Source organism: Mauremys reevesii, linkage group 8 (assembly GCF_016161935.1).
Source record: "Mauremys reevesii isolate NIE-2019 linkage group 8, ASM1616193v1, whole genome shotgun sequence".
Lineage (NCBI taxonomy): Eukaryota > Metazoa > Chordata > Testudines > Geoemydidae > Mauremys > Mauremys reevesii.
This window is the reverse complement of record NC_052630.1, coordinates 10,212,294-10,770,739: the sequence shown is the minus strand read 5'-3', so window position 1 is coordinate 10,770,739 and position 558,446 is coordinate 10,212,294. Positions and strand designations below refer to the sequence as shown.

The window sequence follows — 558,446 nt, the reverse complement described above, 5'->3', positions numbered from 1 at the left end:
CCTCCCGGCTCTCGCAGGCGCTCGCGCAGCGCGCCTGCTCCGGTCCTCCTCCTCCGCGCACAGGCACGCGCGAGGGCAAGCCGGCGGCGCCTCCCCCGATGCCCCAGCCCCCAGGATGGCCGGGGGCGCCGGGGGGACCGGCGGGCGACTGGGGGCCCAGGGCGGCGCAGCGCTCCTACTTGGGGGTGCCCATCTGTATTCAAGGACAGCTCTTTGGCTTAACCGTAAGCATGCTAACCCCCATGAACTGCCATGAGATTTAAGCATGTGTCTAAGTGCTGTCCAGAATAGGGATGATTTCCTACGTCAGGACCATGGAAAATATGCAAAGTGTTGGAAATTATACAAAACAGCAAACATTTTTATATGAAATGATTCATACAGGGAAGGCAAACATGGTGGTTTTGCCCATTTGGATTTTGAAACGATGTCATAAAAATAGCAGCTTCAGAGACACTATTTCCTTCTAGAAAATTCTTTCCTTTAAGCCCAGTCTTCTGCAAATATATTTTATGTAAGGGGAAAAAACAACAACACTGTGCTTTATTCCGAGAAAAATTCTGCATGTAGTGGAAAATGTGTGCTCACTCAACAGCACAGAAACCTTGGAGCATTGTTTCACTAGTTTACAAAGAAAACTTGGAGTTGATTTGACCCATCTGCTCATATTTGGGTAGTCAGTCGAACAAAACCATGCATCAGACAAATGCAGACGTGCTAGTGACCTGTATGTGCATCTCTTTAAGGACTTTCACGGATACACTATGGAAGGGTGACACGTGAGGCCTTTTGATAGCCATAGACAAAGGTAGAAGTGAAGTCACTCATGTGCCATCACTAGGAAAAATTATATTCCATAGTTTAACTATATATGTATTTTTAATTGCTACAAATGACCTATATCAAACAATTACACCTGTTAGAGAAAAATTTAAGGGAGTAAGAAAAAGGTCAGAGTTAGTTATTGGAAAAGAGCAATGAGCGCCTCTTGTGCTGTTTAGCTGTAGTACAGGCAACGCCTTGGTATGTTTTAGTTCTTTTTTTAGTGACACAATGGAAAGGTTTGCAGAAAGTTATAAATTCCCAGGAAAAGGTACTTGAGCTGAAGTTTCTTTCAACTTGGGTCAAAGCTGTATTAATGTTGTAGAATTTCATATGAGCAAGTGTTTTGCAAAGACTCCGAGTTTTTTTTTTTACATAAGAACATAACAGCCATACTGGGTCAGACCAAAGGTCCATCTAGCCCAGTATCCTGTCTTCAGACAGTGGCCAATGCCAGATGCCCCAGAGGAAGTGAACAGAACAGGTCATCATCAAGTGATCCATCCCCTGTCACCCATTCCCAGCTTCTGGCAAACAGAGACTAGAGACACCATTCCTGCCCACCCTGGCTAATAGCCATTGATGGACCTATTCTCCATGAACTTATCTAGTTCTTTCTTGAACCCAAATTAGAAAGATAAAGATGTTATTTGTCAAAGGAAGAAGAAGGTATTAGACATTTAGAAAATCATGCAGCAAGGAGTAAAAGTAACTTTCTTGAGGGTCAGTCATGTCGTCCTGGAAAGAATGACAGGGGAGGGGGGGGAAAGGGGCATGGTTGTTGGTCCCCAGCTGCATTATCAGCCCCTGAGATCCATGAGCAGCTGGATGCATGTTGCAGCAGACTTCAGGCTTAAAGCCACCTTTTGTGACCCACTTTGTGGATGCTCTTTGTGCTCCCAGCAGCAGCCAAGAAGCAGGGCCATGGACTCTCAAACTTAGCTTGAGCTGGATGGGTGTTTTGTATCTGTACAACTTTGTCATGAGGCTGTATAAGAATGTTCCTGTTTGTATTCAGTCCCTGGTGGGGGGAATCAGTTGAGTTAGGGCAAGGAGGAAAAAAAAGAAATTGACCTGTAATAGGGCCAAATGATTTTTTTTTTTTAAACCAAGAGCTCATAGACTTTTTCTGGATGAATCCTGCCCAGTAAATGTACAGGCTGTAAGCCTGCTTTGCAACTGAGAACGAGAAAAGGGCCAGGATTTATTGCCTATCAGCCTTATTTAGGATATAAACTGGAGAGTGCTAAGAGAGAAACATTTCCAAACTCACCCCTCCAGTAAGGCAAATTAAGCGTTTGATCCTGCAAGCTTTACTCACATGAATAATTGCTACTCCCACTCTTTGTCCATTGACTCCAGTGGAAGTCATGGGGCTACTCAGAAGAGTGCCGGTTACTTATGGGCATATGAGTTGCAGGTTTGTGCCTTTATAGTGTTACTGATGATGAGAGAAAGCCAAATAAATAAATGGAAACTGTGCATTACTCATGCAGGGCAAAGGGCACCCGGCTGTTGGGCAACATTCACTAGTATTGATGCAAAAGTTTCTTTTGAAACCATCTGAAAAAACCCTCTGAGGAACAAGGAATATTAGCAGAAGGTGGTCAGGGTAAGACCAGCTGTTAGCATTTTAAGTGCAGGAAATCTAATCTGAGTTTCTTATAAACGAGCTAAGTGAGTGTGGCAGGAAACAGATGGGGGATGTGCCTGCATGGTTATTGGGGGTTGCTAGTTATTCACTCAGCAATTTCTTTTTCTACCACATGAAAACTGCAAATTAGGAACTTGTAAAACAGTTGTTTTAAACCTGAGTTTTTTCCAATTCAAAATTGATTGTGTGTTTCTTTTCTCTGTGCCCATTTCACCCTAGCTCCTTGGTTCTGTTTCGCTAAAGCATATGAGGCCGCAGGAAAATAACCTTTTCTGAATCAATAACCCTGAGCCAAGTTTTCATGATGATGTTTTTTGAATTGTGCTAGATAGTAGAACAGTAACATTGTGAGCTGGGCTTGCACCTAAAAATTGAGGACATACAAAGTTGCTGCACTGAGTGTGTCCGTCTGACTATAGAAGCCCATGTGAGTGGGTATATGGGGTTCTGTAGTCCCTTGGCGATGGTGGGATGACCTGGCGTTGTCTCTGAGTGATCCTTAGCATCATACTGGATTTTATTTATATTAGTGACTTTTAAAATTATTTTTGAGGTGTTTCTAATATTAGTAACACAATGGCCTGGATAGCCCACTTATTCGGGGAGGTGGGGGGGAACAGTAGGAGAGCATCAGTTGGGGAGGTTTCCCTGGCTGGCACACCACAACCCTAGCTGCTGCCCTTAGGAAGGGGTGTGGATTTCTGAGACAACACTGCCTCCTCCCTGCAGACCTCAGGGGCAGGAAGCAGAGCCTACCATACAGCCAGTCCCTGGGCAATCTAATGCCCACAGCTGGCCTGCAGGAGGCTGCCTTATTGGCTACCCAGCCCGATTGGTTGGATGAGTCAGCAGATAGGCTCTTAAGTCCAGAAGCAGCAGTCAGGGCCATCCCTAGGTGAGTGTGGGGCCTGGGACATAGGCGCCGAGTTTCTAATGTGCCCAGGGGTGCTCCCCCCAGCTCTGCCTAGGGCCTGCCCCCACTCCACCCCTTTCTCCAAGGCCTCACCCCCATCCTGCCTCTTCCCTGCCCAATTCTGCCCCCCTGAAGATCCACTCAATGAGTGCCCAGTCAGATCTCAGGTCTTCAGCTGTCACCTGTCTCTGGGTAGGGACCTTGACCCACTCTCCTCTGACCAGAGGTTTTTAAAGCTGCACAGCTCCCTGCCTTACAGTGTGATCTCCCCAACAAGCCAGTCTGCCTAACAGCCAGCACCAGCACTTTGCTTTCTCTCTGTAGGTTGTGAACAATGTGTTTCCAGTGGTCACACGTTACCCCACAGCTCTTTCTAAGCAAGCATGTTTATTCTGAAGGCAAAAGCATTACAGAGATCACATAAAAACAATAAACAGACTTAAACCCACATAACATACCAGGAGTCACCCATCAGTCTTATGGAGCCCTAGCAAGCCAAAGTCTTTCCAACACTTCCACCCTGAATGAAGCTCCCTTTTTGCTGCATCAGAAAGGCAGCTCCAAGTCATTTAAATCCAGCCTCTTTATATCAAAAGCCCTTTCTTTTTTTGTTGGTCTCTGGAAAACTGAGTTTGAACCAGTATTTGCAAGCCTCCCCATCTCTTTGGAGGGGTTTACAACCTAAGTGATTTACCTTAATCACCCCACAGACACTGTTTTTGGAAGAGCTGTGATAACCTTCGCTCCTCACGGTGCATACAACCCTGGCCCACAGTGATACATGCACTTAAGAAATATGGCCCCCAAAGATATGGCATGTGGTCACAATATTTGTCCCAGCTGTGTCAATGCCCAAGCTCACTGATAAACAGTTTTCATTCCATTAATATCCCAGACAGAACTTCACACAAGTGTTTCTATGAGGCTACACGAGTCCATTTTACAGCCTGAGGGTCAACTCCCTGTCAAAGGGTAGAATGCAGCAATGGGCAGTTAAAAATCAGACCGTCTGGGGGAAGCTAGCTGAGCAGCAAGTGTTTCCTCTCTACCTGACATTCTCATTCTTCAATCAGTCTCTTACTTAGTTGCTTAGTGTAAAAGGAGTAACCTCTGTCTCAGGTTAGCTGTATCTGAGGCAATAGCATAAACTGTATTATTTGATTGTTCCACAGCTCCTCTAGAGAAAGCATGTGCATCTGGTACTTTCATTCATTCGCTTCTCCCCGTCCCTCATTTATATGATAGTGCAGAGAGTCCTAAGGGCATCTGAGCACAACAGAAATGGTCTGAAGTAACTAGGATGAAATTCATTAAGGACAAATGCAAAGTACTCCACTTAGGAAGGAACAATCAGTTGCACACATACAAAATGGGAAATGACTGCCTAGGAAGGAGTACTGCGGAAAGGGATTTTGGGGTCATAGTGGACCACAAGCTAAATATGAGTCAACAGTGTAACGCTGTTGCAAAAGAAGCCAGTGTCATTCTGGGATGTATTAGCAGGAGTGTTGTAAGCAAAACACGAGAAGTAATTCTTCCGCTCTACTCCGGGCTGATTAGGCCTCAACTGGAGTATTATGTCCAGTTCTGGGCGCCACATTTCAGGAAAGATGTGAACAAATTGGAGAAAGTCCAGAGAAGAGCAACAAAAATGATTAAAGGTCTAGAGAACATGATTGATGAGGGAAGATAGAAAAAATTGGGTTTGTTTTGTCTGGAAAAGAGAAGACGAAGAGGGGACATAACAGTTTTCAAGTACATAAAAGGTTGTTACAAGGAGAAGGGAGAAAATTGTTCTTAACCTCTGAGGATAGGACAAGAAGCAATGGGCTTAAATTGCAGCAAGGGTGGTTTAGGTTGGACTGTCAGGGTGGTTAAGCACTGGAATAAATTGCCTAGGGAGGTTGCAGGAAGGGCATCCAGCACGTCCCTCAGCCTGCGCCAGGGCTGCCCAGGAATGGGAGGGGGGCAAGTGGGGCAATTTGCCCCAGGCCCCGCTGGGGCCCCCACGAGAATATAGTATTCTATAGTATTGCAACTTCTTATATGGAAGGGGCCCCCGAAATTGCTTTGTCCCGGCCCCCTGAATCCTCTGGGCAGCCCTGGCCTGCGCCACTTCCTGCAGCCCCCACTGGCCTGGAGCAGTGAAACGCAGCCAGTGGGAGCCGCAATCGGCTGAACCTGCGGACGCGGCAGGTAAACAAACCGGCCCGGCCCGCCAGGGGCTCTCTCTGAACAAGCAGTGGCCCTAGTTTGAGAACCACTGGTCTAGATAATACTTAGTCCTGCCTTGAGTGCAGGGGACTGGACTAGATGACCTTGGGAAGTCCCCCGTCCCTCCCCCGTCTTTTCTTTTCCGGACTAATATAGTTGTCAATAGGGGACCTCGGCCTTGAACAGTTTCAGATCTCGGCACTGAGCTGTGCATGGTTCTTCTACCCCCTGGATCGCGTGGCTGAGAGAGCCGATAATTGAGAGCAGGTAGTCCGCTCTCAGCAAGGAAACTGAGCAGCGCTAGGAGGCTCTGCAGGAACGGGCAAGGACCTGTGGCAGTGACTCCTTGCTGAGTGGGAGCCTGAGAAGGGCTGTGTGGAAGGAGCTGGATGCTAAGGACTGTAGGAAGTGACCCTTGTTAACAGTGTGGAAGGGCAGTCCGCTGCCCACAGTTCAGTCTGGGGCCTACAGTAGAGGGCTGTCTGTGATGCCATGTAGAGAGGTGCTGCAGGAACCCTGGACGCTGGGACTGTTGAGCACAGGGAAACACTGAAGGGTTGTTTTTGTTGGGGATCTTGCTTTGCCCTCAAGGGTTTTCTTTTTTGTCTTTTGGTTGGCGGCCAAATCACCAACAAACTCCAAACCCGCTGTCTAGCTAGTGGGGAAACTGAAGCATTAGGAGCATCCAAACACCAGATCAGGTAAGCTGCTGTCTCAGTAATGAATGAGGCTTAGTCTGAGCCCAAGCCTGCAGGCTAAGAAGTCCAGAGCTCCGACACTGACTTCCCAGGGTGCTTCGGGCAAAGCACTTAACCTCTGCGCCTCAGTTTCCATATTTGTCAAATGGGCATATCTGTCCCCACTTCCCAGGAGGGCTGATGAGGGTTTGTTAGCTATGGCCTGTAAAACACTTTGCAAATGGAAACTATTCTGCGTTTTTATTTGAAGTGATGATAGTAGCAGCGAGACGGCTGGCTGAAGGGCTGCAGAGATCTCTCTCTTTGCTGTCTCGACAGAAGCATCACGCGCATGGCTGTTGTTCCTGACAGACTCTTGTTCCTGCCCTGTAACTAATGTTCAATGACGGATGAGGCCGGGGCAAAAGGAAGAACTGAGCTTTTTTCTTTTAAAGAGAGAACAGAGCCCCCTCAGCTGTGTCCTGCTCCTCCCACCCGCTTTCTTGCATGTCTAGATGTGTGACTTGGAGGCCTGTACATAGAGGCCGACTTTACAGCAGGGAGAAGGGCCCATGAACATTCCCATACAGCTTCAACTGTGCCAGCCATCTGCAACAGGTGCAGTCAGCAGATCTGGAAGATGCGATGCACTGTGGACAGGGGCAAGGGGGCCATTGGGAGTGGAATGAATGAAGTACCCCAGGATCCAGCTCCTAAGGCACCCTTATACACCTTTACCACAAAGGGCATAGACTGAGAGCAGCCACTATCTCATCTTATAGTCTGTAATAGCAGGCGTGGAGGGGGGCTTCAGTTTCTTAGTGTTCCCCGTATAAATCCCAGTGACTCAGGCTTTCAGCAAGGAGAAGTGGATTTCACTCGCAGGGCCAGCACTATGCTAGGATTAAGGTTTGCTGTGCAGATTTGAGGACCGCTCTGCCACTGGATAAAAACTATAACTCTCCTATTGAATGAATGCTAGATTGTTTACACACCTGGGCTATAATGAGGGAGAAGGATACACAGGGGCACAGAGGATGCAGTGAACAAAGGGGAGGGAAAGGAGTGGCCAGCACTAAGAAGGAAACGTAGAGAACACAAGACATGTAAAGCACTGGAAGGCGGGTGGAATGACTAACACACAGAGGTAGGTGGTCCTTTCCATGCCTACCAAATGTTCTTCCACAACTACTGTTTCTGGATACTACACAAGAGCACTATAACTTTCCCGGTTCCAATTTGTCTCTTAAACCACTGTCTGTTAAAGCATATTTTCCAATGCCGTGCACTAAACTGAGCCCCTCTGTTCCCTTGAGCAATCCTTTCTCATGGGACTGCTCCACAAATAAGGATCACTCCTGGGAGTGAGGGTTTTCAGGCTCAAACCCATCCCCCTTTAATTTTTTGTTAAGTGCAACCAGATTTCCTTCAGAGAGTCTGTTGAAATATTTATAAATATCATCGTGAACAGCTGTTCATGCCAAACAGGAAATTTTAAAATGAGCAAACTTTTCTGTCTAAGTGGTGAATGTAAACTGTAGTATGGAATCAGTAAATAAAATTAGAAAGCGTTTCAGTTCAGATATTACATGTTACGCCGTTACACAGTCTGTAGCTTTTCTATATGAACAGCATGTCTGGACAGTGATAAGAAAAGGGCTCGTATTGTAAATGGGATGAATTCTGAATTTCGGAGGATTTGAGAGGTCAGTGGGCTGCTACATGCAGGGGTGGCTCCAGGCCCCAGCACGCCAAGCGCGTGCTTGGGGCGGCACGCCGCGGGGGGCGCTCTGCCGGTCGCCGGGTGGGCGGCAGGCGGCTCCGGTGGACCTCCCGCAGACATGCCTGCGGAGGGTCCGCTGGTCCCGTGGCTTCGGTGGAGCATCCACAGGCACGCCTGCGGGAGGTCCACCAGAGCTGCGGAACCAGCGGACCCTCCACAGGCACGTCTGTGGGAGGTCCACTGGAGCCGCGGGACCGGCGACCGGCAACCGGCAGAGCGCCCCCCGGCGTGCCGCCGTGTCTGGGGCAGCGAAATGCCTAGAGCCACCCCTGGCTACATGCAATGTGCAGTAGATTTTAAGTTAGGGCATGTTAGTGGAGAAGCACAGGGAAGCTTTCATTGCCAGTGATCATGCTGTACCAGTTCGGAGGATGGATGCATAGATTCTAAGCTGTGTGTCTCAGGAAGTCTGCACTTTGAACTGTTTGCTATTTTAAACAGGCAAAAAACAGAACGACATCCAGTGAAAACTACAGTGAAAACTGAAGGTCAAATTCAGCCTTTGTGCAAGCCGAGTGGAGCTGCATCCATTGCACTAGGAATGAATTTGCCCCAGCATGTCTGGAATTCCGTGCAACATTTTGCTAAAGGTTTTTTTCCTAGAATTCCTTGTTTCTGTTGAGACAGTATTCTTGGAGAAGAGGGTGACTGAAATATGACAGACATGTCAAAATTACATCCCAGCAGAGAAAAATACTGTTGTTTAATTTATTCCTAAACATATACTATAGGTTGCTACGTGTCTTAGACTGGGATTTTCAGAGGAGCCCATGGGAATTAGGCACCAAACTGTCACCTGACTAGGATTTGGGTAACTAAATCCCATAGGCGCTTTGAAAGAAATAAAATAAAAACCTTCTGTGGCCCAAGTTTGGGATTTTCAAATGGTTCTAGGAAGTTATATAACAGCTGGAAATACCCACTGCAAGTCTGATTTTGCTGTTTTGAGTATGTAATCAAGAACATCTTAAAGATGCAAGCGCATGAGAAAAAGGAGCTGAGGTAAACATTCAAAATCAAGTCTTAGTCCTGTATGAGGGAGCGAGTCTAGTAACAAGGCTCAGATAGGAGTTGAAAGACCTAATAGGACAACAGTTTGCTCTGTCTGAATAGTCTCTGTCCTGTGTAAATAGAGAGAAAGAACTGGTATCCCAGGATCAAGATCCAATTGATGACTCTTGCTATCATATTCTGTTTTTCCCCTTTTTCCCTGGTGTTGAGGGATCCTATGTCACAGATTATTTTAAATCCATACATACACAACTCAGGTTGCCACTCTATAACTCTTAGACAGTGGAAAAATATATTTAAGGCATCATTATGCTCTTGCGCCCCAGTGTAAATAAGGAGTGAGGCCCCATTCTAGAGTCTTTCCTCTGATTTCTGTGGAGTTCGCCCTGTGAGCAAGGGGAAGGCTCTGGCCATGCTCTGCTCAACCTTTTTTGTAGGGTTTTTTTGAGTTAATAACTCAATCCTAAAAGGCGAAATTGAGGTACAGCAAAACAGCTGGAAGAACCAGTGACTCACGAGGGGATTGTAACACTCTGCTAATTGCCAAATACAAGCTCACAGATGGCTTTGAGCGAGTGTTTATTCAATCTGCTCATCAACGTAACATGCAAGAGAGGAAGGAGCTACAGATCTGACTTAACCTAAGCTATAATGGGCATTTGTAATTTGTGGTAGAAGCAAAATGGAACGTTTGGAAACAGTTGGAGAAACTTAGCTGGCCAAAATACTGAGAACCAAATCCTCAGCTGTAGTCAAAGGCCTGACTGAACTCCAGATATATAATGTCTGCTGCTTCCCTCCATCCCCCTAGGCCAGTAACCCTGTCAAAGAAGGAAATTAGGTTGGTTTGGTATGATTTGTTCTTGATTAAACCCATGTTGGTGATTACATATCACCCTGTTATCCTTTAGGTCAGGGATGGCAACCTTTGGCACGCGGCCCCTCAGGGAAAGCCACCGGTGGGCCAGGACAATTTGTTTACCTGCAGCATCCGCAGGTTCGGCTAATTGCAGCTCCCACTGGCCGCAGTTTGCTGCTCCAGGCCAATGGAGGCTGCAGGAAGCGGCGGCCAGCACATCCCTTGGCCTGCGCTGCTTCCTGAAGCCCCCATTGGCCTGGAGCGGCGAACCACGGCCAGTGGGAGCTGTGATCAGCCGAACCTGCAGACGCTGCAGGTAAACAAACCGTCCCGGCCCACCAACGGCTTTCCCTGAGGGGCTGTGTGCCAGAGGTTGCTGATCCCTGCTTTAGGTGCTTACAAACGGTTAAAAGTTTGTTAAAATCTCTTTTTTCAAAGCTTGTTGTCCTTATTCTGCTGCTCACACTCCTGCTTTTCCTTAGAATCATGAAGTCATTCATTTTATGATCACTTTCACCCAAGTGTCTGTCTTTGAATGAGATAGTCATTAAGAGCTATCAACAAGTGAACAGGCTGTGCCCAAACAGAGCAATGGATTGGCTGAAGCCAGTGCGCTCGCTCTCTCTCTCTCTCTCTCATGGAAAGAATGGAAAATCGCCAGGAGGGGAAAAAAAAATACTGAGGTGATGTTTTTTTGTTTGTTTTTTTAAAGACAAACCCTACAATAGCTGAGCAGTTGGGGTGGGAATTGCAGAGGAACACAAAGGGGTATGTTTTTGGAGCAAGGAGGAGCCTTTTTGAATGCTTGACCAGCCAGGCGCTGAAGGACATGGACTCCAGGAATGACACCCAGAGAGCAAGACTCCATGTTCCAGAGGAGGCACCATGTTCAGGAGGGAAGTTGACAGAGGAAGGATCTTGGATTTCTTAGAAGACTTTGCCCAAAGCCCAAAGAATGCCCAAGAGTGGTGAGGAAACTGAGGCATGAAAAGGCGTACAGGTGCTTATCGCTTGGTCTAGATCTGTATAGCTCTTGTGCTGTTTAAAGTGTGATTGTTTTTAGAAATCTTCTTGCAAGTCTGTCTTTTTGCTTCAGTTAGCATGTGCCCCTCCCACTCCCCAAGGGAACACTACAAACCAGAGTCCCTACACACTGGGGATCTGGGAATAGATATGGTTAAGCTACGAGGGTGATTTGGGGTTAGTGGAGGGTCAGCACTGGTTCTGGGGGGCTCTGGCAGCTGGGCTGTGAGGTCCCACTTCCATTAAGGAATAATGGACAGAAAGTCTGTGCCTGGGAAGTGTGCCAGAGAGGCTGGAGCGCATTCACACCAAGGGAAGTTTAAAACGGTTCAGGACTGGGATACTAACCTAGCAGCCAGTGAGTATCCAGCAGGGGGAGCTTGACCAGGGCTGTGACAGGCCCAGTGTCTTGAAGTGCAGGGTGTTGTGTTTTGTTTTTTAAAGCCTATCACTAGGTTCTCCATAAGGCAGTCACATGTCATTGGACAGTCCAAAGGAACAGAATCCTGATCGGGAGCTCCTGGGCTAAATCAAAGTTGCGAACCTAATTAGCCTTATCCTAGCCATGTTGCAGGTGAAAGCTGTTGCGGCCAGTGAGAGCAATGTCCCTTGCAGGGTATTGTAAATGTGCCAGTTGATGGTCTCACAGCAAAAGGAGTGGGCTTCCAGCCCTGATCTTACAAAAGGGAGCTGCCCACCTGGAGTCCTGTTTATCTGTGGGTTTTAGGTGGAGCATCAATTTGTCATTCTGTCTCCTCCCCCTCCTCATCCCCTGTTTTCTGTGCTTTTATTTTTAAAAGGGGGGAAATAAATAAGCAACTTGTAATTTGATGGTAGTGGGGCACATACCTTCTCAAGATCACTCAAATAACAGGACTCTCCCCTTGTATGCACTGTCGTTTGTAGCCATGTTGATCCCAGGATATTAGAGAGACAAGGCAGGTGAGCTAATATCTTTTACTGGACCAACTTCGGTTGGTGAGAGGGACTAGCTTTCGAGCCACACTCTTTCCCTGTAACTTGCATATGCACATGAGCCAGTTCTGCTCTTCTATTACTGGAGTGTTATTTTTGGAGGTAGCATTGTAGTCAATGGGAGTTTTACTGCTGATGTCAGCAGAATTGACTCCTTGTGCTATTTTAACTGAGAGGCGAGTGGCTCATATATAAAGGTAAAAATGACTTAGCTGATGCTGTCAGCATCCAAATTTGTCTGTCCATTAAAGGAAGCTGCCTTTAAAAAAAAAAACCCGCAAATACTGCACACAAGCAATAACCAACGGTTCTATAAACATCTAACAGTTCTAGCCCTATGCAATCTGTAAATGCATGTCTAATGTAATGTAAATTTTAAAACCACCATGTAAGCGTAATTCCGTGAATGACTGTTTGGGCTAAAATGTGCTTCCTGTTATAACATGCATGTGGGATGCAAATTCTGCCAAGTTTTGATCACTTTTATCCCAATACATCTAAAGCTTATTGTTCTAGTTTACCATTTGTTTTTGTTTTTGTCTCCACTTCATCTTACAGCCTTCACGTAATGTTGTATTACGTTTTTATGAGTCCTCATAGGATATACACCACCACTGGCACACATTAATTATGTCTTTTCTTTGCAATAAACTCAATCCACATTGTTCTGTTCCTAACCATCTGTTGTTGGAGCCCAGGGCTTCACTATTCTATCAGTCCAGTACATCATCGCTGTAGAACTTCATGCCGTAAGTTGTGATTGCATCATTTAATTACACTAGAAAGCTGAACTGTTGTTACTTAAAAACAAGCCTGCATCTCTGCTATCGCAGGACAAATGTAATTAGAACAGCCTGCATAATGTTAAACCCAAGGGGCCTTTTTTTTGGCCTGAGCTGGTTTTGGTGAGCACTTTTATACAACTGTTTATCTGGACTAATCATAAAGGGTCTTTTCCATTGTCTTTGTATTAATCATTCCCAGCATGCTACATGGAAGCCAGGAGGGAATGTCAGAAGCAAACATGAGGTTTTGATAAGTTTAGGGGATACTTAGGTATCTTCCTCCTCCTTCTGTATACATGAAATATTAGGCAAAAAGAGGTAAAGAATGTTTAAATATAAAGTGTATTAAAAAAGGAAAATGATACATTGCACTGAAAACTAGGGCACCCAGCAGCTATGTAAAGAGTACATGTACCTTTTGTTAAAAATCCTGGAGGGGACCATTCTGCCTGCCCTAACGTCCTACAGTCCCAGCTCCCTTCCACTTTGTTAGTTTCTCTCCTGTTTGTGTAGCAGATGGATGCTGGAAAAAGTCCAAGCCACCTCTGACTTCTTGTGCTTTCCATTTTGACATCTCTTAACCACAGAGCCTTTCCTGTGGAGCAATCCTACAGTGGATGAACCCCAGTTATCCTAAGGTCTGTGGGATACCTGGAACTTTTGGGTAACTGGGGGAGTCAGGCCAGCAGGGTCCCCTGGCCACAGACGTCAAAGCCTGCTGGCGGCGTCTCAGATTATAGAGTCATCTGGCTTCCGCAGCAGAATTCCAGGGAAAGAATTAGAACTGAGATCCAGCACTGAAGCTGAGGCCCTTCTGAATCATGCCAAGTCTGCTATGCCAGTAATCAAAGCTTCACACACATGAAACCACCTTATAATGAAAATAGGCTCCCATCCCTAACTGTACTAGGGGCCTGGCCCTGTTTTGGATAAGAGTTTCATGTATGGTCAGTGAGGTTAGGTTAACTGAGATTGCCCTGTACCAACTTAATTAACTCTACAACTAACAAACTTTTCCTCTCCCTTTGATTAACTTCTCCATCCTCTTTCCTTCTCCTTTGTCCCTGGCTTTCTCTTTAGATCAGAGGTGGGCAAACTACGACCTGCGGGCCACATCCGGCCCACGGGACCATCCTGCCTGGGCCCTTGAGCTCTTGGCCCCTCCCCTGCCGTCCCCCTTCCCCTGCAGCCACGCCGCCGCGCGGGCAGCACTCTGGGTGGTGGGGTTGCATGCTTCTGCTGAGCAGAGCGACAGCGTGTCTAGTTCCAGCCAGGCGGCACAGCTGCCAGACATGCTGTTCTGAGCAGCATGGTAAGGGGGCTGAGGAGTTCTGGGGGGGGGCAGTCAGGGGACAGGGAGCGGTTTGATGGGGCAGAGGTTCTGGGGGGCGGTCAGGGGATGGGGAACATTGGGGGATTGGATGAGCATTGGAGTCTCGGGGTGGGGGGTAGATAGGGGTCAGGGGATGGGGATCGGGGGGGGGGGGTTGGATAGGCATGGGGTCCTGGGGGGCCTGTCAGGGAGTGGGGGTGTGGATAGGGGTTGGGGAAGTCGGGAGATTGAGAGCAGGGAGGCTGGATAGGAGTGGTGTCTCGGAGGGTGGTTGGGGGGGGTCCCGGGAGAGGGTGGTCAGGGGACAAGGAGCAGGGAGGGGGTTGGATGGGTCAGGGATTCTGGGGGGGGCAGTCAGGGGGCAGGAAGTGGGAAGGGTCAGATAGGAGGTGGAGGCCAGGCTGTTTGGGGAGGCACAGCCTTCCCTACCCGGCCCTCCATACAGTTTTGCAACCCTAATGTGGCCCTTGGGCCAAAAAGTTTGCCCACCTCTGCTTTAGATGATCTTGCTTCACTGGTTAATTCTATAATAACTATTATTAATGCCTTGAATTCTACTCCTTCACTTCGCTATGCCCTTCCCTTTCACAGCCTCTTTCTACTGCTTCATTGCCTACCTTTTTCCTTCCTTTTCCACCGGACACCATTAGATTTCCTACTTCTTCATTCCTTAAACATAAGAGAGGCCATACCGGGTCAGACCAAAGGTCCATCTAGCCCAGTATCCTCTCTACCAACAGTGGCCAGTGCCAGGTGCCCTAGAGGGAATGAACTTAACAGGCAATGATCAAGTGATCTCTCTCCTGCCATCCATCTCCACCCTCTGACAAACAGAGGCTAGGGACACCATTCCTTACCCATCCTGGCTAATAGCCATTTATGGACTTAACCACCATGAATTTATCCAGTTCTCTTTTAAACGCTGTTATAGTCCTAGCCTTCACAACCTCCTCAGGTAAGGAGTTCCACAAGTTGACTGTGCGCTGTGTGAAGAAGAACTTCCTTTTATTTGTTTTAAACCTGCTGCCTATTAATTTCATTTAGTGACCCCTAGTTCTTGTATTATGGGAATAAGTAAATAACTTTTCCTTATCCACTTTCTCCACATCACTCATGATTTTATATACCTCTATCATATCCCCCCTTAGTCTCCTCTTTTCCAAGCTGAAGAGTCCTAGCCTCTTTAATCTTTCCTTATATGGGACCCTCTCCAAGCCCCTAATCATTTTAGTTGCCCTTTTCTGAACCTTTTCTAGGGCCAGTATATCTTTTTTGAGATGAGGAGCCACATCTGTATGCAGTATTTGAGATGTGGGCATACCATCGATTTTATATAAGGGCATGTGCACCCATTGTCCTCTTACTTGTTTCTTGCTTTAGAACCAGAGTTTCCAATGTTTAAAACGTGATCTCTGTATGCACAACTTCTGCATGTGAAACACCTGAGTGTGCTGTTTTGGGGGACTGTCAGACTTGTGCACAAGATACAGAATTCACACATCTGTTTGAGCAAGTAGGTTTCACATATGGAGGCTGAGATTTTCAGAGGGGATTGGGCTCCCAATATCTGTTAAAATGAATGGGAATTGGGAAGCCAAATCACCTATGTAGTTTTGAAAAGCTCAGCCATAAATCCTGTTTTCACTGGAGGTGCAGGCAATAGCATTTAAGATTTGCAGAAGCAAAGCTGTCCATGTACAGAGGCTGAGGTAAGACTTTTTTTTTTTAATTTTGCTTCCATATGTCAAGTTTCAAGTAGCAATCTGGGGTTACATCCTTCTGTAGTCCAGTCTAAAATGGCATTTACTCTGGATGACCTTTGCCTATTAGCAAAACCACATTCCTTTCCAAATGCCAGTTTCCGCTAGCTAATACTCTTTCCTGGCCCTAGATATTCCTAGGTCCTTTTTAAGATTTAAGTGGCTTTCCCCTCCCCTTACACTAATGTCCTTGAACATCATCTTTATAATGGGCCTTTGACATGTTAATGGTTCCTTCCAGATAAATGTCTCCTGCTAATAGCAAGAAATTTTTTGGACAAAGGATATCCAGTCAAAATTATTTTGAGAAGAGATTGGGTATATTTTGGAATCGGACAGGCTCATAGATTTATCACACCACTATAGATCAGACATCCAGATACACAAGGTAAAATTAATATTGAACAGGACGGCCACTTTCCATGATAAAGGCATGTCATGCTTCTGGACAGCATGGGCAACTCGGATCTAGCTTTGACTGTAGTTTTCACCTTTGATATTGAAACTCAGACTTTTTTCTCTTCTAGCCCCTATTCCTTCCATAATCTTTCTGTCTGCTATTTCACTAGGGGGCCAAATACTTTCTTAAATTAACCTAGACAAAACAGACTTTCTTTATATTTTCCTCCTTGTCTCTCTCCCACCACATCTTTCTCTGGCTTCCTGCCTGTCAATATCAAAACAGATTCCTTTAAACTGATTCCTGTAACTTCTGCCTGAAATCTTTGGCCTTTCACTATATTTACTACCAGTGCATCTCATCTTGTCAGTTTCAACTTCTTAATATTTGCAGAATTCACCCTCCTTCTTTCTCTCCAATAAGGACCTTGTCATCTCCCATCTCTGGCTGTCTCCTGTCTGGACTTGTATAATTCTCCTGGCTATTCTCTTTGCTTCTTCTCTTAAATCATCCCAGCATGTTCAGAATAAGGATGGAGTACTTATTTATCAAACTGCTTGTCTCTGCAACGTGTTCCCTCCACCCCCACCCCACACACACTTCTTCATCAGCCTCACTGACTCCCAGGTGATGTTTGAATTGTTTAAGATCTTAGTTCTGTCCTCCACATCACTGATCTGATATGGTTTCCTATCACAAATGTTTTTATCTGTTTTCCTCTCATGCTCTCCATTCTTAAACTAGCGTTGCCTTTGGTATATTCCCATTCCCTGCTCTCTTTGTGTCTTTTCTACTCTTTTGCTCATCAATGGACCTGCGGTTTCTAAGTCACCTTCATGCAACTATCTTCCTTCAAATCTCTCCTAAAAACTCTTTAACAAATATTTTCTATCCATTTCTTATTTCTCATGAATCTCTCCCCTGTGCAAATCCAGTGCTGAGCACTCTTATGAGATGCTTGGTTTCCCCAGCCCCCTAAAACTCCCACTGGAGTCACAATCCCTGAATCTCTTACTTTATAGTGTCTCTTCTTACCTATTCCCTTTTTTTTCCTATTCCCCCCTCTTTTTTTTAAACAAAGAACTATTTATTGTAACACTTTTTAATTGTAAAAGCACCCTAATGAAAGGCATTCTTGTTAAATAAAACAGCAATAAAATAAGATTCTGCTATGTAAAGTTTCTTGTCCATTATTTCAAGCGAGCTCGTTCCACAACTGTTTTAAGAGGTTCAGACTGGATTCAGACAGTCTAGGGATTTCAGAAATCATTTCCTTGCATTTGCTGCCTTTCTAAGCTTCCAGTCTGTCTGTAGGTTTCTGCCCTGGGTTTTCCTTTGCGGCCTACTCTCATCTGCAGAGTTATTTAAATATGGCTACTATGCCTTACCCCATTTCCTCAATAAAGAATGTTTTGTATTAAGTAGAAAAAGTGCCTTGACCAAGCCCTATAGAACCAGAACTGATTTTCACCAGGCCTTGATCCAAGAGCTTTCAATCCCAAGCCACCCTGCCCTTCAGAGAGCTCTGGCTGTCATTTAAAATATTTTCACCTTACGTGAAGGAAGTAGCCAGACCAGCTCTTATGACCCGGCAAGTTTCTACAGGAGTCTTCTCAGATGCAACACGTACATGATGCGCCAGTGGCTGAAGGCTTGGTTTGCTTTACTATTAAAGGGACGTTAGGGTAGCTTGTGGACTGCTTCTCCTGACTCAGCCATGGTTTGTGTGGCTTTGGGCAAGTCCTTTAACTTCTCTGCACAATGGGGATCATTGTAGTCCTACACAATACTTGCCTCCTGGGGGTGTGTTTTGAGGATTAATTAGCTAATGTTTGTACATGTCTTTGAAGAAGTAATTATGCATGGCGCTGTACAGTAAGTGAGCCGGGCCAAATAAACTATTCCCTTTCCTCAAGCATCTATGACCTAAGGCTCTGAACCTGCAAAGTCTGCATTCTTGCTCTTCCCTATCCTCTCATGGGGACACCCAGGTCTGCTAGCCAGTACATAAGAGAGCTTGAAGCCATGACTCCACTTACTTTCTGTCTCCTTATCCTCTTTGGGATTCTACGTGCCCTGTGGGAATCAGCTTGGTAACATCCCTGTACTCCCCGTAAGGAACTCCTTACTCCTTCCCCTGACCACTGAGAGGCCCCATGAGGACTGGCCAGAATCTCACCTTAAGTGACTGAGAGCTCCATGTGTACGCAAGCTTGTGGGATTGGACCCTCTGAGCACAATACAGAAATCGGTCAAACCATGTTGTGTGGTCATTATCATTTCCTCCATCATACCTACAAACTACAGTAGAGTGCAGTGTTGGGGGGGGCAGGGGGAGGAATTCTTGCATTGCTTTTGCAATGTTTATAACTTTATTTTCCAGTTTAATTGGAGAAAAAAATCTAAAACTTTATTTTGAGACCAAAAGTGATTGTTGAATAATCAAGTCAGTAAAATCCCAACAGTTAAGGTCCTAAACTACAGATATTCCTTCCAGCTGATGAAGACCATGTACTTATATCTCTTGGTGGTAGTCAAAATGTTTACATTCTTCAGAGAACTAGATCAGGTCTTAAATCTACCTGTCTCTGTTTTTACCTGCATAACTTTCTGTTTTTGTTGCCTGCTGGGTCTCTCTTTAGGAACTGCAGTGGCCCCAGGAAGTAAAATGCTGTTCCGTCTTAGTACCATAGACTCAATTCCAGCTTCAGATGTGCTGCAAAGAATGTTAATACTGTATATAAGAAACATCCATGACTATGTGTGTATGCAGAGCCACATTAGTGTCTATTTCAACATTTCTAGAAATGTATGCCCTTGATTGTAAGGTTTGAATCGCATCTCATATATGCTACAGCATACGCATCTTTGAACTTGCAGTCTTCATGCTTGAAATTCCTCTTCCCTAGGGTCAGGATCTATGTCTTGGTTATGAACTTTTCTACAATGACTCCAAATAACCTTCTATCAGTTGTTAAACATCACTGTTAATATGCTTGTCCTTTACCATGTCATTAGTTTGATTTGTTTGTTTAATGCTGTCAGGAAGTAGTAGATATCCTGCTAACTAGCTGAAAAGTGGAAGAAAGTGGCCCTTCCCCCCCCCCCCCCCCGCATTGTCAACAAATCTAAAAAACTTTTTAATTTTATTTCCTCTAGGAGAAGCCAATTCCATAGCACTTCACAAACACCAGGGGACACACTGAGTTCTGGTATGAATGGCTGCAGCTCCACTGACTTCCATGGAGTTGTTCCTATTTACACCAAGGCTGACTTGGACCCCTGGAGATTACCCCTGAGGTGGGTCTCTCAGGTTGGCCTGTAGGTATGGCTGAGAAAATTGCTCCTGAGAAGTGTGTATTGGTAAAAATGAATGGGTGAATAAAAACTCACAGTTGTATTACACACTGCAGAGAACATGCAGTAATCAAGATTGGAATGATAATACTTAGTTTCACACATCTGGCCTGACTCTGTACAGTAATTGTAAAGGTGAGATAAATGATTTTTGCTAGGTCATTGCAAACTACAGTGTGTTCTGCTCTGACACAGAACCTGTCCCACACACACACACACGAGACTCAATAGACTCGCTAGAGTTGACAACATTGCAGATGCTGCGCAAAAGTGCTGGAGTACACCAGCAAATCTGGACCTCTGTCACTAAGGCTGCTTTTCTGTTGCTCGGGTCTTTAATAGCCGCTTCATCAGCACGACAGGCCTCCTTGCAGAACTGCTTTGCATAGTAAAGGCCTGCTTCTACTGAAACACGGGGAGGGTTTGGCATTGATTTCAGTCTGAATGAGACTGAAATCCTGGCCTATTTCTGCATGTTGGGCCTGATCCAAAGCTAACAGACGTCAGTGGAAAGATGCTCTTTGACTTAAGTGGACTTAGAGAGACTGGGTCTGGTTCAAACTTTCGGCAGTTTACTCCTATGCCTTGTTTTGTGGGATTGTAGCTTCTAAGTGCCTGGGAGACCAAGACACCCTCTCCCCAACCCTTTCTTTCCTAGTAACATGATTCCAGATTTTATAATGCGCTTGAATTGTCCAAATTCTTTCAGAACTTCTCTCTATGATGTGAAAAACACACTGACAGCAATGAAATCTGCTTAGTTTCTAGAGGAGTTATTACTTCAGCCGTGTGCCATAGTACATTCTGGCATGCTCTTGAGGTGAAGGTGTCTGGAGTTCGGTTTATAGAACAAAAATAACACTGACTGTAAGTGACTGATAAGAAAGGCTCTGCTTTCTTCAGATCCAAACAAATGGAAGGGAAAAAAATCCTCTTAAATGAAAGGAAATTTCCCTAGTCACCTAGAATCTATTTTATAGCATTATAAAACCACCTGTTTGATTAGAAAGAAGCAATAAGAAGAGAGGATTAAAATATAACTAAATCAGGTATTTTTAAAAAATCCACCCCTGTTGGCCAAGTAGATTATTTTTAGATAGAATGCTGCAGAAGTGTTTAGATTTTAATCTCTATTCCTACAAACTTCAGGGGCCAGAAATCTGCTTTCCCTCCCCCTGCTCCCTCCTTATATACCCTTATCAATAAACATTCCCTAGTGGGATTTTCAAAAGCACCTATCTGCAACTTTAGGCACCTAAATACCTTTACAAATCTGGTGCTCAGTTCTTATCAACTTCATAGAGTTGTGTTGATGGTTTCATGCTGGGCACCCTTCTGGGCTCTGAGCTTTCTGGGTGCTAAGCGTCTTCCAGAATTAGGCCCTGAAGTTCTGACCCAAAGCCTCCTGAAGACAATATGAGTCTGTTTGTTTCAGTGGGCTTTATCTCTGTTTAACACAATAGCGACCTGTTTCCCCCATTCCTGAATGTTCATTTTTCTTTCACACTTAATTTATCCTTGATTAAAACGCAACTCTCAGAGCAGTTTTTACAAATGCTGTGGTAAACACACCTCTTTCCAGCCGTAACAATCCAGCTTTAAAAGTTCATTGGTGAAGGTCTAAGGTTGCTATGGCAAGAGGAGGGGAGTTACCCTCTCAGTGATAAGACAAGTAGATAGCCAGTGAGGTCTCAGATGCCAGGACCTGAACTACCGAGAGTGAGGTTTACTTCTCAGGCCAGCCCTGTATGGGATAGAATGCAGGTTACTTAAGTTCTTTGGGTAACAGTTCCATCTCGGGAACCAGTTGGGGTCTTGAACCCCTTGAGCCAGTGTAAAAAGTCTGTGAGGAATGAAGTGCAGTGGTCTGGGCTAGTAGGGTGGACTGATCTTCAACCAGAGGGTAGTTTAGTTAACCACATATCTCCAGGTACCTCTGCCATCTATGTAGCCACCTCAGGCCATGAGGATCTCATGCCCTCAAGGAAACCTCCCAGAAAGCTGAGGAAGTCTGTGGGGGAAAACGTATTCCACAATCCAGGGATATCATTGGGAGCAGGCATCTCCTTACTGAGGGAGGCATGACCTTGTAGACACAGCTGCTGTGAAGGCTATTTCTGAGAGAAGATCTCTTCCTGGGACAGAGCCACATGGCTTTGGGTCCATTACTGGAAGCGAGGTCCTGAAAGGTGGCGGGGAGGAGAGTTCAAAATGTTGGCACCAAAGATCCTTTGCTCTTTAAAGGCACAAAGGAATTGTCCACGTCTAGGTAAATAACATGGCGTTATTCCCTAACGTACTGAAAAAATCAGCACAGGCTTTCAGCTTAGCAAGACTCCCTAAAAACAGGTACTCAGGAAAGATCTGAAAGAGTCTTGCTTCTAGCAGAACATCTCCATTTGTTTATATATAAAACCAGCTTAGTAAGGCACCAAGTGGTTGCTTGTGCCTAAGACCGCTCAGTACATTTATTTTAACTGGATGATTGTTGGCTTTGGAAATGTCTCCTTCCTCGCCCTAGTAATTACAGCTTTTTCTCTCACACACGTTTTGAATTGTATTATGTCTAGAGTCAGAAATAGGGGTGGTTTCCTGCTACTCAAAGTCCTTTCTTCTATATCATCTTGCTACTTTTCTTCTAGATGTCCATGTTTCTAGCAATCCCCTTTAAAATAAATAAATAAAATACCCATAAATGCTGTGTAGAACTACTCCATACTGTCCATGTCTGTAAAATCGCTCTCTCAAATATAGGAGATCATGTGACCAAATGAATAAGTGCCAGGACTGCACTTGAGAGACCTGGGCGGGCTGGCTTCCCAGCTTCGCCACTGTCGTGCTGGGTGACTTTGGGCAACTGGCTTTGCCTCTCTGCCTATGTTTCCCCATCTGTGAAATGGGGAATAACAATAAGTAGTAACTTCCTTTGTAAAGTACTTTGAGACCTATGGCTGCAAAGTACTATATGAGAGTCATTTGATAACGATGACTCTTATGTCCAATTCTGTCTAAGAAGATGTGGTAGATTAACATCATTGTGTGGTACATGCTGATTTTTGTTTTAATGGCAGCCACAGTGTTATTACTCTTAAAAGCATTTTTAATGTGCCATGAGTTCTGCATTCCCTTTCCCATCTTCTCTGTCCTCTTTGTCATATGTCGGACATAAATCTAGCCGTGAGTTAGGGTGACCAATGGACAGGTTGGAGCTGGAGCAGGAAAAAGCAGCAGATATTTGGCAGGAAGCATATCAACATTTCCCTTCAGAAACGATGGTTATGATCTTAAAAAGGTGACTGTTGTAGTAGGAAACACAGTGATGCACAAGCTTCTCCACTGCAGATCATGAAGCACAAGTGCCTCTCAAGGTCTTCAAACAGTAGCTGTCCTCTGCGGGGAATAGATTGATTTAGCCATAAGATCATAAGAATGAGACACTCTGAGTAAACATGAGAAGTCTTGAGTTTCTCAGATGAACTACAGTGCCGGTAACATGGACACACAAAGCAGCTGAGCAGAGCGGCATCCTGGATCACCAAACAGTTGAACAAGAAAAAGGCCACATGCTGTTCTTGCTTATGCTGCTCCAGTCCCATTGATGTCAATGAGAGTGGACCACTGTAATGACACACGCATACTGGTTATTTTGGGAATTAATTTGCTCACTGTGGAGGCCATTGCCTCTCCCCACGATGAACATGGGTACGTAACTGCTGTTCTGGCTAAAAGGTGTTGCATTGCGTGAATACATAGTGAGCATATACTAGTGAATATCAGACCTTTAAAGATGTAGCATACTTGGCCCTTATGGGTAATGTGATGGCAGATTATTTTCACAGGTATCTTTTAACTCATCTACTGACAGGGATTTAACAATGTGCCTATGCAAATTGGTATAATTTAGTCACTGCTTCCCGTACTGAATTCTATTCATTTCTGTACATTGCGGAGTCACTCCCCAAATGTTCAGATGACTTTGTTGTTGGAAGCAATATTATGCACATGAGTGAGGAAGAGAGAGATGCAGATCCAATTAACTTAAGCATGGTGGGCATGATTCCAGGTGCTTAGATACCATAGTGGTGAGGCCATAGAGAGGTGGAGTTCTTTACATAAACATCAATGGCAAGATAAAAGACTTGCAGGAAAGAAGAAATTAAACCTGGCTACATGTGGAAATGACTCAGGCAGAAATTACATTCATTCATCATCGTCTGGATAGTATAGCCTTGTCTTCCTTGAAGGCCTGATATACTTCTCACTGCAGTCAATGGAAAGAGGTTCACTGATTTCAGTGGGAATTGGGTTTGGCACTAAGGGAATAATATTTTTCACTTCTGTAATTTAGACTTCTATATATTCCTTTCATCCAAGGCCATTGAGCATTAATCAGTGATGGCTCATGGTGACACCATTGTGAGGAAGACAAATATTATTGTTTATATTATCTTTGTCCTTAATAAGGATTGATGATTCGTGAGAAAATACTAGTTGTGAGAAAATCATGTGTTTGGAAATGCGAATGGAGGGTTCTGAAGCAGATGTGAACAGCCTGCTGTGTCTAGGCCTCATTTCAATGTCCCATTGCTTAATAGCCAATTGACACAGCATCAGTGTGTTGCACTGCTATGTGAAAACTCTGGAGTCTGAGAGGAACCTGGAGACTTTAATCTGCCTGATCAGCAGTGAGGGGAAAGGGGTCAGGAAGAAAATAAGCAACAAGTGGCAGCTCAAGAAGGGAGAGGTCACAGAGGGACACATCTGACTTTGAGGGCTGTGAGGAAGTGGGGCAGGGGGGTCTCCTTTGCCAGAAAGTGGAAAAACGAAATAAACAGTTTAGCACCAGGGCTACCAATTAGTGGGGAGGCAGGCTGGCTTTGTCTCCCTTCCAGAAGAACAGTGGAGTGACTCCTTCCAGTTTTGTGCTGGGCTATGTACTCAACGCTGTATGAGCAATGACCATTCTGGAACCAGGATGAACTGAATTCAGGAAAATCTTTGGGGGTGCTCATTGTTTTTCAGATTGTGCAGTGCGGAGAGGAGAAGGTGGCCTGTTTATTCCAGAGCTAAAAGTAAGCTGATATGCGCCGGTATGGCATACCGAGGCGGATCGGCTTCCTCTGGCGGCAATTTAAAGGGTCTGGGGCTCCCAGCAGCGGCTGGAGACCCGAGCCCTTTAAACTGCCACCAGAGCCCTGCTGCTGGAGCCCTGGGGAAGTGGTGGTGGGGCTCAGACAGCGATTTAAAGGGCCTGGGGCTCGGCCGCCGCTACTGCCCCAGCCCTTAAAATAGCCACTGGAGCATCGCCACTGCTACCCCAGGGCTCCAGCAGTGGGGCTCCGGGGATGATTTAAAGGTCCTGGGGCTCCCACTGCCACTACCCTCTGGGGCCCTTTAAATCACCACCCGAGCCCCACTGCTGGAGCCCTGGGGTAGCAGCCACGGGGCTCTGGCAGTGATTTAAAGGGCCAGGGGCTCCAGGCTGCCACTACTGCAGTGGAGCCGTGGGCCCTTTAAAGCTCTGCCAGAGGCCTGGGCCCCCTCCGATGGTGATTTAAAGGGCCCGGGGGTTCCACTGCAGTAGTGGCAGCTGGAGCCCCAGGCCCTTGAAATCACCCCCAAGGCTCCCAGCCGCCTCTGCAACTGGTAGCTCCAGGGGTGATTGAAAGGGCCCGGGGCTCCCAGCTGCTGCTACCACAGCCCCAGCCCCGGGCTCTTTAAATCCTGATTTAAAGTGCCTGGGGATTTAGAGGCCACGCCTCTTCTGGTAGAGGCCACGCCTCTTCTGGTAGAGGCCACGCCTCTTCTGGTAGAGGCCACGCCTCTTCTAAGAACTCCGGAGTACCTGTAAATCCTTTAAGTTACTTTCACCCCTGGCTTATTCCCATAAATGACTCATGCTACTGATGTATTCCATTATTGAGTTATACGTGCCTGCCCACTTATAACTTGGAGACAGAATAAGTTTTTAGAACAAGAAGGAATATTAGGAACTGCACATGCAGCTGTCTGTAAACATGAACATATAAACAGTAAATGCAAGCACTGACTGCACACGGCCACAATGGCAAAGGGTAAGGCTCACTTCCAAGGTCAGCAGTTAAAGGAAATGATCATATCGCCAAAGGAAAACTCCCAGCATCAATATAAAAATTCATCTGCACATAATTTAGAACATTCATGATTCTTAACTCTGACATTATTTCCTGTTAAGGCAAAAGCTACTTGCTTTGTGCTTGGTCTGATTACACAAAGGTATTAATACCAGCCACAAAGCACATAGGATGGTTTTAATCTCTGGATTCTATGACACGATTACTGAGGACTGCCATCACAGCCAGTTAGAAAAAAAAATTGTATTGACTCACCTAAGGGGGTGACTCAGATTTTTGGATTTTAAATTGAATGTGAAGCACCCAGATGTCACAGCAATGGGCTCCATATGGTCACTGACTAAAATACCAGTGCTCCATGTTCAACCACAGGAGCACTTTACCAAATGTGGCAGAGCTCTGATCTTGCTCCTGTGGGTCCTGCGCTTCTAGGCGGTTTATGCTTAGCCTCAGTGGCTCACTGTGACCCTCCACGTAGCCCTTCTCTCTCTAGGGCCAGGGTCACAGTCTACTGAGCCCTTTTCATCATAGGCCTGCAAGGAGGTTGGTGAGAGAACTCCCACAGTCTCTGTTCAGCCTCCTGTCCTGACAAGAACCTGACTTCCCCTTCCAGGAGAACTTCCTGTAGTGGTGGGTTGGGGGGAACCCAGGCCCGCCCTCTACTCCGGGTTCCAGCCCAGGGACCCTAATGGTAGCAGTTGTTGGCAGCCAACCTTTCACTGCCAGAGTTGCTACATTTCCCTGGGCCACTTCCCCACAGCTCTCCTGCTTCTCCCCTCTTCACCCTTACCTTAGGGCTCCCTTACCGATGGCTTGAGTGTGTCTTCAGTAACCAGCCCTTCAGCCACACTTCCTCTCCCCTGGCTCCCCTGCCTGACTGGAGTGAGCCCTTTGTATAGTATCAGCAAGGCCTTAATTAGAGTCAGGTGGTCACATTAACTGAATGGCCTCACCTGACTCTTTACAGGTTAATTAGAGTCAGGTGTTATCATTAGCCTGGAGCAGCCCCTGCTCTGGTCAGTCAGGGAACAGAAAACTGTTAATCCAGTGGCCAGTATATCTGCCTTCTGCTATTCTGCTGTACCCAACTGGCCTGGGTCTATCACACAAACTAGTACATAGCATATTCAGGGCACAAAGCAAAGCCCATATCTCCGGGAAGGTGGCCCCCGAAATAATGGAGTAGGCGCCACAAGTAGCTGTCCTCTGGAAAATGAACAAGGGAAAGGTTGAGGAGTTTGGTCCTACTTTGAACAGCACTCACTGAGTCCTGTACAAGGGTGAACTTTGCCCCTATGCAAAAGGCCAGCATGTGGCCTATCCATTACTTCAGTCCCCCTTAAGCACTAGGTGGGACGTAGGTCTGGTGTTGGCCCTCTACAATGAGGTAGTCTTCACCCACAGTGCACAGAGCCAGACCCTGCAAAGTGCTGAGCACCCCACCGAAGTCAATGGGTGTTGAGGGCACTCAGCACTTTGCAGAATCAGACCCCTAGATATTCTAGTAATGGGTGCTTTGGAAAAACCGGTTAGACTGATAGTGGTGGAAATTAGGTCTTCATCGTACAAGGCTGCAGGCTCAACACAAACCTGTTTCAGCTACAGGTTTGGTTTGGTTTCCTGCTGCAGTTTGTCATTTGATGCCATTAGCAGACAGATGGGAAGGAATAATTTCCCCAAGCACAACAGTGTCACCTGATTAAAGATTTCTAAAGCTACCATTACGGATGTGTTGTTAATAGAAAGGGAACAGGTGCAGAAATGTACTGGATAATGAATAAAGCGTATGTGTGAGAGAGAGAGAGTGTGTGCAAAATAGTACAGCATATTGTCAGGGCTGTAGTCCTGAGGAGAATCAGAGTCCGAATTCCAGTGTTCGTGTCTTGTCGTGTTCACTTGTGTTCGTGGTGAGAACTCAGAATTGCAAAGTCAAGAGAAAATGAAAAGTCCTTTCTGAAATGGAGGCAGGGAACACCCGAAGTACGTCGAACCTCAAACCAAAGTTCACTTTGAGTCTCTGGCAAAGGTTCCAGTGTGTGGGGTAGAGTTTACAGAGCCAGTTCACCCATCTCGCGTTGTTTGGTGTTGTAACACAGTGCTGGCCCCGAGTGGTCTGGTGCTCCCCTCGCAGTGCAGCTCCAGCATCATGGGTATGTGCTCCATCATGGGCATGTGAAACTTACCTGCTTCAGGTACTCTGTGCAATGGAGATCTCACTTTGTTTCCTATAGAGCTGGCCGAAAAATGGGAGGAACTTTTCATTAAAAAGTGTCTTTTCTTTTTCCTGCCCCACCACCCTTGAATTTCTACATATTTTCAACCAGCTAATTATCTCCCTACAAAGCAAACTGTGCTTCAGGAAAGCTGTGAAAGAAGGCCAGAAAGGGTTGGGGAAGACCAACGCAGAAAGACAGCCTTCACAGAACAGGTAGTGGAATGGAAAGAATCCAAACAGAAGCGGAGGCGGAAAAGGAGGAGAAAGCACAGGAGAGAGTGATAATTTGGAGGCATTTGCAGTCGTGCTGTTCCGTTTCTTTCTCAATAGCTTCAATGGTCCTCTGCTTCTCACGTCATCAGCAGGATAGAAGAAGCAGCTGAGAAACCAATGGGGAGGAAAAATAAAACAAAGATATACAGGTGGAATTTTAACTCCTGATAACAACGTCGAGGGCAAATTCCAGCTCAGGTTTCTGCCGGTGCCACAACAAGCAATAAAATATCTGGTTCCAAACATCGGCAAAAGAACCCACAATATTTTGAAGTCCCCTAAAGCGATGGGACAAGGATCTCTGCAACGTGAAGAGATTTTTCTCACAATTACAAGACTGGCATTGCCGTAAAAATATCAGAAAGTACTCAAGAAATCAGTCCCGCTGTTGTCAACTCCGCCTCTAAGGGAAAAGTGCTTGCCTCTTGCTGGTTTTTTCCTCATCCTTTTTTATGGTTTATTCTTGTTGGTGACATAAACAAAGACCCCAAAAAAACTTGAAAACAAATCCTTAGGACTACACTGCCCCTTTAAGTAGTAATATTGTCAAACTACAAATCAGTATCAGACCTAGAATGCCATCTATTTTGTGCCAAATAAGCTGACTTTTAACCAAGCCAGTTATTCCCCAGTGGAAGAAATGCCTCAAGAAACACCAGAGAATGGGCTTCCTGGCATAAATTAAAAGTTACTAATGCTCTAAGGTTTTCCTATGTAACGCCCTTTGCAGACTGGAGTTGGCTCCCATGCTGCTCAGTGGAATCCAGAGATGGGCCATTAAATAAGTAGCGAGTCGTCTTTTGGGGTTAACGCTATGTTGCACCTCCTGAGAGAAATGGCTCAGGCAGCACAGCCAGGGGGTGGCTTTACACCATACTTGCACCCCCTGAATTCTGGGCGGTTACATTTGGGTTGTTTTGGCTCTTGTAAGACCACGTCTCCCCAGAGTGCTCTGCAGGTATATCTATATTGGTGTGTTAGACCAGCAACGCGCTCTTGGTGTGGACACAGCTTATGCTGTGCTTTTACTGGCATAGCTTATTTCATCACCCCCAAACAAACCAAGCTATGTTGGTAAAAGCACAGTTTTGCCAGTATAATTGCATCTACAGCTTCTGCCAGCACAGCTATGTCGAACAGGGTTCACACCCCTGCATACTCCTGGTGGCGCAGGTATGTTGGTCAGAAGTCTGTAGTGGAGACGCTGCCTAACTTAGAGCAGTCCTGGAGATGCTACAACATTTGATTATCTCTCTACACCTTACCTTACAAGGAGGGGCAGCCTGGAGTTCCACTCTGCTCTTGTGCCAGGGGAATTCTCCTCTGACCTACAGTAGAATATAGGGTCTGGAATGAGGGTACGACTAGGACCCATTTGTTAGCACCCACAAACAAACAATTCTGCACAGAAAAGTATGTATCCCCCAAGACAAAAATCTGAGGGAGAATATCAAATGGACAGAAAATACGGTATCACTTTTGTTTGAGATGAACCAAAGAAATGTTACAAAAGTTTGCAGTTAAAACATTGTTAGCACTGCCACCTGCAGGTGAAGTGAGTGTGAGAGAGAGATTGAATTTGATGTTACAAAGAGGAGACAATAACAAATACTTTCTGTTCTGCTGATCTCTATAAATACTATTTCTAGCTGAAATTCAGTCCACTTTTCAAATCATTCTTTATATTTGCCATTATGTAAGAGAGATTTTATTGTATTCTTATTGGTAAGGGGATTGTAAAGATGACTTGGCAGCAGTTCTCATTGTGGATTGGAGTTCAGATGCAGATTGAAGGTGATGCCTGGCCCTGAGAACCAATGCTGAAAGCTGAGGAGACATTTCAGCTTCAATTTTAGTGAGCTCCATCAAAAGACCCAGAATGAGAGAGTTAGAGTTGGAGTCTCAAAATCACAAGATCCCATGACTTTCGGGCCAGGAAATAAATCATTTATTGCTACCCTAATGATTGCAAAATACGGGCCTGAATCCAGCAGCGAGACTACTCAGGTGAGTAACCCTCAGAGGGGCTTCTGTGGGGATTGGGGGAGCGTGCTACAGAACAGCTCCTCCCTCCCATTCCCCGGCCTCGGTCTTCTAGCATTTGGTCCCCTCTGGCACGTGCTGGGGCAGGCCTCAGGCTGATCATCAAAGGGAGGAGGTTGGTTTTGAACATTTGCTGATTTGTACGCAGCCCTCTCTGTGGCCCTGATCCTGCAGGCCCTTCCATACGTGAATGGCCCTTGTTTCTGCCATCAGCCCATTGGAATTCAGGGGGTCTGCTGATCAGAGTGAGGGGTTGTGAGCCCTGTTGCGACAATTGGGCCTCTAACGTTTTGCCTGCTTGGGAATTAACCGTGAAAAGTAGGTCAAGTTATTTTTAATAAATAAATGTTATAAACAGGTACAAGAAAACCCAACAAAACAACTGAATTAGCCTGAACAAAAAGGCCTATTAATATAACTCAATGACTGCTAAAATCATGCTTGGAGAACAAGAAATGTTGTTAACATGAAAACCTTACTTAATACATTTCAAATGCTTTAATGGTTTCCCCTTCTTTCTTGTATCTTTACAAACCATTCTGAACTTTTATTAATGGTGTGTTTGCCCTGGTGCTCAGCAGGCAGAGGTCTCTATATACCCAACCCAGACCTTGTCCAACTCTGTTCAATGTTGGACAGGACAGTGACTGGGTTATGCTAACACCTTTTGACCCATTTATTTAATCTAAATGAATACAAGAGCCTGTCCGAGTTACTCAGTGAAATCCACTTAATCAACTTCCTGGAATGCCTCTGCCATCGAACTGGAATGAATGCCCGGCAAAGGCTGAGTGCGCTGCATTGCAGTAGCTCTAAAGAATGAGCGAATGGTGCGCCAGGCTGTGATGTGAGACATGATTAATGTTGTTTACAAGCCTTTTCAGAGTGGCTTGCAGGTGTGTGCTGGCACAAATTGCCCACCGGGCAATTCTCTATCCCCTTCCTACTGCTTCGCTGCTCTAGTTGTTCGAATGGTTTGTACAATTCTTATTTATACAGCAGCGCACGGGATAGAAATGTTTGTCTCCCTGCACGTACTCCACAAATCAGAATAACGACTCCCTTGGCAGGTTTCCTCTTCCGCCGGGGTCTGTGCCAGTTAAGATTCTATTAGACGTGTGACTAGGAAATTGCTCAGACCTAGATAACAAACTGCTGCGATAAAGCCCCCTCGCTCTGTACAGCCTAGTCCTGCTGCTGCAGGGCCTGCTGGTGGTCAGCCTTTGTACAGGCCAGCCCCAAGCTCATTCCTGAGCACACAGGGCTGCTGGCCCTGCACTAGCCAGCCCAAAGAGGTTGGAAGGGACATGGCCCCACCCAGTCCCCAGTGGCTGATGACACAGAGGAGCATGTGTTATTTCCCCTCAGAAGGGAGAGTAATGCATCTACCCCACCTAGCTCCCCTGGGAACTCCAAGGTGGGCCAGTGCCTTAAGGCACAAGGATTCAGTGACTTATCTCAGATAATGAACTGCAAGCAGCCCAACCAGAAAACAGGTGAAATTCATGGAGCAAGTGACTTGGTACCAGTTCTTTGCTCAGTTACAGTTTCCATCCCCCCCCAATACATTTAGCCACTTTGCAAGCAAGCAGTGACAACGCCTCAGTTGCACACGTGGTGTAAATTGGGAAGCTGGGATGAGCTGAGAGAGAAAGGTACGTCCCCAAACGTGTGCCTGTATTGAATGCATGCATGTCATAGCCGCCTGACTTTCCACAGCTCTAAACAAGAGGTCCATCTAGTGGTGAATCGTTTTAGAGCATTCATGTAATGGTAAACTTCATTGGATTCAGAGTGGTAGCCGTGTTAGTCTGTATCAGCAAAAACAACGAGGAGTCCCTGTGGCACCTTAGAGACTAACACATTTATTTGGGCATAAGCTTTCGTGGGTTAGAACCCACTTCATCTGATGCATGAAGTGAAAAATAGAGGAGCAGGTATTACATGAAAGGATGGGGGTTGCTTTACCAAGTGTTAAGTCAGTCTAACGATTTAAATCAATTAACAGCAGGATACCAAGGGAGGAAAAATAACTTTTGAAGTGGTAAGAGAGTGGCACATTACAGACAGTTGACAAGAAGGTGTGAGTAACAGTAGGGGGACATTAGTATTGGGGAAATTAAGTTTAGGTTTTGTAATGACCCAACCCACTCCCAGTCTTTATTCAGGCCTAATCTGATGGTATCTAGTTTGCAAATGAATTCCAGTTCTGCAGCTTCACGTTGGAGTCTGTTTTTGAAGTTTTTTTGTTAGTCTCTAAGGTGCCACAAGGACTTCTTGTGTTTTTTTTTTTCCATTGGCTTGCTATTCATTTGTATGCACCTCCTACCCTGCTATTCATTTGTATGCACCTCCCTCCCTATGGGCTCTGTGTTACAGGTTCTTTCTTCAAAGCATCCTCCAATACTGCCTACAAAACCCTGCTCCCAGGGATGGGAGAGTGGGAAAGGCTGGGCACACCAGTGCTTTATTTCTGCTACTGTTGCACAGTTGTTTCTCAGCTCTCTACCTCTGACCTACTGCTTTGGGAGACCATATTCTTGATGTTGGATGACCCTGTATTCCTTGGAGGTTTAAGTTCGTGGTTCACCCATTTCATGGAGCGTAAGCCTTTGGAAAGGAATTTGCAGAACAGGCAGTCCTTCGTAGTTAGCTCTATACTGCACTGCTACCACCACCAAACCCTGCCTTTCTAAGCATGACAACCTCTAGGCTTGGCAGTTCCTAGCCGCGACACCTCTGGGCATGCTGCATCCATCATGAATGTAAAAAAATTGCTTGAGCCCCGGCATCTCTTTCATTACAAACTGAGCACTGATGACAACAGTAAAGCCAAACATTAGGCAGCAGCCTTCACTTTATCACACAATTGCACACTGCATTTGCAAACACAATGGGAACCCAACAAAGAAGCTTTCAAAGAGGTAACCAAGCAGTTCTCCCTGATGGAGCCAGCGATCAGCGGAGAGATAAGAAAGCATGCAACCGAATACGGGCAGGGTTTTCAAAAGCAAACTGCACTGGACTGACTTGGCTCCCACTGAACCCCAGGGTAATACTCTCAATAAGGCAGATCCTCAGCTGGTATAAGTTGTCATGGCTCTGTTGACTGTGGAAGTGATGGCAATTTGCACCGGCAGAGGAATACTGCCCAGGGACTTCGAAAGGAGCAGAATTAGGCCACTACTGGAATGCTCCCACCCAATGTGTCTTTCAGTCCACTTGCTGAAAATATAACATGTAATGCCTGCTACAGGGGAAGGGACAAAACCAGCAGGGAAAGGTCATTTGCTTTCCTGCTTCTTAGAAGCAATTACAGACCCCAGGAAAAATAGGGCAAAAGAGTAATTTACAGTAATAGACGATGGTGACGTTTTCGTTACACTTCGTGCTGGGGAGAAAACCCATCTCTGCTTGTCTTAGAAACACAGCATCACACGAGCCCTGGACTGTCTTAACTTCACTGACTTTATTTATATTTTCCTGTGCTGTCCCCACCCTTGATTCAGTGGCTTGGCAGCACTGGCAAGGGAAGGCAGCCCTGGGCGTTTGGGTGGGAATACTCAAGGACAATGAAAACACAGGGGTATCCAAATGTTCGTAGGAGTCCAAGGTCAGCTATTGTTTCAAGTGTATATAAATAGCCACACGCTCGTAGTAAAGAAAATGAAGACTTACTTTTTAATTAGAGCTCCTTTTCCTTTTTAGGTCTGAGGTCAGGCGAGCGAATTAAACTGTAATATGGTACAAAAGTAGGAACGATACCAAAACCTTGGCTCCAGGCAAACCTGAATTTATCTATTTAACAAAAAAAAAAGTTCTGTACTTTGTGTCTTGTGCCCAATAGGCAGAACCCAAATTGCTAGACCTGACCTGAGAGATCTGTCAAATGTACAAAATGTAAACGTTGCATATCTTGAATGATCCATGTGCTTTTTTAAGCATACACATGAGATGGAGAATTATTCTCCAAAGTGTAACGACTTTGTAAATTCAGTTTTAAAAAATCCAGTGAGAGATCCAAGTAACTGAATTTAGAAGAGTTTCAAGGTACAGTAGAATCTCAGAGTTATGAACACCGCGGGAATGGAGGTTGTTCTGAACTCTGAAATGTTTGTAACTCTGAACAAAATGTTATGGTGGTTCTTTCAAAAGTTTACCACTGAATATTGACTTAATACAGCTTTGGAACTTTACTATGCAGAAGAAAAAAGCTGCTTTCCCTTTATTTTTTTAGTCGTTTATGTTTAACACAGCACTGTATTGTATTTGTGTTATATGTTTGTCTTTGCTGCTGCCTGATTATGTACTTCTGGTTCCAAATGAGGTGTGTGATTGACTGGTCAGTTTGTAACTCTCGTAACTCTGAGGCTCTGCCGTCTAATAATAGGTGGTGACTGTCTCAATGATGTATTCAAAATCGTAAAGGGCAGTCAACAGTGTATTCGTACCTTTTAGTTCGTTTTTTAAATGTTCCTGTTATGTCTGTTCCAAGACACCTGTAATGAGGGCTGGATGACTCAGGGGTTTAGTAATATAATATAGAGCTACTGCCTTCTAGGATACAAGTTGGAATCCAGCTCAGGTTGTTAATAATAACTGTTTTTGCTACTATCTGGTGGCTTTTTGGTGATGCCTTACTGCACGTGCATTACTGCAAATGACTTGTGGTTGCAACCCAGTTCCCGCTGACCAAACCACTACTTTCACTGGCTGGGTATCTTTCTTGACTGCCTAGGCCTAGATAGCATCAACCAGGGTTAATCCTTCGCTTCCTCGCCTTGTGAAACACTTCAGTAATAATCGCTCCTACCATTGCATACAGCAAGCTTACTATTGAGCCAGATGTGGTGGTGCAGGGCCATTACGCTCACACCTCTTTTATGAAGATAGACTGTGCCTGCCAGACACACAGCGAGGGCAGTTCCACTACCTACGCGAGGCCTCTTCTGCGGCAGCTGAGGAGAACTCCATGAAAGATTGTGAGGGGCTCACATACTGTAATAACGGGGACCAAATAAGTACCTAAGAGACTTCAAAGGGAACAGGATTTTGCCCATTTAAATTCACATGAGGCATCCACACATTAAGGCTACGGGCAGTATGGCCCACATCCTCAAAGATATTTAGATCCCTAAATACCTTTGGGGCTCTGGGCCCGGGTATTAATCGGTACCTATTTAGGTCAATTAAATAAATTGGGCACCTTGCATCAGCATTCATTTGGCTAAGAAAAAACATATTTCAGCAAAACTGCCTCCGAATGCTGTGTAAAACTAATATCCCAGCTGTAATGTTGTTATGCAAAGAGACTGCTCCTCACTAGCACATCTTCTCCAGTTCCTACATTCAGAACCTTTATCCACAACCAGGGCAAATTTTATTTCTTTCCTACGAAAATATTTGTTTCCAGTAATTGATTTGTGGAACCAGGTTTGCATCCTAATTTCTTTTTTGTTTTAATGAACTAGAAACCGAGCTGAATATTTAATTACCCTTGTCTATGTGAAATGATTGTGGGGACTGTTACATGCCATTTGATGACTACACTGCTGTGATCATGTGTTACAAAATATAACTGTGTGCATTTAGCTTTCAGACTTCAAATTACAGTGAAAATGCCTTAAAAACATGGATGGCATTCATTAGACCATTATCTGCCATTATATCTTCGGTGTACACTTTAGCTTAAGTCTTGCCTTTCACAATCCTATAAACTCAAAAGAGATATACTTACCGCACATCTTTCCTTTTTTAAGCTTCCCGACGAGATCGTTTCTGCACGAAATCAATGCCTGCCAGTGTGGCCTGTGAAATTTCCTGAGGAAGTAGTAAAAATGAGACAGATTTAGCAAGTAAGCGAAGTCCAACATTGTTTTCAGAGATGCCTGACATCAAAAGAAATGGAGGGTTGGGAAGTTCATGCAAATAGGCTTCTCCTCCTCTCTTCCCCCCCTCCCCCCTTTAGCAGATCTGGGCCCCAGCATCTCAACTCAGAGTCATTGGAGAGGCTCTGGCAGCACTGCTGTGCAGCAACCCACAAGGAGAACACCACAGGGTGGAGCCAGAAAGACCCCTGGGTGTCAAGTGCAAAGCTAGAGTCTCTCTCTTCTAACACTGACCAAGGAGTTCTGTTGGGGTAAAGGGACCAGTGCTATCCCCTAACGCCGCTCTACTTCTGTGTCACTGTAGCGCCTCTACTTTGAACCCCAGTTGGCCACCAGTCCTGCCTGGCCACCTGCTACATGGTCTGTGACGGAAGCCACTGGAGGCAGTGAATCCTGACCCTTGCTAGGTGACTGAGAGATCCTCCTGTAGCCTTCTGCCCATGCTGGGTGTGAGGCCAGGCAATAAAGCTCAGGTTCTTCCTGGCACGCCTGTGTGTTGCCCTTCTCCTCCCCTTCTGGGATGCATCTAGGACAGGCTCCCTGGAGGTTAGGGGTCTTAGTGTCTGCATGGAGATCCTGTCAGAGGACAGTACGTACTGGGATGATTTGCAGAACTCAGGGCTGCTGGGACTGCCCCACAGCAGCAGGGTGAGGGGTATTGTCTTTGGATGTGCCTCTCGATCCTGGGAAATGTGGGAGTGCTGCACCCGCCTCCTGTGGTTCCCAACGGGCTTCCCTTCCACACAGAGGGAGTCAGCTAGCTTCACTTGCTCCCCATTTGTGCCAGATTGAATTTTCAGGGAGAAAGATACCGCGGAGGCAGCACTCCTTCCCTTCCACCTGGTGAGAGAGTGTCTCATCCATGGAGGGCATGTTTGAGCCTAGGGAGCCAAATCCTGCAGTCCTGATTTAGACCAAGCTCCCATTAATATCAATGAGACTTGGCCATTTGCAATGTGTGCGATGCTACAGAGGCAGGAGTAGAAATAAGGGGCCGAATAGGTCACACTTCCTTTCCAGTTATACCAGCTAAGGATCTGTCTCCCCATCTTGTACTTGGAGTGTTAAACTGCTCCTTTCACTGTCCTTTCATTTCCACAGAAAAATGCTGTAAATGTTCATCTGAAACATTCCCTTTCATAACCCTCTTTTCAGTTTCCTACGTAGCTCTGCTACAGGAGGCCATGTTATGGACTAATCAGTTACTGAAAGTAGATTTTAACTGGATTCTGGCAACTCTATCATTTATGAATATTTACTGAAAATGCAGGACATAAATAAGCATCTATATTTAGGAAGTGGTGCATGAGAGGAAGTATTCTGTATTGAATGGGACATTTGAATTGCAGTGAAGTATGAAGCAATTGGAGAATAAACGTTGGCGTAAGGGGTGGAAAAGAATCAGAACACTGGAACTTACTGAGTGACAGCTACAGTGGAAAAGGCTGTTGTGTCTTTGCCTGCAGAAAACTCTAGGAGAAAAGAAAAGGTATTTTTCTCCTCAAACTGTTTCAATCCAGTTCTAGAAAGGAACAGGCTGACTGATTGCATGCAATCTTATGGTAGTCTCTTGTGCATTTCTCTTAACGCACATGCCAATTCCTCAGAATAATATACATTAAATAAGGTGCTTAAAAACTTGCATTTCATTGTCGTGAATTTCTGGGAGCTCAGTAATTCTGTTTTGGCAGATTAATTTGGCAGTGCCACATAATGATCTCTCGAGAGGATCATTAGAGACTATTCATTACCTTTTTTTACTTAAGAAGTAGAAGCCTAAAGAAAATAAAATGATTTCTCAGAATAAAAAAATTAAGATTTAATAAAAGCACTTTTATTAAATGGTGAGATGCCTGCTTCAGGAATAATCTGTGGGAATTTGTCAATTTCTCTCCCCGCACCACAATACAGTCTTTGCAAAGGCTCGATGAGTGACTGAGGCAAGGAATTTGGTATTTAATTGTCTCCTGCTTCCTCTGTTAATTAAACTATTCCCAGAAACTCCATTCTTCAAGGCTTTTTTTTTTAAATCCGTTGGAAGTAAGTTCATATTTTTTAAATTTGATTTTAATTTGCTTAACATTGAAAACTTAATGTCATGGGCCAAACCCTGCCCAGCTCACAAGGAGTGGCTCGTTGAAGTCATTGGCACTTTCAAAGGTGAGCTGGATTTGGGTCCTTATTTCTTGGCCTATGAGTTGTATACTATTTAACATACTACACTCTGGGGGGCGGGGGGAAGCAGCAGAGATGGGGCCCATACCAAAACCCAGATACAATTTTAAGCTTGTGACCTCAGACCCATCTCTGCAATAGAGAGGCTGATTTTCAACGAATTTTATTATGAGCTTTTCAAAACAATACTAAGCCAATCACTTGAGTGCTAGCCCACTGCCATTATAACCTAGCCTCCTGATATTTACAATACTATCAATTCTGCTGGGTAAATATCTCTTAATAAGAGATTTGTTAGCCAACCTCTTCCACTACTTACTGAATAACTCAACAGGCACTTTTGTTTCTAGCACTAGGGAATGCTTAGCGAGGGCCAGGTTTCGAATCACATCTTTGGCGAAGGTCCGCACACGGATGGCCCCACTTGAGTCAATGGGATTACATGTGTAAGTAACTTTGGAGAAAGGGCTCCATGATCTGGCCTGGAATGACTTGGAAGCTTTTTTAGTTGTGAAGTATTTACTGGTGGTAAAGGTCTCTTCTGGTTCATGAACTGCAGATACCTGTAGGTAGGTGAAGATGAAATAAGTACTGGCAAAGGCACTACAGAGAGAGAGAGAGAGAGAGAGAGAGTTGCAGGATGTGGGGGAAAGTGCAAGATAGTCATGGTTTGTTGCGTGTATGATAATTGGTTAATTTTTCTAATGGCTATGTAGCTATTTTTAAAAAGAGACCAATAGATCTGAGAGCAGAGTCTTCTCCAGAGAAATCATTCCAAACACACAGATTTGAAAATGGAAAAAATCTTTTGTTCAAAAGTGGCCGCCTTGCATCTCTACTAACCCTGCCGAGTTTGTGCCTGAGGCCAGGCTCTGTGTTTAATGTCTTCCCTGAGCGATGCTTTGTCACTGTGCTGGCACCATCTTGGTGAGGAGTAGAGTGGCTTTCTCTGTGCATGTTGAAGTAGTTCCACTTGGCTTAACAATTTGTTAAGAAAAAGTCATTTCCACTGCAAAGACCATAGCCCCATTTTTTTGTCATTTATGATCCAAATCAAGGGCGGTCCAAATGCAGGCCAGAAACCAAATGCAGCCCATTGAGGCTTGGTTGTGTCTGATCAGCTTCCCTGAGCTTTATTACAAGGGGGAGGTTACAGCAGACTACATGTCCCAGTATGCATTTGCCTCGCCTTGATCCAAGCAGGTTGCACCTCTGTGTAAAAATGTGTCAGTTGCAGTCTGCTCCTTTTCTGCATCTTACATGCAACCTTTGAACTCCTCACAAGCTACCAGTGCTACCTTTGGCTGGGCAGTTTCCACCCTTTAGCAATATTACCCTCGTTCGGTGGCCTTTCTTTTCTAATGGATGACTGTCCCTTAAGCACAGCTATTGTCACTTCTGCTTCATGATGGTAAGCTACAGACCTGACCCTGTTCAAACACTGGGGCTGTGCATAGAAGTAATTTGGACTACTGGCGCAATTTGCAACTAGAGTCCACCAGAGGGAGCAAGGCAAATGATTTATTACACCTGCGGTGCAATTGCTTACCTATGTGTAATCTACTGGTGTCTGGTGACGATGGAGCATGGAGGGTTCAAACAGTTTAATTTTCAGTGTGTTAAGGCATGATTTACAAACACCCTGGAATTGTGGGTCTGACATACCCTTAGAAGCACTACCTGGTGTCTTCTCTGCACAATTCGCCTGGGTGATTGACACCTGGGTGTGAGTGTCGCCACTAAAGCCCTATTCGCATTACTGTGTCCTCACTAGTTCTGCTCTTGGCTGTGCCCATCTTGGGGCATATCCCATGCTGCTTTGTGCTGAGACAGTCAATTGTGTCAATTATAGTAGAACTTGTCCCTTCTTCGGTGGGCGGAGAGTGGATTGTGGGAAAGGCATTGAAGGACTAGCTGCACTTGAGTGACAATTTTTTTTGTTTGTTTGTTGTCTCTGTCCCAATAGTAAAGTGGGTGGGTTCCAGCCCAAATTAAATCAGTGCCTGGCTTAAACCTGTGCACCCAAACCAACTATGCGAAATATATTGGTTGTAAGTCTGAGGAAGTGAAGGAAGCACTAACAATTAGTTTTTACACTGGGTCTCATGGACACCTTATGCATTGTGTGAGCCTCTCTAAGATTTCAAGGAATGAAGGCAACAATTGAGGCATATAGTCCTTGCTATGAATAATGGTGATTGTTAAGAACAGCATTATAGTATTTCCTCGTGTGTTTTCAGTAGACCGTGATCTTGAGAAAGATCCAAGTTTTGTAGCTGGCTTTTGCCTCTGTGAATAGTTGAATCAAAGCACCAGATCCAAGGTGAAGAGTGTGAACTTACTGATCCTGTTCTGAACTTTGCATCTTGAGCCCATCTCTCATTTATATTCACTTGTGTTGCCACAAATGAGCTTGAAATAAGGCTGGCTTGAGCTTTTCCCAGCTATGCCAAACACTACGATTTCCTGCATGTTAAACTTCTCTAGCATATTTATTCTTTTTGGGAGGATTTTTTTTCCCCCAGCCTTGGTCATGATGCAGCCTTGGTATTGTTTTAAAGGAATTGAAAGGCCATGTGTATTTGTCCTTTCTGTGGATCCTGTCATTTCTGTTAAGAACCACAGCCTGTTTGTTTTGATCATTTTTCCAGGTGTCTGGGGTCATCCTTGCTGCAAGCTGCGGAACACGTACAGTGCAGTAAAAAATTATTTTCCTGATTTTATAGGGAACATGTAGCCTATAACAGTGTTTCTAAATAATAACTTCCGGGAGGGGCAGGAAGTGTTTTAATAGACAAACTTCTAGCACAAATTAACAATTTGTAACACAACTTCATTATTATGGACGTGCATGAGCCTTCATCCTTCACCGTTAAAATCAATGGGACCTTTGCAATTGGTTTCAGATGGCATGGAACCAGGCCCTTGGTGGACAGTGGACTTCCAAAATATGTTGCAGTTAGAGGGGCAAATTCTTGCTCACCCTCCACATCCCACTGAAGTCATTGGGACTCCTGCGGTGGATCGGTGAGCAGGATTTGGTCCCTAACACTCTATTCACATTCCTGAAGATTCACCCTTGTGGGTAATAATTGTGCAGTAATGGTTGCAATCTCCCACTGGTTGCTCCTGAGTTTACTAGCTTTTTTCCTCTGGTGTGACTTCACCTCCCAATACATGCGAGGAACTAGTGAATGGCAAAGGAGCTCTATCTGACAGAGCTCACTGGGTCTTGATCAGGGCAGAACTGAGCCCCATAAAAATAGCTCCCCTTCTCCCTCATCTCACTTTCTCTGGTTAGATTCTGTGAGGATCTGAGTGGATATCTGTGAAACATTTTGGCTGGGATCCCAAAGAAATCATGACGGGTGTAGAATGGAAACATTCGTGTATTCCACAGAGGAACCAGGCTTCTGACCCAAGCACTCTGAACTTTGGAGAAGTTTGGATTCATTTATTATCTCAAACCGATCATAGTGCAGTGGTCTCTCAAACCCAGGCAGCAGTTATATACTCCTAACTTCACATGCTAAAGAATGTTTTAGAACTGTTGAAGACAGCCTGTGTGGATTTGATCTGTACTCAACTCTTGTGTGTCTTTAATACGTGTACGGCTTGCAAATAATTCATCAGCTCCAGTGCTGTTTTTTTTTCCTTCCTGATTTGTTACTGGCCATTACTTTCCACCCATTTCTGGCTCATAAATGTTAAGCACCACAGAAACAGTCACACGTGACAAAAACTTTATGGTTCAGCACTTTGGTGGGAAGACAGGAATGTTTGGTTTGCTTACACCGACGCTGTACCTCTCTTGAGGATACACAGGAAGAGGGCTATCTCTCTCCAGGGCTGTCAGTCTAGAACCTTTCATCAGCACTACGGTCACTGAAAATAATTGGTGGGATTTTTTTCACAAGCCCTCAGTATTGGCCTTATTCTGCTGCCATTGAAGTGAATGGTAAAATTCCCACTGAATTCGAAGGGAGCAGAGCTAAGCCAACATGGAGCGCGTACTGAAATCCCACTCCATAGCAGTAATAATTGAGAGAGTCAGGGCTGTCCCTAGCAGGGTGCGGGGCTTGGGACAAGCCATCCCTCACCGGCTTGAGGACTCTGGGCATGGGGCTGGCAGCCAGGAGCCCAGGGATGCTGCAGCACCCCCGGACCTCTAGTTCCTGCACCCACGTCTTCTGGGACTGACCGTGCCACTAGCCCACAGGGACCCCCAAAGCGCGGGGCCCAGAGTGGTCGCCCCAATTCGCCATACCTAAGGGACGGCTCTGGAGAGAGTCACTGGGTAACATTTTCAGTAGCATCTGGGCTGCTAAGTCTTACTTTGATTTAAGTCCCATTAAAAGTGCATGGGGCTTAGTAGCGAATGGCCCTGATTTGTAAAGGTATGTAGGCGTTGCTTTGCTCAGTGGCACAATGCCTAACTGCTTTAGGACTGAAAATCTCATTTTCAAAAGTGATTTAGGCACTTAATAGCCAAAATCTATTTGAGAGTCGATGAAATTTACTCTTAAGTTCCTAAACCCCTTTCGAAAATGATATATAGGCTCCTAAATCGGTTAGGCCTTGCAATGCTGAATGCAGCAATGCCTAAATACCATTAAAAATCTGAGTCTAGGCACCTATGTCACTTGAAAATGGGCTCCTGTCTCTCTCAGGCACTTTTTGAAAATTTTACCCTGTGTGTGTGTGTGTGTGTGTGTGTGTGTGTGTGTGTGTGTGTGTGTGTGTGTGTGTGTGTAAGTCAGATCTTTGGTTTTGCATTCCTTCATTCATTGACGTTTCTATGGACTCCTCTCCCAAGAATCTGCTTGGAGTTGCAGTGACTTTCCTTTGCTATACAAACTTTCAAAGATTTGGGTTTTTGGCGAGTGCCCCTCAGCACTGAGACCACATGTGACAGCTTAAGGAAAGAACTCCTGGTGACCATCTGTTTAGGATCAGATCTTTAGCTGGTGTCATTTGGCATAGCTCAATATTGTTGTGCCAAGTTACACCAGCTGAGGCTCTGTCCTTTAATTTGGAAAATGTATGAACTTTCCATCTGACTAATAGCATCTTCATCAGGGAGTTTCCTGAGGAAACTGCTTGTGGTGACTTCCTTTGAATGCTGAACAAAACATGTGGGGAGGGGATCCCGTGGCTTGGATTTTCAAAAGCACCTAAGGGAGCTGGGCCAAGATTTTTAGAGATATTTAGGCACTTGCAGATGCAGATAGGCACTTCTGAAAACCCCACTAGGCTCTTAAGTGCCTTTAAAATCTGGTCCTTGGAGCCAGCTCCCACTGACATTCAAACTCCCTTGGAGGCCTTAGAAAATCTACCCCAGTGTCTTCCATTAAAACACTCCAGCTGAGCACTCCTCAGTAAAGGTTTATGTCAGTGGAACTGGAAAGAATTTCAGGTATTGCTGAACAGACAACACTACAGTGTAGCCGCAGTTCTGACAACTCCCACCTTATACACTGCACGTGGCTATGGTTTAATACCAAGAATGGCATGTTAGTAACTCAAAGCACTAGCTTAGTCACCTCTATATTGTTCTCTCTTGAAGGGTAATCCAGCAAGATATCTTGAAGAATTTCACTAGATATGATGTTCTCCTCCAAACAAGGCACTGAAAGAGTAGCTAAAGCAACTGGGTATTCAATGCATACCTTAATTTAAGCATGTACTAAGCATCCTAGCATTGTTACCATGACAACTATCTCCATATTTCAAGAACAATCCCTTTAGCTATTAAACTATCAAGTATGTACTCATCATAAGAACATAAGAACGGCCTTACTGGGTCAGACCAAAGGTCCATCTAGCCCAGTATACTGTCTTCCAACAGTGGCCAATGCCAGGTGCCCCAGAGAGAATGAACAGAACAGGTAATCATCAAGTGATCCACCCCTGTCGCCCATTCCCAGCTTCTGGCAAACAGCCAGGCTAATAGCCATCTATCTAGTTCTTATCTAGTTCTTTTTTAAACCCTGTGATAGTCTTGGCCTTCACAACATCCTCTGGCAAGGAGTTCCACAGGTTGACTGTGCATTATGTGAAAAATACTTCCTTTTGTTTGTTTTAAACCTGATGCGTATTCATTTCATTTGGTGACCCCTAGTTCTTGTGTTATGAGAAGGAGTAAATAACACTTCCTTATTTACTTTCTCCACACCACTCATGATTTTATAGACCTCTATCATATTGTCTGTTTTCCAAGCTGAAAAGTCCAAGTCTTATTAATCTTTCCTCATATGGCAGCGATTCCATACCCCTAATCATTTTTGTTGTCCTTTTCTGAACCTTTTCCACGTCCAATATATCTTTTTTGAGATGGTGTGACCACATCTGCACACAGTATTCAATATGTGGACATACCATGGCTTTATATACAGGCAATATGATATTTTCTGTCTTATTATCTATCCCTTTCTTAATGATTCCCATCATTCTGTTTGCTTTTTTGACTGCCTCTGCACATTGAGTGGATGTTTTCAGAGAACTATCCACAATGACTCCAACATCTCTTCCTTGAGTGGTAACAGCTAATTTAGACCCCATCATTTTATATGTATAGTTGGGATAATGTTTTTCAATGTGCAGTACTTTGCATTTGTCAACATTTAATTTAATCTGTCATTTTGTTGCCCAGTCACTCAATTTTGTGAGATCCTTTTATAGCTCTTCACAGTCTGCTTAGGACTTAACTATCTTGAGTAGTTTTGTATCATCTGCAAATTTTGCCACCTCATTGTTTACCCCTTTTTCCAGATCATTTATGAATATGTTGAATAGGACTGGTCCCAGCAGAAGACCCCTGGGAGACACCACTATTTACCTCTCTCCATTCTGAAAACTGACCAGTTACCAATCCATGAGAGAACCTTCCCTCTTATCCCATGACAGCTTACTTTGCTTAAGAGCCTTTGATGAGGGACCTTGTCAAAGGCATTCTGAAAATCTAAGTACACCAGGGGTCCTCAAACTGCGGGTTGGGACCCCTCAGGGGGTCACAAGGTTATTACATGGGGGGTCATGAGCTGTCAGCCTCTACCCCAAACCCCACTTTGCCTCCAGCATTTATAATGGTGTTAAATATGTTTAAAAGGGTATTTAATTTATTGGGGGGGGGGGGGGGAAATGCACAGAGAGGCTTGCTGTATGAAAAGAATCACCAGTACAAAAGTTTAAGAACCACTGTAGTACACTATATCCACTGGATCCTCCTTGTCCACATACTTGTTGACCCCCTCAACGAATGCTAGTAGATTGGTGAGGCATGGTTTCCCTTTTCAAAAAACATGTTGACTCTTCCCCGACAAATTATGTTCACCTATTTGTCTGACAATTTTGTTAATTACTATAGTTTCAACCAGTTTGCCTGCTACTGATGTCAGGCTGACTGGCCTGTAACTGCCAGGATCACCTCTAGAGCCCTTTTTAAAAATTGGCGTCATATTAGCTATCCTCCAGTCATTTGATACAGAAGTTGATTTAATTGATAGGTTACAAACTACAGTTAGTCGTCCTGCAATTTCACATTTGACTTCCTTCAGAACTCTTGAGGGACTATCATCTCGTCCTGGTGACTTATTACTATTTAGTTTATCAATTTGTTCCAAAATGTCCTCTAATGACACCTCAATCTGGGACAGTTCCTCAGATTTATCATGTAAAAAGAATGGCTCAGGTTTGGGACTCTCCATCACATCCTCATTTAGTTTCTCCGCAATGGCCTTATCGTCCTTGAGTGCTCCTTTAGCATCTCGATCATCCAGTGGTCCCACTGGTTGTTCAGCAGGCTTTTTGCTTCTGATGTACATAACATTTTTTTTGCTATTACTTTTTAAGTCTTTGGCTACCTGTTCTTCACATTCTTTTTTGGCCTTCCTAATTATATTTTTACACTTCATTTGTCAGAGTTTCTCCTCCTTTCTATTTTCCTCACTAGGATTTAACTTTCACTTTTTAAAGGATGCTTTTTTGCCTCTCACTGCTTCTTTTACTTTGTTTAGCCACGGTGCCACTTTTTTGGTTCTCTTACGATGTTTTTTTTAATTTGGGGTATACATTTAAGTTGAGCCTTTATTATGGTGTCTTTAAAAAGTTTCCATGCAGCTTGCAGGGATTTTACTTTTGGCGATGTACCTTTTAATTTCTGTTTAGCTAACTTCCTCATTTTTGTGTAGTTCCCCTTTCTGAAATTAAATGCGACAGTGTTGGGCCGCTGTGGTGTTTTCCACACCACAGGGATATTAATTTTAATTATATTATGGTCACTATTACCAAGCAGTCCTCTTGGACCTGATCCTGTGCTCCATTTAGGACTAAATCAAGAATTGCCTCTCTTCTTGTGGGTTCCAGATCTAACTGCTCCAAGAAGCAGTTATTTAAGATGTCAAGAAACTTTATCTCTGCATCCCGTCCTGACGTGACATATGCCCAGTCAATATGGGGATAGTTGAAATCCCCCATTATTATTGAGATTTTTATTTTTATAGCCTCTCTAATTTCCCTGAGCATTTCATAGTCACTATCACCATCCAGGGTAGGTGGTTAGTAATAAATCCCTACTGCTATATTCCTATTACAGCATGGCATTACTATCCATAGAGATTCTATGCTTCATTTAAGATTTTTACTTCATTTGATTCTATGCTTTCTTTCACATATAGAGCCCCTCCCGCACCAGCATGACCTGTTCTGTCCTTCCGATATATTTTGTACCCTGGTATTACTGTATCCCACTGATTATCCTCATTCCACCAAGTTTCTGTGATGCCTATTATATCAATATCCTCATTTAATACGAGGCACTCTCGTTCACCCATCTTCTTATTTAGACTTCTACAATTTGTATATAAGCACTTTAAAAACTTGTCACTTTTTAGCTATCTGCCATTACACAATGTAATTGAATGAGACTCTTTTTCAGTTGACTGTTTCTCATCAGTTCCTACCTGTATTTTATCATCTTCCATCCTCTCCTTCTTACTAAGACATAGGGAATCTCCATTAATAGATCCTCCCCAAGGGATGTCTCTGTCTTAACCACGAACGTCTCCACACCTGTCTGCTTTCCTCCAGCCCTTAGTTTAAAAAACTGCTCTGCGACCTTTTTAATTTTAAGTGGTTTAGATGGAGCCCATCCTTCCTGTATAGGCTCCCCCTTTCCCAAAAGCTTTCCCAGTTCCTAATAAATCTACCCCCCTCCTCCCTACACCATCCATGCATTGAGACCCTGCCGTTCTGCCTGTCTAAATGGCCCTGCCCGTGGAACTTGAAGCATTTCAGAGAATGCTACCATGGAGGTCCTGGACTTAAATCTCTTACCTAGCAGCCTAAATTTAGCCTCCAGGACCTCTCACCTATCCTTCCCTATGTCATTGGTACCTACGTGTATCATAACAAAATAATTCATAATCCAATGGACCAATGTGAAGAATGTTTGAGAAAACAGTTAGCTAATGTTTGAATGTTGCTGAAATGTGGCATGAAAGAAAAAGCTACATGGGATCCTGCTCGATTTGATGGTATGATAAAACCAGGGGCAGCTCTATGTTTTTTGCCGCCCCAAGCATGGCAGGCAGGCAGCTTTCGGTGGCATGCCTGCAGGCAGTCCGCTGGTCATACGGATTCGGTGGCATACCTGCGGGAGGTCCACCGGTGCTGCGCCATCTGCATCCCCGCTGCTGAATTGCTGCCGAAGCCACGGGACCAGAGGACCACCCACAGGCGCGCCGCTGAAAGCCTCCTGCCTGCCACCCTCACAGCGACCAGTAGGCCGCCCCCCGCGGCTTGCCGCCCCAGGCATGCGCTTGCTGTGCCGGTGCCTGGAGCCACCCCTGGATAAAACCCATGTGTCTCCAACCGTCCTATCAATTGCTGAGAATTCAAAAGATACTCAGCCATTGGGATGGGTCTAGGGAAGTGTGGGATTTATTCCCCTGTAACCGGTACCACCTCCTCTAGCTTTCTGTATTGCAATGACCTTGGGCTAGGCAGCAAATGGCAAAACAACAATCCTATCACTATCACAGCAAGAAGAAGCAAAAGCACTGCCTGTGAATTTACATTTGCAAACTCCATTGGCAAACACAAATCGAGTTCACAAAGGCTTCATGCATTTAAATTCCAACACTTGCTTCCATGGCTGATAAGCAAAAACCTGCACGTGTACAGAGGTCAAGTCGAGGCCCCATTAGAAAAGTTACCCTTGTAATTTTTTCATGCTCCATGTGCCAAATAATGATCCACTTAAAATTTCAGGTTCCTCTGACCCACAACAATTACTATGAAACAAGGTGGTGGCAAAAACCACTGAGAACCCAGCATGTTGTGATGACTAAGAACTTAGGGCCAAATTCGCCACCACAGCAATGGGAAATCAGCCATAACACTGGCTTAACTAATACACTGGGGTTATGGCTGTTTTGCATTGCTAGAATAGAGCAAAGCAGGTAAAGCACACCAGTTAATCTGGCCTTTACTTTTTAAATATTTCAAAAGAATTAATCTGACATGATAGATTTTTGGAGATATTTCCTGATCATTTTATTTATAGTCTTAGACCAAACCTAAAATCCCCATAATTTTGCTTGTAAAAGTATGGACAAATTCCCCTCCGCCCCAATTAATAATAAAAACCAATGCAAAATACCCTCTCTCTGTATTTGTTTACTCGCTGGGAGTTTGATTATGTAAAGTTTGCCAATTCTGGGCTGTCACTGCTGCAGCCTCCTTGAAGAAAGATTTCATGCTGTCAGGCATGCTTCTGAGTCCACAAGAACCGTCAACCGTGCCTGCCACTGAGACAACATAACCATGAATCCAAGCTCCACCTCCCTCTGCAACCTCCTACTTTGGACTGCAATGAGGAATCTCATGAACAACCAGATGTCTGACCATTTCACCCTATTGACAACGCTAAGTGTTCTTTCCTGTAAAGCCCTGTTGTTTTTTGTTTCCAGTTTATCTGCTCCTGGTTATCATTTAGTAACTTTAAATGCCTTTCATACTCATCAGGGCAAATATGAATCTCACATGAATGAGATGTAACAACCGTGAAACATTTGCACGGTCGCATTATCGCATGTTATAGCTCTATGCACTAAAGGCAAACTGAATGCAAAATGTTATTTCCATTTCCATTAGGGGATAAAAATAACTGGATGTGATTGCAGATTACTGTTACAGGCAAGTACGTATTGAAAAGCCTCAAAGAGCATCCTGTTACAGTTAATGGGCCGCATTCATACCACTTCATGCTGTGATGCCATCATATCTCGCAAATTAAGCAGGATTGAGGCAGATCATTACCTGGAAAGACAATCTCAGAAAAAATGCACAGGTGTTGGTAATACTCTTTGCTCGGAATTGGTATTAAACCAGTACCCCAGTGAAGTGTTAGGGGACCAGTTAGTGTCTGTAAAATGCTGTGAGACCCTCAGGTAAAAAGAAGTATACAGTATTATATTATATTATAAATAAAACAGTGGAGTATAGCTTTGCTAACTCTACAGGATTGTCCTGGAGTCTCCAGGAATTAAAGATTAATCTTTAATTAAAGAAAATGTCATGTGATGAAACCTCGTGAAATTTGTCCAACCAAAATTGGTAACCCTAATGGAGGAGTGCATTTTTTAAGAGGCTGCTGTTTGGGAAAGTACATCCCATGGTTCTGAAGAAATTAAAAAATATAGCACTTGAATGAAGCGAGACCAGACAAAGACCCCAGATCTAAATGCCTCTGAACATTGACGAAGTTCAGATCCAGAATTTGTGACTCAGGCCTGCCATGATAAGTATGCATACAACTTTGGTGGCCTGCCTAAATTTGCTGAAAATCAGAGTACCAGTGTGTATTTTCCCACTTCAATAGCATTCTGCAGAAGTATATACTGAAACTCTCTGGCCATGTTTAATACCTTTAAAATGTTTGAATGTTACAGCTATTAAACAAGATTTCCTCCCTTCCTTTTGTTGAATTTAAAATGAAAGCTAGCTAGATTCTTTTTTTATGGTCTCTTAGACTCGGCTCATTTACTGCCAATGCCACAAATGATGTCATTTGTTTAGCGAGAGCCTGACTCTCAGAAATGCCAAATGTAATTAGAATCTTTATTTTCAATTGCCTGTCACAAACACTCATGGTGAGAAATGTTTTTTTTTTAATCTTTTGAACTTTTAGACTGCGGGGCCGAGCAAATTGGAGTTTTCCCTTAGAGGGACATTGTCAGCAGTTTCAACCTGCCCTGACAGAAATACTTCACACTTTATTAGTAATTGTTCTCTGGATTCTGAAAGTTTATAAACTCTGAGAAAGGAAAGTGGTGATATCATTAAACATAACTTCTCTGTTGGGTAAGAAAAAAAATAATCCCCTCAAACTGCAGAGGTTGAGCCAGATTCTTTAGCCTGCTCCAGAATGTTTATGCCACACTGGTGGAACAAAGAGGGTAGGTCAAATCCTGCCAACTGAGAATGCCTCCGCTGGTTTAGAGCCATCAGAGCTGGCTCCTATACTATCCATGACATTTAGGCTGTTTCTACGCTGGAGATGTAATTTCCAGCTCGCATAGACATACCCATGCTAGCTCTGATTAATCTAGTGCACTCAAAATAGCAGTGTAGCTGCAGCTTTGTGGGTGGTGGGATGGGCTAGCTTCCCATGTACAATCACATCTGAAACCCTAGGTATGTACTCAGCAGGGCTCGCCCTCCCGCTGTGACTACACTGCAACTTTTAGCATGATCAAACTGGGTGTGGCAACCATCTCATTTAAGCACTGGAATGGGTTACGTAGGGAGGTGGTGGAATCTCTTTCCTTAGAGGTTTTTAAGGTCAGGCTTGACAAAGCCCTGGCTGGGATGATTTAGTTGGGGACTGGTCCTGCTTTGAGCAGGGAGTTGGACTAGATGACCTCCTGAGGTCCCTTCCAACCCTGATATTCTATGATTCTATGATTTGCAGACACCCCTTCACCTCTCCTGCACTGGTTGATGCATCAAGTGAAAATTGGACACCACAGAAAATCTGGACCTCTGAACCCAGTGCTGAAATCCATACTCTAACAAAACTCCCATTCACAACAGTAGGAATCTTGTCAGACTGAGGACAAATTTGAGCACGTTGGGCCTCAGTTCAGAAAAGCATCCAAAATAGGTGGATGCTTATTTAAAATGTCTTGGTTCTATTTTGGCCCAGTTTCTGTAATTTGCATTCTCCAGTTCCTCTGCTGAATCCGTCTGGAGCCTCACTGCAGTCAGTCTGGCCAGGATGAAAATACTGTAGTGGTGGGCTGCCTCTTTAACGGCAGGGGGCCTTGGGGCCAGCCAGGCCTGTTCAATTATCAGATCCATCTGGGAAGAGGTCAGGTCATTCCTATAAAGGGCTGAGAGAAGTCAGCTGAAGAGGGGATCTGTGGCTGGCTCTTGCATGAGGGGAGGGAGGAGGTGCAAGGGGAAAGGCCTCTGGGTCACTGCAGCCTGCTTTGGTCAGGAGAATAGCATAGCTTTTGTTCAGGTGTCATCCTGGGGATTTTATGTTTGAAGAATAAAATCCTGCCCTGAAGGAGGGGCCTGAAATGAATTTGGGTGTGAGGTTAGTTCTGCCTGGGCTGGGAGAGACAGGCCAGCAGCCCTACTAATACCATGATAAGTACCTTTCTTAGGATATTTGTCTCATTCCAGTCAAAACCAGCTAGGACAAAGTTGCCCCATAGATAGCTCAGAAATAAGCAGTAGAACCTCCAGTGAAGCAATGGAAGTGGTGTGAGTAGTTAGATTTGGCTCAATGTTTCTTAAAACTTACCCAACATTTTCAGACATCATAAAAAAGGCTCCAATTTTATTCATGTTAATTTTTGTTCCTACTGAATATTGCCTATGCATAGGCCCAAGAAGATAAGTGTGGGGCCCTGGTAAACCATACTGGCCGGGGCCCCACCCCCTCCTATTTCACCTTATGTATGCAGATTTTAAAGATGTTTGGGGGGGCACCCTGAGCTTGGGGATGGGGGTACAGTTATCCCCCATTTTTCCCCATCTTCCCCACCCCTGCTTGTGCAGAAGCGAAAGTGAATGGAATACAGGTTGTTGCAGTGACTTGTTTAATGTTCTTACCTGCTATGGGTGACTCTTATCTGGACTGGCCAGGACTACTGAGGAGGTAGGATTAAGCCCATTAAGAGCTAAAGGACCATTAAAAAATCAGGCAGACTTTTGACACACAGAGATCATTTACTTTATGGACAAGAGTAGCAGCTGTAATAACAGTGACTAGCTGTGATGATTTTGCAAATGTGGTGTGACATGGTGGCAGGACAAAATATTGTGGGGTACAAAGTGCTGAACTCAAGAGATCAGGTTTATGGAAACCTCCTGACCTCTACATGAGTGTATTAAAAAAAATGTGAGCAAAACCAGATTTTTAAACTGAAACAAAAATCTTCTTCTATTGAGTCCCTTTAAAATACAATTTAGGAGGCCAAATGCTTTTTAATTCTAGCTGCTAATGCTGTAAAACAAAGAGGGCTGCTCCCTCTGCTTTCACCATCCTGTGTTTGACCCACTGAGGTGAGCATGTGAGCTTTGGTTCCTTTAGCAATAGCTACTTCAGGTACATTGAGGCCTGCTTTCCTAAGTCACCATGGCTACTGTCAGTAAATGGGGACACTACCTGGGAGAAGAACCCATTTGGAGGGAATCAGAGAATATGTCAGAAAGTAAGATGGTGCTTGAACAACGTGCTCTGAGTAATATCACTGCTAAGCCGGGATGAAAAAAGCCCTCTTATTTTTTTTTCATTATTATTATTATTATTTTATTTTTGCACATTCCCCAAATTAATGCTGAGCAAAACAGTGTTTGAAATGTTCTCTGTTTGGTTTTTTGCTCTGTCCTCTTCCTGCTTCATAGGATACCCTGACTGAAGAGAAGGGAGGGAGCCTGACTAAATCTGCCAGCACTGAGCTCTCTTGGCGTGACTGATTTTCTTGGACTGTTCCACAAAAGAAAAATCTCAACGCCTATAAGCCATGATTCAGGAAAGTACTTAAGCCGATGCCTAAAGGTAAATGTGGTCTAAGTGCTTTCTTGAATGGGAACGCTTACCTGAATTGGGGTCTTAGTCAGCAGGTGAAGACGTTTTGGGCCCAAGTTAGTAAGCTGTTGAAATGTCAGTCTTTCTCTTCATGGCTAGAGGAAAGGCAGTATTGCCCAATGGATAGGGCACTAGGCTGGGACTCAGCAGACTTGGGTTCTATTCCTAGCTCTGGAACTGGTCTACTGAGTGACCTAGGGAAAGATCACCTCTTTGTGTCTTTTCCCCAATCTGTAAAATGGAGATAATATTTGCTCCTTTGTAAAGCTCTTTGAGAGCTCTGGGTGAGAAGTGCTATCTAAAAGTTGAGTATGCTATGGCCACTACTAAAAATTGCCAAATGGGTCATTAAATACTTCATTTAAATCACTCCTTTAAGGATGGGAAAGTCATTGTCTAAAGAGACAATTTAGAATAATAAATTAGAACCATGCACTAAAATCAGAGAGAAAATATCTGAAATTCTGTAAATCCATTAAAATGCCTGAGGGAGAGGAAGCCAGAATGATTACAGAGGCTGATGAACTCATATGCCATAGAATATACGAAAAAATAAGTATGGAGAATGCAGTTAAATCTTGGGACCTGAGAATCCTGTGATCCCACAAATATAATAAAGAGCCTCTGATGACTTTAGAGAAGCACTCCTCTGATAGACTGGGTTTATTTTTGCTGAATAAATTGAATGCAGCATTTTCTATAACACATGGAGAAAGTAGCAATGAGATTGTTTCAATCCCTGGCCTAGTCACACCGTTAATAACTTTTGTCTTCACGGCTCACAGATACTGAACTGTAATACATTCGTATCAAACAGAAATAGACAGTTTTGCAACAAAATACTCCTAATGTTCCCAGTTATTGTGAGGTCTAGACACACCCAATGCCATTGCTTTCCTCTTTACAGCAGGAACTGCTTGATTTCAATGTACATTTCCTCTGCTTTTACCTGGCAAATAGAGGGAGGATTAGAAGCAAACACCTACATCATCTTTAATTCTGATCAGCTTCCTGCCCTCTTTCATGTAATCTAATCTGATGCAATTTGCTATTTAATATATGTTGGGTGGGAAATGTGGAATCTAAGATGGATTATTGCTGATGTTTTCATCTGCATGGAATCCTAAATTGAATCATTTTGTACATTTAAAAAGGTGGCTTTGGGTTTTTTTTTTATTCTTCAGCAAGGATTGCATCCACACTTCCAGCTCCTAGCTGTACATCTTTTTATTTGGGCAGAGTTCAGACTAATGCTCATAATTAGGGCCCTACCAAATTCACAGCCATGAAAACGCATCACAGACCGTGAAATCTGGTCTGTTGTGTGCTTTTAGTCTATACTATACCAGTTTCACAGGGGAGATCAGCATTTCTCTAATTGGGGGTTCTGACCCAAAAGGGAGTAGTGGGGGCTGTCACAAGATTATTTTAGGGGGGATTGTGGTATTGCCCCTCTTACTTTTGTGCTGCCTTCAGAGCTGGGTGGCTAGAGAGTGGCGGTGGCAGACTGAGGGCCCTGCTCTGCAGGCAGCAGCCCAGAAGTAAGAGTGACAATACCGTATCATGCCATCTTTCTGCACCGCTGCTGGCGGTAGCTCTTCCTTCAGAGCTGGGCTCCCAGCCAGCAGCCGCCGCTTTCCAGCTGCCCAGCTCTGAAGGCAGTGCTGCCGCCAGGAGCAGCGCAGAAGTAAGGGTAGCAGTACCGCAACCCCCACTACAAAAACCTTGCAACGCCCCACACCTCCTTTTTGGATCCGGACCCCTAGAGTTACAACACCGTGAAATGTCATATTTAAATGGTTGAAATCATGAAATTTACTATTTTAAAAATCTTATGACTGTGACATTGACCAAAATGGACCCTGAATTTGGTAGGGCCGTACTTGTAATCAATCTTACACTATTGGAGTACAGTTACATCGAGGCTAGGTCTGTGCCTACGAATAATTTTGAAATATGGCCTGCCTATGTCTTAGATCCAAAGCCTGTGTTCTTTCTTCATTCTGAAAGCCTCCTTAAACTGAGAGCTGACCCTTTAAGTTGTAAGTTATTGAAAGGAAAAGTGAGGTCTATAGAAAGCTTTTGGACACGTTTCCTGGGTAAAATTAACCTGCACAGGGAATGAGGGCACCTCCTTAATCCCTGGTGCAAGCTACCGGTACCAGATATAGCAGCAAGGAGAAGGGAGCAACCTTGGCAGGGTCACAGCGTCCGTCTCTTTCCCACCCCCCGGGTTTAGGCAGGAAGTGCCAGGGACTGGGTGGAGCTTTGACTCTGTTCCCTTACAGCACTCCAGCCACTGCTCTTTAGCTGGCAGGATGGGGCCATACAGTGTTCCAGTCATGGGCCCCCCCCAGCCCAGCGCAGGGGAAAACCAAGAGGAAGAGAGTGACTCAGGCTGCGTCACAATGTGATTTCCAGTCTGCTCCTGGGGCAGCATGTTGTTGTGTAAGAGGCCTCGCAGGGTTTGTGGCAAAGCCACAACATACACCTATGGTGGGAGGAACCTCAGCCCTTAGACTAGAAAGGAAAGGGGTCAGGATAACCCTGTTCTTTAGAGCAGAACTGAGGAATATTGGAGAAGAAATGTGGGGAAGCTACTCTAGCACTCATGACTTCTGTGGGCTTTGCTCTATGGATACAAAGAAGCCTTCAATCAGTGATGCAATCACATTAAAATGCTGAGGAGGAAGCCCCAGTGAAAAATGCATTAGTGCTAGAATTGCACTGAGGGCAACCCTGGGCTAGAAAAATGTTGTCCCCTCTTAGTCCCCCTCCGATGGTTGCACCTTTGATTTCAATCACTGATGCTGTCAAACCAGCACCACTCATCAAGAGTATATTATCTTTGCTTCTTAAAAGACAACTTAGGGGCAAACATATGTAAATGAATCCCTCTGACCGGCAACTTGGTACTGTTATTCAACTGACGGTGGTAATGAGACATATTGTACAGTAACCAAATGGGTGAACACACAATTTTATATTATCAAAACAATGGGTTTTGGCAGTGTGTGTGTGTGTGTGTGTTAAAAGCCAGACTTCTGACAACACAAATTGTCCAGAAAAGGAAAAACAATGTGCCTTTCGACACTGAGGTGCCCAGTGCTCCAGCCCTGAAATTCACAGCAGATATGATTTAACAGAGAGGTCAGCCACAGCTAGCATGGAATCCGATTGCTTAGTGTCAAGTAGAAATCAACATCCATGTGAAAACAATGGCAACTTCTTAAGATAAGGGCAGCTATGAGTTGAATGAAGGCAAATGCTGTTCTCTGTTTACATTTCCCATTTGAGTTGAGGCCATTATGTGTATAATGAGGCTGAAAAACCATGAATGTTAATCAGGTTTTGATAACTTAATATAGAGGTTTTTCCCTGCAATCATTCATGGCCATTTGCAGATAAAAACATTGTCCTTTTTTAATCAGTGTTGTACAATGAGAACAGTTTATTGTAGAATGTTAACAACTTCTAGTAAATAAAGATATGTAGAATGAAAAAGGAGCTATTCAAGCTGCATCACTCCTCTGACAAGCTATGAAGCTATTTCATCCTTGAGCACAAGAGCTAAAACATAATGGAATCCCTACTGTGTGTTTTCATGCCTGCCAGGACATAAAGAAGCATAACAAAATGTCCAGTGTGCCCCTAACTATTAACTTGGATGACTAAGGAGGCCAATAGAAAACAAAGGCACCATGGGAAATATTTGTGATGGGGGAGGGGGGAAAATGAAAAGGATAAGAGATGAAAAATTGAAGATTCTCCCGCAGACATGCCACTGCCAGTGAAATAACATTGTGCCCTTTGTAATGGAAGGCAATCTGGAAATAGCACATCAGCACAGACGAGTTTATTTGTCTCTGCTACACGAAAGAACTTAAAGGCAGGATTCACAAAGAGACTAATGATTTCTTGTCAGAGGAACAGATACAGTATTTTAAACAAATAACTGGTGAAACTACTTTGAGTCATGTTATTGGCCCTTTTGCGTGGAGGGGAAACGGGGGTTAATGTTGACTTGGAGCCAAATTCTGATCTTACATGCACAACTCCCTCTGAAATCAGTGCTGGCATCCACAGGCAGAATTTTACCCTACGTCAGCATGATCTTGCACAAAATCAGTGGGGTTAATGATACAGAGAGTGGCCATCTCCCTCCTGTGCATGGATAAGAATCCCAATGAAGTGTCTGCAGAGAGGGTTCTGTGGGATCAAGAGATGGGGACAGCATGCAGCAGAGAACTCAGGTAGTTCTCCACATCTCCATGCATCCTCCAGTCAAGATCTATGAGAAGGAATCCACACCCCACTTACATGAATGTGGAGGTTAACACTCCCTCGAGCTATTTTTTTTCAGGCTGTCCACAGATTCAGACAGATGAACATTGCATCATTTTACATTCTGTTCCCAAGAGGAAGGTTCTCTTTGCAATCATAAAGGCCAGAGACCCGAAATTATTTTTTAAACAAATACTTAGATTTTGGAGCACAACCAGGCAGCTTGCTGAGCCATGCTGAGCTGACTCAATTCGCCTCCCTGTATGATGATATGCTTCCACGAGGATACTGGTCGGAATAATAAAGTTCTACAGAGAGGTACCACGAGGATAAGATGTTCTATGACCAGCACCTTGGTAAGGAGACAGTTTTCAGAGGAAATATTCCTAGAGCCAGATTGTGTGGTTTTAAGACAGGGTCTGCATTGTGGGCAATGCAAAAGGGCTGTGCCACAGTGGGAGTCCCCGGAGGAATTAATGTTGATTCAGCTAGAACGCCTCACGGGCCTCACTTTTGGAAAGAATGCAACATGCTTTCCCAGCTGTTCTGGTTGAGCTCCACTTGTTGGCAGTGTGGGTGTGACCAGGAGCACCGCCAGCTTTTTTGCAGCCCTACGCGGCGGAAGGTCCCACCCCCGAAATGCCGCCCCCAACAGAGGCGACGGAAGGTCCCGCCCCTGAAATACCGATGACAACTGGGGTGGCCGAAGATCCGGCTGCTGTGGTCGCCACCCCCCAAATGTTAGCGCCCTAGGTGACCGCCTAATGGGTTGCGCCGGCCTTGGGTGTGGCTCAGTCCTCTCACCCCAATTCCTTGGTGGTAGTTAGTGATGCTAGCCTAGAACAATCCTTGCTCTCAGGGAGCATCAGAAGTGCATTGTCACTTGCCCCCATTTAGGGAAGCAAATGCCTCGTGGCCTCTTCCCCCGACTCCAATGCACTTGTGCACAGCCAGCTACATAGCAAGTTATTTAATAGTTTCAGTCTACCGCAAACAGAATAACTTTTCCAAGATAATCCCCTCCTTTCCTCTGGGATTAAGAATTCTACTGGGAAGGCTCAGGTGCCTGACCACACTGTGATCTGTCTTTTGAAAGAGATGCCCTGTGTCTCCAAACACTCTTGCTTCTCTAATGCAGGTGTTTATGTGGTGGCATTCTGCCATGATGGCACAGCAAAGTTCACTGTCCTGAAGCTTTCCTTTTGCTATAAAAGAACGCCCCAGACCCCAAACATTAGCACTCTAGCATTATGCAACATGGCATCAGACCAAATGGCAAGCATGTCATTAAAAAACACACGTGCCAAAGCCGTGTCTAGAAGTTGTTTGGAATACAGTGGGCTCCCTATAATCCACTCCACCACATCTGAACTCCACTCTATTCAGCATTTTAACGTACTTCTTCACTGCTAACTTATTCTGACCTTGTTAAGTGGACACAGATTTAGTACTGCAGTGTGCAAATGTTGTGCATTAAAATGTTGTATTAACATAAGGCTAAATCCTGCAGCCATTAATCAGCCCTTATTCAGGAAGAAGCCAAGAGGACCTTTGCCTACATAAAAATTGTATGACTTGGCCTATAATAGATAATCATCTCAATTACACCACATAACCCTATTGGACTCATTGAATTTTACGGACTCAAAATGGTTGCACAGGTATAAATTTATGATGGAATTGGGTGTCAATAGTCAACATATTTCTTTGGAGCAAATTTATCAATGGAATCAGCCATCATCCCTTATTGGCTTTTCAGCTCTGATCCGTGGGAGGAGGCAGAAGGCACTGCTGAGGCCCATGTTCATAGTGTAAATAATAAAAATAAAAACTAAGAAGTCTGAGTCTATAGCCACCCCCAACAAGAAACTAGCCCATTGCAGAAGTCCAAACGCTTCCTGTACTCAGAAGCTAGGATGGTACTTCTGGATTTGCAAAACAACAGAAAAACAACAACAGTTTTCAATGCCTAATGTGCACATGGGGCCTGACTTCCCTCTCACTTTATACCAGTGTAAATTAAGAATCATTCAGCTGGAGGCAATAGAAGGATACTGTTGCAAAACTGGTACAAGTGAAAGGTGAATCAGGCCCGTTATTTTCAAAGTACTAACCCTCATCTAAATGATCAGCATTCAGCTCCTGAGGGATTCAAGAAAAAACAAGACCACCTGTGTGCACAGCCCTGCATGTCAGAAACAGCAAAACTCAGGAAGTGCTAAAATCATTATAGTTTACAGTGATTCGGGATGTGAAGTTGGCATCTTTGGCTTAAACTCATGGATTTGAAATGCAATCTCATTCCAGGGTGTTTGACAATGACTTATCTATCCTGAATGTAGCCTTGCTTCAAACTACCTTTTGTTTCATAATACAGGGCCAAATAACGCAGTCCTTACTGAAAGCCCTATGCTCCCCTTGATACAAGGCACAGAGGAAACATGGGACGATATCTCTGCACGTGGCAGATTCAGAATGTGTGTGTTTGGGGGTGGAAGGGAGCAGTCACTCCACAGCATTACCTACCCTGTATGGGCCGAAGGAAGACTTTCTGCAGATCTTTGCATGATCATTTTCTTCAGGTAAGTGTCAAGCAGGTAGTGGGGATAGGACCAGGGAAAAGCCACCCTACTCAACATTTTTCGCTGTCTAATAAATGGTATTTCCAATAGATTTTTGAGGCGGCAGTGGCTAACGCCAGCATGAATATTTTGTGCTTATGAGGAAAATCTGAATGTTCTTTGCAAGCTCCTTATGTCTCTTAGGCTCTTGCTCTAATAATAATTTTTTTCTGTCTTTTAAAAAATAATTGTTAATGTTCATAAGATAATAGAAGCACATCACGCACGTTAAAGGCAGTTTTCACATTCAGTTTGTAGTAGTGTCAGTATAAATGAAAATAGTTGTGCAGAGGATGGGCATTCCATTTTGCAGAGGATTTCAAAAATTTTTCGTGTTCCAGTTTCATAAACTTTGAAATTTTCCAAAGGAAAATTTGAATTCCAATTTATTTATTTATTTGTTCAGAGTGATTAAAATCTTTCAGTATGGCATAACTGAAATATTCTCTTTTTGACTTTAAATAAACAATTGAAATAAGCTATTTCAACAGGAAAAATCAAAATGTTTTGTTCCAATAATGTCAAAAAGTCCATTTTTTAAAATTCGAAATGAAATTTTGGCAAAATTGACATGATTTTGCAAAATGTTTCAATTTCAACAGAACTGCATTTTCCAAGAGGAAAAACTTTGATGGAACAATTTTCTAACAGCTTTATAAAGGAATTTGTATTTGATGACTTCCAATGACTGTTTTAGCTCTGATCACCACATTGGTGAATCAATCTAAGCGTATTAATGGTTTTAAATGTATAATTTTTAATGGAAAAAATGGTTTGCAAGTCATTTATTTGAGTAACACAATCTTGCATACATTTTATAACAATGTTTAATTTCTTTCTTTCCTTTTTGTTTTGTTTGTTTTAATTAAAAACCTACGGATGACTGGAACTTGTGTTGGCTAGCCTTCAGACTTGATTCATTCATTCTTCTTGAGATAAACAACTGGTCTCACTAAATTACCTAATCCAACTGTATTTAGAAAAACAGATGCAACCAAACATTCCCAGACATCAGTGTTTTATGTCAGAATAGGGTGACCAGACAGCAAGTGTGAAAAATCAGGATGGGGGTAATAGAAGCCTATATAAGAAAAAGACCCCAAAATCGGGACTGTCCCTATAAAATCGGGACATCTGGCCACCCTATGTCAGAACGTGAAACACTTACAAATAATGATTTCACCCCTGGATGTAGAACCAATTCATTTGAGTTCACACATGACATGGGAATTCATAAAGACAGATTCTCAGCTGATGTAAATTGGTGTAACTCCATTGAAGTCAGTGGAGCCAATTTAAGCCAGCTGCAGCTCCGGCTCAGAGTCTCTTAACAACACAAGCTTTTGTCCATGTTTGAAGTAAAAGCAATTGAACATAAAAAGCCAGAACATGCTCTAGTTTAATTAAAAATGATGACCACTAAGACTAGTGTATAGAACTAGAGAAAAGATAGGGATACACACTCATTCATTCATTCACTGCTTATAAGACAGCCTCTCATTAATAGATAGTAACAGTGTGAAAGCATCAAGGAAATGCACAACACATTCTGTGGATGTGTGTTTTCCCTAAGGGACAGTATGATGATTCGGTTTATCATTTTCTTCAGAGAGGCAAAAACTTAATTCTTATTTGCTTGCTTGTCAGTTTGTTGGTCTTGAAAGTAAAAGACATTTTGCCAAAACAAGCTCATTGAGACAGATGCAATGCCACCAGCCTTAGGAGCCTGATACAGCAAAGTACTTAATGTCAATGGGACATGTACTTAAGCATGTACTTAAAGTAAAGCATGGACAGAAGCACTTTACTGAATAGAAATGAGATTTCTCACATCTAAGCACTTGCTTAAATATTTTGCTGAATTAGGGTTTCCAAACCTAACAGCTCTGAAAAGAAGACTATCCCACTAGTGAAAGTTGGGCTTTTCTAGTTAAATTTGTCTGACAAAGGGTGCAGGTCACTTACTTGTTTAAGTGGATATGTTGGAATAACAAAACCATTACTAATACTAAAGTCTGAGTGTGATGTGCTGTGCTTCAAGAAATACATCTGCAAGGCTTATTGCATTGCAATTGCTGCTAATTCCTTTTTTTCTTTAACAAAATGCAAGATCTTTAGATAATAGCTCTGAAAGCTGGAGGCACTCAACACCAGGCAGGTTAGGCACACGACAAAGTAGTGATAGCTTCTGTGATGAGAACCTAGATTTAAACCTCCAATGCATTTCACATTGAATAGATTATGAGATAACCTTCCTGTGGCTATAATATCCACACAGGATCTCCATGAGGGACTTAGAGGTAAACACCTTCATAGTCCCTGAGCCATCCAGTCCTCCATAGCCTGTAAATTCTGCTTTCTTAATGGACACTAAACCAGTGGAGGATTGATGTAGGAACAATCTGCTCCATCACTACTTCTCCCACAACATGTCTTTCACACAGGGGGAGTGCGGAGAATGAGAAGGGGACAGAGGCACAGGCCTGCCTACAACTCAGTTATTCCTAACAGGGAATTTCTCTATGCTGGGGATATTCTCTGCTCGGAATTTGTTGCCAGATTGCATTCCCTTTATACTACTTGAGTGTTGTAAAGGAGCCATAATGCACTGGACAACCTGGCCCCTTATTCTTACAAATAGTGGAACAAATTTAGGCCTGAGCTGCATATATGTACTGCAGAGGCCCCATACACCACAGAGCACAGGGGAGCACGGGGGGAGGATCTAATTCTTGCTCCCCACTGAAACAATGGAGATACTATCCTACAGCCCCACGTCATTGGAACCATGGAAAGGCATTCTGGGATGGGGCATAGAAGTCATCCGCACATTTTAACACACAACATGCACGCTGATGCAGCTTCATCTTCCTCCATCCTGTGCAAATGAATCCCCCTACTCCAGGATTAATCTGCATGAAGGATTGCGGGGAGGGGTTCAATTTAACACTGTTTTTGCAAGATTAATGTGTCCTGTTTACAGGAAGAGAGGGGTAAACTACTTGGTCTAGACCCAGATTTTGACCCAAATTGTTTAAATACCCAAAACTGTTTACATTGATGAATTTAAATAATCTGCGCTGTTTGCAGACAAGAATGTCTGATGAGTGACACCAGGTAGAAGTTGTCTTCAAATGCGTCTGCCTAATTAGTATTGTACAAACTAATATATATTATTAATTATAATTTTTGTCTCCTTTATTTACCAATAATCTTCAAAATATGGCAATCAGAGAGTACAGAATTGGAATAATAATACTACCTTTACTTGCATAGTAGATAGGTGACAATAGTATGTGGTTATGTTTGCTGCACCATATTATTAAACACTGAGGACCAAAATGTGCTGTTATGCTCATGCAACCCCCATTGACTTAAAGGCTTTGTGCAGGGTGATTGAATATAAATCTTAATATATATCTTGCATATCATATTGTGCCTGCTTATTAATGCACAATCAAACCTGGGCTGCAGAAAGGCAAGAAAGGATTGATTTTAAATTGTTTTATTGTGGCCTTTTCAGGAATATCACTTTGGGTTACCCAGGCTGTAATATCTAGTTCCTTCTACTGATTCTAGAAAAAGAAAAATGGCAGAGTTCATGATGTGACTGAAACACTTCAATGGAACTACATCTGCTTTATGCATATGTAAGCCACACACCTCCTGGGTGTGGTGCTCTGCCCCTTTAGTGGCACCGAGACCACTTAGAAAGAGAGTTAAATGAGTGTGCGCTACACCCTTAGCTGAGGGCCAGTTGGCTTTTAGCTCACACTGTAGAGCAGTGGTTCTCAAATATTAACAACCCTTGAACCTCTTGAATCTCCTCCTAAAAATGAATATTTCCAGGGATTTAAGTTTAAATCTCCTCAGTGTGAGGCTAACTTAGTATTGAATTACTGAGGCACCTTAACATTGACTACAATGTGATTCCGGCGCAAACACCTTTTCTTCTGCCACCAGGTCCATCCCTAGGGGGGTGCCTCATGAGGGATAAATTAGCCTGGACAGCGTGGCCTCTTGCTCACTCTGCCCCTCATGCCACCCAACTTCCCCTGTCTGCCAAGGACAGGGGTCCAAGCTGCCACCTGCGTGCCTGGGGTCCCAGCTGCCTCCCTGCTCGCAAGGAGGCTCAGGCTTCTGCCCCCACACTGGGGTCTGGGTTGCCGGCTCTGCACTCCGCGGGGCTTGTACTGCTGACCCCTGCTGACTGCTGGGGCTTGTGCTGCTAGCCCCAACCACCAGCCCCACAATCCCTGGGGCTTGGGCTGCCAGCCCCAACTGCCGCGGGCTCAGGCTGCCGGCCCCGCGCTGACCAGGGCTTGGCTGCTGCCTCTGCAACCGGGTCCCACCTGCTGCCTCCAATGCTCAAGGTCCTCTGGCCGCCATTAACATTGTGCCAACCCCAGTTCACAAACCCCAGTTTGGGAACCACTGCTGTAGAGGCTCATGTCCTAAGCTCCAGAGGTCCCTGGTTCAATCCCACCCGCCGACAATGGCGTTACACTTACATACAAGTGCATTGTTAGAGAAGCAGTGCAATCCAGTGGTTAGAGTGCAGAACTGGGAATATGAGACAAGATTATAGTTTCTACTGTCTCCAGCTCTGCCACAGACTTGCTGCATGACCCTTGGGCAGGTCACCTTTGCCATCTGTGTTTCATTTGCCCTATCTTTAAAATGCAGATAATAATACCTTTCTCGCCAGAGGAATGAATTAGTAAATGTTTGTCAAGGGGTTTAATATCCTTGGAGGAAAGATGTGCTGGAAGTGTCCATTTCAAAGCATACTGTTCTCCATTGTATAAAATGAAAATTGAAGGGCTGAAGGAAGAAAATCTAGTATGTTTAGCTGTATTAATATTATTTGCACAGAAACATTACACAATGTGACTGGTTTAACATAATGAAGATTAATTAAACTGAGGCGTCTCTTCAAACAACCTTTAATGTGCCACTGTTAGTAATAGTTTCTTAGTGTAGATTATAATAATTAATGAATATTTGTATAACAGTGTAAACTCATTATAGACTTGTGGAATCTCTCGCACCTGAAGCTCATTGTTCTTATCTGACAGTGAAAGCCCTGCTGGTGTAAACAAAAATCATTTCACATAATCCTGGCTCTGAACAGTCTTATCCCCGTTAATAGCTTTGGTTGTTTGTTATTTGTGTAATTTACAAGTTTACACCGATTTTGTAGCATAACAGAGATACTCTAGTTGCTGCACTAACAATTTAAACAACATGCAGTTAGAAACATACAAGATATTATATAATAAAATATAAATACAGTAAAATAGTAGCCAGTAAGGTCAGTCATAGCAGTCCTAATTACCCAGTGAGCATGGAGGACCAGTATGCGTGATAAGTGCTTAAGCACTAGACTGAAAAGAGCCTTATTGCAGTGTTTCTCAAACTGGGGTCGCCGCTTGTGTAGGGAAAGCCCCTGGCAGGCCGGGCTGGTTTGTTTACCTGCCCCATCTGCAGATCTGGCCAATCGCGGCTCCTACTGGCCGCGGTTCACCGCTCCAGGCCAATGGGAACTGCTGGAAGCGGCACGGGCCAAGGGACTTACTGGCCGCTGCTTCCAGCAGCTCCCATTAGCCTGCAGCGGCGAACCGCGGCCCGTGGGAGCCGCAATCGGCCGAACCTGCGGATGGGGCAGGTAAACAAACTGGCCCAGCCCGCCAGGGGCTTTCCCTACACAAGCGGCGACCCCAGTTTGAGAAACACTGCCTTATTATAATTGTTAAGGTCTTGTCCTCCATTCACTTAGTCCCGTGAATGATTTTACTTACCGGTGTAAGCGTTTGCAGCTGTACAAATTGGCCTGGGACCCTAGGTACGTACTTAGGTGGCTAGCCCCTGCTGAAGTCCATGCTGCCACACCATCACTGCTATTGGTACACTAGCTTGCTAGGTTAAAGCTAGTTCCAGCATTTCTACATGTGCTGCCATCACACATCTGACTGCAGTGCAGATATACCCAAAGCGTGAATATTGCTATATAAGTACACTGCACCTGGAAATCGCCACAGACTCTGTTGTAAGCAGGATAGGCAGCCATTTCGTGTTCAATACATTTCCCGAGAGAGAGCATATACTTTGCTCTCTCCTAGAGACTTACCTTTTGTTCTTTGTTCTGTTGTCCTTTTAATCTAAAATAAGGGTCGTTTAGCCCCAAAGTATCTATTTACAGGGAAACAGAAAACAAATAGTCAATACATTTGAGAATATCACCATCGGTTCACAGTTTGCAAACAGGAAAAAAAATGCACTGAACAAATCATTCATTGGGAAAAAAATCAATAATTTCTAGTAACAATATGCTTTAATCATTTTTATGTGGATTGTATGAAAGACGCCGAACAAAATATGGCTACCTTGTACTGGAATTAAGGATATTATTTCAAGATGGAAGAAGGAAACAAAAATAAAATTGAGGGATAACTTTTCCACAAAGTTTCTAGAGTGGGAATTTGAACTCTTTCTCTCTTACACATAAACACAGATCTCCCAGCTTAACTGCCTCTGCTCCTTTGCTGTGGAGTATGTGTTATCTGATACCTCAGTTCTCCCAGCAGGCAGGGGGATACTTTGCTTAGGGCTCCACCCCTAGCCTCTCTGTCGCCAGTATGAGAGAAGAGGACAGAGAAATAGAAATCACTTGGAAAGGAACTAGAGAGAAAAATATAAGTGCAGAGAAAATGGAACGGCAATAACATTTTCCAAGGTAAAACTGACTTTTGTTCATGTGGTTATTTTTTCTACAACAGTGCTTCTATCCCTTAATTTGTTAAACTCTGAACTGTATTTTGGAGAAAGGGGAAGGAGATCTTCTGACATGGCATAAGTTCCTAAAAGTTTGCAGATTTTACTGTTTAAACTGTGATTTGTACTCTTTTTAGGCACCTCAACAATGCAGCTGAGGTCTAAATATGTGCCTGTGAAAGTGGAATCCCAGAGATAGTATATGTTAGCAAGGTCATTGCTGTTAACTTCTAGGATTCCAGTTAAAGCATGAAGTGATAAAGATTTATTTAATAACAAAACTGTACTTGTGTAAAATTCCTGACATCCAGAGTGGGTTTGGAATAATGCAGAATCTAAATATAGAGACGCTGGAGTCTTGTGCTGAAGCATAGCTTTTGAAAACGGATACGAAAAGATTCTCGACTAAAAAAGATTTTGTTTTATCGGTTTTAGGAGTTCTATACCAGCCGGTTTAACAAATTGTATAATATTTTATTCTTCAACATCTTTTAGCCTAATCCAAACACACCATGCTGTATTTACTACAATGGGAAGCAATTAATGTAGAAAATATATTACATAATAACACATGCTTACAACAAATGAAGTAGTTTGTGTATTTTAAATATGATCTAAAAGTGCCTCAAGAACCCAAAATGTCATTCTGTAGACGATGTGTGCACTGTAATTAGGGTTGTGAACTATTCTGGTGACACAGCCTTCCATGCTAAGCATCTGAGCAAAAAAGTTTATGAACTTTTAACTTTCCCTCTGCAATGCCAAATGTAGAGGAGTTTAAACATTAGTACTTCCAAACAGAGAAATACTTTCACCTAATTTCTTGCAGCATTGTAAAAAGCATCTTAAATTTAAAAGCTGTTTTTCCCCATGTATCTCTTTTTTTAAATACTTGCGTAATAGAGCTGTTTCAAAAGGGGAGGGGCGGGGAGGGGGGGCGCCACAGGAGAAATGATGAGAAGACCAATTTTTGGCTACTTTCTATGAAAACTGGATTATTACCTTCACTGTTTTTCTTCACTTGTTTGTCAGGCAACATTTCATTTTCATCTCAGTAAATGTCCCACTTGTATTTTTTACTACATAAAAAGCTATTTTTGTTGCTGAAAATAGCTCCAGTGATAAAGAAAGCAAAATGAAAGTAATTTGTAAAATTTGCGCCTAAAAGTTGCAAAGGTTATGTTCCGTTTTTACTTTCACTATTACACAAAATTCGATACTAAAGGAAATAGCATTTGTTTTTTATTCTAAAAGTATTTGCTTATATTTGTGCAAAACAGAAAAGGCCAATAACATTTTTGCTCTTTTTCAGCAGTTTCATTTCCTGAGATAGACATTAGTGTACTTATATTTGCAGATTTTGATACTGGAGAGAAATTTATTAAAGCAAACCACAATCTTTGCTTAAGAGTTAGAAAAAAATACAGTTGTGTCACTTTTTGTGCAAAGATACGTTTAAACTCAAAGGGGCCTAATTCTTGATCCGTATCCTGGTTTGGCACCTGTGTAACTCTAGGGACATCAGAGGAGATACTCTACATTATTTAAATCAGGATGAGAGGAGACTTTTGGTTCCTGGGAATATTGACATCACTAATTGTACCACTGTCCTGATGAGTGGCATATCATAGTAATGGCACTGGAATATTTTGTCTTGCTGAATCATTTGGGTTGATAACTAAAAAGAATTGCGTATGCATGTTTATGGATGGAAGGTTGGTTTGGTCCTCTTTAGCACTGTTTATCTTTAACGTTACTCATTTGCTCGTAAGATAAAGATATAGATATATCCATGTGCTTTCTACTTGCTCTTGAGTGTTTAGTCATAAAAGCCCACCATAAAATGTAAGTAGTCTTGACAGTTACACTCCCTGAGAGCCAGAAGTATCTGTGTAATAAATGGATTGAGAGTTTAGCTGTAAGCATCATGTCTGCACATATGCACTGTGGGGTGCATTAACTTTATTGGAACAGATATGACAGACCACCATAAATACAGCTATAAAGTGTATATTTTTGTGGGAAATATTCCTTTGTTTTAAAGAATGAAATAAGTTGGTTTCACATATTAAAAAGAGGAAAACTTTTTGATCTTTGCCGCAGTGTAAATCTGCTCGGTTACATCCAAGCATCTCCAGAAGGGTGGCTGTAACCCTTGCAATGGGGTCCACTATTTAAGGCTCACAATAGTTTTCCCGTGGCTGTGGCTGGGCAGCCACAAGGACAACTTTCAGTGCATAGCTATTGTCAGACGTTAGCCTTAACTCCACAGCAGAAAGTGGAAAAGTGGACATCCAACTCAGCGTTTTGTCAACAGATTGCTGTAATTAGTATGATGCGGCACGTTAGACCTCCCCACCATCCCATATATGGAATGTGTCCCACCCAGATGTCAGACACTTTCAAAATTGAGCATGCTCAGGAGAGTATATTGACATTTGGGGGTGACAACCTTTCAGAAACTGACAACATCCCTGTAGCCAATAACCTTGGAAGTTATACACACTGGGTTCTGTGCCAGACACACAATGTACTACACATTTAGAGGAGCCATAAGGTATGCAAGTTGCTACTTTCACTGTGAGGCTGATAATGCGACATCCAGTGGCCAGTTGCTGACGTTGGTATATTAGTGAATTTGCACAAAGCACAAAAAACCACCAACACTTAGCAGGAGCACCATGTGAAGGTTGTTGTCTTGCTCCCGGTATGCAAGTGAGTAAATCTGTAGTGACTTAAAAATCTATCAGCAGAGCTTAAACCTTAAAGAAAGAAAGAAAAAAAAAGTGATAATGAGCTACCTGAATATAATAATAGGGTAGGAGTTTATAGTGATGTGAGATTAATTTCCCTTGTATATTACAGTTTTGTATAACTTCCGTTTCATGATCCAGCATTTCTGTTCTCAGTGCTTTAGAGCACAGGTTCACAACCTGGTGGACACAAACAGCTCCAGGTGCACTTGTAACCACCCTCCTGTTCCTGTATAGAAAGAACCGCTGATTTAGAGTTAATAAAAGTAAGAGTGCACGGTTCTCTCCATGAAAGTTAAAAGGAGTGTAAAATGAAGCATGATCCATGCAGTGAACAACATTGGATAGATATTCCAAGGAATCAAGCAATTTTAAATTCCTTTCTCTGGTATTTCCTCTATGAGAGTGTTTTATTTTGAGTTAAGTAAATGAGACATTTTGTCTGCGCTTCCAGGAAGTTTTTCTCCTCTTCAAGGACCACATCCAATTAACAGTGTTTTGCTCCAGCAAGATTCTTTCTTTAATGGCAGTTAGATCATGCTGTATTACAGAAACTTGAAACAGTATTCAAACAAAGGGTCTGCTTGTTGGTAGCTTCTTCTGTGACCTACTCTGTCCTTGGTCCTCTCCACATTTCACTTCCCATGGCTTTGATTAGTATTTTTATGCTTACAACTCCCAATCTACTGTTCTACCTCTATCTCTGTTCAATCTTGCACTTTCACCACCTTTCAGATGTATCAACATGGATAGCTCATCGACAGCTCATGCACTTCCTCTGTGTTCTTTTCAGTGCGGAGAAGACCATTGGTGCTCTACTGAGAATAGTCATATTAATCTTGCCATAATGTTCCCTGTTTATAACATCTTCATTAATATATCAGTGTTTGATCGCGTGCTTGGGCCAAGTCATTTTTCCAATCAATTAATAATAAAAAGTTTGTGGCTTTAACTTTATTCATAAATATAACATTAGCTTTCCCTCCACTGATCTGCAACCTCATTTTAATACCTAGCATCACACATCTGTAGCATCAGCACACAAGGACATCCTTTCCCTTACTGTTCAGTGAGCTGTGTCATTTGGCATTCAACATCAGATCATCAGCAGGGGGGCAATGATAGCACCAGTAATGTGGAAATGCTGTCTAGTAATGCAGGCAAAACTATTTCCTGGCTTTTTTTTTCTCCACGTGTGGATAGGTCACAGGGACATAACAGGACTTTTCATATTGCTCCAACTAACTTTAAAAGGAGTTTGTTATACTCTGTGATTCTGTTCCGCAAGAGCATCCACACTGACCATTCTAGAACTCAGGGGCCGTGTGCTTGATAAGATAATATCTCACAGTAGCCCCTAATTCACCACAGATCAGTGGTTAAATGTTTTACTCCATATTTTGAAAACACTTGTACGTGTGGGGGGAAAAGAAAGTCTAAGACATACTAAACCTCTGTATTTACTTTCTTGCTGGGAAGTAGCTACTCATCATGTATTTTGCTTGTTTTCATCAAGCAGTGAATCGTGGGGTTACCTGAAAAGATGAAATGGATAAAAAGAGGAACAGCAGCTCCCTCCCTACTCCTTAAGCTCTCCTCAAAAGTTGGTCCTATTCCTCTGCACAGATACCTAAAAAGTGACCGTTCCTCCTCCCCACCATAACATTTGTAGATATAAGTGATATGTTTGCCCTGCCCATCTTGGTATACTATTCCCCTCAGCCAAAACAGAGATGGATTGTTTCAAATTCCTCTCCCCTCCCTCTTTTTACGAAACCCCTCCCTCGCTCCTATTCCCCAAATAGGCAGCAGTGAGAGGGAGTATGCTTGTAGATTCATAGATTCCAGGGCCTGAAGGGGGCATTGGGATCATCTAGTCCAGTGGTTCTTAATCTGGGGTGCACGCACCCCCTGGGGGTGCGAGATGCCCTTTCTGGGGGTGTGAGACATGCCAGATTTTATTAGAAGGTAAATCATCGAAAACACAAATTAAGCACAGGCACGTAAGTACAACTACTTTGTTTCATCAAACCTATGTATTTATTAACATTATACATTTTTAATGATTACTGTAATATACAAACAAAAATATATCTAGGTTTAAGGAGTGCGAGAACCAGTTTTTTAGGTTTATGGGGTGCGAGAACATATTTTGATTTTTGATAAGGGGTGCGAGAACGTATTTTGAGAACCAAAGGGGTGCAGGCTGCAGTAAAGGTTAAGAACCACTGATCTACTCTGACCTCCTGTATAACACAGAGCAGAGAACTCTCCCAAAGTAATTCCTAGGGCAGATCTTTTAGAAAAACATCCAATCTTGATTTAAAAATTGTCAGTGGTGGAGAATCCACTATGACCCTTGGTAAATTGTTCCAATGGCTAATTACTCTCACTGTTAAAATGTATGGCTTATTTCCAGTCTGAATTTGTCTAGCTTCAACTTCCAGCCTTTGAGTCATATTATACCTTTCTTTGCTAGGTTTAAGGCCTATTATTCAATATTTGTTCCCGATGTAGATATTTGTAGACTGCAATTAAGTCACCCCTTAACTGTCTCTTTGTTAACAGATGATTGAGCTCCTTGAATCTGTCACTGTAAGGCATGTTTTCTATTCCTTGAGTCATTCTTGTGGCTCTTCTCTGAACCCTCTCCAATTTATCAGCATCCTCCTTAACCTGTGGGCAGCAGAACTGAACACAGTATTCCAACAGCAGTCGCACGAGTGCCAAATACAGAGGTAAAATAACCTCTCTACTTGAGAGTCCCATTTAGGCATCCCAGGATTGCATTTTGGTCACAGTGTCGCATTGGGAGCTCTTGTTCAGCTGATTATACACCTTGACCCCCAAATCTTTTTCAGAGTCACTGCTTCCCAGAATAGAGTCCCGCATCCTGTAAGCGGGGCCTACATTCTTTCCCCCCTGATGTATATATTTACACTTAGCCATATTAAAACCCATATTGCTTGCTTGAGGTCAATTTACCAAGAGATCGCTCTGAATCAATGAGCTGGCCTATTCATTATCTACCACTCCCCCAATTTTTGTGTCATCTGACAACTTTATCAGTGATGATTTGATGTTTTCTTTCAACTCATTGATAAAAATGTTAAGTAGCATAGGGCCAAGAACCAGTCCCTGTGGAAACACCTGTTTGATGATGATTCCCCATTTACAATTATATTTTAAATCCATTTAATGTGTGCCATGTTAATTTTATATTCTAGTTTTTTAATCAAAATGTTGTGTGGTACCTAGGCAAATGCCTTATAGAAGACTCAAGTATATTCCATCATCAGTATTACCTTTAGCAACCAAACTTGTAATCTCACCAAAAAAAAATATCAAGTTAGTTTGAAAGAGTCTATTTTCCATAAACCCATGTCAATTTGCATTAATTACATTACCCTCCTTTAATTCTTTATTAACAGAGTCCCAAAATAGATGCTCCATTGTCTTGCTGGTATTGATGTCAGGCTAACAGGCCTCTCCTTACCCAGGTCATCCCATTTACTCTTTTTTTAAAATTGGCACATTAGCTTCCTTCTAGTCTTCTGGACCTTCCCCAGTGCTCCAAGACTTGTTGAAAATCAACATTAATGGTCCAGCAAACTCCTCGGACAGCTCTTTAAAAACTCTTGGATGCAAGTTATCTGGGCCTGCTGATTTAAAAATATCTAACTTTAATAGCTTCTGTTTAACATCCTTCAGACCATACTACTGAAATGGAAAGAGTGTTTTCATCAGCATATGATGAAACTATATTTTCCCCCAAATACAGATCAGTAATATTTATTGAGCACATCTACCTTTTCTGCATTATTATTGATAATTCTACCACTTCCATCTAGTAATGGACCAATACCATTGTCAGAATTATTTTTGTTCCTAATATATTTTAAAAGCTCCTTCATATTGTCCTTAACTCTGCTGGTCATAGGGTTCTTCTTGTGCCCCTTAGCAATTTTCTACAATTCCTAACTTCTGATTTATATTCATTGCTATCAACTTCCTCTTTCTTCCATATGTTTATATATATAGTTGCTTTCACCTTCCCTCTAAACCAGGTCGCTTTTTTTTTATGGCCTTCTTTCTCAGTTGGCTGATTGCGGCTTTTGGGGCATCTAGTAAGGTGTTCTTAAATTATTCCCAATTATCATTCACATTTTTCTGATTAAATTCTTCCTCCCAGCTGATTTAGCTCATAATTGTTTTCAGCATTATGAAACTGGCTCTGTTAAAGTAACAGGTATATATATTATTGGTATGAACTTTATTCTGCTTGCACAGTATAAATGTGATCAAGTCATGATCGCTTGTACCTAAGGTTCTGTGATCAGTTCTTCTTTATCAGTTAGGCCAAGACCCCATCTTGTTCTCCCTGATGACTCAGAAACAGGTAATGCCATTTTTGATAGCATGCCACACCCTCTCCCCTTTTGTCCACTCGATCCATCCTAAATAGTATATAGCCATTGATTTTTACAATCCTATCATGTGTATCCTCCCACCAGATTTCAACTAAATTGAATTTATGCTCATAAATGAGATTCTAAGCTCCCCTATGCTATCCTATCCTCCCCACACCCTTCTGATTCTAAGATGAAGTGAGGAATACCCCATCCTGACCTTGCAAGAATCAACCTGTTATTTAACGTGGTTGTAAAATGGTTTAGAAGATGTGTAATGAAAACACGTTACCTATTTTTGAACTCCCCCTCTCCCCCTGCCATCACCAGTTTAAAAGTTCAGTGTAAACAATGCAGTCATTTTAGGAGTCACAGGAAGGCCAAGTTTTTATAATTCAGTAACCTTTTTGTAGACAGTTTCCTTGCAATTCAAACATCATATTTAGTTATCAAACTGCTAGTTTCCAACCAAACAAAAAGAAATGCAACGTTCATATTCAAAATACGAAGAGAAGATCAGAATAATATAATTTGAGACGTACATGTTGCTTCTAATAATTTGGGGCCTGATTTTATCATTGATTTCAATGGGCTTTGGATCAGGCCCTGTGGCATTGTATTAATAATAAATATTAATATTTTTTATTACTGTAGCACCTAGTAGCCCTAGTCATGGACCAGGACCCATTGTGCTAGGCGCTGTACAAACATAACAAAAAGACGGTCCCCGAGTTAGTCCCAGTGTGAAGGGGGCATAGACTGTATTATATGACTGACGGATGATTTTAAGAGACAGCTGTCACAGTAATCTGTCCTCTTTACTAAGACTGGAGGAATTTATTAGCAAATGGAGCTGAGATCATCAGAAAACATTTGCCTGAGTTTAGGAAGCAAGAACAAGCTTTTTATAATTGTGCATTTGCAATTGCCTCTGCATAATCTGGACTCTTAATTACCGATTAAATGTTCATATGGCTAGATGTTTAAGTAGTGATTTCCATGCAAATTACTACAATTGCATGCCTGCATTTCTAAAAGTCTGGGCCCGTAAGTATGAAAAATAATAGATCAACTTCTTTTTGGAATTCAAATGGTTTCTGTCAACAATACATTCAGGGTGACTTGAGCCCACTTGTTGCATGTTTTATATTAACCTAGTTATATTATTCATGATGGAAGTTCTGAGACATAGGCGGGAAGAAAACATATTAAGTACTGCACTACAGATCAGCCCATCTGATCTAAATTGATACATACTATGTCTGAGGTGGTCTACTATTTTTTGTGGCAGTGCTTTTGTTACGGCCTTAAGAATATACAAAACTTGAATTAATGTTTATAAAATGTCATTTCTATCTCCCTGTTGATTGGAAGGAGGTAGTCCAGGTTCCTATCATTTGGTCTTTGGACATTTTTCTCTTTGAATAATTCTTTGCCTCTTCTGCAAAACAAGGAGAGAAACTTTCCTCTCACCTGCTGGAATATATTCACCATTGGCTTTCTCCAAAATATTGAGGATACTCTTTACTTTGCCTTCAGAGATGCTATGTGGTTCAAGCACTGTGCCCAAGGCAACTTTCTCTGTAGGATTAAATTAAGAATTGCCTACTTCTTTATGTTTTGCCTCTGCCTCTCACTCCCCAACTTAGAGTGCTTTAACCTTCTCCATTAGTAACAGGACTCTGGCATTTTTGTACAATATACACATAGTAATTCTATTGTATCTTTCATCAGGCTGTATAAGACTGTGTTAAGTGACTCTCCAATACGAGTACATTTTGTTTCATGGAGACATGGCTGGCACATGAACAGCACCTAAAATGCCTGCTGCCTATTTGTTATTCGCGTTATTAATTAAGCTAAACAAAAGGGTTGGAAAAGGCCCAGCTTTTTTGTTGTTGTTGTTCCATTTTCAGAGGGGTTGGCCAAGCCAGAACAATTGTTATCCTAATGGCTACAAAGAAGGTGATGATGCAGCTCCATTCAAAGAGCTATTCTGCAAAAATAAGACATTTTATTTTTTTAATTCATACTTCTAGCAATGATAAAGTACCTCCATAGTAAGTATTTTGTATTTTATAGTTTAATTTCTGCAAAAATAAATATTAGCATATTATTTTTCCAGCTCTGTCATTGGTGCAGAGATGATGTATCAAAAGGTGGTTGATTAAATTCACTGGCTAAACTACCTCTAGCCTTTTTCTCCACACTTACTAAATTACAATAGAAACATATGCCTGGGGAATTACTTGAGTCCTCCGTGGGTGTGTCTAGACTGCATTTAAACACCCCTGGCTGGCCCACATCAGCTGACTTGCTCCTGTGGCTTGCGCTGCAGAGCTGTAAAATTGTGGTCTAGGGACTGTGCAAAGGGGGAGGGACCCAGAGCCTTAGCTCCAGACAGAGCCCAAACATTGACACTGCAGTTTTATAGCCCCGCAGGCTGAGCCACACAAGCCCAAGTCAGCTAACATGCGCTAGCTGTGGGTGTTTATTTGCAGTGTAGACATAGCCTGTGTCTGTCTAGTCACAACATGCTGGGGGACTGCTGAAGACTTCTGTTTACACTAGACATAATCCTGAGCCACAGAATTTGGATCTGGATCCAAATTTTTCCAAAGTTCAGGTGTTTGAATCTAAAGCATAAGTTTGGCACACTGCAGAGGCAGCAGAATGACATAAAATTTAGTTTGGTTGCGTTTTTGATTTAGTTCAATTTCTAATTTACTCAAATAAAATGTGTGGGTCTTTTTGGCTTACTGGTACATACTGTAATGCTCATATTTTCTGTCTCTCTAACTCTATTTTCTAATGAATATATAGTACTGTTCTATGAATGTCTACCTTCTTGTGTTTCCCTGCAATACTCTAGCAGCTATTGCGTTGCTATAGTTCTTCAAGAAAGGTGTCTGTCCACTTACATTTCAAGGAAATGATAAAAAGAAAAGTACAGGACACAATTTAATCTTATGGGACACCATCCCACAGTTGTTTTGTTTGTGGTACAATAATTACATAATGTATGATTCTTTATAGGATTATTGCTTGGCAACATCCTTTTTTTAAAATGCTACCAAACATTTCTTAGTAGCTCCTTATTAGATTACAGGTAGGGCATTCAGTAATTTAAGAGAAGTCCTTCATCCACCGCAGTTTTACAATACTGAGCTTGCCACCAAAAAAACACAACACAAACTCCTGAGCAAGCTGGGCAGGGAAGTTATGGTCAAGCCCTGCTGGCTACCCATTTGCACTGAGTAGTGTTTCATCCATGATGGGAGCCAGTGCAAACTCTCAGAACCAGGATTTTCCAAGCTCTTTGGGGTAAATATAGTCCCTGCTTTTGGGCTTGGAAGGGGAAAGCACCAAGCACGCTGTGGGCTCCACCAGAGTCACAGCCTGAGACTGGGTGTCTGAATAGGGGGGCAGTATGAAACACTGAGAGGCTGAGGTAGGAGAGTTTAAAATAGAGTAGGTAGAAAAGGTGTCTTCCCCCGACCCTGGCAAATAACTGAAATAGGTAATTTTATGGCCAAACTTCATTTTGGAAATACAACCACGATGCCTCCTGCAAGTTGTAGTTTGGTTGCTGCATGCCCCATGATCACACTACATCTCCCAGCATGTGCTATGGGCTCCCCTCTTGCTAAGTCACAGTGGTGCTTCATGGGAGTCCCTGGCCCCACGGGATGCATATTGTAGCCAAGCTGGGGAAAACATCCCATTGAGGAGGGAATGAGGCAGCTGAACAACATCACCCCTAGGGCACCAGTGCAGCATCTTGAAATTGAAATGTTCTGTTTTCATGCCCCCCCTCCCCTGTTTTGTCAAAAATCCAATTTTCTGTTGAAAAAAAGAAGTTTTGGTGGAAAATATCCACCCTGCCATAGTATAAAGACTTTTGCCCTTCCCCATCCCCCTTCAGCTCCCCGCTTGTCACCCTCCCTGCTCTCCGCAGTGACCCCAGCTCCTCTTCAACACTTCCCGCACCCCCACTTCCTCCCAACCTCCACCCTGACCCTAGCTCCTCTCCAACACTCCCTACATCCCCACCTCCTCCCACAGCCCCCCTCTGTCCCCCAACCTGCTCTCCACCCTGACCCTAGATCCTCTTCAACTCTCCCCCATCCCCACCTCCTTCCACAGCCTCCCTGCCCCCTAACCTCCCTGGTCTCCACCCTGAACCCAGCTCCTCTCCAACACTGCCCCATCCCCACCTCCTCCCACGTCCCCTGAACCCCCACCCTGACCCTAGCTCCTCCTACACTTCCCAGATCCCCACCTCCTCCCACAGCCCCCCAACCCCCACCCTGCTCTCCATTCTGGCCCTGGCTCCTCTCCAACACTCCCCATCCCCACCTCCTCCCACAGCTCCCCAACCCCCACCCTGACTCTAGATCCTCTTCAACTCTCCCCATCCCCAACTCCTCCCACAGCCCCCCCTTACCCCAACCTCCCTGCTCTCCACCCTGCCCCAGCTCCTCTCAAACACTGCCCCATCCCCACCTCCTCCCACAGCCGGCCTGTCCCCACCCTGCTCTCCACCCTGCCCCTAGCTCCTCTCTAACACTCCCCATCCCCCTTTGCCCTCCAACCCCACCCTGCTCCAGCTCCTCTCCAACACTACCCCCATCCCCACCTCCTCCCACGTCCCTGAACCCCACCCTGACCCTAGCTCCTCCTACACTTCCCAGATCCCCACCTCCTCCCACAGCCCCCAACCCCCACCCTGCTCTCCATTCTGGCCCTGGCTCCTCTCCAACACTCCCCCATCCCCATCTCCTCCCACAGCCCCCAACCCCCTCCCCACTCTCCACCCTGACCCAGCTCCTCTCCAACACTCCCCCATCCCCACCTCCTCCCACAGCCCCCTTGTCGCCCTCCCCACTCTCCACCCTCACTTCAAATCCCCACTTCCACCCCCCCGCCCCCACTCCCCGGTAGCGGGGATTGGCTCAGAGCCCTCCGTGCCCAGCCGGCGCCTGCGCAGTGCCGGAGGAATCTGTCTGCGCGCGCTCGCTCGCTCGCTCTCTCCTCCCTCGCCCCGGCCCAGGTTCACATCCGGGGCTCTGGGCCCGGCTCTGCCCGAGCGGAGGCGCCGTGTGTGTCCCGCCGTCCGGCGCGGTCTGACTAAAGTTCTGCCGAGAGCGAGGCTGGGACCCAGCGCGCAAGGGCCGGTCGCTGCGCGTCCGGTAAGTGGGAGCGGCGGCGGCGGCCTGTTCGCGGGGGCGGGATGTCCCCCGAGCCCGGGGCTTGTGCAGCGGGTCCCTGACCCCCCTGGGGGCTCTAGGGCCGGGCCCTGGAGAACGGGGTGCCCCCCCCCGGAGCGGGCTGGGCTGGGCTGGCGTGTCCCGCTGAGGGGAGAAGGGGAGCGAGGCGGGAGGTAGGTGGCTGGCTGGCGGCGGGGCGGGGTGAGCGCGCCTGGGCTCGGCCGGGGGTCGGTGGACCGGGGGCGGGGGGAGTTGTGGCCTCCTCGTGGAGAGTTTAAGTGAAAGTCCCGTTAGTCCTGTATATTGGGGTGACCAAGTAGCAAGTGTGAAACGTGGGGGTGGGGGGCGATACTTGGCACCTATATAGGAAAAAGCCTCAAATATTGGGGCTGGCCCTATACAACTGGGACATCTGGTCACCCCACCATAGATTTCCTCTAGCAGCCGGTGTAGAGAGGGAGTGTCCCTGCCCGGCAGGTTTGGCCAAGGCTTAGCAGTGACTGGGGAGCTGCAATGTGACTTCACACACCGGGAGGGCAGAAACAGAAGGGGATCCGAGACCAATAAGAAAGATGACACGTCTCAGAGGGGTAGCCGGGTTAGTCTGTATCCATAAAAACAACACGGAGTCTGGTGGCAATTTACAGACTAATTAATTTGGGCATAAGCTTTTGTGAGTTAAAAAACCCCACTTCTTCTGATGCATCTGAAGAAATGGGTGTTTTAGCCATGAAAGCTTATGTCCAAGAAAGATGACAGATACTTCCCTGTGAGGGGAGTGGAAAGAGTGGGACTGTTTAGTTTAGTGAGGAGGCTTCAGATAGGATATGAGAGGTGAGTAAAGTACTGATCAGTTGCGCCTGTTTATACTTTCTTGTAATACAAATATAAGGGGGCGGGACATTCAGTGAAATTGCAGATAAGCTCACATAATGCTGATCACTGGAAATAAGTTTTGTGTGTTCATATCTGTGGAACTCCTTGCCTCAGATTGTTAAAGGTTAGGATTTAACAGGATTTTAAAAAGATGAGGAACTAATAAGATGAGGAACAATCCTAGTTATGTTACCTACAATGTAAACAAGGCTGTAAACCCTCATGGTTTGTGGCATACATCAGCCACTGAATGGGACATTTGTGGACAGGTGGTTATTCCGTAATTGTAAGGATTCTGTAATTATTCACTATGGCAGCGGTTCTCAACCTGTGGTGTCCACGGACTATGTCTAAGGCAGTGGTCGTCCCCAAAATTTTCAGGGTTGTGTCCTCCCTTCTATTTGCAATCCCTCCCCCCAGGCTGGGAGCAGGACCACAGGTGGGGTGGGATGGGGGCATCAGGGCCGGTGCTACCATTAAGGCGAACTAGGCGATTTCCTAGGGCGCCAAGATTTGGGGGCACCAAAAAGCAGTGCCCCCATTTTTTTTTTCAGTGGTTCCTCCCTGAGCACGCGGTCGCTGCTCCACTTCTCCCGCCTCCCAGGCTTGCAGCGCCAGTCAGCTGTTTGGTGCTGCAAGGAGAATTAGAGTGGGGGCGGCGTGCTCAAGGAGGACGTGGAGCAGAGGTGAGCTGGGGTGGGGAGGCGCCGCACGGCTTGCCGGGCTGGGGGTGGGAGCTGCCGCGGGGTGCCTCAGGCGGGGGAACTGCACAGGGCTCCCCACCCAGCTCATCTGCTCCGCCTCCTCTCGAGCACGCTGCCCCGCTCTAATTCTCCGCCTCCCAGTCTTGTGGCACCAAACAGCTGTTTGGCACTGCAAGCCTGGGAGGGGAGGAGAATTAGAGCGGGGGCGGTGTGCTTGGAGAGGAGGCGGAGCAGAGGTGAGCTGGGGTGGGGAGGTGCTGCATGGCTCCCTGTGTGGAGCACCTCAGGCTTGGGGGGGAGCTGCCGCAGGGCTGCGGGGGGCGGGCGCAAGGTGGAAGTTTCGCCTAGGGCGCAAAACTTCCTTGCACCGGCCCTGGGGGGCATGGGCAAGGGTGCCGAGGCCAGGAGCGGAGCCCCGGTGGGGACACTCCCCCTCCTCTGGGGCTGGCCCAGGCCTCAGCCATGCTGCCCTGGCCTCATCCGCAGCCCTGTGAACATTCCTCCATGCCCCACAGTTTGGGGACCTCTGATCTAAAGGGTCCATGAAAGACTTAGATTGAAAACTCTTTGAACAGAATTCTACTATATATACAGACAATAGATTTCCAAAGGGGTCCACACCTTCAATGGAAAATTTTTAGGGGTCTGCAAATAAAAAAAAAGGTAGAGAACCACTGCGCTATAGGATTTCTTGGCCTGATACAGGGTATTCGATTATATCAGGGGTGGCCAACCTGTGGCTCCTGAGCCACATGCGGCTCTTCAAAGGTTAATATGCGGCTCCTTGTATAGGTGCTGACTCCGAGGATGGAGCTATAGATGCTGACTTTCAAATGTCCTGTGGGATGCTCACTGTTCAACCCCCTGCTCTGCCCCAGGTCCTGCCACCACTCCACCCCGTGCCCCAAAACACCTGCCCTTTCTCCCGAACCTGCCATGCCCTTGCTCCTTCCCCCTCCCCACCAGAGCCTTTTGCACACTGCAAAACAGCTGATTGTGGTGGGCAGGAGGCATGGGGAGGCGCTGACTGGCGGGGCTGCCAGTGGGTGGGAGGCACTGGAGGTTGAAGCGGGGAGCGGATGGGTGACTGCTGACCTATTACTGTGGCTCTTTGACAATGTTCATTGGTAAATTCTGGCTCCTTTTCAGGCTCAGGTTGGCCACCCCGGATTAGATGGACTGCTTCTCTGATCCATTAAGGCAATTTCTGTGTTTCCATGGCTTGTGGATCTGATTCGGGGGACATAATAGAGGAAGCACGGTCTTGTGGTTAAAACACAAGACTGGAAGTCAAGTGACCTGTGGGTTTTTTCCATTTCTGTGACTTCCTATGTGAACTTGGGCAAACTATTTAACCTCTTTATATTTGATTTTCCTCTTCTGTAAAGTGGGGGTAGTACCTCCATGCCTCCCAGAGACATAATTCACCAGTGTTTGTATAGTGCATTGTGGTTCTTTAATGGAAGGCTCTATGAAATTGTAAAGATTATACCTAATGAATAACTTGAAGATCAGATCCAATATAATGAGATATCCATGGATAACTTTCAAAGTTTGTATTATTGTGCTATATTTCCATGTTGTCTTGTTTATAGCTGCAATATTCAGTTGTAGATACCATGTCATGCTGCTTTCCTCTCACTGTAATAGAGCCACTTACTTTAAACCCCAAATATTCAGCTACTGTGGTGGCCTTTTAACCAGGGCTTTGGAGCGGAGCCTGGAGTGTGGAGCAGCTCTCGAGCAGTGGAGCTGCAGTTTTTTGCCTGGAGCTGGAGTGGAGCCAGAGCACAGCTCCAAAGCCCTGCTTTTATCACAAATAAATAAAAGTAATGAAAAAGTAAGGATTATTCAGTGCACACTTTTCCCAGCTGCAGTAATGCTTAGGAAGCCTGCTGTTCATGAGTACCATAACTTTGTCAGATTCTGAATCCTGTTTTTGGTTGTGTTCATCCTCATTCCCCCCCAAAGCCCCCATTTCCTCTATCTACATTTTGCTGCCATATTCTTCAAAAGCTGCAATATTTCTCACTAGTCAGCAAACAATGGTGATGCAAGGTAATGGAAAAGCTAGTAACTTCACTAAAGGAGTTTTAGTTAGTATAATTTTTGAAAACATTGGAACGTAGGTCTTAGATTAAAATAAACTTTATGTGGTTGAATCAAATGTGCTGCTTGATTTCATAAACTGATCCCCACAGGAAGATAGTAGTGGTTCCATGTTTACCTCACTTGAATCAAACTTTGCTGACTAAGCCTTGAAATTACTGTTAATCGCCTCAAGACATTTATTTTTCAAAAAACATCTGCCCAGTGGTTTACCTAACTTGGTGAAACCAGCATATTTTGCTGCCAGATATGGAGGATATATTATAGAGAGGTGAGGAAATTTTGAAAGAAAACTTTTTCAATGAAAGCAAAGGAGACACAAGACAGATAAATATGATTAAAAAATGAATGGGGGAAGGAGAAGGAAAGTATAAAAAGTTACTCTCTTCTCAGGGGAGTTTTAGAACTATGAGGAATGCAAAGGAGGGATGGGATATTGACATCTGTGGGACTTGGATTGAATTGTTTCTCTGATATTTTTAGTTACTGAAGTTAGTACATTTGAAGACTACACACTACAGCGTTGAATAGCTTCCTTGCCCTCCTGAATTTTAACCCATGGCTGAACTTGAAGGAGCTCAAGCCTACGGACCATATTTTTCTTTGTTTTCTTATTTTTGCTATGAAGTCAGACTTTAAATACTTGTTTTGATGACCTGCTTTATAATCTTCATATCTTAATGCCTAGTATTGTTCTCATCTCTCTCCATGCAGAATGCTAATAATGGTTTGTTAAATGCATGATATGCATTTCAAGGGTTGCTTGAACAGTCTTTACAGAGGTTTACGGTAAATCTTTAATATCAAGAAGCAGCTCTTTGTAACTGGTCCGTTTTTAGATTCTGCTGTTTAGGGAGGTGTTAAGTGAAAGTGCCTATCTGTTCTTTGCTTTTAAAATAGAGTTAAACCATTGCATGGAGACGTTCTTTGTGACAATTATATAGTGTTCTCCAAAGACCTTTACTCTTTTCTATTCTTGAAAGGTGGAGTGGGAGGAGCATGGGTGATCTGATATTTAAAATGCAAATAAATGAAAATCTCATCTAACAAATCAGTATAGCTGTTACAAGACTGTAAAAGACTTTAAAAACTGATTTTCTATTGTATATAAAATATTACATCAACAAACTGAAGCTCCTGCAGTAAGGGAACAAGCTCATGCAAATTAATGGTATTTATCCTTATGACATGGAATGTTTGTGCATTTCATGGCTCACATTGATAACTCATTTAAAATTACTTTCATATTTAATTTTAATATTTAATACATTATCTCTCACATCCTTGGCCTTGTAAATTCTTATGCTGTTCTCTGATGGAAACCTCTTCAGCAATGTTCCTGGATGCATGCAAAAGAGTTTGGCTGGCACTTCAACATGCTTCTCCAGTGCAGATTGGCAAGGTGTAGAGCAGTGTCTGCCAAGTCTGTATCCCTGCTGACCTACTACCAAGGTTGAGCCTGCCAATGACTGTCATCCTTGACATAGAGGATCTTTGTCAGACTAGTTGACACTGATCCACCAATTATGAGGTAGTGTCTCTGAATTCTGGGTCAGTGGATGTCACAAACTGACAAATCCAGAATATTTTGCCATTAACTCACAGTGCAAGGGTAAGAAGTACATTAGTGAATTACTATTGTCAGTCTTCCCTCTAAATTCTGGGGCTTTTGTAAGCTTGTCACAGCTTTAACATAGTGGTATCTTTTGTATATATTTCCTCTTTTTTAAAAGAAAAAAATTCATGGAAGCTTGTAAAATGTCTCCTTTCTGGTGAAACTAGGACTGTCTTTGTGTCCAATTCATTTTCTCATGGATAGTGTTTAGCATCTTGTACTGTATTTAGGCTCTTTCACGTGAACAGCTAAACTTTTGGAAGGGTTCATGCAGCTTCTTAAATGTCTTTTTATTTTAATGTGTTGTAGGGCTTTTGAAAAGTGCTGTCTTGATAGACCTGGAGAAAGAATGTCTTCCATTTTCCCACAGAACAGGTATAGTATGGGCTGCAGTTGTGTAAATTTTCACCATACTTTTTTGGAGAGAGTGCCTTTAGTGATGAGTGCATTTCATTTGAAATGACCATATAGTCCTTGGTATCTATCTGCTAAAACTGCCCACATAGGCATCACTTTGTGTCCTTGTTTTGGTAACTTCCTCATGTGAATAGTTGTTAATTGTGAGTTGTCTACTTATATAGGCATGTACCATAGTTTACCTAGTTAAAGTGTTAGACATGTATATCATATAAGAATATACTGATTAGAATGACAAATTTATATTCGTTGGTAAGCTTCATTTAAAAAAAATCTGTTTCAACTGATGTGGGACTATGGAAATAAAAAGAACAAGTATTAAATTGGAAAGCAGTATTTGAAGTACTTCATAGCTTCTGTTGTTAAATCATTCAGTTGTGGATATTAAAGCTTGGTGTTCTTTTTGTTAGCTTGATCTTAAAAAAACAAACAATTTTTCTATTTCTAATATCTATATTTTTACTAGAAAAATTTTTTCCTTTGGATGTCTGAACAGAAGCAAGTGACTTTAATGGTAATATGAAATCAATTGTCACCAAGGTTTATATGGAAATCCAATTGGCTGAAAGTTAAAACCATTTTTCTAAAAACTGCCCAACTTCCAATTTAGTAGTCTGTAAGTAGTTTATTTTTTAAATTTATAGGGTTGTATAGTGTTTGTGAAAAAAGCTGAATTCTTAGTTGTGAAGGGGAGAATTGATTTTTACAGAACAAGTATGGCACAAGCAGTGGCAATGCAGACTTCCTTTTAACCACCCCATGAAAGTTCATCATGCATTACTTGAAATGAAACTGGTTCAGCATGGGAAAGTAACTTGTTCTCAGGCCAGTTCGACACTACAGACCTACGGTATAACTACGTCGCTCAGGGGTGTGGATTTTTCACACCATGTAGGCAGCATTATGTTGAAGGGAGAGCTTTTCCTGTGATTAACTATGCTGATGGGAGAAACTCTCCCTTTGACATAGTAGCGTCTTCACAAAAGCACTACAGTGGCACAGCTGCAGCTCTGTATGTGCAGACAAACCTTCAATGACCATTCAAACCTTCATATATGAGGTAGAATTACATGGACAACTATACTACCGTAACCATCGCTTCCTAGAAACAAGCAAGGAATTATTTGTCCTTAGGAAAAGACTGTAATGAATCCTGTGACATCGGTGCATAGACAGGGGCTACAGTGTAAACTACCAGTGAATATGAAATGAGTTAGCTCACTAGGGACCCTTGTGAGTTGGCAAAGTGATGCCAGAAAATATAGCTGCACAGAGGGCAAACATCAACAGAAGGAAGGGACTCTAAACAAAATCAGGTGCAGTGGAAGAACAGGATAGTTGCCTCATAGTTTCAAAGATCTTGTTAATCAAATGATTTAGTTTCCATCATAGGAAGAGATGTTATAAAGGGTTCATGTGTTATAGATCAGTATATATGCAAATGTATGTATATAATTAATATAAAGAATAAATATGGGCCACAAGTGGTTGTGTTAATAAATTCGTGGAACCAATAAAGTTGTTGTGAACTGCAAATGGCTTCTATAGTACACACCTTGTAACAGACATGACTGTGGAGATTCTAACCAAACTTCCAGTTGTGTAGATAATTCTAGTGGGCAGCTTGTTTATATTATGTAACTGGGTCATTATAAGCCGCCACTTTACTGACAAATACATTCATTGTTTCAGTTTGGACATGGTGTTCAGGAATCCTTATGTTTCTGTCTCTTGCATTTTTAAAACTAGTAAGTAGACTAATTTATCAGGAAGAGGATAGTTCTTCTGCTCCTTCAGTGTAATCTATTATGCAACTCTTGTCCATTTCATTCTTTATCTAACAGTTCAGATGGAGAAATGGAGGGTTTATCTCATATCATTATATACAACCACGTGTCCTCTTTTGTTGATATGTTCTGGCATGATTCTTATTCAGGTCTTATTAATCCAGAAGCTTGGTTGCCATGATATTAGGCCAGCAGTGTTTGTAATGAAAGGTGTTGGTAAAAATTTTTCACATATAAGTAAGTGTGAGGGGAAGAGAAATGTGTAAAATCAGAGCTGTGAATTGTTTAATTTTGGTGACAGGGCAGTTGTTCAGCAACCAGTCTCAGTTGTTTCGTTCAATAGCTGAAAGACTTGCAAATAAAATATTTCCTTGACAAACGAAACTTAATCTGCCATTTCTACTGATAACCAGCTTTGTTTATATTCAGCTCGCCTGATATGGTACTAAGAAGGGGTTCAAACAATGGACTTGTTCACATAGATTGTTTCCTTCCATTTGCTGCAACTATTAGAACCCTAGATCTATAAATCAAGTCTGCCCCAAAGTCTAGTTTGGATATAGAGATTACTTTCTCTTGTGTTCAGTAACGAAGCACACACCATGCCACCTACCGAGTTACATTATGTTTTTATACCATAAATAAAGAGCCACGTGCATTACTTTGGCATATTAAAGTACTTTTGTATAGTTTAGGCTATCAAAATATTGTGCAAACAACCTGACATTCCAAATACTTAAATAGCTGAGTAGGTTAGATGTTTGTGAAATGTATTGTGGATTCTCTAGATTTCAAGGGATTTCATTTGATCTGTTAAAACCGTTCATGACTGCTTTTTTATTTTATTTGTGAAAAGGAAACTAGACACAATGAACACTCTTTGTTGTCTGAGATGAGCTCTTGGGTAACGTATGTATACCTTTCTAAAAAAGCACCTGAGCTTAAAGTTCATTTTTGAACAGATGATCCTCTTGCTGAGACAGAATGTTGTGCTGCAGTCACAACTAATTATAACTATGTCCTTGCTTAAAAGTATCAGGAATGCTGACTTCTGAACATGGATGTTCCATTGAAGTACTTCAACCAGCAAGTCACTGTGGTACCTCAGAACCTTTTTTATAAATGACTTTTGACCCCATATTATCTGCATAAAACACAGGTGAGGGATCTAAATGTAGGATATGTATGTAGCTTATAAATTTTAACCCCCTTTAAAGACTGCAGCTTTTAGGATAAAAACTTTTTTTTTTTTTTTTTTTTTAGACAATTAGCTTAAAAGATTTTTATGGCACTAATAAAGATCCAAAGAAATAATCAGGATTTTAATCTACCAATAAATACAACTTTTTTTTTGTATTAAAATAAGGCTTTAACCTTCATCAATATTGCTCTCTCTAAATGCCATCTCCCAAGGGCTTATAATGAAAGCAACATTCACAGTACCATTTAACCTGCTGGAAACGTTATTGATTTTACACTGCTCTTAAATGAAAAGTGGAAATGAATTTCTCTAAAAGATGACCAGGAAGTCTGATCATGTTGTCAGGTAGCCAAAATTGATTTATGGTATATGAAGTTGAGTGTTTTATGGTGTACAAATTATATAGTTCTGCTCAGTTAACAGAATCTTCTTAGTTTTAGTTTATCTAGTTGAAATTCTTAGATCCTCATCTTCTGTGAAGTTAAGAGGGCTCTTACAAGCCAATCTAGTACAATAACACCTATAAATTGACAATGGGTACTACTGTTTGTTTAAGACATTGTTTCAAGTACATGTATTGGGTAAAGTTAGGTGTACTTGAAATTTCTGTGTGTAAACGAGTCTTTATTCTGCACTTCACGAGCTGTTCATTGTTCCCTTCCATTTGAGAGAATAAGGGCATGTCTTCACTAGCAACGTTAACGTGGCTGTGTAGTCGCGGCACCAGCGCTGGGGCAAAACCCACCTCCACAAGGGGAATAGCTACCAGCTCTGGTGCACTGTCTACACTGGCACTTTACAGCACTGAAACTTGCAGTGCTCGGTGGGTGTTTTTTTCACACCCCTGAGCGTGAAAGTTGCAGCGCTGTAAGGTGCCACTGTAGACAAGCCCTTAATATAAGGACACTTGCCACTCAATATCTATGAGCCAAATAGTGAAAAAGGAACTTTCTCATTTTAAATCTTTCCCTTTAGATGGTGTATACATCCCAAAATGCTGCACAAAGCATGGACCAGTGTAACTCTCTTAATAGGCTCTTTTGGTGCATTCCAGTACTGAGAGATGGGAAAAGACAAGACCAGTTTGAAATGCTTTGAACACCACGGTCTCAAGCCTGGTCTACACTACGCGTTTAAACCGGTTTTAGGAGCGTAAAACCCACAACCACCAAACACACACACCTTTATATTTTTATATCGGTATAAGCTCTTTCTTTAAACCTTTTCTGTACTCCTCCCTAAGAGAGGAGTAGGGGCTCTATCTCTTTACATATATCGATTGGGGTTAGTGTGGTGCGATGATCGCGTATTGGCCTCGGCACGGCATCACCACACCACTGACCGCTCTGGTGGACATCAATCTGACGGATGCAGTGGCCAGGTAGACAGGAAAAAAAAGCCCGCGAACTTTATTTCCTTTTTGCCCAGCCCAGTTCTGAGATCGGGTGGTGGTGATGCAGTTAAAAAAAAAAAAAAAAAAAAAAAAAATCCCGATGTGGGTGGACGGGGATGTGGGGCTGTGAGGCTCTCATCTGTTCTATCAGCGCTCCGTTAGAGAAAATAGAAAAAAATTTTTTTCATATCTTTCAGACAGATGCCATAGCAGGGGACTCCATAGCAGTGACTCAGCTGCGTGAAAGCGTAGCCAAGCGTAGAAAATGGGACGCTCATGGACTGGAGGACAAGGACTCACAGTTCCTGCAGTCTCTGAAAAGCATTTGTGCATTGCTTGGCTGCTTCAATGGCTTCTCTCAAAAAAAAAGTGTGTCCAAAAAAGGTGGGCAGCGTGTGGGCACGGCACACCACACCCACCACACACCACCCCACAAAGAAGCCCCAAAACAAATCTCTTTACATGTCTTCCTATCTTTACTGAATGCTGCAGATGTGCAGCTGAACGCAGATGGTGGCACCTCCATGCTCCACCCCCCTGCCCCTGGCTGATGGGCCCCTGACTGTGGTATGTGTCTGGTACATCAGCTCGTTGGCAGCCAGTGCAAAGCAAGCCTATGGATGATGACCAGCATCTGTTGACCAGTATGATCAACATTAGGTGGTCCTTTTTTTCTGGTCGGTGGTGCAGTGGTGGTGGGTAACCATTGGTGGATAATAACAGGGGCGCTGCTCCACCAGCCCCCACTCCATCAAAGCCCCACCCTTCATGTGTAAGAAAAGATTCAAGTGCCTTCAAGCTCCTCTCCTCCTCTCTCCTCTACCCTCCTGTCTGGATACACACTGCAGCTGGATGTCCTCTTCCCTCATGGATCACTAACTCACACACAATCCTCATATCTGCCTTCTTTTCATATCTTACTACTTCATCATTTGACAATTCACTACAGGCCCGAAAGGGAAGGAAAGGAGGGGGAGAGGGGAAGGAAACAAAGGGGGTTGAATCAACAGGTGAGCAAAGCATGAGATGCAGCAGCTAATACCTGCAGCTGCTCTCTCTGTCTCTGAGATCTGACTGTCTCTCTCTCTGGTACTTCTGGGTTCTCACTTGCTCATATTTCTAGATTTAGATGAGGAATTTTTCTATTGACTCAGGAGAGGATTGACTCAGTCATTTTTCAGGACTTGTAGAGAGTTCAGCAGCAGCCAGTTGAGCACAGCAGGCCACAAGGCAAATGGAGCAGCAAAAGAAACTGTTGGACCAAATTATGGATTACCAGTGCATGGATTATGGCTGATATCTCATTGGATTGGTATGATGCTCTGCTGTGTAAGCATGCTGCTGCTGCTGCTCTGCTGTCATGTAATGCGCAAAAGCATGGCTGCTCGGCAGTGCTCACAAACAGCCTCTGTCAGCGGCATCTCACACACATGCAAAAGCCAAATCAGGGCATGCATTGCAATCCCCCAGCCAATGGCCAAAAAAATCTCTGCCAAAATGCTCCAGAGGAAGGAGTTTTGCAGAGGAAGGGCCAGAACCATTTCGACAATGATTTACCCCCTGGCAGCATTTGGAAATATGGAGGCTGCGGGAGGATCAGGAGGCGGCGGGGGGACGGGACGGGAGGGAAACTCAGGAGGGCTCTGACGCTCCGATAGTCGATGCTAGCAACGGCCGCGTGTCGCCACCTTAGTCGATTTAGCCACCGGACGTGGCTTTTTTTTGTGGGATTTTATTTCGATTTTATAATTTAGTTTTACCCTCAGACTCCAATATGAGTTTTGTTCCTCTTTGCATCATAACGTGCTATGCAAAGGGAGGAGATGATCTTTCCATTACTCCTATTCTCTTCAGCTGTTTTAAAATATTTAAAATAAAATGCTTTCCCAAATGATATCCTTCAACAATTCATAACAACATGGCCTTTGTAGACAAGTTCTTAGTATGTTATCGCTTGTAGTCTTTGCATTCTCCTGGAAAAGTGGGAATGGATATGGTCATTTTTCTCAAAGATGCACAAGAACCCCCAAAGCCTCAACCTTCTGTTGTTAGATCTCAGGAACACAGCACCTCTTAGTTTTGCAGTCTGATTATTGAGCGCTCAGAGCAGGAAAGCAGACGATATCTACCCCAACATTTTTTCCTAAAATCATGTGTATTGAAGACATAAATCTAACAAAATTCTGTTGACACTTGCTTCCTTCCAACTGATTCTCGCTTCCCTAAAACTGAGAATGCTAAAGCACTTCTAACAGGAAAGCAGCGTTGTTGGTGCTTAGGTTGGTTGTTATAAAGGACCTCTTTGCCTTTAATTACCTTTTTTTTCTAACTTTCATTATGGTTTTAAATGCCACTTGCTTACTGTATCTGTAGCAAATGTTTCACACGGAATACAAAATTGGTAAAATTTCAAATATATTTTGCATGTTATCATGGCACATACCAAATAAAATACTATTGATTGGTACATGTTCTGCACTTCTAGTGCATAAAACATGGGACAGCCATATCAGAACAGTTTAGAAGAAAACATCTAGAAATGTCCTAAAATCAGTTAAATGCTAAGGGATCTCTAGGGTATGCATTTGCAGTAATAATCCATTATAAGTGTTTCCCATGGCTGTGCTCTGCCACTTGGTAGTATTTGATGTGTTTGGGACAGAGAGATTGCTCTAATTTAAAATAATATAACTAGCAAAACTTATAATTTGTTTTTTCTCTCTCACAGGGCTACATTAAGCTTGTGAAAACATGTCAAAAATAGAACACGTGTTTGGGAATTCTTTTTGTTCCTTTCCCTGATATTCTATGTGGACATATATAGTGGTTTTGTCATTTATTTATTAGCAGTGGAGTGAGCAAGGGCTAAGATCTCAAAACTCCTGAAAGTTTATTTTGTGGGGTTTTGGTCTGGTTTTGCCACTGGGTTGCTTCTTAGCTTTGGGTAAAAATGAGCATGATTCTTATTTACCGTACGGAGTGAATTAATGTTTATAAGGAAGCTTGAATGTGGAGAGTATTAATAAGAGCTAGCAAATGAGTGGTACTCATACCTGGAAAGTAAATTACTTATGACTGAGCAGCTTTTACTTGTCTTTTACTACACGTGCATGCTTTTTAAGGTGATAAACTCAGTCTGTTCTTTTGGCTAAACTTTGTTCCTTTTCTGTGTTTCCTGTTGCTTGTAACGATGCACGTAGGTAAGAGGTTTTCTGTATGCATGATCGTTCAGGCAGAAAAGAAACTTCTCACTGAAATAACATGACAGACATTTGTCACATTTCTCTATTTTGCCTGGAAACTAATTATGAGTAATTGCTGTTTAAAAAATAGCACCTGTAATGTAAAGATGGTTATGGAGCACAGAATAAGTGCTTATCAATGCAATGTAACATCTGTCGTCTTTCTTTCTTTTTTCTTGTTAGTATGGTGTGTGTTTAGGAGCAAGTAAGAAGTATTTTCAATAGAGTTTCTACTGATGCTTTTCCCAGTTTTGAATTCCTTATTACTTAGGCACACCTTCCAGAGCTTTCATAGAAACGGTTGCTGGATTGAGAGGTAGGCTATCTAGGATAGTTTTTCTTCCTGCAGAAAGTCTGTCCAAAGTAGTGTTAACCTCTTTTATCTTTATCATGGCAAAGTGTGTGTTCCTTTATTTACAAGGCAAAAAAAAAAAAAAAGAGCTGAATGTGGATTGAGTATTGATGTTCTGGTTCCGAATTCCTTACACTTTTACCCTTGGCTGATATTCAGAATGGTTGCTTGATGTAGGCTTAAGTTAATGCTTTAGTTGCAATCATAAAGTGTAATAACCTGTGCCGTAAACTGGGACTTAAACAGTTTTTCTGGTGGGTAAATGTTAAGTATTAGGAAGGTACCCATTGTTATCTCTAGGTATTTTTAAAGCTGTCTGACAGCATGGGGTCTGAAGTTAAAAAAACACCACCAATTATTTTAGGTAATCTTATTTTACTTTTATGGGTTGTAAGAAAAGTAACTAAAGTTCTGATGATCAAAGACAGTGGTATGAGAATAGTGACATCTTGAAAGTGAATAATTTTATCTTGTTTAGTACTGAAATACTTAGATGGATTTTTTTTCTCTTGTATGCAGATTCAGTGTTCCAGAGTGTGTTAGATGTTCTCATTCACCAGAGTTTATCAAAAGCTGAGAGACAATATTGTTTGGCAGTCTCTGTAGCAAGAAAGGAAGCATCTTTTGTTATTGACATCCTTTCTCTTAGCTCCGCTCTTGCTTTTTGCCAGCTGCTCATTGTCTGTACTTGCTTGTGTAGTAATCACAAGGGATTTCATGAGCTCTTATCAGCTAGTTGCCACAGCACATCATTTCCTCATGTCATCTTTACTCCCTGTTTTTTTTTTTTTTTAAAACCAATCTGGTGGGCAGTGTGTGAACACTGTTTCTTTATGACATTGTGTACAGAACAGTACTGTTCAAATCAACTCCCTCAAACATTTTATGGTAAAGGTCTTATTTCTGGCACTTATTCTGCAGTCTCTTCACCTTTTTAGGAAGAACACGTATTGCAAAAGCTTGAAAATCCACTGCTTATAATCCCTATCCCAGCAGCCAGGAGACTGGGGGAAGTGGCCAAGCGTATCAGTGAGGTGGCCAAGGTGATTGACTGACTGTGTCTAAAATCTTTTTTTATTAGCTATCCTCAGTTATTCCCCCAATCTCATCATTATTAGCAGCTACAAAAAATGGAATACCCAAGTAGAGTCCAAGAACAGCACCCTGGTAGAAGCTTCAGCAAACCTTCTCGGCAGTTAAGGTGATGTCAGGATAGGGTTCTCCAGAGCAGTGGCTCTCATCCTTTCCAGATTACTGTACCCTTTTAAGGAGTCTGATTTGTCTTGCGTACCCCCAAGTTTCACCTCACTTAAAAACTACTTGCTTACAAAATCAGACATAAAAATGTCACAGCACAGTATTAGTGAAAAATTGTTTGTTCTCATTTGACCACATAATTATAAAATAAATCAGTTGGAACATAAGTATTCTACTTATATAGTATTCTACAGTATATAGAACAGTATAAACAAATCACTGTCTGTATAAAATTTTAGTTTGTACTGAGTTCGCTAGTCCTTTTTATGTAGCATGTTGTAAAACTAGGCAAATATCTAGATGTGTTGATGTACCCTCTGGAAAACCTGTGCATACCCCTGATTGAGAACCACTGCTCCAGAGTATTGCCCTTGGAACTTGCTGGTTACTCATATCCCTCAATTTGTCTGTATCCTACCTTTTGGTGAGTAGAATTAGTTTGTCTGTTTGTAGTCTAGTAAACTTTTTAGCTAATAAGGTTTGTACATGTTTTTTACCTACGCCATATCTACACTAAACTGCATACTGTATAAAGCTAACTTGGAAAGCTTTGCATTCAAGTCCCATTGAACCAATCAATGTCAGGAAATCCAAAGTTACGGGAGATGGAGAGGAGTACCTTGCATCTCATGAAAACCACCCTGGCCTCCCCCGATCTAGCACTGATAGTGTGAAAGGAGTCATACAAAATTGTTTTTCAGGTAGAAGAATGGTAGTTGTGATGTGGGACTTCAGTGGTTGTTTGTTTGTTTGTTTGTTTGTTTTTAAATTAGATCTAAAATCAAGGGTGGAAATATTAAATAGGAAGAGTGATTATCTGAATTGTATTCATCTCCGCCTTCCTCTTCCTTCCCACCAAAAGACCCAAAACAAAACATAGTGGCTAAATACTTGCTATTTTTTGTTTTTTCTTTTAAACAGGACTAAATTAGAAGAATCGTCCCTTTTGCTTTATAACTGACATCTATTCAATCAGGTGTTGTCTTCCAAGAAATAATACAGTTGGTCAGTTGCTTCTTGTAGACATTGACATTTATTTATAGAAAGGTTTTCTGAAGACTTGTGTCAAATGACGTCAATGGCCAGTTTGTTCTCTTTTACTAGCCCAGCTGTAAAGCGTTTATTGGGCTGGAAACAAGGAGATGAAGAAGAAAAATGGGCAGAAAAGGCAGTTGATGCTTTGGTAAAAAAGTTGAAAAAGAAAAAGGGTGCTATGGAAGAATTAGAAAAAGCCTTGAGCAGTCCTGGACAACCCAGCAAGTGTGTTACTATTCCTCGTTCTTTAGATGGGAGACTTCAAGTTTCTCACAGAAAAGGCCTGCCCCATGTTATATACTGTCGTGTCTGGCGTTGGCCTGATCTACAGAGTCATCATGAGTTGAAGCCATTGGATATTTGTGAATTTCCATTTGGATCTAAACAGAAGGAAGTTTGTATTAATCCATACCACTACAAAAGGGTGGAGAGCCCAGGTAAGTTTGAGTATCTCTGTCTATAAAACTGAACAAATTGCCCATAGACAGTGTTGCTTTGCCAATTAAATTGTATGGGGTAGGGGTGGGATGGGGTGGAATATAACATTCTGGTTAGAATAGATGCAGTTTTCCAGGTAAAAACCTCACAGTAAACTGTAGCTGTATAGCATATGATCTATGGAGGGGATTTCTAAATCCTAAGTTCCGATAGTTAATGACCAAATTGTCATTGACTTTGTCACCAGCATTCGGCTCTAAATACAAAAGTAGTCAACTGAAGACTTTGTATTCTTTGAGAAATTTAACTATAAACCTCAGAATTCTTATTAGTAGGTCAGGTTTATTTTAAATCACTGGGTGTTTTATCAGTCACAGTGGGCATGAGACAGGAAGAAGAGATGTGGAGAGACTGTGGTGCTCCCCAGTCAAGTTCTAGACAACTGGTGATTGGGGGAGGGCAGACTAGGAATGATAGATACAGCCATGTTCCTTGTACAATGTTCCCAAAGGTAAGCATGGTGATATGTAAAAGCATGTGTCCCTGGGAAACATTGGGGAAAGTAGAGTTGTAGTTAGGAATGGGAAAAGGCAATCTTGTAATTTCTGGGAGGTATGGTTAGCAGGGGTATCTGCTTTCCACTAGAGTGGGCATAAGAAGATTTAATGCAAGGTTAAAATGGAGAATTTGCACACATGAGTCAGGAAGTTGTAAGTTGCTGTTCCTACCTGCACCATTTCTGAGATAGTGTTGTGAGAAGGTGTATATTTGAAAGCGTCTGTACACAATCCAAAATAACATGTATCAGATGTGTGCTTAGATTGCTAATGCTGTTGTGGAAACATTGACTTTTGAATTTCTTTACATTAATACATTGAACTCTAAACTCAGGTATCTTTTTTGCACTTAATTGTATGTTAGGAGGACACTAATCCTTTAAAATCATTAGTACTTTCTACTTAGTATGCACACTCTGTACAAAAGGCTCACTAAACTGGTAACAAACGACTATTTTTCATGCTGTTAAGTATAAATTAAGTCTGGCAAGAAACAGAGCAGAAGTGTAAAATAATTTTACAAAGTATATATATATTTTTTAAATCCACAAATTTGTAAGAAGCACTTAAATATTGTAACCCCTTGTTCTTGCTTCTTAGCTGGTAATGGGAATTTTTGTGTGTGCGGTTAGTGAATAGTTAGTGCATTATTTTATGCTGTTTGTTCTAGCTATATTTTTAATAATTTTGTTTTATCTGATTTTTGTTTTGTTTTTTTTTAGTTCTACCTCCAGTGTTAGTGCCTAGACATAGTGAATTCAATCCACAGCACAGCCTTCTAGTTCAGTTCAGGAACTTAAGCCACAATGAACCGCACATGCCACAAAATGCTACATTTCCAGATTCTTTCCAGCAACCCAACAGCACTCCATTTTCCATTTCACCAAACAGCCCCTACCCACCTTCTCCAGTGAGCAGCACTTACCCGAGTTCCCCTGCCAGTTCTGGACCATCTAGTCCATTTCAGCTACCAGGTGAGAACAGTCTGTATGCGAACTCTGCTGAGAAATTAGAACAGGCTTGTATAGTAATACCAAAAGCTATTGCAATTCCATTTTGCCTCTCTGCTTGTTTCTGGTATCAGTTGATATTGTCTTATTGTCAACCAATTCTAGTACTATGTTAATCATTCATTACTACTTTTCCTTGGTCTTTGATATGGGTCTGAAAGAGCTCTTGTGAATTATTTGTTATGGTTTTTATTTTCCAAATAGCCACATGTCAGAGGGTAGGATATGGAAAAATGGGGATACTAAATGAATTCAGTGTTTTTAAATATGAGGTGCAAAGCAGAGAGGAAATATCTTAATATGTAACAGTCCTCTTTTAAAACAGAAGGAATTTGACATGAACAAATTCTGAGTTCACAGAGGGCATAGCTTATATTAAACATCCTCCAGTAGTACAGAATGGTAGTTTCTTATGAGACCTGAAATACTGCCGCAGTGAGTTGTGCTGAAGAGTATTGACTTGGGACTCTTAATAAATGCATGCATCTAAGCATGTGTATATACTCATCACTCTAATAACCAAGCACCTGACAATATTTAAGGATGGCCTAGCTGAGTGAGCAAAGCAGGGCCTTATGCTCCACTTGATCGCATCTGTCAGTCTTCATTTATAGTTTTAACTTGTGCATTTTTTTCCTTATTTGAAGCTGATACTCCACCTCCTGCATATATGCCCCCTGAAGATCAGATGGGGCAGGATAATTCACAGTCTATGGACACAAGCAACACTATGATTCCTCAAATTATGCCAAATATATCCAGCAGAGGTAAGAGAGTATGGTATATAAGTAATTTTTGGTTGGCTTATTTAATGCTGAGAGCCAGATTCAGTGGTGACTTAATTGGAGTAATTTATGTGCTGTTAAGTAGATATAACTTGCAAATGAAAACTGAAGAAGTCCAGGGTTGTACCAGGAGGAGCAGCCACCAGGAAGAGAATGCAAGATGAAACAACCTAGTTCATTTTTACACCATTTTGTTGGTTGACTTATTTTTAAACCAGTTAAGAAGAAAACAACAAAACCTTTTTGAATTGAGCTTCTTTTAATAACGAGGGGTCTGATTATTTTTTTTTTTTCAGAATTGTTCAGACCCTATCTTTTACCTTTGATTGCACATGGAGTTGTGCTTGCTCGGCATCCCTGAAGATCAGGCCTCAAAACGTCAATTATAAATAAGTTTATACAGAAAATCTTTCTGTTTGTTTTTGCAGCACTTATTGTATAATTTTCCCCTTTGTTTGCATGAGTCTCTTACATAAGCCTAAGCAAGAGGGAAAGGCACCAAAATAAGAAAATGATTGTAAAATAAAACTTTCAGAGTAACTCGGGGCAGGTGTAGTACCTGAAGGTGCTCTTACCTTTTTTTAAACTGACTAGGTTTCAACAAATTGGTAGTGGCCTTTTTAACCATATCATACTGCCTTTCAAGTCTGAGCATAAGATACAGATGTGAGATTGCAGGAGCAATTTTTTTACTGCTATGTGAAAAGAATTGTTAAATGCTTCTAAATTGAAATACAGATTGACCTATTTTAATTTCATTTTATTATAGATGTTCAACCTGTTGCTTATGAAGAGCCAAAGCACTGGTGTTCAATTGTGTACTATGAATTAAACAATCGCGTTGGAGAGGCTTTTCACGCATCTTCCACCAGTGTTTTAGTGGATGGATTTACAGATCCTTCTAACAATAAAAACAGGTTCTGCTTAGGTTTGCTGTCCAATGTTAATCGCAACTCAACTATTGAGAATACTAGGCGACATATTGGAAAAGGTAATTCATAAGTGTACTTTATGCTTCCTTTATGATTAATAGCAATGGGTTGACAAGCAAAGACTTCATTGAAAACAGGCATATTGTAATGTGCAAAAATTGAAATTATAGTGGTTGCAGTGGCACATAATAAGCCCGAAGAAAAGATTTATTTAAACAAACAAATTGTGATTTATGCATATTTGTATATATGTGATACACATTGAAGAATGCTGATCACAGAATCCATCCAACTAACCTAAATGATGTACAATATAAAAATCCCCTTCTTCTGGAGTAGATAGAAAACTGTTAGCAAACAAGCCTGCTGTGACTGTACTGTATTCAATGCCAGCACTTCAACACAGTTGTAGGTCTTGGGAGTATCTGTCAAGTTCCATATATACAACTACCATTTTAGATTTGTTCCTCAGAAAAAGTTCTTGCTGCTGCTTAATAATATTTCAGAGTTTTTTGTTCTCAGTTCACATGGGGTATTTGAGTGCTGTCTAGTATGTTTTAAATATTCTGCATAGTAAAGTAAAACTAAAATCATGCTAGAAGGATCTGTTTTGTCGGAGTGAATCCAAGATGGGTGAGGGATGGGGGTAGTCCTGGATTTGACAGGTCTTGCAGGATCTTGCAGCTTTCCCTTGGGTCTGCCGTACTTTTCAGCTGATAGCACTATTTGGACACACAATTTTCACACAGATGAAGCCTGCTCAATCTCTTAAAGTATTTGTGAATTTTTAAAAGGTCCCTTCATATGCCTTTCCTAATTCATGTCTTGAGAAGAGAACCCTTTTCTTACTGCCCTGCTTTATAAAGATCCCTTTAGTACTTAAAATTGTTTAGATTATTCTCAAAATTGCATTACCATTGGTCAAACTGAAACAGTTGAATAGTGCCTTAGAAAAGCCAAAGATTCTATAACAAGAAGTATAACCTTTTTCTTTTGGGCTACTTCTGATGTGGACTAATGGAACCATCAATAGATTAGAAATGGAGACAATATTACAGAGCTTTGCTAATGACTCTGTTACTCCTGAGGGCATTCTGTGCCAAAACATTTACAAGTTCTGCAAATGTTATTTGTCAAATAAATGTGGATGCTCCTGCAGGGCATTGGGGAGCACAGGCCACTGGATGCACAGAAGTGGGACTCTGAAGGTGGGGGTCTGACTGGGCGCAGAGTTCCCCCAGGAGTACTAGGTAGATAGGCTTGCATAGATTAAAATTTACAGTGAAAATCTTGTAATCTTAGTAATGGAATTTTAACTCTGGGATAAGTGTACAATCACTGTTCCTGGGGCTGTTGCATTTTCTAGGATGATTTCTGTTAACTTCACAAGGGAATACAGTTACATTGCCTACTTATGAAATGTACCCTGAATGTCTCTCCTTTCTTGCCCTCACTATAACAACACAGCCACCAAAAATGCCAGACTTCTCACATTTTTGTAAATGCACTGCACCTCAGCCATGGGTCACTTTTGAAATTTCAGAATTAAATAGCTTAAAAGTTATTTCTTCATCTTGAGTTTTATTTTCCCCAGGAGAAGCATTTCTGCCGCACCTCTGTTCTCCAACTCAACACAGCCTACCTCTCCAATTCAACTCCTCTGAGATCCCCAATCAATCCTGGGAAGGCCAACTGAGTAGTATGGCAGGAAAGAAGCAGAATAGAACAGAATTACATGGGAGAGAGGCCTGACCCCAAATCCACTGTGAGCCACTTGCAGTTGATCAGCTGACCAAGCAGTCTGCTTCCAAGTTCCTTTTCCCCAAACTTCATCCCACCCCAGACTCCAAGTGGACCTGATGAGTTCACCAATAGCTTTCAGTCTGAAAGATCGGTTCAGGTCTTCCTTTATTATATGCAGTGTTGTACCTGTGTCCGTCTCAGGATACTAAAGCAACAAGATGGGTGAGGTAATATCTTTTATTGGACCAACTTCTGTTGGTGAGAGCAACAAGCTTTTGTCCCAGTCATAGGGAAGAAAGGAAGGGGGAGAGGGAAATCAGCTGGGAGGTGGAGGGGGTTGTTAGAGGGTTATAGATTGTTGTAATAAGCCATAAATCCAGTCTCTCTTCAGTCAGTGATTTTTAGTGTCTAGCAAAGCTATTAATTTAAGCTCCCAGGTTCATCTTTTGAAAGTGTGCAGGTTTCCTTTGAGGATTAGGGCTGATAGGTCAGATGCAGAATGATTGCTTTGTGAAAAATATTCACCCACAGGAGCTATGGTGTTTCTTCTCTTTTATCATTTTCCTATGTGAGCTCATTCGAGAGTGTAGTGATTGTTTATCTGGTTTCACTCACACAGTTGCTATTGGGACATTTAGCACACTGAGGTACACCACATATTGTGATAGGTGTGTAGGACCCATGGATCTTGAAAGGTGTGTGGTGGTGGGGGGTTGTGGGGAATGCATCTGTTCTGGGAGAGTAGTGCTGCTTTGAGCTGGACACTAGGCATTCTGTCCTATAATTGATGAGAGAAGGCCATCTAGTGGCTGATATAAAATGAAGTAGTTTGAAATGAAAAAGTGTGTTAAACTGCTTATGTGCATATGACTTGAAAAATTGGGAAAATATCTTTTCAGGAAAGTTCTTCAAATGGAAGTCTGACTAAATTGTCTCAGAGCTCAAGGGAGTTTTTTTGTAGTAATATAGCTTGATTATAACTTGAAACAATTTTTAATCTGATTTTTCCTTTTGTTTTTAAGGAGTTCATCTCTACTATGTTGGTGGAGAAGTCTATGCTGAGTGCTTAAGTGACAGCAGCATATTTGTACAGAGCAGGAACTGCAACTACCATCATGGCTTTCACCCTACAACTGTGTGCAAGATTCCCAGTGGCTGCAGCCTTAAAATTTTTAACAATCAGGAGTTTGCTCAGCTTTTAGCTCAGTCTGTCAACCATGGATTTGAGGCCGTGTATGAGCTCACCAAAATGTGCACCATTCGAATGAGTTTTGTAAAGGTAAATAAATTCTTTATCTAAGCATTTAAATTTACTGTGGAATGAGAGGTTCAAGCAAAGTATTCAGATTGGCATTGATACTATACTGCAGAAAGTTATTTGCAATGTAACATTTTTACATTTTAATCTGATACCTTGTGTTGCAGTATCATTGCTGTTTTAGGTGTGATACTTGCCAGGTGAGTGTGTTGGCCATAGTAGTTTAGTAGGTCCCCTGTTCCATCTAGCCCAGTTAAATCGGGGGTCTCAAACTCATTTTACCTTAGGGCCAGTGCCAGCCCTCAAATCCTCCCAGAAGGCCAATCATGTCACTGAAAGAAAGAAAGAAAGAAAGAAAATGTTTATATTGTATTTTTTATTTCAAATTTCTTAGAAATAATAAAACTGTCATACAACTTTATACAATTCTTTGCCTGCCAGAGAGTTTTTAGTGTTTGCCAGACATCTGGCAATGCTTCAGTTCTGTAAGTTTGTTGATGTTTGGCCTCAGTGGCTGAGCAGTTGAAACCTTCAGGATTGCAGCAAGGTGTGCATCAGATAGCTGTGTTCAGTATTTTGACTTGTTTATACAAATTGTGGAAAAAAGTGACGCTGCCTCCATGGCTGACTCTCTGCCTGGCAACTAGTCATGGTATCTCTGGCCCTCTCCCCCAAGCCAATGGGAGCTGTGAGAGGGCGGCGCCTGCAGCAGACATTGCTGGCAGCGTGGTGGCATGCATCTCTCCTCCACAGGCCACAGTGGGGTTGTTCTCAGGCCGCAGATGGCCCACGGTATGGGACTTTGAGACCCCTGAGTTAAATGCTTCCGTTCTTAGATCCAAAGCATGCTATAACTCTTGTAAACTTCCATTTCTAAAGGAGACTTGTAGTGTGCACTCACACTTCAATTGAATGGTGGAGCAAGAATAAAGTGACCTGCTGGACCACTAACATGGCTGTGATCCATATGGTAAAACTGAACGAATAACATATATAACAATTTGACTCCTCCTTGTACCTTCCTCAATTCCTCTTCCCCAAAAAAGTTTTAGTTCTTACACAAATGAATGTCATCAATCTCTTGGGCCTTCAGTATACTTTTTTGTAGAATGAAGGGAGACTTATTTTTTACTTGTATGCAGCCAAATTGTATTCTCAATGTGCCTTTAAAAAAAAAAAATTCCACAATATCTGTAGTTTTCAAAACACCTGGTTTTCTATTAGTGAGTGGTCTGACTTTCTTTTACTGTAGTAAAAGAGATGAATTGTGCCACTGAGCTCTTCTGTATCTGGTCTTTGAAAGGATGCTCAATATTGGGTATACATTTTGTTTCAACCATGAATTTTGAACATTTGTATAGCCCCATAGTAGTGCATGGCTCATTACAGAAATAGAATAAGACACAGATGTGTTGGGTTATAGTTCTCAGTCTGCACAGTTAAAGAAAGGAAGGGCATGTAGAGATCACTAAGGCGATCAGTGGAGGAAGAATTTTTGAAAAGTGGGTTTTATAGGAGGGAGAGGGGGTGTGATGAGTAATTAATAAACACAGTTGACTTAACACGTTTGTAAAGTAATTTATTTTGTTAAAGTGCCATGGAGCAGTGATGCTGTTAGGTTTTATTGCTTGTGGAGGCCACTCTTCCAACCCGTCTGTGTAGTTCTTGCACAGTATCCTGTGGAGTGTTTCTGTACTCACCGAGAACTGACTTTTTTAAAATACACTTGGTGTTAATCATAGTAAAAAAGCATCCGTTTTTTGTTTTGTTTTTTTTCTGATACTCTGAAGTAAAAGGCATGGATCTAATTTACTCCTGGAATTCTTTTTTTTACAAAGAACTCTTCTGAGCCTCTAGAGTTAATTCATCAATTTTTAAGGCCAGAAGGGACCATTGATCACCTAGTCTGACCACCTGCGTTGCACAAGCCATAGGACTTCCCTGAATTAATACAAGCTTCAAGTCCAATAACTTGTGGAATTGCAGCCTCTATCACTTGGAATCCATCAATGATCTTACACAATGTTAGTGTTAGCACTTTTTCTGTTAGGTACTTGTTTTATGGTAATCCCTAGGGGCCCCAAATTAGATTGGAACCCTATCATGTTGTGTACTCTACAAACTCATACTGAGAGTGTCTTTTTCCCGAAGAGCTTAAACAAAGCAGACAGAAGTTAGGAGAAAGGAAGAATTATACCCACTTTATAAATGGAGAAATGAGACACAGGGATTAATCTTGGCCAAGGTTACACAAGAAGTCTGTATTAGAGACAGGGCCAGAATCCAGAGCTCCTGAATTGTAGTCCAGTGACAACCTCAACACCATCCTTCCTCTTTTTTTCCTTTTTCCTCTTCTTCCCCTTTAGATTACAATTGTTCTTGCATATTTGGGGCCTCTAATAGCTTTAAATGTCCTACAGCCTAACTTTGTATTTCCTGTTGCTAAAATTAGTTTGGATTAAGAGTATACACCCATAACGTCAAAGGTATAACATATGTTCATTTTATAGGGTTGGGGAGCGGAATATCACCGGCAAGATGTCACAAGCACCCCATGCTGGATAGAAATTCATCTTCATGGGCCCCTTCAGTGGCTGGATAAAGTACTTACACAAATGGGCTCACCACTGAATCCCATCTCTTCAGTTTCATAGTGCTGCGGTATTACCTTCAACTCTACTTTTAGTGAACTTATTTTAATTCTAGAGAAACTTCCAGTGTGGATACTGTGAGTTAGATGGAGAACAGACATGGTTTAACTTTTTACCCCCTTTGTGACCAATTCCATTACATATTGTTGATTTATTTTTACATTTCAGTTTGTTCTTGTGATACTAAAGTGACAATTGAGCCCTATTGGGAGAAGGTGGGGGGCGAAGTCTCTTGAAAAACTTGCAACACTTTTTCCCCCCTCTTCATATGAAACTTAAACAGGTATATGTCTAACTGGAACATATTTTTTTCACTGTCACATAGGGACAAGAATTTTGAAGACAAATTTTAGGAGTAAATACAGATCATAGATTTTTAGTGTTAATAAAACTGTACATTCTGTTTGCTGAACATGTGCGGCTCCAGATTACAATCAGTATTTTATGTGTAGCTGTGTAACATCTTATGGAAGACTTCTGTCATAAAAAAAAGTTTCTCAATTTGAACAATGTGATTTAAATGTACACACTTTTTTTTTTAAAGAGATTTTAACAGATATGGACGGTGTAAAGACATTTGCATTAACTTTTGGAAAGTGCAGTCACAAACCCATTATATACGTTGCAGAATATAAATTATTAGCCTTGTCCCATTCCAATTTTATAACATCGCTTTTAACAACCATTTTAAAGAGTAATTGATACAAGGTCAACTTTTCGCACTGCTGTGGACTAGCCAGTTCTTGTTTTGCCTTGATATATACACCCTTGCTGTTTTGGATGTAATTGCCAACACCTGGCTTTTTAGGTATCTTTTGTATTTTAGCATACACACCACTTTTTATAAATGGCAGTACTTGCATTGCAAAGGTGCTAAGTTCTCTAGCTGTCTGTTTTTTACCTATCCAGAATTGGCATGTTTTAGGCCTCTTAAACCACTTAGCAGTTGTTATGCAGTATTAGTGATACCCTATACTTCACTTCCAATACAGATTTGATTAATCTCTCTTTCTCTCCTACTGTTTGAAGACTGGCCTAGCAAATTGGTAATTGAGTGGAGAACCTTTTATTTCTAGATCAAATGCAGATGTGGTAGATAATTATCAAAAATCATTATTGTAAAGACTTGCGTCCTGTGTGAAATGGTGGTCTTCATCCTAATCCTGATGAATGAGTTTCTCCTCATATCGTCTAGGCCTGCAGTTGGCATTCTTAGCAGAGAAGCTAACAATTGAATGCAGATCGAGATTAAGTTGCCCTTTCTCCCACATAGGAAATCCTTCAGGGTCAAGGTTGATGCACACTGGTGTAAGGCTGTGAGACCTTGTACTGCAGCTGCCTGCTGTATTTGTTGTCGCTAGTTGGAGGACTTCAGTGCCCAGGCTGTCAATACAAACACTAAATAAAAAAAGGGGGAATCTATGGGTAATTCCTTTTCCTAAGAAAATGAGGGAAAGAAATGTATTGTGGAGAATACTAGGTGCAGTGAATTATGGCCTGACTCTTTTAATTCTAAAGTTTTTATGTGCAGAGTGCAAGGCCTGTTGTGTATAATACTATTCACCTTCCCCTTTTTCTATCGCAAACACATGTTATTTACTCACCCATATGAAATGTTTGGGAGGTAGGCTGAAAACTCTAAAACTTGTGTACTTATTAAAGGATGCTTTGTAGTTAGCTACTGCAGTCCCAGGGTTTTGATCACTTAAGTTCTTCTTGTGTCCTTTTATTGAATGACAAAGTTTGTGCTTAAATGTGGTAATCCCTGTATCACCGAGTACATAAGTAAATCATCTTTTTAAAGGAACAAAATTGTTTACATATCATGATAAATTCTGTTTCTTATGAAATGCCTTAAAGGAATAAAGCTAAACTGATCATGTTCACAGATCTATAATGCTGTCTTGTACAGGAATAAGTATTTGTACTTGATTTTAAACACTTTCTCCAGCATTTTAAAATAAAACATGTTCAGAAAAAAGGGGAGTAACATTACTTTGTCACTTATCTTCTGGACCACTATTTATTTATTCCTTTGAACTACAGGCAACAATGGTTTCATTGAAAGAGCTACAAATTCAGCTGTTGCCCACAAGATCAGGCCTTCCATTGTCAAAATGAACATTTTCCTACACCCATATATGAGTTCTCTTCATAAGTTTCTGAATCTTCATATATTTAACACTATGGTATCTTTCCTAGAATAATTTTTATGATTAATGGCATGACACATCAGGTTAAAAGAGTAAAATCTCAGTTTCAGGGCCTCTACTAAAATTAAAAGATTTCACTGCATCCATGCTTGACTTTTTTTTTTTTTTTTTTAATTGGCTTCATCTATGCTCATGTATATGCCTAGCTGAAGCTAAGTGAGTGATTCAGGAATGGGTGCATGGGTGTGCACGAACCAGAACTAGTGCTTAATATGGGCAGTCTGGCTACATGTGCATCAGTACTATAATCCTAGCAATACAGTAGAACCTCAAAGTTACGAAGTGACCGGTCAACCAGACACTTCATTTGGAACTGGAAGTACGCAGTCAGGCAGCAGCAGAGACGCACCAAAAAAAGCAAGTACAGTATAGTACATTGCATTAAACATTAATCATAGGTTCAACCTTTCTAGTCTGGCACCCTCGTGACCTGACTGGTGCCGAACCACGGGAAGTCAATGCAGAGTGCCAGCGGGTCTCCAGGGGTGCAGGAAGTAGGAGTGCAGGGGGTGCTAGAGCACCCCCAGGCTTTGTGCCCAGTGTGGCTCCCTGCATGGGGGCCCCGCTGCCACCCGGAGTCCTGGATGATGGCACCCCACCTGGGGGCTCCGATGCCAGCCTGGGGTCCCAGCCGTTGGCCCCAGGTCCTCCCACTCCCTCCTGGAGTTTGAATGCTGCAAATCAGCTGTTTGCTGCACTCCGGAAGCGCTGGGAGGGAGGAGTTGTTGGTAAGCATAGGGTTGCCAGCACACGAGGGTAGGGGGCCAGAGGGGGGTGCTTGGTGCCGGTGGATGCTCTGCACCCACCAATTTTTCCCCGTGTCTGGAGCACCCACAGAGTCGGCGCCTATGCCGGACCACGGATGTTGCTGGACCAGGATTAGAAAAGTTCAACCTGTACTTAAAAAAAGGGAAAGCAGCATTTTTCTTCATAGTAGAGTTTCAAACCTGGGTTAAGTCAGTGTTCAGCTGTAAACTTTTGAAAGAATAACCATAATGTTTTGTTCAGAGTTATGAACATTTCAGCGTTCGGAACAACCTCTGTTCCTGAGATGTTCATATCTTAGTGCCTTGCTCCTACATTTTCTTTCACAGAGGCAGGCTTGCTAAGTGCTGCGCTTGCAATTTTTAAGTGGTGCTTATCATAAATACTAGGACACTGCAAGAGCTTTCTAGTTTTGTGTGGTGCAGAGCCATGATATATTTAGTTCTGTTTAGTTTTATATGTGTCGGAGTATCACAGTTCACACATCTATGCAAGGATAGGCTGGCTGAGAACTGTTTGACACTAACTATGTTTAAATTCTATGACGGCAAAGATGGCGGCACTGATCACACTATACCTGTGAGTGCAGTTGCTGTTTGATTACATTGCTAACAGGTACAGAGAAACTGGATGGGTCAGGGTCTTGGAAATAGAAGATCAAACCTAGCCCTGCTCGGACTCAATGTTACCATTGCATGAAAGCTATTTTGCCCTATGTAAAATAAAGTAACACTTCAATCTTTGTTTGGTGGGCATGTTTCTATATCTCACTAGCCACCAGCAATTAATTGTGAGCCTTGTTGGTAATACCAGCACAGAGCCTAAAGATAGAACAGGTATATACTGAACTACTGTTTTGGCCAGCTCATCAAGTTGTCATGGCATCACAGAAGTGAAAGTTTGGATAGAGGACTTTAGCCTTACAAACTGTCAATCCAGAACTTTTCATGAGTATTAACTTCATTTAACTGTACCTGAAGGGGCAACATTGGGTTATGAGAGATCCTGTGGAACCAATATGTAACTTTTTGGTATGACTGAATGGATAAAAATGGCTGGTTAGTCAAAATAATTGAGCTGCTTACATGTTATGATTGGTATGGGATTTCTTAAAGGAAACCTTGGAATTCTTGATGTTTTGCCTGAAGCTATTGATTTTTTTCCCCACAGTATTACAATGTAAAAGTTGCACAGTATACCTGTCAGGCAAATACTCTTGTAGTCTAGGGGGGTTGAAAACCCATATAAAAATGTGTCAAGAAATTCCTAGCTTGAAATACTCTGAAAACTAATATTTTAGTTTCCCAAACAGTTGTTAGGTAGCAGTTTTCAATAAATAAAACCCATTTTAAAAATGTTTGCCTCAAAGAAAAGTTATTTTTTTTTTCTAGTCATGAAGTCTTTCCTTATGGAGGAAACCCATTTTGAATTCATATTGATAAAGCAAACCATTGTGTTACAATGTACTGCTGCCCATATTTGGCTAAACATGAAAAATCCCCTTTCAGAATGGCTCTTTCCTGTTTTGCTCTAAATATAATTCAGTGGATGCCTCCAGTACTTATAAATGTATGTCTATATAGGTATGTTTTTAAAAGTATAATTTGAATGTCCTACAAGGTATAATGACCCATAAACTCTTAATTATTCTTGTAATTGTCACTACTGGTGTGTTTAGTTATATAGGTATTGCGCCTTATTGAAGTGAGAATAGGGAATTTCATTCCAAAGGCAGTTTGCCTGGAACATTTGAGGCTATAATGTAAGGTTCTTTAAAAAAAAAAAAAAAAAAAAAAATAAGCTTAACGTATTTGAGAATTCTTTTGTCAGCTGCATTGTGAGGTAAGTTGATTAAAACATATTAAGGTAACATCACAATAACAATATTGGCTTATATGTACAATGTATTTTTATATCACTCAACATACATGGGTAACGGATACCAGCAATTTGACAGCAGTTTGCCGTATGTAAAATCTTAGCTGTAACACTTATTTAATAAGATTCGTCTGGCTAGTAATTTTTTGAACATACCCATGGCTAGCATAAGCGCCTTAAACAACCAAGCATCCTGCCTAAGCCTGTAGAACTCGAAACTAATGACTGACCGCTTCCTCATGCAAAGAAGAAAACTAAGAATATTCCTTTTGAAACTGTTTTCTTAAATGTTTCAGTAAAACTTAATGATCAGAGTAACTGCCTTCATTATGGTTTGACCTGTTTTAACAGACTTTTTTTAAAGGGGGAGAGAAGTTAACGTTCTTGTCCTAACTTCCATATTATCTTGGTAACTAGAGCAAAGAGTAATTAGAGTTTATGGTTTTAGGGTAACACTTGGAGTGGTGAGGGGAGGACAAGTTAAGGGAAAACTTGAAGCTTTTATAGAATATACACCAAATATACTTGAAACATAACCTTTTTTTGTGTTGTTAATTTGGTTGTAGAGGGGACAGCTGGACTATAAAGGCCCTGAATGCTTCCTGTGAGCAATATTCAACAAATGCAAAGGTGTGGGGGATGGTGGGATAACTTGAATAAAGTCAAAGAAACAAATTTTCAAAATGTTTGATTTTTTTTTTAAAGCCAGTTTATACTAGAACCAAACTTTACCTAGAAATAAATGCGAATACGGGGAAATTGAATCTAGAATATATCTGAAACGTGCGTCCTTCAGCACAGTGGTTTTCAACCTCTGGTCTGTGGACCCGTGGGGATCTACAGACGATGTCTAAGATTTCCAACAGGGTCTGTATCTCTATTTGAAATTTTTTAAGAGTCTGCAAATGAAAAAAGATTGAAAACCAGCGCTATAGCACAACATAGACTAATGAGTCTTTCATAGAGTAAAACCTGATTAGCATTTTCCTCTCTGAATTTATGCAGTTCCAATCATATTCAAGGATGCCCAATATTTTATAGGAAATAATAAACTGAGAACAGAGAAGATAATGTATAGAATTACATGCTATGCCAGTCCACATAAAAGCAACAGGAGGGACCAGTTCTTTAGTTAATACAAAGCTGAAACGGTGATGGCACTGCTTGACCTTGTGAATGCTTCCTGCTTAGGGACTTGCTATGGGCAGGTACCAACCTTCTGATAGTAATGCTGCCTATGATTTTCAAAGGCTTTCTCAGTCGAAAAAAAATTTATTGGAAAACAAATACAAAACCAAGTGGGTAGCTGTGAAAGTGTAAGCCCTGGTATAGAAAAAGGCTTGGGCATTTTTATGACCTTCCCACAGCTTTCAAACCTGATAATACAATAAAAAGACATTTGCTCCTGTTTCTCTCAGCTATCAGAAGTCAGTATCTGATGTTACTATATACAAAGCCAATAACAGTGCAGTTTTCTCTTCAGAAATTTTGGAGGCGTAGACCTGGTGGAGAATTTTTTAACCAAATATGTTTGTTTGGAAAATTGCAGTGTTTCCCGGGAACATACTGTTTTTCAACAAAACGTGTCTGGATGCTTTCTCGGGTGCAAGATACAATTTTAGTCAAAATGAACCCCCCCTCATCCCAGAAGCGCCAGTAGCCCAGTAATTAATGCACTCCCTTGGGATGTACCCTTCCCTGTCTCAACCTACGTCTCCCATGTCTGGTGAGTGCCCTAACTGCTGGGCTATTGGCTATTCCCATTTTTTGCAAAACTTTTTGGAACATCTTGGTTTTGCCCTGCTCTGGAATAAAAACAAAATGTTAAAAATTTTCACCAACCAGAATTCTTGTTTTCTAGCAAGCCCTACCGAGGAGGCTATTAAAAGGCAGTTTGAACAACGTCAGTTTGGGACAATGTACAGAAATATCAAACATCAGGGTTAAATTAAAAACAACTTTAAAAATATCCACCTGTAATAGTGTGGTCTTGCCATAGCTATAGCTGAGACTTGCTGTGACAGGATCCCTGCGGTGCAGCCTGGGATTGTGGGACCACAGTGCCCCATGAACTCTCTCCAGTCTGGGCTGTCTCACAATGCCTTGCTAGTGATCAGCAGGAAAACCCTCCCCGTGCTGTGATCACTCAGTGCACAACGGCATGGGGCGACCCCCATCTAGCTAAATTGCATGAATGCTCCCAGAGCCACTCATGAATCACACAGGGAAAAGCACCAGAGCCCAGTCCCTCTCCTCCCAGCACTGTACCCCAGGAATATAACATCCTGCACTGCTCAAGATGAGCACTGCAAATTTATGAATTGGTTCACCGCTTCGTCAATGGAAAGTGGACATACCCCAGCCTTTGCAAACCTGAGCAGATTTGCCACACACTTCAGGCAAACTCACTGGTAAAGATAAACAGTTAAGCAAATTTACTGATTACAAAAGAGAGATTTTAAATTATAGGCAAAAAGCCAGATTAGTTACCAAAAGAAAATATAAGCATGCAGTCTAACCTCTCAACCCTGTTAGACTGGGCAGTGTTCTTGTTGCTTGCAGTATGGGGGCAAGAGAAAAGGTCCAGCATGAGGCCTCTCTGTTCTGTTTTATACCTGCAGTCCCATATCCTTGGAAAATACAAGTCCAGGCATGTCTGGTGAGCATTGCTGAGTCCCCAGGCAAGTTGAGCAATTCCCCTGGTGTGGCCTCATGCAGGTGAGTTATTGAATTGTAGCTCCCTTGTTGGACGATGGCTGGTGATGTCTGTTCAGCAGCACCCACCCAGGTGTTGGTGACCTCTCTTGTGATTGTCTCTGTAAAGCTAGTATCTGGGCACCTCCCAAACCCACAGCATATTTTAATGAAAGCCATATAACACATTCTTATAATTTCATATGCATTGATACACATATTTAGGTAGAAGAGTGACTTTCAGCCGATCATAACCTTTCCCCTGATACCTTACAAGGCATGATGCTTTATATGCAATATCACAATTATATAAAAATGAGGAATATGGGGGTTACAGGATGCTCCCCTGAGAGCACTTGCTTTTGTCCCACTTCCTCCTAAAATCCTCAAAGGTCATTTCCAACTTCACATTTTGCATGTGTAGCTGGTGAGTAGATTTCTTTGCCCAAATGCTTGTCATTTGTGAGAGACAGGAGTTTGGGGTGAGAGAAGAAGCAGTTGCTGCTTCATGTTTTTCACTTTCTTCTAATAACGTCTTCTCACCTTCCCCTCTCACCTCCTTCCAAAAAATGTCCTAGAAAGTTCAAATAAAATTTAATTAGATCCTACTGCACAGAACCATTTCTGACCCAGGGGCAGTTAGTTTTTGCAAGTGAATAGCTAGCTTTCCAAAACAGCAATGTCAAAATGGCCTCTTGGGCTCTAGTGTACTTTAAAGGGTGTCAAACGAATGAAAATTTAAGCTTTCATTTAAAAATAAAATAAAGCCTCTAGCCCTCTTCCTGGTGGAGACAGCAGTCAGATTCGAAACCTTGCGAAGTAATTTGTTGGAAGTCTTTATTTTTAAAGGATCAGAACCCATTTCCTCCATGGTAGTTGCTTTCTTGAATGATAAGCCATCACCATAACTTCAGAACTTTGGGTTACTTTTAAACTTAACCCTAACTTTAAAGCTTCAGAGAGTCTAATATTAGTATTTGTAATAATTACCACCTCCTTGTAAGGCTTTTTACCCTTGATTGGCTATGTTTTTCTCGAATTGCAGCTGAATAAGCTTTTGTCTGGAAATTTAGTATTGCATTAACAGCTTTCTACAGCTGATATTACTCTCAGTTGAAAGGTATATATTAGAACAAAATGTAAAAGCTTTATTAGTCCTGTCTGTTTTTTCCTGTGAGGGAATTTAAAAGTATTATCACAATGGATACATTTCATGCCTGCTCATTAATAACTATCCAAACTAAACGTTGCTCAGGTAATAGTTTTACTCTGAAGACAGAGCTTTAAACAAAAATACTCCATGTTCTGGGTAAAGTGCCATAGTTCCTGCTCTCAGTCCTAATAGAGGATGACAGCCAAATTTCCAATTGGCATATAAAATAAAAACTGAGCACTTCTGAAACCAAGCTTTTAAATGTGTCTGAAGTCTTGCTTGTTTTGGCTAATCCCTGTAACTTCAGCTCTCACTTGTCAACTATATGAACACAGGATCTCTTGAAATTTAGCTAAAACTGTCACTTATGCCTGTAGCATTTCATATAGTACAGCTTACAATTTTCTATTTAGTATAAATATAAGTGACATTTAGAGGCTATTTTCTATAGCGATTTCTCTAGTTAACCCATTGCGTGAGATATTGAAACGAACACGTGCTCAATAGCATTTTCAAATTCAGAAGTGAAGGTAGAACTATCAGCCTTCGCTAAAAGGGGTTTAATTACTACAGATTTTTAAAAAGTAAAATCTATAGAATCGAAGCTTTTAGACTATTACTAGATAGTTATTTTTTGTTTGCATTGTTGAATATTCAAATTTCTTACTCGGCTTTGAAAATTTCCGCCACACTGTGCGTATTGTCAAGGAGCATAGCAGCTTCAAATACTAATAGAAAAGAACTTTGCAGAAAGTGAAACTAGTACAAAGCCGCCTGTTTCTCGAGTGCTGCATGCAATAGGACTACAGCCAGACATGAATCTCACCAATAGGAAGCTGTGAACACTCTGGGTACCAAAGTGGAAAAAGACTTGGCAATGAATTGAAAATAGGATTCTGTGTGTGTGAGAGAGAATGGGAGGACCCTTGAAAACATTTCTGTCTCTGACCCCTACCCGTCTGCAGTTCTCTAGATGTCACGTCTCCTATGTTCCCCTTGGGTTGACTGCGTTCTATGAGGCAGAAGCATTAGGAAGAACTGCCTGTCTGAATTTTCCCTTTTAACATGCTAAGGTAACCAGAGCTGAGCACTATGACATTTATAAAGGGGGTTCCCTGCTGTCAGTCCTATACCCATGCTCCTGTTTGCACCCTAAGGATCATGCCCTCTAAGTTTTCCCAGAGGTACCCAAGACCTCTGGACTACCCTGTCTCTAGAGCAGTGGTTCTCAAACTTTTGTACTGGTGACCCCTTTCACATAGCAAGCCTCTGAGTGTGACCCCCCCTTATAAATTAAAAACATATTTTATATATTTAACACCATTATAAATGCTGGAGGAAAAGCGGGGTTTGGAGTGGAGGCTGACAGCTCACGACCCCCCATGTAATAACCTCGTGACCCACAGAGGGGTCCCAACCCCCCGTTTCAGAACCCCTGCTCTAAAAACAGAAGAGAAGATTCACTCTGTTTTCTTCTCAAGGGGGCCTAAGGCTGCAGCTCCCTGTTCCCTGAGGCTTTGTCTTCACTCCTAAAAAGAGGGGGGGTTCATATTGTGGTGATGTGTTAGCCATCCTGATGTAAAAACCAGGAGCGGCGCCAGAGTTTCTGGCGCCCTAGGCAGAATTCGGGGGGCGGCATTTTGTGCGCTCCCCATGGGGGCACGCGGGAACTTCCGGTTCCACTCCCGTCGCGCCGCTGAAGAAGGACCCTCCACCGAAATGCCGCGAACGACAGCGGCAGTCATTGAGCTGCTCAATTGCCTGCCACTGTTTTCCACGGCACGTCGGCAGAAGGTCCTTCTTCGGCGGTGCAACAGGAGCGGAACCGGAAGCTCCCGTGCGCCCCGTGGGGAGCGCACAAAATGCGCCCTAGGCAACTGCCTACGGTAGCCTAATGGAAGCGCCGGCCCTGGTACAAACACAGCGAGGACGGGGCACGCTAGTTTTAATGCAAGGACAGCCCCAGCCACTCCTCCGATGCAAAGCATGTGTGTGCGCTGTACTGCCACAGCTGCTGCCTCTCTAGAACTGCAGTAGCTGTCCCAGCAACCACTGAAGCAACCTTTGCTTGTGCCTCCTGGCTTGTCCCTGCCAAACTTGCCTTTCTTGCAATGGTTTGTGCACTTGTTTAATTTTAAGCACGTGCGTAATCCTATTTAGTTCAAGTCGACTCACAGTTTGTCTTTGCAGGACTGGGGGCTTAGATGGCCTAAGCTGTCTCAGTGAGGCGGTGCCTGCCTGTCTTTGACAGGCCCGCTGCCTATCCCATTTTCACATGCCCATCCTTCAGTGCCAGCGCCAGATGCTGGCAGCGCTCAGAAAACTGTTAGAGACTCATATTAAAAGGGATCCTTGGCAGGTGTTCCTGCTTGAGCCCCAGGGAGCAATGTAGGTTGGTTTCTGCGCCCACACAGGTTTTTGAAAATTTAGCCCGTTAGAGAAAAAAAGTAGAAATAACCGATCAATACTGTAACACATTAAGACACTCCAGACACGTCTTACTGAGACATTAATCTGTTGCTTGGCTTTATGCCTTAAAGCATACCTGAGGCATGTCCTAGTAAAATATATCCTGCTTTCTCTTAATATTGTATTCAAAGATCCCCCTCACCTAGAGAAAACAATCTTAGAAAAGCTATTCAGTAGCTATACAGTTATTGCTTCTGCCCTTGAGTAATGGTACCATTCATATGTGGATCCATTCAGCAGGTTGCATCTGCATCAGTCAAGAATATTGAGTCAGTGCATTAATTTGGGCGTTTTAAAATTTGCTTTCACGAAGAAAGCACTTTGTGTAACAGAAATACTGATTTTTCCATTTAACTTGTCATCTTCAGTATCTCAGCCTATAAGATTTAGTATTCCATTGACAAAATATTTACAGAGCTTTATATTCATCAGGCAAAAGGTTTATGTAGAGCTAAATAATACATGCAGTCAATGAGTTTTGTCCAGAAAATGAATAAAATTAATTGCATACTTAAATCACTGAACGTCTCATTTACACAAGACTCTTCTGAGCTGAGGGACATGGTCACATTTTGCAAATTTGTATGAAAAAGCAGCTGCTGAGGATCTACAGGGTCAAGAAATGTGATCACTGATGAGTAAATACAGAACCTGACCCACTGGTTCTAATTTATTCTATCTTCTGCTAATATGTAGCTGAGGTCAGTCAGCTTGGCCCAGAAATCAGGTATTTTGTTTTTGTTCAAAAAGAAAAGCATGTTTTTAGTCATCAGCCCACACTCTGTGACGTTGTTTTAAGATTTTTAAAGGGAAACTGGAGACAATGTTAATCTTCTGATTTGGGATGCAAAGCAAGCTGTCTGCCGTTTTATTCTGCTAAAATGGATTCCTGAAAAAATCCCCAAGCAATGGAAATTCTAATCCATTTGGTGTATTTAAATCCTTGGTGTTACCATAATTCTAGATGAGTATTAGCAAATTAATGGATTTATTGTGTGGGTATCTTTCTGCAGTAGACAGGTAATAGTGGTTTTGAATGAGAACATTTACAATATAACATTTAACACAAAGCATGCCAACTATTTCATGGGTACAGATATGTGCTTAGCTATCATCTTGCTGGGTCGTTAACACATAGAGGAAATATACTTTTCTATTAATTCTACACTAGGAATCCCCACTCCGGTTGTTTCAGATTTTTAGCGGGAGAACAAAGCTTGAAGAGGAATGGATCACCAAGAAGAGTAGAGAGCGGGTGGCAAAAGACTTTTGAAATCTGTGATTTAATCCATCCCTGGCTTTGCTCTTGTGTCTCGAGGATCAGGTGAAGCCATAACTGAAGTGAAACTCATGGGGGTGTAAATCTCTACAATGCAAAACCACCAGAAAAGTTAACTGCAATCCCACGTGAATCAGCTTTTTATATAGCCTCACTACTGCCTCAGTCCCTTTTTTAGCCAAACCACAACTCTACTTTTCTGGTGGTGGGCTGTTTATCTTTTTCCCCCCCCCTCTGCCATCTAAGCCACTCAACCCAAGTGTGGATCTTTGGCACCCTTTGTGTTCTGTTAAGTCCCATATTGTTTACTATCTTCCGAGTCAGCCTCCCTGGTTCATAATCAGTTGCCAGCATTTACTGAAAGGAAAACGTTTCTGGCCTGATGCAAAGCCCAGTGGAAAGACTCCCACTGCTTTGAGTAGGCTTTGGATCAGATCTTCTCAGAGGCCATTTTTCTAGGAGGCCATATGTAGGGAGAGTTTTAAGTATCTGAGTACAAATGCCAAAAGACAGAGTGCAAATCTCAGTGCTTGTGCATTAAGTAAGTCGGTGGCTTGTACCAACGAAAAAGATCTGGCCCAAGTATTACCAACCAACACATAAAATTCCAAGAAATTATGTCGTTCAGCACTTGACTACTCGCCCCCTTTCCAGGCAGAGTGCACCCACTAGCCAAGTCTCGCGGAATAGACCATCCATTTGTGAAGTGTTCTACAGGGTCTCCGGTCTGAAAGTTGCTACACAGCTATTGAAGAACTATAGCAACACATGCACTCTCGCTGATGAAAAATACCACAGGAAACTGGTTAGCGCCGTCTGTCTAGCCTTGTATCCTGCCTCTGAATGGCCTGTATCGGACGGGTCAGGAGAAGGTGCAAGAAACTCTGCAGTAGGCAGCTATGGAATAGCCTGCTCCCAGGAACAGTGTCCTCCTAACACAAGCCAGTGAGAGGCTGCCTTATGCCCTGAAGCATAAGAGTGAAAGTCTAACCCTATTGACATGAATGGGAGTTTTTCCATTAACGACGATGGGACCAGGATTTTATCTTGAGGGTTTATATCCCTTGTAGAACCCTTGGATTTTAATTTTCTTTTTAGGGATTTAAAAAAAAAATCTTTACTGGATGTATCTCTGGATGTTTTTAGTCAGATCAATCTCCCGTCTTTTTTGAATCCCGGGACTGTAGCATCAACCTTACTTTTGCTTAATATTTTTATTATTTGTACTGTGGGAATGCCTAGGAACCCTGGTCATAGACCAAGACCCCATTGTTCTAGGTGCTGGTACAAACAGAACAAAAGAACGTTCACCCTCCCAAAGCACTTATGGTATTTTTATTTAAAGATATTTTAAAATGTAACTTTTTAAGAAAAAAGTGTACCAGGTTTATTTTCACCAGGTTATTTTTCCTATGCCTAGGTAGCCTGGCATACATTAAGAAAATATGAGTGTGTGGGGGGGGGGATTTTCTTTCCTTGTTTTTAAAAGCTGAATTTCGAATGTGAAAAGAACATGCTTTATTTCCAAGACTGAATTTTTACAGCCCATTGAAACTCATTTGCACAAATTATACACAATACTTTTTGTAAGATGCTCCATTTCCTCTTCTGCTAAGGAGCTGATTTAAAAAATGAAGCTACTAAATGATGAAAATAGCTTTACATTGTGTGTTGGGCACTGCTGAATCACCCGTTTGCAGGAAAACAGATCTGGAACTTCAATCCTGTGTGTATGTGTAGAAAATACTACAAAATGCCCAATTCTTGCATGCCATGTATTTCATACTTTCAAACAGAAACTTGCTTAAAAGCATCCATTAGTGTAGAATGCTTAAGAATGCCAGCTTCTTTTTACTTGATTGAAAATGGTGCTTATGAAGATGCAGTGAAAATAGTGAGAATCAAATAAAACACTTTGAATATATCACAAATTTCAGAGTTATGTGCCATAATCTTTTAGTTAGCTAGTTAATTCTCTGCTGAAGAATACACAGTCTTGGTGATGATGGTGAGGTAGGAACCCCGTTCTAATACATGTAAAATAATAAAGGTCAATTTACTGCAAAATGAAGGGAGAGATTCCTAGTGCGATGGAAAGGGGGACATGGTAAATTATCCTGTATCCAGAATTCTGCTGTGCAAAGCCCAGTCCTTGTGCAGTTTTTTATTAAATGTAACTATGTGCTGACAAATAAGACAGTACATTTGGCAGGTGTGGAGCTGCTCTGTAATAATATATGAACACTGTTGAGCTGGTTATTGGGAAGTTCACTGTATGAATATACTGGTTAATTTAATTAAGCAGGATGGAAGAAGATTAGTTCAAGATAGGCCACCCCTCTGCACACATTTGAGACTTGTTGCAGGACAATGGCAGAGCCAGAGGCCCTGAGAAGTCTTTTTGTAGGAAATATTTCAAAAATAAGTTTTCATTCCAATTCGGAACAAAAGCTAGAAAATTCAAAATTTCCTGTATCGAGGAAATTCTGAAAAATGTTGTTTTGGAAAAATCCAAACCTTTGTTTGATTTCTCTGAAACAAAATGGAGCATCTGGCTGCCCTGACTCCCAGAGACTCCTTGAGTTGCCCTGACACCCAGAAACTCACTGGGCTTCCCCTGATATGCTATGCCTCTGTAAGGTCCATAGCATAGACACAGTTGCACTCCCAAGGCTGTATCTTCACTAGGAAAAAGAGATGTTCTTAGCTTGGCTAATTAGCTCGATACAATCCTAGTGAAGGCAAGGCAGTTTGTAGTTTTCACAAGCCAGGGAAACCCCTAAGCTGCCCCATAGTCCTTATTGTGACCTGCTAACTCATGTGAAAACTACAAACTGCCTTGTCTTCACTAGGATATGATCTTGAGTTAGTTAACTCAAGTTAAGAACACACGTTTTCCCCCCTAGTGAAGACAAGGCTATTCCTGCGACGAGGTAGAGATTTGAAGGAATTTGGAAAAGAGGGGTGTATGATGTTTGGTTCTAGTCCTCCCAAATAATATTTAATTCAGAGCAACTGAGGGTTATTATAGTCATCCTGTATTGCTGTTCCCTCTGTGAAACTGCCTTCATGATATCTGGAGCAGCTACTATTTTGGGTATATTGAGAATGTGAAAAGTTTCTTACCTGGCAGGTCTTGATTTTAGGGTTTTTCCCTCTAACACTCATTGGCATCACTAATACTTAAATTGGAGTAGGCAGTTTTATTCTTTGTCATGCTTTCATTAAGGCTATTACTAGTGTGGCATGGAAAATGAATATCATACTCTCACTTTTCAGGAGTTAAGGAAAAGGAATGCTGACTCTTTAAAAAGTATGTATGTATCATTTTATGTCAACAGATATTTTGTCCTAAGGGGTTAAAAATAACTATTTTCCATTCACCTTTTGAAGGTGCAAGCCTCTTGTAAACAACACAGTTATTTTGGAGACTAAATTGAAATGCTCTATATAATCCAATCATTCGCATGAAATCTTTCTTCCTAAAGTCTCTCCAAACCCAAGACCTATTCTCAGGAAAACCATGAACCTCTCAAGAAAGCACTGGAGTGGGAAGATTAGTTGGATATAGCTTTGGAGTAGAGATTTTAAAGTTACTGCAAGGTAAAATGAAGCAGATATTATAGCCTCTAAAAGCCAAATAGAGGATTAAGTCTTGTGGCTTTTTTTTGGTAGATTTCAAATCTCCGGTGAACAGTTCATTGCTGCTCTAAAAATGATCTTATTATGAAGACAATGGGGAAAAACATCTCCTTAAGCTTCCAATAACAGATGCAGTCCCAACAAACACTAAGAGAAATGTAACCCTAGGAATGAACAGACCATATGTTCAGAGAATGTTTGCTAATGGTTGCTAACACCACTTCCTGTTCCCGCACCGAGAAACACAGATAGAGAAATTCCTGCTGTTGCAACGAAGATAGAAATGGAAAACGAACCAGTTGCAAGGAAAGGGTAAAGGTGATGATAACCTTCTCCCTAAGATGTTTTGTAGGGTGCACTCTGTGTGTGTACTTATGCATGTTAAACCAACTTCCCATAAGTTTCTTTGCCTAAACCTGCAGCTTGCAAATTACTTTGTAATGTGCAGTAATTCATTTCAGAAACGGGGAGGGGGGGAGAATGAAGCCCCCAGAGCATTCACAATCCAGTCAGGTCTCCCTTGCACCTTTTCAGACTGATTTATTTGGCGATGTTTCTAGGTTGAATGTGCTTCCAAATATCAAACCTTTAAAGCTATAGGTTTTCTAAAGGTTCATGAAAAAAAAGGCTTTCATCAAAACAGCACCTCCCCCCAACACTTCAATTGTGTTTAGATCAATTCACCCACTCCTATATAAATATTGAGTCCCACTGTACAATATGTCGCTGCAGGAAATCAGGGCTCTTCATCCTATTCAACCTCTCCAGCTGCTGCTATTCATTGAAACCTGCTTTTGTAAACATGGAAGCCCAGAAACAACTCCTAAGTGACATAATTCACAAGTGACTAAACTTGGCTATTTTCAATAGTCTCAGACTCTACATTATTTACAAAAGTCCCTTTTTCGTCAGGAAAATTAAACCGTGGAGAAGCCTATATCTCTATGGTTCCCATTTTGAAGTGGTGGTTGGGGACCTGGCATTTCCTTTCCTTAGAATACACTAAAAGATGAAATCCCAGAAGAAACGGTGCAATTACAAATTGCTGTGGTGCTGGAGGTTTAACATCCATTCCAAGTGTATGATCACACAACTCAGTTTAGCCCTTGGATTTATAGACACAGGCACCACATTTAACAGCCTTCTCGCATGTAACTGAAATACTGAGCTGTTGTCTTTTATCCCTAGCCTGCTGCCTGGCTACGTATTTTATTTTAATGACAGGTTTATGAGTCCTATGGAAGAATCTTTTCTTCCAGGTGTAAATCACAATGGCTCTTTCACACAATTATCCCATCATTAGGCAAATACTCTGCATATTTTCTTAAAAATAAATAAATAAGGGTGGGGGAGGGTGGTCTTTGAAGGTAAACACCAAACTGCTCCTAGGCTGGTTGCGAATTCAGCGTAATTAGAAGGGCAAATGGGTATTTATTTTAAATTCCTAACAGGTATAGGTGCCCATCCTGCGCTGTAGGCACAGATCCCATGAATCAAAATCATACACCAGTGCAAAAGAAGTGACTCCACATATGCTGACCTCAGCTCAGCCACTCCTCAACGGCTTTAGAAAAGAGAGAAGAAAAATGGGAATTGCTTAGAATGCTAACGACCTTGGGCTCTGATAGACAAAAGGCCTCCTGCAAAGATCATACTGGCGGCAGCTCTATCTTGACTATCCAGCCTGAGCACAGTCGCCGATCTGAGCTGTGTCACAGGGCAAGAGCCAGTTGGTCAGGTAAGGAGGTTCCAAGCTGTAGAGGTTAAAACCAACAGCTGGAAATTAACCCAGAAGCTTTTTGGAAGCAAGTGCAGAGATCAGGGAGTGCGGGTCCAATGTGCTGCCAATATGTAACTCCACTTAAAATGCAGACTGCAGCATTCTGCATTTCCAGTGGTCCCATTGTGTAGACCCCTCAAGAGCGCATGCCAGCAACCTAATCTTGCCATGACAAAGGCCAGGCTAATTGTAGCAAGAGTGGCATCAAAGGGAAAAGGTCACAGTCATCTTGCCGGGGCAAAGTAGGAATAATGGATCATGTCCCTAGCTTTATATTAAGAAGTACTCCAACCCTTTCCAGCACATAGGCTCTGAGTTGGCAGGGCATATTGGCATGTACTTAATTTAAGCACGAGTAGCTCTACTGGAGTTAATATTCACATACTTAAAGTTAAGCATCTGCTTAAGCGCCCTTCTGAATCAGGGCCCTATTCATTATTACAGAATTTGCGTCAGACTTCAGCTGGTTATTAAGTACAGAAAGTCATGTCCTTTTTACAGTAGTACACCGCTCTTTGATGCAAAGTATAATCTCCTTTGCAGAGAAGTTGAAATTGTGTTGCCACCATTCAGCAATTCGATAGGAGGCCATAGTACATACACAAATGCTATACATATGCTTTTTTTTAGTGAGGTAAGTGCGAAAAACTTGCACAAGGAATATTTACTAGCATGCTTAACAGGAGTCATGGGCTGACGTAAGAAAACTGAATTCATGGTCAAGAATGCTTCTAAATAATCCTTTGTTGTCCCCTCTCTGTGGCCTTGCTGTCAACATTTTGGGTTTAGTAAAAGAGACTATATCTGATCTCTCCCCCCTCTTTTGTTAAAATTGCATTAACACACCTGAGATGTGTTGCATCTTTGGGGGCTGGTAAGAAAAATTCAGACGTTCAGTAAACTATTGTTGCTACCAAGTGCCATTGTAAATATTATTTTAAGCGTGCCATATTCTTTTGATGACCCTCCTCTTGTCATTAACCCTTTAAAAATAGGATTCTGCTGTGGTTTTTCTTGTGTGATGGAATATTTTAATACAAATTAATTACAGTACAATGCAAAACACACTTTAAAAGGTCGTAATTGTTGTGCCAATGGAAATTCTTAGACCAAACTTGTTATTTGTGATCATTTAAAACACACTGTCATTGTTTAAAAGCCATTTATTGCCTAGTTTGATTACTTAATCTTCTAACTCTTACATTTAGATGTGTGGAGCTAAATACAGCTCCCATATAAACGCTGCATTTATACTCGAATGAGTCCTTGGAGTTACACCAGTGTTAAACTGGTTTATGTGAGATCAGAATTGCTCCTGGTGAAAAAAGTCAGACCTAGTTATATGGTAGTTTTGTTCTTCTCTCTAATAAAAGCATAAAGTGTTCACTACTATGAGAGCATAAAAGGAGAGTTGATTTGTCAATGGTAACATTTCTTGTAAGGTAAGAGAGCTTAAAAACAGGTTACACACACACACACACACACTTGTGTCTATGTCAGCTCACTGTGTGTGTGTATGTGATCTGTTTGTAAACTTTTTCCAGTTGGCTTTAAAAGAAGTTACATACACACAACATTCCCACTATGTTAATGAACTGAAACACAGGTACGTTTGCTCTTAGTGACACCAACTGAATCCCATTTGTTTCACTTGGATTGTGCCAGTGTCACTGAGAGTAGAATCTGGCCTTCTGTGTATGTGTCTATATACATACATCTGTATACCTACAGCCTCGACCTTGGTAAACCACTGGGTATGGGACATTCTTTGACTATTAAATAGAATGACAATGCATACCAGTCACTGTGCAGTTCTTCCTCTGCAAAACTGGGATTACAGAATAGAAGTATGCAGCTCTGTAGTAAATCACATTTTTGTACACGTAAAGAATCAAGTCAATTAGTAAGTTTAAACAGACATTTTCATGCAGCTCTTATAACAGCGCCTCATTGCTAATTAATTGCAATTTAAATTTGTCACCCTGAGTAAATGGCACCATCCTCCATCCATGCTTCTAATTTTTCCAGCAGTATGCCAAAAGCATGGGATGAAAATAATTGTGAGCATTAAAGAAACCATTCTTATAAAATTGTGATTCCTGCTTTTCAATTTGTTACTCATTTTTTTTGCACTGAAATGGGACTGATGTTATCCTCTCATAATTAGTTTCCATGCCACAGTGGCATTTTTCCACCCTAATGATCCTTTTGGGTTGCTACTTTTGTTAATGCAGCATTTGTTGTTGTTGTTGTTGTTGCTCAAGAAAGTTTTAACCAAGTTACCTCATTCTTAAGTGGTCCATTTGGCAGAACTGGGGCCTGAAAATCTGACCAAGATACACTAGAAGAGTGATACTCAGACTGTGGCTCACGAGCCACAAGTGGCTCTTTAAGGTGTCTCCTGCAGCTTTTAGCAACACATGATATTAAAACACTGTGATTGGAATTATTAACCAATCTAAGTTATTTACCAATCCGGATGTTTCACTATGTTATTAACCAATTAAGTTATGAACTTCCACTAAGTTAATAACTTATTTGCTGTGGGAATAATATATATAAAACTAAGTATTTCCCCTCCCATACCATTTAAATATGAATAGTACTATAGTAAATGAAACAATGAATTCCCACTACGGTGGAGCTTTTGGATAATGTTGATCACTAATTTGGCTCCTGAGCCACTGAGGTTGGAGTATCACTGCACTAGAACATCAAGAATGCTGGTTAACAGGATCACAGAAGAGATGCTAAATAAAACTAGAAGCATGTTTGGCTTACGGTCTTTACCAGAAATATCTTCCATTACGTTGCCACATGTTTCTAGAAACAATAAAGCAAAATCGGTCTGTAAAGTAAATTGATTTCCTCATTGTGGCCCTCAAGTAAATATATTAACATTTCTACATTTCATGCCATGATTTCCCAAATACAGGCTACAGTTCCACCAGATGTACAAATTAGAGATTATTGTCAAGGCAAATGCCATTGTACCTTGATTGAATGGGTCAGTGATGAAATTTGCATACATATAGAGTTAAACAGAGGTTTGTACTATCTGCAATGCATTTCCTTTGTATGTATCTCTGTACAGAAATTAAACATAATAATGCTTTATCTTTTTAATTCATAAAAGGACTTTTTATTTACATCTACTCTAATATACATTCAGCAATTTTTTTTCCCTGCATGGATTTTTTTTCTCTTAATGATGAGACTCCAAATATTATTTAAAAGGGGATTGGATCCACCTAACAGCGCAAGGAAATAACATTTTATTGCACAAGTTTTCTGGCTCATGCTACTGCTATATATCAAAGCAAAACAGTATTAAACAAGGCTTCCTCTTTCTGGCTTTAGACAGCTTGTGTCCTCCATGTACTCCTGGTTTCTCGGAGTGATCTGTCATAAGGTAGAGTAGCAAAAAAAGAATTTTTCAACTGACAGTTAATAAAGAGCACAATTATTATCACAGTCAAAAGCAGGAAGAAAAACAGAACAATGTAAGTCACCAGATCTGGCTTATTTATTTCCCCTTCTTTTAACACCCTGGCTGTTGACATATAAAACGCGGAGGAGCTTACTGGTCTCTGTGTGCTGTTCAGGTAGGGTGTGTTGGTCTGAATGATTAGGTGAGCTTCAGTGGCACTGGTTGAATTTAACAATTCACTATACATGTTCTTGCTTAAATTGTCTTCCCCTGTAGGTGTATCAGAACAGAGTAAAAGTGTCAGTCTTGGGTGTGGAAAAGGACCGTTCCCATTTGTAACGGGCTGAAATCCAGCCACATACTGTATAAACGTAAATGCAGCAATTCAGTTCACTTACATGGCTCAGTGAGTTTGCTTCCTTCAGTCTCCCTGGATCACATTTACATCATTAATCCTCAAATAGTAACCAGAAAAAAATGTGTATATATATATATATATATTTATATATATGCCTCTTGTTCGGGCACTTGCTCCCTCAGACAAAACCAGGGCTTATGCCAAATGGACCGGGTCTTCTGTGTGAACTGAACTGGTTATCTAGGATGAGTTGACAGGATCTCCTTAATTTTCCTGGGAGTGGAATGTGGCAGCCTCCCGTGCATAGGAAAAAAGACTCTCCTTTTTAACAAAACCCTGTACTGTAAGCCAAAGAGAGAAGAAGAAATGCTTTGTATAGCAGCACTTGCTTGTTTTGAAGGGAAGGCACAACAGATTTCCAGGTGATTATCTGAAGAGCGATGCACACAAATCCAGTGTTAAATAAGATCCACGTCCACCAAAAGAAGCAGCTTCCTCTTTGACATCTAGTTGAATTCTCAGTTGCAATTCCCTCCCTCAGGGGACTCCTCACCGCTGGAATGCTGGTTTTGTGTAGCATTAGTTGACTTTCTTGATCTGTTAACTGTGCACTGTGCAGCTAGCACTGAGAAGCTTTCGCTTTCTGGCTCAGCTTTTTCAGTTGCTTTCAAGAAAAAAAAAGCCTCCTTTGTTTAAAACAAAAATAAGTTCTTAGTTCTTTTGATGCCTCTTCCTCACCCCTGCTCCCGCTAAGCTGTTAGCTGGAACTGGGATCTGGGCATAAATATGTGAAACGTGACTTTTCCCTTTAAACAGACACTCCACCACAGCGTCACTTGCTACTATGTGAAGGGAAGAATTACACAGTGGTGCTGAATGCTTCTGGAGCCTGTGATATCTTGCAGTGACTTGATGCTAAAAGGGAAGAGATCTCATGATAGATCCTCATGAGTTTCAAGGCTCTGGGTGTAAAGCTAGAGATAAGGGTGGGGAACAAAGCAAACGTAAATTGCATCAGAGTCTCTCTCTCTCTCTCTCTTCCTTGGACTTTTGTTATTAAAATGGGTCTCTCTAGGGTAAATAAGAAAATGTCTCTTTTTTTTCTACATAGTCCCCAGCACCCTCTACAGCCTGACAATTAGCATGTTAATTCTTTTTCATCAAATTACTTATATACTGCCATTAGCTGCTGGCTGGCTGCCAGCTCCCCTTAGCAATCCCTCACTTCAATACATCAGATAAACATGGTTAATTCTGTATTGTAACCGGCAGAACTCAAAAATGGGAGGAGGGGCAACCCAGGGGGAAGAGGGAGCATTTGGTAGCTTGAGAGAAGAAACTATGAACCACTCTCTTCACCCTCAGGACAGGGATACAAGCAAACCTTAGAACAGCTTATGAAGATTATCACATCCCAATTCTGGATGGTTAAGCATTTGAATTACCATAATAAAATGATTCTGCCTTAAAAGAGAGGAAATGTAAAAGGAGGAATCTTATGTACAAAGATTTTTTTAAAAAAGTTTCTGTTCAGGACACGGGCGGCTCCAGGCCCCAGCATGCCAAGTGCATGCTTGGGGCGGCAAGCCGCGGGGGGGGGGGGGGGCGTTCTGCCGGCGCCGCGGGGGTGGCTTGCCTGCGGGAGGTCCGCTGGTCCCGCAGCTTCGGTGGACCTCCCGCAGGCACGACTGCCGGAGGTCCGCCGAAGCCGCGGGACCAGCGGACCTCCCGCAGGCAGGCGGCCGAACGCAGCCTGCCTGCCGTGCTTGGGGCGGCGAAATGCCTAGAGCTGCCCCTGGTTCAGGAAAAGGGAGTGGGTTAGGCCCTGATATTCATTGAGACACTTAAGCACATGCTGAACTTTAAGCACCTGGGTAAGCCCATCCACTTCAATGAGACCTCTTTTGTACTTAAAATTAGGCACATGCTTCAGACTTTTTGTACACATGCCCCTCACTCTGGCCCTGATACAGAGTCTGTCTCTTTTCAGTAAAGCACTTAAGTGTGTGCTTAACTTTCAGCCTGTGTTGAAGGCCCATTAACTTCCCTGGGACCAGCACTTCCACAGGAGGCCAGTGCTGCTTGACAGCGTATGGACATTAGTCTTTATCCATCCATTCAGGGATGAAGCGTTTCCTTTTCTACATTGCCTGTTTTCAAAAAGTGCTAAATTTCTTTCTCTCATGTGTTTGCTGCCTAGGATCCATAGACGGGTCATCCAGAGGGCCAGGACATGGGCTGAACACCCCTGGTTCTAGCACCTATGCTCTCCCAAGGAAACAGCGTTGTAGGGAAATGCATTTGCTGTCCCTGGTCAGCACTGTAGGAGTTGAACTGAACTCTGCCCCGCTGCCTCTCTCGCTTTAAAAAACAAAACAAAACAAAACAAAAAAGGAGCTGGAGAAATGGGCGCCGAATTAGACAAATGAAATGGAGAAAGTTTTAATGCTGCATACAGTTTGAAAAAGTATTACTTAGAAATAGGTCCTTTAAAAAATGGTACTGAGCCTGTAAAAAAACACCACAGCACAATGCACAAGTGTAAAAGTCATAACAGTGGGAAACAAAAGTAATGGATGCATTTTATTCCAGTTTAAAAATGTGTTTTCCTGGCTGTTTCGATGTGTTCTGCTTATTACTCAGAGGCATAAGATGGTGGTAGAGGACAGTGGGGCATTGCTGGGACTAGTCCAGCACTGCCGCAGCTGCTGTCTGTCTCTTGCATGCAGCATGCCACAGGGCAGCTCAACAGGTGCATTGTGGGACTGCACCAATTGCACTCCTGCCTCAGCAAGCTCAGGGCTTGCGCTCTACACTGTCCGGCGGACACAGTGCTGTGTGCTTAGCTGTGCTTGGCAAGCCAAAGCGGTGGTGTGAACCATTATAAGCACTTAGTGTGTGGGCCCAAAGGATGTCACAGCCATGCAAGGGGGTGGTTCATGTAAATAAGCTCTGTGTCCTGAGAATGGACCAGGGAGCTAACGTCTTCCGGACACTGCCTGCCAAAGAAAATGCCGCCCCCCCCCCCCAAATCCTAGTGCCCTAGGCGACCGCCTAGGTTGCCTAAATGGTTGCACCGGCCCTGGTGGACCCTAACACCATTGGTGGGTTGTCTTGTTATGCTCAGCCCTTTTCAGCTTTAAGAGCTTTACGAAGCTGGCAAAGCATTATTAGCCTCATTTTAATGGCTGGGGCCACAGGCACCGACTTCCCCTCTGCCCTGTGGGTGCTCGATTTCCCAGGTCTACACCACCTCCACCACCCTCCTTCCCCACCTCCCTCCCTGCCCCACCTCTTTACCGCCTCCTCCCCGGAGCGCGGCACATCCCCACTCCTCCCCCTCCCTCCTGGAAAGTCCTAAGCGCCACCAAATACCTGTTAGGTGGCGGGCGGGAAGCGCTGGGAGGGGGAGGAGTGGGGATGCTACACTCACGGGGGCAAGAGGAGGAGGCTAGGAAGGAGGGGGGAGCTTGGCTGCCGGTGGGTGCAGCGCACCTGCTAATTTTTCCCCATGGGTGCTGCAGCCCCACGAGGTTCAGCGCTAGGGTATGAACTGGCTCATATGCAAAGCAGTAAACCTCCACTCCACACTCTTGCATGAGCTACCCAGATCTTGGGTGCCAGCCTATTTCTTTTAGCTCCCTCAAGAACTCCACCATCCCATTACACTGCCTGCAGGCAGGCTTAGTCAGCAAATTACTACCCCTGAGCAAGGCAGCCTGTGAACTTGACTCAGGGATGTGGTGTCACCCCACACCCTACCCAACCTCCCTGCTCCCAGTCCCCTAACTGCCCCAATCCCTGCCCACCCCTCCACCCTCCAACAGGCCTCCCGGGACCCCACACCTATCCAACCCCCCTGTTCCCTGTCCCCTGACTGCCCCCCAGAACCTTCGCCCATCCAACCGCCCCCGCTCCCTGTCCCTTGACTTCCTGCTGGGACTCCCAACCCCTTATCCAACCCCCCGTCCCCAGCCCTGGCCTCAGAGCAGCATGTCTGGCTGCGGCGCTGCCTGGCAGGAGCACATAGCCCCATCACCCAGAGCACTGCTCCTCACTGAGGCAGCGCATGGCGGGGAGGGGACAGCAGGAGGGCCAGGGCCACTTTCCCAGCCTGAGCCAAGGGCTGGGCAGGATGTCCATGGGCCAGATGGGCCCGCAGGGCCATAGCAGGCTTCACACTCTCTGCTCTAAAATCACAGCATAGTCTGATTGCTGCTCCCTACGCCCACTGGTGAGCAAACACCTGCACAAGGAATGCCCCTGAAATCAGTGGGGCTACTCATGTGAGTAACTACTCACCAGCAGGAGTAAGGGGTTCAAAATCTGGCTCTAAGATACAATACGATCTGTCAGTGGCAGTCCTAGGAAGAGAACCTAAGTCTCCTGCCTTGTGGTCCAATGCCCCAGTATTAATCAAACACTGAAATGAATTATTCATCCTTTTTATAACGCAAAGCAGGGATCATACTATTTATTATGTGGGTGCCTCACCAACAGTCTCCTACTCACTTTACAGACTGACAAAGTAATAGTATTTGCTGTAACAATCACTCACCCACTACAAATAAACAGGCCATAATCTTGGTGGGTAATGGGTCATGTAGGGTACAGACCCTTTGTGAATGACTGGAGTCTTTCTCCAACTCTGCTCTGGTGAATGGCACGCGATCCAACCTTTGTGTACATATCAAGATAAATATCAGCTGAGTGAAATGAAGGAGGAAATAACACATTAGCTTTCTCAATAATATAACCATTTACAGTGTGTGTTCAATCCTTCTGCTTTTAAGAGTAAACTGCAATCCAGGGGAATTGTTTCTATTAGAGAGTAAAAATGTAACAAATCATAGGCTGTAACCTAGCACAACCTAAAAACTGCTATAATGACTCAAAATGTTATAAAGGAAAGAAAACAGAAAGGAAATAATGAGTCTATATTTTAAAAAAAGTCACTCTAAAGGAAAACACTTTTATTGGATGTCATAGAAGAATCATAGAATTATAGAAGTTTAGAGTTGGAAGAGACCTCAGGAGGTCATCTAGTCCAACCATCTACTCAAAGCAGGACCAACCCCCAACTAAATCATCCCAGCCAGGGCTTTGTCAAGATGGGCCCTAAAAACCTCTACAGATGGTGATTCCACTACCTCCCTAGGGAACCCATTCCAGTGCTTCACCACCCTCCTAGTGAAATAGTTTTTTCTAATCTCCAACCTAGACCTTCCCCACTGCAACTTGAGACTATTGCTCTTTGTTCTGTCATCTGCCACCACTGAGAACAGCCGAGCTTCATCCTCTTTGGAACCCCCATTCAGGTAGTTGAAGGCTGCTATCAAATCACCCCTCACTCTTCTCTTCTGCAGACTAAACAAGCCCAGTGCCCTCAGCGTTTCCTCATAAGTCATGTGCCCCAGCCCCATAATGTCTTTGAAATAAAAATTAATGTGCCTAAAATGAAGTCTCCAACCCAAGTTTTAGGCTCCTAATCAGGCCATTTGCCTAAATGTGATGCCTAAAAAATATGGGCCTAATAGCTTGTGTATAACATTTAGAACTCTGCTCCAATGTCAGTTTTTGCTGTGTGTATCTTCACAAAGGTATCTTGCAAGTTGCCATCAGAATTTGTGCATTGCATTATGGAGGAGATTTTTGCCAGTGCCATCAAGGTGAAATTCATCCCAACACAGTAGTCATTTGCTTTGCCAAATCTTCCCCTTTTCTCTTTCTCTGCACAGAGCCACCGATTCAGTGGGGTAATTCAATGTGTCTGGAAGGAGAGGCAAGAGAGACTATAAACTAATGCAAGAGCCCTGCATGTGCTGAAGACTATGGAGCATGGGGGTTCCTGGAGTGGCTCCTGAGGCCCACAATTATAGAGATCCTCTGGTTCTCCCCAATCCAAGCAAATGTGGGAGAGCAAAGAGCAAAGGAGAATAGTCAAGCCAATCAGTTGAGTAGTGGCTCCACTCCAGTTCTACTTGAGGAGAGGACATTCCCTTCCCTTATGCCCCAAATTACTCAGGTTGGTTGGCAGAGGCATGATTTGGCCCTGAGCAGGGGCTCCAGACTCTCATGTGGCACTGTGGTGAGTTTCACCCTCAGCAAGGAGAGGGGTTTTTTAAGGTGGAAATATGATCGCCTTTGTGAAAAAATAAGACAAACGTTCCCCTAGTTCTCCCAGTCAATGATCAATGATTATCCATAATATGACCAAAATTGGTGTTTCAACCTCAGTAATTCTGTGTGTGTGGGTTCCTCAAGGACAAGTTATTCCATAAATGCATTTTTTGAAGCATTTGGTGTTAGTTAAAGACAGGAGGTTTGGACTAGATGGGGCACTGGTCTACTCTGCTATGGGCAGTCTCCATGTCCTAATATTTAACCCTACGGTTTTATGAAATGGCTGCAATGTAATTTCCATAAAGAAAACAATGGAAGAGATGTTTCTCGAGACAATACCTAACTCTCAGATCACAATTCTTTGTGTGAGCATTATGGCACTGCCTTAGTTTTCCTTACCCTACTTTGCTAGCATTAGGAGTTGGGGATGATGAGAAGTATTGCTAGGGGAAACGTTGCAGATCAGCACAGGATTTTAATCTCAATAGTGCATGTCTTTCTTCTGTCATTTCTTCATTGTTTACACCCTCCTTTGTAGGCAAGATGCTCCACAGTTCTGAGCAATCCAAATGGACTGTCACTTATGAATTGAGATGGGTTCCATTCCTGCTGCAGATTTAAATGGTGACTTTGAACTCAAGTGTTCACATGAGTGAGCAGAGCAGAGCAGAAATCAGTAGGCATGATACAAGCATTTGATGTGCCAAATAAAAAATATCCCACTAGATAGATGGCTGAGATGGTTGAATGCTGCATTAAAAAAGCCTGCAAATCTTTGTTTGAATTTAGAAATGACCAGCCTCTGGCCATGCATATGTTCCCTTTGCATTTGTTTATTGTGAACATTTAAGTGAGCATGGATAAGTCACATGAATTCTCACAGAAAGTGCATTTTAAATCTGCACATGTGTGTGCAATGGTATATTTTGTATGGCATGGGACTCTGCTTGATTACCATAGCAGAGGTAAGCCCCTTATGGGAGTCCCGGTGCAGGGACAATTAAACAAACTGGACAGGATCTAATTCCTCTCTCCCAGGATGTACTCTGCTAACTATGAAGGTAAGGAAGGGGGCTCCTTAAATTTAAACCCTCCATTCAACCACTAAATCTTACAGGACTGTGTTTTTTCTATGGAGGATGCTCGTAGGCAAAGATTGTATAACCCAGAAAGGAAAAAGTGCCATCTTTTCTAAGATTTCCTAAGGTTCTACCTCCCTAGGAAAGAGATTCAAAGAAATAGGGGGCTTATTTGTGTCTTCCTCTTAATTATATAAATCGTGCTCATTTAATGAGGACACAGAAACAATACCATGTGACGTCTATGAACAAATTACAGCTAACCAATAAAGTTCAAATTTTCAGTATCCAATACTCCTAGTGAGCTGGTCCACTCACTCCGTCAAATAAAAATGACAAAAAAAATGCCCAATAAAGTGGAGGCACCCTGCTGGCAGACATTCTGAGAGCAGCACCCCAGAGCTTGGGACTGCAATGAGGTAATGCTCACCTGTCTCTGAACAGCGGGGAGGGGGAGATCAGGGGGGCGGGGGCAAAGCCAAGAGGGAAGAAAGGACGTGATAAAAGAGAGAAACTTTGCCATGCTCTTCCTCTCTCTTCCACCTACATCTACAGCCACCGCACCAAGCGACTGAAGCGCTGATCAAAGGGGAGAGCCTGGCTGAAGGGAAACCAGCCAGCCTGTGGTGAGAAGCATCTAAGTTTGTAAGGGCACTGAAAGTGTTAATATCAGCTTAGAATGCATTCTGCTTTTATTTCATTTGACCAAATCTGATTTGTTATGTTTTAACTTATAATCACTTAAAAATCTATCTTTGTAGTTAATAAATTTGTTTGTTTATTCTACCTAAAGCAGTGTGTTTGGTCTGAAGCCTGTCAGAGACTCCCCTTGGGATAACAAGCCTGGTATATATCAATTTCTTTGTTAAATTGATGAAATCATATAAGCTTGCAGCGTCCAGTGGGCATAACTGGACACTGCAAGACGGAGGTTCCTAGGGTTGTGTCTGGGACCGGAGATATTGGCTAGTGTCATTCGGTTGCACAATCCAAGGAGCCACTTACATACCAGAGGCTGTGCATGAACAGTCCAGGAGTGGGGGGGGGGGGTCTCACAGCAGAGCAGGGTAAGGCTGGCTCCCAGAGTCAAGGATTGGAGTAGGGTGACCAGATGTCCCGATTTTATAGGGACAGTCCCGATTTTTGGATCTTTTTCTTATATAGCCTCCTATTACCCCCCACCCCCTGTCCTGATTTTTCACACTTGCTGTCTGGTCACCCTAGATTGGGGTGACCTAGTAGATCACTGGTCCAGATAACACCAGAGGGGAACGTTACAATGTGCCAGGTCATCTTTGCAGTAGGAGCATTGACACAGATCAGCTTTACAGCAGCAACACTAAAGAGAAGTGTAAGACATCCCTTACTTGAGAAAGATTACAAAATACTGCATGTGCTTGGCAACTACTTTAAGGCATATTTTATCTATGACTGAAGAAAATGAAAAGAGCCATGAACATGCTATTCCTCTGCAGGCAAAGCAAGATACCGCCAGTTTAATTGTTTGTCTGCCACTTGCTAAGGATGAATTGTTTTATAATTTCTAATTTGTAATGCATAAGGGTTCAGCTTTAAAAAAAATTAAATGTCGGTACCTCTTCTTCCTGAAAGATCTTCCAAGTGAAGAAGATGGGCACCCCACGAAAAACAAAAAGAGCATCTCTGAGCCATTGACCAAGGCTTCTAATGGTCAAGTCTTATGGGTTGAACTCGCTAATGTTCCAGGGTTACTAAATGTTCCCAGCAACATAGACAAAGGGCTGGTCTACACTGAAAAATTACATCGGCATAGCTATGTCTCCCCGGGGTTTGAAAAATCCACACCCCCAAGAAATGTAGTTAAGCCGACATAACCTCCAGTGTAGACAGGGCAGGGTCGATGGAAGAATTCTTCCATCACACTAGCTGCCATCTCACGGGGAGTTGAATTAACTACAGTGACGGAGAACTGCTCCTGTCATGGTAATGTCTATAGTGAAGTGCTACAGAGGTGCCACTGTACCATTTTAAATGTCTTCCTCTCCAAAATCTCCCTCTTCTGGCTGCTGTGGGAGGGAGTTATAGAAACTTCTGTGCCTCCTTCCTGCAAGAGTCAGGGCAGGGGTGTTTCCCAGATGGAAGAAGCGGGAAAGCCCAACTGCCAGGCAGTGGTGAAAGATGAGACACCTGCCAGGAGAGCCTGACCACCAGATTAGGTTTGGGAGAAGGGAAACCTCCCTCCTCCCTCAGCCTCTAGAGTCCCAATGATAAAATGGCATCACCTCCTTCTAAGGCTGGACTCTTTACCCCTCTCCCTAACTTTGTGGCTCAATGACTTTGGCACACCACTACTCATCCACCAGGCCTGCAAAGTTATTGTTTGTGGTAACACCTACTGGTCTCAAATGAAATCAGGATCCCATTGTGCTAAGCACTGTAGGCATGAGCTCCTTGTGGAGGTTACAATCTAAATAGACAAGACAGACAGAGTGTGGGCATGACTTCTCCAAAGGCATGCATCTGTTCACTGGCAGGGCATAGATCTCCTGATGTCCATGCCAGAGCTCAGTCCATTAGACTCATTAACCTTTTGGTCAAAAAGAATAGGATGGATTCTCTTTGGATGTTTCCAATGTCAATTCTTATTTGGCTATTGTCTATATGTCTCTCGCTCTGTGCCCCATGCAGGGCTCTCATTCTGTGCCTGCTTGGAGAGAAAGAGTCTGGGAATAAAAGCAGGGACTCATGCATGGCATGGCTGGAGTGCAGCCACCAGGCCAGTGGCTGGAAATAAACCCAGGCATGGAGCCACAATGGGACGTAGATGTGCTCTGAGCACGTCTTCCAGATTGGTCCCCACAGGCAAATTTGGTGGAGGAACATCCAACGTCACCTGGTTTGGGCAACATGCTGGAGCTTAGGTGTGAGATATCCACCTGGCTGCCTAAAGTGAGGCAGAAACTTAGGTGCCTAGGGGATTTTTAAAGAGAAAATTCAGGTACGGAGGGATTTTGGCTTATAGGCTCAGGCGCTGACTTTTCTTTTTCCTGGTAGGTGCTACACCCCTGCTCCGTCCCCAAGGCTCTGCCCACACTCTGCCCCTTCCCCTGAGGCCCCACCCTTGCGCTGCCTCTTCCCACCCCCGAGACCTCCCTCGCCTGCCTCCAAGTGCCTCCCACCAGCCACCAAACAGCTAACCAGCGGCCACACCAAACAGCTGTAGCTGGTGGGTGCTGAGCACCCACTGTTTTTTTCCATGGGTGCTTGAGCCCCGGAGCACCCACGAAGTTGGTGCCTATGCCTACAGGTTTAGGTGGCAGCTATTTTAAGGATCTCAGTGACATCTACATTTTGGTCTAAGGTGACTAAAGTGCAGAGTTCGGTTCCTATGCCCGTTTGTGAATCTGAGCCCCCCCACTCCGTTCCAAACTGCAGGTCCAATGTCTGCCAGCGCTGGTGTTTCTAAACATAGCATGCATCTTGGTGACAGGATGATAAAACTCTTTACAAATATCGAGAAGGTGTATTCCACTTGAGCCATCCAGGATGCAAACTTGAAGACAGAGGTCACCATTTGAGGGCAAAATAACATAAACCTGGAGAGTTTAATCTCAGAGAAACAGAGTGGTGAAGCTTAATGCAATTTTCTCATGAGAAGGGGTGGCAATGCACAAGCTTTTAAAGTTCTGCTTTTCTGATGTCTCTGCTTCACACACATCAGTAATTGAGTATCACTATTCAGCTGGTTTAAAACATTTTACCAGGCATCCTCTTGAAAAGGCTGATTTTTAGATTGTGGATCAGCAGTTTTAGTGTTCACAATTTTGCAGAATGATGACATTCATTGGCCATCAGCTAGAAGAAGGAATTATAAAAATGCCCTCGGGAGCGTTGACATGAAACATATGCTAATTGACTGCACTGATAAAGAAGGAAAATCTATGAACATGTGAGACCGATTATATAAATAATCTAAAATTTTATTAATTTGTGAATGTCTGTGCTTTCCTGGAGTGAATTATTTTGGCTGCAATGTCATTGCCATCACTTGATCATGGAAATGAATTTCAAAAGGGCAGTGAATGATATTAGTTAGGATAACATCATTAGCCTGTTCACCTCTGTATTAGTGGTCTAAAATGAAAACTGTATGAAATATGAGGCCAGGAGGAATACACTACTTCAGCACTCAAAATCCCTTGAAATGTTTGCCACTAATGCCCCAGATTAGTAAAATTCCAGCTGAGATTTAACTTTAAGGAGAAAAGGCATAATAAATATACTGTAGGTTTTTTTCAGGGCTATGCAGAAAGTTACTGTTGCTCAGCAAAGTAATGTCTCTGAGAAACATTTTGCTATTTTTAGACAAATAATTTCCAGTTTTATAATAATAAGGTTTGAGTATATACTTCTGGGGAGTACAGTACTGTGCTTTATTAAAATTCATACTGCATAACATAAAACCCAGCACTATCTCTGACAACTGCCAGCCACAGGGCTATTAACTTTAAATGACTGAAATGTGACTATTGCTTAACCCATTGGTAAACTTTTAAGGAGATTGTGTAAAGTGGAAGATTGTCAAGATTATCAGATTAGGCTTCATAAAATGATTGAATAATTATGAATACTCATTAACTTTAAAGCATTATGTCAGCCATGAAACCTTTCAAATTGAATTTTTTACTAATTAGCAAGGGAATTTTGACAAATATTGTAGGATCTACCACATACAGTGTGTTGATTTTTTCCTTACTTTTCAGGGGGGTCACACACTTATAATAGAGAGAGGCTAGTTCTTTGAGTAGCATCCCTTGGGAGCTCCACTTCAGGCACCGATCCCCTATTCAGTACCACAAGCATTTAGATGTACAAAAGAACTCTTGAAAACAGATGAATTGGAGTCCTCGCTCCTCAAGCATCTCCGATCTCTGGACCACCATCCTCTGGTACTGCAGGACTCTTCACCGTTTTCTGTGGGTGCTCTTCCATTGGATGAGATGAAGGAGAATTCCAGTCAGTCTCCTCTATTTCTGTTCATGGTTCTCCAACATGTCCCTTCAGGAACCCATTCTCTGAGAGTCACAGGGAAGATCACGCTCGTTATCAAGGGAGGTGGAACCAAGCCTGCATGCTGACCTCCTCCTCTCAGTGTCCATACTGGAACCTCTGCGCTGCCTATCGACAACCATTTGCCAGACCACCAGTAGTGTCTTATAGGGAGGCCAGAGTTGTACAGTCCTCTTCTCCCCAACCAGCCCCACCACAGAAGGAGATGTTTGAGGAGCAGGACACTAGGGCAGATAAAGAGGCCACCCCTCAAATACCTATTTCACCCTCATCGCCAGATGAGGCAATAATGCCTTTGCCACTATCCATGGCCAATGAGTTTTGGCAATTTCAATATCTCCCAAAGAAGATAACTCTTCAAATTCTACTTCAAAAGGTCAATGATTCACAGCACAAACAGATTCATGGCTTTTTTTGAACATCTGCCACCGGGTCATAAGGAGTAATTCCAGGTCATCATCTCTGAGGGCCAGTTATTGACCAGAACTGCTCTTCTGGTATCCTTAGGTTCTGCAGACACTGCCGCCAGGTCTATCTCCACAGCAGTGGTTATGTGCAGGGCATCATGGCTCTAAGTCTCAGGGTTACTGAGCAAAGTACAAAACACTCTAGGGGGTCTCCCCTTCAACAGTCATAAGCTTTTCTTGGCGACCTCAGTTGAGTCCTCACACATGCTGAAGTTCTCTAGGACTACTTTACAATTCTTGGGCATATATACACCTATACATAAAAAAGGTTTAGTAGGTCACAGACTACGCAGAAATCATATCCTGCTCAGGTTGCCAGGCTTCATAGACCCTCTGAACCCTCCCCAGGGAAAGGCATAGATTTCAGAGAAAGAGGACTGCCTGCCTGCCCTCCACAACCACTCATTCATCTTCAAAGCAACAGTTTTGATGGGTTGGTTGAGGGGTTGAATCCTCCTGATTTCACAGTTGGCCCATTGGCACATGTTCCCCCTTTTGGGGACCAACTTTCCAACATGTGTGGAGGTAGCTCACTACAGACAAGTGGGTCATAGAGGAAATAACATTGGGCCCTACCATTCATTTTACATCACTCCCTCCCTCCCAGCCCCCTTCACTATCCCTCTGCAGGAACCCCTCTCAAAAGCTTTTATTGAGACAAGAAGTGAACTCTCTCCTTCAGTTAGGAGCTATAGAGATGGTCCCTTCTCCTCACAAGGGCAAGGGTTTTTACTCAGTGCTTTCTTATGCCAAAGAAGGATGGAGGGTGGAGATCTTAGATCCAAGCCTTCTATACAAGTTCGTAAAGTCTCAAAAGTTCAGGATAGTGAATCTGGCAGATATAATTTCTTCACTAGAGAAAGCAAATTGGTTTTCAGCCCTCATCCTACATGATGACTATTTTCATATAACAATACATTCATCGCACAGGAAATACCTACACTAGGCCACAGTCATTTCCAATACTGAGCACTTTGCTTCATCCTTTCCTTGGCCCAAGTGTATTCTCAAAGGTCCTGGCAATAGTGGCTGCTTACCTCTGCTGAGAAGCAACCCTAGTATTCCGGTATCTGCATGACTGGCTGGCTACTCAAGGGCTGTTCCTACAAAGTAGTGCTATCTTTCACCCATATGGCCCTTGCTTTGTTCCAGGAGTTGGTCTGCAACTGAATGTAAAAAAATCCATGCTAATCCCTGTGCAGATGATACAGTTTATAGGAGCGTATTTGGACTTATTGACAGCCAGAGCCTACCTTTCGTAACTTTGTCAGGCCTGGTAAGGACAATTCAAAGGAGCCCTCGGACCACAATGAGGAATTGCCTTCAGCTCCTGGGACACATGGCAGCTACACCTCAGCTGCTTCCAGGGTTCGCTCCAAATGACCTGGTCTCTAGTCAGAGACACCCTGGACAGACAGGTGATAGTTCCTCTACAAGCAAGGGACTCCCTCCCAGGCATTTCTTTCTACCACCCAGCTCCATCAGTGACTTTAACAACAGACACATCAATGTTGGGGTGGGGAGCCCATCTCAATGCCCTTACGAGTCAGGGCAGATGGACAACTCAGAAAACCAGTTTCCACATCAATCGATTGGAGCTCAGGGCTATCAGTCTCCATATCCTACCCCTCATTGGGGCAAATCAGTCAAGGTCATGGCGGACAGCGTATCCCGCATGTTCTATATCAACAAGCCAGGAGAAGCAAGATCACCCTCCCTATGCGCCGAAGCCATGAAACTGTGGATCCGCGGAACTGGTGTATAACTCACCAGATCTAAATCTCTGCAGTTTTCCTACCAGGTATTCAGTACACCACAGCCAATATCCTCAGCAGACACTTCTCAAAGGACTACAAATGGGAGCTAGATACCCAAGATACCTATTCCTAAGAGGGGGACTGCCAGAGGTGAATCTCTTCACCACCTCCAGAAACAGGAAGTGCTCTATTTTCTGGGACACTTTGGAAGAAGGGGCTTTTCTATGCGTTTCCCCCAGTACCACTGATACTGTGATGAACAAAATCAGACAGCTCAGGCCAAAATTATCCTTATGGTACTGACCTGACCAAGACAAACTTCCTTGCTTCACCTATGTGTCCAACCATCCTTCAAGCTCTGGATCTGAACTTGAGAGCTCACTCCCATCTCTAGGTATCATTTTGTTACTGTTGCTTTTAGCTTTAATCCTTGTATCGCCTTCATCCTCTTCCATCTCCAACCCCGATGCTCCTTCAAAGCAGTGCTATAGTTAATTCACAATACATATAGATCACACAATGAACACAGGAGCTGTCAGCCTGGACCAGACCAGAATCCATCTAATCCAGTGGCTAACACCAGATATTTCAGAGGAAGGTATAAAAATCCCTACAGTCAGCAGTTCTGGGCTAACCTGACCTTAAGGAAAGTTTCCTCCTAACCCCTAATAGCTAAAGGTTGTCTTTCGCCCTGAAGCATGATGGTTTAGGTCTCTTTCCACCGGCAGTATTATATAGTAAAGCATTCTATACATGGGTTAGCTAATGTGCTTTCATTTACCTTTGTGCTTTTTGGCTTGCTGTCCTTTTTAACAAGTATAATGCTAGATGCAGGATGCCTAATTTCCCTCAGCAGTTCTTGTTTTAAAATGCGTTGAGATCATGCACATAGTGGTATGAAGGCCTAACAATAACTGAAGGAGCTGAACATAAATGTAAAAGAAACGAGCCAAACCAAAGTCTCTTAGACCAGAATGGTGCGCTGACATTCATGGAAGAGCGGAAGGGGCTGAGTTAGCTAGCAATTCCATCAGCAGCTAATTGACTCAGAAGTAATTGACAATACTATTTGGGTGCTTGATAGGCGATTGTTGCAGTAATAAAGCAAGGGGAGCTGTGAGGGGAAGGCTATAAAAGGACGGTAGAGTAGTACAGGGGAATATTTGTACAGAAAAGATAGTTCCTCCGTGGTTTTAACAGGAAATATCTATGATGCATCTATGGTCCCCATTATGGTCTCACATTCTGTATAATGCTTTTTAAGCCTTACAACAGCCCTGTGAGAGAGGAACGCATTTTACAGCTGGCAAGTTGAGGCACAGCGACTCAGCGCCTCAAAAGCATTTCGATGCCGAACTCCCGTTGAAATCAACACACAAGTCAGCATTGCAGCACCTCAAGTCCCCTTTGTGAATCCCACGTTTTGGCAAGCAACCAGAACAGCTGAGTTGTCCACTATTTAGAGAGGACACTGGCCGTGCACATTAGCAACAGGCTTCCTGGCTGATCACAGCAGATATTAAAATAAGTAAGTTTTTTGCACTTAGGAACAACAGTATGCAAAGCAGATTAACAGTTCTGAACTGTCTCCTAAATAGTGAGTATTCAGACCAACTTTGCTGGAGCAATTCAGAACTACAGTGTCACTTGGGCTTTTAGGAGGAGTGAGGGGGGAAGCCACATTTGTGGTTCCTGACAGCTCAGCAAATTAAGTCCCCACAAAGTGTACAGGGTGATCATCTTGACAATCATGGTTTTAAAATTAAATAAAAAATTAAAAGAAAAAAATCTTTACTGTGTTTCGTAATGTGGCTTGGAAAGGAATTAAAGACAGAGGGTCATTTCCCACCTTTTAGAGTCCTTTGCATAACCAAGTCCCACATGTGAGGAGCTCATCTTGTGGGCAGCTCTCTCCAGGCACAGGTATGAGGATGATAATTAATTAGGTAATTGATGGCTGCCGAGTTAATTCCCTAACTTGTGCACTGACACCCACACAGAAATCTACATCTTCACCCACATATCAAACTATATTCTATCTCACTGACACCACTAAAGGCATGTAACACATACTGCAGTGCAAATCATGTTAAAGAAAATAAGGCCTTCTCTTCTTGTCACACTAGGGAAAAAAACCCAACTCTCTTAACCAGGGCTTGCCCTAGGGATGGGTGACAGGGGTAACCACCCAGGGTGCCGGGGTCAGGGAGTGCCAACAGTGCTTAATTTGTGCTGGGGTTTCTCAGGGCTGGTTTCCCTGGCACCTCCAGGCTTGGCAGTTCATAGCCCCAGCACCTCTGGGCTCTTGGCCAGCACCTGCTGGCCTCTGGCCACCCAGCTGTGAAGGCAGCACTGCCACCAACAGAAGTGCAGAAGTAAAGATGGCATAGTATGGTATTGCCACCATTACTTCTGCATGCTACTGCCTTCGGAGCTGGGTGCCTGGCCAGCAGCCACCGCTCTCCAGCTACCATGTCAAGGGGCAAGGAGTGAGGCTGTCTTGGGGGGTGAGGCTGTGGAAGGGAACGTGGAGGAGTCAGCAGTGTCTGGGGAGGTAGTGAGGGCCAGAGGTGATGGGGGTTTGGGGAGGCAGTGGGGGCCAAGGGCAATGGAGAGATAGGTGGGAAGGCAGCGGGGGCCAGGAGCACCAAAATACAAGTTTGCCCAGGGCGCCATTTTCCCTAGGGCCCTGCTCTTCACTATATAATCATTTGCTCCAAAGTACATTACTCTATCTGTCTTAATACTGTCACACGCCACTGCTTCAGTGATCTGCTTTTAATCTAGGCCTTTCGTGGTGAGATTTGAGACGGGCTCTCTTCTCATTTTTCAGGGCTTCTTTGAGCTGCAAGAAACAAGAGAAGCCCCTGGCATATTTGTTATCTAAATGTTGCAAAAAAAAACTTGTCCACAGGGTCACTTTTGAGCCACCACTCCATAGGTCATATTATTTATATAGATCTTTTTTTGAAGTACAATAGGAGATAAAAATGATAAAGAATGATGGTCAGCACTGCATGGGGCTCTCGGGAGAGCTTTGTTTTGGTTTATTTTTAACTGATCTGAACCTTTAATGTTTGCTCTTTGTGAGAGAGAAAATAATCTCTCATGTGAGTCTGAGGTAGACACCATATTAGACTTGGGGATCATGGTATGCTTTCTTGGGTAGCCAGGGACACTGTCACAAATAAAGTGCTTGCCTCTGCAAGATATTGTAATTTACCAAGTATCTCCCGAGTGAGCAAACTCTTGCGTCCAAGGAATAAAATCACAAAACAATAAACCCCTTCTACATCTAGTGCAATCACTCTCCTCACACGGGCCATTATAAAAACACCAGGTTGACCCAGGAATTATTCCCGCCTCATTTTACTTAAAAAATGGATTCCATTTCACTAAACAAAATGAATGCAAGTATCATCCAGAAGCTATGCATCTTCATAGTTTAATTTGACAATCTGCCTCTCCTGTGGAGCTCTGACCCATTTCTTTGTTTGCTCACAAATAATTCTGTCATTACCTTCCCCCAAACTCAGGACTGCTGGTGCCTGGAGAATTCTTCAGCTCCGAATTCCAAAGAGACGGGTCTGAATCTGAAAGGAACTATTTAGTATCAGTTTCCCTTGTGAGTAATTCTGTCAGACTCTGTATTAGACTGAAAACCGAGCCAGGGAAGAGAAATGTAGCAAAATAGGAATGACAAGAGACAATATTTCTTGTTTCTGACTCAGCTGAAGACTGGCGCACATAGAATTTGTACACATGACTCCTTTGCCTCATCTTCATTAATATGCCTCTCAAGAGTTAAAGATGATTATGGAGATGCAATCAGATACCCAATGACACATTCTCCATACCTCACTGTGGGTTTTGAGAGTCTTAAGCTATGCATCATGTGACGATGTGCCTGCCCCATGAGGCATTGCAAACCCTTCCCAAAGCACCCTGCAGGCAGTTGCACAGTGGGATAGCTACCACAATGCACTGCTCTCTTTGCCGTTGCAAGAGCTACTAATGTGGATGCGCTCCAGCATCACAAGGAGCACAGTCCGGACACGCAACAGCAGTTTAAATCCCGCGTTTTAATAAAAGTGGTATAACTTGTGGCGCAGAAACTTGCCAGTGTAGACATACCCTAGGTTTGTACCCATATAACTATCGGTTAAAAAAAAATTCACACCCTAACCAAAATAGTTATATTGATATAAGATCTGTGTGTAGAGCAGACCTGTGGTCTCCTGCTTCAGGGAACTTTATCGTATATGTAAACCAGCTGCAAAGCCTCTAATGCATAGAAAAGACATGGGAGAAGTGGTGGGGCCTGGATGTGATTATGGAAAATAGCCCTCTTTTCAAACTCTTGAGATGCTGATTGCTTGAGTGATTAGTTAGTTCACAATGAGTGACAAATCACTTTATGGTTAATTTACATTTTCTTTTTATGGTGGAAATTAGACACTGTGCCTTTAAAGTAGTTCCTTGTGATGTTTGCTTTCTGGCACTGAAAGTTCTAATATCTCAGTTCCCTCTTGCAACACAGGCAGCGTATGTAAGCAAATGTCACACACACACACACACGCACACACACACACTTTTCTCATCTTCAAAAGAAAATGAATGAGAGCCAACTTCCATCCCTAAGCATGGCTCCTAGTACTATGGGGGTGGATTCGGGGTCAGTTCAGTCTCCCTGTCTATTCCACCCTTGGCCTTTCTGCACAGAGCTCCAGTAGAGCCACCACTTGAGCTTGTGCATTTTCTACTGTAGACACTTGGACTCCAGGAATCTAGCTCCCACTATATAAGCTCACAGACAATCCTCAGAGGTAGTGATTTACAGGTCCACTGGCAGAGCCCTCTATTGGAGAACTTAGTCCTGACACTGTGCTCTCATCTCCAGTCATCAAAATACAGACCCCTTATGTATGTGGTCCAGTGTTTCTAAAGAACATTACTGGATGACTGCAAAGCAGCTTTTCTTTTCTGCCTGGGAATCTTGCTTCAAAACTGAAGTTTCTATTCTGATCCTAGATATTCTTCCATGCCGGAGACACAGTAGGAGGTAACACACACAACAGATCAGAGTTCATAATTGTACCTTAATTATTATTGCATCCAGGTTGGGTGGGCTGGGTCTTGATTTTGTGTAGATAAGCAGAGCATTAGAGATTAAACATCATACGGAATATACAGTACATGACACAGTTAGTAATGACTCTGTTTGTATTACATGAGACATAAAATTATGCTGTTCTACTAAAATATGTAAACAGTGTAAAATAAACTGTGATGGAAGGTGATTCTCTGTTGCCAGAAAACCCTTGTATTTTAAGATTTCCTGGATGTGCTTATAGTGCTGAACAGGAGCCAGAAAACCTGTTTGGGGAATTAAAGTTCTTCATATAAGAAGAACTATGCATAGGCTTGGAAGGATTCGATTTTTTATCAGTAAAGGTCATTAAACTTCAACTTTGCCATACACACCCAAACTGATGGAAAAAAATATTTCCATTGATAATAATCAAAATATACAGCTAGGCAAAATAAGAAAATGCTGCTTGAGAACGCACTGACGTTTGGTTTCAGAATGTTTACTTTGTATCTTTTGAATGTGATGTTGACAATTTGTGTTTTAACAGTTACAAAGTTGAACTTTTTGAATCTCAATATTTACTGTCATTGAAGACGTATCTGACCCTACCTATAATTCTCACAACTGTGAAAAAGTGTTAAAAATAAATATCGCTATCTGTCAAAATTATACACACTAAAAATCAAATTCTCCCACGCCAAGCTATACAGTGATTGAAGCGAGGCCAATGGAACAGTGAAGATCTTATAATATCAGAAGGAGTTATTTGGCAGAATAAAGGAAGTTTGTCATGGAAATATTGAAGCATTCTTAGCTAAGAGCAATATCCAAACAGGGGAAGTATGTGACCATATAGGGTGGGATTGTCTAAAGCACTCAGCATTGACCCAGCTCTGCTCCCTTTGAAGTTGAGGAAAGTTTTCCCATTAACTTTAACTGGCACAGAGTTAGGCCGATGCTTGAATGCTTGAAAGCCCACCAATACTGAACAGTACTGGATGTCATCATGTGTTAAGCAACCTACTTCCCTAGGTCTGAAGCCAATTGAGTTAAGTAGAGTCACGCCAGCTGGGGATCTGGCACATTACCATTACATACAAAGTATAGCGTCTAGTTCCCACTGGCTTTGCAAAATGGGTGCTTGCCTTTAGCTTACCTAGGGCCCATCCCAGCTCCTACTGACTTAAGTAGAAGTTGGTTCAGGCCACTAGCAGATTCAACTATGGAGGACAGATAGGCAAAAATGTTTAGCACCCAGAAGTCCCCATTGTGACAATTATGACCACATCCCTGAGCTCAGTTGCAATTGCTGAGCTCTCCTGAAAATCTGCTTCTCATTCCTCAGGACTGCCCTACAAATGCCAGTGCAAATCCTTGTCTTCAATGGGAGTTGTAGCACCCAGGAATATGGCTGAATTTGGCCCTAAGAGTTTTGATTAAAATTACTCACTTACAGTTGTTGTTCTTCCTTGGTATGAAAATGATGTAGTTGAACTAAATTTTTTTTGTTTGAACAACAGCATAGCCTTTAGAATGCCATCCACTACTGATTTAAAAGGCTACAAGCAATAATGAATTTACCACTTCCCTTAGTAAACATTTAATTACCTCACTGAAGTTGAGTCTTAAAAGCCACAAGAGGCTGTGACTTAAAAGTCACAAAACACCATGCTTAAGGTTGCATGTGCCCTTGTGCATATGTATTATAATAAAGACTTTCATTGCACATTCACATACTCTAAGATATGTATCTAAGGTGAGTGGAAAGATCACATGATATTATATTGTATTATTTGAAAATAACATGTGATCAGGTAATTAAAGAATGCACATGAAGAAGAGGGGTGAGTTAAGGTTGTGACATTTTGATTACTTAACAGTACAACCCAAATGTTCTATTTCATAGTATTTTGCAATGAAGCTTGTTTTGAATGAAGTGAAGCCACATTTTGCAATAATTTTCTAGCTTTCTTTGCTTGGCATATAATATCTTTTTTTGTTGTTGTTTTAAGCTTTGCCTTCTCCTTACCATAGTGCTTTGCTTGGGATTAGCAGAACTCAGTATTGCATACAGAAAGAAACTGCCTGTCCTGTATTTCTTTTAGCAATTAAATATCCTAATCCACTGCATTCAATTTGAATACGCTTTACTATCTGCAGTTGCCAATATCCTTCTGGAAAACTTTAGCAGACAGACTTTTTGAAAATAATAAGGTGATTCAGTGGCGAAAATCTGCTTCAAAATTTGGGGAGAAAAAGGTAACCCCCTTCCAAATGATTACCTGTCTGTGAGAAATGATAGGTTTTCCCCCTCCCATCTCTGAATATTGGCCCTGGGGGATCACTCAGCACTGCCATAATCCTGATCATAATGTGAATATTTTATTTCAAAAAAATCACTGCAAGTAAAATAAGCTCCTTGGCATTAGTGGGGGCCACAGCGTCTGCCATTATAGTAAAATGAAATCTCTTTAGGCCAGATGGTGAAGTTAAGCTCAGCCCTGAGCAAGGGGTGATGTGAAAGCTGCACCAACCCAGGAGCATCACCAGGAGACACTGTGAGTTAGAGATACCCCTCTGAGGCACAATTCTTCCCTTGCTTCGTTGCTCCTCAGGGGCTGCAATTTACCACTGGAATAAGCCAGCAGTAAATTACTACCTACCTTTCCTTCCACTAGCTCAGCTATTCTGACCAGTGAATGGGGTGTGGGAAGAGAGCACGGTCCCTTGGCAGCGTAGCTGAACTAGCATGGGGGTGTGTGTGAGTGTGCAGTAATTTAGTGCTGGTATAGGGCCATGCTCTGCCTAGTCCACACTAGGGTGACCAGATGTCTCAATTTTATAGGGACAGTCCCAATATTTGGGGCTTTTTCTTATATAGGCTCCTATTACCCCCCTGTCCGGATTTTTCACACTTGCTATATGGTCACCCTATTCCACACCCACTTGTTCGGGGGAGTAGCCTCCCTGAGGATATGTCTACACAGCCTTTTGGAGCTTTGAAGTTGTGGCTCAGGCTCTGAAGCCCAGGGAATGTGGAGCTGCAACTTCAAAATGCTGTTTCCACAACTGTTTTTAGAGCACAAGCATGAGCTCGGCTAAGTTCACTAACTTGAGTCTGTAGACCCAGGCTGGGAGGGTCACTCCAAAATGTTGCATGGACAGATCTTCTGTACCTGGATCCAAAATCTGGGTGGCTGGTCTGGGAAGCAGAAAGGGGCAAAAGGGGGAGCTTACTGGAGCCAGTCACTCTCTTGCGTGGGAATGTAGTCAAAATCACAATCTAACCCTACAATGGCTTTATAATTCGACCTCGCTTAGTCACTTTGGGTTGCTCCTTATTCTGGCATCAATGGGAGCACATAGAATAAAGTACAATTTAACACAGCAAGAGAGACACACCCTCAATTCCCAAACTGTAGTCCAAACATTTGTCCATCTCCTAAAATATTAATGTAATCTAACCCCAGAGAGAATGTACCATCTTCAAAAGTTGTGCTACCTTGGGTCCAGCTAAGAGTTTAAGAAATGAGAAATGCACATCTAACAATAGTTTAAATTAAATACCTCATGTGTCTCAAAATGCTGCAAATTCACACTTAGGATAAGCAATTTTCATTCTATTGAATTTTTTTGACGTTTGATTTTGTAAAGCATGTAATAGAAAACTGTGCCCATTTACTCATTTCAGAAGCCAGAAACTTCAAAAGTTAATGCAGAATTATTTTTAGTGTGTATTTGAGTTTATTCATGCTGAAAGGTAGTACTTATCTTTTGTAATTTTACAGCAGTGATTTGAATAAAAACATGAGTATAGTTCCACTTTAAATGCCATGTGACATGTGGGAGCAGGATTAAATCTATCCGAAGATGCCAAAATATGAGATTTTTTTCACAGATCCCCAGGGATCCAGATAATATTTCGGAGTGCTCATATTTGCGATGGGACCTATACATTTATATGTGTAAAAATGCTAGTATCCAGTCATCTCCCATATGCAGAGAGTATGTTATTCCAAATAGGCAAAAGTAACTTCTGATCCAACACTGAGTAGAACTTAAAAAAAATTAAAGAATAAATAGCTTATTGTGTTTTAAAAATGCCCCCTTTGGGTCCAAATGCCTCATTTGAAGTACCAGCATCAGCAATACAGAGGAGAGAACTAAGTTTTTAGGTAGAATTCTGCAGATCTCCAGTTAAATGTTTCACCTGGAGCTGAATGAATGATTTGCAGATATCTGATGAATTCAGCCTCTTTTTTTGTTCTCAGAACATCCAGGAGCAGATTGCAATTTTCTCAAATTATTTATAGCTGGTCAGTTAAGTTTCATTTTTTTATTATTAATATTTTTGTGTTCACCAATGAGAAGCACCCAAAATTACAGTTTGGTTTCTTCAGACACAATGGCATTGCTTAAGCACTCACAATAAGAGAATGGGCAGGCAGATGACCAGAATGAAATCATTTGAAAATGACAGCAAATGTGTGCAGAAAAATCTTTTGCAAAATTGCTCAGCTCCAATTTCAGCCCACAAGAATTTGCATCTAAATTTTGTACTTGGAGATAACCCAGTGTGCATCTGATGCTAGAAGGAGTTAGGCTATAAAAATAATGCTAAGTGACTCATGATGCTAATGAGGCTATGGTTATGCAACAGATAAAACCTGCAACTATTCTACCTTATTTTCTTTGTATGGTTTGCAAATTGTGTATTCTGCTATTCTAGACAATATGGGTTGCCCCAACCTATGGGCCTGTACTTGTATTGTTGTGCAAGGCTCTCTTATAAAGCAAAGAGTGTGAACTGAATTTTCAAAGTATCTTTCACAAAAAAGTGTCATTAATAGTTGTGCTCCATGATTCTTTTACAACAACATTTAAGGGGACATCATTCTACAATGTATTTCTTGTCCTAATTTATTTCCTTACTGAGAACATTTGGAAGGAGTTTTCCAGATATGTGAGTCCTAATGAACAAGCTTCTTTGCATTTATATGTTTACTTCACAATGAAATCTCTTAGCCTCCAAGCCAGACGTGACATTTTAAACTGTATGGCTGTTCTGGAGCTTTGGAGGGAAAGGCTTACAAGGGTAATTCATTGTGGCAGAACAAATTTAGAAAGGAACAGAAAAATGGGTGTTGAGAGGCCAGTGTTTACATATGACGCTTCCATTTCAGTAGTTTATAGAAATGTGAGATTTAAAAGACCTGTCTGTGTGACTGTGAAAAAGGTCTGCTTAGAATCTTGACCTAAAATCAGAGTGGGTTTGGATTTAGCAGATTTGCAAATGTTGACCTCGGTCCAAGAGTATTTGTGTCTTTGTGGTCTTGGACTGATGCTATTCATGGAGTTCTAGGACTGCCCAACTCCTCATCCTTCTACCTAAGACATCCTATCAGCTGGTTGCCCCAGGCCAGGGTACCTTACACCTTAGATAGCCTGTCTGTGCCTCTTTGGAGTCTTCACAGTACTTTAAACAGCTGCAACCTCAGGCCTTGTTGGGGCTGCCAGTTATGAACCACTGCAAACCTCGGCATCGAATGGTCTTTGGTGGTGTCAGAAAGCAGGAAGTAGAAGCTCATAAAGGCTTGAACATTGTTTCAGTGAGCTGGGGAGTATGTGTCTTCCCCTAATCCTTAGCTCGACAGGGAGATTTCAGTGATTAACCATTAATGGATTTAGTCCCAGAGATGTCATAAAACAGAGATTCTAGGCTGAGATGAATACAATAATTCATTAGAATAAAGCTTGGAAATATACATAGATGAAAAGCAAAGTGAAGATTATTTTTTCTCTCTTAATTAGAGGAGTTTTTCATGCATATGTCAATGGGAAGAAGCTCTAGGAAAGTTTAGATGTCGGTACCTTCAATGTTATCAAGTGAGAAGCAAGTCTTAGGGAAATTGTTTATTTAAACGAGGGAACCATTTTATGCATGCAGCTCTTAGAGACGTATATGGAAGTTGTGTATGACATATCTTCATTCCAGCTTTGGTATTCGCTTGTGTTTATGTACCTTAGTCAAAGCAGATTACTGTGTATTCATAAGGAGCTCTTTGTGTTGAAATTTCAGGTATGGTTTTGATATTGGAATCTTCTTGTCAAAGCCATTTCTGTATAAAGAAAAAGAAGCTTAAATGGCTATTGAAATGTAAAAACCCAAACCCTCCTTAGAACTTCTTATGATGATCAGGAATCCAAAAGCCCATTAAAAAAGTTATGTTATTTGAGACAGATTGAGAGTTTATCAGCCTTGAAGAAAGGATGGCCATTACTGCTCTCCTCAGGAGAAGCTCCAGAAAGGAATTGTGACAGTAAAGTAATTCAGTTAAACCGGTGCAGTAGGCTGTGTGGACACACTTTCTTCAGTTTAATTTAGGGCTAGTCTACAGAGGAAAAGGAGATCAATGCAGCTGTGTTGAATCAGAAATGTGAAAAAGCCATGCCCCTGAGCAACACAGCTAAGTCCCCATGTAGGCAGTGCTAGGTTGATGGAAGAACTCCTCTGTCAACCTAGCTACCACCTCTCGGGGAGGTGGATTTTTACCACTGCCTACTCTGCATCACTCACAGCAGCATGATGCAGATTCAACCTCATGGGTGGCCATGGAGTCAGTCACTTTGATTTGTTCACCCACCAAGAGTTTTGACTGATTAGCTGGGAGGAACTTGGCTAATCACCATTCAAATGCCAGCTCCAGGGGAGATATGCAGATAGAGCAATTAAGTCCTGCTAGTCTCAAAAGGAGTACATTAGGATATAGCAGAGAACATGGAATAGAGCAAAATCTGCGCTAAATACCATCTCTGGTCGGCAAACTCCTGCCTTAAATTGACCATATGAAAATGTGAGAATTTTCCAGTTTGGGTCTGTTGGACTTGTAGCTCATAACGAGCGAGTGTTGAGATAATGTGGAATTGGTCAGTGCTACACTTGGCTGATGCAGTGGCTCATGGTGTCAGTTGCCATCATGTCTTTTCTCAACCTATGTATTATATAATTTTAACATTACCTTTAATCATAGAATATCAGGGTTGGAAGGGACCTCAGGAGGTCACCTAGTCCAACCCCCTGCTCAAAGCAGCACCAATCCCCAGATAGATTTTTACCCCAGTTCCTTAAATGGCCCCCTCAAGGATTGAACTCACAACCCTGGGTTTAGCAGGCCAATACTCAAACCACTAGAGCTATCCCTCCCCGCTTTAATACAAATTTTAAATCTGTAAAAAATTAAAGGATGCCCATGTTTGCTATTCACTTTGTTGGTCGTGTAAGACTAGATCTTTTATTTTTACATTACATTGAACTTATTTGCTAGATAAAGTGCCTCCTGGTTCTGTTGTAAAACAGTCCGACACTTTAAACAAGTAAAGAAGCACTTAATATACTAATTAGAGGAACAGCTGTTTTCAAAATCCTGATGTTACCTTAGAAAAATTATTCCAAGCTATTGAAAATAGCTGCTCCTCTACTTAGTACACTGAGTGCTTATACTACTTTCTTGTGGAAAGTACAAAGTGTCAAACTTTTTCATTACAACACAAACAGGCCATTTCAACAAGAAAATAAGATATGATGTTTCAAGCGGTAATAAGTAGCAACTGCTCAACTTTAAAAATAAAATAGACTATTTTGATCATTATGTCATAATATGATGTCATGATCAGAGCAGCTCTAGGTATTTTGCCGCCCCAAGCACGGCAGGCAGGCTGCCTTCGGCGGCTTGCCTGCGGGAGGTTCCCGGTCCCGTGGATTTGGCGGCAGGCCTGCAGGAGGTCCGCCGAAGCCACAGGATCAGCAGACCCTCCGCAGGCACGCCGCTGAAGGCAATCTGCCTGCCACCCTCGCGGCGACTGGCAGAGCGCCCCCGCTGGCTTGCTGCCCCAGGCACGCGCTTGGTATGCTGGTGCCTGGAGCCGTCCCTGATCAGGATATGACATGACATGTCATATTATGCATTACAACTGCTGCTGCCATGAAATAATGTAAAAATAATTTTAAAATGGAATCAAATGTTGTTTTAAAATGAAATTTCAAAAGTTTCCCAAACAAAAGCTTTCTGAAACGAAAAAAATTTCAAAAACTTTTGTGGGAAACTGTCAAAAATCAATATGATGTTGCGAAAATATTTGGTTTAGTTTTAACAAAATTTTCCAAAGAAAAAGTGGACAAAACTTCTCCAACCAGCCCTACTTAAGACATGTTTCACCGGAGATCAATACAGAGCAAATAACTGTCTGCCCTGCCATTCCCCTCCCCTTGACTGATATTGTTAGAAAAAGCTCATCAACAGCCTCCTTTCCTGTCTTTGTCTCCTTGTCCTGTTTCATTTTCCCTTTCCCTCTTTCTTTCTTCTTTCCCTCCCAATTCTTAGATCTTTACCTCTCTGCCCACTGCAGTTTAAAAACATATCCTAGGGGAACATCAGCTCAGATGTTAGATGGGCTACAGTACTAACTGCAGGAGGGAAGTTCCAGGTGCTAGCTGGGGAGATCATGACAGCAAGTTATGACAAGCACCTGCTTGCAACTGCACCAGTGGGAGTCAAACCAAACAGCACTGTGGGATGTGGGTTTTGGATTCACCTTGCAAATACTTGGATTGTCAGCATTTTTCAGCTCTGGGCACATGCTAAACTTCTAGGTCTGCTCCTCATCTATCTCATCTGGCCAACTGTCCATCAGATCTATTCATCTGACCAGTGATATTTACAGATTACTAGTCAGCATGGTATCTAGGCTACATCATAGGGTTAGAAACTCAAAACAAGGCTTTGGGTGGGACTTTCCTGATGCATGGGCTTTGTGCATGAGGTTGAATCTCACCACTCACGTCTATTAGAGAAACATGTTAAGAGAAGTATCTTTCTGGATGACAGAATTAAAAAGCCTGTAATACATATTTGTTTTAATGTGTAAATGTAGGGCCAGATCCTGGGAACAGGTGAGCACCTGTATATTTGTGTTGCTCCCACCAGAGTCCAGCCCCTCTCTGGGTTTGTCACAGAGGTGATTTGTCTCTAGGGTTATTCCCAGAGGTGAAAGTAAGCCGCTAAGAGCCGGTGTGCTGTACCGGGATGGATCGGCTTCCCCTGGTGGCAATTAAAAGGGCCTGGGGCTCCCAGCAGCAGCTGGAGCTGCGGGCCCTTGAAATTTCTGCCAGAGCCCTGCTGCTGGAGCCCTGCGGAAGTGGCGGCAGGACTTGGGCAGCGATTTAAAGGGCCCAGGGCTCCAGCCGCAGCTACCGCTCCAGGCCCTTTAAATTGTCCCCAGAGCCCCGGGGAGGCGGCGGCGGGGCTGCAGTGGTGATTTAAAGGGTCCGGGGCTCCGGTAGCTGCTACCACCCTGGGCCCTTTAAATTATCCCCAGAGCCTGCCGGAGCCCTGGGGTAGTGGCAGCATGGCTCCGGCGGCGATTTAAAGGGCCTGGGCCTCGGCCATCGCTACCGCCTCAGGCCCTTTAACTTGCTGCTGGAGCCCCACTGCTGCTACCCCAGGGCTGCTGCTGCTACCCTGGGGCTCCGGCAGCGGGGCTTGAGTGGTGATTTAAAGCTGGTAAGTCCTTTAAGTTACTTTCACCCCTGGTTATTTCAGCTAGGCAACAGAGTCTAAATGCTCCTTTTATTTAGACAGTTAAATGGATGAAATTTACCCAACTGATTCCTTGTTTAGTTACTTTAAACCATTCCCCCTTCTCCCCCACTGGGGCCCAGCAGGAAGGTACAGGAATATTATCTCTGGGTCCTTCAGCCCTGCCTGTGTTGATTAAGTCTCTGTCACTTTTGTTCTCTACAAGAAAGAATTAAACAGTGGCTGCTGGCAATAACACTAGCTGGGTAAACTCTTATCTTTGTTGCTAATCTGTTCATGACACTAGTGCGTTATAAATTGAGTCTCTCTCTTTCCCTCCCTCCTCTTCCCTTTCCACCTCCTTTCTTCAAGGCTCTTGTCCTTAACCTGAGTCTTTAAACACATTTCTATCTTGTGAGCAGTTACATTTCCAGCAGGATGTATCAATTCTACATATTCTATAAATAGAAATCTTGTTAAAATGCTTAAAGCCTCCATTAACTGCTGCCATTTGTGTTGGTCCTTGTAGTAGAGTCGAAGAATCACTGGCATGGCGCCTCCTGCTGGTTATCTTGGGAATTAGCTCTTGTGCAGCCTGAAGCGCCCTCTGCTGGATGGTGTCTCACCTGCCTCAAGACCCTGTGTCCCTCCTGGACCCCAGTGCCCCTTTACCTCAGGGTTCTGCCCCAGCAGTACCCCCACACTCTGGGTCTCCCAACCCTTTACACCCACCTTGCCTCAGTGGCTACTGCCAGTTGTCATCTAGCCCCTTCTCTCTGGGGCAGACTGCAGTCCGTAATGGCCACTCATCATTGGCAAGGGGGTTGGACCAGCTGCCTCGGTCTATCCCCGGGCTGCCCCTTTGCAGCCCCAGTACCTCTTTAGGCCTTGCACAAGGCCTCAGCCTGGGGAGTTGCCAAACTGGAGCTCCTCTTGCCTTTCCCCAGCACTGCTCTGCTTCCGGTACCCTGAGCTCCCAGGCAGTAAGGCCCTTCTCTCTCCAAGGCTGAAGAGCTCCTGGCCCTGCAGCTCTTTTATAGGGCCCAGCCTGGCCCTGATTGGCTGCCTCCCGCAGGACCGCCCAGAGGATTCAGGGGGCTTGGGGCAAAGCGGGGGAGCTGCAGTGCTTGTACTCACCCGGCAGCAGTCCGGGTCTTCAGCAGCACTGAAGGGCCCCCCGCCACTGTAATGCTGCCGAAGACCCAGGCTGCTGGGCAGGGCTCGCGGGGCCCCTGCGGGGCCCAGGGCAAATTACCCCACTTGCCTCTCCCCCACTTCCCCCCAGGCAGCCCTGATCCAATACTACACAGAGTATAGCTGATAGAGCCCCATATATCTTGGTTCATTTCTGAAACAGTGCCCTGTCTGCTGGATTATACCCTTTCCTCTGGAAAATACACACCCTGCCCTCTGAACACCAATAATCTCTGGGAGTGAGTGGCACCATGACAGTCATGAGAGCAGAGATTTGCCGATATCCCATGCTGCACCACACCTAGTGGGTTGCAGTGTTGTTAATGCTGCTACTGCCGCTCTTTTCTTGAAGCTCTGGTGTTAGCTGCACAAGCAGATAGTAGTGATCAGTGGACACTGATCTCAGGCTACCCCTGGTGTCATTCCAAGGTCACCCATTGACTCTGATTGATGTTTACTCACAAGTTATGTTAAATGTCACATCAATTTAAATTTTAAGTTTTATGGGTGAGGTAAACATAGGAGTGCTGTTAACTTTCTATAGCACTTTATGCTCTAAAGGTTGGTGCCTAACTCCCTTAGTGGCTACTACTTCTTCACAGAGGCTTACATGCTTTGTTGGTTATGTTGACTGAACTGTAAAACCCAGCAGCCCTTTTTGGCCCCTACACCAGTCAGCTGACTCCTGGGACAAGGGACCCGGCTGGAACAGAGGTGCTGGAACAATTTTTATAGTGAGGTGCTAAGAGCGATTGAACCAAACTGGATAGGATTGAAAACACTTCAAGCCAGGGGGTGCACTTCAGCACCCATGGCCTGGAATGGTGGGGGTCTGGCTGGAGTCACGGGACAAAGAGATTTGGCTGGGGCAGCACATGACTACCATGATGGGGTCAGGGGCTTAGCTGAAGATCCTCACTGGGTGAGAAGATAGGAGCACAAAGGACTGGACAATAGAGTATACGATTCACATAAAGTAGAATAAAAAATAGAAAAAAAATAATACATTTATAGAAAGTGCAAATACATTTAAAATAGTAATAAATAAAATACAAAAATATTAACAGGCTTAAAAAGTAAAATAATAAAAACAAAAAAATTAAAGAAAAAATTGTAAAATACATAAAAACCATGAAAAGGGAAATAAAATAAAATGAAACTTAAAATATATATAAACAACAATAAAATAAAACAGGAAATACAAGTAAAATATATTAAAAAGGTAAAAAATATAAATATTAAGAAAACACACACACAAAATTAAAAAAAAATTAAAATTTTAAAACGTAGGGCGAGAGTCCATGCTCCTATATCCCAGGTGAGGAGCTTTGGGGTGTGACCCCACCTGCATTTCAAGTTCCCTAATAGAGGACACTGCTGCAGGGGGCAGGGAGGAGGGAGAGCTCGAGGGAGTATTTCGGGGTGCTGGACTCTTTCCTACTGGCTCTCACCCCCACCCTCTCCAAGGGCTGGCCTTTAACCCTTTCAGGGCCAGAGTGGGGTGACCGCCTCACTACAGTCCTCTATAGTCAAATCACTTAGACCTTGATCTTCAAAGATGTTCAGGCACCTGAGGATCTGGTCCTTAGTTAGCTGCATTAAGATGCCTGGTTTGCATCACCACACACCTGCATATTATAGGCCTGATTCCTATGCTCAGGTTACTCCATTTTTACGGGGGTGATTTCAAAGGTGTTACACCACCCCAAAGCTAGAGTAACCCATCAGTGGCTCAGGCCCAGGATGTTGCTGGTGTTTTACTCTTTTGTTTGGCTTCTCTTTCAATGTATTTCATGGAGACACAAGAGTTGTGTAACCTAAAGTAACTAAAATCTAAACTTCATAGAATAAAGCCCTTCCTGGAGCAGCAGCAGCAGCAGACCTATATGCACAATAGAAATACAGTGCTTCTCTCCGGCAGGCTCCCCTCCTCCCCTTGCTTCTTTGCTTCTGAGAATTTTACGTCTGCCAAGAGTGAGAGACGTTACAGCAGATACAGTAGCTTGTCTCTGGCTCAGCTATAAACATTGCGCTATAATAAAGCATATTTCTAGCCTCGGCTGACTCCTAACACAACATACTCATCTGAAATTGCTGGCAGCAGGTGTGCAGGGTCTCCCTGGGGACTGTAGAGCTGTATATAATCTTACGATGTCTCTGTAGGTAGAGAAATCCATAGACCCACCAAACTTGTGCATCCGCCATACAAATGACAAGTTCTGGGGGCAGAGTTGCTGGCCCATGGATTGAGTCTTTTTTTTTTTTCCTATTCCCTTTAAGCCTCCGGAGAAATGTAGTTAATTGTTGTAATTTGTTTGTGAAATTAACATACAGTGGCTGCGTAGATAGAAAAGGTCTTCAGCGGCTTATCCCATTATGACTTGTGGGAAAATAATTTCATTACTGGGAAACATTAATATACAAAGTGTTTTCTAATACTACCAGCTGGATTTGTGTTCCACACACCTTACAGTGCCAGTGGAGGGGCTGGATAATGGACTAGGCACAGCGGTTCTCAAACTGTGGGTTGGGTGGGATCCCAAAGTGGGTTGCAACCCCGTTTTAATGGGGTCTGGGGCTGGCGTTAGACTTGCTTGAGTCCAGGGCTGAAACCAAAGCCCGAGCCCCACTGCCTGGGGACAAAGCCCAAGGGATCCAGCCTGGGTGGTGGGGCTCAGGTTACAGGTGCCTGCACCTGGGGCTGAAGCCTTTGGGCTTCGGCTTTGGCCCCCCCACCCGGGGCAGAAAGGCTTGGCAGGCTCAGGCTTCAGTTTGGGGTCATGTAGTAATTTTTGTTATCAGAAGAGGGTCATGGTGCAATGAAGTTTGAGAACCCCTGCACTAGGGGTCCCAATGTTCCCCACACAGGCATACAGCTCCTGTTGTTGAATTTGGTCTCAGATATCTTCAAGGTAACGCCAGCTTTCCATACAGAAGCAAAGGAAGGACCCGGGCAACTATTATAAGATCACATGGTTAATCAATAGGGCAGGGTTACCTTTCCACTGCTTCTTACTTCACATAGGCAAGATAGCAGAAGGGAGCTCTTAGGAGGGATTTGAAGGAAGTAAGGATACTTCTTCATAAATAGTTTCCCCCCCCCCCATGTGGAACCTACATATCTTAAAAAGATTCCTTTAATTCATGTGTCTTTTGGTAAATTAAAGGTGAAAATGGAAATTACTGTTTCTTTTTTTATCTTTGCAGCTGGTATTTTATCCCTACAATCCATCAAAAGGTATTTTGCCAGCAACATTATTTAAACTGCAATAGGAGGCTAGTTACTCGTCTTGAAAATGCATAAGATAAACACATTTGGCATTTAATTTGTTGTGACCAACAGGAAAATAAATCACCGGGAAGTCAGTGTGAAGAAAATATTTAAGTAAGGTAGATATCTGAATCCCTTGTGTGTGGTCTCTCTTTCACCAGGACAATACATTTTGTATGCATGGTTTATTTTATATCAGGATAAGTAAAGTGTTTGGTTCATATTGTTTGTCATACTAACTTCACTTTAAAATGGGCTTTTGCTTGGGGAAGAATTTAAACGTAGCCGAAGATGAAGCATCTGTCTAGCAGCTACTAGGTCAATAAACATTATTAGATATATTTGTATTAAACAGATCCCAGCCAACCCCCCTTCACTTTCCCGAGGCAGTGGATTTTAGGCTCATTAATTATCTTCAGTAAAAACACACCAGGCTTAGTAGTGCATGAATAAATGACTGCTTTGTTCCAAAGCTAAGTTTACACCTAATTTATTAGAGCCACAAAGAAAACAAATGAGAAGGGAGAGCTGAGACAGCTGGAGTCCTGAGAACCTAATCAGCCCAAACAAGGGAGTGCCTGGAGTTATAGTAGTTCAAAAAGAAAGTAGAAGTAGGATTGAGCAGTAAGGAGGGGGTGTAAAGGCCCTGATCAAATGCCCATAGATGTTAATGGAAAGACTTCCTATTATTTCCAATGAGTGTTGGCTCTGGTCAATAGAATGGCTACTAATGGGTCCAAGGTATCTGATATACAAGCTATCTATTTATGCATGAAATGCAGGAGGGATATATATATATATATGCACACTGTGAAGGGGAAAGGGGAAAGACGCTGAACTGGGTCGATCAGAGCACTTACTCTGTAAGTGGAGACCCTGGATGGGAAGGATAAGAAACAAGGTTAAGGGTGTGGTAACAAACAAAGCAGGAAAGGTAATCTGTATGGAGCCTCTCACCCTAGACAACAGCAAATATTCCATCCTTGATGAATCAGAGGATGAGCCAACTGAGAAGAGGACAAACCATGCCAACCAGCTACTTAAAAGGAAGGACTACAAGGGAACCAAGGTATTGAAGAAGATACATGATTTTGACTAGTGACTTCAGGGGAGCATAGGTAGAGCATGTGATGAAACATCCCCAAGTTACCTCTGAGCCTGCTTAAGCCTGATGAGTCATCCCTTAGCCAGAGAACATGATGAGTCATCCAGAGGCAGTTACCTGCAGATATTATGATAGGCCTCATGCCATTCAAGCAGGGTTCCGCCCATCCACAGGTGAGGACCCACCCAGGTGATCCCAAGACAGGTATATAGGCTCACGTAAGGGAAGCAGACTCTTTAGTCTGCTCAGACTGTCAGAATCACCCATATACCTGTCTAGGGGATGAGTAATCAGATTTAGGCAGGCTCTGGCTCAGAGGTAACTCTGGGAGGACTCATCAGAGAGAGAAAACGCGCACTGGGATTTGAAGAGATTACTGGAGGGCGGAGTTAAACAGTTACAATAACACAATGTTACCAAGTCACTAATAGTTACCGTTTTAGAAATTTGTATTTATTCTTCGAAGTCTAATAAATAAAACATTGATTGAAATTCAATATAAAGGGGAATAAATGAGAGAAACCAGGTAGGTGTGAAAATGTTGTGGGTTTTTCTGTTATTTTTAATAGCATTATTAAAAATGCATCAAACAGCTTTCAAACTCTGAGACGGAGGCATGGCAAGGGAGGAAGGTTGATTTGTGGTTAAAGTCCTGGACTGGGGCTCAGGAGTTCATAATGGGGATAGTAATTTCTCTCATCCTTTGTCTGTCTTGTCTATTTAGACTGAAGTTTCTTCAGAGCAGGGACTCTCTCATGGTGTTTCTATACGCTGCCTGGCACAACATGGTCCCAGTCCCAACTGGGGTCTCTAGGTGCTATTGTAATGTAAATAATAAAGGAAATGGATAATAATAAAAATCCTAGACATTTTTTTATATAGGAATATTGTAATTTAATTTTTGTTACTTCTGGCAAAGCACCCAAAGGCCTGTAAGCTTGGGTACCTATACATTTGGGGGTGTATTTACAGGAGCATCGCTGGGATGAAACAGCTGGGGGGTGTATTAACAGAAGTGCCATATGTAAAACATGGCTGTGGTGAGGCCTCAGCTAGAGTACTGAGCAGGGCCGGCTCTAGCAATTTCGGCGCCCCAAGCACGGCAGCACGCCGCAGGGGGCGCTCTGCCGCTCGCCGGTCCCGCGGCTCCGGTGAACCTCCTGCAGGCGTCCCTGCGGAGGGTCCGCGGGTCCCGGGGCACGCCTGTGGGAGGTCCACCGGAGCCGCCTGCCGCCCTCCCGGCAACCGGCAGAGCGCTCCCCACGGCATGCCGCCCCAAGCACGTGCTTGGCGTGCTGGGGTTTGGAGCCGGCCCTGGTACTGAGTACAGTTTTGGGCATCACACTTTAAGAAAGATGTGAACAAATTGAAGAGAGTCCAGAGGAGAGTAACAAAAATGACAAAAGATTTAGCAAACCTGACCTCTGAGGAAAAGTTGAGAGAATTGTGAATGCTTAGTCTAGAGAACAGAAGGCTGACGAGGGACATGAGAACAATCTTCAAATAGGTAAAATATTGTTATAAAGAGGATGGTGATCAATTGTTCTCCATGTCCACTGAGAGTAGAACAAGAAGTAATTAGCTTGGTTTTGCAGCAAGGTCAGATATTAGGAAAAGCTTTCTATCCATAAGGATAGTTAAGCATGGAAACAGGTTACCTAGGGAGGTTGTAGAATCCCTGTCATTGGAGGTTTTGAATAACAGGTTATGCAAACACCTGTCAGGGATGGTCTAGAGATATTTAATCCTACCTCAGCGCAGGGGGGATGGACGAAATGACCTCTTAGGGTCCCTTTCAGCCCTACATTTTATGATTAAAATTGATTATTGCAGTTTCCAATTGAAATAATAATGCAAAAGCAGAGACTAGGCTGGGACTGAGCAGCTCCTGTTTGAGACAGAAGATGGAACAGATGCTAGAGATTTTGGTGAGAAGATCCGATTTGACTATTTTGAATTGTGAATGCTGTAATTTTGGGAGTGGTGGGTTGGTCCGACAAATGGGCAGATGGGATGAGAGGAAGATAATTAATAGAAATGTTAGCAAGCATCCTTGTAGTTACTCAGGGTATTTATTTTGAAATGTGAATTCTGAAAATGGAAATAGCGTGAGGTTGCACAGATGGGATGACGACTGCATGGGGATGGGTACTAAAGGCTAAGACAAAGGACAAGCTGAAAATATGTAGAAATGCAAATACTTAAATATGCAGTCTAGGTGGGATCAGGTAGTTGGGATGGGCATAAGTGTGTGCTGGCATTGCCTGGCTGATGCAGATGAGGTCACATGTGTGGTTTTGTAAATATTAAGAATGTCAGCTGTAGGCTTGGTAGGTGTTAACAAGAGATTAAAAGATTTGGCAGAGATTTGTGCTAGACTGAACGAGAATTTTTCAGTGGTGGAAACAAATAGTGGGTGTGGCAATTGAAGAGCAGACTACAAGGGCTGCTTGGAACATGTCTGTATTCAACGCAAAAGAGGATCAACCATAATTTCTCTGCCTCTTCCTACCAGATATTACCTGCTAGCAGCAACAATGGCTACAGACCTTTCAGTAGAGGCATGTTTTATGGCACGGCTCATTTGCACAGTGATGAACTCAGATGGTAGAGAAAAACATAAGACTGGAACACATGAAAGATGCCTATCATTAAGGAAGAGAGAAGAGCAGAAAGTTCCAAGAAATTCACACTCCTGTGCAGTCTAAACTACTTGGTAAGTACTGAAATACCAAGAGGTATCACAGAAAACCATAGGACAGATAAATAGATACCTTTCAGACATATGATGAAATCATGAAGATAAGGTCTACCCAGGGGTTCTCAAACTTCATTTCAACGCGACCCCCTTCTAACAAAAATAATTCTACATGACCCCAGGAGTGGGGACAGAAGCCTGAGCCTGCCCAAGCCCTGATGACATGGGCAGGAGGACCAAAGCCAAACCCAAAGGCGTCAACCCCAGGCAGGGGCCTGTAATCTGAGCCCCACCTCAGGTCTGAAGCCCTTGGGCTTTGGCCAAGGGTGGTGGGGCTCGGGCTTCAGCCCTGGGCCCCAGCAAGTCTAATGCCAGCCCCTGGTGACTCCATTAAAATGGGGTCACAACCCACTTTGGGGTCCCAACCCACAGTTTGAGACCCACTGAGTCTATGCTATAAAGAGTTTACAATATAAAGGCTAGTATGCAATCAAAAGTAGCATTAAATCACAGAACAAAAAGACCTTCCTTTCCCCAAAGAGATCACAATGGAAGGCAGGCAGGATTGGGCTGCCTGCATAACAGGATGTGGAGGAGTAAGGTAGGTGGGCAATATATTTGTCAGAGAGTTCATAGGTTTCTAATAACAAGGCAACTTACGTATAATAAAGATTAAAACCTCTCTTTTTATCAATCAAGTTGACCATCAGTTGAGTAGGTTACAAACAGCCCTGTAAAAAGTAGTAGGTTCAAGGGGGGGGGGGGACAAGTTCATGTTAATGGGTGGAGGGGTTACTTAATGAACTGTTGCAAGTGCTTTAATTTCCATATGAGTTTTGAGTTTCAGTAGATTCTAAATCTCAGCTCGAATTGCCATGCACTGCACGATTCGGTGGCTCCATATGACTTTCATTTGAAAGCAGGCAAAACTTGGAAGCTGCCTTTGCTTTGAATTTTTGGGTTCAATTCAGAACTTAAAACAAAATTCAGGAGGTGATAACTAAACCTGAAAAAAAAAAGATTCACATGGACTGCTCTGATCCAAAATAATCTGGTTTCTCAAAACTCTATGTCACAGGAACTGTGTAACAGAATGAGAGTCTGAAAATAAGGAGGAGGAGGCTAGAATGTAATAGAAGTCTGCAGGTGGGGATGAATTAATGATGAGACTGATCTACCTTTAATTTACCAGCAGGTGGCACTTTTGGATTCCTTTAAATAGTGAAACCTCTGGAAGGTCTACTACGTGATGCACACGTAGCAGGCTAAGTAGCCAGTGCTCTTGGTATTATATTTCAGCAAACAGAGAATGTGAAAGGAATGATCATCAATGGAGATGATAAACTGAATTTAAGATAAATAATGGACATCAGTTTCTTTGCCCTGGGTACCGGAAAGCTTGCAGACTTATTCTTGGTGTCAAAAGAAGATTGTTTGGCTCAGGTGGCATGAAGCATCAGCTGCTGGATGTTAATACTAATGCATTTAGTGTCAGGAAATCTAACTCCCATCTTCTTCCTGACATGAAGGAGCGATTACTGTCAGATACAGGATTCGTACTCACAGGAGTGTACAGTGTCAGCATAATGGACATTCATTCCAGGCCTCAGACAACATAAGCTATTCAAAAGGCTGCTGTCATTCTGAAAAGCACAGTGTTATAGTGAGACTTTACAAAACAAGGGCAGGGAAGTTTCCTCTATATCCTTCTGGTTGGGAGGGGAGAATGGATTTGCTCACTCTTTGGAAGAAGGAAAGGGTAAGCCCACCAAATCAGCGCTGTCTCTGCATTAGCTCCATGGCCACTGTAACATGGTCCATGATAACAGAACATTCCCAGTGGAAAAATGATAAGACTTCTTTACTTGTTACAGCCCCTGGCTGCCCAAAGGGTTCCTTTGTGTAGAGAGGGTGTGTGGGATGCTAGTGACTATCTTACGTCTCCAAATCAGTCTCTATAAGTGCAAATGGTGATCAACCTGCATGAAGCCTTCAGGGGAGTTGCTTTAGTAGAGATGAGGGAAGGTTATATTAGACCAGTGGTTTTCAACCTGGGGTCCACGGACTATGTCTAAGGGGTCCACAAAAGATTGTCATTACCACAGAACAGTGGTGGTTTTCAACCTGTGGTCCATGAATACCTATGGGGCCGCAGACAGTGTCTAAGATTTCCAAAGGGGTCTGGCACCTCCATTTGACATTTTTTAGGAGTCTGCAAATGAGAAAAGCTTGAAAACCACTGATCTAGTCAAAATCTGCAGCATGGGAAAACAATTGTTCTCTTCTCGTTCCTTCTTTCTGATGATATTCCACCCTTTCCCACTTTGCTTATTCCAGGCATTGGATGTGTGCCTATCTGAGCCAACCCTGAACACCCCATTTATGCCTGAATAGATCATTATCATCTCTTTACACTGTCCTGTGATCATCCTTGAAGATGAAAGCATTGGGCTCCTCTGTAGGGTACCAGTGCACTAAAGGCGTTCAATGAAAGTGTGGGCAGGGAAGTGCTTTACCAATGAGGACATTATTGTACCTCCAGCACTAAAACATATGATCACCATTCACGTAGAAAGGAAAGACTAGAGGTTACCAAGGACTGTGTCTAGTGTTAGATGTGACTGCTGGTCATGAAACACTTTCTCTTTTTATTCACTCCATATCTTCTGATGGCAATGGGAGGATCAGGGTTGGGTGGATACTCTAATATTTTAATGTGTTGAGTATTTCTCTTTTTTCCCCTCCGGTTTGTGAATTAGTCACAAAACAGGTTGAAGTTTCCTAGAATTTATTCATTCTTTGAATTTATTTGCAAATTTCTTATTTGCCAAGTGTCAATATTTTGAAATTATTCCCCCAAAATTCTTGGTCAGGTAGCCTGGTTGTGAGCAATTCTCTGTGGCTATTTCATCTTCATAATTCAACTGTTGAAGTCACTTGCCATGTTTCTAATCCCATTACTATCGAAATTAGGTTTCCCCAGTGCAAATAGTTGTGATTATGAATTTGAAATTTGCTTGCTGTAGGATTTTCAAAGGAGTTTAAGAGTTCAGCACTTGCTTTGAAAACTCAAGCCGTAAACTCTGCTTTTCGAGGAAACTTTTCATCTTTGCGAGAATATTTGTGCAAATCAAATGCAGGGAGGATGAGAAAACTGTCAATGCAGATTAATTTGTATATTTGTAGAAAGTGTCCACAGGGTCTGATCCAAGTCAACAGGATTCCTTCCATTGACTTCAGTGGGCATGAGTTCGGCCGGGCCAGATCAGATGAAAATACAATGCATAATTCAATCACAGGAAATCATACACACCCAAATTCCTTAACATAGTTTAAGTTAATTGGCTTTACTTGGATCATTTGAAGATGGGTCCCATATTACAGAGTTTTTGTTGTGTTCTTGTAAAGTCCTCGCTATCCTGAGCGCTTTCCTTCTTTGTCTTCATTAGATTTAACTTCAGAAGAGAAGTAGTTTTTCTTCCCTAGAAGGACAGATTAACCATTAGTTTGTTGAAAAATACCATCCACCAGGGGTAAGGCATTCCACTTAGATGGAATTTGACTTTGCTATGCCAATTATTAATGTATGAATTTCAAAATATGTTTTATGCTGATAAAGCTTCTTACAGCTTTTCCTCTAAAACTGTATGAAAGTGGTGCTGACATAAGTACTTTGGAATAAATAATGAGCAATAGTTTCTACTATAAATATATGCCAGTTCATTATTTTCTCTAAACTTTTAAAGTAGCTATGTTGATTAGTTATCTAGATGTAAGGAAAGTCACTTGGGATTGCCATGAAATCTGAATCTGCTTGAAAAACAATTTTCTATTTTAAATCTGGTCAAACTGGCAATTATTTTTCTAGCCTAGCTACCCCCCTTTCCCTCTTCATTGGTCTGTATTTTCACACTGTATTATCCCCCCATTTTGTATTTTGAAGTGAAATTCCTGCTTGTGAAAGGTGGCTGAATGACAGAGCTGGAATGTTTACTCTCAGGATAGGCCCAGCAGTCCTCTCTTACTAACCCTACTAGTGTGCTTCATTCCAGAAGGACAGCTTCCAAGGATGAAAAGCTACAAAATAAAGTTCATTCTTCCTATCCCTTCAACCACTGACATCTTCCAAGACTGCCAATAAATATGCCAGTTGTAGCTTTTGTGGCCTTTATGCTAGATCTGGAATGAGACCGCTGACTCATTTTGTGCAGGTCACTAGACAGCTGTTAGATGATGATGATGGAGATGTTTGGTCACTACTGATCTATGCTGGATGGTGTTTTTTCTTTATGTGATCAAGTGTTTGGTTGCTAGCATGGAGAACCTTTCCATCTCTCTCTTTTGAGTTGGGAATTACGTAGAAAAGGTCTAAGCAAGAAAACAAAAAGAGGCAAGTGTGGGTCAAGGAGAGTCAAACAGGCATCATTTAGATGAATTGTTATGATTAGAGGCCATGTCATCTTGCAGTTAGAGACTAGAATTGGGATTCAGGAGATCTGAGGGTGTGGTCAGGGCAGACCTGTGCCCTAGCTATTCCTCAGTTGCCCGGGTCCATGCAAATATGGAGAGATGGGCACAATATAGCCTCCAGGGCTGCCTCACCCAGAATTAGGGGCTGACCTGGCTCCTAGCAGGCCCAGGATTGGGTGGGGAGGGGCGAGATGCTCCATCCCCTTCAATTCTACAGCAGGCTCAGCTCCAGCACCAGCACCCATATCGCCCAGTCTTCCAGTGAACCTCATGTGGGTGGACCTCTGCACCTGTGCAAAGCTTCTTTGAGGTCAAGGGGGCTTCACATCATTGCAGGGGTCTGCTTGATCAATGCCAAAAAGCCCTCTTCACATGGAGCTCAGCTATTTCTGTGCCAGTATTCCCATGCCCTTCAGACCCAGCAGAATGCTCTTGCCGCCTCCATGGTCAATGCTGATAGGAGGTTGGGTGGGCCAGGGGAAATGTGCATTGCCCCCCCCCCCCACCTTTGTGCTCCACCTACCTCACTCAGAAAAAATAGCACAGCCCTAGGGTGTATTACCTTTTCCTCGTAGTTCACCTATCTCTAGGTGCTGCTACAACCAAAAGTCAGCTCCAGGTAGCATGACACTAGTGGAACTGTGTGCTGCCAGAGAGCAGAAGGGGTTCCCTATTTGGATCAGATCAGAGGCACAGATGCTCCAGTACCACAACAATGAACTTATAAAACCCTAGACAGACAGACAGACAGACAGACAGGGTCTCCTTTTGAAAGGCCCTAGCCTGCCCAGCATCTTCAGAGATCTGCCAGGTTTGGGGATAGGCCTCCCTCATTTCCACAGGAAGAGGGGCAAACCTCACTGCCCTCAGGGGACAACAGATGAGTATCTCTAGGAAAGCAGCTTCATGGAATTGCCTTGGAGATGATCTGCCTTTATATATATTTCGTGGGATACAAACTGAGGGATTTCCTCTCTATACCTTACCTGAATATTAATACATACATACTTGTTCAGTTATTGAACAGAACTAACCCCAGAAAAGACAGAACTTCCCATTTCTGACTCATTCAATTATTTCTCATTTTCTCAACTTGGGGCAGGAAGTTAAATTAACAATAGAGGTTGTAGCTGTCAGATACTGTGGTATGTGCAGTGCTGTGCCGTCTACTTCCCAGCACTAGCTGTCATTCGTGTTCTCTTTGTGCAGTAATGTGTGTGGCTTCATTACTATGCTGATGACCTTTACCAGGCAGATTGTCAGAAGCGATGGTTCCAACTTGAAGATGTCCAAGTCTAGAAATGTTACATAGAGCCGCAATGGGTTCCTGGGAGAAAGGCAGGCTTGAAAATGCATCCCTCAGAAATCTCTCTTCTTCTTCTGACCGCTTGGATCAAAGTGGATACAAATATTATTCTAAAGATTTTAAAAACTGGAAAGCTGTTTTTTATGCACAACTTTTAAGGCACTTATTGGCTATTACACCTGTTTAGGAAGCAGTTTTATTTATTTATTTGGCACGTGCAATCCGGTCAAGCCAAGTCACAGCATTCTCATCAACAATGTTCAAGGCACGAAGACCTCCAGGAAGTTGAGTCATTTTGCGTTCCTCAGCAATGTGTGTTATGGTTTGTGGCTTCCTACCTTGACATAGTGGATTAAACTGCCACTGAAATTCTGCAGCACAAATTCCATGTCTGATATGAAACCGGTTCAGAAGACTCCATTGCCTTCACAGTAAATCAAACCAGTGAGATTGGCTGTTAATGGAATTTGTTAAAAAAAAGATTTAAAAAGATTCATTTTAAACACAATTTGGCTCCTGATGGCAGCAAGTTAATCCTCAGTATAATATATTATTGTGACAAACCGTATATAATTTTACAATAATTCAACCACAGGCCCTGATATCCCTTCATATCTGTGTAACTGGGATGCATTTTCTGAACAGTCAACAAAGTAACATTTGATGTTGAGTGGTGATAGAAATTTGACATGATACCATGTCTCAGCTCTTAGGGATATGGCAAGCAGTCGAAGACTGATTGAAGTTTGGAATCCAGATCTTATCTTTTAGGCTTGGAAGAAATATTAATCCTGAATCCAAGACTTTCACTTATATACAGCATGCAAGAATATTAATGATCAGTGAGTTATACCTTTTGGGTATATATCATGACTAGTGTGGTCGGGGTAGTAAGTATGTCAGACCTGCTGACACAGAGCAGTGAACCACAAATGGGCCTCTGTATCATGGTTTCCTACAACAAAGATTGAGAAATGATTGAGAAAAGCAGAGTGGGAGTGTTGTGCATCCTTTCTGTACAAGTTTAAATGTTTGCACAAGAGGCAAGGCATTGGAGAATCAGACCCAGAGAACGGCACTGGAGTTATGCCAGACTCACCCTAAGGTCAGAGGAGAATCAGGCCTCCAGTGGTGAAGTATTTGTGTAGCCCCCTGCTATTCTAGATGCCTCAAAGAAGAGAAGAGAAGGACACTTTAAGGGACCTGAGTAGCCACAGGGGGCCAAGCCAAGAGCCTAATTGACGTGCCAGGACAACCAACAACTGGTCCCAGATAGCCTGCATATGTCTGGAACTGCTCACGCCTGTGTACTGAGCCCTGCAAGACACAGCATGAGGCTTGCTACAGTGATTCGCATTTCAGCAGCATGAGGAGATGCAGCCATCAATTGCTGTCTGAGGGAAGGAGAGCCGGGGCACCGAGACACCATTACGCTTACACTGCAGAGGACTAACTGCTGGCTGTACCTGAGAAGTTGCCCCTGCACTGGAAGCCAGGGCTTGCAAACGCTAGAAAGTCACTCTACCCAGAAGGCTGCTGCTTGCTCAGGGAGATATACCACAACTTTCCACCAAATGCCAACCCCACCGCCCAGTGAAGGCTTATTGGGAGACCCTGGGTCTCCTGTAGATCTGTGTATTCACTTTGTGGGCTGTTGACTATTTGAGGCAGAGAGTGTTTGATTATGGTTATGTGATGGGTTTGTTACTCATTTGTTACCCTCGATTCACCCTGCCTTCTCCCTTTCATCCCTGGTTCCTACCTTTACCCTTTCTTTTCATTTAACCTTCTTTTTCCTGGAATAAAGCATGAGTTTCTCCATTGGTTCTTTTTTTTAAATATAATATTAATGTCCTAGAGATCACGGGGGTTGGATGTTGGTGTATTCACTCAGCCATTAGGTAGAGGTACTGCACACTGACAATCCAGGTAGCTCCAGTAACCAGCACGCTAAGATCAGACACCTACCTTTAGCGTAAAGAGCACAAGAAATCTGGTCTTAAGGTGGCCCTACAAAGCCACTTAGGAGAGGGAGCAAGTGAACTCTACCACCCCAGGGGTGCTCTAGCAGGGGCTTACATTTAATTATTTTTCACAGGTGTCATTGCTGAGGCAGTGTGAGACTCTAGATAAATAGACTGGTCATCACTGTGGGCACAATCCACCTCCCTTTAAAGTAAATGTAAAGCAGTACTGACATTAACTTCAATGATGGATGGGTCAGGCTCTGAAGTATGACCAGATGGCTACATTCAAGTCTGAGAGGTAGGAATCTACCATTTTTATCAATCAGGAAACTGCTGCAAATATTGTAGTAAGTTTTCCTCTACTAGAAATTACCTTAGCAGCCCAGTAGTTTGGCTTAACAAATGCATTCATTTTTTTGAATGCTAATACAGATGAGACAGGTTTACAGAGCTAGAGGGATAATTTTTTAAGGTAAAGCACAGGAATTTAAATTTTGTGACTCTCATTATTGTCAAGTTAGAAACCCTGAAAATAATGTGTGGAAAAGAAACACAGACATAACCTTAACTACAGCTGTGCTGCCATAATTATGGCTCCTGCTATAATGTGCAGAGCTAAGTCTGTTTTGTGATTTTTTTCCTCTTCTTGGGTTAATGAAAGAATCCAACAGCCCCGTTGACTACGCAAATCAACAGTAAATTAAGTGCATCCTGTCAGCTGAAGGTAATTTTAATGGTAGGCCCGGGGTTTCTCACTAATTAAAAGAAACATTTATTACTTGCTTCTGGGATTCATTCCAAGAATGGAAAATACAGTTCCAAAAGGCTTTCAAAACAAATCGCTTTCCCCCATCTAGGGCTATACCTCAGACCAGCTGAAGATAGAGTGCATGAGGAGCGAGAGAGGTGGTGAGTGGGAGAAGGAATGGACTAGTAGGAAACATACCAAAGAAAGAATAAGCAACATCTCAAAGGAGAAGCAAGGGGGATTAGAAGCTATCACATTAAGCAAAATGTCAATTCACCTTCCCCACACACACCGCTTCTCAAGTACAGCCTCGTGTATTTTGGCTATAAATCCTCTTTCACCCAACCCATAGCTTGGGCTGGTTGCTTAATGTAATTTCTGTTCTGCAAACCACCCTGGGCCTCAATCCTACAATGTGTTCTCTGCAAGCCTGTATCCTCATAGGATTATTGCAGGCTCATGGCCTTAGGGTGAAACCTGGGTCACTGAAGTCAATGAGAGGTTTGCAAATGACTTCAACGGAGCAAGGATTTCACCTTTAGCACTGAATTGGTACAGAAGCATTTCTAGAAACCCTCATCTAGCTTTTTCTGTCTAACTGGTTTTCTCTGTCTCCCATTTTCAAGAAGGGCTCCAAAACTGGTGGAGCTCATCAGAAGTTTTTGAATTTTTGAAGGTTCAAACAACTGTGGGGGTTTTTTCCCCATGGAAATTTTTAAAAAAAAAAAGTTCGAAAAAAATGAGTTGTTTTGACTAGCTCTATTTGGCAGTCCTCATGTCTCTGTGGGACAGAGAGCCTTCTCCGGGGTCTGGTCCAGCACTGTGGAACACACTTCCCCAGGAACTAAGAACCATCACAAACCTCCCCACCTCCTGCTCCAGGTGCAAGGTTAGGTGCACTTCTGTGACCTGCCTCCTCTAACAAACATAGATCAACATGTAATTATATAGATATATACACAATTCAAAACCAAAAACACTCCACTGCACACACCTCTCCCCCGGGGGAGAGGACGAGAGAACACACACATGGCAGATGTAGTCATGTCACTTAGTGCACTGCTTGAAGGTGCTCGGATACTACGGCAATAAGAGTGGTAGGAGAACCTATACAGAATAGGCTGTGTGGTGAGACCTGAAAACACCTGTCTGTTGGGGGAAAATGGAGGCACTCCTTCTGTTTCCTTCTTGATTGGTGTTAACAGAAATGGTGGTGCTACGGTGCCACAGGAGCATTGGTAGCACAGCTGGGCAGAGGTGCTCCCATGCTACCACAGACAGCTCATTATTTCTTGTGGAGATAAGTGTGGCAGGAGTGTGTCTGTGGTAATGGGTCGGGGCTGAAATCAGGAAAAGACACCTTCCCCCCCACCAGCCTAAGGTGAAAATTGTGCATCTCGTGTGCACTATTTTGGTTGATCCCTTGACACGACCACAATAAACATGATTAATAGAAAATATTGATGAGCACTTGCTCACAGGAATAGCCCCTTTGACGCCAACCAACATGAGTAAGAAGTGGCACAATCCAACCCTAAATCTTCAACCTTAACCCACAGGGTTGTGCTTACAAATGCCTTGCCAGTTTCTGCAGCAAGAAAATTCTCCCCCATCCGGAACCAGGATTTTTAGGGCCACTGGACGTTGTGCCAGCACTTTTTAGGCAGTGGAAAGGGGTTGGAGCATGAATGAGGCTCTGATTCCAGGTTTCTGGTCTCTTTGGGCCAAAACCAACATCAGTGTAGAGAAAGAATTAAGCTGCTTTATACATGTGTGTGTTTCACTGCTTTCAGAATGGGCAAATAAGTGTCTTTATGTATCCTTTACTGTCTTATTTATTCAGCTTCTGCAACGAATGCCATTCTATAAAGGATTCTTGTGTTGGTATTGGGTGTTCTAGTCCCCTTCCTTTTATTTTTTTAATGGGGAGAGCAAGGACAAGGAGGCGGGTAGGGGATGTTTCATGTTGACAATGACTGCTCAGTGGTGAGTTTTTTTGCCTTGTTTTCACTTTGCCTGCTCCAGCCACTCACGATTGTAACTATTGTCAATAGTACCATTTTCCCTTTGCTGAAACATCTTCTTTGTCGCAATGTCATTCCATAGCCGGCCCTCTTCAAAAGAGTGATTCTGTCACCTGACAGGGATTCTGCCTCTTTTGTTCAGCCTCTTTGTTCTGCGTGGTACCTTGTCTGGTTTCCCATCACTCATAAGATCCAAGCCTGGGTTTTAAACCATATTAATCACTTTTAGTTCAGCTCACAGCAGAAAAACATGCCTCTTTTATGTTACCTCTCTAGATCGGGTTGATCTGTACATCGGCAATGGGAGTGGGGGAAATGAAGCTTAAGCAGCTCTTCCATCTATCTCTGTAGATGAGAAGAAACCGGTGGAGTCAGAGAGCCGCCCATGTAGAGATCAGTGGGGATTTTGCCAGTGACTTCAATGGGGGAAGGATCTGGCGCTTACACAAAAGAAGCTCTTATTTGGGGGTCAGGAAGGCTAATGCATTTAATTTGTTTTGGGGTATTTTAGATGGTTTCTATTAATGTTAGGATTTTTGTCATGGCCCTGCAATGCTCTCAGCAGCTGTTGGCTGGGGCATGGGAGCGACTGAGAGCAGGATGTGAACTTTGATTTCCTGTGAGACTTGGCTGCCTCTAAACTGCTGAGCTAACCCAAAGTAGGATATTCCAATTAATTAGGTTATGGCTGTATTGTGTCTTTGCATGAGTCACTGGGTGCAGATTTTGCTTTGCCTAGTTGAGTCAGTACAATGGGCAGCTGCTTCCTCCAGCAAGATTAGAGATGGGATGATTTGGGGTGGCTTTGGCCTTGGCAAACTCTCAGTGGCATGTCTTGCCTTTTGCAAATGGAAGGCATAATCTTTCCTGGATGTGGGATTTGGATTGGCTGGTACTAGATCTGCGGGATATTTTACACCTTCCTAAATTCGCCTGCTCATTTGCGAGTTTCTAACTAAAATAATTTTGTTCCTCTTGAAATTGTATTGGTCCTGCTTCTAGGCTTGCTGCCAGAGGAATGAAACAAATAAAATCCATGAAGACCCCAGCATGTAGAAACACACCACAGAGTGATCTAATCACTGCAAGTTTATCTGTTAAATTAATATTCAGGAGCCTCAAAAGGCCTGGAGCAAACTTTGGATGTCTGGCTGTCATGTAAACCTAACTAAATACTTTCCAGGCTCCACTGTTCCTGATCCACACATAATCCCACTCCCTCTATCAAGGTCCTCCTCAGGACAACATCCATTGCTTCCTAGCTGGCGCTTTGCTCTCGGTAGGGATGTGTGGTGGACTGATGTTCTCCTCACACCCTCAGCGTGATGGAGAGTAGCCTTGCTCTTTCTTCTGGCATGGTCAGCAGCTAACTATGCTTCACTAGCCTGGCTCTGGCCCTCCCTTTTCGTAAGCATGTTACACCTCAGGCCTGCCTTAGTAGCCAGGTTTCCCAGAGCTAAGAAAGAATCGGCATGATGAGAGGAATTGACTTTGTTTGACAATTCAGGGCTATTCTCCTTTGTTTCCTCTGTAACCCCTGGGATCCCTTATTGCAACACCATTTGCCTAACCAGAGAAGAACATGGATGCATAAGTTCCGCAAAAGAACGTTGTTTACATAGCTTTTTCACTGAACTTACATGATCTTAGGCAAGTGAAATAATGAAGCGTCTACAGCTACGAGGCTCAGTGTAGCTTATGTGAAATACATCTTTTAATAAGGCGATTCCTCTATCACTATTTCACTCCAGCGGGATTTCTAAAGGAGAACAGTAATGAGCCAATGGATTCACAAAGTCTTAGAGAAATATCAGAACAAACCCAGGACTTGCACATTGGTGGATACAGAGTTACCCTCATCTCAGGTATTTGTTTGACTGTGCTGTGCATTCTCTCTCCGCTTCCCTTCATTTGTTGTGAATACAGAGTACTCCAAATTCACTTTGAAACAATGCTAGACAATATCTATTGTTCAATGGGCCTGATCCTGAGAGACGTTAGCATCTTTCACGAGCTGCTGTGCTCCATCCGCTCCCATTACAAGATGCATTCAGCACTTTGCAGGATGGGGCCCCGGTGTTACCATGTTACCCAGGAAACTAGCATCTGCCATGGAAACTGAGCATCTGTTTCTATTAGTAACAGCAGCTTGCGACTATGTTTAAATGGGTGCGTGTGCTTCTTGGCTGGGGCAAATGAGGGGGAGGCAAGAACAATGCAAGGAGCTTTCCCTTACCCTTCCCACACAAGAGCTGGGACAATCTGTCCTGTAACATGCATATATCCGTTCTACCAATGATCATTATTGCTTTAAAAGCTCTTCCTATGCAATTAAAGATGGGCACATGTCATTTTGCTATTAGCCAGAACAGAATGATACCCAAGCATTATACCCCTGTAGCCTGAGAAAAGGCTCTTTTTGTAAGTGTGAATACCCAGAAGGTTTCTGTTGAGGTGCCAATGAAAGGCATGCACCATCAGATGGAGATGAAGCCGCAGCGGTAGGAGAAAACTCTTTTGGGGCAGTTCTCTTTAACAACAACAGGATGTCAATATGTTCCCAGCTGCTACATGGAGACAGAGACTATTTATATATTAATGAATAAGCAGCCCATAAGAAGCCGAGTTATATTCACTACCTTTTACAACCCAAAGAAATGGTCTTCCCGGATCTGTGCTTAAAGTCTGCAGGCAAACATTATGTGATTGATCCAAAACCTACTGAAGTCCACAGGAATTTTCCCACTGACTTCAGTGGGTTTTGATCAGGCCTCTGCTGCATAAACCTACCTGTACATCAGTGTTTGGCATGTATTCCTGGATATCAGCATTTTGAATGCTGTGCCACCAAAGCACAAAAAAAGCAAGATGGGGAGGAATGAAATACTCAAAAAGCAGCACAAAAACAGTGAATTGTGGATCTATGTTTGTTCTCCCCAGTCATTCCAGAGCAGCCAAGTCTCATCTGAGAAACTTGAAATTAATTTGAAGGCAGTTTTGAAAGTCTTTCCCTTCTTGACGTCATGGGGGATTTTTCTGTATGTTTCAATGAGACATTTACAATTTCCCTCATTGAAGTAAATACATAGGCCCCGAGAAGTGGTGTGTGAAATGAATGAGCTAATAAACATCAATGAATGAACTTTCTCAATGAAGCATGTTAATTAAAAAACATGAATATCATTCTGGGGGAAACAAACATATTTGCATATACAAGGATAAAATAACCCCCTGGGGAGTGTGTGTCATGGGGCCCACTCTCTGCTGATGCACAGAGTTGGAACAGCTCCCAGCTAAAGCTCAAATTGTAGCTGCTTATGCTTTTAGTTCTGGATGTCTCTGGTTCAATACCCAGTGTTTTGGCCAAGAGGCCAGCCATCACCTCAGCAGAAGAGTAGATGCATTTTAGTTCAAAGAAGGCAAGAGATAAGGATAACCTGAGGTTCACTTTAGGCCCAGAATCACCAAAGCAATTAAGCCCACGCTTAACTGTTTCGCTGAATCAAGGCCTGAGCCCTCAACTGTCAAGATCAACAACATGCAAGAAGTGGACTGTTCTTATTAGTTTTGCGTTATCCCAGCACAACATTTCTAATCAGTGGTAGTTATTTCAAACTAGGCTTGTTTTGTAGCTCACCCCACGTCAAGTCAGGCTTGAAGAAAATCAGTTCAGTAGATTTAAATTTGTGAATGTTCGTTGCTGTCAGTCCCACACAGTTTATACGTCAGGTGGTTTTGGACACTGTAAGCGTGCGGGACTCACTCCTGCGGCGCCTCCTGCTGGTCTCTCAGCGAACTAGCTCATCCAGCCTCCAGAGCGCCCTCTGTCAGCCAGTGTCCCGGTGCCGCTTGGCCCCCGTGTCCCTCCCAGGACCCCGGTGCCCCTTTAACTGGGTGCTGCCCCTGGCAGTACCCCCACAGTTCTGGGTCTCCCCTCCCAGGGGACCCCCCACCCACTATCCCACTTTGCCTCAGTCTTGGCTACTGCCCAGTCTCCATCTAGCCCCCGTTACTAGGGCAGACTGCAGTATAAGCCACTCATCACAGGGAAAGGGGTTTGGACCTGCTGCCCCTGGCTACCCAGGTGCTGCCCCTGAAACCCAGTACCTAATAGGCCTTACCAGGCCTGCAGCCTGAGGCTTTCCTATGGCGGAGCTCCTTGGCCTTTCCTCAGCCCAGCTCCACTCCACTCCACTCCACTCCAGATACCTGGTTAAGCTCCCTGCAGCCAGGCCCTTCTCTCTCTGAACACAGAGAGAGACTGTGGAGCTCCTGGCTCCCAGCCTTTTTATACAGGCCAGCTGTGGCCTGATTGGGGTGTGGCCCAGCTGCAGTCGCTTCCCCAATCAGCTCAGCTTTTAGAGCTGCAGTCCTCTCCAGGGCTGCTTTTACCACTGCAGTCCTCCCAGGCAGGAGCAGGGGACCACCCCACTACACACACATTTTAAGGATGCCTTGGTTATGGATTGCTGACATAAGACTCCCTCAAATGGAATACCTTTGGATAATGCACATTATAAGATTCACTCTGGTGAAGTCAGAGAAACTCGTAAACTCCTCAAGCTGACTAGCTCTGGATTGTTTTCCTTTGTTTTTAATTTCATTTGGCTTCTATAAAACTAGGGAAGTTAAATGCCAAAAGCTCTCCTAATGTAATGTTCAGGTTATAAGTTCAAGCACTCAAAAGTCAGGATGGTCCAGTAAGCATCCGTGCACAATATTAACTCAGCCATATTGCAGATATGAGCCGGGGGGGCCATAAATGATTGCATTTGAATGCCTCCATTCTTGGGTGCTCAACTGGAAACCTTAAAAGAGTTTGATTTTCAGAGTGTGGGTGCTCAGCACTTCCTGAAAAGCTGACTCCTTTAAGATGGCTTAGCCATACACAGATTGCGTGGAAGTGAGTTAACTACGGCGATCTGAGTAACATTCGTTATATTTTGAGAGATGAAAACTGATTACCACAGTATTCCTATCTTTGCAGATCTGGCTGAGGCTCTCAATGTTGCATAACAGGCAGCTCAGAGAGAAGCTACTGGTGCAGTCACTGAAGGATCAAGACATGCACAACTTCTTATTTTTAGAGGCCCCTAGTAAATAGATTTAAAAAAAATAGGCAATGCTGAAGGAACATCTTTTTCTCATGATTGTGATCTTGGATTCTTGCCTTGCTTTTTTCTGGTCAATACATCCAAAGTCAAAATCATTTCCCTCCCCTTCACTAGTGTTAAAATAATTTGTTAGTGCTGTCGAGTGGGCAATATTTATAAACAACTCCTGCAATGGGTGCCTTGCTAAATAAATCGTACACCAGATGGGAGCTAAGAAAAGCACATTTGTGTGCATTCTGCTCCAAAAGGTACATCACGAGCCATGCATAGCTAGCTATTCAGACAGCAGGTTTCAACAATGGAGGGCCTGACCCTGAAAAGTCCTCACATGATCAGGCCTGGAATATAGAGCCTGTTTGTAATGGCATAAGTGACTTTGGAAATTTAATTATGGAGGCAATTCTTGGAGATATAGAGTGGGATTGGCCACCAAGGTAACTGCATAGAGGGTTCTATCTTCTCATATGGAAGTGGCAGTCAGTCACATCTTTCACACTGATCTCTTTGGTTAGCACCTGTCCTAGGGGAAGTGGGTGGACACTGGGTGGACTTGGAGTAGGGATGGATGGGCCAAGGGTAGGACTGGGATGGATGCAGTGACCTGCCAGTGAGTCCCTAGAAATGATAATATAGCCTCAGTCTGCATAATCTTTTCAGCAGAGCATTGCCCCACCCCAACCACTACCGCTGGGATTCCAGGGACAGGCAGAGACCCTAATAGCACACCTCTGGTGGACCCATGGTGCTAGGAAACAGGGAATGAAGGGTGTGCCACTGAGCTTTGGGATGCAGCCTCTCTTCCAGAGGTCCTGGCAGCTTCCTATTGATTCCCTGGCATCCTCCAGGTTGGGGATGGACCTGCAGACTAGTCCCCCAGAAGGGAAAGAAGCATTGCAAACCTCACTCTTGTGGGAACTACATGAGGGGAATCTTCAACACAAGAGGTGGCACAGGACAATGCTCTCGTTAAGGAAGAGCCTGATTTTTGCCATGGCAAAAATGTTGTAAAGTTATGCTTAAAGTAAAGGCTTGGTGTCCTACCCTCATGCCACAACGTCCTTGTGCAATTCTCTTTTGAGAGCTCTACTAGAAAGATCACTGGAGTGGTCTCCCGGTGGCCTCTGCTTCAGTCTTCTGAAGATGCGTAGCCACAGCTTCTACACATGATCTCATTTGAGAATAGAGCCTTTTATCCGAAGAGGAAAGTGGCATATCGTACGGCGAACGCATCAACGGTGAAGAGAAACCCACCTGGGTGGGAAATGATCATTGATTGAGTAAGATAATTCCTGTTAATCCTAGATGAATCATTATGAATGCATTTATAACTGTTTGCCTAATTACAGGTACTTCTCAGATGGTTTCAGCAGAATGAAATGGAAGTAAAATAACCACTGAAGCTGCAAATGTAATGCAATGTATTATTACTGGTCTTCTTATATATTTGTATTAGGGTAGTGCCCTGAAGTCCCAGCTAGGAACAAGCATCCATTGTGCTAGGCACTGTGTAAACCCATAGTAAGAGTCAGTCTCTGCTCTGAAGAGCTTACAATTTAAACAGACAAGGTCGAAGAGAAAAGGCTAGCTCTTAGGAATGTTATGTAGCTGCAAGATTTGGATACAGTCTGAATGTGCGAGGTACAGACAGTGGGTGGAATTAATGAGGAGACTCAGGTTAAGAGCATGAGTGTTTGGGAGGGAAATGGTGTCATATGTTGAGGGGATAGGCATAGCCAGCAGGAAAGCACAGATGGATGGATAGTCTCTCTTTTTCAAACACACTATGGAGAGACTCTGAGCAAGACATTTTTATGAGGGCTTAGGACAGGGTTTCTCAAACAGGGGTCACCGCTTGTTCAGGGAAAGCCCCGGGCGGGCCGGGCTGGTGTGCTTACCTGCCCCTTCCGCAGGTCTGGCCGATCACGGCTCCCACTGGCCGCGGATCGCTGCTCCAGGCCAATGGGAGCTGCTGGAAGCGGTGCGGGCCGAGGATCCCCTGTTTGAGAAACTCTGGTTTAGGATTAACTGAAAAATCACAAGTCTGATCTTTAATGGGGACTGCTCAGAGGTGCAGGGGACTGCCCTAGAGGAGCCTTTGCAAGATGTGGGCCTTACTTTGCTTTTTTCCTAGAGATAAGCAAGGTGTACTGCCAAAGTGAAGTAGAGACAGCTGTTCTGGACTGCGGAGGGATGGGTACTCAGGGTGCTGCTGAGGAACTAAAACACACAGCAGAAATACCAGTGCACACTGAAGCAGCATGATCACATGTCCAGTGTACTGCAGGGGGAGCCTCTGTGGGTGTACTATCTGCAACTCAACTGGACCAGTGCATTAACTTCACCAAATGAGAAAATTCTGCAGATTAGCTGTACACAATTAATATTAGTACTAATATAGGGCATGGGGTTTCATTTCAAACGTTGGCGCTTGAGGGAATATAGTTGACAGGTTTCTATTTATGGAAAGACGGGGGGCTTCAGGGAGACTGACTGTGGCGAGTATTTGGCTTCTACAATTTCAGGTAGCTGCGGAGTCTGGATAGAGTCTGGGTTTTGACAATTGAAATTGGACTGTGACTAATTTTGAGCTGTAAGTATTTTGGAAGCTAATGTGACATTTTTGTGACAGATCTTTGTTTGACTGTCAATTTTTTTGGAAGTATATGCTAATTTTTTTAAATTGTTATTGCAGCCCCTTCAGGGTTTTTTAACGTGTTCTCAAATGGCACATGAGCTGGTGAGTTTTCTAAAAACTGTTATTTTAAAATTCCTGATTGAACAATTCCTGCAAATATATTTCCCCTGCTGATGGTGCATGAGTAATCTATTGTGAATATTCAGTATTTTAAAATTGAGCTTTATTGGTGTGTTTGGACTGGATACACAAGTCACAAAAAAGTTTCTGTTTCTTGACTGGATGAGCATAATTCTTAGATTCAGTGTTAAAAAATGCGGTGGTGCTCTATCAGAACTACAGATACTTCATCTGGATCTATTCACCCAGCGCAGCTGAAGGCAAGAAGGAAGAAGCCCTTTCTGATAGTCACCTAGCCATTTACACTTAAGAGTCCTACCTTTCCCCTATCTGAGGAAGAGCTCTGTGTCGATCAGAAGCTTGTCTCTCTCACCAACACAAGTTGGTGCAATAAAAGATATGGCCTCACCCATCTCGTCTCTCTAGTATGCTGACACCATTACAACAACACTTCCTAAGAAGCAATGTTAGAGTGAGTAGTTTTAATGGTTCTAGCCTGCTCTCCTTTGAACATGGAGCTTCACAGAGAGAAACAAATTGACGCCATGTCTGCACTTCAGTGGAGTTGCAGCTGTGCCACTGTAATGTCATAGTCTAGATGTTTCCTACGTCGGCTGAAGGGTTTTTCTGTCAATGTAGTTAATCCATCTCTGAGTGGTGGTAGCTAAATTGATGACAAAATTCTTTTGTTGACCCAGACACGTCTACACAGTGGGTTAGGTCCACATAACAGCAGCGAGGACATAATTTTCCACAGGCCCCAGCGACGTAGCTAGGTTGCTCTAATTTGTAAGCATACAGGCCTAAGAGTTCCACAGACATACAGGAGCATCTGGGCTGTCTAACAGAATGCAAATTTGTTCGGTTCTGTTCCTGTCACTTAAGAGTAAGACAGTCTAATTTAGCTTGTAGTGAAGTGTAAAATTACATGAGACTATCTATGCACGTAGCCTGCTGGTAGTTTTAAACAAAACCCTCTCTTCTCTCATGCTTCGTTCCAGCCGCTAAATAAAAATAACTTTCTTTTAAAAGAAGGTTGTTAGTTAAGCTCTCTGGTCACAGACTCCTGAAGGGAGGAAATCTGGGAACCTGAAACACACTCAGATTTGCGGCGTGATAGGTGGTTAGTACGCACATGAGGTAGCACTTCTAAAGCAGAGTAATTATTCTGGAATAACGTCACGTTGAATAGTGCAGAATAGTTATTCTGCTATAGATATGCCGGTCAGTTACCCTGTGTAGTCAAGTCCTTGTGAACAGGGCCGGCTCCAGAGCCCAGCGGGGCAAGCACCCGCCTGGGGCGGCCCTTTCCAGGGGGGGCGGCAGGCTGGGCCAGCAGACCTGCTGCAGTTATGCCTGTCCGACGGAGCCGGGGAGCGTGGAGACCCGCGACCATGACTGCATGACGACGGACTGATGATCTGATCCCGCTGCTCGGCTGCACTGCCGGCAGGCATGCCTGCGGCCAACCCGGCCCAGCGCGCCAAACCGCCCCCAGCCCGGCGAGCCCCAGCCGAGCCGCCGAGCAGCGCGAGACCGGCAGTCATGCCCGCGCGCTCGCGGCCCCGCGAGGCTCCCAGCTGCTCCCCCCCGGGCGCCCCATGCTTGTGAAATTCCACCCTGAAGCAGATAAAGGGAACAATACTAACACCTGAGGGGCCTGCACTCAGAGAAACCAGAAAGGGGGAAGAGGCATACCACAGCATTCAGGGTCTGAGTAAGAATGCTCGTGTTTATGAATTCATCATCCAGGAATAGTTTCAGAATGTTTTTGAGAACATTCTGACCACTTAACTTTTTCATTAGCTTATCCAAGAAAAATACACACAATCGGGAAAATATGCTAAACGTTTGAATGAATACTTGCATTATATTTTTGCAGTATTGCCCCAGCTCTAGTCACTAGCCACCTCATTTAGTTTTCTATATAAATTATATTAAATTGATAAAATTCAAACAGGCCTGTATATTAGTCGTCATTTCCTGCATAACAAGCTGAAATATGAGCTATTCTATCATACATATATATTTTTTATACAACATTACCAATAAATCATGCCCTTCTGACTTAAAGACAGATGCCAACACTGGCAGGTTACATGTGGCGCATATTTACAACATTTTAGATATGGTTTCACACAATTTCACATATACGGACCGACACAATTCCATGCAAAATGGGATGTGACAAAGGTAAAATTTCACACAGCTTAACTTTGTGTGTGTGTGTGTGTTTGTATGTACCCTATTTAATGTACATACATATACAAAAGAAAAAACTGAATTAATTGCTCTCTGGGGCTTACCTTAATTATTTATTTCAATTGTATTTTACACATATAGCAGGGTTTCTCAAACAGGAGTCGTGCCTTGTGTAGGGAAAGCCCCTGGCGGGCCGGGCCGGTGTGTTTACCTGCCTCGTCCGCAGGTCCAGCCGATCGTGGCTCCCATTGGCCACGGATTGCTGCTCCGGACCAATGGGAGTTGCTGGAAAGGGCGCCCGCCCACGCCACTTCCTGCAACTCCCATTGGCCCGGAGCAGCGATCCATGGCCAGTGGGAGCTGTGATCGGCCGGACCTGCAGACGGGGCAGGTAAACAAACTGGCCCGGCCCACCAGGGGCTTTCCCTACACAAGCGATGACCCCTGTTTGAGAAACCCTGATATACAGTGAATGAAAAAAATATTAAGTAATAATGATTTTCTAATTATCAGTCATTATTATCTTAAATCGAATAGTACTTTTTCTTGGTTTATACTGGGCAGAGCATTGCATTAGTTAAGAAACAGTTTAAATTGTGCATCAGAAATCCAGTGTTTAAACAGCTAACTCTTGGACAAATTATCTACTGAAAACAGATGTTTTGAATTATATACTAATATTTTCCATTATAACCCGGAGTGTTTCCTGTCCAGCCTTTAACTTAGATGGATTTTTTTTGTCCTAAACTATTTGGGATTTTCTTTTCCAATCCATATTCATTAGAAGTCTTTTTGAATTTGCATCTTTTTAATATAGTGTATGCCCATTCAGAAACCAAATAATAGGAACTGGAGCACAAGGAAAATTCCACAAGGAATCAGGGGGGAAAAAAGCAAAAAAAAAAAAAAAAAAGCTTTAAATCTCATGCTTCCAGGTAAACGAAAAATGATCTTGGAGAAGGCGGGTGGAGGAGATAGGATTCGACACACAAATTCTGCCCTCACTTTCCTGATCTAAATCCACTGAGGCCAATGGGATTACTCTGGTTATACACCAAATGGACTTGGCCACCGATCATTTTCAAAGGTTAATTCAAAACAAGAAAGGACTCTTACTCAGTAGTAGTTGAGGCCTGCACACTTGTATTCTCCTTTGTCTGCCTTACACCAGTGTCCATTCCTATAGGACTGGAATAGTGAGCAGGTTTATCCAAACCTTGATGTATCAAGACAGGTACAATCAGAAACAAACTCGACTCAATGAAACTACCCTTCAGCGTGCCCTCGCTCCTTTTTCATGATGATTTGGGAAGGCAGAAGCAAAGGGAGAGGAAAGACAGAAAGGTAGGAGATGAGAGGAGAGGCGGGAAATGGAGGCAGGAGGGAACGGGTGTTTTATAACTTCAACTTTAGAGAAATTCAACTAAATAAAAGTATCTTTAAAACTATGTCAATCTGACACAAGGCTCAAACTTCTCACTTCTCTATGGACCTGCGCAAAGTTGATTGAAGTCAATGGAAAAATTCCCACAGACTTCAACGGTCTTTGGATCAGGTCCTGTATGACATGTCAGTACACCATCTATGGGCCATATCTTTCCTAGAAGTCCCTTTTCCTTTAGCTGATGGGAAGGAAGAGTCCTTTAAAGGCTGCATGCAGGGATACAGTCATGGAAAATGCATGTATATGAACAGCTGAGAGCTAGCTTCAAGAGCCATTTTGTGCTTGCATACAGCACATCCTGTCCTCTGATATGGTGCTATATGCTCACACTGTAGTCACTACCTAAACATGTAGTGTACGTTTCCAGTTATAGTCAGGGATACTACAGCAACCACGTTACAACCCTTGGGGATTTATTTTCAGTTGGAGCAAGTCCAGTCTCCCCTTCTCTGGGAGTAACTTGAACTCAAATGTTTGTGTTCACAAAATGATTTGTGGGTGTAGACTGAGTAACTGCACTTTCTGACTGATGGTCTGCACCTGAAACCAAGTAGTTAGAGATGTAACCACTCTCGTTTGTGCCTGCAACTGAATTGCGGGGACAAATTTTGCAGGCATATATTGTGCCCACTAAAGTAAGGCCTCTCTTGAGGAAAAATTACTTCCATGTGTGTCTGAGGAACTGGGCTTCAAAAGTTCTTCTTACAGTATTTTTGGCTCATCCAGCTAAAATAAACCAACATATGTGATCCTGAAAGTTTATTAGGGCAAAGAAGGCAGCTCTATTGTTTTATATTTTATTCTTTTTTCCATCATTCATTACTATTGAAGAGTCCTGGCCCTTTAAATTTTCACCTGTCCTGCAGCAAGGGAGTGTCTCTTTTTATATGAATTCAGTCTTATCAGTGGAACTCTCGCTGCAGGACAGAAAATCTCTGGCAGCAGAGATGAAAGTCTAAGGATCCAGAACTACTCGTGTGTTGTATTTGGATGAGGAAAGTAGAGCTGATAAGACTGTCCTATTCAGAGGATGAATGAATCTTGTTAACCTGAATCTGTTATTTCCATCTCTCTCCACTGCTGTGTGTTGTAGTGATACCTGAATGTTAATTTTCTTACAGAGACAACTCTCCGAGGAGCTTTAAAAGTGAACCACATATCAACTCACTAAATGCCTCTGAAACTGCGTCTTTGAACTGTGCGTTGAAAGGGATAGAATAACGAGGGACAGTATAAGGAGGAAGAGAATCTTTGGATTTTGCAGGTAATATTTGCTTTCTCGGGTGGTCAAGTAACATTTATTCAGTGTCCAGTGAGCTGGAGGGCGAGGGAAAGCAGAAAGCTGATAGCATCTGTCTCAGTATTTTTTACCAGTTGTTTTAGAGAGTCGGGAAAATATTTAAAAGACCATAAAAGGAAAGTGAAGGGATGTGAATTCTGGAACAGTGGTGGCCTTATTAGGAGATAATAAAGTGAAGGAAGGTAAAAGACCTGTCCCTCATTTAAAATGAAAGGGCCAGACTGTCCCTCCCTATGGAAAAATCCACAGCCGTGGATGTGAAAAGGCATCTTGAAACCCCATGAAGTTTGAAGTTCTGCAGGGTAAACAGAGCACAACCATGTAGATTTCAGGATACCCATTGAAATGGCCCACAATGCTGCTCTGTATCCACCTTCCCCCCATGGCAAAATGGTTGTCCCAGGAGCCATGCTACCATTGTCTGAACACCTGCAACACTGGTGAGAACCAAGGCAGCTGGTTGAGAGTCATGAAGTGATAGATCCACTATTATAATGAGGATATCCTCTAAAGACCCTCACAATCATCTGACAGAGAAAGGCAGACCTTGCTTAATCTTTAAAAACTTTCTCAGTATATGTATAGACCTGGGGTGATCATGTGATGACATTTTAATTCATGGTGAGTGCAACCCCCCACCTTAACACTTCCCCATCTAGGTTGTTTATATGAACTAGAGCTGTGCATCTATACTAAAAAATGATTAGCAAGCAAACCCTTCCTGGAGTAGGTACCTGTGTCAGACTAGTGAATGAGAGAACACCACAGAGGACTACCTTTGACCCACTTTGGCTGTTCCCACTCCATGTACTGGATAATCACACATCTGCTTTGTGCTTCCAATTTCATAGTACTCACAGAAAGGGGACTCCTAGAAGATTTTGTCAAGACTGTGACATTGAACCTCCTAGAGCAGGGGTCGGCAACCTTTCAGAAGCAGTGTGCCGAGGCTTCATTTATTCACTCTAATTTAAAGGTTTCACGTGCCGGTAATACATTTTAATGCTTTTAGAAGGTCTCTTTCTATAATATATAACTAAACTATTGTATATAAAGTAAACAAGGTTTTTAAAATGTTTAAGAAGCTTCATTTAAAATTAAATTAAAATGCAGAGGCCCCTGGACCGGTGGCCAGGACCCGGGCAGTGTGAGTGCCACTGAAAATCAGCTCATGTGCTGCCTTCAGCATGCGTGCCATAGGTTACCTACCCCTGTCCCAGAGCTTACACATACAGTCAGAGACCTGTGTGTAAAGTTCAAAATGTATGGACGCAAAGAGTGTTCTTACATTGGCTTTTAACGAGAATGAGCCAGTCAGTGCTGCAAGTCAAGTCAGGGATACAAAGAGTGATAAAAGCTAACGTGTCTAAGTGACATTCATTTCCCTGGAGTGAAGGAAGCTGATGAGCCACGAGATAGCAGGACATATTTTCTAATGTCTTTTCTCCCCATTATTTATTTTTAGTTTTGCTAAGTCTGCCAGACAGAGCAAAGAAAGGAAACAGTCTGGAAAAGTCAATTTGTGCTTGGGAGAACTGTTTTTTTTAAAAATTGTACACTAACACCAGTTAGTACTCAGGAAATAGGAGGTAGTCCAACCGTGACTACACAGCGCTTTCTGCAGGGAAAACATTGCAGAATCTTATTCCGTACCGACAGAGACATAATTGCATTCACCCATGCTTTGGGGACACTGATGTCAGGGTTCTGAGCAAAAACCAGATCTGTTGGTGAACCTTTCCTAGCCAAATACTCCCATTGGCTCAACTGCTTTGCTTACCTGAACTAGCAGCTCCAAATATGTGAACCATCTAGGTATGCTCATTCAGTGTCGTATTCTTTGCTTGTATTCTTCTCATTTTAACGTTCTGACCATTGGAACAGATCTTCAATTGGTACAAATTGGCATAGCTCCATAGCCAACGGAGCTATCTCAGCTTACACCAGTGGAGAAACTGGCCTAATGTCCACATTCAGTATTTAAGTGGCATCTCTCAGCATTCTGCCACAGGCTGTCCCTGAGAAACAAGGCTGAGATGATGCTCAGAGGAAAGAGAAGGAGAAATCCTAAAAGAGGTTCGTGGACAGAGCTATTTTTATGGGTCCTACTGCTTCAGGCTCTGTGACATCAACCAGAGATCAGTGATAGGCATCATGATTCTAGGGTGTGGCTAGCAGTCAGAATGCCTTTTGTTTAATAACGTCTGATTACCCTGAACAGAGCGTATCCTTGAGCAAAGTGGTGCAAACGCAGAGGAAGAAAGAGGTTTTACAAATGGGCTCCCGGGTGTGCTGAAGAGTGTTCTGCACTACCGAAGCATGATGTCGAGACTGGAGAGTATTAGAGGAACAGGAGACTACGGAAGTTTACAGTGGAATAGCTTTAATTACAGTTGTCTTTCACTCCCCAGGACATTCAAAATAGCACCAGGAAAATGCAAAGACCAATAATACAATGGTAGAGAAGGCTTGGTATAAATGCCAAAGAAATGCATCTTACCCAGGTTTAAATAATGAAATGCAGGGAACATACTGAATGGCTTTACCAGGGGAATTGGAACAGATATACTAGGAGCAGGAGAAAGGGAGAGATGTCTGTGGAAAGAGCAGTGGAAGAGTGCTAGTTTGTTTTTTCAGGTTTGAAAGAGTAATGCCAACCATACAGGAGACGGTGACACCTAAAGAACATGAAGTGTTTTGGAGCCTTTAGGTGATCTCTTCATTTCTATAGCAGTTAATTGTTACTGATTATGCATCCTCTGTCATGTAGGCACTTGCTGAGGAGGGACCATTGTTTAATCAGTTGTGCTTAGAGGCACCCGGCACTCCTTCGCCATGTCTGGTGAATTCAGATGTTCTGCTATTGCATCATTAAAATCCCAAGGCTCTGGGTCTGGAGGAGTAACACCAGGTACTGGAACAGGAAAAAGCAAAGACCCAGAAATCTGGCTGCCATCCTAATTCAGAATCCCTTAGGGTTTAAAAGAAAGATGATTTTACTGAAGGGGGGGTTTAGTGTTATAGCACAGACCACTTTCCAGAACTCCCACAGAAAAGGGCCAACAATAATGTCACCAAAATAGACGCAAGAGGAAAGAAAAATAAATATCTAGGCAAGAACCTCAGCTGATTTGCTATGTCAATTTAAATCACCTGCAGATCTGTCCCCTAGATCATGCAGTAAACACTATAGCCACCAGAGAATGTGTCATGAGGCTTTCCCATAGATTTCTATTAAGATTTCCTGGTATTATAGAGGTCTGTCTTCCAAATAATAAATATGAATCTTCTTTGCAAACTGATGGTGGCAGCCCTTTTGATTTACTTCTGGTTCAGTGATATGTTAAATGACACAACGATTTATTAAAAAGCCAAACTGGAGAGAAATTGGTGCCTCTTGCTGACATCTATAATCTATCTTGGGTGAATATCTAAAGGATTCAGGAAGCCAAAGCAATTACTTTCCTTGCCATGTATTTTAATTATGTGCCTTTTGAAATATAGTAGATTATGGCCTTACTTATTTTTCCTCAGCTAGCTATTCCTCTACAGATTGCATACAACCCTATAACTTCCTGAGATGGCCAGGTTATAAAACACCTGCAAACTGTCATATATTCTGTGCTGGGAAATCTGACAATGTAAGAAGTTCCATCTGTGTCCAGACAATGATGGTTTTTGATAGCCTGTTAAAATGCCCTTCTCTTTCTACTCTGACAAATGTAGGGGAAATGAATGAAATCTGTATTTCTGCATGGGAATGCGAGGGCATTAGATGATTAATTGGTTTCAAGGGTGCTAAACAGCAGTCCTTTAGACGCGGCTTGAGTTGATTAATGGGTAGTTTGCAAGGGTGGAAATCGCTGCTATATTTTGCAGTGTTGTTCTATTATTAAACTATTGAAAGAGTATTGAGCCACAGACAGCTTTATATTAAACCACCAGTTCCTGTGTTTATCTGCACCGCCCGGGGAGAAGAACAGTGGCTGCCACTCTGAAACTCCAACTTCCAGGCAGGGAAGAGATAATGAACACTCGATCGAAGGACCTTTAGTTCTTCCCGTTGTGCAATAATTATAGACCGAAATGTTTTCTAAACAGGAAGGTTTGGCTCAGCCATTGAGAGGGAACAAACAACGTGGAGCCCTCACTCCACATGGCCAAAGCAGTACTGGGATGTCCAGACAGGTCCCTGGAGCCTTGCTCGGCTGGGGGATGGGAAGTCAGGAAGAGCTGGCCTCTCCAGCCCCTCAGAGCCCTGACTAGCTACAGAGCTGGCAGGAAATCGCACCCCTAACACCAGCTCTCCCCACATTGGACAACGGGGATGCCCGTTGAGAAGAGACTGCACAGAGTGCAGGAAAGGGCATGTGCTTCTGGAGCTGACAGATTGCAGCAGGAGCTGAGTCTGAGCCCAGAGCTGGCAGAGAGGCGTCAAAATAGAGGCAAGAGGAAAGAAAATAAATATCTAGGCAAGAACCTCAGCTGGAGGAAGCTCTGAGTACGGCTGAGACAACGATTATTCAACGGAAACACTCCCCAGCGTTGAAGAAATGAGCACCTAACGTTACTCTTGAGCAACGGTTCCTGGCCAGTGGGAACTATGACCAACTTATGTCTGTTGGAGGGAGGGCTACTGTGGGAACTTTTCAGGGTGGTGATGAGTGAAACATTGCAAGTCAAAAAAATAAAATGAGAGTGTGGGACTCCAAGAATTCCTCTCTCCCTACAGGACCCATCAAGAAGACACTAGGCTTCCAAATCACTTTGTAAAACAAATCCTCCAGATGTCCTGAAGTGAAGAGTGAGCCGCCATGCTGAATAATGCATATTTTGAACACATCATGTGTGTAATTTCGCTGTGTTAGTGAGTATAATTCAACACCCAGCCAAGTATAATACATAAACACTCAGAAGCAGGAGTATCAGACCCCATTAGCTCTGCTTTTTGCTCACACTTACAAGCAGCAACATGACAACTGGACAGCAGCGAGAACTATTCAATGACATCTACAGATGCACTTCACTCCTACAAAGCAGGTAGGATCAGAGGGGCAAGACTGATCCTACCTGTGCTGCTCAGACAGCTAGTAGCTTGGAAAGCAGAGCAAGGGAGATCAGTAAAGCAGTGGGGCCTTTTCACCCACCCACCACCCGCTAGCTGTCTTGTCTTTCCCACGTTTTTATAGGAACAGAAACACTAATGCAGAACAAATCCAGTTATTTTATGTGAACAAAAAAAACCCCTCGTTTTGCTGTTGGTTTTTTTTTTGTGAGGGGGTGGAGAGGAGAGGCAGGTTTTGTCACATTCGGCGAGAAGCAAGTTATCTGACATTAGTTTTGGTGGGCAAATATTAATTTTTTTTTCAGAAATGTCTGAAGTGTCCAGGACACAGTGCAAATCAGCTTTCCAGACTTTAGAGTGGTAGCCGTGTTAGTCTGTATCAGCAAAAAGAACGAGGAGTCCTTGTGGCACCATAGAGAGTCCTCGTTCTTTTTCCAGACTTTGTTCACCGTGAAAAACAAGGCTGTAGAAGATACAGCAACAAAGAGATAAAATACTATAAATATCATCTCACTGATGGGACCTCCTGTACACTCATAGGTTTGGATAGGTACGCTCCATCCCTCTCTGCCCAGACTAACAAGCCAGATTAGTACATCAGCTAATACTCCAGTTCTGGGCAAAAGGCTTGTTCAATAGCTTCTAAAGGGTAGCAGTGGGGTCTTGGCACCAGACCAGTACTTGAGACGACGGTTCTATTCCTGGCTCTGCCACTGGCTTGCTGGGTGACATTGTGCAAGACATGTCACTGTTGTGCCTCAAGTATCCCCATTTTACAGATGGGGATAATGATACTGACCTCCTTTGTAAAGCACTTTAAGAACTACTGATGACAAGCAGTGTCTAAGAGCCAGGCATTATTAATTATTATTATTATAATTAAGGGATGCCCCAAAAAGGATGGCTATGGCCTGTGCATACTGTAGGCGTGTACAGGTCAATAGTGTAAGGGGTTTGCTGTACCATCATCCCTCTCTGCTTCCTGTCGACAATCTTCAGGTCTGTACTGAAACGCTTTTGATTATAAACACATCCGCAGCCTGCTGAAAATCTCCATGCCCATGGGTATGTTGACAGGCTCAATGGATTTAGATCAAATACCTCTAGTATTGATTTGATGTGTTTCTTGCAGGTGTCTGCTTGGAAAGTTAAAATGGAAAAATGTTTGTCTATTGCACATATTTATTTTTCTTAGAGTTGCTGGGTGTCTGGTTTTCGACTAGAATGCCCGGTCAAAAAGGGATCCTGGCGGCTCCGGTCAGCACCGCTGACCAGGCCTTTAAAAGCGCGGTGCTGCAGGTCTAAGGCAAGCTAGTCCCTACCTGTCCTGGCATCACACTGCCCCTGTCCTGAGCACCAGCTCTGCACTCCCATTGGCCAGAAACCGTGGCCAGTGGGAGCTGGGGGGACAGTGCCTGTGGGCGAGAGCAGTGTGCCGAGCCTCCTGGCCCCCTGCCTAGGAGCCGGACCTGCTGCTGGCTGCTTCTGAGGAACAGCGCGGAGCCAGCACAGGTAGGGAGCCTGCCTTGGTCCCTCTGCGCCACTGACCGGGAGCTGCCCGAGGCAAGTCTGTGCCCCAACCCTGAGACTCCCCCAAACCAGAGCCCCCTCCTGCACCCCAAACCCCTCATCTTCAGCCCCATCCCAGAGCCTGCACCCCCAGCCCAGAGCCCGTACCCCCTCCCACACCTCAACCCCTGCCTCAACCAGGGGCTCTGTCCCACATTCAGAATCCCTCAGCCCCACCCCCTCAGCCTGGAGCCCCCTCCTCCCTAACCTCTCCTCCCTGTCCCCACTCCAGAGCCCACATCGCCACCCCCTCCCACACCCCAACTCCCTGCCCCAGCCCAGAGCCCCCTCCCAGACCCTTAACCCCTCATTTCTGGCCCCAGCCTGGAGCCTGCACTCCCAGTTAGAGCCCACACCCCAACCCCCTGCCCTAGCCGGGTGAAAGTGACTGAGTGTGGGGGAGAGTGAGCCACCAAGGGAGAGGGAATGTTGTGAGCGGGGGTGGGGCCTGGGGGAAGGGGTAGGGCGGGGGAGTCTCGGGAAGGGGCGGGGCTAGGGTGTTCAGTTTTGTGCGATTAGAAAGTTGGCAACCCCTGTTTTCAATGTATATAACCAGTAGATACCACAGCATGGAGTTAGCAAGGACACTTACTTTATTCTGAATACAATTCTTCATTGGCCATGACATCCACCCCTTTCCCCAGTAGAAAGAATTTCAGCATGCTTCATATATAGGAGGGCTACAGTGGCACATTGGTAGAATAAATGGAGCATCTTTTGCAAACTCCACAGCCGTGGCAGCATGAGAGGCAGGACAGGCTAGCTGCCCTGAGTACCTATGGTCTCGGATGGGTTCGTACGTGGGGCTGCTAGCTCATCCCCCTGCCTGCACTGCTGCGACTATGCTCTGTTTTTAGTGCACTAGCTGGATCATAGCAGTGGGAGTCACGCCCACTGCTACAAGTGAAGACACCCACAGAGAGGGATTAAATTCAGACCTTAAGCTGTCTCTAGGAAATATTTTTTACAGGACCAGGGTAGCATTTTTCAAGGGAATTGCTATAGTTTAATTGGTTAGGGTGGTTGACTTGAGGTCTAACAGTATAATTCCAAAAATTTTCCTTTTTTTCCCCAGCAAAAAGAAGATGCAGCCCCAGGCATGCTCCATTTATGTTACAGATGCCCTGATACAGCTGTTGCATGTGGAAAAGTTTCAGAGATTCGTTCAATTTTGAATCCGGGAAAGATAAAGACAACAGAATCTGTGGATCAGTCTTCAATCTTGCAAGGCTTAAAGCAAAAAGAAAAGTAACTGAGCTACTAATAAGAAAAGCACTCTTTGTGGATGATTGTGCCCCCCTAGCATACAGAGAGGGAGATCTCCAGTGCATTGTAGATCGCTTTGCTGAAGCATCAAAATTGTTTGGCCTCACAATCAACCCAGAGAAAACTGTGGTGTTGCGTCAATCATCTTCACTGCTCTGTCCCATATCCCATAGCACAGTGGTTCTCAAACTTGTGCCGCCACTTGTTCAGGGAAAGCCCCTGGCGGGCCAGGCCAGTTTGCTTACCTGCCATGTCCACAGGTTCAGCCGATCATGGCTCCCACTGGCCGCGGTTCACCACTCCAGGCCAATGGGGGCTGCGGGAAGTGGCGTGTGCCGAGGAACATGCTGGCCGCCCTTCCTTCTCAGTCATTAGGAAAGTTATGGAACAAAGTCTTAAAATCCCACAACATAACCCTCTCATCAAAAATAAAACTTTATCATGCTTTTGTGTTCACATCTCCTCTCTACAGCTGCGAGATCTGGACACCATACAAATGGCATACCAAACAGCTAGAGGCCTTCCATATGCGGTCACTGCGCACCACTATGGGGATCCGCTGGCAGGACAAAATTACCAACCTGGAGGTTCTCCAAAAGTCAAATGCCATAAGCATTGAGGCCATACTGATAAAAGCTCAACTATGCTGGGTTGGACACATCAATTTTCTATGGAGAACTGGCACAAGGACACCGGAATCAAGGCCACTCCAGAAAGCGCTACAAGGACAGCATCAAAACCAGCACACACTTTGGTACAATAAAACCGAACGATCTTGAGAAGGCTGCGTTAAATCGATCAGCATGACAACACACAACACTCAGAGCTTTCCAAGCCTTTCAAGAAGACAGAAATAATCGATTGTTAGCTGCAAGGGAAAAGCGTCACACTACTGCTATAGCTACCAAAACGCTCACCGATGACTTTGTCTACCCGATCTGCTCATGAGCATGCGCGTCACACTTTGGACTTCCGAGCCACTCCAGAATCCACAAAAAGAGAGACTGTGAAAATGTCATCGTTGAACTACACACACACACAATGTACCTTTGAGATTATTTGATCCACGTCTTGGCTTTACTCTTGTTCAAGAAACCACTGAACTATTCGTTAGGGGAAAATAATCTTTTACACTATGAAACGCTATTTAGAGTTGTGGGAAGTGGCCTGGCTTAGCTGTTTTGAGCACTCCACATTATTTAAACCTTTTATCCAGTTCTCAGACTGGCTCACTCATTACTGTCCAATTATCTCTATTATCGGGGCTATATACATCATTATTGAGGTTACTATTAGCTCTGCACAGAGAGATGCACTTGACTCTTCTTCCACTACCACATGTAACTTCTCTTAAATTACAGCTCACAGGATACACACAGGTGTACTCTGCCATACTGCTAGGATTTCTGACCCGCACCTCACACAAGACAAATAGGAGGAAGAAAGTTGTGTGTGTCTGGAAAGATTCCTGTTTCCAGCTCTGCAGACCACGTTCCAGCTTGCTTGACTGATGCACATTTGAGAGATTCTCTTCTATAAGGGCTAGAGGAGAGACTAGGAGAGACGGTTGGAAGGGAACCTAGCGTGCTGCTACAAAAGCTTTTGGAGCATCTTTTATGTGGGGAAAGGACTGTGTTGTACTAGTCTAATCCATGTAAAGTGCACCCAGGTATGGCAGAGATGGGCACCTCCTACATGCTTGTAACCGTACTATTAACATCTGGAGAGATCAAAAGAACCTGCTTTTTCTGGGAGGTACCAACGGCGTGATTCTGCTCTCCACTCCAAAGAAGTTATTCCCACTTTACCATGGTGTGAGAGGAGAGTCAAGCCCCAGGCATTTTGCTGATGAGTTCATGCAGCTGATTCTCCACTTTTGAACCTCATGTAGTGATTTACATTTGGAAAAGAGGGTCTAACGTCTAAAAATCCTCCCCTGGCCTGAGTGGCGAGTTCTGATTTGGTAGCATTCTGTGTATGTGAAAATGACAACACGAAGTGCAGGTCAGTGAAGGATCTGGCCAATGAGATTAAGGCCATCAGCTGAAAGAATGCCTGACATTAACAAACAAACAAATACCCTGCTAGAAATTGTACCAGAGGCAAATGAAACATAGAAAGAAACATCAGCTCCACTGCCAACAAAAAGATATTGCAATGTATCCTAATTGCTTGATGTCAGAATACAGTTTAAGGTATTTACTAAATATTGGTCAGATTCTTGCAGCTGCATGTCTACTTAAGGCACACTGAAGTGTTGCTACAATTAGCCAACAAAAAACCCCACCAGAGCTGAGCGTAGAAAGAAGAGTTTTGTTTCGGGCAGCTTTGGTTTACCATCGTTGGGATTAGCTGAGGTGCAGCTGCACCTCAGCTAGATTACTGATTCATGAGCACAACCTGCTGGTTCTGAGTGCAACAGAACAAAAACAAGTTTGTGCATGTGAACACGTATGATTTCTCCTCATTCCTATACTTCCCTTATTGACTTCTAGTCTCCCTTCTGTAACTATTAAATGTTACTTTAATAAACCATACAGGAACCCCAAAGCCACTGTATATTGCATACATCCACCTGAGCCCTACTTCATCAACTTCAGTATCTAGGGTGAAATTTTCAAAAGTGCCTAAGTGCTTTAAGATTATAAATCCCATTGAAAGTAAAGGGACCTGTGCTCCTGTGGCTAGGCATGTCTGAAAATCCTGCCCTTAAAACACTTACCTCGCTAAAATAAGAGAGTGCCCATTCCTCATGCTGGCTGCGCTTGACAATCTTGTGAAAACACACTTCTGTGAATGAACAGACCTACCAGTCACCCCCAAGATCATATCCAATAACACAAAAAACTAATCAATAGAACAAATGAATGGTCCTCCTTGCAAAATCCCTCCTAGAAACCTGCACCATCCCTCCTCAGCTCTGACAGAGCAAGGGGGAAAACGTGGGCCTTGCAGCTCACCCTGAAGATCAACAAACTAGGCTTCTACTGACTAAGAACAGAGGCAAGTTCCTACGGCTCAGGGCTTTTCCGGCCACCCCTCTCCCTTTCATACAATGGGGGACTCGTGTATTGTGGGATTAATGCAGGCGTTAGGTTAACCAATTCACTTTGATAGGCCACAAACACAACCCATCCTTGGGACACTTTCCTGTGGGGGCTAACACAGTTTCTAGGTGGGGGGTTTAGGAAATAGTTTCACCAAACCCCTGAGGCAAGGGTCTTACCAGGGCTAGGTTCCAGTCTAAGGGACCCTTTCTAAATTAAATAAAGCATATGGCTCAAGCCCCCACCCAACATTTTATTCTGTCCCCGTTTAAGGAACTTAAAATGTAACACAAACCCTGGTCACCTTCCCAGGTGTTTCTTCCTCACTCGGAGGCCGACAGGAGTCTTTGGGAATATGAGTCACAGCTACCTTTTCTTTGAGAAAACCCCATTAAGCACATATTTACCCAAAAATAGAAATGAACAAAACCCGAGCAGTGCCTGAGGGGGCTGACTGGCCCCACAGCCCCCATTATCAATTGCCCAGCTTATTGGGGGCACAGCATGTAATGACAAGACAAACCCCACCCACCTGAACTTCACTCCCAAATCCAAATTGGCTCAGTGGTGGTGGTGCTGGTTTTAGTTGCTGGCTCTCCTGCATGTGTAGGCTCCTACCCAATGATGCACAGACTGCCTGGTCCTGCTGCAGATTGCAACTAACTGACCTGGCTTTGCAAAGTCAGCTCCAACCACTTCAGCTACTGCCCCTGCTGCACTGCTACTGATGATGGGAGTTGTAGTTCACCTGCCTCTTCTCTGGGCTGGGTTCCCCAAGTCTACTACATTTCCCATGATGCACCAGGCCAGGGATCTCCATCATGCACCTTGGTAGCAGGGCAAGAGTAGAAACCATGTTGTGTCATGGGAGAGATGGGGGCCTAACCCACAGAGGAGAATAGGAGCATGAGGCAGCCAGACTAGAGCACCCATGAGGCAATGTGATGACATTTCCAAATCAAAATTTTTTATTTTCAGCCAAACATTTTTGTTTTTTGGCCAAAAGGTTTTGGTTCTTGGATGAAAATTTCAATTTTTGATTTTTCAACAAAAAGTTGATTTTTTCCAAACCTCCCTCCCTTCCTCCCCCCACACACTCCATTTTCTAACTAGACAGGCATGGAGGGACTCATTAAAGAGGGATTTTTTCAGTTAAAACCTCTAGTTTCCATAATACCTTCATAGATTTCAATTAAATCTTCATAATTAGCTTAACATACACTTAGGGGGTTTTGTTGTTGTTTTGTGTAAATCAGCTACTCTCATTAGATGGCTCACTCAAAATTAAGACCACTTAGTTGTTGCTGAAGTCTGTTTCTGTTGTGCCCCTCTCTCCTGCAGTGATTATTGCTCCAGATGAGGCATCTGCCATTCGATCACCATTGTCCTTTATCTGACATCAATAACACTATTTTCAGGACTCAAGTATTGCCACATGGTGAGCGTACCACCCACCGGCACATGCTGTGACCCCCCAGGAAGGAAATCGACACCCTCAGTCTCAATAATGTCATACCCATATCCATTCAGTATGCTTCATTTCTGATTGCTCTCGGAACCGTGACATGTGCCTGTGGCAACACTCAAGGATTAAAAATTAAAATGCCAAGTGAAAGTCACTAAAAAGTGAGCCCACTCAATGATCTGAAAAATGCAAATAGCTGAGATCCTCAGCTGAGTTGTCTGCTTCAGGAGCTTAGGGTGGCTTTATGCATAGTTTTTTGCAGTGTTCTCATTCTTTCTTGGCTGGCTTGAGATCTGATTGACAAAGTCAAGTGGTGACAAGGTGGGTGAGGGAATATCTTTTACTGGACCAACTTGTGTTGGTGAGAGAGATGAGCTTTCAATCCTCAGGACCCAAATAAGAGCTCTGTGTGGCTCGAAAGCTTGTCTCTCTCACCAACACAAGTTGGTCCAGTAAAAGATATTCCCTCACCCACCTTGTCTCGTTAATATCCTGGGACTGACATGGCTACAACTACACTTCACACAAAGTCAAATTGTGTCGCTTTTAAGGACACACATGAGTAGAATTTGTTTCGTTTTTCACTTTATGAAGGGACACAATCAACCTCCTCTCCCTGCCTGATCCCAGTCCTACGTTTGCAGCTCTGGCAACCTAAAAGTGAAACAGATCATAAAGAAAAGTGTAACTTCACTGGGCGTTAGCCTCCAAGTTGAGATAAGGGCAACTTAAAATTCTCTCCCCTTAAATAGCATCAGATGCTCTCAGTATCAGATGTACTGAAATGAGTTTCTTTACTGTGTGAGCTTTAATATTCTTCTACGTTGTAGTATTATTAATTCGTATAGTGGGAGCACGGAGGGAAGTCATGGATCAGGACCTCATTGGGTTAAGCACTATTCAGACACAGACCAACAAGTCATGCTCTGCCCCGAGGAGTTCACAGTCTCTTTATTTATCTACTTCACACTGTGATTACATATCTTACAGCTGATGGGGTTTTGTGGTTATGGAAGAAAACCAGCATTGTGACTCGCAGCCTGTGCGGCCAAGCTCCAGAGCGTTCGCTGCAGTTAGTATTCTAAGGTCACATGGCTAGCGCCTCCGCTGCAGCCAGAGAGCACTGGGGACCACTCAGCGAGGAGAATGCAAAGGTCCCTTTGGTCCATGTGCTCCTCCAGTCAATTCTGGGGCTACCCTGCCCTGATCAGGAACATTAATGCACTAGAGGCCCCTAAATGCACCACAATACAGAGATCCCTGGGGCTCTCCTGCTACGGGCCTGCACTGCACCATAGCCCCACCCCTCTTGGAGTGGCCATGGGTGTGGCAGCTCTCCCCTCCCAGAGTGGCCCCCTTCTTTTACTCAAACAGCAGCAGCAGTAAGGCCCCTCTCAACAGATGCAGACACTTCACCCCCAGGACTTACCCCAGCAGCCAGAGTACCTGCTTGGCTGGGTGAGCTGAGCCTGCTGCATTCTTCTTCTCTTGCCACATGCAGAGTCCTTTGCGGAGGGGGGTGTTGACAGGGCTTTTGTGTCAGGCTGTCTGCAAACTCAGGCAGCTATTACTGCATCAGTGACACATGGTTCACGTTTTCAAATATTTCTTCACTCATTTGAGGGCATTCTAAAATGAAAGCTGAGATTCTGATGTCATCAGGTGACCCCGGGAGCTGGATCTCTAGGCATCAGCAGATGGTACCTTTGCCCTAAGCTGGCACTGGTCAGGTCTACTCCCCAGCAGAGTGTGACAACACCCAGGGCACCGGAAAAGCCCAGTCATGCCTCCCCATGCAGCCAGCTGGTAGAGGGCTTGGCCTAGGAGCCCACAAACACAGGGGACATCTTCCAGGGGCTGAGTCTGCTGGTCCCTTTGTACCACTGCAGAAGTGCCAAGTAGCCAGAGTACAGCCCAGGTCAAGACAATAGACATTTAGGATGAAATCGACCCCCAGTGCCGACGGCTTCTTCAATGTCCCAGGCACCAGTTAAGCCCTTAAAGCCACAGAATTAATAATTAGAAAAAGACTAATTAGCTAAAGTATCAACTGACTTGTTATTTATTCATTATCAATTTGAAACCTCCCAGATCCTTCTTTATCCTACTGATGAAGTCTGCTCAAAGGCTCATGTAACTTTATTAAATACACTTAAGCACATACACTGTTGTTTGTTATTAAAGCAGTTGTAGCTCCACAGCCAATCTATTTATTTTATTCCCTCTGGGTATTATCCACCACCCCGACCCCTCGCCCACCTGCTTGGTTGGCTTTACTTTTTAATTAAAGTATACATAAGCTTTATCCCAGTGTCACTATGGGGACATCATTTTTTAAACTGTCAAAGAGATTTATGTATCTGTTCCTGACATGCAAATTGACTAATGCTTGTGGCCTCTGAAGATCTTCTAGTATCTATGCTGGACATATGGCCTGGATGTCACACCTCCAAAACGTGTGGATGACTTGTCGAAAGTGACCATGGATTGTCTTAGAGCTGTGGCATTGGATTGGGCTTCAAGAAATGTGGGTTCAATCCCAGTTTCCTCTGAGACTTTGGCCACGTCCCTGAATTACTCTGTGCCTGAGTTCCCCAGCTCTAAATTGGGGATAACAATACTTCCTTTCTCCCATCCTTTGTGTGTCTTTTCTAGGAAAATTCTAAGCTCTTTGGGGCAGGGACTATCTTATTATGCATATATCTAGCAGCTAGTACAATGGGGCCCTGATCTCAGTTTGGGCCCCTAGCTGCTAGGGTAATGCAAATAATGAGCACAGCTAGTTACACACTTGCATGTGGAGTCCAGTCATGAGCCGATGAGGTTTCCTGGTTTACTCGCAGCCGGGAACTCTGTAAAACCACATAAGGGACGGTATTATGCCATATCACCACAGTCACTGAGAACACCGAGAAGGTTCATTACATCGCATGATGCAGTGCAAGTGCTACAAAATGTGCTAGATTACAAGGTCAGGTGCTGCCTCTTCTATGACACTTATATTTAGGTATCACTCACTTAGCAGATATTCAGCTTTCCTAGGGGATTTTGTGTGTCTGTGTGTGTGTACATATACAATACATATAATAATACATACAGTGTATATCTACACATACACAAACACACACACCTGGAGAGGAGGAAGGGAGAGAAATTAATTTGAGTTTGACAGGAGACGGGTCTTTATGGCCATTTTGTCTTGTTGCGTTTATAGAGGATTGTGTTATTATTTGTCTGTTATATTACAGCAGCTCCTGGGGGCGTCAGTCAATTGTGCTAAGCCCCGTATAAATATATCGTACAGAGCCAGTCTCTGACCTACATCTAGGTTAATGACAAGATGTAATGACAGGTGGATGAAACTCCTAAATGGGCAGGAAGTGGGAGAGGTAACAATTCTAGGAGCATGGAGACCTGCACACAGCGGAGTTGCTGCCAGCACAGCTGTTACTGTGTTATAGCCAGAGCACTGGCAAAATGCTTTAATGACTATAACAAAATCACCAGCATGCATGAAAGACTGTAGAACCTTCAGTCTCCCTCTAAAAGACATGGGGACTTTATCCAGGGCAGATTTCCTGACCTTGGCTACCCCTTTGAGCCTTTTGTTCCCCAGCTACTGAGTATTCAGGGAGGTGATTCTGAGCCAAGCTGAGAAAAAGGGTGAAATGCCCAACAGCTTGTTAGTGCCATTGCGTTGTCTCCTATGCATAATTGCTTTCTAGAAAGGTAATTCAGAGTCTAATTGCATCTGACAGTTCAATGCCTCTCAAACCTGCACACCGTATTGATACAGCTCTTCATTGAATAAAGCTCAGTCTCCCAGTTCCTCTTCTTACTGAATAACATAAGTGAGCTAAAGCAAAGATTTCTGGTTCTGATCCTCTACCTCTATACATCTGCATAGCTCCTTTGACTCTCCCGGTGCTCTGTTGATTGCCTCTAGTTGAGAATCTCTAACCGATGTGGGCAGTATGAACTGTCCCTGTAAACTTGTCAGCAACTCTCCTGTAATTCACCAAATATCTATTGATTAGTATGAAATCCCATGAACACTGTGTGTCTCTCAGTCAATTCCTTAATAGACTGTCTTTCTGATTTCCTTTGTTCGGGCCCCAGGGCTGTCCATAATCTCTTACGTTTTTTAATTAAGCCAGTCTTCTTTGGCTCTCGGAAGATGCCTTTCTCCAGTAGATTATTTAAAATAAAGCCCGGCTCTGGTAATTTTGCATGAGGTTGTGCTGTAATCAGGGTGCAGCATTCTTCCAGGCACTCTCCCACGCTGCTGTTATTGCTCTGATATGCTGCTTTAGGTAGAATCACAGGCAAGGTTGCTCCTGTACCAAGTCCTAGGGCAAAATTCACCTCAAACTAAAGATATAACAGTAAAATATAAAGACCATATTTACCGTTCTCACTTTGGGGCCCGATCCTGTGCAACTGAAGCCAAAGCTCCCATTGACATCAATGGTACAGCATTGAGCCATTAGAGAGGCTCAGTTCATCCTTTAGCACCCCCTAGTGGCCTGTGCCTTTTTTAAATTTAGTCTCTTATTTAACTTGAAATGAACTTCACACAGGTGCTTTGTTTCAGATGGAACAGAGCACTGATGTTTGTTGCAACTTTCCTCATAAACTGCTCTCTCTTTTTTTTTTAAATTAGTCAATTAGTTTAAAGAATCAACGGGCCTTCTGATTGTGCCCCCTTTTTAAAGCTATTTTGTTCCTTGGCAAGCTATAAACACTGGCTAGTTCTGGTAAAAGTTTGCCAGTGGTTAACTGGGTCTTGAGCGATACTCTTTGCCTGTCTGGGTTTTTTTTCCTTCTTCCCAGCGACTAAATTGCAAGCATCAGAGAAACAAGCTGCCTATTCTTATCTTTCACTGTTGTTGTGTCTCTCCGCTCTGCCTCCCCCTCTCTCCCACCCTATCATGTGCATTTGTCTGAAAAGAGAAGCTTGATTGTTTGTTTGTTTTTAAATAGCTGTCACAATTGGGGGCTAGCTGCACCTCTACCTCCTTTCTGGTTGCTCTGAGTGCAGGCCTCTCAGTTCTTGGCTCTTTTGCCAGTACCTGTCTTGGGGTGAGTCTTGAGAACCTCCCACCCCCCATAGATGGATCCTGGTGACACTACACTCTGTGTACCTACTATGTATCATTCTGCGGGTCTGACAGGGGTTGGGGACCTGCTTTTCCTCCCTTCAGGAGCCTGTGTCCAGGAGAGCTGGGTGAATAATTAATGTTTTGGTTCACTGGCAAATTTTGAGAAATTGGGAACAAAAAGGTTTCATTTTTGGATCAAACTGAAAATGACACTTTTGGAAATGTTTTAGTGAGTCAAACAGGCTGAACAATTCTGGGACAAACTTAAATGTTTTGTTTCAGCCCAAAATATTTATAAAACTGCAGAAGCAGGCACCTCCATGATGACCTTTAACCTAGTGGTTAGTGCACTTCCTGGGACATGGCACGTCAATTCCCACCTCTGCCTGATGTGGAAAAGAGAGCTGAACTTGGGTCTGTCACATTGTGATGCTGTCCTAGCCACCAGGCTATGGGATATTTGGGGATGGGACATTCTCAATCTCTCCTTGTGAAGCTGTTCCATTGTTTGAGTTCATTGGTGTGCCAGAATTGGAATGCGGGGCTCCCTTCTCCCAGAGGAGCGAATGCTCCTATTACCCACTGGAGAATCAGTCTCACTAACTCTCAGGCCCAATGACTATCTATTGTCATTCCTAGTAGCCCTTCAGAGTCATTCATGATGACAACAGTGGAATACAGCTGAGGAAATCACAAGTTATTTGCAGACATCCCCCAAGCAGAAAGAAAAGCTAAAGTCATCACCTACTTTATCCTCTGAGAATCATTTTCTTAGTTCTGCTGCAAGAATAAGACAAACCTGGTTAAAAGCTATAAACAGGGCTAGTTCCGGTAAAAGCTTGCCAGGTCTCAGAGTGGCTAGCTGCGTCTTGAGTGACTGATTTTTTTCCAGCAACTAAATTGCAAGGTTAGATTTGTCTCAGTTGGCTAAGCCAGACCCTTATTAAATAGAAAACCAAAGGAAGAGAGAAAAGGGTGGGGGAAGAAGGCGAGCAAAGAAATGGAGCCACTGGACTAGAGAAATAGCAGGAATGTTAGAGTCACATCTCAGGACACAGACCTGGAGATGGTGATGTCATCTAGGTCCTTCTCTTGTGTTAGTCTGGTCAGAATTACAGAGACTTCAGCAAATGGTGAGACTCTGAATATCCAAGTGGTTCTCCTGTATAGATCCATTCCCTAGGGACCTTGTTCAGGGAGACATTCTCCACCCATATCAGTGATAGCTCTTCTAGTTCTGCTAAATCCCTGGTGATGGTGTCGAGGCCGGTGCTGGTGTCATCGAGCCATACTTCGCCCTGGCTCCAGAGCATGCGCTGCCACACCCACTCTCAGTCAAGAAGGTTTATTTCCTTGACCGAGGTTATGAAACAAACAGGAAACAGTCTTAACTCGGTCCTTGGCCCTCTGCTCCAGGCAGCTTCCTAGCCTCTGTCAGATCTGCTCCTTTCCTGGAGTGGCATCTGCAGAGCTGCTTCCCTGAGCCCCTGGCCCCTTGCTCCAGCAACCCATTACAGGAGCTAGCTCTGATCCAGTGTGGCTTCTCTTCCCCAGGGCTCAGCCTGTCTCAATCCTTCCTCCTCCAGCTGCCAATTAGCAGCCCTTTAAAGGCCCAGGTGTAGCCCAACCCTCTTTAATTAGCTGGATTGGATTCACTTGCTGTGGTCCAGGGACCCTGGGCTTAATCTATGACAAATGGTGATGCTGGCCAGTAAGGTTTTGACAAAGCACAGACAAAGTTTCACAAACATTTACATTGTTTCCCCCCTCTCACCATGTTTTTCAACCAACTCCACCTAAACCACAAGAAAGAGGATCAGTGTTTTTGGTAAAGAAGCACTGCCCAAAAGGGGTGGCGTTGCTGTCCATCACCAACTGATTGAGACAAATGTACAGTGATCCGTATACACACCCACTTCCATTCACCTTAATGTTTCAGTTTTCAGGCATTTGCCTCCTTTGCTATGTTTTTCAGCAAAACCATCTGTGACAACAAGTTTGGTTTTTGAATGAAAAGAACAGAAACTTGTTTTGATTCAATTCAAATCATATTTAAATGAAAAAAACATTTTTTTCTTCAGCTCAGTTGAAAGAGGATGTTTCAGTTTTGAATTGCTTCATTAAAAAAAATAAAAAGTTTCGGCAATACAGAAACATTTTATACAACTGATAAAAACCCCAACCACTAAACATTTTCATCAATTTAAAAAAAAAAAGCTCCATCCTGAGCCTTGGCTGACTTCTTCAGCTGCCTCTCAGCCAATAGTCTAATCAGGGGTTTTGAAAAACTTGTTACTTGGTTGTATCAACTGATGTCTCCCCCCATACATGTCCCCCCGGACATGCACCCGACAAAGTGGGTATTCACCCACGAAAGCTCATGCTCCAAAACGTCTGTTAGTCTATAAGGTGCCACAAGACTCTTTGCTGCTCCCCCCATACAAAATATCTCAAGCATGCAAGCTTAAAAATTGCATTCCATGAGCATTCATCTGCGTAGCTCTCAATCTCTTGATAAGTCATCGAGAGTGAACACAAAAGGGAAGCAATTACAACTAACTCAAATTTATTTTCAAATCTGGGTGAAGACTTGTGGATATTTTTCTTTTTACAGAACTTTCCTTACCCTTCTTTTATTCTCCTCCTGAAATCTACAGTAGTATTATGATCATTTGTGGGAAATTACTGCATGCAGAACAATAAGTTAACTACCTAGTTATGATAGACCTGCAGCGCTACATTTACATATTAGAAAAGCAGGTGGTAACTGAATGGAAATATGAAAGCCTCTGTGCAGAAGCTATTCATATTACAGCACTAATCGGCCTTGTCAGAATGTTCATTGACTGCAATTTTCATCTCTTAAAGCCTGATCCAAAGCCCACAGGAGTCAAATGAAACACTCCCATTATTGTCATTGGGTTTTGGATCAACCTATGCAGAATTAGAATTAGAATTTAGTGTCCCAAGGGCTGCAATTCCTTGGTGTAATTTCAGCTCTTGGATTTAGTGTGCAAGCTCTCGGTGGTGTTGCTGGCCTGTGATATACAAATCAGACTAGATGCTGTGGTGGTCTCTTCTGGCCTAAAATTCTATAACTATGACTCTAATTGCACAATTTTAGATGTAATATAGATGATAGAGTGGCAGTCGTCTTACTGTCTGAATGCAAATGAGCAGGCATGTGATTTTGCACCTGATTTCATGACAGCACCCCCTGCAATTCACAATTTTTGTCTGAAATGCACAGGGCAGTAACTGGAAGTGGTCCATGCAATATGACGGTATTATTTTGGAGTATCACAGATGACTATATTCCATCATTTCAAAGTCTTTTTGAAAACCCTTTTCCAGATAAACATGGTCTGGCTAAATCATTTCTCTTTTCAAAGGGAAAATCAAGCACTTCACATGAGCAATATTCATAGGTTTAGGCAGAGGAAGGTAGCTCAAAATAATCATGGGTATTTACACGTTAAAAGAAAAACTGTTATACAGTGCTATTATGTGTTGCCATCCTGGCGAACACCGCACGGTGAGAATTTGATCACAATATTGCATTGCAGCTGATTGTAAAGCAAAGGCATTTCCCCTCATTGTGAATAACAGCAGTGGAAAATGCTAATGTGTACTGGCACACTGTACCATGTCAGGTGACAGGTCACGTCCAAGGAAGATAGCATCAGTTGTCTTTTCAGCCAATTCTTCTCCAAACTTAGTCCAAATAATGTTACCCATTTTATTTCCAACTAGAAATTCAGTAGCACAAATAGACGTGACTGAAGTTATCTATGTTTTACTATCTCAGTAGGTGTTCACACATTCATGTACGAATCTCAACACAGTGATTTCAAACTACGTATCCCCCTTACAGAGTTATTCAGAGTGCAGACTATGAAGAGTTCCAGAAATTCTAGTTCTATAATTATACTATGATGCTTTTCAACTCTCCTCAGCAGTAGGCTGTTAGTGTATGTAACTTTGGTCCTGCTCACACATTGTCAAAAGCCATTGAAACGTCTGTGTGGGGGGTATTTAAAACATCAGACAAATATGTCACTCAAGGTACAACAAATATTGTGAGGTAATTTTATTCCCCCCCCTTCCCTCATTTTTAGGTAAAAATATTACAGTATACAAGATAATCTTATTAAAGGTAAAAATACATTATTTTTTTTCTCTAAACAGGTCTACCTACAGTACACTTTTTTCTTTTTTTTTTCTTTTTCTTTTTTTTTACAAATATAACTATTACTCTACTAGGCTATCTGTGTTCTCATCTGGCACTTAAGAACTGATCACAGGTCACCTTCTGATTCCGCTAATTTTTCTTAGCTGATATCTAAATGTAATGGTCATATTCTAGGTGCACCTTGTAAACAAACAGTACAGGTTAGTGTTTCCAAAGTAATAAGGTGTGCTTGGAGCAGCTTAAAACACCAAATAAACAAGCAGCTGAATTTTCAGCTGCATCATGCTCTGAACTTTTCCCTTGTAAGAGTACAACCAGAGGACTTTGTACCACTGCAGCCTGTAAATTGGTTTAATTTTTCAAACTTCTCCCTGTTTTTCTTTACCATGGCTGAGCAAATAACTCCTAGCAAATCCTTTTTTTGACTAATTCCCCTCTTTTGTTGACGGAATGTCCTCAGCAAGCTTGAGGTGGGTTTTTCCCCCCAAATGTATTCATAGTGTGAAACCATTCAGCAACATTCTTTGTGAATTTCACTGATGCTATGGCTTGCCATTTGACATTCAAAAGCTGAGCTGAGTTGCCTCATTGTGATTGGTCACAAGTGACATGGTATTGTTATTCTTCCTTGACTGAATGAGTTAACTCCTAAAATGATGTTTCTAGTTTAAATCCTCATAGGAAGGCAATTCACTATATTTTACTATGCGTTTTCACATTTGCTTTCCATTAACCTCAGTGCTATTCTAACTCAATTTCATGGGTGTCCATGGAAAGCAAGCACAAAAGGAGTGCACACCTCTAAGTAAAGGTGAATCTGTTTAAAAGTTTTAATGAATATTCGTGGAGTATTTTTTTTGCAGGGTTCACCCAGACCTAAGCCCTAGATGTAATGGGTCAGATCTCCAGTTGATATAAATCAGTTTGGCTCCATTGATGTCAATGGAACTATGCTGATTCAAGCCAGCTGAGGATTTGGCTGTTTGCCTTTTTTAAAAGGTGCTTTGGGTATCTAAGATAAGCATGATTATATTTTGGATATGGTGCATTTATTTCTGATGTCAATGGGCTTGTTTTATACTATGGCTGAGCAAATAACTCCTAGCAAATCCTTTTTTTGACTAATTCCCCTTTTTTGTTGACGGAATGTCCTCAGCCAGCTTGAGGTGGGTTTTCCCCCCCAAATGTATTCATAGTGTGAAACCATTCAGCAACATTCTTTGTGAATTTCACTGATGCTATGGCTTGCCATTTGACATTCAAAAGCTGAGCTGAGCCTTTGTATCATAAAGATATTAACTGATTGTTGACTTCACCCAAAAACATATTCTAATGCACAAGGCCCTTACCAATATTTGTTAGGTGGCAAAAGTTGAGGGCTCAGTACCCATCTCTTGCACTGTTTTTGCTCCCTTAAAATGCTGGTTGAAATATCAGATAATGTTTAAAAAACTAGTTCTCTTTCTCTTTGTTCGCCATCAAATGTCCTTATTTAAGTTCTTCCCAAACTTGTCACTCAGCTGCTGTATTAGTCTTGCTAACTCTCCAGTAGCTTCTGACTTTTCTTCTAGAAGCTCGTAGCGGAGACTGGAAATATCTTGCTTAATCTCTTTAAGTTCTCCTACGATGAAAAAAAAAAGTTCTTGTAAATGAGACTGAATTAAACAAGTCATCGACGTGTTTTAATTCTGGAGAATGAGTTCATTTGGGAATGCAAAGGATAGGCTTGGCACTAAATGCGTGGGAACCTCCATAGAGTAGCAGTTACACAAAATTCCCCCCACGGACTTAATGAAACGAACTCCATTAATACTGCTAACAGTAGTAATGTGTGGAGAGTTCTTGTTCTTTCCAAGCCCACTCCTCCACCACATACAGATTCCCAAGCTACACAGCGGCTTTTTAGGATTCAGAATAATGACACTTCAGAGATACCATTCCCTCACCAGCATTCCCTTTTCCATATATACTGAGTGGGGAACTACACGGATTCCATCCCTTCCAGCTGCAGATGGGATAGCTCAGGACAACGCTTTTAAAAGGGGCTAAGGCCCATATGAATGTACAGTGTAATGTGCCATTAAGAAGTATGGGTCTGTTGGAAAAAGGGTGGCCTTGGCTGCATGGCGCAATGGTGCTGTAGGTGCCCTAGGCAAATGAAAGATTTGTTTGTGATGTAAGGTATAGAAAGCTTAGCAGAGATATTGGGCGGGATTCTTTTCTCTGCTCTGACCCCCGTAGGCCATCACGATGATGCACGGGGCCTAGGAAAGCCTCTTAACCAATTGGGGGAGAATTTGTCTAGTGCAGGCACTGGGTAGGACAGTTGGAAGCTGCCTTACACAGGTCCCTTCACAAGCCCCAGTGTAGGGGTTAGCCAAGGGCTGAGAGGAAAGACAAGGTGGGTCCATACACCATGCCACTATGGTGATTTTGGACAACTCCAAGGGTAGGTCTGCTGTAACTTAGAGAAGCTCCCTAGACAACCTAAATTATAGTGGAGATCATTTCAGCCCACAGAAAGGGCCAAAATTGCAAGGCCATGAAGATGGTTTGAAGTAATCTATGCCCACCAGGCGTGCTGCCTCTCCAGAAGCTGTCCCACACAGTCTCACCCATCTGATTTATGATTTGACATATCAGTTTGAAACTGAATGGAGATGCCTGATTTCAGCTTTAGTGATTGTAACAGCATTAATTGTAAAAGCACTTGCCTTCATTGACTTCATCATTCTCTCGATCAACCTGAGCCTTCAGGACATATCGCTTAATAAGACGCTTCATTATTTTCTAAACAGTGAATAAAAATGGTTAAATGGTATGATATTGGTTGTCTTCCATTCTAGATTTATTATGAACAGTGTGAGCTACAGAGCGATGAAATCCTGGCTCCACTGAATCAATCAGAGTTTTCCTATTGACTTCAGTGGAGCCAGGATCTTACCTTTATATTTACGCACTTTGTGTTATAATAGTCGAACAACAAATATTTAAGACGCATCCCACAAGAAAGGCAGATAAAGGATAGCCCATAAATGCAAAGTAACTACAAATGGTTAAATATCAAACTAAAAAATGGGATCAAGCTTAGGTTTGGGGGATGTAGGTTGCTGTTTAAAGTATTCATAAGAAAAAATCTGGATGAAAAAATAAGTTGCTTATTAATGACACTATCAAATTCACTCATTACTTTGAACTAAGTGCCTGATCCCAAATTTACTGAAGTCAATGGAAAGACTCCCACTGACTCCTGTGGGTGTTGGATCAGGGGCTAGGAGAACTAGGAAACAGGGAACACAATGAAGGATAGAGAGAAGAGTCAGAATGGAAAAAAGGATTAAAATGATTAAGAATTACCTTAGAAAAATGGCACGTATTTAATATACACAGCAAAAAAGAATTCCATGTAGCTGTATGAACTGGAAGATTATTGGATAGAAAGAAGTACGGACACATATAGGAATGAGAGCAGACAACAAATCAGATATGAACTTGCAATGTGATGCTGTTGCAAAAGTGCTGAAGCTTTGTTTATACATAGAGGTATAAAAGAAGTCCTAAGGCAGTTTATGCTTTACACTAGGCTACAACTGGAGTCCTGTGGAATCTTCTTCAGTATGGGGGGGTGGGGGCGGGAGTTGATAGACTGGAGATCTGAAGATGGGCAGCAAACATGACAAAAGGAGTAAAGGGACTGACCTCCCAGGGTATGTCCACACTGCAACAAAAACCCCATGGCACCAAGTGTTAGAGTCCAGGTCAATTGACGTGGGCTTGCAGGGCTAAAAATTGCAGCGTAGTCATTCAGGGTTGGGCTGGAACTCAGGACATGAGACCCCACAAGAGGGGAGGGTCTCAGAGCTCAGGCTCCAGCCTAAGCCCAATTGCATACAGTGCAATTTTTAGCTCAGCAGCCCAAGCCAGTTTACTGGGCCAGCCATGGCCATGCCACAGGTCTTTTATTGCAGCGTTGATGGACCCCAGGGGACTACCTTTTAAGACTCCAAAGTTAGGCATCTAAATCTATGTTTAGACACCTAAATAGCTCATTTGGGTGCCCAGATGCATGATTAATCTACATTTGAGCGTGTAAAACAAATATGGAAGTGTATGCATTCTTGCTTGGGAGGAATTTCCTCATGCAAAGTGGATAGTGGAAGCTTATCAGGCCCCCTTGCAGGATTCCCCCTTCTGCTCCACCAGGAGGCTGATGTTCCCCAGCACAAGGCAGCATCCAAATGGCATGACTGAGCCCAAAATGTTTTGTTTCTTGGGGGGAATTTCAACCCAACGATCAATGCAGGTGGTGCTCAATCTGCAAGGAAGCTACTCCCTTTGGGATTTGGCTCTGATGATGATGTAACTCCAACCAGGATTTTTGGATCTTTTCCTGTCTAACTGAGGGATACTCTCCATCTGCCTTCAAGAAGAGCTGCACTGACATCCCTTTTTCGAGCATGCAGACACTAGAAAGGGAAAAGACCATCCGCGTCTACCTTCATCTTAAATGACCACAGTCCCTGCTCCTGGGAGTCGCTTCATTGATTCATCACAGGAGGCAATGACATCTCTTATTTACTGAGTTCACTTTGTTTGACCCTTAGATTTATAATCTTATAAACAGCCACACAGCTGAAAAGACTTTAAGGGGGGTTACTGTGCCTGGACAATGATGTTGACCATTAGTCACTGAGGAGCACAGCCTGACTTCAGTCACTGAGCTGGTCACCGGGCAGATGCACAGGGACCAGGGAAGAGGACTCTGGCACATCAGGATATAGTCCGCCTTCTGTTGCCCTTCTTCATAGGGACAAGAAATAAGAATCCAGACAATGGCAGATACCCTAGCCCAAGTATCCCTAACTCCCTTGGACTGTCCCATCCCCTCTTGCACCTGCCCTGCTGCCATGCAAGGAGCCTCTCCCAAGCTGAATTTTCTGTCTGCATCTTCTCAGCATGCATGCATACACAGCCCTCTCCTTTGGTGCAGTAGAACCACGCTCATTTGGGTGCTTGGGGAGCCTCTATACACTTAAAGGCAGGAACTAGACTTGCCTTCCGGATCTTGCTCCTGCTCCCACAGAAAATCTAGGATAGGGCTAAGAAAGCTCTCAGGGTCTTCTCTCTACTTACAATACTATGAATGACTGAGGCATGTTACCTGGCTTCTGTGTAATGGTGCGAATGGCTACTCCCATTGGGACTGAACGACATCATTTTGTGGAGCAGTTTTGTCATTTTTGAATAAAAAATGGTGGGGAACAACAGCAACTTAACATCTATCTACCTAAGGCACTCAAATGTCCCCCCCCCCACCACCATCTTAGTATCTGAGCACCTCACAATTTTTAAAATATGCTGATCCTCACATCATCCCTGACAGGCAGAGAAGTTCTATCATCCCCATTTTATGAATGGGTAACTGAGACAAAGGGAGTAAGCAATTTGCTTAACCTCACAGGAGTAGTCTGTAACAGAGCAGGGAACTTTACCCAAGTCTCCCAAGACCCTAGCTAGCGTGCTAATCACAGGAGCATCCTACCCATAAAACTTAGGTTCAGGCCCATCTGCCCACTGAACAAGAAGAAATCCTGTTGCTTTAAACGTCACTGGCAATCTCCCCAAAGGTTTTGAGGCACAAAACCCCCTAAACCAAACCAAAACCAAAACCATCCCACCCCTTCCTCCTGATCATTAAGTAACTGGACGTGAACTGTAGCAATATAAAGGCAGGTGAATGACAAAAAAGGATCCAGTTACTTGTATACGTGTTATCTAGTGATGGAATGTGGAATGTTTAGGACTGTGTCTTTCTATAGACGAGATCTCTCTCTAACCAGGTGGGTCAGTTAAGGGAATATATATGAGACACAGTGCACATACTGTATGCTGGAGATGGCCAAGGTAGTTCAATCCAGATGGAAGACGTGCTGCCACCTGAGAAAACATAAATTGAGGAACATTCTGGGGAAAGTGGGGAAATACTAGATCCCAATAGAAACAATTTTCAAAATAGGAGACAAAAATAGGGAACTTGCAGGAAAACAAGGAATCAACATATAACGAATGCCATTATCTTCTTGACATTTACCATCACAGAGTATTTACCTGGGCCAGCCACAGTATTTTCAGTACAGTCTATATTTACAATGAGTAGTACTCTAGATGCCATGTAGCTACAGGTGGCAAAGGTCAAGATCTTCATGGTGCCAACTATACCAGAGAATATACCGTTGTAAGGATACTGAACAGAAGTAATGCAAATGTGACAATTCTTTATCAAGAATCTGAGGGGTGGATATCACTTTGCAGCCTTTGGAGACATCCCTTGCAATATCTTCAGCAATGCTACCATGTATTTTTGCCCTAATATTGTATTGTGGCTTTGCATCTCTATTGCCATCTACTACCCCTTCTGGGTTCTTTGCTACTGTAAGTAAAATGGCTTCTCAACCACATAGTTACTGGTCAAGAAAGTCATCATAATTTTCAGCCCTCCAGACCTTGCTCACCCAAATAGTTTGATTGATTTCAATGGTGTAATACTCATCTAAGAAAGGGTTCCAGGAGCAGACCTTCATTCATAAGTTATTGCCTTCTAGGCAGAAATCAATCTTCTTTATGTATTTATTGGCCCTACCTTCAAATACTCTTTGTTCCTTCAGTTTTTCAAGTACCTTCTATAGACTTTATCTTGCTGGGGCAAAGGAGAGTGAAAAATGGTCTTGTGGTTAAGACACTGGAATGGGACTCAGGAGATCTGGGGTCAATTTCTGGCTCTGTCACAGAGGGCCATATTTTAAAAGGTTTTTAGGTGCCTAAAGAAGTAGCTAGATACCTAATGGGATGTTCAACTCCAGGGGAGTTAGGCACCTAGTTGCTTTTGAACATCATATTAGGCATCTATCTACATCTTTAGGCCCTGAATACCTTTAAAAGCTTTTGAAAATGTTACCCAATATCTAGTATTTACTACACATATTTATACCTTTTTATCCCACTAACCAATTCCTTTCCTTAACCCTGTTAACAATTTACAAATACTTGATGTGGGTAGATGTTAACCATGTACCTGCTTAGTTGGAGATTTTGCTACTACATACATAACCCACTATTTCCACATAAAATAGGTCTACCAGAAGCATAAATTCTCAGGACAGGAACTTGGTGAATAATTGATTTTTTGGTTTGGTGTCTAAACCGAAAAAATCTAAAAAAAGAAATAAAATTGTTGAGAGTCAATCCAAAATGACAATTTTTCAGTTTTCTCACCAAAACAAAAACTGACAAAGAAATTGTTTCAGGGTGAATAAAACATTTCATTTGACCCAAAAGGAAAGGTTTAGTTTCATTTCAAGTGGTTTTTAAAACCCCTTTTTTATTTTTTTGTGAAATCTAGGTAAATTTCAAAACTAATTGCAATTTTGAAATGAAAAGTCAATGTGTTTCATTTAATAAATGTCAAGTTGAAACATTTCAACTTTTCTGAAAGCTTTTTTCCAAATTTCTAGTGGCTATATTCACCCTAAATTCACTAACAGTTTTGGTCGACCCAAAACTGCATTTTTGGCAAATAAACAATTTGTAAAAAACATTTCACCCATTTCTACTCAGGACTTTACAACAATGGTAATTTCACAGTGTGGGAAGAGTAAGCTGTCATCACGGCTCTCATAATTAATTTTGTAACATATCACATTGCAGATCCAGCTAAACAGGACAAAATATTTCCAAAGAAAGCACATGAGGGAGTTAAAGTAAAGTCTAGAGAGACAACACTGTGTCATGACAAAATGAAACACTGTCAATGAGTCTAGGATGAAGGTCGGGTGAACTTTTCTTGTATTAAGTTCAATACCAGTGACTGGCAATTAATTACCATGACAATCACGTTAATGTCAAATGTATTTCTGTAGCTGCCATGCTGCCTTAAGCAACTGTGAAACTAAAAGGTTTGGGCTCAGTCCCATAAACCACTGTGTCCTTTGATTTGGCATAGTTCATTGCTTGACTCATCACAGGATCGAGAAGTTTACTGTATATTGACAAATCTGATCCTTGCAAATAAGCCTTGTTTGCTTACAGATCTTTTCCCTTGCTCTTGTTTTTTGACTGTCATTACCTGATATCTCGTGGGCTTGTTATAAGCGTTCTTCACAGTAAAATTTTCTGAATTTCGAGCGCTTGACTGAAAACGAACTTTCTGAAATTATAAAACATAATGAGACATTAAATCTGTAACAGCTTCTTTCCCCAAACAACCTCTCCGCCTCAGACTAAACTGACTTATGCAAACATTAGAAAATGTTGCATTCTGTGAGCAGGTTGGAGATCCTGCAGAAGAAAACCAGCACTTCCATTCCCCAATTAATAATATAATGTATATCTAGCTTGTTCATAGCACTTTTCATCAGAAGATCTCAAAGTGCTTCACAGAGGAGACAAGTAGGTCATCCCCATTTTACAGACAGGAAAACAGAGGGACCGAAAGGTGAAGTGACTTGCCCAAGGCTGTTCAGCAGCCTGGGGGAGAGACAGAAATTGAACGCAGGTCTCCTGATACCTAGTCCAGGGCTCTATCGTCTAGGCTATATTGCCTCTGCTAGTTTATAGGAGGGTGCAGAGGGAGACAACCCGCTCATTTCATTGCCAAAATGAATGGAAGAATTATTGGATGAGAAATTCAATCTCAGATTGTCTAAACAAAAGGTGTTTTAACTGTATCCCTCTCACACCACCTTGAGACAGGCCGGTGTTAAGAGGCGAGAGGCAGAGCTTTCTTAATCACTTCTAATTTTCTTGGTGATTGCGGCTGACTTTTGAAAATAGCTTTTTGAATAAAGAGAAGAGAAAATTCCTCGTCCGACTCAATGGATAGTATCAATTAACTCCAATCAGCCACAGGGACACATTGCAGATTACAATGGCAAGCTCTGCAAAGCCCTCCTCTGCATTCCTCTCCTACATTCTTCCATGCCCTGGTCTATACTAGGCTTGCTTCAGCTCTTCCTCTTATCTCCACTATGGCCCCTTTCTTGGCTGGGCTTTTCTCTGACCCATTGTCAGCCTCATCTTGGATAGCTCTTCCTGTTCTCCTCCTTTCTGCATATTCCTTTGATCTCAATCTTCGGCTCCTTCCCTCCCAGCTCATTTCTATGCTTCTTCCCTCTTATTTGCCTCTGCTATTTTGCCAACGCAATGAATTTCTCTGGTCCCATCAGGGCAGATTCACTGCCTCTCTTCTGCTCTATGGCTGTGCCCTACAGAGCCTCCCTTCTCCTCAGCTTATGTCCTGTGAATGGCAGAAGCAGCTGACAGTTTTCAGTTCACAGGGCCTAAAAATGTGCAGTGACACTGAGAGGAAAATTTAAAAGCATGCACTGAAGTATCTTAGAACATGCCCCCTGAATATTAACAAGCCCTCTGAAGCTCGTGGTGATGCTGCCTCAGAGCAACACTGCAGCCTCTGTCACGCGCAGCAACTGTAGCCAACGACAAAAATCCAACACGTTTTTTTTAGGTCTCGTTTCCCAAAGTTGTTTTTTGTTTTAAACCCAGCTTGAGCCGAGGAAGTTAAATGAGGGTCAGTGCAGTTTAAACGATGCCATCTCATTACATGTTTTCATTTTTGCTGAGTTTGATGGTCACGGCAAATCAGCTGCAGCTGAATCTTGGTTGAAATGCTTTAGGAGTTTTATTCAAAAACTCTGAACCAACAGAAGTGCTGCAAAGGAAGAGAATAGATTTGCCTGGGTTTTTTTTGGATTTTTTTAAAATCTGCTTGCTAAGAACAGTTTTGTCCCAGTGACATTTCTGCAAATAATATATTTCCACAGGATTAAGCTCTCCCCGATTACACTGACATTTCTTCAGGAGCAATTCAGCTTTTTAGGAACGTTTCTCTGTGTCTCATATTTTGTCATGCAGAAGCTCATTGGTACTAAGGGAGAACTAACTTGCCTCTCACAAATGTGCCCATTCCAAAGTCAGTGGAGTTGTGCTGTCTCAAAGCACACATCTCTTTCAAGAGAATGAACAGGTGGCGGATGAGGCAGGGCCTATCTATTACTGTGTATGATTGTCATTAGGCAGCTGAAAGTGGGGAGGTTGTTAACTGCAGCTTCAAGTTGCTGGGAAAAGTTAATATTCCCTGGTTGGGACCCTGCTTCCAATGATAAAATCAGATGTGATATTAAATGTTGATTTTTACATGACAATAAAGTGAATTTAGGCAATATATAAAGAACAGTTTCAAGAGGCAGCATGGTCCTGTGGCTAGGAACCTGGAGTAGGAGTCAGGAGACCTGCATTCTTCTGCCCCCAGTTCTGCCATTAGCCTGCTTTGTGACTTCCTAGGGGAAGTCACTTCATCCATTCCCCTTCCCTTTGATCATTGCCTGTTAGGTTCACTCCCTCTGGGGCACTTGGCATTGGCCACTGTCGGTAGACAGATACTGGGCTAGATGGACCTTTGGTCTGACCCGGTATGGCCGTTCTTATGTTCTTATGTTCAGTCTATTTAGACCATAAGTTCTTTGGGGTGGGACTGTCTTTCACTAGATGTCTACACAGTGTCTAACTCAAAGAGGCCACTGCCTTGGTTAGGGTCTCCAGTGCTACTGTAATACAAATAATAAATGAGTTAGAGTAATACTGTACACCAGGTAATACTGTAATACCAACAATGCTAAGCAGCTCTTCTTGCTCATCTGTGAACTAAGTAAAATTCCTTCCTTTGATGCCCACGAAGGACATGATGGTTTATTTACATTCAGGATGTTAAAAGAAAAGAAGCACATGACATACCCGTAGCTTGGAATTCAGCATACCCATCTCGAGATCATTTTCACAGTTTTTGGCCTTAGATTTGCAGAGTTTTATGAGGCACATTTTTATTCTCATTATGAGATAATAAAATGATTTAGGGCTTGGCACTAGATTAAAAGGAGCAGGCAGAGTCCTTCCTTCATCAAAGTATGATAACCAGAGCTTGGCACGAGCAAATTTCCACTCCACATCTGCATCCTCCTGCGGTGGGAAAGGGAAAAATGAATTGCAGAATTAGTGTTTTGAAAGGAATTGAGAAGTATTATTGCATTGGCGCTCAGACAGATGCACAAAGGTGACTTAGCTGGAAAGGGTATGAACCTTGTCACTGAAGGCCACTCAACAGGAGTGTTTCTGATACAAAAGTCTTGCAGATTTATAGCTCCCAAATCCATTTAACCTCTTTATATTGAAATCTGGGTATTTACTTGCATGTACCACTTTTTCCAACTGCTTTCAGTTGGCACACAGACAATATGCAAAACCATGTTCTGAACGTAGGACCGCCCTCTTTAATTACATATTTTTGGGGTGTACTACCTTGCATTTCAATGTGGGGAGTCAGGTGGGACAGGTAAGGACTGTAGTGGTAGGAAAAGGAGTCCAGCAAGCAGTGGCGATACAGAAAAAAAAAGTCCTGAGTCCAATTTCAGAGCTGAGTGAATGATGATGTCAAGAAGCTGCAAAATCTCCTCTGGGCTGCTGCTGAGCAACATACGTGGGAGAAGGCAGGTTAGGTCCAGTGCCCCAGGAAGATACCTGTTAGTGCAGTGGGGGAGGCTGGAAGGCACTGATATATCCTCTGTCTCTCCAGCTGTTGCTGTGAGGAAGGAGTAGCTGGGGTGGGGACATCAATAATCAGTCCTCTTCCAGCTCCTTTCAGAAGTTGGTGTTCCTCGTGTGGAGGAAGGAGACAGGTGAGTCCAGTAACCCAGACAGGCCTGTCCCTATCTGTCTGGTGGAGGCGCAGGAGGGATAAAGATTAAATAATGATCCTTTCCAACATGCTTCCTATGCTTTGTCTGCTAAGCCAGGTGCGGTTTCCAAACATCACGAGTTCCTAGACCTCTCTCGAGCAACCTTGCAGTGAGCAAGATTTAAACAGAGCAGCTGATCAGAAACCAGCAGAGAGAATGTCAGTCTTGCAGCCGGCTGAATGGAATGTCACATTCCTTCCAGCTTGGATAATGGACAAGTGACTAGAGGTGCCAATTAGGAATGGGACCACCTGTCCTTCCTTCTTTCTCCACCTGTCAAACATCCTGGGTTTGAACTTGAACTCCAGAGTTAATAAGTTCACACGCCCCCTAAGAAGGGACTGCAAAAAAACATAGGGAGAAAGAGAGAGAGAGAGAGAGAGAACAAAACCTCGTGGGGAAAAAAGCAGGTGAAGATCAGCGCGAAATGGGACTGTGATAGGGAGCACAGGTGACCAACAAAGTGCAACAGCTTTTAAAGGCCGTTACTTCTTCCCTCAATGGTATCATTGCCACACACGGACACAGGGACTAGGCCATGGGCAAGTTAGCGGTGGCTGCACCTCTTGGACCAGTTGCATCAGGTGGCTAGATTTGCTTTCGACCTCTAGCACCTCACTGTACTTGTGGTTCAAATGGCACCCCCAAATTCTGCAGCAAGTGACCTGAAAAGGACCTTGCCTTGGGCAAGCCCAGAGGGGCTGCTCTTTGCAGATTTTAAGAGTGGCTTTGACAAACGTGATGATATTGTAGTATAAAGGAGCCCAAATCAGGGCTGCCCAAGGGGGGGAGGGAAGGGTGGTTTTCTCCAGACCCCCCCAAATGATGGAGGGGCAGCTGGGGCAAATTTGAGTGAGTCGTGTAGCAACCTGTTGCACAGGGTGACAGCGCTACTCTGGTTTGACACCTGCCAGCCAGGCTATGTGGTAGGCTGAGACCCCGGAGGTAGGAGTGAGATCACGGATAATGCTTCCATCGGCACAGGCAGAGGAGGGACTGGAAGCAATCCCCTAGCTGCACACAGGGCAGAGTCACCCTATCCCTGCAGGGAGGGCAGGGACACTACAGGCAGAGAGAGTCTGAGATGTGAAATATCCCCAGTCCTTTTATTTGTTGCGCTGAACATGGCCCTGTTTCTTCAGACGGCAAAGAAATACATAGAAAAATGGTCTGATATAGGGGCCTCGCTGATAAATAGAGTTATCTAAGGATATATTTTCAATGCATAGCACGAGGAAGTGGGTATGTAATTTCCATTCAAAATAAACTGCGTGTCAAGTTAATCACAGCAATATTTAACTACTAGGTAACGGTTATCATCTGATTCACTAAAATATTCTGGACAGCAGCTTGAGCCACTTATCTCTTCTGGTAATTGAAAACTAGAAGAAAATACCAGCTGATTTCCTTGTTTGTCCTATTCGTATTCATCATCACTACATCTTGGCTCTCCGTCAGTCAGCACATGTCACAGAAGCAAGTTCACTTCTCAGTTAAGATGATTCACCATTATTAGATTGTCAAGGTGAGCCAAGACACCGAGAACATTTCTGAAGATAAATGTAAGGTCAGTGCAGTCTTCATTGATCCGAGTGGCATTTATGATTTTCCTCGGTACTTGTATGGTCTGACCCTTATTTCAAGATTGTTTACTGTGTGAAAAAAAGATGATCTGCAGCTGCTTTACAGCTGTTTTTATTGTGGTATATATAGAAGCCAGCGGCATCAATGAGAAAATAGGTTTGCCAGTAATCTGTACTCACATCTGTACTATGGTAAAATGTATAATGCAACTCGCTCATCGGGACACATCTCTGATGATGCCACTGTGTTTGGCAGCCTTTCAGAAATGGGCATATTACAAAATGGAGGCCTGGGGCTAAATTCTGCCCTCGCTTATGAAGATGCAACTTCACTGACTTAAATGAAGCAGTGCTCCCTTTGCCCCATTTAGCCCCTGCTCACTCCTGAGCGCATTCTGCGCCAGAAAAATTAAAATTCTGAGCACAATATTTTAAAATTCTGCAAATTTTATTTGTCAATAAATAAATGTGGCTCCAGCCTGGCAGTGGGGAGCACGGGCCACTGGCTGCATTGAGGTGGGAGATCACCCTGCAGCCCCCACCTCCCGCGGTATAGGGACTCGGCAGTGAGGCTAGGCCGGACCCTGACACAGTGCAAGGGCTGGGCCTGCCTCAGAAATGCCCCAGGGCCCTGTCCCACTGCTCCAGGTGCAGCTGGGGGTGGGCAGGCTCACCCCAACAGGATCGAAGTGTGAAGGGGCTTAGTGTGTAGGGATCCAGGTGTGGGGTGAGAGGTTTCTGTGTGGGGCAATCTGGGTGCAGGAGGCTCAGTGGGAGATCTGGATGCACAGAGGCTTGTTGGGGTGTTCTGGGTGAAGGGGCAATGGAACTATGCAGGGAATGCAGGTGAAGGTGGTTGCGGCTCAGTGTCTGGGGGGGGTCTGGGTGTGGGGGGCTCCATGTGGGTCCTAGTGCTGGGGGAGTGGGGCTTGATGGGGTGGGGGTCCAGGTGCAGCTGGTTGGGGATCAGTGGAGTGGGGGTCTGGGTGTGTGTGGGGGGGTAGGGCTTGTCAGGGTGAGGGTTCGATGGGCCTACTTAACAGGGGAGCCCCAGCTCCTGCCGAGGGGATGCTGCATGCTGGGCTCCTGCTTCCCCCCACGATTCCCCTATCCTCTTTTCTTCTCCATTCCCCTCCCGTCACGCCCACATTCCTCCCCTGCCCTATTCCACCCCTTCCTTCCTCACTGCCTCGTCCCCCCATCCCCTCACCCCCCTTCCCTCATTTCCCCCACCCCTCCTTACCCAGCCCCACCGCGGGCACTCACTGTTGCACAGAATAGAAAACAGGAAGGCTCCCAGCACACAGAAGGGGAGCACGACTGGCACTAGGACCCAAGAGGCAGCGTTCAGAGTCAGCGGACACAGCCTCCTTCAGCTGGGCAGCTCTGCGCTTGCAGAAATGATGGGGGCAGTGGCACATAACCTCGTGTGCCCCCCATGCCTCACCTCTGTTTGGAGGGGGGCAATTCCCTCCCCCACCATCAAAAAAACCAACTGTGCCCATGGTCATCCCCCACACAGGAAATCTGCGGGGGTGTTTTCTGTGGGTGCACAGTCTTGCAGAATCCCCCCAGGAGTATTGACTGGACTTGAACCTCATAAAACAAAACTTAAACCTAATCCCAATAGAACTAATTGGTTAAAATGTTTATACTTTTGTGTCTAGCTGAGAGATAAGGGGCTGATCAAGATGCTGGATTAGACATGAGAAGGCTGAGTGCCCCCACAGATTATGATTCTTAATCACTTTTTGATAACTATCCCATCTAGAGGGACTGTCCAGCAGCCAACAGGATAACAACTTCTTGTCCTCCACTGTCTCTCTTGCCAGTGATCTGTGAAGGACAAGGCTAAAAAGAGATTTTATTGTGGATTCAGGCAGGAACAGGTTAGGTGTCTGCTGGAAGACATAGTTCCCTGGACTATCACTTGTTCCAGGCATTCCACCAACTATATTGATATTATGGGACATCCTATCGCTGCAGCTGGGAATGAAGGTCCTCCTGAACAGCAAGGTAGGGCCTGAGGAGGTGTTGTGAGAAGCCCTGGTTATAGGTCAGACCTATGAGCTATCAAAGACATTTAACCAATATCTTAGGTATTTTGTGTCACAGGAACAAGGATAACTTCTGTCACAGGTAGAAGGGGTAGGCATTTGAGCTGAGAAAACTGGTTGACATTTGTACTAAGCTAAATGTGCAAATATGAAAAGTAGAACTGGCCAAATCCCACTTGTCAAATATGTTATTCGGCGAATGTTGCTGATAGTCGTTGAAGACTAGACAACACATCCCAGAAGAGGAGTCGAGCACTGCAAGGACCGCCCCTTAGGTTTACAGTTTTATTCAAGCTACCAGCCCCTTGTGCTCAGCTGCGCACAAGTAGATGGCACTGTTCATCCTGCTTCCTCACTGCCCGGTCAGATGTGCAGGGAGTGGCAGGAATGAATGGCCTATCCGAACAGGCATAGGGATGTGTAATCATTTCCTGCTGGTATAGACCAGCACCCCCTGCCCTAAGCAAGGGGGAAGCAGGGAGGGAATTGGTTCTCTGAATCACAGTGCCTCCTGGAGTGTCCCAGTTTAAACACCATCCCTTTTTCCGGGCAGTGCCTAAAGGTACAATCTAGCCCTGAATAATTTATCTTTGTGGCATTTGATGAGCTTTGTAGCCCATTAAGCATTATTTGATGGATAAATTATTGGATGAATATCTGCTATATTCCTTGCTATGGAGAACCCTGTTACCCATTAGAGAAATGAAAAGGAAGAATATTCTACATCATCCCTATGATAAAACAAGGGGGAAATATCTACCTCTGGTGCGCATTGCACCGACCAAATACAGTTTGACGATCTCAGAATTCTACAAGGCAGCACTGATATAATTTAAATTATTCCCATTTTACCAGCTATTACAAATACTGATTATGACTCTCCCGCACTATTTCCAATCATATTCTGAAATACTCCGTAAGTGGTACACTAAAACTAATTCTGGTGTTTGTACACAGAGAATGTTCAATGCCCATAAATTGGTACAGTCTTCCAGACCACCCACCAGTAACTATAGCTGAACTTTCATTATACTCGTATTCTCAGCCAAATGCAAAACTAATATGGCCTAGTAATTCCTAGCCTACAAACAGCTGCTCTCTTTCCCCCGGCTATATAAGTACTTATATTAACAACGCCATGCAAATGTTATATTCTAACAAAAAGCAAGCAAATGTAATGGCCATGTATGATTTCATTTCTTCCCTTTTTCAATACGGAGTCAACTAAAAAGTTACTCATGCTCCCTAATAAACACTCCCTTCTGAAAGAGCCCCTGCTTGAACCTTGCTTAGATGTAAAGTTATTCTTTTTAGCTAAACAGCTCTGTCCTAGGCATTGTATGCGTTGTTTGCCTTATCTACCTGAGCTTGTACTAGTAATGACTGTTCCCGACTCTATGGAACCTAATCTTCAAAAGTTGGGTGCAAAACTACACATGCTTAGTTTAGGGGTGTATAAACAGCTATGCATGCATGCAAACCGCATTTGCACCGACACGTGTGCACACAAACCAGGGCTTCTATGTGTGCATTGAGGTATTTGTGTGCCTAAACTGAATAAATGAAAACAGCGTGAACGCACTTTGGAAGATCCTTTCCATGAAATTAGCCTAGAGCGCTGACTTTGCGGTGCAGCACAGATAGCTTTACATGACGGGTTTTTGTTTTGTTTTCTTTATTCGATAGTAGCAACCTTAGAAATACTGATGCTGGAGAGCATGTCTTCCTGCAATTAAGAAGCTGTAAGATGGCACTGCAAAAATGGTGAGAAGAGTTTCCTCCAAGTAAAAGAGGAGGTTGAGGCCCGTTGAAAGTAAGTCTCATCTCAGAGGAAGAGAAACTAACTGAGAAGCTTGATCTTAAATGTTAAGGATCTCTTGGGAAATACGACTGTGCCTTCTGAATGCAGGGAAAGCTTCTTGGGTAGGCACTATGTAAGTGTTTGCTGACATTCGTCCTGATTGCAGCAGACATAAGGGTACATTTTCAGCTCTGGCCTTTTGCAGAGCTGGGTTCTGAGTTTAGATCAGAACAACTAATTAATACAAATCCAACGGCAGGAATTTGACATTGAAGAAACCGGGACAAGAAAGAGGTGAATCATCCCTGACAACAGCGTCCAATATTAATAACTTCCCCTGCTTTATTTATATTAGCAGAAAGTTTTTTCGCTGAAGTATTTAGCAAATCCAACCTGCTAATATGAACAATACAGGGCACAGTTCACTGAATCCTGGATATACATTTCTGCAACTATTCATTCAGATTCTCTAATGAGTCAGCCTCTGCTCTTCGTGGCCCTTTCGTGTTCGCTTCCTACAAACATTCTTGAAACAGAGTTTTACTTGCACAAATATTCATGGAGACTGAATTTCAAAGCTGCCATGCCTGAGTTTGAGGAATCCATTTAATCTAACCTATTTTTGTGAATCTAACCTAGATAGTGAATGCTCACAAAGAACTGTTCATGGGTTTGAAAAAAATCAAGAACTACTTTCATATAATGAATAAATCTAAGGAAATTGTGATCTGCTCAGAGATATTCTACAAACAAAGGAAGATAAATTTGTTGTCTAAATGATTCACTGTGAAATATTTGCTTAGGTGTAATTCTGGGATAGAGACTTTTCAGTCACCATAGAATTTTAAGATAAATGGCTTCTGTCACACTATGACATCTTATATAAGTACATCCTGTAATTTTCTTGTTTTTATAACATTTAACAGTAAATTAAAAGTATACATATATTCTGTAATGAAATTGTTTATCTTACCTCAATTTCCTGATAGGAGTTGTTGATCATGGCTATTAACATATTGAGCAGCACCACCACCATGGTAACATTATAAACTCCATAGAGTACATATCCAATATTCTCAATGAACTTATGATCATACTTCAGCACCACTGATATCACTTCAGACAAGCCAAATATTGACCAGAATAAGGTTTTAAAACTTTCTTCTACCCTAAAAACAAAACAAACAATTATTTCACACGATCATCTCCAGATTGGCAAGACGAGATGTTAATAATAAAAACGGCACTTGGCCAGAGTAAATATGATGTCTCTGTGCAATCAGTGCAGGCCATGATGAATCACCCTGTGGACTGCCAAGTCATATTTCCTGAACTGATAACAATATGTGACACCCCAAACAAATCATAAAACACCACCACCTCTGTATCTGCCCCATCTGCTTTTTCCCAACTTCATTAACTGTGAGCTAGATTGTAACTTGAACTCTGTACCCCTGGAGTAGGGTGACCAGATGTCTTGATTTTATAGGGACAGTCCTGATTTTGGGGTCTTTTTCTTATATAGGGCCCTATTCCCCCCACCACCCCCCTCTGTCCCGGTTTTTCACATTTGCTGTCTGGTCACCCTACCCTGGAGGGGTAGTAAGAGTCCCTACAAGGACTGACTGGAACTTCAGACCTAGCTGCCGGCCTAAGTAGGGATGCTCAACTCATCCATGTATGTCCTCGCTGAAGCAGGTGGGAAGGAAACGGTTAGGGAACAGGGAGTGGCTGGACCATGGCAGAGAATGGGCAGAGCCTTGGTTCCATCCCCCTACTGGCTGGACTTCTAGAGTTCAAAGAGAGAATCTGTTGGGAGGTATTGTGGGTGGAAGGGAATTTGGAGGCAAAGGGTCAAGAGAGTTTTTCCAGCCAGTGGTTTCCAGGGCGTGTTTGAAAGTGGAGGAGATGGAGCCAGAGGAAAGGGAAAGGTTAAAGAATACCTTTAGGAAGGAAGGGGAAGATCATGGAGAGGTGGGGTCAAGATGGTAGGTCAGGTGACTCAGCAGGGTGAAGCAGTAAAATATGGAAGGGAATATGAATGGCTCAAAGGGGAAAGGGGAGGACAGTGAGAGATCCTGGTACAGGAACCACACTTTGCCTTTGAAGAAATCTGCTCGGCTCTTTATTCAAAGGCAAAATGACCAGGACTGACCAGTACCCATCTGATAACAATTCAAACTATCCATTGACTTTCAGTGAATACACTCCTTTATAAAACATTATGGCCTTTACAATTGAGACTGACGAAATGTTTTATATTTCTACGGCAGCTTAACCCTGAGAAATCACTTTATAAAGCAGATTATAGACTCACACAAATCCCCCTCAGAAAATAATAAGCTTTTACATGACCTTCAGTGTCAATTACACCTGGCATAGCAGGAAAACGAATTAATTACTATCATTTAAAGTATAGCAAAGACCACTGGTCAGTTGCATTATGTACAGCTGCAACAACTAAGTATTATCGGTATCACAGCCCATTATACGATCTCCTTCCACTTGAGTACAGCAGTAGTGAATTTATTAACTTTACGGGTGATGTTCTTTGTGGGAATAACTCCACTGGCTTCAATGGTGCTGCACAAACAGAGGAGTTGGACTTATGAGTTTCAAAGAGATGTTACATGGGATTAGAACCTCAATAAGCACATGCCTTCCTATTCTTCTGCCAAAAATTCATGTTGCCTGTCAATATATTATCCACCCCTTTCATTTATACTAAATGAAACCTAGAAATTATCAGAGGTTTTCTCACTTCAGGCACATGTTGGACAGAGTTTATGATTTCTGAGTACAGTAGTTGGAACATCTTTCCAAGTTACCAAGCTATGGCACTTTTCCATATGACAGACATTTCCTCTTGTTTTAATACTCCTATTTTTGTTCTTTGCATTGATCTACCATGGTAACTGCCATCCATATGACAGAGTACTTAAATAATAGAATCCGGCCAATGCTTATTCCATTAAATATTGCACTTTCCAGTTAAATTGCATTTATAGAGCCTAATACTCTGGCTTAGAAGCCTGTCATCTGTCACTTATCCAACTAATAAAAGACTGTAACCACCAACTTTGATCCTTGCAGCAACCTGCAATTAAACTTCTTTTTTAATTTGGAAAGGTTCCACTTGTTTTCTACCCTGCAGGCAATTTTTAATACAATGTGTCAACTCTGCTCCTTTTCCACAACTTTAGCATTAACCTCTGTGCTGGAACATTGCCATGTTCTCTCCGAAAACTTAATTACTGGCTGTATGTGGATGTGGCAGTACAAAAGATTCATGAAGAATTCTAGCAAATTAGTTATAGAAACAGAGCGTTCCTTTCCTGAGATGGTGAAAGATTGACCTAACAACATTTGTGCATTTCCTAATTATCTTCCATAACCATCCGCAGCAAAACATCAATATCCAAGGTCTTGTCTCTGATGTGAGAAAACAATAAGCCTGGTGCATCCCAAATGTGGATCCACTGTTTCAGTGTGGAGATAGGCCTGAGTCCCTCAGACTGGATTTCAATCCAGATCCAACTTTCCCCTGTGTTCAGGAATGCTCAGATGCGGGCGGGGGTGGAAGTTTTCCCTGTTGTAGAGAAAGGAGCAGTGACATGCTGGAGAGGGATGTGAGAGGTTCCCAAGAGGTCCTTATTAATCCATCATTACATTTAAGAAAAGACTGCAATAACGCCTCTGTCTGTCATGTTCACTCCCTTCCAGGATGCTGCCTAATTGTATAGTTCCTCGGCCTCAGCATAGCATAAGTTGAATGTTATTTTTATCAGTGCCCGTAGTTAAAATATTGACAGCAAGTCACTGGAAAAGGGAAGTGGGGCCCCAGATTCTGAATATCACTGAAGTTCAGGTGTGTTTAGATCCAGGGTTTTGGTCCAGGTTTATGTTTTCATTTGTCATGGATTCTTTCATTCTTTCCTTCACGCTGTATGTTCTAAAGCCCTCTTGTTACGGGGCCTACATCTTGGGAGAGATTCAGGGCTGAAAGAAGCAGATCCAACATAGGGCAAATCATTAGTGCAGTTGATCCCCTTGGCTGAGCTAGTAATAACGGAGTGGAAGCTGGCGGATGGTGTATGTGTCTGTGTGTGTGCGCGCACGTGCGCAAGTATAGGTGGCACTAAACTTAAGAGAGTTCTTACAACCTCCTTCAAAGCAAAAGCACTGAGTGTGGCACAGCTCTGGAAACACCATTCCCGTCACACTGCACCAAGGCTCTCTGTGCTTCTGGGTTAATGTCTAGCTCACTTGTCATGATAAAAACATTTTCGAACTCATGAGTAATACTGACTGGAGTCATTCTATTTACAAAGCCTGGAAGAAGCACCCCTGACTTCTGTAACCTAGCGGCACAACTGTCCCCAAAGAGTACTAGGCTGCAAGAAACTGCTTAATGAAAATGAGAGTAATAAGGATCCAGTGGTTATGGTGCTAGCCTGACAATTGGGAGACTCTCGTTTATTTCTCTGCTCTGCCACAGACTTCTTGTGTGACCCTGGGAAATGCACTTGGGGGCAGATTTTCAAAAGGTATTTAGGTGCCTAAAGACTCAGATTGATGCCCACTGGGATTTTCAAAAGTGCCTAAGCAGTTGGGCTCCTAACTTCCACTGATTTTACTGTTTTAAATCCGAACCTATTGAAATCGATGGGAGTTAGAAGCCTAATCTGTTTAGCCACTTTTGAAAATCCCACTAGGTGTCTGCCTGCATCTTCAGGCACCTACACTTTGAAAATCTGGCCCTCGGTCATTTTGTGCCTCAGTTCCTCATCTATAAAATAGATGCTCCCCTACCTCACAGGATAAATACATGAGGAATCTGATGCACTCAGCTACTGTGATGTAGGTGCTTAAAATAAGATGGTATTTTAAAGTTTTAATTATACTGTAATTAAGAACCAACTCTGTTTTTTGTCTTTGATACATGGGTTGAAACACAAGTTCTTTCCTTTCAGTAGCTGAAAGTGTTAAAAGAAGCAACGGAGAGACTATTTAAAGAAGAGTTCTAATCAATATCTAAAGTAAAACATAATAATACTCTGACTTTCTATACTGCCTTTGATCAGTGCTCTGAACATGCTTCACTGACAGTAACTAACAAAGTCCAAGATCCCCACCCCTGTGAGGGAGAAGGTCTTTTGTCCTCCTTACAGATGGGCAAACCAAAGAACTGAAAAATCTAGTGATTTACTCAAATTTACATGGTGAGTCATGGCCTGAAGCAGAATCTGAAACCTAGAGAGAGCTGGTTTCCTGTCTTTTGCTGTAACGACGATACTTCACTATATTATTTCCCCTGTTTTAATGTGTTTCAATATATACTTCAATGCACAGGGGTTATTTTCCCCTCCGTGCACACATTATTCCCATGAAAGCTAACTGGAATTTTATGCTTTTGCATCAAGGAGAGACTAGAATCCATAGAATATGTGAGATTAGCTGCATGCTGACTTTGATTAAGCATTATTGTTCTTTCCATCAGAGGGGTTCCCCGCCAGACCATGATTTCATATAAATCTCTCTTGCAGTATTCCTCTCCTGGTTAAGAAAGCTCAAGGCATCCTTTCAGACTGAGCTCTTCTCCGTGAGTAGGAAGTGCTTAGCTCCTCCAACATGAAATACAGTCAATAGTCTATAAAATGTAGCATTTTAATGAAGGAAAATGAAAAGAAAAGTCTCCAAGTAATGATGAAATAATGAACTGAATGAATTGAATTTCTCTTTAGAAGGTGCAGGGAAGACAAAACCCTAGGCTTCAACCTGATTTGTGATGCAGAACGCAGTATGAATGCAATCAGTCCTGCTTCCATTTCAATTTTGTTTATATAGCATGATCTCAATTATGGACTGTTTCAACAACTGTGTTCTGTATACAACATAAAAAATGAACAGATAAACATAACTATGATCTGTAGAAACTGCAATGAAAAGTCTGAAAAGGGAAAAAATTAAGCGTTTAAAAATATATTTTGCAGTTATACAGTTAGCTAAACAGACTCTGTATTTAGCAGTCGAAAATTAAGCAGGAGTAGCATAGATTTTGTTCCTTCTGCAAAAGGAATATGCACATTTCAGAGACAATAGCACCCTTTGTATGCTACCTCTGATTCATAAACCACTGATGTATTCAGTGGTTTAGAGTGCACTGTACTTTAGAGTACAAGACCACAAAACTGAACATGTGATTTGAAAGGTGCAGTACCACACAAGGCAGCAAGTACTGAAGTCACTCTGGATATTCACTAACCACAATAATTAGTAGAGCTAAGCAAATAATTCATAGTCCTTTTTTTGACAAATTTAATTTCTTTTTGATGCTTACAAATTGCCCATGAGAAGCTTATAATTTTCTCAAGTGTGTGCATCATTCATTGAGTAATATCACTGAATAGTTCTTGATCTGTTAAGCAATTCATTGTGGATATCCAATATTCAGCCTATGTAGGGACCACAATCCAACTCCCATTGAATTACTATTACTATTATAGCAGTGCCTAGGAGCCATAGTCACGGACTAGGATCCCGTTGTGCTGGGCCCCATGCAAACAGAGAACAAAAAGACAGAGAAATAGGTTAGTTTTGATTTGAGCTGCAGACCATGTGGTTCTTTTTCTATTTCGTGACTGGGTGAACATATCCCTTAGAATCAGTTTCCAGTGCAGGCAATTGCATTTTCAAGTTCAAAATCTGCTTTCTGTAAATTTTCTATTATAGTCACTTAAAAGCCTCTATTTTCACAAACATTCCTACCAGTAAATGCATTTGAAGAAATATTTGCACAACAACCACACAAGGGTAATGAACACAGCAAAAGAAAAAACTTTTTTTTTTGTTTTTCCCGGGTGAATTTTCACAGAAGCTGTTTAAAGTAGTTGCCCAGCTGCAATAATTTGTTGCTCCTTTTCTTTATGAGTCAGTTAGTGCCATTTGTGAATACCCACCATATTCTGCAGCAGAACTCACTGACAGCTCAGTAAAATATTGAAGGAAAAGTCTACACGATACATAGTGGCCCATATGCTAACGTATTCTTGATATGTGTAAATTAACAACATATGTTTATGACTAAACACCATAAGATTTCCAGCTTTGTGAAAGTGTCTGAGAATGGTCTAAGATGAATGTTAATCCCTGAGCTGTACGGTATATGCATTATTTAAAAAAGACTGCACATCTCCCTTACTAATCACATATTTCACACTCCAGGGTATTAAAATAATCTGAAACAGCAATACGGAAGCCTGGAAATCTACTCTTACTAACTGAACAGCATTAGGAACAAAGTTGGAGGAATGTTCGCCAATGTGAATTTTCCTAACAGTGCTAACTGAAATTTGCTGAGCAAGATAACAGAATTCCTGACCCTGCAATCTGACCTGCTCAGGGGTACGTTTTAGCCTGGGCAGAGCACCAGGGGGATTCCATGGGGACAGTCTCTCTGAATGGATCAGGTTGTAGGATCCAGGCAGGGGTGAAAGTGAGCCGGTACGGGCCAGTACTCCGTACCGGTAAGAACTCGCACTGGCCCACACCCAGCCCACATTAAAGTGCTGTAATGTCCCTGCCCCTTTTGCCTCCCCAGGGCCGCCGACAAGGTGGAGGAAGGGGTAGCAACAAGGACGATCTTTTGCCGCGGCAGCGCTTTAAGGATTCTCAAAGAGCTGCTGTAGCAAAGGACCATCCTTCACTCCTCCTTCCCCCCCACCCCCATTGGCGACCCTGCTGGTAGGGTCCGTACTGGCAGAGCGGCCGTCAGGGGAGGCAAAAGGGGCAGGGACATTAAAGTGCTGCCGCGGCAGTGCTTTAAGGATGGTCCTTTGCTGTGGCAGCGCTTTAACATTGCTGCACCCCTGCCGCTGGGGTAGGGGGAAGGGCACAGCAACGTTAAAGCGCTGCTGCAGCAAAGGACCCTGCAGCTCTTTAACCCCTGCCCCTTCCCCACCCAGCCACCGACGGGCGGGGCGGGGAGCAGCTGCCCTGGGGCCAGCGATTTAAAAGGGCCCAGGGCTCCAGACCCTTTAAATCAATATGGGAGTCCCAGGCAGCGTGGGACAGGGCTGGCTGGCGGATGCTGAACCCCGACCCCACCCCTTCCGCCCGAGGCCCCGCCCCTTCTGGGGCCGGAGCCGCCCTGCCCGTACCGGTAAGTGTCCTCAGTTACTTTCACCCCTGGATCCAGGCCAAAAGTGCCAACGCACTTCTTCCAGTGGCATTGTCAGATGTTCAGACAGCACACACCTCTACTCTGCTGGTAATGAATCTGCTAGCCTAAATTAGTAACTTGGTATTTTTACACCCTAATTTGAGTTTTGACTTCTCTTCCAAATTCTTACAGAGCTTATTTGGGTTCTTCTGATAGGTGTTTACTAACAATACCAACTCGTTACCGGGCAGATAGATGAGTATTTGGAATCTCCAGAGGATCTAGACTTAAAGAAGAAAACCGTTTTATTTCCCCTTTGGGCAGGTATCTCCCAATCACCCACGCTCCCTTGTTACAACTTGATCCTGCAACCTTTACTACTGGAAGTAATTTTTACTCTAGGGAATAATCACCATTTCAATCAAGGCTTGTTCATCATTCAAGTGACAATACATGCTGCAAGGTTTATAATGAGAACCTCATGGTTAGTTAAGCTTGTCAGCAAATAGCAATGCTACACAATGATATTGCATCACTGATGGCCTAAAATTAATTAGCCAACTATTTTGGAAACATGCACCAATGGAGAACCATAACTGATGGTTGTTATTCCACCAGGCAGTCAGGGTAGATATTGACTCAGCCACTGATTAACTCTTGTATTTCAAGGGCATCGTCTTCTATTTGTATGATTAACATGTCTCCTCAGTTTTCTTTTACACACTCAGTTTTCTTTTACCTTGTTATTAGAAACAGAGAAATGTTTTTGCAGCCAGCCCTGGAAATCCCTTCATTAAAATGTATCCTGAGGCAACAGAAGAACCCTAGGAGGCATATTTTCTTTGATTAGAAAGTTTAAACTCTACTTTATAAAGCATATGTTATGCTACACAGTGCAGTAATACAGCTGGATCCTATATGTTGGAAAGAATCTGTAGTTCATACGAGACAGAAACTAAGTTGGGAAGGTCCTCACATTGGGGCTAACAGCGGCATCCCTCCATCCATTGCGTAATACAGTATATGAATAACACATCAAAATGCCAGGTCCTGTTTACTTTGACTTAGGTTAGTGCTTCAGTATCAACTTACTTAAACATTTACTCAACTAAATGTCACTGCAGGGGTTGTCTTAAAGTGGCATCATTAGGTTAGACCTACAAGGGGAGAACATTATATTGCATTCCTCCGACTCTCCTCTGTCTTGCATCACAGATGGGAGCACAAGCAGGGGTGGAATGGCCTCAGGACTTTTCTGAGGGAAGCAATGGGACAACTGTGATAAACTGCGTCTCCTCCTTGGGAGCCAATTTGGAACAGCTGCTGTATGAAGAGAGATTAATAAGACTGGGACTTTTCAGCTTGGAAAAGAGACGACAAAGGTGGGATATGATCAAGGTCTATACAATCATGACTGGGGTGGAGAAAGTAAATAAGGAAGTGTTATTTACTCCTTTTCATAACAAGAACTAGGGCCACCAAATGAAATTAATAGGCAGCAGGTTTAAAACAAACAAAAGGAAGTATTTTTTTCACACAATGACCTGTGGAACTCCTTGCCAGAGGATGTTGTGAAGGCCAAGACTATAATAGGGTTAAAAAAAGAATTAGATAAATTCATGGAGGATAGGTCCATTAGTGGCTATTAGCCAGGATGAGCAGGGATGATGTCCCTAGCCTCTGTTTGCCAGAATTGGGGAATAGGCAACAGGGATGGATCACTTGATGATTACCTGTTCTGTTCACTCCTTCTGGGGCACCTTGCATTGGCCACTGTCAGAAGACAGGATACTGGGCTACATGGACCTTTGGACTGACCCAGTATGGCCGTTCTTATGTATGTTCTTATGGATGAAATCCTGTCCCCGCTGAAGTCAATGGCAAAACACCTGCTTAAGTAAGCATTTCATCGCATGGCTTTGGGGGCCTGTCAGAGCAGACCTGGGGAATAACGTGGCCAACTCCGAGTGGAAGTGCACCTGGGAATTAACCCTAGTTGAAACGAACTCCCACTCTGTGCTTTCTGCCTCGAGGGTATATAGCTAGGGAAGCTAATAGCAGCACAACTCCTGAGGGATCCATGCTGATGATGTGAGTGCCCGGAGAGAGGTGTGGAGAGGCCACCTCTCCTTGCACCCCAGTATGTGTGGGGTTGGGCATGGACTTCTGTGTGGATCCGTAAGGTTTCTAGTTTGTACTTCCTACTGCCTCCAAGAGGCCCCAAACTCTACCACAGGGGCATTAGTTAGAAACTCAGTGAGTTCACTCCTATGGTGTTTTCCAAACACTGTTTCCCTTCCTGCTATTTTTGATGATGATGGGACTATGTATCCCACAGTTATTAGATTCTGGCATATAGGACTACTAATTGGTTACCACATATCTAGTCTCCAAAAGACAGGTGTGATATCAAACATCATAGCTTAGCCTGAATAAAGTCAGACATATTTTGAGGAACCACTTCTCACTTACAGTGCTATTATTCAGCCATTGCACATACTGTAGAGCCACTCAAGTACATTATTTGAGGAATGATTTGTTGCAACATTCAAGCAGCTGTAATACAGTATATATAGCAAACAATTACAAAATGCAGACAACCTCCAGCTTTTCAAGGTTGTTGATTTATTAGATGGGCACTAGAGGGAGATCACGAGCAACCTAGTCTGCATCTTTCCTTGTATCTTGCCCATATGCTAGCAGGATATTATGCATGTCTTCACGGTGTTCTCTATTGAGAAATGCACTTGATTTAGGGAATGTGGAACTCCCTGTCTTATATTCCCCCCGTTATTTATTTATTGCTTTTTTTGGAAATGCATCAATAGCACTTGTTAGACAGGTGGTTCTTTCCATACATGTTGCCTTGCATAGCAGCCACATGCGGGTGTGAAATTACAGATGCAAAACGTGTGCAATTTTACTGCTTCATCATTTTCCATACACTTTGGCAGAAATAGCTTTTGGATGATAATTAGGTGTTTAATCCCTTCGGTGCTGATCACAAACGCACCACGGCCTGCTGTATTGACTGCTCTTCTTAAAGGTAAAAATACAAAGGGATTTCTTTTTCACTGCTGTCAAGATAATGTTATGAAAATTTCCTCTGCTCTTTCCACTCACCTCGAAAAACCATGTTCCTGCTTGTGTTTTACCCTAGAAATAACAGATTCTGAGTTACTGGGTTTCCTTTTTTGCAGACTGCACGCTCTTTGAAAGAGACCTGGAATATGACATCAAAACTGGAGGCTGTACTACTGGTTATCCAGCCAAAGGCTGAACCTCCCCATTCAATTGAAGCAGTAGCCTAAGGTGCAGCACTCCCAGGCAAACAGTAACCGAGTCAAGAATGTCAGAAGTCTGCAATATATTCTGGGTCACCTCTGACCCAGGGAAATTTTAAAGCCTGCAAGCTCAGCAGTAACTGGCTTAGCAGAGACTGCTAGACTCAGTGGGACCCTACCATAAATATATGGTGAAGTTAAGGGGACTTGGAGAGCCAAAACAGGCCTTGTAGTGCACTGAGGGAGATAAAATGTAAAGGAAAAGCATCCTGGGGAAGAGGGGAGGAACTGAGTGACTGGGTGGGTCAGAGAGGATTGGATTTAGGGGGAAAGAAAAAAAGAGGGCTTGGATGGAGGGTCCTTTCTGCTTATTAAACATTACACAAGGTTTTAGGCAAGCACTTTTCATTGGCTCTAATGGATTCATGCAGTTAGAGCCCTCTTCACCACTTGGAATAATTAAACAATGCAGCAATATAGTGCAAACGACGTGTGTCGCAGAAGGCATGCAGGTTACATATGAGGCAGCCCAGTAAGGGATACTACTAGGTCTAGAAGTATAATCTATATAGCCTCCTGTTCCTAGGTACTCACGTTGTAAATGCTGGGTTATATTTTGCACCAAGGTAGTAAGAGTAAAGGTTGAACATTCCAATCATGAAGGCAACAAACACCATGATGAAGATGACCATGAATTTGAAGATATCTTTTACAGTCCTTCCCAAAGAGATCTGAAGAGGGCCAAAGCTTTCATTGGCTGGAAGAATGTAAGCAATGCGGGAGAAGCTGAGTACCACAGCTATTGCATATAGTCCTTCTGATATGATCTGAGGGTCTGAGGGAAGCCACTTGTTCCTGGCTGAAACAATACACAGATATAAGGTATTAGTAACAGAAAATGTTAGAAATATAAATATAAATGACCCATAAAATAGGGTCCTGGGTCTCAGTTCTGGCCAGGACTGGAAGGAAAAGTGTAAGAATCTACTAGTAATCTGCAGGTCTCACAGGGCTTTACCAAGATGGATAGGAATGATTAGCCACATTTTTCAGCTAGAGAAACCGAGGCACAGGAAGTTTGCTGTGATTTACCCAAGGCTCACAGAGAGTCAGGGGCAGAACTGGGAATTAGCACCCAGATTCCCTGACTCCCAATCCAATGCATCATCGTCTCCTGCTCCAACTGATGTCAGTGGGAGTTTTGTCATTGTGGATCAGAATCACACTGACGGGAAAATTTCCAGCTTTTAATTATTGAATTAACAGCACCATATAAATACACAAAATGTAACATAACCTTCAAGGACTAAACAGCTCATGGCAAAACCTGCCCTCATGAGATTAGACCAAAGAGGTTTGGATTTGTTCAGATAAAGCCAATCAAACGACCAAACCTTTTAATATATCTATATTGTGTCAACTTTTTTAATTAAAAAAATCTGACAAGCCATTTTTTTTAACAAGTTCCTTGCTGATACTATATGCATACAAATCAGTTGTCTAATCTACCTGTTTTTGAATATGAGTATTAAAGGGTTCTTTTGCATGAACTGAGACGCATAACTGAATACAAGGCGTTTGACCCAGAACTAAAACATGTGCTATATTTAAAGACACAGGAATAAAGCTGAGTATTATTTGCAGGAACCCAATTGAAATGAAAAGAAGCAGAGTATTCCCTTCAGCATATCTGGGGAAGTTTGGTTCTGAACGTAAAGCAGAAGGCTGGCTACACTTCCCTTTTAACGGCCTGTTTATATTTTATCAATATTAAGGGTGTGGGTGGGGGGGATGTTTTCAGATTAGTTTATAGTTTGTTCTATATCAGTTTACAACCAATTGTTACCTTATTAACCATTGTTCAGAAATAAAAATAACTAACTTTTAATACAAATATATTACTCTAGAACCAAGGCAAAATACTGGCCCCATTGAAGTCAATGGGAATTTTGGTCATTGATTTCAATGGGGCCAAGATTTCACCTGTAGTTTTTTAAAAGACATTGAAAGGAAAATATATATTATCTAATCACACTGCAGCAAACAGTTCTGATCTTGGAGAAAAAAACCCAATGAGCTTTATTTCTCTAGTGTTTACTTGAGATAATAGATATAGAAAATAATTTAACACCATTAGTTTCCACTGAAAAGCAGAAGCAAGTGGTTTTCTGAGGTTCTGTTCTTTTTCAAAGTTAGATAGTCATATAATTAACAACAACCAAGTAAGAAGCAAATCATCCGTTTGTTTATCCCTCCAGGCAAAAGAAATAAATGTACAAATTAGATTCCCCCCTCCCCCAAAATGTTCAGGTGATAATAGATAGTTCTGTATCAAACTCCTTAAGTAAGGCATATGACCTGAACACCTGAGGATCAAAACAGTAGCTGAACATAAAAAAGACGCACTTAAATTTAATTGTACATACATAATAATTGAATTGTTTATGCACAGGCTATTTCACTTCATTTTACAAGACTGCCTAATAAAAAATTGTAAGAAAAGCAACATATAGACATCACACTGCGATTTACCACGAAGCAACTAACACCCATTTTGCATGCAACCTCTATCATCAAACACAACAGCTCAATACATTCTGACTAATCACTTGATTCTTATAATTACTTTTAAAAATGTACAATAATTGTGTGTGTATTATAAAAATATAAGCCGTGAAAGTTTTTGTAATAACAAACACATTAAAATATAACTTCAGGTAATAACAAGCTTTTGATAATCACATATTATAATTTAAAATGTTGTGGTTTAAAGTTTTTGAAAAATGTATCTCATATTACGTGGTGAAAACTGAGAACACGTAGCCTGGAAAAATCACAGTTTTCTGTAAAGCTCTTCCTAAAAGCCCTGGGTAAATAATAATCTGGTGATGGATGAACTATATAGAAATCTCCCTGGTATGTATGTGAGTATATATAAAATATAAAAAGATCCTTCTTCAAGCACAGTGAGAAAATACATTTGGATTAAATATCAGCCAAAGGTTATTAACTGGAAAATTCCTCCCCCTCCCTGAGCCCTGACTTTTTTTCTATAGGTTCTTCCCAAGGGTAAAAATGACAAAAGTTTTGTAAACGAGAAAATGCTTCCACAAGATGGAGCTCCTCACCATATAACAAAAGACTTTTTTACAATATCCCAGCAGCAAACCAGAAAGAAGAAAAACAGAATGTAACAATTTCAGGCGTCATCAAATTTTGTCCGGTGATTGAGCGAGAAGCTTATCTCCAAATATTGTGTTTGAAAATGCAATTATTTGTAAATATTATGACTGTGCACACAGGGCTAGAACTTTTCGCTGTTGTAAATTAGCATTGCTCCACTGACTTCAATGGAGCAAGCTATTCTGATTGACACCAGCTTTTTCCATCAGTGATTTGGGTTATTTTTAGGCAGGTAATTCTAAATTTGGTAGGAATGTGGGGGCTTGACCCCATGCTGTGTATCCAACCCCTAACCTAAGGGCAAAGTTTTAATTCATTTTTCAAATCTTTGGAAGGACCATTTGAATCCTAGGAAATATTTTGTCAACCACATATTACAGCTGTTCCCATTCTCATTATTATTTAGAAAAAAGAAGACTCCAAGGTAAAGATTTTCCAAAGCACTAAAAGTGGTATCCTGACCCCATGAAATCAATGGTAAAATGTGCACTGACTTCCGTGGGGCTAGGATTTCACCCAAAGCACAATTTAGGTGGTCAACTCCTATTGAAAGTCAATAAGAGTTGGGCTACTAATTCCCCTTTGTGCCTTTGATGATTGCCCCTCAAATATTTAAAACCTATGTATGAGAAGTTAAAGAAAAATTTTATTTTTGCATGCATATTTCTATTACAGCTGGTCAAACACTGCTATGGATAATATTTGCTAAGGATTTAGCTCCTTTTCTGGGCAGCAAATCATTCGTAAGGTTTTATTGGATACAAGGCTGAGCAAAAATTGCTCCCATACTTGTTTTTGCTCTTCATATGTGCAGAAATGCAATGTTCAACTGAGGGGATCATAGGTTACCCTTCATATGCGATATGACAAGAGATTGTTTCTTAGATGTGGAAATATTGGCCTGTTCTCATAAATTGTCACTGAGGAATGAAAGCAAAGGAAACTCTTGCACACTATTTTGTTAATTTTATCCTCGTCTGAATGCACTTTCTTGGTTCCTCCTCTGCTCTTTTTTCTTGGGAGGGGAATATGTAACCTAAAGTCGTTAAATGGAGGCATGCAATATTACTAGTCTGATGTTCCATGCCTAATCACCCACTGATGGGAGTGATCTAAAATATATTAGCCTATCCAGAATAAGATCAAAGACATATGCAGGCATGGCAACAACAACTCAAAGTAAATGGGAAGCTTTTTTTCATACAAACTGTTACAAATAGGTGGTTCCTTTTTTTATACTAAAAGCCCAGTCCTTGCAGCTTTTTATATGTAGAATTTCCATGACTTCAATTGGAGTTCCACCTGCCAAATGATAAGACCATAAAGCTGCCAGCTCACACATTCGTTAGCACAGAGTGCTTCTTATATTCGAAAAATAGAGCAGATTCCTTTATATGTAATTTAAATTATATTTTATTCCCTTCTGGTTTCATGATTATTAGTTGCTCGGGGTTATTTTGTCAACATACGATACGATTGAGTCTGGTCTCAGCACACGTTCAGAGACTGAGAGGAGCTTAGATCTCTGTTCCTCTTTAGCTTATGTTAGCTGTTTACTGATCTGGCTGGAATGGATAGATCTGAGAAGAAGAATCAGCTTTAATTTGGAAAAACTTAATGAATGTAAAAAAAGAAGCAAGCTTCTAATTTTGCACTGCTACACACACTAGCCTGAAAGAACAGGAAGGATTAAATCCTCAAAATCATCTTACCATAAGTAAAGTAAGCAATCTCAGGGGGAAGGGTGACATTACTGAGGTCGTCATCCTGGACGTACTGGTCTACATAGTGTTGTGCTTCAGTTGCTTTGAGAAAAGCCATGAATCTTGCTGTGAATGATGCCACAAAGATAGATAGCATCCCAAAATCCAGCAGGTTCCAAAGATGCATGACATATTCGCGTGGACCCTCTTCCCAGATTTCTTTGCATTCTGACCATATCATACCTGAGGGAAAGACATATTTACATGGGATATTTAGACAATAAATCTACAAGGTGCATTCTTTACTGGCTTTAGAACAGTTGCAGTTGGAAATGGAATGAGCTCTTGGGCTAATAATTCCCCAACTCCCAAATGGAATGAATTTTCTCAGAGTAACCGGTTTAGAGCATATTTTCTTAAGCTTGTTCTTTAAAAAATGCCAACATTGAAGGAGGTACAGCCTGGTACCCAAAAGGCTTCCATGTCCATATAGGGTTGCATTGTCCAAAGTTCTCAGTACTGACCTAACGTGGCTCCTGTTGAAGGCAATGATAAAACACCCACTGATTTCAGTGGGAGCAGATTCAGGAGAGCACTGAGAACTTTAGAAAATCCCTCTCACTGTAGTCTAATGGAATTAAGTCTCATCCAACTGTTTGAGAAAAGTTCTGAATTCCCAGACCTGTCCCCATTCCTAAAATGAACACAAACCCAACCTTCTGGAAGTTTCCTTTGAATTTCCCTCCTGCCCCCCATCATCACACAAAAAGGGAGGGAAAACACATTGTTGTAGCTTTCTGCAAGTTCCCAGTTGGGAAGGGAAGCAGAATCTGTCATAATAATATGAGGAAAGTTAATTCTAGTGTGACCAGTAACAGTAAGTGCTAGATATCTCATGAGGAAGTCCATTCTCCATGAAACTTCTTGTTAAATTTTGAAGTTTAGATAAACTTCTACATGTTGGAATGCTCATCAATATTACATTTTGATCCATAACTCACAAGTCTTTGCTTTGATCTTCAGATGGAATTGGAGTAGTTTGATAACAAACTTAGTGTTATGTAGAACTTCTGAATTAGAGATGGGCCTGAGTTGTTCATTTCACCTTTTTTTTTTTTTTGAGGGGTTTGTGAGGAAGACATGGGTGGAGGGGAGGGAGTCAGCTCATTTTAGAAATTTATGGATTGCGATGCCAGAAGGGACCAATGTGATCATTTAGTAGTCTGACCTCCTGAATAACACTGGTCATAGAACTTCCCCAAAATAATTCCTAGAGCACATCTTTTAGAAGAGCATCTTGATTTAAAAAGCAGCAGTGATGGAGATTCCACCACAACCCTGGGTAAATTGTTCCAGTGGTTAATTATCCCCACTGTCAAAAATGTACACCTTATTTCCAGTCTGAATTTATCTAGCTGCAACTTCCAGCCATTGGATTGTGTTACACCTTTCACTACTAGACTGAAGAGTCCATTCATAAATATTTGTTCCCCATGTAGATATGTATAAACGAGTGGCTCATCACAGTAATCTGCTGGCGGGCCGCAAGACAGTTTGTTTACATTGACCATCCGCAGGCATGACCTCCCGCAGCTCCCAGTGGCCACGGTTCACCATTCCTGGGTTAGGGTTAGTCATGATCACTTGTAACTAAGCTACCATTAATTTTATAGTTTGGTGATCAGTTCATTTTTATCTGTTAGGACCAGGTCTAATAAAGAGTTTCCCCAACAGCCAACAGCACAATTCAGATCCTCTGACAACCCCATAACAAAATTCAGGCCTGGAGGGGCTCAGAATCCTGGGTCTTGGTTCTGGACCCTCTATTCAGATTATTTACAAAGTACATTTAACACACTAAGAAGAATTTTAATTTTTTTCCGAACCACTTCATATGATAGGTGGAAGTTCACCAGCAATGCAACCCAGCTAGTCATTACTCAGTTATAGTATCTCAGGTGCTTGGGGAAATTTAGAACTATACCAGGCTTCAGCCAAAGCTATCAGTCTTCCTCTTTCAGCCACCAGCTTCATTTTGATAAAACAAAAGACAGTAATTAGCATTGCTGTTATGAGTCAGACACAGCCAACGTACCCAAGAGTCTTCTGGCATGTGTCATTAGCAGACTGGTTACTCAGTGGTTGATGCTCTTTTTCTTTGATGGTTTTTCGTGTTACTTGTCAAATCCTTAGGGCCTTACGGAGATGCAGCTTGTCCTCTGTAGGGTTAATACCCATGCAGGGGGAAGGAAATATGTTGGATTCCCTCTGGAGGAGTTCCCCCCACATTCTTGTATCAGGGGACAGGCTTTGTTCCAGAAGAAAGAGGTGGCATGGCCCATAGACCATACAACTACCTGGAGATCTGTAGGGATCTCAAGATCTCAAGGATCCATGGTCAGGTGCAAGTTCCTCAGCATCGAGGCCCTGTGTCTGCAGTAGCTCTGGCCCCACTTGGTTCTGGCTCTGAGCTGAATTGCACTGTAAGGGACTCCCCTAGATTTGACCACTGCTGAGGAGGAGTTGCCAACTGTAATATAACTTCTGACTTTTAATAAAGTCTTGGAGAAACCTCTCCAGGCCGCAAGAGAGGACAATGTGTAGTCCTTTGGCCCACCCATTGCCTGCTCTCTCCCTCCCATGTTCAGACCCATGGAGTGCCCTTTGCAGAGACCGGGAAGATCCACATATGTAGGGAACCCTCCTCACATGGATTCAAAAGGCATGACCTAGCCTTTTCACTCAGGCAGATCTCCAGATGAAGTCAATGGAAGCTTGACTGAACAAAATCCAAGGTCCTGATTCTGCGGCCCTTACTTATGTGCAGTAGCAGTTAATAGCAAATAGTCTCATGGAAAGAATTGGGCTCTGAATAAGGTTCTCAGGATCTGACCCACAGTCAGGATGAAATATTAAAGAAATGCATTTATAGCTGAAAAAAATCCCAGTAATTGGTGAATACTAACCCGTAGGCTAGTCCATTTTGTGGATTTATATTTGTCCACTAAAACACTTCAGGAAATATTTATTTGCGGGTTATCTTTCCATGTAAATTGCTCCCAGTTTGAATATTAACTACCCCATCATAATTAGTTTCTAGTCTAGGTTAGTTAAATTATGATAAACCACAGGGATTTCGCAGTAGGAATACTTAATGAAGAAAGAAATGTGCAAAATTAAGTAGGATGAGTACAATTAGGGCTAGTCTACACTTACCTGCCGGGTCGATGCGGTGAGTTCGACTTCTCGGAGTTCAAACTATCACGTCTAATCTGGACGCGATAGTTCAAACTCCCCGTGCGCTCCGGTCGACTCCGGTACTCCACCACTGCAAACGGCGGTGGCAGAGTCGACCTTGGAGCCGCGGACTTCGATCCCGCGGCATCTGGACGGGTAAGTAGTTCGAACTAGGGTACTTCGAGTTCAGCTACGCTATTCACGTAGCTGAACTTGCGTACCCTAGTTCGATCCCCGCCCTTAGTGTAGATCTGCCCTTAGACTCATGACTAGATAAAGGTATCACATTATCGACCCATGTTTTACATCAACCATTGCTGGTTGAGGATCATTCTATATAACTACGTTACAGAAAGTCTATGCAAGAGAGCAGAAGAGCGTAATGATAAATTCAGACAGGTTCACCAAAACCTTTGCTTTAGATAAAAGCATTGTAGATTAATAAAAGCTGCTAGCAGATTCATGGCATGGAAAATGGCAGGATGCAATAAAAACAAGATGACCAAGATGAGAATGTGAAGGACTAGACCATTAGCGGCTCTCAGAAATTGATGGCATTTTCTTCCTTTTGTCATAATTGTGCTGGCTTTGGGGTTGTCTGAAGTGTGTGTAAGTGAAAGGCACAGGGAAAAATTCTGCCCCACGTTACACCCATGAAACCTCAATGAAACTAACGGAGTTGCATGTACAGAAAGGGCACAATCCTCCTCTCAGATAATCACAGTATAGTAACTCCTCACTTAAAGTCGTCCTGGTTAATGTTGTTTCATTGTTACGTTGCTGATCAATTGCCCATTTAAAGTTGTGCAATGCTCCGCTCTTACGTTGTTTGGCTGCCTGCTTTCTCCACAGCTGGCAGCTTCCCTATGCCCCCCCACACACAGTGCCTCCCGCCCGCTGGCAGACCCCACGGATCAGCACCTTCCTCTCCTCCTGCCACCTCCTGCCTGTGGTAATCAGCTGGCTTGCAGAGTTTAGGAGGCAGGAGGGAGTGGGGAGGAGCGAAAACTTGGCACACAGGCTCCCCCTCCCTCCCCTGCCTCCTGAACACCGCAAAACAGCTGATTGTCCCGGGCAAGAGGTGAGGGGGCCTCACTCCTCCCCCCTCTCTCCTGCCTCCTAAATGCCACAAGCCCGCTGATTGCCCTGGGCAGGAGGGAGGGGGAGGAGCGAGGATTCAGCATGCCTCCCCCTCCCTCCCCTGCCTCCTGCCCGCAGCAGTCAGCTGGCTTGCAGCATTCAGAAGGGAGGGGAGGGATGGGGGAGGAGCGAGGACGCAGCATGCGAAGTAAAGGGGGAGGTAGAGTGGGGGAGACTCGGGTCAAGGGTGGGAGCTTGGGGGAAAGGGTGGAGTGGATGGGCCGAGGGTTGAGCCCCCTGCCCCCGGCAAAGTCAGTGCCTGTGCTTGCAAGAACAGCAAGAGGAGCAGCCGGACAATCCATCCTCTTCCACTCTCTGACTCCACCACCTCAACCAAGCTTCATACTCAGCAGTGATGACTGTAGTATTAAATTGCTTCTTTAGAATTGTTTAAACTTATACCTGTATTAAATTGCTTATTTAAAATGGTTTAAAATGTATACATGCCTTTTGTCTGGGCAAAAAAAAAAATAATTCCCTGGAACCTAACCCCCCCATTTACATTAATTCTTATGGGGAAATTGGATTAGCTTAACATCGCTTCACTTAAAGTTGCATTTTTCAGGAACATAACTACAATGTTAAGTGAGGAGTTACTGTATTTCTCAGCTCTGGGAGTGTGTTTACTCTGCACGTCTGGAGCTCCCATTGATGTCAAAGGGAGATTTACACTGGTAGGACAAGCACAGCTGAAATGCACTGGGCAATGTAGGTGCCAAACACTATGATTCTAATCTAATAATGTTCTACACCCAGTTTGCACTGGGGCAAATGACTATACAAGTTGCAGGGCCATGGAGAATCAAGCTCTTTGTGTGTATTTGAGAGCAGAATTTTGCACAGATGAACCGCTAACCTGCCTAAAACACGATTCTCTCTCCCTCCTTTTAACTGGTCATGTTTAGACAGTAACTAGGGGATGGATCTATTGTAAATTATCACCCTCGCTGTGTATAGTCGGGAACATAAGGCAGAATTCTCATCTTTGTCCAACTCTAACCTGAATTTTACTATGGATTATTTTGCTCTCAACACATGTACACTTAAGTCAAAATCTTCTGTGGATTTTGTATCTCCAGCAAGATTTCTCTGCAGGCCATACAGTGTCCTGGCCACTGTGCAATAGTTAACAGTGTCATGTTGTCATGGGATAATGCCACTTTTAACACTTCTCATTATTTTACTGGATGGAAGCCAGATAACTCAACCAGCCAATTTTCCCAAAAAGAATTAAGGCCAAGGGACCAGGAACTAATTACCTGAAAATGACTGGCTGAAGTAGAAACAAGTTATGCGTCATCAGCATTCATCATCACTGTCATAGGATGAAGGAGGAAGGAAAAAAAAAAACAGAAACATGGAGGATATGAGTTAAAAGCAGAGTAGTGAGAAAGAGAATCATGCCTCTTACTTGTAGGGTGAACTTCATTCCTGGTGGCTACCTCCACAGCTCGCTATGGGTACAGTAACTGCGGAATGGGGACTCTGTAATGCCCTACATTTCCAGATGTGTGTATCTGGCACACAGGTGTTGGAGTTAATATACCTCAGCAGCCATATGCACTTGTCTCTCTTTTGGGAGGTGTTTCTGTGTATGCTTATGTGTGGGATCTTTATCCATAATAATTTCACATAAAGAGATAAGGCAGTTCACCAGCTCTCCAGGTACTCCATCCTTGAAGTACAGCTCTCATTACTCTCAGATTTCCATCTAACAGCCAGCTGGATGACTTATTTTCTGACTATAATTAAGTACCACAAGTACCGTAAGTACCACAAGTACCACAATGCTCACTCCCTCTCGATATGTGAAACCCTTGAAGATACTTTAGATCAAGTTAAAATAAGGCTGGCATTTAGAACAGCAATTTCTTCCAAGGACTTAAGAGTCAGTGATTGAGAAAGACAGATCACTAATGAAAACAGTGTTCACACCAAGGACGAAACTTTCTTTCTTGAGGCTTAAAAGCACAAATACTAGTGGAACTTTGCATGGAAGAGGCAAAAGTCTGATAAGTTATTTTTAACATGTATTGAGCTAGATTTTTATCTAGTGTAAATCTGTTTAGCTCCATTGATGAACTGATGCCGATTTACACCATCTGAGAATCTAGCTCACAGTTTTAATCAATTTAATAACGAAACCAGACCGCACTGGTAGGTAGCAGCATTTTGATGGGTAGTGAGCCAGAGACACTGGATACAACTAAAACAGTGGAAGCCATAGAAATATGTCCCTGTAACTGTATTTTGGTTAATATTATTATAAGAGCTAGTCAGAAAATGTTTTTCCCCCCAGGGAAAAACTTTTTAAAAAAAAGTCCAGTGGAAAATTTCAACTTCTTATTGAAAAAAGACCGCTTGAATATATTCCAGTTTTTGCCAGCCAATAAATAGAATATGTTCAGACCCCCCCAAAAAATAAATGAAAGCTTTCAGGAAACACTGAAAAACAATCAGTTGAAAACTGCTGAACATTGAAAAATTCTTATTTGTTTTGGCCTTGAAATTTCAGGATTTGAGCCTTTTGAAAAATGTCTAGGAAATCAAACACTCTGCAAACATTTTCATTTAGTTGAAAATCCAATTTTGTAGAAAGAAAAATTTTGAGAGAAAATGCACAACCAGCCCTAATTATACTGTGGTAGTCCCTCTTGAATGTAAGCTAATCACTTAAGAAAATGGCTGAGCTAGCTAAATAATTCCACCTCAGCATTTATAGAATCCAAGTTATCACCTGTGGTCATTTTAGATGCAAATATTGAGCTAACCGAAAACAAACAAGTTTTAAGGGTAGCTGCTGGAACTAGAATTTGTGGGCCTGAAGCAGTGTTAATGCATGTGAACTATTATTTTAACTTTTTAAGAAAAAATGACTCATTGCCATGAAAATGGACTGAGACAATGAGTTCAGTGCAACGTAGGAGAGAAATAAATATTTAGCATAACAAATTACATTAATAAAAGTTGTGTTAGCCTGACTGATCCCAAATCCACTGAAGACAAAACCTCCTGAGAGCTTTTCTATTTTCTTCAGTAGGCTTTGACTCAAGTCTGTGGTGAAATGTTGGGATTGCACCTTTCAGTGTAGTGAAATGTATTCCCTCACTCACCATGCTCTGCTTTGCTACATACTGTCACTATGTGGTAGGTCGCTTGTTGGAGCTATAGAGAGGAGCTGCTAGAAAAGATGGTCACCATCATAGGTTCTTTCCAATGTTTCCAAAAAACAAGCCCAACAACAAATGGGATATGTGAATATGAGTATGATAGATGGGTATGGAATGTTACAGAATCTAACGATATGGTTAAATGAAAAACCTGCCTGCTGTGACCAGAACCAGAGCAGTCAGAAAGTGCATGGTGCTAAAGGCAAGTAACCCAGTAAAGCTCTCTAACTGCCACCACCAGAAAACTCTTAATAACAATTAGAGTCCCACATCTGCTTCTGAACCCACCTAGTTTCCAACCAACTGCACTCTTTTAAGGACAATCACGTTGTGAGGTGCAGGATAAGGGTAATTTGGTTATAGCCTCTTGTTTTCACTGAAACAATGTGAATGGAATACGAGTGAAATGGTAGGTTCCCCATCCAGAGAATACAGCGCACGCTGGTGCTGGGATGTGGGGAGTTATTCTGAGAAAATAGAGATGTAATCAGAAAATCTCATTTTACCTCAGAAGTCTGTACAAAGAACCAGCTTTCCTTCTCCCAGAAAACAGAAATAATTTGCTTTCAGTTAATGTTTTCTTCTTCCTACTGCAAGAAGTCAGATACCTGCAACCTATAAAAAGAATGCCCTGGCCAGAAGCTAATAATCTCCTCCAAACTCTTTTAATATCGCTTTAAAAATAAATCAGTCATACATTATTCTGTCCAGTATACCAGCTATTCTTCTTCTCTATCCAATATCCTGTAGGTAATTCGGCTTACTGCAAAGCCAGAGAATAATAAATTTGTGACCAGGCCAGAAAGCCAAGAGATATAAGGGGCCTGATTCTGCTCTTACGCTGGTGTAATTCCAACCACAGGCATGGAACTAGGGAGCTATTTAGCCTTGATTCTTCTCTCACTTCAGACCAATATGTTGAGGAAAATAGTTACTGTGAAGTCAGAATCAATAAGGTAAGCCTATTGAGACTGGTGGTCCAGGGTAATGGGGCTTGCAAGTGGTAAGTAGGCAGTAAGCGAGTAGATCAATATCTTCTCCATTTGCAGGACTTCGAACACCACTGCGAACATATCTGAAACTCATCAGTAGTTTAATTTATGGCTCTATTCAAAGTCAGAGTTTCAGGCCAGAAGGGACTATCAGATCATTTAGTCCGACTGCCTGTGCATCACAGGCCACCAATACAGCTGAGCAGCTACACACTAAACCCAATATCCAAAATTAGACCAAAGTACTAGGATATGTCAACACTGCAATAAAACACTCGCGGCTGGCTTGCGTCAGCTGACTTGAGCACGTGGGGTTTGGGCTGTGGGGCTGTAAAATTGTACTGTAGATGTTCGGGCTTGGGCTGAAGCCTGCACTCTGGAACCCCATGAGTAGGGAGGTTCCCACAGGAGACCAGACCACAGGCAGAGAATAGGAGGGACCGAGGTGCACCAGTGCCTGAGGCCCCTGCAATGGCAGGGAATTGATAAGGTGAGATATACCCAGATAATCCCAACCAGTGACCTGCATCCAATGCTATAAAGGAAGACAACCCCTCCTTCCCCCCAGCAAAGCAGATCATTACCAATCTGGCCTGGGGAAAAATTCCTTCCCAACCCCACATATGGTGATCAGTTAGACCCTGAGCATTTTGAGGAAGAACCAGACAGCTAAGCACAGGGAACATTCAGTGTCACTTCAGAGCACTGGCTCATCCTGTCCAATGTCCCATCTTCAGCCCTGGCCACCTCTGATGCTTCCGAGGAAGGAGAAAAACAAAACAAAAACACTCCCCATGGACATTACGTGCTTAACTTAATGCTTGGCAATATTCATCCAAATGGATCTGCGTTGCTCTTTAATCATTTCAGATAGAACCTATTCCAGTTCTTCACTCATCATTTGTTTTTCTTTTAAACCATTTGATTGCCAGGCTCTCATTCATTTGCTACGTTGCCATTCCTCTCTTGAAAAAGTTGTGTGTAATTTTGCAGAATTTAAACTATAGTAAAGTTCTATAGAAATTACTCAACAAGTTTCTCTACTGTTTTTTAGAGAACAAGCATTTTCTATAAAAATTATCTTTTTCCCTATGGGTTGAAAGAGATGTCCCAATTAAACCAACAGAGCAGGCTTTGCCTGAGGCATTCAACATCATTAGAATAAAGAATGCATCTGCCAGATGTTGCTCAGTGCATTCAGCAGCTGTGACCAAGACAGAGCTGTCCCCTGACCCTATTGAAGTCAATGCTATTGTGCCACTGACTTCACTGGGATCCACATATAGTTTCTTTGGCAGATCACCACCGACAGTTCTTCAGTTATTTCCTATCATGATATCCTGGACTCCACTGGAGGATTAAAAGATGATACAATTTTTACTTACCTAAAACCCACTTCATGATTAGCAATTCTGTCCATGAGAACTGAGTAGTTTTTACTCTAAATATTTGTTTGGGATGATCCGTGATGGTCTCGTTGGGAAGATTTTTCACTCCTTCAAACCGGTCTGAGGCATTCACTACTAACAGTCCGAGGAAGATTGTAAAAGAAACTGCATGTGCCACAAACTTCATGAAAGGGCTTCGGAGGATCCGTCCCAGCTGAAAACGAAATGTGTACAAGACAAAGGTTTTATTATTAATTATTAATTATTATTATTATTTTCCTGGTCTAGTTCCCATGTTTTCGAGTGTTTTTCTCTATAACAGATGAGAGTATTTATTCTTTGGAAGTTTGCTGAAAACTCCAGGACTGAGCTACTCTTCATGTATTCAAGTCTATAGAAAGTTTGTTCTTTGCTGCTTCCAGATCATGTGCGGAGCATTATGAATTAGGCTAACTGTTCATTTAGGCTAACTATAGGTCTTACAATGTTTCATTTCTCTCTTACTACCCACAGATGTGTGCATGATATCTAAATTGTCCTGTTCACTCTAAGGCAGAAAGGAACAAGGATATATATTTTATATACGTCTGTGTGTATTTTTATATAGATATAGAGATATGAAAACACAGTGTATCAGACTAATCTGGACCTAATTCTCCTCTCCCTCACCACAGTCTAAACGGGTATAAATCAGGCCCTGTGCTAGTATAATAAATTTCTGTGCTAGCTGATTATCTAGTAGATTTCTCATTAACTTGTCTGACACAAAATTTTCTCTAAAAAGTTCTTTGATAAGGCTCTTAATATGCATCAGTATGCTAATTGTCTACTGTAATTATTACAGCAGTTACTGAGTTTCTCAATACACCACAATGACCTATTTTAATACAATAAATGCAGAAGTGATGTAAGCACTGATCTAAATCATGTTCTTTTCAGAGTAACTAAAATTTCTCTCATCCTTATTGAGAAACGCCATTGCCTAGTTGTCTAATTAGATAACCCTTATCTCTTTAAGAATTTCCCCTGAATATATTACCCCCGAAAGAATATGTCAGTGCTCGCCGGGTGATTATTTGCTCTTGGACCAATGCCCTCATGAAGAGACACCCATTCCACAAATGCTTTCTCCCTGTGTGTTGGAAATGAAGGATTATTTTCACAACCTTCCTTTGTATCTAATGTTTGATCCTTAAACAGAGAAGAGATGTAGGAAGGGTTTAAACACTAAATTCCCCTCACTTTCCTCCCCTCTTCCTAAGCAATCAATTCCTCAAGAAAGAGCCCCCTCCCTAGTCTTTGAAACAGGGTTTCAGTGGTTAAATCTATATACTGCTTTACTCTAGTTCATTGACTGTTTCTGTAGAGTCTGACTAGCCACTCAATATGAAACAGTAAATAGTTTAAAACCCAGAAAACAACTATGCCAAGATTCTTTAGCTTTAACAAAAAATAGTTCTGTTCAATTTCTTGTCTTTCTAGTGTCTGAATTTCTAAAACTGCAAATATATCTTTTAAAAGATTGCCAAAGCTGGTTAACATGTTGAAAAATGTAGATCAGAGCAAATTCCTGAAAGAGTTTTCCAAATGTGTGAATAGAAAAATGTGATCCTTATCTCAGCCCTACTGCAGCCGGGCATTTAAGTTCCTGCTTACATCCCACTGAGGTCAATTAGAAATGCTTAAACATTGGCTTTGTGCTTTATCAAATTGAGTTCTGAGTTGCCACAGCAAATGATAGCTTTGTCTAAGCTGGGAGATTTTGCAAAAGTGTCCGATCATTGCTACCACTGGTTCAGCTCCCCATTGCCAGGAACAGTGGGTGTGTTAATATAAGAAAGCATCAGCCACTGCTGTTTTAAAGACCGTGTCAAGTAAGCATGCTTTATGACGGTTTAGTACTCATATGATTCTTAAATAGCTGGTGGCTGCATGAAATCCTTTCTATGCTACCACTCCCACCATATTGATACCACTGAGAGAGCTGAATTGCTGGTAGAAATGGCAGAAGAGTTGGACAAAAATATCCTAGAATAGGTACAGCCTATGGAAACAATTGTGCAAACTCTTACTCATGTGACGCACCCTAATTCACACACAGTTCCATTGACTTCAGTGGGCCTCAGTCATGTGAGTAAGGGTTTGCACTCTATGTTGGAATATGTGTTGGCACTTTCTCTGAAGAAAGCCCCATGGTCTCTGATCCATTTATGAATAAATGCAGTTTGATGCAATAAATTGTGTGAGTTGGTTTCCATCCGTATTTCAGCATTCATTTCTGTTCAGAGAGCTGTCACTGAAGCTGATCAGTGTCATAAGTCTATTTACCGGTTTACAACATTGGCCCTCGAACAATGGGTCTCAAACTTTTTTACTGGCGACCCCTTTGACATCGCAAAACTCTGAGTGCAACCCCCCCCAATAAATGGTGGCAAGCGGAGTTTGGGGTGAAGTTTGACAGCTCACGACCCCCCACGTAATGACCTCATGACCCCCGCGGGATCCCGACCCCCAGTTTGAGAACCCCTGGCCTAGAATCTAGCTCTCCAGGTCTTGATCTTTCTTGTCTGATTTCAGATCTGAAGAAATGCATTCGGTGCTTAAATGTTAAACTCGGTCAGTTTTAAGACTAAGTGAGGAAGAACACAATGGTATGATGTAGAACCCACAGAAACCTTGCTCCAAAACTCAAAACAAGACAGAAAAGATTTGTTTTGAGGTTTCAAACAAGAGAAGTATCATTGCTCCCTGCCCCACTTACAATTCATTTTTTATCGACCCCTTCACTTCACAACAATGAATGCTGGAGGGAACCTGATTCTGTTTGAAATAGCATGGGATGCAATTTAGGAGGATTTATTGTTTCAATCTTGATCTTTCTTGTTGTTCTGCTACTTCTCTTCCATCTGATTTTACAGAGAAAAAACGGGACAGAAAGTAAGATGAATAGAGATGTGATGCACTACCCTTTGGAGCATAGACGTGTGGTTCTCTAGAGACTTCGTGGATGCCTCCTTCAGGGCTGACATGCATCACTACCAAGAACCTTTTAGGAAAAATCTTTGAAAAATGGGAGTCTGGTGAGTGAAAGAATGAATCACCTAACCACGACCCCAATTCAGGAAAGACTCACTCACATGCTTAAGTGCTCTCTTTCTTTCAAGGTAGCCTGTAAACACATACTAAAAGTTAAGCTTGTGCTTAGCTACAGTCCTAAATAGGGATGCTTCCTGGAATCAGGACTTGTATGAGCAGATGCATAGGCAAGTATGCAGGTGAAGAAGTGGCTAAAATTGGAGGTGAACAGTTCAATATGACAAGCTAGGAGCTGGCAGTAATCCCGCAGAGACAGACCCTTCTATACATAGGAAATGCTTCAAAAATTTCCCATCACTTCTAATATTGATTCAGTGCCACCATTATGAGCCCTAGTATAGACAGTGCACCCGCCGCCAATGCCATTTTAAGCCCAGCCTTGTTAGATAGTTGCACACAAAGACTGGCAGACTGTTTACACCAGGACTTCCAAAGTTTTTAACACCGTTGCTGGTGTTAGTAAGCAGTGTGAAATTTTTGAAAATTGCTGTTAGTGTAGAGGGGGCCATAGGATAAGACTGGAACTATACCTGGCATAGAATATAATTTTCCATATAAACACCAGTCAGGCCAAGGCAATTACAAATAAGAAAGGCCTGAAGGTGACTATGGGCATATTGATCATTGCCTGGAACTTCTTAAGAAAACTCATTTTTAATGTATATGTTCCCAGTTCTATTCTGAATTTAAAGGGGGAAGAGAGAGCTCCAATGGACTATAAACTGCCTATGAATTATTAGGTGCTCCCTTCTGCCAATGTACCCTTAAAACAGTTATCCACTGCATTACTGAAGGAAGCTTAGTGGTTTTTTTTCTTGAAGTGCAGTTTTTCATATCTTCAAAGAAATCTCATTTTTATCTGAGTGTTGCAGGAGCTGAAAGTGTTGAGTGGAATCTTTTGTAGGAAACTGATGAAACATTAATTCTTTCAAATAACTCAGTGCCTTATGACAATCATATATAAGGCACAATCTAGTTAAATTCTGGGTGCATGACCTACTTGTTTGTACTACTGGCCCCATTACCTTATTAATTCCAAACATTGCTTTTCATCAAACAGGAAAGCTTCCTGGAATCTGGGCTTGTGTTTGATTGTTACTGGCAAAGAGGAGAGCAACAATCTCAGCATACAAATCGCAAAGAGTCATTTCAAAAGAACGGCTTGTTTCAGGCCTGAACATCCATTACATGTATTTTGAGAAGGAATAAAGCTAGGAAACATATCAAAGAGAGAAAACAAATACAAAATAGACAATATCAAATAAATAGAAGGGAAATGAAAGATTCTAAAATAGGAAATAATTGAGTCAAAGAGGAGGGGAACAATATAAAGAAACACACAGCTGAAGGAAAAGTGCATAGAATGTTTTTAAAAGGGGTAGGTGTGAAAAAAGGGAACTGGAAGAAAAAGTTGGGGTTAGATGCTCAGCTGGTATAAATTAAAAGAGTTCCATTGCTGGAGCAATGATGGAGCTAGAGCAGCTGCAGGTCTGGCTCTTAATTTGGAATGCACAAATGTATGAAAGCCACCAAGAGAACTTTGTAAATTAGTGAGTGTAGCATTCAAAAGTGTTTGAATTATATACCAGCTTTGGTCAGCCTTGAAAAAATGTAGCAGTGGTATTCCTTTAAGATCCACACACATCCCAATGTCTACCTGCTCAGAGCACCAAAATTAGGTACCACTACCAGTGGATTGGGCAGATCTTCAGAATTCCATCCTCCCTCTTCTCTTTTGCTTCCTTTGTAGCAGTGAAATAGTTCATAATGTTGCCAAAGGAATTATCATTAGGTTTAAGAATTAACATCTCATCTAGATGCATGGGTCAGTTCACACCTCTCAGAGTAGATATTCCAGCATTAGTTTACATTTGTTCTTAATTGTTTTGTAAAGCTTAGATTTCACAGCACACAATGGCAGCCTCCAAACCAGGGGTCCTCAAACTGGGGGTCGGGACCCCTCAGGAGACACAAGGTTAATACATGGGGGGTTGCGAGCTGTCACCCTCCACCCCAAACCCTGCTTTGCCTCCAGCATTTATAATGGTGTTAAATATATAAAAAAGTGTTTTTAATGCATAAGGGGGGGTCGCAATCAGAGGCTTGCTGTGTGAAAGGGATCACCAGTACAAAAGTCTGAGAACCCCTGCTCCAAACCATTAGCAGCTCACAAACTCATGTCAAGGTGGACTTGTCTGACTCCTGTATTTGGCCTGTTAACATACCATCCTGGAATGGGATATTATCTGTAAAGTTTGGGAAAAAGTCAATAATCTGCTCCTCTTTCAGAGGTAAATGAATAAAAGAGCCAGAGACCATATTGCTTTTAATGCCAACTGATCTATATAGCTGAGTGCAACAGAAGTTTTCATTTAGAGGCAAGTTCTGTTCTTCGATACGCTAGCAGCAGAGTTGCTCTGATTACCCTGTAGCCTGAAATTTGGCTCCAAACTAAAGACTGCAAGATTTGGCAGACACATTTTAAGAACTGGTGTATTAGAAGCTACCCTCCTTGTTGGTCAGGAGTAACTCTTGTAGTCAGCATCCCAAGTTGTTTCATAATGGAACTTATTATTGGTGTCATATTAACAGCCAGCATTGATAAAAATGTGTTTTTGATGAAATGTGATGAAAAAGTGTTCACATTCTCAATTAGCTTGAGAAATAGAAACTAGTCCGTGGTTATTTTGAAGGATGCTGAGTATTAAACATCACGTATAGTCTCATCTATTTTAGAAGCCCTGCATTTTCTAGAAGATTTGTCTTTTGAAAATTATAGTCTTTTCTTAATACCCATCGATGGATCTGTAATCTTTTGGACTTGGCAAACGTAGAAAGAATTCCTTGCAGGCATTTAAAAGAAATGGTACCAAATGTTTTGAGGACTGAATCAACTAGCTATCACTTCTATTACTTTTAAGTAGGTTCGACAAGCCCTCTCCTAGAAATACAGTGGATGTGGCCAACTGTTGTTCAGTAAAAAAAATGTTCTTATTTCCCCACCCAAAGTAGTGAAAAAGCTATTTATTGCTCAACCCTATGCACATTTATTTCCCCTTGTCTGAGCATTTTCTCTCAGGATAGAAGCGCCACCACAGAACTGGCACTGCAGGCAATTGTTCAGACTTAATGACCAACCGATGGCTGACTCAGGAATTTCCCCTCTAGCTCTTCTTAATAGAACTTTCAGCAGCATTTAATACTGTCAATCCCTGGATGTCTATAACAGATACAGAACAACTTTTAATGTTTCCTCATCTTCCCCCTCCCAAGTTTTGGAGACTGGGCCATATTATGCTATTAGGTAGAGTGACTTAATCTACTCTTCTATTTGACAGTCAACAATCCACCTCTGGTTGTCATGGAATGCTAATTCATTTTTATGGTATCCCATGACACCACTAACTAAAAAGAAAAATGGGAGAAAGAAACAGTAATACACACACACACACACAAAAGCATCCTGGCAGAGAGGAGGAAGGACAGAAAAACAGGTTAAAAATGGAAAGCGATAGGCGCATATGTTAGGATGAGCAAAGAGACAAGAAACATTTTCCCCAAGTTATTCACCCTTTCTGCTCTTTTTTCTTCTCCTTCTGTATTCCAGTCAAATTCTTTCACCAGTTCCCATTTTTTTTCCTATTTCCATTCTTTCCTTCTCGCTTGTTTGATCAGATTTTCCATTTCCTCCACCCCCTTCTTTATTACTTTTGAAGATTAATTTCAAAACACTCTCACTTGCTGCATTGGCAATGAGCTTGTTCTGAGCCATGGCAAATCTCAGAGGACAACATTGTTTGTGATCTTAGTTTAGAAAGACTTTTGACATCATTCCAAGCATTGAATATAAATAACCATAAACAACATGCACCTTAACCAGTCTGTACCTTGCTGCAGGGAGCGATCCAGTATGCTATGGCGAGGAAAGGAAGGCCTACCGAGACCCCAAAAACAGCCAAGAATTTCACAGCTATAGATTGCTGACGTAAGCCTGAGAGATTTTCATACCACATGGTGAGCAGTTGCTGCTGACAGTTGGGATGAGCAACAAACTGTAAACAAAAAAGAAAAATTCAAAAATAAAGGTATTTGTAGCATTTCCGAGGAGCATGAGATTTCAGAAAGCAAACTGCTGTGCCTCAAACATATATTGCAGCATGGAGATAGACAGCTGGTTGTAGTACGTTCTGCAGCCCAGCAGAGCCAAGCATGTTTCGTTTTTTGTAATCAGCCATAGCTCTTAGTATAATTGTTCAGAAAACTGCAAATTAGTCTCTCTAAATATGTGCTCACTGGCAACATTTGTTCAGCCCTCATTTTCTGTTTCTCTTGTAGGGACAGACATTGCCATACCTGATCAGACCAATGGCCCATTAATCTAGCATCCTGCCTCGGACAGTGGCCAGTGCCAAAAGAGAGCTAATGTCAGGTGTGGAATTTGAACCTTAGCTCCCGGGAAGACTGCAACTTTAGCACAACTCTATGGACTCTGCATCCCTTCCTCTTTACAATCATCACCACCATCCCCATTAATAATAATCATAAGAAGAAGGGACAAATCCTGAGGACTTCACTCATTTTTTATGCAGATTCTACATTAAAGCCACTAGGATATGAAGTAACCGCTCTAGAATTAGGGTATACAGGCCCCAATTCAACAATCACTTAACTCCATTCATAGGCTTACGTCCATCCCTATTCAGCAAACATCTTAAGCACATGCTTAAATGCTTTGATGAATAGGGACGGACTTTTGCATGTGCTTAAGTGTTCTGCTAAACTGGGGCCATAGTGAATACATCAGTTCTGGTAACCATGGCGCTAGCAAGAAAACCAGTTTTTATTCAAGAAAAAAAGGGCCATTAGCAATTTCAGAGCCACTGTTCAGATTTCATTTTCCATGTAGCAAACAATGAGGTGAAGTAAAACTTATATTTAATCAAACCTTTGTCAAAGGCCAATGTATAGGGCAAATTTTTTTGTACAAAACAAAATTAATTACATTTTTGTTTTTATGTTAAACCAGCATTAATGTCTCCTTGTGGGGGCAAGGGGGAGAAATCATACATTTGGGAATATCAATTTGATATTCAATTTGAGCTTCAAAAGTGAACTGAGATGGGATTGATGCTTCAGTAAAGAGGAGCTATGAAACATTGCTATGGTCTGTGACCTAGATGATAAAAAAGTTTTGTAGCTAAGTAGAATTTGTTATTCAGCACTAACGTTAACTCGTTTCATTTACACTGACTACCCATAGACCCAATAAGAAGGTTCCTCCCCCCATTTGCATGATTCTATTGCTTCAGCATAGTACAAAATGTTAGGCTGGTCATTGTAATTAGCAAGTGTAAACTCTTTATCTGAGATTATCTTTAAAATAAATGGAAGAGCATTACTCACGGATCTGCAAAATAGTAAATGAGATACAAAATACACAAGACTGCTCATGTACACACAGTACATATTTCTTATCCCAAAGCTGAGATTCTTCTTCATTCTTTCTGCACCATAGAAAAGAACATGCTAGTAGCTGACAATCCAAAGGCTAGTTTCCTAATGGAAGAATTATAGCACCATTGGGTCTCATGGACTCATTATATTATAGAAGATTAAGAGTCTTTAGTTCCCATCTTCCCACAGAGTGATTCAATTTACAAAATGTATAATGTGACTACTTTTTAATTATGTTTCATTATGAGTAAAGATAAGGATAATTAAAAGAAAAGATAAAAGGAAATATGTTATTATTGTAGTTAATTTTGTTAGTGAGGAAGGAGTTGTCCATTTGTGGGCTTCGAATGGTACTGAATAAGAGAAGATTAAAAATATTGAATATTTCTCCAGTCTTTCCAAAATTGGGAATAAAGAAAAAAGTCTGGATTTGAATGGTTTTATAGTAAAATGACACACAAAAAATGAAAAGGACAGAAAATCTAACCAGTGCTTTCATATTAACTATCTTTGTGATAACTAGCACATGAGGGGAGAAATCATATTTATATCTGTTTATATAATGGAAAGTTACACTTGGTTAAAATGTGTTTTTAATTGTTTCTTTATTGCTAGTACAGATTGAAATACAATAACATGCTAATTAGGATTACTGTGAAACGGTGATTTTTGTTCAGCAAATAACAGCACTTTAATATATGCTTTTCAGTTAAAAGACACGCTTTTGGGCCTATCTTTGTGAAAAATTGGATTTACGAATACTGCTGAGTTGAGCTGAGCAAACAGTTCATAGTGAATAATTTATTTGACAAAACAAATTTTGCCTTTTTCTGTACACAAATTTTCCCTGGGAGAGTTTACAATTTTCTTTAATCCATATATTCATCCAAATTTGCAAAAATAACTAAAACAAAAAATTCTTGGTCTATAAATAATTGTCAGCTGTTCATTGTGAGCATTTCAAATTTGAGCTTAATTGGTGACTATGGCCATCTGACTATGAATTATAGGGAGTCCCCAGTATACATCTCCCCTTTATCTGTTGACGCTCATCAAAGGGGAACGTGTTCCAATTTACGTTGGTGATCTGCATATCTGTCTTTTGCACGGATCGGGACTGGTGTGAATTTGAACATGTTCACCTATGGTACAGTACAGTACTGTTCTTGAGCCCACTGGCCATATTCAAGGCTTATTACCTATGGAGAAAGTTCTCCATGCTGATTTAGGAGACGGCAGGTGAAGGAAAGCACAGTGTAAAGGAGTTTTGGAAGTCCTAAACACCTTGAATGGTGTGGAAAACATTGATGCATCATGGGAAGCAGTCACTTCGCAATGTATGAATGGTGTTTAGTGCTGTGCATGGCCAGATGCTGACCACAGCTCCATGGGATTTGATGCCGTTCCTGCTCTTGAGCAAGAAATTGTCAAGGTAGTGAAGGATGCCCTTGGAGGAGGTAGAGGAGGATGATGTACAGGAGTTGTTGGAGTCTGACACTGAGCAACTGAAAAATGAGGAACTGCTTGAGCTGGACCAACCATGGATATCCAAAGAAAGCAAGGCCGATGATGACGATGACGTAGGGCAGGAAGCCAGGAGTCTGATGACAAAGAATCTCTCCCGTTTCTTTGGATTGCTGAATGAGATGACGGAAATCATACAGAGGGGCATCTTTTCCATGAACTGTCTGCCAAAGTCTCCAGGGCTCTCAATGATGCAGTGGCTACAGGGAACTCTATCATTCAAAGAGTCATGCAGTAGAGCAGATATCAAAAAAATCCTTTTTTAAGACTTCTGCAACCAAAAATCCAGCCACGGAAAAGGCAGCCGAAGAAAACCCAGCCGCCACCCCCACCTAAGTTTAGTGTAATTGACACTGTTTTATACTGTATTACTGTCCTATATTTACTGTATTAAAATGTTCTGTGTGTTTGAATGGTGTTAGTAGGGTTCTACCTTATTTTATTCAATGTTTTATGTGTAAAATGTGTACTGTATAACCTGTCATTGTAGAAAGGTACACTGTTTGGTCGAAAAAAGCATTGTCATAGCAGACATGCCAGACTCATGAAAAAAAATGCAAAAATTGGGCTTGTTTTTGGCTTAATTGGCTTGTGAGTTGCTTGTTGGCTAGTTTTTGGTTGGTAGCTTGTTGCTTGTTTGGCTTGTAGCTTGTAGCTTCTTTTTTTTTTTATCAGCTCCTGGCAGGCAGGGCCAGGTGCGGGAGAGAGAGTCAGGCCCACCACACTCCCTGAGTGCAGGGCGGGAGGGGATCTAGTCACATAAAGTGTTGGGGTTCTTAGAGATTGGCTTGTTTTGGCCTTGTTTTGAAATGGGATTAGCTTGATTTTTGGCTTATTGTGAAAGTCAGGGTGCTTATTTACTGCATGAAAGTTGGCAACAGTGTGTTATAGGCAAGTGCGGTGAAGTTGTGAATGCACCCCCCCTTTATTCCACTATTTCTTATGGGGGAAAATTCCCCGGTATACATCGTTTCAGTATCCATTGCCCTTTTCAAGAACGCAACCCCTTGGGAAGCACCCAAGGTAAGTGCCGACCCCCTGACTCACCTCCTGCACCACAACCCCTGCTTCAGTCTAGACCCCGCACCCAAACTCCCTCTGAGAGCCTGAACCCTGCACCCCCTCCTGCAGCCAAACTCCCTCTGAGAGCCTGAACCCTGCACCCCCTCCTGCACCGAAACTCCCTCTGAGAGCCTGAACCCCTCACCCCCTCCTGCACCCAAACTCCCTCCCAGAGCCTGAACCCTGCACCCCCTCCTGCACCCAAACTCCCTCCCAGAGCCTGAACCCTGCACCCCCTCCTGCAGCCAAACTCCCTCTGAGAGCCTGAACCCTGCACCCCCTCCTGCACCCAAACTCCCTCCCAGAGCCTGAACCCTGCACCCCCTCCTGCACCCAAACTCCCTCCCAGAGCCTGAACCCTGCACCCCCTCCTGCACCCAAACTCCCTCCCAGAGCCTGAACCCTGCACCCCCTCCTGCACCCAAACTCCCTGTGAGACCCTGAACCCTGCACCCCCTCCTGCACCCAAACTCCCTGTGAGACCCTGAACCCTGCACCCCCTCCTGCACCCAAACTCCCTCCCAGAGCCTGAACCCCTCACCCCCTCCTGCAGCCAAACTCCCTCTGAGAGCCTGAACCCTGCACCCACTCCTGCAGCCAAACTCCCTCTGAGAGCCTGAACCCTGCACCCCCTCCTGCAGCCAAACTCCCTCCCAGAGCCTGAACCCCTCACCCCCTCCTGCAGCCAAACTCCCTCTGAGAGCCTGAACCCTGCACCCCCTCCTGCACCCAAACTCCCTCCCAGAGCCTGAACCCCTCACCCACTCCTGCAGCCAAACTCCCCCCCAGACCCCACCCCCTGCACCCCCACCCCCTCCCAACCAGCCCCAAACTCCCTCCCAGAGCCCGCACCCCCTCCCACACCCAAACTTCCTCCCAGATCCTGCATCCCCTCCCGCACCCAACCCCCTGCCCCAGCCTGGTGAAAGTGCACGAGGGTGAGGGAGAGCAAGCGATGGGGGTGGAGTGAGCAGGGGGTGGGGCTTCAGAGAAGGGGCAGGACAGGGGTGTGGCCTCAGGGAAGGGGCGGGGCAGGGGCAGGGTAAGGGTCTTTGGGTTTGCGCAATTAGACAGTTGGCAACCCTACCAGGCGGGTATGTGGAAGCCCTGGCCATGCCGGAAGAGTGAGTGCAGCAGCGCAGCCGGCAGCTCACTGGGCACCAGCCAGCGCGGGCGCAGCAACGCCCAAATGTCAGGTGGACTGTGGGCATGGCTTGTGTGTGCATGGGGGCCCACTGACTGTTCTGCCCTGGGGCCCAGAATTGCTGTCGGCGGCTCTGCATGCTAGTTACCATCCCAAAGAAATGAGCAGACATTTTAATCTATTTATTGGTTCCCTGTTTCTGGAACCAGCTACAATGAAAAATGAAAAAATGTGGAAAATGAGAAGAAATTGCCATAAAAACTGGTTTTAGTGGAACGATTTATTTTCACTTACACAATTTAGATTGGCAATGTGCCATAAAGCCCTCATGACATTCATCTTTTTCTTTCTAATATTAAAAGGAGGGAAGAATAAATCAGAGAGGGAAGATAGCTGATTAGAATTAATTCAAGCGCTCATTTTCTGATAGTACGCTACAATTTTTCATTATGTTTGCTCCATCAGATATTAATGACATTCTCAGTGACCCTCGGCTAATGCTAACTTTCCCTCTATGTTGATCAAAATGTCATAAATTGATCTTAGATTCTCATCAAACGCTTACATTACAGATGTATTTAACTTTCCTTTCTGGGGATCAACACTGACACTAAATTAAAAGATGACACTAAAGGCTTCTATAGTATCCTGGGCACAGAAAATAACAGAGTTCAAAACAGACCAAAAGAAATGTGTTTTTATGGTACTGAAGTTGTAGCAAATGAGGAATTGTGATGTATTACATTTAATTCTAGAGGGCTAAGTTCTGGAGAGCTTTATCAAGCAGAACTCCCATCAACTCCAATTTGCCTAATTAAGCACTGCAGACTATTAGGAATAAGTTGTGGTTGCTGCTGTGCTGATGTACTAGACAGAAGAAGGGGTATAAAAAACCGCTACCTTCCCATAATGCAAATGTGCAAAGGGAAACAACAAGTTGGCTACAAGAGTGGAGCTGTGCAGGGGAGTGAGATGTTATTAATGTTGTAAGGAGCACTAAGTGTGTGTGGTGGGGGTGAGGGGGCACCGGGGGGTGGTGTGGATCAGGAAAGATAGGACTATGACGCAAGCTCCTGACACACATGCAGAGCTGGACTGGGTGTAAATGGTAGCTAGACCTATTTAATGGCACCAGCCATTGTGGTTCTCCTCAGAGCTGTGTAAATCAGCCTTTCTCCATTCATGCCAATGGAGCCACACTTATTTATACTAACTGCAAAGCTAACTGGCCCTACGCCTTTGAACAGCTACATAGCTTAGAAACGGCTGCAGCAACCCTCTTCCTGCTCCCCATCACACCAGCGCCTGTTAGGAGACATCCTTTGGTCCTTATTCCACCTCCGTCGTTGCCATAGCTCAGGATGATTCCATGATTTAAATCATGTCTATCCAGTGGGCACCACCTGACAGTACATATAATCCCAGACACCAGCCTCCAGTGAGAACGTCCGATCAAACACAGGCATCAAGGCCCCAAAGCCACAGCCTTGAGTTCCACAGAATGAAGTGGACTGCAGAGCTGAGGGCCCCCTAGCCCGCCAGGGCAGCTCAGACGAAGGGTCTCCTCCAATTCCCATTGAAATAGTCAGTCTCCCATTGACTTCAGTGGGAACTGAATTGAGCCAAAGGGATCATTTTCCTCACAGAATTAATCAGGACCGTCAGATATACCATCCTGGAGAGTAGCTTTCCCAAACTGCTATATAATTTGATGCATGACAGCCATTTACCCTTGCTCATCGTGCACGTATTGTAGGTGGACAAGTATTCCACAGTTCTCACAATAAGGGACAACGGGTTTCCCCAACAGACTAGTTAAAAATTCTCTGTATTGTCATGGATCGTATATAATAAAGTCATGTGTCTGTAACTGCATAATAAGCTGCTTTGTTCTTGTAGTTTGAGGAGATTTAAAATATATAGACACCTTCATTTTTATTTAGTACCAATTATCTGAGACATAGGGGATAGCTGGACTCAGGGTTCCACTTGTTCCTGATGCATTATTATGTATTAGTTGAATTGTGGCAATGCCTAGGAACCACAGTGATGGACTAGGGCCCTATTGTCCTAGGTACTGCACAAATCCAGAACAAAAAGATGGTCTTTGCCAAAGGAATATCATCGTTACCCTGGCACACATTATATGTAATAAATGAGAAGTGTCAAGATGAGAGGATTCACCATGTCTAGGAAATTCAGAAGCACGTAAACCAATATTCATATAATACATATATGTTAAAAAGCCTTCTGTTTTATATGAGAAGCATAAAAGCCATGACTATGTCATTGAGAACTGAGTAATTTTATGATGATTCAGGTAAAAACAGAAATCAACTACAAATTAATGGAATCTCTCATACAGAGAAACAGAACCTCAAAGAAATGCTACTTCCCTTATGACGTATCTACTACTATGTGCGAAGGGATTATCCACTCAGACTGGATTATTTTGCTTTGCTAATGGCACTTTAGCTCTAAATAGTCAACGACCGAAGCCAAAAAGAATTCAAACACTCATTAATGAGATGTTAAATCTCTTTGAAAAATTTACGCCAAAAGTAAAATCCCAAACTTGTGACTTTAGTAGTTCTTTGATGCAAACATTCCTGTCACTTCTCCTAAAATCCCCCTTAGCTATAAACCTTCCAGCAAATGCTGGCAGAATTCAATACATAAAATATGTTATTCAGATTAGAAATGGGATGTTTTATCAGCTAATTAGAAAGGAAGCTGCCTAGATAGATTTTCAAGTTATAAGGGAGCATTGTGCAACTTTAAATGAGCATGTTCTCTTATTGAGCAGCAATGTAACAATGAAACGTTAACTGGGATGACTTTCAGTGAGGAGTTACTATAGTTTTGATTTGGATCTAGATCTGGATCTCACCTACAGTGACCAGAGAGCAAGTGTGAAAAATTGGGAGTGGGGGGTAATAGGAGGAAAATTAAGAAAAAGTCCCCAAAATTGTGACTCTCCCTAGAACAGAGGTCGGCAACCTTTCAGAAGTGATGTGCCGAGTCTTCATTTATTCACTCTAATTTAAGGTTTCGTGTGCCAGTAATACATTTTAACGTTTTTAGAAGGTCTCTTTCTATAAGTCTATAATATATAACTAAACTACGGTTGTATGTAAAGTAAATAAGGTTTTTAAAATGTTTAAGAAGCTTCATTTAAAATTAAATTAAAATGCAGAGCCCCCCAGACCAGTGGCCAGTGGCCAGACTCAGGCAGTGCGAGTGCCACTGAAAATCAGCTCACGTGCCTCCTTCGGCACACGTGCCACAGGTTGCCTACCCCTGCCCTAGAAAATCGACACATCTGGTCACTCTAATCTCATCCTTAAGAGTTAATTATCTCTCTCATAGTAGGCCAGGAGGATGTTGGGTCTGATTCTTTATTCAACAATGTGTTTTGTAATTTCCACTAATGGGATCAGAATCTTGCCTTGAAAGGGCAACAGGAGGACTAATGGAGTGGAGGTCAGTATTCGAAAGCCACATGCGTGCACAATTGCCATTGGAGAACCAAATATCCTCAATGCATTGCAGAATTCAAGATAAGGTGCTGGGATGGTCTTTTAAAATAGGCAGTGTGAATCAGAAGCAGTGATTTAGCCAGGCAGCAAAAGTAAAATATGTACAAAACAGCTGCCTTGTTTAATATTTTTTAAAAAGAAGAAAACTCCAATTAGTAAAATAGAAAGAAAAAATGATGGAATAGATAAAACTGCCAGGACCATTTCAAATGCGATTCTATTATATTTCATCAGGTATGTGCACTAAAGCACCATATGAAAAACATAATTTTAATAACTGTTTTAGTAACGAACGTGGGAATAAATTATTTGTCTGGGATTTTTATTCACATTAGAAAACTAAATTAAGCCTAATATTCTTGAAATGCAAACCAGATATGCCAAGCTTACATGAACACTGTAGCCAGTGCAGTGAATGCAAATTTTAATTAATATTTTTGTCAGTTTCTGTACATTTCTCCTGCATTGAGGGCAGGGCATGGGCTGCCTCTGATGGCTTATTTCCTAATCTGTAATCTTTTTTGCTAAGCATTTTTCTGCAGCCTGTTGGATAAGGTGGTTGGTTCTGCTGTACAGAAAACAGGGGTTTTGTATTCAGATGGGATGTGTGTTTGTTGGAAGTTGTATTGCTAATATCTGTTTTCCCCTTTTTGTGAATGCATGAATAAATCCTTATTAATCATCTAAAAACAAGCTAGAAAACTGAAAGTCCCAGTTTTGACTCTCACTAGAGCTAAAAAGAAAATATCTTGGTGATACCTGTATAGAACCAAACCTACTAGAAAATCTTCTCATAAAAACCTTAAATGGTGGAACATATTTTTTCTTGAGGTTTTCTACTTATCTCATTCTAAGATCACACTCCCTCTCACCTCCCACCACCCCGAAAAAAGAAAATGCACAGTAGCAGGTCTACTGCTTCTTGAAAGATAGATGAAGCCAAAATTGGGAGCATCCAGGGTCAGATTTATAGCAGAACATATTAATTGCTCTTTTAACAAAATCATTTTAATTTTAATAAAGATACTTTGTATTTTGTCTCTTGCCTCATATAAGGGTTTTGATTCTGCCCTCTCCCCACCGACAGTTTAAGACTGTATGGTACTTTGCCAATGAAATTAATTAAATGTGCAGATTACAGTAAATTGGGAAGTGTTATAAACCACCAGTGACGACAGAGAAATAATTAATCGATGCCTAGAGAGGTTGAATGTACGGAGAGGAAATAAAATGAGATTCAAATTTGAAAAAAATCCAAGCTAATGCATCTGGGAGGGGGAAAATAATCAGAACCACAGATATTCAATGGGGGAGCAGTAATACTGAAAGAGACCTAGAGATGCTAGGACACAGCAAAAATATATCCACGTGTTGGCAATGTGATTTAGCACCAAAATGGCAATGTGATTTTGAATGCATATCTCGGAGAAAGGAACTCAGGCCCAGAATCTTCAATGGAAGTTAGCAGCCTAAATACCTTGTTCAGCTATGGTGAGAGCACACCTGGAATACCTCCATTCATGCTGTAGGAAGATATACATAAAATAGAGAACATTGAGAGTTGAAAAAATAATCAAGATGCTTTAGGGATTGAGTTAAAAGAAACTAGAAGAGTTACATTTGACCACTAGATCCTGAGCTTGACAATGACTAAGGGGAGAGCATCTAACAGACATCTCTGAGATGTCATCAAGACCTCCAGCTAACCTTGGGATAACTTTACTTCATATCTCTGATATTTATGAAAACAAACAGGGAAAAATACTTTTTGGCCCTTTTTGTGCAAAATAGAGAAGCTGAAAAGGGCAGAAAGACAATGATATAAAAACGTTTGAAGGTTTTCATTCAGTCCTGCAGCATAGACTCTGTGAGATCTGGTGTTTTTAATAAATTCTTTTTTTTGTGGTCTCGGTTCAGGTTGGTGCTAACGCACATTAGAGCTGGCTGAGGAATCAGAATTTCTGCCCTTCAGGAAATTTTGATATTTTTTAATTTGTTTTTGCTCTGAAAGAATACAAAAAGTCCAAATACAGAATTTTTTCACAGAATGGACAACTCAGAAAGATTCCAGTTTACAATTGTTTTGACATTCACAAATGTTTTGATGAACAGAATCAAAGCATTTTGTTTCATCTTGATTCAACACCGTGTCCCCCTGAGATGCCTCATGGGAGTTGTAGGTCAGCTGCTTTATGCTGCCTTCTCCTCTATGGCTCAGGCTTCCCAGCTAGACTACATCTCCCATGATACACTGTGATCACATAATTCCCACGATGCACCACATCTGTTCAACCGGATGGGAGGTCATGAGTTCAAAAACTCCAGAGTTTAAATTGAACTTTCAAAGATAACATTGCATTTCCTGTCCTTTGAGGACTCATTTTCTGAACTTTAACTGAAAGTTATCACTGGTGTAAATCTGAAGTAACTTCATTGACATCAATGGAGTTAGTCTGGATTGACATCGGTATAACTCTGAGCAGAATTTGGCCTAGAATGTTCTAACATGTCCTATGGATGTAAGTCATTGGCCTCCATGATTCTAAAACTTTGCATAGTCTTGTTCCAACCTCCCAAAAAGATGGACTTTGTCTTTCTCTCTGTGTCACTTTACCGCTCCCTATCCTCCCTTCACTTAACCTGGCCACACCTAATGTGAGTTTTCTGTGCTCTGCTGTCTCTACCATCTGGAGCAGACTTCCAGCAATGCCCCATCTCCCTGACTCTCCATTTCAAAACTCCCCTTTGAACATATGTTTTGATCATTAGGCCTCTTCATTTTTCTCTCCCTGGGCTACAATGCTTTAACTCTATAACTCTCTCGTTATTTAACTCTGTGAAGCAATTTGTGTGAAAGACATCATACAAAATAAAATTGCATCCTCCGTATAAATAAATCAGGGCCTCAGATTATCTCAGCAGTTCCCGAGAGTTGGGCTTCATACGCCCTTGAGTACCTGAGCTCCGTGACCAATGCAGTGAAAAATTATAATTTAATGCAGCAGCCAGCATTCTGTTTGGAGCATCTTCCAAATGTTAATTATTAATAATGCAATTATGAGGAAAAGTTCCTGTACCATCTCTGTATTAAATAGAATTTGCGCAGCCATCTGGTGTTCTGTTTAATTCTTATTAATTTTTTCCCAAATCCAATTTGTATGTCTTGCTGTTAATTAAATTAAATCCTGTGACACAAGGAGGTGGTCTGGCTTTGTGACGGCCAGGAACTCTACTGCCAACTGGGAAACTGGAGCTGGGCACTCAACATCTGCAATTAAAGGCAATCAGGTGACGATGTGCCCGGCATCTGGAAACAAGGAGGATGAATGTCAGCTCCCGCGAGAGACACTGGCTTTAGACCTGTAGGAAAAAATGTTGGCCTATGAGTTCCCTACCAGTATTAAAGGATAACGTGACAATGAGGTCAGAAGAGATAATTGAAAGATACTGCATAGATCGCTAAAGGAGGGGGATTGAATAATAAGTAAAATGGTATTCCAGTGATATATCAAGAAGCAATGTGCATTCCTTCACTGGAACTCATCTACAGGTTGGCTGCCATTCTGAGCAAGTTCAGCATTAATTCCTGGGGAGAGGACATGTCCTAAGAAATAAAAATCTTCCCTGCCTGTGTACCTCCACACCTATGAACGTTTGCTCCCATTTAGAAATAAATCTGTTCATGGGATAACTTGGTACATCTTTGGTGACTGGGATCAGAACTGTGGGATTGAAATGATTCAAGAAAGTCTGTTTCTGTGCTATTTCTAGCTAATTGTTTCTCTTTATTTATTGTACACTTACAGTATGTTTGGATCTGTAGAAAAAAATTGGTCCCGAGGAGCTTTCACAGGTAGGGCTGTATGGAATGTGGGAACATAGAACATAAGAACATAAGAAAGGCCGTACCGGGTCAGACCAAAGGTCCATCTAGTAAGACACGATTTCCCTTTACAGAAACCATGTTGACTATTGCTCAAGAGTTTATGTTTTTCTATGTGTCTGACAATTTTATTCTTTACTATTGTTTCAACTAATTTGCCCGGTACCGAAGTTAGACTTACCGGTCTGTAATTGCCGGGATGACCCCTAGAGCCCTTTTTAAATATTGGCGTTACATTAGCTAACTTCCAGTCATTGGGTACCGAAGCCGATTTAAAGGACAGGTTACAAACCTTGGTTAATAGTTCCACAACTTCACATTTGAGTTCTTTCAGAACTCTTGGGTGAATGCCATCTGGTCCTTGTTAACTTGTTAATGTTGAGTTTATCAATTAATTCCAAAACCTCCTCTAGTGACACTTCAATCTGTGACAGTTCCTCAGATTTGTCACCTACAAAAGCCAGCTCAGGTTTGGGAATCTCCCTAACATCCTCAGCCGTGAAGACTGAAGCAAAGAATCCATTTAGTTTCTCCGCAATGACTTTATCATCTTTAAGCGCTCCTTTTGTATTTTCATCGTCAAGGGGCCCCACTGGTTGTTTAGCAGGCTTCCTGCTTCTGATGTACTTAAAAAACATTTTGTTATTACCTTTGGAGTTTTTGGCTAGCCATTCTTCAAACTCCTCTTTGGCTTTTCTTATTACACTCTTGCACTTAAGTTGGCAGTGTTTGTGCGCCTTTCTATTTGCCTCACTGGGATTTGACTTCCACTTTTTAAAGGAAGTCTCTTTATCTCTCACTGCTTCTTTTACATGGTTGTTAAGCCACGGTGGCTCTTTTTTAGTTCTTTTACTGTTTTTCTTAATTTGGGGTATACATTGAAGTTGGGCCTCTATTATGGTGTCTTTAAAAAGGGCCCACGCAACTTGCAGGGATTTCACTTTAGTCACTGTACCTTGTAACTTTTGTCTAACTAACCCCTCATTTTGTATAGTTCCCCCTTTTGAAATTAAAGGCCACAGTGTTGGGCAGTTGAGATGTTCTTCCCACCACAGGGATGTTGAATGCTATTGTATTATGGTCACTATTTCCAAGCGGTCCTGCTATAGTTACCTCTTGGACCAGCTCCTGCGCTCCACTCAGGATTAAATCTAGAGTCGCCTCTCCCCTTGTGGGTTCCCGTACCAGCTGCTCCATGAAGCAGTCATTTAAAGTATCGAGAAATGTTATCTCTGCATTTCGTCCTGAAGTGAAATGTTCCCAGTCAATATGGGGATATTTGAAATCCCCCACTATTATTGGGTTCTTAATTTTGATAGCCTCTCTAATTTCCCTTAGCATTTCATCATCACTATTACTGTCCTGGTCAGGTGGTCGATAATAGATCTATGTCTCTATCATGCATTTGTGTTTATTTTTAATTGTATTTGTTTTTCATGGTTTTTTCTTAACTTACAAAGATGACTTTGGTAACCATGAGAGCTGGTATCCTGGTGCCACTTTCCAGCTTCTGACCATGGAAATATGAAAATATCAGACTTCACATTATTATGGCCCCATAAATGGTTTCCCATTACATTAAAAAAAACCACACACAACAACCCAAACTAAACACCCTCTCCCCCAACAAACACAACATAAATATAAATACCAAGCTATTACTGTGTGTTTACACTCCAGGAGCCTTAACAGTCTATCTCCTCTACAGAGAATGGCATTGAATTCCAATTAAAGAGATTCTGTTCCTTTAAAATGGATGACAGATTCATTCACCACTTGCACACAGTGATGGCTCCCCCAGCCTCTCCCCTTGTCTAGCCTCTCCAGAGACACCATATAGAGAGTCTCTGCATGATGCAGAGAATACATACGCCCTGCACTGCTTGCCCTTCCTGTACCCATCCATCCAACGTCCTGTACAGCAGAACTACACCAGTTCCTTTGCAGTGGAGTTCTCCACTGCTAGAGAGGAAAGGGCTTATTTTCCCACTGTGCATACAAACACTAATCGTAGTCTAAGAAAATAAGAATGGCCATACTAGGTCAGAGCAATGGTCCATCTAGCCCAGTATCCTGTCTTCTGACAGTGGCCAGTGCCAGATATTTCAGAGGAAATTAACAGAACAGGGCAATTTATCGAGTGAGCCATCCCCCGTCCAGTCCCAGCCTTGTGCTAATTAATATCACGATGACAGTCTTTTGACACACCAGTCAAAGGTGTCAAACCTTCTTGGAAGGTTTCCAGCACTTATGCAACACCTAGGTTTTTCCATGATGTTTTCTCTACTCCAGCAGCTTGATTATTTCACTACTTGACAAAATATTGCGATTGTAACTTTCAGAACCGTTCTCAGGAAATGACAAATGAGGTGACAAAATGTACAACCGGCTAAATAATTTGAAGAGTCAGGAGTGACTCTGGGAACTTTGGATGAAGAGTGTACAATTATAAACGTGTGACAGGCATTGGGACACTTGAGTTAGTTCCTCTGGGATAGGCAGAGTTTGAAAAGAATTATGGGCTCAGGTAGCGTTTTAAAGATCTGTTTACAGCAATCAGCTTCAGTAAGTGGTGTAATTTTATCTTCCTTCTGGCTGTAAAGTATGTATGGAACAGAGCTTTTAATTCTATGATTACCTTCTATATTGGGCATTTCATTATACTGCAGAAAGTTAAACTGTCATGTTTTCTTGCCAACGTTACTGAAGTAGTTGACTCTCTTTTCATTTAAATAAAAGAGAAACACTTTAAAAACATTAAGTTAGGCACTTCTGATGCTTTGCCAGAACTGCTTTCCAAGATTCAACTTGTGTCTGAAAGTACTAAGAAAAACCCCAAGATACTGATCAATAAAACTGCCTGCTTTCAATTGAACCATGAACAGCTTATTGGGGTAATAAATGAGTGAAGTTAATAGAGGCTCTTTGTGCAAATTATCAACAAACAAATATAAAAGAAAAATTGATTTACAGCCTGAACCAAAGCTCACTGAACTCAACAGAAAGATTCCCATTGATCTCAGTGGACTGTGGATAAGGCCCTTGAACTGGTCTTAGAAAACAGAGGTACCAAAAACATGGCCCCGTTTCTGGTTACAGCTTATTAGGGAGCACAACAGGAAAGAAAACTGAAGATTAAGAAGATACTGTTTCAGAACTGAAATGAGCTTTAAACTGTGTGTGTAGGATTAATGTTTCTTTATAATATCCCTCATCCAGGGGAAGGAGGAAAGATGACAGAGCTGCTTTTAAAACTCTCAGAGACGTGTTTGATTTGGTGACCTCATTGAACAGTGGCTGCTTCTTTTGCAGTAGCCTGGAGGACAAGAGTAAAATGTTGCTTCTTAGCCTCCATTTCGAAACAGTATTATTTCCTTCCCTTTCACTCCTTGTGGTGTACTGTCTGATGGCCGGCAAGGGGACTGATCATTTAGCAGCTGTGAAAAATTAAGGAAACATGCACATTTTTAATAGCTCATCGTTCTGGGTTGGTGGCTGCATTGTAAGAGGGGCTATGAAGTAATAGCATTAATGAGTGGAAAAGAATAAAAGGGGGAAGATTGAAGAAATACGTCTAAAGGCCTGGCGCAGACCCTTAACCACATCGGCTAATCCCGCCTTAGCCCGGGGTCCCTTGCCATCTCACTCTCAGACTGTAAAAAGGATAAGATAACAAAATATTGGCAGAGGCATCAGCTGAAAAACTAAAATCAGGCCCACTAAATAAAGATTGGCAATATAAATTATGCGCTAAGAACTTCCATCAAGGAAAGCCTACCGTGGGCAGTTAGATCGCTAATAGGAAGACATGAATCGAGAAGCAGAATGGTAGAAGGAGATAGAATATCAAATACTCATTAAAACTTTGAATCCAAATATGAGTGAACATTGAAACGGCAACTTGATGAAAAACGATAATATTTCATATATACTTTAATTACAGCAGTCAATCACTAGCCCCTAGATGGGTGAATTAGTTAATAAGATCCTTCTTGTCATCCACTGAAACAAACACAATATAGAATATTTCAGGCTCTGTCCTAAGTGCACTTATGTCAGAATATCTTTACTTCTCTCTACCACGTATATCTTCGTGGGCTGAAGAAGGCAAAAAACCAACAGAGAAAATTTCAGGCTACTAATAATAATGGGACAGATTCTCAACTAGAGTAAGTCAGTGCAGCTTTATTAAAATAATGGAGCTACATTGATTTATACCAGCTGACAATCTTATATAATGTACCCAAAAATAACATTTGGTCTAAAAATGGCAACAATGAATGGGATTTCACAGGAATTCCCGGTGAACGATTTGGCCCAGAATGTTGGAAGCAGAAAGCCAAGTGGGAGTTGGGAAGGACAGTTCTGTTGTAGCTGATAGAATGCCCAGGTAGCTGCTGGCATGGGTAGGGGATGTGAATACTGAATTTGCCAGTAGCAGTGCCACTCAGACAGCCTAATATTGCTGAAATATCATTTTGCACCTTGAGAGCAGTGATTTCCCTTTACCCAAGTACATACTGGGGCATCTCAGTCCCAGGGTGCAGTCAAAAGCTGCAGACTTGAGCAGCAGCGTAGTCCATTTCTGGTTCCACTGCCGCAGGATTGCAGTACAGGTAGAGATCAATCAGCCATAACTCAGAAGACATTTTCACCTTGAATTTGCCAGAGGCAGGGAGGACTGTCATACATAAATCAGCCTGATGGCTAGATTTCCCCATTTGTGGGTTAGTGATTTTGGTGCTTCAGGTGTGGGATGGAGGTCGAGCAGCATTCCTTCATAGAGCTGTCTTTTACATTTTGAGGGCCAGATGCCGATCTCAATTTCACCTATATAAATATTCTGTAATTGCACTGATTTTGATGGTGTTACTCTGATTTACATCAGTGTAACAAGATCCAGAATCCATCCTTAAAAAAAAACAAAACAAAACCATGCACACTATATATGATTTCCCTAAATTGGAAGTAAGTTTCAAGGTGAAGGTTTTTACACACACACACACCTCTCAAATGCCTTTATACCTCTAAATCTCTTTCCACTGAAAGAAGTCATTACTGGTGTATTTTCATCACTACATTTTTGTATAGAGATTGTTCATCTATTTAGCAATACAGTGTATGATAAATATCAACCTGCTACCATAAGTCACTGCCAATAATTAAATATTTGTTCTCCATGTAGGTACTTATAGACTGGAATCAAGTCGCCCCTTAACCTTCTCTTTGTTAAGCTAAATAGACTCAATGAGCTCAATCTATCACTATAAGGCAGGTTTTCTAATCATTCTCATGGCTCTTTTCTGAACCCTCTCAAAATTTTTCGACATCCTTTGAATTGTGGATTCCAGAACTGCACAGAGTATTCCAGCAGCAGCCTCACCAGTGGCAAATACAGAGGTAAAACAACCTCTCTGCTGCTACTCACGATTCCTCTCTTTATGCATCCATTAGCCCCCCTTTTGTCCACAGCGTCACACTGGGAGCTCATGTCCAGCTGATTGTCCACTGTGACCCCAAATCTTTTTCAGGCACTGCTTCCCAGGATAGAGTCCCTCATCCTGTAAATATGGCCTACATCATTTGTTCCCTGATGTATTTAGCCATACTAAAACACATATTGTTTGCTTACACGCAGCTTAAGAGTGAGACAGATCCCTCTCTATCAATGGCCAGTTCTGTTTATTATTTACCACACCCCCAATTTGTGTGCCACCTGAGAACTTTATAAGTGATGATTTTATGTTTTCTTCCAGATCACTGATAAGAATGTTAAATAGTACACGGTCAAATATTAATCCCTGCGGGACTCCACTGGAAACACACCAGCTCAATGATGATTCCCTGTTTACAATTACATTTTGAGACCTGTCAGTTAGCCATCTTTTCTTCCTCCATTTAATGTGTGCCATGTTAACTGTATTGTTTTACTTTTTTTAATCACAATGTTGTGCAGTACCAAGTCAAACGCCTTACAGAAGACTTAGAATATTACGCCAATGCTATTACTTTTATCAACAAAACTTGCAATCTCATCAACAACAAAAAAACATATCAAGTTAGTCTAACAAGATCTACTTTCCATAAACCCTTAATGACTGGCATCCATTATATTACCCTTCTTTAATTCTTTATTAATTGAGTCCAGGATCCGCTGCTTTCTAGCCTGCCTAGGGCCAATATCAGAATATACACAATAGAAATATGGAGGGAGAAATATAGAAAGGAACGGACTGCAAAATGCTACACAGAGAACCAACTCAAGATTTACTGAAGGCAGTATTCATATGTTATTTAATTGATCTAGTAGTTATAATAAATGATGCCCAAAGGGTTATTCTGCTCTAAAAGGGATGATCAGTTCTGAAGAATATATTTTGTAACAGAAGGAGAAAATATGTAGTTTATCTCAACTGCATACAACAAATCAGAACACTTTTTTTTTTTGGATTCATCTGATGCTGCAGAACTGGCAAGTCAATAGGGAAGCTGCGGGCATGCATTATGAAACAATACGCTCACTGGAGATGAGCCTCTGAAAATGAGCTGGCTAAAGAGCTGAAGAAACAGGTCTACTGAAGGCAGTGCAATGATTGACACAGCATTCAGCTACATCTTGTCTAGCGCACAGTTTCAAAGTTCTCTGTACCTAGGAGATGAGTACAGTACTTGTGAGAAGAAACAGAGAATGAAAGAAAGCAGTGCAGAGGACTTGATGTGCTCAGCAAAAGTGTCTGGCGTTCTCAAAAGCTTCACTATAGCTATTACCTTATTAGTCTTCTAGGGATCATTCTTTGATGATACAGTACAAGAGTATTTCAGACTAGTTAGCCTTCTAAAAGGACACAAGGGCAAATTCTGTTCTGACTTACAACAGTATAAGCCCACAGAAGTCAATGAGCTGGCACCTGTTCAAGACACAGAATTTGGCCCAATTTGTTTAAGGGTGTTCAACTGGGGATGGCTGGAGTCTTGATACTAAGCTCCAAGTATGGGACAGTGCATAGCTGCACCATCCTGGGAAGAATAATTTGTCCAGCTCCTTTCTGTCATACAAACTAGCTCCACACCATTTGTCCCCTTATGAAAGCATTTAAATTAAGAGTTAAGTTTCTCTTTAATTAACTGCTTCCATAACAGGAAGAGACCTTCTCTGGCTAACACAGCAATGTTGTTGAGAGGCAGAAGTAAGCAGGTGGTGGGGGAAGGAGATAGCAGATGTTAGCTGGAAAATTTGGAACAACTCTTTAAGCCCAGTTATCGGAGCCCAATTTCCATCAAAGCACATTGTTGAAATCATTAATCTGCACCTCCCAGACCCAGTATTTGCCAGAACCAAATTTTCCATTCAGAGCATACTTCCATAAAGCAGAATGTTTTAAATATTTTTCTAAAACTAAACCACTTCCTTCTCTCTTTTGCTGCTTTAAAAATATATTCCTTATGCTCAGAAGACCAGCTTTGATGATCCCCTTTCATACATCCCTATCTGTTCCACTAATTAAGTTCTCTCACTGTAACATCAATGCAGACGAAGTTACCTTTAAAAATGTGACCTGATCAAATGAGTGATTGAACGTTGGCACTTACTTTTGGAAAAGTTGAAGAAGAGGTCCTAGAATTTTTTTAAATATTGATTTTTTTTCTATACATTAATGAAGCAGAGCTAGTAGAGAGACATAGCTAACTCTTACACTCTCTGCTTCAATACAGAATAGATGGGATTAATGCAGTGTCTATTTCGAAAAGAGTTTGCTGGGATCAATAAAACACTTAACTCTTGAATGAATTTGGCTAGTATATCCGAAAGGAACAACAACTCCTCCAAGAAGTCAGGGTTATAAGAACAGCCATACTGGGTCAGACCAAAGGCCCACCTAGCCCAGTATCCTGTCTTCACAATGCCAAGTGCCCCAGAGGGAATGAAAAGAACAGGTAATCATCAAATGATCCATCCCCTGTTGCACATTCTCAGCTTCTGGCAAACAGAGGCTAGGGACACCATCCCTCCCCATCCTAGCTAAAAGCCCTTGATGGACCTATCCTCCATGAACTTATCTAGTTCTTTTTAAAATCCTGTTATAGTCTTGGCCTTCACAACATCCTCTGGCAAAGAGTTCCACAGACTGACTGTCCGTTTTGTGAAAAAATACTTTTTTGGTTTGTTTAAACCTGCTGCCTATTAATTTCATTTGGTGACCCCTAGTTCTTGTGTTATGAGAAGGAGTAAATAACACTTCCTTATTTACTTTCTCCATGCCAGTCATGATTTTATAGACCTCTATTATATCCCCCTTTATTCGTCTCTTTTCCAAGCTGAAAAGTCCCAGTTTTATTAATCTCGCCTCATACAGAAGCTATTCCATTCCCCAATCATTTTTGTTGCCCTCCTCCAAACCTTTTCCAATTCCAATATATCTTTTTTGAAATGTGGTGACCACAACTGCATGCAGTATTCAAGATGTGGGAGTACCATGGATTTATATAGAGGCAATATGATATTTTTTGTATTATTATCTATCTCTTTCTTAATGATTCCCAACATTCTGCTCGCTTTTTTGACTGCTGCTGCACATTAAATTGATGTTTTCAGATAACTATCCACAATGACATCAAGATCTCTTTCTTGAAGTTAAGTGACACAGGAGTATTTTAGCCTGATAAGGCCTCTTAGCAAATGCTGAAGTCTAACTTCTGGATATTCAGTCAAAAAACAGAAAATACTTTTGCATGAGTTAAATTTGTTTACTGCCATGTCAGCACTCATTCTCTCAATGGTATTAGAGAAGGATTTTCAAAAGCATTCTGTGTCGGCCTAACTGCTTGCACTGAAGCCTGTAAGAGTTTTGCTTATGACTTCAAAGGGAACATTGTCTTGAACAGGAGCAGAGGAAACCCTTAGTTGCTGCATTTCTTTTTTTACTGCTCATGAAATGTGACAGAGAGAGGATGTCAATCTCCAGGGCTCTCACTTTATCCAAAGAATACATATACAGATTTCTCCATATTATACCATTCATGGTTCTCAGTCATTTCCTGGAGGGTGAACCTTGAGGATGAGTATGGAATTATGGGTACATCTACAACTCCACTGGCAGTAGGTACTGCACAAGCACAAGTGGAGACAGTCTCATGAAAACCATGGCCGGATTCCTGATTAAAATGGTGCTTACACGATTGCTGATCTCAGCACTGCTGCATCATTGCTGGAAAATGGCATATGTAGACTGTCAAGAATGCCAATTTTAGTATGTGGGAATGTGTCATTTAGGACCATGTGTAAGAGAGAACCAACACCTTCAGATCCATTGTCAAAATACACCTCTTTCACAATGTGTACACCCCTTCAGATTTGCATTATTTACCTGCCCACTAGTCTGCCAGTCAGGGTAGCGCGGTTCAGAAATTTTCCTACAGAACATTTTGTTCCATCAGAGAATGCTGATTTCTTGAAATAGAAATGTTCAATGGGAAAGTGTTGATTTCAGTGACATTTTGATGGAAACCAAGCAGGTTTCTGACAGCTTGCCCATGTCCCCAGAAGCCCTGAGATCTTTGACTCCCAAACTCCCCAGTAGCTTTCCAGGGAATTGGCAAACCCACCAGGGAGGTTGCTGAGGAGCCCAGGCTACCAGGCTTCTCAAGACCTTGGCAGTCCATCTGACTGGGAAACTTGGGCCCCCCAGCCCTGATTGGGGAAGTCCAGGTTCTCCAGTAGCCCACCATGTGGACTGGTGGGGTGCTTGGAATCCAGGAAGCTGACTGAAATTGACATAATTCTTGTTAGTTTCCCCACAGCTGAATAGCAGCTATGAAACTGGTCAGACAGTTATTGATTTCACTCAGCTGCTCCTAGCTGTGAGCAATAGCAGGGGTAGGGTAATGGGGTTTCCATGTTTTGTTGAGGGAGATCTTCTATGAGAATTCCCATTACCTGCCTACCTGGCAGGGTAGAGGGGAGCTTGGTCACCCAACCTCCATAGCTCCTGGGGCTCCCAGGCTCTTGGACAACCTGTTAGCTGGGGATCTCGGGGAACATTTTGCAAACACTGAAACATGCCTTCTGTGGGAACATTTCAGTGTGCCCAAAACAGACTGTCATGGAATTCAACAAAGATACCCACTTCGTCAGAAAAAAGTATTCACCCACGAAAGCTCATGCTCCAATATGTCTGTTAGCCTATAAGGTGCCACAGAACTCTTTGCCGCTTTTACATGTCTATACTGCTACTTTTAGCTCCGCAGTCTGAGCCCCAAGAGTCCCTGTCAGTTGACCTAGGCTCTCAGACTCACTGCTGGGAGTTTTGTTTTTTTGTTTTTGTTTTTTTTGCTGTGTAGATGTATCCCTTAGACTGAGAGTGTGCGCCTGACATTTGTTAGTTGCATTTGCAATCTGGGGGTTGAATTGAACCCCAGCTACTCTTCCGTGAGACAAGCTTTCAAGCTCACACAGAGTTCTTCTTCAAGTCTTATCTCTCTCACCAACATAAAATGGCCCAATAAAAGATATTACTTCACCACCTTGTCTCTCTAATATCCTGGCACTCACACAGCTACAACAACGCTGCATATTGCAATGGCAGTGACTTGAGACCACTACCAAACTTTTCCACATTCGTACTTGTGTAACCTACCCTAGAGATGAGAGGCCTCTATACAATTTTACCAATCCCTTAAGCCATCCAACCTTCCTTTTAACATTGTACAAGCACCACCATGTCCGTAATAAGTAACAGTTTAACGGTAACATTTTCCATATTAAAATGTGCAACCATCCTGCAAATGAAGCCATAGAAAGGCTAAATTCCAAGGGTTAACCCTGGTCCCGCTGAAAGCAATGGGTGTTTTACCAACTAAAGGAAAGATCTTACCTTTTTGACCTCATATTTAATGGCAAGTTTAATTCTGCTCAGGCTTGGGCGGGGATGCTCAGGCCACACTTTTATGTTCACATCTCCATTCAGAATAGCCTCCACTTCTTCTGTATCCCTGCAGAGATCCAGTACACCCACAACAAAATCCTTGCATTGCATAGATAACTTCCTGTAATCATTCTAAGGAAACAAAGAGAAACAAAAGTAATTTATCATTGTGACCTGAAAACACATGTTTTTAAAAGAAACAAACAGCCAGTTCAGGCTGAACTTCAGGATTGATCCCTGTAAACCTTTTGCTGGCTGGAGGCTGAAGCTGCCAGCTTTGCATTGGGGCATAATTTACATTTTCACACGTATTAGTGGATTTCCTCCAGAATAAACTAGCACCATCTCCATCAGTTAATGTTGCTTTTTATGGCAAAAGGGCAAAACTCTGTTCATGTAGGTCAGGTACTATGGTGATATGGGCAATATGAATGACGCAGACAATCAGATTTCACGAATTTGCCCCCACATTTTGACACCCCTCCCTTCTTTGTAGGCTCTGAGTTGGCTCCAGTAGCACAATGGGTTAGCGCCCAGTACTTATAGAGCTGTGCTACATGGAGCAATGCTGACGTTATGAGTTCAAGCCTCACCTGGAGCACCACTTTGCTTTAAGCAAATGGCTTCTGCAGTTCATTTTTGGGGTTGGACTAGATGACCTCCTGAGGGCCCTTCCAACCCTGATATTCGATGATTCTATGACAACTCTACTGTCCTGAAGGGGAGTTTTGATTTTCACCCTTGGTTTTAAGCTAACACAAACAATACTTTGCTTTGGTAAAATTCCACGTATAATGTGTTTCCTTCCCTCTAGTCCACATCAGATCCGCAGGAGAGCAGAAAGTGTTTCTCCCGTGGCTCCACTGTTTGTACAATTTCTAAACTGATTAAAAGTAAATGCTGTTTGAAAATATTTTATTAAACTGATAGATCTGTTTGCAAAACTGGTCTTAGGGATGTCCAGCCCACATGATTTATTTACATATACTCACACCAAAATGTGTTGACACAAATGTCTTCAGTGAATTCGATGTAATTCAGTTGAACGATAACAAAAACTGCCCCCTCTTTTGTGTTCTTTAATTAAATTTCTTAAGTTATTTCTCCACAAAGTACAGAGGAGATTCTTAATTCCATTTCAACCAGATTTCTGGGTACTAAAATATAATCAGTCCCAAGAGAGCCTTCAATGCAATATGTATATGTATAACCCCAAATTAAAAAACAGACAACCAAAAAGTGCCACCATGGCAAAACAAAGTACAAGAAGCAGTGAGAGGGAAAAAGGCACCCTTTAAGTGGAAGTTAAATCCTAGAGGAAAATAGAAAGGAGCATAAACTCTGGCAAATTAAGTGTAAAATATAATTAGGAAGGCCAAAGAAGAATTTGAAAAACAGCTAGCTAAAGACTCAAACGTAATAGCAAAAAAAATTAAGTACACCAGAAGCAGGAAGCCTGCTAACCAGCTAGTGGGGCCACTGGACAATTGAGATGCTAAAGGAGAACTCAAGGACGATAAGGCCATTGTGGAGAAACTAAATGAATTCTTTGCATCTGTCTTCACTGCTGAGGATGTGAGGGATATTCCCAAACCCGAGCCATTCTTTTTAAGTGACAAATCTGAGGAATTGTCCCAGATTGAGGTGTCATTAGAGGAGATTTTGGAACAAATTGATAAACTAAATAGTAATAAGTCACCAGGACCAGATGATAGTCCCTCAAGAGTTCTGAAGGAACCCAAATGTGAAATTGCAGGACTACTAACTGTGGTTTGTAACCTATCATTTAAATAGCTTCAGTCCCAAATGACTGGAGGATAGCTAATGTGACATCAATTTTTAAAAAGGGCTCCAGAGGTGATCCTGGTCATTAAAAGGCCAGTAAGCTTGACTTCAGTACCAGGTAAACTGGTTGAAACTATAGTAATTAACAAAATTGTCAGAGACACAGATGAAGCTAATTTGTTGGGGAAGAGTCAACATGTTTTTTGTAAAGGGAAATGATGCCTCACCAATCTACAAGAATTCTTTGAGGGGGTCACAAAAAGCATGTGGAGAAGAGGGATCCAGTGGATATAGTGTACTTAGATTTTCAGAAAGCCTTTGACAAGGTCCCTCATCAAAAGGTTTTAAGCAAAGTAAGCAGTCATGGGATAAGAGAGACGGTCCTCTCATGGATCGCTAACTGGTTAAAAGATAGGAAACAAAAGGTAGGAATAAATGGTCAGTTTTAAGAATGGAGAGAGGTAAATAGTGGTGTCCCCCAGGGTCTGTACTGGGACATTATTCAACATATTCATAAATGATCTGGGAACAGGGGTAAATAGTGAGGAGGCAAAATTTGCAGATGCTACAAAACTATTCAAGATAGCTAAGTCCAAAGCAGACTGCGAAGAGCAACAAAGGGATCTCACAAAACTGGGTGACTGGGCAACAAAATGGCAGATGAAATTCAATGTTGATAAATGCAAAGCAATTCACATTGGAAAACATAATCCCAACTATACTTATAAAATTATGGGGTCTAAATTAGCTGTTACAACTCAAGAAAGAGATCTTGGAGTCATTGTGGATAGTTCTCTGAAAACATCCATTCAATGTGCAGCGGCAGTTCAAAAAATGAACAGAATGTTAGGAATCATTAAGAAAGGGACAGGTAAGACAGAAAATATCACATTGCCTCTGTATAAATCCATGGTATGCCCACACCTTGGATACTACATGAAGATGTGATCGCTCCATCTCAAAAAAGATATATTGGAATTGGAAAAGGTTCAGAAAAGGGCAACAAAAATTATTAGGGCTACAGAACAGCTTCTGTATGAGGAGAGATTAATAAGACTGGGACTTTTCAGTATGGAAAAGAGACAAAGGGAGGCTATGATATAAAATCATGACTGGTGTGGAGAAAGTAAATAAGGAAGTGTTATTTATTCCTTCTCATAACATAAGAACTAGGGGACACCAAATTAAATTAATAGGCAGCAAGTTTAAAACAAACAAAAGGAAGTATTTAACAATGCACAGTCAACCTGTGGAACTCCTTGCAAGAGGATGTTGTGACGGCCAAGACTATCACAGGGTTAAAAAAAAACTAGATAAATTAATGGAGCATAGGCCCATCAACGGCTATTAGCCAGGATGTGCAGAGATGGTGTCCACAGCCTCTGTTTGCCAGAAGCTGGGAATGGGCAACAAGGGATGGATCACTTGATGAATGTCTGTTCTGCTCATTTCCTCTGGGGCACCTGGCATTGGCCACTGTCAGAAGACAGGATAGTGGGCTAGATGGACCTTTGATCTGATCCAGTATGGCCATTCTTATGTTCTAACATGTTTGTTAAAATACTACTCCAGGAAACATGGTTCCAGAAACTCAACATGAGTTCCTATGAAGCTATTTCACCTCACAGCCAGATTTAGGCTGTGCTTGTGAGGATAGTGGTGAAATGCAGTTAAATTGGTAAGAATCATTTCACTGAAAGCCCTTATTTTAAATCAAGCAGTGATTGATTTACACATGGTGGGAGAAGAAAAAAGAAACGACCACCATTGAAACTGACCAAATGCAATTAAAATCAAACAAGATTAAGGCTGCTGTTAACACAATAACAAAATCATGCATAGACCCAAAGCAACAAATACAAATAATAGACACAAGCTCTTACAGCCTCGAGAGATCTTTTCAAATTAGTTTTGATGAATTAATTCAATTCAGTTGCTCACCTAATTAAGCAATCAACCTAAAACTAAGATAGTTAAACCTGTCTTTGATGAAATGCTAAAAGTCGCTTGGTGGCGTATTCCTGCATTTTCTAATTTATTGTCTCTAACATTCAAACATAACAACATGTTGCAGTGCCATAACATCTCTGAGTCTAAGATCTCAAAGCACTGTACAAACATTATTTAAATAGTGCATCAACCTGTGAACTAGATGTTATTATATCCACTTTAATGGGGAATAAACAAAGGGACTGAAGGACAGATTTACAAAAGCATTTAGGTGCCTAAAGATTCACACAGACACCTAATGTTGAATTTACAGAAGTGTCTCACCTCTTAGGGTATGTCTACACTGCTATGTAAACCCAGGGTTAGAACTCGGGCTCAAGCCTAATTCACCTTCTGTCTACACACATCACGCCAAACCACATCTTGGACCCAGAGTCCCAGGAGGGTGGAGGGTCTGAGAGTGAGTCAAACCGGGACCATGAGTTCAAACCTTACTGCAGATGGACTCAGTCTGAGAGTCTGCCACAAGTATTTCACAATCCCACAGGTAAGCTTTCTTTGTTCTCTGGACAGTCCAGTTTGGTGGACAGTCAAATTTTCCCACACTGCAAACAAACAATAGAGTGGCCATATTTTGGGAGGAGCTAGGAAGCCTGGGATATGGGTGGTTGGACTCAGGTCTACATAAGGCAGTGTAGATGTGGGATCTCCAGGTCTGGACTCAGGGTTCAACAATTTCGGAGCTGGACTTACAAATGTTTGTAGACGCTCAAACTCTAGGTTAATGCACCCAGAGTCTGCGAACTCAAGTTCTACTAAACATGGGCTTACATTACAGTGTAGACATGCTCTTGGGCATTTTTCTAAATCTAGAGTACATCCTTAGGTGTCTAAATAGCTTTGTAAATCTGGCCCAGAGACATGAAGAGACTTGCCCAGAGTCACATAAGGAGTTAATGACAGAGGTGGGTATAGGCCCCTTTCTCTTTTCCCTACAACAGATCTCTCACTGGAGCTGCTGCAACATCATGTATAATAGAGGCTTTAAAAAGTTACAGTAGAATACTGCACAATCTGAGCCACTGGAGGTGTGTATCTTAATACTGTGTTAATGTTGTGGGGGAAGAGATGAACATGAACAGAAATCATAGGCACTGACATTTCTTTTTGCTGGTGGGTGCTCCTCTCCATCCCCTCCCCCTGTGCAAGTGGTGGATGGAGTCTCAGGGGGAAGAAGCTGAGTGGGGGTGGGGCTTCAGGGTGGAGTGGCAGACAGGGTCTTGGGGGGAGGGGGGAGAGACCGAGCGGGGGCAGGGCCTTGGGGCGGAGCGAGGGACGAGGCCATAGTCCGAGTGCCGGGGCCCACAAAAAATTAATCTGGCCCTGTGGGTTCTCAGCACCCTATTTTTTTTTCCAGTGTGTGCTTGAGACCCGGAGCACCCATGGAGTCGGCACCTATGACAGGAATCATATGCAGGATTTTGTCAAATGAAGAAGCAGGATATATGCTGAGATCTGAATTCAAGACAGGCTGTTCTTTATGGGAGGTTTCCTGATCCCACTGAGATTTAAGCAGAATTATCCCCCTTGATCTCTTCAGAATTTAGTCCCATGCTTTAGTCTTTGTTACAACAAGACAGATTTCAAGCATTAGGAAACTTGTAGGTCACACAAAAAATAGGTTTCTAAACATGAGTCTGATCCTACATTGAATTGCAGAAATTGTTAAAATAGGAAGATATGAAAATAGAAGTGAGTTGGGAATGAAATGCCAAACTGCTCCGGGTCATGCAGACACTTACTTAGCCTGGCACTTAAAAAGAAAGAGAGTGAGAACTTTGCAAAGCTTTCATGAGGGTCTCTATTTATAAACTGCTTGCAAGATTCTCAAACATCACTCTTGGTAGGTTCATTTTAAGCAATTTTCATCACCATTTCCACGTCATCAGACCAGCTAGAATGTGTGTCAGCTCAAAGTACCTTTTCCTCTTCAGATGTCTAAGGCGAGAACACATACTACACAAAGAGGCAAGTAATCTAACTTGTGTGACTTTGCTCCTGCAGGCAAACTCAGTAGCCATGTAGCCTCGTAGAAATGTTTGTGCTCTGCTGAATGACTATGGCACATTCCTGGAGACAGCATGGATGAATTTTATGTTCAAAGCTATTTTGCCCTTTTTTAAGTGGAAAGAAGCAATGAAAGCTAAACATAGACTCTGTAAGACAAAACCCCCAAACAAACAACCCTCTAGCCAACCAGCAATCATGCAGGCAGGTCAGCAACCTAGTGTCATATGGACAGCCTTCTACAGGTATTAATATAGAGTTTGAGGGTCGGGAATTGTCCAAATAGAGCACAATTACGAGCACACCTGTTGAGTTTCTTTATGACAATCGACCGAGAATGACCTTCAAAATGAAAAGGGGTGTCTAGATGGCAGGATGAGCTATTGGTTGTATTTAAGCTGCAGCATGAAATGTGGAGAGGCCCTTGTTGAAGGCCTTTTTGCATAACTCTGTTGGCTATCCATAATCTGTGTTTCTTTAATAAGCACAGAGGACTATAACACAGGGCAATCCAAACTGCTTGTTTCCATCAGGTTCTAATCAGAGTTTGCAGTCAATTGCTTTAGAGATACTCACTCACTGTATTTGTATCGGTACACAGAATACTGAACCAGAGGCAATCTTAAGGGTGAGGAGATAGAAAGGTGGTAAGCAGTGCAGTGGGTATATTAACTGTACTGTTAGCCTGGATACAAGTTTATGCTCTCCGTACATGTCAATACTGTATAAACTGCATGTTTCCCATGTGTCTGGGAATGTCTAATATCTGCTGTACCACATGGCCAGACAGAGCAAAGTGGCTTGTGGAGCAGTTTGAGACAGTTGCAGTCTGCAGAAGCACGGGAGATAGCACTATGCTTCTCAAGGGACTGGAGGACTCAGGCTTAGAGCAACAGTAAATGACGTGTGGAGCCAGTGATCAAAGGAGAAATGTGAAAGGGAAGCAGAGAGGACTTTTCATAATGGTTCCACTTTCCATTTTGACTCAGTTGTGTGTGCTCACTCGCTGAAGTTTGGATCGGGTGATCTTAGGTGCACTTAGCCAGGGGTGACATTTTTAGCTTGAGCTCCAGAAAAGTAATGCATCATTGGAGTCAGGGACTAGAACCAGTCAGGAGGGGAGCAAAGCAGGCTAACCCAGTTCAGCTATACCATCAACTTCGTTGGGCTGGATACATTATGTGTCTTGCTGACGGCAATAGTCTGAGCCTTTCACCCATAAATGCTCCCTAGAAATAGAATATTATAGGCATTTTAAGGCTATGAGGCTGGTGAAATGGATGGAAGTATTTACCAGTACAAATATATTACTCACAGAATACTTGAGGTTTAATCCTGCAAGGGACTGAATGCACTAACTCTTGGTGAAGACAGAAATTGAGAGCTCTGCAGAATTGGGCTCTAGGGAAATACACACATGCTTAGAAGTATAAAACCTCATATAACCCCTATAGAGAAGTATATTATCTTCCATAGACAGGTACCATGCATAACGAGAGAGCTGTTTTTTAGAATCTTACAACAACATTTTTTTAAAACCCTAGAACCTAATAAAAGGCTTCTAAATTAGTCTTTTCCTGCTTCTCCTGACCCTGTTGTGCATGTGGAGATAAAAATGTCTAATTTTCCTGTTTTGAAAAGGCTGATGGCACTTGCCTTTCACTGCTATTTTGCTAAGTACCCTCTTATTATCTGTTGATTATGTACTAAATGAACTCTGTCATGTCTCTACATCTGTTCAAAACCATCCAAGCTTCCTCAGAAAGGAGCTGTTCAGTTCAAGGGGATGCAGTCGCAGTTAAAGTTAAAAAACAAAACAAAACAGTGTAACGCAAGAGCAGCCAAGCCGTCCTATTTAGTAAATTAAATGCCTCTCTCCTTCTCCTCCATCACAAGCTCCAAGTGAAGGGCCATCATAGGAAACAGTTTTTAAAGGTGATGCTTCCTCTCAGGAATGTTTACTTGTCAGCTGTTAACATTTTTCCAGTAATATCTCAGACTGCAGGTTAGGAAACTTATCCTTCATCCTGCAATGTTATGAGCTGCCCTGTGAGGAGCTGAGCACCCTCCATTTCCCACAGGCTTCCCTGGAAGTCGCAGGTGCTCAGCACGGCATGGGAGCGCTCAGCAACTTGCAGGAATGAGGAACCTCATTTACAATACATGAAATTACTCTCTGAATTCTGAATAGCTCTCAAACCCCAATGCAGGAAAGCACTTAAGTAAGTGCTTAAGTCCTACTGATTTCAATTGGACTTAAACGTATGCCTAAGGGCTTTGATGAGTCAATCTTCTTTCCTGAATCGGGAACTGGGTTACACCAGTATCTAATGGAACTGTACTGACTCCAGAAATGCAGGATATCTACATTCTGTGATGAGTTTTGCCTCTAGTTCTGTCAACAGACAGCTTACATTTTCTCAGCCTTATTTGTTGTTGGAGATTAGTCACCGAATAATAATTGCTGCAAGTGACTCTTTTGGCCAATAGATCTTTTGGAAGTACTGAAAGTATTTGCTATCCCAGATTCAAGCTGTGTTGGTTAGTTTTTACACCTGGCCTAATTATTTATTGCTCTAATCACCTTTGGTTTCCCATTCTCCTTTTCTGCAGCTTGTTTTGTGCACACACGGTGTATGTAAATTAAGCTGTATTTACAACTCTTCTCTATAATTTTGTTATAGAGATTCTGTTTATCCAAGGACAGTGTTAGGAATCATGCCCAGGCCTACAGTTTAGAAAATGGCATGCAAATACATAAGCAAGGTGTGTTCTCATGAGCAACACACCATTCAACATGCCATCATTTAGGACATTTAACTAAATTCTAATTATTCTGAAGCAGTTAATAAATGAGCCAGGAAAGCACCATAGCCTATTACTACTTATAATAACCACAAATAATTCCAAGATTATTTCTATGCATACAGTGAATTGCTCTATTAACCCTCCACTATATCCACAAAGTCACCATGACCATGAAAAGCAAATTTCACAAATGAATTTACTTTTGGCTGCATAACGATATGTTTATTTCAGAACCAAATGAAAGTACAGATTCTTCTAGAAAAAATAGCAGGGATTTTAGGCTACATTATAGTGGTATTCTGCAAAGATTTTCATATTTCATGCTGTTACTGGTAATGTATGTATCTGCCTACTAAAAGTTAATTGAAATTGGAAGAGTACAGCATCCACAGACTGGTGGTAATATTCCACAGCCAGAAGAATCAACTAAAAACAGGTAAAACAAAGACCAAATTCTGTAACAATGAACAGAAAATCCCAGAAGTGAAAAACAAACATGTAGAGAGAGAAAGCAAAAAGGTAGGATTATGCCCTAGATTTCAGGGCCATCTTTCAAAGAAACCATGATTTCAAATACTCAAGGTACTTATAAATATTTACCAAGCAGTCTCTCAATGAAATATGCTAGTTCGTACATGCTGGCCAAATTGGATTTCCTTCTGGTTATTTATATTGTCTACGGCTTGCCATATGCTTAGGAAAGAAGGAAACCATTGGGTATGTGGGAGGGAGAGTACACGAGGGAAGCAGTTCAGTAAATGGGCTACCGGCATTACTCACAGTATAGTCATGCTTTAATGTATTCAGAATAAATCAAACTGGAGACAAATCAACATGCTGGGAATTAGCCATGTGACACTCAAGAATGACAAACCCCCTCGCAGTGACTTCTGTAGGTTTCTGTCATCTGTTTGCAGAGTTGTCACTATTTCTGAATAAATTTGCGTGTATTTCTTTTATTTCCAGATGACAGACCTAGTGTACGACTCCTGCTCATTCAGATTCAAAATTATGCATTTATTTTTGTCTGCTAGTTTTCAGAGTAGCACATCAGGTTGTCTTGGGGGTCTTTCTGCCCCCCATCCCAAGTGACAACAAATCAGTGACATTAGGAATTTCAGGTGTTTGTTTATAATTCACTGGACATATTTCTAAAAAAGGTCAGTGTTCATTTTAACATTTCACTGCCCAGTTGTGCATCATGGCATGTTTTTAGGCTTTGTAACAGATGCCTCCAGCATCTTCTTTGATGATCCATATCGTCACTTTTTCACCCCCTGATGAGCATGCTATAATAAACAAGCTGTTCTCATACAAGTATTTGACATTTTAAAAATGTGTCTCTGTTCCCATCCAGAGTCCTTGAACAACATGGAGCAAATGGAGCAGCAGAAAGCATGGAAACTGCTCATTCTGTGTGGTGTGGAATGTCGCAATACACAGAGGAGAAATACTTTCTGGAGGAGAATCTTTTTGAAAAATAAGAGGAAGAATCAGTAGATAACTCATACACTACAGTAGCAAGAGGACAAAGCTGATAATGCAGTCTCTATGTATGCAGTGGTTTTCATACAGAGGATCCCAGAGAACAGCAGACGGAGTGGACTGTGTATTAGAATTCAGCCGGGGACCCAAATACCCCCGTATTTGGTTAAACCTTTAAAAACCTCATATCTGGGTTTGTGTGTTAAAGGTTTGGGTTTTTTCAGGGTCTCAATGAGCCATTTGTGCATCGAATATGGAAGATCTGGACTTCCCAAAGTAATTCTACCACCCAGGAACAAAAATACAGTGGTTTACACCAACAAATCAACATTTGCTAGCAACTAGCACGCAGTGGTAACTGAGAATATCAGTTTATTTCTAAATGTATCCATGGTAAGCCAATGGGAATAGTTGGCAAATATTAACCTATTAATAGCTTCGACTGCACCATGAAGAGACTGGGCCTAGCATCGTTGGGGAGCTTAAAGTGGCTCCCTATGACATGAATAGTAGGGCTGGTCAGAAATATTCCATCAAAACTGCGTTTTATGCCCTCCTGCTTCTCCATGGACTAAACTCCCCAACTGGACTTCATCTCCTCAGATCCGTCACAGCCATACAACTGCCCTGGTGCCCCACCTGCCCTTACCAAGGGGGTAGACTGTAATGCATCACAGGAGATGTAGTCCAACCAAGGACGATGTCCTATTAGAGGAAAATGGGAACATGAGGCACCCAAACTAAACACTCCCATGAAGCACCACAGTGGCATTTCAGAATCATAATATTTCATTAGTGATGTTTCTCTGAAAATATACAATTTTCTCTAGAAAAAAAATCTGTCATGTCTACAAGCTATCCATTGACAAACACAAAGAGAATTATTATATATATACACACACAGTGACATCTGGACCTATCAGAACCTACATCATGTACCTGCCACAGCCCCTTCCTTTCCTCCTTCTCCCGCATACAAGGCAGACAATGTGGGTGACTATATGCTGCTTGAGCTGGGTAAGAACCATAGTTTCCACTCTTCTGTTAAAACCTCTCCCATTCCTCCTTGATCTGAGTGGTGAGAGCTCCCATCTTGGTTCAATCTACTTTGACCACTGCACATACAGGATAATGCGGACAGGGATTCCCCCAGCAAAGCAGCGTTTGAATCCTTTGGGTGAATTTTCTCTTCCTTAGACTCTACCTATGTGCAAGTCTTGCATATTTTAACCTTTCATTTGCAGAATATCCTGTATCGAGCAGCAATGTGGTCCACTTAATAGGGTACAAAGTTGGGAGTCAGAAATCAAAGATTCTATTCCTGCTCCTGCTCCTGACTCACTGTATGGCCTTGGACAAGGCAACTTAATCTCTCTGTGCCTCACTTTTCCCACCTGTAAAATGAGGATAATGATATTTAACCCTCTTTGTAAAGTGTGCTCTATAAGTGCTGCATATTATTTTAGGGAACCTAATATTTTTTACCGTGTTAAAGAAATCAAGCCGCATTCTTAGAGTCTTTATATTTCGCACAATTTCCTGGCACTAATTTTCACTAATGACTTCCTCAAACACGATGGATCAGATTCATCCCTGGGGCATTTCAAATGAGATTTAAGGCCCATTTCAGAGTCCTAGCATATAGGGTCATAGATTTTTAGGCCATTATGGTCATCTAGTGTCACAACTTGCATAACAGAGATCATAGTTTCACCCAGTAATTCCAGTATCCAGTCCCATAACTTTGGTACCCAAAATTCTTGAGGCTATTAAAAGACAACAAACACTAATTTCTCTACCTTTGATACAAATACCATGTAGTCTGAAAGCATTTTAAAAAAATTAATGTATTTTTCAACATTTTTACTGTTTATTAACTGCACTTCACTCAGACCATGAACATTAGTGAGGTTCCCATGCACTAAAACAGTACTGCAGTGTCTACATTGTGCACATACAATGTAAATCTTTAATTTAAATGTAGGGTTGAAGCAACACTCAGATCCAAACATCCCACTATGGTACTCAAATCAAGATCCTAATGTGTGGCTTCAGCTCTCTGCATTTTATTCCTCATTTTAAAAAAAGGGTTTTACTCATTTTTAAAAAAAATCACTTTTCTAGTCACGTGTCTATTAGCAGCTTATTTTACAAAACTTTTCTTCTTTTTTAAACAATATCTAAATTCTGGACCTAAACTGCCTAGTCAGACCTTTTAAGCTGGGTCTAGTGCCTTGCCAATGCCCTTGGCATAGAGAAACAGTAAGCAACTTTCCCATTTAATGGCAGAAAAAGCATGTGCTAAATCACGTGACATTATTTTGATTAGTGCTTTTTAACCCCACAAAGCAAACAAATTAAAGCTGCAAGTGTACTTTCTTGGTATTCACTTCCTGCTTACATACTAGAGTATATACGGTACATACACAGCATGTTAGACCACTGAGAAACCAAGTATTCCATTGCACCTGCAGTCAGTCTATGACATTTCAGTCTTTAAAATCTTTTATTTTATGTATATAACTGAGAATCTTAATATTTTTTAACATAGTTTTAGTTTAATTAACATTTAGCTTTTTCTTTTCTGTGCCACAAGAATTAAAAGACAAGATAATTTGCAGGTGACGTGTCCATAAGGTTTTAAGGCTTCTCTATGGCATTGTTAGTGGCCCCATTAAAATTTAACTGAGTTTTGAAACTTCACTTTCACAGCATTCTCTACAAACCTGGCAATGAGAGTGAATTTTAATAGTCGCACCGCATCTCAATTATACAAATATAACATGGCATGTGTAAATCTGAATGTTGAGTCTGATGTATTTGCACTTAATATGTACCCAGTCATACAATAAGCTGATTATAGATTCACAATACTGAATGCACAGTAAAAATCATTATGAAAAGTAATTACTAGATATGAATAGAAGCCACTTTTTAATTTGTTGATTATTGCTGAATAAGCTAGACTCAGCCTTGTTCCATTGACTTAATGGATTGTCGGAAGCATCACAGTGGATAGAGTGGAGAGTTAAGAACTAACAGTGAAAGCAGGAAAAAAAACCACACAATAATTTGGCCATTTATTTTTTTTTTAAACTACTAAGAACGGGCCTAGACTTAGTAACCAAAGCTTCAGGTTCCATAGAATGACAGGTATAAATGCCAGCAGGGTCAGCTCAGCCTTTGATGTTTCTCAAGTAGATAACTTTTAATTTTGTGTCACTTACTGATGGGAGGCTTCTAAACCTAAATTAGGATCCCTTTGTGTTCTTTGTGCACACTAGGTTCTCCTCTGCACTGGGAAAATGCCCATTTTGAGTTCTGATCATGAACAGAGATTCAGATAACAAAACCATTCCTGAAAAAAAAAAACAAGTTAAGTTTTTCCCTCCTCACACTAGCTTGCATTGGCCAGCATGGCTGATCAGAAAACTAAATGATTTTGCCGTGATGATGGGACCTAGGGATCCCTTGATACTTGAAGAGAACAGAGGATTTCCATTGTACCCGAGGCAAAAATATCCCCTCAGTACATTGTTGTGCACTACGTTATGTGTCACCATGACTAAAAGAACATGCTTGTAATGTATTTGTTTCATTATGTTTATCTAATACCTACCATTGTTTAGTGCATAAACTGTATGAATGTGTGCTGACACTCTACAACACAGTGTATAACTAATGCTACACTCTGATTCCATGTGAGTAGTGAAATATTCACATTTAGAACAGAAATTATATTTCTTGACAATAGTTTTTAAATTAGAATATTTAAAATCCCAAGCTTGGCAAGGTAGCTTCTCAGTATAGGATGGTACTTGTTTGTTAATTTATTTCACCTTCTTATAATTTCAGCTGGTTTTCAATCTCACCTCACAACTAAGCCACATGCTTTTGATTCTTAGAGTAATTAAAATGTTTTTCCCTGCTTCTTGCCGATTTCCTCAAGCTCATTTGAATGTTTATGCTGAAACACCTGTTTCCAGCAGATAAAATATAGAGTCCCTGGCTGTCACACTTAAACAGAATAGACTTCAGAGAGGTATTAGATGAATTCTTTGGCATGTGACGTGCAAGAAAATATATATATTCAGTGAAAGAGGGAGTCTTTCTCCTCATGTCTTGTCAACTGCTTCACTTTACTAAATACAGACTAATGTCTTTCAAAAGAATATTTTGCTAATTCACCTGGTGAAAAAGGCCTAATGATTCATTAATGCCCCAGGCAAAAAGAAGCTCATCATCATGCAGAACAACACTGCCAACTCCTTGACATTAGTTTCAAATATTTGCATTACTCCTAGTAAGAGTGCATTCCATTGAGGGATTCTATTATTTTAAAAGGAACAAACCCACTTTCCATTAGAGGATCCATTAATTTTATGTTAATGGGCCCTATTTGTGTAACAATAATTCATTTTATATCCCACGTGCCTTACACAATGACAGGAATACAATGCAGCATTGTGGTTTACTGAGGTTTTGTGTATCAATCAACCCATCTGTCTTTTAAGATGCATCTCTGCGTTGTTTGCAAGCTACAGAAGAATGTGCAGTAAATCTGTGGGAGGTGGGGAGAAGAGTCTGCTAAAAAAAGATTAGATCCAAAATGTTTGCTCTGTGTATATACATGCTCCTACAACCCAATCATCCTGCATTTCACATCTGCTCTAGGGTCTCCCTCCATGGCATTTCCCCTAGTGTGTTATCTGCCATGCTTTTTGCATAATTCTGTTCATGCCTTTTACCTAAGACGAGTGGGTGGTTTAATTCCCATAAACTGTTTACCCTTTAGCACCTCTTCTCCAAGGCTGCATGGTTCTTTTCTCCTTTGGGGCAATCTGCCTGAAACGCCCACACAATGGGAGAATTTCCTAATATGAGAGTTAAAGATTTTCTCTCGTAAAACAGAAAGAAAATGGATTTAAATGAAAAGAAGTTGTTTACTTAACACATCAAAGTTTATACTTCTCATAAACTAAACTAGATAAGGCATTCTCAGTTTGATCACAGAACAGAAATAAAAATCTTACATGTTTAATGCTACTTTGCCACTTTGAAGTCTATGGATGAAGAAGGCTATATAAGAGCTAAGAATTAATTATTATCATTAAAGATCAGGTCTTGGCTCTGACCTCTCAGAGTCCGAGCCCCAAACTGTATCCAGATAGAAATCAGCAGAGACCCTTCCTAAATTTAGCCTGATTTTCAAATCTTAGGCTAAGTCTTCACTGTCAAGAAGGTGTGTTTTCACAGCAAGATAACTCTCTTGAATTAGATATCTTACTGTCAAATCCCACATGAGGCGCACAGATAGTGTTTTACCTCAGTGTAGCTGGTCAAGGTCAACACCATACCCAGACCTTGGGTTGACTTTGACTAGCTACATAGAAGTAGAAACTATCTGTGCCTTGTGTCTCCCACAGGATTTTACAACGAGTTAGTGATCTCATTCTAAAAACTTTTTGGGCAGTGAAGACATAACCAAGATGCTAGAATTCGTTACCATATTAGGTAAGGTAACTGTTACTCCCCAAAACTTTACTCTTTTGGCTTTAGAATGGCTATAATTGGTATAATGCTAGGTTTTCAGTTCTTGATTTTCACTGACATTCTGTTTTCTCAGACATTTAATTATTTAAATTTTAATAGTCTTCATCGCTTCTGTGTGTGTAGTAATAAGAGGCTCAATATGACGGAACATTCCTATGATTTTTTTCAGTTTGCACAAGCCTTGGAAGGGAAGAGGAAGAGATATTGGTCTTGTGAGAGGCTGACTTGTTCAGCACTAAAATATCATACTACCAATCACAATCAGTCCTTTCCATTTGCCACCCTTTCACCCTCCCACTCACCAACCAACCAAAAAGGTGAACTCCATTGGGCAAAAGTTGCAGAACTAACTAGGAAGTGGCGAACACATAAATATCACCTTTCCTCAAAACCGTTCCCCTTGGCAGATTCCCACTTCTCTTTGGTCTTCTAGCTCCTGCTGTGAATCAAGCCACCTCTTACGAGGCTGGGTAGAGACTGAGGAAAGTGCAGATTCAGAAACTCATGCTCAGATTTTTATTCATGACCCACAACATTAGCAACAAATAACCATGTCTTATTGTGAGCAGACAACAACGTTGTCTGATATGTATAGAGATCCAGGAGTGAGAAAACATTCCCAGTTGCCACTGCCTCACTTTGTAACCTTTGGATAAGTCCTTCATATGTCTGTGCCTTGCTTTTGCCAGATGTGAAACTGGGATAACACACCTTTGTAACGTGTTTGGAGACCACCAGATGAAGTATGCTTTAGGCCTATGGCTAGATGCTGTTACTCTTACTCTTGGGCATGTAAGTTACTACTTGAGTAGCACCATTAAAACCAATAGGTCTCTTCATGGAGTAAAGTACTACTCTACATAAGTAAAGGTAGCACCATCTGGCCCATACCAGGTATCTGAATAGCAAACAGGAAATAGCTAATAACAGAAAATACTTGGTCCAATCTTGTTTCATTTACAACATTGTAAACCTGGAGTAACCACTGTCTCCAATAATAACAATTACACCTGGCCTTCAACAGAGTAATTTCAGATTTAAATAGATATAATGGAGGACAGAATTTGCCCAAAATGGATGCTTAAAAGAATTTGTTTTACAACAGATGGTACCACATAATTTAGAAAAGAACCTCTATATTTTTATAATATTGGAAGAATTGTGCATGTCTAGCCCTAGCTGTGTCTAGGTGTCGGTGGAGGGAACCATGGAAGAGAATCAACTAACAGAAAAGTAGGAATATATAAAATTGGGAAATCAGTGCATTGCAGTTAATGTAGCATTACTTCTCATAGCATATAGACCAGACAAGATTTTCAGAAGAGTTCAGCTCCCATTTAGACCCCCAAATAAGACCTCAGTCCTGCAATCACTTACACAAGTGCTTAACTTTTGAAATTCTCCCCCTTATATTAAGTCCTAAATAGCGGTTCAGCTCATTCAAAAAGCTGTCATGAAATTGTGGGCACTGAGTACTACACAATCTGACCCTAACTGCTGAATAGGTAGAGACAGCTTATCATTCATATATATATATAGATATATAGATATATAGATATATATATAGATATAGATATATAGATATATATATACACACACACACACATATATATGAAAATATGAAATATGAAAAAAAAGATGAATTACATGTTTCTGCTCTGAAATGAGTCCAACTCCTGAGGCTCAGAGTGATGAAATGACATACTTGGCCATGATTTTGAGTCATTTCCATACTGTACTGGTGTAAAATTATCTCCAGCAAATTACATCCCAGGAAATTGCAAATTACATTCCAGAAACCAAGGTCTTAATTATTACAAAGAATTTAAAGTACTGAGGACCCATTTTTGTAGTAATGAAAAATGGATTGTATGCTACCGACATTCATCCACAATCAAGGGCATAGTCTGCCCAGATGCCAGGGGAATGGGTTCATTAGAATTGTCTACAACAACAACAAACAGCATAATTATGAATACTGCAAATGATTTCCCATCTGCATCCACTTTTAGCTTGAACTTCAGACCCTCCAACTCATTAAGTTATTTTGTTTACATTCAGTAATACAATATTAATTTCCTCCAGTAACTAGGGTAGATATACCTGTTTCCTTTCTCCCCTCTGTCTGCTGAACTACTATTAATGTTCTGTCTAGAACAATATTTCCGATTATACTCATTTTTAATTCCAGTAGACCTCCTTGCCACTCAGAATACAGGACCACAAGAAAGTAATTGGGGTAGCATTATCAGTTTCTTACTATTTCAAGTGACCCCCGCTGCCAATGCTGGTATCAGTGGTCAACCAAGACTAGTGTTAATAATTAAAAATAAAGCACATCAATATTGCATTAAGCTGGCATTCTAGTAGCAACAACACCATTTCCTCTCTATTTTCCTCAGCAATAATTTGATTCCCTCATTCTGAGAAATGACTTGGCCTTTGCCTGCCTACTTTATCCACTCTCGAGTATCGGTTTATTGCCAAGGAAACAGAGGGGCAATTATATTAGCACCTAATTGTATGCCACTAACGTGCTTTAAAGAAAATTCATTGAGATGAATGTCTGTGGTAACCCAGGTCTGATAAGGGCTTGTTCAAAGTTCTATGGCAAGGATAAACTCTGGCTTCTACTGTCCAAGAAGGGAAGAAAATGATGAGTGTGTCCTTTCCCTGCTCCCAGCACAGTTACCCAGCAGAATACAGAACTAGCCTCTCCCCACCACACACCTTAACTGCACTAGTGAAAGGACCCACATTCCATCCGTGGTAGTAATGGTGCAATCACTAGCACAAACAGGGCTCATCATGCCATAGAAGCAAGTTAAAAAAGGCCTGAGCCCTGTCAATGCTCATGACTGAGCACTTCTGTAGCTGCACTGTTACTGGAATAAAAGTCACTCATTTTGCCTGGAGTGCTAGGCAGGGGGCGTGTAAACTGCCCAGCCGCGCAGTGCTCTGTAGCTTCAAGGAAGCGTGGGCAAACTCTCCCCATCCCTCAGACTCCTGCCAGCAACTGGCAGCAAGCTCTTCCTGCCCTGCACAGGCAGAATGGCTTGGGAACCTCTGCTAAGCCGCTACCGCTCTGCTTCCACCCTAGCATGGCTCCAAGGGGGATCAACAGAATTTGCCCAATTCTCTTCCCCTTTTAGAGACACAACGAAATTGGTCTCTGGCTGTGGTCTCGTACCGAGGAGAGGTTAAGGAGAGCAAGCCTCTGGGATTATACCTGTGTCTGTCACAGACCAGTGTAATTACACTCTAAATTAAGAACTGAATCCATACATTTGGGTCTGAACAAAAGAGTCTGTATTCCTGATCAATTTACATGTGAATGGCAATACATTTCCAATAAATGGTTCCTTGCCATTAAATCTATTCTCCTCAAGCTCCTTGCATTAATCAAGAGCTATACCTTGTGGCAGTGTTTGAAGTCTAATTGAACTGATTCGTTTGCTGTGATATATGTGTTCAACAAAAACATGACAGCTTATTTGTAAGAAATTCAGTTACTTCCAGAGAGGCACCTATCAAGCTGTGGGCACCATCAGACTTGATCAATAAATTACCCCACAAAAACCAAAACAACAAAATCAAACAAAAACACAGTCCAGTCCAGTCTCCTCCACCCCCCAAATTGCTCTTTAAAAGACTGAGGGTGAAATCCTGGCTTCACAGAGATCAGCTGGTGTTTTGCCATTGACTTCATGGGAGCCAGAATTTTACTCTGAATTTCTGAGTATTTTTTTTTCCTATTTCAAAGTTAATTTTAAAAACATCTGTTTGTCATCCACATTTTGGGTATAGGGAAACTCAGGCCCAGAGAATTAAAATGAATTGTCCACAGTGTCACAATGAGCAGAGATAAAACCATGACCCATGTTTGAAACATTAGAATGAACTGCCTCTGTTAGAGGACCTGGCAAACAGTGCCAAAAAACCTTGTGTGAAGTATTCCCTACCCAAATCTCTTACCTGAAAATGATGGTTCAGAGTTGGTAAGTTATGTTGCATAATAAAATTGTTGCCCTTTATGCCTTGACATTACGAAACTACTGTGCAAACATTTCCCCAAATAAAAGAAATTTAAAAATTGAAATAGACTCAGTGTTAACAAATCTGTATGGACTTTGTGAGATCACTATGGCAAGCAAGAGAATAGTGAGCATGAAATGGAAAATCACTGGCCTCCCAGTGCAGAGAGGAAGAATACAGCGAGCACTGTGTAGTCATTAAACTGTTGATAACAGGGTTGAACCCTCACATTCAGAAAATAAACAGCAGAATTTTCTGACATAAAAGAAACATGTCCAAAGTTGTTAGGTTTTTTTCCTGATACTGTGCATATCTTCCAAGCTGTATAATATGTGTATGTATGAGAGCACCCTTCTGCACACAAACACATTTCCATCCTGTATGCGTCTTCAAAATCTATTACAATATTTCAGATAATTGGTTTTGTAACTTTTAACAAACAGGTGTTTGAACTATGAAGGTCTGAGTTTATCTTTTAAGGCATTGATGGTGTAGCAGTAAATATAATGGCCCTCCAAGCAGATCAATTCCCAACCAGTCAACGACAATCTTTTGCACTTACTCTTATGCATGGGGGAAAAAAATCCGTAAAGTGCCATTGTTCTCCTTCAAACTCCTCCCACAGGCATACGTTATTTTATTTATTTTGGAGAGTAGGGAGTTAGAGTTAAAAAGTAATGAAACAATAGCTGTTGAGTATTGCTTTAATGAATAGTTTTGTACCACGACTAAATTTGCCCACTTTTAATAAAGTGAGCCAAACGAGCTCCTGTTCCATATTCAGTGTTTCCTTTATTCATTAATGCAATCCCTACATTTTGGGGGAGGCATAGCCCCAAATTGTCTATGCCCATGTCTCCTTCAAACTCACCGTCATCTGACACCTACAAAGACGTCAACAATGACTAAGCAACTGGCTTGCCAAGACTGCTGCTGGTTATGCTAATAATAATGATCTCACTGTTATTTTGTGCTCACCCACTTGTTAGTTGTATCCACCTGTTGTAAAGGGAATCAAACCATCTTTTGGTCATGTATGGTGCCAATCCAAAGGGGTCCTGATCTCTGTTTTATGCACTACCATGATGCAAATGGCAAATAATAATAAGTACCACAGATGAAATTCTGACTGTCTCACCATTGGGTATAAACAGAAAAACTGCCAGATGAGTTGTGAAGTTAACAAACATTCCATGACAAAAAGGCTGCTTCTACACTAAAAATATTGGCACCCAAAACTCTCCACTGATGGTAACATCTGTGGAAGTTGTAAGTGTCAGGAGCAGAGCTGGTTAAAACTTTGGAATTTCCCACAGAACTGAAATTCCAATGTTTCAAACTTGGTCTTTATTCCAAATTAAAATAAAAACAAAATATTTCAAAATTTCCCATGAAATGAAATTTTTTGGGGAAAAAACCCTCATTTTGAGACAATTGAAAACTTCAGGTTTGATAAAAATCAAAACATTTTGTTCTGACTGCCCTTTTTTATATAAATATAAATTTCAAAATGAGCCATTTCAAAATGAAAACTCAAAATGTTCCATTCCAATGTTTTTCTCTCATTTTTTCCCTAAACAAAATTTTGTAAAAATTGAAATGTTCCCACTGAAAGTTTTGAGTTCAACAAAACAGCATTTTCCAAGAGAAGAAAGCTCTGTCATCAGATTTTTGACCTGTTTTAGTCATGAGTTTTTACCACAATCTCTTTTGACCTTCCTCAGATCTGGACGAGATGATACAGTAGCAAATATGCATGATTCCCTTCTCCACAGCTCCCACCACTGGTACCAATGGTGCATCTGCACCTTTTGTGAATTACAATTTCTAGTTTTCCTAGTGCAGACATGAGCGATCGGTGGCTGAGTTATGATATTCCACTATCACACCTATCATTTATTCCAGTCTTCCCAACACACCTGAACATGGGTAATTTGGGCTGGATAATAACGTTCCTGATATGCATAAGAGTGATGATACCTTCACATTCTAATGTATAAACACATTTTTCAACCCAGTTGCATGTTCCACAAGTTTGGCTTCACTTCTAAGACATCCTGAAGGGCTTGAGGGGAAACTTTTCTTAAGCAACATTTTAAAAATATTTTACTTGTGAAATATGCCAGACTGATATGGGGGAAAGTGATTTAGCCACAGAACAGGCACTAAAAAGACAACATTAGTGCCCAAAATGCATAGTATACTTCTGAATTTTCAGTGTACTCTACAAATATTAATTAATGCATAGATGCAACGATTTTAAGGCCAGAAAGGACTTACAGATCCTGGATGTGGAAAACTTTCCATGTGAATAATCTTTTTCTGCTTTCACCTTCAGAAAATCTTTCACTGCTCAGCTAAGTTAGCCATCAGTGCAAGTGCAACATAACGGTCATTATCTGTGTACCAGTCTCTGTGAGAAACATGGCATCTGTGCAGCCTGTTCTTGAAAAGTCATATCAAATGCAAATTTCACCAGAATCAGGGCCGGCTCCAGACCCCAGCGCGCCAAGCAAGCGTGTGGAGCGGCATTGTCCTGGTAGGGCGGCATTTGGCTCCGGCGGACCTTCCGCAGTCATGCCTGCGGGAGGTCCACCGGAGCCCCAGGACGAGCGGACCTGCCGCAGGCATGACTGCGGCGGGTGCACTGGTCCCTCGCCTCGGACGGAGCTCCCGCAGGCATGCCTGAGGATGCTCCACTGGAGCCGCGGGACCACTGGACCGTGCGCAGGCACTTCTGCCCCAGCCGCAGGACCGGGGAAGGGCGGCGCGAGCGGCGCGGCGTGCTGCCCTGCTTGGGGCGGCGGAATTTCTAGAGCCACCCCTGACCAGAATGCTCAAAGGCATTTCTCCTCCATAAGGGCTGCTTCCATGCCAATTTGTGATTTCCACCTCAAGTCATTTCAGTGCTAAAATCATTCCAAGACTATTGGGAGGAGTTTTGTTAATAGGAGACATATTTTCCACTTTCCTTGGGCTCAGCTCTCCCAGTATAACACCTTGGGTAGTCACTGACACTTGGGCTTGAGAGGCGGCACAACTAAGACTACAGCTGTGCTTGAAGCTAGGAATGTGTTTCCTAGCTTGAGTAGACATAACCACACTAGCTCTCATTGCTCTAAAAATAGAAGTGGTGCTGCAGTACTACAGGCAGCAGCAAGCAGCAGCACAAGCTAGCTGCCCCGAGTACAAACTTGCCCGTGCCCCATGGGCATGTTCTTGGGACAGCTACCCCATGCCACCGCTCTCCACTGCCCGTTCTACTGTGGCTAGAACTAGCACTAGTTCCACTTGAGCTGGCAAGCAGAACCCTAGTTCCAAGTGTAGATGTAGCCTATGTCTCAAAGCCTATGTCTCTAATCTGGCAGCATTTAAAACCCGCTTTGCACAGGTCTAAAGGATTGCACAAGCTGCCAAGCAGTGAAGAGGAAATCCCTTTGTTTTAAAAAGCGAATGACTAGGTTTGGGCAAAACACTAAAAAACAAGCAGCAAACGCACAAGCAAGCAAATGAAGAGCCCCCCCCACACTCTTGTGCAAAGGCCAAACCGAGAAAACATCAGATCCCAAATATAAAAGCAGCAAAGAATCCTGTGGCACCTTATAGACTAAAAAGTGCCACAGGATTCTTTGCTGCTTTTACAGATCCAGACTAACACGGCTACCCCTCTGATACAGATCCAAAATGGAAGATTGAAATGCAAACTATTATTGCACCTTAATCACCAGTTTCTACAGTTCCCACCACAATACAAGACCTCTGTGCATATGCTCTCATTACTGTTCTACCATTCTATTTACGTTCTAACCATGCAGACAAAAAGGATGCGGTGCACAAGCTTTGTTCTTCATCGGGGATTCATCACTACATGGGATGGGAACCAGGTTTAAGAATGACAAGTAGTTTTGACTTTGGATTAGCAGAGCGGGATCTAGGTAATTGCATGGCCATGTAGGAGGTTCTGTCATGCACTAATGGTGGATTTATATGTTTTAGGGCCTCTTTTTGCCCCACAAGTGGGTGATTCTGCTGGTGGAGAGTGGAGACTTAATGTCAAACAGACTAATTAGCACGTAGTGCCTAAAAAAGAGCAGCTTCTCCTCACTCCACAAAAGTGGTGTTATCAGGCACTAATTTGGGATAAAGCTCAGAATCCTGCTCTCTGAACTGGACACAAGAAGTAGGTGAGGGAAATGGAGACACTAGACATGAGTGGGTTAGATTTGAGAGAAATAAGGAGAGATGTGAGGGCTACAGCAGAAATAGCCCCTTGAACAAGCAAGGTCAGGTTCTGTTCTCTCATGTGCTCTGTGTATTAATTCAGTTCAACATTAACTCTAGGGATGAAAAAATGCTAATTACTCTGTTGTACAGGAGCACAATACAATTTCAGACACTACTCGTCTGACACTATCTAAAACAATTAAACTGGGCTTTGAAAAGGTGCTTGATGTGTTAAAGAGTGTCTCATTGATAGCCTGCCATTTTTTACATATCTGATAAAGCACAGAAATATTGAGTTTGAATGTGAACATGGTGAATGGATTTTGGGACAAGACAGTCCAAAGCACACACTGAGGTACTCTATATAACAATTACATCGGCACATAGATCCCAAAGTATTCACCAAATCTAATGGGCCAGATCCTCAAAGGTGGGATAAATAGATGTTGGAAAATATAAAGGACATTTACACTCGCTGACAATTGGGCCCATTATCCTCTGAGGTTTCAAGTGGTATCCATCAAATACTTGATTTGCCAAATATCTTTTGACCAGCTTCAGAGCTGGCTGACGATCGTAAAACCAGTATACAGTGAGTCAATTACTGAATGAAAAATTGTGAAATATGTTGCTGAACAGTACACAAAATATTCAGCATTTTTGTTGAATGGAAGGATCTCAAATACAATCCAACCTAGATTCATTGCCAACAGGGCCGGCTCCAGACCCCAGCGCGCCAAGCGCGCGCTTGGGGCGGCATTTTGTTGGGAGGGCGGCAGGCGGCTCCAGTGGACCTCCCGCAGGCACGTCTGCAGGAGGTCCCCTGGAGCGGCGGGACCGGCGACCGCCAGAGCGCGCCCCGCGGCGCGCTGCCCTGCTTGGGGCTGCGGAATTCCTAGAGCCGCCCCTGATTGCCAAATCCAAATGAACATTTGCAGAAACCATTTCCTGCCATTGGCTCAGCTATGTTTGGTAATATATTGGACTCTACCATTGTGCAGTTTCCGAGGGAAGGAGCAGAGTAAAAGCTTTAATTGTTTAGGGTCACAAGGAAGCAAGCTATAATAAGAAGCAGTGCTCCTTTCTGGGAGCATCCCAGGGACGGAATTAGGGAGCCAAAGTTTCCTCTCAGCTTAGTTTGCTTGCAAGGGTAATAGTTTACTGCTGGCCAATACTATCAAGAAATTACTCCCTATACCTCTCACTCCATGCTGGCCTCGCTGCTCTAGGCAGGGTATGTATGTAGGGGGCGAGGAAGAGACTGGGGGAGGGTAGAACCAAGACTATGCCCATACATTGCCCCTTCCAACCCAACTGTTTCAGGGAGGGAATAGGCAAATGCATATTACTTCAGCCTCCCCAGAGACCTAGCAGTATAAGGGAGGGATGAGGGGTTTTCTTATTCCCTCTGACTCACTTGTCCGCATACATAGTCCAGGTAACAATATAACCCTTAATATTTTATATTCAAAACTAATTAAGTTCTCTTTCTAAAACTGCTTTATGGTATAATTAAAAAGTTCCCAGATGTACTGATAATTGAATTCTATACTTACAGTTATTTTTCATGCTCTGGCCTGTTGAGAAAACAATACTCAGCTTTTTTAGCCCTCTACCTGCCACGTGAAATGCTCCTGAAGCACACTGCGATTTAATTAAGTACCTCCAGGAATCTTACAAGTTCCATATTTCTCTCAGGGGTTCTGTTCTCCATTTTTTTGTGCCACAGGAGTGGAGAACAGACCCCTACATATTTATCTACAGGTTATAAATACTCTTTGTTCAGATTATCTGTAAGGGAAAAATATCCACAAATCCAATCAAATTTTAATCCAGACTGGTGCTGCTTGCTTAACATGTACTGTTATAGAAAGCAACAGGGGCTTTAATTTTGAATACTGCTGCTGTTTCCTTGCTCCCATGGCTACTTCACTTTTAATCTTTGTCTATGATTAGCCCATAAAACATAGTGGCAAACAGGAAGAGAATTTCACAGTAGGTCCCAACCCAATGGCTAGTAAAGCCAGTGTGAGACTTTACATTCACTTTTATGGAAGTTGGATAAAACTCCACCTGTATGTGAGCTCAGGTAGTCAAAGATGAGTAGGAAATTTAACCAGAAGTCACTGAAGTTAGTAGCTAAATCCCCCAGCTGTCTTGGACAATCTCAACCATAGATCCTGCAAGCAAAAATGCCAAGTGAGCAACTATTTTAGGCAGCCACTTTTGCAACCTGGGACCAGTGTGAAGGTTGGCTTGACAAATTGCAACTGCTCTGCCCATGCTATAGGCTATGCTCAAGTAATTAAGGCTACGTCTGCACTATGAGGTAGGGGTGTGATTCCCATTTCATGTACATATACTCACACCAGCTCTCATCTGAGGTGGTATGGAATCCTCCTCCCTAAACCTACAGACAGGGTGCAGAACTTCTATACAGGTGGAACATATCTGTAACTAGAGCCTGTAGCTGACTCATCAGCCCTGCCTCTTCCTCGAACTGCCTGCTCATCCGCAATCCCATGGAGAGAGCCACCCTCAAATTTCTCTCTCCACCATGCAAAGAGCTGCAGAGCACCCTTGGGTGACTTGTGTGCTTCCATGCCACCCACTGTAGTAGTTCTGCAACATTCCCTCCATGGCAACAGAGAGGTAGCAGATTTCAGCCCATGAATCCCCATGATTATCTTTACAAAGTGTAATTTCATTCAGCATGGTAGCAAGCAGATGAATGGGTTATAATGATACCATCTCCAATGCAGCAATATCGCCAGAGACAAAAATCTCTCCCTTAACAAAAAAAGCTCTCTCAATCTTTCAAATGTCATGCTGTGGTCTTATCACTATTCATTATTAGTTTGGTAGTATTCCTTCCCCCCCACATCCTCACAGAAACAGTCCTGCATTTATATTTGATTCTGTTTGTGTAGCTCAGTTCTATTGATTTTTTTCCTCCGAGCGTAGCCTCTATTGTTCATATCAAAATAACTCCCACTCATGGCTACGGAGCTCAGCTTTTGCAATCAATGATTTTTTTTTTTTTTTTACAAACAATTCAGATCATTTGACTTTTTGCTTGGGGTTTGTTTTTGGTTTTTTTTTACATTTATTATTTCCTCAGCAACTTTCTCACAAGTTTATAAACAAAAACTATTCAGTGTTTTCTATTTGAATAGTTAAACTCTTTAGAAGATTATGTGAAATTTAATTTTATCAATCCCTCTAAGGCAGATATATGGCCTTGTGATAGGGCCTTGGGTGGCCAGGTGGTCTAGTGGCTAGATCATTATTCAGAGGGAATGGTAGGGGGACCGGGGCCCTCCCTCTCCACCAGGTCCCAGCCCAGGGCCCTTTGTAGTTCAACCCCTAAACAGGGGAGCTGAGTGTCCCTCCTGGGAGGGTGAGGTCAAGACCAGTTTCCCTGGACTACTTTCTACTAAAGTCCTTTAGTTTGGGTGTGGCCCCACTAGTCCAGTTTCCCCGCAGTTGGGGCTTATCTGCAGACTCCCCTTCACAGGGGAGGGCTTACTTGCCTCCAGTGCCTACGATGGCTGGCAGGTCACTGATCCGTCCCTTCAGGCAAACAGAGAGTTCCTGTCTCCTTGCCAGTCAGCTCCCAACTGACCCAGGCTCCCTTCTTTTCCCCGCCTCCAGGCTTGGCATTGGCTTCAGGTACAATGGGGCAGGGCTAACTGAACACAAAGCTTTTCTTTAACCCCTGCTGTGCCAAGCGGTTGTTTCTCTGCTCCATCACAGACCTGTATTACAATGGTATCTGAGTACCTCAGAGAATTTAATGTATTTATCCTCACAATAGAGAGTGCTATTATCCCAATTTTACAGATGAGAAACTCAGACACAGAAACTAAGTGACTAGCCCAAGGGCATATGGGAAGGCTATGTCAGGGTGGGGGAATTAAATGCAGGCGTCCCATGTCCAAGGGTATCACCCTTAACCACTGGGCTATCTTTCCTCCAAAGTGGTAATGTCAATCCAGTTGCTGTTTGGCAGATACCACAGAATGCCAGTCATACTAGTGTCGCAGCTAACACTAACGGACACCGTTGTGCCATTCGCGAGGACTGGCTGAGCATGGGAACTGAACTGAGACATCTTTTCCCAACAGGTGTTGCCTCTAGAGCCGAGCTGAGGAACGCGAGTAAAAGTAGTGGAGTTACAAGAGAGCACTTTTCATTGCCACTATCCAAGCTGTAACTGTTTTGTGAGTAAACAGCAAAATTCATCTCACAGGGTTAGCACCCTGGGACCTTTCACAAGCTCTAAATGAACTTTAAAACTACTGAAGCCACATTTTAAAGATCTTCCCCATCTCACTCATTTCAAAAGCATCCTCTGTAAGCTGTGTCAGTCCATTGCAATCAATCATTTTTCTGCTGTAAGAAGATAATAGCAATAATATGGCACTGTGTAAAAGTGATTTTTTTTAAAAAGTCATCTTCATAATCATAAGGAAATGTAAGGACCAGAGGCAAGCATGGAATCTGGAGAGAAGTGGGTCAATAATCTGGCGAGGGCAAATTACTGATACTCCAACGCTCTTTCCACTTACACTTTTCGAGATCAGGAGCCTTCCTTCTGTGCTTATAAATCACAAATTGTATGCTGTGGGCCCACATAGTGATGGTGAGTCAGCCAAGAGAACTGCTATAATTGCCTCTTACATTTAAATCACAATAAAAGGAGCTGGACAAAGTACAGAGCAATCCATGCCAAGTATATCATTTAATGGGATCACCGGGCTGCCAGGTCCAGATCTTCGGCTACAGCTGAGAAACACACAGCATGATCTCAGAAGCGAGTTTGCAAAGGAGCCTTTTGTGGAACCACAACCTTGGCCCACTACATGCTGAGCTAGTCCAACCAGCATTACTTAGAGCAACCAGAAGACTGCTCTGATGTATGCCAATTGTTAATGGCCCCAAAGAGCCCACATGGCAGCCAGAGATTTCCCCAGTTATCTTCCTTTTCCCTGGTTACACCATCTATGCTGGGCACAGGAGGGCATGTAAGCGTTGCAATAGCTACTTGTCTGGTCACAGGAAGACTGACTTTAGGATCACAGCATTAGTGACATAGTAGCCGCATCAGAGTGCAAAATCTTTGTGTACAGTAAATCCAAGCAATTCTGGGGGAGTTTAGAATGTCACTTCCCTTAAAAACTTTACTTCAATTACATTTTAGAAGTTAAACATTATGCACCTGATTAGAAAAACTATGGGAATAGAATTTGTAGTGGAAAATTATTAAGCTAGACAATATAGGAAAACTTCCTGTACTATTTGCACTTGGAATTTTGCACTCCCGTTTGATAGCAGGAGACATCTGTGGGAGCATTGAATTGTGACTTTAAACATTTCGGGGCCAGCTGGTGCAAATTGGTGTGGCTCCACTGACATTAGCACTGACTTACACCTGTTGTGGATATGGCCCTGGCTGTCCAATTACGTGATTTGCTGTTGCAAATGTCATTGGAGCCCACTAAGCAGGTAGTCAGCCATCTGCAAACGTTTGAACTCACAAGACTCTGTCCCAGGCCCAAACAGCAGGTGCAAAGTTAGATTGTGGGTTTGGGTCTTTCTGAACAGTTGTCCCATGATTTTTCAACGATCTGTAAATATACAGGGCAACAGGTAGAGCAGCAATGGCAGCCAGTGGAGGATGAGTGGAAGAAAAATATGTTCCTGTGTTAACTGAAGTAGAGGAATTGACAACGCTGGCAGGATTAATAAACAAGGCCCATACACCATGTGTGTTCCAGGTGGTGGCTTTGATCATATCTGCTGTAATATTTTAATCAATGTGAACGGAGAGCTTATTATAACACTTCTGATTGGTGAGATCTTTTCATATCCTCCTTTGCCACCCTGTAATTTAATTTGCTTAGATTGCTATGTGGAATGATTTGGATGATGCTGTCTTTATCACAAAGGACATTTAGTGATTCTGAAGCATGCAGCTTGAATGCTATTTAGGGAGAATGCAGTGTCCTAAAAGAGACCTGCCTCTAATATGGGACCTCAGTAGAAGAAAAGAGGGAGAGAATAATCCCAGGGGAGAAGAGAGAGTAAACAGTTAGATAAAGGCCAGTTTGTGCTACATTTCCCTCACCATTTTCACAACTTGTATACAGTAGCATTACATTGAGTCTGATATTTATGTCAAAGATATCCACAAGGACATTGCCATCAAAATGTTTGCTAAACATATAATCATCTAAAGAGATCAATGAGCTTGTAGCCAATTTTTATACTGACTCTGCTCTGGGAAATTCCACTTTCCAATGTAAGAAATGAGTCACCTGGCTGTCTGCAGATGGTACTTGTGAAGAAATTTACATATTGCATTATATGAAGGTGACATTTAAAAGGGTTTTCACTAAATACATCCTGCTTTCAGGTACATGAGTGCAACTCCCATTGACTTGTATCCACAGGGTGGGATAAACACTGCAAACTTTATTCTTGCTAGAAGTGACTTTAACATCCCTACTTGCATGTGTAAGAGAAGCAGGATTCAGCGCGTAGGTGAGCGCAGATTTGTTCTTATTCTGACTAAAGGCCAGATGCTGCCACCCTTCATTTAAATGGGAATACTATTGCAGTCAAGTATTTCTCAACAGGAGTAAGTAGTGGTACCAGACTGTGGATATATGTGATTACTATTTAACTTTATCAATTGTGTTCTTAATACAAAATAATATAAACCCATGCAAATTAAATACATTAAAATTTGGTCTGCTTGATAACATATTAAGCTGCAATGTGTCTAAATTCTAGGGTGGAATTTCATTATACAGTATTATTCTGCAGGTTTTAACTTGCTGTTCTTAATGATTTGCTTTTGCAATTCTTGATATCTTAGGGCTTCATTCTGCAATATATTATAAACCAGTTAAAGTTTGATACATAATTTATAACCCCTTTCTTTGTTTAGGATTCTCATTTATGAGTAGTTAGAGTCAATGTTTTAAAATAAGATAATGATTGTGTTTTGCTTAGAGGGAAGTTCAGCTCTTAAAAAGTAACTTGATAAAAGAGGCATCATGAGGTTCCATGTACCAGCAGGGCTCCAGGGAAGCATCAACCATTGGTTAGCCTTTACCATATTTGAAGCTAACTCTGAATTTACCCAGCACCTGACATAAATTAGAGCAGTCTCAGGGCTGCTTTTAGACATGCTTGGCCCCACAAAAACCCATTGTGTCAGCAGAGGAGAGGGAGCACAAGTGCTCTAGCCACACACACCTCACCCTGGGAGCCATGAGAGTAGGGCAATATAGAACTGGCTACACCAGCACTCCATTGTCAGAGGAAGCCCCTACAGTAGAGGTAAAACCCAGTGGGAGAGCTGCTGCCTTTACATAAAGCGGCCACGTGGCAATGCAGAATCAGCCCCACTGATGTCAGTTAAATTACTCCCAGAATCAGACCAGAAGGGTATGTGCTTTAGCTTGTTGAAGCAGGCAAACATGAACACTTTTCTCACAGAGCTTTTGCTTGGAAGGAGTGATATTTCCCCCCCCCCGCCCCTGCCAAATCTGCATATAACCCATGCATAAATGCCCCTCGAGCACTCCCTGTGACTCAGACCTCTACTTCTATCTTTCATAAACTTTCAAAAAGCCACATTTGTAATGATTTTTTCCTTTCCAGGCTAGTCACCAAGTCCTTTAATGGAACTACAGTGTGAGCCTGACAGAGGCTGGCAAGAGAATTTTCAGCACAAACAGCCAGTTTAACATTTTCATTGCATATATTTTGCTTTTTTTAATTCAGTAATTTCATTTCAGAACCATGCAGCTGCATCTCAAACAGCTTTCTTTTCCTTTAACATTAATAAGGGAGCTCTTTTTTTTGCAAGGCATGGGAGCTGCATAAGTCTAAGGAAGGTCATGAAACACAAAATCAGTCCAATACCATTAATATTGCTGTCCCTCACATGTCTTTTTTGAGGCCTTATTCATCAATAAACCTTGCAAGGCAGACTCTTGCTTCCCATATCATCTGAAGCAATGCTGGTCCATCCCATTTGCATTCATTCTAATTAGTGGCCATGATCCTCAGCTGGTGTGAATTGATAAACTTCCATTGATTTACATCATGTGAATATCTGGGCCAGTATGTATATTACTATTCCTTGCTCTGTCAGTTTCAGTCGGCCTCCTGCAAATCTTCATTCTGATACCTGTACTTAATATCTAGGAAGCACCATGACAGACTATCCTGATCTTGCTAGTGAACCAAACTAAAAAAACCATAGAGTTCAATGGGGGAGTTTATAGTGACAATGGAAGGTATGTAAAATGCAATGAATGAGATAACTTCACCCTTAGCTACCAGAGACTGAGCTTGTCCCATCAAACATGTGTAGGCTCTCTGGGACCAAAGAGTAGATGTTGCTCTACAGTGTGAATCTGCCACATTGCAGCTGGGTCTATTGTCTGCGTCCCACTGTGTAAAGTAATTTAAGGTCAGTTTGGTAGGGCTTTAGGCAGGGCCGCCGAGAGGATTCAGCGGGCCTGGGGGTCTTCGGCGGTGGGGGGCCCCTGCTGCCGAATTGCCGCCGAAGACCCGGCACTTCGGCAGTGGGTCCCGTGGCGGAAGGACCCCCCGCCGCGGGTCTTCAGGGCACTTCGGCGGAGGGTCCGGGAGCAGAAGGACCACCTGCCTCCGAATTGCCGCCGAAGACCCGGAGCGGAAGAAGCTCCAGGTGCCTAGGCCCCGCGAGAGTTTTCCGGAGCCCCCAGAGCAAGTGAAGGACCCCACTCCAGGGGCCCCGAAAAACTTTCATGGGGGCCCCTGCAGGGCCTGGGGCAAATTGCCCCACTTGCCCCCCCCCCATTTGGGTGGCCCTGGCTTTAGGCGGAGAGTTAGCCATGCAGCTCCCATTGTGGTAAATGGGAATGGATAATAAATTCTCACCCAGCTATGCTGAAATGAGTGCCTCCTCATTGGCCGCCCCTAATTTATTTGGCCTCTTATAACCAGAGCAACTGAACTTCCCCAATTTTTACTCACTATCAGAAATTAATGTGTCTAAAAACGATTTCAACTTTCACTTGTGCATCAAATTTAACAAATCTAAGCGTTTACACACCCCAGAAATGTAATTTCTGGGTGGGGCTATGAGCTAATCTGACATGCTGAATACCATTATTGTATAAAATTCACTTGGAGTAGTGACAAGAGCTAAAAATAGGCACATATTTATTATCCCCTTAGGCTGTGAATTTCTTCAAAAGCAGGGAGAATAATCTCACTGCTGAGTATCTGCCTGCCGCCATCTTTAAAAGTTAAATCATGCACTTCAGTTGGAGGTAGTGTTCCCCTCTACTGTCAAGTATGTTCCGCAAGACAGCGTGCTACTGAGGTGGTATGAATATAATAGTCCAGAGGATAATGATTTTGGATTTTAGATTGTTAGTAAGTACAGATATAGGCAACAAAAGGCAAAAATTGAGTAACAATTCCTTTCTCTTTTTATTTTCAAGATTGAGAAATGTTATTAAAACTTGCCTGATTTCATTACATTTTGCAGATTTGCTATCATTATACAAGTCTCACCGGGACTTTAAAAAAAAATCAGCAATTAAAAATTTCTTCTGTCTATGAACAAAATCTCACAAAATGTCACCCATGGAAAGTGGGGCTTGGTTTACCTTCTTTCACAAATCCCAAATGCTGCCTTCTGTACAGATTTTAAATTAGCTGTATTAGTACCTAATTCTGTGTCCCATCTATAAGGTTAAGGTGATAAAACTGAGAAACGAGAAAATGTATAGATTCCTACATTATAAATATGTTTGAAGTCCTTGAAACTTTGCATGTCACTGACTCTAGAGGCTAAATTAAAAGATTGTGGAAATGTGAAATAAACTATGAGTAATGTTTTCTAGATCTTTCCATGTGATACAGAGGACCTTCCACAAAGAGACAGGAATGGGAAACCCATCACAAACAAACATGAGTGGAGATGATGGAAAGTTTCATAACACCTTATCCTTGTCTGTCTATGGCTCTCTCATAATCTCAGGTGTTTCTAAAGTATCCAACCCTATCGTATATTATCTCCTCTTTGTTGGTAACTTCAGGAGGATTCCTTCACATGGTAGATCTGGTCTAGAGCAAGAACCAGGTTCTGGTAAAAATATATTTACAGTTAAGCATAGAGAGATTTATCAGAGCTGACAGCCATGTAATGCTGAAAGCTGCTGATGCCCCTTAAATGAAATAGCATGCCATTTTCTACTGGATGGGAGCTGGAACATTAATGAGATGCTAATACCGCTAACTGTGGGTTTGATCCTGCAGTTGTTCCTCATGAAGGTAGTCTCACTGAAATTAATGGGACTGCTTATGTATGGACTACTTCCACAAAGTGTTGCAAGATTGGACCCCCCAGCGCATGTAAATCTCCCTTTTCACATTTTAACACTGTGTTGGAATCCGATCCTGCAATTCCTTATTTGCATGGGTAAAAGTTTGCAGGATCTGGCTCTTAATTTTATTTCCAAAGGAGATCAATCATCTTGCCAGTATAATAATGTTTCTAGTTAATTTAGAAGGCAACTCTTGAAAAGATATACAGTTCTTGTCACTTCTAATTCAGAGACTGTCTGGTGAGGAATTCTGAAAACGATACTTCAACACTTGAATGGTTTTTCAAATTAAAAAAAATAATGGATTCCTCACTGGCATCCTACCCCAATTTACTGACAACCTAGACTTTTATTGCATTTATGTTACTAACCAGAGTTGTAGCTGCATATTAGCCAGAAATCTTTCATGAACTGGTGAGTGGGCCATAGAAATTGAGTTTTTATGACCAATTAATTTTAGCCTGGAAGACTGCAAATTCTTGAACGACACTACTGATTTAGCAAAATGTTGCCAATGTCATAGGACATTTGCAATCTCATTTTCATAATGGTGATGTTGAGTAACTTGCAGGAGAGAGTTAAGAAGTTTACAATGCAGCAAAAAAGAATAGTCTTAGAGGAACTTTTCAGAATTACCTCCTTGTGTTCCTCCTTCCCCCACCCAACCCATGACTACTCTTCATCTAGAAAAGAAGATCTCAAGATTTAAACTGAAGAGTGCAATATCTGAAGAGCAAAAAGTACTTGATGTGCCACCTTTGTAATTTGAATCAGAGTAGGTATAATGGATTCTTAATCTGATAAACCAACCTGTATATATACCTAAGATACTTACCTGGCGCCCATCACTGTAGTTAACTGAGCACCTCACTCTTTAAATGTATTTATTCTCACAACATCTCAGCAAGGTGGGGAAGTCCCCATTTTACAGAGGGGAACTGAGGCACAGAGAGGCTAAATGACTTGCCTAAGTCACACAGGAAGGATGTAGCAGAGCAGGCAATTGAAGCTGGGTCTCCCAAGTCCTGAAGCAACACCCTAACCACTGGGCTATCTACTTCTAATTTGTCTGGCAGCAATCTAGATCAGATTCCCAAACAGATTGTCCTTCAACACAAGACTTAGGAGCCTTTGCTTTTGGGGTAGGAAAATCCACCTTTCCATTGTTCTGACACCATGAAGTTCTGAGTGGCGATGGTGTGCAATGTACAAGTTCTGGATAGCTGGGGGTTTTCTTACAATATGTTAAAAGGTGAAGATGACCTCAACTTAGCTTTCAAAAACAGAGAGTTATGAATTTCAGAAGTAGTATGTTACCTGTCAAATGTAGTTAACACATTTTAAATGCTCTGAATGATATTTTCTGCCACACCAATACTGAGAACTCCTGTGCCCTTTCACCTATATCTTAATGCCTATACAAGAGAAAACAGCAAACGGGCAAGTAAAGAGTTGAAATGGGCTACTGAGAAGAATACAAGGCATGACGTTTTGCCATCTCTCTCTGTCTCACATCAAAATTAGAGATGACTTAATAATTCACTTTTTTGGTTTGAAAACTCTGGAGGGGATTTTTTTTTTACCCAAAACTGATTTTTCTTTTGTTTCCCCACCACCACCCAAATGAATAACCAAAAATGGTTTGTTTGGGTTGAACAAAAGGTTTCAAACTTTGTTCCAAACTGCCATTTCCTAAATGAAATTGTGTTTCTAAAATGTCATTTCCAAACAAAAATGTTTAAATGAAACTTTTTAGCATTTCTGAAAAAAAATTCACTGAAAATATTGGCCAAATTTGACCCAAATTCACAAATAGTTTTAGTTCCCCAAACTTGTTTAATATACTTATTACACCAAATTTACTTTTTACTGAAAAAGATTTGCCCAGCTCTATGCCAATATGTAGGAATTTAGAAGATAATGGCATTTCAGTAGGGACTTAAAATGGATGCTTTGTCCTCACTTTTTTTACATACAACATGGTGTTGGTGAAGAGAGGAGGGGTGAATCATTTTCCAGTTGTCCTCTCTAACATAGTAAATCATCCAATATGTAAATACTTGAACTTTAATGCCTGGCGTTCAGAGTAAAATAGCACTTATTAGATTCTAGTGGAGTCACTTCTAGAAATGGAAAAAAAAATCTCAATCTGAGTTTTTTCTCATAATAGTAGGACAACTAGAAGCATTTTTTTCTCCTGAAAAGTATGCATCATATTTCACATTTCTGATGGATGCTCTAATTGAATCTAAACTCAGACCAAGATTTCCCTTAATCTGAGGCTGATCTAGAATTGGATTCCTTGCTTTGAATTTTCAGGATGTTCTTTCTGAACCCTGATTTTCTGACCAACACTCTTTCATATGTAAAATATATGCCACTATTAGCACATTTAGCTGAAGGAAAACCTTTTAGGTTGAATTACCTTAAATTCAGTTTCAATGTTGGCTAGTCTTGCCAATTCATTGCTTAGTTCTAAAGCAGTAAGAACGGGGTCTTCACTAGAAAGAGACAAATAAGCGGCACTTGCTAATCCTTTGTAGGCATTCATTCTTGATCGAGAGTGACTGAAGGAATCTTTCCTCTGCTTCTCGGCACATTCATTGCACTTGCAGAAGTAGTCATGGGGCCTTTCTATCCGTGCCCCTTTCAGAAGCAAGATATGAACAATTTCATACTCTTGGCAATGAGCAGCGAGTATTATGGGGGTGATGTCATGAGAAAACCGAGTTCCATCTTCATCATAAGCATAAAAATCATCATCACGTAGTTCCTGCTCAAGGGGGCTTAGTGTTAGACGCTGCCCTTGTGCAAAGGCTGGATGGTTCAATATTGCTTCCACAATGCGCACGTATCCCTTACTGATGGCCAACAGCAGTGCATCTCCAACTCGAGCCAGATTCTCCTTTTTCAGAAGGAGTTCAGTCACTTCCAAATGCTCATTCCCCACTGCTAGCTGCAAGGCATTTTGTCCCATGTAATCAACACAATTAAAGTTCAAGGTTTTGGACTCCTCCAGCATTTTCCGCACCACTGGGATGTTGCCATATTCCGCAGAATCCAGGAAGCGTTCTTCCTCCATGGTCAGGCTGGTGCCCTTCTCGTTAAACATGTAGGCTGGGCCTCGGATAGCCTGTCTCCGGCCTTTCTCCCGAAGGGTTGTGTGCCTTCGATGCATGTTTTTAGAGTTGCTGTTTCCCAACCTGCACAAAGACAGGAAGGAAGCTTGATTATCCTCTCAGCCATTTTTAATCTGAGGTAACCTGAAAATAATGTTGAAAATGTTCTGTTGTTATAAGACCTTGTATTTAAAATGGTTTAGGATACATGCTGGATAATGCAAATTACTGAATAAGTGCCAAAAAGTTAGGCTCCTAAGTCACCTCAGCTCTTTTGAAAATGTTACCCAAGATGTAACAAGCAGATGAAACAAGTGGTGATGCTCTGTTGGCAACACACTATTCATCCTTCATGCCAGTCAGTGATCTAGGGCTGAATATTGCCCACCCAGCATGTGGATCCTCTGCAATTGTTTGTTTGGAGTGGAATAGTTTCACATTTGGAAAAAAAGAAGAAACATTTTCATGGCAGGAAATTTGTTTATTTTTAAATGGCACTGTTGGAAGCAGGGCAGAGGTTTGGAATGCTAGAAGCAGTATTAGCAGGAGCTGGCCCATTATCTATTCTCCTATATTTTTAAAAAACAATGGCCTATATATTCTTTTAATTATTATTGTTCTGTGGGCTTTTTTTTTGTTACTCTTTCTAAAAAAACAAAACAAACAATTGGTCCTAATGTCATTTCCCAATCCACAAATGAGAACAATTAAATCTCTACCCCGATATAACGCGACCCAATATAACATTAATTTGTATATAACGTGGTAAAGCAGTACTCCGGAGGGCCGGGGCTGCGCACTCCGGCAGATCAAAGCAAGTTCGATATAACGCGGTTTCACCTATGACACGGTAAGATTTTTTGGCTCCCGAGGACAGCATTATATCGGGGTAGAGGTGTGGTTATTCTGTGGGTAGAAAGAAAGCAAGAACATAAGAATGGCCATATGGGTCAGAGCAATGGTCCATCTAGCCCATTATCCTGTCTTCCAACAGTGTCTTCCAGTTGCTTCAGAGGGAGTGAACAGAACAAGGCACTTTAACAAGTGATCCAACCCCTGTCATCCAGACCCAGCTTCTAGAAGTCAGAGATGGGGGGGAATAGCTCAGTAGTTTGAGCATTAGCCTGCTAAACCCAGGGTTGTGAGTTCAATCCTTGAGGAGGCCACTTAGGGATCTAGGGCAAAAATTGGTCCTGCTAGTGAAGGCAGGGGGGCTGGACTCAATGACCTTGAAAGGTCCCTTCCAGTTCTAGAAGATTGGTATATCTCCAATTATTACCTTTAGGGACACTCAGAGCATAGGGTTGTGTCCCTGACCATCTTGACTAATAGCCATTGATGGATCTATCCTTCATAAACTTATCTAACTGCCACTCTACAGTCCTTCTTGTCCTCTTCTTTTCACCCCAGACACTGGCAAAGTGAATCTAAGGCTCTATACAAAGGGCCCAGTTCTTGTAGTTTTGCCTGAGAAAGGAGGTTAGGGTTTGGTCAAGAATTACTTACATACATATAATATATATGTAAGTAACTCACCAAAATGATGAACAATAACATTGCTTTTTCTCAGTGTCTCTGATTAAAAGTAGACACTGGTTTTCCACTCCATTCTAACATCAACAGTAAGAAGGATTAGTGCAGAAGCAGAATACTATTCAAATAAAACTTCACACCAAAACATAACTAATATAAAAAATTAAGCATGTTAAAATGCTGTAGAGAAGGATGAGCAGAACAAATGACATTTATGGTGAAGGCACTATAACTCATGGAAGCCTTCACCTCTGATGAGTTATGGCCCCAATCTTGTTCATGAACACTGAAGATTAGTATTTCAGCTGCCTCACTTTATCATCTTTTTACATAAAGTGAGACAAATAGAAAATTATTCCCTTATCTCTGAATATTTTCATAAGAAAAACTCAGCTATCATTTTACATTTTAAAAGCTAGTTATGATGTTTGACCTGAGCACTGAGTTATGATGGAGTAGTGACAATGCAAAGATATATATTTAATAACAGAAGATCTTGGAAACTCAGCCATACCCATGTCACATGATTCTGTGTGGTGCCTTGTTCTGCACCAGTTGTGCAGACAGTTTTCAAACTAATCATACGTACTGAGCTTGTGTAATGTGTTCTCTTTAAAAAGTGTAATTGTAACTTGATTGCGGGTATCTTAACATTTTTGTTTGAAGGTGCTCTGCATTTAAATGACTGCATTTGCATATGTTATTGAGACAGCTAGTGATCAAACTCAGAGATTGCAATTAAAATATTGTGTTTTTCTAGGAATGCATGCTTTGACATTCCATGTCATTGGAAAGAAATCTTCTGTGGAAAGGCAAACCTTGGGCCAAATCCTGACTCCAGGGGGATTTCTGCCTGGGTTCAGGCCTGCTGCTGCAAGATGATGACCACCCACAATGTCTCTAGAAGTCCTTAGGAGTTGAGAGCCCTTGGCATTTTGGAGGAGGTACACAGCACTTTGTGGGATTTATCACTAAAGCAGTAGGGGGTTTCACTCAATATGTTGACATAGGGATGCTTGCTTAGGCTAAAGTCCTCTACCCAGCAGTTGGACTGGGTTAGCTGGGCTGGGTGCTGGGAGTGAAGGGCTAAGAAGAATTATCTCCCACAGAGCACCTGTGGTTCCTAATGCTGTAGCCTACTCCAGCCAGTGTCCTGCCTGTCACCCACTTCCTTTCTGTCGCTACACATGGGGCTTGTACAGAGCTCGTGCCCATGCCATTCTGTACCCTCTGTATGGACACATATGTTCAGCTCCCCCATTGTTGCACCATGGGAAAACACCTGCAAAGATAGGAGTGGCATCTGGAATTTACATTTGGAGCAAAATTTTCAGGATCCTATGTTCCATTTTCAAAAATGACTTAGGGGCAGATTTTTAGAGCTATTTAGTTGTGTGAAGATGCCAAAGACACTAATAGGATTTTCAAAAGATCCTTGGTACCTAACTCCCATTAACTTTCAATGAGACAAGATCCTACAGCCCAGATCCTCAAAGGTAATTCATGCTCCTAACTCCAAATATCAGTGGGAATTAGGCACCTAAATACCTTTAAAGATCTTTGACTAAGTGCCCAAATAATTTTTGAAAATGGAATTTAGGAGTCTGTTTCTTGGGTGACATTTTCAAAAGCACCTTTTATGCTCTGGGGCCTCATCCTGTAATCCTCGTTTAGGCAAAAATGAAATTCAAGATGGGGATGTAATGGGAGTGAAGAACTGCAGGATCAGCCCCTTACTCACTATCTCTCTTTTCCTGCAAGGATTTCAGCTATTTTCAGAGGGATTCAGGAAAGATAGGCACTACAGTCCCATTAAAACTCCCATAGGCCTATTTAAAATGTTCACCCTCTGTCTCTATACAACTGATGCACTATTGTGTTCTATTAAAAACACAAACGAAAATGTTACTACTCAAAACATTGTAACTATGAACAAAAATTAAGGAAATGAGACTCTACAGATGTGAATCAATAAAGAAATGACTGCAATGAAAAGAAGACAGGAAAAAAAAGCTCTTTGCCAAAATATTTGTCTGCAGAATTTTATATGTTTAATTTATTTAAAAGAAAAGGGGAAAAGGGGAGACAACATATTTCTTAGCAGATTCAAGGCTTAAAGGCATAGTACTGTATTAGAAAGTGTGTGGGGATAAATTATACTTTTAAGGAACCCACCGGTTTCAATTAATATAGCTAAACCTCAAATATTTATAATCCAATCCTACCCAAAGCTAGACACATTATTTTTAGAGTAAAAGATAATTAAAAATAATAGAATTGATTCCTCCCTGCATTCACTTCTTTTTCATTTTCTTTGATCCTTATATCTACTGTTCTGTTTTTTACATATAGAACTCTAAGGATGACTAAAGGAAATACATATTGAAATGATTCCTAAAATATGTGATGGGTATTTGTACCAATATGCTATTTGGAACCTCAGTTACTCTTATATTGTCTATATTTTGACAGGCTCGTGTGAAAGTTTTCTGTATTGTAAAGTACAAATCATTATTCCCTCTCTATTCTCTCTTTAGCCTCAGTTAAACAATGTGTTTGCCCAACATGTGTTTTGAATGTTGAGTAAAATAATAGTTCTCAAAATTAATGGTTGTGTAACCCTAATCCTGGTCTCGGAACATAATTTTCTGAGTCCAATTTATCCCGTCTGTAGAAGAACACTCAGAATTAGCTTTAGCTCATAACCCTAATATGCCATATGAATACATGTTCATTCACAAATTTTACTATTGAAAACGGCGGCCAGTTCCCCCCCAGCAGGTGGCAGCATAACCCTGGATTACAACCACAAGCAATTCCACTCTACCTACTTCCAGACCCGAAGTCTCCAGCTCTGTTCAGACAGAGCCTTGATTCTTGTTTCACGGACTGAACCTACTTTAACTGGCAACGTTACTTAACAGTTATTTAAAATCTCGAAAAAAAAGGCAAGGAGCCCCATCTTTAGACACCCCAGGCCTGCCCAGCTCCAACAGGGCTACTCGCAATTAAGCAGAGCAGGTATTTGGTGCGTCCCCTTTCCCATAGCATACATGGAAAAGCCATGGAGCTCAACCCAGAGACATGGGGACAGACCTGAGACATGGGGGCAGATCTAAAACATGCCGCTCGTGGTAAGCCCAGCGATGACGGACTGAATGACTATTTACAATTGAGTTGCAGCAATGATACATATATAATTAACCTGACACCCAGACATTTTAACATCGCCAGAAATCCAGCACCCCCGATTTACATGCAGGGCTTCCTTGCAGAGTTTCAATCCACAAAATACTTCTCTGGGCGTAACTGGGAGCCAGGGATTTGGGCCAGAGCGAATAATCGGAGGAGGCAAGTTTAGTTTCACCTACTTAAAAACCACCATCCGCCGCGGATCCCCTACACAGGAGAGAATCAGGAGCTTACATGGAGCGAAAGGGGCCCCGGTCCGTTGCCCTCTAGGCGTTTGCAGTCCCAGGAAGCCGCATGGTTGCCAGTCCCGCCGGTGAAGCGCTGTCTATGGTGCTGAAATTGGGACCTGATCTGGGAGCCGCTGGTTAGTTAGTGGCAGGAGCGGCTGTGCGGGGAGCCGGCGGGCTCCGCTGCTCTGTCCCCGGTGCTGCAAGAGTCAGCTGAGCTCCCGAGACGGAGCAGCATCCCTGGCGCTGGGCGGTGGGAAATTTCCCAGGGAACATTAGGGATGCATTGACTGGAGGAAGATCCTGGGGCGAGACTGGCCGGTGCTTTCTTTTGCCCGCTGCTCCGGTAGTGAGGTAGCCAGATCCCGTCCTGTATCCCCACCGCCCCCACAAGCACACACACACCCCTGATGCTCTATAATGCGCGGTGGAAAAGTGATCCTCCAGCCCAACGCGGCGGGATCCCCCCTCTCCCCGGCTTGGGGCAGCAGGGAGCGGGGACTGGCTCAGGATCCCACCGGTCAAGCCCTGGCGATCTCCTGCACGCCGTTATAGCCAGGCTTCCCTCCCCACGTCTGGAGCCTTCGCTGCAAGTTTGCTAGCCCATCTGCGCCCCATGGGCTAATTCAAGCAGGCGGGGGCCAGGCAGAGAGAGGCTCTGTACGTCTACCGCCCGACTGTCGCCAAAAGCTCCCTCCCCGCCTTGGTCCCACCAGGGAAGCATCTGCTACAACTTCAGTCTCGCCTCGCGAACCTGCCCTTGCCTGGAACGACCCAGATCAAGGTCCCCCTAAAGTGAATCGGACTCCTCGCTCCGCTTCCAGAGTCCCAGGCGTCTCTCATTAACAATGCCTCGCCACAAAAGGAAACCTCCCCCGTCTCCCCTGTCCTCTGCTCTGGCTCCTTTCAACGCCCTCCAAGCCCGCTCCTTGTTACTGGGAAACCTCAGTTAGTCCAAAAGAAACCGACATCCTTTTAGAAGTGATGCTGCATTCACAAACCCGGGGTGAAAGTCTTCCTACACGCAGAATGCAATCGCTGCTCTAGCTCCGTGACTAGTTAGGTCATGCAGCGGTGCTAGTCTCAGAGAAAGAAGACCAGGGTCTCTTCCAAGCCAGGCAGTGCCCTAAAAGCAGGACACGAGCCACCACCTTCTCCTCTTCCTCCCACCCCCTCCTCCAATGTTCGAAGGGATTTAATTGGTTAACAAGAGGTTTTCACCAGCTCTCTCCTGGAGTTGATCTGTTTAGAATGGGAATAGATTTGCTAACTAAGCACCTGGGAGAAATCCAGTCAATCCTGTTCCCAGAGACTAGTGTAAATGTAGGGAGGCTGGGTGGCATTGGGATCTTTACTGAGCCATAGGGAGCAGTGCCCTATCAAGAGCAGGGCCGCCCAGAGGATTCAGGAGGCATGGGGCAAAACAATTCCAGGGGCCCCTTCCATAAGAAAACATTGCAATACTATAGAATACTATATTCTCGTGGGGGGCCCTGCAGGGCCCGGGGCAAAGTGCCCCACATGCCCTCCTCTGGGCAGCCCTATCAAGAGTGAATCTGCAAAATATTTATGGCAGGTCTTTCATGTTCCCCATCAGACCACCAACCAGGCAGTGTACAGAGCCAGAGCATCTTTACCAGCCTTTCCCCATGGTTTTATCCTTAGGGAGGAGGTTGTATTGTCAGATAGTGCTAAATGGTGGGGGAGGCATATGAAAGAAAATATCTCAGGGGAAGATACTACACACCGTTGACAGGACTAGTCTGAACTTCCCTGAAGATCTGCCTGTTGCTAAGCACACAATGTCACATACAAAATATCCCACAGACAGAGAGTTGTATGTCATAGTTACAAGGGCATCAACTCCATATGATTACACAGATTACTTGAAATGTAGACCCAATATTGCATTTTAAATCCCACTTATAGAAATTATTTGACCAGGGATATACTCTCCTCTCAGACCTAGACACATCTGAGAGACAGACAGCAGTCATTCACTTTAGACCCACTTTTTCTACTGGGAAAAAAGGTCAGATCTCCAGAGCCTTATGTCCTTTGATTTTTTCCCCCCAACACAATTACTTTAATTTTATGCCATCCAGTAGTTGGCTTTCATCTTCACAAACCAACAGGTGAAACAATTTGAATATCAAATCTTCACAGATGAAGAACAGCCTGCATGAAAACCATAACAATTACCAACACTGAAACACCAGTTATAAATCCTCTTCAAAGTGATAGATAGTTCAACCTATTCATAACTTTTCAAATCTGCTCGCTGGGAAAATGACTCAAACCTAAAGCCAGCCATTTTTATTTGCTTATCAGCAGAAAATATTGCCAGATCTTCAGAAAAATACTCAACGTAGAATGAACAAGTGAGTGGTTTCACTATTTATGGCCATTTTTTCTCCTAATCTACTGCATGAAAAATGGAGATGTGGTGACAATGTATTGAGTATATACTTCAGAAGGCATGATGAGCCTTTCCAATTATAATGTAAATAGCAAGTTCTCTATCCACATGTATTTTACACACTTCTTTTACCTAGGTCAAAAATTAAAGATCAATCAGTATCTAGCACTCAGAGGTGGCATGTGGATCTTGCTGGAGAACTTGTATCCAGAAATTAAAAAACAGATTATGCCTCTTGGTAAATGTAGTTTTCACCTGAAGCCAATAAAATATTGACAATATTATCAATTGAACTTAATTATTTCAGATCCCCATGTGTAAAGGATACAATAGAATAGAAAAATTGCTTGTGAAAGACATGGGGTAAAGAGTTGGAGAAATCTGTGGTCTACGGCATATATTTCAGTGGAGTGAGAAGTATTTTATATGTTTGAGGGTCACCACTGCTGGCTTGTAGCATATCGCAGTGTTGGTGGAATGTGGCAAACTGGAAAGCCAGTATGTGTAACTTGCCAAGCATGCCATCTACCACAAAATCCTGCAACTTCTGAATGTTTCAATTAATATTGATCTGTATTTTGTTATTGTACTAATTACACTTGCATGAGAATTAAGGCAGGCATATTTTTGACTATTACAAAATTCTCTACTCTCTTTTGACTTAAGCCTTATTGATCTCAGAGTTAAATGAAGATTTGTCTATTTCATATTTCACATGATCTGAATTTAAAATCCGGGTGCACAACATTGGAATAGTCATTATTGCCGGGTATGTGAGAGGGTGCAGAGTCAAAAGGCCTCCTATTGCTGCTATTACAACTGTTCTATTATTTATGTTATATATTAGTTGAATGCTGAAAATGTGCTTAGCACTGCACACAACATAGACTAAGACTTGTTGCCTCCCCCTCGCACACACCACCATACACACAAACTTACTCTCTAAGGGCATGTCTACCCAGGAACACTCAAGAAAGCTAAATCAGAGTCGCCGTACATAAGTGAACGCATTTTCACGCCACCCCATGTGGATGCTTTCATTCAGGAGTAAAGCGATCTTAGTTCATTGTAACTTAATCCCCTTCCAATAAGAAACCTAGAAAACAATTAAGCCAACTTTAGAAGTTGCAGAATTTTGTTGTAAGAAACTTGCCTCTCTTGGAAGAGCATTGAGCAACCACTTTGTGGAGACTCTAAAATCCAGTCATGGCTTTTTGGAAATTATTGAAGCTCAGTGAGCTCAGCGTTAACGTGCTTACCTCTGCTGAATTAATGGTCATTTTGGTAACAGAGATATTGCAAAAGTTACTAAGAGAGGCAGTAGGGGAAAGTGCCTGAAATGGATTTAGGGGCCTAACTTAGGGGATGGTGTCCCTCGCCTCTGTTTGCCTGAAGCTGGGAATGGGTGACAGGGGATGTATCACTTGATGATTACCTTGTCTGTTCATTCCCTCTGGGGGTACCTGGCATTGGCCACTGTCGGAAGACAGGATACTGGACTAGATGGACCTTTGGTCTGAGCCAGTTTGGCCATTCTTATGTTCTTATAACTTTAGACACCAAAGGCTGAACATTTGGTCCATTAAAGTTAAGGGGAACTATCCACATACACCAAGAGATGCCCCAAGAAAGAGAAAAGATTAAATAAAATGTGGCAACAGGACACTAAAAAAATTACAGTAAACTTTTGCTGCATTTTTGCAGCTGAATTTTTTTCAGCTGTTTCTCAGAGCTCTTCGTACTCTCCATTAGTCAACATTCAAATCAAACTGTTCAGCTCTTTTACTTCTGTCATAAATGATACTGGCCAGAACACAAATGAAAGTTAAGCAGAGATTCCCAAGGGTTTCCATCAATATGAGCAAAGAGTCTAACAATCTCTTCATTGCAGCCACCCGTTGCCTAGAGATTTATTTAAAGTTACTTGTGACCTTGACTCAACCCTTACTTCAAATACACACAGAATTAATTTCAAATAATTGAAACATCAAAAGCAGCTGAAATGACATCAATTCAATAAATGTGACGAATCATATAACCAACGGTTCTAATCATACTATTATAGACGACTAAGTGTAAGCACGTAGGCCTGCTATAGTGCTTCATACATTCTTTAAATATTCAAAAACCCATATTAATGAGTACAGAGGGAAATTACAGTAAATACTTTTAATTGTTACCGGTATGGACCCATTTTGAACCAGTATGAAAGACAATATATTACCTTGCCAGTTCTATGAATTATCCATTCTCTGGAACAACTGGATATGACAGCTTACAAACCTATTCATGAATAGTAATCACCATTGGCTGTATAATCTGATACAATATTATTCCATCTGAAAGAAGGGTCCTCTCATTTAGCAATATAGTAGATCAAATTCATTTTTCATTATTCTCTGTATGCCCAGGCCTGCAACCACTGTATTCAGAGCAGTCCCATTCACTTCAATGATCTTACCAAGTGTTTATACCACTTGTGTTTCACTTTAGTGTAGTTTCTTCAACTGCTGCCATCAGTGAGCAATATTGTAATAACTTGATCAAGGCTAGCACAGTCTGTTATCCACCAGCACGAACTTGGTCCAGAAGCAAGGGGTCATCTTAAATTAGAAGAGCAGTAGGGAAGAGTCAGAGTGATGGATTCATTTAACAAGACACAAAGAGCAAAGGGGCTAGTCTGAAAAGCTATTTCTTTTAACCCACTTTTATTTTGAAAGCAATTTATATGATAATCAGATTTTGTACAAATTCTTCATGTAAAAAAAAGGAAAGCCATTCTTTCATGTCAACAAAGGAGTATTTCTCTATGTCCCGCGTAAAGGGGGGATATAGCATTTGACCAAAATACAAATAAATGATGTTGATTTTTTTTAAACAAGGGATTCAATACCAGCTATATAAGTTAAAATAAAGAACAAGAAAACATTTATTCACTTTACTTCCAAGTTCATGAGAAAGCAATTCATGATACATTCTGAACTTTAAAATGGAAAGAGGCAAATCCAATCCCTTTCTTAGACTTAACTGATTTACTCCATAACACTTCTTCCTCAAACGACAAACCCAACTCCTTTTTATAAGGACTTCTAATAGTGTCTCTTGCTAGTATTGGTAATGGTATTTCTATACATCTCTTGGTGGTTCTGACTATGTACCTAGATTCCTTTGAAGTTCTTGTTAACTTCAGTTTATGATGGTGAGCACTGTGTAGCTCTTTTGTTGTGAGAGACATTTCCTGAAGCTACGCCTATGTTTAAAATACTACAGTGGCTCAGCTGCAGCCATTCAGCTGCACCACTGTAATGCTTCAATGTAGACACTCACTATGGTAACAGATTTCTCCTATCGCTGTAGGTAATCAACCTTCCCAAGAGGTGGTAGCTAGGTCGACAGAAGGATTCTTCCATTGACCTAGTGCTGTCTACTCTGGCGGTTAGGTCCATGCAGCCGTGTCTCTCAGAAGTGTGGATTTTTCCACACCCCTGAGAGAAGCAGCTATGCCAATATAAGTTTCGTGTGTAGACCTGTCCTGAGATTATATCCTCTGTTTTTAAAAATGTGTGCGTACATCTCAGTTATTTTATTGATGCTCTCTTTCCCACTGTAATGCTGTAGCCTTGCAAACCATTACGAATAGATAAGAGATTAAAGTCAAAAATTCGTTATGTTGTCAGGCCCCAATTCAGGAAGAAATGAAGCACCTACTTAACTTTAAGAATAGGGTGAAGTCCATCTCTATTCAACAAACCACTTTTATGCCAATGCTTAAAATGAAGCATGTGCTTAAGTCCCATCAAATCAATCCCTTACATCCTAAGGGCCAGATCCTCAGGATAATGCAGATGCTTTGCGCTGCACTGCCACAGGGTTTTGACAGTAAACTTTCCTACACTGTCCAGGTCAAATCACCATACAGCAAGGGTGACACTGCAGTGGTGAAGGGCTGATGAAGGGGTTTATACAACCTTTCCTGCAGCGGCCATAGTTAGGGGGAAAGGGCATGGTCAGTGAAAAGATCAGAGCACCCCTATACCATGTTGATCCTGGGCTATGTCTTCAAATTCTTATGTCCTTACAGGCTTTAGTAAAAGAGGTGGCATACATAGAACTCTGATGGTGCAGAGGGAATGATAAACAAAGAAAGCAGGACTAGGATGAGGCTGGCCATTGTAAAGGAAGTCTAAGCCATTTGATTGCACCTTGTGTATTTCAGACCTACCTGAAGATCTGGTGTTGAAAAAAGACTCTACAAGATGTCTAAGACTTAGACCTACTAACAGAATTTTCAAGCTGACAAGCATTGCACAGGATATTTCAAAGATACTTCATTAATTTCTAGTAACAGGATGTCTCCTAACTAGGGCTTTGGGGAACTGCCAGTTTTCACTTTGCCTGCAAAAACTGGTATTTTCACCGTTTTGTTTTACCTAGAGATGTTCCACTATGTTTCATCTTATGGAAGTAGCATTTCCATCACTTCTGTCAGTATAGCTCATGCACACATCTTTTGTCATTTTCTTCACAATTCTAGATTGATCTCAGCTGATGCTTAAGGCATGCCAATTTTTTGTCTTCAGAGGATGCTAATTTCCTTTCATGTTTTTCATGCTGCTTGCCCTGTCTTGGTTTACCATCCCTCCTACAAAGCTAATTAAAGAGTGCCATATTATGCCCCCAAGGCATGGATGTCCCTCTCCTTTGGGGAAGGGAACCAACTACCTCTGAGGCACTCTCTCATTTTTAGGACTCCATGGGGCAGTCCACAGTCTTGGAATCTTCAGGGAGTAGAAGACAGAGGCTGCCGGGAGGATGGAGTTGGCATGGAGTCGCAGGCCCTAAGCATGGATAGCACTGGCCTCTAGAGTTAGTTAGAAATGGATTTTCCATCATGGAAAAAAAAAAGATATTGAATATTTTCATCCCAAACTGGGACAAAATGCCAACATTTTGAAATTGTTTGTGAAATTAAATTCAGATTTTTTTTATTTTGGGTCAATCAAAACATTTCATTTTGATACAGTCAAAATACTTCATATTGATTTCTACCATTTTAAAATTTATTTAATATTTTTATACAAAAAAGTGAATTGCTAAACAAAAGAATAGTTTTGAAATGAAACTTTCCATTCAAAAGTGATTTAATAAAGGATCGGTTTTGTCAAACCAGCATTTTCTGTTGGAAAATGGTTGCAATAAAATGTTTTCAACTGGGCCCTTGCCAATCCCCCAAAATCTGTGCAGGTACATAGGGATCCTCTTGGTCAGAATCACAGCTCATTTCCATGTCAGTGAGGCTGGGGAACCAAACCCTGCCTCCTTATAGGGAATTTTCCCCCTCTCATATTTTACCAAAGGAGGTGGTGATTTGGCCCTGATGTTTGGCAATGTCTCATGTTTAAATGCAACAAATGACCTGTGCTGTTCTTTAGAGGCCATGCTCTCTCCCAATGAGCTCTCACTCTGCACGTGCTTCCAATTGTCATATTAACCTCGTCTTAGTACAACTCTTTCCTTTCTTCTTCATACTTCATTCAGCTTTACTGTACTTCATTTTATTGTCACCTTCCCAGAGCCCCTCTGATTGTCCTTATCCTGTATATAGTTATTCCTCACTTTTGATTTTCGCACTTTCTTTTTGCATCCAAACAGTTGTTTCCCTTCTCCCAGTGTACAGATTCTGTATGTATTGCCAGATGGCCACTATTACTCTTGGGCACAAATTAATTTAGCTTTGAACACTTCCCATTTCTCTTCTGCATCCTTTCCCTCCATTGCTTTTTCTAATCTGATTTTATGCAACACTTCCTGCATTCTTCCAAAATATGCTTTTCTGAAAAGTCTGCAGCCATATTTCCCCATAACACCTCCTCCTTTTGGATTTCACTTTAATTATATTTAAAAGCTGCACCATATCTCCCCTTCTTGCCAAGCTGACCCATATTAACATCTCCACTGAGGTCCCCTGAATTATCCAAATCTCAGTTAAATATTACTTCTACTAGAACCGCCTCCTCCGGATTTGGCCCATTGCATTATACTTAAATCTTTACTCTGGCAAAATTTAAGTCAATGGCCTGCATAAGGAATGAGTAAAAATGGAGGTGCAATTACAAGATCTGAGTCTTCTGTTTGCAGAATTGTTGCTTGGTCCAGGTCAAATAACGTATTTGTTCTACGAGTTTGTTTCTCTCAGACCTTTTTGATTTTTTAAAATATTTTATTCATCATCTTGCTCCTTTGTATAAATACACTCTAGTGGAATTGCTACAAATTGGAGGGAAAATTACTTTTCCCAAACTGTAGTTCATCCAAGATCTTGTCTCTGATACATTCAAATCTTCCTCAGGGTAGGAAAATGAATATTATGGAAAAAGAACTTCATAGGCTGCAAAACTGTACATGATTGAATGACTACTACAAATAGTATCCACACACATTCATTGGATTTTAGGGGTCTCTTTTCTAGAAATACTCTAATGAACAAGTTTACTGGCAGGACTGCTCCCTAAGACATTCAAATGCCTTGTGGAAAGCTAACATTTTTCATTCCTATTCATGAGAAATCAGACATACACACAAATAGTTCTAGTACTTGCACTCTGATCATCAGAGAACAAAAATATGTCATCTGACCTATGGAATCAAAATAAAAAAATATTCAAAGCAAATAGCTAGGGAGCAATCCATAGGCAGAATTTTTATCACATTTTGATCACATGCAATTTTGCAAGATGAACAACTCTGTGGAAGAGGTGATCTGGTCATACACAACTTAGGGCAGAAAGTGAATGGATAAATGCAATGAATAAATTGATCACTGTGACTAGTTCACCAAGGTCTTGCATATGCAATGGATTGACCATATATTTCTATGTGGACTTATAAAGTCATTGTGCGATCATTTGAAGGAATGAGCAAGCACAGACATACAGAGGCTGCATATGAAGGAGAAATTAAGGAAACATGATCTATAATGTCCATCTTTAAACATATGGCAGGAGATGCAGGAACAAGGAATTTTGGCTAGAGTAGGAGTTGATTTTGCTGGAGTGGAGAAGACACTGACTACTCTAACCCTGTGGGCCACATAGTAAGAGTTAATTACCGTTCCATGTTGTGGTGTAGACCCACACTGTCTCAGCAGAAGGCTAAGTACTGGGAAAATGCCATGCCTCAAGAATGTACATTGCCTCCCAGAGCTGTTCACAGGCAGCACCCCATTTGCAAAGCTTTTTAGAAGGGTGAAGTATGTGCTCCCCACCAAGATGGACAGCTTTGCTGATCAGTGATGGCAGAAGTGGAGCAATGACCCTGCCTTCTCCCCACCCGTTCCTGTCAGGTCATGGGCAGGGAGCCGTCTTTACTAATGTAGCTCTCACTAAAACTTTTGAAAAGATGTACCTTGCTGCTCCCCTGGTTCTGGGCCACTGGAACCAGCTAGAGCACAGGAGACCTCTGGATCTGAATCCTTCCTGGACCATCAGACTTCACTTAGGGCACAATCAAAGCTCCATCATCTCTGTCTATTGTGTTGTTTTCTGGAATAGCTGTCTTGTTGCATTTCTAACTTCACTTCTTTACGAGGATAGGTTGTTGGCCTATCACTCAATCCCCCAAACCAGAGAACCAGTGGGCTGCTTTTACTCTGGTCCTTACCTTCTGACATATCCAGTTTGGGTGGCCTTACCAGCAGTTAAAACTCTCACCGGCATAGCTCTTGGGGTCATTGGAACATGCAAAACTTCCCACCATGTCAAGGTGTAGCCTCCAGGGAAGGACGGGGGCAAAAGGTGTGGACAATCCCCTCTGAGGTGCTCATTGTAGTGGGCAGTGCTAGCACCCTCTTGTGCCCCACAAAAACAGACAGCAGCACTGTAATGGTCTCCTGCCCCGTAATATTAGTGAATGTGGGAACCCAGCACCATTGCAGCTGCCATAAACTGATCTTTTTTAGAAATCCTTGATTAAACTAATGATAATAAAATCCTATGACTTAATACAATTTTGCACCTCTACCTTGTGCTTTTCAACTGAGATCTCAAAACGCTTTGCAAACATTAATTAAAACCCATGACACATGTTTGAGGGAGGCATGGGTTGGGATAGATAAATATCATTTCATGTACTATGGACATCCTGCAGCTGTGCAACTAATAAAAACAAGACTACTACTTAGGAGCAATATAACCCTGTACAAAACACAAACTTAGGACAAATTGTACTGTATTCAGCTGGATCAGGGACAGAGAATTTTCAGGTAATTCATTATCTGAATTGGGATTTTGCTAGGCACTTGGCATCAACATCCTTACTTGTTATGAAAAGTGATATCAGATCTTTAATGGTCAAAAGGGGTGAAGATAAGAACATAAGAACGGCCATACTGGGTCAGACCAAAGGTCCATCCAGTCCAGTATCCTGTCTACTGACAGTGACCAATGCCAGGTGCTCCAGAGGGAGTGAACCTACAGGTAATGATCAAGTGATCTCTCTCCTGCCATCCATCTCCACCCTCTGACAAACAGAGGTTAGGGACACCATCCTTACCCATCTTGGCTAATAGCCATTACTGAACCTCCATAAATTTATCTAGTTCTCTTTTAAACCCTGTTATAGTCCTACCCTTCACAACCTCCTCAGGCAAGGATTTCCACAGGTTGACTGTATGCTGTGTGAAGAAGAACTTCCTTTTATTTGTTTTAAACCTGCTGCCCATTAATTTCATTTGGTGGCCCCTAGTTCTTATATTATGGGAACAAGTAAATAACTTTTCCTTATTCACTTTCTCCACACCACTCATGATTTTATATATCTCTATCATATCCCTCCTTAGTGTCCTCTTTTCCAAGCTGAAAAGTCCTAGCCTCTTTAATCTCTCCTCATATGGGACCTGTTCCAAACCCCTAATCATTGTAGTTGCCCTTCTCTGAAGATCTTGGTTTTATCATAGAATATCAGGGTTGGAAGGGACCTCAGGAAATCATCTAGTCCAACCCCCTGCTCAAAGCAGGACCAATTCCCAGACAGATTTTTGCCCCAAATGGCCCCCTTAAGGACTGAACTGACAACCCTAGGTTTAGCAGGCCAATGCTCAAACCACTGAGCTATCCCTCCCCCCGAAGGGCCAACACCTAACATCTTGCTGGGATATGTTTCCATACTTATTCAGAGGAAACACATTTACTTAGTGAGTTCCCAGTTCGGCAGAATATTTAAATATATGCTCTTCTTTAAGCATGGGCTTACATTTGAGCATGTGGTTAAGTGTTTTGATGAATTGGGGTAAAAGGGCCCAAATCTGGAAGATGCAGAATGCCTCCAAGAAGTGCTTGTGGCAGAGTGGGACATGACAGTACCAAACGATGAACTCTGTGTTGTGTTGTTTTTGAAATATTGGCGTTGAGTCTGCACAAATCTTGCAAAAGGGCAGCCTTTTGTAACTGTGTGCCAGGCAGCTGCCCTGCCCAGGAAAGGTATTTGATACCTCATTGAAAGCTCCTTGTGAGCACAATCTGGAGCTCTGAATGACTCTCAGTGACTGGTCCACCCCCATGGACCAATGGTCTTTGTACACAGGGGCTGCAGGTGGGGGAGTTGGAGAGGCAAGCAGGCCTGGTGGATCCAGAGCTTCTCTATCTGAGCACATGGCACAGAGAAAGAGGCCTGTTCAAGAGCAGGGTTCTGCTGTTTGCAGGGGGCTGATCTTCTCATGTAAAAAGGACTTGCAGGAGAGAGAGGGCAGGATGGACTCTGCCCAGCCTGAAACTCTGATAAACCTCAGACTCCTAAGAGGGATGAGCTCAAACTGGTGGCGGGATGTCTCAGGACTTTTGTCACTTTTAGAGGTCTGTAACTCAAGTATTTTAAGAGTGACGTCAATGTGGTTAAGAAATTCCTTTGCTAAGCCAGTGTTCCTTGTCTCTGATGGGGTTAAATGAGGAAATCCAGAGTGACCCCAGCCTTGGAGAAGCTCTGAGGAAGCACGAGAGCTTAGCAGTTCAGAGGTACTGGTTCCAGGGTCTAGGGAGTCTGAACTGTGGTCTCCCACATTCCAAGAAAGGGCATCAGACAAGATATCTGCGCCTGAATGTGTGCTTTCGAGTTCCAGAGCTACAGACAGTGACTAGATTCTACCCAGAGCCAGTTGGCTTGGAAGCATGTGGGACCAAGTGATTGGGTCCACTCTCAGAAGAGTAGTGAGCATACAGTTGGTTACTGTAACAATGCTGCTCACCCTTAACTCACTTTAAAGTCAATGGGATTTAAGGGTGCTCAGCATCCTTCCAGGACTGGGTCATTATTGAGTAACCATCCAGTAGTGTCCATGCCTGTGATGGACCTGTCCCAGTGTAAATATAGGACTTCAGCCTCCTGGGTTCTCAAACTGATATCTTTCTTATGCAATATATTCAGAATTCCTTTAAAAATATTCTGCTAAATACACAATACCTGAATTACATCTAATGCCGAGAAACATAGCTCTGGATGCTTTTCAGAGCCACTATCAATTTTATTCACAAGCTACTCCATTGAAAAGTTAGCATATTAGCAAGAAGTTTCAGCAAGAGCAGCGTAAGCTTCGGAAATCAAAACCCTGCCCTAGAAAAACTACCTTTGCAATGTGAAAATGTATCAGCTGTAGGAGGTCAGTGATAAATATCTCAATGAGGCACCAAAAAAGTAATGAAGCACTTTTGAGTATTGGACAAATCATTACAAAATGTGCAATCCCTAAACCTTTGTGGGAATATTGTAGCTGTAGGAAGACATTGCCTTTGATAGCTGAGCTTGCTGGATCAAGCTGGGTTTTGGAGCGTTTTTTGCCCCTCCCAATGAATATGAGCTTTTTTTGGAAGCTGAACAGTAGGCAGGCACAGGAGACAAGTAAACAAAACCATATAAAATGTCAATGGTTTTATACTGATTATAGCAGGATCCTAGACTAGATGGGATTCAGAGATTCTAAGGCCAGAAGGGACCACTGTGATCATCTAGTATGTCCTCCTGCATTACACAATCCACAGACTTCCCCAAAATAAATCCTCTGAACTACAGCATATAAACATCCAATATTAATTTTAAAAGTACCAGTGATGGAGAATCCATCACAACTGTTCCTGTTCCAATGGTTAATTATTCTCACTGTTCACAACGTACATCTTATTTCCAGTGTAAATTTGTCAAGCTCAACTTCCAAGCTTGATTCATGGGACGCTGGAGGAAGAGTTTTCTTCTTTATCTGCCTCACAGATTCCCTCATTTTCAAATTGCTCAATACTAAGGACATGCCACAACTGGAACTGTACATGACAACACCCCAGAGTTGGCAGAAGGATGGATCTAGATCTCAACTGCGTAACTTGGGTCCGTCTCATAAAAATAACCTGAGCATCTGGGACATTCAGATTTGGATCCAAGTCTGCACCCGAACTTTGTGACTAAAACCCATTTCTATCTGGTACTGGTTCAGAAGAGAAGAAACACATTCTGGAGACTATGACTGGGAGTTTCAAAGGACCCAAAGGAGTCAGGCATACACCTTCTATTGAGCTTCAGTGGGTTGTGGGTACTTAAATTCTCCTAGACACTTCTGTAAATCCCAGCCCTTGCTATTTATTATGCCAATGGACAAGTCCTATTAAATTCTAAGTGAATATAACCAATAAGATGTATAAACATTGAATAAGGTCCTATCAAATTATTATAAAAACCAACAGATTTTAATAGTGAATCAGATCCTCTGGTTTTATTTTAACTGCCCTATAGTATTCTATAGAGAAAGATAATTATCTAGTAAGTTGTGTAGACTAGATCAAGAAAACCATAGGAAGGTTATAATTTTGTACTAATTTTATAGGACTTCTTCATAGCAATAATGAAAAATAAACATCCTGAAATCAATATCTTTAAAATAAATTATTGGCATGGGTAAGATTTTGGATTTTTATGCTATTTTGTGACTTTTCATAAAAATAGTGTAACCCTGGCCTCATTAACTTCAGTAAGGTCAGCATTTCACCCAATATCTGGAGCTCTAGACACGGAGGAAAAGCTGAGCAGTTAGCAAAATATATCATACAAAGACAAAACAGCTCTTGTAGCAGGATTCTGGTGATACAGGCAAGGTGATTACTCATCAGGCACCACTGGTTTCAAACCCAGTCCTGTCAAATGAGACCCTTGTCCTCTGTATCACCACACTGCAGGGTCAGCTGGGGGAACAGCGGCTAATGCCCCACCACCACAGGCTACACTTGCTGACTCAGCAGGGCCACATCACTAGCAGCAGACTGTTGATTGGACACCAACAGTTATAAAGTTCTCTGTTCCTGTCCCACACCTTTTCTGAGCAGCTAATTACTAGGCTGCAGTGACCAGACCCCTCAAATCACGTTCTTGCCTCTTCACCTAATTGCTGCTCCTTGCTTCTATTACCCCATCTGGTTCTTTGTTCTTAGTTCTTCCTCTTTTGCCTGGTTCCTGCTTCCTCACCCTACTCCAGTTACTGACTCCAGCTGGACCCTGGATGTGACTTCTGGCTTCCAACTCTGGCTTTGACCTTTGGTGTGACTTCCAACAGACTCCACCCCCCTGGCTTCAACCACTAGGTCAAACTGCCCGTTACAGCCCCTCCCTCACGACATTACTAGAAATGTGTGAGCACAAGAATTTCTATTTCGCAGGAAATTCTATGATTTCAAAATCTGTGTTCATTCAAGCTGAATCAGAAAGAACACCAATAAAATATTAAATTTCCTGTGAAATGAAATTTTCAAAAAAACACAAAACAAACGCAGCCTTTGGTTCCATCAAGAGAAACATCATTTAGATAAACTCAAAATGTTTCATTTTGAATTCGACTGTATTTTAGTTATAATATAAAATAAAATTCTAAATGAAAAGTGGTTTCAAATTGAAAAATCAAAACCTTCCAAAGCACTTCATTTCAGTTTTTTCCCCAAACTGGATTTCATCAAAAAATGAACACATTCCCGCAGAATGATTCAATTTCAATAAATCAACATTCCATTCAAAAATTTTCAGCCAGCTCTAATGGTTACCTAGAAGTGTTTCATTTTAATGAATGCTACAAAGACAATATCCACTGCAAATTGCATAGAAAAGACATATGCACGTTCCAGCAGCCTTCAATCCTCAATCACTGTAGAAATGACAGAAATCAGAAATTAAACACCTTCAGTATGGACCCCTGCTGTTCCAATAACATTTACCATTTCCAAATTGCTCCTGCCTGAAAAATAAAATATGGGTCAGGAATAGTCTTTTTGCAAAATGTAAATGTTGTTACCCAGAAAGAACTGTGTCAAAGCAGACTTGAACTTCAAAGCACAGGGAAAAGAGCAAACATATTTTAAACCCTCTCTTCTTTTGCTGGGTATTTCCATTTCTCAGATTTGCTGATACTGTATCTTCAATATTTTATTGCCTCTGCCATTGGCAATACTAAGAGTTTTACTGAAATGAACAAAAAGCCAGGCTCCAGGGACTGCCTCCTGTCACTGCTGTGTTATGAGTCTGCTGTTATATTACAATCAGGGAGGCACTATTTTTTAAGCTCTGATTCCAATTCTGAAAATAATAATTCACTTTGACTTTCCAAACATGTATTTCACCAGAAAAAAAATAAAGAAAGAATTGAACATGTATAATACACTGTGTACATTTATGATGCTATAGAGTTGGGCATAAATCTTAATCTTAAGAATAGCAAGCCAGATCCTCAGTTCTCAGCGCTGCTGGAGTGATCAGGGTGCTTTAAGCCACCTTTTAACTCCCACAGACTTGAGCCAGTGTCGATAAAACAGGCTAAGGAGCTGTTCCATGTTACCCTGCTACAGAATTCCCATTATGACCCTGCACTGGCTGAGAATCAGGTGGAAAATCATGTGTTCTACCCTACCTCCTATGGCCATTTTTCACCCATTGGGGAGCAGACAGCATAGGGTCGGCTATACTGTCTCTACACTACTCAAGGATTCCTGTTTTTCAGGGGAATTCTCAGCTAACAGAGGGCAGCTCAGCTGAGGGCAACTTTCCAGCTCCTTGGTGCACCTGAAGCAAAGCAGCTGGGGCCAAGAAACTGGCCCAATATATTTTATTTACACCTTTTTATCCAAAAGTATAACTGGGTTCAAAGAATTAGATAAGTTCATGGAGGATAGGTCCATCAATGGCTATTAGCCAAGATGGTGAGAGATGCAACCCCATGCTTTGGGTGTCCCTAAACCTCTGACTGCCAGAAGCTGGGACTGGACGATCGGATGGATCACTTGATAATTGTCCTGTTCTGTTCATTCCCACAGAAGAATCTGGCACTGGCCAGTGCCAGAAGACGGGACACTGGGCTAGAGGGATCATTGGTCTGACCAGTATGGCCATTTTTCTGTTTTAAAAGCCAGTGTTATTTGAAATGCTAAACAACATCTCTAAGGTTTTGTGGGACTTCCTGCTGCCCTTATTCAGGTGAGATCAAAATCTTGTCCTCTGTGGGTACGTCTAGACTACCCGCCATATCGGCGGGTAGTGATCGATTTCTCGGGGATTGATCTAGACGCGTCTCATCTAGACGCGATATATCAATCCCCGAAAGCGCTCCTGTCGACTCTGGAACTCCACCAGTGCAAACAGCGGTAGCGGAGTCGACAGGGGGAGCCGCGGACGTTGATCCCACGCTGTGAGTACGAGAGGTAAATCGATCTAAGATACTTCGACTTCAGCTACGCTATTCACATAGCTGAAGTTGCGTATCTTAGATCGATTCCCCCCCACCCTAGTGAAGACCAGCCCTGTGATTATTTATTGGGGGTTCTGTCCCTTTTTTGACTATTCCTCTAGCTACAATTACCTCGCTGTGCAACAGCGTTGCCAGATCAAATCAGGGAGTCAGTGGCTGGTGCATTACTGTGCCAACCCACCATCCATTCAATGAAGATATAACATAGCTGAGGTGCGTTTTTAAAGTAGAACGGATGGCAAGAAAACAAATGGATATCTAACCTAAAACTAAGGAAATGACAACATTATTGCCGATATGGAAATGTGAAATTTAACAAGATAGATTCATATGAATTTACATAAAGCTACAGATTTGGAAAGTTAATTTTGAGGTTAAAGGCCGTGTCACTATATTATCATAACATTAATATTTGCAGTAAAATAAAAATATGCAATGGGTATCGACAGTGGCAAATTCACTGCAGTCCCTCGCTTCCTGTAACATTTACACAGTCTTTAAAGAGCTGTGCTTTGCCATCTTATACCATTTTCACCATGGTTTTCCTTGTTAATTCCCTTTCTTTGTTTTTCCTCTTTTTCATTTCAAATTTCATGTACCCTTTATGTTTAAATAATTGTTATTTATGATTATTACTTTACTGGTCAGATAGGGAGTCAGATGAGAAGAAAGGTGAAAGTTTAAATAAAAGAAAGCAGATTGATTTCTTAAAATCAGATCTTGACATATTTCCAAACATTGTGTTGTTAAAGATAACAGAATGAACTGAAAGTATAAATAGAGAGAGCAGTAGTCCATCCCATGACTCATGCTAGATGCATCTTGCAGTTCAAGAGTCATTTATTATTCCAAACATATTCATCGTCACCTTACTGTGATTTAAGCTGTCTGATCCCATTAAGCCGTATGCTAGAGCATTCCATTATCTGTAGATGATACCAAAGATCTCTCTAGAAGTATGGGAGCATCAGGGACTTGATCCTGCCAGGTGATAAGCAGTCTGGTGAGCATCCTCTAACCCCATAGGCCCCAAACCAGCAAGGTGCTTTTACAATATGATATATACAACAATGTGTTACAGGTGAGCATGTTTCAGACCAACCACTACAAAAGACGGCAAAGACACAACACACTAAATTCTCAAATCGGGCAGGGGTTAAAGAGAGAAGCCAGCAGCCTTCAGAACTGACCCCTAGGCAATATTGGAAACGTGTCAGAAAAGCACTAACAGCAGAGCAAGAGTTTTCAGGCAGTTTCAGTGTCCAAAAGCATCCACTAATATGTGACCTCTTGCAAAAGCAAAGATTTTCCCTTAGGAACTCCTTCCTCTAAAAGGCTGTTTCACACCCACAGTGTCATAGAGGAAGGGTAAGTGGATAACTCATACATGGTCTGAGAGGAGAAAACACTATCCAAGATCCTGTAAGTTTTGCTGTGTGTACCAGCTGAATAGCGATGCACGTAATTGGAAATAAGGCAGATGTTACTGGTGGTACAGCTACATTTAGGCTGTAACACATAGGAAGGGCTTTCAAAAAGATCGCACAGAAGTCAACGTGCCTACACATGCCAGTTGTTCAATGTGATCCTTACTCCTTTTATCCCAATTACTTTCATCCCAGACCCCCCCCCTTTTTTTTGTGACGGCTAATATGAAACCTACAAAAGGAACCCACAATACAGTATCATGCTGTGCATGCTGCTCAGATTTGCTTATCCCTGGCTCCCAATCTTGTTCTTAAACACTGAAAACATATGAAGGTGGGCAAAAGCATTGTGTGGCAAATGCATCTATTCGACCACAGTTAAGATGCAGTGGCTCAGCAATTCATCAGAACAGCTGAAGCACCAACCCACTCAAGCTCTTTATGGATGCCCAAGAGACTTTCAAGGCAGGACAAAGCTGTGTGTGCAGATTTGAAAAAGCCTGACAGTGCTGCTAATGTTGGGCTAAATTGGAAGTGATCACATAGCTAGTGGGTCGATGAGGTACCTGCAGGATAAGCATTGGGCCGGTCTTTGAAGTGCTGATTCAAACATAGGCTCATATGAATATCTCCCCTACATTTTCCACACGGAGGAAACAACAGGCATTCTGAAGGTAGGGAGAGAAAAAGCCCAAGTAACAAAGACCGTTTTTTCTTCAGAAGTTCTTTCGTGCTAACCCTCTGGGGTTGGGGCTCCAGGAGTTTTGTGGGGACATGACTAAGAGGTCACACACAAGGGATGTCTACACTATACAGCAGCATCCTACTCCAAACCCACAGAAGTCCGTGTGGAATTTCTCGCAGGAATTCACGTTGCTTTGATGTATGGGAACATTCCTGAAAACATTTAGGGTAGGACTTCACGGCAGAGAGTTAGCTCCTACTGGTATCTGGGCTTTGCTTCTTACCCATCTCCTGTTCACACACAACCCTCTCATCTGAGTTTAGTGGCGATTTCAGTCTGGCCTGACTGGCAGTGTGGATTAGAGGCCAGATTCTGGTTTCGCTTGAGCTGGTAAGTCACCCACACTTTGCAGTGAGGATGCAGGTTTAATCACTGAAGTGATTCTAGATTCATGGAGTTTAAGGTCAGAAGGGACCATCATGATCATCTAGTCTGACTTCCTGCACATTGAAGGCCACAGAACCTCACCCACCCACTGTTGTAATAAACCCCTAACCTCTGTCTGAGTTACTGAAATCCTCAATTCATGGTTTTCATGACTCAAGTTACAGAGAATCCACAATTTACATTAGTTTAAACCTGCAAGTTTTACCCATAGCCCATTCTGCAGAGGAAGGCAAAAAAAAAAAAACCCCACAAACCAGGGTCTCTGCCAACCTGATCCGGAGGAAAATTCCTTCCCAACTCCAAATATGGAATTAAGTTAGACGCTGAGCAAGTGGGCAAGACCTAGGACACTGAAGAAGTAGGAGAATGATGGTATTGCCCATGGAGACAGTGATTTAACTGTAAGGACAAGAATCAAGTTACTAGCATGGGAGTCACTATTCAGATGAGATAACGTAATATGAATAATGAAATGCTTATGTTAAGCTTCAGTGCATACGCAGGGTGAACTAAAAAACAACATTTCCAAAAACCTGAGCAGATGCAGACTGATCTGAGTGATTATACAGTGAATTAAAGACTGCCTTTCCTCCTGACAAACCCAAGACTGGAGTTTCTTACTAAACATTGCCAACACCACGAAGATACAGCCACAGCTGTGTTTTGTCTTCAAATAAGTTTTTTTTAAAATCTACTTAATTTAAATAAACTCAATTAATCCTCACAAGTTTATTTGTGTAATTGATTTAGATACAGTATAAGCCCATTCAGCACCCAATTCAGCAAGCCGTATTGATCTTATTTGGCCAATAAGATAACTCAAACCCATTCTGGAAAACACACACAGCCATCTGGAGACTATTTTACACAGTTAGAGTTATTAGATGTGTTAGCTGGCTGTTAACATTTAATACTACTACATGTTGTAATAACGCATGACTCAAATATGGGGTCAGGTGGCCAAAGTTTGCATTACTACCACAGTGAAATCTTTATGGTTGTTTGCTAAAGGTTGAAAGTAGCTGAAAAGGTAATTCAGTGCCTGGAAGCTGTATCTGACTTTGATCATAAAGCAGTTAATAAGCTTTACATTTACAAGAAAGAATAGCAATATTTATTTATTTATTTCATTTGCCTCATCTCTTGTGTAATATGTTCTCTCTCTCAGATTCCATAAAACATCTCTCATCACTGAGTCCCTTTCAGAATCATGTCACTCTAAAATACGATATCATGTGTAGGGAACCAGGAGCTGATCGTTTTAAGATAATAATGGGATTTGATTTTTTTTAATCACAATGTCAGAATTATTACAGTCTTTATCAGAAATATAATATATGGCTTTCCCACTGTGCTCCATTCATCAGATAGCGTTCTACAGTATTTACTTTTCTTTATCTATTTTGTTCCAAACTCTCTCATAAGGCTGCAGGAACCTACCCACGGGGCAATGCACCGTGACATGCGGAAGGAACAAACTAGCTTGAGACATTCATACTAGAAATGCCACCTCTCCCATCCAGATGCATAAGACTGAGCAGAAGTTGCTTTGCTCTGTCCTGTCTTTTCGCACATAACATACCATGTGGCATCTTCTTTTTCCAACAACTTTGTGTGAGAAGTTTTTCCCCTGCAGGGCCTGATTTAGCAGGGGGGTTGCTCCTGCTCTTCAGGCCTTTCATGTCCATCTACCATGGGGATGAAGTGTTTAAATATCACATAATTTCCTTAGACATCAGGCTAACAAGAGGTCAATAAAAATATAACAAAACGCTGGGCCAGAGCATCACCTTGCGTAAATCAGCATAACTCCATTAAGTTTAAGTGCATTTCTGTCCAATCATACTTACTATCTTTGTTGTGTTTCATGTTTGTTTGCCAGGATCGCGCTTCTTATTGTATACAATTCTGGAAGTTGAGCTTTGTGGCAATCCCCAGAGAGTGTTTCAGACGTACAATAGCTTTTAAAAAGAAGCAGCGCTTGTCTGTCTTTGAAGATGCACATTGTACTGCATGATGAAAACAGAATGTCAATACTCTCACCTTTGGGACTCCGGGGAGATGTCTTTCGTTTCACAATGGCAAGCGTAACAGCGTAATTCACTGAAGAAAGCTTATCTGTGATCCCTCCAGTTAGTGATGAAAGAGGCCAGGAGATCAGATTTAACAACAAAAAAGACAGACCATTCATGCAAAATTGTTACAAAATGGGAAAAAAATAAGATGTCTCTTTGGTACAGTCCAGAATTTTGGGAAATCTCTTGTGTCTCTCAAATTGAGGATTTCATCTTATTTCTTTTGCTCCTTCCCCCCACCCCCATTCTTCACTGAGGCTGTTCAAGCTGATGTGGACAGGGTGGATATAGCTACCAGAAGTACTTTGTTTATGTTGTGATGTTCATGTAACAGGATAAGCATCTAGAGCACTGGATGGCCATCTATAGTTGTATTTCAAAAAATTCAATTAAAGACAAATAAAAATAAGTGTATTGAAAAAAATTCTCACCCTGAGTCATTTTGCTTATACGCCGCATAAAGCCGTACTCCTAGTTAAATCATGCTCACCATACAGTCTTAGGTAAACCAAAGGACACAACTCATGTAAATAAACAAGCAAGATTTGCCCCTCCCCCCTGCCCCATGTGACTTGGGAAAATCTAATGACGTATTCATTGGCAAATGCATGCCTCTACACATGTGATGGGACAGAGGAAGCAAAGATAGAAGCTTTAAATAGAAGAGGGTGATGCCTTGTCCTCCAGGATTAATTCCATTAAATAACTGAGTACTTTTTATAAAAGAGGGTGCTTTCCTGCAGGACAGGATGAATTTTGAAGGACCAGGATGTGTTAATTCAACATAGCCTAGCTACAGCCTCTGTTTGTCACACCCTTATTGAGCACCAACAGAAATGGACACTATCCTTCTACACTATAACTGTTCTGGGATGGAGGCAGTGTATCTGAGGGGCGAATCTCCTTAAGTGAAGTGGGTCCCCATGACACAGAGGTTCAATAATGGATATCGCTTTGCCAGTTACGATGGGTTTTGCCCAGTGATTTTAGACATGACAATAGAAGGGTAAATAAAATGTTGTTTGGTAAGCTCAAAACAAAGATGGAGAGAGGGGGGAAAATGAGAGAAAACAACCCGAATAACAGTCGGAAAACGACTAGTGGCAGTTTCACCAAAAAATAGAGCTGATCTCAGAAAAGCTTTAAATTGAAAGCAACTTTCAGAGAATGTGTGTGTGTGTGTGTGTGTGTGTGTGTGTGTGTGTGTGTGTGTGTGTGTGTGTGTGTGTAAAAAAGAGCATTGCCAGTCCCCATAAGAAGAATTAGAAATGTCAAGAGTAAAAACACGGTGCACAAAGTGGAGTGGGGGGGGAGAGAGATTACGAATATAAAACATTTCGTTCTGCGCTATATTTAGTTCAGAAGCACCTTTCTGCTTCTGGCAGGGTCGTCCTCAGGAAAGGAAAGAAATTAATTCTCCGCCTTTCCCTTTGAAATAGCTATAATGCCATCTAAAGGTCTTTGTACAGTGATGTAATGTCTTCAACTCTGAGCCACCCCAGCTCCAGCAGGTTAGGCAGATGTGAAGCATAAGTGTGTGATTTGAGGGTTGGTTTTCTGTAGTGAACTTTTGAAGTGGCATGTTTTCAAAGAGCAGAAGTTATCACATTGAGCCGGCTCTGCTTAGGCAACAGTGACATAACTTTCTTTGACTATAATTGATCCTTTTCATTACATCCACGGAGTTTGGGAGCTCGTTCAACAAACACACTAAGACTCAACATGTGATTTATGGGTCATTTGAATGGCATCTATCGGTATTCACACAGCACTGAATAACATCCCCACCTCAGCTGGTCCTGTTCCAATATGCACTGGGTGTCTTGTAGTGAGAAGTGGCTTTTTTAGGTTGTTCAGAAGTACTGCTCAGGTTTCTGGAGGGCGATACCTTATGATGGATTCTATGCTACTTATTAGTTATAATTCTAATATTTTCCCAGCCTCTCCCTAGTAATTGTTCTATCCAGTGCAGCCAACACTAAGAATTTCCCTTGCTTTGTATATTGTCAGTGCCACTGTCCACATCACCATATAGTTCACAGTTATAATGTGAATATGCCATTTCCCTGTCATTGTGACAGATTGCACTGACTTCCTTCCTCCACGAGTTATTCTGTCATCGGGAAATATCATCATCTTGTGGTTTCAGAGTAGCAGCCGTGTTAGTCTGTATCCGCAAAAAGAACAGGAGTACTTGTGGCACCTTAAAGACTAACAAATTTATTTCAGCATGAGCTTTCGTGAGCTGCAGCTCACTTCTTCGGATGCATAGAATGGAACACACAGACAGGAGATATTTATACATACAGAGAACATGAAAAGGTGGAAGTATGCATACCAACAGGAAGAGTCTAATCAATTGAGATGAGCTATCATCAGCAGGAGGAAAAAAAACTTTTTGAAGTGATAATTAAGATGGCCCATAGAAGGTGTGAGGAGAACTTAACATAGGGAAATAGATTCAATTAATGTAATGACCCAACCATTCCCAGTCTCTGTTTAGGCCACAGTTAATTGTATCTAGTTTGCATATTAATTCGAGTTCAGCAGTTTCTCTTTGGAGTCTGTTTTTGAAGTTTTTTTGTTGCAAAATTGCCACCTTCAAGTCTGTCACTGAGTGGTTAGAAAGGTTGAAGTGTTCTCCCACTGGTTTTTGAATGTTATGATTCCTGATGTCAGATTTGTGTCCATTTATTCTTTTGCGTAGAGACTGTCCAGTTTGGCCAATGTACATGGCAGAGGGGCATTGCTGGCACATGATGGCATATATCACGTTGGTAGATGTGCAGGTGTACGAGCCCCTGATGGCGTGTCTGATGTGATTAGGTCCTATGATGGTGTCACTTGAATGGATATGTAGACAGAGCTGGCATCGGGCTTTGTTGCAAGGATAGGTTCCTGGGTTAGTGTTTATGTTGTATGGTGTGCGGTTGCTGGTGAGTATTTGCTTCAGGTTGGGAGGCTGTCTATAACCGAGGACTGGCCTGTCTCCCAAGATCTGTGAGAGTGAGGGATCATCTTTAAGGATAGGTTGTAAATCTTTGATGATGCGCTGGAGAGGTTTTAGTTGGGGGCTGTAGGTGATGGCTAGTGGCGTTCTGTTATTTTCTTTTTTAGGCCTGTCCTGTAGTAGGTGGCTTCTGGGTACTCTTCTGGCTCTGTCAATCTGTTTTTTCACTTCAGCAGGTGAGTATTGTAGTTTTAAGAATGCTTGATAGAGCTCTTGCAGGGGTTTATCTCTGTCTGAGGGATTGGAGCAAATACGGTTGTATCTTAGAGCTTGGCTGTAGACAATGGATCATGTGGTGTGTCCGGGATGGAAGCTGGAGGCATGTAAGTAAGTATAGCGGTCAGTGGGTTTCTGGTATAGGGTGGTATTTATGTGACCATCGTTTATTAGCACAGTAGTGTCTAGGAAATGGACCACTTGTGTGGATTGGTCTAGGCTGAGGTTGATGGTGGGATGGAAATTGTTAAAATCACGGTGGAATTCCTCGAGGGCTTCTTTTCCATGAGTCCAGATGATGAAGATGTCATCAATGTAGCGCAAGTAGAGTAGGGGCGTTAGGGAACGAGAGCTAAGGAAGCGTTGTTCTAAGTCAGCCATAAAGTCATCTTGTGGCACACTCTAGTTTCAGATCATGGCTTTAAAATGAACACAACTGGATCTACAATACAAACACATTCAACAGAATTTTCCTTCCATTCCAAATTGCTTACCATACTAAGGTCTTCCAACAATATCTGTGGAAATGAAATGCCCCATTTTTTAAAAACAAAAGCTCATAGCAAGGTACACACATTTGGTATGTTCTAACATCAGAAATATTAGATCTGATTCTGATCTCATTTATATGAGTGTAAATCAGAAGCATCATAGAATTGAATATCAGGGTTGGAAGGGACCTCAAGAGGTCATCTAGTCCAACCCCCTGCTCAAAGCAGGACCAATCCCCAGACAGATTTTTGCCCCAAATCTTTAAATGGCCCTCTCAAGGATTGAATTTATAACCCTAGATTTAGCAAACCAATGCTCAAACCACTGAGCTATCCCTCCCCTAGGAGAGTCAATGGAGCTACCCAAGTAGAAAAAAACAGGGTAACAGAGATCAGACTCAGGGCACTGATGGGCTGACATGAGGTAATAGTTAATAATACACCATAACATACCTTCTTAAACTCAGCTGGTGTCAGACTTCACTGCATAATTACACATACTTCCACAAGTAGGTTAATTATAGTATTACAAAACTGATTGCTATGCAGATTCTGTTACCATTGCTGTCTATTTCACAGCTTCCCATCACCTTGTAACCTACAGCTCTAGGACTAATTTTATATTTAAATATGTAGCAGGCTGGATCTTTTCCTTATCAGAAGTCCATAAGAATGAGGTGTAGGTGGAATTCGCTTGGTATAAAAAAAAAATCCAAGTTACTCTCAAGATTAGATTAGGCCAGATCTAGAGGACCATTCATGTCTATATTAAAAAGTTTTTGTTTTTTTTAAATTGATGGCGGTTTACTTGATAAGAGCCTTCAGATGCTCCCTCTTAAGTATTCAGGTTTGAGAAAAATAACTGCTATTTGTAGTAAAACTAATTATAGGAAGAACTATTTTAAGCAGTTTAAATGTGCACTTGCCATAATCATGAGAGAGGAGAAAGGTTGATTGGCTTGTTCAGTTGTTTGAAGTGCATTTGTTCTCTCATTTGCAGAGGACTGGAATGCAGCAAAGATCAATTGCCTGTCATTGATTTGCTGGGTTCTCTCTTTCTTTTTATTTTTGACAATTATCAGGTAGCCATCACGGATATAAAAATGGTGAAGGACCTTAAGAGATATTAAAAATATTTGGACAGTGTCCTTTGTTTGTTGTAGGTTAAGGGAATGTAGGGTCAAATTTGGCTCTCAATTACATTGGAGTAAATTCTTCAGAGGCCTTGGCTATACTTATTTATTTTATATTAATATTTAGTCTTTCAGGGACTAATGGTGTAGTTCTTATTCAAATATAATTCCCATTGGCATCAATAGGGGTTTTCCCTGAGTAACAAGACGACTAGGCATTGAGTATGCAAGCCATTCCTTTGGCCTATGTAGGAGATCCGGTTTAAGAGTAATTGTAACCTGTGTGACTGTTCTGCCTCCATCATGCCTCACGTTCATCTCAGAAACTGACAGACAAGTGGGGAGTAAGACATTCCCTAAAAATGTGATACTTTTTGTATTATTTTCACTACACATGTATTTTAGATCCAACTCCAGTTTCCCCAGTTTTGCAGCAAGTTTAGCCACTGGGACTATCTGCAACATTTTTACAGACTCTTAAGTTTGGTTTCAGATCTTTACAAAGAATGTGCATTTCTGTTGTCGCAATGATATCAAGCAAACAAAAGCAGAGAAAAATACGTAGACCTATACTTCTAATTTATACAAGGTATCATATCAGTCTAAAATTGACCAGGACCCCCCACCCCATTGTGAGAATCACACCAAGAGGGTAATCCACAGGGCAGTAATCTCCTTGCAGTGGTGAGTGAATCCACTACCTCCATCACCCAGAATTATAGAGAAGCGCTTGATACACTGGGGCCCTTTACACAACTCTGGCAATGTAGAAGGGCCATAATGTAAAACAGCCTTAGGGTAAATGAGAAATAGGTCCAGGTTCCCCCCCACCACCTTTAATTTTTCTAAATGTGTGAAAAATTATTACTGACTGCAGAGGAGACTGTACCTGCACAGCTAATGGATTAGTAGCTGTTCATTACTTAGTGCTACTCAAATCTTTCATTCAAATATTTATTATACAGGGTAGCCATCAGCCATAATTATACAACTAAATAGGCCTTGCTATTGTAAACACACACTCAGTTCAATGGAATTACTTTTGTACAAAAAGTTATGCACATGCATAAGTGTTTTCTAGATCAGGGACAGTTGTTATTCATTATAACAAACTATAAGTCAGTACACTATTACGGTTTTATAATGCCAATGTATTATTATTGGTATTCCAAAACAGGAAAGTTTAGCTCAGTCAACTTTTTAAATGCAGGTATTTTCAAAGAAGGTTTACATGAAATATCGCCAGATATTACTTTTTTCTTTTGTTTGGCAAAGATGACAGCGGAGTTCAGTTTTCCATGTAATTTTAAGCTCTTGTGTTTGACACTGTTGAATAGTAGTGTAGACAAATACCCCCAGAGACAGGGTCTTTAATTATGAAGGTTTATCACTGAGAATCAGTTTGCTGGTAAAGCCACTCTGATTTTCCCATTGCCCATACTACACATAATAAGCATTCCTGAGGATTTTTTTCCCCCCATTATTTCTTGAACTGATAAGCTTTTCATCATACTGCTTTACATCCTTATGACATACTAGCCATAAAACTCATATGGAATAATTAGATTGACCACCCTTGCCATGTATATATAACTTGCTTAACTTTGAAGCATTTGAGTAGTGACATCAGTGGGAGGTGCTTAAACTTTAGCATGTGCACAAGTGTTTGCAGGATCAAAGCCTAACTTAATTGTATACACAGATTTTATGTTAGGGAGATACTTACTGCACTATTGCTATGACTGCTGTGGGAGCTACAGTTCATCACACCTCTGAAAAAATCACCACTGATTTCAGTACCTAGCTTTGGGCAGCCAAGTTAGAACATTTTGACTCATGCCTTTAATAGCCAATAGAGTAATCCCTGGAAAAATAGGTATGTTTTAGAACTGCATTGGTGCTCCTATATTTTTACCTCCAGTAATTGTCATAAGCTTTGCTCTCTCTGCTAGCATTACACTTGAGTCATAGGTTACCCTATAACGTACCTTACAGCTAAGAAGAATACAAACTCAGGCACTGAATCAGAAGCTAGTCTGCATGGTAGATTACACTTTAATTGCAGATACATTTATCAGAACATTTGACTAGGTAAAGAGCAGTTCCTATCAATGAGCAGTAGTACTTGTTAGAGATGTATTGCAGTTTGCTTTGCGTAATAAATATGTGGTTGCTGCATGTTTATCCATGTAGTCTCCTAGTGATGACCAGAACAAGGTGTATTAAACAGAAAATCCTCTTTTCAATTACTTAAATAATGAACAGTCAATTTTTTTTTCAATCTTGGACCTGTTTATTCTTCCACTGAAGTCAACGGGAATTTTGCCTCTAACTTCACTGGGATAAGGACTCAGCCAATTGAAATTAGATTAATTTTGTCCCTTCCCACAAACAAGCTATACCAGAAATTATACAGGGTGGTGATTATTGTGATGGCAACTAGAAGTGTAGTGTGCAGACTTGTAGGCTCTCTCAGGTCCAACCTGTTTCCATAGGAAACAAAACCAAGTGATTATACTAATTCTTGGGATGATGTTAGAACTGATGGAATCTTTGTATGCTACTCTTGTTTTAAATGGGTTGAATTCATCATTGACACAATCCACTGATATCAGTGGAGTTACAATGTAGAATGTAGCCAAGAATGTCAGTTTCAAAAGAAATTACATGCATGCATATCTCATCACGCAAACCTAGGCAGGCAGCATATTTCACATACTCATCAGGCAATGGTTGCAACATTCAAGAAGGTGTTTTAGAAAAGCAAGATTGGAACAAATACTAGATCTGTGCAGACTGTATTGTCTAATTTCTTAACAGTCTACCCCTGTAAATGGGCATGTTTACACATAAGCTTGTTTGTCTCAGGATCTGTGGAAAGTCAGTGGTAAGCAAGATTCTGGGGCAGCATCTGTGGTGCTAGCAAAATATTAGACAAATAAGGGAGAAATGAATTAACTTCAGCCTCACAGAACAAGTTAGCCAAATTACATATAGTTTTTACATTAAAAAGACATGTCCCTCCAAGCAATGAAAGCAGCAACAAAAATCTAGAGAATGCTTCCTGTTCCTTCTATGCACTCAGCCTACAACTGATTCTGAAATCTAGGTTAAAGAGACCTTATCTCCCATAAACATATGTGGATGTTGTTATCAATAAGGGATGAGTCATGCTAGATGATTGTCATTTAGTGTCCTATTGGGACACTTGAAGGGCAGAATGGTGGAGGTTAGAGAGGTTTACAAAAAAGATAATAGGGTTTTCTTCCCCCCTCTCCCCCCAGTCTCTTTCAAACTTTTAATGGAATGGGGTGTATAGATATATATATAAAATAGGGTTTTCTTCCCCCCCGCCTTCAAACTTTTAATGGCAACCTAGCAGGATTTCCTTATCCACGTTACAATTTTAACAAGTAGTTCTTGTGATCATTTGTGGATTCATCTAGTTCCTATAGACAAGGGGACAAATCCTGACTCCACTGGGATCAATGGGAGTTTTGCTATTGACTTCAACGGGACAAGGATATGGTCACAGGCCTTCATTCTTCTCCCAGGTCCCAAACATGAGGCCTCTGACAGCTCTCATCTCCTGCCTGACTCCTACTGCTGCTATCTCTGACTAACGGGGTCAGCACCTCACCAGATTTATCCCAGTAGGTTTCTACTGCCTCCCCTCCCTATTCCTATGGAGCTAGCAGAGAGAGAACCCCATCTGCTTTCTCTACCCATTTCTTGGATAGCACTCAGGCCTGATTCATCAAGGCTTCCCCTCATTTCATTGCATCTTTCTCTTACTGGGTTTTCTTCCACCAGGCCTCAGATGTCCTCTTTTAAGCCCAATTGGAGTGAGCTGATGAGGCACGGGTGCACTGGCCCTGCTCCCTCTTAAAGGGCCAGTGCCATCCTCTCCCAGCCCCCCTAAGGCCTAGATTAATCTTCAGGCTGCTATAAGTGGCGCTAAGAGCCAGTTCAGTCCCTAGCCAGCACCAAGATTGGGGTGATGGTGAGTGGCTTGGAGTCAACTTTGGTGCCTCATCCTTTGCTCTGGCAAGGCTAGGATTTGTACTTTCAGTGAATAATTTATCCAATAAATGTTTTCTATAAGCCTCTGCTTATGTACTTGTAAATAATTGTTTTCTTTCAACTCTACTTTTAAATATGTGGTTGTGGTTTTACAGGCAGGAGAACTGACAGCAGTTTGCACATTATTTGTAAACAGGACTACTCTGCCTTTTCATTAGTTTATGCCTAGGTTTGGGATGTTTCAAAAGATTCCCTTTCAGGCAGACAGAGTGTGTGCCCAGTCAGCCACCTAAAAATGACTCTGAACCATTTATATAGTCAGCAAGCACAGGGGCAATTTTGTGCTTTCCTTCCGTTTTCAATGTTCGCAGAATGAGCATGCTTTCTGCTTCTTCAGGCTGCTTCCTTAAATGTGTCATGACAAGGAGTGATGACTTTGTGCCGCAGCTGACACTGAAAACTGAAATAAGAGGGAGATTTCTGTTCTGTGTGTCTACGTGGTTGTGCAACAAAGTAGTTCCTCTTATCCATTTTAAATAGGCAACAGGAGAACAAATACGGACTCTGAGAAATGCAGAGGAATGAGCAAGGTTACAGGGACACTTCTGCATGTTGAAACAGTAGGGGAGTAAGAAAATCAAGATTTTAAAAAGGGTCAAACTTTCTGAAATGCAGTATTCGGCTAGGTCCTTGCTGGAGCCATTTTGCATTAGTCTGTCAGTATAAAGTAGCTGCAAACTGGTTTAACCAGCTCTATGTGATTTCCTTGATGTAAGGGAATCCCAAGTTATTATATGACCCGCACAGCAGTTTACTCACCTCAGTGATGTTGATGCCCAATGAAAGGAGCATACTGGGGGAAAAATAGACATGTCTATGGAGTGGCTACATACAGCCACCTTGACTTCAATGAGACTACCAATGTAGCTGACCAGATACTTAAATGTTTTGCTGGATTGTGACTCTGGTACCCAACATTAGTATATGTAATGGAGAGTTCCCCATTGGTAAAGTCCTCTGTTTTCAGATGAGAAGGCTTTGAGTTCTGTTCCCAGTCATGACGACTGGGTAGTCTGAGAGGACTGAAAGCTGATGACCATGAAGTCTAGGGCTCTATCACAGAGCAAATCTACTCTTGCACTACGGGTACACTCCTATCCCCTGGCTATCGCTGTTGTGTGGATAAACACAGGGGTTCAGCCTTAAGGGATGTCAACCTAGCACTTTTTTTTAAACCTGAATTCAGTCTACTAAAATAACCAAAAGAAAAACCAGAGTTCAATATCTTCTTGGAGAAGGGACTCTGCCCCAGCCTCCTATGGGCAGATCTGGGTGAAGTATGTTCAACAGGAAATGAAGCTGGCATATATTAATTGTTGCCTAAACAGTGAAAAATGAAATTGTTCCCTCCTGCACTTTTGTTTTCAACATAGGTGGGTGTTGGGGGCTGGAAATTCACGAATAAAGGTGATTTAAACAGAGTTGGTGTATGAAATCAGTCTGGGAGAAGCAATGGGAAGAATAAATGCCTTCAGGATTGAACAGAAATTATACATGAGGAAAAAGTCAAATTAAATTGGAGTCTCTTGGAGAAGGTAAGGTAATTATCTGGGCAAAGAGAAGACAGCGTATTTATTAAAAGGACTTTAAGAGGGATTTAGAATGTTATAAGTGGGTCTGTGGATTTTCATTCTTTAAAGCAAAAATATTTAAGTTTGCCCTGTAAATCTGTAGCTGAGTGAAAATCAACAGCCAGAGCTTGCATGGGGCATGTAACTCCCATGCTAACTGGATAGGTTGTATCAGCTGCAATATTGCATCAGCATTTTGACTGATGATGGCGCACGTGAACTCTTGGGCAGTGGCTGCCCCATTGTACTAGCACTGTTGATCTCACTGGTGCCTGTGCAGTTGCAGGGTTTGGCTGTATTGATACTTGCCTGTTAAGAGGTTGAACATTTTATTGACAGCCAGACCAGTTCCCAGGTTATGCAGAGGGAACAGAAATTGCCATTTTTAAACTGTAATTTACTTTTCAAACCATTTCCTCCTCATGTTAAGCACCATCAGGGCAATGAGAAGCTTTAAGAAGACACTACAGGGTATTTTTATTATTAAAAAGTAAAACCTTCATCAAATGGAAATGAGATTTTTTGGTACAGTATTGGATTACTGTATTAATATCAGGAAGAGTACCTGGAGCGCTGGGGATGGTTGAATTTCATCTCTCTTTACAGCTATTTCAGTTAATGATTCTCAGAGATTTAAAGTTGCCAGATACAAACTTTTCTCTCAGCACAGAAGTTTTGGAGTACGATGCTGCAGAAATGAGGATCAGATTGTGCCTGGCCTTGGCACAGAGGCTCTGGGGGGTTGGGGGTGTACAAGCAGCCTTCTCCCATGTATACTCCCATCTCCCCTGGCCACCCCTTACAAACACACACAGAGAGCAGACACAGATGCATTCCCTGTGATCCCCCAAACTCAGGCATTGCTTCTTGATGGCATGACTTGGGGCACAAGCCACTTCAAAGGGTAGGTTTACACCGCAAAACAAAAACAAATTAAAAAAGCCCCCACACATGGCAGTGAGTTTCAGAGCCCAGGTCTACAGATTTGGACTTGTGCAATGGCACAAAAAATAACAATGTAGGCATTCCCCTTCGGGATCTGAGATGCACGTCCTTTGCCAGATGGAGGGGTAGAAGGAGATGAGGTGGCACCCTCTCCTCCCTCAGTAGGTGTAGTCCCTCTGGCACACGCTGGAGCCTTGTGTGCTAAGGCTACTTTGCATCACAACCTGCTCCCTGCCACTACTCGCTATCCCACACTCCATCTGAGTTCTCAGAGCGAAGAAGAAAGGCCAGTGTGCCGCCCTATGGCACAATAATTCGCAGGGTTTCCCCTGGGGCAATGCAGCTACAGATTGCCACTGATGCAGGCCTGTGCCTTAACAGCCTTGCTATATAATTTGTTGTTGTTGCAGAAAATGGATGGGATGTGTGTGTGTGTCTATATATATAAAACATACAAGGAATATGTATTTTTTTTATTGGCTTCAGCGGGAACAGGAGAGCGCTCCAGCCACAAATGCCATGTGGCAGCCTACTCGCAAAAAATAATTAAGCATTAGCTTGAACATGATATCAATAAGGTGCTTAGATCGGCTTGGACTGCTATGATACTTGCATTTAATGCTGAATAGAGGTGCACACATTGCAGTCAGGCTGGAACAACAGAGGACACTTGGCAGAGTGTCACAACAACAGACAAGCGATAATGCAAACACGTAAATAAATAAAATAATGGCACATCAGATTGTGCTAAAATAAGGTCTCTAGAAAGTCACCAGCTAACCTTGTCTGTCCTTTAGAGAACTATTTAAACTACACAAAAGGGAAATAAGTCTTTATGGCACTTGAGTCTGTTGTTTTTCTTTTTCTGAACTGGTAGCAGTGTGAAGATTTAACAGAAAATTAAAAGGACAACCTCATTAAGTAATAAGTGTCCCTTCATTTCCAATAGCTCTTTATTCTTTGGATGATGTTTTATCTGAGCAGATTTTCTGAGCCATACTGTATAATTACCATCAGTGACGAAGAAATTGAAGTAGTTTGTTTTCAAAATGTTCACTAAATTTGCTGCTGTAAGGGCATTGTTTACTGGTCATTGTCATCTGTTCATTAAACCAACTCAAATATCACTAGAGAGAATGCTTTGAGCAAGATCCCCTAATGGGAGGAATAGGACTCTTGCATCCCAAAGTTATAGACAGGTTTGAAATTACTATTATAACTTGAAAAAAATCTGAAAGGGTCTGTAGCAGGGCGGTCACCCCATTCCTGCCCTGAAGGGCTTAAAGGAGTCCTGGGAAAGGGCTGCAGTGGGGAAAAAGCTGGGCTGATTGCGGGAAGCAGCCACAGGTGGGGCCATGCCCCAGTCAGACCACAGCTGGTCCTATAAGAGGGCTGAGGGCGAGAGACTCTCTCTCTCTCTCTTTATTGAGAGAGAGGGACCTGGCTGCCTGGGAAGCTGAGGCGGGTACCTGAGGTGAAGCAGGGCTGGGGAAAGGCAGAGGGAGCTGGGGAGCTCCAGCCTAGCAAAGCCCCAGGCTGCAGGCCAAGTTAAGGGCCTACAAAAGGTTACTAGGGCTGCAGAGGGGCAGCCCAGGAATAAGCAGAGGCAGCTGGTTCAACCCCCCTTGCCGATGATGAGTGGTTTATAGGCTGCTGTCTGCCCCAGCGAGTGGGGGCTAAATGGAGACTGGCACTAGCCACTGAAGCAGGATGGGAATAGGGGGCTGGAGGTTCCCCTGGGAGGGGACACCCAGAGTGAGTGAGTATTGTGGTGGGCAGAACCCCTGGGCAAAGGGCACTGGTGTCTGGGAGGGACACGGGGTCAGCGGCAGGTGAGACGCCGGCCTGCAGAGGATGCTCCGGGCTGGAAAGAGCGAATTCCCAGGACAACCAGCAGGAGGCGCCGTGCCAGTGGGTCGTCACTCTGCCATAGGGCCTAATAGAAGGGGCTTCAACTCTTCCTGTAGTCTGACACGTAAACAGAATGCTACTCCTGTGGGTAACGGTTTGTAGGGTCAGGCCTTTATAAAACAGGTGCCTGCCTAATTGTACAAACAGTTCCTCACTTGAGTAGTCCGTAGGAAAAAAGAGAGAACAAGGAATCTAATCTTATTACCCGGAAGCTGGATCAGACAAAACTCCATTGATTTCACTGGCAGCAGGTTTGGGCCCAATGAATGTCAGAAGTGAAGAAGTAGTGGGGTGGCTGATCGTAATTTATTGGATGTGTAAAAGATTAATTTGCTATGATGAAGTCTATATATATATATATATATATATATATATATATATATATATATATATATATATATATATATATATATATATATATATATATATATATAACCATCCATTCTACTATCGCAGCCCAAAAAACCCCAAATCAGATGGTGTCAGAATTAATGGCCATGCTTCAAAAGTTTTTTCATAATGATCACATCTAAGGCTATGAACTAAACCAAACTAAATAGTAACTCAGCTCTTATTGTTTACAAAACCCAAGAAGGAATATCATCAAAATGGGAATTAACTATATGGCAGTAACTGAAAATCAGTCAACTTTGCTCATTTCTCTGATACTAAAAAGCTTTAATTTTCTTCTTTAGACCTTATGAGCCTTAAAGCATTAAGTATGAGAATCTACGCCAGAGGCAGTTCTAAAGAAAGGGGAAAATCTCCCAGGATGGAAGAAGTTTCAAGACTGACAAATCTCTGTCAGCTCCCCAAACCAACAGATTTTCGAATCAAGCTGTTTCTTTGTGTTGAGCTGCCGAATGAGTCAATGATAAATGGAGGATCTTGCAATGCAGCAAAAGGAAAAGCTCTTCCCTATTACATACTAATACAGGAAATTATGTACAATAATCTGGATATGAAGACACAGTAAGGTTGACAGAATTAAGGTTGCTCCTGCAACCCTAATTCAGCCTTCTTATGCTCATGCATTTTCACATTCTTGCCAGACATCACAGAGGAAGTCTGAGACGGAAATAGAGCCCAGGTTTCTTTGGGTCCCAGTGCAGGATATGAACCATAAGAGTATCCTCTTCTCTTACAACTATCTTCCTTAATCATTGTCCAGCCTATAGACTGAATGAGGCAGGGGGTCCTGTAACAGAAATAATGTGATCATACAATTAAAGGCTGTATCATAAGTCAGACACAATGGAAATGAATTAAAGTGGCAACTTTAATGCTGGCGTTATCTAATTTTTGAGTGCTTGATTTTGCAGCCTTATGTTCTTTTAACTTGGTTTTTGCATTGTAATTTCCTATTGGGTTTTTTTTTTTTAAATAAAGTAAACTAACTAATTCGGCCCATGATCAGATTCCATGTCGGTCACCTGAATGGATCCATCAGCTGGCTTGGACCTCAGAGATTAAATCCTAGCCCTATTAAAGTCCAATGGCAAAAAAGGTAATAATTGGAGACATACCAATCTCCTAGAACTAGAAGGGACCTTGAAAGGTCATTGAGTCCAGCCCCCTGCCTTCACTAGCAGGACCAATTTTTGCCCCAGATCCCTAAGTGGCCCCCTCAAGGATTGAACTCACAACCCTGGGTTTAGCAGGCCAATGCTCAAACCACTGAGCTATCCATCCCTCCCACCCACTCACTCATTTATTTAAATAAGGTCAGGAATTCACCAGGATTTCAGATCAACAGCACAGTCCTCTACCACTTGAGCTAAAGGAGCAATCTGGTAGCAGCAGCAAACTGTTATTCTCTATCTCAGCGGTTCTCAAACTGTAGGTCGGGATCCCAAAGTGGGTTGAAACCCCATTAAAATGGGGTCAGCAGGGCCAACATTAGACTTGCTGGGACCCAGGGCTGAATCTGAAGCCAGAGCTCCACACCCACCTCTGGGCTCCACACCCACCTCTGCCCCCGACCTGGGGTGGCAGGGCTTGGGCTCTGACCCTCCCCTCCCCCAGCGTCATGTAGTAATTTTGTTGTCAGAAGGGGGTCATGGTGCAATGAAGTTTGAGAACTGCTGTGATCTGGACAAATCACTAGAGGGTGATGCAACACACACTTTACCAGTGTCTTACACAACTATTTTCTAGACATCAAAGGAATATTAGGAATGAGGAACCCTGGATTATATTCCTGGCTCTAGCAAGCATGTGGTGTAGTGGCTACAAACAGTACAGCCAACTACATAGATCTGGCACATTTGTTCTATAGGGTGGCATGGTTGATATCAAAGAACTTTTCTTTTCCCCATCTGTCAAAAGTGGACTTCTGCAACCTATCAATTCTTATTTGTAAAACTGAATGATGCTTGTATCCATTTTAGGTACTTATATGGCCCCATCATTATTGCATCTGAGTGCCCCACAATCTTTTTTGTTCTATGCAGTATGGTTGTAGCTTTGTTGGTACCAGGAGATTAGAGACAAGGTGGGTGAAGTAATATCTGTAATTGGACCCAACTTCTACTGGTCAGAGAGTCAAGCTTTGGAGCTTACAGAGCTGACCTGAAGAACTGTGTAAGCTTGAAAGCTTGTCAGAATTTGGTCCAATAAAAAAATATAACCTCGCCCACCTTGTCTGTCATTATCTTTAATGCATTTATCCCCAGTCTCCCTGCAACATTTTTCTTTAAAGAGCTAGAATTCTCTCTCTTTATACTGAAAGCTAGATACTAACCCTGAATTTAATAAAGCAACTCACCTCCTGGCAAATTACTTACAAGCGAAAAAGAATCTGAAACAAAGTGCAAGTTTTTTCCCCCAATATGAGTCAATAGATGAAACAGCCACATGAGCTAATACAGGGAAAGTGTTTCTCTTTAATTCATACAATATTACAAAACCTATATACATCAAATTTCACTAGGGAAATGGGTTGTGTTAATAGATTGCCTTTAAAAATAGCCAAGAAGGAAATTAAAATGATCTCAGACTAGAACTTGAAAACCTTACTATAACGTCAAAAAATAGCCTAGTCCATTTGATATCTGAAATACCAATGAGCTCAGGCCCATATGGGGACACTGCCAAGTTGACTCACTTTTGGCAATTCTGTGCACCTCCATGCCAGTGTCAGTTTTAGCCAAGAACTATGAAATTTCCAGAAGAGGCTCTAGTTCCTTTTAAAAAACATTAGACAATTGGCAGCGTCTCATAGCTTTTCTTGTTTCAAGTAACAATTACTGCACCCGAGTATTACGTTTTACTAGAAATATTTTGGATGGAATGTTTGGATAACAGGAGCAAAGGAGCAATTCCACAGTTCATAATCCCATGAGTCGTGTGCAAGGAGAGGCAAATGAGTCAGAAACTTTACTGATAAAAACATAGAAAATTCTGCACAAGCAAATTATAGTGTGTGTATTGCAGCTAACAGAGATCGTCCCTCTCTCATGGTGGAAAAACACAGAGGTGCGAAGATCTTTTGTTTCAACTCCTTGGTGGGTTGGTTTTATTCTGCATCTTATTCTGGTTATTTCCCATCTGTCTCCCAAAATGCCAAAGAAGCATTTTTCCCTGACTTATTTATTACATACCCAACAAAACATCATATAGGAGATTTACAGATAATGGGCTCTGCGGTGCTCCCTTGACCTTATTGGGAGTGGGAGAAAGCTGCAAACAGTAAAAATAGCTTCACGCTCCTGACCAGCCCGGCAACACCCCCTATGCAGAGGTGGGCGAATACCCACCAGGAAATCCCCAGCTGTCCCTTGAGGGTAGCACTGAGTCCACTGCTTTCCACTGCTGAATTCACAAAGAAGATTTACCCTTGGCTGAGGATCTGGCCCTTAAAAACTGGTTGACTCTAGACTTTATGCAGCAGGTCATGACTATTAGCTTCTGAGGCGACCCATAGCCCCAATAGCTCTGATTTATGTTTGATATCTAGGGGGGTTATTGAATTCTAGGCTGAGGCTTGTACCCTGTTGCTGCATGACAATATACAGTTACATCCCTATTTTTTAAAGAAAGAATTCTAACAATACAATTTGTAAATGCTAAATAACTCAAGTGCTATTCATTCTAGTCATGAAATAATAGCAAGAGTAAAATTTTCTTTCTGTGTACCCCGTCATGGTGACATCTCTTCACATGGGGAAGAGTCGAATATTATATGCCATACAAACAATAAGTAGCTTGTCAGACTGACGAGCTCTTCAGCCAAGCGGAACACAAGGAATGCAGAGACAGTTCATTGACCTCCAATGTGCTTCTCAGAGCACTTGTGTCTGAGTCTGTGAGACATTTTAGGTGGGATTCACAAAGAGACATAAGCATTGCAATGCTTGGTGTTGCAGGGCTTAACTTTTACGTGCCTAGAATAATCACAGGAACAACACTGTGATCCACAAAGCCAAGTTAGGTGCCTAGGCTCCCTATATAATAAATGAAGAGAGACAGGCACCTAAGAATGTGATCCACAAGAGTAGGACCCTAGGCAGCTGCCCACCCAGGTTAGTGAATGGGAGTTGCTGAGAGAAGGATGGGTGCTAAATCTTACCCCTCTCTCAAAGATAGGCACCTGGATCCAGATTGCAGCAGGGGGTGCCTAGCTCTGCTTAGTGGTCCACATCATGGGAATCCACAGCATGGAATCAGGTACCTAACAGTGGTTAGAGCATTCACAGGGAATGTGGGAGACAGGGAGAAAGTATTTGAACAGGGATCTCCCATCTCTCAGGAGAGTGCTCAAACCACTGAGGTGTGGGATATTCTCACATTGGGTGCTCTCAGTCTTTCTTCTGGAACCTGTCCCACTGTGGATAAATAATGAGGAGTGACTGGAGCAGAGGGCTACCTGCACCCAAGTGGGTACCCTAACCACTGGGCTACATAGTCATTCTCTCTCTCAGCCCCTGGCCCAATGATGATTTAACTAAGGTTTCAGTGATGTGTGTCCCCATTAGTTTGGGTATCCATATAGATGTTTGTGACTCCTACACAGGACACAAAGAAAGAAAAAACGTGCTTACGTGTTTTGAACAGTTTGAATTTTACAGGTTCAGGAAGCTGAAATTGGCTTCCATACTCAATATAAAAGAAACAGAAGTTTAAAATAGCCAAGTCTTTGCTCATGAACCAGTGACTAGAAATATTTTTTGATCACCAAGCAAGACAGTATGAAGTATATTTGCATTGAAAGGTTCTAGTTAGACGTCAGGAAGCTTGACTCTCGACCCAAGAACAGGAAAAATAGAGAAGGGAGAAAGAACATCGGTGAGTACTTCCATTTCCCAATATAGCACCTAAAAGACTTTACAGAGGCACCACAGCCCTGGCAATAATCAATAATGCTCTGCAATCAATGTCTATCAGGCACATCAAATCCTTTCACTCTAGTCACAGATGAAGTTTCAAAGATCTGAAGCACACCAACCATGAAACAGACTGCATCTGAAAAGCTTACACTGACATTTCATATACTGAGTAAAACATGGTTTGCAGTGTTACGTTTGTCCGAACAAGCTGTAAAGGTAAATTAAGACTAGAAACCATAAAAGGTATAATGCTCTTGGCTGCCACTTTTCAGATATGCATGTCTACTCAAAAACCATTGAGCGTAACAAGCAACTATAGTACAAGGGTGCTTTCCCAATGTTTCACATAAAATCAGAAGGGTTGGTCCACAGTAAATGAAAATAACAAAAGTTTAGATAAGAAGCAGTGTCACATGAGCCTGATATTTTAGTGATGTCTCTAATAATTAGATTAAAAAATAAGTATTTATACACCAGTCTGCAGTAGGTCAAGTGCATTGACCTTAGTCACCATTAAAAGATGTTCATTTTGGGTCAGATCATTCACTCGTTACAAGCAAAACTCTTAATGCCTTCAATGGGATTTTTGAATGATCCAGGATTTCAGAATTAAGACTCAAACATACAAGAGAAATTGCATGTCAGAATATGAAAGATTGATATCAAGTACAAATACAAATAGTGGTGTCCACCAAGGATCTGTGCTGGAACCAATGCTGTTCAAAGTATTCATAAATGATCTCGAAAAGAGAGTAAACAGTGAGGGGGCAAAATTTGCAGATGATACAAAAGTTACTCAAGATAGTTAAGACCAAATCAGACTGCAGAGAGTTACAGTGGGATCTCACAAAACTGGGTAACTGGGCAACAAAATGTCAGAGGAGATTCAATGTTGTTAAAGAAACGTACGCTGGAAAACATAATCCCAACTATACGTACAAACCGATGGGGTCTAAATTAGCTGTTGCCACTCAAGATCTTGGAGTCATTGTGTATAGTTCTCTGAAAACATCTGTGCAACATGCTCTGGGTGTCCTTAACCTCTGACTGCCAGAAACTGAGAGTGGATGACAGAGGATTGATCGCTCAATGATTGCCTGTTCTGTTCATTCTCTCTGAAGCATCTGGCACTGGCCACTGTCAGAAGACAGTATATAGGGCTAGATGGACCATTGGTCTGTCCCATTATGGTCATTCTTATATACTATGAAAAAGTTCCTCCTCTACCTTGGTGGGTCCTCGCAAATTGGCGGATTTGCTCGCCTCAGAGATTCACCATGTGGCTCAGGAAACAGCCCAGAGACCTTCCCCTCTGGTAGAAGCCACAGTCCAGGTCAATTCCTCCTGTGTCTGATCAGGAGTTGGGAGGTTTAGGGGGAACCCAGGCCCACCCTCTACTCCGGGTTCCAGCCCAGGGCCCTGTGGACTGCAGCTGTCTAGAGTGCCTCCTGGTACAGCTCCGCGACAGCTACAACTCCCTGAGCTACTTCCCCATGGCCTCCTCCCAACACCTTCTTTATCCTCACCACAGGACCTTTCTCCTGGTGTCTGATAATGCTTGTACGCCTCAGTCTTCCAGCAATATGTCTTCTCACTCTCAGCTCCTCGTGCCTCTTGCTCCCAGCTCCTCGCATGCATGCTAAAAAGGACCTCATTTGAGTTTGTAAACTCAGGTGCCCTGATTAGCCAGCCGGTCCTAACTGATTCTAGCAGTTTTTTCTTAATTGGCTCCAGGTGTCCTAATTAGCCTTCTTGCCTTAATTGGTTCCAGCAAGTTCCTGCTTGTTCTGGAACTGCCCCTGTTACCTTACCCAGGGAAAAGGGATCTACTTAATCTGGAGCTAATATATCTGCCTTCTAACACTCTCCTGTAGCCATCTGGCCTGACTCTGTCACAGTACTTAGAGTTTTTATTCCTCACTTGGGTTTTTATTCTTCCATATTTGCAAGGTGGGCCTCGGAATAGGCCCAAGGAGTATTATTCAGCCAAACAAAAAGAAACAAGTTCATAACATAGAAAAGGGAATACCTTTCCCTGCTCCCTCCCTGGGGTGTTGCTGCATTATGCTGGTCTCTGGGTGCCAGTCCTTCCCCAAACTGCCATGCTTGCTTCCCCTATAGTGAAGAGAGCAGCCTTCCATCCAGAAGAAGCCTTTTTCTCTTCTGTCACTAGCCCTGCTCCGGCTTTTCTCTCTCACCAGAAAGGGGGGTCAGAGGCAGCCCTTAATTGGACTCAGGTGTCTCTACTTGACCTGAAGTAACCTCTTTCAGGTCATCAGGAAAATGGCCTTTACCATTCGGGTGGATACATCTGCCTTCCACCGCTCTCTTACACAGGGAGAGGATGTTGGCCGAGGGGGTGCTCTGCAACTGTGGGGCCTATTTCCATTCCTCTCTCCATTCACGCATCCACCGGTTCCCTTGACACCTTCAAGGAGCAGTGGACACTGTCCAGATCCTCTGCTCGGTGTCCTCTTCAGGTTCCCTATTTTTGACCCCTTGACCTTCTGTTTTTCTTCTGTTGTCCCCCGTATTTATTTGAGGCCCAGGCTCAGTAACTCCTCCCCATAGGTGGGAGAAGGGGCCTTTTGCTGTGGGTGGGCTTGTGCCTGCCCACTTCCCAGAACCCAACAGGTCCACTCTCTACAGCTGTCCAGCCTGACTTTGTCACAGTACATTATCTTTTAATCGTTGGTCAAATATCATCTGCAAAAGTTACACACGCATAGACACACTACTGATACATGTTTTTACAGTAGGCAATTCAGTCTTTGAATTAGACAAAGCATAATCATTTTGATAGGGAGGTTAGCAAGACAAAATGCATAAAATGTATCTAATTATTTTAATTAGAGGTTTGGTTCATGTGCTGTTTTTATTCATGACATGTACTTGTATTTTTATAATTGTTTCTGACTCCTGGGTAAATAAAATGTCATGCATCAGTCCCTAGAGTTTACTAGTTGGAAATAATTTTGCTGCCTTTCAAGATACAATAAGGAGAGTGGGTACTTCAGAGACTGAAAGCCACAATTAAGACTGGTATAAAGAACAACACACAGTGATTCTCTAGGGAACAGGATAAGCAGAAATAAATTCCCAGAAGAGGAAACAAAAGGCTGGATTTCAAACAGAAGCAAGAAACAGTAACAGAAGATGTTCAGTTCTTCTCCAACACACTTCTCTCCAACCCAAGGCCCCAGTCCTGCAAATTCTGACAGTACATCATCAACAGACAATATAGTCAATCAATCAAAAACATCTAAAGCAAGAAAGCGAAAAATCCAACCAGCTTTGGAAACGTTAGAGCCATTCCAAACTGTATAGATGGGCCCAAAGGTGAAAACTTGGGACTCCTATTTTAACTCTGGGGATTTTGTTCAACCTGCTACAGTGATAGTGACGAGAGCAGGGTGAACTTTCAACCCAAACCATTCCCCCACCCCATACTCAATTTTTCAGAAATTGCCAGCAAACAAACAATTATTCACCCAGTTCTAATAGTGACTAGCTGAGAAGTTTGCTTCTGGATTTTAAACTTTCACAGATTTTTGGGAGGTGCTCACATTCAGAATTTGGGTTCAGGTTCATCTCTCAAACAGTGACTTAAACTTCTATATTGCTGAGGTCAAATCTTGCTGTCCCCAGTCCGGACTCATTCTAAACTCATCTTGAGTCAATGGGATGTTTCCAGGAGTAAAGAAAAGCTTGACTTCTCCTGTGACTTCTTCTAGAAATCTCTATTCATTTCAGATTCTGCATCAATGGGATAGACATTGATCTTTATCACCATATCATCTTAGTACTAATCACCTTTTAATTCTCAGGCCCATGGATCATCCGGTCCTACCCATCCCTTAAAAATTTGAAATGTGTGCACGAATACCCTCCCCCAGCCCAAACACAAAGAAATTAATAGACAAGCACAGCAAAAGGTTTGAACTGTGCCCTCAGATTCACTTATCCATCTCCTATCAGAATCCAAGGGACTCTCTGAATCCAAGTCTAGACTTCAGCCCCAAGGTTTGGAATGGGTTTCTCATCACCGTAAATGTTACATTCAGTGCAAACCTTCAGCTGACTTTTGCACTCAAATTCGAACATGCCACCCATGCTGTTGTGAAACTGAACTCCTGTAAAGTGCAGGAAAAGGCACATAAAAGCCCATTTGTTTATACAGCTGCTTTCTTACATGTCTTTATCTGCATTTCTCAGGGATGGCAGTTTCATTGCATTATGATCAACCTTACAGGCAAGAATATTTGTTTGGCAGGTGAGTCACAAAATGAACAGTTCATTCAACAGTTTTCACAGGCTGCATCTAGAATCATACTATGCAGGCCAAACAACTGGAACGTTCGTTAACATTCATCTGATTGCCGTATGTTTATCTTTGTTCTCTTGACAAAAGACTTAGCCCTGGTCTAAATTATGAATTTAGGTCGAATTTAGTAGAGTTAGATCGATTTAACCCTGCACCTGTCCACACGACGAAGCCGTTATTTTTTACTTTTGGCTGTTAAAATCAATTTCTGTACTCCTCTCCCGACAAGGGGATTAGCGCTGAAATTGACCTTGCCGGATCAAATTTGGGGTAGTGTGGACGCAATTTGATGGTACTGGCCTCCTGGAGCTATCCCAGAGTGCTTATTGTGACCACTCTGGACAGCGCTCTCAACTCAGATGCACTGGCCAGGTAGACAGGAAAAGGCCCGTGAACTTTTGAATCTCATTTCCTGTTTGGCCAGCGTGGTGATCTGCAGGTGAGTGCAGATCTCATCAGCAGAGGTGACCATGATGGAGTCCCAGAATCGCAAAAGAGCTCCAGCATGGACCAAATGGGAGGTACGGGATCTGATCGCTGTATGGGGAGACGAATCTGTGCTATCAGAACTCCATTCAAAAAGACGAAATTCCCAAACATTTGAAAAAAATCTCAAAGGGCATGAAGGACAGAGGCTATAACAGGGACCTGCAGCAGTGCCACATGAAACTTAAGGAGCTGAGGCAAGCCTACCAAAAAAACAGAGAGGCAAACTGTCACTCCGGGTCAGAGCCCCAGACATGCCTCTTCTATGATGAGCTGCATGCCATTCTAGGTGGTGCAGTCACCACTACCCCACCCCTGTGCTTTGACTCTGTCAATGGAGTGGCACACAACAGGGATGCTGGGGATGAGGAAGATGAGGAGGAGGTTGAAGATAGTTTACAAGGAAGCGGAGAAACCATTTTCCCCGAAAGCCAGGAACTGTTTCTCACCCTGGACCTGGAGTCAGTACCCCCCGAACCCACCCAAGGCTGCCTCCCGGATCCACCACGTGGAGAAGGGACCTCTAGTGAGTGTACCTTTGTAAATATTAGACATGGTTTAAAAGCAAGCGTGTTTAATGATTAATTTGCCCTGGCATTCACAGCCAGTACAGCTACTGGAAAAGTCTTCTAACGTGTTTGGGGATGGAGTGGAAATCCTCCAGGGACATCTCCATAAAGCTCTCCTGGATGTACTCCCAAAGCCTTTGCAAAAGGTTTCTGGGGAGGGCATCCTTATTCCATCCTCCATGGTAGGACACTTTACCACGCCAGGCCAGTAGCACATAGTCTGGAATCATTGCCTAACAAAGCATGGGAGCATATGGTCCCTGTGTTTGCTGGCATTCAAACAACATCCATTCTTCATCTCTCTGTGTTATCCTCAGGAGAGTGATATCATTCCTGGTCACCTGGTTGAAATAGGGTGATTTTATTAAGGGGACATTCAGAGGTGCCCATTCCTGCTGGGCACCTGTTTGCCTGTGGCTGATAAGAAATGTTCCCTGCTATTAGCCAGGCGGGGGGGGGGGGAAGGAGTGAAGCGATCATCCCAGAGAACTGGATGTGTGTGTGTGTGGGGGGGAGGTTAGTTGGGTTTGTGCTGCACTTTAGCCCGAAAACTGCAGCCCTGCCTCCTTTTAAATGGCCAACCCATTTTAAATGGCCAACCCAAACGGTTGCTTGGTATGGGAAAGGAGGGCGCTGCTGTTTGAAACCATTCCCACATGTTATGAAGGTTAAAGAAGCCAAATTCTGTTGCCCGGCCCTGCGTGAAAGATCTCTCACAGCAAACCGGCATACCCTCAACAAGAGGCAAAATGCGACCTTGTACCGAAAGCACATGTGCTATGTAATGTTAACAGCAAGGTTTACCATGAGAGAGTCTACCCATTGTTCTCTAAAATGTGTCTTTTTAACTACCACTCTCCCTTTTTTTTCCTCCACCAGCTGCAAGTGTTTCAATGCTCACACTACCTTCTTCTTCCCACAGGCTAGCGAAGATTAGAAGGGGGGAAAAAACGCACTCGCGATGAAATGTTCTCTGAGCTCATGCAGTGCTCCCACACTGAAAGAGCCCAGCAGAATGCATGGAGGAAGACAATGTCAGAGTCCAGGAAAGCACAATATGAACGCGAGGACAGGTGGCAGAGCTGAAGATAATAAGTGGTGGACTGAAGATGATAGGTGGTGTCAGCTTGGTGACAGAAGGCAAGAGGAACAAACTGATATGCTCTGGCGTATGGTTGAGGTTCAGAAAAGGCAGCTTGAGCACAGACCACTGCTACAGCCCCTGTGTAACCAACCGCCCTCCTCCCCAAGTTCCATAGCCTCCTCACCCAGACGCCCAAGAACATGGTGGGAGGGCTCCGGGCACCCAACAACTCTACCACAGATCACTTCCCAAGCAACAGAAAGCTGGCATTCAGTAAGTTTTAAAGTGCAGTGTGGCCTTGTCCTTCCCTCCTCCCCCACCCTCCCGGGCTACCTATTTGTGTGATGAATTAATAAAGAATGCATGAATGTGAAGCAACAATGACTTTATTGCCTCTGCAAGTGGTGATCGAAGCGGGGAGGGGAGGATGGTTAGCTTACAGGGAAGTAGAGTGAACTGGGGTGGGGGTGGGGGTTCAACAAAGAGAAACAAACAGAACTTTCACACCGTAACCTGGTCAGTCATGCAACTGGTTTTCAAAACTTCTCTGATGCGCACTGCACCCTCCTGTACTCTGCTAACTGCCCTGGTGTCTGGCTATGCGTAATCACCAGCCAGGCAATTTGCCTCAACCTCCCACCCCTCCATAAATGTCTCCCACTTACTCCCACAGAGATTGTGGAGCGCACAGCAAGCGGTAACAACAATGGGAATATTGGTTTCGCTGAGGTCTATCTGAGTCAGTAACTGTGCCAGCGTGCTTTTAAACATCCAAATGCACATTCTACCTCCATTCTGCACTCGCTCAGCCTATAGTTGAACTACTGTCCAGGCTGCCTGTGTACGGCTTCATGAGCCATGGCATTAAGGGGTAGGCTGGGTCCCCAAGGATAACTATAGGCATTTCAGCATCCCCAACAGTTATTTTCTGGTCTGGGAAGAAAGTCCCTTGCTGCAGCTTTTGAAACAGACCAGAGTTCCTGAAGATGCGAGCGTCATGTACCTTTCCTGGCCATCCCATGTTGATGTTGGTGAAATGTCCCTTGTGATCTGCCAGTGCTTGCAGCACCATTGAAAAGTACCCCTTTCAGTTTATGTATTTGCTGGCTTGGTGCTCCAGTGCCAAGATAGGGATATGGATTCCGTCTATTGCCCTACCACAATTAGGGAATCCCATTGCAGCAAAGCCATCCACTATGACCTGCACATTTCCCAGAGTCACTACCCTTGATAGCAGCAGCTCTTTGATTGCATTGGCTACTTGGATCACAGCAGCCCCAACAGTAGATTTGCCCACTCCAAATTGATGCCCGACTGACCGGTAGCTGTCTGGTGTTGCAAGCTTCCACAGGGCTATCGCCACTCGCTTGTGAACTGTGAGGGCTGCTCTCATCTTGGTATTCTTGCGCTTCAGGGCAGGGGAAAGCAAGTCACAAAGTTCCATGAAAGTGTCCTTATGCATGCAAAAGTTTCACAGTCACTGGGAATCATCCCAAACATGCAACACTATGTGGTCCCACCAGTCTGTGCTTGTTTCCCGGGCCCAGAATCAGTGTTCCAGGGCACGAACCTGCCCCATTAACACCATGATGTCCACATTGCTGGGGCTGGTACTTTGAGAGAAGTCTGTGTCCATTTCCTCATCACTCTTGTCACCGTGCTGCCATCGCCTCTTCGCCTGGTTTTGCTTTTGCAGGTTCTGGTTCTGCATATACTGCAGGATAATGTGTGTGGTGTTTACAGTGCTCATAATTGTGGTGGTGATCTGAGCAGGCTCCATGCTTGCCATGCTATGGCATCTGCACTGAAAAAAGGCGCAAAACAATTGTCTGCTGATGCTCTGATGGAGGGAGGGGCGACTGACGACATGGCTTACAAGGTTGTCACAAAAAATGGCCCCCTCAAAGATTTAACTCAAAACCCTGGGTTTAGCAGGCCAATGCTCAAATCACTGAGCTTTCCCTCCCCCCACTATTCACAGAGGGAGGGGAGCAAATGAATACAAAACAAATCTGGTCTCTTTATTGTTTTGATCCACTCCATCTCTCTTATACATCTTAGGCTGGCAGCAGATGGTGCAGTACGACTGCTAGCCATCGTCGTCTTTCATTTATGTCCAGGAGCCCCTGACCGACCTCACCGAGGCCAGCCAGGAGCACACATGTCTGCCCAGGCACCCCCGACCGAACTCACCGAGGTCGGCTAAAAGAGCACCCAGGAGACGACGACGATGGCTACCAGTTGTAATGCACTGTCTGCTGCCAAAAGGCAATGAGCTGCTGCTGTGTAGCAATGCAGTACCACATTTGGCAGCACCCAGGAGATGTATGGTGATGGTGAGCTGAGCGCGCTCCATGCTTGCCATGGTATGTCGTCTGCACAGGTAACCCAGGAAAAAAAGCAAGAAACAATTTATTGCCGTTGCTTTCACAAAGGGGAGGGGGCCGATCACATTTACCCAGAACCACCCGCGACAATGCTTTTGCCCCATCAGGCATTGGGAGCTCAACCCAGAATTCCAATGGATGGTTGAGACTGCGGGAACTGTTGGATAGCTACCCACAGTGCAATGCTCCAAAAGTCGACACTAGCCTCGGTACTGTGGATGCACTCCACCGACTTAATGGTCTTAAGTGGGGACACAATCAACTGTACAAAATCAATTTCTAAAAAATCGACTTCTATAAATTTGACCTAATTTCGTAGTGTAGACATACCCAGAAAGAAAGAAGAAATGCTTCTTTCTGTCCTTTGTACTATAATTTCTTTCCATTCTGGGGAGAGATTCTGCAGTGGTTGGTTTCTTTCACATGTATTTCTATTGCTTTTCATCAGAAAGAAAAGGTGTCTAAAAATAAATTATTTGTTTATTAAATAGTCACCCCACTTTACGGTGAGGTTATTTTGGTTTGAATTCTTTGATACTGTGTTAATGATTCCTTTCCTTCCAGATGCTCTGTGCATAAATGGTAAACTCTTAGAGAAACAGATTGGTAAAATATGGCTTTTTCTTTCCTATACAATTCATTTAAAATATAGTTGGATTGAGATAAAGTTGAGTTTTCCATACTAGACAGGTCTTTCATTATCAAATCTGCACTATTAGAAAATGATTGAGGGATCAGAAAATGGAATGATCTGACTGGCTGATGAACAATTCCAATAGTAAATTGAATTTTTAATACACTGGTCATAACTGATCACAGCCTGTTTGATTATAACCTGTCTGTAAAAGGGACCAGATAAAATATTTGCTTTGTTGGTATTTTCTTTTTATTTTAAATTATTGACACAGTCTGTAATATTATAACTCATCCGATTTGGAACCAATCCTTGAAAGAATTGTCTAGTTCCATTTCACATTACTTCTAGCACCCTTGCCTAGCTCCTCCTTTTGATTTTTCCATTTTCTCTCCATTGTTTTTTCCCCAGTTAGTATTAAATCCAATTGCGTTGAGGCTTTTCTTGAGTTGGAGAAAGAAAAAAAATAGAGGAATAAAAACATGACAAAAAAGGATAGAATAATAAAAATAACTTGGGGATCCTTGATTATTATTTCAATAATCCTCGTTCAATAACCCTATTGAAATATCACCAGAACTGCTGTTGCAGTGATCTTCTCTCTCTTCTTAGGGGATTGAGAAATATTTCTAGACAGATGACAAGCTTTTTACTCACTCCAGGTGAAATTCACCCCATGCAGATGGTCGGCACAAGGCCTATGAACCATTGAAGCCCTCAAAATAAGGCTTAAATGGAATTTAAACAATTCACAGGCCTCATACTGGCCCTCTGCACAGGGAGAATTTCACCCTGTGTCACTACACCCTGAAGTCACTCACTGAAAAAGGACTCTTACAGACAAATTTCAAAATGTCAGCACCTAAGATGCTATTACAAAAACCAGACACCAGCAAACCAAGCACGTGCTTGGGAAGGCACAATTGCAGGGGCAGCATTCCGGGGGTGGCAGTTGCGCTCTCGGAGGTTTTCTTTTTTTTTTTTTTTGCTTGGGGTGGCAAAAAACCTAGAGCCGGCCCCACAAAAAAACATGCAAATGTAAAGGCATAAGTGTGGTAGAGAAAACTTAAGTATCTATATTTGAAAGTCTGAGCTCTCAAAAAGTTTGACTAGCTCATTTGTAGAAGTTATTTGTCCTATAAGAAGGAACATATGTAACCATCATTGTGTTTTTTATTTTTATTATCGACTACTATACATCAACCTTGCACATACCCGTCCAAAGAAAAATCACCGAAGTCATCTCTGAACATGTTAATAAAAAAATATCTCACACATATCTTTATCCTCCCATGAATAACATTGACGGGATCTAGTATTCAGTCCCACTAATTCTATTTTCCAATCCTTTAGTGATGTATTCAGGACAATTTTTTTTAAAAGTGTTTCTGAAGAACACTAAGGCCTGACCCTCAGGTCAGTAGTTCAATCAACTTCAGCTGGACTACAGATGAGGACAGGTTACAGGACAGAGGTCTTAATTATTTGGATAGAGACGAAGCATTATATTGTACTGTCATTTCAAACAAAGTGTTGTAGAACCCCAGTATATTATAGCTCTGGATTTGCTGCTGAGTTATAGAAGCGTTGGTTTAAAAGGAATTCACACAACTCAACGATCAGACAAGGAGATCTGAAGCAATACAGGAAAGGGACAGGGGGGAGGATTGTGTGTAAAAAACCTCAATTTAAAAAAAAATCAAGAAAAAATACTACTAACTCCTGGTCAGCTGCTATTTGTCATCAAGATCTTTTTTCTTGTATACATGAAGGATGCAAACATACATATGTCCCATTACCCATCATCAGAATTATGCTACTGGACAGAGTAATTCCATCATCTGTCTAAAGAGACAGTGGGTTTGTACACAAACCAACCAACAACCACACAGAAGACTAGGGCCCTGAGATTGCACACGTTTTTCTGTTGCTGCTAACTTCAAGCCTAGGAAGAAGAGTGGTACTGGCTGGACAGTCAGTGTCCATCAGCCCCACTGTGGAAAAAACAGAGGTAAAGGTAACAACAGCTTAACGATGAACAAGAGTGACAGCTGAAACACCAGTTTATTATAAGAAGAAAAAGCTTTGAAGCTAAATTGTCTTCCCAGCCTAAAAGCAGAGGCAAGCAGACAGAGAAAAATCTCCTTTGGCTGTGTCATATGGCCCTATCCTTAACAGAAGAAATGAAAGGAGATAGGAAGAAGTGAAAAACACGAGCCACAAAAAGAAATTTGACCAGGAGGAGTTTTTATTAATAGGCTAGATGAGGGAAATCAGGAAATGTCACTTAGTGAAGGATCATTTAAGTAACTATGTGCAGTGTAGTGGCATATTCATTTACAATTATATACAGCATAAATTAAATGTCCACAATGCACTGTCTGGCCAACTGCTTAACTAAATACTAGATATTTTATTGACTCTTGCACTGCTTGTGTATGTCAAGGGCAGAACTGCACCTGCTTTTGATTAATAAATAAGCATTTGCTTTTGTTCATTACAAAGCTTCTGCAGTAGGCTTCCTGTGGAGTTTCTTTGCCTTATGAGGTAAACTGCCCTTGTAATTAGAGATGGGATTGAAGAAAAACATTGGATCCAACCACTCAGCTGTTTTGGAGAAGTCTGGAGCTGGCCCTAGAACTAGATCTGCAATTTGTAATCTTGATCACTGGTAAACTTTGGCCAAAACAAATTGCCAGTCCCAAGATCTCCAAGGTCTGTGAGTGTTCAGATCTAGATCTGAATCTGAACATTGTGGCTGCGGTCCATTTCATCATGCAATTGATCTTCTTATTTAAATATAGCAGGGGCTGTTTAGTAAAGAGAATTCTCACTATAATTTAGTTGTTTGATAAACTAAGTACACATGAAGAAAATGTTTCTTTATTTACTGCCTACCACATATTACAAAATTCCATACATCTTTAGACCAACCCTTCCCTTCACTCTTAGAAAGTCCTCATACCTGCTACAATGGTAATCTGAAGCACACAAACTCATCCCAAGGAATCCTGGGATTGCTTCTGCAAAACCTCTATCTTTCTCTGTGAAGATTAAGGAGTGTATAACTCTGCCCAACATCCCCACTAATGTAAGGCTGAAGGTAATATGCAAACAACAATTAAAAAAAATCAGACATCCATTCAAAAGGTACCAACTTCCTCTCATCAATATATGAGTCACACAGACCAGTTTAGTCTAGGAATACACAATCCCAAATTCAGCGCAGATATACACAGATGCAACTCCTGGCCTGTGCGCACAAGTACCAGTTTGCATGCACACACATACATGAATAATTATAAATTTGTTGCCTAGTTTATGAATATTTTGGTGTTAAGTGTCTTTTTCTCCAAATCCAGCTGTGATTTCCTATATAAGTCTAAACCTATTAGGTGTTTTGTATGTCTGTAAGACATGAGTTATCTGGGAAGCTTTATAATTTGTGGTTATTGTTCACAATGACAGCAGCAACACATTTCTCTCTGAGTGGCCCAGTGACACTACTTCACTTGATGTGATTGAGAGGAGTCAACTCATTTTAAGGGAATCCTCCTGTTTTGACTTTAATGCTTCCCTGAGGAAGATGAATGGCCAATCTTCTAGCAGACTCCTGCCCTGACATGGATTAATAAACAAAGAATTAGCACACTGAATATATGATGTGAGCTAATCTTTCTTTTACTTGGTTCACTGTCTGGACTAAATAATCCATCAGCCTTGCCAAGACTGGTTTTCATAAAGAAGTCCTTGTTTTAGCCCATAAGTGACCCAAATAAGTTGTCATGCTAACTCAAATCTTTCAGGAAACTCACTGTTAGATATTAAGCCCTGGACATTTAGGAGGGAATTATTTTGTATTCTATCTATCTATGGCTTTTTCTAAGATCACCATCACTGTAGTATATGTGTGGCAAACAGAAAGGTAGGAATGCACCCATAACACTTGCAACTGAATTTTCATCTTCAATTCAATTGCAAGGGCGAATCTAAGTTCTTGTGTCTCTACCTACCTGGTTTTGTCACAAATTGGGTAGCTAGATGAACAAACACACAGATTTGCCTCTGCAATTCATTTTCTTAATATGCAAATGGCACCCACCAGAAGGGAGGGATGGCCTCAGCCCTTTGAAAATTTACCCCATTTTGTCTACAGTGGAACATTTCTCTTCTCCTTCCCAATTTAAGCAGACAACTGTTATTTAACAAGGTCATTTTTTAATTTCCCCTCCATATTACAAGACACTGGGTTGAACTTCAGCCATAGTGAATTGTTAAAGCATATGCAAAACAATGGGTCTTGGAGCATGCTCTAAAAATGATCATGCTTGAGCTGGTCCTGATCTTTGTTGGTAAGGAGTTCCAAAGCAGAGACCCTTCCATTAACACCAGTGCTCCTGTCTCCTGAAAGCAACACCGTAAATTCCATCAACTGCAGCATCCATGGTAAGAGTAGATATCTTGGCGAATCAAGGATGGAAAACTGGTGATAAAGATAACAGGCTAGGAGAACCTAGCCTGTTAAATGGTTTGAAAAGAAGAACCAGGACCTTGATGTAGATCTCAAGTTGATTGTGGAACCAGTTTAATACCTGCGTGATGTACTCTCAATCTGCTTTGTTTAAAAGATGGATTGATGCGTTTTGTGCCAACTGAAGCCTTCAGTGTCAACATTGTGCTTGGCATTTGTCTAAGTTGGAGATGACACATGTATGGAAAACAGTGGCTTAGCTACCATTAAGACAAATAGGTTCCAATCTTCTGGCTAGCTCATAATTTAGGAAAATATTTCTTCTGATTTCTCAGAACAATGGGTCCAACAGAACTCAGAGATGCTGCACTATCTTGATGATTGCAGATTCCCTCCACTAAAGGGTGAAGCCAATAGCCCATTAATTTCCTTGAATGTTACCCCCTTCCTATCAACATAATCTCCTCTGTCTTAGATGAGCTGAGCTGAGCTAGAGCCAGCTGCTTTTCTTTCTTTTTTCTTATTTCTCTCAGGCACTGAGACATCTGGCTGATGGCATAGACCACATCTGCTGAGGAAGAGAGATACTGATGCAGCAGCATATTGGTGGCACTGGAGCCCTCCAGAGGTCTCATATGTTGAAAAGAAGATGAGAAAGGACTGAACCCTGTGGGACTCCATGCATGAGGGCCTTTGGGGAAAAAGAACAGCTGTCTATCATGTCTCCCTGGGGTCACTCAGAAAGGGAATGAGTGAAGCAGTATGTACTCCTGATACTGAAGACATTATATGGGCGTCAGCAGCACCTCGTGATGCACTGGTTTGTGGACCACTGATAGATACAACATTGATTGCTGTGCTCTGTCCATGGCCACAAGGAGATCATTCTGCTCCGAAGTTGTGAAAGGTCTAGGATGCTGACAGAGCTCAGATATTCTTGATACAACCTTCTGGATGATTGTGTCCAGGAATGGGAATTCAGCACAAGACAATGACTCCTGAAATGGTTGGTGTTAAGCGCTGGTTTCAGAGGAATGACCAGATTCATTCAGAATGTCATCGCTGAACAAGCACTGAGTTGAATTTGGGTTAACTGGGAGCCCAGATGCTCTGTGCTGTCTTTCATTTATCCAAGAGAGCCTGGCTAGGAGGGAATTCCAAATGAGTTGAAAATAATGGGTTTAAAGTAATGCAGAAGTATAACTCTCTGGGCTATCTTTATTGGGTAGTCAGTAAAGGCTACTGCTAGATATTCAGTGGGGATTTTTTTTTAAAGGGAGAGTTCAGCATGTGAACTATAACTGTAGGAGGAAAAAAGGCAAATGAACACAAAAGGTGAAAGTGGAGAATTAGTAATAGAGAAATAATGTCTATGTGGCTCCTCCTACAATTTTGAGAAATAGTTTTAGTTTGAACTGTAGACAGGACTAGACTGCAGGATTCCAGTCCAGATTCTGATCACTTCTAATGTTCAGGGGATATTTGGTACCAGGGTTTTGCTTAATTTTCTTTGGTTAAAAAACTGTACTAAAAATCTATGAAAAGTGTGAAGAGATTTCCACCAGTTAGTAAGTGGGCATCACTTCTCAGCATGGTTCATCTTCTCTCACACTCAATATTTCTGGATCAATGGAAACAACATACAATACAGAATCTCACATGGAGCCAAAACTTCAAAACCGCTGGCTGCCAGAAGCTGGGACTGGACTACAGGGGATCACTCGCTAAATTGCCCTGTTAATTCCCTCTGAAGCATCTGGCACCAGCCACTGTCAGAAGATAGGATACTGGGCTAGATGGACCATTGATCTGCCCAAGTATGGCTGTTCTTATTCCCAAGCACACTAAAACCAAAACAGTAGTGATGGCCAGTGATACACTTGGTTTCATTTAGACTATCAGCTAAAGAAAAAAATATATTTTGCACATAGGTGCACTCGAAAGCAACAAATCAAGATAGTGGTGGGCAGTACATTTGTGGAATAGCAAACACACGTAAAGAAAGGGACTCTGATATAGAGTCAAATCCTGAAGTTGTTTTTCAGGCAAACTCGCATTAGAGAAGTATTTCCTCACTAAAGTTTACATGGGCCATTTCATAAACAAATGCTTGCTTTCCTCCCGGAGAATGAAGATGACCTAGAATACCATTGAAAGGTTTTCATGGATAACTCTGCCAACTGCTTGTCAGTGATAATTAGTGAAAATTATAAGAGACCCTCTTCAACTGACAAGTTGACAATAGATAGATAGATAGATAGATAGATAGATAGATAGATAGATAGATAGATAGATAGATAGATAGATAGATAGATAGATAGGAGTGAATTACAATAGGGAAGACAAAACAAAGTGTCATTTGCTGATCCTAGTAAGAAACTAGATTTTATAACACAGAAAGAAAATACAAAGCTCCATTGAAGGGAGCTAGAAAGCAAGTCCCTCTTACAGAGTCAAGCATAAGGATCAAGAGGATTATGTACATTTCTCAGTCATCTCAATACTTAGGCAAGAAGTCTAAGCACCCTAGGCAAAGCCACTAACTCTAATGAAGTGCAAGCCATGGCAGGATTTGGTCCTAAGCTTTTATTTTCTAGTGAACTCAGGGTTAATGAAAGGCACTGGAAGTACAGCCTTGGAAGGTGCACTTTTCCCTCTATTTTTTTTTATTTTTTATAATTGGAGATATACCAATCTCCTAGAACTGGAAGGGACATTGAAAGGTCATCGAGTCCAGCCCCCTGCCTTCACTAGCAGGACCAAATACTGATTTTTGCCCCAGATCCCTAAGTGGCCCCCTCAAGGATTGAACTCACAATCCTGGGTTTAGCAGGCCAATGCTGAGCTATCCCTCCTCCCAGGTAAATAAAAAGTACTGATAGTGGCAGTGAAAGTTGCCTCACCATTGTGAGCATTTTGACCTGAAGGACTCACTCTTATGGCTGAGAGAGGCGGTTTAGTCATCATGCTCAGCTGATTTGCCAACAAGGAGGTCAGCTGTGATGGCGACATCAGGCCAGTAAACATAGGAAGGAGATCACCAGCTTTTCTCAGATACGGTGCTGAACAACTGTCAGATAACTGCTTTTGTGATTGACCATCTTGCATTAAATTCAAACCAGTGACCCAGAAATTAAATGTCCTCTATCCCGTGATCAATCCCATGAGCAACCCAATCCCTGTCATAACAAAATTCACTTATTAAAAAAATTATACAATACTTAACCTGTGAGTTTTGCAGAGGTGGCCCTAGTAGGGGGACAGAGCACCTTGAATGACTCCAGAGAAGTCTCCTATTCAATTAATGATCTTGGAAGGAAGGTTCATCCAGCACTCCCTTTTCAGAAGGTTGTTGTGTATTGAGGGAGAAGAGTTAGATAGTGATAAGAAGTTAGGAGACGTTCAGGGCTTTAATCACCTCAACAAAAAGTGATGTATTTTCCTAAATGAACTGGCAGGTTTTTCTCCATTCTGCCACTTTGGGTCTGGCTCCTGACTGATGTTATACATTTTGAATCTGAAAATCTACCCACTCCATCTCTCTTCCTCTGCTCTGAGTTAAACCTCTTTACATAATGCCACACATCCCTGGTGTGAGTGGAGTTGCAGAAAGGATTAATTTGGTCAGTCGTGCTTTGACAATATTTGATTGCTACTTTTTAAAATTTCCTCTCCCAACTTTGCAATTGTTTACCTCAGGGCATAGAATGATGACTCTGGCTACAGATGACACTGTACAGCTGTTTAATCTGTGAGATATTTGGGAAGGGAAACATGAGATATTACAGCTCTCAAACCAGGTTATTTATTCCAAGAGAGTCTAAAGGCAGACCTAATTATGAAGAACCGCAGTCAATTGAGTGCATTTTTCTGCAATTATAATCAATTAAAAATAAGTTTCCTGTGTCTTAATAAAAAGCTTTCCTTATGCCATAATTTTCTAAGCAGCATAACTAAAAATAAGAGTTATCTATAGAATATGTTTGTCATGGAGAAAAAGTAACATTCCTACCACTGAAATAAATGGACTATAATATTGTTCAAGGTTTAAAAGTGCCATGTTTAGCCTCTAAAATGTATCAGAAATTTCAGAAAAGTATTTCTTCCTTGAGGTGTATGTAAATTATATCTGACTGAAGAAATGCATGGCCAGATACGCAGCCTGTGAAATCAATGGAGTTGTACTGATTAACAGCAGCGTAATGTGGCCCCTACATTACACATACGATAATTGTACATTGCAGTTTGCCAACACAATTTAGAAGGAAATTAGGCGAACAATTAAATTATTCCAGACATTACATCAGTTTTTTAAGGTTACACATAACTAAGGGATCAAAAAAGATGTTTTCACTGAGGTATTAAATGAGAGGTATAGGCTTCTACATGATGGTGAAATGCGAGAGAGAAAAGGGAAAAAAAGAGAACAAAGAAAAGAAAAAATGGTAAGAGTCGGCGAATGCTACCAGTATATACACTTCAGGGATAAGACCAGAGAGATCATTGTTGTCCAAGGAAGGCAAAAAAAGAAATCAAAGAAAAATTACAAGATTAGAAGTACAGTAGATATACATCTATATATTGATAATATATCTGTATCTATAGCTATATCAACAAAATGCACTAAAGGGCACCATTTCAGCACAGCATTTACACTGAGGAATTTTTAAGTCTGTATATTTTGTTTTTATGCCGATGAACTATGTTTTATTGCAGTTCATTTATTCAAGCTTTTTATCCGACCATTAAAGGGTTTTGCCATCTACTGAAGGCTACACAGGGTTACAAATGCCCCTGAATGCCATATGAATGTTTCTAATGCTCCCAATTCCCATATTGATTCATTTATGACTTGTAAGATTCTCTTTATTCTTGGTATTCTAAGGAGGTTAGTATGGACTCAGCTCAGCAATGCAAGTGCTCAACTTTAAAGTCCATTTCTGTTCAGCAACATACAGCTCAGCCCACGCTTAAGTGCTTTGCTGAATCAGGGACTATTATTCTACTCCAGCTCTCAATTTGGGCCTATTTCATCTCATATGGAGTTGGATCCTGTAGTTTGTTAGCCAATTTTTTTGGTCCACATGAAATGTCATCTGATGTCCCTGTCCTCTTGTTCTGGGCATTTTTTCTTAGGTTACAAGAAGGAATGTTTTAAGCCATTACTGGCCATTGCATCCCCTGCTCCCAGAAAACAGATGTAGGGAATTCTTCATCTTTGATGGAGCCAGAGGTTTTAACTAGTAATATTTTGAGGTTGTTTCATGAATTCTACTAGAAGGTTTCTCTGGAAAACTATGGCACAGAATCTCTCTCTGCTGCTGTTTTCACTGGCTCGCAGCTTTTCTTTTATGCTCAGAGGGAGGCATGATTCAAGTCAGAGTAGCGGGCTGGAGGGGCAGTTTTTATGCTGCTCTAAAATGTCATAACCCCATTGATTTAAATGCAGCTATGACCTTAATGGAGCCAGGGTTATTCATGCCAGCTGTGGATCTGTCCCCTAATTTTTAGTGCTGCTTCTGAAAATAAGTCCTCTTTAATAGCTATGGGCAAGTTAATTATCTTTGTGGCCTCTGTTTCCCTGCCTTTAAAATGATGATCACACAGTTATGGCAGAGAGGATAATGTGATGTGGACATGTCTTTTGGCTTATTGTACCCAAACAAAACTCCAGCGAGCAATCTTTAAAAGGCCTGAAACAAACACAAAGAAGTCAGGAATTCAGAATTATGGATGGAATTCCACTTCAAGATTATCTCCTTAAATCCCTGTGCTATGTCTTGGTACTACCTCATGCCCAGAGATAGATGTTCGTATATTCAAACCATAAACTCGATAATAGATAGGAGTTGTTCACATGGACTAAGGCAAGTATATGCTTTCAGTTATATAAGGCCTGGCTTCACTTGCAATACTGCAGAAATTGTGGATTCTGAAATATTAGGCTTCCAACCGTAATTTTGACAGCAGGAACCCCACCCTGCGCGGGTCTGACAGCGAGAGCTCCTTTATTACCACAAACAACAAGGTCCATTATTATTTTTCCGCAATTTTCCATGGCTTGTTCCAAACTCAGCCACAATTTTTTGACAATCATCCCACAATTCAGGGCCTTAGTTATATCTGTCATCACTACGTGTTTGGTTTTCACAATGTCTTGCCATAATTAGGTTACTTTAAGAGAAATCATTAGAACAGATTCTGCGCATAAAATTCTTATCAATTTTAATTTTTCTTAGTCAGGTGGCCAAGTCAGATTCTTACCACAAGTTTTGGGAGAATTTTGTTTTTACAGAAGTGTTAAAAACAAATCCATTTAATATTTATTTTTAAAAAATTGAAATCTTATGGAGTTGATTATTGAGTAAACAGTAGAGCTGGTCAAAAAGGCCTTTTATTTTTTATGGAAAATTTAAAAACAACCCCCCCCCCAAAAAATAAAAACAAACAAACAAAAGCAGTCTCCCAAAGACAGTTGGGGTTTTTGTGAAAAGCCAAACCCTCTTCAGTTTGCAAAACTGTGTTCAGAAAAACCTGAACATTTTGAAAAAAGAAAAGCTATTGAAAAGGTTTTAGTTTCTGTTTTTTCTACAAAACCTTTTCCATTAAAAAATGTTCACTTTAATCTTAAAGCTTTTTTATTTAAAAAAAAAAGTTTCATCAAAAAAAATTTGACCACTTGTAGTAAACAGATATTGTTTTTAGAAGTCAGCTGTTGAACACAACATATAAATACAGCACATAGATTTAGGGACATTTCAGAACTGGTTTGGCAGGTTAGCTCCTCACTTCAGGAGACAAATTCTTCTCTCAACTGCACCTATGAAACATTGGACAGAGAGGTTTTATGGGTGCAGCTGGGAGAATTTTCCTCAGTAACAATAAAAAAAATAAATTGCACTCTGCTTACAAGTTTTTTTCAGTGAGATGAGGATGCACCAAGTCCAATTCCGATTCCACTTAAACTAACAGGATGCAGAAGTGACTCCCCTGAAGTCAGTCACATTATTACACTGATTAAAAAGGGTGTTAGAAGGGAATCAGCTGCATACACCTTTTTATGCCTCCTGCTGTTTATTTCACTACCTACCATTGGAGCTGAAGTCCACCTTTTGGGGTCCAGCAGACTGGAACACCAACAACAATATCATTTAGTTTCAATGTGTTCAGCATTAATTGTTTCTGATACAACTTCTCTGACCATTTTGTTCATTTTAGTGTAAGACGTCTCAATATATTTTCTTTCAGACAAGTGAAACCAGAGAAAAATATAGGGGCATTAATCACCAGAAGATATATCTGTACTAGCTAGTCTAACAGCAAGCCAACTTTAAGCCTATTGCATTTTATCACCCATAGAGTGTAACTCACACTTTCTGTTCCATTTTGTGTTTATTCTGTTTGTTGCTACTCACTCAGGATTCAGGAGCTGATTCTAACACGCATAAAGTTCAGGACAAAGAAAGTATTACTTTGTTGCCAACAGGGTACTTTCCAATACCTTGCAAACACTGAAATGGCTTTTAAAATAAGGGAAGTCAGATTGATAACACTGCAAATACATAAATATTTACTTGCGTTATAACTTTTAGTCCATTTATAGTGAAAGGCCCTGAACCAAACAATAGGACATAGCAAGCGAGATCCTCCCATTAGCATAAAAAACCTCACTGGGGAAACGTTAGGCATTTTCCCTTGAACACAGTAGCACTACTTACACCCACAGACTAGTCCCTGAAACCCAGGCACAGAGGCTGCAATGGAAGCAGTCAGTGTCAGGCAGCATTCTGTGACCAACAAAGCTGGCAATTGAAGGTGAAGGGGGATGTCAGATGGCCACAAAGTCAGCTCCTTTGTGATAGCTCATGGGAGAAGCAGCAGAGGTGATGGCAGCAAAGAATTCATAGGCTACTATACCAGGAATTACATGGCTTGATCTGCACCTGTGGCCAGTCTGTCTAGCACCCACCTGCAACAGGAAAGGGTTTCCCCTCCTCTACTGCCCCATAGGGTAGAATCAGGCTGCTTTGTGATTCCCAGTCACCCTAAAGATTTGGGAGGTCCTATCCTTGCCTCCATAGAAGCTGCAAGTTGAGAGAGGTGTTGGCTCCTCTGTGTTCTCAGAATATAAAGAGGGGGCATCCAGCTCCAAGAGAGAGCACATATCCCTGCAGAAAATAAAAAATGTAAGGCTGAAGGACCCCAAAGCCTGGGAGAAAGTGGTCATGCTCCCTGCTGTGTTATAGTCACAAACCCTGATACAAACCCAGAGGAATCACACATACTGATCTGTGCCCACTCACAATGGCCAGTTTTGCACAGCCCACCACAGAACAATATCTGTGTGATAACTCTAAGATTTCTGTGCTTACACAGCACCTGCGGGTGCACATTACAAAGGCATGCTTCAAAGCAGCCTTGGCCAGAGATACAATGCAGGCTTCTTACTCTGCTTATGTGCAGCCAGGACCAGAACATGCAATGCAAGCTCAGCTACACCTCCATTTTCAATAACCCATGCAGAATGCGCATGAGTGCATTGGCCTTGGGTTCCATCAATTACACCTGGGTGCACACCCATCCCAGTGCTCAGTGGAAGTTCACCAGGGGTCCCTATTCTGCAAGTTGCTTGGTGCAATATAACGTCCTTTTCTCCAGCCTCAGAATAATGGAGGGGGCGAGAAAGGGAGAGAAGGGGGAACATTCATGGAGAAGTCCAAGGAAGGTCTCATTTAAAAACATTGATTAATATTGTTGTGCCATTTAATTTCTCATTACAATCAGTATCTCAAAGCTGGGAACAATTTGCGCGGTGTTCTCCACTTGTTTAATCTTTCTACTGCCACTCAAAAAAATTAATTTTATACAGTTTCCACTGTCCATAGACATCTTTTTGTCACAGTGGTTGATTAATTTGGTGTCATTGTTTGCTTCATTACAAGATGAATCATGAGAAGAGAGAATATATATAACACTTTGGTAACAAAATAGATCACATTACTGTAACTCTGCAATAGCTCAAAGTGACTTCATTTTAATTGAAGCCTCAGTCAAATAATTTAGTTAAATCAGTTTTAATCAGTTATGGAATATAGCAAGCCAAGTAAAGGACATGCTTGCATTACGCATTCCCTGGCATTTGGTGCTCCTGGTCCTTAAGGGCTGAGATTTATCTCTAGCTCTTAAAGCACCAGGATATTTTTACATGTAACATAGACCCAGGAAAGATGTATAAAGAGGTCCCAAACTCTAAAAACAATGGTTGGCCTCTTCTGAAAGTTTACCAGATGGTAAGGCTAACGAGTAATGGTAATCGATCAAAAAGGGCATAAACTGAATCTAGTCTTGGGAAAGTTTAAATGTGTAAAGGGAAGAGAAAACAGAAAAGTAGGTGTTAATTTTAATGGCAACATTTGAGCCTCTACCAACTCCTCAACAGAGCATGCAAACCCTGGGCTCGTATCCAACGCTCCCTCCCTCCCTCCTTCCCCAGGATATGGCTCTTTTGGTAATTCAGAAACGTGAGTGTCACAGTTTCAGGGTAACTGCACCTGTATTTTCCACTTCGTGATCCACCAAGGGCACTCACTTTAGGCTTCCGGCTCCCAACCTTCACCTCTCCTGGCCGGAGGCCTGTGTCTCACTCCCCCATGCCTGGGATTTTAAGGCTGCACAGGTCTGATTTACACTGTGATAGTCTCAGCAAACAAGACTGCCTGTGCACCTCCACTTTGCTTTTTCTCCAATACACCTCTACCCTGATATAATGCGACCTGATATAACACAAATTCGGATATAACGCGGTAAAGCAGCGCTCTGGGGGGTGGGGGGACTGTGCGCTCCGGCAGATCAAAGCAAGTTCGACATAACGCGGTTTCACCTATAACACGGTAAGATTTTTTGGCTCCCAAGGACAGCGTTATATTGGGGTAGAGGTGTACTATGACCAGTGTATTTTTTCACAGTTATAAGTTACCAGGCAGCCCCTTTTAAGCAAGCACCTTTATTCTTACGGTGAAAACACAACAGAGGAAGCATTTTCAAACAATAAGAGAATGTACACACATGCTAGAAAGCTTGCCAGATGTCACTGCCAACTCCAATCTAGGGCTCTGGAAGGGTTTAGTTCTTCACAACCCACAACTGGACTTTCCCTGTGGTTACAAGTTCATCTGTCTTAAATCCAGAACCAGAACAGAGACTAGGCAGATCAGCTGTTTCTTCATGCAGTTCTGGCCTTTGATTTTGGCCTTCCATAATAGGTAATCAGAGTCAATGACTCCCTCCCTCCTCAAGGAATCACTTCAAAAGTATTGTTGTTTGTTTGGTTTGGGGTTTTTTTTTTAAAACAAGGTTTAGGTAATTTGCATTAACCTCTCCCTAGAGATTCCCCAGGAAATCCTATTAATGTTTATTGCACCAAAAGTCCATATTTGTCTGGCACATTTTCAATAAAGTCTTTTCAATTCTTAAGAGTCATATCCTTCACAAGGAGCACAGCATAAACCACAACATGAATGTCCTCCATGAGCTGGGCTGTTCCTACGGTTTCGCTACAGGATCACCTCTAGTTACTTGTCCCTCAGAGAGATTTACACCACCTTTCTATCCTGGCTGGAATTAACAAAAAACACATGAAAGCATTAATCAGCAGTAACTTCTCTGCATCCTCAAGGCTGGGTTCCAGCCCCCGGACTGATGGAGACCAACTCAGAGTTCCTATTACAGTAACACAAACAAGAAGTTTTGTAATGTTTCTTTCGGGTGAAACCCCCCACCCATGAATCCTAGGTCCTCTTTTCCCTCCAACTACACATTTTGTCAAGTCTTGTTTTAAAGTGACTCTCCTAAATTGAAAGCTTAAAAGTTGAAACATCTGTTAAGAGCAGAGGGAAATGGTAGCAGGTTATGTATCAGTGTTGTTGTCATTTGTTTTTTCTGCAGTTAATATTTAACAAAACAACAACACAACTCCTGACTGTCTGTGGTTTTAGATTTTTAATTTTGTTGAATTTGCTCTTCCAATACAACTCATTAACTTATAACAATGTACTGGTTATATAGTGGCCAATCCTCTCCCGCAGTTCTCAATACAACTATTCAGAAATGAGGAGATCTGTAAGGACAACAGAAGAAAAATCCTCTCCACCAAACCATCATGCTGTTCCACAGAAGCTATTCTAGCCACAGCCTTAACTCTGCCCTTATTCTCACAGTGTGCTGGGGGAATTTGACTCTCTCTCTAATTCCTCAGGCCAGACCCCATCCCTCCACGGCCTTACCCCATTCCTTTCCCTGCTGCTCTGGCCTGTGCATTGTGCCAAGTATATTTATCTCCTGAGTGGCCTCACCCTTTAATGCATTAGCATGGCCAGAAAGATCCAGTTTCAGAAAAGGAGGAACAATTTACCCCAGCTTCAGTAGTTGCACACCAACAGATCAATGCTGAACAAAGAACAAGTCCCTGCCCTGAAGGGTTTACTCACTAAAGCCTGGCTCTTAAAGCCTAAAGGAGCAGAAAGTTGCCTTGCAACAGTCAAGAGGCACCCAGCCCTTCACAGGGACAGGGCCTTAAAGGCACAAGGAAAATCCAGTAGTACACGACAAGACAGAACGTACACAATGTGGAGTGGTCATTGGAGCTGGAATGCTTCACAAAAAATCAGTGATTTAAAAGAGCTTCATCAGTTCTGGACATCAAAGATGACGTGAGAAGAAAGAACATTTCCCAAATTCTCCAACGTTTACCACAACCACAGGAGCCAAGGGGAAGAGAAGAATCCTACAGAAAGCTTCATCGTTAAGAACTAGAGCTATAAGTGGCTAATTAGCTCACCTGTCTTTTGATCTTAAACCAAGTTAAGCTAACAGGGACAGCTCTAGCATTTATACATAACACACTGGCTGATGTCTGCATGCAAAATATTTATTTTTCTGAAAAATATTTTCCCTCCAATACAGGAGAATAATCTCAACACTTGATTCCTCATTCAAAGGATCTTCTGTGTGTCCAGCTCCTAAAGTTTGGCTGAACTTTACATGCTCTTTTGCATTTTTTTTGCTGACCTTTCGATAATCCTTCTACTTCATTTATATTCTGTTGACAGCAGAAATTTTAATAAATGGTAAACTCAGGTTTTATACTGAAGGTGCCTCAATAATTAAGGGCCACATCCTGGTGCCTGGAGCGAAAACCACATAAAAAAGGTCATTGTTCTGTGCTAAGAATTCAGAGGGCTCCAATGGCCTAACCACACTATTGTGTGACACGAAGAAGTTAATCTCTCTGTGCCTCAGTTCCCCATCTGTAAAATTGGGATACTAACACTTCCTTTCTCCCACACGTTGCCTTATCAATCTAGATCGTAAGTTCATCAGGGCAAGGATCTCTTTTACCGTGTGTCTGGATAGCGCCTGACCTATGTTGTGGCTTTGGGTGCTACCGGAATAGAAATGACTAAAATAACGAATAGGGAATACCATGAAGGTGGTTCTCCCTTATTGACACTCACCCAAGTTTCTCTCCAAGCAAGCTCACCCCTCCAATATGTCCAAATGCAGAAAACCTGTCAACATTATTTGTGGTAATGGGGCACTGATTTGTATTTTCCATTGCAGTGGGTCAACAAGAAAAAGAACTGAGTAGACTAAACAGTTGTAACATCCTGGGCCCTTGCAGCTCTTTTCTATCAGTCTTTCCTGAGCTGGACAGCTTTTTTTATTTAGCTTTGTCTGGCCTGGTCTACACTAGGCGTTTAAACCGGTTTTAGAAGCGTAAAACCGATTTAACGCCACACCCGTCCACACTGAGAGGCCCTTTATATCGGTATAAAGGGCTCTTTAAACCGGTTTCTGTACTCCTCCCTAACGAGAGGAGTAGCGCTAGTATCGGAATTACCATATCGGATTAGGGTTAGTGTGGCCGCAGATCAACGGTATTGGCCTCCGGGCGGTATCCCACAGTGCACCACTGACCGCTCTGGACAGCAATCTGAACTTGGATGCAGTGGCCAGGTAGACAGGAAAAGCCCCGCGAACTTTTGAATATTTCCTGTTTGCCTAGCGTGGAGCTCAGATCAGCACGTGTGGCGATGCAGTTAAAAATCTAAATAAAGAAAGAGCTCCCGCATGGACCATGTGGATGTGATCGCTGTAAGGGCAGGCAAATCTGTTCTATCAGCGCTCCGTTACAGAAGACGAAATTCAAAATCATTTTAAAAAAATCTCCAGACAGACGCCATAGCAGGGGCTCAGCGCACTGCTGCGTGACAAACGTAACGAAAAGCCAAAGAATCAAATGGATGCTCATGGACTGGAGGACTCAAGCTATCCCACAGTTCCTGCAGTCTCCAAAAAGTATTTGCATTCTTGGCTGAGCTCCAAATGCTTCTAGGGTCAAACACAGTGTCCGCGGTGGGTCAGGGCATAGCTCGGCAATTTACGCACCCCCCCACCCACCCCCAGAAGTGCTTTCCCAGAGGAAGGAGTGACTGACGACATTTACCCAGAACCACCCGCGACAATGATTTTTGCCCCATCAGGCACTGGGATCTCAACCCGGAAATTCCAAGGGGCGGAGGAGGCTGCGGGAACTATGGGATAGCTACGGAATAGCTACCCACAGTGCAACGCTCCAGAAGTCGATGCTAGCCTCGGACCGTGGACGCACACCACCGATTTAATGTGTTTAGTGTGGCTGCGCGCACTCGATTTTATACAATCTGTTTTACAAAACCGGTTTATGCAAATTCGGAATAGTCCCGTAGTGTAGACGTACCCTCAGTCTTTTGCCTTCATTTTGGACTGTCTTCAGTGGAGCATGAGAATGCTTTTAGCACACCTTGTTTCACATCACTGGTCCTCCATTCCTCCTGCTGGCCAAAGAAGGAGCCTCTCCCATAAGGATGGAGATTTGCCTCTCTGGCTGTGGAAACAGGCAGCATAGTTTGCATTCATATTACAATTAATTCTACTACCGAGATGAAGAAAAGTTTTGCATTAAAGACATATATATATATATATATATAAATTGTTGGTTTCTCTTTGGGTTTTACCTTGACAGTAAGAATTGGGTCTAGCATGTTTTTACAGACTGATCTCACGCAATAAGAATGTGCAATATGAATTTCTTTGTTTTTTAAATTCAATTATATTTATTGTACTCAGGCAGAATGGTTGAAGTGCAATATACATATTATATATAGATATATAAAACAAGCCACCATTATCACCCTAAAAAAAGATATGGCAGATGATCTTCCTGCACTTGAAAAAGAGAAACAGAAGTTGTCAGATCTAATTTGCAAGCAGTTCAGAGAAGAGTTTCTCTCCTTTACCTGCTTCAATGTAATCTGTGGCAGGGGATTGTGGTTACTGACAGTAATTCCATTTAAATACTCTTGATAAAAGCAATAAAAATATGTGGAGTAAGGAAGTGAAACAGACTTTGGAATGTGATTCCATTCTGTAGTCTGTAAGAGCGCACATGCTAAACAATGCTTTGTATTCAATCAAGCCTTCATTACCTTACCTTTAATAAATATTCATTTCCCTACAGAGCTTCTTTGCAAAACATAGCCTTGATTATGTTTTGCAGCTTGCAAATACAGTCATCGTAGACATTTTGGTACCAAATACAAGAGAGATTTTATTCAATTTATTCTCCATAGCAATTGTTTGGAAATAGTATTGTCCGGGAGTTAGAGGATGAAATTGTTGCTTCTGCCAATGACTTCCTGTTTGACCTTGGGCAAGTAACTTAACCTTTCTGTACCTCATTTTACTCATCAGAATTATGAAGATAATGATGTGTAGCTCCCTGTGGCGAAATGTTTTGTGTAGGCTTGATTCTGCTTCCATTGAGGCCAAATAGAAGAATTATTAATAAGACAGAATGAATTGTTTTACAGCATAATATATATATTCAAAACATAAAGAATAATACAGTTCATGATTCATGAAGGTTATACTTTAAAAGTAAAATTAATTCAGTACACATTATAATAAATTGTTGAAGTCCCAATCTTCCCACTGCTCTTGTCCCCCTAAAAAGTTGATTCCTTTCCCCCACCACATAAAAATATCTAGTACCAAATCTTTGACACTAGAATTCAAATCAACTTATCAAAAAAGAAGAGTCATCAGTTTAGAAGCCCACCTTCATAAGAAATAACTAAGCAATATAACCATCTATAATAATTAGTTAATTCCCGGGCAAAATAATAATAATGATGGTGGAATTATAGTTTAGAGCATGTAAACTTTTAAATTTCACTGACAGTTGTTTTTTCAATAATTACAACATTCTGCTATTAGAAATCCAGTGACGATTAAACTTCAAAGAACCCAGTCTAAAGTATGGAAATGCACATTTAAGATACCCTACAAGCTTAACTCTGCTTCCAAATGAGCTCAGCTGTCCACCTTCCTGTCTTTGTTCTTTTCATGCATATGGTAAAATACCTTAGTGTTATAAGTATCAGGCAACCAGGACGAGGGAAGTCTAGTGGTCAGTGCAGGCCTCAGGCCTAGTGCTTGGAGCGGGTCTCAAGAACCAAGCACTATGGTCAAGGCTAGGGTCAGTAGTCAGAAGCCAGAGCCATGGGTCAAGCTGGAGGTCAGAAACTGGAGCAAGCAGGGTGACAGTCAAGGAGGGGCTCAAGGCAGGGGCAGGAGGGAGTCGAGGCTGGGTACAAGGCAGGGGCAGGAGAAACAAGGTAACTCAGGAGAAGTCACAGTGGTGGGCATGAGTACTGAGCAGCCAGTGGGGCTTCAAAATTCCTCAAAGTTAAATTCTACAATAAGATCCTTTAATTTTAACGCATCAAGTATAGAATACAGAACATGTATTTGTTTTAAATTGCTTTGCTTGGCATTTGGCCCACCTGTATGTCATAGATACACCACTACCCCGACAGAACGCAACCCATATAACACGAATTCGGATATAACGCAGTAAAGCAGCGGGGAGTCCCAGGCCCTTTAAAGCACCACCCGAGCCCCATTGCTTTACCTCGTTATATCCAAATTCGTGTGGGGCCCCGGGCCCTTTAAATTACTGCTCGAGCCCCGCTGCCGGAGCTCCAGTGGTGATTTAGAGGGCCCAGGGCTTTGGCCTCTGTGGGGAGCCTCAGGTCCTTTAAATCCCCACTCAAGCCCCACTGCCAGAGCTCTGGCAGTGATTTAAAGGGCCGAGGGCTCCCCACAGTAGCTGGAGCACCGGGCCCTTTAAATCACCACCAGGGAAGCCGGTCCAGTCTTGCCAGTACGTCCTACCAGACCAAACCTGATATAACGTGGTCTTACCTATATTGGCTCCCGAGGACCATGTTATATCGGGGTAGAGGTGTATATCCAGGGGCAGCTCTAGGTATTTTGCCGCCCCAAGCATGGCAGGTAGGCTGCCTTCGGCGGCTTGCCTGCGGGAGGTCCCCGGTCCCGTGGATTCGGCGGCACGCCTGCGGGAGGTTCGCTGAAGCTGCGGAACCAGAGGACCCTCCGCAGGCATGCTGCCAAAGGCAACCTGCCTGCCGCCCTCGCGGCGACCGGCAGAGCGCCCCCTGTGGCTTGCCGCTGCAGACACGCGCTTGGCATGCTGGTGCCTGGAGCTGCCTCTGTGTATATCCAAACTCTCATTGACTTCAATTGGCATAGGATTGGGCTCTAAATGTTTCTGTGGGGTGTGACTGATTTATTGCCAGATCCAGCTTGCCTTTCACATGCAAGTGGTCCCATTGAACTCAGTGGGGACTATTCATGTAAATAAACTGACCAAGGCTGATCCCTTAGCCTGAGTTTCCCCCAGTTTTTCAAGCACCAAGATGCGCACACACACAGTTGGCACTCAAACAACATAAATAATAATTAGAAGTAGCCCTGAATTGGTACTCTAATTCCAAACACTCCTGAACTTCATGAGTACGTGAGATCAGAACCTGAATATCAATCTGAATTTTGCAGTTTGATCTCAGACATCCACTAATACAGAGCCTACCATCCGAACAGTGGAAGGAAAACTTCCCATTAGCTTCAGCGGTCTTTGGATCAGGCCTTGGGTTCATAAGACTATCCTCATCTGTAGTAGTAAGTGCACACTAATGTTTTACCGTCTTTTGGCCATTTGGACCAAATTGTGAATTAACAAACAATGACTATTATCTACAGCGTGGGAGTGTATTTCTTTCAGTGGTGGGCAGTCACTTTTTTTTGTGGATGACTGCTATGCAACCTGCAATGCTTCTTTTCTCTCGAAGAGCCATTATCCTTTCTCTGCCCCATAAAAGAAAGGTTTGTAAGGACTATACAAATGGATAATAGTCATTGTGTGTTACAATTACAGTTACAGCTGAATTATAAATAAAATGCCCCCCAAAACACGGTTATAATGAAAACATTCACACTATCTGTAAATTACATTAATCCCATCATACAGCACTATAGCAGTAACAGAAAGCCTATTGGATTTACAAGATTCAGTTACTGAAAACAAGGTTTTAGGCATTATTTTTATAGGGTACATTCACAGGCTCCTCCTAAATGAATGTTGCTTGCAGTGAATTATTGTATGCAATATGAATTCATAATTGACCATTTGCAATCATGACTAGAAAACAAGGAATAAAATCCTATGAACAACATGCTTTGAAAACATGTTCTCTTTTGTGGCTTAACAGGATATAATTGCTTCCCTGGTTTAGACGACAGCTCTGGTAATTTGTTGTCACTTTCCCTGGGGAAGTTTTTTTAAAAAGAAATTCAGCAGCGTGTCCAATTTATTTATTTTTTCTTTCAACTTTTATAATTATCTGTTAAATGTCATATAGCATATTGTGACACAAAAATGGCTTCAGGCCATGCAACTCAAAGTAAAATATATCTGATTATTAGTGTTTTCCAGAAAGGAAGTACACACACCTGCTGTTAGTGAAGTAGATGTACATAATTGGGAAAGATCATGATGAATATGTTACACAGGGGTGAAAGTAAGTTAAAGGACTTACCGGTACGCCAGAGCCCTGAGCAGGGGCGTGGCCTCAACCGGAAGAGGCGGGGGCCTCCCGCTGCAGCCGGGAGCACTGGGGCCTTTAAATCAGCCCTGGAGATACTGGGGCTCTGGCCGCCGCTACCACAGTGGAGCTCCAGGCCCTTTAAATCGCTGACAGAGCCCTGTCGCTGCTACCCCGAGGCTCCGGCAGTTTAAAAGGCCTGGGGCTCTGGTGGTGGGGAGCCCCTGGCCTGTTAAATTGACACCCAAGGCCCACTGCCGGAGCCCCGGACTAGTGGCGGCAGGGCTCAGGAGGCACTTTAAAGGGCTGGGGCTTTCTGCAGCAGCAGGAGCCCTGGGCCCTTTAAAGCACCACCCGAGCCCAGCTGCTGGAGCCCCGGGGTAGTGGCGGCAGGACTCCCATAGGGATTTAAAGGGCCTGGGGCTCCGGCTGCTGCAGGAAGCCCTGGGCCCTTTAAATCGCCAGCCTAGGGAAGCCGGTCTGGTCCAGCACAGAGTGCCGGCTCTTGCCTGTATGCTGTACTGTACGGCCCACTTTCACCTCCAATGTTACAGCTTTGAGGCTGAGATTTTAAGAGACATCTAAGGTCTTTGGATGCACAATTCCTATGGATAATTTTAGTAGGGATTGGGCACCTAAATCCCATAGATGGCTTTGAAAATCTTAGTGTCAAAGTTTAAATCTGTGTGCTTGCACCAGTTCAAGAAATGGAACTCTCTGAACGGTTGCGGGAGACAGTTCACTCTGATTTTCAGTGAAACCAACTACAGCCTATGGACCTTATTCCTCCTAAGCATCACGGGTGAAAGCCTGCCCTGTGCTGAGCAGTGCACAGGAGGTAAAGGGTTGGAGTGAAAAGGATGTAAGAACCTTCTTTGCCCATGAGCAAGTAATAAGGCAGATACTCACCCCAAAGCTACCTCCCCATAATCCTTATTGGGCAAAAAAAGAATCTTTAACTAAACCATCATGATTATTCACATGCCTAAATTGAGACTTTACATAAGTGTACACTGCGCCCCTGGTCCTTCCTTGCCCCATCTCCTGCCTTCTGTTATTACCCCTGCAGATAGAACTTCTAGTATGAATTTTAGGTGTGTCACTGAGGGGCAGAGATACATGTTTCTTTATTTTCTAAGAAGTCATGGGTGCTATAACAGAACTAATATTGATTGCTGCAGGTGCATTATTTTCCAGACAACTTTACACTGTTTAGAAACTACAGAATGTCCATTCACCTAAAATCTTGGAACAACCCTGGAAATGACATTCGCTTGTAGCATATTGAGTCTTCTGTTCTGTCATCGTTCTTGATTTAAGCAGAAAACTCTTACTGACGTTAACAGGAGTTGTACGTGGAAAGTCCACCAGTGCTGATATCAGCATAGTCAACCTTACGATTTGAAAAACAGAAAGAGGGTGGAAATCAGCCAGAAGGAAACACTGTAAAGCTGAAATAATCTCTGAGAAATCCCAACAGCATTTTGGATTGTACACACAATACATAATGTCACACGCCAGCAAGCCAGTTCTAGCACTCATTAAAGGGTGTACAACTCAAATGTCAGTTTCTAAAAGTCATTCATATTCAGCTTTAGAATTTCCTCACCACACTGTTGATATTTTGGTTTTTTCACTCTTCTTTTATTTCTACATTAAACAGTGAAGCAAGCTATTTAGAATGTGCTTGAGGAATTTGGGCACAAACAATCTTTCGAGGATTAATAAATAGCGAGTGGGCATTTTGCTGATTGTATCCTCCTACAGTGTGTTAATTATTTTCACCTATAAACATGGCAATTTGCTCACTCCTACTGAATCTGCTGTACGCCATACGCCTTGTCTCTCTCAAAATACACAATTGAGACTTGTCTGTCAAAATATCAGGAAGCAGGTGAATAGTCAAGGAATATGTCTTATTATATTTTCCCCAGGAAATCCTAATACAGAAGTGTTGTGCCGTAGAAGTATCTTAAAGCTGCTGTGTGTTAAGGTGCAAATACCCCTAGAAAAGCAAGAGATGAGGTACGTGGGCAGTTGATGTTTGTTCTAATCACTGACAGACACTGTAGAAACCATAAGTTGCATAGTTCAGAAATATGCGAACGTTCTCTCAAAATAGGGCTTAAGCGGGATCACATGGTTCATAGCCTTGTGCTATTCAGACAGGTGAATTTCACCAATTGCGAAGCCCTGTTAAACCTGTGACTAAACATGTTGCAAATTTTTCCATAAAGAAAAGCATAGGAAAACATTGATTTCTTATAGCAAACTCACACAAACACATGTACTAATTTGCTATCAAGCATTCTCCAAAGTGAGATTGCAGGAAGGTACAGCAGGCATGCAGCTATTAACTTACCTCTCTGCTAGGTAATCTCTGGATATTACATCTTAACTGGCTGAAGAGTCAAATTGTAATTTTGTAATGGGGGAAGGAAGGGGAAAAATAGGTGCGCATTCATTGTTTGTTTTCAATTTTCACTTTCTAAATAACCAGTATTAATAAAAGTTTGAATTTATTGTGATAGGTCACATTACTGCCTTAGTATGAAGCAGAAAACTTTAAAATGAAATTATTATTTGAATCCTGCACTGCAACACTGTCCAATACAACACTATCTGCAATATTCATTCCTGTAGGGCTTCTCAGTTAAAAAAAAAAAAGTTTTCTTCATGTCTGATAGCCATACGGTAATATCATGACATGCATCCGACGAAGTGGGTATTCACCCACGAAAGCTCATGCTCCAATATGTTTGTTAGTCTATAAGGTGCCACAGAACTCTTTGCCGCTTATATGGTAATGTCTTTTTTTTTTTAAATGACCTCACATCACAAAACTGCATTTGATAATCAAAATGTTGCATGGCCTGTGATTTGCAAGATGGGAGAGAAATTAATGAACTACAAAAAATATGTACCTAAGGAGTGAAGACTTGAATTTTTTTTAAACGAATCAGCTTTTAAAAATTTGAATTAACAACACTGCATCACAAGCATTCTGACTTCAGTGGGAATATTCGGGTGCTTAAGTAAGTTGTTAAATCAGTTAACAGGAGAGTTAATGCAATGACCAGTGTCTGAATTGTCCTTGGTTGGCCAAGTCATTGGAATATGCAGTTTTTCTGCTACTGTGATTCTTGGATATTATTTTGAACAACTTAAGAAAGTCTGAATAAAGCCAGAGTTTTACCCAGGATGCACATGGGAATATACAAGGCTACAATGGAATTCAGGGGCATTCCCTCCCCTGGCCTCAAATAATGTTGATAAAGGTCTCTATTATGCATAAAATTTAGCATTAATTAACATATTAACTCCATGATCTGTTTGACCCTAGGGGGACTCAATTAAACACTCTTTGAAACAACTGACATATTTATAAGTACCTAAGAAACCAAGGTCATTTTAGTAGCTACTCTCATATAAAAGTCTGGTCAGTGGTGCAGTAGATAATTACAAACTAAATTGCCTATGATCTTTTTTGTCATAAAAGGTCCAGAACTTTTCTAAGAGGGATTTATCACTCAATTGCCCTGTTTTGTTCATTTCCTCTGAAGTATCTGGGACTGGCCTCTGTCAGAAGACAGTATAGTGGCAAGATAGACCATTAGTCTGACACAGTATGACGATTTTTCTTTTTTTATGTAATGTTAGGGAGCTGGAAAGGAAGGTTTAAAAGAATCTTAAGCTTTACGTTTGAAATCCTTGGTATCTGTCAGCTACATCCTTAACAATACTTATGCTCCAGCAGTGAAACTACCAGTAAATACAGCATGAAAATATAGAGATATTGTTCGACACTGCTATTCTGCATTCTTGGTCCCGTATGGTGCCAGACGTTTGTTGGAAAAAGTAGAAAATGCCCTTACACTCTGATGCCATCTTCAAACATATTCACTAAGCCACATTGTCTTTTCCCTTGCCCCGGTCTGTTTTTGACTCTTTCTGGTTGTGTTTTGTTGAGGTCAGTTTATATGCTTTGAGATCAGCATATACCCTCATTCACTTTCGCTGGGCTGGGGCTGGAGGCTAAGGTGTGGGAATGGGTGAGGACTCCAGCTGGGGGTGCGAGCTCTGGGGTGGGGTTGGGGATGAGGGGTTTTGGGGCACAGGAGGGAGCTCAGGGCTGGAGCAGAGGGATTTGGAGTGTGGGAGCGGGCTCAGGGCTGGGTCAGGGGTTGGGGTGTGAGAGGGGGTGCAGGGTGTTGGCTCCAGAAGGCGGTTCAGGGCTGAGGCAGAGGGTTGGGATGTGGGCTCTGGGAGGGAATTAGGGTGTGGAAGGGGTTCCGACCTGGGGCGTGAGTTGGGGTGCGGCAGCAAGAGTGGGTTCAGGCTCCAGCTGGGCAGCGCTTACCTCAGGCAGCTACCGGTTGGCAGCACAGTGGGGTTAAGGTGGGCTCCCGGCCTACCATGGCTCCACGTGGCTCCAGGACGCTGCCGGCATGTCCAGCTCTTAGGCACAGGGGTGGCCAGGTGGCTCTGCGCAGTGCGCGCTGCCTACGCCAACAGGCTCTGCCCCCGTAGCTCCCATTGGCTCGGGGCGGGGGCAGCATGAGAAGACTTCCTCGGTGCCACAGGGACATGCTGGCTGCTTCTCAGAGCCATGCGGCGCCAGGGAGCCTCCTTAGCCCTGCTGCACCGCTGACCATACTTTTATCAGCCCAGTCAGAGATGCTGACAGGAGCTGCCAGGGCCCCTTTTCGACTGGGCTTTCCAGTTGAAAACTGGACACTTGGCAACCCTAGTCAGCAACCATGTTTTTAAACTTTTTGTGGGATTCCTAACCTTTCTTGCCACCCATAATACATGCTATTAATACTTTATTTACATAACTAAAAGGTTAATAGAAATATTATCTAAAGTACATAGTGTAAATAGGATAATCCACATTTTAAAAAAATATCAGAATATACCACGTTTTACCATATGCATCTCCGACCAGACAGTTTGAGAAGAATTGCTGTATTTTGGCCTTTTAATGGCCATTTCTGTATTTAATGAAATAGAATCATGTATGGAGATTTATCACTTTAGGAGTCTGAACAAATATCCATTGTCCTTAGGCTTGGAAGGATTGGATTTTTATTGGCAAATGTCACGAAACATCAATTTCACCAATCACACACAAACTGACAAAAAAAATACTTCCATCAATCATAATCAAAATTTCCAGGTAGGCAAAGTAACAAATGCTACTTGAGAACTTATCAGAGTTTGATTTAAGGATATTTACTTTTTATATTTTGACGTGATGCTGAAAATTTGTGTTTTAATGGTTGTAAAACTTTAACTTTTTAAATCTCAGTGTCTGCTGCCATTAAATAATTGTCTGACCACCCCATCACTTCTCATAACTGTGAAAATTTGATAAAAATGAATAAAGCTTAAATTTAAACATCAGTATTATCCATCAAAATTATTTTTAAAAAAAAATCAAATTCTGCCAATTATCCTCCATGCACAGGAAGAGTCTGCATGCATTGCAGAAGCTATAGAGAGATTTGTATAACTATTGTAGGATTTGGCATTGGATTGCTTCCTGAAGAAATGTATCCAATTGTCTGCCAACAATCCCTAATTTATAGATACTTTTGTTATGGTTGCAATACAGTTGGGATTAAATAATACATAAAATCACCACACTATTGAAACTCAGTAAGTTCATATGTAGTTTACCATTGTAAAAAGCAAGGCATCAGAGCTAGGTGGTGATACATAGTGAACAAATAAGATGTCAATTTTTAAACACCATGGGTCAAATAATGTGCTAGCATTAAAATACAGTGCTAGTAAAAGCATGTTTTTCTTTTAGGCAATATGCAGGCATTGTGCATTGTTCTCAGCGTAAACGTTGACTTTGTTCTCAGCTGGAGTTGTCCTTTCAGCACATAAGCATTATGAGCCTAAACCTTCTTCCACTGACTTCAATGGTAGTTGGATCAGAGAAGATGCAAATGTGTAAGTGTCTGGCTACCTGCATTCATGGCCATATGCACAGACTCCTGCTAACTGGTCACATTCTTACGGCCAAGGAAATGATGGATTCGGATAAACAACCTATATACAAGTATGGATAAGTTTGGTGCATAATTACAAATGCAAGTGGATATACCTGAAAACATGGAGATGAAGTTAAGATGGTCCAATACGAATCTGGCTTGGAGATGGTCAGAAGCCAAGGAATATTTGACAGGAAAAATAAAACACCCAGAATTGAGACATTATAAACAGAATTCTTAAAAAAAAAATTCTTACACACTTACATTTTGATTAAAGATACTAGTAAGTTATTAAAATTCCTTTCTTTCAAACATTCATAGAAAACCTGTGTTGTGACATAGAAATGCATCTAAGATTAAACAGGTTTCAAACAAATTTTAATGTGCAGAATTTTGCATTTAAGAAATTGTTACTTTCATTTAAAACTAGTAGTTTTTATAAATGAAATCTTCTGAGAAGCCAACCTTACATATACAGTATTAATGAAGGAAATACCAAAACTTTACTCAAACATTTGTGCATGGCCATCTATCACTGTACTTTTTAATTTTATGTCTATTACAAATGTGCTAAAATATATTGAAATTTTTTATTACCATGATCCATCACCTATAGAAAAACCTTTAATAAATCATGATAATCTATTTTATAAATCAGTCACATGCAATAAACAGTATCCACTGCTATGCTTCAATTGACTGTACATTATCCACATAAATTGCCCCATTCAGATTGCTGTAATTAAGACTATGCTGGCAATTTCTTCATAACTTTTGTTTATAGGCTGTAAAAATATTCTCCATGAAGAAACTTAATAAATGGAACAGCCTAAAGCGAGGCACACATCCATAAAACAACATTCAAATCAATAAGGCCATGAAAAAGGCAGCAAAAACGGGGAGGACCATTTATTTCTATTTTGCTGACTCTTATATTCTACTGGCATATATATATGCAATTTAATTTAGGAATATGCATTATCCTAAAGCAGCTTGTAAACAATTTGAAGAAACTGAACATTTGACACTAGGCTGGGGAAGCAATTTAAAACCACTACATCATGGAGAGAAGCTAGTCTTTTCAGAAATCCCATTATTCAAGGTATTGCCCAAGTATGATTTTGTGTGCATGTATGGATATTGCTAGTATGTGTGTATAGTTTAAAATAATGTTTTTATTGGTAAATGTCACTAAACATCCATTTAAGTTGCAGCAAGGACGGTTTAGGTTGGACATTAGGAAAAGTTTCCTGTCAGGGTGGTTAAGCATTGGAATAAATTGCTCAGGAAGGTTGCGGAATCGCCTTCACTGGAGATTTTTAAGACCAGATTAGACAAACACACACCTGTCAGGGATAGTCTAGATCAGTGCTTCTCAAAGTCAGGCTGCCGCTTTTTCAGGGAAAAGCCCCTTGCGGACCGGGCTTTTTTTTTTTTTTTTTACCTGCCGCGTCCACAGGTTCGGCCGATCATGGCTCCCGCGGGCTGTGGTTCACTGCTCCAGGCCAGTGAGGCTGCGGGAGGGGTGGCCACCATATCCCTCGGCCCGCACCGCTTTCCCTGAACAAGCAGCGGCCCGGCTTTGAGAAGCACTGATCTAGATAATACTTAATCCTGCCATGAGTCCAGGGGACTGGACTAGATGATCACCCAAGGTCCCTTCTAGTCCTATGATTCTACCACAGCATAACACAGCATTTTATTCAGAGATTGTCTAACCCCTTCTTCAGGTAAACTTTAAGGTTAATAGAAGTTCTAAGATCAAACAAGCTTTTGCAAATGTGTCCCAAACTGCCCTTGAAATATCTTTAATTAATAATGTAGAATTGTCTAACCAACAAGATATGCTCAGCATACTGTTATGGAATAAATAAATTCTGTGTATTCAGACAGATGAGACTTCTAACCTGAATTCTAGCACACATTTTCTATAACATCTAGGGTTAAATTTTCAATGAATTTAAATCAAAATTGTATTAATAATTCATAGCAACTGCAGTATAAGATAAAATCAAAAGCACAAGAGGGTTCTCCTGTTGCAGAATTTTCTTGGATAATATATGAATCTCACACACACACACACACACACACACACACACACACACACACACACACAATGGATAATGTTAAATGCCAGTTCATTTAGGTCTTCTTTCTCAATTCTCAAAGATTGAAAGGAGATTTAACACATTATCAGAGAACTCTGCTTGTAGAAATATAAATACTTTGGCCAAATTACTATGTAAACATAGCAGTACATTTTAAAACAGATCATGGCCAAAGAAAAAGGTTTGTGAATAGAGGATTACAAAATTCAATTTGCCCTCAAATTAGAGTTTAGGTGTTTCTGTTATGGCCTATAACTACATTCTTATTAGTAAATTCATGTTCCATCTTATGAAATGTCATGTGAAATTAATCACTCTTCTGACCAACTGCACATCGAGACTTTTGAGCCGGATTAAATCGGTGTAAACTCTCAGAATATGTGGAACTACTGTTGATATCAATGTAGCGATATCAGCTGTTGATATCAACCTTGGTTGTTGCCTCTCATGGGTCAAATCTTGGTCCACTGAAGCCTATGGACCCTAGATGGTAAATCTGACTGCAAGGAACCAGACCCTACTCCAAAAATTCAGTAGAAAAACTACCATTGACTTTACTGCAAATGGGACTGGGTCCTATGTTTAACACATTGATCCTTGCCCACCCAGATGGGCTAATGGGTCATTTATCTTCCCAGCTCTTCTGTTGATCATTTACCTGCCCGAATCTGCTATACTTTGGTTATGTTGATTTGGATTTTTGTTTAGGGATGGGTGGTGAGGAATCCTAAGGGTTGATGTAATATCACTAGTGGCAGACCTGTGTGGAGGGAATTGCTGTTTATATTACACACCTTTACCCAATTCCTCTAAGTAAGTACTATTCAGTGCCATGAATGATTAACCAACTTCACTGGTAACTGTTGTGTATCAGTCAGGAACAAAAGACTCCTGGCATTCTAAGTACTGTAGATTGCACAAATTAAATTTTGTGGGGTTGTAGGGTTTGCAAAGTTAATTTGTAGAGCTAGCTTTACAATACAGAGTAAAATGCTACTCAGCATAAATCAACAACAGCAGAACTTGCTTCCATATTAAACAAAGCTGAACATTCCATGTGCCCAGTGACTGCCCATGGAATGGTAAAAGCAGTTACACAGTACAGAAATCTTAGCATAAGTCAGGCTAACACAAAAAGAAAATTATGGAAACGTTTAGGTCTCTCAGCATCCAATAGATTATTGTCTGCAATAATTTAAATTAACTATTAATTACAAATAAAAAGAAACCAAGACAAAACAAAATCCTGCAGCTAGCTCTGCAGAAAACAATGTTGAGTTCTGATCCTGCAAATGTAGATAGTTCCACTGAGATATCAAAATATCTACTCTTATTAAACAAAATCAGTCCTGATTCCAATCTCAACGGAATCGCTTTAGATTTCAACTATTTTAAGTGAAAATACAATCAGATCCATCATACTCTTTTAAAGATGGGACCATACCAAAACCACAGGTGCTCTGCAAAGCCTCATACAACTCTGGGAATGTTCAAACTTGGCATCTATTATTATTATTTAGTTGCATTTTCATTGTGTCCATGAGCTCCAGTCATGGATCAGGGCCCATTGTGCTAGGTGCTGTACAAATAGAGAATAAAACAAGACAGTCCCTGCCCAAGGGGCTTGTAGTCTAAGACAAGAGACAACCGATGAATACAGGAGCAGGCATACAAGGAAACAATAAGGTGATAGTGGTCAGCATGATACGCAGTGGTCTCATCACACCAGCCCCCTAACCATTGTCAAGTTTTTGTAGACCTCAAGGAAAAGCAGAGTTCTGAGGAGGATAATGAGTTAGTTGTGCAGATGTTTACGGGGAGCTATTCTAAAGCATGAAGGTCACATGGGAGAAAGCGTAAAGATGCTTGTTGAACAAGTGAGTGAAGGGGGCTAACATCACGGGCTGATCATAGATGAGAGTCGACCTTGCAGTTCTGAATGAGAGATGATAGGTAGGGTGGGAAAAGTCAGGAAGGGTCTTGAAAGTGAAGACAATTAGCTTATCTTTGATGCAAGACAGAAGAGGGAGCCAAAGAAGAGCTGCAAAGAGGATAACATGAATTAACACCTCAAATGGTCTTGACCTGTGTGCTCGGATACCATTGTGAGTACAAAGTAAAACCATGGATGTGCAGAACTTTGTGAAGGGCGAAATCCAGACACTGGATTTGGCCATCCCCATATGGCGAGGTGTTTAAAATCCAGATTGGTATATGGGCACAAGCATCTGAGCATAAGACTAAGTTTCTTCAAAAACTAAATTGAAAACAAGTGTCACATTAACCCTTGACAGCACGGTTTAATGATATCCACTGGAAATCTCTAACACTTTCTGACACAGGTTGGTGGGAACAGAAGAATAGGAGAAGGTCTGCATATTATAAGTGTGCTTTGGTCATTATACTTGTACACCTCTTCTTTTGTCCAGATTATACCACCACCACCACATTGCATTTGACATGTTAGCAATATTAGCTTCAGTGAGACCCAAGACAGAAAGTTTCTTCTCCTTCTGCTTTAGTGGCTGGTCCACCTCAAGGGAAAAAAGAATAGAAAGGGCATGATCACTTTCTTGACCTACAGATAAACAGAAGAATTCAGCATATAATTAGAACTGTGCAAAATATTCATTCTGAAGCTTGAAACTCCCCAGATTTAAAGTTGTATTACACATGTAACGTTTAGACTAGGTTCACTGAGGCTGATAACTACAAGCTGAATTTTGTGTAAACCTGGGAAGCTTTGTGGGTTAGATGGAAACCATGCAAAGCCCCATTCGTTTCATATCATTTTAACTTGAAATAGACCAAAATGTGGTTCTTTCAGTTCAGTTTTTTATGGATGAGTTTTTTACTTCACCGAGACCTGAAATCAACAAATAAATTCAATGGGTATTGTGAATAACCGCACAAAGAAAAAAAAATGAACCAACATTCCTGTGAACTAAAACCATCCTATTTCTTGCCTTTTCTCAAAGTATTATCACAATGTCCTATGTAAACAAACACCAAACTGAATATTTATTGATCACTAATTTAGGGTGGCTGAATGGAAAAGTCACACTGGATGGCAGTGGCTAGCCTGTTTGATACAGAATCATGCATTTGTCAATTTGCAGATTATTCTGCCAGTGTAATTTGCCTATTGCTTGGCAACCAATCCAGCTATTATTTTCAAAAGATAAGTAAATGAATGCATCCTGATGAGTAGGGGACATTTACAAACCTCCCTGACACACTATGTAACTGAACATCATCATACACATAATATTGCATGCAAGGTAAATCCCAGCCAAACTCATTTAATTTCTTCACAAACACCCTCAGAATGACTCCAAAGTAGATGGAACTTTATAATCAGGAAGATTTAAAAGTTAATAGGAAAAACACACACACACAGAGATTTTTGAATGGAGTAATATTTGTACTCAATAAAACCCTGTGCAGAAAATATAAGGATATGTTTTTAAACAGGTCAATGGAGTAAATTTGCCAGTTCAGTTCAGGTGGGCAGAGCTGGGGGGCTGGGAAGAACCTCATGCTGGTGTGAGCTTCCCTCCAAAGATCCCCAAAAGTATAAGTTCCCTCCTGCAACCCCTCAATGAGGACCTAAGCACTTCCCATTCTCCCTCCCCGCCTGCTTCCAAATTTCCAGTTTTGCCTCCCTCTCCCACCAAACACCCTTCAATTCTCCATTCCCTCTCTCCCACCAACCTGCTGTCTCCAAACATCCCCCCATCCCCAAAACACTTTATCCTCCCTCTCAACCTCCCCTGCCAAATAACACCTCAAAATATATCCTCCCTCCAAGCTCCAGTCCATACCGGAGTGGCCTTCAATGTGGAGGAAGAACTGGAGCAGCTCTTGCTGCTGGACAAGGAGCCTCGATCCATTTTCTGCTCTTGTGCCTCCTGCTGTGCACTCAGAGCCTATGAGAGGGGCTGGCAATGAGAAGGTGAATCATGTTTTCAGAGAGCATCCTGCCTCCCTAACAGGGGGAAAGAACAGCCCTTGGGCCTAGGTAGCTACAGCTGCACCTGTTTCCTCCCTGCTCAAGAGCAGATCAGTGGGCAAAGAATGCTGAGCTCTGCTCTAAGCAGCAGTCCCTTTCCTCCCCTCCCCCAGGCGGGAAATGGAAGTTGGCGGGGGAGGAACATTCCCCTGTATCCACTTAATATTGGGCCCAGGAACCCACTTGTCCATAGTAGGCAAGATTAATAGGGAAATGATCTGGGGACCTCTACATGTGATTTGATTATTTCCTAACAAAACAAACTAAAGCAATAGGACCAAACTGATCCCACTGAATTCAGAAGACTAACACATACTTATTCCTCTTAGCCACAGGCAATTGTTTGCAGGTTTCATAGGGGTGGGGAATTATCAACCCCCTCAAGTTTGCTTGGAGTTTGTTTTGCAAAAGACACTGGGAAACTCACAGGTCCTGCCCCACCTCCATCCTATAAAGGCTGTCATGCCAGGTGAGTCTCAGCTACCAGTCCCAAGAAACTGGATGCTCTAGGGGCAGCTGGTTCCTGGTCCTGCAAAAAATGGAACAGGACATCTTCTTGTGATTTTACAAGCCTCAGTCTATCCCCAGCAGTTCTCTGGAGACGGCTGGTGGAGAAGAGAGAGAAACCTGTTCCCTGAAGATCACCAGGCTACCCTCCAGAAGCCTTCCAAGATCTTGAGTTGTTTTGGGGGCAGGATGTGGGGATAAAGTAAAACCCCCAAACTCGGCCCATATTGTAGAACCTTTCCGGTATCTAGGCTGAGTTTTGGAGTTATGAAGGAAACTCGGAAGCAGGGCAGTTTCATGTGGTTCTGAATTTGTAATAAAGTTTCACACAAATCTACTTTTTCCAATTGATGCAGATGAAAAATGCACGTTCAGAAACAAACAAAACAAAGGGAAGTTAGTGCTTACCCAGTCTAGGCAGCCCGCGAATAACTAGCTCAACGCTGACCAGTTGAGACTATGGGGCGTTTTACTTCATGGTAGCCTGTGAAAGGTGCTTCCACATCAAGCCAAACAAAACTGTAACAATCAGAACTGGAAATGCTCTGCCTGCAGCAGATCAATAGTTTGTTAACTGGGAGAGGATTTCAGCCCATGTCACTCAGGGTGTCTCTTCATTAAGAAAAAAAGGTGTATTTTTAACTCGAGTTAGCTAATATGTGGTAAAATCCTAGCGAAGACAAAACAGTTTATAGTTTTCATACAAGTCAGCAGATTGAGTTAAAGACTAGGGTTTATCTTGACCTGCTAATTCATGCAAAATTACAGACTGCTTTGTCTTCACTAGGATTTCACCTTGTGTTAATTCAATTGAGTTAAGAACACTTTTTTCTCCCTAATGAGGGCAATGCCAGAGACAAGAGGGAAGATACAGAAACTTCCTACATCTGACTCAGTTAGGGTAGGGTTTTTTTTTTTTAATGGAATTTTGTTTATTTCATAACAATTCCAAACCCCCTATTCTACTTTGGAAACAGAATCAGTATTCTTTAAGCCACTAATAGTTCTTCTGATTAAAAGATACCATAGAGCTGCTTAATGTTTAGTGATTCATTTACTGCTGAGTACTTTTACATTTATATAAAATGCCTCCATCCATAGTCTGTGTGCAGCAGTGTGGGTGGAAGCCAGATCTGAGAGGATGTTTAGCAAAATTGGGAGAGTTACACGCCTGACATTGGTCAATGATTGGTGAGAAAAATTACTCCATTTGCACAATTACAGTGGAAACAAACTTCTCCTGTGCCAATAAGCTGTACAGCACATTCAGAATAATGGGGGAGCTGCTATGAGAGAACACACTGAACAATTCCATCCAGGCTTCCTGCTGATATCACAGGCCAAGAGTACAGCTTTGAGTGGATTCTGATTGGAACTGAGCAAAATGTTTCAACAATGTTTCCCCCCCCCAGTAAAAAAAAATGCAAATTTGGCAACACTTTCACAAATGTTATCAGTTTTGCCAAATTGTTTGGGAAAATATTCTGAAACTCACAAAATATTTCTAGTGTTTGGGTCAAAACAACTTTTCATTGAGAAATTTCATTTTATTTTTAAAAATTCAAACATTTTAAAATGCTCAAAACTTGAACAATACATTGAGTTGCAACCTGAGTGAGTTGTTTTTCAACTTTTCAATTTGTGGAACATTTCAAAAAAAATAAATGCAAGTTTCAATTTGACCCAAAAGAAATTTCTTCATATTTTTCCAGAATTCCCAAAGGGAAAAAAAATGTTATTCACACAGCTCTAGTTCTGATATCCCTGAAAACACTGGGTGACTTGTTAACCTTTGCTTCCCTGCTGTTCACTGGCTCCTTTCCCCTGCCAGTGGGGTGTGAAACAGAAACCCACACAGAAAACCTGGGTGTCGAAACATGATCATGTTGAAACAAGACTTTTGTTTTACTTGGAGTGAGATATGGGCTGGATTTTGCCAACATGAGTGTTTGAAGGCGTATGGCAGGGCTGTGAGGCCCCAGAAGGAACCCTGACTGACTCAACCAGAATTCCACCAAGAGGCTCTCGGACAGACAGAACACAATGGAACCCCTGCTGCACTGCTCCCAGACCCGCCTGGCCTGGCTAGGTGTGTGGGAGACAGAACCATGGCCAGATCTCCGCCTTCCTCCGTGTCGTCTTTTAAGCACCTAGCATCATGGGGGCGCTCAGAGAGCAGTGGCTAGAGTCTTCTATTGGGATTGCAGCCTGTCTCTGTGCAGAGGTTTAAGAGAGCTACTGTGTGTGCACACGGGGGCAGGCATGTGTGTCCTGCACTTTCTCCTCCACCCTCTTTGCACATGCAATTTGTTCCCAGATTTGGAAAACAAGTATTTCCCCAAAGTTCCTTAAAAATAAATACATGACAAGATAAGCACGGGGAGTGGGGGGTGGGGAGGAATCAGATTCAGACTTTGGACTCAGACTGAGAATTACAAGTTTTATAACCTCAAAAATAGATTCACCATTATTTTTTCCACAATCCCATAATTGTAATCACCCTCTTATGAAAGGGCAATTATATTGCATATAGCAGCAAAGGATATAGTTATATGGTACAAAGTGATTATTTAAAATCCTCTCCTCATGAGATTACTTTTATCTTACTGTCACTGTTTCCCCTACAGGAATGTAGACACTGAGCGATGTGCACTGATCCTCATTTGTATGAGATTTAACAAGTCCACAGGGCCGAATTCTGTCTTCGGTTACACTGATTTACACAATTACTCTGAGTTTACTGAGTAACTCTATTCCCTTGGGCCTCAGGCAAGAGCAGCAGCACCGTGCAGCTTGGCCAGTGAGTATTATCCCCAGAGTAGGAGTCTTCCCAGGGGAATGCAGAGTTTCCATTGGCAGATCTGATCAGATGAATATACAACAGTGTCCCACACCCTCTCATCCACTGGCTCCAGCCTGGAACACCCCATTGCGCTTCCTGTTGTGCATGTCCTGCAAAGTAGCCTCTCCTTGAGTTGTGGGGTGTGCCAGAATTGGAACATCAAACGTCTACTACACACTCTTCCAGGTGAGTTTTTCTGGCAGACTTGTGAATGCAACACCCTGCCAGAAGTCAGTAAGTAAAAACAGAATAGTCCAAACAATCCCACATAAAAATCTTTAGAAAGCAGTTTTTCCCTTTACTTTTTCCTATTGTATGTAATGAAATGAATACACAGATCTCAGCCACCACGTAAGCAATTACACACCTCCCCCCAGGACCTGTCCATTAAGATGAGAAGTCAGATTGCTTGAAACAGCCCATTTTAAATACACTTTGATCAACTGATGGCTCAAGATGACTCTGAGATTACTTCTGCAGGGAAGACAAAGAAAATTGATCCACACTATCACTGGCAAGAAAAGAGTCCTGAAGGAATAATCCTAAAATGCATTACCTTTAATTCAAGCAATGGAACATTTCATTTAATTTTAAGATGCCTTGGAAGATTTGCTGTTTGTCCTATAGTTTGAGGAGGTTGGTTTTTTTTGATAAAAGTTTATCATAGCAACCAGACAGACCCTAATATATTGTTTAATAAAAGCAATCCTACTTCTTTTTGTATGATCTTTCCTAGCCATCATCTTTATGTATAGAATTTGTTTTTAGAACGTAAGAACATAGCAGCTGCCATGTGCCTCCACAGGGTCACCTTCGCCTGATCCCCACCAAAATGCATCTCTGCCTGCAGAGCCCAATGGAGCTGTGTTACAAAATGCACAGGGTGTACAGACCTACTGGGAAACCTGCCATATCCTCTCCATCCATCTTCTGGCAAGAACATGCTCAGACAAAACACTCATGGGTGGGCAAAGTACTCTCGACACCAGGTGATCAGTCCTGGCTATGCCCTTAGAAACGGCTCATGTTTATTCATGATATCCATTTTTTGCTTCATGGGAGTCATGGAGAGAATTAAGCCTATGTTCTGGAACTAGGAAAGCTTTGGGTTTTTTCCTATATTGAAGGAGTGACAGAAGGACAACATGAGAGACCCATTGAACGCTGTTAATTGTGTTGTGTGGAAATGTCCCCAAACCAAAGGAGCGCACTTCAAACACACCATACACAGAATAATGCACAGCCTTATTTTTAATGTGTGAAAGCATTCTAAACTCTAAGGGCCCAAAGCGAGCCCTTGTTTCCCCACACAAACACACACACAGAATCTTACTGCTCAGGGGAGCTGGAACAATTTTTATAGCGGGGGTGCTGAGAGCCACTGAATCAAACTGTAAACCCTTTATATAATGGAAACCACTTGAAGCCAGGGGGTGTGAGCAGCACACCCCTAGTTCCAGCACCTATGTTACTGCTTGGATTTTAATGGTGCCAGAGGACGACTGCCAGGAAAATTTCAAAGCAGCCTACCGGTGTGAGGTATGTAAATGAGTAAAACAAAAGCAAACAAACAGTAAAGAGGTCACAGAGAAGACAGTCTGTGGCATATACACAACTCACCCTCCGGTATATAATTTATAATTTTATTTTAAATCATGCCTTCCACCTCCTGACCAGCCAGCAACGATTAGTCAATGCCTGGATCTATCCAGCTGTGCCCTTCCTGCTCCTTCCTCCCTCTTCATCACTGACTTGTTCTTTTATCTGCTGAAACTTTTCACTTACCCTTGGCTGTATTGGCAAGCTGCCAAGATAGAAGAGCACTGCAAAGACATCTATTCCAGTTCAGACGCTTAAGTCTCTTGCACACGAATCCCATTGCTCTCCCATCCCATCACACCAAGCCACCTGTCTAACTCTTCCCTTGCTGAGTTGGACAAGTTCAAGTTTCACGTTCTGGTTGCCGGTGTGAGCTCCAAGAAGCAGAAGCATGCTAGCAGGGAAGAAAGAAGGAGGGATGTCAATATTGTATTAATGCCATTCCTTTCAGGGCCCTGTATCAGGCGTTTATAAAACATCGGCATTTAGCTTGAGCTCTTTAACGATGGCTTCCAAAGCAATTTCCTCAGACATTAAGGGAGGACAGATTTTGCCCTGTAGCATTTCCGTGTAATTTTTACACATACAGGTGATGTTTCACTTGTATACTGAGATGACAGTTTGGTGAATGTAAGAAAGACACTGTCAATATGATACACGAGGAACTCCCAACGCAAATGCCAATAGTTCCAGCTTAGACATGTTTAAACTTAAAGGTGAGGTTCCAACTGAAAAATTATATTGTAAAATGGCAACTTCTTACTCAGCAACTCTGCTCAATTTGTATAGTCAGTCATTGCTGCAGATTTTGGTGACTAATATATGTGTTTATAACTTTCTAATCCTGAGGCCACTTCTGAAAATGTTGACCTCCTTTGGCCAAAGATAGATTTCAGAGTAGCACCATGTTAGTTTGTATCCACAAAAAGAACAGGAGTACTTGTGGCACCTTAGAGACTAACAAATTTGTTAGTCTCTAAGGTGCCACAAGTACTCCTGTTCTTTTGGCCAAAAAGTTACCTCCCTAATCTCCCAAAATGTCAGCTCTTACACCATTGTCAGTGCCTCTAGTCCTCACTTAATGTCAACCTTCCTGTCACCTAAGCAGAAGAGTGAAAATGGAAGTAGCACTTTGAGTCAAATAAACAAAAGCCACTCTGAACTTGGCAATTGCAGTAACAGCATTCCTATCCAACCTCACGCACAGCTGCGGACACAGGAAAGTAGCCACATTCAATCTGGTCTTCATTCACAGCTACAGCTATAGCTGCAGCTGCAAGAAACACTCCCAGAGGAAATGCATGCACAAAAATGAGAAGGGAGCAGAAGAGGTGACATGTGCAAATATAAATGAAATAAGCCAAAAATAAAATGTAAAAATCACATCAAAAGAGCATGCTGGATGCAGATGAAATTCATTACAGTAAATAGCTAATTAACATGCCAGTGTCCATATCACCTGCTCTCTCGTCACACTGTCCCAAAAAAGAAACTTCATGATGCAAGATGTACCTCTCCAGGCAATGTTGGCAAAATTAGACAAGGTTAGTGGTTGTGGCACATTGATTAGGAGAACATTATTGCAATTATTTGTGTCTGTCTTGCTAGAAATATGGCATTAGTGTCTGCCATGTATGAAGCAATGTGGCCATACCTGTTCTTTGCTTTAAGAAGTATGTATTTTTGACTTAAAGTCAAAGGGTAGACAGAGAAAAGGTATTTCTAGCATAATGACACTAGGAGTGCTTCCATTGTGTTTTCTGCAAGAAACGCATATACAAGGTAAAAATCAAGCTGTGAGCATGAGAGCGCCAAACTAGTACTATTTCCTGAGAGAGGAAACAGTCTCCTACAGAGGATGTGTGGCGTAGTGGATAGAAACATAACTAGGACTCAGGAGATGTAGGTTCTATTCCTGCCTTTGACCTGGGAGAAGTCATTTCACTTCTCCATATCTCAGATTTCCCCATCTGTAAAAATGGGGCTAATGATACCAACCTCCTGTGTAAAGTGCTTTGAGATCTACTGGTGAAAAGTGCTATATAAAAGCTAGGTATTATCATTATTTACTCTGGCCAGAAGCACAGCTTCCCTCCTCCCACAGCCTTGATGAAATTAACAGCACATTCACATACCTTAGGTGACACTTCCTACACACAGTGTAAGAAACTCCTGCTGAGCAGGTTGAAGCAGTACAGAGCACTAGTCGCATTTTGTAATGCTATCAGAGATGGATTTGGAATGTGATGAGGTTCAGATACAGTCAACAGCAATGGGTTATGGGACTAGTTTAGATCCAAATATAGGGAGATCTTGAGCAGTTCTTGTGAGATTTTGCCCCAGTTAGTGGAAATCTTATGAGAACAATTGATCTCACAAAGTATCCACCATCTTGCACCAAAACCTCACATACACTGCTGTTCTAACAGGATTTCAGCCACATCTACGTCCCTTCCCATGTTAAATATGAAGCAGAAGCAAAACTGAAGGGCTTGCTACAAATCTGGATATTTTCAATTAAAAACAAAACAAAATTAAACCTGGGTCTCAAATTTAGTCTCCCAAATCAATATTTAGATAACTTGATAAAGATGGCTTCATTTCCAGTTGAGCAGGAAGTCTCCAATTACATTTTAAGACATTGGGTTGTGCATGTGAAAGTGAAGCAAGAGCTAATGATAATGTTCCGGCCAGCCAGGGAGAGGGAGAGAGAGGATAAATGGTGATGAGCTGGACCAGCCCACTAGGTGGCACAGGGCTTCAGTGAGACTTTGGCTAAAGACAAGCACAAGGCTAGTACAGTTGTTCAGACTAGAGTAAGCATCCGAGTAGGAAGGGATCCCTGGGCACAGGCTATGGTCTAGCCAGTAAGAATCCCCAGGCTAGCATTAGGGTTTTGGCCAATAAGGGTCACCAGGAGTAAGGTCAAGGTCTGTAGGACTCGTGAAGCCAGGGTGAGGGCTGGGGCCAATAGAGGTCTCTGGTAGTAAGGTTGGGGCAGTAGGGCTCTTGGAGCAAGGATGTAAGGCTGGTCTGGGAGAGGACACTGCAGTCGCATTAGAGTCCAGGCCAGTAGACATCCCCAGGCTTAGGGTTGGGGCCTGGGTTAGTGGAAGTCTCCAGTAGTAAGGTTTGAGTCAGTGGGGCTCCCTGGTCTAGGGCTGGGGCCAAAAGAAGTCTCAAGAGCTAGGGTTAGGGTTCCAGGCTAGTAGGCATCTTCAGGCTAGGGATCGGACCAATAAGGCACCCCAGGCTATGGTTAGAGTTAGGGTTCAGGCCAGTGATGCTCTCTGGCCCAGGGTTGGGGCTGATAGTGACCCCCCTCCCCAGTCTAGGGTTAGGGTTAATGTTGAAGCCAACAGAGGTTCCTGGGCTAGAGTTAGGCTTGGAGCCGGTGCAGTTTCCTAGGATATTGTTAGGGGTGTGGCTGAGATGGCTCCCTGGATAGGGTTAAGGTTGGGACCAGTAGAAGTCTCAAGGTTGGGGTCAGACTTGGGACTGGTGGGACTTGGGACACGGTTAGTGTTGGGGCTGGGAGGCTCCCCAAGCTAGACTTCGTGTTGAGGTTGGCAGGTTTCTCCCAGCTAGAGTTTAAAGAAAGAGCTGGATGAGCTTTCTGGGCTTGCATTATGGTTAAGGCCAGATGGACTCCCCTAGCTAGGGTCAGGACTGGGGTTGGCACTTGGATCTGGACTAGATGGGGCTAGCAGGCATCCCTCGGCTAAAGTTAGGGTTGAGGTTGGTGGGGTCCTGGGGCTAGAGTTAGGGTTGAAGCTGACTTGTCTCCCTGGACTAGAGTTAACGCTGGGGTCAGCAGGAATTCATAGACTCAGGTTCATGTTTGAGCTGTAGGGGCTTCCTGGTCATGGCCCTAAGCTAGGGTAAAGCTTTGGGCTGGCAAGACTCTACAGGCTAGGCTTAGGGCTGAGGATGACAGATAGGGCGAATGTATGACTTCTATTGGACCAGTTGGTGGTTCTTAGTGGGCCAGCTAGGTTTAGAATTTAGGCTGCCCTGTAACCTTATGCTGGGGCCTGCAGGTATCCTGGAGATGGGATTAGGGTTGAGTCAATTTGAAAGTGACTTTAGGTTCCAAAGTCAATGAAACACTTTTGAAGGTTTTACCTTATCATTGTCTCTATTAACTCAATTGGGAATATTTAGGATTTTCTGGGTTGAGCCTCACAGGCATACTTTGACTTTGCTACACTAACCTGGAGCTGCAATGAGGGTTGCTGAGGGCTAGGTACATTTTTTCAACATTAGAGATAAAAAAAGAACTTAGTATCTCAAAATATATTTAATCTTTGGGGGCCAAACCCTTTTCAAATGGAGAAAAATACTAGACCCATAAAAGCCGGACAACTATTTACTACCTCATTACAAATTAGTCATACACAAGATTCACCTCTATTACCAGACAAATTGTCTATAAAGGATTCACAAAGAATACTTTGTAATAAATAAATACAAATGCAGAGTAAATAAAATTTATGAATGTCATCAGATAATTGTGATTATTGAATAAATGAGAGAAAAATCATTTTCTAGCCATAAACATATCAAAACCAGAAATTCACTGAATGTTACCCATAACTGGGGTTGAAAAATAACACAATCAGCAAGGTAAATTAGATGTGCATTTAAAAATATTGAACAGGTTGCTGGGATGGAGTCTGTCCAGTGATTAGAGTACAGAAGCAAGAACCCGGACACCAGGGTTCTGTTGCAATCATTACCACTGATCCAACAGATCAAGTCAAGGCAATAGGAACTGGAGATGTTCAGCACCTTTGAAAACTCAAGTCATGTAGTTAGGTGCCTGATTATAAACTTAAATACTCAAGTTTGCAAATGTTGGCTTTAATGCTTCATTGAGCTCACTCAGTTTCTGAATCTGTAAAATGGGGACACCAGTTACCTACCCCACAGTGAGGCCTACTTGATGTTTGTGTTACCCTTCTGACTGAAACCAATGGCAGCAACAAAGGCCAGGTTCAGTCTGCCTAGGGGTCCTTTTTGAAAATAAAAGGAATTATGGCTCAAGTCCCCACCTAAAGCAACACTCTGGCTTCTGGAAATTAAAAGCTAGCCTCCATGGTCAGCTTTTCGGGTGGTTCTTCCCCGGGCACAAACACTCAGGAGTCCTTGAGAACATGGAAACAAAAACCCCACAGAACCACATAACTATTTATATCCAATAAAATGAGCAAAACCCTCTCAGTGTATCAGGAGTAGGGGAAACCCTACAGCTTCAATATACTAATCATTTGCCTTGCTGAGGTCTAGAATTTGGTGAAACAATCACAGGTCAAATTTGTGGTAATTGGAGGAATGTCAGGAGATGGCTCTCCTCAGACAGTCTGTTCCAGGCCAGCGAAGGCCACACACCCAGGTTCTACTCTGATGTGCATTTACCGGGTTCACTTTTGCCATATCAGATCCATGCTGCCATTGCCAGCCTGGTCTCACGGCAATCAATCACTCCACACAGGGTTCAGAATCTACAGGTGAGGAATCTAAAGTGAACTAGGACTTCTAGGAAAGTCCATGCTACCTGGGACCATGCTCCTGCTGTCTAGAACAGAGCCCTCTACCCTTTCCTGTTGAACTTGAATCCCGTTCCCAAACCTGAACCCACTGCCTGTAAAATTGGAGTGGACATAATCTTGCAAAATTCTAATGTCCTTTCAGGAGTATAGTCAATAACAATCTTATTATCATTATGATTATGTCATGAAGGTCACAGAAGTCACGGAATCTGTGACTTCCATTTACCTCCATGACATTGTCTGCCCCGGGTTGGAGCTCCCAACCAACCCCATCCCCTGCAGCTCCCACCCTCCTGGGGGGACCCTTCAGCTGCCCAGCTGCTGCAGGTGGTGGGGGACTCCCGAGTGCCCAGCTGGCCCAGACTGTGAGGGGACCCCACAGCAGCCCAGCCCCCATGGGGACTCCGGAGTTCCCACTCACCATATTGGTGGGAGACCCAGAGACCCAGCAGCAGTGGATGCTGAACCCACCACCCCATTTTGTCAGGGATATGTTTAGTGAGAGTCAGGGACAGGTCGCAGGCTTCCGTGAATTTTTGTTTATTGCGCTTGACTGGTCCATGACTTTTACTAAACATATCCCTGACAAAAGACTTAATCATTTATATAGTCAGCACAAAGGCAAGTCTCAGCTAAAGCAACAACAGACAGGATGTGGAACAAGGGGTAAGCTACATTATAATTCATGTTATGAGGCTGGCCAGGGATGGCTTTTCCCCTTAGGAGGGAGCAGAGAATTCCTTCCCCTCTGCCTTTTAGCTCTGAGGCTTGCATCATCCCTACATACAGAAAAGTGCACTCCTGATAAATCATGAAACAAAACATGTTTAATTATACCTCCCCAAACACACACAGAGCTCCATTTGGTCTGATCTTGACCACCGGTGATTCCATTGCTTTTAAAAAAGCACTTAGAAATTCAATACAAAAAAAAACCCTACACTAAAAGAAGGCGGATGCAAAAAATCACATGCTTAATTAGGAAAAGCCTGAATTACAGTTGACAGTGCAACCTTAATTTGGCCCCTTGTGCAGCTGTATTATGATGCGGTCTTTAATTCATCCATTTAATCACATACCATTTTTCCAAAGTACCTCTGCCTCATTCAGTGCACAGAATAAATGGTGTTCTGTGAATGAGTCACTCTGTGTAGTGAACGAAGCAGTTGTCTATAGGGCCTCTGCCTTATTTGAGGAGGAAGCTGGTGTGACAGATATGGGAGTTTCCAGTAATATCCTTGAAAAACCTTATTAAACTTGGAATCCATTGTATTACGTGCAAAGTCAACGTACTGTTGTGGGATTGTCTGTAACTTCTCTATGGGGGAAGATGCAGCTAAGGTAAACCCTGGGAAGTGTTAGGAGCTTCAAAGGCCAAACATGTGCCCTTTTAAACAAATGTGCCAGAGAAGAAGGAACTTTGGGAACAAATAAAGTTAAGTGGGTTTCCTAAGAAATACATGGGGGAAGGTGACTGGAAATACCCGTGTCCAGACCCAACCTTTTGAAGACACAACCTGAGGAAAGAACCATTATATGCTGATCACCTGATACATGAGGACAAGATCAAAGGCTCATGCTATAACACAACTTTTCATGGCTGTGCTTGTTCCGAGCAAAAGCTGTCATGAACTTATACCCACAGAAAAACTCCTTTGCAGGGTCTGAAGGACTGATCACCTACCACAGCCCTTGTTGGCAAGCTTTTTAGCAGGCATGTAGATTCTTGTATTGTTTTTAGTATGTTTTCTCTGAAATGCATTCACCATATGAATGAATGTGCTTGCTTAGAAATGGTTGTGTATAAACATCGTGTCTGCAGTTATAGAGACTCTGGAGAGAAAGCCAAGTGCAGATGCTGAGCATTTTGGCTGTCTGGCCTGCTGGAAATATCACAATATCTCCAGGCAGGAAACTGTGCAGCCTGGAAATTACTCCTGTCAGGAAGGAGAGACACGTAGGTCTCCATCCAAGAGAGGCAACGACTGGGAAGCCAGAAGCCTAGAGTGGGTCCCTTACTGGATCACCGGGAAGGGAGAACACAAGGGCAGTTACCCTTAAATCTGACAGTCAGAACACAGGGTATTGCAAGACGAGCAATTACGAGCCAGTAGCTAAAGCAGTTGAACACCACACTGGGGAACTGGTGAGCTCCTCACCCTCGCTCTGACCCCTTTACAACAAGTAAAAGGGCCAGAATGACATAAGGCGGCACTAAAATCCCCCGTAATCAGTCAGGAGAGGGTTCCTCTGGTGCCACTGCTGTGAAGGCTGCCCTCCGAAGGGCTCCCTGGCAAGCGGCACGTGCCAGGCAGAGGAGGGGCATGTCAAGGGTGGGCCTGCTACACACAGAGAGATTCCAGGCAGTTCTGTCTCCCGTAGAGCAGCCCATAGCAGACAGGCCCCACACCCATTCCTCTCTCCCGGCAAAGACTCCGCTTACCCTTGTGAACCTGGACCCAAAGGCTAGGTTGCTCCTGCAGAGGTGTGAAGGATGAGTCATACTCCCCCTTATATCTCCGCGCCAGCAACAGGGTGAGGAGCAATCTAGCCATGGATTTATAAATTATGAGGTCAAGAAAAATAGGAACAATTTAAAACTTGATATTATCAGTGAGATAGAGGGGAAGATACAAGATTCTTGCTTGTTTCCAACGCTGCAATTCAGCACAGCTTCTTTCCATCAGTCTATTGACCATCGCATGTAATTTCAAACAAAAAGCTCATCACTATGGCAGAGTGCGGCAACTGCAGTAGCTCAAAACTTTCTCATGAGATGCTTGGTGGCAGTGGTTTCTGACGGTCAGCTACTTAAGGTCAGAAATTGGGTAATGGAATAGTGAATGGCCACACCATATGCTTTACTTACTGTACACATACACACAGACACCATATTGTGAAAGTGAGATTAAACTTCCCCTAATTCAAACAGCCGCTTAATACCATTAGGGAACCTGGTTCTCACACAGAAGAAGAGGGCATGCCTGCTGCAGTGCTAATTTGCCTCCATGGTTATATTGAAGCCCACAGCATCAGCTACATTTGCAAAAAAAGCTGTGTGACTGAAGATTAGTATGCAAAAAGGAGAGGGCAAAGGAATATGGAACCAGTGCATTGTGTCTAAAATACATCATTTTTATTATCCATATGACAAACTGTGATACAAGTAGTAACGGCCTTGGATTTCTCTCCATACAATTCTTGAAAGTCAAACTGTAAATATGGATTTTACCTTGTTCCTTTCTCTTTTGGATTTAATATCTTTCCCTTTTATGACTGTATATTCCATAGCACATCAAGTATACTTTGATGTGTTTGCTTCTGGTGAATGTGTAAGCTGCAGTAAAACATTCACATTAAATCAACCATTCCTATAATAGAGAGTCCACATATTTGCTAGTTTATAGCAAACTTAGCTGTAAAAGGAGCATTAAGCCATGTTTCCTGGCACCTACATGGTTATACCAATTTAGAGGCTCTATCTGGCCTTATATTTTCAGTCCATCCTTATTCAGGAAAACTTCCGTAATAAGTGAACGGCCCCAATCCTGTGAGCAGACACCTTTGAGCCCACAATGAGCCCCACCCCTAATTTTCACCCCATCTCACAGAAATACTTTGCTCGACTTCCCTAGCATTGCTCCAATGCTTCATGCACTCTGCCCCCAAACTCAGGACAGCCAGTGTTCACCAGAAGAAGCGACCATAGCATTGGTTTCTCCCTGTTCTTTAGATTTATGAGTAGACTGAAGAAACTATCAGATTTGTTAAGGCAGTGGCACATCTGGAGGCAAGACTTGTATCTGAATTTTCATGGACTATAGGCAATAAATCTACCTGCTAAACCACAAGGCATACTCTGTGATCATGCTGGTAGGATCTGTGGGAAAGGTTCTTTACCCCCCCACACACACGTCTTTGGGAGCTAAATATAGGAGCCAGTTGGTGTTCACTGATGGATCTGCCAGTTGGTGACTAGATACTAGAGTAGGTATAGCTGGAGGAATCTGCCTCCTTTTCCCCCCTACTCATCCTATATATTGCTACTTCTGGGACTATGGATCCGACTCAGGTCTGAGTGCAAGCCCCCCTTCTGTACACACAAATCAATCTGACTCAGGGGCCCTGCTGAGCAGGCCACTGACTTGTGTCCCACTGTGACTCGCATCAAATCCCTGTCATTCTGCAGTGCGGACTCACATCAAGCCAGAGATCCAGGTCAGAAGGACTGAGTAGTGCAGTATGGACGTGTTAGCACTGCTGTGAGACCCAGGTTCAGCAGCTGTAAACCCAGGTACGCAATGCAGTGTGGATGCTCAAGGACAGTCTCAGAAGCACAGTGCACAAGTTCAGGTCCCACAGACCCAGGCTTTGTGTGTAGCATATACCCCCCAAGAGGCCAAAAGCAGCTGCCTTACCAGGCTGAACAGAAAGGAACCTTCTCTTGCCTGAGTTCGCAGAAGCTGTGCTAAATTCATCTCAGCTGGAAGTCACTGGCTGCAAGTCTTACAGCTTTGACTTTAAATGTCAAAACTTAGGTTTTACTCAAAGGTTATGGGCGGAAACCATGAGACCACCAAAACAATAACAGTGAGGACCTTTTAAATGTCTTGGAACACCTCATGTGATGCCAATTTCTTTTAAAATGTATTTTCTTAATGTTGATATTGCAAAAACAAATGAAACCGTGAGTGCTGGTGGGAATCAGCAGTGAGTAATAGGCTGCCAGGACTCAGCACTTATTTAAAAATAAATCCAATTATATCCCACTAACAGTCAAAGGAATTTGCAGTCTATATTTCATGTATTTGCTACTCAAAGTATATTTTATTCAAAGCGGCTTCTGTAATACAAAAATAGAAAATGGAAAATAGATCCAAACCCATCCCCCCGAAAAAAACCAATGGCTGAGACTGCCTGATTTTCAGATGAGTGCTAGATGGATATATCTGCTGCCTGTCTGTATTGCAGGGAGAAGAAAAAGAAATATTGAAGACCTAATGCTAGAGGAAATACAAAGTTGCGATGGGAGGATAAGACAATGAAACAAAGAGACCCAGTAGGGACATACAGAACCTCACCAGCAATACTGACAATATTTCCTACCAATGAGAGGCACGGCTTAAACACAGAACTGGGAGACAGGACTTTCAGAGTGCTAATCACCGCTCCAGCACTAACTCTCTCTCTGCAGCCTTGGGCTAGACACATCGGGTATGTCTATCGAGCAATCGGAAGTGCGATTGCCAGCATGTGCAGGCATAGGTTTGGTTGCTTGCTAAAAATAGCCGGGTAGCTGCAGCAGCACAGACTAGCCACCCAAATACAATCCTGCCCAGGAGCCTAGATGTGTATTCAGGCCACTAGCTCATGTTGGTGTGGCTACACTGTTATTTTTAGTGGCGTAACTCAATCAAAGCTAGCTCAGATACGCCCACATGTGCTACAGTCACACTTCCCGAATGCCGTATAGACATACATTTAGGGTAAATGTTTCAAACATGCCTAAGTCAGTTAAGAGCTTAAGTTCCATTGACACCAAGGCTCCTAAGAGATGTAAGCACTTTTGAAAATAGAATGTAGCTTCCTAAGTCACTTTGAAAATGTTACCCTAACAGGTGCCTCAGTTTCTCCATCTGTGCAAAAAGGAATAATACATTCCCCTACCATTCTGGGGTGTGGTGAGGGTTAGTTAGTTAATATTTGAAAAGTGCTTTGAAGATTGTAGTCACGGGAGACTCACCCGTGCAGCGCCTCCTGCTGGTTATCCTGGGAATTAGCTCTCCAGCATACAGAGCGCCTCCTATTGTCCAGTGTCTCTCCTGCCTCAGGCCCCCGTGTCCCTCCTGGACCCAGGTGCCCTTTACCTCAGGGTTCTACCGCAGCAATACCCCACCACGCTCTGGGTCTCCCCTCCCAGGGGAACCCCCAAACCTCTCACCCACCTTGCCTCAGTGGCTACTGCCAGTCACCATCTAGCCCCCATTCTCTGGGGCAGTCTGTAATGGCCACTCAACACTGGCAAGGAGGTTAGACCAGCTGCCTCTGCAACCCCAGTACCTGTTTTGGCCCTTTTAGCAAGGCCTGCAGATTTACCAGGCTGGAGCTCCCCAGCACCTCCTACCTCCCCTCCCTGTACCCTGAGCTCCCAGACAGCCCGTCCTTCTCCCTCCAAGGCTGGAGAGAGAGTGCCCCAGCTCCTGGCTAACAGCCCTTTTATAGGGGCAGCTGTCTCCTAATTGGGCATGGCCCCAGCTGTGGCTGCCTTTCCAACCAGCCTTCCCTATTGTCTCCCTGGGGCAGCCCTTTCCCAGGGCTGTTTTAACCCCTTCAGGGCCAGAGCAGGGTGACTGCCCTGCTACAAGATAAACAGTGTTAAATATTTATTATATTACCTTTGATTGTGGACATTAAAAACAGCTATTTATAGCAGACAACCTGGTCTGATTACTTGTTAATAAATTGGGCTGGAGGAATCCAAAATGAATTGACTCCCCAATAATAACAGGTTAAGCTTGAGGAAATGGAAAGAAGGTAGAAGAGATGGGGTTGGGGAAGGAAGAGATTTAAAAGAAACAAATGGTACATTTTAAAGCATATCTTACTTTCACCCAGAGTGTGCCAAATCCTACCTGCCTTACTCACCTAAGTAATTATACTTTGTGGGCCTCATCTTCAGAGGTATTGCTTGAAAACTCAGACCTCCAATTGACATCAGATCCTCCGAAATCTCTGAAAATCAGCCCCTTGATATCACACAGGACAAAGGAGAAAGTGAAATGCTATGGAAGAGCTGAACTTTCCCATTGAATTTAATTGTTATGTTCCCCAATACCATAGGGATCATAAAGTAACTGCTGGGTACTAAAAGAAGTCATCAAAAGGTAGGATTGGCCCTAATGTAATATTAAGAGGCGCACATCATGTGTGATCAATTACTGCTCAGAATTAAGATTATAATACACACTAGAGCCTTCAGCCGCTGTTTGTACACCAAGCCAACAGTAATATTTATGCTCACTGTTTATTCCAATTTCAATTTTGTTCACTCATTCTTTCAGCTCATCCCCTGAGCAGTAAATTAGAGATGCAGACACATCATCTGGGAAGATTTCCAGAATGATTTTGAGGAAAGTGAGACTTTCACTATTTCCTGCACTAAGTTGAGTTCTTTGATCAAGGACAATCCCATCTGTAGCAATAAAGGAGAGCTCAGAGTACATGTGGAATGTTAAACAGTTGGATAAAATGGAGCTGGACACAAAAGGTTTCTCTATTTCCCCTTGGACTCCTACTTTAAGGCACAGATTGGTTATCATCATCTCCTCTGTCCTGTAAATTGACTATTTTGCTTCATTCTGGTGATTCGTATGGAAAGTACCAGCTTTACATACGAGTCATTGCTTCAAGGAAGGCTGAAATGACCAATCTGGCTGTTGTACATAATGCTCTTCCTACCTTTTGGGACTTTGTTTGCATTAATATTCAGGGATCAGGACATTTTTTTTTACAAGACTCGTTTGGATTAAACCTACCATATTAAATATAGGGGAGCTGAACAGCTTCTACCCAGAGCAACTTCTACAAATGTGTCTTTTATCATATTTCTCTTACTCGGGGGCACCGGATGGCAAATCTCCACTTTGACATATTGGCATGACAATTTTCAAGTAGCTATTCTTAGATATATTTTTCATTGTGACACTAAGAGATACACTCAGGCTTTTAAGGGTGAAATTCACCCAGGATGCAGAGGGCTTGAACTCAAAGACATGGTGTTATGCCAGTCCGAAATGTGACCCATTATCTCCATTTTAAAGAGGTGAAAAATCAGACAGAGGTTAAGGCCAACATTTCTGGAGTGTCCACTAATTCGGGGTGTTTCCTTTTGTGATAGTCCAGATTGAGATTCCTTAGGACCTGATTTTTGGGGGTGCTGAGCATCCACAACTCCAGTTGAAGTCAGCAGTTTAGCTCCTCGGAGAATCAGACACCCAAAACATAAGGCAATAAAAAAAATCAGTGGCTTCTTTTAAAAATTTAGCTCTAAATAAGTTTCCCTATGGCACATAGTGAGCTAGTGGCAGAGCTGGGACAAATTACTGATTTCCTAGTTCCTCATTCAATGCCTAGTCCTCCGGTCACATGGCCCTAGCTCACTACAACTACAGGGGAAAAAATAGCCACTGTATCTACTGTGGTCATAATATATGTCCAAAAATATAATTACAGCAAAGTGTTACAAGCATCACATTATTCATCATTTTGACATATACTCTATTAATGTTAATTCTGATTAATTTTGATGGCGTTAATGAGGATGTAAAATGCACCCAAGGGAATTCTGTTGTAAAATAAAATATATGAACATAATCCATGAATAACAGTGACCGTGGTGCGTGTGGATACTTAAACTAAGTTTAATCTCTTCTGCCTAGGCAAACGAGAGTCATACCAGTTTGTCTGTTAGTCTCAGACGAGTAATGAAAGTCATTTAACTTTATTACTAAATCTTGTGTAATCTTATGCTTAGCACACCCAGAGGCTGTTCTGCAATGAACAGTTACCTTGCAGCTCTTATCCTACTTCAGCTGATATTTTGACAAGTTATTTCCCCTCAGATGCTCAATTAGGATATATACGTGTATTTTTAATGCCTCTTCCTCTGCCTGCTTTTGCCATCAAATCATCAGCACCACCAGATATTAGCTTAGAGTCTTGTTGGACAAAACATCTGTTAATTCCAAACAATTCTAGTTTCTCCTAAGGCTCTACTCTTCAAGCTCCACTTTTCTCCCCTGTAGCTGGGAACTTTTGGTGCCAGCCTCAGAAGTCTTCACTCACTGTCTATCCACTTGACAAAATGGAACATTACAAAGCCACTCCCAAGCCCCACAACCAACCCCATTATTTATAAACTGTCCACAGGGCTCTAGATACTTTTTGGATAAGAATGATAATAGCAAAATACCTAAGAGTTTACATTCTCCTAGCTTTCAACATCCCATTAATATTCATCTCCCTATTTCTCACCTTATTTCTTACTATTCTTTTCCTTTCTATTCGTCTGCCTGTTCTCTACATGCCTCAGACTTTCTCAGATTGCATTCCTTTCTTCCCCAACCCCAGTGGCTGCTGGTAGATTTTTTTTTTAACCTATGCTGTGCACATAGCAGCCCCTATTCCATAAATCCATTCCTTGGCTTTCATAAAATCCCTTCCCTCACTCTTAGCCTATAATTTACAACTCTCTCTACCCAAATAGTTAAATCCTACTACCTTGAGCCTCTCTGTTTCCCCATGCTTCCTCTTTGTCTGTGGAGCACAGATAATACCTTCATGTCACAGGATACCCTCAGTAACTGACTTGTGTTTATACGCAAGTTAGTTGGCTGTGGGCCCCTTCCCATGGTATTTCCCCCCTGAATTTAGTAAGAGCAGATTTGGGCCATACAAATTGTCATGGGATACTTTTGTGTGAGCAAAATGGCCTAGAAATAAACTGAGGCAAACTAAATACACTGAGTCAAGTTGAATTCTACAGATAACTATCAAACAAAATCACATCAGATATAAAAACATAGAATACACTTCCAATCAGTGCAATCAAATATCTCTCAAGGGTAAAGTAATAATGTTTGACCAAGACCCACTAGGGTTCTTGCCACCCCAGATAATGAGCAATGTAATATTTTGCTTAAAGTGGTCAATTCTCTATCTTCCCAGGACAAATCCAATCTAACTAGCATTAATTCAAAAGAGAAATGTTTTCTTTATCCTAGTTGTTTTGGACAGAGGCAGTGAGGACACTGGAATAAAGAGTGTAATTCATTTTCTGTTTGTTTGTTCGTTTTTTCAGCTATTGCACTTATTCTGGCAGACAGGTTGGCTAAGCAAACTATGGATTTTGCTGATGGCTTTATAGTTCTTTACTATGGAGTACAGCCCCCTTTTTTGTTGGTTTGATTTTGGTTTGGTTTTGTTAAAATTATTATTCCTGCTTTAGGATCACAATTGTGAACGCTGGGAAATCTATTTGCTGTATTAGAAAGGAAAGGGAAAATATCATTATTAATTAAACTACGGTGCCTGAACTGTGCATTTTCTTTCAGACACACAATTCATCGGAGAATATAAAAAGCAACAGAACTGAATAATGAGGGGGATGCTCATTGTTGTAAGAGCCTTGCATAGAGCCCTCAGGTCCCAATCGTGCAGCTCCCCTGGGTTGCTACTGAAAATGCCTAAACCACAGTGGAAATGCTGCACGTGGGAATGGGAAGAAGATTGCTGGGAAACAGGGAGGCTGTGCTAGGTGATTCTGTGGCCACTGAGCACTGCAGAGCATTGTGGTAGCTCTCTGTTGGAGCACAGAGTGAGGGTGGTCTGGCTGCGGAGTAGCAGAGATATTGTCAGTGGGTTTGCAAACAAACAGACCTATTGGTCCTACAACCCTATGTGAAGACCCCTGGGCTATAGTAATCTATGCAGGTGGTTTCCCTGCCTGAAACACTTTTACTCTGACTTTCCTTAGGAGACAAGAAAATTACCCATAATAATCAAACAGCTAAATCAATGTAGAGAAAGCCAGATTGTGCTTTCAGATCCCTACAGACAGTCTCAGTGGCTTTGACAGGAGACCTGTGCATGACTCAGAGCAGTATTTGCCTTACTCCTCTAGCTCTACTATTACTAGAATTATTTGCCACCCCAAGCGAGAGCCCCGCTTCTTGAGGAAATCTCATTGTCATCCTTCCTTGCTGAACTAAATTGTGCCTGTGTGTGAGTCATCATCTGCACCCTCTACTGAGCGTGTATTTAAGCTGCCCATCTCAGAGCCTAACTATAATTAGAATGATTTTAAAGAAACAGGAGTGAGCGATACCTGTCAAAACTAGATTGCAGAGATCATCTGGGCATGGTCCAAATCTTAACATCCTTACTTGGTTTTTACTCACCCCTCACTCTGGCAAATCCCTAACAGGAATAAGGAATTTATACGCTTGAAGATTTGTTAAGAAAAAAATTGAAAACCCACCCAGAAATTCCGTGTGGAAGCATGTAGCCTTCCTACATGAGACACCAGCAGGTTTAGAAGTTTTAGATCTACTGCACAGACCTCACCACTTGAGTTAACAAAGCAACTATAGCACTAGCAGGTTGTCGTCCTCAGCGTGGGCCAGCCACTAGAAGGAAACGTGACACCCATTTTGACAATGGTTTCACAGTTATTGCTGACAGCAGAGGAACAGTGAAACTCAGAAATCCTGGATTCTATTCCAGATTCTGAGGGGAGTGTGTACTCTCATGGTTACAGACTCATTTGCTCCTGTCCCCACAGGACTGACCCCTTCTGCTCCAGCCCCTCAAACCTATCCTTGTCCCAGTCCTAGCTCCCCAGTTCACCTTCATGTCCAAGTTCTAGTTCCACCACCACTTCCCAGTCTCAGCATCCCCCTCCACCAGGCCCAGCTTAGGGTAGGGCCTCATTCAGATCACAGAGAGACCATCCCCTGCTCTCAGTTCTTGTGCCTAGTGGCCACAGCAGTCCCCAGCTGGAATAACTGCACAGCCCTAGGATGAAGCATGCTCAACCACTCTGCGGGAATGATGCAGGCCTAGTCTGGTCAGCACACAGGAGATATGAGGTGCTGAAGCATGCTCAGTGCAGACAATCTTTGGCAAATTTAGCTGTCAAGCTCTACTAAGTCTATACTGAGCATGTGGGAACTGAGATTTTTAGAGGCTCATAACTTGGCTAAATTTGGGCAGATTTTCATAGGGGTTGCAAAAAAGGACATCCTTGACACAAAGTCTAATCATTGGCCATATTCCAAATCCCTGCTCCAAGGCATGGAAGCACTAGAGCTTCTCAACTAAACAGTTTTTTTTCCATGTTAAACTCTTTAAAGTATTTTCCCCTAACCTCATAAAGAGAAATAGCTGAATAGTTTTTGTGGAAATTCTGCAAAAACAATTCTGCCTGAGGAAAACACCCAACATGGAAAATTTCACCCTAGACATTTAAAATTCACCAAAGTTATAAGCAACTGAAAACAGGGTCTTATAATGAAAAGTGTTGAGCAACCTTAACTCTATGCAGTGCTACATGTGCCACTTATAATACTTATTAGGAATTGCAATCTACCTGAGAGAAAGAAATTAATGGACCATGAATTCCTCTTATCACAGTTAATATTCCTCCAGTGATTAAAATAAAATGACTGATAGGGAAAGGAGAAAGGTGATACAACAATGTAACAATCAACATTAAATTAACTGTCACTTTAACAAAGTGCAGCCATGCTAAACGAGATGGAACAGAGCACAAAAGACATAAAATTAACCCGGTATGTGAAACACAGGCAGTTCTCCACATCATCATCTGGTGCTGGTGCTCACCCAATCTGAGCACTCGGTATAACAACTTGAAGGAATGGAATCAAGGGAAAGGGTTTAATATGAGTTCATTTCATTTCTGAGATAAGCATGTCACTTCAAGAAGGCCATAAGGAAACTAGGAGGGAAGAGTGATAGTGAGATGGATTAATGCAAATCAATTGCAAGGCAAATGTAATTGCATGATCAATAGGATGCAGAACTGTTCTGCTAGAGAAAGCAAACCAGCCTAAGGAGGGAAATTAGCTTAACTTAGCTCAAGTTAAAACCATTGACAATTACATGGCACCACCAGGCTTCAAAACAGAGTTCTTTATCTAAAATGTAAAGAATGCAAAAAGTTAAACAAGAGTGGGAGCTTAAAACACCTCACTGATTCATCAGGTAAAACCTTGCATTTAAAAATAGTTCTATTTATAAGTCATAATTCTGGTACCTCTTATTCCTCATGAAAACAGGATCTCCTCCCTACCCCTGGGTTTTGCTGTTTTGTCATCATCTGAAGGCACAATCATCTCCACAGAAACCATGTGTGTTGCCACAAACATAGGACCTTCAGGTGAGGAGGTTTGTGCGAACTGAAAACAAAAGGTCCAGTTTGGATGCTAATGTTCACAGCATTATAAAACGGCGAATGATTTCTTTTTAAATCACATGCAGAAAATATTATTTCCAACTAGAATGGTTTCCATGGTGCACTAGGAGGGTCTTACATATATTCGTAGGAGCCGAAGCTCCTCAGATAATACACACAAACACACCAGCATCCTGCAGTTATCACCTGGGAGTTCATCCCACAAAAGGTCTGCAATTTTGGGCCCAATATTCGTGGGTTGCTCAATAATTATATTTTGATACAGCTCCAATCTTAAGAATACCCTCTATACCCTTGGAAAAGAGCTGTCTGGAATTGATGTCTGTGATCCAAGGTTTTCAATGGGAGTTGGGCACCTAAAGACCTTTGAGGGTCTGGTCCTAAGTTATCAAAGTGCTGTTACAGAAACTAGGCTGACTGTAGTACTCTTAAGGTATGTCTACACTTCAACTGGACACCTGCAGCTGGCCTGTGCCAGGTGACTCGAGCTCAGGGGTCTCAAGCTAAGGGGCTGTTTAACTGCAGTGTAGATATTTGAGCTTGGGCCACAACCTGAGCTCAGGGACTCTCCCACTTGACAAGGTCTTAGAGCCCAGGCTCCAGCATGAGCCCAAACATCTACAATGCAGTTAAAAAGCCCCTTAGCCCAAGCCCTGTGAGCCCAAGTCATCTGTCATGGGCCAGCCTCAGGTTTTTTATTGTAGCATAGACATACCCTTTTCAGATCTTGGTTTTTGGAGATTCAATCAGCAGATGTTATTCTCTTTCAGAACCATATCCTGAGGGAGGGAGTCAAATTTTCTTTTAATTATCTGCCCATATTTCTAGGGCACAGACTTTAGAACCAGTTTTGATTATACATGGGGATTCATGCCTTGCACATAGAGTCAAAGTGGGTGTTTTCCTATAGCCATCTAGGGAAGTGTGAGCAAACTCTTAGTACATAGTAAAGCAAGTAACATTCCTTGGTATCTCTTGAATCACAATTTACATCTCCAAGGCTGCATTTGTATGGGAAAGTCCATCCCACCGAGCTAATGTTTATTCACACAGATATTCTGCTTTACCAACTCCATGCATAGTCTGTGCATGGCAAAGGGAATATTTTTTGCAAAACCTTTTATATTAATTGTGAGAAATCACTTCAGTCCAATGAAACACATCCACCCTTTTAAAGCTGTCTAGCTTTTTGCTGTTCACAAGGATGAAACTACCCCATAATGAAATGTTTTAAAACTTCAAAATTGATTTTTTTTAAATTCTCTGCATGTCATCTCATATTCTACATTGTCAGATCTCGTCAGCTTGAATAGATAAGTTATGTTGGAATAACGTAACCTGGGTTTTCTTTTGGCTTGTGGCAATAAAGCCACCTTGACAAGAAACATCAGTGGGACCTATTCCAAATCCCCTAAGGATATCCTGTATAATTCTATGAAAACTAATTATCTTGGGACATTCAGTGTTGAGAAACCAGTTTAACCCTGTGTCACATCTAATGTCTGTTTAGCGCTGGTGATATTTTATATACATCTGTAAAAGCTTGCTCACCAGAAAGGTTTTCAACAATCTCCCTTTAAAAATAGGCTCTCTTCCAACTCTTTGGACGAAGAAGAGTTTAATTACACTGCATAGAGAATTTAATACAGAGAAAGTAGAGGGAGCAAGTCATAAGAAAAAATTAGTATCAAAGCAACTTGGGCATCCATTTATGGGCACAAGCAGGAGCTGAGTTTAGAGGGGATTTGGTGACAGACAGACAGGTGTCACAAGCAGATGAATAATGGATTCTTTGATTCGCTGGCAATTCCAAAATATTGGGGGGCAGGGGGAGAGGGAGGAATTGGTTTCAGGTCAAACTAAATGTTTCATCAGCCCTAACTATTTAATATTTTAACTTTTAAAACTTTTAAAATAAAAAGAAAGGAAATTTTGAAACAAAAAGTTATTGCAAATTAAAAAATTGAAAATTTTAAAATATATTAAAAATATTAAAACAAAATGTTTAGACGTTCCCAAATTTCTCTCCCTCCCACAACACAATTTGGCAAAACAGAATTCACAAAACGTGTTGGTGTCACCAAATCAGCATTTTTTCCTCTCTAAAGGTACGTCTTCACTACCCGCCATATCGGCGGGTAGCAATCGATTTCTCGGGGATTGATATATCACGTCTCATCTAGACGCGATATATCGATCCCCGAACGCACTCCTGTCGACTCCGTAACTCCACCAACCCGAACAGCGGTAGCGGAGTCGACATGGAGAGCCTCGGACATCGATCCCGCGCCGTGAGGATGGTAGGTAATTCGATATAAGATACTTCGACTTCAGCTACGTTATTCACGTAGCTGAAGTTGCGTATCTTATATCGATTTTCCCCCGTAGTGTAGACCTGCCCTAAAAAGTTCAGGTTGAAAAACGTTATCCAGCTCCACTGCCGGAGCTACACTCCAGGAGCAAATTTGGGGTGTCGTTTTGAGAATGTAATCATGCCGCTTAAGGCATGCTCCAAACCTAGGCCCCAACTGCACTTTGCTTTTTTTCTTCAAATATTTTTCTTTTTAAATAAATGGCATTTTAAGAAATATTTGATTCACAGTGTGAAGATCTGCTTGATTGAAATATGATGCTTAGGGCCCCTTTTTGGTTTCCATCCCTGTGCCTTGTATTGTTTACTCACTTTTTAAAAAGTGGGAAATCATTAAACTAATTTGCTATTTCTTTTTTTTTTTTTGTCCTGGCTCATAAGAGCCAAAAATCTAACGTTAATTTATTGGTAGGAGCCATGCATCTAGCTGTTAAATGGTGCTGGTGGTCTGGCCTGGAACTGCAGGGCTGATCAGTTAATACTGTCCCACAAACCTTTCTCCTACTACCGTGGTTTTGATCTCTGAGCCACTCTGAAGGGATTCATCTCTGTCTGGCCTCTAATATTTACCCTGCAATAAAACATTCATAGTTGACCCATGTCAGCTGACCTGGGCTTGCAGGGCTTTAAAATTTCAGTGTAGACATTCGGGCCAAGGCTGGAGGGTGGGCTCTGGGACCCTTCCCCACTTGAGGGGTGAAAAGATGCTAGTACTAATCATGAAGGAGGAGTCCACAGCATGATTTGAGTACCATATTTCCTGAGGGGGGAATATATCCTTGTCCTCAGAGGTTTGGAAAACTAGGTTTTTAACTTAGCTGATGCTGTTCTAGCCATAGGATGGATGGTTTTCACCCTTACCTACCAGGGTGCATATCATCGTCTACAGCATCCCATACAGTTAGTTACAGTCACTTGACAGTTCTACTGCTGAGGTACTCAAGGCACTGTCTGCCCCACTCTCGAAAACGGAACATTACAGCAGAGTAAAATTAAGTTACAGCCAACTCACTCAATTCTATGCACCATTTGGAGAAGAACTGAACAGAGCCTTGCAGCCATACAGAAGATTGAGGAGCACTTTCAGAATTGTCCTTAATTAATCACCCTGTGTTAAGCCAAAATAAAATGAATATGTCCCACCTAAATTTTGGCTTCGGGCTACTACTGATGGCATTTTTCAAGATGCTGATTTTATAAGATAAGCTCTAAGCAGTGATGCTTGTCTGCATCTTCAATATCACTACTGAACCCTTTCCAAGGCAACTTAGACTGTTTATTATGCACTAGTCAAGCAGAAACCAAGCAGAGCTCAGCCTCCTAAAAGTAATTTTTGCTTTGGGGATACTGCTGCATGTTCCTCTTTTCCCTGCTGCATTAAGGAGCAGCAGCATTCCCCCTGAGTTACAGCCATCTGCACTCCCAGTGCTCTGGCAACAATGGAAAATTCCACACTCTGACTGAAAGGTGAGCTGTATGTTAAATCTAGATGTCAGATTTGGGAATCATCTTGAAATAAATCAGCAAAACAGAGAAATGAGGGGTGGGGGAAAGATGGAGTTATAAATTCCAGTCTGGGTTTTCAGCCTCTCTGTTGTTTGCTTTTTACATTTGCACAGGAATAGCTCTGAGATTGTTATTTTCTTATCCCTTATTTCTGTACCCTGCTTTATTTTTTATTCCTTTGGTGGGATTTCAATTCTCCTGTCTATGGCCTGGATCCTGAACAGAGATTCTCTAGTGCTTCCAATGGACTCTCCATTACAGGGCCTATAGGAACTCTGTTGAGATAATTTTTCCCCGAGAAACACATTCATCTCCAAGGAGAAAGACAACACGTCCTCTTTAAAATCACAGAAACAGAAAAAAAACTTTTTTTTTGTAAATTTCTTTGACCGTTTCTTTGGATTTTTCTTCCAACTTCTACGGTGCCTCTTCTTTTCTTCCCCTTGCCTGAATTAGTTTTCCTATATAATTCACAGGACCCAAATAATCAAGTCATTGTATTGTAACTACACAATAATTACCAGAGGTGCACTGAAGTACTCAGTACAAATATGTAGCACTGTAACAGGGTGGTACTCACCCCTGCCGCGCCTCCTGCTGGTCGGTCCCGGAATGTCCCTCGGTCCGGCCCTGGAGCGCCCTCGGCAGGCTGGTGACCCGCCTGTTCTCTGGCCCCGGCGTCCCTCCCTGGACCCGGTGCCCCCTATCTATAATTGGGTCTCCCTCTCCCAGGGGAACCCCACGCTACTATCCCCGCCTTGCCTCAGTAGTGGCTACTGACAGTCATGGTCTAGCCCCTCACCCTGGGGCAGACTGCAGTATCAGCCCACTCATCACAGGCAAAGGGGGTTTGGACCTGCTGCTTCGTCCTTCCCCTGGGTTGCCCTCTGCAACCCCTCAATACCTGTTGGCCCACTGCTAGGCCGCAGCCTGGGGCTTTCCTGGCTAGAGCTTCCCTAGCTCCTCAGCCTGTCCCCCAGCCCTGCTTCACTCAGGTATCTATTCTCAGCTTCTAAGCAGCCAGGCCCATCTCTCTCTAGAAGCAGAGAGAGACTCCCTGGGCTCTGGCTTCTCTGCTTCTTATAAGCCCCAGGGCTTGAGTTTGGGGCGTGGCCTCCAGCTGCAGCCACTTCCCCATCAGCCCAGCCTCCAGCTGCAGCTCTCAAGCCCTGCCAGGCTGCTTTTCCAAGCCCTCAGGGCCGGAGCAGGGTCCACCCTGCTACAAGCACAAAGACCAAAAAAACCTCGGTGATGATCTCTCCTTAGCCCCGTTTATTACCCAACAGATGTTGAATGTTGATACAACATCTCATGAAATCTTATATGGCAATTTAACTGAAAATTGGATTGGATGTGAATCCAGCCATATGGACTGGAAACTGGCGAAAAAACTGTAAAAAGGGTTATCCATAATCAAAGACTGTCTATGGATTTTAGGCCCAAGGCATACCCAAGGTCAGATCCTCAAGGGATAGTCTAGCTCGAGGCTGGCATAAGAACTGGCACTGACCTGAGAATTTAAAGAAAGTCCATACAACTTCCTTTCAGGTCTCACGCATCCAGCAGACTGACATAGCCCTGCCTAGGAAAAAGTGAGGTATTTTCAGAAGCATAAAAGATTGAAACACTTGGGAAGAGAGAAAGGAAAATTGTTGGGGAAAGCGTGAGGAAAAAACTTGAGTTACAAGGAGGGACAAACTGCCATCCGACAGAGGGAAAGAATCCTTGAGACAATCACACCTCTGGAGCAAGTGAGGACAAGGACACTGTGACACCAATTTAAGAGAAACTGACGCTTGAGCGTAATCTGCAGATCAGCAGCAGTTATGGCTAGGCCTCAGAGATACGCAGACAGGTCCAGCCTCACAAATCACGGCTTCGTATTACTGCCTGGGAATGGTGTTGAAAATATAACTCCAATTTAAAAAATCAGCCACAAATATTTGCTACATGAATGCTGAAATCCTAGTGAACAGAAAATGCACAGAGCCATCCTGAGTCAGATCAATAGGCCATGTAATCTGTTATTCAGCAGTGACCAGTAACTGATGCTTCAGGGGAAAGGCAGGGGGAAATAAACCTCTCTAGCAATGCTGCACATGAAGGGAAAATCCTCCCTGAGGTTTGCAGTTTGATCATCAATCTCTTAGCTCACACAGCTGCAAAATATTAACAGTCATTAAATGACAACACTTGGGTAATAGTGCAAGACCAATTGCAGAGCCTTGCACCTACAGGAAGCAGACAGACGATTAAAGTGCACAAACCTCTACCATGCAGTACAGTTGGTAAGTTCCAGGGCACATAAGTGAGCTACTACAAGTACACCAGGGAAATCACAAATAGGGGAAACAATATTTTGTGATCATTTACATGAGCAGCGAACAGATTATTCATTGGACGCCTGGTAGTAAATGACCTTACTTTCCATGGCTGGCGCCCAACCATGTAACTGCATTGTCAGGGCCTCCCTCCTGACCACTGCCCCCATCCAGCTGTTGACCCTACCCTGAAACCTTTGTGACTCCATCCCCATAGAGAAGCTACTTCAGAGCTGGAAGGAATGAATTGCCTCAAAGGGGGAAGTCTCTTCATTTCTTCCCTTCCTAATGAGGGATCCACTTGTTCTGCAAGTGGAGGCAACGATGTAGCACATAATTATTATTCTGCATCTTTAATCGACATTAAGATATGGTTCAATAAACCAGAAGGTCTGGTTTTCACAACGTAGAATCCTACACAAAACCTCAAAAAACTGCTTTGCCATGGCTTCCGTAGTCCTGTGCAAAGCCAGACTTTGTACTGAACCAGATCCCAGCCGCTCTCCAACAACTGAATGCATTTCAGAGCTACAAATATGCTGAAAAAGGCTGTTAAAGGCACAATGAAACCATCACAGACACAAAAGCAGTCTTCGCACTGACCCAGCTAATTCCTGAAGATTGAAATTCCATTTTGAGAACTCTCATAGTTTCCAGATGAATTGATTGTCAGCACTAGTTAATACTATCTGTGATATATGGAAATAAAAGTATATATAATTTGTTCCACAATCAAGCCTTATGTCAGATAAGCATCCTATAAACAGATTTATGAATGCTCATAAAAGTTTCATGCACCAGTTGCTCCAGATGTGCTTTTTGCATAACAACTACATCTTCACAAGTAGAATAAGGAAGTCTCTAAAAAGAAGCACTAAGACTTTCTTGTAGGGCTTTCAATATGAATTGATTTGATTAAATATAATTAATTAACAATTAATGTTATTGTGACTAACATTAGGTGAATGATTCTTCTTAGGCGTCTAATTTACAGCTTATGTGTAGAACTTAGCCCGGCACGTACGGCTCACTTTGTGCCTGATCCAACACCCACTGAAGTCAATGGAACGATGTCCACTGATTTCAAAGGGCATTAAATCAGGTGCCTTGGGAGAAACGGGGTTTCTGTTTTCTCACATTTCTTCCGGATTGCAGATTTCCAGACAGAATGGAGTCCAAGGTAGCGATTACACAGCTGAAAAGTAGGGGTGGGCATCAGTGAAGCTGAAGAAATATAAGTGCGATTCAGGGATGAATTTGTAATGAAAGAGGTGCCAGGGCTCAAGCAATTTTTTTACATTCACAACTGATGCAGCAAGCCCAGAGGTGCCGGGGCGCTGAACTGCCAGGCCCAGAGGTGCCAGGGCGCTGAACTGCCAGGCCCAGAGGTGCCGGGGCTCTGAACTGCCAGGCCCAGAGGTGCCGGGGCTCTGAACTGCCAGGCCCAGAGGTGCCGGGGCTCTGAACTGCCAGGCCCAGAGGTGCCAGATTCTCAGCCCTGGCAACCACCGGAACAAATTAAGCACTGGTGCTATTTGGCAGGGAATATGGCAGAGCTAATTAAAAAAAACCAGGAAGTTAGTTTTTCAAAACTTTTCGCCAAAAGCCTGGGATGGCAGCCCTACACCAGGAAGAAATGATGAAGGAAAGAATCATGACCTGCACTGTATGTGTTATTGCCAGACTGTTCCCAGAGAAACTAATAAGATTGTATACTAATTAAACCCCGTTCCTTGCATCTTCTCTTTCTTCCTCTATGTCTGGGACAATGACTTATCCAGGGTCACCCAGGAAGTCTGTGGCAGACCAAGGAATTACACTTGGGTCTCTTGAGTCACAACCAAGTGCTTCCTCTCACCCATCACTATTTTAAAGTCAGTTTTCATTATTTTTTCACTTTATGCAATTACTGTAATGCTGTACTAGTAGAACTTCAACTACTAACTCAACATACAAGCAACGTTATTCTTAAACCATATCAACATATAGGAGCAATATCATATCCATTGACAGTTTTTCTCCTGAAACTACAAAACACTGTATTTGTGTATGATACACACACACACATATATATATATATAAATCCACAGCACTGAATTAGTGTTTGTTCTTTGCTGAAGTTCACTTCTTTGACCTTTACTATCATACTGTACCACCACTTCCACCAATGAGACATTAAATAAAAGACATTCAGCTACCACCGTCTCCGTTTCAATATTTACAACTTGTGGTTAGACGACAGCTCAAACACTAGGTGCTTACACGCTAAATAAATGAGGTTCAGTTTGATGGGACACAAAATTGAAGTACTAAAGAAAAAGGTCACAATAAACTACAAGTTACGCTTTAAGGACGGCATTCTGAAAAAAAGAATCCTGCCAACAAGCACAGGGGGAGTAGGATCTTGCAATGACTTAATGCTCTCACATACTGAGAAAGTCAGAAATCTAAAATACAAGTGGTAGAGGTTAGCATACATTGTGTAAAAGAAGCTGTCAGAATAACAAACGGCTCTGTGCTGCAGCCAGAAACTACAGGCATTCAGGCAGTAGAGCAGATGGTAAATAGGAGTAGAGAAACTCTCACTGACTTGCCATGTGAAAATGACTCTGCAAAAGAGCCACCTCTGGCATGATGATTCAGGTAGCAAGTCAGTGTAGCTACAAACAATGCCCAGCCTAACAGGTAAATTACAGGTACAGGTAAGTAAAAGAACTGGGTGGAAATTTTCTGATTGAACCTTTTCCCCCCGTCAGAAAATGCCAATTTGTTCAAAGCCAGATGTTTTGTGGAAACATGTTGACTGACCATTTTGTTTGGGGGGGGGGGGTATTTTGATGTGGTCAAAACATCCCAATTTGGTATTTTCAGAACAGAACATTTCAATTTTTCATTTCAAAATGTAGGTCATAAAAAAGAAACACATTTTAAAAAATGTCAAAATCTGAATGAAATTTAAAATTTTCATGGGACATGAAACCCATTTCCTGCCCAGTTCTGTTCATAAGTTAGTTCCTCCAGCTTCCTAGTCATTTTTATTGCTTCTTCTCTAAGTTCAATTCATTTTATAATTCAGTGGCAAAAAAGTCCTACCTTAATGCAGAGTTAAGGTTGCTTGGAGGTATGGTCATTGCCTTGCAGAATGCTGAGTTGAGTAAAACAATTTCTGAAAACCAGGAAATGCACACTTAAGGTTGCCCATGGAACCTTAACTCTGCCCTTTTTCAACAATGCCCCAATACACCCCATTAACACACATATGCCAACTCCACAGCTGCTGAAATGTAAAAGGAGGTGAAGAGATTATACAACCCATTCATTCTCATGCACAGGATCCCATCTAACACTATTCAAGGATAAAAAAAAGTGTGTGGGAGGGTTAAAAATGGCTGATTTTTCAGGGATTATATATCTGCAACCACTAGATCAAATGACCCCAAATTTGGGTCACTAACCTTATGTTGCACCCTCTCTAAGCACACCAAATTCCAAAGGAATCTGACTGAGCATGTTGATTTTAGAGGGCTTACAAATGTCGGCCTTTAAACAGAAGCTGTGACACAGGCTTAACTATAGTGGCGCTACTGCATCACTATAATTACATAACCCTGATCAATTGTATCAGCTGCCAGGAGGGGGAGATGGCTCATCTAGTGAATTATACAGGTCTCGCAAGAGCCTATATGTTGCACTCCTTGACCTTCTGCCACCTTTGTCCTTAACACAAGGCAAGTGGTTTTAATCAGGACTTGTGGGTATTCAGGAGTGGCCACAAGGATTAAGGGATTTTCTTCTGATGAGATTATATTAATGAAACGTATTCAGTGAAGGATATTAAGCAGCTTTTCCTTTCAAAAACGACTCTATTCAAGATAATCTAAAAAGCTAATTGCCAATTTACCTCAGGTTATTGACAACCAGTTAGATAGATTGGGTCAAACGTTAAAATGTTAGAAGAGAAAAAATAGAAGCACTTGTGATGAAGTGGGACTGTTCTTAATGTTTCCTCTGAATACTGTGTGGGTGCCTCAGTTTCTGGCCGACCCTCTGTTGCCTAGCGACTAATGGCCAGGCCCTTCCCCCCTGCTAAAGGTGTGGGAGAACAAAGAGGTCAGGTGACCTCCTGGCCCGGGAAAGGAACTCAGCAGAAAAGGAGGGGTTGTGGGGGGGGGTGTTGCAGTTTGGGAGCTGGCTGGGGACGAGGAGTGAGGGCAGAGGTGGGGCTCTGCCTCGCTGGGCCCCAGAATGGACCCGGCTGAGGGGTCCGGTTCTCTGTACCTACAAGCTCTGTTTTAGACCGTGTTCCTGTCATTGAACAAACCTCTGTTTTACTGGCTAGCTAAGAGTCACGTCTGACTGCAAAGTGGGGGTGCAGGACTCGCTGTGGGAAGCGCACGGAGGGGCATATGCTGAATGCTCCAAGGAGAGACCCAGGAGGTGAAGCCGTGTGAGCTTCTTGCCCTGGAGACAGTCTGTTCCAAGAGAGAGGAGGGTCCCCAAAGTCCTGACTGGCTTGGTGGGGAGCAGTTCCAGAGCATCGCCCGGGAACTCCATGACAGCACTTTTTGTAAATAAGTGAATAAGTTCAAGGTTCCTTTGGCCATAGCATATTGGCCGATAAATGTCTGCTACAGACACCATCATGTTATCACGAGGCAAACACAAAAACTGTAACCACATGCCCTGAGACTAGTTGCTATTACTTAGTGGTTCATTAATCCAGGTTTTGAATGCTTGTTTTGCCTTCACCTATCTCTGCATCATTTTCCTTCCCTTTTGTTCTGAAATACTAATTTGGTATGAAGCAGCAAAGAATAACACTGATAATACTGATAATACTCTGCTTCTGAGACCAAATGAGATACCAAAGGTGTCTCTCTTCGTTATTTATTTATAATAAAAACCATCACGTTTACAGTTCATGAGTTGAGTTGAGAAATTCCATCTCAAAGAACGTGCATTCTGCATGGTAGGAAAGCTGGTAACCCTTACCATATATAGTGCACCTTCTTCAGATGGCATACAGCGAGCACAGCACAATGAAATACTGACTGTTCAGTGTCTCTTGGAGAGAGCATAGCAGAAAGTGGCCTGCTCTGATGATGGGAAACCTGTTGCCTGATAGTGTAGTTACCATGAAGTTACGGTAAGTAATTCAGCTTGTGCTGTTTACTGGGAGAATAAATTCCTATCTTTATGACATTTTATGTTATATTTGTCCACGTACTGTGCAAAAAAACCCAAGATCTCTCCTTTAAACACACACACTCTCTCTCTTTCTCTCTCTCGTCTAACCCGTGCTGCCAACAAGTAACTGTTTAACACAATTGAAAAGAAACTGAAATTACATACTTTAAAAAATAGATCTCCGCTTAAATGAAAAATTATACCCTGTAGCAAGCTAATTTTTGCAGTGTAGCATACAAACTCGTGTGAGCAGCAGCATGCTCTTTGCTTTGGCAGAGCTTAACCGCTCAGCCAGAGGTTAGAACCCAAGATTTTACAAAACGAGTGCCTAAAGATAGGGCTCGTACAGCCATAGATATGTAACTAAATCAGTTAATTGATTTTCAAGTGTTGAGCACGATTGTTTTTAAATCTTGCCTATTTGTAACGGTATTGTAATGGGTTTATACATTCTAATGTCTGTATAGCACACCCAAACAGACGTCATTAAAAAACAATAGAATCAGATTAGATCCTATAGCAGTCAACTCCATTCACCATATGTTTTGGGTGAATGACAAAAAGGAGCATTAAAACAGCAGATTCTGTTCCCCAATTCTCATTTTCAACTGGTCTGAAAAACTCCGAGAGAAAATACAAAAAGCATCAGTATCAAATACCAAAAGATATCACCACCAAAGTTAACAGTGTTTGCAGAGTATGTTTTACTGCACACTGTTTCCATGGCCTTTCTTTGCTGGGTTGCTCTTAAATTTACCTTCTTCCATGCCTTTTTGACATTTGCACTTCTTGAGGCTATGCTTGAGTAAATCCTCATGCCCTTTTCATATGCGGCAACTAATAACACCGCTTGCAGGCAAAATTGCCCCAGAGCTTCTGAAAATATTGCATAGGCTTGAAAATTCTGAATATGAATTTTATAAAGATCTGTTGCATAAAGTGGTTGTTTTTAAACATGAAAGTCAAGTATACCGGTTTGGGAAGTTTGTGCTGCTCCACCCCTGTGATATAGGGCTTGATCCTTTAAGGTACTGAGCACTCTGGCCCTGATCCATCAAAGCAGTTCAGCACATGTTTACCTTTACACATGTAAATAGGAGTTAACAGGAGTATTCAGGTGCTTAATGATCAGTCCATGCCTGACAGCTTTGGCTTGGGAGCAGAATGTTCACGTCCTTGCAGAATTAAGCCCATATTGCTGAACCATGTGCAAAACTGACATATACAAAATGTTAAATGATGTGGTATAAAGGTTTTAATGGAGGTGGAGGAGAGAGAGAGACTATATGATCATCTTGCACGGTATTATACTGTATTATTCTTTGTCAAGGGTCAACATTTTTAGCAGCATGTGTTTGCAATGAGCAATGCAGCCATCCCTAATGAGCACCATTACAACACAATGCTCCATTATGCGTTGTGTTTGCATTTTATATGTTAAAAAAAACCTATTTCAGAATCACTCTAGATACTTTACAAAAAAAAATTGGTTCTATTTTCTATATCCCTTCATCTATAATGTGAGCCTGACTTGGTTAGATCTCTGACCTTGCAGGCCTTGGAGGAAGAGGAAAGTTGTATTAATACATTTCTGAAACACCTAAAAATGATCTAAGGTAGTTTTCTACACAAAATAATGTGATGATCTTAAGAGCTGATATGTTGTGACCTTCTGGGGCTAAGTGTTATATCCAAAGGAGAACTACCAGTGCCCCAAATGCATAGGGTATGCATATGTGTAAGCCAGAGGGTGTGTTTGGGGTCTATCTAAATAGAATTTCAGGCAGTACAGCAGAGATCCCAGACACACTGGTATAACTGAGGAGAGCAGAACTGATCCCAATAAATGTAGGATATTAGCATTAGATCCCAGCAGCAAATTAATGACTGGCAATAGCAGGAGAGAGCCTGGAATGCTTCATTTCTTCTTCCTCTCCTACCCCAGGATATTAACCTGCTTAAATCAGAAGATCAAGAAAATGGAACAAATGCAAGTGTTGGGTAGAGGGCTGCACCTTTTGACAAATTGCAGTGACCTTACCTCATTTGTCAGGCTCAGCTCCTGAGAGTTCCTGGGAATTCTCATATAAATCTTCCCATGCCTGCTAGTACAATGACAAAGTGAATGAGCATTTCTGGCGATAAATCTAACCTCCTCCCGGAAAAGATGATCCCAATGGGGGGTGGGGGGGGGGAAGAAGTGACCGAAACACATAAACTGGGATTTTCAAATGATGTGAGGTGAGTCTCTCCCTGTTGGAGCTGCTTTACTTTGTATGAATATTGAAATATTTATTGAGCTGGAAAAAGTAACACTGGTTTGATAGCCTGGTGAATACAGCCCTCCCCTGGGATGTGACACTTCCAGGTTCAGATCCCTGCTCTGCTTGACTCTGAAGAGGGACTTGAACCTCGTTCTTCTACATCCCACATGAGGACCCTAGCTACTGTATGGAGTCAGCTTATTTACAGAAAAAGTACACAAAATCCTGTTTACCAGATCACCATAGAAAGAAACAACAGCAGGCAGCTTCCTTGCTCAACACACCCCAAGTGTGCCTCCCAGGGAGCTCGGTGCCTGGGAGGCTCCATCTCTGTTTCATCTCAGGGTCACACTCACAACTGGTTCTCTGGCTTTCAACACACACAGGTTGCAAAACCAATAGTCTGGTCCCTGTGTTTGCAATTAAAAAAAAAAAGAAAAGAAAAACCTTGTCCCACATGGTTTAGCTCTGACCTGCCATGGGCCTTGGGCAGTCCCTCTAGTGTCTACAGTTGTCTCCACTACATGGAGGGGCTTAATTGCTCTGCCCAATGAGACTGAAAGCAAGTGCTTGGCGCAATGACTGACCTTCCAATGACTCACTTGATGGCACCTGTCAGCACCCTTTAGAATAACAATATATTACATCCAAAAAAGGATGTTAAAAGAACATGAAGGCTGTGAGTCAAGCACTCAAATGGGAAAGTGCCAGTTTTGGGGTTGCCCGTGCAACCTTGGTTCAGCCCCCTTTTGCATGTGCATTCTGAGGCAGTCTTTAATTATATGCTATCTTTTCCACAGGTGCCCTGCCTCATTCAGTGCACAGGCTGGATGGTGGTCTGGAAATGAACCAGGGTTGTGTAGTGAAGGAGGCTGTTGCCTGTAGATCCCCTACCTCATTTGTTACTGATGTTGGAAGGTGGGAAACGACTAAGGCAGGGATTGCAGGAAAAGAATGGTCTCAAGGTTCGGGAAGTTGAATGCCACCCAGAAGAATTGGATTCTCTCTCTGTCTTTGCCACAGAGTTCCTATGTGATGCTAGGAAAGGCACTTAAACCAAATTTCACTTCTGGCCACTAACTGCGCACTCCTCGTTCTATAGATGCTCTGCTATAACAAGGCTATAAAAAGACTCAGTACTCTGAAAAATTAGGCCCTATATGTCTCAAGGTGTGCTCCCAAAATTAGTGGACAATTTGTACAATGTTTGCCTTAACTCTCTGTACCTGAGCTGCAAAATGGGAACAATAATACCACCTGATCTCACAGGGGTCTTATGGGGATAATTTATTCATAGGTGACACACACAGATATTATGGGGACCAGGAGGAAATGAATAATTCTGTATTCAGTACTGTGCATTAAATGCAGTCAGTGAATGAGGAAGATGAAAATAAACATTGAATAAACACTCATTCACTCAATGAGGAAGGGGTCTGTGGAAAAAATAGTATGACTTCATGTAGTTGGAGACCGTATCATGATGCATGCTTACAGGGGGGCACCCTGGGTTCTGGCATTTCCTAATTTTTGATTGCTTGTCATTGCAATCTTAATCATGTTGTTTTAATGTAGTTTTTAAATGTCATTTCCTATTTAAAATAAACTGGGGAAAAAGCAATAATTCTATCATGTGGAAACATATTGACCCTTATCTTGGGTCATGAGCAGGGTTCAGACCTTTATATCCACAGCACAGACCACTTGAATTAGAGGAATAACTGGTAGAAGAAACAGGTGGTAATCCTCTATGGGCCAACCACTAGGAAGAGAATCAATAATTTTTTTCAGTGGAATTCACAGCCGTTTGCTAACAGCAGAGCAACATAGAGTCTCAGGACTCCTGAGTTCAGTTCCAGGTTCCGGAAGGGAGTATGCCTTGGTTATAGATCCTTCTATTCCAGTGCCCCAAAGTCTGCTTCCCCGCCCCGCCCCGCCCCGCGCCCAAAAAAACAGTAGCACTACCAGTCCCAGCTTTAACAGAATCAAATTAAATTAACACTTTTGAAAACATTCTGTCCCAGATCCTTAGCTAGTATGAATTGACAAAACTCCACTGACCGCAATGGTGCTCTGTTGATTTACTCCCACTGATGATCTGACCCTCTATATTTTGTAATAAAGGAAATATTAATAAAGAAGACTTCAAAACAGATCTCTATGATAGGCAAAAAGTATCTTCATTATACTACCTAGAGTGTGGAAGATGCAGACCACCTCTTCCGCATTTCATGCATCTACCCTGAGCATATGTCAACACCGTCATCGGAGGGGTGCCTACAGCTCAGATAACTGTGCTAAAAATAATAGTGAAGATGTGATGGCATGGACCTGTGTAGGGTACCAATGTGAGCATGTACTCAGGTTTCCGGGTGGGCTCATTTAGCCTGCACTGTATCCCATGCTACCACATCTTCCCTGGTATTTTTAGCCGTGCTAGCTAAATGAAAGCTAGTAGGGGGCCGCCTAAGCAAGCTGCAATCACAGCTCCAATTGCAGTGTAGACGTACCCTTAATGTGAAATCCGAAAAGGTGAGCAAACCACATAACGCTCGCTGACAATTCGATGTTTTATTCAGAAGATATTTTATTGCCTTACAAAAGTCACATAATGTTGATGCCCAAATTCTTACTTAACATTCTTTGATTTGACTTGCTGATTCATCATTTCCCTACATTCACAGTAACTTAATTATTCAGATCTCAATCAGTTGTAAAAGCTCTTTCAACTCCTATTGCTACAAACATCCTTTTGATGACATCCTGAGTCAACAATAAAACGTTGGTTCTCTATATTATAGGATAATGTTAAATTCACTACCCACTATCCCTGAGCTTAAAAAAACCCCAAACCAATTTAAAGGGAGAAGGACACCCCAGGCCATGTTGTACCATCTGTTTTATGCAAAAGTCCCCACTGAAATCAAGGAGGAGCTATGCCTAAAAATTATTGGCACTGTAGGGCATATTGATACTAGTCTAGTCTAGTCTAGTCTAGTCTTACCTGTCTCAACATTAATTTGATTCCTGCTTACATTATAAATTCATACTGTCCATAGTCAATCAGATGGGAACTACTTTTCCATGCTCTTTGTACGTGAAATTTAATTCAGTGCAATATAGTGCCGCAATTTGCAATTTACATTTTGCCCCACCTCCAAAAAAAAAAAATCCAACTGAAAACGGCTCGCTCCCCTGCTTCCCATGCCTATTACTAACGAACAGCACAGAAAAAAAATGTACTAAAAAAGATCCTGCTTGCCTCACCAAGACATTAAAAAAAACAAGAGCTGGAGTTGAAAGTTAGTTTCACAGATTCTCCCCCTCATCTCCCAGTTTAAACCAAAAGAAAATGTGTTATCCATGCTATGATGGAGATTAGAAAGAGAAGAACCCTGATCTCTTTTCTGTGTCACTCAACTCTCCAGGCACTGCCAAAGGACTTGCTTGCTTCCATATATAAAGGAGAATGATAGAGCTAATCACTGGCTTCCTAGCAGCACCATGAAAGAGAGCCCATTTTGAATCACAGTCCTAAACATTTCTTCCAGGGTAGGAGGGACTGGAAGTGCCCATTCATCCCCTGCGATTGGGGGGGAGGGAGGAAGGAAGGAGCCTCTCATAGCATTCAGGCTCCTAGACAGACTAAGGAACATGGGGCAGGATCCTCAGCTGGCATATGTCAGAGCACATCCACTGAAGTCAGTGGAGCTCTACATCAATTGATGCTAACTGAAAATTTGGCCCAGTGTCTGTAGAGCTGTGGAAAATGATCACACTGACCTCATACCCCCTCTAACTGAACCTTGCCCATGGCTGAGCCGCACTTTGAGCAGGATTTTTTTCTGTTCGAGTCATACCTCTTAACTGCCAGATGGTTTGATTTTATGAGGGGCTGAGCTCCTCTGGCTCCAGTTGAAATCCGTGGGAGATGCAGATTCTCAGCACCTTGTACAATCAGCCAGAGGAGTTCTCCACGCCTTCATTCCCCTATTTGTTAAATGGGAAAATGGGATTCACGTGGTCCTATGTGCATACCTATTTCACAGGCAGTACTGTTAATGAAGATTCATTAACATTTGTATATGTGGCTTTGGGGAACATTGGCTAGAAGGCTCTTTTGGAGGGAAAGTTTAGTATTGCTGCTGTATTGGTCAAAAACACTGTTGGCATAACCACTTAGGGAGAGATTTTCACAAGGGCTCAGCCTTCCTCACTCTGCTCCCATCAAAATCATTGACAGTTTTACCGTTGACTTCGACGTGAGCAGAGTTAGGCCAATGCTGAGCGTTTTCAAAAATCCCACATTTGATGACTATTTCAGCATGGCTACTACTTACTGAATCCACACAAGCATGGGCACATTAATTCTGATTTTAAAAGGATCCACAAAACCTTAACCCAAAGCTTGAGCTGAACCTTTGTTCAGTGTGGTTCAGACACTCATTATTTGTCTTTTTTGTATACTTCTGAATTTCTGGGTTCTGGCTGGGACCTGGAGCAGAAATGCCACAGGGAATGTTTCCTTGGCATTTCCAGTCTGCTTTGGAAGCTGGAATTATTAGGAAGTTCGTGAGACAGCTGGCTTTCCAGAGCTTTCCAGTAAAATTTTGCAAAGCCAAGATGAGCAGATGACTTGGAAAAGCATCCATACTTTGATTCTCTTGTCCAAACTGAACCACACAACCCTTTGAGATTTGCCAATCACTAAGATGTATGGGGAGACTTTGGCAAACCAGTAAAGTGCCTAAAACCACTATGGCTTATTGTTAAAGGCAGCCTAGTCAGCAAGCTGTAAATTGGCCATTCGGCAATCTCAGCTTGACCAGGGCAGGAGGGGAGTGGGTTTGGGGTGCCACAGAAAGGGCAGCTTCACCCCACGTCCTTCCTGATAAGAACTGTGTTGAAGTTGCTGATACATGCATTTTAAAAGAAAAAGATATACCCTCAGGAATGTCGATTGGGGTCTCAATGCTGCAAACCCTGGAAAGACCCACATCTGGTTATTCAATAATCAGAAGGAGCCTCTTGCTTGATCACTGAAATTGCTTACTTAACAAGGTTTCATTAAGGGACATGTCATTCTGTTACTAATGTATAAATAAGGGGAAAAAGCTTGAGATAGTTGGACTCGTTTGGGGACTCTTTGGAATCTCCCTCTGGATACATCTTGTGGTCCCCACCAGCAGATGGAAGATTTGGCCACCAGAAGCCTGCTGCTGTGTCACTCAAGAGCCACACTCAGCTTCGGTAATTATCAAGGGTTGGGGGTGTTTTACTAATCTTGTTGCGGATGTGTGTGAGTGCTTGAAACTAGTAAAGTTTAGCTTTAAGTGAAAGCACTCTTGCATTGTCCTGTTTGTGCCAGCCATCTATTGGTCGGATGGCCATGTCTCCCCTGATTTATTTCCTGACACCTCCTCGCACAGAGTAAAAGTTATCAAGAGCTTTGGGTTGAAAGAACCCCGGGTAACAAAGATAGAGATTTTTCCTTTAAAATTATCCTTGCCAAGGATATTCTTTAGCTGATCAGAGGAGTTTACTGGTCCCCTGGGTTTTAGGTCAGATGTGTGAGTATCCCATCTCCTCTTCCTTAAGCTCTCTCAGAAACAGCTCTCCTGAGACATGGATGAATTAATTTGGGCAAAATCTTACCAGTGGCATAAGAAGACAGCATGGATCAAGATGGAGAACTGTATGCTGGGACCTGTACTCTCTAAAGGCCACACTTCTGTATTCAGGAAGAAAGCAACTGCAAACTGCTCCTTTTTGTCCAGATTAGGCCCAGGTCCCAACCTCCTGGCAAAGTGCCAATCCCACTCTCAGTTAGGGCAGGCTTTGTCATCCCTGTACAAGAAAAAGTGAAGCAGCAATTTTTCAGTCTCTCTCTCTCTGCATCTCAGATTTTCATGGCAAATCCATTCCTTCTGGGAGTTTGAAACCAGTCTGGGATCAAGTCTCCACTGAATTCAAAATTGAAACCACACACACGCACACAAAAAGTTGTTCATTCTTTGTAATGCCTGGAACAGAGGTAGCAACATCAAATAAATGTGTTGTGGTGAGAGCTCAGGGCTTCTCCAGTAGTGACGTAATGAACTTTTCTGGAGCTGGAATAATATCAGAGAGACCCATAATCTGACCTCCCAGAGATGAGTTGAATATGAGTTTATAGAAAACTCCAACTAAGTCTTAACCCTGGTTATTAGGAAACTGTGCACGCTTTTTGCTCTGAGCTATTTGAAGCCCCTGCTGTCTCTTGGTAGGCCAGATGCAAATGTGGAAACGTGCCGGTTTCATGCAATGTTAGGCACCTCTCCTCCCTCCCTCTGCACACTCAGCTTCAGTGATATGCTCTGAACAAACTCCTTTTCCCTGTGTTTGAGTCACAGAGAAGGCTCAAGCACATTTTGTTTTGTAATCCAGTGCTTGTGGTATGCTAGGAATAATCCGAAATGCTACTAATGCAAGCAGAAGAGTACACGTTAAAATAAAACTTCAATTTGAATGAATTTGTTGATGTTCCTTTATAAGAATTTTAGTCTAATTGGGGGATAACTTAGTCTCTGATCCCATCTGCTTACTGCACACAATCTTTGGCTAAGAGGGTGTCTGCTTGTCACCTATCACCAGCAGTAAGTGAACTTAAAATGAAGAGTCAAAGGCTCTTCTTTTGAAGGTCATACGTTCTTTCTTCTGTGAAGTGCAAGCAAAGAGGGCCAGTGCAGATGTCACAGCTGGGTCGTGGGCAGCCATTCAGAGTCAAAAGAGAAGGAGTCAAAAGTCAGCTGGGTCAGGATACTGGGAGGCCTGAAGCAGGAGACAAACTGGAGATCAGAACCACAAGTCGGGAACCAGAGTCGGGCCAGATCAGGATATCTGGGGGTCAGAGACAGGAGACAAAATGGAGGTCAGGAAACAAAAGTCAGATGCCAGGAGTCAAGCTGGGACAGCATGCCAGGAAATCAAGCCGGGGAAGCAAGAGTGGCTAGCAGAAGCACAAGGCAATCTGCCCAGAAGGTTCCTGCTGCTGTCTTTAGCAGGGCCAGCCAGCCAATCAGACTGCCAATCGGCCTCAGAGCGAAGCCCCACAGGTCCCAGATAAGCAGGCTGCCAGGTGGAGAGTTGGAGCGTGGCTTGCAGACCTGGGGTCGAGATCCATGGATCATGACAGCAGAGAGGAAAAGCAGCTCCTGATGTGTGTTCTCCCAGACTGTGTAGTGGCTGATATCCCCTCCATGCCCACGCACTCACTTTGGAAGCTGTATATTTAGCCAGAAGGGGGAAATCAAGTTGCATCCCCTCATGCAGCATACTCCCACAATGGGCATGTTGACAGAGAAATTAATGCATCTTTCACAGTGTTTCTCAAACTGGGGTCACCGCTTGTGTAGGAAAAGCCCCTGGCGGGCCAGGCAAGTTTTGTTTACCTGCCCTGTCCGCAGGTCCGGACTATTGCGGCTCCCACTGGTCGCGGTTCGCCACTGCAGGCCAATGGGAGCTGCTGGAAGTGGTGGCCAGTATGTCCCTCGGCCCACGCCGCTTCCAGCAGCTCCCATTGGCCCGGAGCAGCGAACCGTGGCCAGTGGGAGCCGCGATTGGCCAGACCTGTGGATGGGGCAGGTAAACAAACTGGCCCTGCCTACCAGGGGCTTTCCCTACACAAGCGGCGACCCCAGTTTGAAAAACACTGCTCTACTCCTCCTCCTCCTCCTCCTCCTCCACCACCACAACCAGCACCTGCCTGACCTCAGAGAGGAGATGATCTGGTGCATTCTCTATGCACAGAAGCCCATGACGTTTAAAATATAAGTTTCCATCATCTGCATATATTTGTATGGAGAGTGACAATCTGATCAGTGTTTCCTATAAATTCCTAGAATCTAGACACAGAAGAGACAGTCCACCCTCCTGCCAGAACTGTATCAAGTTAAGAATTTTCTGCAAATAAAGGAGTGAGCTTTGCTTTTGCTTTCTTCTACAACAGGAGTATAAAATACTGTTCAGAATTTTTACTGCACGTTATCAAAATACCTTTATTATTATTACTATCGCAGAACTACAATAAGCTATTCCTAATCGGAGCCAGCTACATCCTAAGAAGAGAAATTATTCTGATGTGATCAACGTATGATTATCTCCACTTCTGAAGGTCTTTAAGTTTTAAAGCCAACCAAGAATATCCATTTCTGGGATTCCCTATAGAGGAAATTAAATTGGAGTAGGTTTAGATAACAGATCAAAATCCACAATCCTTGCATTGCTTAGAGTCACTGGTGCTCCTGCAGCAAATTCAGGGTATAAAGTGGTTTAGCTACTTCTTCCAAGATCAAAGATACAGTATGTTACTGGGGCTCTTTTGAATAATCAGCAGCATCAGGGATATGAAAGAGACATCAGCTCATTTTCCTATTCATTCTGCTGCAAAAAATGCCCCCAGCCTTTGCTGTATGTGTCACCCCTTTCTGCATTTCAAGTTGTTTTTCTCATTCCGAGCTCCAAAACATGGCACTGGTCAATTTCCCTCTTTTCTGAATTTATAGCACATCCCTTCAAAAGTGGACTGCAGTGGACTTCTGGTTCCTATTCGTGTTCAAATGTACAAGCGCCACTAACTGTGTCAACTAAGTGAACACTTATATTCTGGTCCCACATAATATTAAAGGCCCTGGTGGAAGGGAAAATAACCCGATGAAAATAAAGGCTTTAAAAGGACAGCCTGTAAAAACATCCTAACTCCTGGTGACAGCAAAGTGGGGAGAAGGTGCACATGGGGCCAATTTCAAAAGAGTTGCCTCCAATCTGAGGATTTGGTTTGTACCCATCTTTCCCTGTCAGCAGCTAAGCGTGGGCCCAAATCTGAGTAATTTCAAACCTGAACGGACATAGTCAGAGTTGCAGGTTTGCTGATTTGCACCCACAGTTAAATGGCAGGAGAAAATTACTGTATCAAAAATGGCAGCTCTTTGCCCTTTTTAAAAATTAACCTTATCAATGTCCCAGATTTTCAATCAATACCCATCCCCGGTGTAGCCTGCTACAACTTGGTTGTTCCAGATATTTTCCAGCCGAGATCTATATATTAATGTAGTATTTTCGACGACTGTGTGTACAGATTGTCTCTGAATACTGCTATTTGAAATTTCTCTGAATAAAAATAATCATCATAAGAAAAAATTTCTTATAGTTCTTTAATGCCCTGCCTCTCTTTGGCTTCATTTGCCAACATCCCTTTGTATTTGAGTTTGAAATCAGCTCAGAAAGACCCATAGCATCTACCTGCTTTATTCCCTTCAGAGTCCCACTTCTCTGTTTAGCACTATCTAAAGATTGCGGTGCTACTTTCTAACTCGCTTTAATACCTTGAGTACCTTTCTGACAGATTTAGCTATATGTTTGTAATGGTGCCCTCTAGTGGAAAATAGTGAATTTGCTCATGTGTGACCTTTTTGCTCTTGGCCTAATACATTATAACTGCTGCATATTCACCCGAATATAAAAGTTCATGATTATCCAGCATCTGTATGAATTGCACTCTGGACTATCAGCTCCAAAACATAGCACCTCTACCTACCCTGACACAAATTAGGGTTCCAAATTCAGCCTGGTGAAATACCACTAAAGTCAATTGAGCTGCACCAAGGATTAATTTGGCCCATTATCTCTAACATTTTGGATAACCCCATGCCTGCTCTGTCTTTTCCGGTTCTGTAAAATAAGCTGCATTATGCACTGTGGGGCCAACTTCCAGTAATGACATCTAATATTGTGGGTACATTTTGCACTTGTCATTTGCCCCGTTTAGATGCCTAACTACCTGTCTGCTAGCCACCAAAATGGGTTCAGTACTCAATGCAATTTAATTATGCACACAAGAGACCAGGTTGGCGAAGACCTGCCACGCTGCTTATATAAACCGTGGCAGTCCCGGCATGAGCACTGAAACGTGTGTCCTTCAAATTTGTTTTGTGTGAGCATTTCTGCAGGCAATCCCTGATCGCTCAAATGTTTGTGCAAAACACAAAAGGGCACAAGCCTGGGCAAAACAAATTCAATTTTAGATCGTAATCACCCAGCTCTAGCTAGAACGTGTGATGATTTATTTATTGGCTGGCTAGCCTACCCCAAAATTGAACGTAACCGCAATGTGACTATCAGATTCCCTATGAAACAGACAGTCTAACTCAAACACAGTTTGTGCATCTTGAAACAGACCTACTGTATTCCTGATGCTTAAACAACATATTGATTTTAAAAGCACATTTCTAGTTAAGAAGGATTATTTGGATTTGCCCAATGTACCCTACGAACTTCTTATGAGCCAAGCTGTAAGCTGAATTTTGCTGAGTCTAACATCGGGGTACTCTTCACAAGGTCTAGCTACAAATTTCACATAGCAGGAGTCCTTTGTCAAAAAGGATCCTCTGCTGTGAAAGTCTTTTCTGCAGGAACTCCATGGGGCTCTGAGTGCTTTGACATTTCAATCAATCTTAACAGCTTATCTGTTTTGCTTTTAGCATTTAACAATTTAGTATTAAAATTACACATGCAGGGGTTTGAGTTTTCCCTCCTTTTCTGTTTTATTTTTCTTGTGAAGGCCCAAGAAATACCCCCCATGAAAGGCATCAAAAAGCAGGTACAGAACCCGAGAGTGATTTTGAAAATATACGACAGAGAGAAAAACTTAGATTTAACATTTTGACCGACCCCAGTGCCTTTCCTTCAGCAGAGATCTATAAAGAAAATACAGTGCACACACAATGCTTAGTAATCTCAGTGTGAATTGCAGAGAAAGTCTATTTTCAGCATGAAATCAAGCTCATTCTTCTCTTCCATTTGAAACACAGAGGCTAACAATGCTCCTTCCCCATTGCCTTTTATTCTTCTCCTATAAAATCTTATACTTGATAAGCTAATTTTGCTAACTAAATATTTGTATCTTTTTATAAGCTTTGCATAATTAGACAGAAAATGTTATCTTAAATTATGAGTCTGATTGTTATCATCCTCTGTTGGAGGAAGAACCCCTGGGAAAAGGGAAAATCCTAAGATTCTCTCAGATTCACCTGATTTAATTTCTTTTTCATTGGCCCTTCAGGTAGGAGGCATTTCTGTTATACATTGCAAGAGCCTGGTAGACATTTTTGACCTTGCAAAAGAAGAGCCTGGTGCGCATTTTCTCTCTCTCACATTCTCTCACACTCACACCTTAAAGAATGTTAACCAGAGTGCAAAGTCAAGTACTCAAATCTTAGGAAAGGCCAGTATCAAGGTTGACATGCACAGGTTTCAAAGCAGAAATCAGATTTTTGATTTCTTTAAAATTGCTGACAGCGTTGTAAGAGAAAGATTAATAGGCCTGAAAAATAAAATCACCTTTAGGTGGCACAGTCAGTAGTTAAAATTTAGAGATCAATTCCCCCTTCCTATTTTTTAAACTTGGAAGGAACTTGAAGAGTTATTTTAGGAAAGAGTGAAAGAGGGTTCTTTGATCTATAAGAAAGTGAAGGTCTAGTGACAATAGTAAAAATTAGTCTTGAGGAATAGAAGGGCCCTTTTATCAGTACAAGAAAATATCCCTAAAAGGTTTCTTTTGATTTTAAAGAGGGAGAGGTTGTTGGGGAATTAGAGGCGATGCTGCTGCTGCGGTGGGTAACACTAGGAAGGAAATGGTTTTCCATTCCTGCAAATTTTGATATTTAAAAAAAAATTCCTGTTCCACATCAGGATGGATTTTTTGAAATTTTCTGACGATATGAGAGAGAAAAAGAGATACAGCACTCACCTGCGTCTTCCGCATCCCAGGCGTGTGTGCTAACTACTGGTTATTGTGGGGTCTTTCCCTCTTTCTAGTTTTGACCAGAAATTCTTTCCTGGACCTGGGAAGCCTTCATGGCTTTCCAGGACCTGAAGCCTGGGAGCCACCCAAAAGTCAGAATTTCCATCTCATGGGAAATTCTGACATTTCAACATTTGTTTTATGCTAAATCGAGACAAGATGTTGACATTTCAAATTATTTCATGGAATGGAAAATCTGAAAACTTTCTGTTTGGAAATGTCAAAATGTTCTGTTTTGACAAAAACATTTAAGCATTCCCATAATCTGAATGTTTTGTTTTAGTTTGTTGAACTGACCCAAAACACCTGGTTTCAAATCAGTTCATTTTCTCACCGTTGCACATTGGCTTCTGGGAATCGTAATTTGGGAGGCAGATGCCTCATTTTCCCCCTTTGTGTCAGGTTCCCTGACTGGACTACATATCCCATAAGGCAGCCAGCCATGTGACTCCCATGATGGTCAAAGGGAATTCCACATTGCATTATGGGAGATGCAGTGTTCCTGGGAGCTCAACCCATCAGAGAGAATGCAACTGAAGTGCAACTCACATAAGACACTACGATAAGGAAATACAGTTTCATGTTTTGTTAAAATAATTTGAAGAAAATATTTCAAGTTAGTTCAGCAAAACAAAATATCCCAATTCTAGTTGAATTGACTTAAAATTAAGGCTTTCATTTTGAATTTCCTAACAGAAAATTTAAGACTTTCTGCAAAAGTCAAATTTTGCCCACAGAAGATTTTGGTTTTGCAGACACTGCATTTTCCATTAGAAAATCATTGTGAAGGAAATTTTCTAACCAGCTGTAGTGCCAAGGACAAACATGACAAAAACTAATGCAATAGTAGCTACAGTACAGTAGCTAATATTTTTTCATTAGCCAGATCTAGCAAGCATAGCAGCTGGCTTCTGAAACAAAATGATTCTTCTCATTCAAATAATTGTGAGACATCTCCTTCTGCTACTAGTGACAAACAGAAGTAGTACAAGCACTGCAAGAAACACTTAGATTTTCCACTAAGCACAGTGATCTTGATAGCTACTTACTCTAGAGAGTGACTCAAGTCAACAACTTCGGTGATCCTTTGGGTCAGCTTTTTTTAAATGTCTCTCAGTGCTCACATGACTCAACCAGGGATGGTGCAAGGGTCATTTATTCAAGGGCGATTAAAGAAAAAACACAAATATCATGCCCAATTATGGGCAATCTTCCATGAAGAATCCTTGCTGTATGGAATCCTGGAAGAGAGACCATGCTGGTAGCAAAAGGAACATTTCCCGGTTTAGCTGTGTTAATAATTTACAGGAACAGTGATCAACAGAGAGCAAGGAAGGAATCTAATCATTCAAATAGCCCAACAAGGGGATGACCAGTAGAATTCAGAACTCATTAATGCAAAATCTGATGAATTAGTTGTTACACAGGATCATTTTGCTGCTGGAAAAAAGTCGAAGTGTGCTACAAAGTCAGTTATTTCCAGGGAGTATGAAGAGATGATGTCCTGTGTGCATGCCATGTCACATGCCTTCCATCCAAAGATTTCAGAGCATTTATAGATATTAATGAATTAACCTCACTAGTCATCTCTGTGAGACAGGTATTATTAGCCCCAATTTTCATGTGAGGAAACTGGCACAAAATGATTAAGAGACAAATATTAAAAAATTATCCCTCCCCCAACTACACTTACGGTCCAATTTCAGACACCTACATCTCCCATTAACCTCAATTGGAGTCATGGGTATGAGCATCCTGAAAAATCAGAACCTAGGTGGGGCAACTAAAACTGGGGTGGCGATCATATAATAGCTTGAAGGGCAAGAATCCAGTGGAAGTCTGAGGAACCTCCCGTATGGCAAACAGCAAGTAAGGCAGCAGGGCATCCCAGTCCTTCCTGTCGCAACTAACCACTTTCCGTAACATGTTCTTCAATGTTCTATTTTTACGGGGATGGTTGGATAATAGTTGACATCCCCATGGACACAGGATATTCCTGAGTGCTTGGCCCGGGATAGTTGGTCCTGCCCGACCAGCTTCCCCGAGACCAACGTGATCGCACTTCCCAAGTCTACTAATGTGATGGTCTCTATACCATTCATCTTAACGGGCCTAGGGTTATCTATGAGGGACCATCGCAACCCCGACTAAACATATTATATCACATTGTCCCCCTATATCCCCCAGTTCGCATTGCATGGGCTCTTCTAGATTCGGGCATTGGGCAGCAACATGACCCAATTCGCCACAGGCATAACATCGGTATCCCACTTAGGGCAGCCCCCTATTTTTCAGGCTGCTGGGCTTTATCCCCCAAGTCTTTCTCCCCCAGTCCTCAAGTCTCTCTGGGACTGCCGGCTGCTCTTCCACCTCCTTCCTCCCCTCTGGCCTCAGTGCAGAGACTTGTCTCCGATTCTGGCGCCTTTCTTCCCTGGTGGTCCGAGAATGTTCTTGGGCTGCTAAGTGTCTCTCTATGAGGGCAACTAGTTCATCATAGGAGGAGGAATCATTTTGGTGGACCCATCCTTGTATGTCTGGCGGCAACCTCCTCATGTACCACTTCTGGGCAAGCTGAATTAAGTCAGATAGCTGGAACCTTGGCACTTTGTTGTCCTGGTATCTCCACTTGTGGAAGCACTGGGCCCTTATGGCTGGTGTCATGCCTGACCTCGCCAGGATTTCCGCCTTCAGCTGGGGGTAATCCAGAGCTGTTTCTGTGGTCATGTCAAAATAGGCCTTCTGGGCCTTCCCACACAGAAATGGAGCCAGGATACCTGCCCACTGGTCTTGGGGCCAGGCCTCCTGCAGTGCCGTCCGCTCGAACGCGAGGAGATCTGCCTCTATATCATCATCCATTGTCATCTTCTGTAAATAGTTGCTTGCCCGCAGCGGCCGGGCCTCCTGGGGCCCAGGCGTCAGCATGGTCAGGGCTTTCAATTGGTTCACTACGTCATTCAGGGTGGCTCGATCTTGGGCTGCCTGGTTCATCAGTAATTGGTTTGTCTCCTGTTGGACACGTACTGACTCTTGCTGGGCAGCCATCTGTACCCTAGTAGCCTCTTGTTGGGCCACAGTGGCCTGTATCAACACCTTCACTACGTCCTCCATTTTTTTTATTGGGTGGGGCTTGGGGGATGATTTACCCTGCCCTGAGATGGCTTGCCACAGAGCCTCAGTCACTCACCACATCCCACCCCGACACCATGTGTGGCAAAGTACCTTCTTCTCCTCAGCAGGCTCAGTCCTTTTTAGCCTTGGAGACACAGGCTTGGGCAAGGCAAATCCTTACTGGTAGCACAGGGTCCGGCTATTCCTTTCCCAGTCAGTCCCTTGTGCTTGTTTTCCTTCCCTTCTAGGGAGCCTTCCCTCCTGGAAGGGTTAAGTGTCTTGCTGCACCCAGCCTACTGGCAGCTTCCCTGCTTCTCTCACCCCACAACCCCCTTCCAGGCAGGGGAAGGTTTAAAAAGGTCTCAAGCAGTTGGGGCCAGCTGAACCTAATTAGTTCCCTGGTAACCCCTTTTCCAGCTGAACCTTATTTCCCCGTGGTTATCTCTCCTCAGTGAATAGGGAGAGGCCTTTTAACCCCCTGGGACTAATTACTAGCTTTCCCCTCTCCTCCCCCACCTTGTAGCTGTTTGTCCTGGGTTTACCACACATAGAATTATATTTTTCACTTGGAATCAGACATCTCGAATCATCTCCTTTTGACCAAAAACATCAGCATTTTCCATTTTGATGTTTCTGATACAACATTTTTGGAAACTTTCCAATTGTGAAAGTTTTAGACATTTCAACTTTTTGTTTCAACTCAGAATGGAAAGAAATGTCAACACTTCGAAATTTCCCATGAAAGGAAAATCCCATCTTCCAAACAAGCTCAAGTGTTTCCCATGGACTACAAGTATGACATGTAATGCTGCCTTCTCTCATGCTCAAAAGGCGCTCTGGCGTGTGGGTGCTTCCAACAGTCACGTTTATTGATTGTCAGATCCATCAAGGTTTAGTATTTTATAATGTCTCATAAGTAGGACTCTTAATGCACTCTTCTTACAGTAACCAAACAAAGCTTGAAAAGTGGTAATGCAGTTCAATTTATTCAATAGGGTCATTTGATAGTGTAAATTACTCAAAATTATTGTTGTCCTGACATATCTTTTCATTAACAGAGATCTGATATCTCACTGTGTTAAATGTATTTTTGTCAGTCATTAAATTAACATCTGCACAGAGCTAAAGATTAGGAGTTCATCTGCTTTGCTGTTAATTTTTTGAGGTTCCATCTCATTACAGTAGAATGAAAAGCCCTTCTCTAACATGTTATCACTAAAACAAATATACTTAAGCAAACAGACTCACCTTACTGTAACTCATGTTCTTCATTAATACCAAATAATCAAATAAACCAAATATTAAACCCCCAAATATCTCCCTTCAGTTGCCAGTGTATATCTTCAGACACAGGCCTCTCATAATTCTTTCATGAGGGGTTAGATTCAGACACAAGTTAGGTAACCACACAAAGGAGTAAGAAATCCCCCTTTCTACCTACATGGACTACCCAGACCTTGAATCCCGATGTGTAGGAGTAAGCAGGGCTATTCACACACATACTGTCTCCCCAGAGCAGGTGGGTTGGAAGAGACAGTGAACAGACAGAGCACTGGATTGAGCCGCCCACACTTGCAAGCATAAATGAGCCAACTTTAGTAATTTGCTTTGGTCTAGGCCAGCCTTAAATTATTACCCGCAAGGAGGAAGCAGCTGTGTCCAGGTTTGTCTCTGACTCACAGTGCTTCTTGGGGCTACTTCTGGGCTAACAACGCTTCCAAATTGTCTCTTGCTCAGGGCTGAATCTGAAGCCCACAGAATGAACTATTTAAAATAAAGGGCAAAATGTTTTCATTTTTTAAAGCCAGTATTAAAGTCAATGGAAATGAATTTCATTAGCCTGAGGCACCAAGGACTCCCACACTGCCACTAGCAGGCATGCCATCTGCGCTTTAGGAAGATGCCATCTCTTACAGTAGAGTAAAATGCTAACTGATTTATTTGCGGTAGGAACGTGTTTCTTACATTTAAACTGTACTTACTGTGCTCATTCCAGAGGGCATGATCCAAAGCCCACTGAAGTCAAGGGATTCTTTCAATTGATTTCTATGGCCTACAGATCAGGATCCTACAGGACGCAAACCCAAAGTCAGGGTGAGCCACAATGTTAAAATAAAATGATTTATCCAAGAGCAATTGCTACAGGAACCCCTGACACTATTGAATCTATTTCACCATTTGAAATAAAGTCACTTCCTATGAGAGAGGTCCCTTTCTGATGGGAAGGTTATTTCTGGCTGAGTTACCTTTCCATCTGCTTCTGGAGAGCTCAATTATAAAAGCTTCTGCTTAGGGACATGCTAAGATTGATAATAGAAACCGAGACACTGAAGGAAGGGCGGTGGGGAGAAATGCTGTTGGGAGAAAGTCTCTAGGTTTTCATTTGAGTTTATTTCTGGATGTATGTGATAGTTTTATCTGGTTTATTTTTTCCCCATTTCATTCATTACAATAATGATTTCTGTATAAATTATGCTTGAAGACAAGAGAAGGAACAAGGAGTAAGAGGCCAGTACTGAATGCGGCTGGGTGCTGTGGCACGTTTCAAGAAGAGGATGATCTATTTCTTCGCTCTTTTGTTCTCTGTGCGCCCTTGTCTGCCATCACTGGGACAGCACTTCTGAATGCAAAAAATTAAATTAAATTTAAAAAATTAAACTACTGAGGATTTTTTCCCCCTCCTGCCTGTTGGAGCTCTGAGTGTGTTGCACTTTTATCCCTCTGAGCCTTTTATTCAGGACACAAGATAGTCTTAAGTAAGACAGATAGTCTGTTTTCAGTGCTGTGGCATTCATCTGTTTGTGAATAATGAGCAGCTGGGAGAGACCGATTAATAATAATTTTATACTGTGGGAGGAAGCTGGAGAGGAGGCGAAAGGCTGGGTCACTTATTAATGAAGTTGGTGCTACGCAAAGAGAAGAAAGGAATTTGAATAAAAGAATCACAGAGACCACGTGAAGAAGAGAATGCAGAACAGAATGAAAGGGGGAAGCAGGGCCGGTGCTGGCATTTGGGGGGCACCATTTTCTTCGGCAGCAACTGCGGCGGCCGGATCTTCGGCCGCCCCAGTCACCGCCGGCATTTCGGCGGAGGGAGCTGGGGCAGAGGAGCACAGGGAGGGCCGCCTGCAGCAAGTAAGGGGGGGGTGGCACACAGGGGAACTCCCTGCCGCAGCTCACCCCTGCTCCGCCTCCTCCCCGAGCACGCCGTGGCCGCTTCACTTCTCCCGCCTCCCAAGCTTGCGGCGCCTAAGCTGATTGGAGCCGTAAGCCTGGAAGGCAGGAGAAGTGAAGCAGCCACGGCATGCTCGGGGAGGAGGCGGAGCAGGGGTGAGCTAGGGCAGGGGAATGCCTCAGGGTGGGGGGTGGGGAGCTGCCGCAAGGGGGGGGCACCTCAGGGCGGGAGCGGGGGGGGGGAGGGCGCAAGGTGGAAGTTTCGCCTAGGGTGGAAAACAACCTTGCACCGGCCCTGGGGGGAAGACAAATGGTAACAGAAGGAGAGGCCAAGAACAGAGAAAAAGCCAGTCACATAATGGAAACAGAATGTTAAGGATCTGTGAGCAACATCCCAAAGCAGGAAGAGTCAGAGTATAGCAGAGGAGCAAATCAGTGTGGTGTCTTACTACCAAAATATTGGGAGGTCTATATTTAAAGAGACCAATCCTATCCTGTGCAGAACTGGTATACTCAGGGGCTGCTACTATCAATAGATTCACAGTCCCTGAACCTCCTTCCTTCATCTCAAACCTGCTCTTCACAAACTCTAAAGCCTATTTCTTAAATTAAAGGAAAAGGGAAAGAAAGATGTCTTGAGGAGCAGTACATTATTATTTTGTCACTTAGACTTCTTTCTGCATTTCTTTATGGTCCCTCTCTTGAAGTTCCCCCATTGAAACTGGAGTGGCAAAGGCTATTTATTTTCTCCAGTCAAGTTTTTACATTACAAGTCAGATTTCCAAATGTGCTCAGCACACAACAGCTCTGTGTCCTCACTCACTGGGACCTGCTGAGAACTTTTGACCTTCTGATCACTTCCCATAGATACCGAAAAAGGAGCTTGGAACTTTTTAAAATCTTGCCCTACATATTTATTCCAGAGCTGCCACTACAATCACCTTTAGGCAGAATGACATGTTCTGGGACCCAAAAGTAAGTCAGATACCAGTGAGGGCCATGGATTTATTTACTGAAGCTCAGGTTCTCCTGAAGAAACCACACCATGGAACATTTTTGAACAATATGCATTGAAAGCTACCCATCGAGAGCCCCATGGAGAGATTTCTACAAGAGCAGTGATGCGTCCTACCCCAAAACTGTAGGAGCGATGCAGCCTGCAAAGAAGTGATCTCTTCAACTTCATTTGGATAGGAATCTGGCCTCTACTAGGTATGCTCGGGGCACAGAGCATTTCTCTGGCATAGCACACTCATGCCCATCTGTTATAGTGTTAATGAGCACATTCACAAGATGTTATGCCAGTTTTAACCAAATATACATGCCAGTCAAAGGTGACTTTAAAAAAAATGGCAAGATACAAGGAGGACAATTATCTTCCTGTTGGATGAAATATTACTAATTATATATCGGAGATACCCACACACACAGTTTTCTGACATAATATATAGAGATATACCTAACTCACAGAACTGGACGGGACCCTGAAGGGTCATTGAATCCAGCCCTCTACCTTCACTAGCAGGACCAAGTACTGATTTTGCCCCAGATCCCTAAGTGGCCCCCTCAAGGATTAAACTCACAACCTGGGGTTTAGCAGGCCAATGCTCAAACCACTGAGCTATCCCTCCCACCATGGAGCCCAGAATAGGATGCATGCATCTTTGCATCAAACGAAGTATTTTAGAAGAAAGGCTTTACCTAGACTATTTTCTTGTTTCTGAAAATTGCTTCCTGGCACTATACTGCCTTCCCTCCCCTCCCCCCACCTTTAATCTAGGTCGTATATGTTTCACTATCTGACCCTTCTGCTTGTGTGACTCTCAACATGAAAAATAAATTGCAGTGGTAGTTTTTCTGATACACCATGATAGACGCTGTCACAATTTAGGGAAGAAAGAAAATCGCTTGAAAGCCAGAGAAAAGCTGCACTGCACCTTGCATGCCTTGCACCCGAGCATGAAGAACTGTTCTCTCTAATGCACGCAGCATTCCACCGCATGCTTGACTTTGTTTGCCACATCCCAGCTGTAACCTTTTGATTGAAACTAATTTTACTAGATTAGAATGATTTATACCTATCTTTTGTCATAAACAATTCTAAATATTCAATGATCAAAGGCAGGCAAGCGCCATGTTTCATCTGACAATGAAAGGAAGATAAAAGGGCGATTACAGAATAGCCCAACAGAGTTCCAGATCAACATATTGGTCCCATTCTCCTGGGACCAACCAGCCAGCCAAATCAATAGAATTGTACTGATCCACACCAGCAGTGAATTATGCCCTTATTGTTTTAAATCTTCAACATATTTATATAATCTATGGCCACAACCTGCCTATTCTCAAATTGGAGCTTTGACTGTTTCTGGTGTTTCATTGTTATAGATAAACTTCATTTATCTTTCCTCTGAGCTAATAAAAGTCATTCCACTGCAACACTGGATATGGATAGTAACTGTAGCTCAGAGGCTGCTGCAGGTTTCATCCCACCTGACAGAGGTACACGTGGCCTAACCCTACAACCAGTGGTCACTAATCCTTACAATTGGTCTTCTTTTAAAAAAAGAGTTTCAGATATTGCTAACCTTTTAAATAAATGTGATATTGTAACTGACCCCAAGCTCAGATATAAAACTTTCTGAGGAATACTTTGCTTTCTGTCCCTGACTGGAGTGGTGCTATGGATTGTAACATGAACCTCAGACTAAATGAGCCTCTACTGTGCACAGACAAAAGATTGCTAATAAAAAAAAAAAAGTAAGCAAAGAGTAAGATGTGATGGTTCTCAGGGTGTTACCCAGGGTTCTTGCAACCCAAAGCTCTTGGTAACTTTTACTCTCTGCGAGGTGGTGTCAGGAAATAAATCAGGGGAGACACGACCGTCTGACCAATAGATGGCTGGCACAACTAGGACAACACACGAGTGCTTTCACTTAAAGCTAAAACTTTACTTAGTCTCAAGCACTCACACACGTCCACAACAGGTTAGTAACATACCCCCAACCTTCGATAATTACCAAAGCTGAGTGTGGCACAGTGGCAGCCCGTCTGCCGGTGGGGAACACAAGATGCATCCAGAGGGAGAGACCAGTCCTGAAGAGTCCCCCTTATTTATACATTAGTAATAGAATGACATGTCCCTTAAAGTAAACTTGTTAAGCAAGCCGTTCCAATGGTCCAGCAAGAGGCTCCTTCTGATTATTGACTAACCAGGTGTGGGTTTTTCCAGAGTTTGCAGCCTTGAGACCCCAATAGACATTCCTGGGGCACATCCTGCTCTTCTAAAATGTATCAGCAACTTCAACACAATTCTTATCAGGAAGGACGTGGGGTCAAGCTGCCCTTTTCTGTGGCACCCCAAACCCTCTCCCCTCCTGCCTTGGTCAAGCTGAGATTGCTGAATGGCCAATTTACAGCTTGCTGACTAGGCCGCCTTTAACAATAAGCCGTCGTGGTTTCAAGCACTTTACTGGTTGGCCAAAGTCTCCCTGTAAAGGGGTGCCCAGGACTATGAGTCACCTTGCTAACCTCCCAGCCTCCAGTGAAAGGGAAACTTGCTGGTGCTTAACCAGGTGCCAGCTCCCTGACACTTGCAGTTTGTTAGCCAAACAATCTCCTCTGGGCTATGCCAGCCCTCACTTTGCCTTTCAGGTTAATAGGTGCCCCCAGTCTCCAAGCCCCTTTGAAGCATTCCCCCTGTAATATTCAGCCCCCTCTCCATTGAACACTCAGGAATACCAGGGCTGCCATCCCCAAAGGAACCGTATGCACAGCAGCTTGTATGATTCAACCCAGGATCAGCTCCTTGTATTATACTACAGCACTGAGTTACATTTAAAGTGAAAACAGTTAAAAGATTAAGTCAAAGATTAAGATTCAAGAGATAGATAATGGAAACAAAAGGGTTACATATAAAACAAAACCATAACATGCTTTCTAAAGATTAACATTAGCTAGCGTGACCAGATGTCCCATTTCTAAAGAGGCAGTCCCATTTTTGGGGACTTTTTCCTTATATAGGTGCCTATTACCCCCCACCCTCTGTCCCATTTTTTCACGGTTGCTATCTGGTAACCCTAACATTAGCTCAATGTATCATAATTAGAGAAATGTCTTGGTTAAACAATAGTGACCCAATGGGAAAATTTACGAATTGTCAAATTGTTTGATAGCTTTTCTTAAAAAAATCTGTGGGGATACAGTATGGGTAGCACTACAGACTAATGCTTTCTTTAAAACCACAAACAGGAATTTCTCTGTATTGTATAAAGGGGCAATTCACTCATATGAAGGCTTCTTTGATAGTGCATATGCTAGAAACAAGCACTCAGAATAAAAACGATGAGTCCTTGTGGCACCTTAGAGACTAGCACATTTATTTGGGCATAAACTTTTGTGGGCTAAAACCCACTTCATCAGATGCATGGAGTGAAAAATACAGTAGGCAGGTATAAATATGCAGCACATGAAAAGATGTGCGTTACCTTACTAAGTGGGGGGTCAGTGCTAACGAGGACAATTCAAACAGGGTGGATATAGCCTAGAAGGTAACTCCCATCTTTTCATGTGCTGTAATATATATACCTGCCTACTGTATTTTTCACTCCATGCTAGAGGGACTCCACCCCATGTCTATACTACCCAATTATGCCCCCTATTCTTGTGGAATTAATAGGAGGTCAGATATACCAAGGTTATGATGCTAAGAGTCCATGGGGATCCCCAGAACCAGGTTCCATGAGTTCTAGATTAGCATCTACAAACATGTATGCAGTTGCATAGCTTGTCTAAACCGTCCCTCCATTCCTAACGATATGTGCCATCATTAATTCTATTGGGAAACTGAACAAATTCCTAAGAGTCTTGCTGGATCTTCCATTAAAATGAGCAAGAATTTTGCCACATACCTTAACCATACAAAAGGCACTTGTGGAAAAAAATAAGGAAAATGAAAGGTACAAAACAATCTTTGGAAGTTTTCCACTCTGTAAATAGGCTCAATGCCAATAAGCCACAGATATATTTACAAGTGCATAGATATCTACTTAGAAGGTGAACAAAAACATAGGGAAAATATAAGCATTGCAGTGAGTAGAACTGCCATAAATTGCAGGCTGTGACAAGGTACAAATGTAAAACAAAACTTTCATGTTTTTGCCCTATTTTTCCAATAGCAGCAAAACAGAAAACCCGGCTTGTACCCAGTCAGTTTCTCCTATTTCCATCTAAATGAAATGCAGGGTTTGAGGGTTTGTCTCACCCAGAAAACTGCTTTTCATTTACAGAAAATGGAACTTGAGTATCAAAGCAAAGCCCAGAGCACAGAGGGTCAAGAGAGAACCTGTGTTTGCTGCGATACTTTTTCAAAAACTGAATATCGCTTCCTAATCTGCAGTCACAGATTGATACATCAAGGGGATCGCTGAGGGAGAGAGAGGTGAGCTTCTGAATGCATCACAGGATTTGAGAAAATAGCAAAATTAAAAAATCAAGTTTAATTGGACATTGCTTTATTGTTGTAAGAAAAAAATAAACTTGTCATCTTTAATACAACAGAGAAAAATCCAAGCAGCAAGAAACAAGGGAGACATATCAGCAACAGACCCCAGCGGATCGGATAGGAGTTACTAGTGTTTCCAAGTTTGAGTGCTGGTGGAATACAGATAGGTGTTTTGAGGGTCATTGTGAGTGCTGGGCTCTCAACCTGACAAAGCTGAAATATGAGTCACACAAACAGTAAGTAATGAAAGACAATGATGCTCTAAACAATGCATTCACGGACATGCTCCTTCCAGTGTCAGCAGGGTGGTGCTGGCTGGAATACTTCTCCTGTGGCAGACCATGTGCTCCCCTCATGCTGAGCCACTGCAGTGCATCATGGACTCCCCTGGCAGTGCATCATGGGAAATGTTGTCCACCTGGGAAGCTTGGCTCACAGAGGAGAATGAGGATATGCGGCATCTGACCTACAACTCCCATAAAGCACCCTGGCAACATTTCCAAATCATAATTTTCAGGTTTTGGATTAAAACTTTTCAGTTGGTTTTTGTTTTGTTTTTCTAATCAACAGTCAAAGTTTCCCATGTAAAGCAGAAACTTCTCACAAGAAAAGTTGCTTAATCAAAAAGCCAATTTTTCATCAAAAACCAGTTTTGACAGAAAATATCAACCAACCATGTTAGTTTTCTTCCTTGATATATAAAAATGTATTTCTCAGCTGATGTAAATCAACCCAGATCCACTAACATCAATGGTGGTACCAACTGATGACCATGGCTATACTGGGCAGAGGCAACATGTGAGGGGACATGCAGGGTCATGTGCCTCTCCCCCAAGATTTGCTTCTTGGCTTGTGCTGAGCATGCGCACACAGATTGAGCATACTCAGTACATCTGCAGACACCGCTATCCTCACGCTTCCCCTTCCCCCCACTATCGTCAGGTACAGGTCATCTCTGATACCAGGCACCTAAGCATATGCTTCTTCCACATCTGACCAACTCTAATAACTGTCGCTATTTTCTATTGCCACAAAAAAAATCTACGTAACTCTGCATAAATGCAATAAAAAAATCAAATGTAACAAGACCTTATACAGTTGTATCTAACATTTGGAACTAATGATGCACACGCTGTCATAACTATTATTGATCTTCCTGGCTTTCTCTATGCTTAGACAATCAAGGATTGCCAATTAGTTATGTGTTCATTGCATTTTCCCCTCCTTAGATGGTAGTTCGGTGGTTAGAAAGTTAGATTTTCTTCAGAGTATTGAGCCAAGATCTTCTTATGTGTCCGATGATAAAATGTGACACTGAATAGAAATTCATTCTTTACTTTTATTGTTACAGACTTCACCTCCCCAGTAGAATTTCTTGGAAGTGGTAGAGGCTGTAATCAATGGTCAACCTCATTCTCAGTTTAAACTTCTTCTGAGCTTTGCGGGCTTTTGTGAGCACTATAATATTCCAGGCTGCTGAATCATTGTATATCACTGATCACGAGTCTTTTTTACCTAGTAGCATTTTTCACTTTAAGGGATAATTTAATTAGCTCAGCTGCTTTTTCATCCTTTCCAGAAGATGAAACTTAACTAAGTGTGGTACCATACAGTACCACCACCTTGTTTAACTATCGTATTCATCTTTCTGAACACCACGAATATAGTGAAAATCAAAGAAGTGAAGTGATATGCCTAGTGCCACAAGTGAGTAAGTGGTCAGCCTGGGCAAAGAACCCAGCAGTTCCTGTTTTCCAACTTCATGCTCATCCATTAGGCTAAAATTTCAACCTTTTCCATATTGTGACTCCTTGATATAACAACAACAACAAAAGCTGCCCCATCTAGCCACACAGGAAGAGAGTGTAGTCACTACCCCTTGGTTTATATTCCATGAACTAGGTCCTGGTACCTGGCTTAAGACAGAGTGGATAACAGCTATCACTGTTTGTCAGGTTGGACTATGCATCAAGAATAGCAAAATGCTTTATGATACGTGTTCAAATCAAAAGTGTAATGGAACTCTGGTGATCTATTTTCAAGGCTCGTTATGCTTTTGCTTAATCCTCCCCCAAACGTGTTATTTTCACTCTCTCCCTTGGCGTGATACCTGTACAATCTGATTGCTTTTACATAGTGAAGAACTGTCCCAGTAATAGGTAATGCTGGACAAAAGAACTCGTTTGCAGGATATAATTTCTGATGTCAGTGAATAGCCCTGTCTGTCAACTGGCCTCATACTTCCAGAGAATTATGCCAGGAGCTATATTTTTCTTTCTAAGCAACGTGTAAAGGACAAAAGCAAATTATTTCATCTAAGACTGTGTTGGCAAAATAAAATAAAATAAAATAAAAAGATCTGTGAAATGACACTAAGATGCAATTTTCACAGACCCACCACTTGCCCCTGTCAAGGCAGCTGATCAAAGAGTTCATATGCACAGGCTGTCCTTTAATATCAGATGAAAAAATCACTACATTTAGAGATTTAGTCTGTTTTCACCCATCAGTTCCTTTATCAATTCAAAATAGGCCCTGCTAAAATTCGGCAACTTCATATTTCCTATCTAGTGTTATGTCACAATTATTAATTACCTCCCTCTCTGGTTTATATTCATTAACACATGCTGTTCACTTCAGCATCCTCAAAAGCGTCTGACATTCCCTTTCTCCTGTAGTTTTGGAGCAAATGTTCCTGTTTTACATAATGCGAACACACACCGCTGTCAATGGGAGTTGAGCATGAGGATTACAAGTACATCATGTCCTCTTTAAGGACACAGCACAGTACCTTGTTTGCAGAGTTATCAATGAATTTCATTTCTCAGTTCTCTTAGTCTATCAATCTAGATCTGAAAGTTGAAGTTTCCCATAACTTCTAGCCTAATCTTTTCACAAGGCTTTTTTGTTTAATTTCAGTCTACCCAACATGACGTTCTTGTTCCATAAAATGTTTTGAAAACTGCTAGGGAAGGTATAGTATTAGAAATAAAAGTGCCACCATTTACTATGAGCCATCCTTCTATTCAACAGCTAATCATGAGTTTGCATAAAAGAATAGCCATTATTTCTCTGACAATGTATTTCAGCTGAAATAATTTCTCATTTTAATTAGCACATTTCTCTTTAGGGCTCAACTTTCAACAGATGCTGCCATTTTTCTTAATCTTTGACAACAAGCCTCTCTGCGGTTTCAGTGCTGATATATTTTGTATGACATCATTTGGAGAGGCTGCATTAAGAAAAGCTTCTCAAAGAGGTGCAGTGCTTCCATTATAGCATGAATTCAGAGATACTCCAGAATGTGTCACTGCTATTTGTCAGCTCTGATTTTAATAAATACAGCGATGACAGAGCAGTGACATATAATAGAACAGGCAAGATTCTCTCCTGCACCAGCACAGGAGAAGGTAGGGCTCACCAAGGAGCTGGTTACAGGTCTCCCCCCACTCCAATAACTGCTTTAAGTCATGTTACACACTATGAGGTTGTGCCATTGACCGTTATCCCTTCCTACCCCCTTCACCACAGGTGGAACAGACAAGAATGTGGCACATAAGTACCCAGAAGAAAGTACCCCTTGAACTATTGGACTTCTTTTCTGCACACTTGGAGCCAGATTACCACCTCTTTATGCTACATAAGAGACCACAAAGTCACTAGAGAATCTGATCCCATATCATTCCATTGGTGTAAAAATGCTATTTTAATCTATCATCTATGAAACATGAGGAAAAGACTTTAGTACAGCTTTAGTGTTTTATTCCATGTACCCACTTCCTGCTCAGTATCTAAAGCCCTCACAAATATTTTGGATTTTGTAACTTCAAATCTCTAGCCCAGAGTAAAATATATTGAAACTTTCTAGCACTTATATGGGAACAACGGTTAGAGAAAAAGAAAATACTTTGGCTCAAATTTGCATTTCTCTCAAACTCTTATTATAGGTTATTTAATTTTAAAAAATGAATGACTAATGGAAGAGCCATTCTTCAGGAGTTTTACTTTTAACTGCTGTCCATGATATACTCTCTGGCCTGCTTCTTCCAGGAAGTGATCATTTTCATGCTGGCTTTAACACTCGCTCCTATTTCAAACACACGTTGCCTGTTCCACTGGACATATCAACATGCTTTTACCTAAAACAATGCTGTACCTACTTGCTCTGTCCTCATTAGCATAGTATCTGACCACCTCACAATCTTTAATGTATTTATCATCACAACACCCCTGTGAAATAGGAACGAGCTGCTATCCTATGTTACAGATAAGGAACCGAGGCACAGAAAGACAAAGTGCATTGCCCAAGGTCACACAGAGCACCTGTAGCAAAGCAGGGAACTGAATCCAGGTCTCTAAAGCCACAGATATGCACCCTAACCCCTGGAAACATCCTCTCTCTCTCCACTACAGTATTGGCCTGAATCTCTACTGTGACAGCATGAAAGGAGCTTAAAGTTGTTGTGCAACAGAGTGGTCTGTTATAGAGAATACAGATGTCTTGGGGGGACAGTTTGTGAAGGGGTTAAAAGGATAGTATGCGGCTTGTTGCAAAAGTTTTAAATATTGCAAGAAATAAGAGAACAAACACCAATTACCCACATACTATGTAGGCCATGTTTCTCCCTCCCTCTTTTTAACTGCCCTGGTTCTGAAACAATGGAGTTTTACCTTGGTTAACGTATTGAGCATTAAGTTCTTAGAGACGAGAGAAGCCACAATATTTGCTGCCGCTGCTGAGATTCCATTTTGAGTCAGGTGGAGGGACTGCACTGGCCAGAACTTATCACGGGTGGGGCCAAGCAGCTATAAAGCCTGCTCCAGCCCTGAAGGAGTCATTTTAGTTTGGGAGTTTTGTGTGTGTAGAAGCTGTTCTAATTTTGATGGTCTGATTCCAGTTTGGGGATCTAGTTTAGTCAGCAGTCTGCTCCTGCCAGACAGTGGTTGTGATTCCAGTTTGGGAGCTTAGTTTACCTAGAAGTCTACTCCACCGTGGGCCTGTGGATTAGCCCAGTAGTTTATTTGTAGCTAGAAGCTGGCTACCATTTAGGATTACAGGTGTTAGCTCTGGAACTTGCTCCAGTCCTGGGAGCTGCAAGCTCCAGTTAAGGGCTGCAGTTTGCTATCTTCATGCCCTTAACAAAGAGGTGTATAAAGGTGTCTGTTATGAGCTGCTGTTAGAAGTATAGTATTTCTCTGTACTTCTGTTATTGATACCACAAGCTGACTACATGAATATGTCATGACAAATGAGTTCATATTCGACTGTTTCCTAGCCTTGCCTGTTGCCCTCTGAGAAACTGAGAGATCCATTTTATTCACAGACATTAGGGGCAATGGTTTAATAAGGAGACAACACAAACACACAAAGATAAAGGAATATGAAGAGGTATAGAGCTTATATTACAGAAAATTGGCAACTTCTATTCCCCTTTTGAAGTAGAGCTGAACCCTGGGAATCCGCTCAGCAGTAAAACAGATCAGGAAGAAGGCATCAGGGGGATCTCTACTCCCTGTGTGCAAAGGGAGGGTGCTGGGAGTAGGCTAAGGGGGTGATAGGGAATGGTCAGTGAGTCCAGAACTTCATAGATCCAGGGAGGAAAAAAACATTGATAGGGGAGCACTGAAGTTGTGTTGTAACATCTGCTGCCTCTTTGCTTCACAGATGTTCTGAGGGTTAGGGCCAGAATTCCATCCCTGCCCATGTTAATGGCCTGCATGCATTAGACCTTCAACAACAAGGCTCAGTGTTTGAAGAAGAACTTCATTCTTGGAATTGAAACCTTTCCTAGGAGCTTCTTTCAGGCCAAGTCCTCCTCCAGACCCAGCTACATACCAGACTCCCACCACAGCAGCACATGCTGCTCAGTAATAAACTCTCCTACTTCAGGATTCAGTGTCTTTTGTTGTAGCACAGGAGACTCACTTGCTTAGTCTTGATGCAGAACAGATGATGATTTCACCCTACAAGGTTACTAGGAAAAAAGACTCATTATAGAAGAATTAGGGGCAGAAAAATAAAGCTCCACAGTCTGTCCTAAACAGAAAAGAAAAAAGTCAGCACTTGTTCAATTTAGACTGAATGGTCAGGTGCAATAAATATGACCATCTTCAGATATTAGCCTACAGCATCCATTTTTTTTCCTTTTCAGCTGCCGACTTTTCAGACCCGATGATTAGGCAGAACGAGTTAAGCCAGGCATCAAATTCAAACTGATTGAGGTCTTTCCAGTCTGACGGGATCATTTTTAGTGCTATGGAGATAAGATTACCTTTGCAAATGTTTCCCCATATTTGTAATTAGGGATGAAGATTTAAAAATAATTATTTTTAAATGATGGTATTTTGGCTACATCTTTTATAGCGGACCAGTAATTAATGCAGGATACTTGTAGAATAAATGTAAGAGATGTATCTCTATTTACAATAATACATTCAAAACAGAAAATGTTGACTTATCTTCTGCTGTATTAAATGGGCCCAAACACATCCAAGTATAATAAAATATGAAGTCTATAAAATGTGTTTCTGAAGGACATAAAAAATATGGTCACTGAATTTTAGTATCCTTTTGTTTTAAAAGTAAAGCTCTTATTTTGAATGATCTCCAAATCTGTCGTTGTTTGGAGAAGCTATCTCAAAACAGTTTCAGGGATCTGAAGTTTCTGGCAAACGTTAGCAAAATACAATGGGCCAAAATAAAAATGTCACTTATTTTCACCTCACTATGAATCCATGAGTTGGTTCCCATTAAATTAATATTTAATCACGATACCAGATTTATGGATTAAATGTGTTCAACTTTAGTTTAAAAATAAAAATTCTTCTAGAAAGGTGAATGACAGTCAGGTAAACTATATCATTGGACTCACATACCTGTGAGGTACATATACTTTTCAGACCCCAGTCTTAATGTGTGCATATATTTTCAGTACAAACATACTTATGTATTAGAGCAATTTTAGTACGTGTGCATGCAAATGTCAGAACTCTTAAAGGTCCTAGTTCAATAAACACATAAGCAAGTGCTTACCTTTAGAGTCAAAGGAACTTAAAAGCATGTGCTTAAGAGCTTTGCTGAACTGGGGCCAAAGTTTGAACACAGGTGTGTCTTTTAGTCTTTGTCTTTTTTATGCCCCCAAGCCAATTTTTCCATCATCTCACAGAACATATTTTGAAGAAGCAGCAGAGTCCTGTGGCACCTTATAGACTAGCAGACATATTGGAGCATGAGCTTTCGTGGGTGAATACCCACTTCGTCGGATTCAGCATATTTTGAAGAGTAAGGTGATCTCCTTCTAAACCAAATGAGATTTTAACATTTCATGTAATATTATGTATCAGATTTTTTTTAAAGGAAGGGTCTCACTGCCCAAATCCCTTGACAATAATGTGAAATAATCTGAGATTTTGGACTCTCTGAAGGGACTAATTCAAGGTCTCTTTATAAACATTGCATCCATTTGTTTGAAAAAGTTATTCTGAATCTTTTTCTTCACACAACTGTGGGTTTGCTTTCATAACACATGAATGGCTGAGATCCTATCACTGTGCACTGTACCCTAGACATTAATGGAAAACACTAATGAATCCACAAACCTAAGGCTAATCATTCAGGAAAAAAACAAATCAGGAAGAGGGTGGAGGTGGAAACTAGACAAAAATGTGATGCTTTTGGCAGTCCAAGATAAAACATTTATACAAGCAAAGATGACAGGCTGTCTTTTCTCTGACAGCTAGGAAGAAAACCAACATACACCAGAGAAAAGAAGCCTAATTAAGATAATTTAAGGAGCAGAAATCAGAAGTTGACCAACTTGAACATTTTTCAAAATGTAAGTAATCCTGTTTGTGATGGCTGACTTCTCTGCAATCTATGGTATTGCACACATTAGCTAGGGTATAACCAATAATCTAGGTAGGGTATAACCGCTTGGTAATGGCAATTTATCTTATTTGTTGTAATTTTACTTTACATCCCATTACAAGCCATATAAGTCCTATTGTCCTACAGGTGATTTGGGTCAAAAGACCAAAATTATTCATGTTTTACCCTTGCAATCACCCTTCTTCATCTTCTGCCTTTCTGAATAATATTTTGTCATCTCTATTAATAAAACATAGAAATAGATGTTGATAAGGAAACTTAGATACATGTTACAGGTAGTATCATAAAAAACTTTTACAATGTGTTAACTTGGAACAGGGTTCCAAGTTCTCTAGCAGGGACAGATAGCTACACACTGGTTTGTAAAAGTCCCCTAAACACACACTATTTGCGGTAAATGGATTTGTTTCTGTGTTAAGTGCAACACGCTTTTCATCATTAGACTGTGACACTGTAATTGGTGCACTGATGATAAAGAGTCTCAGATAATGCTATAAGCGAGAAGTTCGGAAGAAGTCTGATATACAGTATATGGCTTTTGGCCAAATTCTGTTCCCTCACCCTGTAAATTAGCAGACAGAAAAACCCTTGATCTTGGATGGAACTTGTTTACCTCTTTCCTATTCTAAGTCCCTTAAACAAACTTGCCATCCATTTTCAGGCTGCTGGCTCTAATTATACATCAAGAAAGCACAAACCCTACAGGTTCACTGAGCCTGCCAGCCGGCTAGAGACAGAGTGGGCTGGAGCTTTTAGTACTTTACGTGCCATTGAGTGATTTAACTGGATCATAAATACTGCAAATACTCAGTGTGAAAACAACCTGCAACTTGAAATCTTGGTCTGCGTCAGTAGGTAACAAAATAGAAAGCAATATTACGGTGTTCAAATGTGCAGTAAGCTCAGTGGGGCCAACATTCGCTAGTGACTTTCACCCGGCGTGCTGAAAGCTTGATTAAGTCATTCTATCATTTTTTATGGTTTTATTACTTTTCAAAAAAACCAAAAAAGCAAAGAATCCGTGGAGATGTCCTTGATTAAATCTCATATTCCCAAGCCAGAGCACAATCCTCTTCCCTATTTAAGTCAATGGCAAAATTCACATTGACTTTGATGGGAGCAGGAGTGTAGCAATTTTTGGTTCTTCTTACCATAGGGGCACCTCCTTGGGGCTGTGTTTGGGGGTTAGCTCCACTTCGGTCTGACACCCCTTTCTGTGTGTTTTTCCCTTCCAGAGTATCAAAATCTCCTCCTCCAAGATGGCAGTCTTCCCTTCACTTCTCAAACCAGTGCCACTTCACCAATGGCTGGAAGGGGAACCCTGGCCTGCCCTCTACTCCGGGTTATAGCTCAGGGACCCTCTAAGCCAGTGGTGGTCAACCTGTGGCCCACATGGGGCCCATCAGGGTAATCCGCTGGCAAGCCGCCAGACAGTTTTACATTTGCACAGCTGCCTGCTGCTCCCAGTGGCCGCGGTTTGCCATTCCCAACCGGAGCTGCAGGAAGTGGCAGCCAGCACGTCCCTAAAGCATGCCAAGGCTCGACTCTACCTATCATCACTAGATACTTGAAAATTTAATTCCACTTTTCAGCCTCCAGACAGCTTTCCCTGTTTCAAGACCTTAAAAAGTATACACAGAATCACAAGGATTTACCATTAGAGTTGGTATCTGTCTTTACACACGTATAAGAATAGTGCATTATACTCAATATAAAAAGTTTTTGAAAGAGCTATGTCGCAATATTTTTATATGCTGTTATATTAATGTTATATCATGAAATTTTCATAAAAGTTGTATTATGCAATTTTCATTATAAACTTATATAATGTAATTTTCATTATAAAGCTGTCTTTGAAGTACCGGTAGTAACACCATAGAGTCAGATTATGGATTAAGTGGATTTCTGAGATATGCTTAAAATGTTGGACCAGTGATTGGCTTGTGTTCTTTAAATAGGTTATTAACTCATCTTTCATGCACAGTGCAACTGTACTTTCTGAAGTTCAAATATTATTGGTTTCTATTCCTTGCAAAGGCAATTCCCTTAGTGCACCTAACTGTACAGCACTACATTTCTGAAGCCTGAGGTCAGGCATTATATCGCAGTAGGAAACCTCCTGAAATATATATACGCTAACTACAGAATGCAGTGTGTCGGTCCCAGGATATTAGAAAAACAAGGTGAGTGAGGTAATATATTTTATTGGACCAACTTCTGTTGGTGCGAGACGAGCTTTCAACCTGCACAGAGCTCTTCTTCTGGTTTAGGAAAGGTTCTCCCAGCATCAAAAGGAAATGCAACGTGGAACGGAGTGTTTAGTATTAGTTAGCACATACTACAACGGCGCATATGAGTTAGAATGGCCGATTAACTCAAAGGAAACCTGCACAACACTTTCAAAAGATGGCCCAGAATGTTGGGAATCATTAATAAAGGGATAGGTAAGACAGAAAATATCATATTGCCTCTATATAAATCCATGGTACGCCCACATCTTGAATACTGCATGCAGATGTGGTCACTCCATCTCAAAAAAGATATATTGGAATTGGGAAAGGTTCAGAAAAGGGCGACAAAAATGATTAGGGGTATGGAACAGCTTCCATATGAAGAGATATTAATAAGATCGGGGGCGGGGAGGGGTATGGAACAACTTCCGTAAGAAGAGAGATTAATAAGATTGGGGGCGGGTATGGGACAGCTTCCATAAGAAGAGAGATTAATAAGATTGGGACTTTTCATCTTGGAAAAGATATGATTAAGGGGTGGGGGAAGGATATGACTGAGGTCTATAAAATCATGACAGGTGTGGAGAAAGTAAATAAGGAAGTGTTATTTACTCCTTCTAATAACACAAGAACTAGGGGTCACTAAATAAAATTATTAGGCAGTAGGTTTAAAACAAACAAAAGGAAGTATTTCTTCATACAAGGCACAGTCAATCTGTGGAACTCTTTGCCAGAGGATGTTGTGAATGCCAAGACTACTACAGGGTTCAAAAAAGAACTAGATAAATTCACAGAGGTTAGGTCCATCAATGACTATTAGCTAGGATGGGTAGGGATGGTGTCCCTCGCCTCTGTTTGCCAGAAGTTGGGAATGGATCACTTGATGATTACCTGTTCTGTTCATTTCCTCTGGGGCACCTGGCATTGGCCACTGTCAGAAAACAGGATACTGGGCTAGATAGACCTTTGGTCATACCCAATATGGCCATTCTTAGTTCTTATGACCTGATTTTCAGAAGTATTGAAACGATTGAATTCAATGCTCAGCACTTCTGAAAATATTTTTATTTAGGAGTTAGGCACCTAACTTTTTTAGGCAATTAGGTTTGAATATTTTGCCAGTAATTATTATTCCTATTATTTGCTTGTTACTGTCAGTGCCCACAATGTGCTAGGTACTTTGCAAACAGGCACGGACCCTGTTATCTTAATAATGTTATACAGGCCATTGCTCAGTGTTTGCTTTTGGAAAATACAATTTATTTTCAACTAACTGGTTGAAGAAGACTGATAGTTAGAATCTGCTTCATTGCAGCTGACTCAGAACCCCCACAGAGTCTCAGCCTAATGACCCATGGTTAGGAGGCAACAACTGAATTTGGTGAGATAAAAGTGGCCCTTAGTCAAGCCTTTAGGAAATGGGTGACATTATTTTCAAGTGGAAGCCATAGTTTTCACAAAAAAACAAAGGGCCTGTTCCTTGTTTATACTAATGCCCCATTACATTGGAAGTAAAGAAGAATCAGGTCGAACTGTTGAAAGACCTTGAATTTGAGGAGAAATTGGTTTTAGTCCATGAGTATAGCATACTGGATCAGATAAAATAGCAAATTATTTGTACCCGTGCTGAAAACTCATACCAAAGAAAATTCAAGGGTTATTTATTTATTTAAAAAAGAAGGTCTGCAAAGCTAGGCATCTCATAATAAAATTTAGGGATATTGGCTCATTAACTACCAGAATATCTGTTTAAACAGAAGAAAAACATAGGCATATTATCATGTAGATAGTATTTGGTGTGCATTGGAGTAAAAGAGAAAAAAATCTGTCGGGTGTGCAGGAAAGGAAATTCCACTACTTGGACAGAATGATTACTTGATAAACACTGGCTAAACCATCATCAGCTTAAATAATATTCCTGTTAAATAAGGCATTAGAAAAAGTACTTTGAATTTATTTCATTTTTTCCATTGTATTTTACTTTTTTTTCCTTAGACTTAGGGTAAATGTGAAACCAACACAAGTGGCATTTTAACTTTCCAGCAGACATTTTTCAAAGAGCTACATTGGTGTGAAATCAATTTGCCTTATAGAGAAACGTTTTACCTGACCATGACCCCATGTGTGAATAATTATTTGAGACTAAGACCAGAAAATTCTTCTTTCTCCACAAACTGTATTATATTTTGGAGTTTCAAACTTGCCACATTTCCTTTGGTTCCTTTGTAAGTGACCCTCAAGTAATCTAGTATGGTGAAAGTAGTACCAATATATTGTCTCTTTTCAAAATAATAACAATTATTCAGCAAAAGTTGCTCTTACAGATCTTACCAAACTGCAATGTATGCAGCTATGTGATTGAAGAGGAGATGGTGGGGTTCTCTTTGCTGAATACTGCACCATTAAGTTAGAAGAGGCCATCAGCCCTGTCTGGATGCCCTGAGTCAATCCCAGAGACTGTTACAGCATGAGTAACACTCTGTGCTCGTTGACTCATGGACATATATAGCTGGAGTCTATTGGTTGTTTTTCTTTATCTCAAATAAAAATCATCCAGACTGAAAGTATAGGCTTTGGCTTATGTGCCCGTGAAACATAACATGGATAACGCTTGAGGGCTGGTGCATGCAGAAGACTTTGGGAGGGAGTTTGATGTGCATACAAACAGCAAATCAGCAATGCCTCTATTAGCTATGTCATTTGATGACAGATATCTGTTAAGCATCCTACTGAAATTGCATGAACACATCAAGACTACTTAAGGTGCAACATCTCATGTCCATGAGTTAGGCCACAGTAGTGTTCAAACTGAAATAAAGAACTGGGACCAGACCTTGGCTCTTGATTTCATCCCTGTTGAGGGCAGCTGGGGATTCAGTCCAGGTGCAAGGAAAACCCGGAGTGGCATAAAGGTGACTACAGCTTGAATGTAGGGGATGGAGCTGGAGTGTAATGTACTCCAGCAAACCCAGGCCAGTGCAGCTGTTACATGGGACCATTCTAACCAGGAATCTTTTTGTCCCCTATTCAGTTCTAGGATCAGGGGAGCTAAATGATGTTAAAGCAACTCTTTAGCTGGACCCAGTGTAGCTGGAATAGTGTTAAAATGAATTTAAATGAAGTTCTCAAATGTGGTTCAAAGGCTGCGTGTTTTTGTTTCATCGGACTGACTTCCAACAATCTCTGGAGAAGTCATATTATAGATTTTGATCACAGAAGATTAACTCTTTGAGTTCTTGAAAGAAGATGCATGAGCTTTCATTGATGAGCTTCAGACCAATAGGTACATCAAAGGGTTAACTGCCTGAGCGCTGTCTACACATTTGCAATGCATAGTCATTTCCCAAGTCTACTTGACAAAGCAGCTGGTAAATGATGCAGGACTATGACACTACAAAAGGATTGTTAGCCAGCTGTCAAATGTTTTATATGTTCTCATCTATCAAATGTTTTACAAGGCCACCTTTATATTCTGCCATAATTTAGGCCCTAGAGTTGTGACAGAGGAAGACATTCTAGATAAATTGTATGCAAATATCGATTATTTTTACACTTGATACATTTCTTGACCCATAATGTGACCTTGCAAAACTGGCAAATCCAACAGCTCTTTCTATTAAAACCTACACAAATACAGAAAATCTTCTGCCTAAAATCAGCCCAGATTCATCTGAAGCTAATGTTTTTATTTCTTTGTCCTTTCTTCTGTCTTTCAACACTTTTATGGAGAAGCATATGTTTATAAAACAGTGTGTAAAATGTATTTCAGTGCTGCCAAGTCTTGTGATTTTATCATGAGTCTTGCAATATATTGGTGGTTTCTTAAAGCCACAGCTCCTGGAGGCATATGATTAGGTGATAATTTCATCTTTCATTATTTTAATAAAGTATGTTTCTAGGCCTCATGGTTGCTAAGAAAAAACTTGAAATCATGACCCAAATGCATCCTAATGGCTCCAAAAAAAAAGACATATAAAAAGAACACAACATTTAATGTATTTTTTTTAAAAATCTCATGACTTTTTAGAGCCTGACTCATGTTTTTTTAACATTTGAGGTTGGCAATACTGGTGTCTACCTCTTTTGTTATAAAACCCCTAGAGTAGTCTTCCAGTGGGTTCATGGGGATTCCAACAGAGATCAGCATATATAGACTCAAGCCAACTTTAATTAGATTTAATAAATGACTTTTCACTGAATTTAATGGGAGTTGGATTGGGTTATAAGTGACCAAAAAGGCCACTAAGTCAAAAAAAGAAAGTGTAAAGTCCTAGTGTTTGACCTTGAGGGACAGTGAATATCAATACTTATTGGATTTATTGGCTTTGTTGACAGAAGTATACCTGGCTATGTCTACACTGGCAATTGAATGACAAAACTTTTGTCTTTCAGAAGTGTTAAACCTCCCCTCCCCCTGAAAGACAAAAGTTTTTCCGCAACAAGCGCCAGTGTGAACAGTGTGTTGTTACTGAAGTGCTCTCCTGCCGACAACGCGAACGCTGCTCATTGAGGGTGGAAATGTTTTTGTTGGCAGGAGAGTCGACAAACAGCAGCTACACTGCATGACTTTGAGCAGCGCGACTGTAGTGACACAGCCGTGTCGCTAAAAGCTGTGTAGTGTAGACATAGCCTCAGTGACTAAATTAAACTGCTTAACAGTCCTTATTTTTCATTGTAAACTCAAAAGCTGGATCATTTTTGAGAAAAAAATTGCTAAGTTTGTGAATTTTCTTTGAGTGATAATGGGGCCTCTCCAAGTTCAGGGAGATTCATTCCCATGTGAATATAGGTCTATTTTTGAGTGAAGATTAGCCCTGAACACACGCAAAATAGTGCGTTTTCGGTGTAGACAATACTCATATTGGGGTGCTGCTGCGTGAGTAGCAGTTGTGGAAGCCAAAAGGAGGCTGAGTAAAAACTGAGAGGTATTTTGCATTCTCAAACTGGGAGCAAACAAATCTGACCCCTTCCCCAAAGAGTTACAGTGAAAAAATCCATTTGACATTTCCTGAGAGTAGATGACAAGCTTTTCCTAAAGAAAGGTGTCAGACGGTTCAGCCCATCAAGCACTCTGATTGCTGGCAGAACACTCTCGGGTCCTTCATAATTGATAGAATAGACAAAGATGATGCTAGGAAAGGATTCAACCGTCATATTGTGTATCAGCTGTATTCTGCCCTGGGCAATGGGCATAAAGGGAAAACAATCTTCCTTATTCTTTTGCTGCTTTTCACTTATTCATTGTAATTTGTTGTTCTCGCCTTCCCTGATCACTGTCACCGGCAGTTGTCAGCGTTCTTTGAAGTGTCAATATACTGTTGTTGGGTGATGCCCTATAGATGCGTTATTAAATTGGGGTTTTTTTTAATATTCCCCATAGCTAGAGCCCCTATAACACTGAAAGTGCAAATCATCTATTCATGTTGGTTTAATTATTACTGTGCACACTGATTGGTGAAAGAGGCCTACCTTGGGGGTTTTGATTTGTTTGGGCCATTTATAGTGTTTTGGGTTTTTTTTATTATATACGTCTTTGGTTTTGGTCTAGGATAACATTTTTGAAAGCATCTTCAATGACTTAGGAGCCTGAGCTTGAGGGAGGCTGTTTTCAAGAGGGAATTGGTGTGATTCCTCTGAGCCTAAGCCTGCCTAAGCCTGAGTGACCTCTGAGCTGGAGTCTGTTTAAGCATTTAGATGTTAAGAGCTTCAGGGATTGTCTCTTACTATGCATCTGTACAGAGCCTAGCATAGTCCGGATTTTTGTTTGGGGTTTTAAGGGCTGCTATAATAATCTGTAAAGAAATCTGCAAGGTGCCTGTAAAAGCCATTATTTTGACAATACCATCTTAAGGCATAACTATCACTGTTCTACTCAATACAGATCATTCTTTTGGGGGATACAATCTTGGCAGATGCATATGGTCTACTACATTTTAAGGGACAGACACAGATTTTCTTCTGGTATAGACAAAATACTGAAATTCTCCATTTTCCATGCACAAATAAAGTTGTGTGTATATAACTCATCAATGGCAAATCAAAGCCAGCTCTTCTCTGTCCCCTGCTTCAGAAGCTGGAACCAACCAATTTAAAAAAAAAAGTGGCTAAAAATCAAACAACTGATCACTTTCAGAGTGTTAAAAACAGTCATGATAAGATAATCAGCAGAGTGTACAATTCTTAGGGAGCAGAAGTCCTGACTATGACTCGGGGGGTGGGGGGAGTTGCACATTAATGTGCACTTCAGATGGGAGAGAGTGAAATTCTTTTGAATCTGATGTCTTGAAAACATGTCATGAGAAGCCTATTCCTAATCCCAGAAACGAAATTCTACAAAAACTGTAACACCACGTTCTAGCTGGGAAATCCTAATATCAGTTATACATCGCAGACGGGTGACTACAGCAACATTGTTCAGCAAATACTGGTTCACATTTTAAAACACGGGTACATAAGAATTGCCATGTCAGATGAGACCAGTGGTCCATCTGTTCCAGGACCCCAGGCTTCAAAAGGATGGTGAAAGAAACCATATGCTAAACTACTGTGGATTAATGTGTCCATATGGAATGTTTATTCCTAACCCCTATGTGTTAGTGATTGTCTTATACCTCAAGCTCAAGGGTTTATATTCCTTAATTTTTAATGTCCTATCTAATGTAACTGCAGATGTCCTCATTGTCCATAAAAATCCCTAATCCCTTCTAACTGTACTCAATTCTTGACCTCAGCCCAATAAATTCCACAGGTTAATTATGTATTGTGTAAGAAAGCATTGCTTTTAAACGTGCCGCCTTTCAGTTTCAGTGCATGTGCCCTTGTTCCTGTATGCTGAATCAGAGAACACCGATTTACCTCCTCTGTAGCATTAACTAGTTTATATACCTCTATCTCACTTCATAACTCCATACCAATGTCATCTTTCCACAAGGTCAACGATTCTTGCATCTTTTCACTGATTAATTGCAGGTACTGTTAACAGAAATGCCTGCGGAAGGACTAGTATCTAGGGGAGAATGACTTTAAAGCTGAAATTAATAAGATGAGTTCCTGTAGCCACTCAAATAAAATGACTAATCAATAAAACATTTAATTTAATAGATGATATTGTTAACAACCTACAGTCTCATGTACTGCCAGAAGACATGGAGTATATATGAGAAATCCTGGCTTTGTTGAAGTCAGTGGGAGTTTTGCCATATAACAAGTTATCTAAGTTTTCCAGGAGTGTTTTGAAAATCTTGTGGTCTGACTGAAACGTGAAGAATCATGTGAATTAAACATAGAAAATACCTATTGGATTTATTTCTCCAACCCCCTGCCAATGCAGGATTGTTTGCTACAATATACTCTTCAGTGCTTTATAGTTTTAAAGGAGAGAGTTTCTATCTCTTTCCTGATAAGAATTCCACATGCTAAAAGGTCTCCCCGTCAGGATGATTTACCCCCAGTTCTTTAGTATATCTTCTTAGTTTCATCCCTGATACCACCTCCAAGACACCCTAATTGATCCCTTACCCTCAATGAGGTTACTTTAGTCTTCATTTATGGAATAACTGTGAGGGATCCTTAGTTTCAATAAAGGAATATGCATCAACAATAACACCTATTATATCTGATCTACATTAAGCCACCTAAATGCATAGCCTAATTTTCAGGGTAAGATTTAAACTGTAAATGAAAACCACCAAAGTAGCATGATGAAAGGATTTTACTATTAACATTCTAAGAAACTCAACACTCCCTCCACACATCCTTGACATTAATTTTCCCTGTCTTTGGTTTTCTCAAAAGGGTATGCCTCAACCTTTGAATTGCCAATCCACTATGAATGTTCTGCTTCATTAAACAGGGAAGTCCACTCATTCTGTAAACATACATGGCAGCATTTGGTGGCAATTGTACATTTTTTCCTCTTAAAAAAACAATAACAATTTGTTACTGTGACTAGTGTCTCCGGCATCAGCCTGGACTCCTTCATTACTTTCTTGTCATACAATTTGTTTTGCTTTAAGTCTGGCTACCTGAAACTAAAACCATGCATTCTAAAATTGATGGGAGCTGCTAGAATGAAAAGAGAATTGCTCATGAATCTTCATGTAAATTGCTTTCTACTGCCTATTTGCAATGCATCTCTTTCTTTCTCTGAAGTGTCCCTGTTTTGAGAAAATCCCAACACATAAGGTATGTAAGATTTCACTTCAACTTCGCCAACTGGTAAAAACCTACATCTTAACAAACTGCAAGAATAAAACAGGGGCAGGATTATTTCTTTGCTTATTGCTTGGATGGGGTAACTCTTATCAGGAAAAAAGACTATGGAGTAATAGAACTGGTTTCTCTTGCTGGAATTTCTCTTCCATATCTGTGAGAATGTTATGACCAAGTGGTTTCAAAAACTGAATAAAAATGTAAGAGAAACAAAAACTATCCCCACCCATGTACGGTGTACTTGTATTCTTTTTTGACAGAGCACTGAAAATGGTCAAGTATATGGAGGCTTGAATAAAGCAGGATAATGTTTAAAAACGCTTTCATTTCTTTTATTTGCTGTGTAAAACAAACAAAGTCTGACCCTCCCCCAACCAGGATACAGGCATCTTTGCAGCGTAATTCATTTCCTTGAGCCATCTAGTGGAACACATCTGTAAACGTTAGACTGGTCCAGGTTATAAAACAGCTCAATCTTCAGAATGCTGCTACTTTGCCACTCAAAACTAAACTGATTATTTTTACTTATATTCAAATTTTGCTGCAATCATACCTTATATCTTCCCTGCTTTGTTCAATTGTATTGTGTCTTGGAAAGGACTAGCCATCCGGCTTTAAATAAATAAGACATTTGGGACCCCATCCTGCAAACGCAAACTCTTGTGAATTGTCCCATAAGTGCTGATAACATGGATCCTTCACAATGCAAAGCCAATTGAAACCAACGGGACTCTTTCCATTGACTTTGATGGGTTTGGATCAGGTCCATTAGAAAGGACAACTGACATATCTATATTTTTGCTGGATCAGATCCTTTTAGATAGAGATGGTCGTACCGCTCTTAGAAATAGCAAGACTAACAAGCGATTTAACATACGACATGTTCTCTATTGTAGCTTTTCTATACTTTGAGAAGTACACTTGCAGTGACAACCATATGGGGAAAGCAACTGAGCATCTTTTGTAGTCATTTTCCCCCTCCCCCGGCAATAACAAACATACTCAAAGGGGATTTTATTCCTGTGAGGCACTATATAATAACATACTTTGTCTCCAAGTTTATAAATGAAATCAAGACAAAAAAAAAGAACAAATTAAGTCATTCATTGGCACTACAGCAGTGTCATCTAAGTCACCTGAGATTATTTCATTTTTGCTGTATGTTCGAAAGGCTGGGTCCTGCAGTCACTATGGGCATCATTCTGCAAGTCTTGTTTGCACGAAGCACCATATGCTAATGTGAGTAATCCCACTGCAGAATCTGGCCCTTTGAATGACTGAAATCCTACCCCTGCTGAAGTCAATGGCAAAACTCCCATTGACTTCAATGGAGTCAAGATTTCACACAACGTTTATTATTTGCACAGAGATTGCAAAATTAGCTCCTACCTAAGTTCATATAGAACACACATCAGTTTATATACTGTAGTCAGTGTTCACAGCAGAGCTGGTTGAAAATTTTTCAGTGAATGCTGACGATTCAATTAAATCAAAATGTTTCACAGGAACGTATGGATTTCATCAACATTTTTGATTGGGAACTATTGAAACATTAAGACTATACTATATAATAAACAATGTAATATATATCAAAATGTTAAAGTTTAAACAAAATGTTTCAGTTAGGTCAAAACAAAATATTTTGGAATATTTCATTTCACACTAAATTCCAATTTTTGCCCCACTTTGGGAGAAAACTATATTTCAAAAGCTCAGAATTTCCATCGGGGGTAAGACAAAACGTCATTAGAAACAGTGCAGCCAAAACTGTCTCCATCTCCTCCTGCCCTGTTCTCCTGAGAGGGAAGGGGACATATTTTCCCTTTGCTGTCACTGAAGCTAAAACTGTTTTTCTCACTATCTACTGTACTAAGAGGAGGCTTTTATCACTTACTCACCGTACCACAAGAAATCCCCTCAGGGATGCATATATTTTGTTTTCCTTAGACATCTTCATCTCAGAGAACTATAAAATCACATATTGCCAAATTCTGCCTCAGAGACATGCATGTACTTCCTATTATTATTGATTTTAGTACAACACACAAGTATGCCTTTGAATGCAGAATTTGGCCCACATTATACCATCCTTTCTCTTCTGCTTTAGCCAACCATATCTCTTCAGTTTCAGTGATCAAAATAAATTTATATTCAGTGAATTGGAAAATATGTAGATCTGTAATCTACAGGTATATGTAAGTTGTTGGCAGAGTACCTGCTTCGTTCATGATTAGCAGTTTTAAAGTGAATATACCTAGGGAATTTTCCATTAAACAGGCTACATAGAAATAGGATGAGTTATAACAATATAAAATGTAGACCATGTCATCACTGTGATTACTTAGATCAAATTATGGATGGATTCAGTTTAGTTTTCCTTATTTAAAGAGACAGGACTGAATTGTTCGGTTATTTGATTTTACAATTTAATCCAATACATATACAAACTAGTGTGAAAGGGAATTCTTTCGAGCAATTAATTTCTAAGTAATCATTTTTATAATGTGATCAAGTTTGTCTCTGCCCCAAGCATTCTGGCCATGAATTTTTCTATGTAGAAATTCAAGACAGCAAGGAATTCAGAAGTGAACATTCAAAGAGGGTATCTGTTGAGTTATGAGAATAAAAGTGTCGTGATAAGTAATGGAAAACTAATTATATGGTCAGAATGGCCACATCTGACCTTAATCTATGACTCTATGAACATTTCCTAAAATTTGGTCACAATGTCAAAATAGTATATTGTAACCAAGCCTGGAATTTTTAACGTTATCAGGTAATGGGGGGAAAAAAATATAATCAGACTTTATGGAATATACAATGAGAAAAATCTATAGTTAAATTATTAAAGCTGTTTAAAAAAATTAAGGAATGCCAAATATGAAAGTAAACAAATGGAGAGGGAAGGAGGAAGAATAAAAATGAAGGTTACAGTTGAAATTATTGAGAAATTCAGTTCAGATAAGCAACAAAAAGTTCAGGTGGCCAAATTTGTCTGACATCACATCCCATGTAAACTCCAACAAAATCAGTAGGATTTAATATGGTCTAGGCCAGAACACGAGTATTTCCAGATCCTTATTTAAACTTCTCAAAACTTGCTCTTTAATGAATTACTGACCATATCTTGGGGGGGCGGGGAATCCACTTTTCAGTTGGCATTTAAACTATATCCAAATTCCAGCTTCAGTGAAGATGTCAGGCAATAGATAATCATTGGAGTTCGTTCAAAATGTTCCATGCAAATTTTTAAATTAAAAACTAAGAACTGGGGGGGAAAAATGTGTTTTTCTGCTTTCTCTCCTTGATCTCCTCTGTACTCCTTTTTCCTTCCTGCTCACTTTTCTAGTAGAAGAGGGGCGGAAATGGAGAAAAGGGGTGAAACAATTTTTTTAATTAAAAAAAAACTGGAAATTTTCAATAAAAAATAAAGTTTTCCAGCCCAGAAAATTTTCATTTAGGGGGGAAAAAAAGGCCATTTTTTCATTGATAACATTTTCCAAACAATGCATTTTTCCAGCTCTAGTATTAATTCATTATGAATACTTTGGACTGTTGAGTCACATTTACAAATATTGAAACTATACTGACCTCAGGGTGATATAACCAGCATGATTTGCTTTCACCGAAGGCCTCAAACATTGTCTTATTCTTCCAAAAAACAACCTACAAAGGCGTAATGTCAATGCAGCCAAGCTCTCATTGAGCCCAAAAGTTCTATCTTTATATAGCTGTTTCCTGGAAAATATTTTGATTTATCTAATTCTTTTTCTCTTCCACATCAGACAACTTAATGTGGCAGCCATGCAGTGTAGATATACCCCAAGACTGGTCTTGGGACAAGACTTGGGTATTTCCTCATTTCTCCAAAGTACAAATTCCTAAATCCCAAATACGTGCTTCAGAATCCTCTTAATTAGTCCAGGTAACAGAATTCGTCTTTTCTACACCCACCTGGATACTAAAAATTCAGACATTACTTTTCCTGCTCTAAGTTCTCCCATTTTATTTCTCATTTGCATTAGGTGGGGCTGATCAAAATAATTCTGTCCAAACTGTTTTTCGATAGAAAATTGGGTTTTTGAGAAACTGAAATTTTCCACAGAAAATTTCAAGTTTTTAATCAGACTTTTGGCTGAAAACTTTTGGTTTCCAGACAAAATTTGTCAGTTTTTCTGAAGGAAAAAAAAGTCAAAAAATGCCTATGAAAAAAAGAGAGAGAATATAAAGAAGCCATGCCCATCAGTCCACAAAGAACTTTAGACTCTTTTCAGCAAATGCCTTGCAAGATGAATATTTCTATTGCAAAGGAAAAACACTCAGTCATTGGGCACGTCATCTGGTTTCACAGCATAAGAACATATGCCACTCAATGACATTATAATGCTGGGATGTAAACAACAGAGAGTGAGATTTCAAGTGGCACCCTCCAACGCTTGCACATTCAGATGCATGCCCGGACTCTTCCAAAAACAGCTTTACTAATTAAATAATGTGGTAGCCTGGCTTACCAAAAAGGATGTGACGTTGTGCACATACTGATGATCAGAGATATTACTAATAGCTAAATGAGCATTCAGTGAAATGGGTCATCTAATGATAAACTTCTGGAAAGATCTGATTTAATTTAAAACAGCCCTGCAAGTACATCTTAAGAAGATTTATTTCCATATTAGAGGACAGTTTTACACCTGCTGAACTTTGGACTGTTCACAATTTTTCATACAAAATGTCTGTTATTACTTATAGTGATTTATAAATATGACAAAGGGTGAGGGACAGAATCTGCTCTCAATTACAACAGTGTAAATAAAGAGTCACTCTGGAGAAGTCAATAATATTACTCTTGATTAGAGCTGATCGGACAAGATGTGTTATATTATGCTCTAATACTACTGATGTCATGAAATAATTAAAATAATGTGAAAAATAATGAAAATAATGTAAAAATATGAAAACATCCACTATAAGAAATTTCCAAATGAAAACGTTATTTTGAAATAGAATTTTGAAACTTTTCCAAAGTAAAAACTCTTCTAAATGGAAATGGTTTTGAATTTGCATTTCATGAGAAACTTTGAAAATACTTTTGTTCCCATTCAGACCAAAAACAAATTTCAAAGTGTTAACATTTCCTGACAAATGGAAATTCTAGATTTACACCAGGTTGAGCAAGTCCCTAAATGGAAGATCTTACAAACTGGAACTCTGATACACTGAAAGAGAGCAGAAATGCAAAGATGGAAAGGTATCCTCACAGTACAACAAGGCTTCACAAAAGAAGTGATTTCTAGGCAGGATTTGATGGATGAACAGAAAGTCTGTGAGATGAAGGAAGCAGTTCCAAGCATAGGTGGATGACATGAAAGATGGCAAAAAAATAAAGCAAGTTAAAAAGAGGACACAAAGTGATCAGTTAGGAAGTAGACCAGAGAAGAATGGGGTCAGATAAGATGAGAGGAAAGACATAGGCAGGACACAATTATGCAGGGCCTTGGGAGAGCTTGGTGCAGAAAAATAAATGGAGTTAGTGAAAGGCTGCAGACAATATTTTTATTTTGTATTTTATTTTATTCATGCACATCCTTTTATAATGGCAGCTTCCCTCATGGCAAAATATTTTGATACTTGTTTGATTAATTCTCTGCATGTATTCTCCAAAATAACTACCCACAAGAGCAAGTTTCAGTTCAGGTGTATGCAGGGGCGGCTCCAGGCCCCAGCACGCCAAGCACGTGCTTGGGGCAGCATGCTGCGGGGGGTGCTCTGCCGGTCGCCGGGAGGGCGGCAGGCGGCTCCGGTGGACCTCCTGCAGGCATGCCTGCGGAGGGTCCGATGGTCCCGCGCTCCGACCAGCAACCAGCAAAGCACCCCCCCCCGCGTGGCATGCCGCTGTGCTTGGGGCGGCGAAATGGCTAGAACCGCCCGTAGGTGTATGCACAATAGTCAGAAGTGGGTGTCCTTTGGGGACTGAGGGTGTCTTCCCTTCAGTTTCACAAGAGTTATTTTACTTCATTACCCGGACAGAGTTTCAGCATTACTTCACTGCACTAAGACTGACCTTCATTGGCCTGTTTAATGAATTGTGTCCATCACTGTAAAATTTGGAACATGAGCAGTCAGAATATGCTCTAGTAGCAAATTTGTCATGCCAGCAAAGAATTCTGATGCCTACCTGGCAATTGCAATGAAGAGGCTATTCAAATAAAATGGTCAAAACTTCAAAGAATAAACCCGCAGAGAGAACATTTTCTAGGCAGAACCTACACAGAAATATATTTTATGCCAATGCCGATCAAAGGTGAGGAAAAATTCTTCCTGTAGAAGATAAAATGCAAGAGGAAATTTAAAGGAGCAGCTCTGTTTAATCAGCTGATTTTCTCAGCCTCAAACTGAAATATATTCCACTAAACCAAAGAACCAGTTTAAATGGAGGCCTCTAAGTGCAGCGATCCTGTGAGATAATACATTTTTGTACAATTTAACAGATAAGGCCTAAATCAGTGGTTCTCAACCAGGGGTACGTATACTCTTGGGGGTACACAGAGGTCTTCCAAGGGGATACATCAGCTCATCTAGATAGTTGCCTAGTTTTACAACAGGCTACATAAAAAGCACTAGCAAAATCAGTACAAACTAAAATTTCATACAGACAAAATGAGAAAGTAAGCAATTTTTCAGTAATACTGTGCTGTGACATTTTTGTATTTTTATGTCTGATTTTGTAAGCAAGTAGTTTTTAAGTGAGGTGAAACTTGGGAGTACGCAAGACAAATCTGACTCCTGAAAGGGGTACAGTAGTCTGGAAAGTTTGAGAACCATTGGCTTAGATTGTCCTTAGGCACTAAGCAAGCATGTGTGTTGGGCAGGGAGCCTCTTCCCACCATGTGCCCCTGGAGAAACTGCCTCAATAAGGGTGCAAAGGAAGTGAGGCCATAGCTTCTCCTCACTTCCCCTCTTCCCCCATGGAATTCTGGGAGATACTGAGCTTCCTTACGTAGGGTTCTCTGTGACTTACATATCCTTCCTCTCAATGGTCCAGTCCAGAACCCCCATTTAAATTAATTCCACTAGCATCAGTGGTCTTTGGATCAAGCCTCTAGTGCATGATGGGATTTTCATTTACTGGACTATCAGTGATGTAGTGAGAATACCAGACAATAGGAATACCAGATACACATTTCTCAGCATTAGAACACGGCACTATCAAAAGTCAGATTTTGTTTCTTCTTTGTAACATTTGTCATGGCTAAAGTCATCGAGAAGTTGAAGAGAATGAAATAATCTAAAGGTCTAAAACCCTTGTATGGATGTGAGGCCCTTCACATTTTGACATAATAAAACACTCTGTGCTTGCATCCCCAAATGCCACAACCGTTTTTTTAAGTGCTTATTACTTTATCACTTGGACACAGTAGACTAACCTTCTAAAACAAATGAATAATCAAATGCTCAGTGGCTTTGATGAATTGGCTCCAAACACTGTACAGATTACTTTGAGATATTCAATACACAATGTATTTCAAAAAAGTGGAAAATTGATAGTATACATTAAGGATGAGAGGTTGGGGAGGGAGAAGAAACTTGTCTCCCAAACTTGTGTCCTGTTTTAGACCAAACTCTTTTTTAAGATTTTGAAACTTTTAGACAATTCACATTCAGATTCCTAGGTTTCAGGCAAGTGTCAAAAACGCCAAAATATCTTGGGGGAAAAGACTATTTTTTTAGATGCTTCCCGCTTGTATGAAAAAAGGGAATAGCCTGGATATATGCACAAAAGCTTGTTGGTATTTAAGGAGTGTCCTCTTTTGACTTTAATGAAAAAGAACTACAGTTGCATGTTATGCATGTGCCTTTACACAGCAGGCACTGTTTTAGGAATCTAAAATCCTTCAACTGAATCTTCACTGATGGAACAGCATCCCTTTACTTTTAAAATGGTGACATTCCCAGCCACCACCAGCAACGTTTCTTTATTCCAGTGGCTCTCAACCCGTGGCTCACAGGCCACTTGCGGCCCAATCAACACACAGCTACAGCCCATGTGACATCTTCAGGGCCATACAGATAGTAGAAATATTGTGTATATATAAAGAGACAGGTATGCAGCACACAAAGAGAGCAGCAAATGTGGCCCACAGTGGTAAATAGATTGAGAACCACTGCTTTAGTCAAATACTTTGAAAGGGCATGGAACACAGCTGAATTCACTTTTCAGTTTAAAATCCATTAAATCTCACATCTAGTCTTAAATATTCTCCATGAACAAGCCCACTCTTCCTAACTAGTGCTTGGTGAAAATATTCATGCAAATCATTTTTTGTTGAAAAATGAAAATTTGGGTCAACCAAAACAATTTTCAAATTCAAGTCGATTCTGGCAAATTGTTTTGGTCAAATAAAAAACAAATTCAGAAATATCAACAGTTTGTTTTGGCATTTCCAACATAAAACTTTTGACTTTTTGTTTTGGAAAGACATTTTGTTTCTGAATTTCAATGAGTTATTTTTAAAAAATTTAAAAGGTTTTAAAACTGTGAAAACTAATGGATCCAAAACATTTCATTCGGCCTAAGATCTTTCTTTGTTTTTACTTTGATTCTCTGGAAAAAAAATAATTTGTTTCGGCTTGGTCTAAACCATTTTTTTCTTTATCAGTTATTCCCTCAGCTCTATTCCTATCCTTTTCACTGCTCTTTACAACCTGATACAAATACATCCAACAAATGTACATGTGACACCTGTACATGTGGAGAGTCTAGAAACCACATACTGCATGGATTCTGCTGCACAAGGTGGAGGATATGGTAGCTGAGTGATTGCATATCTTTTCTCTCTGTCTGTGAGTTCATGGCTGCAGAAAACATGGAGAATACTGTGTGTACAGTGCCTGGTGGTAGGTATGTTTAAGTAGCCTGCTTTGCATACATCATTCCAATTCTGCAGCTCTCAGTCATATGCGCAGTTCAGCTGCGCATATGACTCGGAGTTTTGGGACTCGGAGCCTGATTTAATTGGCTACTTCACTTCTGTGAGTAACAGCTGCAGAATTTGGCTCTGTAATTGTACAGAAATTCCATAAATAAATCAACAAACCAGAACGTAAATGACTTCTCTTTGACTTTTGTGAACCTTGTTCAAATATATGCTATGTCCCTCTCTGGTGGTTAGTCCATACAGAGGTTAACAACAAACTACTACCAGCAGCTAATGGAATTACTCCTTTATCTTCAACAGGTATAGGGGCTTTGGTGCTGAATGTCCAGAGTTTGAAGGCTGCTGAGGACCCACATTGAGGCTCATAGAACAGGGATTTCAAGAAAAGTTGGCTCTTTGCTTTTTATCTGCTTCAATGTTAGAACATTTATGTCAAGCAAAAACTTTTCTGAAGCAGCAAAATGTCATAGGTGTGAAATGGTGTGAATTTTGTGGGAAAAGAGAGGAATGAAATTATGCTGCAAAGGATTTGTTCATGAACCAAACTGTGCCTTTGTAGGCATTTTTAGTTAGTGGGTATGGAGATTTCAATTTTTTTCATCTAAAGAAGCTTTGTATAAAAATGACCCAAAACAGCTGTCATGTTGGTATGGTAACAGAGGAAAGGCACATCTTTGCTCATTATGAATAAAACTGCTGGCAAAGATTCTGAGAAATCTTATCGTTCAATACCCTTGACTTCCATCTTTAAAATGGCATCAAATCTTAGTCTTTGAAAAAAGCAAGCAAACAAAAATCTAAAACATTCACTGTCCCCATGGAAGACACACACAAAAATTCACCATGGTTAGACTCATCTCATTAAATTACGTCACTGAGTTTCTTTGTTATTAAGGGATCAGACATATTGATCTAATAACACATTGAAATATCCTTTATTTGAATGCATTGCTATATTTAACAGCCTAATTTCACAAATCAAAGATTTTTCCCTTCTGCTGCTGTTTAATCTATATTTCCCTTAAAGAATTCTCCATTTCACTAGCAAGATTTTGTCTCTATTTCCCTGTACAATTACTAATACTCTTTTCTTCCTCTAGTTAAAACCCCGCAGTCCACAAACTTATCCTTACTATAGCTACAATCAATTGAATTTTTAATAACAAAATGTTAATGAGTGGAAAAAATAACATTTCTTTAATCATGCTCAATCTATGGATTTTGAAAACTTTAAATTAAGATTCTTCTTAAGTGCTAAAAATCATTATTTTTATTTATCTAAGTCTGATCTCATGGGTCTAACTTATCTATCCATTCAGCCTTTTGCCTGAGGGGAGAGGATTATGAAGAAAAACTTCAGTCACGAAAAGATTCTAATTTGATCAAGTATTTGACAAGATGTGATGTGTACCTTGCTCTTTTAGTGCTGTAAATGTACCAAGTACCTAGTGAATTGACTCATTTTATAAATAGAAAAATAAAACAAACACGTGTTCTCTGCAAAACACCAAAAAATGGGAACAGGTAATGTTCTTAGAAGAGAGAGAATCAGTAAAAAATAAGTACAAAGTGTTTTAAAATAAGTCCAGTGAGATTACTCCCCAGGCTGATTGTTCACAGTTTCATGGTATTTCAGAGTGATTTGCTTCAGGATTTAATATTAAAAATGGAGCTGGCCTGCAGTTTGAAACTCCAACTACTCAACAGCGCCCAGAGTGACCCTCCAGAAAATGATAAGTAAATTGATCCAGCAATGATCCCAACATTGTTAGGTCAGCTCTCAGAAAATGAATGTACAGCCTGATGCAAAGCCCACAGAGTGACTGGAAGTCTTTCCAGTGATTTACATGGGCTTCGGATCAGGCCCTTATGACTCAAACAAGGGTGTCTGAAATTGGACCAATTATAGTCTGATCTGCATTCAGTACCACCGCTGAAATGGAAAATGGAGAAGGAGAGGAGGAAGCCAAAACACAAAGAAAGAAATGTTAGCTCTTCCAGGGATCACCCTGGCAAGCCAGCTGACATAAACTGGTGTACAGCTGATTCCTCTACAGAATGCCTGATGTACACACCATACTGCTGTGCGTATCAAGCAGGGAGGTATTAAATATGGTGATACTACCTTAACAATTAGAATAGGAAAAGACAGTTCATGCAGTACAGCTCCTTGCCAGCTCTGGGCCAGTTTGTTTATCTGCTGTGTCTGCAGATTCGGACAATTGTGGCTCCCAGTGGCCGCAGTTCGCTGCTCCAGGCCAATGGGGGCTGCAGGAAGTGGTGCGGGACGAGGGACGTGCTGGCCACCCTTCCTGCAGCCGCCATTAGCCTGGACCGGTGAACTGCAGCCACTGGGAGCTGCGATCGGCCAAACCTGCAGACGCGGCAGGTAAACAAACCGGCCCGGCCAGCCAGGGGCTTTCCTTGAACAAGCGGCGGCCCTAGTTTGAGAACCACTGATCTAGTGGAACCCTGGGTTAGGCACGTAGGCTCCTATACAATGCATAGGAAGAGAGAGAGGCCTAAAATCAGATCCATAAAAGCCAGCACAGTAGGTGGGGGAGCCACCTAAAGTAGCTAATGGCAGATGCTGGGGAGAGGGTAAGTCCTCTCAGGGAACTAGGTACCTATGCGTGGGCTAGAGGGAAGTGCCAATCTCTGCATGGAATCCACAGCTGTGAATCCCCTCCTGGAGTCAGGCACCTATGCTTTTTCTGCAAAAATGCTGGCCATACATGCCTAATTCCATACAAAATGGCGGATAATGCCCTTGTAACCTTTAACCTAGTGGTTAGGGCAAGACCCCAGTTCAATTTCCCCACCACCACCTGTGGAGAAGGGATTTGAGCAGGGGTTTCCCCCCTCTCAGGTGGGTTCACCTTATTTCTTCTAGTTAAACACCCTTTTATCCACTTATTCACTTCTCCCTGCTTCATTTTTACACCCTACGAGTAGGTGGACAGTACAGTGTTCCCTTGTAGTTATCATTAAAAGAGCTACATTTGCATAGCTTGGCTCAGTCTCTTCTAATAATCACTCCTTCCATCCTCCTGATAATTTTTGTTGCTCTCATCTGAACTCCGTTCACTTTGTTGATAACTTTCTGTTAATGAGGTGAGGTGCACCAGAGCAGGACTAATGCCTTGCTGATCAAGGACACGATCGCTGGTTGTGTCTGCGTTGCACTCTGACTGGAAGGGAGGAATGTGTCAGCACAGAAACTCTTGGTAAGCTGAACAGATGTTAATTGCAATAAGAATTAAAGTAATTTTCAGTAGTTTCTCCTGATGCATCCTTAACTTGCCTGGGCACGGCTCTTCTTTCTATACAGAGCTCCTCCAAACCTCCATTTACCCTGAACTGGATGTAGAATGGGCTTTATTGACTGCACAGCCGTTGGAAAAGTCCCATGCATCTTATTCCCCCTACCCCTCGACCATTCTTAACCAAGCCTTCACTGGCCATTACATCTCATCCAATGTTTGCCTTACTCGGTCAGTTTTTTGCCTCCATCATGTCTCTCATCCCCAACTGGAGCTGCCAGTTTGTAGAGAACACAATGTATTGCTCCCACCATTGGTTTAGTTTGGAATTATATCACTTTTTAATGGCCCCTTTGAGCAAAGCACTCAGTTTTACACTGTTGTAAACATGTGACTAGGACATGAATAATATCACGAGCCTTTATATAAACACCAGGCCCAAAACCCAGGTCTCTGTCTTCCACAGGACTTTATATGTAGCCAACAGCAGAACTTGCCTTTCCTATGGCCATATTGCATTCTAATCTCACAGTCCACTCTACCTCGTTGACATTACTGACTCCAAAGTCTCCCTGGCCCATTGAGTGCATGTGTTTTCGATTATGCAGCTTTCATTTTCCATGTTAAATCTCATTTTGTTATTTTCTGCTTCTCACCCTCCCCTTTGTACCATTTCTTTGTCCTCAGTGCAACTAAATTATCTTCTCTGAATGACATTAACATGCTTTTTAGCCCCCGGTCCCAATAACTAATGCCAGGGACTTGTTACTTGTACCAAGGACAGCAGCCATTTTATCAGCTGGCCCAAACACCCTTAAAAAGGGGGTTCTGCAGGGTGTGCTATAGGAAGGGGACCCCTATTGCTGCTACTGCAAGCCCCAAAATAGCGTGAGCACAGGTCTGAGACGGGAGCCAAGGGAATTTGAGACAGCCTAGGAATGAGGGGAATCCCCATCAGAGCTACAAGAACTATTTAAAAATTCAATGTCAGAAAAATAGACTGTCTAGTCCAGTCCCTAGTCTATTCTGTAACTGCTCTTGTACTGCCCTCAAGGCCACAGTATCTGAGTGCATTCCCGCAGTGCGTTAAGTGACATGACTGATATCTGTCACATGTGGCTTTTTCCTCTCATCCTCTCCCCAGCAAGACAGCTGTGTGTGAAGTGGAGCGTTTTGCTTTGTTGCAAATGTGCACGTGTCTCTGTGCTTACGTTAGAGAAGACGGGTCAGAAAAAGTGAGCCTGGCCCCTGGAGCAGAAGGTAGGGAGGCTTGTCTTGGTCTTTAATTCCTGAGAGTGTTGATTCCATAGCCTGGGACTGATCCCCAAGAAAGCTCTATCTCCTGCACAGATGAGCTTTACCCTTATGGTACAATTCCATTGGGCTAGAGGAGCGGAAAGGTAGATCACGGTCTTTATCCTGGAGCTTTAGATCATTTTAGGTACCCTTGGCCCTGGACGCTGAGCACCAGGAAGATAAGGACCAAGTCCTTGGACTTGACTCGATCTTCTATGGGAAACCAGTGTGGAGAGTGGAAGACAGGTACAATGTGCTCCCAGGGGCTGGTTACTGAGAAGCTACACTGCAGTGTTCTGTACTCTACCACCACCTCCATTATTCACTCCCTTTTTAGCAAATAATCCAGTAAAGGAGAGGGGAAAAATTCTGGTTATTTGTTTGTTGTCAGCATTATTTTAGATATTGTTTTCTTAGTAGGCTGGGGTTTGCTTGTTTTGTAGACGTCTGACGAACTGACATCCAGCAGTTTAATGCAATTTCTCTCTCTCCTCTCCATCATATGTAAAAATATTTATCTCCATCTCACTCTCTGCATCCCTGTTTCTCTCAGACACAAGTGCTTTTTCAATGGAGTTAGAAGGAAAACTCTATGATCAGATATTTTCAGGGAAAATATAATTGTGAGTGGTGATAATATTGGATAGTAGAAGGTGAAAAAATGCAAAGGTGATGTATGATCATAAAAACTGCAGGTGGCTTATTGAACTTAAAGAAGACATCTTTCATCAACAGGCTTCAGCTTTATCTCTATGTCATCATAACTAAACAGCCACTCAGCATTTATCAATTTTCCCCATAAGTCTTCATGAGAGAAATATCTTCCTGGCATTAATCAACTCTCATGAGTCTCTCATCCAGTCAGCACTGAAGTTTCTTAAACACATGCCAACTAGTTGCTGCAATATAGATGTGCAGTTCAGCCTTCACTGTTGTTAGTAGCTACCAGTGTGGTGCTCTGCTCTTGTTCAATGATGATACCAGTCAGCTGTGTGCGTGTTCCCTCTGTGTGCTGCCCCGGCTCTGCGCAAATAGCTGACACAGCAAACCCCGAGAGAACCCCCAAAGACCACAGACTCTAGTAAGGTACGAAGGAACCCGAGCCAGGTTTATTGTCAAACGAAGCACAGTAATAGTTTCCTATAGACTTTACAGGACATACTACGAATATGTGCCCCCTGGCAATGGACACAGCTCAGTCACTGGCAGGACACTCCACTGCCCCCTAGGCTGGACAAACATACACACTCCGGGACCTACTTTTATACAGATGAGGACAGATCACTCATCCCTCCTGACATATTGAGGTACAGCCCCTTGGCTCATTAGGCGCTGTCTCCCCTTTGATCATGTTGTTCCAGACATACAGATCTATCCATCATGCTGTCCTATCTTTAAGACACACCTGCCTGTTCCTTGTTATGTCTATGGAGTGTCCTGATGTCATCTTGGCACAAGTTCCTCTTCTCGCTACTTCTGTGAGTGAGGCCAGCCTCTGGCTCATAGCCCAGCTTTTGCTTAGCAGTGCCTGGAAGTACTTTGGTTCAGGCTTCAGGCCTCAGACTAGGCTCTGATACAAGAGTTTATATTTCAGGGCCTCATCTTACTACATTCACATTTTCCAGAGTGAAGGGACAAATACTTGCTAAAATTCACTGTTAAACAAATGTAGTGCTCATGAAAGCTGCAGGCTTGATCGTTCTGCAGACTGAAATAAATGTATCCATAAAACAGGGATGGACAAAAGGTGGTTCAAGCTTCCCTATGCTACCCCAGCTGTCCCAAACCAGTCCAGGACAGACATCTTTAAGTCTCCCTTACATTTGTTTCAGGCTGCTCTGAAAGGTGCCAGCTATGATGTGGACATGCCCAGTGACAGCTGGGCTAAGACTCAGTAAAAAAAAAAAAGAGTCAGATTTTTAATCTTTAGCAATAAATTACTCCAAATATACTCTCTTGCTTACTATATTGAATTTACCTGGAATATCAGTGCAGGACCCTGGTTATAGGAGCTGCTCTCTGACTTAACTACAATGGATGCATGTGAGAAGGTCATATAAGATACTGCTACTTCTACAGTGTTGCCTAGTCTCACAATGTTATCATGAATCTCACAGCAGGTAGACAATAGATGATTGATAGATATTTTAAAGCCCCAGCTCTGGGAAACAAATGATATGATAAAATTAGATTTTGTTTTTTAAAAAGTAAGTTTCTAGCCCTCACAGTGGTGGAGAAAAGCTTGAATGTGAACTGTGTGAACCCTAAGAGCTCAGGAAGCAGAAAACAAATAAAAAGAATCCCAAATTTATTATTTTTGAACATATTTTTAAAACCAATGTAGTTATTTTTAGGCTTCACTCATAATTTTTGAACACAGACGTGCAGCAATATGGCCTCTAGTTTGCCGCAAACCTGAAGCTACCCTGAAAGGTGATGGTTATTTGGTGGCCTATATGAAATAAAATGAGCTTAACAGTCTGTCCAGTTTATAGCAGACAAGGACGCAAGTTATTTGTGTGAAATTAAGTTAAACTCAAAGAGATCCTAATGTTCCTGATCCTGGAGAGAACTGGGATGTGATGTACGAGGGACTTGAAGCGAAGGGACTGGTTAAGAAATCATTCACAAGCTTTCTGCTAAAAGTACACAATCCCAATATTGTCCATATTGTTCCTCCTCTTCAATCCCAGAGAGAACCTGCTTAAACATACAAGGGCTGCATTCAATTTTAAGCAAAAGCCCCTCTGTGTTGTGCAATCCTCCTTTAGGGGACTTCCAGGACAGCAGAGGCCAAGGCAAAGAAGGTGGCCAGAAAGCCCCAAATCTATGGTCAGGAAAGAGAGCCTCTATGTAGATTACTTTGGCCTGTAGCATATTGCCCAAGATCAATGGATGAAGCCCTCCCTTCCTTCTTCTATAGGAGCAAACCTCACCCCCTTTCTCCAAAGGCCAGATCTGGTGAAAATGCCATGGATTTGGCTCTCGCTGGTCCCCTCTCTGGATGGGGCTAGAAGCAGGGGTTCTCAGGACAAATTATATGGTGGCCTCAGAGTATGGCCACCAACTCTTGCTTGTGGCCCCTCTTACACTTTTTCCTCAAACAATTAATTAGCTTTAGGAAAAACAAAACAAATATGCATGTCCAAAGCGCTGCAATTTATTGATCGCTACTCACTAAGGCTGCTATGAAAAGTGATATTAAACATACAAGTATCACTTTTCACAGCAGACTTACTCAGCCCCACAAGTCTGGGGACAAATTAAGCCCTGGATGGGGGAATCGGGAGAGGCAGCAGGAGCCTGGGGCAATGGGAGGGGGGAGGGTAGCCTAAAGCCCCACAGGTGATGGAACCCAAAGCTGGGGGGCTGAAGCCCAAAGCCAGAGCCCCACTGCCCCTGAGAAGGTGGGGAACTCACCCACTGCCTGCTCCTCCAGCAGTGTGCCCCAGGTGTCTCTGGAGGGAGGGGGGGACCCAACCCCTACTGGAAGCCCCAGCAACCAACACCAAGGCACTGTATCCGGGAGCACCAGGGAGGGGGAGAAGCTGCTACTTCTCCACCTCCTCCCCACAATCACAGCCTGGGATGCTGTGGCTGCAAGAAAAGCCCCTGGTGGCTGCATGCAGCCAGGGTGGCCACATTTGAGAAACACCGGCTGGAGCTGGGAGAGGGTTTCTGCACAAGGGATGCAACCTAGGCCTTAGTATTTATTCAGCTCTTATTCAGGCAAAGCGCCTCTTGACGTCATTTGGATTTGGTACGTCTTTAAAAAGCGATTGAGTTATAAAGTGCAAAACATTATTGCATTTACATTTTAAGTGGTTTTAAACACACTTTTGCTATATGAGATTTAGCTGAAAAATTCCAGTTGCATTCTGACAGTTGTTCAGGCTGGAGGGGATGTCTTTGGAGTGCAGCATTGCTGTCATGACACATGCTGTATAAATTGCAATGGGATCCATCCGCATCTGTTCTTTCACTTTCTTGGTACTTTGCCAACATGCCAGCAGCATGTCATGGAGAAATAGCAGTATACTTTTGATCCAGCTGCGTGTCTTGCTCTCTTGTTTCTTCCTTTCATATATAAGGTATTTAAACATCCTTCCTCGGTGACCTCAATGGGTATTGAGAGCGAGGGTTTCAGGATAAAGAAAAAAGAAAACACACAGAAAAAAGCCATCCACAAGTATCAAAATACCACTGCTGTCTGCATTCTCATTAACACAGCACTGGCATATTGGCAACCTGCCTAGATTCAGCAGCCGCCTGTGGATTCAGTTTTGGGCTCCACAACCTGATAGGGGAGGTGACCACAGTGAAATCCCAGCCATTGTAGGAAACACTGACTAACTAGGGTATTTATTTGAATGAGGCTACAGAAACATTAAAGAGTGATTTATCAGTGATCCATTGGCTAAATGAAACCTCTCTCTGATCTCTTAGTGATCCTATTACACTGGGTAATGCCAGCCCCATGTGTTCCTCTTACCATGGCACAAGTGGCAGGTACCTTGCAGAGGAAAGCTCTACTCCCTGAGACTGAAGGTGTTAGAATCATGCCCTATATTATTGTTGCAGTTTGGAGGGGAGGAGGAGGGGATAGTCTTATTTTTTCCTCAAGTCTTTTTCAACATATATCAATATAAGAATTTATTGTCTCAACCATTTAAGTCTGAGGTATAAAAAAAGGCCTCTGGCTATTTTCCGTCAGTATTATTCACTGAATAAGATTTCCCCTAAAAAAATAGAACTAGACAAATTGTGAATTAAAATATAAAGTGACATTTACAAAAATTAATAACAGACTTGTTTTTATCTTGCATGCTAGAGCTTTTTACAGCTAAAATGATAACTGAGGCTCAGTTGGTCATCCCAGTTATCAAGTGGGGTTAGTGAGTGATGGGAGAAAATGGGAGGTATCAATTTACCACCATGTTCTTGAAGAACTGTTAATCATTTTTAGGAAGAAATAGTGTTAACCATAAGGACTATAGTTATATGATTACATAGAATAATGCCGACCAAAGGGACAATTCAACCAGCATAAGAAAAAAGTAAATCAAAAACATGGTCATTATGGTTACTAGAATTGATTTGACTGCATATTAAAAAAGCACCTAGGAAATGAGATTTGAGTCATAACAACAAAATCAATACAAAGCAGACACTCCCCAAGAAGCTGAAATAAACACCTGAAATACTGTAACATGTTTCTTCACTAAAATAGCCCAAAGGGTACATGGTCCATTGATTTTCAGTGGTTACTGCTCTGATGTTGTTCCCAGTTTGTTCATTACAACTGCTTGCTAATGTCAAATCTGAGATAGGACAATAATATTTCACGTGTATGCTGAGTTACTGCGTCTCTTTCTGTTGAAGGACTTTTTTGCAGTGACTATGTAGAAGCAAACAGTGACTTTACCATTCAGGGGTCTGTTGTTCTACACTTATATAACATATAGACAGGTTACAGGTTTCAGAGAACCGTGTTAGTCTGTATCAGCAAAAACAACGAGGAGTCCTTGTGGCATCTTAGAGACAAACAAATTTACAGTATTTGGGCATAAGATTTTGTGGGCTATAACCCACTGATGAAGTAGGTTATAGCCCATGAAAGTTTATGCCCAAATAAATTTGATAGTCTCTAAGGTGCCACAAGGACTCCTCGTTGTTTTTATATAGACAGGTTGTTATTTTGTGTCCTGGAAGATCTCCAATTAGCGTTTTTCTATAGAAGGATTACAAAGGACTTTTACAGGTTACAGGCCAGATCCTATAGTCTCTGATGTCAGGAGTATTTTATTTGTAGCTTACTAATGCTCTCTGGATGGAGTGTCCACCCTGAGGCCAGATAGATGCTGGACTCCTGTGCATGGTCCAGACACCTGCACCAGTGCTTGAGGTGCTTGCAGGTGTACTGGATCAGGGTCCAGAACTACTTATTATGGAGCATGTGTCAGTTGGATTTTGTCATCTTTTTTCATGGGGTAAGAACTGCCCTACAAATGCAGCTGCTGCCTTTCTTTCCCTTTCTGGTGAATTAATTTAACTCTAATTCCACCCCTTCCAGCGTACCAAATGTCAAACTCAGTCGGTCTTCCCTAGTCCTCAACTAGGTCACAGACTTCTCCTTCGGGGTTGCCATTCAGCTCCTACCCAGTCATGACACTCCCATGATGCACCACAGCAGTTCACCCAGGGTGGAGACAAGAGTACATTATAGTAGCGCAGCCAAAGAGCTCAGCCTACAGAAGAGAATGGGGGCATCAGACAACCAAACTAAACTCCTACGAAGCACTGTGGTAGCTTGGGTGGGGAGGGCACAGATCAATCTAGGTCAGTTCAACAGTAAAGTGTTTTGATACATTTCAACAAACCACAATGTTATGATTTGGGTTGACCTGACCCAAAACCAAACAAACAAAAAAGTTTCATTTTGATTCCCCCCCCCCCGATGGGGAGCGGGGGGAATAAAAATATTCCCCAAATTGGAAAACTTCAGTTGTGCTGCAACTGCATTTTCCACTGAACCCACACTTCAGTGGACCATTCCCCAACCAGCTCTACACACTCTCTTAGCCTACAAGTGCTTAAAGCATACTGTCAATAGCAATACATTATTCCTCAAATAGTATCTGTACATGCAGCTCACAAGGATTACGAGTTTTCTGTGGATACCTTACGTGTTACTCTTTAAGGGTAGATAGCCTGTAAGACATGTGTTTGATGTAGTGTATTTGTCAGGTCTGAAGTGAGAGATGTTTGCAGAGAACAGGAGACCCTTTGCCAAGGTGTCCATGTCACAGCGACGCAGTGACACAAACACCCTTCCACAGCTCATTCTCTGCCAAGGGCCAGGAGCTTACTGGTTTAGCCCACTACAAGTGTAGGGTGTCAGCCAAGAAGGGGCTAGGGCTGGAGAACCCAGCAGCTATTGGACCTGATGGGCCAATAGTGTATTGTTGTCAGCCTTGTACTGAGTGACAGGAAGCACTGAGCAGTGGGAGCAGCACAGAAGAGCATTTGAGGTGGGTGAAGCACCATCACCAGTAAGTTTCCCCCAATCACACAGCACAGCTGTGGCACATGGTAAGACACTAACAAGACAGTGTAAAAACCCTTGACACATCAGCCCGCTATCTCAGACAAACCCCACTGGAGCACTCCAGTTTACCCGCCCCCCCAGTTCATTGCATGGCGTTAAAAGCACTGACGTGGGACAGGGCCAGTATCTACTCAATGCAGCAGCTATTATTATTTGGCATGAGGATTATGATTATTTTCCATTTTGAGCAACACAGATTACTGTCTGTGCACACTATGGATATGCAGCAACTGAATACCCAGCTGCCAACAGTCCTGAAGTGATTAGAATGGTCCTTTGTTTTACAAACATGTCATGTCCTGGATAATGAAACTCTCCCCCTCCTTGGTTTGCACTATTCATTGTCAAAAAATTTACACATTTCTAGTCTTTTTTTTTTTTTTAAACCACACATCTTCTAGGAAAATTCACATTTGCAAACCCAGAAGCTCAAATCCATAACAGTGCACAAGAAAAGGTGCAAGCCAATCTTTGAACACCTGATTTGCAAGCACTCACTATTGTCATGCCACAGGCAAGTAAGGGATAGGCAGACATGTATGTAAATGTTCAAATGCACATGCAAGCTGGCATCAGGCACAGTATGTGCTCTTATGAATGCTCTTTTGAAAATGTGAATTATACCACTTAGACCAGTGCTATTACCATAAGGGAATATTTTCTGTTTAATTTCATATGAAAAGTTTTACTCTTTTGTTCCAAAAATATAAAGTGTCCAATACTGTGCGGCGCCTTCCGGATTGTAAATCTAAATAATGAGGAGCCTAAATATTTGTGTTATCCATAATGCAGGCTTTTGGTCATCTGTAATAGTCATTTCTGAATAAGACATCCAGTTAGCAAGGCAAAGACCAGCTGGCAGCATCCAGCACTGTAAACTGATGTCAGATTCTAGCTCAGCTGAAATTATTATTTTCTGATAATTATATAAAGAATCATTGCTGAATGAATCAATTAGGAAACAGGATCCCCCTCCTTCATATGAGAAAGAGAGAAAGTAACTGGATTTACTAATGTCTCTTTTATTTTTTCTAAAATTATGTTTGTTACTATCAGGACTACGGATCTATGTTAACTGAAAAACAGTCAGCTGTCACTGCAATACAAATGCAAATTGCAGCCTAATGTCTGAACAATTAAGATCTAGTGTACAGGATTATTGCCACGGGAGGAACATAATTGAATTCCTATTGCTATCAGACAGGTTGGAAATTACAGTAATGAAGAACATCAGTTTTCTACTCTACATCTCATTGTTTCAGCTAAGGAGCATCTGTCTCAACAATTTTTCACAAAGCTGATCAGACAGTGATAAAAAGGGAAAGACTTGCCAGCAGGAAACCTACCTATCTTTAAGGGGACATATTAGGAACAATGCTAAGTGTGATCATTTATACTCACGAAATGAAGAAATTTAGAATTATGCTTCTCACAGCAAAGTTGATTCTGTTACTATTCGGTATGCGTATGATAGGGTCTTTCATTGCACGATCACTTAAAACGGGGCAACATGACGTACAATCTCATCTTTGTATACAATCCCACATGCATCAATTCAATTATGCTAGTGTGATGCATGGCTAGAAAAGGTTAAACATCCTGCAAAATAAAGAACCCTCCAAAGATATGTGGGGAGATAATGTCTGTGTTTTTGTGCATTTACATATGTATGAGTAGGGTCAACAATGTAATCAACAGTCCCTGTCTATGCTGTATTCTGATAATTCAGAGGTCAAAAGAAATCCTATCATTTAAATGAATTGTAAACACAGGTTATCTTGGTATTCATCTCTCTTTGAAATATACACACATTCGGTGGAGGAACAAGCAAATGGCCTTATGTTAATTCGTATAGCTAAGTACCGGTGATGGACCTCCTTCAAAGTCATCCTAATTATCTTTTGTTCCCCGAGGAAATCCCAATTTGTCAAAGAGGATATGAAATTGTATAAAAGTTCATTGGGTCCTGATTCTGTCATCTCAGATCTGCTAAGGCTTCATCAGGGGAAGTTTGAGTCGCAAGACTGAGGTCCCAGTTATGCTGGTATGCCCTGAATATGAGATTTGGACATTGGAGTATAACCTACTAACTGAATTCTAAAGGAACTCTTTGCAACTACAAAGCTCACCAACTCTGCTGTGAATCTAAACCTCAATGAACTGAACTGAACTCATGTCTGTATGTATATTGATCTTGTAAACATCTTTTGTTTTTTAATAATTTTAGTTTAGTTAATAAGAATTGTCTGTAGCGTGTATTTGGGTAAGATCTGGAATATTCAATAATCTGGGAGGGAATGTGTCTGTTCCTTTGGGATTGGTAGAATCTCTCTTTTGTATGATGAAAGTAGATTTACAGAAATTTTCATCATATTTGACGTGGGTACCTGGATGGAAGCCTAAGGCTGGATCACTTTAAGGGAACTCTGTTGTTTGGACTTCTGAGTAACTGGTAAGGTAATGAAGAAGCTGTTTTATGCTGGCTTGGTAAATCTAAGTACTGGAATATTCACCAGCTTTATGGGGATTGTCTGCCCCATTCTTTGCAGTTCACCCTAAATGAGTGACCACAGCTGGTTCCCCTCTAGAATAGTTAAAAAAAACACCTTGTGGTCAAGTCTGCCCTTAGATACTCCATTACTTTTCTATAATTCTATTAATCACTGGCCAGAAGCTGAATCATTGCTTGTACACGTTTTACAAAATATCCTCTTTAAAATCCACTTCTTCCACCTGCTTCATTTTCATAGAGGTGCGTGTTTAAACTTTTAACCACAAATACTTTAAAGGATCAGATAATGTATTAAATATTTGTATCTAGGGAAAGACAAACCATTACTTTAAAATATATATATAGTCGTTTGCCCAAACTTCAGCCCTTCCCCATTCTGAACTGAACCCAAGCTATTTTTTGACGTTTGGACCATTAGGGATAAGTTAGTCCCCACATTCCTCTTTCTCCACCACTGCCCTTCAATGAGGACCTTCTCTCCTAACACATGGATGGTCAGCTCTCCCTGAATTGCCAGCCACCCCAGGCAAGAGGAGCAGGCAATTAATGGGCTCCTCTAAGACCTATTTCTGTACCAGGGATTTCCCATGAAAGGGATGCAATGCATTTTGAGACACTCAGAGGGAGAAGTCCCAGAATTTACAAAATTTGAATGAGAATTTGATTCTGTGCCCAGCAGAGACTGACTGTTCTTAGATGACTCTTAAATTGTCTGATCACAGAAGCTTCCATAAAGATTGTTCAAGGAGATTGCACTCTGCAGGAAGAGGAAAATTACATGCAGGGCCAACTTTACAGGGGGCGACATGGGTGACTGCCCAGGGTGCCGTGGCCAAGAGGCAAAGAGAGGGTCAGGCCCGGAGTGCGAGGCCATGAAAGGGATATCAAGGCAATGGGGTGAGGGGGAGTCTGGGGAGGCAGCAGGGGCCATGGGCAATGGGTCAGGAGGCAGCAGGGGACAAGGGCAATGGAGGGAATGGACGGGGGCCAGAGGCACCAAAACACAGGTTCGCCCAGGGTGCCATTTTCCCTAAGGCCAGCCCTGTTGCATCTTAGGGTGATTGTTTTCATATGAAGAATCAATAGTGAGAATGACATCAGGGAAAAACTGTTTCCTTGTGCCCCAGTCTAGTATAGAAATAAATACGGTAGATAAATTGACAGGTCTAGTCACTGTATCCCTGCTGTTGTTCTATATGAACGGAAAACAATACTCGTTTATTTTGAAGAGCTGCCCAGCTGTTTTCAACTTAGGGTAGTTGAAAATCCTTTGTTATCTGAGATGCTTTGAAAGTCAATGAGGAGAGTGAAGGTACTGATCAAAATTTTGCATCAAAGCTTTTTCTTTTGCTAAACAGGATAAATGAAGTAATGTTGGACTTTACCATTCCTTTATACAGTACAAGCACCCCTACAGCAATATCAACTACTCCTATGTTTGAAGTTAGGCATGTGCTAAAGTGCTTAGGTGGATCAGGGCCAGAGGGCTGTATTATGGAATTTATCAGATTCTTAAAAAATGCTTTCATTAGTCATATTTCATGACTGGTTTATTCCGTTTAATTAATAATTAATGGGCTCGGCTCCGGCCAATTGCATCTTTCAGCACATCAAGTCTGAAAAGAAACAGATAGTGGGGAGAGCAATATCTGGAATATAAAGCAGCTACATGCTGGAATTGTTTGACTCGTCCAGCTATTTAACTATTTGAAAAACTGGAAAGTAGAGAACTAAAAACAAATCGATGGGTTTATAAAATTTCCAGAGCAGACTTCCAATCCTTGTCGACGCTATATCTGTTTAATGTGTGATTATTTATACTTCTGCTAGGAAAACAGGGAAAAGGCATTTTTCTTACTTGTTCTACAAGCTGTCTAGTTAAGGTGAATCTTCAAGCACAGGAATTACCTTTCACAGTGGATTTCCTTTATATCAGTTATTTTTTACTCACTTTTGCAATCCACAGGAAATACCAAGAGTTCAGCTTTGACTCTGCTCCCAACTGAATCAGTTTAGTCTGGACTGGAGGTAAATTCTTAACAGTATATGACTGAGATTCACTGGTAACTTTGTTCTCCTTATTGAAAATATAAAATTGGTTGGCCCCGTACAATAGTTTTATTGTATATTTGAACAATCAATACTTGGTTATTTTATTTTTACTGGTGGCAGCAGCTACTGTTACTATGCAGTTTTCAGTCTTTCAGGAAACATCACATCAGACAATAAACGGCTCAAAACAAAGTCTTTCATTAGAGTCCTTCAGTGTTAAGGACTTTTTGCTAATGAAGACTCAATAAATAGACTTCTTTTAGCAGAAAACCAATTACAGTCTCATAATTGTGGACTACATCCCAATAGCTGAATAGTTCATTATTATTGGCAATAGGATTTTTTAAACTATATGACGCACTAGAAAAATTTGTTTAATCTAACTGACATGAATGCCATTTGTAATTTTAAAATTCAGTTTACAGAAAAAAAAAATAGAAATATAACCCAAATACCCTACGTATTGGCATGTCGTGTATGGTGTTTGAGGAGCAAAAGTCACATGACAAAGCAGCTCAAATTAAAATGCCTTTACTTTTTGTAGAATTGTTTCAAGAGTAAAAGCAATGTCCCTGATGAATATTGTTTGTCAAGACCATGGGAATAGCCCTGCATACTAGAATGGCTCCCCAATATGCCAACCTCTTTATGGACCACCTTGAAGAAGAATTTCTGGACAAATGCACCATGAAACCAGTTATGTATTTGAGATACATGATGATATTTTCATACTCAGTAGAAGACCACTTAAAGTCACTTATAGATTTTCACCACAACTTCAACCACCATCATCCATTAAATCTTCTCTTGAACACTTCCATGCTAGCATCAACTTCCTGGACACCACAATCAACTTCAGCAATGGAACCCTATAGACAATCATATACAAGAAACTGCTGGATCTCCACACCTACTTTCATAGATCCAGTAGTCACCCCAAACACACCAAGAAACCTGTTGTTTACAGCCAGGCACTCAGATACCACAGAATATGCGCTGAGGAGAACATCTGGGATATACACCTTAACACACTTAAAACTGCCTTCACCAAACAAGGACACTCCACCAAAGCAGAAGATTGCATCATGGAACAAACCACCTAAATACCCCAAGAGAACCTGCTTCAATACAGAAATAAAACCTCCTCTGACCTCACACCTCTAGTTGAGACTTTCCATCCCATACTCGATGGGGACTCCATACTGAAAAAAAATCTTTCCTAAACCCCCACTTCTGGCCTTCAAACAACCCCCCCCCAACCTCTCCATGTTCATTGTAAGAAGTAAACTCCCAACAGACCAGGACACACCAACTCAAAGCAGCACCAGACCCTGCCAGAACAGATGCAAAACCTGAGGACACATCTCCACTGCTACAATGATTCATCCCCCTCCCCAACACCTTTCAAGGTCCATAGGTCTAATACGTTTATCACATGTTGTGAGAGATGCCCCAAAAACAACTATGTGGGTTAAACGAGATAATCACTATGCTTGTGAATGTGCACTCAGGAAAATGATAAAAGACAAAATACACCAGAAGGGTAAACACATCAAAGTGATCACTCGTTATCTGCCCTATCAGTTCTAAGTCTCAAAGGAAACCTGCACAACACAACCATATAATCACAGGGACAGACTTAGTTTATTTCCTATTGTAAGCAGAGTCAGGATGAGCTCTACCCTGACATCTGCTGGTGAATTATGGGGAGTGTGGAAAGGAACTTCAGGTATTTGCATTTGCACACCCACCCCGCCTATCACAGCCCACGGCAGCCTGGGATGGTTACTTTGACAGCTGTGGGATCCCCAATTTCTTTGTTATTGGGGCAGGAGGAATAAAGTGTTGTCACCCTGATTATGTGAATGAGGAACTATGAAACTGCTTTATGACAGAGAGTTTCACCATCAATTAAGTAGCACTCGCTAGACAAGGGACATGGGTGCCAAAATCTAGTCAATTGAGAGAGGCTGGGGGTAGGTATGTGTACCTGATGGTATGGGCCCCTTTTGAGGGCCTAGCATACTAATTGCACCTCCTTCTCTCTCTCTCCACTGTTGAATAGCAGAGCTAATTTTGATTCTATTAGGAATCTAGCTAGAGGCTGCTGAGCTGAATTCACTTTGGATCAATGGTGCACCAGTACTGGGGCTCCCCTACTACAAGCTGAAATCACTAAGAGCTGAGATCATTGAGTGCTGTGTTAACTAGTGGGGGAGCTTGAAGATATATTGCTAAGCGGCTGGCAGAGCAGTTTGCAGGATGGTTGAAGTGGCCTAGCGCAGCAGAGTGGAGCTGAGCATTTGTGGGGACAGCTGGTGGAGCGGAGCAGTGTGTGGGACGGTTGGAGCGGCCCATAGAACAGCGAGTGGAGCGGAGCAGTTTGCGGGGACGGCTGGAGGAGCGGAGCAGAGCTGTTCGTGGTGAAGGCTGCAGCAGATCTCCTCGGAGAGGCGGGGCAGTCGGCCTTGGTCCACGTAAGGTGCCCCTTTACACCCTGTGTGCCCCCTCATTTCCACCCAGGCTGGGGGGGGGTAAAACTCTGCAGATGAACTTTTGAACTCTGGGGTGATTTGGACTTAAGACCCTGAGGGGAAAAGGACATTGCCAAACGTACTTGGAGGTGGGGTTTTTTGCTCATGGTTTGTGTTACAATCCTGTTTGTGGTGTTTCTCCAACGTAATGCCGCATTGTTTCCCTCCTCTATTAAAAGGATTTTGCTACACCTCAGACTCCGTGCTTGCGAGTGGGGAAGTATTGCCTCCTAGAGGCACCCGGGGGGGTGGTAGGTAATTGTCCCAGGTCGCTGGGTGGGGGCTCGAGCCGGTTTTGCATTGTGTTATTGACACGGAACCCCTGGATAGTGAACCCGGCCCTTGTTGCTGCCAACTCAGAGGGGCAGAAGGGTTACACTATATCCAGCATAACCTGCACATAATCTCTTTGCAGTCAAAGTTAATGAGCCCTGGGAAGGATATGGTATGTAATGTAATAGTTCAGGGTATAATATCACTGATTTACACTAAGGAACATACCAGCTGGATTTAGCGGAAGCTGTCAGACCATTAAAATGAAGGCTATTGTTGCACTGAAGGCTCAACTTGTGGGGGGAGAAAAAAAAGGATCCTTATCTATTAAAGGATGTGCTTGGTCAGGGGGGAAGAAATATATGATGTACCCTCCTCTGGACAATTACAGAGGAGATAAAAATCCATTTAACTTCTTTATCTCAGTCTTTAATCTGTCACTTTTCCCCAGAATCTTCCAAATTCCAAATGCTAGAAGAAAAGATCAAAACCTTGTTCAGTTTGGAATTTAAATATCCAGACAGAGATGAAAAATTGACACATTCAAAGTTCTGACCAAAAGCCCCACAAAAATCATTCCCTATGCAAAGATAAACCATATCACTAGTCATCAAGTTCCTAGCTGGGGGGGTTTCTCTGAGATCAAACTGTTTTCTCTGAACCACAGGGGAATTTTTACCATCTGGAATATGTCAAAGAGCATTTATATTTATCCATACCCTTAAATGGGTGCTGTCTCCCTGTTGCAGAGCAGCTAACCTCTCAGCTACAAGGAATCAGCATTCTGGTCAGCATAGTGGCAGACTAGAGAGCGGAGGGACTACTGGGGTTCATCCTATACATAAATGGGTTCAGTACACTGGTCACTCCTTCAAACAATAGGAACTAACTACGTAAGAAGGAAAACATCACAATACCACTGAATAACCATGTGCCATTTTTAACCTGAATATGTAAAAACGGTAAACCACATGTGTTTAAAGTCTAGCTGTGAGGAGATCATCAACACTGGACCAGATGGAAAGACCCGAATGAAGCTAGCTTTGAAGGAGCTGTTCAGCTTGATCTTAGGCCTAGCAGAGAACAAAAACACAAAGGCTTTCCAGAAACAAAAACCACAACTGCTTTAGTTTATTAAGCCATCCCATATCTGAAAGGTAAAAGCATTTAAAGGAAGTGAAAAAAATAACCAATAGAAACAGCCATTTCTCTCGGGTTTTACCACCTCTGTTCAAAGAGCACTATTTTACTACAGCTGTGTGAGCAAGGCACCCTCTGACTGCTTCCTAGCTTCTTTTTATGTGCCTCAACACACCTGCTGGCCATTTGCTAGTTTCAGCTAATTAGCCATCAATTACCACCACTTCATTTTCAGCTGTTCCATTTGCAAATCTTTAACTGCAAGACTATCCAGTTACTGGGTTTGGGCATTCCCTATGAAAGGAAATAGCCAGGCAGCCCTTCCGCTAAAAAGTTATTTTAACTTCCAGCCTTTCAAGTTCTGCCTCAGTTGGTTTTAGTCCTTCGTTAAAAGAAATATACATTTTCTTGCAACAAATTCATCTTAGTACAGTGGCAGGTTGAACATTGCACTTGAGAATATCTCACTCTTGGTGCTGGGTACAATATATACAGAGTGCTAGCTGCCGTCTGGGAAACTGGAAGGCCTAGTAGAAAAAGTGAGATTTCAAATGCAGAAACTTGTATGTGCTAACTATCCCTTACTAAGGTGTTCCATAATTGACAATCAACCAGTCACCTATTCATACTGTAGCACAACAGTGAGAGCAGTAGTTCTGAATACCATTCTGAGATACAGAAGCAACATACTCAGCTATGCAGCTAATCCTGCCCATCCTGCTAATCCATTTCTCATTCTGACCAGCTTTGTGATTAGGTTTTCCATGTATTTATTAAATCACCTGATCCTGTAAACCTTCCCTTGGGACTCAAAGTGACTTCAGTGGGAATTGTGCAGATGGAGGACTCAAGATCTCAGCACAAACATATGGTCCGAACAGAACCGCTAAAATAGAAATGAACAATATTGTTCTAGCTATAAAAAGCTCACTACAGTTAAGCGTATGTCTAAGCTTTTGCATTAACAGAGCCACAAGTCGTTTGTGCCCCTTCCTGTTCATTTTTGATGTACAGTTTAAACGGTTTTCTTTCAACAAATTTGTATTGTGCTTGTCTCTCACATTCGAGATATGAATTCCCTATTATCTCTTTAATCTCTGGGCTCTGGCAATCTTCAAAGGAGCAGGAACGTGACATCACACATGGTGTTTGCAAACTGAACTGTGACCTGGCATGGTACTCAGGGCTACGGTGAAGCCAACAGCTTGAAATCCTGGCCCCAGTGAAGTCAGAGGGAGCTGTCCCCCTGATTTGAATGGGGTATGTCTACACACCTGTGGCAGTGAGCCGCGCAGCCTGCATCAACTGACTTGGGCTAGAGAGGTCACTCTAACAATATCTGCCTATGCTGTGCTTTGACATTGTGGCTCATGCTCTGAAGCCTAGGGAGGGGGCAATATCACCCAGCAGTCTCAGAGGTCTGCCTGTGTAGAGCAGTGTGTAGGACTGGGGCAGAAGCCCTGCCATTTTACCCACTTATTAGGAGATCGTTTTGCTTCATAAAGGTGTTAGCGCCTGTGGCAGGGCAGGGGTCAACCCCCTTGAATGCCCTGCTAAAATGCTGGCTAAGCCCTGCTTTCCGGCAGAGAGGTCAGGGGCAGAGGCGCAAAGCAGCCAACAGGGAGCCCAGCTGCGGGCCCTAAGGAGGGCTGGCTCACTGCAATAGACTGAGCCAAGCAGTGACAGCTGGGCTGAAGGCTGGGAGGGATATAAAAGCCCTGTACCGAACTCAGTCAGGAGGCTGTGGCCTGGGAGGGGACAGGAGGCTACAGTGCTGTCTCCTCACCACAAGACGGGAGCCTCGAGGGCCAAGAGACCCTGGAATGGGTTAGAAAGGGGATAACCGTCGGGGGATAAAGGGGACTGCATGGTGGCACCGTAAAATAAAGCACAAGGGTGAACACCAGAAGAAGGCGCGAGGACTCTTATTTCACCAGCCTAAGCACAGGGCGAGAAGGCAGAAACCTGTGCGGATCCTGTGACAGCGCCACTAAAAACATGTCTCTCATTTCAAAATATCCCTTAGTGCGTAAGAAACATCAAATTTCCTGGTTTCTCTTTTTCTCAGACTGGATATGCACATTTAGAACATTCATGCCCTAAATATTTTCTTTTCCAACTCTTTCTGCAAAGGGAACTCCCCATCACTGGAGGAAAACAACAATAATGTCAAAGATCAGCCTCCTCGTGTGATTTGTCTATTACGTGAGATAGAATAAAATTAATGAGCTCCTCATAAAGCATATAGTAAAGCCAGATCTACAAGATAGGGGGATGCTAAAGCCAATAAACAGGTTCAGCTATTAGTTCTGGATGAACTCAAATGCTTATTAATATAACTTCGATACTGGACCCAGGAGACTAATTAAAGGGTTGCAGCCGTCAGTGATGGAAAAAATATTAATTCAAAACAGATTTTTCCGTGTTCTGTATTAGTTGGTATAATTAAGATAAACAGCAACAGAAATAAATATTGTTCCTTGCACCAAAAGGGCTTAGCCTGAAAATGAACAAATAAAAATATTTTTAGGACATAAGAAGTGTCATACTGGGTTAAACCATGATGTCAGGCTCTGGGTTCTAGGCAGTCAGACCTGGTGGTTGGAGTTGTGGTCAAGTACAGGTCCAAAGGTTGCAGCTGGCTGTAGAGTCAGGACCGGGATGAAGGCAACACTAAACCAAGGTGTGGGGACAAGCTGCAGGTCAGAGGCCGTAGACAAGCCAAATCAGGATCATATTCAGAGTCCTGAAGCAGGCTGAAGATCAAAGCCGAGGTGGAGCTGTAATCAAGCTTTCAATGTCAAGTTCTCAGGTCAGGAATGACAGGACACTACCAGGTTTTAACCTCTTGAGAATCTATCTAAGTACTTGTGAGTTTGACCCAGGGTGAAATTTCACCCATAAAAATGATAAGCAATTTGCCCTCATTGCACCTAAATATTTTTATTCAAAATTAATCCAAGTGAAATATTTCCAGCCATTGATTTTATTTATGGATCCAGCCAAAGTTCTCCTAGAGTGTCTCTAAGTACTGCAACAAGTGGAGGGAAGCTGAAGTCTGGGGGTATTAAATTTCTCTGCCCACTTACAGAAGCACATTAACCATTTAAAATCTCTAATGCATTTCCCTTAGTGAAGAGGAGCACTGCTAGATGCTATTACAGCCTCCATATTTCTTATGGGCAAGCTACCATTGCTTTCTGGTGGAGAGAAAACGAGAGAAGCCCTGTGTTATACCAGTCTGTCTGGCCATGACAATAGCAATGAAGGGTAACTCATAAGTCATATTCAGAATTTTGTTTGTTTAGTGTTCTCCCTCCAACTCCCTAAAACATCAATTACTCTTGTTGGCAAAGCTTTTGAAAAATCTCATTTTAATTTGGATCTCAGACTGTCTGAATTTCTTTAAAGCAAATTCTCAAAGCAACACATTTTCATGTTCAGATGCCTCTTCTACAAAGAGAGCATTTTTGGAAGGGAAAAGACCAGCTTCCTCCTGAGGGAGACTGCTGGTTGTTCTAATTTTAGATAACAGTCAATAACAACAAGGGGCTTTGTTTGCAGGCTGCCTTTGAAAGAAGACAGAAACAGCAGCTCATTGTATTTTTGCAGCAACAAGATGCACATGTGAGTTTGAATTTATGAACCCGACATTACATAAGGATGATGAAGGTAGCATCCATATTATCTAGCTCCATGCTGAAGTACCCACAACACAAGTCTGGTAGCAACAGTCTGCTGACAATAGCATCATCCTACTGGGATAAAATCTAAGACTGAACATTACAAAGATATAGAGTGGTCAGAAATAAAGATTTACTGAGGCCTGAATTTCAAGCAAAGTGCATGAGTACTAGGGCAACCACCAATAAGCTTGTGATAATATATAGTGGTAATAGGAATATTGCATTCAGGGAATGGGAATTTGGGAGATATCTTGACTGGAAATGAGTAAAGCAAATTAGAACGTGTATAGGTTTCCTTAGTTGAATCATGAATTGATGCAAGACTGATACTGGTTTAACACACTATCACAAAATGTCCAGTTCATTACCCATTACTTACCCAGTAAATGATACTGTTCAATATGATAGGGCATTTAATCATCCAGTCACAGTGAATCTGAGCCCACACACATGTTGGAAGTCTCCAAAACACATGTCAGTGCTCCTTAACTCAAGCCTACCTACAGCACTGGTAGAGTTAAGTTGCATAAAAATATGGAATAGCTGCATATAAATAATGCCTATAACACCATAACTTCTGACAGCTCTGCAATTAATTGATGCCATGACTGTATGCTAGAAGCTTGTCATTAATGGCAATGTCAGTTAGTTCTGTTGGACTGCAGTAGCAGCTCTGTGTTGCATCATGCATGTGCTTTTTCCAGTAAGGTACCAGTAATGAAAACCCCTTTTATTCTGTCCTTCTGACAAACCTGTTCCTCAGATCGGCTCTCATTTCAAACTCAGGCCAACTCCATGGAAAGGAACACCCCAACCTCCAAAAGTGGCTCCTACCCCCACCTCACAATTACACAATTATCCAGGCAAACCAGCTACTTTGGAAAACATTACACATTTTAAAATAAAGGCGTATTGAACAACTCACCTGCTAATAACAACTTACTACTTTAATCCCTGACAGCACGAACATGCTTGCTGGAGGGGCAGGGAAGTAGTGTAAGTGTGATGCAGTCTATCAGGCTCTCTCTGCTTCCTGCTGACACTCCCAGACCAAGGAAAGTCCACTCAGATTGGGTGACCAATAAGACAGTCCTCCAGTGGTCTGGAAGAGCCAGGAGGAAATACTGACCAATCAAGTACCAGCAGGCCAGTTAAAAAGCCCCCCCACCATTGTGCAGGAGAATGCTGGATGAGAGACTGAGACAGAGTGCAGGCAGCTCTTCAGGGATAACCCAACATTCAGGCTGGGGTCCTGCCCTGTGCACTGCAACTAAGAGCTTGCATTTTGAAGGGTTCCCCCCCTTTGGTTAAAAAGGCACAGGCAGCAAAATCCAGAGTTATTTTCTTACTTGGATTTTGTCAGTCTCGAAACAAAGTTTACAGAACACATTACCCTGCCCAAAGCAGGCAGCCAATCCTTGCAGACAACAGTGGGAGTGCCTGTGTGAAGGGGACATCGCAGAGCAGGGCTGCCTGCCACAAAGGAGAGACATTGCTCCACAAAAACATGATCAAACAAGGTACTGTAGGGTAGGGTAGAAATGCTATCATTGCCATCACAGGACTAGCGTAACTTTATTAACTTCCTTTTTTTTGAGTTTGTATAATAGCCAAACCACAAAAATACTGACACACGAGTATAGCAACAACACTTTAAACCTATTTCCATTGTGTACTCTCAGGTTCCATAAACTTCATTGCAACTCAGAATTGAACACAAATATAAAACCTACCGATGCCATGAAGACATCCCTGTTCTTGGCAGATCTCATCCTTTTGGGGGGCATCAAGGGGAAGTCTTTAAAGAAGCACATACATCAAGTCAACAGCACCATAGCTTTAGATGGAAAGTTCATAATTTCGGCTTCAATATTTCTGAGTTAATGGGATCCGGCATTAAATAGAAATTCAATGTTCAGCTACGGAGAATAAATAATCCTTCCATTACGCATACTGTTGACACAAGTTAATTTGTCTCCTCCTGAGATATTGCAAAGAAAATGTTAAAGGCCCCCTACTGAAAATAGTGATTTGCAGTGCTACAGCCCATTACTAGCTCTCAAGAAAGTTAATGAGTGAATGTGAAAAGTTTCAGAGATTCAATCTGGTGGATACAACACTCTGTCCCCTCAAGTAAGTAGCAATGAGCTAAACAACATGCAGTTTTTATCCACACATTATCCAAACTACTTTAGTCTCCAAAATGAGGCTGGAGATCTTATGATAAAGAAATATCAATTACAGCTTTGTTTCTTATTGTCCAAGCACATAGTTTTCAGTTGCTGATGTCTGAAATATTTATGAAGGAAAATGAATGTTTTGTGCTTTTTGATTCATCCCTAAATTCAAGATGTAGTCACTGCATTGTGACTTTGTCTATGCCAAATGTTTTATGGCTTAAAAAAGCCATAAGACAGACATGTTGGAAAATATTTTCAGTTAATACAGCTGATTTAGATCTTCATCTAGCAAGAGACACTTAAGCATGTGTCTAATTTCCAGCAGTTACCTGTTCCCATTAAGCATCTGGGATCAAAGCCATAGAAAAAGCATATGAAATATTTGTTGAAGACACAGAAGAAAGAAAAAAGCACAGCAACAGAAACTCTTTTTCACACAAACACACACACACCAGAGGCCATTAACAGTCTGCACTTATTACATTTATCCACATCCGGTAATATTCTATTATTTAAGAATGTGACATAAGAACGGCCATGCTGGGTCAGACCAGTAGTCCATCTAGCCCAGTATCCTGTCTTCCAGCAGCAGCCAGTGTCAGGTGTTCAGAGGAAATGAACAGAACAGGCCAATTTGAGTGATCCATCCCCTATGATCCAGTCCCAGCTTCTGGAACTCAGAGGTTTAGGGACACCCTGAGCATGTATTTGTATCTTTGACTAAGTTAACTAATAGCTATTGATTGACCTCTCCTCTATGAACTTATCTAATTCTTCTTTGAAGCCAGTTATACTTTTGGCCTTTACCATATCCTGTCAATGAGTTGTACAGGTTGACTGTACAGGCCTGTACATCAAACGCGCATTTAACATGCGCGATTTTCAGCTTTACACGATCAGCAAAAAAACCAAAAAAAGAGAAAAATAACTAATTTTAAAACTGTACCTGTAGTGTGGGCGATTCTGCCCGCCGTTCAACTCAATGTAATTTTGACTATACGCAGTTTTCGCTTTACACTCTAACCGCAGAATGGAACCCCCGCGTAAGATGAGACTCGCCTGTACATTATGTGAAGTACTTCCTTATGTGTGTTTTAAGCCAACTGCCTATTAATTGCATTGGTTCTTGTGTTATGCGAAGGGGTAAATTACAGTTCCTTGTTCACTTTCTCCACACCAGTCATGATTTTAGAGACCTCTATCATATCCCCTCTTGTCTCTTTTCCCAGCTGAACAGTGAAAGTCTTTTTAATCTCTCCGCATGAAAGCTGTTCCATACCCCTAACTATTTTTGTTGCCCTTCTCTGTACATTTTCTATTTCTAATATCTTTTCTAAGATGGGATGACCAGGACTTCATATGGTATTGATGGTAGGGCGTACCATGGATTTATGTAGCGATTCTGATATTTTCTGTCTTATTAGCTATCCCTTTTCTAATGTTTCCTAACGTTGTTCACTTTTATGACTGCCACTGAACATAGTTTTCTGAAAATATCTGCTCTGTCTACAATGACTCAAAGATCTCTTTCTTGAGTGGGAGCAGATTTAGATCCCATCTTTGTCTATGTATAGTTGGGATTATGTTTTCCAATGTACATCACTTTGCATTTATCAACATTGGGTATACAGTTAGTTTAAGCCTCTACTGTGGTGTTTTTAAATAGTTTCCATGCAGCCTGCAGGCATATCACTCTTGTGACTGTTGCTTTTAAATTTTTATTTAACTAGCTTCCTCATTTTTGCATCGTTCCCTTTTTTCATGTTGAAGTTTCCTATGGTGGGTTTCTTTGGTATTCCCCTCTTGCCTCTCCCACTGGATGTTCCATTTAATGGTGGCTGCTATTACCGAGTGGCTGAGCTACATTTGCCTCTTGTAGCAGTGCCTCTATCAAATTTTCTGGCTTTTTTGGTGCATTACAACAGTTACTTTATGGAAAGCAGATTATCAGTTTCAAAACTGTGAATGGCTTAAACCTGTCCCAACGTGTAATTCTCACTCCAACCAATTTACAGCTACAGCTATAAAAGGGTATGGCATCTTCCTGATTAATACTTTAAAAACTGTTGAAACAACAGAGAATGGATTGCCAATTGTCTTGTTACTGGTGAAGCAAGCCAAGATTTTTCAGCCTGTGCCTATGGAAAAAGAACCATCAAATAGCGTATATATTTGCAGAGTTTCTTTTAAGACAGAAAAATGGACTGATTCTTGTTACATGCGTTCAGGTATTAAATGGTGAAATCCCGGTTTTGTTGGGAAACTCTGGCTCCTGCTGCCTTGTGACCTGAATTTATGTTGAGATTCAAGGATAGGAATTTTATTTGAAGGTATTCAGTCATCATTTGTACATACAGGTAGAGCCCAATCCTTCCCTTGAAATCAATGGGAGTTTTGCTATTAGTTTCAAGGGGATCAAAAGTGGGCTCTTGGAAAGATTTTGTCCTTATTGAACTAAACATGTTTCTGTAAGGAAGCCAGGAACTGCATATATAGACATTCAAGCTGAAGATTATTATTTATAGACTATAAAGGTGTCTGACCTTGCTAATATAACTATAGAGGGTTCCTGGTTTTGATATTCCTAGTTTAGTCCTTTTCACATTGCAAATCCCTAATCCAGTTCAAAAGGAGCACTGAACTAGTGCAGAAATGTATTACCATTTCCAATAAAAGTGTCCTACACATACAGATTCGGGCTAAGGTCATTCACTGATGAAGCATTGTAATGAAACTCATGCTGCAGCTGTTTGCACTATGCTGGGCTTATGGACACGTGCAGGCTTTTTGCAGTTCACTCTCCAACATTTACTAAAATGGATCCTTCTGTAATACTGTATTTCATACAGAGGGTATGCTGGCCAATAAAATACAATGCAGCACTCCCACAAACAGAAAACATCAATAAGCAAGATGAATTGTCATTTTGGAACTCTATTACTAAAATTATTAATGTGCCCTTCTCCAATGAATTTATTACACAGAAAAAAAAATATGGTTCATAAATAAATTTCCTCAGTATGCTGCTAGTCCATGCTCACAAAGTATGGGACACATTCACATACTTAGCGGGAGAAACAGTCAAAGCATCAGTATGCTTAGTAAGGTTTTTATTAATTAATATTCATCCAAGAAGTGGGTATTCACCTCACAAAGCTCATGCAAAAAAAACGTTAGTAGTCTATAAGGTGCCACAGGATTCTTTGCTGCAATTAATATTATGCTGTTCAAAACTCTATTTGCAGACCCAGGTTTCACAAAAACAGATCAAACATAGGGTCAGTGAGCACCTGATCTTTTATTGTTAATAATTTACCAATGCTCAGCACTTTTAAATATGGTGATCATTGACTTTTTTTTTTTTTTTCATCTAACTTTAATTATTATTTTTTTTTAAAAAAAAAAAAGGCAATTATTTTTTTTTTTTTTTTGTGTAGCCAGTGCCCCAGGGCCCAGAGAGAGAGAAGGTGTGTAAGGTAAATAACATTATTGGAACCAACCAACTTCTGTTATTGAGAGAGTCAAGCTTTAGAGCTTACACAGAACTGACTTGCAGAAGATCTCTGCAAGTTCAAAAGTTTCTCTCTCTCTCTCACTGGTCCAATAAAACATATTACCTCCATTTTTTTCTTCTTTTTTTCTGACACTGTGGCCCAGCAAACCCTTAATCATGTTCATGTGTGTGTGTCAGTGTGTGTGCTAAATATAATGCTGCTATATGCAATATAATGCAGTCCTTTTTCATTCTTTCTTCACCCACATTTCCCCCACACCCATTTCCTAGGTTTTGCATGTGACTTGGATGAGTTGCCTCCTCCTTCACTCCTGATTGCCCTCTGATTGCCCATCAATCTAGACCAGTCCTTAATTGTCATGCTCTTGATTTTCAGCTTTGATTTTTGATTTGAGTTCAGACATGAGAATACTGCCTATCATACTTCATCCATCCTATACCATTCCATCATATCCCAGCTCAGAGAGAGAGACACACAGATCACACACACACACACACACATCCTTTCTCCATCCTTGATCCATTGAATTCTGAATGAATTATATTTATTGATCTATTAGGAAAGATTATACATTTCTATTGTGGAAAAAGCATCTGTAATGTAAGTAGCACCTCCCATTACAGCGAACATTCCATCCTTTCCACCCCTCCTGCAGTGAATAGTGGAATATCCTGTTCATTTTTGTTCCATCTCAACAAGGCTCCTATTTCACTTTATTTTGGTGAACTGTTATGTATTATTTACCTAGAATAAAGGCCTGGTGCACTTATTTATTATGCATTTCAAAGCCAAATGTCTTTCATCCTCCTTTGGCTCACTCCACTTACATAATTTCCCTTTCCTGTTCTAAATTGGGCAGAAGAGCATTAATGAAGAAGTTGTGACTACCAAGGTGACTTTATTCCATAGTCAGTCTTCAAAAATATAATAGTACCCAGCATTGTTTGGCATAGTCTGACTGGTGTAGTCTGAACCTTCCATACAATTGGTAAACTAAATCATTTTGTTTTTTAATAGAAAAAGCGAGGGAAGTTCAGTAACAAACTTTTGATGAGTGGTTGCTTATTCCTTGAGTTGAATCAATGTGATTGGATGGTAAAATGTACAGCCTTTGAACAACATGCAGCCTTGCTGAATTCTTTTTGCCATGGTAGCAAATGTACAGCTATTAGTTTGAAATCTAGACTTCAAATCAAATTTTGTAGCTTAGGCTCATTGAAGTTTTAAACACCTCCATAGTCTGGATTTCAGGTTCAGGTTTGAGCAGATACCTAAGATTTGAGTAAAAAAAAATTATATATATTAGGCCTCAATCCTAATCTGGTGTCAATCACTGTAGCTGCTTAGATCCTTGGCTGGTGTAAATTGCCATAATTCTATTCAATAGAGCAAGGGCTGCTTGCAGCAGCGGAGGATCTGGCCTATGTCTTGAAATGCAGCATTAATTATAAGTCTTTGCTAGCAGTGGTTTCGCTTACTGCAAGTCTATCTTGAAGATATGTCCATTGATTAGGCAGGAGCGGAGAAGGAACTGTTGTACAATCACAACTTTTCTTCTGGAGGACAAGTATGGTATCACCTCCACAGGGTACCAGTTCTTACTGGTCCAACTATGTGCTCCTGGGAGGTGCTGAGTGACCTTGACTCCTGGTGTAGCCAAGCTCATCTGTTTCCAGCAGCCACCGCAAAAATAAAGGCAGCAACCACTGCAGCATATGAGAGTTTTGCCACTGACTCCAATGCGAAAGCACTGGGTGCTCAGCACCTCCCAGGAGTTGCTCAGTATCTTGCATAAGTGGGCCCGAGAATGCCATTATACCTTAGAAGACATTGTTCTGCCCTTAAACAAATTTGACTTTTGCCCTTCTTTTACTTATTTTATCCAGTGACATTTGGTCATTTTCAAATAACAAATACCTTGAAAGCCTCCTTCATGGCGGGGATTCACCTTTATCTGGCTGTGCAGCATGAAATTCCTGCACTGTCTCTCTCTTGAAAGACTCCTGTGTCACAGGGCAGGTTTCACAGTGTGACAGGAGCACCCAGCCGCTACTGATGTAACTGTAGGCTTCTGACTACAATGCACAGATCTTCAAAGTTGGGTAGAAAAGCACTAGTATGGCAATCTTTGTTTTGGGGAGAGAAAGGAAAACTTTGGTTAATATTTAAGGGGCCATGCATGCCATAAAATGGCTTTTCTGGATATTCTGGCAGCTGCATCTGTAATTGCCATATTTAACAGTATCGGGGGCTCCAGTATCCGGATTTTGTACTGCAGGGTGGGACAGATGCAAAGGTCACTGACATATTCTACATCTGTTTGGAGAGGAGGGATACGTGAGACTGCTTTACATTCTGGGTATTTTCCTTTACTGCACAGCAAACACTGACAGCAGACTAAAAATCCCAGTGAGATGAGAGATGTTCTGGCAACCAAAGTCTATGTCCCTTTTGAGCTGGCAGAATGCAAGTCACTGAATATGGTAGCTGGACAATTATTTGCTGTAGTTGGCCTGCTGATTCTGCCTGGCCCTATGGTGGGTGCACAGAATGGGAGGGGAGCTGGAAGGAGGAGGGGTACAGCATAGAGGAGCCTGGTGTCACGTGTGCACCCTGGAGAAGAGCCTGGTGGATGCACAATGCTACAGATGAGGCTTCCCACACATTCACAGCAGCCAGTGGAGGTGGCTGGCTGTACTGAGGGGAGGAGAGGAGGGAGTAAGAGGATGCTGAACCAGCCACAGCCCCTTCATGCTGGAAGATACAGTAACACTTCTGTCAGTGATGATTAGCTCAGCAAGTGGCACAGCTTTGCCATAAAGGGTAATTACTGAGCCTGGCAGCAAACTGTCTCACAGGCATTGAAGTACACTCCTGTGCTGAATCTCCCTGCAATCTCTCTAATATCAGCATCCTTATAGATGGCAATATGGACTGCACAGTACTGACTAGCTTCCAGAACACCATGGGTGATATTAACCCATCAGTTGCCAGAAGCGTAGTTAACCTTCTGGGGAAAAAAAAAGATTTGAAATATGTTTTCTTAATGTCACTAACCATTTTCTTTTCAACCTCTCTGTGTCACCGTGCATGTCAATGTGTAATTCTATTTATTTCCACCCCCAATTATAACTGTAAATTCAACATTCAGGGGTAGCTATTCAAAGCAGCTTGCATGGATTTAGCCATGTAATTTCTTCTGACAAGAGTGAGAGACATGATTAAAACCTAGCTCACGGCTTTGAAATTGTACTTCCTGGAACTGTTCTCTCCTTATACTGGCATCAATGCTGTTTTAACGTAACATTGGCTGCCAGAAACAGATGAGCTTGAAGTCAGTGAGGTGACAGGGTTGTGCGGTGGCACGTCGGCAAAGCGACCCATTACCTCTGTTTCACGCAGATTTCTAGTCTTGCTACTACCAGACACAGCCAGCCAGAGTATCTGCTTTGCAGAATTATGATCAGCAAAGCAGGGCAGAGGTGGGGATAGCTGACAGGAAACAAGTTCTGGTTCCCTAATTTTCTACCCAACCCCCAATCTCAGCTACGTTACTCTGACTTGAACCATCTGGCAATACAATATCTAAGGGATCGTCTGGCAGCTGAGCATAGCCAAAAACAAAAAACACTTTAGCTGCTCCTCTGCTACCCCTATGTGGTGTAGGAGGAGTGTGGCAATACTGAGTAGTACAAGGTGAAAAGAATCCAAGATACAGAAGACCTGCTAGAGAAGCCTTGACAAATGCTTGCCCCTCCCTTCACTCAAACTTTTCTCCTGCCTTCTTTCTTCCTCTTCTCCTTCTATTATTTCCACCTTCCCATTTCATTCACTCAACTCAGGATAGTGATTGTCCTTCAAAACTCTCATTTCCTTAGGAAACTAAACGTTACCTCAGAATTCCCCACAGTAAGAATAGAGAATACTGAAGATACGGAAGTATGACTACTGTAAAACAGAAACATCTTAAGACTTACTACTGTCATATTTCCTGCCTGTATGGAGTTTTACCATATTTTATATGTATGAACCATCTCAGTCTCTGGGCTCATTTACAGCACTTTCCAAATGTCACAAGTAAAAGAACAAAAAAACACAGAAGCCATCTTAAACAAGAACTACCGTCACCACAAGCCAGAAAGATACTTAACCCAGTCTCTTGCTCTGACCAGAAACATGGCAGTTATTCAGGATCCCCTTCTCCCAAGAAGCACTTTGATTTAGAACCTTGAGCATTGCTCCTGCTATAATTCCAGTTTTAACGAGACTAAAGACTAACAAAAATCCCCACACACATTGACACACAGTAGTAAAAACTAACATTACCCTTGTTACTCATTTTCTAATAAAAAACAGGAACATTCTGTGAGCTATAGATCAACTATCCACTGTGTATGAGTGACCCAGACACAATGACACGCTCCTTCCTCTCCCACCTGGTCAGTGTAAAGGTGAACGGGGAGATGGCATTCATAGCTCCACAGGAAAGAGTTATGCCTTTATGTTTTTAAGGAGGCCTGTACAAGTACCCCTGAGTGAATGTGGAAGAATGTACTCTGTAGTATTCAAAGAGTGCTTTGGTGCCACTCAAGAGAGATTAGCAAACATGACTTTAGGCAATATTTCTGCTCCCTCGGTCCTGGGCTGGCTGTTCACTAGGCTGATTCCCTCAGCATAAATTAGAGCAATCTGAATGCTGTTGTAACTTGTGTAGGCTGCAGACAACCTCAGTAACCTTCTATAGCAACCGGACATCAGGAGGGCATAGGCATGCTTCCCCCTGCTTATATCAGCTCCACATCCCTACAGGATTACCTTGCAGGACACCTCCATGGCTAGCAACACTGGTTCTAGAGTCACTTTGTGCCAGCAGCCCAGGACCTGCGCCATGGACTTCTCCACTAGTCTAGCTGGCCCCATCTCTAGCTCAGCTAGAGCTGAAGAAAGACAGCGATGCAACTTATGACAGTAAGCAAGGCATTTGTGTTCCTAATAGTGCCATAGAATATCTTCATTGGATTTATAATGTTTTGTTCATGCTAATCTAACATAATATTACTATAACAATACTGACATAAGCCACTGACATGTAACAATGCTGGTGTAAAAATTATCTGAATAATATGAACAACACAATGGAGAATTGTATAGCTTAGAGACACTTTGTCAAGCCATTTTGCTGGCAGTTTTCCCCCAGTCCAAGTGTTTGGGTTTAATTTACTGGAGTACTAAGAGACAGCTGTGAGCACTGGTATAAAACAGTTAATCAAATTTTAAACCCACCTAGCAAGAAGATATTGACAGTCACTACATTTATGTACTCTGACTTTATACATGTTACTCACTAGGACAATGTTCCAGGAGGGTTTTGAATTCTTCATTTAGCTTTATAGCATCAATTACAATACACTAATCAAGCAGAGTCATTTACAGTGAAGCAAGATAAATTGTACAGTGGAAACCATAGATGCAGAGTTAAGCATCTGAAAAGAGAATACTGTTCTACCTGGCTAAGCAAAGGACAGCCACAGCTTTTTGTATTCCAATATCAATTTAAATGTTTTTGCAATATCCTAATTCTAATGTACTCCTCAATAGCCCATAATTACCGCAGCCTCCTAAAAGCACAGGCAGCCAGGGCATGGCTCACATCACACTGAAAGCATACAGTAATACAGCATACGGTTCATTTTTTCCCCTTTCCATTCTACTTTTATACAACCATGTAACTGAAATCTGTGTTGCACTCCAGCAGTCAGGTGTCATAGCCAGTTGATTTTTTTACCTTGAAAACAACAAATCAGTCACACTTTCTGGGCCTAGCATAAAGAAGTGGCATCCATGCACCAGGTTTTAAAGAATTCAGCATCAGCTTTCACGAGATAAAGGGTGAGATGATGTATCCTGCTGATCACCTTGCAGATGTCAGAAAGGTTTGGATTACTTGTCATGTCTTGTTTCAGACTAGATAACAGCCACTTTGGGGCAGAGGCTGTGGCAATTATCAGAAACTGAGTCATAGTGTTGAATTGAACAGTGTCTTCAGATCAGTTTTTTCTCATCTAGCTAACATAGATGTCTAGCATCTTTGACAACAATTACTTCATGCAAATTAAACAGAACTTAATTTCCTAAGCTGTTGGGTAAACTGTCAGACAACCTGCTTTCTTCTTGTACTAGTAAAGAGCATATTGTATTATTTCAGTGTTCATATTCTGAATGCTCAGTGAGTTCCTTGCTAGTATATTTTATTACAACATGGTGTAATAGCAGCAAAAGGTTTACAGCGGTAAAAATGTGTGCTTGGTAATTTGGGTCAAGCCATTACATACACTACCAAGAGAATGCAAAAAACACTGATCTGTGTGGCATTTGCTTTGCCCTAATGAAATAAGGTGTAAATCCTCAGAAATACTAATGCAGGAAAATAATGTAATTACGCAGGAAAGGTTAGCCATGTTTATTCTTTGACAGTAAATCCCATAGGATTAACAGTTCAAATGTATTGCACTCTTGCAGTACCATGGTACTGCTACGAGGAAAAGAACAAAGTGAAATGGACCCAAACGGAAACCTTGGATCTAAACATCCTTAAATGTTGGAGGCGGGTCCTGGGGCATAACAGCCAGGGTCCCAGTCTGTTGGCCAGCTCTGAACAGAGACCCAGCAGCCACCGCCTCCCCTTGCCATGCCTGAGATAGTGCAGCGCAGCCCACAGCTGGGAACCCACTGCCCACTATCACAATACTTTCTTCCCTGGCTGCAGCCTCGCAAATGGGCCTGTGTCTGGTTCTGACCTCTACAAGCTGTAAGTCAAGCTGAGCCATGCCTGTAGGGCACCCTGCACCCCACTGTCTTTGCTGCCCTGGGACAGGTGCCTTAGTGGAAAGGGGTCCTCTCCCTGGGCCCCTCTTTAGGAAAGTTTTGGTTGTGCCTCTCGGAGGCTCCCACCAGCAAAACCAAAAGTCAGCGCCTGTGGAACAGATTATTTCAGGGAACTACCCACAATGACTCCAACATCTTTCTTGACTGGGAACAGCTAATTTAGACTCCGTCATTTTGTATGTATAGTTGGGATTATGGCTTCCAATGTGCCTTTATCGACACTGAATTTCATCTGCCAGTTTGTTGGCCAGTCACCCAGGTTTGTGAGCTCCATTACGTTTCACAGGAGAAAACGCTGATTTCATAACACTTTGTCATTGTGATCACAGCTGTTTTGTTTGTATCCCACGTCCCTAGGCACTCAGGCATATCCACTTAGCAGAGCAACGAAAAATACTGCCCTTGATGGGCAGAGAGGTGCCTCCTCCCCTCACAGTGGGACATGAGGAACTGCAGAAATAATCCATGGAGGCAGAGCAGTCCTGCAGCTCTTTTACAGCCTCAGAGGGATGACTCCTTTCTTCTGAATTCCCCCCCTCGTTTGCCCAGCTTCTCATTTTGGGCACTGCTAGGAATAGGATTAACTCTCCCTGCCCACTTCCCCTAAAATATCCTGAAAAATAAAGCTGAAAGCTAAATACGTTTAAACTCCAAAACCACAGAAAATATGAAATCAGATCTAGCTGCTTTTAATAAAAGTGTGCCATTTGTCTGCACGTCTTAAAACTGCTGCCATGTGGCACTGACCTGTGGAAGAGCATCAGAGACATCACATCAGAACTTCCATTAACCTAATAGATCCATTGTATATTGTTCTTTTAAACATATATAATATTAGAGGCTGAATGCACATGCTGTCACACAGTTGTGTAGCAGTCGGGCCAAGAAATCCACTATCTGTGCAGTGTTCCTCATATAACCAATGCAAAGTTGTTAGTTGGAGAGTAAGGGTGGTGACTGATTGAGTAACCTCTGATATCACAATGATTTAGGCTTCTTGGCATGGGATAGATGTGTGCCTTACTGTAGCTGTACACTACAGGGGTGTAATTTGTAAAGTCAAAATGGCTGAGAACCTAAAAATTGAGGATAATAACCAGCCATGAGTCCCAGTGATTATTGAACCTGGTGATGTTCTGAACAACAACAAGAGTTCCAATCCATGCTTATAGCTGTCTCCATTGCTTCACACTGACTCAGATGTTCTGTGCTTCAGAATCTCAGACACACAGTGACAATCCCGAAATCTTACACAGATAGCAATGCTGCCTTGCAATGCAAACATTATTAACATTAAGAATTGATCCAAACAAATATCTTACAACAACTACATTTGGGGCAAAAGTCATTCCTTAGATCTACATGGTGTTTTTCACCTACAATTTCTGCTTCCAGAAATGCAGAATACCCATTGGCCTTACATTCTATTGGGTTCCTAGAATATTAGAATCCAAATCCACCTGCTGATCTGAGAAGAATTTTGCCCTTAGAAGCTGAATTTCCTTCAGTATTGTGCATTATTTTTTGTATTTGGAAGTTAGTACATAGTTTCTGATAGTTCTGAAACTATCTTGCAATATAAGAAGTTAATGTATTTCATGATATAGTGAGTATTCTGTTTTGACTCTGGCCTTTTGGAATTTCATTTTGTGTTGAACTCAGGTTTCTGTTCATAGCAACATAGCAAGATGACCAAATGTTCCATTCTGAAATTTACAGAATTCAATGGAGTTGACATTGCTACTGCTTTTGCACTGGAGAAATTAATGGGTCTATGTAGTGGGGTGGCTGCCCCACTCCAGGAGAGCCAGGGTTAAAGGAACACTTGGAGAGGGCTGTGGCTGGGACCCAAGTAGAAAAGGGGTTAAGAGCAGCCACCCCTGCCCTGATATGAGGGCTCAGGGAGGAGCTGGGTCAGTCTTACTCCAGCCTGGGAGTGGGAAGGACCTAGCTGCCTGGGACCACAGGGTACCTGAAGCAGAGCAGTGCTGGGGAAGGGCAGGCAGAGCTGGGGAGCTCTGCCCTGGCGACTCTCCAGGCTGAGGCCTTGCTGAATGCCAAAGGAGGTACGGGGGCTGCAGGAGACAGCGGGGCCTAGAAAGGCAGCAGGTCCAACCCTTGCCAGTGATGAGTGGCCATTACAGACTGCAGTCTGCCCCAGAGAAAAGGATGACTGGCAGTAGCCACTGAGGCAAGGTGGGTGAGAGGGTTGGGGGTTCCCCTGGAAGAGGAGACCCAGAGTGTGTGGGTACTGCTGTGGGCAGAACCCCAAGGGAAAGGGCACCAGGGTCCAGGAGGGACATGGGGCCCGAGGCAGGACAGACACTGGCCAGCAGGGGGCGCTCTGAGTGCTGGAATTGAATTTATTCCCCAATGACCAGCAAGAGGCACCATGGCAACAAGTACTTGATCTGCTACAGTCTGCAGAAAAAGGTACCTCAAATTGTGAGTAAAGACATCTGAATATGGGCCTAAGGAATCAGAGGTCATTTTATTTAAAAATTCTTTGTATTTGAACAGATCATTTTCCACTTGTTACGAGTGGAGTTGCAGAATGCTTGCGCCGTTCTTCAATAACTTTGGGAATACACATTATTTTTGGTCAGTTTTTCAGCACTGTTAAGAACTGCATTATGATACCTACTGGGTTATGCAAGAAAGCACAAATTACAGCTAGTAGCTGAGGGAGAGGAAGAGGGAAAAAACTCTTGTTAGATCCTTCATGTACATAGATCTATATTAGAGAGTAAACTTGGTTCATAGGACAGAGAATAAAAATCATCCATAGTCAATTTGTCTATCCTTCGTCTAGCCTTGAGATTCCACAGTTAACTGACTTTCATCTGGGAAAGAGTAAGTCTCTGAAGGGCACATGCTATTAGTTCATGCATTCAAAGTTGATGACATTTTCTTGTGAGTAATAACTTCAGACAATATAATTTTATTTCCCCTATACATGAAATTGAGGATGACTTCTACTACCGAGTCACTGATACCTTGGAAAAACCTGAAGGGTTTCACAGGGAGATATTTGAGAATGACATAACACATGCTTTATTACAATCAGGAAAGTGTAGTTAATAACTTTTCTCTCCAATTTTCTTCAGTGTATATTAATATCTGGCTCTTTTATTCTTTTTATCTGTAGCTTTCAAAGTGCTTTTATAAAGGAAGGCGAGTCTCATTATGCCCATTTTACAGATGGGAAAAATGAGGCACAGTGAAGTAACTTATTCTAGGTCACACAGCAGAGAGTCAGAACTATCACTCAGCTCTTAGAGTAATTCACATAACCTTGGATAAAATGATTAATTATACATGGCCAGATTCTGCCATCCTTACTCCCATTAACCGTGTAATTTGGATATAGTCTCATGTATTTCAAAGGAACTTCTTGAGGTGTATTTCTACTCAGTCCAAGTAAGAGTAGCATAAACTAGCCAACATTGTGTTATACATGTGGGAACCACACATTAACATTCGCTAACCATTGTTATCAAATATGCATTCACATGGTTTAATGTGCTTTAGGCCTAATCTAGCAAGGTTCTGAGCACCTGCTGTGAGATCCTGAGCACTGTCAATCCCCAGCGAAGCTAAAGGAAGATGAACACATTCAGATCTTGCAGGATGGGGCCCAAAATGCACACGGCTGAGAACTGGGCTTCCCAGCAATGGTGACAAACCAAGAGTGTTTTGTCACATCCTATTTAAATCGGTTTTAGTCAAAGCATCTTTTAACATGTTTACAGAACAGCTTGCTTGAAATTTACAGACAGAAATTTACAGACTAAAAGACACTGTCAGAGTGTTATTGGAACAGATAATATTCACAATTTTACCTCTTCCCACGTCCCTAGGGACAAAAATAAGCATGTGAATGGGGAAGGGGAAGGCCAGTGACACAGGCTTTTTGCAAGCATCCTAGTGTGCATGCTTAAAATGCACTTCCCAAAAGCATTTGAAACTCAGTCATGCAAACATTTGTACAGAGTGAGCCTAAAAGGGGTATAAACGTGTCACGAGCTAAGTCAGTTTAAAATTCTGTTTTCGAGAAGTGCTTTGCAGTGTCCACCCAGCTGTGTTCTTCCCTAAACTCTATTATTGATTCCTAGCCTAACAGCAAATGTTCCCATTACACCTCTCAGACAATACATGCTCACAGCTGCTTCAGAACAGACTCACTGCAGAGATGATGTAAGCGGTTACCGCAATGAGAGAGCCCTTCACCACTCCGTAGCTTTGCGAAGTCAGTAATGGATTTATAGTGTGTCACAGTTTCAGGGTAACTGCTCCTGCAATCCCCTTCTGTGGTCTCTCAAGGGCATCAACTCTAAAGGTTTCTGGCTCCCAGCCATCACTTCTCATGGGCAGACTCGCACTCCCTCCTTCCTGAGCAGGATTTTTCTAGGCTGCAGAGTTCCCTACCTACACTGGTGTATTCCCAGCAAGCCAGGCTGCCTAAAGAGAGCCCTGCACTTTGCCTTCTTTCCAAAGGCCATGAACAGCATATTGCGCGCAGTTATAGGCTACTGCACAGTTTTTTCTAAGCAAGCCCATTTATTCTTAAGGTGAAACCATTACAGAGAAAACATGTTTAAAACAAGAGGAGAACTTACATGCATGCCTAAGAGCTTACCAGAGGTCACCCCAACTCAAACCTTGGTCTCTGGTAGGAGTCAGTCCTTCAAAACCCACAACTAGGTTTTCCCCCATGGTTATGAGTTCATAATTGTCTCAGATTCAGAACCATAACACAGGCTGGGCAGGTTTTTTTAATACAGCTCCAGCCCTTGATCTCAAGTCTCTGGGAAAACATAGATAATGAACACTCCTTAGGGTGTAACTCCCAAAGGCTGGGTTTTGTATAACTGTGGATGGGGAATTTGCATTAACTTCTCCCTAGGTAATCCCCAGGAAATTCACTTCACACTTATTGCCCCATTCCAGTCTGGCACACTTTCAATATAGTCCTTTGAAGTCCCAGGCCACACATCAAATCTCCTCCCTGGAGACGTTACATACAATCCCATTCCACAATAATACATAAACTGTTCTGTGACGGTGCACGCTTACCTATCAGGAGCGCCTCCTGATGGGTGTGTGCAAACCTGCACTCTCTGTCTCTCTTTTTGCAGTGCTCCCTGTCAGCTGTTGCCCTCATCAGCCCTCCAGCTAAGTCACACAATAGCTAAAACGGATTAACCCCTTCTGGGGTAACACAATCCAGCAAATGGCTGGCCCTCTCTGTGGTCTTCAGCCCTGTCTTTAGGCCGATTTAAATTCTAGCCCCTTTCTTGGGTTTTTAGTACAGAGTCTTATTGCCATCTTGGGGCTTAGGCCACTTCCCTAGTACCCAGTGGGAGGACCCCAGCCCAACCACTACTCCAGTTCCCAATCCAGGGACCCTACAAATAGCAGCCACTTGCTTCTTTCTTTAATAGTCGTTACTGCTGCATTCTCTGAGCTACTTCCCACTCTGTCCCATCACCTTTTTGGATTCTCTGTCTGTCCCCTGTTTGAACAGGGTATCGCCCAGGCCTCCATGCCTGGAGAGTTTCTCCTTCTCTGTCCTGAATTATCAGGGTCTCCTCTCAGGCTTCTTTGCCTGGAGAACTTGTAACAGTCTCTGCCCCATTTTTAATCAAGAGTCTCTGTCCCAGGCCTCTGTGCCTGGAGAGCTTCCCATCCTGTCCCTGCATGAGCAGGGTTTCTCCCCAGTCTCTTTACCTGTGGCGTTTCACAGCCTTTCAGTCCCTCTTCACCCTTCTGGTCCCAGTCAGCAACTGATCTTCTCAGCCCCTGCAGCTCCTTTTATCTGAGCCTACTGTGCTCTGATTGGCTGATGCCCAGCAGTTTTTCCAGGCAGGCCTGGAGGACCCACCTTCACTGCTTCTTTTCTGTGGTGGGATGTGGTAGGACTGTGAGGCCTCAAAGAGCCTGGTACACAACATTCCTTTAATACAGTAGACCCCAAAGATACTTAAATTTAACTCAATAAAATCTCCCTAGGATATTGCAGGAAATTGCCATATCTGTCACATAGTGCTTGAATAGTTATTCCTCCATGTCGACAGTGGATTCCCACCTACTGCAGTCATTATGAAGCCTCCCACTGAGCTGTTACAAAGCAGACAGTTTTGCATCTGCATCTCCTTCAAGGGGGTGATGTGCATAAGGAAGCATCTTCCATTATTTCAGTCTAGTGCATCTTCCACATTCTTTTGTCAGATTAAGGAATCGTGACACTGGTTTGAAAGCATGGTGCAAATTATTACCACTCACTTTGCCACCCTTGATGATGTCCTACCAAAAAAAGATGATAAACCCATTTGAAACAGAATAAAGAGTAAACCACTCTGAAATCCTATTGCACAATTGCTCCACTAACTACTCTGTCTAGCAGAGGATTGTTCAGTAATGAACATAAAGAGCATCAGTCCTTGCAAATCTGAAGCCCCTGGATTGCTTTCCATTGATGGAATGAGAAAAAAAAAACAAGACACCAAAAGCTGTGGAACCTTTTCTCCATATTGGTGAGCACTTACTGACTTCAGTGGGACTCCTTATGTAACTAAGTGGTCATTAATGTGAGTAAGCATAGGCACTGACTCCGTGGGTGGAGCACCCATGGAAAAAAATTAGCAGGTGCTTAGCACCCACCAGAAGCCAGCTCCTCCCTCTCCCCCAAGCCCCTCCCATCTGCCGGTGGCCCCTGCTGATCAACTCCCCCAACCCCGTACCGCCTGAACGCTGCAGAACAGCTGTTTCGCGGTGTGCAGGAGGCACTGGGAGGGAGGGGGATGGTGCACGTTTGGGAGAGGGGGTGGAAAGAGGCAGGGAAGAGGCGGGGCAGGGGTGGAGCCGGGAGCAGGAAGAGGTGTGGCGGTGGTGGAGCCTTGGTGGAAGGGGTGGAGTAGGGGCAGGGCCTGGGGCTGACCAGCGGCTGACCAGCGGCTGAGCACCCCCAGGGAAAATTTGAAGACGGTGCCTGTGTGAGTAAGTATTCCAATGGTAGACTAGATTATCAGAGCTCAGATTAGATGATTTAACAGTCCCTTCTGGCCTTGAAATCTGTGAAACTGGGCAGCAGATGAGCTGCAGGAGTTCATTTCAGTGGTCTATCCTCTGATCCACATACTCCTTAGGATGACCAGATGTCCCAGTTTTATAGGGTCAGTCCTGATATTTGGGGCTTTTTCTTATATAGGTACCTGTTGCCTCCACCCCTTGTCCCGATTTTTCACATTTGCTGTCTGGTCACCCTAATACTCCTGGACCAACTGTAGTCAAGGGGAGTTGGTATGGGAAATCCAAATAGGTGAAATACAAATCCTTGTACTTTCAGAATGAAGTAGCATAAAAAACAAAGCAGGGAAGAGCGCCTTGGGATTAGAACAACATAGGTCTGTTCGACAGGATTCCATTTTAAAAGAAACAGTGAGAGATCATCAGAGATGGAAAAGGAAAAATGTGGGCTGGGCAGATCTGGACAACTGACCATTTTCTTTTTTGATTTTGAGCTTTAGATCTAATCCATACTGTGATGCAATGACAGGCTAGCAGGTTAACTCACGTATCAGCTGGTCTATCATTTACACTATTGTGTGAGCCTATTCTTGCGTGTAATGACGAAAGGAAGGAATTACAGACGCTTGTGCAGCCCTGGCATGCTGTTCCTTTCAAATTTGGGCACTGTGCCTTTAATTGGTGACTGTTTGTCATCTCATAGCATATGATTAAGGATGCTACCCATGCAGAGGAGAAGGTTTGAGTACATTTACTCCACTATTGAGATGGAGGTGACTTTGGTTTCATTATCCCTGGCTATTTTTTTTAATGAGTAATACTTTAAAAGGATGGCAGGTTTGACTGGACATTCTTGAGCAGCATTCAGTTTGACTGACATTAATAGGAAAGCTCCTCAATCTAACTCAGTAATGGCATTTGCTGATGCACGACTTGAATGAATTATTCTTTCCTTTCTCCTTTTATTTAATAGGTAGAGTTACTGGGATTATTCTCTCTGGGCAGGAACCTGCAGTTCTAGGGCCCTACAACTGCAGAGAGAATAATTTAATGCAGTTAATGTTACTTTTTTTCTTTCCCCCCCCGCATCCCAAGAACAGCTTGTGATTTTTGCAAATGTATTTATTTGAAATGTATCTTGCAAATGTATTTAAAGCTAATTGCATACTTCAGCGCATGGCTGAACCGGAATCTGATTCTAACAGTGAGGGCTAGCAGAAATCAATGGGAATGCAGGATAGACCAAATTCTAGTAAAATAATGATTTCACTGATAGAAAGGTGATATCACTTATGACATTTCCCCTTGGGTTGTCTTAGTGTTTGCCTTAAACTGCCTGATCTCCATACTTTAGGATTTGCACAATTCCCAAACAACTTTTAGTTCTGCAAAAGTAGCTCAGCTCAAACTTGTGAACCTTTTATTATGAGGGGGGGCCTGATTTAGCTTTTCTAAGGATCACTATTTAAAATTGCTATTAAACTTGATGTTCTACCTGGGGGAAAGCCTGGATAGCCATCAAGATGGTGCCACCAAGGTTAATGCAGCACTGAAGAATGAAACTGCTGTTCCAGTGCATTGGCTCTGCTGCAGGTAGTAGAGCAAAGACAGCTTGGTTTAAGCAGACTTAGTGGTGTGGGTGGACAAACCAGCTCAGAAAAAAAAACAGACTGCTAAATTGGGTGGCCTACATATAGCAGGCTACTTCCTCTGCTGCTGGATACAATGGACTCCAGAGGAGCTACATTGATTTACTACAACGGATGAAGCTTTGTCCATATATATATATATATATTTTTTTTCCCCTCACTTGAATTTCTCCCTCTCACCTTCTTTACCTTTTCCCATGGTCTGTGCCCCCCATTCTCTGCTCCAGTTCTCTCTCTAATTTTTCCTGGAATAATTTATTGCATTTGCTCCTAATCAGAATTGTGAAGCAATGATTCAAGTCTGAGCTGAATTTCTGAACCGCGTTATTGGGGTGGGTATCATCATGAGCAAACCAAGTCTGCCATCCTAAGTTTACACACATGTCCTGCAATCATAAGTTTTAAAATGCAGAAGATTGAATGATCACCTAGGAAATGATGACTATTACTGCCACCGCTTAGATTAGCACTGCAGTCGCAAACGAGTTTATATGTCAGGATATTCCAGTGAAAGATAGATAATGGGAAATGGATTCCCACAAAAGAAGGAAAGCATAGACCCACTCACTGGCCATTTTTTTCATACAGCATCAGTACAGAGTTTTACCACCGGACCAACTATTTATGCTATGATATGTAAAGGAAGCTCAAAGAGGTAGGAATGCGTTGTAAGTGGAAACGCTGCTCAGAAACAGGGGGCTGTCCAAAAAAACACCCATTGTAACAATATTCTTTAATGCATCATGTGATCTTGCAGTTGAAGAGAAAAGTCCATGCCGAGAGCCTGCAGGCATTACCATTTAGTGCTGTGATCCTATCATACCTCACAAGCTAAACAAGCAGAGTGACAAGGTGGATGAGGTAATATCTTTTATTGGACCAACTTCTGTTGATGAGAGACGTAAACTTTTCAGCTTAAACAGAGCCCTTCTTCTTCCTCAGCCACCTTGTCTCTCTAATATCTTGGAACCAAGACATCTACAACAACACTGCATAAGCTGAACAATGTCAGCCCCTCCCTCTAAACTCCCATAGTGTTCTCAAACAGTTTCATATTCTCCCTTGTCACTATCACTTGTTATACTTCCTGTAACATATGAGCCGTATTTTTATTATTGTGTATATTTTGTTTGCCATATAAAAACAATAAAACTGTAGAAGGCTTTTCTCCCTCATCCTCTTCAATTGTTTGTGATAAATATATCTTCATGTTGGTACTTTCCCTCCAGGGCTATTACAAAGTGCTATTTGGGGAACAAAACAAAAAACTATAGTCATCAAATACACACACACACACACACGCACTTGATTTCTTAAAGAGGGTAAAATTGATTAATGGTTTTGGGTTCCCCAGCCCCCGCTAGAATTACTATGGCTTAGGACATGACCTTCACTTTCAGGTAAGTATTCTACAGCATTGCTTCTCAACCAGAGATACATGTCACCCTGGGGATACTCAGAGGTCTTCCAGGGGGTACATCAACTCATCTAGGTATTTGCCTAATTTTACAACAGGCTACAGAAAAAGCGCTAGCGAAGTCAGTCCAAACTAAAATTTCATACAGACAATGACTTGTTTATATTGCTCTATACACTATGTACTGAAATAAGTACAATATTTATATTCCGATTGATTTATTTTATAACTATATGGTAAAAATGAGAAAGTCAGCAACTTTTGAGTAATAATGTGCTGTGACACTTCTGTTGGTATGTCTGAGTTTGTAAGCAAGTAGTTTTTAAGTGAGGTGAAACTTGGGGGTATGCAAGACAAATCAGTCTCCTGAAAGGGGGTACAGGAGTCTGGAAAGATTGAGAGCCATTGTTCTACACTGTAGAATCTAGTGTGAGATTTGTAGCTGTTTCTAGCTGTCTTGTTAATGTTTTTATCATCATTATTATTAAACCCTACCTTTTAACAAACCTGTGATACCTCCGTCAGTTATGATTTGGGGATCAGAGATACTTTCCCTAGCTGTTGAGATGCATCCTTTTTTCTCCCTTTGAAATGCATGTCCCTGTTTCTACACTGGCAGTTTTGTTCCTTTTCAACCCAATACAGAACCTCCGCCTCAGGAAAAATGCCTGGTTTTCATTCAGAGAATGTACTTGGGGAGGGGAGAATGCTTCATGGAAAGGGGTTTGGAAGGTCCAGTAAGGACCCTGCAAAAAGATCTTGAGACTGTCCAGCTAAGCACTCTCTGAGAAAGAACAGGCAGATTAATTCAAATGGGATTGTCAGGAATTGTATTTGAATCTAAGAGAAGGAAAAAATAAAATAGAAAAAAAATCACATTCATCAGCCTTTACAGCTGCTGCTCCAGCTGCCTGAACATGAAAGTGCCTGTGACCTAGATAATCAAGCAGGGTCTCACTCACAGCTCTGATTAGGAGGAAAAGAAGAGCAGTGCCTTAAAAAAGGGCTGTCTTTTAGCTCTATTTTCCCCCTCCAACTATCACAAAACCACATAAATTCAGACACCAAATATGGCAGGATCAGGGCCGGATTTTAACAGGAATGCAAAATATGGCATGGAAGAGGTCAGGCATCTTCTCTTGCTTGGACTGTGTAAGCTGTGGACAGATGCGCAACCCCGCCACACAAGGAAGAAGAGCAGCTACTATTAAGATGGTCCATTTGGAGCATCTTCCCTCTCCACTTCTTTTCAGAGTAAGAGTTAAAGCTACAGCTCTGCCCTCCTTGTGCACCGGTCAGTAGAGCTGGCCAGCAGCATGAGGGAGTTCAGCTCCCTGATGTTAATTGGAGTCCCACAGCTAAATTCCATCCTACAGTATGCTCCTAAATATTTAGGTAGTGGCAAGTTATTTTTGGAACATGTAAACTAGAAAAAATTATAACTAGCTAACGTGGAGGGCGTGCAGACCACTGAGAGGTCAATGATGTTTCTATCGCTAAGGAAACTTCATATAGGCAGGTGGGTTCAGAACAGCATATGGGACTGACGTGAGGATTTCATACAGTGCAAAAATGTGGAATCAGGAAAAAAATAGAGCAGGGGTGGCCAGCCTGAGCAGGAGCCAGAATTTATCAATGTACATTGCCAAAGAGCCACAGTAATACGGCAGCAGCCCCGCCCATCAGCTTCCCCCACTCCCAGTGCCTCCCGCCCACTGGCAGCTCCTCAAATCAGTGCCTCCTCCTCCCTTCCCGCACCGCCTTATTAGCTGTTTTGTGGCATACAGGAGACTCTGGGGGGGAGGGGGAAGGAGAGAGGGCATGGCAGGCTATGTGGAGGGGGCAGGAAGGGGTGGAGTGGGGGCAGGGCCTGGGACAGAGCCAGAGGTTGAGCAGTGAGCACCCCCCGGAACATTGGAAAGTTGGCGCCTGTAGCTCCAGCCCCGGAGTCGGTGCCTGTACAAGGAGCCGCATATTAACCTCTGAAGAGCCGCATGTGGCTCCAGAGCCACAGGTTGGCCACCCCTGAACTAGAGGAAACTTTAATCACCTTTCTATACCATAAAAGAGTTATATTTAATTTAGGGTTTTCTTTTAGAAACTACTAGTGTATGAGAATCAGCTTACAAATATTTAGCAATATTTTTCTAGTGAAAAGATCTCTTTTTAGCTTCACATTTTATTTTTACAAGCAAGCCAGCAAAAGCTGGTTTCTTTGTATCCACTGCCCTTCCTTGGGTAACATGGCTCAGTAAAGTTTGTCAGTGTGAGCTGTTATTGAGCCTTTCCCTCCAGATTCACTCTCTTGCTTTGTCCCCTTGGGACAAAAGGGACATTTATTTTCACCCCCCTCAAATCGTCTAAAACTGAACTGCGACAGAGAGCATTTGATAGCAACAATGGCAAGTCACATTCTTTTCATAAAGATAAGAGTACCCAGCAATAAGGGCCCCCGTGCTGCCTCCAATCCATGACAGAACCCTTTGTTTAGAGCCCAACCATGGAAGGTGCTAAGCATCCTCAACTCCTGGTGATAATTTATGGTGGGAGTTGAAGGCATTTGGGAGGTACTTTGCCCCTCTCAGGATTAGGCCCTGAGAGGTCCATGCACAGATTGAAGATATATTGTTGCATTAGAGCAGGGGTGGGCAAGGAGGGCCGCATCAGGCTTGCAAAACTGTATGGAGGGCCGGGTAGGGGAGGCACAGCCTTCCCAAACAGCCTGGCCCCCGTCCCTTATCTACCTGACCTCTCCCACTTCCTGCCCCAGACAGCCCCCCTCACAACCCCCGACCCATCCAACCCCCCCGCTCCTTGTCCCCTGACTGCCCCCTCCTGGGAGCCCTCGCTCCTTATCCAACCCCGGGACCCACCCCCTATCTAACCCCCCTGCTCCCTGACTGCCCCGACCCCTATCCACACCCCCACCCCCGACAGGCCCCCCGGGACTCCCACACTTATCCAACCCCCCCATTCCTTGTCCCATGACTGCCCCCACCCAAACCTCCGCCCCATCCAACCGTCCCCTGCTCCCTGACTGCCCCCTGGGACCCTCTGCCCCTTAATCCAACCCCCCCTCAATCCAACCCCCCCTCCACTCCCTGCCTTCTTACCACGCCACTCAGAGCAGCATGTCTGGCAGCCGCACCGCCTGGCCGGAGCCAGCCCCGCCGCCGCACTGCCCAGCAGGAGCGCGCAGCCCCACCGCACAGAGCACTGTCCGCGTGGCAGCAGGGCTGCAGGGGACAGTGAGGGAGGGGATGGGGGCTAGCCTCCTCAGCCGGGAGCTCAAGGGCCGGGCAGAATGGTCCCGTGGGCCGGACGTGGCCTGCGGGCTGTAGTTTGCCCACCTCTGCATTAGAGCTAAAACTAACAACATTTGTGTTATGCATCAACTTTGATTTAACTGGGCTTGGTTCAAGCATCTTGGAATGAGGCAGGCGATATCTATAGGGATTACAATTTGGGATGTTTTAAAATGTACCCTATATAAATTAATAGCCCCCCCTCCAACAAATCATTTACACTAAATGATGCCAAACATCTACCTTCAAGCCACATAAAGACTTTCAGCTCTAATCTCATCCCTTAACCCTCCTCGTTATTATTTGGTCTCTCTAAATAAAATGATCATCTTGCCATCGGCATTGGGAAAGCTCGCTGCTTCCTGGGGAGTTAAAGACAGAGTTTCCATCTCAACACTCCAATGTCTAGAGAGGAATCTATACTTTTATATTACCTTATCCTCATCTTGTGGATTCATTAAGACAATGTTTGGAGTAGAACTGACTTAAGAACCAGCCCTTCAAAGGGCTTCTTTTACCATAACAAAAAGCTCAGTATTAACCTAGGATCTGACTAGCTGCCACCCAGGCCTTGTCTCTAAAAGTTGAAAGGCCTGGGAGTTTCGAGGAGCACACACAGCAGCTGCTGCCAGAGCTGATGAACAGAAATAGCTTCAGGATAAAGAAAGTAGAATCTTTTCAGTAATCCTGACCTCTGAAAAATCCAGGAGGGTGAAGTTTTAAATTCTTGACCACTCTATACTGTCGGCAGTAGCATGGGAATGTGCTGTTTCTCCTCATGTGTGGCGCAGCTTGTTTTCAGTCTGTTTCAATCTGGCAAGAAAGAAATCCCTGCGAAGTACTAGTGGCAGTAGCACAAATTCTAGTATGAGCAGATGGTGAGTGAGTCCTACCCAGTGGTGCAAGTAAGGAGGTACAGTCAGATATGCCGTACCATTAAGATATTTATCGCCAGTACGCTGTACCGGAAAGACACATCTTTACAACGGCGGGTCTCTCCCGAGAATCGCAGCGGTGAAAGGAGCAGAATGTGGGGCCGCCCCTCCCATGAGCCAGCGCCTCATGCCAGCAGCTTCTCCGGCACAGCTGTACTGGTACTGCCCCCAGCCCTGTCCTCCAGCAGGGCTGTACAGACCCCAGACAGGAGATACAGCTGTGTGGAAGGGCTGGGGGCGGTACGGCCACGCCAGAAGAGCAGTTCCCAGGAGAGCCCTGCAGTTCAGAAATCAGCATCCAGTGCAGTAGGAGAACAGACTCCCCCTCCCCACCACGCCCCACCCGGGTAACGTGGGATGGGGAGGGGGTCACATGGGAGTCATGTGGGGGGGGTCACATGCCCCCCCCCCTTAGCTGATGCCCCCCTTTGTCCTTCCCATGAGTTGCCCTGGTAAGAATTACAATCTACTTGCACCACTGGTCCTACCTTCCTTTCTCCATAATATTATGTACTTGCATTGCAGTAATGCCTGAAAATAGTGAGCAGGGTCCCATTGTACATGCAACACAAAGTCACTGCATGCCTCAGAGAATTCAATTTAGGATCAAATAGTTCTTATGTATTATCCATAGGGGTCATGATGTGGCAGGGGTGGCTCCAGGCCCCAGCACGCCAAGCGCGTGCTTGGGGCGGCATGCCGGGGGGGGGGTGCGCTCTGCCGGCGCCGCGAGGGCGGCAGGCGGCTCCGGTGGACCTCCTGCAGATGTGCCTGCGGAGGGTCCGCTGGCCGCGGGACCGGCGACCAGCAGAGCACCCCCCACGGCGTGCCGCCGTGCTTGGGGCGGCGAAATGGCTAGAGCCGCCCCTGCTTAGTGGATAGAATACCAGACTGACTTTGGGGACCTGGTTTCTGTTTCTGGCTGTCACTGGTCTGCTGCCATAGGTGAGTCACTTCACTGTTCTGTGCCTCAGTTTCCCCATCTGTAAAATGGACATAATGATCATTATCTCCATTGAGATCTACTGACAAAAGTCACTGCATAAGAGCTACAAATTATCCACTGCCAGAGGCAGCTACTTTGTAGTGAAATACATACAAGCAACACCTTTTATATCATTAGAGATAGTTTGAACTCCAAAAATGTGGGGCTGGATGTGAAGCCCCTTCCACCAGTTTGCAAATGGCTGGTGAGTGGCCATCTTCCAACATGACTAACACCAGGTGTGCCTATATCTGAAGTCTGCTGTTAAATCCACTTCGTGCTAAACTCAGTGCATAAGCACGTGCTTTGGCTGTTCCTGGGCAGAATGCTGTGCATCAAATGCATCTCTCCCTTTTATACCTAGAATGTGGTTTTATAAAATCATTAATCAGGACAGTAATTGTTTGCACCTGTTTGTAACTTTTGGCAGCACCGTGAGTTTGCGAAAGATGCTATACAATAAACTTATGAAGTGTAAGTACTAGATTTTCCCTGGCCCTCCATCGGTGAATAAGGTAGGAAGGAGAGGAGCCCTCCCCTGTCCTGGATTAGGCACAATCTAAATCAGGGAGTGGAGGCTTTAAACTGAATGGCACTAACCTACCCAGAGGACCCAAGGAGGAGCTGTTCAGAGCTCTGCCATTTTCTGCACTGACCAGCAAAGCTGGGCCAGCCTTTATTGGGGGCAGCGCTGCTGGAACACTCTTTATAGCGGGGGTGCTGAAGGTGTTTGGGTTGTTATTACTATTTCAAGCCACGGGGTGCAGCAGCACCCCCGTTACACCACCTCTTCATTCTCCCTACCATAACACAGCTTGTGGATTAAAGCTACAATCTGACCCTAAGAGTGAAATCCTGGCCCCATTGGTGTCAATAGTTAGAAAGCATATTAAACAGACACACCTGCATACTGGGGCTGATTTTCAGAGAGAGGCTCTGAAAGATGCAGAGAGGTGCCTTGGAGTGATGATGGAAGTCAAATGCCTCACCAGTTTGGACACTTTTGAAAATCCCTCTGTCTCTCTCTCTGCATCTTTAGGCACTTAAATATCTTAGCGTCTAAATCCAGCTTGTGATGACACGATGCTCTTCTGTCCATACCTCAACTCCCTTTTCTCTTTACAAGGCAAATACTTGGTGTACCTTGTCTCATTAGCTCCCTAAGCACCATGTTTCAGATTAATACATTAGGCAATCTTACTTGCTGCACACTCAGCTGCAGGCAGATTGACAAAGCAGTGGTTTCTGTAACAGGACAAGACGGCTCCAAGCTGGTTCTAGGAGGCTGTGTTCTGCCTTGCTGGTGTGATTTTTTTGAAGCTGGCAGGGAGCTGACCTTGAGGAATGTGTTATTTAGAAGACGCTAACAAACTGTCATACACAATTTCATCCCTTTCTTTGCACCAAAGATCGCGCCTGGCCATTAGGTGCGCCTAGTAATACATTTATCTTCACTATTGGGAGGGCTTGTTTTAATGACATGTTTAGTTATATCAATATCACCTGGCAATTTAGTTAGATTGGAGTATATTTTGCAGTGCCCCAGAGTTCCACCAGTGGAATTGACATCAGCATGTGATCGCATGTGTCTGTAGGAAATGGAGAACCTGCAGAATGGTTACATGCACTGTAGTATAGCTTTTACAAAATTCCAACGACTACAGCATTCTATTGTTCTGCCAGCTCAAGGACAGTGCATGCTGCCAGGGAAAGTTCCATTACCCTTAATAAGCGCAACACCTGCTTTCTCTCTGTGGCCAGCCAACTCTGCTGCATGCTACACAGTGGGAGATAGGGTATTGCCTTTACATTGCTCCTCCCTACTACTTAGGGAAGTTAGCACCTGCAGCAGAACTCTTAGTTACCAGGACTAGTGGCTTCCCCTCTCACTCAGAATAAAGAGAATCTGACTACCAAAAGGAGGCCGCCAGACAACTCTCCAATACCAAATTTTACAGGCTACTTCCCTCAGATCCCACTGAGGAATACACTAAGAAACTGCACCATCACCTCAGGACCTCACTACACTCACACACACACAAACACACAATCAACATACCCTTACCACCCCCATTCTATCTACTACCAAGATCCACAACAAACAAAATCCCTGGACATCCATCTCTCATCTCATTGGAACTTCAACTCCTGACTGAAGGACTGGGTGGGACTCTCTCTCTCAGACCCTGTGTTACCAGCACAGCCAGCCCTATCTCCGACACCACTGATTTCCTGAGGAAAGAAAAATGCATTGGTGACTGAGAAAAAACCAAAACACCATCCTATGGATGTGGGATGCAGACACACACACACACAACACCCCACACATACATGGAACACACTCTGGAACAGTGATGTGATGATGATGCCACAGCACAACTGGTTGCTGAGCTCTGTGCCTTTACACACACACAACACAACTATTTATAATATATCATATATTATCAGAGGCACCTTGCACCCGGCATGGCGGCCCCCAATATGCCCATATATTTTATTTATTTTTACGGAACCTCTGCTCCTCCTCAGCTCCCCACCCCCTTCTACTACTACCTACTACACATACATATCATCTGATGATCACATCTGGGAAGACTGGAAAATTCCAAAATTCCACCATGATTTCATCCCAACCCTTCACCCTCCCTCAACCTCAGCCTCCTCCCTACACCACAGGAGGTCCACTTCCTATACACGGTGTAAGTGGTAAGTGGTGTCACACATTCAAAACCTACCCCACCACCCTACCCCCCCTGCCTCTCACCTTCATATGCCTCCAGCACCCATCATCCCCACAGCACCACACCACCACACAAGTCACAAGCAGCTCTGTCCAACAACACTGAGACCAACCCACCAAAAATCTCCACCCAGATCAGAAGACTACAGTACCCAACTCTCAACTACAGTACCCACACAGAGCCAGACCCACAGTAGAGACAGAGACACAGATCAAAAGAGAACCCTCCTACTGCAAAACAAACCAAACAAAGACAAACACAGGACCAAGCTCCACATCACACAGCATCATCATCAAACCCAACCACCCATCATCAAAATCCATCTCACATCCAATCAGGAATCCCATGGCAGGCCAGTCCTCCACCCACACAGGCCCCACTGGCAGGCCAACAATATGCTCACACACACAACCACACAGCATACACACCACAACAACTGCACACACCACTACTCTGCAACCCACCTCACAAACCAACCATGCAACAAAACCCACATGCCCAGCAGCACCACACGGTTACACCACCTGACCATCACAGACACCATCACAGGTTCATTCACCCATCACCCCACCATAATGTAATATATGCCCCAATATGTGTGCAATATCAAAAAGGATAAATGCACACAAAAAATGGACACAAAACAAAAGGATGGAAACAAAAGGAAAAAGGAGAAATGACACAAAAAAAGACATTAGGATGGCACTATACAAAAACCTGTAGGAACAACAGCAAACCCAGGGCCACACAACAACAAAAAAACTTTAGGACCAGACTCCAAGAGAAAAACTTGACTAAGTTCATCAAAAAGAAAAACTGCTGCCCAGTAGGAGTGCAAATTTAACACCAACTTTTTAACTTTAAAACTTGGAAGAAGGCTTCCTTCCTTGGTTTCCAGTCTCCTCTGCTTTCCTCTTCCTCTCCTCTCTGCTGGAACATCTTCCTCTCCTCTTGCTCCTATCTCTTGCTTGCTTTTGCTTCTCTGCCCCTTTTATCTATCTTATATATCTGTCACTGTTGTATTGGCATCACTCATGCTATGCAAAGTCAAGCAAGCCTATAAAGTTAAAAGCTCTGTTAGCCTGCTGTGTCTACAGAACCAGACTATTCTTTTGCTGCTTGCTGAGAATCTAGAGATAATCCAGCAGGTTTCCTCGATGCTGTTGCATATTTTAAAAAGTATCATTCTTAAATCAGGATTCTGCTGAACTTTACTTTTAATAAGGTAGCAGGGAACTAAAGGCTAAATAATTTAATGCACCAATTTTTATCAAGTTATGGTTTAAATGTGCTTCTAAATGGACAGGTCTGCACACTTTTTCGTAGTTGAATGTTAGCTATAATAAGCACATGCTGGACACCTCATTCATTCAAGTCAGCATCCAGTTGTCAAAAACTGTTTTCTATTAAACTTCTTAGTTATATTGTCTGGTTATTCAAATAAAGCAGTGAAATATCCTGCTGCCTGTTATGTCTATAGTTCTTCTCAAACAGCCTCACTTATTTCACATATTATATTCTGCATATTTCATACAACCCTATTTAAATTTCTTTTAGGGTGAATACAATTTCAAGAGGAAAGTAAGGTCTTGGTTTTTATTATACATTTTAGTTTCTTTCTGGACAAAAAGTTTTCATATTAATGCAACTGAAGAAGAAACATTAGAAGTAAGAATTGAGATTATTGAAGAACCTGGAGCAATGTTACACACCTCAGAGTACAAACAGAGTGTCTGGACCCTGCCTTTGAGAGCTCATATTCCAAATTTGCATCTATTGCAATGAAGGAGCAACACAGTGTGGAAGGGATGTGTATGAAAGTCAGGTGTCAGTAACCAGACTTTGTGTAGATTTTTTTAAAAGCAACCGAGTGGTTTAAGAGCTCAAGTCCCATTCAAAGTCTAAGTACCTGAAAGCCAGCTGTTCAAAGGCATTTAGGCACCTTACCTATTGGACTTTCAAAAATCCTACTAGGTATCGATCTGCAACTTTAGATGCCTACATACCTCAATATGGCTCTCAGGTACTCTTAAAAGTAGGACTTAGGCATTTCTGAAAAGTTGACTCTGTGTGGCTAATCAAAGGCATGTGCACTGTGACAACATACAATTTATGATCAATAGATATTCATGTGCCATGTCATAATTCACTCATTTCCAGTGGGCTTCACAGTAGAAGTGGGTCTTAAGAAGGGATTAGAGTGAAGGGAAAGAAGTCACCCAAAGAGAGTTGGGGAAGACATCCCATCTGTTAGAGGGTGTGGCAAGAAGTTTGGCAGAAAATAGGGACATACTAGAGAATTAATAGGCCCTAGGGCATCAGCAGAAGATAACTGTATGCAGGAGTCTGTCAGCAAGTATGCTAATTGGGGTGTACTGTTCCTTTTAACAGTTATTTATTAATTTTATTATTTGGCATATGCCAAGCCAAGCCACGGTTTTCTTATGAACAATGTTCAAGGCATGAAGACCTCCAGGAAGCTGAGTCATTTTGCAGTCCTCAGCAATGCGTGTCATGGTTTGTGCCTGTCCACCTTGACATAGTGGACTGTCTCTAAAATGCTACTGAAATGCTGCTGCAGCACAAATTCCATGTCTGGTACAAAACCAGTTCAAACTTTTACCGCAAAGGCAATGGAGGCTTTCAACAGTTAGATCCTAAATTTAACTGCAAATGTTGGCTGTGATTTTGGTCTTGACACCATCAATATAATTGCAATGAAGCTACTCTGGATTTGCACAACTGTTAGCAGGCTAGGATCTGATTTGAGATGAGGTTGAGAAGCTCAGACTATTCGGCTATAGTGATTGGGTTGTATTTGTAATCCTGTACTGAAATATAAAATGTACAATGCTCACATGACCATAATTTTAAGGGCATTAAAGGGAATCTGAATGTGGGCAAGAGAAGAAATATGCTAGGCTCGGTTAGGGACATGTGAACATTTCATCCTATAGATCCAGACCACACAAATCTTGTTAGTTCAAATGAATCCAAAATGACAAAGCAAAAGTCAGTCAAAACTGATGAGTTTCATTGGCTTCATATCAAACTGAAGCCACAAAACCTTGAAATGTTATTTGATAGAAAACCATAAGTCATGCCAGGGTCACTTGGAGGTTCATTAGCCTTCACAAAAACTTTTGATAAACAGGGTGTGAGTTGTGATTAAACCAGGTGCATGTCACACAGTCCTTAAGAAAAATGAAAATAAAAAACCTACAACACAATGGTGTCATAAGTCTTCTGAAGGGGAAGCGTTGTGCCTGCCAGCTTTGCCAATAGTAAAGAAGATTGTGTGAATTTATTGCACAAAGCAATGCTTCCCCCCTTTGTCCCATTGTGGAAGTGGCAACTGGCCAGAGTTCTGTTGCCTGTTCTCATAGTAGAGCAACTCTAGCCAACAGGACATCGTTTGAGCTTGTTTTGTCTGGCCACTTTCTGAGGCAGAGGGCAAGTTCAAGACATTGTGTGGGGCTTCTCAGTTGCAGGTTTAAGTGCAGTTAAGTGGATTTGGGCTGAGAGAAGAATGACAGTTGAGAGTTACCTTAAGCAGGTATGTTTGACAAAGCAAGTCAATGTTTTTCCAGAAGAAACGTTCATTTTTCATGTTTGCAGGGTTTACATATGTGCTTTACAGCTATAAAATGGGGATAATACTGACCTCTTTTGTAAGGCCCTTTTAGATCTCTGGATGAAGAGCACTGTATGAGAGCTACATATTATTGAGTTAGGAGCAGGTTTCCACATGGGATAAAAATAGCCAATCATGAATTAATTTGCAAACTGACACCATCAAATTAGGCCTGAATAAAGACTGGAAGTGGTTGGGTCATTACTAAACCTAATTTCCCCTTACTGTTACTCACACCTTCTTGTCAACTGTTTGAAATGGGCCACTCTTATTACCACTACCAAAAAGTGGTTTTTCCTCCCTTGGTATCCTGCTGTTAATTGAATTGTCTCGTTAAATTGACCTCACACTTGGTAAGGCAACTCCCATCCTTTCATGTATTTACACCTGCTCCTGTATTTTCCACTCCATGCATGTGACGAAGTTCTAGCCCACAAAAGCTTATGCCCAAATAAATTTGTTAGTCTCTAAGGTGCCACAAGGACGCCTCGTTGTTTTTGCTGATACAGAGTAATACGGCTACCACTCTGAAACCAATCACGAAGGTAACTCAAGACACCAAACTCAGACTAGAAGACAGTTATAGAACCAGCATGATAATCCAAAGTACTGACTCACAGCCTAAGAAAGAAGATTTTGACTTGGGCCCGGTCTACACTAAACAAATTAGGTTGGCATAACTATGTCACTCAGGTGTATGGAAAAACAAGTCTACGCATCAGAGAGGCATAGTTAGTGAGCTAAGCCCCTGTATAGACAGCACTAGGACGATGGAAGAATTCTTCCATCAACCCAGCTACTGCCTCTCACAGAGGTGGATTACCTGTGCTGACAGTAGAATCTTTTCCTTCAGCATAGGTAGCATCTACACTGAAACGCTACAGCAGTGCGGCTGCAGCGGCACAGCTGTAGCATTTGAAGCTTAGACATACCCCCAGTAACCTACAAAGCAAAGGTCTAATCATGAACCCATTCATATCAGTGGCAGAACGGACATTGACTTTAATGGGAGAAGACCAGCCCATAAGAGATCATAGAGAATGAACAGAAGCACTGGACAGAGCAATCAGTCAGCTCAGGGGCTTGCAAGGCTTAAATGATGAATAATCAATCCCCAATTGAAACTATTTGCTCAAACCTAGACTACAATCCCCAGCAACCCACCAAAACTTTAGTTTTAGAGCTGTTAGCACCAAGTGAGACCACCATGAGTATTTCCCATAAGCTTAAGGAGAGCAATTGTCTGGCACCATCACTTGACACCTGTTGGAAAATGTACTGCTCCTTAGGCATGAGCTGCTGAGGTTCCCCTGCCCTGCTCATTCTAGAACTGCTAGAGACACTGGGCACTGTAGAGGAAATTAAATAAGCCTTAAGGAGTTAGCAGAAGCTGCAGGACAGACATGCTGTACTCTGTGGCTGACATGAGAGTAAGTCATGTACAACTCAGTGACTGAAGCAAGAGCAACGTGAATGGAAAAACAGATAGCCACAATGGCCATGGTATGGTGCACACTCACACTAGAGCATCCCCTGGCAGCGGGGCATGATGTCTCCAGGATCTTCATCTCCCACACCTCCTGCTGGTTATTTGGCTTTGGTGACAAGTCAGTCTCCCAGCTGAGAAGCTGTCTTTTCAGGCAACAAAAGCTCAAACCAACATCCAAAAAGTCTCTCACCCACTCTGCCCTTCTTCTGAGCTCTATCTTCAGCCTCCTTCTTAGCCATCCACAGTCACCTCACCAGCTCTAGCAGCGAGCATTAGCCCCTTAAACTGTATCTCTGACAGTCCTAGTCTCCTACAGACTCCAGCACCACCTCCATCAAAGGAACCTCTGTGGTTCTTAGTTTCAGACTGAACTCTTTCCCCTTTTATGAAGCCAGGTATCTACTAAGTTATCACCTGATGCCTCCCAGACCCACCTCTGTGGCTGAGAAGCAACTGATTAGTTACATCTATTGCACCTGTGCTGTAAATGATTGGCTATTAACCACTTTCCAGCCCATTTTGGGGTTTCACTCCCGTCAAAGGCAGATTTAAAGTAACAGAGCTACAGGATGCATTTCCCTCTGGAAGCTGGTGTGCACCTACAGCTGTTTTTAGCCTGTAATTAGAACTGAGCAAATAACTCACCCTATATTAATTATTTGGTATATTTCAACATTTTTATTGTTCATTAATGGTCCAAGAAAATTGCAAAATTGTGAAGTGTTACAGTTAGTTGAAATTATTTGTGAATTTCTTCTGTGAACAATTCAGTTGCTTTATTCACAAATTATTCTGTGTTTA

The 558,446-nt window shown here is 42.3% G+C and overlaps 3 protein-coding genes and 1 long non-coding RNA gene across 12 annotated transcripts; 1 reads left to right on the top strand and 3 right to left on the bottom strand.

Moving 5' to 3' along the window:
* Positions 1 to 66,998: 66,998 nt before the first annotated feature.
* On the top strand, positions 66,999 to 106,673 carry SMAD5 (SMAD family member 5). Of its 6 annotated transcripts, none has more exons than XM_039485513.1 (8): positions 66,999 to 67,017; positions 85,041 to 85,106; positions 95,302 to 95,852; positions 97,133 to 97,384; positions 98,068 to 98,187; positions 98,975 to 99,196; positions 101,903 to 102,159; positions 104,649 to 106,673. In XM_039485513.1, exons 3-8 carry the CDS (start codon positions 95,450 to 95,452, stop codon positions 104,790 to 104,792), a joined length of 1,398 nt encoding a protein of 465 aa, XP_039341447.1. In that variant the 5' UTR covers positions 66,999 to 67,017; positions 85,041 to 85,106; positions 95,302 to 95,449; the 3' UTR covers positions 104,793 to 106,673. The 6 variants fall into 6 exon arrangements, with proteins under 6 accessions (XP_039341447.1, XP_039341449.1, XP_039341444.1 ...); XM_039485515.1 differs by lacking the exons at positions 66,999 to 67,017; positions 104,649 to 106,673 and adding exons at positions 79,199 to 79,409; positions 100,732 to 100,902 and having other exon boundaries at positions 101,903 to 102,040; XM_039485510.1 differs by lacking the exon at positions 66,999 to 67,017 and adding an exon at positions 79,203 to 79,409.
* Positions 106,674 to 125,114: 18,441 nt separating this feature from the next.
* SMIM32 (small integral membrane protein 32) lies at positions 125,115 to 127,223 on the bottom strand. The gene is made up of 2 exons (XM_039483429.1): positions 126,491 to 127,223; positions 125,115 to 126,362 (listed from the first exon to the last, which is right to left on the bottom strand). Exon 2 carries the CDS (start codon positions 126,337 to 126,339, stop codon positions 126,019 to 126,021), a length of 321 nt encoding a protein of 106 aa, XP_039339363.1. The 5' UTR covers positions 126,340 to 126,362; positions 126,491 to 127,223; the 3' UTR covers positions 125,115 to 126,018.
* A 39,476-nt stretch (positions 127,224 to 166,699) lies between these two features.
* On the bottom strand, positions 166,700 to 206,243 carry LOC120369785. 2 transcript variants are annotated; one of them, XR_005583409.1, is made up of 3 exons: positions 202,394 to 206,243; positions 201,032 to 201,599; positions 166,700 to 167,342 (listed from the first exon to the last, which is right to left on the bottom strand). It is a non-coding gene; the product is annotated as an uncharacterized LOC120369785 (long non-coding RNA). The 2 variants fall into 2 exon arrangements; XR_005583408.1 differs by lacking the exon at positions 166,700 to 167,342 and having other exon boundaries at positions 200,522 to 201,599.
* A 1,954-nt stretch (positions 206,244 to 208,197) lies between these two features.
* On the bottom strand, positions 208,198 to 557,983 carry TRPC7 (transient receptor potential cation channel subfamily C member 7). Of its 3 annotated transcripts, none has more exons than XM_039486616.1 (13): positions 557,677 to 557,983; positions 319,756 to 320,533; positions 282,973 to 283,155; positions 259,383 to 259,547; positions 252,397 to 252,613; positions 242,482 to 242,715; positions 238,181 to 238,445; positions 227,115 to 227,310; positions 219,703 to 219,924; positions 217,019 to 217,099; positions 214,780 to 214,833; positions 211,611 to 211,686; positions 208,198 to 210,517 (listed from the first exon to the last, which is right to left on the bottom strand). In XM_039486616.1, exons 2-13 carry the CDS (start codon positions 320,506 to 320,508, stop codon positions 210,375 to 210,377), a joined length of 2,589 nt encoding a protein of 862 aa, XP_039342550.1. In that variant the 5' UTR covers positions 320,509 to 320,533; positions 557,677 to 557,983; the 3' UTR covers positions 208,198 to 210,374. The 3 variants fall into 3 exon arrangements, with proteins under 3 accessions (XP_039342550.1, XP_039342551.1, XP_039342552.1); XM_039486617.1 differs by lacking the exon at positions 557,677 to 557,983 and adding an exon at positions 343,447 to 343,534; XM_039486618.1 differs by lacking the exon at positions 214,780 to 214,833.
* Positions 557,984 to 558,446: the final 463 nt, after the last annotated feature.

Coding starts and splice junctions, on each gene's coding strand:
- SMAD5 (XM_039485513.1), top strand. CDS start 95,450: ATGACGTCAATGGCCAGTTTGTTCTCTTTTACTAGCCCAGCTGTAAAG. Junction 97,385..98,067: donor TAGTCCATTTCAGCTACCAG/GTGAGAACAGTC, acceptor CCTTATTTGAAG/CTGATACTCCACCTCCTGCA. Junction 98,188..98,974: donor GCCAAATATATCCAGCAGAG/GTAAGAGAGTAT, acceptor ATTTTATTATAG/ATGTTCAACCTGTTGCTTAT.
- SMIM32 (XM_039483429.1), bottom strand. CDS start 126,339: ATGTATAGTGAATTGTTAAATTCAACCAGTGCCACTGAAGCTCACCTA.
- TRPC7 (XM_039486616.1), bottom strand. CDS start 320,508: ATGCATCGAAGGCACACAACCCTTCGGGAGAAAGGCCGGAGACAGGCT. Junction 252,614..259,382: donor GGATCGCTCCCTGCAGCAAG/GTACAGACTGGT, acceptor TTTCGTTTTCAG/CTGGGACGGATCCTCCGAAG. Junction 238,446..242,481: donor GATTGCTTACTTTACTTATG/GTAAGATGATTT, acceptor GTATTGTTTCAG/CCAGGAACAAGTGGCTTCCC.